Source organism: Paroedura picta, chromosome 8 (genome assembly GCF_049243985.1).
Source record: "Paroedura picta isolate Pp20150507F chromosome 8, Ppicta_v3.0, whole genome shotgun sequence".
Taxonomy (NCBI): Eukaryota; Metazoa; Chordata; class Lepidosauria; order Squamata; family Gekkonidae; genus Paroedura; species Paroedura picta.
Window position 1 is genome coordinate 60787073 of NC_135376.1, and position 420428 is coordinate 61207500.

General features: G+C 42.2%; 3 protein-coding genes and 1 pseudogene across 13 annotated transcripts; 3 read left to right on the plus strand and 1 right to left on the minus strand.

The window, feature by feature from the left end:
- Positions 1–360: 360 nt before the first annotated feature.
- ZRANB1 (zinc finger RANBP2-type containing 1) lies at positions 361–63863 on the plus strand. Of its 4 annotated transcripts, XM_077350060.1 has the most exons (11): positions 710–737; positions 9846–9972; positions 19032–19876; positions 31991–32178; positions 34933–35086; positions 37226–37297; positions 37663–37861; positions 50118–50238; positions 53410–53539; positions 59482–59711; positions 60316–63863. In XM_077350060.1, exons 2-11 carry the CDS (start codon positions 9848–9850, stop codon positions 60532–60534), a joined length of 2283 nt encoding a protein of 760 aa, XP_077206175.1. In that variant the 5' UTR covers positions 710–737; positions 9846–9847; the 3' UTR covers positions 60535–63863. The 4 variants fall into 4 exon arrangements, with proteins under 4 accessions (XP_077206176.1, XP_077206175.1, XP_077206174.1 ...); XM_077350061.1 differs by lacking the exon at positions 9846–9972 and having other exon boundaries at positions 361–737; XM_077350059.1 differs by lacking the exons at positions 710–737; positions 9846–9972 and adding an exon at positions 963–1100.
- Positions 63864–64883: 1020 nt separating this feature from the next.
- On the minus strand, positions 64884–305642 carry CTBP2 (C-terminal binding protein 2). 8 transcript variants are annotated; one of them, XM_077350054.1, is made up of 10 exons: positions 305424–305642; positions 161242–161405; positions 109338–109492; positions 96328–96472; positions 85866–86072; positions 82159–82373; positions 80590–80720; positions 79273–79400; positions 77793–77910; positions 64884–66340 (listed from the first exon to the last, which is right to left on the minus strand). In XM_077350054.1, the coding sequence occupies exons 2-10, from the start codon at positions 161297–161299 to the stop codon at positions 66160–66162; spliced, it is 1338 nt and encodes a 445-aa protein (XP_077206169.1). In that variant the 5' UTR covers positions 161300–161405; positions 305424–305642; the 3' UTR covers positions 64884–66159. The 8 variants fall into 8 exon arrangements, 7 of the variants coding, with proteins under 7 accessions (XP_077206169.1, XP_077206168.1, XP_077206170.1 ...); XM_077350053.1 differs by lacking the exon at positions 305424–305642 and adding an exon at positions 304398–304915; XM_077350055.1 differs by lacking the exon at positions 305424–305642 and adding an exon at positions 244327–244336.
- Positions 135170–157415, plus strand: LOC143842726 (uncharacterized). The gene is made up of 6 exons (XM_077347889.1): positions 135170–135448; positions 139896–140007; positions 148803–148873; positions 151735–151833; positions 153337–153469; positions 157249–157415. The coding sequence occupies exons 3-6, from the start codon at positions 148832–148834 to the stop codon at positions 157413–157415; spliced, it is 441 nt and encodes a 146-aa protein (XP_077204004.1). The 5' UTR covers positions 135170–135448; positions 139896–140007; positions 148803–148831.
- Positions 305643–409679: 104037 nt separating the features above from the next.
- Positions 409680–409778, plus strand: LOC143844107 (U6 spliceosomal RNA; annotated as a pseudogene).
- The last annotated feature ends 10650 nt before the right edge of the window (positions 409779–420428 follow it).

Below are 420428 nucleotides of genomic sequence, written 5' to 3' on the forward strand. Positions count from 1 at the left end.
GCCTCGGCTGAAGGCAGGGCCGGACTGCGGGGAAGGAGACGACGCAGAGATGTGTAGGCGGCGGACGAAGCGGGAGAGAAGGGAGTCCCTGGAGGGAGACGAGGCGCCGCTTCCCAGCCGCTGACGGAAGCCGAGGCGGCCCGCGGGGACTCGTCCAGCGAGAGGAGAGGAGCGGGGCTGGTGCGTCGGCGCCTTCTCCCCGCTCGCCTGTTCCCGGACAAGGGCAGGCGAATCTCCCCCTCAGCATCCTCACAATGAGGCGCCCCAAAGGCTGGCATGACATCACCCGTTCGTCTCCAAAGAGCGGCCGGCCGATTGGCTGGCCGGCCGCTCCCCCTTGGCCAATGAGCGAGCGGCAAGGCGCCAGGCCGGGCGGGCTGACGTGCGAGCTCCAGTCTCTTCGCCGTACGGGGGTTTATTTTGCTTTGGGCCACTCCAGCCGCCGCTGTCGCCGCCATTAGGCGAGCTCGGTTAGATCGGAGGGTGGCGGGCGCTCGGCTTTTGGCCTCTCTCTCTCCCCCCCTCATCCTGCCGAGGTGGTAGCGCCCTCTCAACTAACTGGGTCTTCCCCCTTATCCGCACCGAGCAGGAAGAAACCATGTCCTGAGCCCGGGGAGGGGGGAGAAGCAGGAGGCCGCAGCCAGCGGTGCGGTGCAGGGGTGGGTGGGATGCGGGTGAGGGGAATGGACGGCGGCCGCTGAGGGGACGAGCGCGGGATCAGGAGGCGGCGCTACAAGGTATGGCATCCCCCCTCTCCCCCCCCCATTTTTTGGCCTGGAAGAAACCGGGGCGGGGGGGGGGGGCGGCAGAGCGTCTTTACTCTTTGGACTTTGGGACCCAAGGAGCGAAATGGCCTCGCGCGGAGAGTGCCCCCCCCCTTCCCTTTTTCACGGGCGGCAACTTCTCCCCCAAGGAGAGGCAGAGTTTGTTTCCCCCCCGGGGAGGGCGAGGTGGGTGTTGGGCTGTACTTCTGGACGGGGGGGGGTGTCTGCGCCCTCCCCCAACTTCCCTGGTGGTCGTGCCGTGTTGCCCCGTGTCCTGGCCTGTCCGGCCTACTCTTATTACCCTGTTGGCAGGGACGTCCTCCCAAGGGTGCCGAGGTAGGAAGGGCGAGTTGCGCTTGGCGAGGCTGTTTTTGGGGGGAGGGGAGGTGGGACTCTTAAAGGTCCGGGAAGGCTCGGTGGGTCTGTCGAGCCCTTATTACTTTTGTTGTGATTTCATTAATTGGTCTCTCCTTGTATATGCTTTGTTTCTCAGAACTGGGTTGGAGGAAAAGGGGAGAGGGGAAAAGGAGGGTCGGGTGTTCCTAAAAGTTTCTTCGGTGTGTGCGACTTGGAGACACTGGGTCTTATTATTAGCGAGTAGGGGGTTGTGGTTGCTAGCTGGCTTCCTTTTCTGTTGTTGTGTTTAATCAGCCCCCCCCCCCACCCGTTTGGGATATCCAGACACTTGCCTGGGAGTGATGCTGCTGCTGTAAGTGGCTTGTTTACTGGGGAACGGATGCTTGTGGGGCCTTACGAGAGAGTGTTCTGTACTGTACTCGGTTTCTTAAAATATGGATTGGGTGTTGGGTTGCTGCCTCTGGCTTTTGGGGAGCTACGAAATATTGCAATGTCTTGTTTTGCTTTGCTTATTATGAGGTTTTGGATGTGTGCTTAGTAGGCATCGGATCTGCATTACAAGGGGGGAATTAGATGCTATGAACGTCAGCAGAAGTATTTGCATTGGGTTTTGTACCCTTGATATATCCACCATTATTATCTTGAACCTTCTGAAAATACAAGTGGGTATATGTTGCGGGGAAAATCTTTGGTGTGCTTGACGATCCACATCTAGTGCTGCAGTACCTACATCTTACTATAGTGAGGTCATACCTCTCTTCCTTTCCACCCCTCCTCTTCTTCCTCATTATTCACGGAATTAACCTGTGACTGACTTCCCTGTTGCAGAAACAGCTGACTTCTTTGGTATGAAAGCTAAAGTCGTCTCCAATCTTCTAGAGTAGAACTGGCAAGATTTTGTGTTTCCGAAGTTTAGCAGAGCAAAGCAGATCTTTAAAAAAATTGTTACTAGGAGACTGTATATCTGGCTCACTCAAGCATTGTGAACTGTATCAAGCATATTCAGGGACTTGCAATTTGGCAATACGTAAAGTAATTTAGAACATTTTCTCTTAAGAATTTTCTGCTGCAGTATCTATCTTTATGACTGAATAAGGCTTCTTAGAGGTCATTCATGCTACTTTATGAACACCTGTGCTACTGCAGTAATCCTACCCTTTGCATTTTCTTATGTATCCCCCTTCTCTGAGGCAATGAACATTATTTTTTGTTTTGTATTGCTATTCCATTTGAGTGACTGTTTCTGCTCTATTCAGATTCTGAACATGCCATCTACATCTGATTTATATAAGACCATATAGTACTGTATTATACATGAAGGAGGGGTATGTGAATAGCAGAAACACTCTGGGTACTGTCCTTGGTAAGTGCTGTGCAGTCTTTCTGTAATGGCAAAGATTTTTGAAATATGTCCATTAACCAGTAAAATATTTCCTAAAACTTGAGAGGTGGCACTATAATTGATGATGCTCCATGTTATATATTATGTGACCTATGCTTTCATGGGCATATGTTTTTCTAGCAGTCTTGCATTCTTCTGGCTATCATACAGGGCACAATTGAAAACAAATTAGGTGCTATTGTATGACAAGATGTATAAATAAATGTCCATCTCAGCTTTGTTGTTAATATAAATTATCTGGATTACTGCAGTCTTATGTATATGTACATGTCAATTCTAATTTTGTTTCAGTTTGGTTCTGTTGACTACTATTTTAAGAATATCTGATTATTTTTGTTGGATTTTAAAGATGTTTTTTATTTATGAAGCCTTCAGAAGTGGTTCTGAACGCCCTTGGGAGTTGCTCAGTAGCCACCCATGGAATCAATAGTTGTATTGTAGAAGTCTCCGTTAGTTCATGTGCAGTAGGATCAGGTCCCATTCACTTGGTGCCAGATACCCTTTGACCTGCTTACAGAATATAAATACACATAGACATTTTAGCTTTCAGTACTGGTTATATTAGATAGATCAATTTTGTACCATGAATTAAATTATGATGGGTTATATTCATATGAGTATCTTGTCTGAAGGAGGCAAGAATTTCTGTGAGCTTGCCTTTCAATATAGAGAGAAATACCAGTATCAGACTTGTACTAGTCTAGCTTGGCTTAACTACTAAAGAATTTTAGGTCCCTTAATCTGTTGCAGTTTGTTCTGAGCTTTTTGAATTATTTTTTATAATACAATATTATATTACAAAGGTCTTTTGAATGTTGGGGTGGGGTTGTGTTTTTACATGCAAAATAGATCTAAAGTCCTTGATTAGTTGGCTTTCTGCATTTCAGTAGTACTATATTGAGCAATAAATATTAGCTTGTAATTGTGGGAATCTGATATCTAATATGTAATAGGAATGTATATTATGTAATTTAAAAAATGATTTCAACATTTGTTTGCCATGTTGCCAAATCATACAATCCTACTTGATATTTTGTGTTCCTTTTTTATTTTGTGCAACTATTGAGACTCTGCAATATTGCACAGACTGATCATCCCAAAATTGGCTCAGGGTGGCTAACAATAACAAGAATAAATATAATATAAAATGGTTATAACTAATAACATATCAGATTTAAAAGACCGTCTATGGTAGGGATGTCCAACCAGGGGTCCATGGACCCTTGGAGGTCTGTGGGAGCTCCAGAGTGGGTTCACAACCTTTTCTTTCATACCTGAAGGGAATTGGCAACAAACTAGGAACCAGTTGCTATTGATCCCCCTCCTGAGCATGAGTTCTTTTTGCACCTGGTATGGGGTGGTGCCTGCACCTCTATGCCCACTTTAAACCACACTATGTTTATCCTTTCCCAGTCCTCATTGAGCCTGCCTATTAATGCAGGTGGTGATGTCACTTTCAGTGACATGCAATGCCTGGGGGGTGGGGAAGGGGGGCATGGCTAGTGGCATCACTTCCAGGGCTCTTCAAAGCCTGAAAAATGATTTCAGGGGCTCCTCCATGATCAAAGGGTTGAAAAAGGCTGGTCTGTGAGTAGATCAGGGGTAGTCAAACTGCAGCCCTCCAGAAGTCCATGGACTATAATTCCCAGGAGCCCCCTGCCAGCGAATGCTAGCAGGGGGCTCCTGGGAATTGTAGTCCATGGACATCTGGAGGGCCGCAGTTTGACTACCCCTGGAGTAGATCATAGGAGGAGGGGTAGGCCAGGAGAAGAATGAGAGAAAAACATGTAGGTATGTTGCAGTTTCTGTGATTGTAGTTGAAGAACTTTTGCATAATCTGTAAAGTGAAAGTTCTTTGGAAGCTCTTAGAACATGATTTAATTTGTGTACTCATAATATATAAAATTAATAATTCTGATGAGCTGGCATCAGCTACAAACTGAAATGCCAGCACTGAGTAAATATCATTGATATTCTCAAAACAGATAAAAACCAAGTTTGTGTTCAGCTAAGCAAAACAAAAATTAGTGGCTGAAATAAATTTTAATCAGGACCAACCACTATTATAGCATGTAATAGTTTAAGAGCAAAACAATTGGTTCTGAAGCTGCTTATTCACCAACACTGAAAAGAAAAAATGGAGGCGACCTTACCTTGCCTATCTTTTCCACACCTCACTTAAATGCAAGTACAGTAAGTTATTGCTGAAACAGTTTAAGGTAAGTCCTGTAGCACCACTTCCCATTGCACAAAAGCATCTAGGGATGAGGCAGTCAAGGCTTAAGGCCTCCTTTGAAAAAAGAAAAAAGAATGTAAGTCGTCTCTGTCCTTAAAGCTGCTTGGACGTCACACGTTACATAGAAGGCAAAGAACAGAAACATTTTAAAAGTGCATTCCTTGTTTTATTAAAGCAGGAGAGCAGTGTGTTAAAGAATGATGATGTGTAAAAGAATCCTAAAATATGTTAATATATGAAAGATGCAACTCGAGAAAATTGTAGATAGCAAATATTGGTCCATGGTGGAGGTGCAAAGATTACATTATAGTTTTTAGGAGTATCTGCTTTAGAAATGGTCATTTGATCGAAGCTGTGGCAGTAAAAGCAAAGGTGGTAGCAAAGGTGGTTGTATCTGGTGTCACTGGGTCCTTTTGTTTGGCACTGACATGAACAAATTGCATGTTACATAAAATCCTTCTTTGTGTTATCTACTAGGAATCCGGTGAAATTATGTGGTGTTGAAGTTGGCTTGATAGAACTCGCATGACTTTGGTCTTGTGGCTGATAATGACCACAGTATGGAAATACTTCTTTGGCTGTGAAGGCCTGAGGATGGGGAGGAAATATCCTGTGTTTTCTTTCTCCTGGTTTTCATCCCTATAGCACTAGCACTACACTGACTGTTTACAGGTTGTAGTTTCATATACTACAACGGGATATAAGCCCAGAATTTCATTCCAGGTTCTGTAACTATGGACAATAAGGTGAGCGTAGTCCAGAATCCTACTTTATGTTGTCCTTTATTGTTCAGTTGACATGGAGCTCCTCACATGGTTCTCTTGAGTCAGTGTCATTCTATATGATGATTGGAGTGAAAAGATTACAGATGCGTATGGAAAAGCTGGGTGGTTGTCTTTTTGAGGGGGGGTAAAGTAGATTTATTTAAACAGAGTATTTTCATGCTTATAAAAATCTTCCAGACAGCCAAAGACAATAAATTAAAATCTAAACAAAAATAAGCACTTGAAGTTTAAAATTTTTATCAGTGACAGGGAGGTATATAAGCCAGTAATTAAACACAATTAATATAAGAAATATGTTTAGCCATTCAAAGCCACCCTGAAAAATGCACCACTATAATTTGGTGCCGGAATGCCAATAGAGAGGAAAAAAGAGAAAATTCAGAAGGAAGTTTTTCTTGACACTGATCAGATTGGCTGCATGGGAGAGTCTGGACTATACTTCTGATTAGAAAGGGCCATATCTAATGTGGATATTGTTGTATGGATATATATCCTGTAAGGGGGTGTGGTGTGTGTATATATATATATATATAGGTATATATCCTGTTTCTGGAGCACTGAGGGCTTTATTTGTTCATGGCCTTGCAGGTCCACCTCTTGTGAAATACACTACTGAAGCAGCTTTGCTCATCTGACCAAAGCCTTCTGAAGGTACTACCCTGCAAGTGGGTAAGATTGACTGCTGTCCATACCTGTGCATTCTCTGTGGTGACTCTCACCTAGTGGAACAGCCTCCTTGATGAAGTCAGGAAGGTCCCCAGGCTTGTATCAATTTGCAGAGTATGTAAAACGGAATAATTCCAGATAATATACTTCTATAACGGGAATAGAGATATAGTTTCTGGGGATCCAGATGATACTTTTTATCAATAGAGTGGACCTTTTCGGAATGCATAAGAAGAAATAGGAGCTGTTTATTTTTTATATTGTTCTTTCACTGCCGGAAGGAGTTCCAAAGCAGCTTACAAACAACTTTCTCTTCCATTCCTCACATCAAATGCCCTGTGAGGTAGGTGAAACTGAGAGACTTCTAAAATAACTGTGAAAGAACAGCCCTAAAAGAACTGACTATCCCAAGGTCACCCACTGGCTGCATGAGGAGGAATGGGGAATCAAACTTGGTTCTCCAGATTAGAGTCCTCCGCTCTTAACACCTATACCATGTTGCAACCAACAGATTTCCCCAAAATGCTGCTCCTGGTGGATAAGGGTCCCTGAGGAATGATATGAAGTGGGTATGTGGGTAGATACCGGGAAATTAGTGGAAATTTCTTACTTAGCCTGAAATTTTTCTCTTAGGCTTGACCCAACTCATTTTCTGTAAAATTTGAGGCATTTAATCTCAGTGTGCATTGCATATATAGTACTGTTTTGATACATTGTCCCTCAAATTTTAATTCTATTTTATTACATACATTATTATTATACAATTATCTAGTGTATCGTTTGAAGTCATCAGCCAGGTTTTTAACTGTGTTTTCAGTTGTGTTGTCCACCATGAATGAACTAAGTAAATAATAAAATTAGACTTGGAAACAGATGTTATAAAACTGGGGTCCGATGCTTATGTCTCATTCCCACTTACAATCTGGGCTGGTTGTTGTCATTTATGGACACTTTCAAAAGGCAGCTCCTAGAGAGTATTATTCTGGATAGGGAAGAATTACTGGCAGATGCTTGTGTATTGTTTTGGATTTGTTGCAGACCATTATGATTTTAGCTGTAGTTATCATTTAACTAAAATAATCATCTATTTTCCTCATTTTAATACCTTTCTTCCTCCATTTTGTGGACTGTTTGTTTGGCAGAGACGGGATATATTTCCGTTTGGCTCATTTTCAACACTAGCCAAATGCTTTGACTTTGCCAAGTCATTTTAGTTTATGCCGCATCATTATCATCCATGGATAGTGTGCAAATAGAAATATATTGAACTGCTGCTATTTCTGTCAAATAGTTGAATTTGTTTTGCACTAATTCTAGTGACCGTGTTGTAATGTGTGTTTAAGCTACAGCATTTACATAAGGATTATAAATGTATGAATAGTCTAAGCTCAGTTGCTAGATGACGGCAAGAACTGGACATTCATCAACTAGAAAAGAATTAATAGATGTATTTTAAAATGTAATCACCTCTTGTTAAGTTTTTTGTTGATTTGGTCCAGGTGTGTTGGTTATGAAATAATAATAAAGGTAAAGGTATCCCCTGTGCAAGCACCGAGTCATGGCTGACCCTTGGGGTGACGCCCTCTAGCGTTTTCATGGCAGACTCAATACGGGGTGGTTTGCCAGTGCCTTCCCCAGTCATTACCGTTTACCCCCCAGCAAGCAAGCTGGGTACTCATTTTACCGACCTCGGAAGGATGGAAGGCTGAGTCAACCTTGAGCCGGCTGCTGGGATCAAACTCCCAGCCTCATGGGCAGAGCTTTCAGACAACATTTATTCTGCCTTACCACTCTGCGCCACAAGAGGCTCTTGAAATAATAATAAGATCATGCAATTCTTAGAACGGTGCATTATTATTACATTCTGTCAGTTGACTTGAAACTTCTGTAAACTTCCTTGACACTTTCAGAAACTGAAATTCTCACTGCCTTGAGAGAAGTAGTTGCTTGCTTAGGAAAGCCGATACTAAAAATGAAATATTATTGAAGTACTCCCCGTTTCAGTTCCTTTAAGAAAATGGTAATAAATGAAGCTTAGCCTAGCTGTTGTACGTTTTCCCTCAGTGGTTCCAGAGAATTTTATGTCTCTTGCCCCCACTCGGTTTATTATTTCTTTCCCAAATATAAGTATAATCCTCCAGGTTAAAACCAGAGAATCTGAGGCAACTTTTGATTTTTAGGAATACAGCCTGGTTAGCAATTGTAATGTTTTCTAATTGAAGTATAAGTAACTATTGTGGCATTTACAGCAGCAGCATCTGTAAAATTACTCTCTTCTTCCTGCTTGGATTCCATTGGTTTATTTCAAAGGGACTTTCCACAAATTGCTGAAAAATTTAAATAGATTTTGTCCTATGCAAATTTAGAGGCACTTCACATCCCATATCTTCATGTGAAAGCAGGATTCAGCATTAATAGTTTTGACATTTTTAGATTGTGGGATTTTCATATTTGCTGTCTTGGGATCCTATTTGAGTCGTATTAAATTTTTTTGAATAAACGAAAATATGTATGTTCTGAGAACTACCTGCAAAATAGATTAAAGTGAAGGTTTTTTTTTTTTTTTGTATTTTAGAAGACCAGCAAAATGGTCTAAATATTTTAATAGCTGCAGTTTAGTTTCCCATCTTGAAAATTAATTCAGATTTAACAAATTATAGAAATTGGATGGATGTGAACTCTTAGAAAGTGGTTTTTGGACAAAAGTGATATGGATATTCCTTTGAAATGGTTTTGTGAACACTTTCTGAAAAACCTTCCTATGGAAGCTTTAAGGAGAATTTTATTAAGCAAGTTATTTAGGAAACATTTCAATAAATCTCACATCTTCCAGAATTTTAAAAATATATTTGACTTACATGGTCATCAAAACAACAAACATGCTGTGTGAATGTGGGAGAATTACAGGCAATTCTACAGTATTACGCTGTTCTGAGTCCATTACTCGGATGGGGGTAAAGCTCTGCTTAGTGCTATATCTTAGTGATCCCCAACCTGTGGGCCACGGACCACATGTGGTCCTTCGACTAATTGGAGGTGGGCCTTGAAGGGCACCTTCTCTCCCCCCGGCCCTTTACTTCATCCCCCCAGCCCTTTACAATACACTTCATTGTTGTGGCGTATCTGTATCTTATTTTGAAGGGATGTTTAAACATTACCATAGCGATCAGAGAGCGCTAGGGCAGTGGTTGAGAGTAGAGGAGTAAACTACCCCCCCCCCCACCGGGCCTTAGTAGAAGGTGTTGAGTGGTCCCTGGTGAGTGGTCCCTGGCGTTGAGTGGTCCCCGGTGATAAAAAGGTTGGGGACCACTGCTATATCTGATATATCTGATTTCTAGAACTAGGCACCTTGAAAAAATTTCCAGTTATGAGACTGGTGTTCATTTGTAAAAGTGATAATTTACAAAGCAGTGCATTTAAAGGAATGTTAGATTCAAGTCAAGTAGCACCTTGGAGACCAACATCATTTTTGAGGCATAGAAGCTTTTGACTCTTGAAAGCTCATTCCCCGAAAATATTGTTGGTCTTCAAGATTATACCCTGGAAATCCTGCTGGTCTCCAATATGCTACTGAACTAAAATCTAACTGTTCTGCTGCAGACTAACACTGCTACCCTCTTAAACTGTCTTTATAGAAATGAGAATTCCTGCAGGAAAATATACTGGTGGAAGACTTCTCAGAATACTTTCTGCAGGAAATTTTGTTCACCATATCACTGATTGGAAGCAAGTCCTATTGAGCTTAATGAGTCTTCTTCCCAGGTAAATGTGTATAGGATTGCTGCTTTGTATGTTTTCCAGTGTGTATGACATTGTCTCCCTCATTTCACATAAATAATTTGTAGGCTCATTCTACTGTTTTTTTTTTAGTTTGCATGGGATAATTAATTCTTCTTGATATTTGGTTACTTTTGGTAATCTGCAGATGATAGGTGGGATCTAGTCATCCATCTATGAGCTCATCTATCTTCCCCGCTGTCCTTTCTGTCTTGCAGCCATTTCCAACATCAGGGAAAGGTGACTCTCATACTTATGGGAAGGGAGAAGGGAGCTAAATTGCCTTTTTTGTCATTGCCTCACAACTGCAAAAAAGGCAGGGAGGAAAGAGCAATTGTTCCCTTTTCCAAGACAGCCCAGTGATCCCCAACATTAGTTTAAAGTACTCTGTACAGGTCCAACTGCCCTGGGAACCGGCTTTCCTGGATTCAGAAATGGCAGCTGTGGGGAAGGAGACAGTGGGATGAATCTGCAACCCTGGTGCAAGCGGACTAAATAAAATGATACAGAAATACTGTTTATTGTTGAAATGAAATCCCAACTCAGCCATGAACATAAGATCTGGGTTTTTTGTACCCCATTTTTTACTACCTGAAAGAGTCTCAAAGTGGCTTACAATCACCTACTCTTTCTCTCTCCGCAACAGATACCCTGTGAGATAGTGAGACTGAGGGAGTCCTGGGAGAACAGTGTCTGGTCTACGGTCACTCAGCTGCCTGCATGTGGAGGAGTGGGGTATCAAATCTGGTTCTCCAGATTAGAGGCTGCCACTATACCAAGCTGGCTGTCAGTTACAACAGACCAATGCAACTACCCCTACAACCAGTAGTCATCACAACTACTCAAAAATGTTGTTGCTACTTAAAGATTCTGAGAACAGCCTCTTTTCATTCATCTAAATAAACCTAGATGTTTTATGGGTGAGAGATCAGTGTGCATTAGTTCACCATTAAAATCTAGAGATTCTACCTTGTCAAATGTGTGATCACTGTAGCAGTAATCAAGAGGCTGTTGCGAGAGGGAAAAGCTAAGATATAGGTGAAATATAGTCTTAACCAAAGATAAATACTTTATAAGACATGTTTAGCTGTGGCTTACTGTCCGTTCCTGGAAATTAACACTTTGCACTAACTAATTAACATAAGTAGAGTAGCTTCTAAGTTAAAAATACCACTACTTTGAAATATGTGTGAGAAATTACTAAAATATTTGATTCTAAAAGAGGGGTGTTCAGTAAGTGTTATGTATAGCAGTCTGAGGACTTTGCAAATGAAATCATTTCAGGTGTTTCTGGTTTTTAACCTTTGTTAGTGAGTAACATTGTTTTTATTTTTTAACAGAGGATTCTTGTTTGAATGCATACACTTCCAATGTTCAGTGAAGTGCCCTGTATGTATTACCCAAGCCACATGAGACCAGTTTATCCATGAACACTTCTTTCATGACAGGCTGATCTGTAAATGATTTAACCATGTTAATCTTTTATCTTGGTTTTGGCATCTTGTGAAGCAAAGACACATATGACCAGCCTTTGTAGTATAGTTAGCTAGTGTCTGCCTGACTCGGGCCATGTAAAGGGCAGCATTAATTTTGTGAATGATGTTTACATAGTTCTCTGTCCTTTTAAGATCAACTGTTTCTTTTGAGACAAACTCTGTAATGCTGTCTATCTCTTTAGGATCAAGCTACTATTTTTTTTTTAAAAATGCTGCCCTTCTTCCAAGGACCTTGTTGCTACGTACCTGGTTTTCCATTGTTTATCCTTGCAACGGTCCTGTTAAGGCAGAGCGAAAATGACTGGATATTCTAACCGCTAGAAAATGCTCACAGACATTTCCATTTGTTACTTTATAAACATGAAATATTTTAAATTAAGCATAACTCTTTTTGTGTATAGTATTAGTGTCTCAGCCATGTGCTGCTGTCTACTTTGCTTTTTGCAGGGCTTGGTCAGGCTAGGTGTCAATTTGCTTCAACGTGATAGGGCTGAACCAGGCACTGTCACCTGCCCTGTCTCACCTCTCATGCAGGTTCCTGCTGCCTCAGGTTGACTGGGTGCTGCCTCTCTTACCTTGCATTGGACTTGGGTGGGTTAGACTCAGACCTTTTGTCAGAAGGCTAGCTGGCCCAGGTATGGCCATTAGAGGTGTGCAACTCCCTGGTACTTGTTTGGGTTTCAGTATATTGAACTCTAAAAATACCAATATTACCTGCAATATGGTACTCAAATTTGGTAAATATTCTGAATTCCTGAAGCTTTACTCTATTAAACCATAAGGTATAATGATTTAATAGAGTATAATGGAGAATTGATCTGGAGGTCTCTGGGGGAATATTTTTTGAGGTAGAAACCTCACACTTTAGAAAAGATTGGACCAGGAGGCCCATTTCTGTCAGCCCTAAAAGAAAGTGCCTCAATCCTCCATTATTTCCAATGGAAGGGTGAAAAAGTGCTTAAAGGGATCACAGTCCCTTTAAATAGCTTCTCCAAGTTGAGCGTACACCAGAAGTTATTTAAAGGGACTGCAATTCCTTTTACCACCTTTTAACTTTGACTATATCTGGCTGAAAGAATATCTGAGGGAATTTGTTTTTTTTTTGGCTCTGATTACTCAAATGCATACTCCTAATGGCCATCAGCCCACCAGGAGGCATCCAGGTGACCTTAATAGTCCATTTCTATCTAAACATCCGGAGGAAGTTCCTGACAGCGGTTTCTCAGTGGAACAGGCTTCCTCAGGAGGTGGTGGGTTCTCCATCTTTGGTGATTTTTAAACATAGGCTGGATAGCCATCTGACGGAGAGGCTGATTATGTGAAGGTTCAAGGGGGTGGAGGTTACTGTGGATGAGCTATAGGGTTGTGAGGGTCCTGCATGGTGCAGGGGGTTGGACTAGATGACCCATGAGGTCCCAACTCTATTATTCTATGAATCTATGCTGGTATCATGGTCCTCATTTGCACTATTATGGAAAGCATGAGCGATGTTCTCAGCTGACACAAGCCTTACATACTTTGCACTTGAGTGGTAAATTCCAAATAAATTGAAAAATAGCTCTAACTTAAAAAAACAAAGTAAAACACCAAGCAGTAGTATTTCAATTTCTGAGATTAGTAAATGTAATGCTTGGTACTTTATGGCAAGAATTCCAGGTACTTTTCGGACAAATTTATCTTCAGGGCCAATTTATATATATCATACTAAACTAGATGTTAATGAAATAATTGAACTCTTATATGCATATGTAAAAAGGCTATATTTGCTCCCTCTCCCCAGACGTTTTGTTACATAAGACTCTTATTTCCCCATGTAGATATCAGAGACTTGCAGAGTGTGAAGACAAAACTCCCATATCATTTTGTACACCCTGCTGCAAATGGCTGTTCATATTGATTTGTTTATAGGCTGAAGGGATGTTTCAGGATGTCTTTTCCTCAGTTTTGACTGTCGAGCAAGAGGAGTTTAATTTATAGTAGTCACAATAGTGGCTGTTACACTCTTAACAAACCTGAATTTCCTGCTATGACTGGTAAATTTTAGTATACGTTCTAATAAAAAGTAATGGTTGTCTGTGAATCAAATGAGACTCTAGGCCAACAAAGCAGTCTACATCAGTGGTTCTTAACGTTTCATGTACCCCAGCCTCCCAAATTCAACTGTATTACGGAATGCTTCCCACTTATTTATAATGTTATATGCCTCCCTTTCTGACAAACACTTCAGCTCATGGTGTCTCACAAAAAGCCCTAAACATTGGAGAAAACAGACAAGAAAATGCAGCTATACCACTTCCTTTAAAACTAGTACCTTGGTTATGATATTATCTACAAGCTGCCTCTTAAGACTTCTTATGGGAGGTGGGCAGCATATGGACCCACTGTACTTCCTTGGGCAGGAAATTCTGTGCTGTTGGAGCTGCTACCAAACAAAAGTGAGCTTCTGATGGCGCTTAATGGATAGTTTGAAAATATGGCCCAGCCAGAGAAAGACAATGGGAGAATCTGAGGAGGTGAACAACAAACCAACTCACAAACAACAACAAAAAAAAATCCCTCAAAGAAGTAAAACAGCATTCCAAACAAGGCTAACTTTATATAGACATACTTATGATGCATGCATACAGAACGGAGATCTGGAGCATACTTTCAGTGTGATCTGTACCTGATGACTGTTGACCAACACTTTAATATTGGGCTTGGTTCCTGTTTGCCGTGTGTAACACATCTGGGGGAGAAATCTGGGGTTTTCTCCTCAGGGTGAGGTGAGCAGTATAGTATAATTCTCCTTTGCTGGCTATTAGAATCCGTTGCAGAAGACTACAAGAAGCTGCCTGAAATCCCAAATGCTCCTCATTTGACCCACAACATTCTGAATACCCCCCCAGTATTTGTAGATTATTGCTTTAGAACATCTCTTGAACAAACTGTATTAGAAGCAAATAGTCTTTGTGTGCAAGCAAATTCTAGTAGTTTATATTATTGACTCTGTAATGAGTGAAGTATCTCAATAAAATCAGAGTCCAGTAGCACCTTTAAGACCAACAAAGATTTAATCAAGGTGTGAGCTTTCGAGTGCAAGCACCCCCCTCATCAGACTATGATCTTCTTACATGACAGGGAATATATAGCAAAAATCAGTTCTGTTACATCTGTGTCACAACCAGATACAGCCAATGATAATCCTTTGTCAAAACAGCCAATGAATCCCCTAGAATTCAGTGTACTTTACAAGGAGAAACCAAAGTGTTCCTGGTAGAGACCTTTCCATATGTTGCTTACTCCATACAACTGTGAGACATTCCTCCCAGGGAATTGCTGGTCACTTCCCAAGGACAGGGAGTCAAACTCAAAAAAAGTGAAGTATCTGTTCACTTGCTATAAATGTTCTTTGGTATTGTGCTTTATCAAGCACTATTTATTTATTATTTTTATATACCGCCCTCCCCAAAGGCTCAGAGCGGTTTACATGAAACAGGAACGATGTAATGCTATCTTCCTGTAAATCTTGGTTTGTAACTTGATAGTCTTGTTCTTCTATTGTCAATCTTCATGTTACATACAATCGCATATGCAGCAATGTGATTTATGATTAAGATTAACCAGGATTTCTATAACGGGAGCCTGCAAACCTACTTCAACCCATAATTTCAGATTCTGCTTAAAATGGGAACCTTTATTAGTGCCATGTAGGGTTTTCATGCAGATGTCATATTAAATTACAGTTTAGAGAGGGGAAAATAATTTTTTAATCAGAAGATGGATTGGTGCATTTCTGAGGCTGGTTCCTGATGTCACATTTTGCAAGGGCCCATGTTTTTCTGGATCCAGAATCTTGCACATTTTGCTTGTGTAATGTGCTCTAGAAGCTGCCTTGTTGTTAATCTGAAAAAAGCTGTTCCAGCATTGTGTATAAATATTGCGTTATAAGAAGTATCATACTATAATTTCATTTTATTGAAAATTGATGATTATATAAGCTAAATTTGCTGACTTATAGGTCTGTGTGCCTTGAAATCCTGCCTGAATTACATTAAATTAATAAAATTAAGTGAATGGTCTGTATTAAGAGGCTTGTGGAAGTGGTTACAAGTATATACATGTGTATGTGTGTGTATATATCCCCTAACATCAAAGTAGTCTTGAGGAAATATGCTTCAAATATAGTTTCAAAACTGTTATGAATTGCTGGCTGCAGAGATGATGTCATTACCTTTTACAGATGTTTCAACTACTTCCAGTGTAAAAGCATGTGGTCTTGTCTGACCTTGGGAAATAATGGATTTTAAAAAAAATCTGTGTAGCCGTAAGAAGTTATGTAAGGTCATATAGAATGGACTACTGCAAAGGGTCAGAACTGTATAAGGTAAAGCACTATTGACCTACTTCAGTATAAGCAGAGATTCTCTGCACTGCAATTTCAGAGTATTAAAGTCTTAATGATAGGTCTGAGTTGAAGCAAGACTTGAAAGAGTTGGGATGATTGAAATTGTTGCTTCTCATTGCACTTTGTTAGATGCTGTTAGTTTTGAAATCTGGCCCCTCATCTTGACAGCATGTAACAGTGATAGTTACATTATTTTTAGGCAGTTTTTCTACAATTGTTCTTTCAGTTAGAAGAAACAGAAGAGTTGGTTTTCATATTCCACTTTTCACTACCCAAAAGTATCTCAAAGTGGCTTACAATCACCTTCCCGTCCTCTCTCCACAACAGACACCTTATGACAGAGGTCCCCAACCTTTTTCAGGCCGGAGACTGGGGGGGGGGATGAGAGAGAGGTGCTGGCGTGCCGGTGGGCCTGCCGGTGGGCGTGCCACCCTCCCCGCATCGCAGTGCTCCCTCCTCCCGCATCGCAGTGCGTTGCTCAAGCCTAGCAATGCTGCGGCGGAGAGGAGGAGGATGCGCAGCAGCTCCGTGCCTGTGTGTTTACGTCTACTAGCAATCGCCGCGCAGTGGGGGGAGGTGTACAGGTGTGGAGCTGCCGCACCTGCGCGTTTGCACCTACGCCTCCCCCCCTGCAGTGCAGCTAGAGTTGAGCGCCACGGCGTGCTGCGGGGGGAGGCAGCACCGTGCCACGGGGGGGGAGGTGGCCCTGCGATGGTAAAGAATATTATTAGGTAGCAGTATCCTGCTTAATGTATGAACTGTTTAGTACCTAATCGTAAACAATGGAGTAAGTCAAATAATGAATGAACAGATATTCCCTGACTTTTCCTGTTGTATTATTACATATCTCAGTGGTCTGTTTTTTTTCTAACTAATATTTAAAGTCAGGGGTTTCTGGATATTTGGAAAGTATTTAGATAACATGTAAAGTTAACACAGGATACTGGAAAGTATTTAGATAACATGTAAAGTTAACACAGGATACTTATATTATTTTGTAAACAAAATTTAACATTTATGTTGCAGTCTAAGCAAACGTACCTCTTTTAATTCCTTGACTTCAGATTGTGTATCTCTGATAAGGATTGCAGTATTGGAACACAGAAAACTTTAAAAACTTAAAATTGCTTGCCATAGTGAAGCAGAGTAAAGACTTGGGTATCAGGCAAATTTATTTCTATATTACCCATGCAAAGTTTGTTTAAATCTAATTAGCATACCCTTTTTTCACTGCTTTAGAAGTGTGTGGGTGAGGAAGAGAGCTGGATCCTACGTGTGTAAACTCAGACTCCAGTTATATGGGAATGGAGCAGAAGAGTATTTTTTTCATCATAAGCATACTATTACGTACATTGGGTAGTTCACACTGAAACAGAGTATATGTAAGCTAAAAGTCCCGTGTCCCTCAATTTGTAAAGAAAATTACAAAAGCAGTGGAATGCTTTGTGGACCAGACCCAATCTTTTGCAATACAGTTGTGCAAAGCTGTGACTTGAATTGTAGCTATCTTGATTCTTAAATGACTTAACAGGGAGAGAAGGCTTTAAGGTATTCTTATCCCCAGACGGTTTTTGTGTTTCCAAAGATACGAAACCTTGGTTGTGAGTGTGGCTTGTAGAAGGGTCAGACATTTTGTTGTGCACATAACAGGATGTGTAATTACTTCTTTCCTAACGTGAGGAAATTGGGATCTTGGTGAGAATGAGTCAGTGGTTAATGGTACTCATGCTGGATACTTTAGGCTTGAGGTTGGCCTATTTTAAAGACTGTACAACTGGTTGTATGACAAATGCTTTGTGCAGTTTTAATAGTTGCCCTTACCACTATTCTAAAACATGAAGTTCGCCTCTCTTCTGCAAGCAGATGTCTCCTGGTGTTTTCCTCTACCACTTCAGTATTCAGAATATGTATTCAGAATATGGTTGAGTGGCTAAAGGAACAGGCCTCTTGGTCTTATAATGTAAAGGGCTTTGGAGTTTAAAAACAGCTCCATCAGTTGAACTTAGAAGCAGGTAACCTTGTAATTAGTGCAGAGCTGGCTATCTTCCTCTCAGAATAGAAGGTACATAGCTGCATTCTGTACAGGTTAGAGTTTCTAAATTATCTCCAAGGGCAGCACTGTATAGATCCTATTGCAGTGATCCAGCCTGGAAGTTATGGATGACAAATACAATCTTTGGCCTATTTGTTTTGTTTTTTTTAGGATTGGTTTCTCAAACACCTACCTGATTAGATAAGGTGACAAATTCTCTATCACCGGCAAGTATGATCCATCAGGGTCATGTAGATAGTGAAAGTATTGAGTGTTCTGAAGATGTAGTGAGAAATTGGTTTTACTCAGGTTAGTGTAACTTGTGTGTAATGCAGTTTGGAGTTCGATGCTGATGTTTATAATAAATCTATGAGCAAATGAAATGGTTTTCCACCTGATAATAACTCTGTTTAAACTGTAGATACGGCAAATAAATATTTTCTTTACAGTAGATCAGAAATACTTTTTAAAATAGGCAAAATGCGCTGAAGTGTGGTTGGTATACATGTTTTCCATATTCTAAGATCATCTTGTAGCAAGTATTCATATTATTGTATTAGTTTCAGAAAAAGTGCTCGTTGTCAGTCGTGGCAAATTCCTACTGAAGCGGACAAGGCTTGAGAAAGCAAGAAGATGAAATACATTCTTCAGTAAGCCAGGGCAGTGGGGATAGGATGTAAACGGAGCAATTGGATTAAATTGTATAGATGCAGAAATTCATATTTATTTCCCCCACACACCGATGTTATAGGGTTGTAATAAGGTGAAGGTCATGAAAAACTTTCAGACCTGTATAAAACTGCAAGTTGTAGGGTTCCTTTGAACTGATCTCTTTACTCTAATTCCTATGTCCACAAGCCTGAACACTTTACCAGGTAAGTCTAACTTCCAGCTTAACCAAGTGGACCACTTTTAAATAAGAACTTGGGAACAGTTTCAAAGTATTTTTCTAACTTTGGAGTAGTATTTCCCTTTTTGTGTGTGTGATAAAAGACATATTTTCAGAGTTTATAATTCTGTGATGTTCCTGATGGGTGCTGAGCATCACATAACTTGATACCATACTTTTTCTGCAAAGTTCTTACTGGTTCATAATGTACTAATAGGATTTATTCTTGCTCTTTTAAAGCTTTCTGCGTGAAATACTTAAGAAGTGCAGGATGACAGAACGTGGAATAAAATGGGCTTGTGAGTATTGTACATACGAAAACTGGCCATCTGCAATCAAGTGTACCATGTGCCGTGCTCAAAGACCTAGTGGAACTATTATCACAGAAGACCCCTTTAAAAGTGGCTCGAGTGATGTTGGTAGAGACTGGGATCCTGCGAGTATTGAAGGAGGCAGCAGCCCTTTGATATGTCCAGATTCCAGCGCAAGACCAAGAGTTAAATCATCCTACAATACGGAAAGTGCAAATAAGTGGTCATGCCACATGTGCACATATTTGAACTGGCCTCGTGCAATAAGATGCACTCAGTGCTTGTCTCAGCGTAGGACCAGGAGTCCCACAGAATCCCCTCAGTCTTCAGGTTCCGGTTCAAGACCAGTTCCTTTTCCTGTGGATCCTTGTGAGGAGTACAATGATAGAAATAAATTAAACATGAGGACACAGCACTGGACCTGTTCCGTTTGTACATATGAAAACTGGGCTAAAGCCAGAAAATGTGTAGTGTGTGATCATCCTAGACCTAACAACATTGAAGCAATAGAATTGGCAGAAACAGAAGAGGCTTCATCAATAATCAATGAGCAAGACAGAACTCGATGGAGGGGAAGTTGCAGTAGTGCTAATAGCCAAAGAAGATCCCCTCCCACAACCAAACGGGAATCTGAAGTAAAAATGGACTTTCAGAGAATTGAACTGGCTGGAGCAGTTGGGAGCAAAGAAGAACTTGAAGTTGACTTCAAAAAACTAAAGCAAATAAAAAACAGAATGAAGAAGACTGACTGGCTGTTTCTCAATGCTTGTGTTGGTAAGTGATGTTTGTAGCTTACTTCTGTTCCCATTGGGAAGAAATATGCAGATTGGTTAAATATTGAATAATGGTATGGACAACTTTAATGTGGAAGTTAATAAGTGTTCCAGAAAATAAATGGCATATTTTATGCAGGAAACACCAGCCTGGAAAACTGTTACTAAAACTAACTAAATTATAACATTATTTCTGATTTTACACTTGACATTACAATTTTTAAAATTAGTCCTTTTGAGACCTGTATTGAGAAACTTTCTTTTATGTGAACAGTGAGAATATGTAAGGGTCTTTACTACCTGTCCAAAAACTTTAGATGACAAGAAGTGTCTTAGAAATCAACAATAGATCAAGGTCAAGGTCGAATACCTTTATTGGCATAATAGAAATCAACAGTAGTTAGAGCGCTGAGGGTCACCAGCCTTTTTGAGCCCATGGGACATTTGATGGTGGAGCCAACCACAAAATGGCTGCCAAAGTTGATGGAACCAACTATAAAATCTCAGGGAGTAAGATCCTGCATAATGCCAATAGAAACGACAACATTTAAGGTGGAAGCACTGTTTAACAAGATGCGTTTTAATGAACATATTACATGTGACTTGGCGTCACTCAAACAGTGAGGATCCTTGGGCTGTGGTGAGGGCTATTGCTGAAGTGTTTTCTTAATCTGCATAGATCTTTCTGATTGGGCTCCTCATTGGATATTTTTGAATCTTGAAAGCAGTGGTTTATGCATGAGGCTAGTCATGTTTCCCCTGGTCAGGACTACTCACAGTGGTGGATCTGAAAGAATCATTCTGTTCCTCAGCTGAGTCAGACCTGTCTTCACCAAAGCTTCCCCTGTTAAATTAGGCCCTACCTTGAGGCTGGCAACTGTAATCCAATATATGTAAAGGTAAAGGTATCCCCTGTGCAAGCACCGAGTCATGTCTGACCCTCGGGGTGACGCCCTCTAGCGTTTTCATGGCAGACTCAATACGGGGTGGTTTGCCAGTGCCTTCCCCAGTCATTACCATTTACCCCCCAGCAGCAAGCTGGGTACTCATTTTACCGACCTCGGAAGGATGAGTCAACCTTGAGCCGGCTGCTGGGATTGAACTCCCAGCCTCATGGGCAAAGCTTTCAGACTGCTGCCTTACCACTCTGCGCCACAAGAGGCTCTATATATGTAACATACATATATATACATACATATACATACATATACATACATATACATACATACACATATATATATACATATATATACATATATATACATACATACATACATACATACATACATACATACATACATACATATATATATATATATACACACACACACACACACACACATACACTACATATATGTAACATGCACCAAATCAGCTCTTGGAAAAACGATCTTTTTCTTGCAGGATTGGTAGTACTCAGTGTAAAACATCTGAAACTTTTGTCCTGAGTATTCCCTTAAAGTAAGGGAGTCAGCTTCAATATTTGGAAGAACGCAGTTTATACATGATATTAGATTTTTCTACCCAGAATTTTATAGTATAATAATGGTATAAAATTCAGTGAAAAACAAATAGGTTAATCATCATGCCTTGGCCTTGAATAGCTCATCACTTGCCTGATTACATTTTTTGTTCTTACTGGTAGATGTGCTGCTTCTGTTGCAATTCTGGATCTTGCAGCATATCTATATACTCTGCAAATACTCTAGCTTGAAGTTTGCCCTTGAAAAGTGAACCTCTGTAGCTAGTGGCTCAGTGCCACTAAGCAGGAATAGGCAAGCCCATATCTGTCTGGATTTCAAAATATCTGTGTTATGTATTAACCATATGCAGCAGAGAAGGCATATTAAATAATGAGATGCTACACTGACACTGTTCCTTTTCAAGGTTAATTCCATCTTTGCATTAGATAAGAAATCTGTGTGAAATTTTTTCATAAAGAAGATAGAAAATGTCATCATTTGCTGACTTATAACAAACTGCATTTTGGTATTTGTGCTTTATTTATTACTAGGGGCAAAGCTTGTTGCATTCAGGAATACAGTGGGCACTAGTTTTGGGGGTGGCGGTGGTGGAAGAACTCTGCGAATGGCCTCTCCATCACCCCCAGGACCTGGAAAAGCTGCAGGGAGCTCACTGGCAGGGGCAGCTCTCACACAGCAGGGATCTGTAGCCTCCAAGCATCGGAGGGAAGTGGAAGGAGGAGGGGGATGGTCAGGGGTGGGGGACGAAAGGCGATTGGCTTGCTGTTGGACAAACAGGCAAGCCAGTTGGAGGAGGCACTCGGGGGGCGGGACAGTTAAGTGCTGAGTTAAACCATGAGATGCGTTCCTCCTCCAAGGCCTTAACAGAAACATATAGTGGAACAGATAAGTCTGACCTGGATGGCTCAGGTTAGCCAGAATCTCAGAATTTAAGTAGGGTTCACCCTGGTTAGTACTTGGATGAGAGGTCGCCAGGGAAATCCAAGGCTGCTACACAGAGGCGGACAGTGGCAAACCATTTCTGAACTTACCTTGCCTTGAAAACCTGACAGAGCTGCCGTACGTTGACTGTGACTTGACTGCTTTACCCACCATTATTCTCTATTTTGTTGACTTTTTTCTCTGCCTCCCTCTCTTGAATTTATGATCACCCAGTCTTTGGCTACAGTTAGAGCTATGCAAATCTAATATTGGGTTATTTATAGAATGAAAGGAGATGGGTTGACAAAAGAATAGGTAGGAGCTGAAACACCTATCCAGATTGCATTATAGTTACAATAGCCAGCTTGCAATGCATGGAATAAGCTAAAAGAATATCCTAGCACAATGGAAGCTTACAGAGAAAATTGATCTAATCACACACTGTTTAAAGTATAGTGCTTCAATCAAGTTGCACAGTGCTCTGTTATCATGCCGTAGTCTCTTCTACCAAAAAAAAATCCTGTTGCCATCAGCTTTTAATTAAGTGCTATATTTTATTGGTATCATTTACCTTTGTTTAATCCCTACTTATGTAACTGACAATTTTTAACAGCCCTCCTTCCTGCCCCAGCATTCTCTTCCTTTCCTTATTCAGAGAGGCTGTCATGACATACCTTTAGTAAGTATGAGTTCATCTAAAGAGAGGGCAGTACATAAATGTATGATAAAATAAAATACAGATGTGCCACTCTCATGCTAGCCAGTGAACCTTCACAGAGCACACCAAAGGAAGGTGGGCAAAGGAAACACAGCCCCTGAAATGAGTATCCTAATGCAAAAAGTTGGATCCTTGTGCAAATACGCTATAGGGAATATGTAGAAGAACGCTTCCTTCTGCTGGGTGGCTGTACAGAGGAGATCCATGGTTCCTCCAGCCACTTGCTACAGTTGGTAGAAACATTGTCCATAGAATGGCTTGGACCTCTCCTGCACAAGGGTACAACTGGGGGTGGAAATAGGAGTATCAGCCTTTTTGCTAAGCAAGGGAATGCAAACATTGGGGCAGCTACAAGGGAATCCATAACCTCACATGCACAGAAAGCTTCCTCATTTTTCCTAGTGAGGAAAATCATCTAAGCAAACATGAACTTTGGATTCAAATCCCATCAAGGGAAAAGCTAGTAGGACTGAAAAATATACCTTTGGTCAGTATTCAGGTTGATCAGTAGCAAGTACGACTCCCCTCCCCCCCTCAAAAAAAAGCCCAAGACATGAACAACAATCCTCTAGCTGGATTCAGAGCTGAGAGACATACCTTTGGCCATTAGTGGTCCCTTAGTACCTCCAGTGTTAAAGCAGCCATACATACCAGGCAGGAATGACTGTGGAGAATGACATCCTCCAATAGGAATGCCTAGACGTAGCATGTTGTTAGTTGCGAAGTGGTGTCTGACCCATTGCGACCCCATGGACAATGATCCTCCAGGCCTTCCTGTCCTTTACCATTCCCCAGAGTCCATTTAAGCTTGCAATCGGCAAGACATAGCATATCCTGGTTCAAACCTTCCATGGGACTAGTTGAAGACAGCCTTTGAAGAGAGTTCCAGATAGTGACTCTGTCATGCTCAGGTTGTTCATTGTTGCTGCCCGTTCTTATCCCAGGGGAATGCTTGTGCTGCATCAGTGTTCCTTTTTCATATTTATTTCATTTTATAGCCTGTCTTTCTCATGGATACTTTCAATATATATAGAAAACAGTTCAGCACAAATAACAATGCAATTGGAGTAGGATTACAAAAATTAACGGTTTTATCAAAACCCAAAACAATGCAAACAGTGGATTTCAAAAGTAGGAGATTGTAAAGTAAAAACAAGATAGTCTGCACAGCAAATGCTGCAGTAGCCTGCAGTCATATTTCCTTATAAAAGCCACCTTCCTTAAGTCCTAATCCCTTTGTAAAAACGTCTTCTTGAACATTTCTGCTTTGCACATTCCAAGTTGCCGTGTAACACCAGCAGGGATTGGGGGAAGGGAGATTGCAGAGCCGTTGATTGGGCACAACTGTGCAGATAGTAGAGGATGCTCTGACGCTGGCCAGTGTGAATCCTGTGTTGAAGTTAGCTGTTGGAACGTGGGAGCAGGCAGTTGAGGAATTAATTACTGTCTATCAGTAGGGTTTCCATCCCCCAGGTGATGACTGGAGGTCCCCGAGGATTATAATAGATTTCCAGGGAACCGAGATCAGTTCACCTAGAGAAAATGGCTACTTTGGAAGATGTACTCTATGATATTATCCCACATTGAAGTTCCTGCCCTCCTCAGGCTCCACCCCCAGAATCCCTAGGTAATTCCCAGCTCAGAGCTGACAGTCCTATCTATCAAACAGGCATAGCTAGGAAACAATCCATGTATTTGCTGAACAGGATAAGGTATCAAGATCTGAGTATCACACAGATGAATGCGATTGCCAGATCTTCACTGTGCAGGCTGTGCTGAAAGGCCACACGATCACAGACTGAATTGTACCTATCCCTACAAGAGGGTCAGCTGTGCTAGTTACTGTCAATTAAGCAGCTTTCAGAGGTGTAGGGACTAGGCCAGGTCAAGAGAACTGGCAACCATGCAGCAGAGCAGAAAGATAGTAATGATCCTTGCAGCTGTTGGTCAACTAGTACGCCAGCAGGTGGTTGCCAGTACACTGTGGAAGAAGCCTGTCCTGGTCATTGTGTTTATTTTATTATTGAATTATTGATTGATTCATGATGATGGCTGGTTGTGACACAGTAGTAACAAATAGCAAGTGGGCTCCAAATTGTAATGATGCCTAGTGGTGCAACCTTTATAATAATAGTTTCTATGCCTCTGCCTCATGTCAGATGAGCCCATAGCTATTTTCATCCTGAGAACAGGAAGTCCTCCATGCTTCTTGGGATAGGAGAAAAGTAAAGGTAGTTAGTTGGAACCATCTAGCTTTGGCCACTTTAGCACTCTGGGAGCCTGATACAGCTTATTTTACCTTCCCCCTTTCTTGACAGTTTAAAGGAGGTTCTGTCATAGTTGAGACTTACCTATGTTTTTGAAAAAAACACATATGCCACAATCATGATTGAAAGGAACTGAAAGTCCAACTTCTAATCAATAGGTACAAACAGTCCCCTTGAAAGAGTGAATAAGTCTATTGTGTTCTCCCCACAAACATCAGGATAAAAATCCTGAATTTATGGTTGATCACTGTTACTTTAACTTTTAAGGTGAAATATTCATATGAAAAGTTTAGTGTTGGATCCTGTGCATTTTTTAAAGTTAAAAAACCTGGTGTCCTTTGGGCGCTGGAGAAGTTGGTTTTACTCAGTTCAGGTTATAAGAGATGACTGGTCTTGTGCTTACGTTTTTGAGAAGTGATTTCTGTCTGGCTAGAAGGGCCTAGATGTCATCAGTATGAACAAAGGAACAGTGTTGCATCACCACTTCTGTTTTTAAAAAGAACGTTGCTCCATTTCCCCAGTTGATCTTCCAACCAGCTTCAAGCAGTTTGAATCCTTGCGAGTGAGTTCCCTTTGGTCAGGAGGTCTGAGAGATGTAAAAAGAACTTGCTGCTCCTTCCATAGCTGGCTCATTGCATTTCAGTATATTTGCCCATCCTTGTTTAATCTTCCCCTTGCCAAGATTCTGGCATTTTGCCCATTTATTTATTTAACTTCCCCTTGCTTTCATATCCAGTGTGTTTATGAACTTCTTTTTGGTAGTTGTTACATTCCTCAGAAGGAGGAAACCCTTGTTCTCCTGTATCAGAGCTACTAGTTCCTTGAAGCTCATTCCAGGAAAAATATTATACTCAGTCATTGGTACTTAAATGAAATATTGTGCAAATATTGTGCGTCCTTTTCAGTCAGATGTTATTGGACTCAGAGCCCTGCTGGCAAATGCAAGAAAGGGCGCTAAGGTTATATTCTTTTTCAGTTGCTTCTAAATCAAACATAATCTATCACATTTATATCCTCATCCTTAATAGGCGTTCACGTTATTCAGAATTTATTCAGCATCTCCTAGCTCAATAGGCCACCACTTATTTATTTTGAAAATTTATATTCTACTTTTCCAGAGATGGGATTGAATTTTTAAGAATTGATTATTTTCTGGAAGCAAGGATAGAGAAACTTGAATGGAATCTCACCTTATGTTTAGTTATTCTTAATAATAGAAAATATACTGAGTCCAGGAAGAGACAGCTCCCAAAAGAAAAACAGTATAGCAAAACCATGAAATCAATAATGTAAGAATGATAAATATTAAAACTGTACTGTGAAACCAGAATATACAACACAACAACCTAAAATGCTATCCATAAGAATCGACAGACCAGAAATGGATCATAGAAATTCATAGATTTCCTTAGGCTTGTAGCTATTTTCAACCTCTATGAAACATTGTCACTCAAATCACTATGTACAGTATTTGCTGGCATATAGGACTACTTTTCCCCCCTGAAAAACATGCCTCCAAGTGGGGGGGTCGTCCAATACGCTGGGTGCACTTCAGTTGGGATAGACATAGCTGCCCATAGTGGCCCATAGTACTGTAATGTAATGTAACAAACTCTATATTTTGAGTGGAAATGTTGGGGGGACGTCTTATACGCCCAGTCGTCTTATACGCCGGCAAATACGGTACTTGCCGACAAAGTGAGTAAAGGCTGACCTGGCACAGAGACAGTGGGCAATTAAATTTTGAGGTCTTTAACTCTATGTATATTGAGGGTGAGAGTCAGACCAGCACTTTAAAGAATTAGAATAAGCTTTCAAAATAAATGAGGCTTGTATTTTGCTGAAAGAGAAAATAAGTTTAAAATGTTGAGCATTTTTTGCAGAGTGAATGGCAGTTCTACAGAATGGAAAAACAAAAACATTAGTAAAATAGTTTAAGTCTTTCCCTATCAAGCTACTTGCCTATGGGGGAAGAGTTTTTTTTAAAAAGCAAAAAGCATGGTTGTCATGGTGGGAGACTGATGCCCCTGTTCCTGGCCACCACAAAGAAGTGGCAGCTCTGAGAGAGGGAAGCTGACCAGTTGGGAGGAATGTCAAAATGTCAGCAAACCTGTTCTTCCTAGCCCAGTGTCAACCAAACGCCTGGCGGAAGAGCTCCATTTTACAGGCCCTGCAGAACACTGACCATTCCGTCAGGGCTCTTAGCTCTTTTGGGAACTCATTCCACCAGGTTGAGGCCAGGTGCCTCCCAGGGGCCGGGGACAACCAGCAGATTCCTACCCGGAGAGCAAAGAGCCCTGTGGGGGGCATAAGGAGACGAGCAGTCCCTCAGATAAATGGGACCCAAGCTCCGAATGGCCTTGAAGGTAAGCATCAAAACCTTGAACCCAATCTGGAAGCCAATTGGCAACCAATGTAGCTGCCTCAGCGTATGCTAGACATGAGCCCTCCGAGATGACCTCGTGAAGACTCTAGCAGCTGCATTTTGCTCCAACTGTAATTTCTGGGTCAGAGACAAAGGAAGCCATTAGTTTGATAAGACTCCATCTTTCATGGCTGGGCTAAGAAATGCACATGAACAGGAATCAAAATTGGATCCTCATACACATTAATATACTTCTAAAATGCATTTAGTTTGTTGCAGAGTTACTACTATGTGCTTGGGCTATGTGCCAAAACCAATTTCTAAGACCAAGATGTATCCGGGGGTTTCATATTAGAGTGGAAGAAGAAGAGTTGGTTTATACCCTGCTTTTCACTGCCCAAAGGAGTCTCAAAGCAGCTTACAATCACCTTCCCTTCCTCTCCCCACAACTCAGTGAGGCTGAGAGAGCTCTGGCAGGACTGCTTGGTCAGAACAGCACTATCAGGGCTATGACCAACCTCAAGGTAATTTAGCTGGCTGCATGTGGAGGGGCAGGGAATCAAACCCAACTCACTAGATTTGAAGTTGCCTCTCTTAACCATTACATCACATTTTGTGTGAACAGGGCTATAGTTGTGATAGTAATTGTCCCTTGTCCTATCTTTTGTTTGTCAAGGTAATATAGAATAATAGAATAAACTATTTCCAGTAATTTGTATTTGTGGAGTGATAGGCTTTATGCATTTTACAGTAGATTGTATTCCACTAAAATGTTTGTTTGTTTGTTTATATACCACCCTCCCCAAAGGCTCAGGGTGGTTTACATAAAACAGGAACAATATAGATAACTCAATTTATAACAATATCACAACATAGTGATATTATTTATAACCAACATTATAGAACGATAGAACACTGGGGGTAACATTAGATCAACGCGTACTGATGGCCCAATGGGTTGGGTGGATCTGCTGTGATTGCCATAGGAGGAAGGCTCGGGGGAGCCTATGGGAAGCGGTGGATCAGGTCAACCTCAATCAAATGCCTGGCGGAGGAGCTCCCTTTTGCAGGCCCTGCGGAACTGTTTGAGTTCCGTCAAGGCCCTGATCTCCTCTGGGAGCTCGTTCCACCAGGTGAGGTTCAGGATGGAGAAAGCACTGACCCTGGTTGAGGTCAGGGATCACAAGGAGGTGGAGTGTTAGGCTGTTTGAGGGGTGTACGCAGAGAGGTAATGCCACAGGTACCCGGGGCCCAGACTGTATGTGGCTTTAAAGGCGATAACCAAAACCTTGAGCCTGATCTAGAATTTGACCGGAAGCCAGCGCAGCTGATATAGGATTGGTTGAATGTGGGACCTCTGAGGTGTTGATGTGAGGACCTTGGCAGCTGCGTTTTGGACCAGTTGTAGTTTCCGGATCATGGATAAGTGCAGGCCTGTGTAGAGCGAGTTGTAGTCCAGTCTAGAAGTGATTGTTGTGTGGATCACTGTGGCTAGGTGTTCTGGGGCCAAGTAGGGTGCTAGTAGTCTGGCTTGGCGAAGGTGGTAATATGCTACAGTATGCTACTATCGTGATCTGAGCCTTCATTGAGAGGGAGGCATCAATCATCCCCAGGTTCCTGGCGCAGTGGGCCACTGATGATTGTACTCCATCCAGGTTGGGTACGTGCACTTCCTCGCTTGGTCCTTTCCTGCCCAGCCGCAGGACCTCTGTCTTTGAAGGGTTGAGCTTCAGATGACTCTGCTTGAGCCTCCTTGTGACTGCTTCCAGGCAGCTGGTTAATGTTTCTGGGGGAGAGTCAGGGTGGCCATCCATTAGGAGGAAGAGCTGAGTTTCATTTGCATATTGGTGGCAACCCAGCTCAAACCTCCGCACCACTTGAGCAAGAAGGTGCATAAAAATATTGAATAGAATTGGAAAGAGAACTGCCCTCTGAGGGACTTCGCAAGCCAATTGGTGACGGCTTGATGAGCTGTCTCCTTGTGCTACCCTCTGTCTGCAATCCAAGAGAAAGGCTATCAGCCACCGAAGGGCTGTCATTGGCAAGATTTTCAGATGCTCTCAAGACAGGATATTGGCTTGAATATTTTGACAGTTTTCCAAAGTGTTTCTTTCTGGATGTCAATAGGGGTGCTCAGCTTGGCCTCCTGTTTGCCAGTGGTGATCAGGTTTCTAGTGGTCTGCTATTCAGTTGTTTGCAACCTGGTTTTGTATATTTACTATTTGTTACTTCCATCTATCAGAAGCCAGCTTCCAGAAGATGAGGGATCTACTAGGAGTTGGCTTATGATCTTCTGATTTTGTTCTGTGCACAGCAGACTTTTTTTTTTTTGGGGGGGGGGTGGATCAGGAACCACTTTCATGTCACTTGGAAGTCCTGGCCTTCTGATTTCCCTTCCTGAAGACTTTGCTGCTTTGCACACTTGCTGGGATGTACCAGATTTTGAGCAGTGAATCAGGGGGATATCAAGAGGCCACCTAATTTGCTTTTCTTCTCCCAACCTGAAGTTGTTTCTTGAAGCTGTTTTCTTGGGCAGCAGAAAAAGGAGCTGTTTCTTCTCTTTCTTTTCTAATGCAGATATTAAAAGCATTGTGTCTTTCCCTTCTCAGCTCTTCCTCTCCAGAAGCATTGCTTCTATTCCTGCCCATTTTTTGAGGGGAGGCAAGAGCTCTCCTTTGTAACTTTGTAGCTTTTTTAGCTGAGAGGGGGGAGTGGCTCAGAACCTGCCTCTCAGCTGATCCACAGTCAGCTGTGAGTCAACTTCCCACCAACAGGCAGCTGCACAAGTGTTTGGCAGCACTTCAAATTTCTCGGTGCAGTCTGAATATATTTTTGACTCACAGTCTGATCATTCTTGTTGAGCAAGCTAAGTTAATCTACTGAACAGGTTCACTGATGAGTCTTTGGCATCCTTGTGGCATAAGCAAATTTGGCATGTGGTCTCTGTTACACAAAAGAGCCTCTTGTGGCGCAGAGTGGTAAGGCAGCTGTCTGAAAGCTTTGCCCACGAGGCTGGGAGTTCAATCCCAGCAGCCGGCTCAAGGTTGACTCAGCCTTCCATCCTTCCGAGGTCGGTAAAATGAGTACCCAGCTTGCTGGGGGGTAAACGGTCATGACTGGGGAAGGCACTGGCAAACCACCCCGTATTGAGTCTGCCATGAAAATGCTAGAGGGCGTCACCCCAAGGGTCAGACATGACTCGGTGCTTGCACAGGGGATACCTTTACCTTTACTCTGTTACACATGTTCAAATATGACACCTTTAACTTACCATCCAAGGATATGGAATTTGGATGAGTGGTTGTCGAATCATTGCTTAGGTGAGATTGTTCTTGCTTGTTTGTGCAGGTAGGAAGAATTATAAACAAACTAATTTTATTATTCACATACATGAAGCCCTTCCATAGTGGCCATGTAAGTATTGCGGTTCCTTATTTCCTTATCTAGAATGACTATGTTGTGGACAAAGTGAAAATAACACACAAGGTCCATTATTCAACAGCCTATACTACAACAAAGCTGGCTCCCAATTGAATTCTGGATCAGGCTTAAGGTTTTGGTAGTTAACTTCAAGGCCATATACGGTCTGGGCCCAGTGTACCTGAGAAACCGTCGCTCTGCCTATATCCCCAAAAGAGTCCTACGCTCGGCCACCGCCAGCTGGCTGGTGATCTCTGCCACAAAGAAGCATGTTGGCCCTCAACAAGGGCCAGAGCCTTCTCTGACCTGGCCCCCACCTGGTGGAATGAGCTCCCTGAAGAGATCAGTGCCCTGCCCGAATTCTCATAATTCCGCAGGGCCTGCAAAAGTGAGCTCCTCTACCCGGCATTTGCTTGAGGACGACTGACCTAACAACATCCACTGCTACCCCTTCAGACACCCCTTCCATGACCTGAACCAGTCTGACCTCCCTGGGAGGGTTCTGTTAAAGTTGTCATTCCTGTTACAGTATTGCTAATCAAACCTATTGAAATTCTGTTAATCTTAGAACCACTGTTGGAACTGTTGTTGATACGTTACATTATAGCTGTATTATACGCCTATGATGTTCGATGTAATACCCCACAATGTTTTATGTAAACTGCCCTGAGCCATATGGGAGGGTGGTATAAACATCTAATGAATGAATGAATGAACAAACAAACAAACGAATTAATCCGTACTGCGCTTTTATGGGCCAGTGTTGAATAAGCATTGACCTTTAGGTTTATTGAACAAAACATTGTGAACGATCTATATGTAATCTGATACTGTGGCTAATAGCCCAAACATTTTCCTGAAACAGTGTTCCATGTGTACAGTTTGTAAAATTATATGGCAAACGGAATTTGACCTATAATGTTATCTTCCATGTTTCTAGGTGTTGTAGAAGGTGACTTGGCTGCTATTGAAGCATACAAGTCATCAGGAGGAGATATTGCACGGCAGCTTACTGCAGATGAAGTACGTTTGCTGAATCGCCCTTCTGCTTTTGATGTGGGGTATACACTCGTTCATCTTGCTATACGTTTTCAGAGACAAGACATGCTAGCAATTCTGCTTACAGAGGTAAGTTTTCAAGTGGCCAATATCTTCCTTTCTAAAAGTTCAGTAGAAACACAAATCTGTGACTGCCAGACTGCCCACAAGCCCTCATTCCCTCCTATCGTTCCTGCTGTGAGACAGATACAGAGAGACACAGACAGAGCTGCTCCTGCTGCGACGGAGGGAGAGACAGACAGACAGAGAGAGCTGCCCCAAACTGCACACCAGCCCTCCTTCCCTCCTAATTACCTGCTAAGCCTTCTGCTGCGAGGCAGAGAGAGAGAGAGACATCTGCACCTCCCGCTGTTCCCTGGGTCCTAGCGCCCATTGCATCCCTGCTTGCAATGGGCTTTCTTGCTAGTGTATGTGTGTGTATACATATATATATATATATATATACATCTTTAAACCGCCTGTGGCACCACGGGCTAAATAAAAGGCTAAGGGGTTCTAGGGTGGGATGTGTCTGTGATGAGGAAGGGTCCGGATTGGACCCTTCCTCCGGACGGACAATCGGAGGGACCAATTGGCAGGCGCGCAGCGCCTGCCGATTGGCCCCTCCGATTCCCAGCCCCAGCAACTGCGAGCCGCATGCAGCACGGCTCGCAGTTGCTCCCTTTGCTGCTGGAAAGTGCCTCCGACGCGTCAGGCCAGCCGCGAGGGAGCCTGCCGGCCAAGGAAGCCTCCTGCAGTTGCACGGAGCGCGGCTGCTGGGGCTCCCCGCACGGCGGCCTGACGGCCAAGGAAGCCCCCGCCAGTCGCGCGGAGCGAGAGGCTCGAAGCCGCCCGAGCGAACCCCCGCCAGTCAGAGCTGCAAAAGACCCGCCCGCTACTCAAAATGGCCGCCGCGGACACGCCGAGGAGCCGAGGATACCCTGCCGCCGCCGCCTGCCCTCGACGACGCCTCCTCAATAAGGTGCCGTTCCTTCGCGTGCTGCCCTGTCCCTCCCTCTGCCCCCACATTCTAGCGCCCATTGTATTTCGTTTACAATGGGCTCTTTTCCTAGTATATAATAAGGGGTTCTAAACTCAAAATTCCAATTCAGTGCGTACTTGTGTTTGGTTTTGTAATTGACAGGGCTACCCAATTCATGTGATATCACTGGTAGTTAAACTTTTGATTCAGGCACTAGCATCTCCATTCCATTGTAATCATCCATAAACAGGCCCAGGCATGGGCCATGCTAGTAGCTATTTGGATAAAACATGAAACTTGACTGGAGATTAGACAATAACTTGCTATTTGGAGTCTTCTTGATTTAAGACATCATTCTTATTTATTCATATGGTACTCAGATGAGAAGAAATTAGTGCTTCCACATACACGAATAGTATTTCTCGTCATGTACTACATTGTCATGAGATGATATGTGTAACTAATTTTGTTCATATCAAACAACAGCAATTGCTCTAGAGGGTGAGTTTATATAGTAGCATCTGTTTTCCAGAATGTGTCTATTACTGTATTTCCAGTATTGAGTTTTTAAGTAATCCTTTTCTTTCTTCTGGAAAGATCTAGGGATTTGGCTTATATGTTCTTAAAATACAATTTATATGTGTGAGGGATTATATACCTGTACAGTTAGCTTCCTTTTATTGCCCTAATATAGCTTGACAGAAGATCTGGTTTCTCACAGGAAAGTACAAGTACTTCATGAATCATTAAATCTGTCTCTCTTTCTTGGTGACTTAAATCATTGTTCCAAGATGCTTTGATTCAGATAAACATGTCCTTTTACCTTGTCTAGACTTGCAATAGAATTGTGTAATAAAATTGATTGTACAGATTCAGGCTGGAGGAAGGTTCCTTGGAGGATAGTTGAATTCACCCGAATGATTTTGAAGCCTCTCCTATGTTTAAAAGGTTGTAAATATAAAATCAGGATAGGCTAGACCCTTTCTACTGTATATGCTAGCTTATTTGCGTGGAATTCATTTTATGTTCTACAAAAAATATCCCTACTTGATCTGACTGTGGTCAGTGTACTCCACTATCCTGTTTTCAAGATGTCTTTATGGCTTGATTTTCAGTCTTTCCTGTAGTAGTAGTAACCTCTTTTTTATTACTGGTACTCATAAGAAAAATGCCTCAGAATATGAGGTTCCATTTGGTTGCCATAGCTAAGTGCCACTGATGGACAAGTGTTTAGTGGATGTATCTGTACATCTGTGGGAGAAGCCATCTATGCTAACTAGGGACAAAGCCTGTTGCATTCAGGAATAGAATGGGCACTAGATTGGGGTGGTGGAAGAACTCTGCAGATGGCCTCTCTGTTTTCCCAGGACCTGGAAAGGCTGCAGGCTGGAGACCCCTGGGCAGGGAACTCACCAGCAGGGGCAGCTCTTACGCAGCAGGGACATGCAGCCTTTGAGCCTTGGAGGGAAGTGGAAGGAGGAGGGGGTGGTTAAGGGTGGGGGACAGAAGGCGATTGGCTGGCCACTGGACAGAAAGCAAGCCGGTTGGAGGAAGTGGCACTTGGGTGGGACAGCCGCCATGAGTGGGTGATAAGCACTGAGTGGCACTTAAGCCATGAGACCAGTTCTTCCTCCTAGGCCTTACGAGAAATATTAAGTGGAACAGATGGTATCAAAACATCTGTTAGATGTGTAGTGATTATGTATGTTCTACTTTTGACGTTTCTGCCACATGATGCATTGGCTTTTACTGGATATTGATATTACTCAGATGTTTACAGTACAACGGCAACAACCTTTATTGGCATAAAATGTTTACAGTTCTCTGTAAGGTAATACATCTGTTTATATGTTACACTATAGGTATCCCAGCATGCAGCTAAGTGCATTCCAGCTATGGTATGCCCAGAGCTTACTGAACAAATCCGGCGTGAAATTGCTGCCTCTCTTCATCAACGAAAGGGAGATTTTGCTTGCTATTTTCTAACTGACCTTGTAACATTTACATTACCTGCAGGTAAAATTATGTGACATGGTTTTCTCTGATAATTTGCTCTTAGTCGAGGGTTCATGAAACTGCCAACTGCATATCTTTTTGAACTATTCTTGGTATAACCAGTTCTGAAAATTGTAACAATATTGGTTTTCCAGTGATCACGTGTCTTCACAGTCATTTATCCATATTTTATTATGTGATTTATAGCCTGCCACTCCCAGCCAAGCTGGCTCGTGGCAGATCACACATTTAAAAACCACACAATAAAATCCCAATAAAATAAAATGATCCTTCCTTGGTAGTGAAAATAACCTCCCTCCCCCTCTACTCCCCAAAACGTCCTGCTTCAGGGGATAGATGGTAATCGGCAATCGGGAAGTAGCAGATGTTCTAGCCAATTCAGAGGGGGACTAGGTTTAATTTCTCTGGCCTCACTCAATGACCTTGCAGAAGAGCTCTGTCTTGCAGGCCCTGTGGAACTGAGATATTGGTTACTGTTAAATACCTCAGTCCAATATCCTCCTCTAGCTAATTTTCATGCGTTCTTTAGCCTGGGACCTAAACTTTAAACCAGGGTTAGTCAAACTGCGGCCCTCCAGATGTCCATGGACTACAATTTCCAGGAGCCCCTGCCAGCGTTTCAACTATTCAATATTCAATATTCAAACTATGAGTCTGCGATAAAGATGTGTCCTAGCAAATTGACAGTCTGCTGTAATTCTGTGTTGAGTTTTGATATATTCTAGCACTTGCATGTAGCAATCTATCTCTTTATTGCAATGTATCACCTCTGATTGCCTTTTATCTTTAGGTTTTGCAAACTTTTTTTATAACTTCAGGTGTAGTGATTCATAAACATGAATTCACAATGCTCTAGTTAAAGTAGAGTATTACCTGATGGTACCAAAGGGAGTATTTTAAAGAAGAAAGGGGTCCTAACTATTTTTTAAAGCTTGGAAAATGAAAGAACTCCTATCTTCCACTTCTGTATTTTGTACTCAATTTGTTCTGATTCATTGGATCATGTAATGCAAAACAGACAATCTGACGACTCTTACCTGATTTTAATTCACTTGCTTTGCAAGGGGAATGAGCTGGAGAAAGAGAGCAAGGGTTGTATTACTTGAAATAATAATACAGAGACTACTAGAACAGGGTTTTAATAAAGAACTAATCTAGTTTCCTTATCTTTAACCTTACTTTATCTAGAAGTGCCATGATATAGTTTCATATATTCATATCTTAAACAGTTTCTGCATTTTAATATATTTAAAAATTTTTTTAACAGTATTAGAGATGTTACAGAAAGTTTTAGAATAGAAATTTCACAGACATTTTAAATACTCGTCCCAATGTTTTTTAAATTCTTCTGGCGGCCTATGATTAACCAAGTCCGTTAGTTTGGCCAACACTGCTAGTTCTCCGAGTTTTTCACACCATGCATCTGTGTGTGGCTCCTGTTGTTGCTTCCAGCTGGAAGTGATAGTAAGTCTTGCTGCTGCTGTTGCATGAAAAAAGAATTCTGCCCCTTGCCTAGGAAGACCTGCAGGTAAAATACTCTACAACATATTTTTGCGTTTCAACAGTTTCTGTATTTTTGTACAGAGAGGAATTTATGGGTATACAGTCCATGTGGTTATCTGTCACTATAGATGGATGCACTGATTGGATGGCTGCTCAACCCATGTATCTAAGGCAGAGCATGCATTTACTAATCCCCACATTTAAGAGCATAATTCTGCTGAGGCAATAACATGTAATCTCTGTGTGGTACATGGAACTACTTGTCAGAATACCTTCGTGATGACCACTTCTCTCATTTCCTTCAAAACCATCCTCAAAATGCATCTTTTTCCTTGAGCCTTTGGTGCAACCCCTTATCACCTACACGGAAATGAATTCTAAGGACATAAGTGGAATTTATGTATATTGTTTCCTGTTTAATCCTGCTTTTACCTCCCTCCCTTCCTTTGATGCCATATTTTTAATTGTAAGCTCTGCTAGGCAGAAGCCTGATGACAAGATGTATAGTCAGTAAACCATCATGAGGTAACAGTGGAAAACTATTGTGTGAAATGAATATTGTAAAAACGGCACTTCACGTCTGTCTTTGCTGAATTAAGCCATTTGTCATGCTGGTAGAGTTCTCTGGTTTTACAGATATTGAAGACTTGCCACCAACTGTCCAAGAGAAACTGTTTGATGAAGTTCTTGATAGGGATGTTCAAAAAGGTAAGTGGTATGATTGATTACATTTATGATATTTGCTTTAAATAGCAAGTTACTGATAACCAGAGTAGACCAAAAAGCAGAATGATAATCTGCAGTGAGGGGAGCAGTTTGTTGATATTGCCCTTCCGCTCTCTTGTGTCAACAGAAAGCTGGTGCTCTCATGCTCTCGGCTACACTATACATGTGTACAGTGGCATGTTGCTAGTTCAGTGTGAATATATTTTTTCAATCACACTACAGATTATTAAGTAAAATGAAAATAACTGCATTTCCCTTACGCTGTTCTTGTAACTACTCTCTTCAAGTGCAGCAGGTTTCTTGGTTCCATTTAGGATAACTAACACTGGATTGCTTATACTTTCTAGAACTAGAAGAGGAATCTCCCATTATAAACTGGTCACTGGAATTGGGTACGCGCTTGGACAGTAGACTTTATGCACTTTGGAATCGGACTGCAGGGGACTGTCTGCTTGATTCAGTACTACAAGCTACATGGGGCATTTATGACAAGGACTCGGTGCTACGTAAAGCCCTTCATGACAGTTTACATGACTGTTCTCATTGGTAAGCAGGAGTGCTTTTGGAAATAATTTTTGTGGTTATCATTAGCAGTGTATCAATAGTGTGCATACTCATCTGTTCTTATCACATTATGGCAGTGACTGTGGTAAGGCAGCAAATAGTGTGAAAGGCTCATCATTACAGATTTTATTAAAAATACTTGAGAAATGTAAACAAGTAAACCACCCAAAAGGCACTTTTAACCTTTAGAATCCATTTACATAATCATACCTATACCTATGATTAATATTGTACATGAAATTTTAAGTAATGTGAAGTCCCCTGCATAGATGTAAATCATTGGTTCTTAAGCTTTAGCAGCCTAAGGACCCCCATCCTGTACATTGATTTAAAATATTTTGCAGGTATGCCCACTACCCAGCTTTCTCCTCCTTTCTTACTGGCAACCTCTTTCTGGACATTCCCTTACCAACTCTGTAGCATTCCATGCATGCTCCATAGAAGTCTTTGCCTTTTAATGGCCTCAAAACAATACATCAAGATCCATGCTGGGTATATAAAGTGCCATCCAGTCCCAGTTGACTTGTGGCAACCCCAGCAAGGGGATTTCAAGGCAAGTGAGAAGCAGAGGTGATTTGCCATTGCCTTTGTCTGCAAAATGTTCTTTGGTGGCATTCCTTCCAGGAACCAAGCCTCCTTAGTTTCTGAAATATGATGATACTGGGCTATGCTATGGCGTCTTCCCTCCTGAGAACTACATTAGCTACACTTTAAAGGCAAATTTAACTGCAATATTTGTATGTGGCTTTTGAGGTCAGGTCTGAAATGGTAGCAGATTCTACAGGGCCATAACTCAAAACACCTTGACCCAAGTTTGATCGTTGCTGGTGTCACAAGAAACTCTGTTAATGGTTAGGAAGTTGTAGCTAGAAGCTAGCTGTCTAGGGTCTGGGCAAAAAATACATAGCTGTTCAAAGGAACAGAAAAGATCAGTATCTCACAAAACCTGACTTTCTGGTATTCAATAGAGAACTGCCATTAGGGATTGTTGTGTATGGATGCAGAATGGCAGATCTTTATCTGTACAGCATTTCCAGATGAATAGTCTTATACTTTTGTAGCAGCAAAATAGAAAAGGAGCCCACTGTCATTTTAGAGACTAAGAAAATTTATTCCAGCATAAGCTTTCAGAGCTCACTTTATCAGATGTGTGCTCTGTTAACTGCTTACTCTTTTTACTGGATATTGTTTTAAACTGGTTTCTCTTCATAACATCTCTCCTGACAGCTTTCTTTTGCCTGCCACTTTGAGTATAAGTATGTCTGCTGTGAATCATGAAAATTTACACTGTAATATATTGTTGTTAGTTTGTAAAATGCTGCTGGACTCCTGCTAAAGCCTCTGTCATGAAGTCCTTTGAATTGGAAACTATAGTGAAAACAAGTTCAGTTTTATACTTGAAATAACTGATGACTGTATTACTAATATACTTCCTTAGTGCCATTCAGACAATTATAATGTCTGGGACTGTGCTCTTGGATCTAGGTAACCAGTCAGAGCATTTTCTGTCTATGGATTTGGAAGCTAGACGACGGGGCTAATAGTGACACTATACCCTCCCACTCTTCAAAAGAGGAGATGCCAATTTTGACTCTACCGCCATTTTAAAACTGAGAGGGCTACATTTTTGTTTTAGTCAGATGGACATGGGAGATGCTTGTCTTCTGTCGTTATAAAGGACCAAGAGACTGTTTGGAAGTATCTTTGTGTACCCTGAAAGGGTCCCTGCACCCCAGTTTCATAAATGTTGCTATAAATGTATCTTATTTTAGAGACAAGGCTTGCCAGACTCTGCATTTAGGATTATAAGATATCGAAAAAGAGGACAAATCACTTATGATAAAGATGTTGCTTGCTAAGGGTAGTGTTTACATAGCAAATCAAAGCAAAGGTAAGCTTAGAACTTCCCGCTCTGAAGACTGTGGATTCCTGGAAGTCCTTTTGTTGCTTGGCTCTGTGGGTTAATTGCTGGTCACATATTTGTGCAGTTTCCATCAACCAGTGAAGCCAAAGACCTTAGCACTTGCCTATCTTAAAAACAAAAACAAAACAAACAAACCCCCCAAGCCTTAAGCCTGGTATTGTGTGAAATAGGGCATTCACTATCTCCTTTTCTTACCATAGTCTTCCTCATGTATAGCCAATGCAGAATGATAGCAATGAAAAGCAGTAGAGCAATAACTCTTCATGGATTTTAAGGAATTTTTTTTGGGGGGGGGATCTGTAATTTTGGGGACTATTTATCTCAGTATTCTATAGTTTATAGAAAGTCTTACCAGTATTGTATAGAAAGGGGTATGTGTTGTCTCAGCCATAAATACTATTATTGTTCCTTCTGCAGCAGTTTAAAAATCTCTTGTTTATTTGTTGGCATGTGATGTACCCCAGTTAAGAGACAGTTGAAACTTTATTCTATAAAAGAGAGTGCTCGATTACCAACAAAAACTTAAATGTTTTCCATTAGTTGTACAGAAATATCAATTAGTACAAAATTTTAATGAACCACATTCTAAGCCTTTCATGGTAAGCTCAATGCTGGCAAGCAACAGAGAGCTTGAAAGTTATAGCTTAGCTATGTTCTCACCACAACCATATGTTGTTGTGGGAAATGGGGAGTGCCTTGGGTCATGGTACTTGAAGGCATTTATTTGTAATTAAAAGCAATATAGGTTTTGAAGGAGCAGTTAGTTTAAAAGGACTACAGCTCAATTCAGAGTCTGAACAGATCACTAGAAACCTGCTTAGTGCAGGACATAAAATCCTGGGCATGCTCTGTTTAAATGTTTCAGACTCTGTACCTGTAACTAGTGTAAGCAGCTAACGATATTGAGTATGTTGTGAATCAGCTGTAATGCATCTGAATCATGTTCACATGAGTAGGCTGTGAATATGTTTGGGAAGTCACAGTAGCAGTTCCCATATATTTCTTCATACCTGGTGTGACTTGCTCATCGACGCTGCTGTTAAACATTTGTAGAAGACTGTTAACTCATATAACGTTGCTTGCTTCAGTAGACTATTCCTGAAAATTAGGGCTGCTACAAAATTTATTGGTTGACACCGAATATCATTTGCAAAATTGTTGTCCCTCAAGTAGATATTCTGAAGGAGTAGATCATGCTGCCACCTGCATTTTGATCACTACCTAGGAGCGGATACATTTATCTAACAACAGAAGCATATGTCTTCTTCAAAATTCAAATGCTTGGGAAAAGTAGCAAGTTGAACAGAATCTAATTTTCATGAAATATATGGGATGTTTTACAAGGAAAAGAGAACAAGCCACATTTTCCAAAGGTTTTTGTATTGTGAAAATGAATGTTGTGTTGGACAAGCTATATTTTGAAGTTCAAAGGTCAAACTCTCCCAAAATAGTCTCCAGCCAAAAATACTGATTCTAAACAAAGGATAATAATGACATGGTTTTTATTCACACTAATACAGTTAAACAAAAATGTTCAATAAGCAAATGAAACTCTAGGATACATTCATAAAAATTACAGATACACCTTCGTTTTTTGTAAACTAACAATGTCACTGGAGGACCTTGGAAGTATTTCTGTTGCCTGGTGAATCACTAATACATGTAAGCAACATATGAGTAAAATGTTTTTTGTACAGACAACTTTGTCAAGTAAAGAAAGTTTTCCCCCAGCTAAATTTATATGTATACACACTTTCTGTGAACTTATATGTTCCATGTCAGTTTCTTCCTAGGCAATTATAAAAAATTATGTCCACATAAAATATATTCCTTGCATGAATCTGGAAGTGGAGCAAATAATGCAAACATTGGGGATAGCTGCCCCTCTTCCGCTTTCTAAACTATTGTTTCAGAAATGGTAGGACATATTGGGACCTGCTGACTTTCATCTATACTGGAGTTTGGCAATGTGATCATTGGAGATGAAATTTCAATACACCAGGCAGCATTTCTAACTATCTAAATTTATAATGTCAAAGCTTCAGCTTTGGCCTCATCACACTTGGTTGATGCTGGTATGGTATAGAATATGCAAAGTTTTTTCTACATCCTTCAGTATTTCATTACTTCTCCATCCCTGAGTTTGCAGAACAAGTGAGTGTGATGAACACTTTCCACACAGTGTTCTGATTACATGCAAGATGGGTATTGTATCATAGAAGAAGAAGAAGAGTTGGTTCTTATATGCCACTTTTCTCTACCCGAAGGAGGCTCAAAGCGGCTTACATTCGCCTTCCCTTTCCTCTCTCCACAGGCACCCTGTTAAGTGGGTGAGGCTCAGAGAGCCCTGATATCACTGCTCGGTCAGAGCAGTTTTATCAGTGCTTTGGCGAACCCAAGGCCATCCAGCTGGCTGCATGTGGGGGAGTGCAGAATCGAACCTGGCTCGCCAGATTAGAAGTCTGTACTCCTAACCACTACACCAAACTGGCCTGTTGCTGCAAGGAAATCAGTTATATGAAAGGGCCTTCATGCATAATGAGAATCAGGAATGAGATTGTGTTACAGAGAAGTGTCTATTCAATATCAGTGTGAGCTATTGCCTCCTTTTTGACAATGAAATCCTGTTCAGAGTTTCTTGAGTCTGAATTTGACTGGAATAACTCAGTGGAGGATTGCATTTAGTTACTCAGTGCTGTGATCAGGGTCTATTTAGTCAAACTTCTGCTCTGCTCAGTTACCTTTCAAGAAATTACTTTTGATTTTATGAGGTAGATGATTCATCTTAGCTAAGTACACGCAACCCCATCTGGAAAAATTAGTGCAAATGTAGTAATGAAAATATGGTAACATTTCCTGGATACCATAATCCTTGAACCCTGATGCTTAGGAATAGCAACCATGCCACATTCATATGCTGTCACGTTTACTGGAAAGGGGTTTGTCTATTATCTGTTACATATACATTCAGCAATATGATTATGAAATGACGTATATGACAGTATTAACAATCATGTGAGTCATCTGATCTTCGATACATTAATCAATTTTTGATGTCTGGACCTTACTTTTGTAGGTGTCTCAGTGGTTGAAGAAGCATTAGTCACATAAAGCTTGCATTGTCAGTTTATGTACACATATTTATTTGTTTGTTTATTTATTTATTATTGCACTTATATACCGCCATTCCCGACTGGGCTCACGGCAGTTTACAAGATAAAAAGATAAAATACAATAAAACCCCACAATTCCCCTTAATAAAACTGTTACTATTGATACCAATATCAGTATCAAAATCAAAATCGAACAGGCGAACACTAACTGTCGACTAACTGTTCCCCTCGTTCAGCCGGGGACAACACCCTGCTGTTCTCCTACTGGGAGTGAGGCCTCAGATCTTACAGATTTCTCAGATCAATGGAGGGAGTCCTGGTCGAATATCGGGACTCCACCCTGGCCTTAACCATATGCCTGGCGGAAGAGCTCCGTCTTGCAGGCCCTGCGGAAAGTTGACGATTCCGACAAGGAATTCCATGAAGGTTTATCTAATAGGGCCCAAAGAGTCATTTTATATCCAAATAACTTCTAAGCAAAAATCTTCCTTGTTTTGTCTCGGTAGTTTGAGGAAGTTCATAGTTGTGTGGAGGGAAGAGGTTGCTTACCTGTAATTGATGTTCTTTGAACGGTCATCTGTGCAGTCACACATAAAAATATTCAAGCCAATGCAAAGTATTGTTTGGAATATTCCAGTTGTAAACAAAAGTTGTTCCTGATGCTGACTCTGCCCATTCAGAGGAGATAGGTTGTAGTATGCATATCTGAAGTGAACAGGCAGAGTTGCACCATTTGTTCCTCAGATCAATGCAGCAGGAAAAAAACACACCTGTTGTGAGGAAGGAGGATGGTTTGGTGATTGCACAGTTATCAGTTATGGATAAGTAGTGTGTTTTTCATATTCTCTGTGCATCACACACATAAAAAGAATAACAAACTGACCTGGAGGGAAGAACAAGTGAGCTCAAGAGAAGTCATTCCTGACTAAATCTTTGTCCAAAGCCTTTTTGCTCCTTTTTGCTCCAAAGATTGGACAAATCTTAGTCCAAAGCCTTTTTGCTCCCAAGTATGCGGCTTAATTGTGTAGTGGGCCTAAAAACATGGTAATACATGGTAATAGATTACTCTCAGTTTGCAGGGGTCTTTTAAAACTGGATTTTGACCTTTGAACTTTTTTGTGTTTGTTGTTTGTTTGTGTAAAATGCCATCAAATTACAGCTGACATGGTAACCCAAGCAAGTGGCTTTCAAGGCAAGGAAGAAACAGACTTGGCTTGCTATTGCTGTCTGCTGTAGAGTCTTCCTTGGTGGTCTTCTTTTCAAGTACCAACCCTAATTAGCTTCCAATATCTGTTGGTATCATGCTCTGTCATGCTGCCTTTCCTCCCTGACATCTGAATATGCCTTGGTAAATGAGATTGGATTTTTCCTATACCTGAAACCTTTGGGAAAGTAGTTTGCCCCCCTTTTCTAAGAAATGTCCTATGAATTTCATAGTAACATATTTGAGAATTTATAATCCACCATTAAGTATGGGCTGGAAATTACTTTGAGTAGACCGTGGTAAGGAAGAAACCTTTCATAGTTATAAAGTATATTAACTCAGTAAAGTTGTAAATTGGGGACAGGGGGTGAACAAAACAAGCTTGTAAGCCTCAAATCTGTTCCTTCTGCATATAGAATTTTTGTGACCTAGCCCAGGTCAGAATGCTATATTTAAGATTGTGCAAAGTTAGATCTTGATCTCTGTCTGCAGGTTTTTTATAGTTAAATTTTAAATATGGATTGATTATTACCATTTTTGATAAACTGATTGGATTTCCATCTGATGAACAACTTCCAACCTTTGGTGTAGAATGGGAATAATTAAACAACATAATGATGTGTTATAACTGATATTCTCCTGAGGTTCCAGAGGGGGACAGTTTTTGACTTCTGGGGTAACACCATTTCTTGGTAGTGGACAGGGTCCTTCACAAAGACAGCATCAAGGAAAGGAAATAGTCCTCAGACACACTGTTTTGCTAGCAGTTTTTGTTTCATTTGTTGTTGACGTTTTTTAATTAGGTTAAAAATTCTTCTGTTTTTTTTTTCTATCAAGGAATTCTGGGAATTTAGATCCCTTAAAGCGAATTAGAAAACCATTGTTCCCTTGGATGTGGCCTTCCTCTGCTTGAGCTTTCCTGCTTTTACTCCCTTTCTTTCCTTATTCTCTTGATGGGTAAAAGGTAGGAAATACTTGAGAGAGCTGGCATCAGCTCCCTCAGCAAAATGGAGCTGAGCATTATGTTCCTGTCATGACTGGGATTGAGCCAAACTAGGCCCAAGACTACCAGCTCAGCTCCTGTCTTGTTCCAATGTCCTTGGTTGCACTATTTAGTAGATCAAGTCAACAGCATTCCTGCTACAGTGACTACTATCTTTGATGATACATGCTCTTTCCCCTGCTGACTTCCTGAACTGTTACTAAGCCTTGGACCCCTAGAGTGGAGGGAATGGGGTTGTGGCTCAATGGTAGAGCATGCACAAAATTCCAGTTTCAATCCATGACACTGTAAATTAAAAAGAGCCAACAGTAGCTGAAGTAAAAATATCTCAACCTGAGACCTTGGAGAGTTGTCTGTGTAAACAACTACTGACCCATGATGGATCAGTGGTCTCATTCTTGTTAAGGCAGTGTTGTATATGGATATAGTAAATTTCTTCTCTTGTGCCTTCCTTGGTCTCTCGGGAAGAGATGGGTCAGCCCTACTTATTGTCCTTGGTCTTTAAGAAGGTCCAGACTCCTTGGAAGTGGCAAAATTCCAGGAGTGGGAGTCTTTACCTTCATCAGACATTGTGGTGTAGGAGGAAGTGAACCATGAGAAAAGCACAGTCATGGCAATTCTAGCAATAGGGCATGGAAAAAGAGCAAGGAACATTTGCAGAACTCACATTCCACTCTCCACCTTGGGCAAGAACAACATCACAGTTATGTAGCTTTGGATCACTTCTGCTTTGTAAGTTCCTTTGTAGAAATTCAAGTAAGAGAACAGGCACTCTCCTTTCTCTCAGGGCACCTGGTTCAAGAGTCAGTAGCATCTGGCCACTTTGACTACTCATTTAATGGTGTCAGAATTAGACCTTTCCTCTGAAGGCCATGAAAAGGTCAAAATGGTTGATATCCCTATAGCAGCACTTAGCTCCACATCAATAATTCCATCTAATTTGGATGAGCTTCACATGGATCCTTGTGACAAAAATATGTAGCTGAGGTTGAGAAAAATTTGAAGCCTTAGTTGCAGCCCTCTGAGCATCAACAGCTGCTACTTTTCTCTAGAGCTATGTATGTACTTGTGAGCTAATAATTTTTACAAGCATAGCTGAAATGATGGATCAGTTGAAGGAATTGCAGGGTGAATTGAAGAAGAATGATTTCAATTGCCTTCCTGCCAGCTTCATTCCTAGATACTGTGCAATACTCTGCCAGAGCTATGACATCAGATGTGGCTGCCTTCTGAAACATCTGGCTGCAGTGTTGGAAGATGGACCCAGAATCACAACCACATCTGGCCAATGCCTTTCACTCATTCAGAATTGTCCAAGGCCTCTTAAATTTCCTTCAGGAGATCAGTGACTAGAAGTAAAACACTTCATTAGACTTCTTTTCATGACTCAGTTTTCCACGAGCCTCGAAGAACTACCTCCTAACAAACATCTGTGCATTTCAGAGAGGAAAGAAGCTAAAACATGTTTGACATCCAGAAAAACATAGAATATCACCACCATAAACACCAATATCGGCTAGCTATCAGTAATCATTGGGTGCTGCAGAATTCTGAAAGGAATGCCTCAACACCAGTCTTAGAGCCAATGTATCTACCAGGCAACAGGATGATTCAGGCTCCCCCAACTCTACCACCATCCTGGATCATCCTGCCTGTCCTGGGAGACCAGTCTCAATTGGGGTTTATCTTTTTTTACTTCATTTACATTCTCTTTCCCTCCCCAGTGGGAGCCCAAAGCAGCTTACAATATTCTCCACTCTTCCATTTTGTCCTGACAGCAACCCTGTGAGGTAGGTTAGGATGAGAGTCTGGCCCAAGGTCATTCAGCAAGCAGAGTGCGGATTTGAACCCTGAATGTGTCAGATCCTAGCACTCTAAAGACTTGACATTTATTTAAGGGATGTCTATGCCACTTCTTCAGGGAACTTGCTGAAAATGGCTTACAAAAGGAAACCAAATAAAAACATGAAACATTATAAAAATTATTAACATTACACATTTCAAAACACAGGAGAGCATAAAACAACATAAAATGTGTAGCAGCTTAAAATATACCTTAAATATTTTTTCAGTATGAAAATATACTATAAAATGTTGTTTTAAAGTCTGTTATAATATACCTGGATAAAGCAGACTGGTCCAGACAATTTATCATGGATGAAAACCCTCAAGTTTAATTCCAGAGAGCAAATTCTGTGCGATTCAAGCCCACTGGAAATATATAAAACGCAACCAATATCATCACATCCTTTTAATTAATTATATTGAAATTTTTACATTTTGATATTACCTAAAAGTTCTATCATGTTTGGTCTCTGCATTCTTCTCTGTGACCGTATAAATAAACTCATGCTAATAAAACCTGGATAAACAGCAATAGTTGGTGGGCCTCAAGGGGAAATGCATTCTACAGGTGAGGTACCACCACTTAAAACCCTTTCTGGCCAATTATGCACGGAGTGGAAGGTCCGCATTTAGGGTGGAATGGAGGCAGCTAAAATCACCAATTATGCACGCTGCAGGCAGCAACCGGGCGCAGAGTCAATGTATGCCGCCGAAAAAGCCGTGTTAGTGAGATGCGGAAGAAAGTGGAGTTTCCCGGGACCAGGGTGCAACCAGAAGTGGCTCCAGAGTAGTCGCGTGCATAATCAGATACTTTGGGTTTTGCCACTGTTGCGTTCCGTCCCGTCCGTAAGCAGTTTGTTTAGCTTCTTCCTCCTCCGCGTTCTCCATGCCGCCGTTTCAGCGGCCGTGCATAATAGGCCTCTCTGGTTGCCATCAGCCACACCTCTGAAGGCAGGAACATACAGAACAGGGCTTGTGAGGAAGATCTTAGAGGTGATCCTCTGAATACTAGGCCAAGTCATTTGAGACTGTAGAGATAAGAACCAGCACTTTGAACTGTTCTAGGAAATAAATGGAATGATCCCAGCTGGTATACCAGCCACAGTGGACAAAAGGCACCTTCAAGTCACAGAGTAAGCGTTGGGGCTATAGGCTGTATACCAGGATCCACTAACCCCTGCAAGCTATGAACTTGCTTCTTCAGGGGGAGTGCAGCCTCCTTCCAAACAGAGCGACCCTTCAGTTTTCAAGCAGGCTTGTACCTCTGTCTTGTTTAGATTGGGCTTCAGTTTATTGGCCCTCATCCAACCTGCTGCTTGCTACCAGAGAGAGGTAGTGGTAATTTCAGTTGTCCTGGAGGTAAGAAAGGACCGACAATATCCTCATGTAATAGGTTTTCAGAAGTGTCCATTTGTCACACACGGAACTATAGGTTGACCCCAAAAGATTGTAATCTTTTCCTTTTGGCAACTGCAAGGGTCCATTTAACATATGCCAACTTGTCTCTTCAAAGGGCCAACTATATGAGTCTCTGGGAGTTATGGGATTGGAACTCCCTTTTAAAAAAAGTTCTGTTATCAGCCACATGGAGACCAATTCTGACGTATCACAATACAATCATAATTAAACACCCTCCTTGTGCCACTTTCCTGTTATGAAAAGCCCTGAAGGGAGCAAGTGCAGATAAGGTTACCTGTGTGTTCTCCCAGAAGCCATTTCTGACTGGATAAATGTCATGGTAGGGGAAAGGGACTTAAACCCTCCCTTCATGCATAATCCTGACGGGAATCTGGCCCTATTTAAAGAATAATGCTGGGACCTCTTATCACTCCCAGTATCCTCTCTGGCTTGTAATAATAACCCTCAGTGATTGCTTTTCTGACTGAGATGACATCAGATCTAAGGGTTTGCAAATTCAATTCAGTGAGCATAGCTATTTTTTCTAAGGACAAGGTTGACCATAGAGTAGATCCAGTAGGTCTACACCTAAGGAACACAGAAAATCAGAATCTCCTGCCTGCATCTAGGGTATCAGTGTCTCTTGTAGGTTGGTCAAAGATTCTTACTAGCCTAAAGGAACTTTCCTCCCACAGATTCTGTGCCCAAGGCAGCATCTTGAAAGGCATCTCATACCATTATTCAGCACTACTGTATAACTGGCCTTTGTCTCTGATACTCAAAGCTGATGCTTTGAGTAGGTTGGTAATAACTCATGTAGTAAAATTCTCCCACCCTCAGGGGTGTACTCATACATAACAGAAGTCAAAGACTGCTCCACATGGAACTACTGGAGAAAGAAAAAAAAAGAACTTACCACGAACTTCCATTCTCAGTGGTTCTGGGACAGGACTGTTTTCCATCCCAGTTTTTTCTTGGAGCATTAGGTTTAGGTTTGAAATCTCAGCATGGCTCCTTCAGGGACAGCCTGCACTTACTCTCATTGGCTTAGACAGTCTGAGTTTGATAGTATGACCTTCTGTCTCTGTGTTTTGCTAGACCCAGGTGGGGCTAGGTTTTTAAAAAAGTTCATCTGGTAACATTCTAAGTTGATAATTCCAGAGGGGCTTTTCCAGGCTCTAGGTGCGGTCTGGGAATTGAGAGGGAAGCCTCTCTCTTTGGTGTTGTCTTTGTCAATGACCCTGTCTGCTACTAAGAGGAGGAAGTCAAAGACTGCCCCACCCCGGGACCACTGAGTGGAAATCCATGGTAAGTTCAATTTTTACTTTTTGGCACATATTTAAAACTGTTCATCTCAAGGAACCATATGCCATTTTTCTTCTTTATAACAATGATCAAATACTGTAGCGAAAGTAACTAACTGGACTGTATTCTTGAGCTGGTTGATCTTATACTAATACCACTTACATAGAGAGATGGTTGCAGAACTGCATTGCATCCGAGACATATATGTAGTTTCCATTAGAATTTATTTATTTTCTGCAATATTACATTTTCTTTCTCCCCAACTGAAGTAGGAAGGCAAGTACGTGGGGATTATGTGGATTTATTTGTTTATTCATCTATAGTTCACCTTTCTCACTGAGATGCAAGGTGGATTTGAGCATTTTTGCCTGAGTTCTGCTTCCACAGCTTTAATGTGACTTAGCGATAATGACAAAACAGTTTACTTCTGTTGTTATTTTTTACAGGTTCTATACGCGATGGAAAGAATGGGAGTCATGGTATTCCCAGAGCTTTGGTTTACACTTCTCACTGCGAGAGGAGCAATGGCAGGAAGACTGGGCATTTATACTCTCTCTTGCTAGTCAGGTAAATCTTCCTCTTTTGGGAAGATATGCATGGCAGGTGTGGTCTCTTTTTGTGTGGTTTCTTTCTGAATGCTCAGGTTCTTTGTAGTCTTTCTTTATACACATAGTAGGGATTCCAAGCCTTCTAGAATTGTGCTTAAAAATGTGGAGGCTGTCCTGCCCAACTCAAAGGTGAGAGTCCTAAGACATGGTGATGTGCCTTTCCATCCAGATTTTACTACTGCAATGGATGCATTAAAACTGTCTCTGCGCTTATGACTTTGAGCTTGACTGACCTTTCCCCTCATTTGCACTTCCCTTCCTCTAATTTTGTACCTTTTCTCCTCTGCTTGAGTTCTGTTTTGCTAACAAGATGCACTGTACATCTTCAATCTCTAGAGGATTCTTTTTGGCTCCTTGGTTAGAGAAACTATTTTATCTCTCCTTGACCGCTCAGTAACAAAGTCCTGGACAATTCAGACTGTATCTTAAGAACTCCATGGTGGCCACACTGACCCTGGTTTGATAACCTTTTGCACCCAGCTGAAGCATCCATGCTCCATCTTCTTCCAATCAGACAGAGCTCGTTAAAGTTCTCTCCCCAAGAACTCTGCTTGCAACTAGAGGAGGTCCTTCTTAACATCAGAAATCTTATTACATGTCATTCCTATTTTTCTGGATTGAAGTACTTTCATACCTTTGCTAGATCTCACCAGTGAGGTTCTTTAACTTGTTCAGTCTCCTCAGTCCTGAGAGATCGCCTCCACTTGGTCTTTTCTTTCCATCTCTGTCTGGCACCTGGTTCTGTGATTTGCCTTTCACTGCAGGACTGTCCCTTGTTTTCTCAGTATTTTCTTCCAGTCTTCAAAAGCTTTTCTCTAGTCTTATAGCTATCTGTGGATGCTTACTACTGCTTGCACTTTCCAGATAATAACTGCAAGACATTGGTCTCCTATGTTAACTGCAGCACCCCATTCAGAAAGGACCTTGTCCTTTGCTGTGAGAGAAAGTGGAATGGCCTGGAAAGTTTAGTTGGTCTTTGTGGTCCTATTGGACTCAAATTTTGTTCTTGAAAATGTCAGTTATTAGACTTCATTACAAGCTAACACAATACCCTCAAGCCATCTCGGTTTGTGCTCGCTTTGTGAAGGGAGTGCCACATTTTCAGTCTTAAGCAGTCTTCAGCTTCTCCATGCCAGACTTAATACAGAGCAGCAGTCATCTGTACCAGTGGCCTGGAATTTGATGCCTCCTTATCAATGGAGGCTCAGGTCACGAAGGTAGCCCAGGTAGCTACCAGCACCCTACCAGTCCATGGAACACTTGGCCACAGTGATCCATGCAACAGTCACTTCCAGATTAGATTTCTGTAACTTGCTCTACGTGGGCCTACCCTTGTCCCTGATGCAGAAATTGCAGCTGGTACAGAATGCGGTTGCACGGGTCCTGGTTGCTGAGACAACTACATTCGTTGCCAGTTTACTTCCGGATGAAGTTCAAGGTATTGTTTTTGGCCTTTAAGGCTATACGGGGCCTAGGGCCTACCTATCTGCGGGACCAATTATATCTTTATGCTCCCTGCAGGGCACTTTGCTCTGCGGGTATGAATCTGTTGATGTCCTGGGCCTTCAGGAGGCATGCCAGGCCTCGATCAGGGCCAGGGCCTTTTTGGTCCTGGCTCCCACCTGATGGAATGACCTCCTGGACAAGGTGAGGGCTCTGTCAGAGCTTTTTCAGTTCTTCAGGGCCTGCAAGACGGAGCTCTTCAGCCAGGCTTTTGGTTGAGGCTGGGCCGCCTACCAGGTTATAAGAGCAGATCTCCCCCCCTCCTTGTGGGACCTGGACCCCCCCTGGGGTGCCAGTCATTGGCCCTCTTGATTTACATCTGTTAGATATGCAACTGGGAATAGATGAGCTGAGGAGTAAGGGTCTAGATAAGTTAGTTATTGTTAGCACCTTTTGTATTCTGTCGGTGAGCTGACATAGCTTGCTGTCTCAATGGGGTTTTAGTGTTTTATTATTATGCTTTGTAAAACCACTGCGAGCCAGCTGGTCAAGGAGTGGCGGTATAGAAATCCAATAAATAGATAAATAATCTACTGTCATCAGGCTTTGTGCTCTAGATGTCCAGGCTAGAACTGGTAACGCTATCTGTATGGTAGTGCTACCCTCTTTGTTCTCTTGATCTCACCTTCAGTTACAAACGTTGTTCTTCCACTGATGGGCCTTCATGGGAACCTTCAATAACAAAAGCATGCTTTCCTGTAATGGGCATTCTTTGAGTTATCATTATCTGTTCAGTCATATGTATTTCTCTCCTCCCACACATTAGGTATGCTCATTGGGCCTGCTGTGTCATTCTAGTGCAAAACGGAGTGGGAAGCCATCTTTGCCCAATGCTCAATGCTACACGTTTGCATATTTCCCCAGCAGTTGGGTGGGACTAGTCTTCAGATTTCTCTTAGTTTAGATCTAGAAGCTTCTAGATATGGCTTGGCATAGGCACAGAATCCTATTACTGTGGCTGCACAGATTAATATTTGATTGCTACATATTATCCTGCATATTTCATTCTTCACGCTCATATAAACTGTGGATCCATGTTACTTTGTTGGAAATAGATCTGGTAAAATTGTACTTCAGTTTTGTTTTATTCTTCATTATTATATCCCTTCATCTGGGATCTATACATTCCAGATAATTTTTGTTTAATAATTCCTGCCTTTTGCATGCTCTGAATAGTCCTGGCTATGCCTTAGCCTGTGGTTTTCTGGATAAATCTTCCTTCTCTTTTGTTTGATGGTTGCAATAATGTCAGCCATGATTAATGCTTAATAGGTTCTCATGTAATCAAGGGTGGAAACGCCTGTACTGGCCCAGTGAGGGTTGTTTTTTTTAAGTATTCTGGAATTCTGTATATAACTTTGAAAAGGTCCTCTGATTCAGAAACATGTTTAATTTCTATCATATAAATATAATAGACTCCTTTGATCCTCCCAAATTGTAAGAAGAATGATCTCTTCCTTCAGGGGTAAGGCATAGTTTATGTTGTGGGTATACATTTGAAATTCCTTCCATTGGCAGAAATTTGGATGGGAGCCAACACGGGTGTTTATGAAATGAAAAACTTATTTAATTGTTTTGTGTTATATGATCACAACATTTATTTCAAATATTTTTCTCTTTGAAACAGCCTGGAGCAAGTTTGGAACAGACACACATTTTTGTACTTGCACATATTCTTAGAAGACCAATAATAGTTTATGGAGTAAAATATTACAAGAGTTTCCGGGGAGAAACTTTAGGATATACCCGCTTTCAAGGTAAGTATTGTTGTTGTTTTTGATATTTATTAATATTAAGAAAGCATAGAAAAGCTATTTTGAAAAGTCTAAATTTGCAGAGATACAGAGATTTATTTTCAGGGGATAGCTGTGTTCGTCAGATCTATCTGTTGTGCTGCAGGCCGAGAGAGCTTGGACTCTCAAAAGCTTATGCCCTGGAAACGTTGTTGGTATCTAAAGTGCTGCTGAACTTGAAACCGATAGGCTTTTATCACTTACCAAATGTATGAAGCTTTTTTTGATGGAGACCCAGAATTGTTGTAAGAAGACATGCAGGTGCATTCAACTAGAGTGAAGAAGTAATGTTTTAAATACCATTTGACATGTCCATCGGTGGAACGATTACATCCAGTACATCTGGGGTGTCTCTTCTATTTTCAGTATTTGGCAGCAATATGCAGCCTAACTTCAGAGTTCAAGGACCTTTCAAGGAGTTAGTGGGGTTCCTCTATGGATTTTGTATGTCTCTCATAATGTAGCTAAACCAAAATCTTATTAGCTGATAAGTATAGTTGGGCTTAGAGCCTCTTGTTGCGCAGGGTGGTAAGGCAGCCGAAATGCTGTCTGAAGCTTTGACCATGAGGCTGGGAGTTCAATCCCAGCAGCCGGCTCAAGGTTGACTCAGCCTTCCATCCTTCCGAGGTCGGTAAAATGAGTACCCAGCTTGCTGGGGGGTAAACAGTAATGACTGGGGAAGGCACTGGCAAACCACCCTGTATTGAGTCTGCCATGAAAACGCTAGAGGGCGCCACCCCAAGGGTCAGACATGACCCGGTACTTGCCCAGGGGATACCTTTACCTGCCCAGTTGGGCTTACCATAGGTTTTGGAAGAGTGCACTACTGCCAGACTGTAGCATAACATCATATTTTAGAATGGTAGGTTTGGTTTTCTGTTACTGCTGTGCTGTTTTCTGTCGAAGTAAATTAAGCTTGGTGTCAAAACTTGTATGTGCCTTAGGAAGTAGTCTTCTGTTCAGTTCTGGCACTCACATTGTGTCTGTCTGTGCATCCTCACAGTTGCTTTTTAATAAACATTGTAAAACTTCAAACATGGTATTGAGTAAAAATGCCATTTGGCGCAGTGGGTTCACGGGGGGGGGGGGTGAGAGCGGAGTGCAGAGGTGAAATAGACAGGGAGCTGTCCTTAATGGCAATAACTGTTCCTGTGAGTCAGCCAGAAGGAACCAAAATGTTCTTGCGCACCAACTGCACGCTGCCACCTGCTGGCTGTTTCCCCACATAGAGCAGCCCACTTGCACAGTCCTTCTCCTTCATGGCTTCCTCTCTGTGGAATGGGCTCCCTGAAGATGCAAGGGGAGCTGCCACAGTGGACATCTTTAGGAGGTGCTGCAAGGCTTGCTTGTGAGCTTCCGATAAGCTAATGGATAGCAGCATTGTTTTTGCAGTAGGAGGGAATAATGAGTAAGAATCTGTTATACAGAAACCAGTCTGAGAAGGATCACCAGTAATTTAGTTTACCACTTTAGCTTTCGTCTGCTTCCTCAGTGACAATAGTGTCAAGCCAGATAGACTTTCTACAGGACAGTATTTGACTATTTTTTGTTGTTTCTGCGAAGACCGTATTTCATTTTGCTACTTGCTGTGTCTCTGATGTCTGCGGGTGGCCATTAATAGCTAGCTCTTTTGGCGACTGTTTCTATGGCTTATTAGTCCAGTTCAATTAGTGTGTTTGTCAACATTGTAAGATACAAATAAGGAATTAACTTTTAAAGTGGCTAAATTTGGATTGTTCTAGATTTAGACGTTTCTGCACTAATTGAGGGAATAACTTATTTTAATTTTGGATGTATTTTATCTGCTGGGTTTTAAAAAAATATATTCTACCTATATATCTATTCATGTTACTATTAATATTTTTACTATCACGTATTTATTGTACTAATGTAGAATGTTTTATTGTGGAAACTATTTATTTGCTGGCCTTGGACTCTAATAGATCAATCATTTTCATGCTAAATGGCAAGCCTCACATATGGCACCTTTGTTTCAGTTGCAATAACAGGGGCTGGATTTTTTTTTTGCTTCGGCTCCTAAAAATATAATGTAGGTGCCCCGAAACAGAAATGTGATGCTTGAGAGAACATTGTATCACTAGTGGTAATGCAATACTATCAGTTGGCTTATTCAGATACATCCCCTATTAGTTTAGGGGTCAGAATGCCTTTGTTCAGAGTTGGTGGACCATTAACGATAGCATAGCTCCCCTTTTGATGACTGCTGTGAAAATGTATGGATCATCATTTATGAAAAAAGAAAAGTCACACTACCAGAATTAATAACTTGCTGTGCAAAGCTGGCTTGAGTGCTGTGCAGCATTGTTCCTTTCTGCAACGAGATACAGCAGAATCCTCAAAGAACCTGTGGGTCAGATAAATTAGAGCGAGTGCAGCTGCACCTGACCACCTGTTGCACATCTCATGAACACCAAAGGGCAGAGCGGCGTGTTTAGATCAAGGCACTTAATGATTATTTTACAGAGCCACCAAAAGACACATTTTCTTCATTAATAAATACAACAGTCTAGAAGCCAGAGCCAAATGCAAGTTTGCATTGCAGAATTAAATTTAGAAATAAGGGGGCCAATAACATAATTGATCTGTGTTTGATCTCACACATGCAGGGATAGAGCTTTCTGGAAATGTCAAATAGTTCATAAGATCAAAACCTAAATATTTTCTTTGTTGGTTAGTAGTCGTAGCAACCATTAGTTTTTCTGGTGAAATAAAGGGTGGTGTCTGGTTTGTAGTGATTTACCACTTTGATACTAATGGGAATTCCACAATAATCTGTGCAGTACAAGTCTGATTTCCTTGCAGTCTAGCAGAGAGCATACGGTCGTATTCAAATAGTAGTTCTGAAAAGTTGGGAACCTATATGCAAAGAGGCATCTGGAGGACCCTTGATTCCCTGCATGATGAATGCAGTGAAAGTAGCGGAATGAAAGACATGCAAGCAAATCTTATGGCTCAGAGGTCGAAAAGAAATCCAGAAGTTAGGCTGTCATTTGGGTTGTAGTAGAAAAATGGTCATGTACAACATGGAGTTGCTTTAAAGCAGGGGTAGTCAGCCTGTGGCCCTCCAGATGTTCATGGACGACAATTCCCGTGAGCCCATGCCAGCAAACACTGGCAGGGGCTCATGGGATTTGTAGTCCATGGACATCTGGAGGACCACAGGTTGACTACCCCTGCTTTAAACCATTCTTTAGATGTACAGAAGTGTGACCTGAAGCTGTTCCCAGTGACTGCCTGCCAATGCAGTTCTCCGGTTTTTAACTTTACAAGTTGCGGCTAAGAGAGAGACTTCATATTGGTTATTAAAATGTATCTTTCCATTCCTGTTTGACTTGGGCTAAAATGGAGAATTTTATTGGATATTCTTAGTTTATTGCTTTTTCAGATGGGCTTAGTGCTATTGAAATTTGAGCAATCCCATAGTTCTTATTTAAAGAATGAAAGCTAAATTAATATTATTTGAAAGGAGGGTAAAATGTTAGTCTGTGTCTAATGCTTGGCTGTAGTACAATTGTATTCAAAATGAAAAACACGAAGTTACATTTCCTAAATTTGTGTGACATTCCTATTTCCTGGGATTGGAGTAGATGTGATTTTCAGCATCAACACAGATTTTCAGTGTAATTTTTGTATACAGTGATGCTTATTCTGCAGTTAACTTATAATGTATTGTAACTATTATGCAAACTGCAAATTCAGCTGCTGCAAGCTATATAAACCAAGATTTTAAAAATTCCTCAGTTGAAATATTAGTATCTTGAGGCTTTACAACATATATACAGTGAACATGCAACACAACATAGCGATCTATAATCCTGAGAATATCTCCTGCCTTGTGTTCTGAAAGTTATGTCCACTGGTTTAGGAAAAAGAGAAAATATTGTGAGAGACTGCAGAATACATGAATCTTCCAATGGGTGTTTGTCCCCTTGCTGTCTTATTTTTGTGTTAGTTGAATTCTGACTGCTGAATTCTGTGGGCTGCATTCGTTTATGGGATTGAGCACTAAAACTAAGGCCTAAACTCATTGCTGGTAACAGAACTCATTTGCTATGCTGTCTAAGCAGCTGCTGTTAGCATAGTTATGCCATGTGAGGTTCAATAATGATGGGGAAAAGGTAGAGTTAAAATTGAGTGTTAAAACCACATTGCTGATGTGGCTGTTGGGAGGTGCCGTCCTCTATTCTTGGCCTTAAGGTAAGAAAACTTGGAAAGTCTTAGAACAGGTTCGGGTGCCTCCAGTTCTGCTGGGGAAGGTAAACAAAAGAAATATTGGTCACAGAAGCAGCAGCTGTAACTTGATACTGCTTGACACCCCCCCCCCCCCTGAGAAAACATAGTAGAGCACTATTGCATCATCATCATGCATTAGTGTCAGGATCTGCCTGGATGCCAGCCTCCAGCCTCTGTCGGTGTCATCTGTCAGTGTCCCTTGTCATTTTGTGTATTGTCATCTGTCAGTGGGGATAGGACTTCAGAAAAGTATTGCTTTGCATTGCTCACTTGTTTATGTAGTCTAATAGCCGATTTTCTATTAGTAGGATAACCTTGAATCAGCCTTGCAAGAATGATGTAATGTGCATCTGGGCCATAGGACTAGTTCTCACATTCCTTCCTGGGAACAGGGGAAGTCCTTCTCTTGTCATTTGGGGTGGGGTTTTGGGGGTATATTGTTTAGTGTATTGCCTGTCAAATTTAGTTTCAACAAGAATAATCATAAGCTTAATATTGCTGTCTCAATAAACTGCTTTTGCTGCTAATGCCAGGTATGTTCATTAAGAAAGGGCCTGACAATTTGCACCCTTTGTTTAGATGAGAGATGGCATACAGATGCAGCAGCACAGTATTTCCTGAAGACAGAGTTGCGGAAGCTGCATGTGTACTGTATTTTGGCAATGGAGATATACCTGAATCATAAAAACAGTTTATATTTGTTACAGGCAGCTAGGAGCATGTAGTAGAAATCCCAACTTTGTATGTAAAAACACTCCTTCCAATTATAGCATGTGGGAGATGGAATATATGGGAGGCAGATACATGAAGACATAAAACAGAGATGATTGGAAGAGACCCATTTGGTCTTGATTGTCTTTTGGGAGACATGCTGAAGGAAGCCTCCTGTGCAAATGCATTGGACACACTTCCTCTGTGAAAGGTTGCTATGCTACATATGTACTTGGATTACTCATGGCTATTTTTAAACTCTCTCAAGGCAGGGCACATTCCAAGCTTAGCTGTTTTGCAGGAGTCTCTGTCAGGAATTTTTGATGCCCCTAGATGGAATGGGAGATTGAGTTATGCGTAATAAGGCTGTAGGGTGTATGCTAAGGGGTACAGGGATGAAGAACCCTTCATTCCATTTCATAAGGCACCTTATATTTGAGTCATGCTCAAAGCTTTGCCATTTGAAAAAGAATGCACATAGTGGGATTTTGGACTGACATCTTGTCTCGTTGATGTCCAAATCGTTAATGAACTACTGGCCCTGATTTTCCTCAGTGCCAGCTTCAGCTAGGGAAGAGCATGTTTGTGTTCGCTGTGTCATCAGGGAATACCACTGGGGTAAAATTAGAACAGTTCTGTACCATACATTTGATAATACTGAGCCTTTTAATGTAATGCCAGCTCTTTAAAAGGTATATGAGAGATGTGCCTTGTAGGATTCTGTTGGGTTACTTTAACAATGCATTTGTGGACTAGAAGGCACTTCCGGCGAAGATGCACCTGATCAAGTTTGCTCTAGTTCTCAAAATCTTTTGCTACAGTAAATGTCTTAGTTTATAATATGCCACAATATATTTTTGTAAAATTATTCCAACATATCTCCAGATATATTCTTGACAGAAATCAATAATATACTGTTTTTCCTCTTATCTTCTTTTTAGGTGTATATTTGCCTTTGCTATGGGAACAGAGTTTTTGTTGGAAAAGCCCTATTGCTCTGGGCTACACACGGGGCCACTTCTCTGCTTTGGTTGCCATGGAGAATGATGGCTATGGCAATCGAGGCGCTGGTGCTAACTTGAACACTGATGATGATATTACTATTACTTTTTTACCATTGGTTGACAGTGAAAGGAAGCTGCTGCACATTCACTTCCTGTCTGCTCAAGAGGTAAGAAACGTTAAGCTGTTCTGACTGGCTCAAGGAAGTGCCCCCAAAATTGCACTAAGGGAACCGGAATTTTTGGCTCCCTTTGGAGAATATTATTTTGAAAGTGGCTTTCAGCACCTTCTTTGTTAGGGAAGTAGAGTTGTGAATCAAATCAATATCATTGGCCTTCTTTGCTTCTAAAAAAATAGTAGTATGAACTCTCTGAAGAGAGTCCGCAGAGACTTCCCAAGCAGCAGCGCAGCAGCCGACTACCATGAGTTCCTGGCTAGTGTGTAATTGCATTGTAGAAATTAGAGGACATGCTGAAAGTTACAAGGCCTTTTAATGCTAACTGGACACTGTATGCCCCTTAAAGAGCCTAAAACTTGGGTAGTTGAAAAAACTAGATTCAAATTAACCTGTTGAGTGCTTGCCTTGGGGGCTGAATGGACATTCTAATCAGCTTCAGTCATGTTTGTTTAAACAGACTATTGCTCATACATGTATGATCCTTATATAGTGTGAAAGAACCTGATGTTTACAGTCAGCTAGATTGTGGATGGGAGTGTCTTTTTAAGCTGGTAATATGAACTGTGTCCTAAGTCTGTGTATTCTCTCCCTGAAGATCGGTAATGAGGAACAGCAAGAGAAGCTACTCCGGGAGTGGCTGGACTGTTGTGTGACAGAAGGTGGAGTCCTAGTTGCTATGCAGAAAAGCTCTCGCCGGCGCAACCATCCCCTGGTAACGCAGATGGTAGAGAAGTGGCTTGACCGCTATAGACAAATCCGCCCTTGTACTTCCCTTTCAGATGGAGAGGAAGATGAAGATGATGATGATGAATGAGACAGATGGAGATACCTGAATGTGCACAATGTGTGGTGGCAACCCAGACTCTGGGGCGTGCTCTAGCAGTTTGTTACATAATGACCCACTTGTAGCAGGAAGCATCCTGGATAGGATTTTTAATCAGCATGGGGAGAATTCAGAAACTCATCTGATATGTGAAGACCGCTACATTGGTTGGACTACCATTTGTAAAAAACCAAAATCCTAATTTTATTACATAGACAGAAAGCATCTTTCTTTCCAGTTGTACATCTGTCTATAAATGTACCGCATGTGGTCGTGTAAGAAAGTTGTGTAATAGGAAAAAGTATTACCAGCATCTTAAAAATTATTGACAAATTTCTTTTGAACAAGGGCACTTAAAAAGCACATAGAAGATGGGTATTTGTTTCTTTTAAGACTTGCAGTAAAACCTGGTAATTTTGCATCACATTTTAAGCAGTCTGACATACTTCCTTGAAAGATCATTTTATGTGAAATCTTACAATTGCCCAGTTTAGATCATGTGGCTTTTCAGTTGATGCCATATATCCAGAGTAAGTCAGATGTATGAACAAGTTCATTATTTTATTAAACTTTTGAGTTACTGTTGTGCCCATTATAATAAAATGAAATATTAAAGGGAAAAACACCTTTGGAAGGGATGGTAAATTTGATTGAGTGACCCTTTTGTTTTCTGTAAAGGTTTCTCTTGCTGTCTATTGATAGTATAATTTCTTTTGGGATAGTTTGTTTTCCTTCCTCCCAGCCTACTAGTCAAAAGAGGCTCTGTATTCCGGAGAGCTGTGTACTAAACAATTGTGTGGAATTTGCTACATCTAAGCCGAACTGAGAATTGCATTTTGTCCCAACCTGGTCTTGCTGTGAGTTGTTCAATAGAAATTACTATTTTATCAAGCCTTTCCCCTGCAAGTTAAAATTGTCTCCATTGAAGAGCACTCCTGGTCATTAAAATCGAGTGAGAAAAGCACTTTGGCAGTGTTCCTTAAAAGCCTTCACTCTAAAATTGTTTTAAAGTACTGTATATTATCTTTTCTTGGTATGTAAACTTTGGCTTTTTTTTTTGCATGTTGATTGATTGTGGCCACATTTGAGTATGTAAGTTTCCTAAAAGTGTAAGTTCAGAATATATCCTCCAGTAGAAAAATCTTTTATTATACTTGATGATACCTTTAGCCATGCTATCTTGAATGGATATAGCCTATCCAGAACCTCACTTTAAAAACACTAAAGGCAGAATAGTTTTGTACGTAAAAAAAACAGTTATTGATAAGCACTTTTTGAAGATTAATGATGGTGGAAAAGATGACAGGGAACCTTTTGCAGTAGATTTCCTTGTTTAATAAGAATCTGGAAAGAAGCCCCAGTTAATATTTTTACATAGTTCTTAAAAAAAATTATGGCTCCATGAACCCTTCAGAATGTGCTGCTTTTAAATGTGGCTTGGATGGTGTTGAAAATCTTAAGAAGAAATCTTATAACAAACCTACATTAAAAAAAATTCATTCCATGACACTAAAGCAATTAATACTACTCACCTCTGACACAGAAATATGAAATGTATATTTTTGTTTGTAGTTTTTCTGATGCATTCATTGATTATAAGGCAAAAGAATGCATGTTTGCTTTTTTTTGTGATTAAAAACATTTCCTAAGCTTTTGAATGACAGAATTTCTCCTCTAAAGCAGGTTCTTGCTTTAATATACAATTCTGATTTAAGTTTTCCAAATATTATCATAAGGCATGTTACTACCTTGTTTACAGGCTTAAAGCCCACTTTACAATGAAATGTCCATATTTCTGGACAAGCGGTTATTTTAAATGATGTTAAGTTGCACCCTTACTCTTGAGTTGCTATATTAATGGCTGGTAGCATTCCCCAGGGAGCTGTAGCTGTCTTAGATGAACTTTTATTAGCTGCCCCCACACCAAGTAGGGGAAATATCTAAATCACTACCCACAGTCCTGATCTTTCTACATTCTTGTGGTTGAGTTCATTTGGCTGTTGGTTGCCAGTGGGCATAAAATGAAAACTGTGATTTTTTTTTTACTGGCGTGTCCCCCCCCCAATGTTAAACAGGTACCAACATGTCAAACTTATTGTAGTCTCAACACATCCACATGGTAATCAGTGAAGACTAGTACTTTTATAGGCCATAAAACCTGTAGGTTACTCAGCTCCTATTCTGCTGCAAGTAGTGGCTGTGCTTGACCATTGACGGAAATAATGCATGGTCTGCTAGCCTGATACAGTCTTTCCCCCTAAAATGGTAGGCTTTACCTAAGCATTTATTCAGATCTGCAATTTATTTTATTGCACCATCTCATCAAGATGAAAAGGCAAATTACAGAAAACTGTTTTCAGTAGTTTGTGGTGTTATGGTAGAACACATTAAAAATCCATTCATTTATACTGATTCTGCCCTTTTGAGCTGTAGCCGATATATTTCACCCCTCAGTACCTGTACGATTTTCTCCCCCCCCCCCACTTGAACTCTTTTGTTACCTATTTTGGTTTCAGAACCTGCCTACCCTTTTCTCTTAAAAAAAGAAAAAACTTCCACTGAATCAGTGCTAACAAGGAAGAGTAATGGTGCACATGTAATATTTTCCCATTTCTTCACACCTGCCTTTTCTTATCCTAAAATTATATTAATATTTTGGAAGTTTTGTTGTACTGTAGTAGATTCTTACTCTCTAAAATACTTCAGGATTCTGTAAACTCTTCAGTGATACATCTTTATTTGGTGATTTCTCCTATTTATCATACTAAGATGGCTTCCAGTGATAGTAGTTAAACTTCATTTTTACTTGAAACGTTTTCCTCAGGGGGAAAAAGTTCTAGTTTTAAATGAGAACTTTTCTTCAAGCTCGCACCCGGAAGTAGTAGGATGTTTGCTTCCCATCCAGTTCATTTTTGTGCCAGAGGTTTCTAGCTTATATCCTGGTTGTAGAAGAGCCTGTCACAAGTTGGACTGTCTTCGTGTCTATTTTTACCAATGTTACCACCACCACCTCTCTAGAATGCCACTGCTCCATTTAAAAGCAAAGTTCCAGCAAATAGCAACTTCTAAAAAATCACTAATGCCAGTGTAAATGTTCTGTTATTTCACCTTTATTTGTGTGGCTTCCTCAATGTTCTCTGTAATTCACCCATGTTCCTTCTCCTGGTTTCTCTATACTGGTGTCTATGGTAAGTTATTCATAATTGCAGTGTTAGATCATTGCCACCACTATGAAGTTGACCCCCTTGAACATGTTCAAAGCTGGTAATGTGCTTTTCCATCAACTTAAAACAAAACAAATACAAGTTTTGTAACAATTATTTGCTTTCTATTTCTGTCTTGGCGCACTTCCCCCTTTTTTACTTCATGTAGTCACTGTTGCATAATGAAGTCATTTTAAGAGAGTGGGAAAGACCAAAGTGGGTTTTTGTGAGACTGTGGTTTGAACGGGAAACAATGCAGAAATTGAATTACTATCACCCTGTGCATGGAGTTCTTTCTACTGCAGTTACAAGTGTGTCTTTATGGCAACTGATATTTACCCACTGACCCTGTGTAGCTGGAGTCAGACATGAATTAGGGACCCTCTTGACAGCATGTCTTGGTCATAATCTCATTCTATGGCATCTCTCAGTTGTAATACACATGCTGCCAGTTCAAATAGGTAACAGCTGTTGAGGCAGTGATTTCTAACCATTCTTATGTGACACCCTGGAGCAATTTGCATGTATGATCCCTATCAGTTTAGAGGATACTGGACATTGTTTTCTTTAGTGCAGGTTGCAAAACTTGGTCCAATATCATGTGGCCTTGTCATATGGCTTGAGAATCATAGTGTGCTCATATACCTCTGCTTGCTTTTCCAAGGAGGCTCTTGTAGGAAAAGGAATCCTACAAGCAAATGAGTTAGAAATTCTTCTTTACTTTCTTCTGAAGGCTAGTTGGCACAGGAGAATCTTTGAAGCCAATCCTGGCTATTAAGTCATGCTTGAACAAGCCCCTAGGTGTCAGTGTAAGGCCTACTTGTATATTGTGAGAACTATAACTGGTTTTAGGGAAACTGTCTGTTCCCAGTCAGATGACATGACACCCCTTGTCACAAATTTAAATTTTGTTTGGTTTTTATAGCTTCTAACCGAGTTGGTCCATTTGGAGCTCAAGATTGTGTAATAACTTCTAAGTGACCTCTAAAACAGTTTGGAAGTCTAAGACCAGTGGTGGACAATCACCTTGCTTCATGTAGATCCCAGGAAGATAATGCTGTATTTGTAACCCACAAAAATTGGCCACACTCCAGTGTGAAGAGTGTCAAGGACATTGAGGGCCAGGTCCAGCTCAAATTATAGAAATTGTCACTTTTTATTGAAAACTGCACTGAACGCTATATGTCCACCTTTACAATAAACAAATACAGTAACGGTAACACACTAAAACAAAACATATTTCTGGTAGCCATTGGTTCTGGTTTTTTTTCTGTTTGGGACAGCTTTTGAAACTTTTATCACAGAAACAGGAATGTACCCATACAAAGGCTCAGAATAGGCCATCTTTTTTCAACAAAAAGGCGATGATTCACAAAAGACTATGAATATAACATGTAACTAGTTGATACAAATCTAATAGGATTTGTTAAAATCAGTCACATCTAATAACACATTTTGAAGTGTTCTTGTATAAAATATCACATGAAGAAAAGAAGACTTCAATGTCTAAAAAAGTGGGTTTTGTTCATACAGTCTGACAAGTTACCATAAAAAGTGTTTTGTTTTTTTTCCTGAGACATAAGGAAATGCAACATTATTCTTGAACCCTTTCCAGCTCAAGACTTTTTCACTCAATAAAATAGCTGTGGCTTTAAAACTGAGAAAAATATATCTGAGTATAAATGTGAGACTTAACACTTTCATTTTTGCATCATCGGCACGTGTTATTGAATGTACAGCTACTTTATTAAGTGTATCTTGTAGAAGAAGCGTCCGCTCCTGTGGTGAAAAGGCAGCTCATTCAATGCAAGCCTTCCCCCCCTGCTCCTACCAGGATTCCTGACCTACACAACTAGTTACATTTGAGTAGCATCCCTCCAATACATTAGTGGCCATATGCAACTGCAATGAGCAAAAACAGTCTCCCCATCTCTGGGTCAACGTCCCTCAGGCTGTACAAGGAGGAGCCAGGTAAGTGAGGAAGGAAAGGGCTGAAGTCACATCATGGTTTCCCCTTAATATCATTTATAAGCTTTGTTAGGACTGTTGGACATGTTTTAAGCAGCAGGTTACCTGCTATTTCCCCAAAGGGGAAGAAATACATACTATTTTGTGACTGATGTAAAGATGAAGGAAACTTAAACACACAATAACAGAAGCTGATCAGTAATGTATCATCACATCCTAGTTTTCAGTGCTTCAGTAAGCAGGTGACTTCTTCTGGAATCCCCCTCCCTCCCCCAAGTCTTGACTCCTATATCTTTTTTTCTTGTAGTTAACACTGGAACATCATGATGCATAAGTCCAAAATCAACCTTTTCAATTTTTTTAAAAATCAAATTCCTATCAGTTTGTGTATAATTTTCTTTTCCAATGTCTCTTGGTCCCAAATTGGAGTGCTTAAAAGGATCTGCTATTGCTCATTGGGATGTTCCCTGTTGTCCCCATGTTTCGAGGGCTGATTAGGAGATGGAGCTTGGGAAGGATGTGCCACGGTTGGAAGATTGTGGGTAACAGGAATCCCTCCAGGAATGATACCTTCCATAGCTGCTGGAATTCCACCTGGAGTAACGCTCACCATGCCTGGTGGATATCTAGGAAAAGATCGATTTCTAAGTTACAAGAGAGCGATGTGCAAACATGCTCAAGAGAGAGCAAAACTTTGAGTGGAAGTGCAACAACCCAGGTTATTCCTCAGAAGTTCCATTCTTTCTTTACAAAACAAAACAAAATCTCAAACCATGCTTTCAGATCATGCTTTGTCTCAATATATCCTTAATGCAAAAATTTGTAAACCCTTTAAAGCATATTGGAAATTAGTAATAATTTGATTTATGTCAACACACAACAGAAATCACTATCCATTAAACGTTTCATTTTTCACTCTACCATTTCAACACCTATCAATCACCCTTCAAGCAGATGTAGAAGGCAGACTCCGCCATTTCAAAGGGGAGTGGACAGCTGTATAGTAACAAGTCAAACTAATAAATACCTGGAGAGAAAATATGACTGACCCCTGGTCCAGTGAATTCATTCATACTCCACAAAGGTAACCCAATGAAGCACTTTCTCCCACAAACTCCTTAAAGTGATATGTACCAGTAGATCTGGGCATGGATCACAGAGTTTCTGAACATAAAAGTTTAATGAATTTGTAAAGGTAAAGGTATCCCCTGTGCAAGCACTGGGTCATGTCTGACCCTTGGGGTGACGCCCTCCAGCATTTTCATGGCAGACTCAATACGGGGTGGTTTGCCAGTGCCTTCCCCAGTCGTTACCATTTACCCCCCAGCAAGCTGGGTACTCATTTTACCGACCTCGGAAGGCTGAGTCAACCTTGAGCTGACTGCTGGGATTGAACTCCCAGCCTCATGGGCAGAGCTTCAGACTGCATGGCTGCTGTCTTACCACTCTGCGCCACAAGAGGCTCTACATAATGAATTTGGCAATGCTTTAATTTCAATAGCTCAATGTAGCCTATTATTAAACCTCAAAAAGGGCATTAAAATTTTTCTCTGCTATTTGCGATGCCAAAGATGGCTGGAAGACACCACTGAAGCAGGCTGACTCCTTTTCCTCTTCCACATCAATTGGCCTTGAGCCTAAGGGCAAGCATGGAAGAACCACAAAGTTCTGTGAAATCAAGGGGGTTTTATGCTTGTTTCTTCTCCAAGGCTAGCTATTCTTCCACATGAATAAACTGTTTCTGAAATTAAGAGGACTTTGAAAAACTGATGAGTCTGACAGCACCTGTTATAGGAGAAAAAACCCCCAAAAACCCATAGTCAAATTTTAAGAGGAATTCCTGTGTGTGGATATGCAGCTTTTAAACTCCCAGATTTTGGGGATTGGGGTTAGAGATATCAAAATCTTGACCAACCACTTTCCTTTTTTGCACAGTTCAGTCATATACAAATTGGGTTCTTAGGGGGGAGGTTAGGATTACTCCCCTTTTGCAAGGTGCAGGGACAATATTATTTAAAACATGCTGTCTTTCCAACTGGATCAGAATTACAAGGTGAACATCAAAAGCATTTGAGCAGTTGAAACTATAAAATAATTCAATTAAAAACAAAATACCAGAAGGAAGGCCGGTGACCCGTATTGGGAATGTGCCAGATGAAACACACAAAAATCTTCATCTACTGTGACTCTTAGAAGGAGACCGACAAATCTCCCTGGGGAGGGGATGCCAAAGTTTGGAGTCTTTGGTGCCATGACCAAGAAAGCCTTTTCTGAAGCTGCCACCCATCGAGCTTCAGATGGCCCAGCCAAAGCAGGGCCTCCGAAGATGACAAATGTATATAGGTAGGCTATGTGGGAGGAAAATGCCTTTCTGTAACCCTACACATTCTTCAAGTGACTATTTTAACTGGCATTTGCCAGGACTAATAGCTACATTGAGAGGTGCAATATGTTCATTGCATGGGAACTCCAATCGCCTGCCTACTGTAAAGGATGGTGCAGTCTGCATTTCCTATTAGAAATGAATTCCTCACTGAAACCAAGCAATAAATGGGGGAAAGCCAAGAAAACAAAACAAAACCGAAAATAAAACAAACAAAAAATGTAGGAATTCAAAACCCAAACAAATTTATGTGCTTATAAGTCAAATGAAAATGAAATAACATTTAGCACACTCTTACCAATATGGTCTATCAGGATTATCATGTGTGGCTATGTTTTTTAAAAGCTATTTTGAACTTTCCTAACTCTGAACTATGCAAAAAGATAATTGGAGTCTGCTTCCATAGGACTAATATTTCAGTAAAAATGAGAGTTTTTCTATAAGGCCTGCACCTTGGTGCAGAAGAGGGATGAACTTTAGTATCATCTATGCAGACACAAATGGGGAGAGATCTTTACAACTAAAAACCCCCAGGGGGTACTATGCACCAGAGCCAAGATCTTTGTTCCCACAGAGACCACATGTTCCCATGCATCTGCTCCCCTACTTTCAGTACTTCTAGCGCTGCTGAAGCAGAGCATGCAGTGGGGCAGGAGTGAGGGTATGTGTGCCTGCACAGAAGATTCTTGAACAACTGTTACAGGTAAATGCAACCTGTTTTCATCATCTATCTTCTGTGCAGTTCCACACTGTACAGTGTGGGATTCGAACAAGCTACTCACCAGGGCAGTTGGATCCAGGTAGTCCTGCTTTATGGCCCTTTCATGCAACAAAGTTCCTACTCAGCTCAGCCTGTCTGCCTCTGTGTTCAATGCTCCAGGAATGTGGTAGCCTGAGCCCTAACACTGCCTCCCAGATTAGTGCTGCCTCTTGGCATAGGTGTCTGGATCCTGTGACTCTCTGCTTGTTGAGATAAAACATAGTGACAGAGTTTTCTGTCTGAAGCAGAATGGTCTGATTTCCTAGGATATCTGAAAAGCAGTTAAGGGCATACTGTACACCTCATAATTCTAGCAAATTGGTAAGAAGCTGTCTCTAAGACAATTTACCCTGTGCACACAATCCTGCACAATGGGTGCTCCAAACTTAGAGAGAGGCATCCATGGTCAGAACAACCTCATATTCAGGAATTCCAAAGGATATGCCCTGGATTGGATTGTCTTGGGAAAGCTAACCATGATTGGATTACCTGTCTGGGGAAAGAAAATCTATGCCAATGGAAATGCAAATCAAGGTAAGAACCAAATTCATAAGGGCCTCGTGTAGCCTGGCAAACATCAGTACTGCTATTGTTGATGCCATATGACCCAGAAGGCGATGTATATTCTAAACTGATTGGAATAAGTTCCAAGTAAATTGGTTAGTCAGTAGAAAAATAGTTGTATTCTATCTGAATCCAGCAGCACCCCTATAAATTACATAATTCAAGATGGAACTAAATGGGATTCTTCCCAGTGGCAACCCCTGGCAAATTATTATTATTATTATTATTATTATTTATTATTATTATTATCAAGATTTATTACTCGCCTCTCCCTGAAGGCTTGAAGCGAGTTACAATGTTTAAAATCCCAGTAAAAACCCTATACAAAATAAAACAACAATACAGTAAATTCTATTCACAGTTACAATAAGATGGGGCGGTAAAAACACAGCTCCTACCTACCACCCACCGCGAGGACCATCCCATTCTAGAGGGGAGGGAGAAAGAGGGTGCTGTTGGCATTGGCTACTGCCACTCTGATCACTCCCATAGGGGGGCCCTGATCTTCATTGTCGCCCGGCCTCAGCCAACGACCTGGCGGAAGAGCTCCGTTTTGCAGGCCCTTCGGAATTACAGAAGCCTCCGCAGGATCTCTAAAACCAGGGAACAATGTCTTATTAACTGCTTCTTGGAATCTGCCACAATGAGCCAGTCATCAAAACAGGCAAACATATGACAACCCTGCAAACATTGTTGAGTAATAACTGGGGTTTAACATTTTGAGAACAACCTAGGGGCTGTGGTCAGCCCAAATGGGAGAACTGAATATTTAAAAACCCTAGCCCCAAACAAATTGTAGGAACGTGTGATGTTGAGAGTGGATAAAGATACAAAAGTAGGCATCTTTCAGATCAACAAATGGGCAATAAACCAACAAATGGGCTTTAACTACTGTAAAATCGAAGGAACAGCTACCGTATGAAATTCTGAAACATGTAAGAAAACATTGAGATTTCTAAGATCCAAAATGGGTCTAACACGTCCATCTTTCTTATCAAGAACATTCTAGAAAAAAACCCTCTGATACTTGAGAAGCTAACAGTTCTTCACTTGTACCCTTCTCTAAGAGTTCCTTCAATGCCTGAACCAAGTCAGGTGCTGCTCAGTCCGAAACCTCTGACTGAGATAAAATGCAGATGTCTCCATACATTCCAATCTATAACTGGATCTGACTCTACCCAAGTCGCACTCATCTGAAGCGATGGTCACCCAAGCAGGAGCAAACCAAGCTAACCTGTCCCCAAATGTAACGACTTCTGAGATGAAGTTGTTTCTCTCTGAGGAGATGATTGGTTAGCCTAGAATGGCTAACAACCTGGTGTGAAAATACCCCTGCTGCTGGGGGGAGAAGGTTTTCAGAGTGGATACTGGAACCCTTTGAGGTTGGTGTATCGGTAGTCCTCTGGTAGGATTGCCAGTTCTTATAGGAGAATGATCTCAATATTGAGATGGACCAGGCTGGAAAGCCAAATATTTCACCGTCTGCTTATTTTTCTTACTTTTCTCTGAAAACAGCGTGGACCCTTCAAACGGTACACCCTCTATTTTGCACTTAGAAGTGCTGTTGACCACAACCAGGCATGACACCTGAGAATAATTGAACTTGCTATGATGGCATGAGGCACAGAATCCACATGATGCTTCCCAGTGTTGATTGGCTGTCTAGACAGGGTTATGGCCTCGGTCTGTAGAACTTTCACAAGAGATTGCTTCTCTGCTAGAAAGTGCTGCAGGAATGGAATCATTCTCTCCCAGAGAAATGACTGGTTGCTTGCCATGATGATATCATAATTAGCAATTTTAAAACTCAAGGTAGAAAACGAATAAAACTTTCAATTTAAGCCACCCAACTTCCTTCCCTCTGCATCAGTGGAAGCAGCATGGTAACCCTGCTGACCTGTAGGCACATTTATTCTGACACCAGCAAAGATGGAGGAAGATGTATAGTCAAGCAATTAAATGGTTCCTTCTTGACTCTATAGAAATGCTCAACCTCTAGAGCAGGGGTAGTCAACCTGTTGTCACTGCAGAGCACAAACTCTCAAAGATAAGATTTTGAGCTACCTCCGCTCTGACTCCCCTGGAATCTAAAGGAGACAACCTGCGTTTGCTGGCAGGGGCTCATGGGAATTGTAGTCCATGAACATCTGGAGGACCACAGGTTGACTACCCCTGCACTAGACAAGTGGTCCCCAACCTTTTTATCATCGGGCACTGGTCAATGCTTGACAATTTTACTGAAGCCCGGGGGGGGGGGGGATAGTCTTTTGCTGATGGACATCGCCACTGCCTGAGTCCCTGCTCCACTTGCTTTCCCCCCGGCGCCCCTGACTTCCCGCCACCCACTGGGGGCGCTACCAGCAGCAGCTGCGCAGTGCCACGCCGAGGGGGAGCCCCAGCCATGGCAGCCACTGGAGAGCACCAAAGTTGAGCCCGCGGCAGCAGCCAGGGAGGGGGATGAGGAGGAGCCGTGGCCCGATACCGATGCCTGGACTTGGGGGTAGGGGACCACTGCACTCTCCAGTATTGAAAAGCTAGGATTCCAGGGAAGTCAGAGCGGAGGTGGCTCAAAATCTTATCTTTGAGAGTTTGTGCTCTGCAGTGACAATTTCAATCTCCAGGGACTGAGCCATGCAAATCATCTGCTCTCTGCACATACGGAGATCTTCCGTAATGGAAGCCGATGATAGTTCTTCCACTCTCTAATTTGGGTTTGGATCAGATGCCATATTGGAACCATTGGGTTCGACTGCAGGTTACTCTCTGCTGACAGGCATAGGCAAACATGGTCTATAAGACACTGATGCTGACAGTGGGTATGAGGTACAATAGCAGAAGCTTGAATCCTTGAGCCAGGCAAAATTGTCATCCCACTTCTCAAAATAGCCTGGAGGCATTGCATTGAATATGGGTGAGACAGCCGTTGCACCAGTAGCTGCGGTTGTAAGCAGGAAGATGATGGTAGCTAAAAAGGCAAATGGGATTTTGGGCTGTATTAAAAGAAGTATAGTGTCCAGATCATGCGAGGTGATGTTACCACTTTGCTCTGGTTAGACCTCACTTGGGAGTACTGTATTCAGTTTTGGGCAGTATGGACCAGAGCCTGCTGTTGTGAAGCATGCTTGCATTTCTCCTTAATCTTCATCTTCACCTTCTTGGCTGGTGGTTAAGATGAAGCCCAGTGGGTCAGAACCCACTTGGGATAGGGAGGTAGAATGGAGTGTGCTGATTCTGAGGCGGCTACAATGGAAGATTTTCCCGGAGCTAATTTAGTTGCAGACTTTTGGCTTTAAGGACCTTCTCTCATAAAGCTGCCTTTAATTTTGAAGCATGACTCTGTCTGGCTTTCAGGGTGAAATGTTGCCAGATCTTACAAGTGGAGAGACATTAGGCTCTTCACTCAGACAGAAGAAACATAGATTGTGGTCATCCATTTGGATCATTTTAGCACCACAATGGGAACACTTCTTGAAAAGTGCCTTTGGAGCTAAAACAGAAAGATCTCACTGACAAAATTCCCCAGCAGAACAAGTTAGGAGACTCAGGGAAATCAAGCTACTCCTTCAGCAGCAAAAGAGGAACTGAGGGTAGGGATACTGTTGTACGGGAGCATGTGGTCCCTGGGTGGGAACAAAGGTCTTGGCTCCAATGTGCAGTGCCCCTTGGAGGCATTTAGATGTAAAGACCTCTCCAATGGCAGGTCTGTTCATGCAGTCCCCATGTAGGACTGCCCAGAAGATCAATGATGAACTCTGCAAATCTCAACTGTGTCCTGGCTGAGTAGGTTGTTAACACCAGCCTGCCTGGAATGATGTTATTGGTTGTTTGCTTCTTGGAGACTAAATGATCCTTTAATCATCTTGAAAACTCTTGACACGTTCCAGGAAAGGAATGTCTGACTGGAAGCTGTTGGCTTTTTGTATTGCCATTCTGAATAAAGTTGCCTAATTTCAACTCTTGATCTTGGCCTTAACTGACAGATAGTCTACCAGCATTTGTGGTCTTAAAACCTCTGATAATTAAAAAAAAAGTTTCCTTCTTGCTTCGTTTAAGGAATTAAAAACAATTATTGCAAACTTCATAATATTGTAAGTGCTGTTCCAAAATGTGATCCCCCAATATGCTAGGGGAAAAAATGCTAAAGCATAAGCTTTACATTGCTACAGGAGACCATCGTTTTTTAAAAATTAGAGCTTGTGGCTAAAGAGTACAGCCCCTGTTTATTAAATAAGCGGGATACGACTAATTTTTTTAAGGAAAAGCAATTTATGGTTCATTTTAAGATAAGCAGAACAGAGTCGTCAAAGAGATGCTTCAGACTGCATCTAATGCAAAGACAGAATAGTATCTGTGGGTATAATCTAGCCATGGTTAAGCACTTTAAGTCCCATTGAGTGTAATAGAAGAATTAAGCATGATGCTTTCCTCTTGAAATTAATGGGACTAAAAGCGATTGGCTTTGATTGGGTTGTGCTCTAAATCTTTCTGCTTTCCATTATAGTCTCTGGCATTCCATTATATTCTCTTGAATATAACAGAAGGGAAGCCGACATATGCTTGTCTAAGACTTCTGCTGATTGTGCTGTCCAGTGCCAGACCCTCTATTCGGACAGAGAGGTCCCCTGATCTTTGGAGAGTTTGGTTATCTCCAAGAAGAGGAAAGTTTCCTTCATGCCTGTCTCTGGATCCGGGGCTGCATTTAAAGGAGAAATAAAACTGAAAGGCATCTTGCAGGTCAGTTCAGCCTCCAAACATATCTTGCCAGTCAGCTTTTGAAATGAGTTACATGTTTTACATACTAGCCCCCTTAAAACAGAAGAATGCATTGTAAATTCTACTGGGTATACTCTATGGGGAAAAAGGAACACACTCTGAACGGAGTTTACCTATATTCGACAACTTGAACAAATTATGCCTGTAATGCTTACTGGCATATCCATCTATAATTTAATGTTTTTTCTGAGACCCTTGTTTTTGATATTCCATCAAGCATTGCATACCCCTCTCAGTACCATGTTGAAGCCGCAAAGGGCCAGAAACATACAGCTGTCAGCTATGATAGCATCTGGGCAGTGAAGTACTAAACAAGCTGCTGCTTCTGCACAGAACTGAATATGTGCAGCCCCATTGGCAGGCCCAGGCCCTGAGGAAGAAGAGCTGAAGGAGAGCCAAAGCGGCTTGCAAACCTCTTTCCCTTCCTCTCCCCACACCCTGGGAGATAGGTGGGGCTGAGAGTTTCTAGCAAGAACAGCCTAGGAGAAGTGTGACTGGCCAAGGGGGCTGCAGGTGTAGGAGGAGGTGATCAGAGTCCTCCACTCTAAGGTGCTGTGCCTGTGACAAACCATCCCAGCAAGTCTTAAAAGGTTATGTTACTGACCTGCAATCTCCCACTCCACTCGGGAAGCTTTGTCCTTCCTCTGACTATGCTGGCTCTTCTTTTACCTAAAGAGTCACTTGCTGAGTGGAATGGCATATCCCCCCTTTATTGCTGCTGTGAATGGTCACTGGGCTGATCCTGTCTACTCTTGAGCTTTGCATACATAAGCCACAGGCCACGCCTCTTGCATTGCATTCTCTTTAGATCCCACTATGCTGACAAGGTGAGTGCCGCGGGGTTAATGATTACCGATACGTCATATGTCAGTGTGGTCATATAAATGCACCTTTTAGGATAACAAAGTAAATGGCTACTAGGAGAGAGAGACAGAGACAGAGAGAGACAGAGAGAGGGAGAGAAAGATATTACTATTTTCCAAATGATGAAGCAGTCACTTGCAAATAAATATTTTTCAGAGACAAAGTGGCCTCTTGAAAAACTGCAGTGAACCATTCTAGCTCCAAAGCTAAACTGATGAATAGCAGAGGAAGGGTGACGACATGCTGCGGTTCTTGAAATGTCACTTAAGTGCAAATTTTATAAGAGGAGACTGAGTTCATTTTCTCCCCTAAAACTCTGTTTTAAAAGGTGCCAGAGCTTGGTGCCTGGTTTTTGCAGTCTTGGGTTACCCATCAGCAGGTGGTAGCAGAAGCCATGACAAGATCGGTTTATGTAATGACAACAAAGAGACTAAATGATTGGTCTCTAGGCGACTTCTGTAGGGCAGTGGTCCCCAACCCGCGGCACGCGGCCTGCTGCCGGGCCGTGAAGGCCTTAGTGCGGGGCCGCAGCTCCCTCTTCCCGCCCCTCCGAAGCGAGAAGCTCGCCAGGCCGCGAGCAAATCGGCCGCTGAAGCGGCCGATTAGCTCGCGGTCCGGCAAGCTTCTTGTTTCAGGAGGGGGAAAAAAAAAGAGAAGTTTGCCGAGCCGCAAGCTAATCGGCCGCTTTGGCGACTGATTTGCTGGCGGCCCGGAAGGGCCGGGAGAGGGAGCCACGGCCGCCGGGATGGCGGCGGCGCAAACGCGCATGCGCGGCAGTCCGCACATGCGCGTTTGCGCTGGGGCTGCCGCGCGTGCGCGGGGCCCCGGGCCGCTCTCTCCCGCCGCTCCGGAGCAGTGGTCCGCGGCAACCGGAAGGTTGCGGACCACTGCTGTAGGGCATGAGAGATGAGGAGGGGTGCTCAAAAATCTAACCAAGATCTGGAAAAGATCATCTAAGTGGGGCACAATTTCTGCCAATTCTCCCCTTGTGGGCCTGCAGAACTCTGACTGCCCCCATTGCTGTAGCATTCTGGTGGGCATTTCAGAGCCAGGGAAGTTGCACATAGCAGACTGAAATGCCTTCTGAAGAGAAGAAGGAGAGCTGGTTTTTTTTTCTACCCCACTTTTTACTCCCCGAAAGAGTCTCAAAGCAGCTCACAATAGCTTTCCCTTCCTCTCTCCACAACAGGTACCATGTGAAGTAGGTGAGGCTGAGAGAGCTCTGAGAGAACAGTGACTGGCTCAAGGTCCCTCAGCTGCTGGCATGTGGAAGAGTAGGGAATTAAACCCAGTTCTCCAGATTAGAGGCCATGGCAATTCATCTTGTGGTGGACTCAAGCCACAGGATGCACATAATGAACAACAGTAACTGCAGCCTTGTTTTGAGTGGCATCGTGGGCAGAAGCCACAAAGAAGAGCTAGTTTAATGTACCCCACTTTTCACTGCTCAAAGGTGTCCCAAAGTTGTTTACAAACAACTTTCCCTTCCTTTCCCCACAACAACTGTTCTGAGAGAACAGCTTAAGAAAACTGTGACTAGCCCAAGGTCCCCCAGCTGGCTGCATATGGAGGAGTGGGGAATCAAACCCAGTTCTCCAGATTAGAGTCTGTCGTTCTTAGCCACTAGATGAAGCTGGCTCTCAAGATGAGCTGAACTGGGGAGCACGGAATGGGTGAAATGCACAGACTTCACACTACCACTATGTGTACCTGGTCGTAGTGGAAGGAACCCTAAGGGGCAGGGAAGAATCATATGCCACAGGTTTAGGCTTGAGTTTGGCAGGGAATAAATTCACTTGCATATGTTTGCCTCCTCTTTTGCTTCAGGCTATGTGAATGCAGCGCATGAGAACTACTAAATCCTGAGAAGTGGGCAATAATTATTTTCAAAAATGTAAAACATTCCCAAAATGGCACAATCTCTGGTGGGGGGAGAAGGAGGTCATGGACACTGCCACTTGGATTTTCCTTACTAAAACAAAAACAAAACACCCTGCCTTGCAGGAGGGGGCATGAATTCTTCTACAACAAGTGAGAACTGCACATTAATAACACAAAATAGCTATTGTCTAGAAAGGTACTTAAGAGGTCCCAGGGGCTACAGAATACCTCACTAAAGAGATATCCGACCACCCTCTGTAGCTTTTTAAAAGCTTAAGATGCATGTAATGTATGGTCCCTTAAATACTACTTGTGTTATCTTTCCGACACTTTGAGCCTTCTCTTGTTTCTCAGTCCGTACTAAGTCAACCATTACAACAGTGTATTAGTATACTCATTCATTAAGGCACTACTTCTATCTCTGCAAAAAGCCTTCTTATGGAAAAGTTAGGCGCTTTTCACTCCAGTTAATGGAGTGGGAGGTCTTCCATCATCAGCTTATGTCATGCAGAAGGGGCAAGGTAATAGTGGGTAAATTAGTCAGATTCACTTGAAACTCCACAAAGGCCTTTCAGAGAAGCACAGAGTGAATCTATATTGCTTTTATGAGAGGGTCTACATGCAAAGGCATACTTACAAAGATGTCATCTCAAAACCATCATTAATGGAATAAAGAGCTGCCTTCTATGGAAGAGGAATGAAGGCCTAACGATATTCAGATCTTATACAAAACTCAAGTCTGCTACACAGACCTCTTCAGAAGAACTGTAGAATTAGCCACATCCATTGGTAAGCTCTATTGCTGCCTACAGAATTGCAAACACATTCAGAGAAATCCTTTTCTCCATCTTACCTGTATGTGGCACCATTGAGCTCTGGATGAATTGCCTGCTGGTCTATTACTGACCACGGAGCTGTTGTGACAAAGAATTCCTTGTTCACACAGTTTCGTAGGCTTTCAGGGATGCGACCTGAGGCAGGAATGAATCAAATTCAAAACGAGGTCAGACCCAATCTGTCTTATTGATATGCAGCAAATTATACACAACCCGCTCACGTCCACTCTGATTATTATAATGGGGTGGGGAGAGGAAATTCTTTGCTCTCTTGTCAAAACAGCAGAATGGTGTTGAAAGTCTGAGAAAGCTGCAACGTCACTCAAGCAAGCCACTGGGGGAGGGCGCTGCAGAGGAGATCCAGCAAGAGGCGCAACATTAAAACATTCTTTCTCACATTTTCAGCCTTACAAAATAATTTTTTAGTGGAGCTGAGCATTCTTTTCATGCTCTGGCCGACTGTCGTTGTTTTGCATAGGACTGCACCATAGGTCCCCTTGTGGGACTCACTGGACAGTATGGTCCACTGTTCATTTTCAAAGCCAGAATAAATGGGAGATGTTTAAGAAATAGATATATCATGCTGCCTGTGACTGCTAAACAGTATCAACTAGGGGAGGACAGACAGGCTACTGATCCAATGTGAGGGAGGAAAGTTCTCTAGAAACTAAACTTTTAAAGACTTATGGATACTATAGTAGTGCTTGTTATGTTGTTGAGGCTGAACATTAGAGCAGTAGGCCTAAGTGGAAATGCTACACACAGTAATACATTTCAGAGAGGAAGCCCTGGCAGTTCATCGCAGCAGAACCAAACAAGGTCTTCCATCACCTTAAAGATAGTTTCAGGAGAGGAGCTGTGTTAGTTCATCGTAGTGGAACAAAATTTGAATCCAGTATCACCTTAAAGACCAACAAAATTTTTCAGGGTATAACCTTTTGAGAATCAAAGCTCACTTTCTCAGATGCCAAAGGTCTGCTTTATTGTTATTATATTTCTGGTCTTTAACATATTATAGGACTCACAATCGGTTCTGCAACCTTAAATTTTGGATGATGTCGTCATGCCCAACTTATGTTCCAGACTGCAAGCATGGGAGAAATTCTTTTCTGAAGGGCAGAAAATACCAAGTTTGTGGGCTGGCACTGTGAGTGTAGCAGGGAAGGGATATCAACAGGAAAAACAGAGTATCTAAATGATACTAAATTTATGGCTGATTTAAGCATCACCTACCCGCACCAAAACAGATGAACACACTTACCAGGGTTGGTGCTCTATGGAGCAGATGTAATGTTCAAAATGTTCTTATCGCATGCGCTGGCACATACATATGCAACCGATGTCTGGGGTATACCTGGCATAGAAACACTATTCATAGGATAATCCCCTTTTAAATGCTTTACCTGCTGAATGGAGCACCAACACGGGTAAGCACTGAGGGGTTGGCTTTCCAGTGGAAGCCCCACTCCCCAACTTAACATGGCCATCATGCTGTACCTGTGATTGCTCGCCGTATCTCTGTGGCAGCGGCTTCTCTCATCTCCAGCGAGGCTTGTTCACTGTACCAAGCAGTGTGTGGTGTACAAATTAAATTAGGAGCATCTTTCAGAGGCCCCTGAGCAAAGCTTCAGGGAGAAAAGACAAAAGAAGAAAAGTTCAGCTAGAAATAAAAATTCAGGGGAAAAAATACTGATGCTTAGAAATTCCATTCATCCTGTTTCTTTTCTGTCCAATGTGTTGTTTTTTTCAAACAGCTAGATATGCTAGATTCCCCAGAACCCAGAACATCTAGCTTGGTCCTAAATTGATCACTCCGCGGTCTTTAGAACTATAGTACATGTTCTAAAGTCCGCGGAGTGATCATTTTAGGATTTCTCTCTTCCTAAATCCGAGTCCATTTTAATACTGTAAGCATCTCAAAATCCAGGGACTACTGTACAGGTTGGATCTAAATACCCACAAGTGGAGAGGGATTTTCTTTCCTCAGTCCCCCCCCCATCTCCCTCAAAATGGTGACCTAGGTTTCTGGAGACTCCCCAGGGACAGCAGCGGGCAAAGGGCGCAGGGAATCTGCTGAATGTCACACTCTCCAACACATGGAGCTGCACGCCCACAAAATTAGATGGCAGGATCCAGCCCACAGCTTGTCTTTTTCCACTGTCTGTTCAAAAATAAAAACCATTACTTTGCATCTGCCCCCTTATTCCAGATGGCCTTCTGCCGAACACTTCTTATGATATTAATATACGAGTTGAGTTTGAAGGGAAGACTGTCCAGACCGTGGTGCAAGCCGATTCAAAATATTTTGCTTGCAAACAGAGGTGCTGTTTCGGATGCCGGATTAGTCCTTTCAATCAGAGATGAGACTGATAGCCCTTTGTAGGATGGCTCCCACCCCTGCTCTTCCATAGTATTTAGCCACAGCACCAATTCTTAGGGTTGCCATATATAACCTGAAAAGAACGGCATGAGCAGAAGCAGGAAGACTGGGAATTTCAAGGAGCAGGAACAGGTTAAAAACCAGGACACAGAAGAATTACAATTAACCAGAGAAGACAGAGAAACAAGAGCCTGAACAGCACCTTTAAATGCAGGCCCTATGCAAAAACACAGTGCAATATTTAAAGAATAATACTCGGATCCAGCAGCTCACAAGAATTGTACGGAAAGGGAGGTGTTGTACTAAAAAAAAAACACAACCACCACCCTTCTGTCCAGGCTTGGTTCATTTCTGCCAACACCTCTTGTAAGAGAGATAAATTATGTGAACGAAATAACAAATATAAATACTAATCATAAAGAAGATTTATTTACCTAAATGGTTCTGATTCATGCACATCCAGTGCTGCTCCTCGTATCCTGCCTTCTTTCAGGGCTTGAGTTAAGGCCTTTTCATCCACCAGACCACCCCGCGCCGTATTCACCAAAAACGCTCCCTGCCTCATCTTGTGGGAGCCACGAAGAAAGAAGAAACAAACCATTCAGCAGGACTGTTACACCTCAAGAGAGGGGCTTGTGTTCAAAAGACTATTTCTGCACATGAAAATATTTCCGTCTATGGAGTATGCTTTTCTTCCCCTCCCCCCCTCGGAAGAGGTTCAAAATGACTTCTGAAAAGCTACTCCTGGGAGACAAGGAAGCCTTCAGTCTGTGGGAATGCTCCATGTGATCCTACTGTGCTACCACTTTTCCCTCTGGCATCTTGCCAGTTCACGCCCCTGCTCCTGAACACACACTGTGAGGCACGCAGAGAACTGGGCCATTCTCTCCTTGGATTGTGGGGCGATTTCTGCATCTGCCATCCCAACAAAGCAGAATCAATGGCTGCTGCTATACTAGGACCAGGTCTGGGCCTGGATCAGGCCTCTGGTGCAGTGGCTCAAATGCTATTTCATTACATCTCAAATGCAGCATTGACCAGTCTTAGGCACATCAGAAGCAGGATGTCTAAGACTAGGCTGCTGATATTTATTCTCCACAAACAAAACAGTTCTTTACACAGTTTTCTTAAAGCACAGTATTTCTCCCGTCTTTCAAGCAAAAGCAGGGATTTCCAGAACTTATGGTTGGGTATCCTCTTCTAGAAGCATTACCTTTTTGCATCGATGCTTTGTGTCTCAAGGCGTTTTCCTAGGTTGCAAATTGCTACGCTAGTATGTCTCCTTGCTATTTATATGCTGCTTGCATAGAATGGGTACATTTACAGCAATGACAGAATCAAAGTACGAAAGAATGCAAACAGCACAGGGGAGCAGATCTGTATAGCTCCTTCAGCTGCTCTCTTAACACAAACATTAGCGGAATCTGGAACAATTTTTCAGAGAACTCTGGAAAAGTAGATGTTTATTAGTGGCTGAGATTCTGTATAATAGATAAGAGAAGCAGACATGGTTTTCTGACATGTCGCAGCTGTCTTATGCTACGTCAGGATGACTCACTGTCCCCTCTAATGTTATTTCAAATTAGTGGAGATTCGGAAAACCTACCCAGGAGACTCTCTCCCTTATTAATTCCTATCCCAGTTTCTCAAAATGCAGAGTTCGAAGCCCCACAGATGTAAGGAAGTGCTGTTCTAGTAAAGACTGGAACTAAAACAAGACTCTTCGGTTTGTAACATTAGGTAACGTTAGGCTGCTAACTACAATTTATCAACTGCATTAAGCCGACCTGCTAAAGTAGCATCACCTGATCTATAACGTGGAAAAGACAGATGGAGAATTAGCTGCATGTCTCAACTACCCCAAAGGTAAAAACACATACAATTACTATTTGCATCTGCTTAGTGTTATCTCTGTGCCAGCAGGGCTTCTGGCACTCAACAGCCACACATTCCCAGGCTGCGGCTGGAGCCAACAAGATGATCTTCCCTGGTTTCACAATTACCTGCTTAATCGTAAAGTCATTGATAAGGTGGTGATTATGTTCATTGAGGTTACAGTGTAATGACACACAGTCACTCTGGTACAGCAGATCCTGGAGCGTGTAGACTCTCTGGACTCCCAGGGACCTTTCTATGCCATCCTGCAGGTACGGGTCATAAAAGATCACATTGAATCCGAAAGCCTTGGCTCGAACGGCAACTGCTTGCGCAGTGCGACCTAAGCCAGAAAAAGAAAAAGAGAGGGAGCGTTGTCATAATAGGCTTGGCAATGTGGCAGCGCTGCATGAATTCCGGGGAGTGCATTAAATGGTACCAATCGGCAGGCCTGGCTGCCAAACGCCTTCTCCTACCACAGCAAAGGCGTTCATGCTGCACTGATTCTCTCCTGTATTATCCCTTTGTCAGGAGCTGCCGAAATGCGGCACTTGCAAGAGGAAACAAATGGCAGCAGCATACTGGTCCGTGCCAAGGAGGCGTTTCGCAAGTTCACTGATCCCACACACTTAATGCAGCTTAGTTTTCGCCCGTCAACACTAGAGTCCAAGGCAGGATGCTGTGGCAACGGGCTGTGTGTCTCTCTGTGTGTGTAGAAAACAGCCAAACTGCAGAAACTCTTTACATAAGCCTGCAAAGTTGGATTGGTGGTGCGGGGGCACTGCATTTTCCAAGCACTGGACGCATTACACTCTGCGCCCAAGAAAATGTCACTCTTCCCCGGGAAAGGGAATGCGGCTGTAAAACCTCGTGAGTTGCACAACTGTAATGATGGACAATTGCCTTCCCCCCTCAGTCCTTTTATAGCAGTTTTTTAAAAATTAAAAAATGATTTAATATCCAATTTTAATAAGTGGTTCCTCTATGCCTTATGGTGGAATCTGCATCCAGGGTTCATTTACGCACAGATACGCACTCTACAAAAGAATGATGAAGTCAACCACTCTGCCCCTTCTTTGACCCTCACCTCACAGCTGTTCTAGGAATCTCTCTCTGTTTTGTTGGCTCCTATTTAAAAAACAAGTTATGAGTGACTGAATGTTTCTCCCATGGAAGCAAAGTCCTGGAACTATTTTGTGTGCAAAGATCCTCAGACTGGGCAGTGATTCTGATCTTTGAAAATGGGGGCAGCCACTAAAGAAAGGTTCCGCTGAAGGGGCAGGGACAGAAGGCTTCCACCGTTTAGAATGATTCTGCACAGTTTGTGACCTGCCATGTCCAATGCCGTTTACCCACAACATTCCGCCCCACAGGGCCCCCATGAACCTTTCCTGCCTGCCTGGATCCACAAATGCAAGCTGCTTGTCAAACACCAGGTCGACCATGCCGCAAGGCTGTGATTGGCATGATGGGTCACAATTTGTTCAGGCCTGCTCAAATAGCTTCATTACTGTTTTAAAAGCAGTTTTGTTGTTTAGAAAGGCTACAAAGACACGTGAACAAATATCGACACAAAGGATAAATGTGTCACCAGGCTCCTAAATTATCTATTATCTGTCATTCATTGATACCTTTAAAAAAAAAAAAAAAAAAGTACTGTCCTTGCATCTGTAACTATTTTACCTTAGAGCTTGGCAACCACCCAGGGATTTCTTTTATGCAGCATGCAGGAGATGGTGAAGAGAAAGCCACCCCAAAGCATCACCCTTTCGACATGCGGAAGAAGAAATTTCCCTCCCCTCCTCCTGGCAGACCAGAAATCTGCACGAGACAAATTCTTGGAGCAGACAGTCTCACTGCTGACTTCGCTGAAGGTCAAATGTAGACCGTGGAATGCAGCATGTACAAGGGCATTACTCGAATCTGCCTTTAGCATGTAAGCCGTTATGGCATTTTTCAAAAATGTGTCCATTAACTATCTGCCATGGCACTGCAGAGGCAATTAATGTGAGCAGACGTTGCAAGGCTGAGGCAGAAGCATGCCTAAGCTTCGATGTGGAAATGTGGCACTGCCACAGTGGAACAGCCCCAAAGTCTCAAATTGGGGAGGTAGTGGCAAATAATTTGGCTTTCCCCAACGCAGACTGAATGGCTGATCCTCAGCACCCACTGGGGTCACAAAACCTGTATGTTCCAGACAGATTTAAGCCTTTGCACAGCCTTTCAATTTGGGATACAAAACAGGAAGCCACGTTAAGGAAATCTTATTATGAAGGAATTCTGTGCAACAATACAAACGATAAAAGCTCTCTCTGAGCCCTTGTTTATTAGAAGAGCAACTTGTTTGCTGTAGAGTCCCCCCCATTCCTTCTGCACTCTTGCTGAATGGCTATTTAATTGGGCATGACTAAGACAACTGTCATGGTTTGGAAGCAAAGGTTTAATAAGGCTCTTCTGATAAAGAGGGACAGCTGCAGTGCAATCAGCAGGTCATTATCCACAATGTCATTCCTACTCAATGTCACCGCCTGGGCTCAACTAACCGACTTCTACATCAAGACCAGAGTCATCTTTTTATAAAAACACAAGAGGAAGGCAAATAACCAGACACCGTGCCTTCAGGAGAGGAAAGTGGTTATCCAAATTAGGTAAGTTCTGTGAGATGATAAACATGGGAGGGGATATCTTGACCCCTTGTCTGCTATATCTGTGAATAGATGGACATATATACATGTACACACCTTTCTTTGCAATTAAATCAATAATTGGTAGCTACAAAAAAGTACAATTTTTTGTACTTTTGGCACACAAGAAAAGTTGACACATTTGTACGTTGGCAAACTGATATAAATTATCATCAACTACACAATTATTCTGAGAACAGAAGAGTTACAAAGAAGGGTGGCTAAACATTATTTATATGTTACGTCCTAGGCATAGTGTGTTGTGCTTTCATGCTGGTGAAGAAAGGAGGGGCGTTCCCATAAAAATGGGTATGCATGTGCCCTGCACAAACCAAAGCCACGTGGAACCAGAGTTGTGGTAAGGAAGGACATTTAGTAAGATTGAGTGGGAAACCCTGGGGGAGGTTCCAACACAGTAACATTTGGAGATTTTTTGAATAGAAACCAGCAATTGCGCCAGTTGTGGTCAAATGAGCAGCCTGATTTGTTATGCCTTCAATGTGACTGACTGAGCTAACAAAAAGCAGAACTCTTGCTGTGCTTGCCCCTAGGCCTCGGAATGACTAGATCATATTGTGTTTTGTTTAGATATAGTACAACCATACTGACTGCTGGAAACACACCATGTTGTTGGCCATCAGATCACAAGACAGAAGACGTTCCGAGATGCTTTGCCACGGCCTGCCTCCACATCAGAATCCTGGTATATCTTGGAGGTCTCCAAATACTAGCCAGGACCAACCTTGCTTAGCTTCTGAACTCTGACAAGAGCAGGCTAGCCTGATTGTCTGACCCCAGCCGCTCCAAAGGCTGTCCCGCCCCCCTCCTGGGAGAGTTCTGCAGCCCATGGACCCCCGCCCACACACACACACACACCAAGAGCCCCCATTGGATCACGCATGCAGCAGCGAGCTGCAGCCGGTGAAGATACAACCAGACCCCAGTTCCAGCTCCAGCAGCATGCTGGTTCCGACCTCAGGGCAGGGCTCGCCTAACAGTCAGCCAGTGCAGCTGTCACAAGCCCCAGTGCAAGCCCAGGATGAGCCAAGCACCAGAGGTGCCAAGTGCTGACCACATTCCACTTGGGTGGGGCAGGCAGGGAACGGGGGGGTGGAAGGGCCCTCCTCCTCCTCCAGAAGTCACCCACTTACCAAATCCAATGAGGCCAAGAGTTTCGCCTCTAATACGAGCTGCCCCAGAAGCTACTTCTCGTATCTGTTCCACGCTCTGCACTCGGGTTCCTTCCCTTAGTGCCTGGTATAGCCAAGTATTCCGTCTGTAGAGATTCAAGACATGGCATACAGTGGAATCTGCCGTCTCTTCTACTGCTGCTGAGGGGATGTTGCACACAGCAATCCCTGGAATAAAGGGAAGAAGTTCACTTTTGTTGGTATATCCAGAAAACATGCCAGGAAATCTCAAGGTTTCTAAACTAAAAAAATAAACAAAATGAAGCCAAACTTTAAAAGAAGCTTTAAGTTATATTTAAAAAGTTTCAGTCAGAATATTGTCCCAATTTAACTACATCTTAATTGGTTACTTCTTCAACAGGTATAGAGAGCCCTCAATGCCATTTGATTCTTCGCAAGCCACGCCATGGGCAAGTCTGTCAGAAAAACGATTGTACTGAATTGGGGCAAAACTGGCTGGAATACAGCATCTGTTCAGGCAACTTATCATGCATTCAATCCGGTGGTTTGATTCCATCTCCACCTTGATACATGGATGTCTATACAATGGCCCAGGTTAGCATGGAAGTGGTATAGTTGGCAATCCTCATTCAAAAATGATTCTTTCAGGGGTCCTGGTGAAGCAGGGAAATTACAGTACCAGAGAGGAAGCGAAAGTATCTTCTCACTTGTACGACTGAGATGGATTAGGGTTGCCATCTCTAGGTTGGGAAATATCTAGAGATATAGAAGGTGGAGCCTGGGAGATCAGAGTTTCTTGAGGAGAGGTCTTGTATAGGGCATAACACCACAGAATCCACCCTCCAAGGAAACCATTTTCTCCAAGGTCACACCTCTGTTTTCTGGAGATGAATTGTACATCTGGGACATTTTCAGGCCTCACCTGGAAGACATTTTCTCCAGTCATTTCTACTATACCCACAAAGAGCAACAGTAAGAAAAAAGTGGAAAACTAATTTGCTCTCAGCTGTTGTTTCTCTATTTGATCTAGCCCTGCCTGTCTTCAACAGACATTCCAAATCAGTTGTGACACTTCAGGTTGATATGTGGGGATCCCCATGGAAGTGGTATAGTATTTTAGGAGGGGTGTAGTAGTGCTTAGCACATCGCAAAGCACCCTGCCAGCTTCCTCTCTGATGTGTTAACTTTCTGTGTACAGCGGTTTTATCCCCTCGATCAGGGGTGGTCAAACTGTGGCCCTCCAGATGTCCATGGACTACAAATCCCATGAGCCATTGCCAGCGAATGCTGGCAGGGGCTCATGGGAATTGTAGTCCATGGGAATCTGGAGGGCCACAGTTTGACCACCCCTGCCCTCGATACATATTTTTTGTCATCAAGTTGCAGCCAACTTATGGTGACCTAGAGTTTTTAAGGCAAGTTATATACAGAGGTAGTTTGCCATTGCTTGCTTTTGTGTAGCAACCCCTGGTATTCCTTCATGGTCTATCATTCCAAATACTGACTAGGATCACCCCTACTCAGCTCCATGATCTGATGACATCAGGCCAGCCTGGTCTACCCCACTCAGGGTGCTCCTGAGACTACAACACAGGGAATAACATGATTCCAAACTTTATGAGGCTTCTGGAAATATTTAAAAGCACTGACTATTTCATGGAAGTTCATGGGGTCCTGATCCTGCCATCCTTATTCAGCTGGTTTCTTTTTGTTCTGTCTGTAAGATCTCTAAAGATGCTTCTAGTGAATATGGCTTTCCATGCTTTGTTCCTCTCCACCTGGAGGAAGATTATTCCTCATCAACACGTGGAGCTGTTTTCACAAGAGAAGTGCAAAGGAACTGAGGTAAGAACTCTCTTAAAGTGTAGCCATGAGCACTCAACATAGGACTGATTCAAGTTCAGCCCAACTTGCCCACAACTTTGTGCCCCACTTGCTCTACAAGTCACAGCTGATCTCCTTCCCTCCCCCAGCTGGCTTCAACGCTTCACAAGAAAAACTTGTCCTGGCCCCCTATCTCAGATTCCTAGTTTTATCACAATGTCCAAGTGTTGTTATGAAAATGTATTAAAAACAGAACAAGACTCATTTGCCAAAATCTCCTTCCTGGTTTGTTTGTTTGTTTTGCCCCCTAATCCCCACAGCATCCTGGGCTGACCCCAGAGGCTGGAAGAATGTTGGCTGAAGGCCTTGGGCCCACGGAAATGTTAGCCTTTAATATTAACAACAGTTCCTTGTATCGTCCTACAAGATTTTCACCTGAAAAAAAAACACAGAGACAGTAGAAGTAGCCTTTCAGTATTTGTGCTGCAAATGAGGAGTGCTAAAGGTATCATGGAAAGTGATGTGAAGCAGTCACATTAACGCAAACCTATTAACAGCAAGGAAAGGTCTCCCGTGGGTGACATACCAAAAGGAGGAAAACAACACAATAAAACTGTAATGCACACATTAAGCCCTAAGCACCTACAAGGGCCAAAGCCCTTGGATGCCAAGAAGGCATCAAGAGGGATTCTTTTACCCTGCTCTCAGTGCAATTTTTCGCTTTTAAACATTTCAGTGTTATAGACTTAGATAAAGAGTGAATGTATAATACAGGCTGGCCCAGGGAACCTCTAGATCCATTCTGCCAACTCTGACAAACACCAGCTTACTAACGCCTCAAGTTCAAGTGTGGGCACTGAACAGTACTGGCTGCATCACCAAGCAATGGATTTCCTTAATGGATTTTTAAAATGCTTGAGTGTAAATTTTAATACATGCAGCCAGAGAGCCATCAGATGCCCTAGGAAGCAAGAAAATCTCCCAAATTTACATGATTAGGCAGCCCTTGATTACTTACGAAGAAAGAAAGAAAAAACAACAACCTTCCCTCCTAAGCTGTGCTCTATCTCCAGATCTCTAATAACAAAGTCAGGCTTTAAGTAAAAAGGAAAAGAGCTCCTTGGCAAATTAGAGCTTTTAAAAACATACATTAATGGTTTGTCAAAGCATCTCATTGAGTAAGGACTACCGCAAAGGATGCATGTTCCTTTAGTTTTATTAAGATTTACAATGGAGTACTCTGAAGCAATTAATCACTTTAATGCCACCCTATTGACAAACACATACAGCTGGCACCCTATAAAGATCAATTTTGTTTTATATGCTAATGCAGTGGTTCTCATTAGTGATAAAACAATTAACGCTGCTGCTTGCAAATATCTTACTAGCGTTATAGTGGCACACAGAAATGGCCAATATGTTATAATTCTTAAATCTAGTTAAGGATTGCATAATCAGTTTGGCTGTCTGTGTTATTTGTCAGGCAACAGGAGACCTCACTGCTAAAGAAAGCCAAAACAAATGGGATAAATTACCATGTCATCAAAAAGGCCCTTGAAAGAAACTTGCCAGTGACTGACCAGACCAGTAGACCAAGGACTTTTATTGTGACTTAGCCTAGAAGACACCCTGTATCATTACATCAAAGCCAACAAGTAATGAACAAACACTTGATTATACTTCCTATTCAATGGTTAAACTGTAAACTGAAGTGTTAGAATTTCCTGCACATGAAGTATGACCCTCAATGGGGGTCCTGACGTGTTCAATAACTTTGCCTACCCGCGGGACCACTTATCTCTTTATGCCCCCCGCAGGGCATTGCACTCTGTGGGTATGAATCTGTTGAGGATCCTGTGTCCCTGGGAAGTACGCCTGGCCTCAACCAGGGCCGAGGCTTTTTCAGGCCTGGAACCCAACCTGGTGGAATGAGCTCCTGGAAGAGCTGAGGGCCCTGACAGAACACTCTGGGTTCCGCAGGGCCTGTAAGGCAGAGCTCTTCCACCAGGCTTTTGGTTGAGGCTGGGATGAACACCGGGCTAATAAGATCGGGTCCTCCCCCACCCTTGTGGCACCTAGGGCCCAGTTTTACATCTGACTGACACTGCTGGGAATGAGTGAATGAGGAATTTGGGTCTAGTAATGGTTTGTTGTGCTTGACACCTTTGCTAATTTTAAATTGTGGTTATTGTATTTTATCAGTGAGATGGTAATCTTGCTCTCTTATGTTTTTATTCTGTTGTGAACCACTATGAGCTGGCTGGTCTGGGAGTTGGCGGTATAGAAATTTAATAATGTAAGTAAGTAAGTAAGTAAGTAAGTAAGTAAGTAAGTAAGTAAGTAAGTAAGATGAAAACCAAGGCATAGTTGGTTTCATGCAGCTGGCAGCCTACAAAAGGACAGAGACAAAATACATAGTGGGCAACAATACATGTAACAAGATGGCATACATCATGGAGCTGTCACCATACAGAAGCCGTTTCAAGCCGACAACTACCTGCTAGCTACGCCCAAAGCATGACTCTTAAGCAGACTTCTACTCCAATAAAGGGAAGATATAAACTCCACATGGGTGGGAGTGTTATAAAAATGATGGCATCTTAGCTACAATTGGCATTCTAACTCAAGACAAACTTCTATTTGTCCATGGGGCACAAAAATGCAGCTTGTGCTTGTGCGCACCACTCTTCCTTATCCTATCCCTTTCCCCTTTTATAGGTACACTTGGAAATTTCCTGGTTTGGGGAGCATTTGACCAAATTCCACTTTGCCATATGAAGGATCCTGAACACATTGGGATGCTTCCTCCAAAGGCTGAGAGTCCCAGTTTGTATAGAGGAAACAAACTCAATTTTTTTCAAATGCCTGCATTCAGATACCACAGAAAAACAGGAGTCTGACTGAAGGCTATCAAAACTGAATGTTCTTTAAATGTATAAGGGAATGAGAAAGGCAGAAGGACGCAAAACATGACAACAAGCTGTGCTCATGCCCATTATAGCTGCTTCTTAAATGCTGACCAAACTGTGAGAGTAACGGTGGCTGGTGGGAGCAGTAATGGTTGATGGGCTGCACTTTAAGGAGAATAAGATACTCAGGCTGCTGTGCAACTGACAACAGAGTAAACAAATCCCTAATTGTGCACGATGCTGATGCCATCCCGGCCCCCTCCCAACCTTGGCCCGACTCAGGCCCTCGGATGGGCTGCAGTAGTGCCGTGGTTACTATCAGAGGCTAGGCCGGGCCAGCTCTGTACATAATGGAAGATCCTCTCCCAACCTATAGTGTCCACGCTGGGACACCAAATGCCACCATCAGCTTTGCGGAGCCGATGGAGGGTTGCCTCATTCCCATGATGGTGGGATAGGGGCATGCCACTCTCCTGCCATTGTGCAGTGGGGTCCCGTGCCTCCAGCCCTCCCTGATGCCACTGCCACACAGCGCGGCGAGCTTTTCCAGTCCTGGTGTTGTGTGTGTGCTGCCGTGCATAATTAGTCCTGGAGAGACTAAAGATTTGGTCTGTTAAAATGTACAAATGGCAAGCTTCACTGCAGTACCAGAAACAGGAAATTACATATATACTCAGTTGTTTAAGGCCCACCAGATTAGAAACTGAAGTCTGGTGACACATGTTCTAAAGGAAGAAGTAAAGTTGCCAACAACAAGAAGGCTCAATGGGATATCAATTTTCAGGTGATATTGTTTATCTTCCTTCCATGAAAGCTTCAGTTTCTGGACATTAATAATCTATTAAAGGGGCAGGACACTTTTTCATCAAGCTGTTCATAACTCCTGGTTGCAGAGACAAGATTAGTGACTTTTGTTGTTGTTGTTAGGTGCGAAGTCGTGTCTGACCCATCGCGACCCCATGGACAATGATCCTCCAGGCCTTCCTGTCCTCTACCATTCCCCGGAGTCCATTTAAGTTTGCACTGACTGCTTCAGTGTCTCCATCCAGCCACATCATTCTCTGTCGTCCCCTTCTTCTTGTCCCTCAATCGCTCTCAGCATTAGGCTCTTCTCCAGGGAGTCCTTCCTTCTCATGAGGTGGCCAAAGTATTTGAGTTTCATCTTCAGGATCTGGCCTTCTAAGGAGCAGTCAGGGCTGATCTCCTCTAGGACTGACTGGTTTGTTTGCCTTGCAGTCCAAGGGACTCGCAAGAGTCTTCTCCAGCATCAGAGTTCAAAAGCCTCAATTCTTTGACGCTCGGCCTTCCTTATGGTCCAACTTTCGCAGCCAACATTGCAACTGGGAAGACCATAGCCTTGACTAGACGCACTTTTGTTGGCAGGGTGATGTCTCTGCTTTTTAGGATGCTGTCTAGATTTGCCATAGCTCTCCTCCCCAGGAGCAAGCGTCTTTTAATTTCTTTGCTGCAGTCCCCATCTGCAGTGATCTTGGAACCTAGGAAAATAAAATCTGTCACTGTCTCAATTTCTTCCCCATCTATTTGCCAGGAATTGAGAGGGCAGGATGCCATGATCTTCGTTTTCTTGATGTTGAGTTTCAAGCCAACTTTTGCACTCTCCTCCTTCACCCGCATCAACAGGCTCTTTAGTTCCTCTTCACTTTCTGCCATTAGAGTGGTATCATCTGCATATCTGAAGTTGTTTATATTTCTCCCTGCAATCTTGATCCCAATTTGTGACTCCTCTAATCCCACCTTTCTCATGATGTGCTCCGCATACAAGTTAAATAGACAAGGTGACATTATACAGCCTTGCCGAACTCCTTTCTCAATTTTGAACCAATCAGTGATTCCATGCCCGGTTCTAACTGTTGCTTCTTGACCTGCATATAGGTTTCTCAAGAGACAAATTAGATGCTCTGGTATTCCCATCTCTTTAAGAACTTGCCACAATTTGTTGTGCTCCACACAATCAAAGGCTTTAGCATAGTCAATGAAGCAGAAGTAGACATTCTTCTGGTACTCCCTAGCTTTCTCCATGATCCAGTGTATGATGACAATTTGATCTCTAGTTCCTCTGCCTCTTTGAAATCCTGCCTGTACTTCTGGAAGTTCTCGGTCCACATATTGTTGGAGCCTAGCTTGTAGGATTTTGAGCATAACTTTGCTAGCATGAGAAATGAGTGCAATGGTGCGGTAGTTTGAACATTCTTTGGCATTGCCCTTCTTTGGGATTGGAATGTAAACTGACCTTTTCCAATCCTGTGGCCATTGTTGAGTTTTCCAAATTTGCTGGCATATTGAGTGTAGCACTTTTACTGTATCATCTTTTAAGATTTTGTTAGTGACTATATTGTGGCAACTATTATATTATCATTATTATATCTATATGTTTTCTCAAAAGTTTAGTCTGACAAGTTTTATTAGTTTATTTATTAGTCAGTCCTGTAACAATGAAAGTGAATGTAGTTATCCAGAAATAGGAGCCTTCCTTGTTAAAGGGCTAGACATGCTATTATGTTCAGCAAACTGAACCAACCTTTCTCCACATTTTTTACTATTGAGAAACCCTTGAAACATTCTTCACGTTTCAAGAAACCCCAGAAGTGCTGTGACTGTGTAGAATATGGTTGGGAAGCATTGCTGTGTACATGCCCACCCGGGGCCCCTCCCTTTCCCATCACTGGCCACATGGGGGCGCAGGTCAACATGACCACATCTGTACACCGCCCGTGGCGCCGCAGGCGGCGCCACGGACTAAATAAAGCGCTAAGCAGTGGTGGGGAGGATTTAGGGCGGGCTGTGTCCGGGATAAAAACTCGGAGGAGAGAATCAGGAGCCGCGAAGCAGCTCCTGATTCGCTCCTCCGAGTGTCAATCCTGGACCAAGGAGGCAATGGGGAGGCGCGCAAAGCGCGCCTCCCCATTGCCTCCTTGGCCACCATTGCCTCCACTTCGATGCGGGGAGAGGAGCAGGGCCGCCGCATTGAAGACGCGGCGGTCCTGCTCCTTTCCACCCACAGACCGGCCCAACTCTGACTTCTCCCGGCCACTGGAGCCGCTCCAGCGGCCGGGAGAAGCCTGCTAACTCCCTACCTTCGGCCGACCCTCGCCGCGCACTTCGCCACCCCCACAGACTTCCTTCGGCCAGCGGCTTCATGCAGCGAGAGGCGCTTTGCGCCTCTCGCCGCGTCAGTCCGCCGCCAAGGGAGCCCCCGGCAGTCGCGTGGAGCGCGCCTGCCGGGGGCTCCCTCTCCGGCGGCCTGATGCAGTGAGAGGCGCGAAGCGCCTCTTGCCGCGTCAGGCCACTGCCCGAGGGAGCCCCCGACAGTCGCACATCGCGCGGCTGCCGGAGCTCCCTGCCCAGCGGTCTGACGCGGCGAGAGGCGCTTCGCGACGACAAAAATGGCCCGATGACAAAATGGCCCCACGCTGCCGGCTCAAAAAGAAAAACCGCTGCACGATCCACTCCTCTCCTTCAAGCTGCCGCCGCCGACCAACACTTCCGAGGAGCCTTCACACGGTGAGTTCGCCCCCACTACGCTGCCCCAGCAGCCCGGTCCATCCCCGTCTTCTGCCTGCCTACCTGCCCAACACAGACAACCCTGCAGGAGCCTTTGCGGGTTGGGGGGGGGGTCCCGATATGCCTGCTAGCGCCCATTTCATTTTAAGGTGAAATGGGCTTTAAATCTAGTATGGTTATATTACCCAATAAATGTTTAACATGACCATATACAGTCATATCATATTTACATTTTTAAAAAATAAATTAAAAATTAAATAACTCCCACCCATTCAGAAAACCTTTCCAGGGTCGTCAAGAAATACCAGGCTTTCATTTCATGATACCCTGGTTGAAAAAGCCTGACCTATACTTTGTTTGTTGTGACAGAACAAGCATAACTAAGGTTTGACTAAGGTTAACAACTGAATCCATTCATACTTTTTATGAAGAAGAAGAGTTAGTTTTTATATCCTGTTTTACAATTGCCTTCCCTTCCTCTCCCCACAACAGATACCTTGTAAGGTAGGTGGGGCTGAAAGAGCTCTAGATAGGATTGCTCTGTGAGAAGAGCTCCTAACAGGGCTATGACAAGCCCAAGGTCATCCAAGCTGGTTGCATGCAGAGGAGCAGGGAATCAAACCTGGCTCACCAGATCAGTAGCCACTGGTATTAACCACGACACCATGCTATCTGGGCCAGCAATGCAACTGGTATAATTTAGAATGCTGATATGAAATAAATACATGGACAGAATATTTTCCAATGAAAATGAACCCCAAAAATAATGAACAACTGATGAATCCAGACATATAAAACACAATTGATTGTACAAAATCTGAAAATTTCTGCTTCTTAGTTTTCCCACTGCAGACATATTGAAATATTATAAATGAATTACAGCTTTTGGGCTCTTAGCATTTCACAGTCTTTTTCTTGAAGCTTTGAAATCCCAAATAATTGTGTGAAGGTTCTGATGTGTAGATGGAGAGACTCTCTGAATTGCTTTCACTGCCACTGATTTTATTTATTTGCAGATAAACAGTAGTAACTCAGAGGAACTAGAAGAAACGTTATTTATTTTAAACATTTATTAGCTACCTTTCTTCGTTACAATGCTCAAAGCCGCTTACAGAACATATAAAACACTGTACACATACACACACACATATTAACTTAAAAACCATTATTTAAAATCACAATTCAGGACTGCTAATAACCTTAAACCAAATGCACTTCCAAATAAAACTGTCTTGAACTGCCTCCTGAAGATTAAAAGTGAGACAGCCGGGCTGGAGAGACTGTCCCATAGCAGTAGGGCCGTCCATGAAAGGGCCATCTCTTGTGTGCCTGCTAAACAAGCTTCTTTGATTGACAAGTCAGTCAAGAGGGCCTTGTCCTGTGATAATAATTTCCAGTAAGGAACATATGGGAAAAGAAAGTCTTTTCGATGTCCCAGACCCAAGCCACTTTACGATTTTAAATATCAAACCAACACCTTAAATTGGGCTCAGGGGTGGATCAGTAGCCAATATAATTGCTGTAGTATTGGGGTCACACGCTCCTCACAGTAGGCTCTGACCAGCAGCCTTGTCACAGTCGAGCTCTAGCTGCAGCCCTCCAAACACTCCTCACTGCCCTGCAATAGCCCAGTCTCAATGTAATTAAGGGATGGACCACTGTGGCTAGATCTGATGATACTAAAATAGTTTTGGGAAAAATCACTGCAAAACAGAAAATGGAAACTTGAGAGAAAATGTTGTTGCGGGTACTGCCACCCCCTTCCCCTTGTCCCCTGCTCTGGCCTGAATGTCACACTGTAACAAAACTCATATGGAAACAGCTGTGGATGGGTACTGAGGTTGTTCTTTTGCCTTCTATCTATGCCAGGACATGATCAACGTGAACAACAGGTGATACCACACGAGGGAGGGACAATTCCCTGGTACAGAAGAAGGAGGGGCTCTAGGTTCAAATCAGAATGCTACAATGTTTTATTCAGGCAACATAACTTATATTTTAGAATGGAGGAAACCTATCTATGCCAAAACAAAGGGGAGTAGAATGTAGAGTAAAATAAAGCTCCTTGATCCTACATAGAATTAAAAACAACCCTCCTCCCTCAGCCTGTAAAACATGATTCTGGGATGATCAAAAACAATTTATTATACTTAAAAAAGGGGGGGGGGTGATCCAATTTGTCCTTCTAGAATGCAATCTGAACATACCAAGCTCGCCCGCAGCTTTAATGTCGATGTTGTCGTAGCCACTGCCTATCCGTACAATGACTCGTAAGGCCTTGAATTTCTCTAGGTCTTCTCGGGTGAGAGTGATAGTATGGTACATCATGGCTCCAACGGCTTCATTTAAAACCTAGCGCACACACAAAGAGAAGGAAATCATAGACATTAGTGAAGCAGATGGATATGTTCCGGCAGCAGCTGCTGCAGTCCACTGATGAGTCACACGTCAGCATCTAGCAAGGCACATAGAGTCCAACCTGCTAGAGTGCTTGGAGAGTCCCAGTAACGCAGAGAGCCCCCAAAGAAGCCCAGTGGATATTGCTAATCTCTCAATATAGATGTGTAGGAGACTTCACTCTCCAGCACTAATATTCATTTTTGGTCAAGGCTTGCATACTGGTAAAGAATGGATGCAAAAGCAGCAGTGTCCAAAATGAAGCACAAGCATTTGCTTGCACTTTTGGGGAAAAAAACACAAACAAATGCTTTGCCCCTGCATTCCTCTGATGTTTTTTCAGTTCTAAATTCTGAATTATCTGAGTGTGCTGTATATTCATGAAGTTTCATGCTAATCACCGGAGTAGCATTAATAGTGCTTGGCTATACACAGACACTTTCTCTTTTCTTTCTTTTTTAAAATTGCTGGACACTGTCTAGAAGGCAGAGCAGGAAAAGATGTATGGATTTCAAGGTATTTGCTTTGTTTCTGAGCCACAACCCAGCTGAAAGTTTTTGGGTGCGTTGACAACTTAAGTAGCCACCTAACACTCATGATGCTAAAGTCTTTATCTAAATAATACTGTCCACTATTTGACCCTCTCTTTCCACCTGCTAATTTACATTCATTATGGGTCATCACTCTCAAATCCCTGATGATGCCGGCTAATAGGGCTTCTCCAGCCCCCTCCACTTTTGCAGCAGTAATCTAAGAGCAAATCTACATGTTACCTGGGAGATACACGACCAGCTGTCCCAGTTCTTTTCAGATTTCAAATGCAGCCATGGGAGTTGCAGTGTTATGTGTGACAGAAGTCCTTTCCTCCCATACCAATCTCCAACAGAAATGTGACCTCCCCTCCCCAGAAACTACTATCAGTTAAAACATGTCAAGAGGATTCCTCTTATGTACAGGGCATGGCCGAATGCCTCCTGATTTCAGAAGCCTTTACCAAGAGTTTGTTTCCTCCATACAAGCTGGAATGCTAAACTATGGCTGAATTCCTTAGCAGTTGTGGAGAAGAGACAAATCCACGTGTTACACAGGCCTGCATTTTGGCAGCACAGCAAAAACGATTTTTTAAAATTACATCTAAACACAGCCAGCGGTGCCGCGGGCGCCGCGGACTAAATAAATGGGTAAGGGGTTCTGGGGCGGCATGTGTCCGTGATGAGGAAGGGTCTGGATTGGACCCTTCCTCTGGACAGACAATCGGAGGGACCGATTGGTCCCTCTGATTCCCAGCCCCAGCAACTGTGAGCCACGCGCAGCGCGGCTCGCAGTTGCTCCCGGTCTGATGCGGCGAGAGGCGCTTTGCGCCTCTCGCCACGTCAGGCCGCCATGCGGAGCGCGGCTGCCGGGGACTCCCTGCCCGGCGGCCTGACGCGGTGAGAGGCGCTTTGGTATTTTGTATGTTAAAACTTTTTAATATGTAACAAAAATTGCCCTCTGCTTCCAAAACTTATCTCTATTTTGCAAATTATTTACTTGTATCCTCTGGTAATATGTTAATTTAGTTAATAAAGCTATATTCAAAAACAATTAAACCAATCTACTTTTTCTTTGGGGGGGAGGACTGTGCTATCTTCCAATATTTCACAATAACTATTTTAGTAGCAAAGTTACAAGCAAAGTTAAACAAACTCCATAGCTGAAGAAATTACAACTCCTTTTACATATTTTAATAAGGCTAATTTAGGACACAGAAGTATGTTACTATACAACTAATGAACCGAATCACATATTTGCCAAAATATATCAATTTTTCGGTACACTCTAAACACAATATACACAATGCAAAGCGCACCTCCAAAATAGATCTGATATTTTTATATATGGCCACTACTGTATCTTACTATTATTTTACTCCTGTAAAAGTACTTTACACAAATGTTCTCTCAATTCACTAAGATTATTTTGGAAGTAATGTATCCTTGAGATCCATTTTCATTTCATTGGTTCGTAAATCTCTCCCATTTCCTTATGTCCCTTTCATACAGGATCTTTAACCCAATTTTCTGTTTCAAGGCAGATTTTCTAAAAGGTTTCTCACATCTTGATAAAACTCCATCCTCCAGCAGTTAATGCAGGTTTCCCAAAACCAGTTTTGATCCAGCTTCGTTGCACTTTATCCAATAGATGTGTTGGTGTGTGTGTGTGTTTTAAAATCTACTGCCTTCTGAAGCCAAAGCCCTTTTAAAGACAAACAGTGTCTAAATTTAACACCAGTAAGTAAATCTTAGCTATCATTTTGCTAGAAATATGATTGCTACTAATGACAGATTTTAAAGTAGTTTCTGATCCCAAACAATTATGCCTTTTCAGTACAGCAGTTGCTACATGCCTTATTTGAGTCTTCCTGACTTAGATTTAATTTCATCGTAAGTCATCATTTCACAGGTTATCATTTGCGGATTATCCATAACTTGGGAGACTGTAGTTTAGCTCAAGAGATCTGAAACCAGGAAGCTTTCAATTATGCTGAGCACAGGATGAAGGGAGAAGAAAAGGACTATGCAAACATGGGAACAAGTAAAATTCATACTTCTGATAAGCACAAATTTTCCCACACTGGCTTAGATCCAGTGGGAAAATGTGTAAAAGGCAGAGCTGACAGCTAGAAGCTTGCTGTCTATGTGTGTGTCCCCTCCCCGCCCCTACCCCCCCCAATCTTCTCCAATGGTCAGGTCAGAGGAAACTTGCAAAAAAAAAAAAAACCCTTCACAATAGTATGGAGTTCTGAAGTCATAAAATCAGGCAAAATTGTCTTCCATCTTTTTGCTTATCCAGTCACCAGTAGAACAAGGAGAAAGTGGCAATTTTACCTGATTTTTCCTCATACCGACAGTGCCTTATATGCTGCTACAGTTTTCTTGTGAGGCATTCCAGACCTCAGAAAGGATTGGGGGGGGGGGGGGGACAAAGAATCATCCATCATCATCATCATCAAATATCCAACTAGAATTCCATGCCCCATGGCTCTTAAATCTATCAAAGACACTTGCTACAGATATAGAAGAAGACAGCTTCTTACGAAAGTACAGATTGCTTGAGCCTCTTCCATAAATTCTCAGTCACTTTTCATTGCTTATAGTCCTGTTTATTCCGTGTTTCGTTGCAAATCTCCTGCTATGAACCATCTACATTTGGACCACTGTATTAAAATAACTTATAATCCAAGATTAACGGTTCTCAGATCTGAGCAACCAAATGATTCTATTTTAATGAATGAATTAGAACTCCTCCCCTGCTCTTTCGCCAGCACTTGCCATGCACTGAACAGTCCTGCTGCAAAACCTTTAAGGAATCCTACGTATGCCACATGAAGGCTTCAGTCTCCTTATATCATGAAAAAGAATATAGTGGGGCCTTTATCAGCAAGACTTTAAAAACACGTTTAAGAAAAATTCTGCTTTGTCAGTATCTCTTGCACTGTCCTACAAAACCAGGCATTAGACAGCAATGGATTCCAGAGAGCTACTACATAAAAAGCCCCAAGCCAAGTTCTAAGCCAAGGGGCAGAAGAGTACGTCTGGAAAACAAAGAAAATTCCTTCTCTATAGACACCAAATGAACAGAAGAACAAAGCAGTTTTTGGTGTTCATAAAGAAAGAGACCAGTGTCAAACGAAGCCTGGATGCTTGTTCAAATGAGAACTACCATGGTGTATAATCACGGTTAGAATGTTGGATTCGGTTTGGGGAGACCCGGATTCAGATCCTCACTCTACCTTGGTAGCTGGCTGAGTTACTGTGATGGACAGCTTCTAGTTCTGCTCTGCATGAGTCATGGCTAATCCCTGCTTCACTGCTGTGTATGCAATCAGGAGTTTCCAACTAATGGGAGGCTATGGATTTGTTAGGGAGAAGGTGAGTGTGGGAAAACAGACAACAGAAGAAAAATTCCTCAGATGGGGCTGAGATATAGATAGAACGAGGTAATTAGGACTCTGATGCCGAAAGAGAGACAGGATTATGTTAGGTGTCCTGTGATAAGCAGTTGAGCTACAGGTAAAGGTATCCCCTTTGCAAGCACTGAGTCATGTCTGACCCTTGGGGTGACGCCCTCCAGCGTTTTCATGGCAGACTCAATACGAGGTGGTTTGCCAGTACCTTCCCCAGTCATTACCGTTTTAACCCCCAGCAAGCTGGGTATTCATTTACTGACCTCAGAAGGATGGTCAACCTTGAGCCGGCTGCTGGGATCGAACTCCCAACCTCATGGACATAGCTTCAGACAGCATTTCTGCTGCTTGCCACTCTGTGCCACAAGAGGATACCTCACAGAAAATGTGAGGGGACTGAAGGAAAAAACTGAGGCACAAAGTAATACTGTTTCAAGGGTCTAAATTCCTTATTTAGTGAGATATTTCAAGTGAAATCCATGCATCTATCTCTGACAGAAAGCCTGTCTCTTCTCTAACTTCTGTATGTGATACCATAATCCTTTGAAAGCAGAACCATAGAATCATAGAGTTGGAAGGCACCTCCAGAGTGATCTAGTTCAAATTCACAACTACCTGCCCACCACAGTGACCCCAATTCCATGTCCAGATGGTGTTCTCTCCAACCTCCTCCTGCCCCCGGAATCTCTGGTTAGTCTGGTCTGGAGGAAACTCACCTTTTGACCCCAAAGTGGCAATCAGCATTTCCCTGCAAGAAAGGGCGACAAGAGCAAAGCACAGACACAATCCCTTCTGTCCACCCACTTACAATCTGCCTAAGTTCACAGAAATAGCATTTCTGTGTGATGCCCATTTAGCCTCTGCTTAAAAACCTCCATGAGAGTTATTGTCACCCAGAAAGCATGTCATATGACAGATAAAAAGAAGGAAAGAACAATATAAGTCACTTTCGGTCTCTACAGGGGACAATGGTGGGGTGTGCTTAAAATAAATAAAGAAACATGTTGAAGATCAGGTATAACTGAAGTAAAGAAATAAATGTTCTTATGCAAAGTGGCGTGTTTTTCTTTCTATGCTACAATCCTTTGTATTGGAAATTAAAGTGAAAAACAATTCTATTTTGTGCTGGAAGTAACTGTAATGACTACATTAGGACTGCACTGGCTTGATGCTACAAACTCGAGTTACATTCACTGATGTGTTTCTTCTGTAAGATGTTTTTCTAGAGTGATCACAGAATCTAGAATCTATTGTATTGCTCAAGATGGGGTCCTTGCCCGTGGCCCTAAGTAGATGGCTACAATTTTGCCAATGGGCTAACAACGTAAGGCCTGATGTTCTTGATGTCTGCAGCACTTACAATGCTTTCATTATCTTTTGAGATCTTTACTGAGGGAAGAAGAGTTTGCACTGAACATAGTCGATGACTGCTCCCAGATACTGTATGGTTTGCAGTGGAATCAACTGGGGCTATTCTGGTAAATGATCATGTACTCATGACACATAACGAAATCTGAGCCCAGTGGCACCTTTAAGACCAACAAAGTTGTATTCAAGATCTAACATTTTATGTGCATGTACACTTCAAATACAGTGAAACCTATAATCCAAGCCTAGCGGTATCTGACAAAGTATGCATGTACACAAAAGCTTATACTTTGAAAAAAAAAACTCTGTTGGTGTTAAAGGTAACACTGGAAAACGTTCTGCTGCTTTAGATCGTCATGGCTACATACCTGAATCTATCATACATAAGCTAATGAATGGTCAGTTGTAGATCTTTCATGTATGAATGTGACTGGATTAGCAGATCATTAAGCAATGGGTGTATGGGGGTTCATTCGGTCTGCAAGTACACTACTATGGGAAACATTATTTATCTGAATATCTGAGCACAGAGTCTAGTCTTCAGGGCATGGCTTTGAACTGAAAATGTACAGTATTTGCTGGCATATAAGACTACTTTTCCCCCCTGAAAAACATGCCTCCAAGTGGGGGGGGTCGTCCTATACGCCGGATGCACTTCAGTTGGAATAGACATAGCTGCCCATAGTAGCCCATAGTACTGTAATGTTATGTAACAAACTCTATATTTTGAGTGGAAATGTTGGAGGTCGTCTTATACGCCCAGTCGTCTCATATGCCGGCAAATACGGTAGATCTCCAAAGGTGAAACTGAGGGAGCATCAATGTGGACCGAAGACTGGAACATGTCAATTGATTTAGAAAATCTCTCTGTAGAGCCTCTGCAACAGATTTTAGTGACTATCCTGAAAAATCTGATCTGTTGTTGGCCCTGTAATTTTGGCAGGACTTTTCCCAGGATGATATTTTGATTCACCATAAATCCTTGGCAAGGTTCTGTTGTGTGAAAGGATTGAGACCCATAACCTTTAGAGTGTCTGTCATCTGATTTCCCCCAAATGTGGTCATGGTTTCTTCTTGTCTTTAGTTTCAATGATTATTTCACTGAGATAGTCACTGAAAAGCTGCCCTTCAAGGAAGACGTAATTGCAAAGAAACACCATGGATTTCTTGTAAATGAGATCCAATCAGAAAATGAAATCCAATGGCAATTGTAGTGTCTTCTCCATGATTTAACATTGTAAATGAAGTTCATATGAAAATTTTCCCCATGACTTTGGAGCAGTGCCCAAGTGATATGCCTTACTACTTTCGAGTTTGTGAGCTTTGCCAATTTTATTATAATACTTTTCACATTTAACACATTGAATAAGGTTTGTAATTTGCAACCACTGATGAAGATTGGGAAAGTGGGATAAAATTACTTGAGATCCCATTTTGGTTGCTGTTATATTGGTCAATGGTTGCTGCTATATTGGCCAAATTACTGGAAATATTGTATATTGAGGACACTGGTTTACAATATTCTGTCCTGGAGAATACACTGCAATTCCCATTGGATTTCATTTTCTGATTTGCCCTCCAAGGAAGTCATATAGACACATTAGTCAATAAGACTTCTACCATCCAAGTTTTCAACCAGAAATGACATTAGAGTACCACTTTAGATGCTACGGTTCGCACAGAGAGCTTCATTGGGTCCTAACTACCAAATACAATTGACCTTTTTTCCCCTGCTCACAGACAGTTTCTTACTCAGATCTGGGAACGCTTTCATCATTTTCCAAAATCATATATCTTATGCCATTAGTAAGGTAGCTGCTACTTCTTATATTCACAGTGCCATTGCCTTATAAGATTGATTCAGTGCAGCTTTACTTATGTTGGGGACATTTGACTATTCCCTCTTATTTCAGTAACGCAATCTCGGAAGCCATGCTAGCCACTGGTGCATCTACTGCTGGAAACTTGAGCAAGCTAGATGCTTTTTGGGAGACACACGTTTTTTACTAGTCCCAAGTTAAAGGGTGAAAAAGCTGCCCTTTAACCACCATTTTAAAGAACTTTGGGCATGGAAAAGTAATACTCAGCTTCTTTGAGGCAGATAATGATAAGGGAAGGGAGAGAGAACCTCATCTTTGTCCCCAATACCTTTGGGAGAGACATCTGCAGAAGTTTTAGTACTCTGTACAGCAATGCAGGAAGCTCTTACAGTATGAACACATTTTATTGGCTGACTTGCTGGGTAGTTCCCCTTCTTGTCAGACTTATTTTCGGCGCTTTCCGAATCTATTAATGAATCTGTTAAGATCTGAATGCAGGAGAAATGGGGGACCATAGTGCATGCAATCTTGGGGGACCAGGAAAAGGTTTTACTAGGGCCTGGTATCCCACCCAACTGGATAGTCTGCCAGGATGGACTGGAAGGGCATAAGAGAGAGAAGAGCAGTGAAGAACACTGACTCACCTCACTAGGCCTCTTCCAGCAGGCTTTTTGTCTCTTTGTTTTTTCTCCACCCAGCTGCCCACAGATTCCTCCATCCAGTTCAAGAACAAGAAGACAATACTAACAGATATTGAGTCCCTCAAGGCTTATGATCACTGATCCCCCACCAGAGGCTTAGACCTCTCAGATACGAGGTCTCAGCTGGGCCCTCCCAAGGGGTCATGTTAGGCACAGGAGGTTTGGTGATGGGCCTTGCCCTCTCTGTCATCTGCAAGAGGCACATTGCAGCCCTAACTATCAATTTGGCTGCAGATATCAGTGTTGGTTGTCAGCACAAGGGATTAGGATGTGGAGAGCGACATAAAGGGTTAAGTTGGAAAGAGAGACAAGCAAGGAGATAGTTTCTTAAAATATACATAGAAAAGAGCAAAACAAATAACAAAAGAGGAAAAAGCAAATGAAAAGAAAGATCCTACGACCCAATCACTGTGTGGAAAAGGTTTGATCCATGAAGCTCACAAGGTCTGCGTAGTCTCTGTAGGAAACAAGGAAACAACCGAAGTGGACAACTAATTTTCATCCAGTTAGTGTTGATCAGCCTATTTCCTGCTGCCCAGGATGATGGGAAAGGGAGTATCCAGGCGTGACAGGATGTCTCTTTCATCTCAAATGAAAAAGGAAGCTGTGTAAGTAGAAACACCGCTTGGAATCCCCACCACAGTGACTGAGAGCGGCGGGGTGAGCGGCTTTCCTTCACAGAAGTTGCTCACTCAGCGCCGAACCGGGCATCTTTGTAAGCTGACTGACAGCCATTGCAGAGCCATACTTTGCTTCCTCACTGCCCACCAGATCAGATATTACGATGCTGGCAAGAAATGACGAGAAAGGAGAAAGTTGAAGAAGGATTCACATCTGGGGATGGTTGTAATCTAGTTTTGAAAGACGGATGATGAAAGAAAAATGGAATTCCCAGACAATGAATAAGAAAAGGCGGAGTAAGTGATAAAATCAAAGCCTCTGGCATCCAGAGGGCCTCATGTGACTGGGATCAGGAGGCCCTACATGCCCCAGTGGGAGTCACACTCTAAAGCACAAATTCATACTGTCTTCCAGAGAGTCACTAAGAGCAGCAATACATTAACTCTTATTATTCTGTACCAAGTGTCAACACAGAAAGAAAAAATATGATTGCTTTATATATTTTACAACAGTTATGCCTTTCTGCACACAGAAATGTTCAGGCAAATACTAGTCTTGCATGTCTTGGTTGCAGCTTTCCACGAAAGCTAGTCGGGTTATTTACTGGTGATTATTTTAAACGATGCTGCAGCAGCCTCCCAGACACAGGGATAAATCCCTAAGTCGTGAGCATTCTAAGGACAAAACCAAGCTATGACTGACAGTAAGCCTTCTAAGGATTTGCTTGTCACTCCCACCCAGGTAATTCTGATCTTGTCATTCCACCAATTCATCTCTAGGAGACTTAGAGTTCAGTTTCCTGGCTGAGCAAAAGAATCTCTTTCCACACAATATCCAGTACTGACCATTTTCCACCTGTCCTTGTCAATTCATGTTAATAGTGTTCAATTGCTTCCTCCAAAAAACCATAAGCAAAATGAAAAACAAACAATCAGGCTTCCAAGATCTAGATTTTTCACCAGAATTTGTCAGATAACAAGATCTATACGTGAAATACATATGGAGAAAAACTGGGGCTTGCAAGCCCAACAAAGTGAGCTGCAGTTAGGGATGATGCAAAGAAGCAGCAAACAGAAGAAGAAGAAGAGTTGTTTTTTATATGCTGCTTTTTTCTACCAGAAGTACTGTCCAAGCGGCTTAGAATTGCCTTCCCTTTCATCTCCCCATAACAGACACCCTTGTAAAGTAAGTGAGGCTGAGAGAGCCCTGATATTACTGCTTGGTCAGAATAGCTTTCAGGGCTGTGGCGAATCCAAGGTCACCCAGCTAGCTGCATGTGGAGAAGGAGCGGGGAATCACACCTGGCTCATCAGCTTAGAAGTTCACACACCTAGCCACTACACCATGCTGGCTTGGGAAAGGCACAGAACAGGCCTTCTAGAATTCTGGGTTTCTCTCAATGTTCACTAGTTGCAGGGGCTTAGAAAACAGTAAGCAGATCTATTTTCCCCTCAGCAACCATGGGAACTAGAAACAGCCAAATAGAGGTGAGATTTGGATACAAATTTTGCTGGTATGAAATTTTATGTTCTATAGAACTACAAACAAATGGAACTGTACAAATAGCAATGAATATCTCTCCAAGTAGTAATGAATGAACAAGCTGTTCATTTTGTTTGCATCACAGGTCCCCATCCTCTGAAGTTTTCAAGCTCCATCTAATAGCTGTATTCAGTAATAACTCTTGCAAAAAGTAAAAAATGGGCATGTTTTTTGTTCCACTTACATACACAGTCCTGGCCCTGTGCATCTAAGGGACCGTCTCTTCCAGTATGCCCCCAGAAGGACATTAATATCATCAAATGCCAACCTGATGGTGGTCCCCAGCCTGAAAGATGTGTATCTGGCCGCAACCAGGGCCTTCTCAGCTGTGGCCCCAACCTGGTGGAATGAGCTGCCAACTGAGCCCTGGTCCCTGATGGAACTATTTAAGTTCTTCAGGGTCTGTAAAGCAGTGCTCTTCTCCCAGAACAAGTCACCAGCTAGAACAGCCAATAAAATCTAGGGGCCTCCCCACATTCAGCTCCAGGCATTCCTGCTGCTAACATTACAGGAAGAAGTGGATCAACTAAGTGGACAAAATCAGAGCTTTTAAAGTTTTAATATGGTTTTGTGATTTTATAATGTATTAGTGGTCCCCAACCTGCGGGCCGCGGCCCGGTGCCGGGCCACGAAGGCCATGGCGCCGGGCCGCGGCTCCCTCTCCCCGCCCCTCCGCAGTAAAAAACTTCCCAGGCCGCAAGCTTGCGGCCCGGGAAGCTTCTTACTGCGGGAGGGCGGGGAGAGGAAATCAGGGCCGGGCCGCGCCCACGCAGCCCGATGCGCGGGCACGGCCCGCGGGTGCGGCCCGATGCGTGGGCGTGGCCCGCGCGGGCGTGGTTCCCGCAGGCGCGGCCCGATGCCCTGCCGTTCCCCAGCCTCATAAAAGTTGGGGACCACTGTTATATATGACATACATGATATAAGCTGCCCTGTTGATTCATTGATCTTGGGCCAAATAAGATAATACTCGATATATTTTAACCCAAAGGGTTAAAATGCCTTTACCTGCTGTCACTTTTGCCCTCCTTATGGCTCCCTCTTGAAATTGCTTTCTGTTAACAAGGCAGTTGGGGGAATGTTCCTCACATTGGTATGCATCATCTAGTTTAGCTCATAAACTAGCATCACACTCTCTATTTTGGCATTTATAACAAAGCTCCATTTCAATTATTTTTACCACTTTCCAATCTAACCAACAGGGTTCCCTAGCTGAGCAAGGCTCACAAAGTTCCTGGGAGACTGTTATGTAATGTTTAGATGAAATCCAAGTACATTTGATCTGCTTTCATACATTAATTCCTTTGCTTTCATCCATTGATTCTGTATCGTTTAAGAAAATCAATCGGGACAGACTAGCTAAATCTGTTCTCTATGAACACATGCTGTTAGTCACTGACAGCTGTTTGCAAATACATTGTAAGCAAGGAGCCCTGCACCTGTACCAGGCAGATTGTATGCGTTAAGCTTCTTCCTCTTACCTACCTATTTTTAAAGCCTATTTAACAAGATTAGTCAATTTCTGAAACGGGAAGATTGATGATTCTTGTCTTCCTATCAAATATGCCTAGTCTGTTGCCATATGAGAAACTCTGGCTGGCGTCAGGAATCCAAACTCTACACATATCCATCGACAGCTATGAGAACCAAGAGAGCTTAAACAACCCCTCTCCCCTATTTAAGCCAACCCAGGTACAAAAATGCCAGACTCACCATCTTAAAAGGTCCTTCCAAATCTGCTTCCTTGTGAAAGTTGGTAAAAAGAAACTCATTGTTTAAAAGCACCTGATGCACACTTTAAAGGAGTCTCTCCCCATCAGGAGGAATAACTGGTACAAGTTATTTTGAGGAAGCCTACATTCTGAGGAAGCCTACATTTGACAAAAGCCTATCAAACTGAGAAGTTAGAATCCTCAGAGAGTCTGAGCACTGTTTTGCAAACACCCCCACATACCACCAAATAAAGAACAAGATAGCCCGATAGCATTCTTGTACACATTGTCCAAGAAATTTTTGTTTCTGCCTGGTAAAGAAAGAGGGTCTCTAAACACTTGAAGGATGTAACCAACCATATTAAATGGTAATCTGTTTTTACAATCTCTCATAACAAAGCAGATAGAATTTTACAAGAATGTAAAATAACTTCCTAATGTATAAGAACAGGATTGTTGATTTTTGTGTTGACTTTGTCACGGTGCACACAATAGCCAGTCTGGAATTGCAGTCAGGGACAAAGTATTTGTTGAAGGAACAGCTATATCTTTGTAATCACGCATCTCCGCTGTTTGTGTATAAAGAGAACACACACATCTATATCCCCCTCTATTTTCCACCCCCTGCTTCCTTGTGCTCTGGTTACTCAGGCACTTTGCTCCAGAGCTGGTATCACTACTGGCACTGAAGCCAAGCGTAGAGGGATGAAATGTAAGGAGCAGAAGGAGTCAGGGCTCTGCTCTCTACCAACGTGAGCCTTTCTTGATGTGGAAAGCAGAACCTCTTCATTCCAGGAATGTGAGCAAATGAATAAAAAAGAACAAGGCTTTATTGGTGCTTCTAAGCAGGCTCAGACACAGCATTCCGTTCTGCTGCATTATCAAAATGTTACCTATGTGCTGATTTCAGATCCCTCTCACGTTGGCGATCAGCCCAGGAAGCACCTGCTAAGCTGCTAAATATCAACCAATTCAGATGTAACCATATTCTTTTTCTAGGGCGCAACACCTCTGGCAGAAATCTAATTTGGTAATAAGCCATTAAAAGCTGGATACTCAGATTTCTCCTCTTATACAAATTCCAAAGAAGACAAAGCCATTAATTCTCCTTACCTTTTCATGGATTTCCTGAGTTGATTGTGCATCACAGAATGCGACAGTGGCCAAGTCTTTCAAAATTGGCATCTCCACAGTACAATCCCTTCCATCTAGTAAAGCCACCAAGGGGCGAGGATGCATAGGGCCATTCATTATTTGTGGGCGAATACCTGGAACCAAATGGAACACAAGTGTTATATTGCCTTAAACCACCACTGATAAACATAGCTTTACCTCAAGCTTAGTGAAAGTTGCTGGAGGGGGATACAACTAGCTTATTTTCCAAGATCCTTTATTATACTTTTACTTCAATCTACATTTGCATAGCTTAGCAGTTTGCATGGGACTCCCACTGGTGTCCCATCTAGGCAAATATCAGATCTATCCACACTTTTCAATGCCACTAGAAGCAACCAGGTCATGCACTGGAAACTTATATCCACCTCTTTGTCAGTAGAAACACGACAGATATATATTAAATAATGTGTTTATCTACATTATTTAAATCCTGTGCTCTTAGTGGAATGGCCTTTTGAGGATGCTAAAACAGAACAGCTGATTGCAAAGAACAAAAGAAGCCATGGTACTACTCACTCAAGAGGGATTGGTGCATCAAAGTGGTAAACTGACACACAGGTTATAATTGTCTTGGCAGATTGTTAGAACTAATGATTAAGCACGCCCTCTCCTTCAAATGGGAAGAAAATGATTTTCACACCATTTAGGAAAGTTTTAAAGACAGTGACTTTCAAGAACTATTTGTATCAAGATACATCTCACACACACACTTTGTCCCCCATACTATATAGAAAACTGTTTTGGAAACAGAAGGCAGTTTTATAAGCAGTCTGGGAAATGGCAAGAGGGTTAGCTTGAAAGGAACAAAATAAAAACTCCTACTGAATGCGTACAAATCCTGGGCTTGCTTAAATCAATATTTGGATCCCAGCCTGAATTTCTTCACTTGGTCAAGGTTTGTACCTTTATAATGTGTTCCACAAACTGTTGTGAGCACCACCAACCAGCTCAGTCCCCTGAGCATGTCCATAAACAGTCAGGTCTCCATTTCACATAGGTTAGGTATTAACAACAGCAGAAGCCACTGCTAAAAGTGCTGCCCTGAGGGATGCTATTCCGACTCCCCTAAATTCTCATGGAAGAGTCACTTAGGATCATGGGTTTGATAAACAAGGGCTCAGAAAATCCAAGGGAAATGGTATTTGTACAATGCAATCCATGAATCATTTAAATTCACAGGGAGTTATAAATTCCTAACAAGGATCAACACTTGTAATTCTACAAGACATAACAGAAAACTAATACAATCAGCATTTCCTGTACAACTTGACTGAATGGCAGCATTTCTCAGTATTCTTAATCAAAGGTGGATATATCAGAAGCATATTTAGCATCATTTGTGAAAACAACTGAAGGCAAAAAGGCAGAGCTCAAAGAACTGCAGGCTAAAAATTCAAATCATTGACTCAAAGCTTTTGAGAAGGCGTCCCAACATCTTACTCTGAGAGATGAAGAGTATCAAAAGAAATGCCAAAGGGAAACAGACAGCATCTAAGATAAAACACCACAACGGATTCACAAGAGAGAATAAGAAATTGGTGTTTCTATCCAGGTGGCTATATGATGTTGCTTTCATAGTACTACTTGTGCAGCATATACAATATGATGATAAGAGGAAATATGGATTATCTACGCTAGTTCATTCCATTTGTTTCTCTTCTGAGGACCACCAGAGATGAGTTTGTGTCTAATTTTGCAGGCAGGCTCTTTCACTGGACAAACAGGAGCAGCACAAAGTGATGGGATCTATCTGCTGGTTGCCACCATTTTTGACACTCCCAGATACTCATTGATTCCAAACCCTGCTGCTTATTTTAAATGGGTCTGGCTGTAAGTCACTTGGAATGACACAGAAAGGGGAATAGTAGAGGAAAGTGAAATGAAATATTTGCAAAACGAGAACAAATATTCACATTTCTTGATTCATACTTGTACATCTACTTGAAAGTAATGATTCTTGCAGCATTTCATGCAGGGCAGAGGGCTGAGATGATTTGGATAAGCAAAAGAAGCTTGCCCTAAGCAGATAACTAGGATTAAAAGGGGGAGGGGAGGAAAGAAAGCATAAAACAAAAAGGCTTGCAATCCATACCCAAATCGTTATTCTTTGCCCAGATTAACCCTTTCCTTTGTTTAAGAAAGCAGTCCAATTGTGCACTGATTGCTTTCTCTGATATGCATTTTCTAGAATTCAGAATATCACTTTTAATGACAGCCTCGCGTTGTTACTGTCAAAGGCAGAATATGGAAACTAATGGGAGGGGAAAACAAACCTAGAGCCCCATCAGGACCTTGGTCTCAGACTGATATTGCTGGCTGCATTGTGTATTAGTTTCCACATTTTCCAGCAAGTTATATTCAGAGTGTGGTTCCCAAGAGCTGCAGGAAAATGCTGTTGGGGATTGGTGGATGCTTTTCAAAAACCGTAACATACGGTGGTGGTGGTAGTGGTGGTGGCGGCGGCTCTAAAAGCTTGTCTGGCACCTAAAACTTTTTACCCAATGCTATTTATATTTATATATATTTATATATACCGCCCTCAGGGCGGTTTATGATTCTGCAGATTAAGAGAAATGCAGCCTTTTTTCCCTACCATCCCAAGACAACTTTATCTGGGTCTCTGTCAGCTAGGGATTGTGGCAAACGTTTGCATACTGCCCATGGCTGATGAGTCAGGATTCTAGGACAAGGACAAGGCACTTCGAATAATAAAAAAGAGCTGTCATTTGCCAAGGATAAATGTTAGAGGGGAATGCAGCTAAACATTTAAGGGACTCAAAAGACTGGATAGGGCTAATTATTTCAACTTGACAGAAACCACAGTTTGGAAAGGGAACAACACAGAACAGGATGTCCTTAGTAATTACATTTCAATTAAGAAGGTTGATAGAGTTGTAGTCTGGAAGTCACTGCATAGTAAATTTCTATTTCCCCAACTGCATTATCTGAAACATTTGACTCCCTCCTTTCCAGAACTACTTAGACACTAAAAAAAGGTACATTTATAGAAAACTTTTACAGCTCTGTAAATTATAGCCCTAGGGCCATTACACTGACATACTATACTGAAACATAAACCCAGGGTTACAGCCTTCTTAACCCATTGACTACAATTGACTTAGTCAATTCTAAGTCACTGTGTTTGGGATTGCATGGTAAGATTGCTAAAGAAAATTTAAATGAATGAGTTCACCTTCATGAGTTGCATCATTGTGGCTCTGTGTGCAAATGTCACTGAAATTACCATGAGACAAAACTCAATGACTTTGGCGACAATCCTAAGCATATTTCCTAGGACTTCTGTGTGACTTGCTTTAAAGCTTTCTCCTCCTGTATCACCCTATTTTTATACTGTTTCTACACCAACCATCAAATCTGTCCGGTATATGGAGGAGCCCCTCCACCTGGTATTTTAAACACACAAATTAATTCACTAATACAACTAAGAAAGGGCCAGAATTGGAAAAACACTTCATTCTACTCACGGAGAGCTCATTGCTAATAAAGAATGGAGTTTACAATAGGAGGAAGAATTTAATTTTATGACCACATTATCATCAAGGTGTTTTCAAAATTAAGATGCTGTTTTCTTTCTTTCCCCAGAGCTTTCCAGTATCGAGCAAGTTGCAAGAAGCATTGTTCGTTAAATATTTTCTGGCACTTCCAGCTCTCTGGAATTGAGCCAATGTTTCAGCAGAGAGCTTTTAAGGGAGAGGGTGGGGGAGAGCCCACTATGTATACTGAGAACTCCAAACTGCTCCACCCCGACTCTCAAGCTGCACAGCTTGTTGCGCCCAGCTCAGTGTATAAAGTGCTTTTGTTGCATTAAAAAAAACCAACTCAACACAAAGACTGCTTGTCCTCTTTGGCGGTTCCTCCCCATTGCCACCCACTTGTATCCGATTCCAATGGCACCCCTGCCAAGAGAATTAGGGAGTACTCCCTGGTAAATGGCAGTCTTTGTGTGGCCGCAAGACGGCTGGTACGATCTCAGCAAAACAAAGCAGAAGAAGCCATTTGCCTAATTCTTATTAATCTCACTATGTCACAGTTTCTTTCCCCTCCCCCGTTTTATTCTTTTATTTTTTTTATTTTTTAAAAAAGGAGGGGGGGTTAAATATCTTCTCAGGCAACGTATTAAAAAAAAGTATAACAAGACGTAAGCCAAGCATTCCTTGAATTACTAGTTTGCAACAAAAGTCGCTACAGTTCTGGCAAGTCATCGCCACACTTTATTAAACAAACAGAAAAGAAAACAGGAAATTTCCCCTTGCCTGGAAAATGTTGACTCCACATTCTTCTTCTCATGAAAAACTGCACATGGTGGTGCTGGAGGAGGAGGAGGAGGAAGGAGAAGAGGGAGGGAGAGAGGGAGGGTATAAAATACTACACCACAGTGCTCGGTGTGCCGACTCGTTCTCCTCTACGAGGGGGTATCTTCAAACAAGCATCCCCACAGCTGCAAAGTCTCGAGACAAATGTCTCTTTGAACATGGGAGGGAAAATAGAAGACTTTTGTCCTGCCACAGAAGAATAGTCTGAAAATTGCTGGAGGAGTTAGAGTCACCTCTGGGCAGCTCCAAACTCTTTTCAAGAACTCCCCTCCAGATCTCACTGCAGCTTTTAACTAATCAAAGCTCTCTCCCAAGCCCTTGAATAAAATCATGTGAGTACTGCTGGCCAACCCACCCCCACTCACAGGCTTACATTGTGTACACCAAAAGATTTGTATGTGTCATGGACCTCCTCCACCAAAATAATTGCCTCACAAATTTGTCTCATTTCCCTGTTCGTTCCAGACATATTTAATCAGTGCCCTCCCATCGTACGTATTTCATTAGTACAAGTCAAGCATGTTATGGCAGTGCAGAGGGTGCCTTCTGAGGTTGCATCTTTAGCCTTCAGCAACAAAAACAAGACGGGGCTTTGGACAGAGCCCACCCACCCTAATACATTTCACTATTTCTGCTTGTGGGGCACATTTTGTGAGTGGCAACACAGATGCTCCAGTCAGCAGGACTTTGCATGGAGAAACCGGGGCTGAGTTGAGTGTTCGTTGTGACATCTGTGTCAGTTTGCTGATATTTTCCCTCCAAGAGAAAATAAAAATTTAACAGTATTTGAAAGGATGAGGAAGGAGTGGAAGGCTGTTGAGAACAGCAGAAGGCTGCAAGCCAGATGGCAGCTTCCTACACTGTGTGATTTAAAAGCTAAAGCAGAAGTGCAGGAAGAAATCTGTGGATGAAAAAAATTGTGTGAAATTTGGGTGCAATGGTTTCTCAGTATTGCCTCATCTGGATTGTGGTGCCTGTACTGAAACTGATATTTCCTCTGGCTCATATTTGGATTAGTGGAAATCAGCACAGGAATGCACACACACAGTCCATAGATGTCTTGCAGGTGTCAGGTACAAGAGAAAAGAGTGCAGGACACCTGGGATGAATCCTCAAGGAATTGTAACCCTCAGATCCACCTCTTGGCTCTGGGGTTATCCTATTTCTCAGCCCAAGGGGGCTAAATTATACTGGAGTATCTTTCCTGCTCCCTAGGTTCCACTTTACATGACAGTCTCACTTTTGAATCAACCACATGGCTGAAATGGGCACTGGAAAATGGCAAAATCTACTCCTCATGTTGGCTGTTCTAGCAACAATGAGATCAACTGTGACGTGTTTACAAAACAGACACAGCATGGAGTTGGTCTCATCGAAATGATCTTAGCTTTGATGTCTTGGCTGCTGCTATTCAGGAACAATTTCTCACTATGCACTCATTGCCACTGCAAGTGCAGGGGCATTTATGGTGGCAGCAAAGCCATGGAGGTATTCTACAAAAGTTTCCCTCATGCCCGCAGCTTCCAGCCCCCTCATTTTTGCCCATCTCGTTTCTGCCAGCTTTAAAAAAAATGGAATTGTTTATATTGCAACAGTATTATGATGCTCTAGTGATATACACTACAGATTTTTTTAAGAACCAGAAGAAAAGTGCATTGATGACAGAGATGAGTGGGAAATGGCAGGTGAATGGAGACTGGGACAGAAAACTTGAGCTGGATGTGGAGAAGAAGGTTTGGAAATCTGACCCTGCCTATTCACAGACCCTTTATGCATGGCGGCAGCTACTCTGTGCTGCCGCCGTGCCGTGGCAGGATGACTCACCATTCTCCGTGAACGTACAGGGACAGGGTTTGTGGGGCTGCCCAGGCATAGCATGTGCACATGTGCTTTGCGCCGGGGCCAGTAGGATAAGCGGCAGTGGCCAGTGGGAGGGAGATGGGGAGGGGCTGGGGGAGTGGGGGAGGTGGCCCCCTTCCACACACTTGGGCGGGGGCAGGGGGATGCCCCTGCTGGCTCCGTGGCTCTGCTGAGCCCACAGGGGTGTGCGGTGTCCCTGCAGGGACACTGTAGGTCGGGGCTGGGCGGGCCAAAAGGCCCGCACTGGCAATTATGCACAGCGCCAGCCTGCCGCAGTCCCTGCAGGCACCCGTAGCATCCAGGAAGCTGCAGAAGTTACCACGTTTCTATAACGTGGGCCTTCCATGGCCCTGGGCTGGGCTGGGCTGGGCCCTGAATGGCAGCGACGTCAGGCATAATTGGGAATTTTCTGATGTTGACTCAAATCAGATTCTGAAACACTGGAGCAACTTAGGTGAAAACCCAGTAGGGGATGGAAGAAAGATGGCATGACTTAGCAGTTAAGAACTTCAGATCTTGGAGACCCCGGTTTGAAACCTGTTGTAAAAATGCACTGGGTGATCTTGGGTCAGTCACTTCCAATCAGCCTACCAAATTCAAAGTGTCATTCTTGTGAGGATAAAATGAAGAAGTGAAGAATGAGGCAATAAACCATCTTGGGTTCCCCTCAGGTAGAAAAGTGGGGTATAAATAAAAGACTGGTTAGAAGATTATGTTATGTGGATGCTCCCATAAAAACCCAACTGGCAATGTAAGAGCCAGGACAGAACAAATCCTCCATGTGAAAGCAGCCTTTAAGGCTTGGGAACACAGTTCATACCTCAACCCGTGGCTCTTGATCCATCATAGAGACCTCCCCTGCCTAAGACAAGCAGCTTTCTAACAAGCAACGTGAACAACTTTAAAACAAGACTATATTACGATAAACCAACATAAAGGAAAGGGGATACAATATAAATAATGAGAAATGTAAAGGTTTGTAGAGTATACTTACAAATTCTTCTTGTACCACAAAGTAAGTGGGATAGGCCAGTATGTTCATTCACAGAAGGGAATATAGTCAGCAAGCTGACTTGAACCCCTAACCACATTGTTGGGTGAAACCACGTATGAAGCAAGGCAACTGCCTTCAATCATGACTGAGGAAACATCTAACCACTTGACTTCCCAGCAAGCTCACTGCCCTGAACATACTACATGCTCAAGACACTATAACCTGATCTAGAAATTGAACTTTTTGGGTGGAGGGTCAACTCAGAAGACTGGATTAAGTCTAATTCACAGTAGCGATCATACTCCAGTAGAGAGAAAGATGAGCCACAAATAAAATGATGTTCTGATGGATAAATTGAAAGACTGCAATCTGGATTTTCAGATAGTTAGGTGGATAGGGAATAGACCTCTCCGATGATAGGCCTGTTCCTGCACAGAAGATTGGTAATGAATGTTGATTTGCATTCAAGAATCTCAGAATGTCAAGAACTACTATCTCATGTTGGTGGTAACTCACCGAGGAACACGTTAAGTTGCTTTATACTAATTCAAATCCTTGGTACATCACCTCATTGTCTACTCAGAATGGCAGCGGCTCTCCAGAATTTCAGGTGTAGATCTTTCATATCTACTACTTCATGCTTTCAAGTCAAGATCCCAGGGATTGAACCTGTAATCTTCTGCCTGCCAAGCGCTGCTCCAGTGGGCCACAGCCCCTCCTCTATGTAAAAATGAAGCACGATCTTATATAGCAAAGGCCAAAGGGATTATTTCATTAATATCTGAATAATCCACATTCTTGTTTTGGCAAAAATGCTGCTATGATTATACTCATGAGAATATAACAGGAGTAGACCTAATTCCTAATCAAAGTCCTACTGCTCTTTTTGACAACGGGAAAGGGACTAGACAAAAACCCAAGATAATAGAAAAGGTTGACAGGAAATAAAATATTCTTAGAATTGTATGCTTCATTTTTTCTCCAGTATGACATAATTAAACACATAGTCTACACTATGAATTTTAAAACGGTTTCAACAGCAAATGTCAGTCCACTTCATATAACTCATTCTAACCACTCAGGAAGAATATTAAAATGAAAACTCAAAGATGGAGGAAAACCAAATTAATTTTAAGGACCTACTGGCTTACTGCACTTCTTGAAGAGAAATCATGACTGGTGGATTTGTTTCACTAAGGAAAATTGCTAACACGTACAGCTTCTGGAAACTGAAAGAAGATGCTGTTTGATCCTGTAGTATCTTCTGAAGCATATATGAAGAACAGTAGAACTTTTATTCAAGCAATAAACAGAAATGGGTGAAAATTTCTTTCTCTTGAATTGCTTTTCACAAAGTTCCAGTAGCATAGTGTTTCTGTGTTCAATACTTTTCTCCCTAGAGCAGGAGTGGCCAAACTGTGGCTCTCCAGATGTCAATGGATACAATTACCATGACCCCTGCCAGTATGCTGATAAGGGCTCATGGTAATTGTAGTCCATGGTCATGGACCTCAGGAGACCACTCCTGCCCCAGAGTAATCTAAGATGGGATAGTTAAACTGGGAAGCTCTGGAGTAGAATAAGGGGAATGACTAAGGGGAATGCAATGAGAAAGTTTTGGGAAAGACAGTTCTCAGGGCCCTTTTTCTTAAAAATCTAAAAAATCAAAAAGCACTACATACTAATGAGCTGTCACATCTTAACAACTTCATAAATTTAAAATGAAAACAATAACAGTTTTGAATTTTTTTTAACATTTAAAAAACATGAAGCCTGACTGATTGTATTTTTCCAGATCAGCATGGGATACATAAAAGTAAGTTCTGCTTTCCTACCTTTTGAAATTCTTGAGTCTCTTCAAGCGTGTTGATAGGAATGGGAAGAAGGCAAACTCGAGTGGTGCCTTCATTATGCTAAGTAAACACTGCTCTGTTTCTGCCATTATTAAGGCTGACATTATCTATATTGACTGTACCTATAGACTTGCTAATCCTTTTCTTCTTTCTGTTAATATAATCTATTAAATCACAAACAGCATCAATAAAGAGGTGTAGAGGTAGAGAATCTCTCAATGCAATGATACAATTTACTACATGCTATGGGAGAGGGAAAAAAGATGAGTTGGGCAAGTACTAGTATTATGTGCAGGTGCATAATATAAGTAGTATAGAACAGAAAGGATTTTTGCTGCCCAAATGATGTGTGTGTGTGTGTGTGTGTGGGGGGGCTTTTCATTAACTTCTACCCCCCCCCCCTGCAGACCATTATGAAAAAGGTAAGGATACTAAGAAGAACAGAAAATCAGCCAGCAGAAGGAAAAGTCCCAGCTATGTCAGCATCAATTTGGTCAGGGTTTTTTTTTTTTTTTTTGGTACAACCTCCACATTCAGAGGTACTAATCTCAGAGCCAGGAGCAACATCAAGGGAAGGTTTCAGCCTCTATGCTCTTGTCTGTCCTGGTGAGGGGCTTCGTGCCTTCCGATTGGCCCCTTACCTAGACTGGCCCCGCCCACTCTCCACCCACTTATCCCTTAACCAAATATGATACTGCTCACTGAGTGGTTCCAGATATTCATTTGCTGCTATAACATATAAGGTACAGTTCAGGAAAATTCCAACTTCTTTGCACTACTTATGGTATCCACTGATTGCCAAGTGAGATTGTAGGTAAGATCAGGCAAGATGGACTTGCCATGAAGTTCCATCCCAGTTAGCCTCTGAGCAGAAGAGCAAGCCTCGAAGGCTATGAGAAGCAACCAATGATAGGCACAAATGAAAATGATTAAAAAAAATCTAACTCGAACAGGATCATTAAAATAAAGACCTGGCTTCTGGCCAAAGCAGTGCCAGTTACTAGGGAGAGATGTCATTTACCAATACTTGGAAGAAGTATTTGCTGGCTCAACCTTTGACCAGCTTTGTTGTCTGGTTTCCTGTTCTTCAATGGCCAAGAATATTATTCATCAAGTGTTCAGAATAATTTAAAGTTAATACATAACGGATTATAAATATTTATAAAGAAGAAAAACACAGATGGGAAGAAGGTTGGGTGTTCTACTCTGCTCCCCAAATCTCACAAATAAATCTTATGATATTTGCCAGAATATGAAGTTGGGGAAAATAACCTATTTCCACATTATCTGTTTTTTGAATGTTCTGCTGAATGCAGCTGATTTTAGTTATTTGCTCCCTGAGTGTACTTGAAAAAGCTAGTTTCAATGGACTTAAGAACTGTAATAACACACCATTGTTTATCTGTGAGAAAATACTAGCAGGATTTATACTGTCAAGCTGAAAATTCATAATCCCTCACTTAATCACTTAATTATTAAAAGATAGCAATCTCAGCATAATAGAACAATATCAGAACTGCAATCCTGTGTGCAGTTAGGCAACTTCTAGTCTATTCATTTCAATGAAACTTAAGCTAACTAGCTATGAACAGGACTGCAACTTAAAGAAGGACCAATTTATCAGATGTATATGCTGCTCTTTGTCAAATGATTCCATTGGTTAAAGGCAGAAAAGAACTGATACAAAATGCGTACCATTATTTTTGGCAAATATAAACAACTTTCTACAAGGACAGGGGGTTGATAATAGCTTTCCCAGGAAATTCTACACTAGCATAACAATAATAAACCATGCATAATTTGAAACAGGCATGATCTCATCATCCTTACATTCACATGGTGAATATCAGCGAGAGAGCCATTCTGGAGCTAACTTTGTGTCATGAACCTGGAATGCTCATCCAGGATGTTGCAGGCATGTAGCCTAGTCAGGACCTGGGATGGGGGGGGGGGTTACATGACACTTTGCACACCATAAATGTACATCAACATCAAATGTAGCAGCCATGACTACAGTTTGCAAGTAGTTATTGACTTGGTAAGGTAGATGGGGTAGGGTAGGGGGGCAAAAAGAAGAAGGATTATTTCCAAAAATCTGGGAAGCTGTCAAAAAGAAAGAAAGAAAGAAAGAAAGAAAGAAAGAAAGAAAGAAAGAAAGAAAGAAAGAAAGAAAGAAAGAAAGAAAGAAAGAAAGAAGGACAAGTTTTGAGGAAGATAATAATTCTACAAGTACATTTTGTTCCATCATAGCTTACTGGATTCACCACAGGATATCTATATGCTGAAGTAGTCAAAATTTCTGCCAACCCCCTCTCCCTTCCACAGCAGGCATCTTCCACCAGCCCAGTGGTTCCTTGGTGGGGAGGCCCTTGAACAGCTGAATATTGCCTACCTTCAACTCACAAAGAAACAGAAGTCTATGATTATGATCCAAGTGTCCAAACAACTGGGAAGAGGTTAGAAACAGACCTGTAAGCCAGAAATTCCAGAAAACAACTTTTGTGATGAGTTTTCATAATGGCTTTAGGACCCTGTACACCTAGGCAATATTGTTCCCCAATTCACACAGTTTAAATGGAAATTCATGTTGCCCAAACAACATAGCAAACCTTTGTTCATAGAGACATTTTAAGTCATGACTGAATTCCTGATCTTCCACACACAGATGAAAATACTCTTGGGCTACCACAACATGGTTCGTTATTATAGCTCCTAAGAAGCCTGACCCCATCCCACTGTAAATTAAATAAATTCTTAGAAAACATTTGTCATGGTGGAAACAATGCCCCAGCTTTTCCAATGGCAAGGGTGCAAATAAAGACTGAACAATACTAGACAATCAAAGAAACAAGCACACAAGCTGACTGCTTTTGCTTGAAGGACATGCTCTTTTTCACTTGCTGCATAGGACTGAACCAATAAATTAAAGGAACCTTCCAAAAGGAGGATGTATGTTTGCCTAAACCAACAAAAACATCTCCTCTGTTCACATAGCTTTTCGCAACTTCCTACTTCTAGGGAATCTTCTGAGTCCCAACATGTGTTTATCACTGGCCTCACTCAGTACTGTCAACAGTAAACGTAAAACTAGCTTTAATATACCTATATGATCATTATGAAGCATTTTTTATATTCATTCACACAAGTCATGGATACCAGTCACAAAGTGTATTCTTTGATCATGAGAATGTATTGAAGAGAATGTCTTGAAGGGAAGGCGATCCTTAGTCCTCAACCAAACTGGTAGTTTGGCCAGGTCTCTCAGAAATGGTTGGTGTGGCCTATAGCCTGTAAAATCTTCAACAGACATCAGGTTTCTACAGTTCTACTAGCCGAAAAGGAGTAGCCAATAAAGAATGTACATTTCTTTATTTTAATCTGCAATTTTGCACTCAATCCCAAACTTTTAAATTCCTAAAAAAGAAGCAGGAATTAAGTATGTGTAACTTAAGTTCAGGATTGCAGCTTTATGCTTTAATATGACTTAACAATATCCTTGACAGGCATTATCTTAATGTGTCATCTAACAAAATTAGATTTAGTCTTAAATAGAACTGGGTTATCGCATTGCGTAGGATTAGATCAGTGAAGGGTGGGAGTAGAACAGTGACAGAAAACATGGATAACATAATTTACAACAAATAATTATTTGCAAAATAATCTGTCTCTGGCAGGCCTTCTGTAAGTATTGTGTGTGTGTGAGAGAGAGAGAAAGAGAGAGAGAGAGAGAATAGGACATTTTCAAAAGGTATAAATTCACATTTTTTAACAGAGAGGCCCAATTGTATTGACAAAAGCAAAAATGTACTTATTTGCATATTATATATAGAAAGATAGTGTAGTGTTTTGACTCAAGGTTGTAATGAGTACCTACAAGGATAAGTGCAATAATTTAAAATATATAAAATTTTGATGTCCTTCAAATTTTCTAATTAAATTTCAGGTCACTAACACTCTTGAAACCAGCAGAGGAAACTCATTTTTCATGGATATGCCACTTGGCTAAAAAACCTTTAATGCAACTGAGATACATTCTCCCAGGTGTCCAATTCCCATTCACAAGAACCCCCAGAAGGCTCCTTATGAGAATGTAAGCCTTAATGCCATTCTGTCTTTGAAGTGCATCAATACTCGTCCACAGAATTCTGAGTACGCTGGAGTCAACAACTATATAGTACAATAATGGAAGTAATGATTTTCAAGGACATCCCTAAGGCAGAAGCACCTTAGTTTCTGTCACCAAGTTTCTATAATAATATTCACCCTTGACTGGCCCAGAATGCAGCACTTATTTTCCAGTGTTACCATTAGGAACATTTAAGTAATGATCCAACAGAACTTTCCTCATTTCAAGATTTTGCAGTTCTTTCCCTCCATTTAAAAGAGTGGGGGGGAGCGTGGGGGGATTTACAGCATCCTTGATGTCCTCTGGGTGATGAGAACTAGCTTTTATTTAGATTTTCATGTATTTTTAGAATTTGAAATAAAAATAAATAAATATTTATTTTTCTGACCTGTCATTCTAGTATAGCTCAGTGCAGGTTAAAATATTATTAAAAACAATAAATTATGTTCAAAACATAGATATCATCTCGTCATTATCATTTCTTTATAGCACATCCATAAAACTATATTCTTTGTTGTGGATCTAGCCTTATTTTCCATAAATACTGATGGTGCATACACATGATACAAACTCTGCCTCAAATGGCAAGTTGGAAAATATTTCTGCCCCCTCCTCAAAAAAGCCACTAACAAAATTTACTGGAAATATTACATAAGGGAAGAATAAACCTCCCACAGTATTTTCATTTTGTAGATTAGTTTTAGGACTTTGCACATGAAGAAGAGTTGGTTTTTATACCCCGCTTTTCACTACCCGAAGGAATCTCAAAGCGGCTTACAATTGCCTTCCCTTACTTTCCCCACAACAGACACCCTGTGAGGTACTTGAGACTGAGAGAGCTCTGATAGAAATGCTCCGCAAGAGCAGCACTATCCGGGGGTAGTGATCCCAAAGTCACCCAGATGGCTGCATGTGGAGGAGCGGCGAATCAAGCCCAGCTTGCCAGGTTAAAAGCTGCCGCTCTCACTACACCATGCTCATACACAGACATACTAAAGATATAATCGTTATATGAGACTTGAGCATACTGTACGTAAAGCGGCATGGCACCACAAAAATTCTAAACCAAGGGCAGGGAATTCAATGTAGACTGAAAAGCCCAGACTTCAACAGCAGTTCATTAAATCTTCTGGGAATGGACTCCAGTGAAATCATAGGCCTTCTGGTTCACTCAGGATCTGCCTTCCACCCCAACTAGCCAGATGCTAACAAGCGCCCATTTTGAAGCCAGGGTCCAAATGCCATCATTTGCTGGGGAGCCAGGTAGGAACACTTATCTCCACACTTGGTCCCAAGCCCCTGGTGGCAAAGCTGCCCCAAAGTCACTTATTCACACAGTGCTAAGCCACAATTCAGTATTACAGCTGAACCATATCTATATCAGAATGTATGGGTTGTTAACTGGGACAAAAATATTCTCAGATGTAGGTCATAGTGCCACACAATCTTATTTACAAAGAGGAAAGTTTGGATAAAATACACAAGATTAAATGATGAACATAAAAGCTTGTATTTTCCATCCCTGTTATATTTTCTTCTCACAAAAAATGGAAGTCAGTTCTGATGCAAGTGAGAATTCACTATAGATTTATCTAATAACGTATACTGGAATATATGAAAATGTTTCTGATTTGCCTAGGGTTAGAGAGACATAACTCACATGTAGCTACATGGATACAGCAAGCTATTGTCTCTTAATGATTTTCTATAATTTATTGCCCTAATAAAATCCATCACCTATCATCCTAAGTGCTTTTAGGCTTATATCCTAAGGTTATTCTCAATTAACACATGCCCAACTAAATTTCAGTCATTTAAACCAGTGGTCCCCAACCTTTTTTCGGCTGGGGACCGCCAGGGCAACTGCCCCGCCCACGCATCACGCATGCGTGGCCGTGCAGCGCATGAGCCATGCGTGGCACTTTCGCTCATGCGCGCCTAGAGCCGCTGGATGGCCTCCTGTGGAGAAGGCCCCTTCCCGGCGCCCTTCCCGCACTGGCCCGTCGCAAACAGCTTGCCCAGCAGCCCCGACATGGCTGGGCCACACCGGAAGCCGAGCGCGGAGTGGCAGCGGGGCCGAGGCGAGAGGCGGAGGATGAAGGAGCCCGGAGGCAGGCACGGCAGCGCCCCCCTCGGGCTGGGCTCCCGGCAAAGGCCCCGTCCCTCCGGCGACCCCTCCCGGACACCCCGATTCCCTCTCCCCGCCCTCCTGCAGTAAGAATCTTCCCGGGCCACAAGCTTGCGGCCTCAGAAGTTTTTTACTGCGGGGGGGGGGCGGGGAGAGGGAACCGTGGCCCGGCGCCATGGCCTTCGCGGCCCGGCACCGGGCCGCAGACTGCAGGTTCAGTTTATTACAAAAGAACATATGATTAAAATATTTTAGGCATATGTGGTTACTAAAAACTTTTTAAAAAATTTACCAATATGCAAGTAGAGGGTAAGTTCTCAGAGTGAATTATCTCTACTCCAGCTGCAATGTTTAAAGTGCTTACTGTGGGTATTTCTGCAGTCACACTGAGTTTCAATGGATCTCCCAGAGGTTTCCAGGAACATTAGTATGTAAACTTTTCAGGGTTCTCCTGGATGAAATTATCTGTCACTGACCTTTTTCAATCTGGCTTCAGGCCTGGGACCAAGTCACCATTGGTCACTCTTAATGCACTGTCTCCATATTCAGACTGACAACTGGCCATATACAAAACAGATGACCATTCTGTTTTTCTAAAGTACACACAATTGTATTTATTTTATTTATTGGATTGGATGTATAGACTGCCACTCCCAGAACAACTCATGGTGGGTAACAAAACCCCAGTAAAACCCTCATTAAAATCCAGCATATCAAACCCACAAGATTAGTGGCAAATAATAACCATTCCCCCCACCCCAGTCTAGCAGCCTGCCACCTGTCATGGGGAGGGAGTCGTGATTAGCCCGATGGGCTGGTGTTGTGTGTTGAGCTAGTCCAGCCTGAGGAGGAGTCTCTGATCTCACTTGCTGTGGCCTCAACCAAAGACCCAGCATAAGAGCCCTCTCATGCAGGCACTGAGGAACTGTGCCAGCTCCGTCAGGGCCTTTAGCTTACCTGGGAGCTCATTACACCATGTCAGGGCCATGACAAAAAGGCCCTGGCCCTGGTTAAGACCAGACGAACTTCTCAAAGGCTGGGGATCTCCATAGCATCTGCAAAGAGTCCTGTGGGGAGCATAAAGAGGTAAGCAGGACCTCAGATAAGCGGGGCCCAAGCCGCGGATGGCCTTAAATGTTAATAGCAGAACCTTGAACCTTATCTGGGCTGCAATCAACAACCAATGCAGCTGCCTCAGCACTGGCTGGATATGGGCCCTCCAAGATGTACCTGTGAAGACACTAGCAGCTGCATTCTGCACCAGCTGAAATTTCCGGGTCAAGGACAAGGGTAAAGGTAAAGGTAAAGGTATCCCCTGTGCAAGCACCGGGTCATGTCTGACCCTTGGGGTGACGCCCTCCAGCGTTTTCTTGGCAGACTCAATACGGGGTGGTTTGCCAGTGCCTTCCCCAGTCATTACCGTTTACCCCCCAGCAAGCTGGGTACTCATTTTACCGACCTCGGAAGGATGGAAGGCTGAGTCAACCTTGAGCCGGCTGCTGGGATCGAACTCCCAGCCTCATGGGCAAAGCTTTCAGACAGCTGCCTTACCACTCTGCGCCACAAGAGGCTCTTTGCAGGACAAGGGTAGGCCTAGGTAAAGCGAGTTACAGAAATCCATTCTGAAGGTGACCGTAGCATGAATCACTGTAGCCAAGCAGTCCAAGGGCAGATAGGACACTAGACTCTAAGCCCTTGGCATCAACCTAGAACAGAGACAGTTTATTCCTGAGGCTTAAAGATATGCATAACTGGTGTTATACATACATACATACATACATACATACATACATACATACATACATACATACATACATATATATATATGCATATGTATACATGCATCAGTACTTTTCAGTATTAATACAAGCTACAATGAGATTATCCAAAGCTTTACAGCTTGGTTTCCTCAATATGCTGAGAACACCACAATAGCACTTCAATAGCACTCTAATTTTTATTTATCTTTGTTGGTCTTAAAGGTGCTATTGGATTCTAATTTTGTTTTGCTACTTCAGACCAACACAGCTACCCATTTGAATCTGATACCACCAGTTATACATATCTTTAAGCCTCTGGAATAAACTGTCTCTGTTCTAGGTTGATGCCAAGGGCCTGGAGTCTACTGGTTGTGAGAGAACAATCTGAAACTTCATCCCAGCAGTGTTCTTTTCTCTGTTCCCTCCTGCTCACATGTGACAACTTTTTGAACTTGAGCTTTTCCTGTAGCTGCTCCCGAACTGTGATGTTCTGAAGACTGTCAAGATAGCACCACTCTCATGGGTGCTTTTATTACTTGATTTCTTATACAAAGAAAAATATGCACCTTCCAGGAAAAAAATTGTCAATTTTTCTTCACCATTAGAAGAAACTCTAACACACCTAGTATATGAAATACAAGAGATGCCTTATTTTCTAATTACATTTTTCTTGAACATTCTGCTCTCTGATAGCAGATGGGATCAAATCAAAACCAGTACGCAGGTTTTATGATTCATAATAAAATAATAAAAGAACAAGAAATAGTTTACTTAACCATCATATCCTAGGCACTTACATGCTAGTATTCTCTCTCCTGATTTTGGATGTCAGGTTTTGATTCACCTTTCAGCATACCCATTACTGAACCTTTTAAAAGTCTTAGGAAGACTAAATCAAATTCAAAGATGTACCAGCAAGAAGTTCAGTGCTTGTATTTGATTTTCAGCTGTAGTGACAGCTGTGTTTGAAGCTGTTAGATTTTTCTCTTTTAAAAATATAGGAAATTTCTCAGAACTTTTCAGATCTTTAAGACAACATAAGCAAGTACCTACAACCTGCAGCTACCAGTGTGTTGGGACAAAACAGGAATGAGACATTATAAGATTCTTCTCTTGATCATCTCTGGGGAGGAAAGCATTTTATCAAATATACAATATGATTAAAAGAAACCTCTACTGATCTTTAAAAGCTCTGGGCTCAAAAATGTCAGTCAATAATGATATCCCATTTCTTATTCACTCACAACAGAACTTAAGAATTCCTTATTAGCATCATACAACCTCCCTGAAACAGGATATTCTCATCTATCAGATCTATGTTCACTTTATATACATAGATGTACTTATGACCCCTTATAACAAGCATTGCATTTTTAACTTTGTAAACTTTAAGCATTATCTTTCCAGGAACAGCTCAGAGTTCAGGAACTTGAGGAATTCAAACCATTGTGGTCTTCTACCAGGGAATTCCCAAGCATATTTACTTTCTGTTCAGATCTTGCTGTGCAGTGGGCCTGGGAAGGGTCCTAAAGCTGACTCATAGCTAGAGGGCAGTTCATAGGAAGTTGCATCCAAATCAGAAGATTTCACTGGTGAAGGCAGGATCTCCCTTACCTTGTATGTAGGAACTATGTGAGACATGTCTCTAATGGCATCCTCTAAACATAGGCGGGGAACTATGGAAGAAGCAAATGAGCCAGAACAAAATTCTAAATCTACACACAGGGGGAAAGTAACATCCAAACAGCCACCACTGAAATCAACAGGACAATTCCTCTGAAAAGGCTTTTCCATCCACAAGGAAAGTTTACAATATGTTACTCCTTGATGTTACTTCTGATAAAGTTTGAATTCAAAAATTCTCAAACACTCGGCCTCAGATTTTATAAAACCAACTATGCCTTGTTGCACTGAGAAAGTTTAAGTTAGCATTGATTCTATAATCTCTGCTGCAGATGCTGGTTCACCTGCCATAGCCGTATGCTGTATGTTCCCATCGTTGTAATAAAAAATATAAATTGCAAGTTCTTAAAAAATGACATTAGAACGACAAATGTAACTAGAGAAATTAATCAATGTAAGAAAAAGGAGCATTTGTAATCACCCCCATATTATGCTTTATCATAATTATAGTTCAGGGTAGAAAAAATTGCTTGACAATTGCCTTGTTTCTATTCACTCAGCTGAAAGAAAATAAGAAGGCAGAGAATATGGAGGAAAGGAGAGGATTCTTAGTTTAACAGCTCCTTCAACCTGAGGATGGGAGGGATCCTATTTGATTTGGGCACTTGACTTCCTATAATCCATGGGGGTAGGAAGTAGCTACCATTTTCAATTTCCTATGAGAGACTTCTGCAGCTATCAGCAACGTGTGCCTGTAATCACTGAGACTCATGTCAACAAGTGAAAACATTAAGCAAACAAACTGAGTAACCATGGAAGATACTGCGTAGGCAATAGAGTTTACTGAAAGTACACAGAATAAGAAAAATTGAAATTTTGACATGAGACCAAATTACAGAATTGGCAGATGATCTTGTCTGGTACATCAAGGGGGGAAAATGCTATGCTGGGAAAGGACTAAGGATAGGTCCAATATGTTCTTTTATTCTTCAAGCAGAAAGGAGCCTTCAGAAAAGGAGGACATGCTAACACTTGCAATGTTAAAAAAAGCCACACATCCAAAAGGCATGACTAGCATCTGTAAAAAAAAAAAGAAGGCAATTAGATTATTGGCCGTGTCATATTGAAGTAAAGAAGTGCATCATATTTTTGAAGCACATGGCTACTGATGGCCATAGCATCACAGAGGTATTAGCATCTGAAGTTACCATGGGAGGTAAAATTCTGAGAGAACCCTACATTAATCCTACTGGTTATCTAATCCTACTTAGACATCTATTTTTAGTACATTTCAAAATGCCGGTTCTTACTTTAAGGTCCTAAACAACTTTAGGCCTGGATACCTTAAGGACTGTCTCTTCCTGTGCTATTCAGTCCACTGGTTGAGATCTTCAGAGAAAAGGTGGGTCATGACTAAAGACAGTGTGTTTCTGCAGTGGCACTTTGCTTCTTCCCCTCCCCCAAAGTTTGCTCTACTGCTTATTTTTTCTTCTAGGCATCAGGCCAAAACACATCTTTTTACCCAGGTTTTTAATTAGGGCTTTATTTTACCATCTTTTTAACTTGTCTGCTTCAATTTTATGGCTTTTTAAAAAATACTGTTCATATCCAATGGCTTGTTTCTGCACAGTTATGTTGTTTTAATTGTAAGGCATCTTGAGGAAAACTCGGGAGAGACAGCCCAGAAACATCATAAATATGGAATATATATTCCTAGAACCACCTGCTCAAATATGTTTTGGAAAAAAACAGTGACCACTTTCCTAACAGCAGAGGTCTCCAAAACGTGGTTATGAGAATCTAGTAAATACAAATCTGTGCCAGTACAATAAATACAAACACTTTGCTGTGGAATGACAGTCTTATCCTAACGAAAAACTCATAAGGCCCCTCTTGATGGACAGTATTCCTATCTCTGAAAACTTCCAGTTGGCAGTAACAGACACTAGGACTGATTATGCACGAGGCAGGAACTCCAGGTTGGAGGCAGCAGGGCAAATCCCCGATTACACATGACACTGCCACCTGGCCTTGGCCTGGAGCACCACCCCGGATGGCCCGTGGTATGCGAACACAGAAATTCCCGTGTTTCCCGCAATACCGCAGGCACCACCTGTGGCCCTGCTGGGCCAGCCTCATGCATAACGGAAGAGCCGAGCCTTTGGGCTGGGCTCCTCCCCCAGCCTACAGCATGACACTCTCACGCCAACGTACGGTGGGGCCCCCATGCCCCCACTGCTGCTGCCATCACACAGGCTCTCCTGGGCCTGGTGTTGTGTGCACACACTACGCTGGGACAGTTCGCATATACCGGGGAATTCCCTCCCCTGTGCGTACGCTACCCTGGTGCATGGGGCATGCTACCCTGGTGCATGGACCCAGCAGTAGTACATAATGGGTCTAGGAATATCAGATTTAGCATAATAAACTTCGTTAAAACCTTAAGCAGAAGCTTCCATAGCAGTTGCATCAAAGCCTGCAATCTCCTGGATAACAGACAGCATGGTCTGAGTTATTTCTTGCAAGAACCTTTTGGCCAAGAGTATATGCCTCTAAACTCTATGAAGCAAGGCAAAACTTAGACTTGGATGATGGAACTGGGCCCTGTGTTAGACTTTCCAGTGGGATAAAAAATTCTCTGGCACATGAGCCATTGCTGCAAGCTTTCAGCTAGAGTCCTTGTCCAATGAAAGGTGGGCAGGAGGTGCCACAAACCTCAGTCTTTTCTTTCAGCTGGTTCTTCTTTTCTCCTTCTTTCAGGGGGAGGGAGAATTAAAAAAAAGACTGTTAGCTGATGAGTGGTATCACTTTGGGAGTCTCCGAGAAGCAAATTCAGTCCTCTCTGGAAATCACTGAAACTACGACTAGACAACTAGAGAGGTATGATGTCACTTCCAGGGTTCTAGAGACACCTGTGGATTAGTGGAGGGAGCAGAATGCAGTGACACGATTTCTAGTTTTTTTTCTGTTTTTGTTAGAGATAACATCAGTCCCGGCAGTCTGAGCCTCCTCCCTGACCCCCCCCCCCTCTGGATGACAGTCACAGAGAGACGAATGACCCTAACAGCAATTCCTCTACAGCCAAGTACAATGTGCTGTAATGGCATACTGATATGCCCTGTGTGATTAATAAGAAAATCTTTCCTGTTTTGCATTTGACATGTTGTTCTATGATTTTTTATGTTATTATAAAGGTTCAGTGTTTGAAATTACTTTCCACAAAGGTTGAGTATGTAACTGCCTTTAGAAATGCTCCCCTTCCATCTCTTTAAAAAACAATAAAAAACAATGTTCACTTAATTCCCTGGAAACAGAGTAGAGATACTACAGACCTTATACTGTTAACTATTTTTCTTGAATGGTGTCTTTTTTAAAAAAAGCAACCCATCCATACTGACTCAGAAGACTGACACATGGCCAAGTGAGTGCTCCATCTACTATCTGTCATGCCAGTCAAATGACAGTGCAATGTATAAGTTATTCACTGGTGTAGAAAATGCCACATTCCTGCTCAGTGACATATCTCTATTCTGACACAAGATGAAGACAAGGTGCAGGCCACAGTTCTGGATGTTGGATGAGCGGTTTAAAGTACAAATAAGGAGGCAGCAAAGACACAGTTTAACAATACCAGTCACTGGTAGGAACATTAATCTGTCAGACCATTCTTTCTTTTCCTTTCAGCTGGCATGGGGTCAAGAATGTAGTCAATGATTTTCTTCAACTAAAAATAGTCATTAACTACTGATGTATATTTCTTACTTCAAGAAAGAACAGCTAAGTTTCAATGCCGAACAAGAGAGCTGTGGGTGAAATCACCAATACTCCACTGTTGTGGTCTTGGATATATATTTTTTATCATGGTACTAGCGGAAAAGCCCGTTGTATGAAAAACACAACAGCGCTAGCCTCCCCCCCCCTGCTGACCTGGACCGCTGAGGCCACGGTCAGGCTGCTTAATGAGAGCTAGCTTCTGGCGGGGGCGGCCGTGCTCCCTCCCTCCCCCGTAACCAGGGCAGCCCTGCTGAGGCCTAGCAAGGATATGGCCTTGGCTGCTCAGGGGGGGGAGATCTGGTGGGGGCTGCCTCCCCCCCAACCAGGCCTGCAGTCCCAGACCCTCCTCCCAGCTCCCTCTCACTGCCTGGCTTACCACAGGCTGGCACTTCTTCCACATGGATGAAGTTGGATGGGGATGCAGCCAGGCGTGTTGTCCATTGGACAGACAACCAATCAGGTAGGCGATGAGTTCCAACTCCTCCCACTACCCCAGTCAGACTTTATGTTACAGATTGTTTCTGCCCAGCCTGCTTCCAGAAGTCCCCCCCATCAAGAAACAGTTAGAATCAGATAATTACTAGTAAGATATACTCAGATTTTATACTCATGGTTTGCACTGGTGTTGGTCTCCAGCAAGTCTTTGGAGAGGTAGCATATAAATGTTTGAATAAATAAACAGGAACTTTATACTGGCCATATCAAGAGAAACACATCCAAGGCAATTGTGAATATCTTATTTCCCGCAAAAGGGATTCATAAGCAATGTGTGTTCAAAGCCCAATGGAATTTAGCTTTGAGTTCTGTCATCCTGTCCCCAAGCATCATATTATAATAAATCAAGTCAAACTAGTCAACACAGACAATTCAATCTGTCAGCATTTGCATTAACTAATTCTGTGAATCAGAACTGCCAAAAATTCAACATATTGTGTTCAGCTAATCTAAGCAAAAAAATCCCCCCAAAATAGGTATTTATTCAGTTATTAAGAATTCTTCTTCTTCTTCTTCTTCTTCTTCTTCTTCTTCTTCTTCTTCTTCATCATTATCATCATCATCTTTACTTGTTTTTTTCACTATCTTGAAAAGCCCAAAAATATTTGGGATGTTTTGGGATCTCTGGATAGCCACAGCTGAAGTACCTTTACACGACTCACAGTCTTCTTAAATTCTTTCAGCACGAACTCTCAGCTTGGAGAAAGCATTTAAAGAATCTGCGGGTCCTTTAAGTGTCTTCAGGTTCACTTTTACTACCACTACAGCTTGCAAAATGCATTTTAATTTTAAAGGGACTGCATTCAAACTTGTTTTTCAAACTTGGGTGGGTGGGACTGAGGAGAGGAACCAGCAGCTATGCCCCTGGATTGATTCCCTATTATAGCCCATGATGAGGTGACCAGATTTCAACATTGGTAAAGCGGGACACCATTGACCGGGGGGTTCTTGATTAAAAATTTGGTCTATATGGAGCAACAAAAAGTTTCATAGAACGCATAGAACGCAAAAATAGTATTGTAATATATATATATTTAATTTCAACATAGGTACAATTTGCCAGGTGCCCCCAGATGTCCCTCCAAAAGTGGGACAATCTGGTCACCTTAGCCCATGAGGACCATTTACTATAATGGTCCCTATTGGACAGGGATTCCCAACCAGGAGTCTGTGGACCCCTGAGGGTACACAGGAACATCGGAGGTGTGCAAAAGGTCCGTGGCATGGTATTGGGGGAGGGGGGATCCAGGCTGTATTTTCAGCTCCTACTCTTCTTTCCGGCCAATATGAGGAAGAGCCATCACGGTAGCAGTAAAGGCAGTGGGAGGGAGCAAAAGGAGAGCTAAGGGTGTAGGTAGTGATGTCACTGCTAGTAGTGTGGAAGAGGGCATGGCCAACCGACATCACTTCTGGGGGTCTTTGAAGAAAACCTCCTAAGTTTTCTAGTTAAGCAAATAATTCAAATAAGAAATCTGGATTCCTAGAGAGGATTACAGTAACAAGAGCTCTGTGTTGCGCTGACCATTAAAGCCACCAAGAAACTACAACTGATTCAAAATATGGCAGCGCAAATTACCAGTAGAGGCATCAACAGAAACATATCATATCTATTTAAAAAGACTACATTTGCTGCTAGCTTGTTTTCAAATCCAATTTAAGGTCTCTTTCCCAATGTTTCCATTTTTTTAAAAAAATTGTATTTTTCAAGCTGTGTCTCTTGAACCTGAAAAATTGTTGGTATTTCTGAAAAATCCCAGATCTCAATACCAATATCATGTTCTGATCCAGTATAGTAAGCAGATATTAAAACAGTATTTTTTTTAAAAGCTAGGCCAATCCTGTGTTTGGCTTGGCTTTTCCTGCAGCCTTTTAAAAATTGCAGCTAGGAGCAGTCTAGCTGTTGGGAGATCTGTCTCCAATGCACAGAGATCCTGGCTGGGATGATTTCTTCAGACATCTGGTTTAAACTGGGCTATGCAAGAAGTCATCTCCTGGATCTGTGTGCCACAGGGAGACTGAGCCGTGAGGCATGCAGATTCTGTCTGGGACAAGTTCTCCTGCAGCCTGGTTTAAACAATGCTGCAAAAGGAGCCAAACCCAGGATCCTCCCTGAGGCATGAAGATCCTGCTAGGGCAGCTTCTCCTGCCACCTGGTTTACATTAGGCTGCATGAAAAATCAGCCCCAGCCCAAGTTGGCAAAAACACAGTACTCCCCCCCCCCGCTGATCCTGATCTTCAAGATGTCTTCTGCAATTTAAAAGGACCGCAATAGAAGCCCAACTAGTAACGTTTTAAGGAATTTTAATTTGATTTTCCTGAGGACACCAAGATACATTTGGGATGCTAAAATATACCCAAAAATACTAGTAATGAGTTTTTCATATATATTTTAGGTTTGGGTAGACCTGAATGCACACCTCTAGTTCCGATGTGCCACCTATTGGCTATTTTCCTGCTTTAGGTAAGCTGCCTGGCTTTTTCTATGCTTGAAAAAAAAAAAAAAACTATATTTTGCATGTTTTGGAACTCTCCCAGGTGGTGAAGGATACACCATTTTTCAGTGTTTTAGAGGAGACATTGCAGGACCATTTTCATGGGTTCAGGTTGCAGACTTTTTGTGAGGAACATATTTGGAGTTATTTTGAATATTTTAGATTTGTATTTGTAAATTGCTTTGATCCATGGGAGAAAGTAGACAATAAATATTTAAACAAACATATTATCCTATTCTACAGTGAAGTGGGTCAGATCTTTGGATGCTTAAATCCAGTGACTGAAGGTGTGAAAGGGCAAGGCAGATCTTTCTACAAACCTGAAAAGGGCTCTAGGTTCACATAAAAACCTGAAATCTAAAAAAAAACAATGGGGTGGACAGCCCCATACAGTAAAAGGATTACCTGTAGCTTTAAGAAACAGAAGCCATCCCCGGCTGTTGATAAGCTACCATAGCATTCTAGGCTCAGTTTTTGTCAGTAAAAGATGGGGGGACTCTTGGGACAGGCCCGGCAGCCACCACCTTACTGCCTACCTACAACATCTTAAATTATACATTCTTTGTCCAAAAAGTTACTTCGTTCCTGCTGAGATGTTCTAAAATGAGGTAAAAATGAATGAGATCTAGGAAGCTATCTAACACCACATTTTATAGACTATTTGGGCCTCTTCAAATTTTGGAAAATGGGGTGACCAGGATACGCTAGTTCACAGGGTTCATGGCATCCGACTGTATTTGTGTGACATGACAACAGGTAACTGTTGCGTGTTTACTTGAACATATGAAATTCTGGGTAGTATATGTGTAGATTAATTGAGAGAAGAAAGTGGAAGGTGTGTGTGCAGGCAGCAAAAGCTTTGTTGGTGTGCATGGAAGTAAGGTGAGGAACACAAACTTGTAGAACTACAGACTATATAAGCATGATTATATCTGCATGGCATGTGGAAAGGTGTAGTATAGCCTGATCTCATCAGAACTCAGAACCTGAAGAGGGTCAGTACTTGGATGGGAGATCACCAAGGAAGACGGTACAGAGGAAGTCAATGGCAAACCAACTCTGCTTCACACTTGCCTTGAATTAATCTTTAGCTGATATCCTGTTCAGAACAAAGTCTACATCATCCATGATTCCACCACAGGTCACTAATTATAGTATAAATCCACAATTGACCTCCATGTATCACTGATAAAACTTGTGGTGGTGGAAAGTCCCATCAAGCTGCGGTCAACTTATGGTAACCCCATAGGGTTTCCAAGACAAGACATATTCAGAGATTATTTGCAATAAATACTGTAAATATCCAGTGGGGAAATATAGATATAAAAATTAAGTATACACCTACATCTAATTACACATACATAAGAATTATAGGCTGTAGATAAGAATCATATGATGGTTTTAACTAATTTAAATTAATATGTACATTTAACGTTATTCATTACTGTATTTTATTATTTGACATTGCCTTTCCCTGAGCCTCATGGGAAAGACGGGTTTGAAAAATATAAATAAATAAGTGTGTGTGTGTGTGTGTGTGTGGTCTTTATTTAAATTTGTGGACCACTTTACAATCTGAAAGATGAAATAAACAAGTCAAGGAGATGACATTTCTATTTATGGCTAAAATGGAATATGATTTAGGAAGATTAAATTGCTGTCTGCTCTTTGTTCACTATATAAACAGCATTTCAGACATTTTAAGTAGAAGGAAAACCATTTGCATCGAAGTATTTTTGTTTAGAAACCTGTATTATGTTGAGAAGCCTGTATTATCATTATTCATTTTACTACTGTAAGACATAACAAGCATGAGCAGCACCCAACTTAACATTAGGTTGCTTGTGGTTATAGTCTGTCAGGGCAATGTGCAAATTAAGCAAGACTCACAGGTCCAGTGCAGACATAATGTGGTTACGACATAGTTAAGATATATGGCGCAGTCTGCCACAGGCTCCCTCCTTTTTTTGTGCAAATCCCATCCTTTTGTCTCTTAAAAATTAATTATGGTGTCATGTTAGGTCTACATCAAATCTAACAATGATTCATGCTAACTATAGTTGACTTTCAACCATAGTTACTTTTAACCAGGGATTGAAGCTGTTTTTCAATGTTATCTTTAATTAGTATCAGTACAAAACGTAAGTGCTATACCATGGTTAACAATCACAGGGCATTCAAGCAGGAAGAGAAAGGGGGAGAAAGGGAAAATAACAGCTCGATCTCTTCACCACATTATTTCAATATCTATACAAAAAGAATCCTTCAATGTACTCAGGTTAACTCTGGTTCAGCTGGTTTGAATGAATATGCTATGACGGCCAAAAGAATCTCAACATGGGAATTCATACATGAACCTCTCAGATATTTCTTTCTTACAGAACGGTACTGTGAGAGACCACAGTTTAGATCAGAACTACAGCACAGGGGAGATTTAAGCCTTCCCACATTAGACAAATAGGTCAGTTCCCACCTGACAGGATAAACAGATACCAATCTAACATCAAATCTGTTTAGACATCAGTTTAATCTTTCTGGGCACAGCATCACAAATCTTAAAATTAACCAGTATATCATATCTGTCCCTAAACAAAAAGTTGGTTTTCAGTTCATCATAACTTATCCTTGAGAGATTTACTAGGGGTTTTCTCATTGTGTTACGATTATACTAATTCAATTTATTCCCTGTCTTGTGCTTCACACAGAACTTTCCTGGAAATGACTTTTGATTTCTCTCTCTGTAACATTATCTCTCTGTAACAGAACCCCAAGATAGGCTAGGACCTATGGCATCTCTCATCATTAATTAAGTGTAGCAACACGTACATGGACTCCCTTGAAATGATTTACTACAAACTTTATGTGCTGGAACACTTCCTCTCTTCCCCCCTCATCCCCTGTGATTGCGGTTATAAATAGTGGCGTACAACTTTCGTATCATATTATGCACCTGAAGAAGTGAGGAGTGATTATTATGCTGAAATAATCATTAGTCTTAAAGGTGTTACTTGACGTTCTGTGTTCATACAAACCGAATACCCATACTCCCTGCATGCCCAAATTGAACAAGGATTTGCATACTGGCTATATTAAAGGAGGTCATTAAAGGTTTTGTATTTTGTGACTTAAAGGAGGGCAATGCAAAACCAAAAGGAGAAACCAAAACCCAACCTAACCAGAAAAGTTAGGAGCCCAAAGGTTGAGTTAAAAAATAATTTTTAATAGTATATGAATATAATAAATAAATAAATATCTGTACCACTAATATTTCTGGTAAGGGCTGGTGGGAGGAGTTGGTCTCATCACTTAATTGCCATTCAGGGTGGCTGTCCTGCCCCTGTATGCCCCCTCCTCCAACTGGACTGCCTGTTTGTCCAACAGGCAGCCTATCGTGTTTCGTCCCCCACCAGTGACCAACGCCAGTTCCCTGTCCCATGAGAGCTGTGCCTTGCTGTGAGTTTCCTGTATAGGAGGCCAACAGCTCCTGTGTGTTGGGGTTCCCCAGAGGGCGCTTGGCTCCGAGACGGCAGAGCCAGCCAGCCGTGGTCTCAGGACGTGGCCAACCTTGCTGCCCTACCAGCTGCCTTATGCCTTTCAAGGACCTGGGGGGAAAAGTTGTCTGTGGAGACCCCAGCATCAGTGCCACCAGCCACCCTTGTGTCCTTCAGGGGTGCCTGTGATGGCCACAAGACCACCCATCCCTGCAGCATGCGTGGCTGCCTACCTGCACATGGCTGTGGCCCACGCTGCCACCTGCCTTGGACAACTATCTCCACAGCTCCCACCACTCAAAGAAACTGGCCCACACATGTGCCGCCTCAACCAGCCCTGACTCTGCTGCTGCGCACCAGCCCCCTTGCCCTGGGGAGGGAGCCTTCACCCCAACGTGTGCGCCCCTCCAGTCTGGCCTGGTCTGGCCACAGTCCCAGGTCCCCTCTGATAGCCACGCTTGCCGGCTTGGCCCACCGCCCAGCTGCTGCCCTCCTACCACGACCCCCGCAGGCTACAACCCACCAGCTGTGGCATGCTCTCTGCACCACCTCCCCTGCTGCAGCCCACACGACTACTCTTAGGGGGGCTGCACCCACCCCTAGCAGTGCCGACTTGGTGAGGCCACCTCCTCCCTGGCTCTCTCTAACGCTTGCTGGACAAAGCTTTTTCTGATACACATGGCAGTACACTTATGATTGAGAGCTGGGCAAAAGCTGGCAGCCTCTGGAAGTGCCTATTTTAGAAGGTGAGCTCCAAATCAGATACTTTTAGATTAGAAAAGCTAGTTGGAGCAGCACCTAACAGATTTTTCTTTGCCATCCAGCAAGCCTTTTTATTTTGATTTTATACATGAGTGCATTCCTCACAATAATTTGAACACCCGGGGTCGAAACACATTTGGTCCATTCTATCTTGGTCTATTCCACGTGCAGTTAGAAATGCAATGTTTTAAAATTATGATGACTATGACTTGAATATTTTGAATTAGTACACTTTATGTAATAAATATATTTTTTAAAATTTATAATTATTTGTGCAGCTCAACCTTTGGGTTCCTAACTGTATTAAAGGGGGGAAACCACATTTTGGGGCTCATATATAGAACTCCATATATTGTGCTGGCTTGGGTCTTCAAGGCACGTATATGCAAAGCAACTGAATTAACAATGGTAAATTATGAAGACTCTCAAAGAGTGTCTACTGTTTGGTCTAAATTCCCCATTATTATACCACATGAGTGTATTTACATATTAGGTCGCTGAAGAAGACCCCAACAGAGGTTGAAATATGTTTGGATTTTTGTCATTCATCCATGTGTCAATATGCTTTGAATTTGTGCAATAGTGCATGACTAATGTTGATGTTTTAAAATTTTATATGTGCACATGGATTAAAATAAATATTTGTACTTTAATATTTAATATATTCTGCTGCTGTTCAACCTTTTCAGGATCCTAGTATGTATATACAGGCTGGGTTACTTTGTTCCCACTAAAGTATATGTAATATTAACAAATGGAACTCCACATTTCAGTTCTGATATAGCTCTGCTTAATTTTACAGAAATTTTACTGAACTTCAGCATTTATTCTCAGCTGTAAGAGACTTCTTACTGGGAGAAGGATTTACTGTTCAAGAGAAGATCCACCTAGGAATGATGCACCGCAATCAAAAGGTTTTTCAGCATCCAAGGCCAATCAGTTAACATAACTTAACAGTAAAGATCAATACTGTAGCTGTTTTGCTTCAGAATAGAAGAACCATGTACTTTTCAGTAAGGAGAATGGTGGGCCAAGCAATGAGAGATGAAAATAGACCTTCATCCCCCTTCAGTGAAACATGTAGTTAAAATGTATCCAGTAAAAAGATGCACTTGCTAACTTCACTAGCTTTCTTTCTTTCTTTCTTTCTTTCTTTCTTTCTTTCTTTCTTTCTTTCTTTCTTTCCCCCCAAGTTTATAGGCTCATCCCTTACACCAAATTAATATTGTGAGATCCATGGACTTTTGACACTCGGTATATAACATGTGTGAATGTTAAGTAAGATTGTATAAATGAATAATAATTTTCTGCAGATGTAAATGCCACTGAGCTTTAACGTATATTTTGCTCAAATTGAAAAACATTTAAAATATATTGCATGAAACCACAAACGTAGGAAATGGATTTTTAAAGACAAGAATCCTTAATGAAATTCTAATATCCTAATTGCATATTAAATGAAATATGATTAATCTATTAGAAAATGTTATTCAGGAATTAACAGCACATAATATCAACAATGATTAAGCTAACATTTGCACTGTGGATTTAAGTAACCTTTTTTCAAGGTGAGGTCAAAATAAATCCCTGGCATTCAAAGAGGGTATCATCTTACCTCTGTCAGAAAATAGGTCATAAAATATGAATGACCTATCTTTGGCCTGTTTTGCATCCCAACCATGACCTTTTAACTGTATTAGCACAGGTATAAGTATGTCAATTTAAATTTAAAAATACATTTTCCAATACCTCTTTAAAATGCTTTTGCACAAAAGTGTGCCTTTCTTCGACATGATTAAGATATCTCAGAATTGTCATTTCATTGACATCTGTGTTTACAATGGATCTTACCTTGACTTCTCATATTAATGTTTACATTTTAAGAAGAGCAAAAATACCTTCTTTCATTGCTTTAAAGAGGGGAGGAAAGAGAACAAAACAAGAATGGAGGCAAAATTTAGCTGAAGGTCCTACTTCTGGCTAAACCTTTTCAGTGACTTCAATAGGAAGATAATCTTTCTGTGATTATGACCAAACCCTCTGGTTGCTTGGCAACACATAATTAAGGAATATGTTTTCAGATCCGCTTTGCAAGCTGGCCATTATCAGATGAAATTACTGGAGCAACAAATGTCATCCTCATGCAAATGAGTTGGGTTGTAGAGAAAGAATGCTTGACTCAAGGAGGAGGGTGATCCACATCCCAACAATATTGTTGGCATTGTCTTAAAACAGACTTAATGGTTTAAAAGGAAGAAAAGAGCTATAGGTTTTTTGAATTGTAGATTCTGAAGTTTAAATTAGGCATGTCACAAGGAAAAATCAAGGAAAGAGGCTTGCGTGCAAATATTGTCTCCTCTGAAATCAAAAGTGTGGAATGCAGCAAACCCATCTTCAAGCCCATTTAGAGTGCCTACCCACCTTTTCACCTTACGAATACACAAACCCCTGATTAAAAAATTGTCTGTGTTAACAATGAGTATGTTTTATGGCTGCACCTGATCACTGTTGGTTTTTGTTTTTTTTTTATTTTAGCTCTATTTTATCTGTTTCTGAGATAAGGTTAAGTTACAAATTAAAGAGGCATCGCCAGATAATGGCAACAAAATGTTCATTTCTCCCCTCCTGAACTGAACCATAAATCATGATGAATGCTTAATTCTTAAACAAAATTAGACAGAAATCATTCATTCTGAAAATTCTTCAAAACTACATCCAAATTAGAGGTAGTTACCCTGACAGTATTTACAGGAATTCTTCCTTTCAACATTTAATCAAAACACCAGCAGAATTGCATTTAAGCAAAGCAATAATTTTCATATTCATAATGAAGCATTCTGTCTTTTTCATATTTTTCCCTTTTCTACTTTTTAAACAAGCTTCTAGTAAAGAAAAATCACTCCATGTGTATGTTCTGTTATTCAAGCTATTTATGTATTTATTTCTGATAAACAGAAACCATCATAACATCTAACTTAAAAGGAATCTATATTCAAAATCTGAAAGTCATGTAGATGGGACTTGTGAGCAATTTGTCAGTTCCTTTTAAAAATTAATACGGTATTTTCAGCTTTGCAGTGTCTCACCGTCATTTATAGGCAAAAGCTTGATGGATATTAATGGCTTACTTTTGTGCCACAACCAAGTTACAGTCAAGCATTCTGAAGTCTCTTTATCTCAACAGAAGATACTTAAGCACATGTCTGATACCATCCGAACTTAGATATTCTTTATTGTATCTAAAATGGTTATAGATTTTCTTGTTAGTTTGCTTTTGTTCTATGCTTTTGAATGTGCCGCTCAGCGCCAATACTTACTCAGAAGTAAATGAACCATATTTCAATGGCATATGTTTTTGAGCCGTCTTAGTTACAAATAACTTTTTGTGCCCTAGTGGAGTGAGACAACTCATATATATTTACTAACACACAACTCAATAACCTGAGGGACTGTAGCCTCTTCACTGGGGTTTATTCAGAAGTGCTCCACAGATTCGATTGGTTTTGTTTTTTGTTTTTAAACCTCAGAAAAGCAATTCCTTACTATTTGCCCAGCTTTCATCACTTTAGGCTTTCACCAGATTATGTATCCAGGAGCAAGAAGGAAAGGAATTTCAATTCAAAAAGAGAAGCAATTCCACATCTTTATCACTTTAGTGGTTAATGATTGGCTTTAGCAGTAAATGCAGACCTATATATTAACTGCTTCTATATTCACAGGTGCATCTAGTAAAAAAAAAAACCTAACCTATTCTCATTTGACTCAACCTATCTTTTTAAAAAAAAGGAGGAGGGAGCAATAATCATCTAAGTTAGGCAGTTACAGGATCACATCATTAGTTATTTGATAACATTCATCAAAGAAACACTAACCATTTCCCCTGAGAAACACATTTGTGAGATAACAATTGGGAGAAGTCAGTTTAAAAATGAAACCCTTCAGCCTAATTGCCTAGAAAGTCTATAGTGTCTAATCTTACGCTCTTTACAAATAATAGAAACAGAAAAATTCATTGTGGAATGAAGATACGGTATACCTGTCACTTTCATGAGGTATGACCAAATGAAAAACTCCTAATGAAATCGTATGCAATCCCCCCTCTGCAACTAGAGCGACTAAATACATCTGTAAAGCATGTGGACATCCTCAATTAATTTTTGGTGCAAATGGCTACGTATTAGGTAATTTACTCCTAAAACTAGATGAACACTGAATATTAAAAACAGACCTACTGAACATAAATTTTTAAATAATTACTTGGTTCAGGCGATGCCATTGTGGAAACAATGACAGGTGGCCCTGTGCGCCTTGTTTGTTTCTGATAAGGTGAATGCTGCATAGGAAAAGGAGAGTGCTGCATGGGTCCCACCGGCACTAAGTTGGGCTCCATTTGGGATGCTTGCTTTCGAAGGAGTTGAGGGCTATTATGAGGACTCTGCATTGGAGACAACGGAGGATTTCTTTCCCTCTTCATCAGCTCCATGGGGACTGTGTATGTGGTTGAATATGCTGTTTTGGGACTCGGATGAGGGTTTGTCTGTACTGCGCTCATGGATAATCCAGATGGAAAAGAATAGCCCATCGCTGGACGAGTGTGCATATTACATGGCCCAGGAGCACTGTATCCAGAACTGGGAAGAAAAGGAGTGCCTTGATGAGTTAAACCTGATGCAGGGTAAGCTGCAGTTTCCAGAAGGTGCTGTGTTGGAGCACTAGACGGACGGCGTGTAAGTTCTGCTACTCTTGGGGAGACGGGCTGCATAGACACAGGAGGTGGCTGGTGCAATGCGGTACCATCTGCCATAGGGTGCATCCCATACTCGTTCTGAAGCAGTTCACCTCGGTGACTAAAGCTGTTAGATCTGTGCCTGGGACGAAGGATGGCGTTCTTTCTTTCCTGTCTCTGCAAATTAATTTCTGCTTTGTAGGTATGGGCAATTCGAGAAAGTACCCTTGCTTGCCCTAGATTTGGAGCTACTGACTTGATGTCGTTGTCCTCCATCATAGCTAGTAGGCTTGGAGAATCAAACCCTTGCTGCAGCAAGGCATTGAGCGTGCTTTCAGATACTCCTTCAGAACGCAGAAATGTTAAGAAATCTGGATCCACATTTCTTTTAATGTCCTGACCAGGGAAAGATGCAGGCATCTGTGTATGAGAAGAGGCTGTAACTGTTTCATAGCCATCGTAAGGAACCTTTGCATTGATGGTCTCTCTGATGTGTCCATAGCCACAATTTACGGGTGCAGAAGGTAGAACTACACTTCCATCAGGAGCTGTAGATGAATTTGGATCCACTACCAAACATGTTGGGGCAGCTTGCCTACTAACTGCAGAATCCATCGATCTGTCCACGGTGTCATTATAAACCGGCCTGTTGGAAAATGTTAGAGGTTCTGCTCCGTATCTTGGGGTGGAAGCTTCAACACCATACCTTGCTGGAGAAGGATCTCTGTTTCTAATCCTCTGTGCCTCAGGAACCATTTTAGTTGCAGTGTCTCTATACATCCGGCTGGCTTCATGTAGGGCAGGTGACCGTCCTTGCATCTGGTCCCAAGCCAATCTGCTGCTGGGCATGCCATAATTCGGTAATGTTCTGTTAATCATGTGGTCTCTATAGTAGCGTGGATCTTTAGGAGATCTAGCAGCTAAGGATGGGTCACTGTAGTAATCCTGAGATGGCAATGAACTTCGGGAAGACATTCCAGAATGCCGGTCGTAGTAAACAAAGTCAGGTACAGAACTTTTCCTTAAAGGACCCTGGTTAAAAACTGGCTCCTGGTATGAATATGGCTCTTGCTTCAGTTCACTACTTCCCTGCAAGATGATATCGTGCGGTCTATGGACTGGCTGTTCATACCATACTCCCTCACCACCGTAGGTTAAAGAATTCCTCCTCCCTGAAGGTCTTTGGTAATCAAATGAACTTTCATTCTCCCAGTTGCCTTCATACCATCCTGCAGCATCCCAGCTCTGAGAACGCCCAATGTGCTTGCTTGGAATTGGCATTAGGACAGAGCAATATTCTGCTTAAATAAGGACAAGCAAGCTCTCTTGTTGAATCTTCTGTTACAGGCATAAAAAAAAACAAAAAACAAAAAAACAAATGTGCTGTATCTGAATCCCGCTGTGGCTTCAGGAAACAGCTCAACAGGTGGTTTACTGTTTCAGAGTTAGCTTAATTATTAATTCTTCGAAACTTTAGTAGAGAGAACACAGAAAGACCAAACAGTAATTCAGCCTGGCTCCAAAAACAGCCGAATGGAAAGGTCTTTTCTGTGCAATTCAGACACAAAAAACGGTTGCTGTACTTAATCCAGATGGTTTATCCCTTCCTGCACGGAATGACTTGCTCACATGGACAACTAGTCAAACAGTGTGCGAGGATTAAAGGCTAAATAAAACCCCTAAAGCTTTGTTCCATGTGACACCATTTTAGCCTGATGCAACCTACTGTGCCAGCCCATCAAATAACCCTGAAGTATAAATTCTTCTTCTGATAAATTCCACATATTACATATTATATACGTTGTCTATGCATGACATTTTCTTAGCATTATACCTCTCCCATTGCAGGAATCTCTAACCGGGGGCGAGGAGGGGCAGGGAGGGGGGGGGGAGTATGGAGCTTCAATGTCAATGCAGTCTTAATCCATCCTGATGAAATGCTAATCCACCGCACAGAACTAAGGAGAAATTAAATAGGAGCAGACATGTTGGTCCAAAAGAAAGCTGAATCAAAACAAGCAAGTATACCACATCAATGTGAAAAACAAGCTACCTGCCTTTATGAACACTAGATTTATTTTTAAATTATGGGGGAGGCTGCAAAAAGGCCAGTTTCAAATTAGGTCTATTAATTATTCTCCAAAAAGATCCTTCACATTATTACCATAATTCTCAAATCCTTTCATCATCCCAGGAAAGAAAATTGCAGAGGTGTAATCTGGAATTTATAATTTTAAACCCTAAGAAAAGGTCACAGAAGACGGAGGATCAAAGACTCTAAAACCTGAGTTTTACCAAGTACAAAGAAAGAGAGGAATAGGATTTACCTATTATCCTCTAGCATACTATTTACACACACACACAAAACTATATGCAGTTATTATATTTTGCATCATGTCAATATTAATGTGGATTATATATTTACATTAAAAAGAAAAGGGATTTTATAGGAGGTGTTATTTTGACGTCTCCTAGCCATTTCCCTACTTTGATAAAATTGCAGGAGATTACAATAATTACTTTATAAACCCCAACAAACTTCTGAAGGTATTGAGTGGCAATAGTCAGTCATAAATCACAGTTATAACAAAAGCGGGGGGAGGGGAGGGAGGTTATTTTAAACCAACATTCGTTTACTGTAAAATATTAATATTTTACACAGAAAATGGATGGATCTATAATATCTTCCTATCCATAACGTTCACTGACATGCATACAACTGTTAGGTTGGAATACCTGGGCAGGCAAACACTATGGTAATAAGAGTCACCTTGTTTTTATAGGAGGTCAGCTTGTGCATTTTTCAGGGCTAATCCACAATAAAACGTTTGAAGCCCCAGGCATCACATGAAGGCGTATTGTGTTATTATGATAGCTAAGTCTCTAATACAGTCTAATGCTTCTATCATACAAATAACTCTGGGCTATATTTCTGACCCAAATACAGACAGGATGTCTTAGTAATCCCTACATTTCTTTACTGCAGGAAACAGCACAAATACTCTTCAACCCACGCTAAGAAATCTATATCCAAAAACAATACACTTTAAAATTGACCTCTATAGATTATTCTCACTATAGTAGTATTAGAAAATATCTGATTGGCAGTTAACTAAAAGCCCCTGCCCTGTGAGACAAACAGCTACTTGCACCAGATCTAATAGCCCATGCTTCATTATGACAGTTTACGCAATGGGAACTTCAGTGCCCCAGCCCGCTGCAGGAGCACAAATCAGGGCAAAATGCTCCCCTGTGTGGGTGCAGAAAGAGGTGGGGCAACTTGCCATGCCTAAAACTCCAGCCTGCAGCCCGGCATGAAACCTCCAGTGCATAAATGGTCTATGAGAGCACAGGTACCAAGCTATTGGTTTTTGTGCATAGAGGCATTGTGGAGCAGTGGTCCCCAACCTTTTTATCACCGGGGACCGGTCAATGCTTGACAATTTTACTGAGCCCGGGGGGGGGGGGGGTTAGTCTTTTGCTGAGGGACGTCGCTGTCACCTGAGCCCCTGCTCCACTTGCTTTCCCGCCGGCGCCCCTGACTTCCTGCTGCCCGCTGGGGGGCACTGCCAGCAGCAGCTGCGCAGTACCATGCAGTGCCATGTCGAGGGGGAGCCCCAGCCATGACGGCCACTGGTGAGCACCAAAGGTGAGCTGGCAGCAGAGTGGCAGGGCAGCCCCTGAGGCAGCAGCCAGGGAGGAGGATGAGGAGGAGCCGCAGCCCAGTACTGGCTGATCCACGGACTGGTACCGGTTTCCGGACCGGGTATTGGCGACCACTGTAGTGGAGGACTTACCTCGTTTTTTAAAAAGAAAGATCACATTTTTTTTGTTTCCACTCTTCAACTATTCCTTGATCTTGTTTCCCTTCATTTAATTTTAGTACAGTTAAAACCCGGCTTCGACATACCTAGTAGAATGTCTGACATCTATAAACAGATGATTTCTACCCCATCACCAGTTCCTATTTCAAAATCCTTTTGAAGTCCTCAGTTTCAAAAGTATTTTGTCACACACAGTAAGAGAAGTAAGATTTAAAATAAATATAGGGTTTTTGGATCCATCTGGGTTGCGAAAAAAGAAAACCTACTGGTCGTTCCCGGCCCCAAGGAAGCCCGCCTGGCCTCGACTAGGGCCAGGGCCTTTTCGGTCCTGGCCCCAACCTGGTGGAATGAGCTCCCGGAAGAGCTGAGGGCCCTGTGGGAATTACCAGCATTCCGCAGGGCCTGTAAGACGGAGCTCTTCCGCCAGGCTTATAACTGAGGCCGGGCGGAAAGAAGATCAGCCCCCCCCTCACAAACTGGTGGTAGAGAGCGTCACCCCCCACCGTAGATGAGGATGCGGAGAGCAAATGAGTAGGCTACGCCATCGCTGTTACAATTATTGTAAATCATTGGTTTTCATTGTCATTTTATGGTTTTAGGGGACGGGTTTATGTAAGCCGCCTCGAGCCTTCGGGGGTAGGCGGGGTATAAATATAAATATAATAATAATAATAATAAAAAAAGAGAAAACAACTCACATGAAAGGTGTTTCTATACTGCCTGCCCCTGGCCCATCTATTGTGGGAAAATATGAAGGTCATCTTTCATAACAGGCTCATCAAATTAATTAAAATTGCTTTGCATAATTGGATGCAAACACTATATATGCCATAAATCCAAACATTGCAGAAATGCTTCTAATTTGAGGGGAATGGCTACTTTTTTTGCTCTACTCCAATTGGTATCCATGTGTGATCTCAATTGGTATCCATGTGTTTTTGTGTGGTGGTGTTGGTCTTCAATTATTTTAACATGTGACTTTATTATGTATAGTTTAAATTGTTAGCTGTCTTAGTAGTCACTGTGAAGACTTAATGGCTTGATTACAAATTTTGTAAAATAATAATAAATAAATAAATAAATATTTGCCAATATATTCCTATTGCCCAAAAAATCTTTCACAAAGCTCATAATCAATCCTGGCTTTTCTTCACTTCAGCTGCAGCAAGAGGAACTCCCACAAGACTTATGGCATCTGCCATGGAAATAGGTGCCTTCCATTATGAGAAGGTATTTGACTTCCAACACTTTGTGATTATGGCTGATGGTTGCCATTTTGTGCATAGTCTGATCTCTCACAAAGATGCTTATTTGAAAGGATGACTGAAGTGGGTAGGAGATTCACAGGGCTAAGCTGAACGTTGGGTGATTCCACCTTCTACAATTAAGTGGCTGGTATCCTGGGAGAGGGACTTCACAGCAGTGGCACCAAAAAATCTGGAACCCTCTCCCCGGGGAGACTCCTGTCCCCTTCTGTTACCATTTGCCAGAGGGTAAAGACTTTGATTTGTTTTGTTTTAATTCCTTCAGTAATCCCTCCTTTCCTGTCCAATGTTTTCATTGCCATTTTTATGCTTTTGTACTACTACTACTACTACTACTACTACTACTACTACTACTACTACTACTACTACTACTACTACTACTACTACTACTACTACTACATTTTAGTCCTGGTAGTAATTGTTTTAATTATCTATTTTGGTTGATTTTAATGTCTTTTTAATTTGCTAGCAGCCCTATTAGTCCTTATCAAGACAGAAAGACTCAGTATAAATTTGGAGACATGAATTTTTAAAAATTGAAGTATATTTTAAATTAAAATCCACAGGTCAATATGCTCAAACAAATTTATGCCACTGCACTTGAGAAGTATGCAATACTACTTAAATTTATTAAGCTAGTGGCTGTAGAGACATAAATTGCTCCCAATTCTTAAATCCTACTGGGAGTGAATGGTAGGGAGGGGATATACCTGCACAGTGTTAAATGGAGAGCACAGGTATAGCATGCTGTTGGCATCGAAATTCAGATGTTAAGAATATGGAGGACAAGCACATGTAGAACACAAACTGAACAACTGATTTTGAAATAAAGTGTGAATGAAACAGTATGGCTTTCCCAGAACAGATGTACTCAGGCTCCAAAAAGAAGCTCCAAAAAGTAATTCTTCAAGACTTTTCAAAACAGTGTATCAAAAATTGTTAGATCTTCAGTTCAAAATTGATTCCACATGGTAAAAGATGGAGCTCTTGATAAAAGCTCACCATCTAGATTAAACAGGAGAAATTTACTTTATTAATAATTCTTAGAACATTGATTCCTGTATAAAGCTGAATAATTATTCATTACAGGCTTTTACTGAGAAGCTTAATGTATTAGTATAATCTAAGGGCTTTTTTGGCGGTGATGCTCAATTACCAGAATAGCATTTGTACATGTTCGAAGTAAAACACAATTTTCTTCCAAGTAAAAAGTTACTGAGAAACCAGCAACATATTCTTTCACCTTATGCCCTCACCAGCAGTGGCCTCTACCCAGGCCCAAGCTGCCTCAAAAGCTCTGTTATTAATTGGATTTAGTAGCATATCTTTCTATATCACTATATTAGAGACAAAAGTAGCATTAATCTTCCGGTTCTATGGCTGGAATCTTGCATTATTTTAGGGTATACATAGTGCAATCTGGGCAGAATTACTGGGGTCTAAGCCCAACGAAGCCAACTGAAAACTATTGGAACAGAACTACTATGCCTTCCCACACCACAAAAGCAATATGGCTCACACAGTAGCAATTCATGCTAGTGCTTGGCCCAATGGCAGTGCTGGCATGGGGGGGGGGGGATGCCATTGTTAGCTCCTTCCATGGTCTTGATGGCATGGTAGAAAGCAGTGTTACTGGAGCAACACACAAACACCTTTAAAGATAAGACAATCAATAAAAGTGTCTTCATTATAGATTCTCCCCGCCTTTACTTTTTTGTGTTACATACTCTTATAAGTTACCCGAGGTTTCTGAAACTTGCTGGCAAAATTGTGGTATTCATGGAGTTCACTTGTATCCCAGCATGAAATATGTGATCTGACTTCCCAGGAACACACAGTTTTTGTATATATGTTTTAAGCTCATGAAAAGATAGGTTCGTTAGTGAAAGCAGACATTTCGGAAGACATATATAAAAACAATATATAAAGGCCACAAACTTTTTGGACAGTGTTATAAATAGCATAACTACTTTCTTACAGCATTTTCCAGCCTCTGTTGGTTCTTGGCTTTTAAAGGAAATATACTTTCCCAACAAGAATTATCTCCAACTTTGCAGTATTTTTGAGATATTAAATTACTGAAGCAGGACCCAGACCCGTGTCACTGAAACAGAAGTAATTGTGTGTACAGACTCAAGAGTACCAGCTTTTGATTTTGATAAGTAGATTATCTAGCAACTCCCAATGACTGCAGAGGAAGATTCTTTAACATAAAATGCTTTAAGAACAAGGGAGCCATTATTATACATAATATGAAACCTAACCTATATTTCAAATATAATTATTTCTAGGCACAATATCAGATATTTGAAGATCTAAACTTTTTTTTCTAATGAGGGTGTAGGCTATCTTCAAAATTTAATGGAATGACTGTTACTCAGAAACTGTTGACATAAATGTAATTCATAAGTTAATTACATCCAACACATTATATAAAATTTGTACCAATTGGTTCACAAGCCTTACAGGATTACCTTGAATTCTGTCATAGCTAGAGAAGAGGAATCTCAATTTAATTTCATCAGGTTTGGGACAGCACAACTGTTCATACACAGAATTCATGTAATGATTGAACAGATTCAAGATCAGCTTCTTAACATACAACATGAAAAAAAACAGGCCTCCAATTTGTGTCTCAGCAGCCCAACACTCCAAGCGAAATGATATTTTCTTTCCTCTGTTATAAACCTTGCACTGCTGGGTAATGCTCAGTGAGCTTCTGGGGTTTTATTCGCTTGTTTTACACTTCACTAAATGCGATGTACAAGATGTTTATCTGCACAGCTCGTTTCATGTCTATCTCGCACTCTAAATCTTGTCACAAAGATTCCCCTGTGCCCTGACGTGGGTGATGCAAGACAAGGGAGCAACATGTGCATAGAAAGCATCTGTGAACTGGAAGAAAGAAGAATATCACTCGCTCTGGTAAGAATGATTGCACATCTGCCTGATTTGGAACCTTTGCACCATTTGCAAGTCCAGGAAGGCCCACTTAAATCTATGGGGAGCCTTCACTCAAGAAGAGCCAAGTGTTACTAACTACAATCACAGCAGTTTTAACTTGAACTGCTATATTCAATGTGACTGTATTTCTATAAGGATCTGAGTGCTCTTGTGCTTAATTGATCAAGAAAGAGATATAAATGCAATCAGACCATTTTTTAAATTTACTAACAAAGTGTCGCAAAGCTGCTGCAGTCCTGTACTCATTTAAATCTGGCTTAGATCTAGTATTGGCCACTCTGAAGAATTATTTTTGCACCACCTGATAAGATTTAAGAACCACTAATCATCACAAACTTCTGGACAAGCTGGTCATGATGGGTATCCAAGACACTATGGTCAAATAGTATCAATCCTATCTGTGACCTACGGTCAGAAGGCAGGGGAGGAGTCTGTTTGATCCAGTGGCACATCTACTATACTGGACTAGATATAATGTACTAGCCCAGGGGTAGTCAAACTGCGGCCCTTCAGATGTCCATGGACTATAATTCCCATGAGCTCCTGCCGCAGTTTGACTACCCCTGGACTAGCCTCATGAAATGAAATTGATTCCAGACAAGACTAAAGCATCATTGGTGTACAGTAGGGGCACACAAGGAATAATTTCTCAGCCAGTTTTCAGTGTGGTTGCCCTCTACCTGAAAGACAAGTTTATTGTTTAATTAGCAGGCACTTTGGGCGTCCAAAAGAAATAGCTGGATGTCATCAGCATATTAGTCCTTTTCTATCATTACTTCCTACTATGTGAGAGGAAGAATACACACAAGATCCTTCAAAAATGCGTGGCTGCCGTGATGTCTCAAAGTGGAAATGTGCATTCTCGCTTCAGCACACACACAAAACCTAACCAAATGTGTCCAGGTATGTGTACACTGAGGTGGAAAATACATTTATCTCAAACAAAATGGCAACTACATGTATCAGGAGGTCACCTGTTGTATGATTGCCATGCACCCAATGACACATGGTGACTTAAAAGGGTAACAGGATGACACCCAGTTCCAGAGCTACAAAAAATGTCACTAAGGGGTAACCGATTAAACCTATGTGGATACAAAACAGGGCTGCTTACCTGTAACTGTTGTTTGAGTATCTTCTGTGTGGGAACACATGGGGATTGTGCATAAGCAGGCCTGCCATGAAGAGGCTTTATAGCTAAAAGGCCTCTAGAGGGAACTGTGCATGAAGGCTGAAGCTGCTGATTCCACCCATGGAGCATGTGCCCCCACACAGCAATGCCCTCACTCTCACTCAAATACTTGATAAACAACAGTTACAGATAATCAACTATGTTTTCATCATTAATCTTTTGTGCAGTTCACACATAGGGATTCTAGCAAGCTATTCACCTGGAGGCGGGTACATGCTCCTATTTAAACAAAGAGTGCAACACCTCTTTCCTCACTTGTGCTTCTCGTCTAGGCTGCAAGTCCAACACATAGTGATGAACAAATGTCTCAGCTGAGGACCATGCTACTACTCTGCAGACCTCCAACAGTGGAACTCCATCCAGAAAGGCTGCGGATTATGCCATTGCCCTTGTGGAATGAGCCTTGTAGGTTAAGGGACACTCTTTCCCTGCCATACTGTTACATCTTCTAATTGAGGATGCTACTCTATGATGGTGCTTGTTTCTTTCTAATAGAGCCAAATAAATAGAGAAATAAAGAAGGCTCTTTCCTAATTTCTACTGTTCTTTGTAATAAACAAAGTAAAAGTGATCTCACATTTAAAATGTCTTTCTCCCTCTGACGCAGCTTGGGGAAACATACTGGGAAAATTATCTCTGGTGACATGTAAAACTTCAACAAGAGATAAACTTGTTCCTAAGGCCAATCTTTCTGGAAAGAATTTCAAAAAGAGGGATCACCCTTTCTCACAAAAGTAGCTGATATCCAGCTATAACTGTCTGGTAACTTGCAATCTTGAACCCATGGGCCACAAAGGAATAAAGTTTTCTGCCAAGTTCCTTCAGCTTTTGATACACACACCCTCCCTTTTGGTTGCATTTCCTTCACTGAAGAAGGGGGTAGATGTGAAGGAAAATTAAATGGTTCTTTCTTGACCTTGTAAAAATGTTTAGCCCTCTTGGATGTAGGCTGAATCAAAGCAGGTCTTTGCCAGATATCAACACTCAATTCTTCCAAATCCTCTAGTATAGGGAAGTCAGTGATTCCCAGAGAATCAAGTCAAGTCAGATTTTATTGTATGTAGCCATAGGCCATTACAATACAAAAGGAAAATATAAAAGGATTTAAAACATTTCAAATCACTAATAAAAAGAATGTGCAATCTCAGACAACAATCACAACATCATAAAAACATTTCCAGACTACATATGTCCACCTATCCTAAAGCTCCTCTAGGTACTTGCTCTCTGCAGCACCACTCTGGCCCTTATTTTCTTTGCTGCAAGGACAAATAATGACATTTTGTTAGAAACAAATGAATTAGTATCTGCTAACAAAAACACAAATTTTTCCTGGTCAGATTTATCATTTAGCCCATCTAGTAGACCAGCTAGAAATTTGGCCCTAGAATCTGTATACAATGGGCAAGTGAGAATGTAATGTGGGAGATCCTCCATGACTAAAGCTCCACAAATACAGAAGCATTGATCTTTTGGTGTTTTATGGTATCGCCCACTCAGTACAGCTGTTGGCATTGTTTGAAATCGCGTGGAGGTAAAAGCTACTCTGAGACTATGAGTTGAAAGATAGACTAGATAGGAAGATCTCAAATGGTTTGTTTTGAATAATTTGTACCAGGGTGAACTTTTAGATTGCAGGATTAATGATCTATCAATCAAGGTATCTGAGATAAATACCCAGTCTCTGAGTTGGTTATTATCTCCTGAAGAGTTTAACAGGTCATCTGGGATGGAATAACGTGACAAAATGTTATTTAAAAGTCTGGAGCGAGAAGGATCTTTGGCCAACAAAAGCTTAAAAAATTGTTCACTAAGTGAATTTGAACTTGATGTTCCATGCTTCCATCCCAGAGAATCAGAATAGAGGCGACTCAGTCTTGTGCTCTGTAGTCCTCACCTCAATTTCCAATGACTTTGCCATCTGAACCATCTGTTCCCCATAAACTCTTAAATCCTCTGTAGACAACTGATCTCCACATCCTTCATCAGGGATCGAATCTGATGCATGGAAACGAGCCAACTCTGCCCCATACTCTGCCTGAGGTCTAGGCACAATAGGCCTAAATTACCCTGGAACAGACTGCCAACAGCTAGCCTGTGAATAATAATCAAAGTCCCGACATTCTGATCCTTGATTTTCCCATGAATCCATGGAATCCTGTCCAGGGTATACATGTGACGGCCAATATGTTCTGGTTCCAATATAGGAAGCTGATGCACAGGTATCTCTGATTCAATCTCTGCATCCGACACCAATAAACTGGAGATCTCAGAACCAGAGGGAATTATATAGATGGGCCATACATAGTAGTCTCAGTTCTGGTGGAGTGCTCATAACTGACTGCTCAAGTGAGGTGATTGTCCTTGTTAGGTTTAGCCTTTCTAATAGGCTGCTCCGACTTGGCCTTAAGCTTGGTCAGAACCAAGTCAACATCAAACCTGGGAACAGAGCCAAGCAGGTCAAATCAGATATATTTTCCACTGTGGCTTCTGAAAGAGCTGACTTAGATGAAAGCTCTGAACCTTGCAATGCCTTCTCCCACAAAGCTGCCCTTAGCTTACAAGCATGAGCACAGAATGTTCTTCTCCCAAACAGACAATACTCATGTTCATCCATCTGGGGCATCTTAGCACCACATCTGACACACTTAAATAAAGTCTTCTAAGCTATAGTAAATGAGGAATCTTCTCACCAAGGTTCCAATATCAACAAATAAGAGTGAGCTATAACACAACCAACTTCTTCAGGGGCAAAACAGGAACTGAGGGTGAGGGTGCTGTTGTACGGGAGCACATGCTCCAGGGGCAGTCAACAGCTTTGGGCTTGGCATACAGCACCCTCTAGAGACTTTTTATCTATAAAATCTCTCCATAGCAAGAAAGCTTTTTGATCCACTCTTCAGTTAGATAAGGTATTCCATTACACCAATACAATCAGCAACCTCATTTTATATGATCTGCACAAATGGTTGACCATTTTGTCTAACACAGGGCAATTCCAGGATGAGGAAATTCATTAAAAGTGGAATGTACATATTATGTCTGGGGCGATATTAAATAATTCATTTGCAATCCATTCTGCTGGATATGAAATCAAAGTATTCTTTATCTGGACTGTTATATTTTAAGACATGTTATCTCATACGAAGAGCCATATCATTCTAAATTATGACCACATAATAACTATCAATCAAAACAAAAAGTCAAAAGTTTGCAGTAAATTGAAATCCTGTCAACCTTAGCCACGAGAAAGTATTTTAGTATTATTTTTAAAGCGTCTCTTAATTGCATTTAGTTAGTCTGTCGCATCTGTAAATATCTGAATTGTAGTTGTAAAAGCCTGTTGCTGGTGTTGTATGACAGCATTCAGTCCCTTCAGTATAATTAAAATTGCAAATGTTCTTTGCAGGCAACAAATGGATTTTTTGTTTTATGTAAACTGTACCTTTACAGATTAGCAAAAATATTTTGGCAGAAAAAAATATGGAGAAAAAAAACTTGTAAAATTCATTGTTCAGAGGAAAATAATCTAAACTTCAAATGCAACTAATGCTCTGTTAGTAGGTCTGTCCTCTGATCCTTGTAAGTTTCTTGTACAGCTAACAACCACATCTGATAGCAAACTTCAAACTGGAAAGGTGGCTTTTGAAAAATCCAAAGCTGCCTGATGGAATGCTTTTAAGTCAGGTTCAAAGTCTGTTTTAGATATGAGATAGAGCTCTACACCTGCATATTTATGGCTATCTGATGGGTAGAGACACAGCTCACTCTTTCCCCTCCTACAACTCTGGCAGTTGTCAGCATTTTTTTCAGGATTACAAAGGATGTATATCTCCACTATGTTCTGGAGAAATTAACCCTATTTTGACTGGGTTAATTAAACTGACAGGTGGAATGGCTTTTACATTTTTCTGTATTACATGATGAAATGAAGACTACTTTTTCCACCCTCCAAGCACCAGTTCTCTGTGTTTGAAATTGGCTCCCGCCTTATGGAGAATACTGCTTACCAAGGGATATTGGTATCAATAACATGTTTCACTGGAGGCCTGTGTGCGCAAAACAATCACCAGTATCAGCCTACTCTCAATTGATGGCTAAATAATTCATGGCAAACTTAGAAGTGTTGAGGGATGGTGGAGGGGGGACAGAGAAAATAGAGTTTCACTAAATAATTCTTGCAGCAAAAAAAATGGTACAAAATCTTCAGACAGAGGATGAAATACCAGTGCGCAAGTCTGCTATGGCAAGAGCTACTAAGAATCCTATAGCACACAGAAGGCTAACAAATGATTTTCATAGCCTAGAACCTTGTGTATCTGATGAAGATGCCTCTTGCAAAAATAAATGAAGAACTTCTACACCAATATTTATATCTTATTATTCATGCCTTAGTTACTTTTCTCACAGAATTCATAAAATCTGCTCATTATTCAGTCTTGAGACGTAGGTACATCTGCATAAGACATGACTGAAACTACTGATGATTAAATGACACTGGGATGTTTTTTTTTTTTGGCTACTACTTGTAAAACTTTGATGAGCTGACCACCACTTCTTTCGTGAGAAAGAAGTATCAGCAAACACATTAGAAAGTCTGACATTGTCACTCCCAGCTCCACTTTCAATTCATCTCTTAAGTAAATAAAATTAAGTATACTGTCTAGACTGACAGTGGAGATACTAAGCTATAGGGAATATCCTTTCATAAATAATTATTTTGCATAGGACTCTTCAAAATTAAGTAATAAGCAGTGTTTTGTGGATTGTATCTTTCTTATATCAGAGCCTCTTGTGGCGCAGAGTGGTAAGTGGCAGAAATGCTGTCTGTCCATGAGGTTGGGAATTCAATCCCAGCAGCCAGCTCAAGGTTGACTCAGCCTTCCATCCTTCCGAGGTCGGTAAAATGAGTACCCAGCTTGCTGGGGGGTAAACGGTCATGACTGGGGAAGGCACTGGCAAACCACCCCGTATTGAGTCTGCCATGAAAACGCTGGAGGGCGTCACCCCAAGGGTCAGACATGACTCGGTGCTTGCACAGGGGATACCTTTACCTTTACCTTTATCTTTCTTATAATGAACATCTTTGCCACATTTTTTGCTTCTGACATACCAAATGTTATTAGTATTAATCCCCCTGAATACTATATTTATCTACTACATATTATAATCTGTTATTCCCCCCTCAAACCTAAATACAAAATACAAACACTGTATATAGAATAGGCTGTACAATAAAGTATATTCATTAGATTAAAAATGATACTGCATATATTTCTCTAAACCTAAGTTTATTTATTGTGCAATATGACCAAATATGATCATGTCAATCCCTGCCCCAAATGGCCAATTGTAGGTCTGAAGGGGGTGGGGAGGGGAGGGGCTCCGGATGGGTATGTACACAGCATTGTTTCCCAACTATATTCTGCATGATCATGCCACTTCTGGTGTTTATCGAAGCCTGAAGAATGTTTCAGTGGTTTCTTAATAGTAAAAAGGTGAAAAAGGCTGATATACTGTGCACCCTTCTTGTATTGTTTTTATTTCCCCCCTTTCCCAAGCACAGAAAAGCTTGCCTACCTAGTAATGTACAAGCCTTCTTATCCACTGAAAAGTTGATGGTCTTCACTTACTGTAAGAACCACTGAGCAAGGGACTACATCACAAAATCCTTGTCTTGATCTCCTACTAATATTTTAAATGCCTGCTGAGCGACATAACAATATATACAAGGCTGTACAATGCTATTTTGAATCCTTTAATAGCTTTCACACAGGTCAAGGTGCAAAAGCTTGCATTCTCCCAGACTGGACTTTGGTAGCAAATAAAAATTACAGAATATAAGTGGTGAATTTCTCAGTCAAAAACTATTCTACTCCACTTAATAAAGTGACAACACAGTGACTCTTTGAAAGGATTGGCCAATATGCAGTTTACAAGAAAGGAATATACACCCCTGGAGTCTAATCAGACCATTCCATCACACTTTTTAGAAGTTTAATAAAAGTTTCTAGTTGCATGATTGCAGAGATAAATTTGAAAATGTATTAACAATAAAAACAAGACGGCGGTTGGTGTGGGCGAAGCACTGGAAGGCGACCGAGACCCCAACTATTTCTACATGGTTAGACAAACTTGCGGACTTAGCAAAAATGGCAAGACTCACTAACATAGTGAATAAGAAACCACCAGAAGATTATGACGAACAGTGGAGCGATCACCTGGACTTTCTTAAGAAAGACAGTAGTAAATGCTAGGCTAGGACTAATATGCAATGGGAACTGACTACATGTTTCTTGAGATAATATCAGACTATACTATGTAAGGTATATCTGTATAGATGATGTATAGACTAGGATATAATAACTACCTATCAGCTGGTCGCTTTCTTTTTCTTCTTCTTTTTCTATCTTCTGTGCTTTTTATATAATAATAATAAACAAAAAAAATTAAAAAACAATAAAAACAAGACTATCAGGCATGTTCTTTCAGACATTCTTTCACTTCTTCATTTATGTGAGCAACTAAGCTCACTGATTACAGTGGCAACTACTTTTATGACATCGAACATACACCACAACGTATCCAGCATGCTAACATGTTTACAATTTACATCTCCTCAGTTCTCACCACATTGGCTGCCTTTGACAGAGGCAAGGAAATAACCATGGCAACAACAAAGTAATCTTAACTAGACATTATGGAAGCATGGGTGATGACTTGATACCAAGATACCACTTTTGATATATCTCTGTGTTCTTTGTAAACAGCTAGAGCTCAGGTGCCTCACCTTTTTGCACCCAAAGACAGACACCCTTGGAATTCTGACACAGGGAGGAAGGTGCAATCACAAAATGGCAGTCATGGGTAGTGTAGCCAATCACAAGATGGCTGCAGAGGAGCTATACCTACTACAATATTTGAGGGTGCTATGCATGGCTCTGATAGCACCTCTTTAACATTACAGGTAGAAGCTCTGTTTAATGGAATGCCTTTTAAAATTAACATATTGTTTAAAAATATTTTCTTGTACATAAACAAAATAAGTATACTTATTAAACTAGCTAACAAACCGTCATCTGGCAGTGCATGACTTTGTTTTACAGGCATCTAATGTACTTAGGCAAGGGAAAAAAACTGCTGCATTTTGTGGCTGCTCCCTTACACGAACCATTCTCTCATGAGATGAGACCCTTTAAAAATGCCCTAATATTTGTAACAATAACAGTTGGTGGCTTCTGAGAGCTCCTTGCACAAGTATAGCAAAACAGAGATTCTAGATGTAATGATACTGAATTATTAAACTATATACAAATTGACTTCCAACAGCAGCTCTAGTTAGGGACCTTAAAAGCTTTTTAGTTGTGCAGCCCAGTTGTGGTTAGCCAGAATCACATGCCACTGTGTTTTTAGAATATCACTCTGCTACATGGACAAATTAAGAATTATACAGAAAGCCACTATCAACATCACAGCACATATATGAAAAACTCAAACAGCCACACCTGGCTACATCAATCTTTCTAAAAACACTTGGTGGACATCAGGAAAGGTGTCAATGAGGTCCCTGAAGCATATGGGTACTGTGCTGGGGATCCTCAAAACCAGACTGTTACATGTGAACCGGCTTAAAGTAAGCAACAATAATTAATATTATGTTTTGATCCTGTATTTTTCAAATCAATATATATGACTTTTAAGGATTGATCAACAGCTGACTTGAAGATTTTTTTACATTAGGTAAAGGTAAAGGTATCCCCTGTGCAAGCACCAGGTCATGTCTGACCCTTGGGGTGACGCCCTCTAGCGTTTTCATGGCAGACTCAATACGGGGTGGTTTGCCAGTGCCTTCCCCAGTCATTACCGTTTATCCCCCAGCAAGCTGGGTACTCATTTTACCGACCTCGGAAGGATGGAAGGCTGAGTCAACCTTGAGCCGGCTGCTGGGATCGAACTCCCAGCCTCATGGGCAAAGCTTTCAGACTGCATGACTGCTGCCTTACCACTCTGCACCACAAGAGGCTCTTTTTTACATTAGGGATCTGTATATGGGTTAACTACAGAATAAGAATGTTACATAATACATGTAATGTTTTTCCTGACAATTACTTGTCATCTATCACAAATCAGTGATGAAAATGATATTAGATGCAGCTGGGAGATGCATCAAGACTTACCTTCACAAATTCTGTCCAATCGCTGCCGTTTGACTTTGTGTTTGTCCACAAGTGCCATTGCTCTACTGCGTTATTTGTAAGCTTTGTAAATCAAAGGATAAAGGAATCCTCGAAGAACTTATAGAAATTCACAGTAGTCCGAGTGCATAACGTCACTTTGAATCCTGAAACAAGAGTTGTATGTCATTAGGTCTTGGAAAGCAAGGATCTGTAAGTGACTACAGATGCTATTTGTATTACCAGAATGACATTTAAAGGGCTTCAGTAATTTTGATCCCCAAGACAATTAGATATAAATGACAGGACCTATAACCACTAAAGGATAAAGGTGTAAGCTAGTTTTATCTAGATATATTCATGTACTACACACCAGGCCAACTTGATAAAAGCCACATTCTACTTGGGAAAATGCTCAAAGCACTGTTGGGATACTACAACTTGGGATGTTATAAGGGTGTTGAACCCCCTCAAGACGGTCAGTTGGTACTACCATATGAGCCCAAACTTGTTATGTGATCAAATGGAGAAGAGATGGAATGGAGCGAGGCAGGGTGATAACGTATTCAAACATAAATGCCGCCCTGAAATTGTTTTGTTCCATGGACCTTTCCTACATATTCACGTGGCAGATATGCAACAGCAAATTTGTATGAATGGATTTACAACTAAAGGTGGAACCAGACATTATGGCTGACACCATTACATAACTTATTTGGGACAGGATACTGCTACGGACAGGTGCACTTCTGTGAGATGTTACAGCTAAACAGATGCCTAGAGCTCAAATGCCAGGCAATGGACAGAGTTGAAGAAAAAAGCTTGGATTACGAGTCAGTATAAATTTTTGCTCCATGCCCAGTGGTTTTAGGCAATTTATGGACTGGTATATAAATGCTGTAGAACTGGACTTGAATTTTTACTGCACTGTACTATTAAATATGCATTTGTCGTGGGAGCTTGGTGTTGAGCTCCCTGGACTTCACCATGGCTCAGGCAGAGAGATTAGCATATACCCAGTCCCAGGCTCCTTGTCAAGCATAACCACATTATTATAGCAATCACAATCTGTATCCATTAGGGTTCATGGTTGCCTCCAGCACTGTTATCTGGACTTTGCTGGAGGCTACTATGCTGTACAATATAGCCAAAGATACAGCAAATACAGCTATACACATGGATATGAAGTCAAGGAATTTTTATGGATTTGATCATACCCCAGAGCACTGAATGTGGCTTCCCAGTCAGAAACTCATAGCACATGTACTTGCAGATATTCTCAAGTTTCTTTTAAAAATAGTAAAATCAAGACACCCACAGTGTTGAGAAAAAACTGGAAATGTGTTGGCTGTTTCTAATTAAAGCTTAGAAACCAGAAACATTGCTTCTGGTGGTCAAGGGGTTTGTTAAGCTTTTGTTTGCCAAAGCTTCCATCTACTTATTATTGTAATTATTTCTTCAATATTTTCTTGTGAGTCTTCGCAAATCTATCATCCAAGATAATGCAACACAAAATCCTAAAGTCATCTTTTGAAAAAGTATGCAACATAATGAATGAAAACCACAAAACAGATTTGAGAGAGTTAAGCAGTTTACACTGATGACCTCTTTATACATTTTTGGTAGACTACAGGATTTGGGATTCCAACTGAATAATTGCATTATATACACAGAGAGACATATTGCTATGGTAATCCTACCACAGTACTATACTTGAAGATGATTTGTGGCCCACACCTTCTCCTTATTGCCAACTCCTGCCTTGCCAGATGCAATTTTGTTAATTAAACCATCATTTACAGAGCAATCCTAGGACTCTTCTAAAACCAATGAAGTCAATTCATATCTCTGCTTAGGTATATCTCTGCTTATGTATATTTTATAAGAAAATCTGTAAAAAGTATGTGAAACAACAGAAGAAAATGCTAAATAGTAACCAGGAAATGTTAGAAACAATCATAAACCAGATCTTTCATTTGTCAGATGCTTCAGAATTTTACATTAGTCTCCAGGCACCTCTTGGATATATGGCACATTTGGGACATTCACCAAAGATCTGCAAAATTCCATGAGAATGTTGAAGCCCACCACATATAATGGAGATACGTTCTGCTATGCCAGAAAGAGACTATGTACGAATATCAAATTTCAGGGACTATGTACCAAATAAATTAAAATAGCTGAAGCTTTGGTTCAGTGAGAGCTCACCTAATTCTGGATTGCAGGGAAGATGTGACCTAGAGATTAACTGTCTTTAGCATATTTAATACTACATTTGCTCATTTGACTGGGTATCCAGATAAATACTAGTATTTGAGAGTCAACTGTTAAATGCCTATGAGCACATGGGTGAGAGATTTTCCTCCAAATGATCTTCAATCTAATTTTCAAGAAGTAGGGTGCTGAACAAGGGGATAGTGTTTTAATATGTATAGACGTCAAGCCTTGGAAAGGAAGTTCTCAAGAGTATAAACATTCTCAAGTATAACCTGCGAGTTCTATGCCACGAGACTGAAAAGGAACTTATTCAGCCTCTGCAGCAAACATTAACAGCCCAGCAATCCTCCTTTAAGTGTCCTGGGATCACTCTTGATAGCACTGTGTGTAAGTATATTAATGGTCAAGATATTTTCTTAGTAGGGATGTGGGAGAAAAAATCAGTTCATTTCATGTTCACGTTGATTTGACCCAAACCCAATTAATCATATCCCAGATTATTGAATTTCAGGTTCATTAGTGTGATTTGGGTTCAGTATGATTCTAAACTATTAGGTTCCAAGGCATTTAAAGGGATCGGGGGGGCATTTAAAGGGATCAGCAGCTGACCCAACAGCCCGACCAGCAATCATTCCAGCAGTATCTTTTGCTTCCCTCCCTTTGAAAGGGGCAGAGCAAAAGGGAGGATTTAAATGGCTGCTAGGCATTTAAACTTAACATGTGACCAGCAGCCAGACAAGCTGTTAAACAGCCAGAAGTAGGGCTCCCTTTTATTAATCCTGCCTTTCAAAAGAAGGAGGTGTAAAGGATCAACAAATCATCCAAATCAAATCAAAATTGATTTGGCCTTGTCTGATTTGGGTGATTCATTTTAGTCAATGTTGTGATTAGGCTCAAGGGAAGCAACCCTCTCCCCCCCCCCCCACCTCAAATCAGAACTGATTTGTTTTTTTCCTGAAATAAATTGAACTGAATTGCATATCCCTATTCCTTAGTGAAATTCATGAATCACCACAGAAACTACTCGCTGTACTTCTAAATAAAGTCACAGTGAATAAAAAAGCAACACAGATCCCTATAATTATACACAGAGGTAACAAGATAAATATTTTAAAATTTGTTTCCTTCAGAACTCCAGCCTCCCTTGTTGTCCATCACCAGAACAGGTATGACATGCTCTCATTTTGCCTGGTGCTGGCTCATAGCTATTCTAGCCCTCCAACTAGCCAGATTTTTGGAAAGTCATACTATGAAAGCAATGTGTATTTGGTAAAATAATCCACAGTACAGAACTACAATGATGAGCATTTGATATTGTAAACTGAATCACACAGGGAATGAGGCTGTCTTATTAAGAGCAAGGTGCGCTGAGAAAGGAGGCAATGACATAACAGCTTTGGCTCAATTCAGCAAAGGGAACCCACTTGTGGGATTATGTTTCTGTGTATGCAAGTGGTGAAGATGTACATTTTATTCTGTATAACATTGCTCATCCAGCCTCACTGACTGAATGAAAATAGCGATATACATACCTAAAGTTGCACTGCCACCACTGGAGAGCACTTCCTCATTTTTGCCATGCAACCCAAGTAACTCATAAACACATCACTGAAGGCACAGTACTGTCATTGTCTTGAAATTCCGTATAGTTATCACTTGGCCTCGGCTAAGGTCATAGCCTTATCCGCAACACAGCTTCCCAGAAGAAAGGGTAGATTCAATCTTCCAGAAACTACTGGCTATTAATAGTTAACACATGCAATAAGATACTACAGGGGGTAGAGCTGTAACAAATCTACTGCCTACCAGGATCACAATTTCACAGAGATTATTGTTATTATTATAGATGGTTATCAATTATGCATCACGTTGATAGTTAATTTATAAAAAGAACAGGGGCTCATTGGTGCTCCTGAATTCTGACTGATAGGAGATAGGCGATTTCCTGGTAGTTAATGGCCAATTTCCCAGCAATACGGCTGCAGCATAATCAGAGAGATTTATAGTAATAATTAATTGATTCCTCCCTCAAAATGTGAAGATTCTAAAGAGCATGATTCCCACTCCTATTAATTATTAATCTTGCTTTTCAAAAGTACCTAAGCCCCTGTATTCTAGGCACTGAACCTTCCTTAAGCCAAGAGTTTATTGTATTTGCAGGGGGGGCATACCTAAATAAACTAGTGGTTACAGTAGATAAAGTCAAATGAAATATTTTTCCACTGTCAAGAGTTCTCAATTTAATTAAAAACACTCTTTCAATTCCAGTAAGAATAGGGCAGGAAACTAACAGCAGGTTGGATTGCTTGCCTAAATCAATGTAGGAAGTGAGCCTAAATCAGGTTTCCAGAGGCTAACTCTGTTGTTCAAAGGATACTTGTGAAGGCTGACAACAACCTACAATGGTAGCAAGCAGTGTATGCATACATGCACACAAACAAGGATCCATAGAATCGAAGAAAAGATTGGAGTGCCCTTCTCTTGGCTATTTTATGTGGTTGCTTAAGAGAAAATTTAGCCACCTTGTTTTTCCTGGGAATAATGTCTACACAACTAAAAGAATGGCCATTTTAAAAACAGCAACAAGTTATTGGCTGGCAAAGGAAGTTTATCAATTCCTATTGGATAACAGGTCTTTTAGCTGTATGGTATAACTGAGTTAGGTCAACAGACAATTCAATTAGGCAGCTGGAATCATACCATTCTCCACATGTCCATACAATCTACTGGGTACTTTTTTGCCCAGTAGAAGAACAGCTCAACACATTATGTGGCTTCTTCATACCCGCAAAAATTCAAGCTGAAGGAGGACGCCAGTTACATCGCACCTCCTGTCAGCACAACTACTGCTCTTTCCTCTCTCAACAGTTCCTCCTGAAGTTCCTCCTCTCTGCATGGTCCAACCCCACCAAACTACCAACCAAAGATCCAGCAGCAGTTTTAGATGGATTAAGCTTGAGATTTAAAGGGCTGGCCAGGATTAGCCTCAGCCATGGGAACTCTGAAGGAAACTACAAAGATACAATCCTCCACTACTTGGTGCATGATTACAAGAACTTTAGCAAGACAAGTTCACAAAGAAAAAATGTCTGTTAGATTTCTATTCTGGTCTTCAACCTGATATATTTATCAACCTAAAGAAATTTGCTACAGGTATGTCAGTGTCTTTGGCACCACATACATCTGTGAACAAATCTTTTCCATGATGAAAATTGTGAAATCAAAGTGTAGGTCAAGGTTTACAGATTAATATTTACATGACATTTTAAGAGTGTCTGTCACAAACCTTGATTTGGACATCAATGCCTTGGCTAACAGAAAACAGCCACAAAAATCACACTGACTAGGTAAGCATGTGTAAATCAATCAAAGGATTCCACAGTAAAATATTGTTCCAAAATAGATTGCATTAAAGTTAACATTTTTTCATTTACCTTTGACTGTTAGTTTTGATCTAAATAAGTAGGTTAATGATTTTGTTACCTTTTGGTTTAAGATGTGACCCTCTTTAGACACTGAACACACTAATGCGGGCCCCATGGCCCAAAAGATTGGGGACCCCTGAACTAGATTATTCAGCCAGTTGTAAGTACTAGTCATCTCAGGTGAGCAGGTAAGTGTCATATCAAATAACATAACTACCATAGCTTCTTTTTGGATGAGAGAGTCACATGTCCTAACAAACATGAATGCATTCATGTTGGATCTGGTAATGCAATCTGGTAATGTTACTAAACACAAAAGAGCCTTATGTCTCTCTCTCATTACGAAGTATCACCCTTAAATCCACAATTTAAAACAAATTCTTGAGAACAGCCATTTTAATTTGTAAAGCCTTCATTATTTCTGTGATCAAAACTTCGCTGCATGTAATAATTCGCCTTTAAACCAACTGCACATGACAACAGCTGGGATGCTTAGATCAGTGGTCCCCAACCTGCGGGCCGTGGCTCCCTCTTCCCGCCCCTCCGCAGTAAAAGCTGCTTACTGCGGGAGGGCGGGGAGAGGGAATCAGGGCCGGGCCGTGCATCACGCATGCGCGGCCGGGCCGTGCATGCTCGAACGTGCCATGTGCGGCTGAAATCACGCATACGTGGCACTTTTGCGCATGCACGCATGCGCGAAAGTGCCACACATGCGCGATTTCGGCCGTGCATGGCACATTTGCACATGCGCAATGCGCGGGTGCGGCCCACGGGCGCGGCCTGATGCGCGGGCATGGCCTGCAGGCGCAGCCCGAGGCCCTGCCGGTCCCCAGCCTCAGAAAGGTTGGGGACCACTGGCTTAGATCATCAACAGCACACAAGCAGTACAAAGAAAACTCTTACTATCTTTTCCTGGTAATCACCAAATACAAAAGTTCCTGAACACATGTAAATTAGAGCCCCACCCACAAAAAAAGAATCCTTAAAGATTGAATGGATTAAGAACAGTGTTAAGCAACGTTTTAAAAGATGCAACTTTAGTCTTGAACAAGGAAAAATCTAAATTCAGGGCCATTTCGCACGGCTTCAAAGTAGCAGAATGGTTGCTATTTGGAAACGCTACTAATTTGCCATAACCCACGACGTCGTAGACAATCTGCAACAATCCTGAAACCAATCAGCAAAAAGCGCTTCGTTGTGGCGCTTTCAGGGGAATCCAGAAAAGTGGATTCACCCTCCGGATAGCGATACACTCCTGCAACCAATCTGCAACAGTAGCGCTAAAGACCTGTGCGTTACCATTGTTGCTGGTTCTTCAAAGTCCCTCCCCCTGGCTCTCTCCTCCAAACTTCCGGCGAAGCGATCGCCATTTTTTTTTCTCCGAGCGAGCGGGGATAAACGCACCAGCGAGCCTCTTTCTGTTTAGAGGCTTCCCTGGCTTCAGTCCTTCACCTTTAGTCACTAAGCACAAACCACTGAAAAGCCCGTTTGCTGAAATAAAGTCCCTTTATTTTTTACAAATAAATTCAGCCGAAAATCGGGACCGTGAGAGGGGGGGGGATTTTTTTTTAATCACTCGAGGCAGCGTGCAAACGATCATACAATCAAACGACAGCTCACATTAGGCAGCTGGATGGGTCTCTCCGTAGCAACGAATCTACCTAGATTCGTTGCTATGGGTGGTTTTTTTTTTTTTTAAACCTTTCTTAAAGGGAAAGGGGCTGTTTGGGAGCATGCTAACGGCTGCCCATTGGCTGCTTGACGGCCAGGGGCGGGACGAGCTTGGCAATAGCGCTTCCTTTCTAGCGATTTCTGCCGAGACCGGAAGCCTGTGGGAAACGCTAAAAAACGCAACTGATTCCACTACAAAGGCAGGTATGCATAACGACGAATTCCACTATTTTAAATGGCGATTTTTCATTCCGCAAACAATTTGCAACAAAGATCCCTGTGCGAAAAGGCCCTCAATGTTTGCTCTTATGATTCACATAGTCATCTTAACATTTTGGTTAAAAAATTAATCCAAGTAAATAATCCCTTGCTGCATATCTTGAGGCTTAAGGGTCCTGCTGATGACTAGAAATAAGATTTATTTGAATGGAAATTTTGCTAGGAAAAGTGGATATGCCAATTGCATATCCAGCTCATCCTTTCCAAGGTGAACCTGAAGAAGGTAGCAGCACTGATGCCATGAGAAATGGGAATGGAAGAGGCTGGTCCACAATTCCACTTCTGGTTCATTGTAGAACAGCCAGATATATTGAACATGAATATACAACCTTAAAAGTATGCCCATAAAGATACGTTGGAAGTTTTTGAGTTATTGCTAACAGAAATCATTATTTATAGCATCATCCATACAATAAACTGGGAGCCATCATCCATACAATAAACTGGGAGCCAAAGGCAACACTAAGAACGTTAAAGTATAATTCCACCATGATATCACAGAAGTGAAGGCAAGCCTAACTATTGCTTTTGAATAATTTCACGTGTATTATGTATCAATTGAACAAATGTGGAGTGCATCAGCATGGTAACCCTTAGCCCAGGAAGATTTCATAACATTACAAGGAACACGAGATTTGGTAACAAATATACAAGAGACAAATAGAGCAGTAGTCAAACTGGCTGATTTCTGTGACATTAGTGCGAGGGAGTGGAGGAAGGAGGATGTTGGATTTTTTAATATGATAACTTAATCTCACCGTCAGATTATGCTGTAACCCAGTGGTCCCCAATCCCCGGTCCAGAGACCGGTATCGGTCCGTGGATCAGTCAGTACCGGGCTGCGGCTCCTCCTCGTCCTCCGCCCCAGCTGCTGCCTCGGGGGCTGCCCTGCCACGCTGCCGCCGGCTCACCTTTTGTGCTCTCCAGCGTCCGCTATAGCTGGGGCTCTCCCTCGGTGTGGCACTGCGCAGCTGCTGCTGGCAGCACCTTCCAGCTGGCAGCGGGAAATCAGGGTCACCGGCGGGAAAGCAAGTGGAACCAGCGGGAAAGCCAGGCGGCGGCGATGTCCCTCAACAAAAGACTACCCCCCCAGGCCTCAGTAAAATTATCAAGCATTGACCGGTCCCCGGTGATAAAAAGGTTGGAGACCACTGCTGTAACCCATCGTGAGATGACTTGTTTGATAGTGACAGATAATAAAGTGAACAAATAAATGTTTATTGAGCAGCTTCTAAAACTGGTATACACCAGGAATGAATCAGCTGGTATAAGAGATTGTTCCCCAAAATGGACTAAAAATATGGTAGTGTTCGGATGATGGCATGGTATCCTCTCAAAGGAGAAGTTTACCTAGATCAACGGTTCACAACTACCACCCCGCGACCACTACATTAGGGGCGGTGGTGCACATGTGCACACTCCGCCATCGCTCCTGCTGTAGGATTCGTGGAGCAATGGTGCAAGTGGCCAGAGCAGTGGAGGCATGGCACTGGCCTCCTCGGAGCCACCTCTGAGACTACTGAGGCGGCATAGAGGAGGCCAGCGTCATAGGAGCAGCAGTGGCAGTGGCCAAAGCCACAGCAGCATGACGCTGGCCTCTTTTGCACCGCTTCAATGAGCTCTAAGGCGGCACGGACCAGGCCAGTGCCATGCTGCGACCCCTGGGTTGAGAATCACTGACCTAGATAGAAAGCCTGGCACATATGCTGAAGGAAAAATTCTGTCTCATGTGAAAGTACATCCAATACTGGAAAAAGCTGCAAACTGCTGCATCTTATTCTGCCATAGCACATGTATCTTTCATTTTTGCCATCTGAGAGAGAAGAAAAATAAAACTTGAGGGTAGAAAACAAATTTGTAGTTAACCAGAGTGTATATTATGACAGATCTATAAAGGATCATAAGTGCTGGAACAAACTGCCCTCCTTTGAAATAAAATAATTTTTTAGAGAAAATCAAAGTTTAACTTCTGCATTAACATATGGATAAGCAAATCCCAAGAGAGATTTGCGTAAACATAACCCTGAGGTACTTGAAATTTCTTACTATCGCAATTGAATTTCCATGCAGGGATAAATAATGTGTTCTTTATTATCTGGATTTAGAGAATATTAGTATCTTTATTTTATCAATGTTTATTTGTAAAGGTTCTTTGATGCAGAAATCATAAAACGTGTTCAATATTTTCACTAAACCTGAGCGAGTGTGGGCTGATAAAACTAGATTGTTTGCATATGCTAAATAAGATACAAGCTTACCACTTAGCTGGGGAGAACAGGATCTACAGTACTTGCTAGGGCCAAGATGTAGCCCTGCCTTTCTTGTTTTGAGTGGGTGGGGCTATGAAAGTATATTAGTTCGATAGAAACTCTCGTATAGTCACAGCAATAGGTAACTGTGCCAGCTGGTTTGGATATTAACTTGATAAGAACACTGAATTTCCGAAACACATGATTATAAAACAGTTTATTAAATGTTGCCAAAATTAATACAGAAAAAAAAGACTTGAAAATATCGTATGTATCTACAGCAAGTATGTATCCTCCAGCACTACGTTCCCCAAATTTCCCAACTCTTCCACTTTAAAACACTGATGTTCTCAGGCACCATCATGCTGTATACTTGGAATGAATAAAATGCTTTGTTATGTGACACAGAGGTTCAAGATTGGACTACATGTTCCAAAGCCAATCCCATGAACAAATCTTATTTTATATCATGACAAAGTGAGTCAATTTTTGGAAAATTTTGTTGTTCACTAAAGTGCTACTGGACTTGAATTTCATTCCACTAGTACAGACTGCTCTAAAACTATCATATACTATATGAGAGGCTGAGAAACACACATGAAGTACCTCTGCACCTATCAAAGATTTTCATGGGTTCAATTTACTCCCCTGAGTGCACAGACAGCACACAAGTGGAGACCACAAAGAACATTATTAAATGATTACACTATTGCCTATTTCCCTGTTTTTTTAACACCACATAAAAGATACCTATTATTCATCATAATGCACACGACACATTCATCTAATTTCCGTCTTTTGAGACATTCATTTATGTTTGACAGGTGTCCACGATGATACCATGTGGTAATGAGAGTCTATTTTAAACACCTACTAAAAATGGATGAAGGTCCCCAAGGAGGATTTGGAAGGCATGGAAATGCTAGAGAAAGACACAGGCTGCTTGCATTTTAACAAAATGTCCATTAGTGGAACAGGATACATACATACCTAAGCACTTGCTCTCAGCAATTTCTACATTAAAACTCATTTGAAAATAAAACAACCCTAAGTAGGCTAAACATAACTGAATGCATAAAGCACAATTAGCACATACCCACACATGTAGCTTTAGAATATAATGAAACCTGAGTGAGAAGAGAGACACAGACAGGGGAAAAAACCCTCTAATTCTTAGGTCTTCAGCAAGATTAGGAAACAACCAAAGTGATTTACATATAGTAATTGCATGTCCTTCCTAGTCTCCAGCGGCGTCTTTCAAAATGTAAATTTCCTTGAAAGTGGTCAGACATTGCCCTAGACTTGTATTTATTTATTTATTTCAAAGAAATTACTTAACCATTGACAGTGTAAAAGGGAAGCCAAAGAACTGACTGCAAAAATATTTCAAGTGTACTTTAATATAATATTTGTAACACTTGCAGCCCAGGACTAGAAAACAAGCCATTGGCAGTATGTAGAAACAAACAACTCTAACATACACCAGTACTGTAACACAGTGGTCCCCAACTTTTTTATCATCGGGGACTGGTAAACGCATGACAATTTTACTGAGGCCTGGCGTCGGGGGGTAGTCTTTTGCCATAGTCTTTTGCCGAGGGACGTCGCTGCCTGAGCCCCTGCTCTGCTTGCTTTCCCGCCGGCGCCCCTAACTTCCCGACGCCCGCTTGGGGCGCTGCCAGGAGCAGCTGCGCAATGCCATGCTGAGGGGGAGCCCCAGCCATGGCAGCCACTGGAGAGCACCAAACATGAGCCGGTGGCAGAGTGACAGGGCAGCCCCTGAGGCAGCAGCCGGGAAGGAGAATGAGGAGGAGCCGCGGCCCGGTACCAACTGATCCACGGACCGGTCCCGGTCCCTGGACTGGGGGTTGGGGACCGCTGCTGTAACACTCTGATTAAGACCAGATGAACTGTCACAAAGGAATGAAGAAAATTGTCTAGTTCCTTACAACACTTTATCAGGCACAATGCTGAAGGCAAAATATTGGACATTTTTAAACTGTCTTTGTATTCCATATTAGTAACTGGCTGCTAATGGACTTTTTCCTGTCATTTCAGAAAGATCCATTTTAAAAATCAGCTGTTAGCGGAATTTCTTTACCTGTTCATACAAATCTGCTTGTGTTGGGTTAGCAAAGCCTCTTTTGGAGGAAACTACTTTCTTCCATTTTTCATTGCATATTGAATCACTGTGGTATGCGGTTTAAAATGCCCATAGGACTTCCTACAATACTGATCCCCCCCCCCTGCTGTTTTTAACTGCAATTTTCCACAGACTTAAAAAAAAATTAAGTTGGGCACTATAACGCTAAATCAATATAGCACTTCAGTGCTATAGCAGCACCATTGAGATCCCTTGACTCCACTGACCACAATTCAGAGACAGCACAATAATGGAAGGAAATTCGGCCAACAATGAATAACATCTGGTTTAAAATGGTAATGTGAAGTCTTTCAAAAGATAAGAACTCACATATAAGGTCCAGCTCTATAATGAGGCAATCTCAAGGAGTGATTGTGGATGGCAACTCCCCATTCCACACACTACTTATCTGCCTATTGATGCTGACCCCCAACTATGAGTCAAAGGACATAATTCTCTTTAGTCCTACCTCTTTGCTCTTTTAAAATAAAAATAGTACATAAGAGTTTCTGAACTCACTCTTGTGGAAGGAAGTGATTTAGCAAAAAATTGAGGAACTGTTATGTATAGTGTGCTATGCTATATTTTGAAAGGCTGGAAGAACAAGGAGGTAAAGAGGAGTATCTCCTAGTAGGAACAGAAGCAGTGAGGTGGGTGTGCATCCAAGCTAAAGAAAGGTTTGGGGGTACTCTGAAGCTTTACCACAGCTTCATGATAATTTGGTTGTCCTAAAAATAAGGTGATTCACTGCTGATGTTTTGAGAATTTTTCTATTGGACATCTTATTGACTTACTATCTTAATGTAAACATTTAGAAAACTGTTCTCCTATGAATACTATAGAAACACTGATGTGATGGAATGCTGTTGGCTGTTGGAAACATAAAGAGTTCCATCCAAAAATACACATACATATGAAAATTTAAGAAAATCCCAGCTGGAAATTCTTAGCAGATGAGCATTTCATTCTTGGTTGAGTTTAACATATACTAGGGTGTGTTTTGTTGTATTAGTTGGGATAATGATCTAATTTCATTTCCTGTTATCCTTCCCAACATGGGATTACCATGATAAGGAACTTCATGGCATGGTATATTTATTGCTATATAAATACATTTCTTGAAACAGAAAAAAATTAACAGGAATGTAGACAATGTACTGTATGAACTTGATAAAAAAAATTCCCTAACAGAAGATCACTGGGATTCTTCTACCCAGAGCATACCAATTAAGGATTGAATGGTTCTAACTCCCTTCATCTTGTTCCATCTCCCCTGCATAACTTCTGTCTTGAGTTTGGATGCAGTGCTGCTGGTAATGAGAGCTAAGCTAACATTTCAGACTTGACAAATAAGTATTTAAAATATCCCTTGACAATTAAAATGCCTCTTCATTGCTATAATCTTCTAAATATTTTAGTTAAGGTAGCCCCTACTGCAATAAAGATCTAAGAGGTCAAATTCTAGGTTCTTTCTAGTCCTGTAATGCAAACTTATTCACAAATGGTCACAAGAACTATGCAGTGTACTGTGCGTGTGCACTTAAGAAATTAAAATTAAAATTCTATATTGGAAAGCCAGGAAGAGCATAATTGTCGTTCCAGATGAATCCAGGGGAACATTGTTATTGTTCCAGTAAGTCATTCCAGAAATATCAAACCAATACTCCTGTTATTTAATAGAAACAATAAAAACAATAGTGCTCTTTGTCATTGGGTGGTGGTGGGAAGGAAGGGTCCCTTCACTTAACTGTTTATTTATTATCCTTCACATGTTAAAGGGGCACTCTTTCCTACAGTCTATACATCCACTATTTACTTGTGGATAGACTGGCTTCTGTCCTACCACCGGAAATATTGGCCCTTTAAAACACAACTCTGAATTGTGATGTTATCTGGAATGTTATTGTGATCTGAAAGCAGTGGCATCAGATATTCAATCAAAAATATCCAACTGCACACTTATAGTTTACAAATATGTGCCAACAAAATTTGCATCCAATAGCTTCTTTAAGACCAACAAAGATGTATTCAGGGTGTGAGCTTTTGAGTGCATGCACTCTTCCAAGGTATCTGGTGTGTGTACTAGAAACTTATCAGTAGCATATATGGAAGAACCATCTGTTTTTTTTCCCCAACATGTCTCCTAAACAAACAAATGGTTCCTAAAAAGCAAGGAAGCAAGTTTCCCTCATACGTGCCCCATGCAAACTGGGGCTCAGAAACCTATTGCTTACCAGCATTTATTCATAAAGTAAAGAAGGTACTACAGCTTTTGATTTGCTAGACTAAATGCAGCCCTCCCCAATCCTACTGTCCTTTTTTGACTGCTTACTAGCAGTTTAATAAATTGCCTTGTTTGCATCATCTTCCTAGAGTTACAAAAAAAGCCTATGTGTATAAAGCTCATGGGCAAGCCAAATTCCCTTTGGTTGACTGCTGCCTTTTTGGCAGACCACAAATTGTGCAGGTCTGGGTTAAAGTGTTTTAAACTGATTTGTTATACTAAGGTATCTACAATAAAGGCAAGAATGAATAGCTACCCAACAGTAATCAATATTATTGTTATAGATGTGAACATCAAATTATTTCTACCATAAGAAGGGAACAACTTATTGAATAAACCATTCACTACTATTTATCCTACAACCATAGTGCTTAACATATAGCCCAACCACACTGCTTAACAAGGCTATACTTACCTACATAACAGCCTTCACCACAGCTAATTGGACCTGCCTCTAGCAACATACCAGACCCCTCTGCTCCTTTACTAGGTGACCAAAACTGTGAAGCAGCCAGAGATCCAAAACGGCAGGAGGATCTCCTTGTTCTGGTATACGCACTGAACTAAAGGGGTGCAACTTAATTCTTGCTTGTGTTATAGGGGTCTGACCCAAAGGACAGAAGGCATTAGCTCAGGCATAAAATCTTTGGATTAGTAGGGCAGTATATGACCTGGGTGCTAGTGATAATGTTTTGAGGGGGTTTTTTTTCTGGCAACACAATATAATATAATCGTTCCCTGCTGGAACTGGACTACAGAGAACTTCCCTCTGCAGGGCCGTCAATCGCAACTGCTGTTTTTCACTTTTCACATTAGAGGGTCACAGAATAACAAAGAGACATTGACTGAAACTGCAGTTAGAATGACTGGGGAAGCTATATTGTTATAATCAAAGGTAAGAACTACAGGGGAGAAAAATGTAGCAAGTCGTTTCCCGCACTCTGGTGGAGGAAGCAAAAATACCAGAGGTTAAACATCAGTAGTGTGTCTCAGTAATAACTGTGCTTCCCATTTTGATTCCTGGCAGCTGGAAATAAAAAAAAAAAACCTGTTCTCTTCAATGCACTCCAGACAAGGAAGAGAGCAGACTCTCTGAAAGATGTTTCACACAAGATCATAGCAATTTTAGATAAACTGCCAAAATACACCAATGAAAAACACATGGTACACGCTTAAGCTGGAACATTTGTTTTTACATTAACATTTGAAACATCAAAGTTGTAAACTGAAAACACTATGTAACTGGATGGTGCGTTCCTGCATCATCTGCATAGACCAGACTCTTTTAAATACAATTCTAATATTAGCCCAACAACCTGAAAGAAGCCATGGTTATTAGGCATTCTAGAAAAGAGCAAGAGAAATTCTTGTTTGTATGATTTTTCAAGGTGTAAAAAAATAACTCATCCAAGGCATTCTGGGGAACTAATATGTTTTTCTTCTACTCTTTCCTACCAGAAAACAAACTTGAAGGCTCTAGTATGTCAGGAGCCCAAGAGAAATGCCAGGTTCCTACTGGCTACCAAGGCTTAAAAATAGCCCCTTGACTTTCAATTGTTGAAGGGACAAGAAGACATTTTTTCTTCCACTTTGTTAAGGGAAGAAAGAGGAGAGGAGATCACAGTGCACAAGCAAGCAAGAATAGGATTCTTGATGCCTCCTGGTAAACTTTGTTCAGTCTCAATTTTTTTTCCTCAGTGGGAAATGTAATTTACAAAGAATGAATGAAGGAATCTTTCACACAAATGTGGACTACCATTTTATCCATAATATATGTGAAAGCCTGTTGTAGGGATTTCTGATATAAAGTATGTTAAGTACTCTCAAAATGAGAGTGCACTATATAACTGTTCATCATTTAAAGTATTATTGTTTTGTATTTGAGAACATACATGTAAGCCTATTCTAGAATTCAGCACTGGCTGCAAAATTAAACTTCCTGAAAATTTTTGTACTCGTTAAAAGAGGTAATAAAACCAATAATGACCACATAAAAATAGATCCTGTCCAATGGGCTTACATTTTAACTCAAACAAAATAAAAAGAACTGAAGAATGAAGGTCAAACACAAATTGAAACATGCCTTAAGATGGTAATTAAAAAGGAAAAAATGGAATTAAAAACAAACAGATATTTAGCTTGAGGAGAAAGAGAAATAGTATCATCAATAAACAAAGCACAAGATATGGGAAGAGGCAGGTCCTGAATGAAAATAAATTCTTTCTTTGAAATATTTGACTTCAAAGAATGAGCAGAGAGGAACTAGTATGGACAAGATGAAAGATTAACAAAAGGAAAAGATGACAGATTGGAGACAGAGAAGAATATATATCAATAAAGAAGACTTGGAAAACAAACAGTGAACCCCTTTTGAAATCTCTAAAATCAGCAGGATTTCCAGCACTTTAAGGAGAATGTGCAACCTCATATTAGTCAGAGTATTAGCCCATCAATTTGCTAATCTGACTGGCAGCCATTCTTCAGGGACTTGCTACATCTGGCAATGCCAGGGACTAAAGGGACTAAACTTTCTATGTGCAAAAAAGTCTTCTAACACTGACTCACAACTAATACCTGAAAATAAAGATTCTTTTTCCACCCATGCAGAACATGTCTGAAACTGGAAAACAGAACTTCTTACACTTTAAGAATCATAACTCTAAACTGAGAAGCTATACAAAATAATTTCAAAAAGATCTCTTTCTGCTTCCTGTCCAAGGCTTAACTTCAACTAACATTTTTAAGTGGTTATTTTTTATTTAATACTCTGATCTGTAACCATACCAAAGAACACTATTCTCTACCCCTACTTCCATTTTATCCCAGCCATCCTGTGAGGTCGGTCACCCACAAGCCAACAATTCTGTCGTGCACTACCTACACATGTATGGAAATAATGTGTTTCTTGGGAGAATGCAGGGGAGCTAGGTGTCTGGTGTGGCGGAAGTGGCAATGTTATTCGTTTTAGTTTCACCAAACAATAATTAATGCACAGGTCAAGGACTTGCGGCAGTAATTGTGCAGATCACTGAAAGATGAAAGCCTTTGCATTAACAAACCTAATGCTAGTAATAACAAATGAATAAGAGGCTGCTTTTGGTATCTGTCACATGATAATGGCTTTAAGTTCTATACCATAAAAGCCAACAATATTTGTAAGCTTATGAACTTCATCATTTGTCTTGCAAGTGACTATTGTGAAAGAGTTAGCACAAATCTTTGGTTTGGCTACAAAGCAAGCCATTCAGTTTGAAGCCTACATTGATTTACTGCAGCCAAAGGAAATTTACTGGGAAAGAATAGCCGCTTTTGCTGTACTTTAAACTCAGTCATATGCTTTATTTGGCCATTAGAGGGCATTTCATACTACGGAGTGAATGGCCCACACAGAGATTGTGAGCTGCGTTATCAAACCGCATCCCAGATCTCAAAAACAAAAGAGTTTTTAGTCAATTTTCATTCATTTCATGATTGGCATTTTACAGCCTTTCATAGTGGGGGAGGGGGGGTTCAACCAGCCCAGGACATGAGGAAATGGCTAGTAATCACAAAAGAACCTTGGTTAAATACTTACAAATCATGCAGTTAGCATCCGAAGCGGTTCCCTTCCCTTGCAATAAAAATAATCATTGTTAATCTCAAAAGCAGCAGATTATATTTTTAAAATTTTTTCAAAAATGATTAACTGTTGAAAAACTGTAAACAGTGTCATGGCACTTTTATCTGTTTCCGGAGCTGAAGGTTACAGTTCTTATCACTTTTTCGGTGACGAACAAAGGGAAGCTGAACTTTCGAACTGTCAAAAAGATAAGGCAAGACCACTTACATTCAGACAGTTCTCTCTTGTTATTAATGTATATCAAACACACAATCAATTTGTCTTAAGATGCTACTGGAAAGGACTGCAAGAGCACATTTATTTCCCTAAGTATTGAATTGGATAGGGGGATATCTCAGTTCACATAAATATGGTAAAAAAAATCCAAACTATTAACATTTACAATCCAGGAGCAGCCAAGAAAAAGATACAATGATCCAAAAAATCTAGACAAAAATCATTCAGTACACAGTGGACTTTCTGCTCTAACATAACATGATAGCTAGGGCAATGGTCCATAAATTATTGTCCTGAGGACCTGAATCTGTTCCTCCACTCTGGCACTCTTCCATTCCTATTATAAACCTTAGTCCCTGTCTTTTATCAAATTCTTACTAAGAATCCATAACATCCATTTTGTTTAGGTCTTCCAGCTCACAGGAAGGCCAGGTCTACCACTTCTAACTACCGACTAGTAGGAGGAAAATACTTTTAATAAATGGCACACAAGTGCCATATCATTTCCAACAAATGTGATGAAGCAATGTAACATCACCACCATGACAATAAGGAAGTGCTCTACAATTCATTAGAAGTGATGTTGTGTCACTAGAGCAGTTTCATTTCCCACCATTGTTGCCCACACACACACATTGGTTGCCAGCCACCACCCAGCAACTCTATAAACATACCTTTCTCCACAGCACTCCTGGAAACTGGCATCAGATCGTAGTTCTTCATACTAGTCTTCTCCTCATTCCTTTCAAATACAGTTTCAAAACTGACTGCAGCACCACAACCAACCTTTCAAAGCCTCCGATTTAATTGGACCAATCAAACAAGCGCCACAAATTCACTCCACAGAATGTTCATTTCTCATCCCAGACTTAAGCCAAAAGGATTCCTTCCTAAGTAAGAAAGATACTGAAACAATGTGTTTGACTTTAAGATACTACAGAAGCTGAATAGCCTCACCCTACAATTCATATGGCATGACCACAGTTGCTTCACATGTTCACAAAACAGCTTAAATTAGATGAAAACATAGGGGGGATGGGAAATGTGTACTACTTTGAGCTCCGTAAAAGAATGCAGAGATAAAATGTAATAAAATACAAATAATTTAAAATAACAACTCTAAAGTAAATGCAAAGAGTTTTTAGCTTACTAGCGCTGTTAAGAGACGTAGGGGCATGCTGGTCTACCATGCTATACCAAAACAAGGTGGCAGAAAGTAATCAATACTGTGTCCACTTAATCAAGTACGTGGCAATGGCAAATATAACATTTGTCATGAGCTCTGCATTTTTAATTCACCTAAGCATATCTAATTCCAATTCTGCTTTCTTCATATGTCCAAGACGTTTTGAAACTTCAAGTATTTTCTTCAATCAGAAATTTACTGGCTATTCTACAATGGTAAATATATTCAGAAGGCATCTCTTTCAAAATATCTTGGGAATCATGGCTTGACGTTTTTTTGCTTAGTAGTGCTATTTACACAGCAAACTTACATTAAAGAGACTTCATCTGCATGTAGCAATTCAGTAACTTGAAACAAAATAGCCTAAAGCTATTCATGTTACTTAACATACTTCTTTTCTTATGTAGATAGAGCTGCACATAAAGGAAAATTAAAAGGGATGGGGGGGGGGGTGCTGCCATCTGATTATTACATTATCAATGAGGAAAATATGTTCTAGCAAGCCTCAAAAGGAAAATGTATTTGAGAATTAAACTGATTTGTGTTCTCAGTGCCAGCTGCAGGTTTCTGGGGGGCCTTGGGTAAGAACCTCCAGCGGGGCTCCTTAATATGTCATAACAGATATCATGGCTACATACCCACACTCCATAGTGCTAGTTGCTCTTCTTCTGCTTCCACATCCAACCAGCCACCCTCACTTCTTCCTTTCTTGGCCCAGGATAGGGTTCTGTTCTTTGGACTTTATTCCACTCTTCCCTTCAGAAGTCGTCCTAGTAGTAGTTGCTAGGGGTGTGTAATTTTTTTACTGGTATTTTTCTGTTCAGGTCTTTTGGACCCCCAAAAAATCAGGATTCCCAAAAAATCCTGGATCCCAATACTGGTAAAGTATTCCGATCTAAGATTTTTCAGAAATCCCATTTTTTTCCAGGTCCAAAAGATCCTGAGAAGAAGGGGAGGGGGGAGTTTTTTATGAAGCCAGTCTGAAGCTGAGCTGGCAAGGAGCAATCTGCTCCCCACAGGCACAGCTGATCCTTGGGCTGTCTTCTTATAAAGTCTATAAACTGGGCTGGATGAAAAGCCAGTCCCAATCTAAGCTGGCAGGAAGCAGTCTGCTCCCTGGCAGCACAGCTGATCTTTGGGGTGTCTTCTGCAGTTTCTTTAAGGAATTTGCAGTAGAAGCCATAAAAACAGCTGAGTGTCAGGAGCAATATGCTCCCACCTCTCAGCTGTTTTTAAGATCTATCTGGTCATTCTGAAATATATCTGGGATTCCTGAAAAAAACCAGATACCTTTGGAATTTCAAAATACACATACGTTTTTGGCTCATGTAGATCTGAACACACACTCCTAGTGTAAGGTGTGTCCCACTTTTGGAGGGACATCTGGGGGCACCTGGCAAATTGTACTTATTTTGAAATTAAATATATATATATTACAATACTATTTTTGCATTCTATGCGTTCTATGGACATTTTTGTTGCTCCATATAGACCAAATTTTTAATCAAGAACCCCCCCCCCCGGGGTCAATGGTGTCCTGATTTACCAATGTTAAAATCTGGTCACCTTATCCTAGTAGTTGCCATGGTAGATGAAGTAGGCACGTATGCATTTATGTCTTCTCAATTTAGAGTTAAAATATCCCTCTGTTTATACCTGGTAAGTGGATTTAAAAGGCTATCCCATACCCAACAACAATGAAGTTCTGCATAACATAACAACTATCCCTGTACTGCAAAATACTGTAGCTCTCTAAGCCCACAGACTAGATTTGATGTTCAAATCAAATCAAATTTATTTTAATACAGCACTGTGGCCAAATAAAACAGATAGCAAGAAAAAACATTTCAGAGTAGAAAATTGCAAAATCAGGGAGCCAGTACAAAATTTAAAACACATAACATTGTATAATTGATGGGTACATTATAAATGATGTTATTCCTTCTTGTATTTGAAACACTGACCTACAAAACTTTAATGGAGAACAGAAAAATGCAAACAAACTTTTGCACTTCAACCAGAACTCACAATACTATGCAAGTTTAGCTTTTATGTAAGGGAGGGAAAGCCAAACAGAAAGCCAATAGCATTATTTTTTTCAGCACATTAGTGCTACCTTTGGACTCAATATCATCTGTATAATGTGCAGGTTTTCTTTATAGGCACACTTTCTGTTTGCAGCATCAAGGCTATTTTGGGACTCTAGCAACCCACAGATTATTAACCTAAACCTATGACAACTCATCTGCAGCCATAATGCTCCATTGTGTGCCAAAAGCCTACTTGTGTCTCCATATTGCAAAATATACAGATTATTGAAGCAATGAAGTGCAACGGTTCCTATAGCGCTGTTATGGTTTCCTCTAGAAACACCTACTAGGGGTCCATTTAATGCACAAATCAGTGCCACTACAGAAGTTAATGGCGACTACTTGGGGATGCATTATTCCATGGATCACCAGCAAAATAGACCATTATGGCTCTAGCCTTCTATGTTTCTGTGGCAAATAAGCAGGCACTTGAGAAAAATAGGACTTTCTAATTAAAGTCCCAATGCAGCCAGATTTTTTGGGAAAATGCTGCTAGAAGGTTTCTGGCAATTTTAGAAAAGAGCAATTGACTCTACATAATGACAAAAATTCCTATGTTGTCGAATTGACAAAAATGTAATTTTAAGATTATGGGCAGGGGACAGATGATTTTGATCTACTAGGTTTCCAAGTGTGATATAAAGAATTAGAAGTGCAAAGCAACCCCCTCTCACCAAAAAGCATAAAAGAAGAACCTTGACAACATCACTAATAACATTCAAAGAGGGGAATAATAATACAAAGAATGAAAATAGGGGGGGTCAGTTTTAAAAAGCTAGCACATGTTTCTTTAACCTGTCTACAAACTCTTGAGAGTTTTAATACTGAAAGCTAAACCTGTTTGCACGTGTATTTATTAGTTTGGGACCCCTGGGGGCCTTTTAAGCATTAGCAACCTTTAAGCTATCACCAAAGAAACTATAGCTAAGTAGTGACAGCTTCTCTCTCTCTCTGTCTCTCTCTCTCTCCCCTGTTTAATCCTTTTAATTTTCCTCCTTCCAACCCAAAATACCTTTGGGGTTCTTCACTCAAGGATCTTGACATCTCCCATCTATTTAATGAAATCAGGCTTAAAGTAGCACTGCCTGGCTGCTCCCTGCTGCTATTACTAGAATCCTGACTGGCCCCCCTGCTGTGTGCTTCCCTTTCTCTATGTCTAAGAAAAACTCTCACCACTCCCTCCCCAACAAAAGCCGACTGCCACCCATCTGTCTCTCTTTAGAGGCAGGTTCATCCCACTACTTTCCACTATCTAAATGCAATGAGCATGTGTGTATATTCTGTAAGAGGGAGCGAGGGGCTGCATTTACAATGCTTGACTTATTATTATTTATTGTGATGATTCTTTATGACCTAGTTTTCTAGAAGGTTTTTTAAACAGACAAGCTGGCTCTCAAAAAAAAAAAAAAAAAAAAGGATCCTGAGCCAGGGCTATACATAGGAAACTGTTAGCCACCTCACCATGTAACATTTTACGGAAAGCACTAAATTCAAGTTCCCCTCCCCGCTAAACAGTTGGCTGGCATTATTATCAATGTTCCAACCCATTCTCCCCCACAAAAAAAACCCGACACGTGCAAAGGTGACAGCTGAGTGGGGATATGGACCATATATGCAACATCCACATCTTGCAGGTTCTTGCATTCACCTAAGGATAGCTTGCTTAACCCCCTCATTGTATCAAAGTACCTGTGATTATCTTGAAGCCCAGAAGCTTTTGTGCACAGAGAAGCCAGGCCAACTACCGAAATGTTCTCCCAATTAAATCTGGCTTCAGTCATTTTGGCACAGCTACTATGATTCTGCCAGGTGAGCTCAGCATGGGCCAAAGATCTGAATTTGCTGTTCCAAATGTAATGGAAGGGCTATCTTTTAAAGAAGCAGCATTTATTTGATGCATTTTATTTCCATATTCAAAATCTGATTGAAGTGAAATCACAATATTCAGTTTGTCAACAATCACTCATTTGGACAGTACTATTCAGTATGGATCCTGTCCCAAGCTGTCATTTTATGGACTGGCGAGTTTTTATCATCAGGATGGGAGCACAGAGCTAAAATACTCTATCTCAAGGAACTTGGCCATATTCTCTTCTCCCCCGGGGATTGTTTTAGGAAGTATATGAATTGAGAGTTCCAATAAAAAATTCTAACAGCACATGTTAAGTTAACCATTATAAAGACAATAAAATCAGAGTCCAGTAGCACCTTTAAGACCAACAAAGATTTATTCAAGGTGTGAGCTTTCCATTGTAAGCACTCTACTTGCACTTGAAAGCTCACGCCTTGAATAAATCTTTGTTGGTCTTAAAGGTGCTACTGGACTCTGCTTTTATTGTGCTACTTCAGACCAACATGGCTACCCATTATAAAGACATTAACCGTTCTCAAATACTCTAAGACAGTGGTCCCCAACCGTTTCATCACCGGGGACCACTCAACGCCGGGTACCACTCAACGCCTTTTACTGAGGCCCAGTGGGGGGGGGTAGTTTACTCCTCTACTCTCAACCACTGCCCTAACGCTCTCTGATCGCTATGGTAATGTTTAAACATCCCTTCAAAATAAGATACAGACACGCCACAACAATGAACATAAGGAACATTTTATTTTCATGGAAATTTTAACTCATGACAATGACAAATCAATGGAAACCCTGAGCTTGTTTCTCTGCAACGAGATAGTCCCATCTGGGAGTGATGGGAGACAATGACACCCGAAGTGTGTTGTAAAGGGCCGGGGGGGGGGAGAAGACGTCCTTCGGGGCCCACCTCCAATTAGTCGACGGACCACATGTGGTCCGCAGCCCACAGGTTGGGGATCGGTACTCTAAGAGTAATGATCATATGACAGCCAGTGTACACCAACAGCGAGAATCTTTAAACCACCCCCGCGGAGTAAATAATTGAGTAAGGGTTGTCGGGGAGGAGTTAGGGCGGGCCCTGTCTGGGATAAAAACTCGGAGGGCCCAATCAGGAGCCGCGAAGCTGTCCATCCAGGGCCAAGCTGCCAATGGGGAGCCGCGCTCCCTATTGTCGGCTTGGCCCAGCCTCGCCCGGCTGTCAGAGGACTCACTGCGCCGAGGGACAAGCCGCCTTACGACGCTGTGAGTCCTCATGGCGCCCTCCCCTCGCCCTAGGGAAAGAAGCAGGGACGCGGCGTCAAAGACTCCTTTCCCACCCCAGGGTCCGTCGCCAGCGAGCCCATGCCGCCACCCACCGCCATGAGATGGCTCCCCGCAAGCCCCACCACCAACCTGCCACCTTGCTGCCGGCCCGGGCACCCAGGAGCGGCCCGCGCCGTCAACCGATGCCGCCACACACCTTCGACTCACCGTCGCCACCACCCGCCACAGCCGCACCTACTAACACGGCCCACCAGTGGCTCCCGCTGCGCGCTTCGCTGCCGCAAACAGCCTCCCCACCCGGCCGCGGCCCAGACCTCGCCCTGCCGCCTCGCAGCTGCTGCCAACGGAGCCTCACGACCCACAGAGAACAGTAGGCTGCCCTGACCGCCGCTGGACCGCTGCCGCTGGGCCGCAGCAGCTGCCCCGCTGCACCTGGCCCACAGTGCCTTTCCACTTCTGCGCCGCTGCGGCTGCACCGCACCACATACTCTGCCGACTCCGACCTCGCTTCCTGATGGCCGCCGTCGCCCCGATGCCCGCCTGGCCCCCTGAACTGGCCAGGCCACTGGCGACGCGCGACGAGGACCACCGCCGCTCCCAGAGAGCCTTCGAAACGTCAGTCTCCCACCCAGACACGGAAAGCTGCAGCCCCGCTGACCACGCCCCGCTGCCAAGGTTCCCACAACCCTACGTTTCCCCCCGCTAGCGCCCATTTTATTTACATGTAAAATGGGCTTTTAATCTAGTCATAGAATAAGAGAGTTGGAAGTGACCTCATGGGTCATCTAGTCCAACCCCCTGCACTGTGCAGGACACTCACATCCCAATCGCTCATCTACTGTAACCTGCCAGCCCTTTGCCTTCACAGAATCAGCCTCTTTGTCGGATGGCTATCTAGCCTCTGTTTAAAAATTTCCAAAGATGGAGAACCCACCACCTCCCAAGGAAGCCTGTTCCACTGAGAAACCGCTCTAACTGTCAGGAACTTCTTCCAGATGTTTAGATGGAATTTCTTTTGAATTAATTTCATCCCATTCGCTCTGGTCTGTCCTTTAGGCTCCTCATTTCTTACCTCAAGAAATGAGTTAGATCCCATAGTTCTGGATTTAAGATCTGATTATTTCACGGGCTCATTCATGAACAAATAAGTTACTATTTTAAACCTTTCTAGCAATGTAAGCATAGGAATCCTTTATGTCACACGATATAATTTAAATATAATCATTATAACATTTAAAAGAAGGAAGAATTGGTTTTTATACCCCACTTTCACTAGCCAAAGGAGTCTAAGTGGTTTGTAATCACCTTCCCTTCCTCTTCCCACTGCAGACATCCTGTGAGGTAGGTGAGGCCAAGAGAGTACTGAGAGAAATTGCTCTGTGAGAACAGCTCTAACAGTACTGTAACTAGCCCAAGGTCACCCAACTGGCAGCATGTGGAGTAGGGAATCAAACCCAGCTTTCCAGATTAGAGGCTGCTGCTCTTTACCACTAAATCACCCTGTGTCTCATCCAAGGACTTAAGCACCATTTTCCTTCCTCTTTTGTATTATTGTATGAAGATAACACGGTGGCTTATATATTTATTTATTTTCTTAGATTTTTATACCACCCTCCCATATGGCCCAAGCTGGTTTACATGGGAACATTGTGGAATACATAGAACATCATACATTAATAACAGACACAACAATATACCAATAACAATTCTAACACTGAATACAAGTTTAAAAGATTACCATAATTAACTCATTGAACAATTTCAATAGAACAACTTTATCAGAAGGTCAGAATGTTCAGGTTATAGAGGGTGTGACTTGAGGAGGACCGCCGGATGTTTATAGGTCAGATTAACCTCAATCGAATGCCTGGTGGAGGAGCTCCCTTTTGCAGGCCCTGCAGAATTCTGGGAGTTCGGTCAGAGTTCGGAGATCTCTTCAAGGAGCTCATTCCACCAGGTGGGGGCCAGTACAGAGAAGGCTCTGGCCCTTGGTGAAGTCCGATGTACTACTTTGGGACCAGGAATTACCTGCCAGTTGGCGGTGGCAGAGCTTAGTGCTCTTTTGGTGGCATGGGCAGAGAGACGGTCTCTCAGGTACACTGGGCCCAGATGGCGTATGGCCTTGAATTACCTTAAACCTTATCTGGAATTCAACTGGGAGCCAGCTGAGTTGTTGGAGTATAGTATACTGTACTCTTCTTGAACAAACAGGTAAAATGGCTATTTCTGAAGGAGAGTGTCTACCCAGAACCACCTGCTAGTAGAAGCAAGACAAGGATATAAAATTGTGCCCCCTATACTTTCATAGAAGTTATTTTGGTAAAAATGTAAATACATAAATACCAAGAGTAATATAATACATTTATTTTAGTCATGGTATACGTCTTCTGCTTTGCCTTGCCCTTGTTACAGCTCTACCTGCTAGCACTTCATAGTCGAGGTCTATACAAGCATTCGTTTCATCAACAGTCTCAGCTATATCTCATCAACCTGTAAATCATACTGCCTACAGTGCTACAAGGTACCAGTCTGCCCAAAAGCCAGAGTGTCACCCCACCCCAGTCCCCGATATGCCTACATCAGTTCTGGGTCACATAGGCACATCACATTAATTTCCAGCATTCTTCTCTGTTCCTGATAAGTACACCTCCCATCTCCCGCCAGCAGCTTTGAGGGACCTGACAACCCTAGACAGCTGTCTGGAGTGCCTCAAGAGTGGAAAGATGGAATAAAAATATCCATATAATTGAAAAGGGGCAGCAGATATGCTTCACAATAGGGAGGCTCCCCCAATCTATATTCTTCATTCAACTGTATCAAATTTACTAAAGCAACTTATGTAATGTGAATCAAACAGAAAGGCACAAATACTTTTTTTTTTTTGCATTATAATGCCTGTTAGTTACACTAACATTTCATTGCCTCCTGAAAAAGGTAAATCTAAAAAGTGTGACTATATAAGAATATCTGTGAGGTAAAATGCAGCAAAACACAACCATCACAAAAACCCTATCAAATTAATTTAAAAAAATAAGCTGCTGGAATAAGTAAGAGCATTTTTGACACCATGCAAAGTTCATCAACTGAAAGGAAATGGAAATACATCTAAGATTATCACTTACACTGTAATTCAAAAATCATGCTGGCCACAGCTGGAAAATTTAAGTAAACTGAGACTAAACAATATGATGATTTATTTTGTAAATGTATTTCAAGCAGGATTTTTTGTTTGTGCATTCATTTCCTTGATTATCTCACCCTTACACTGTTGCTCTGTTGGCACTGTGCAGCTACTGGTGAAGCACAGTAACACAACACTCATGGCATCAGGAAAGCTAAAAAAATTTTGTGCAGCATGGGAAATGAAACTAAATTCTAGCTTATAATACATGAACAAGCTTAACATGCTGATTGTTTGTAAGGCAGGTTCTCCAGTGCTGATAGCCTCATATGTTGTTGTTATTATAATATAAATGAGCAACTTAGGGTAAAAGGAGTATAATTAAAAAGGGTTTTATCTCCCAAGTGGACATTTATCTTCTTTTAATAGAAAAACCAGCTGGGCGAACTTGGGCCAGTCACTTACTCTTTGCCTTCCTCTACAAGGTCTTCCTTGGCAGTCTCCCATCCAAGTACTGACAAGGAGACCGGAAAAGAATAGGCTATACTGTACCATTCCATATCCCAGGATAAAAATGAATCCAAAACAAATGCAGGGATCATTATAAAAGACAGTCATTGGTAGAAAATATGGCTAGCATAGCACCTGATATGTAATCCTAGAATCACAGAGTTGGAAGGGATCTACAGGGTCATCTAGTCCAACCCCCTGTACAACTACCTGCCCAATTTCATGCCCAAGTGATCCCTCCACAAAAAACCAGCCTGGCCTGGAAGAAATTCACCTACCCACAGCAGCAATCAGCAATTCCCCGAGTATGCAAGGAAGGGCCACAAGAGACAAATACTGGCACATCCCTTCCCGTCCACCCACCAACAATCTGCCCAAGTTCATAAAATCAACATTTCTGTGAGATGAATATCTAGCCTCTGCTTAAAAACTTCCTAAGAAGTAGAACTCAGGACCTCCTGAGGAACCCTGTCCCACTGAGGAACCACTCTAACTGTCAGGAACTTCTTCCAGATGTTTAGCCAAAAATTCTTTTCAATTAATTTCAACCCATTGGTTCTGGTCCAACCCTCTGGGACAACAGAAAACAACTCTGCTCCATCTTCTATATGACAGCCCCTCAAGTATTTGAAGATGGTTATCATATTACCTCTTAGCCACCTTTTCTCCAGACTAAGCAGATCAAGCTCTCTCAATCTTTCCTCATATGACTTGGTCTTGAAACCTCTCACTATCTTTGCAGCTCTCCTCTGGACATAATAGTCACTTTATAACCCTGAACACTTGGTCCCTTTGTTTTCAGTCAGTGCATGGAAAGGGACTGGGGGTGTGAGCATACTGGCTCCACTCCTCTGTGAGCCCCTACACAATCCTGATTGGGACGAATTCAAGCTCGGACACGCTCCACCCCCGGGCAGTTTCCAAAATATATAGAGGAATCATGGATAAGGATGTAACTTGGTATCAAATGTTTTTTCTTCTTATCTCACGACTTCTGTATCTTTTTAGAGTGACTGGCATTATGCCGTATTGTTAAAGTAATAACACTTTAAGCTTAAGCATAAGTTTAAGCATTATGAAAAAGCATTACAAATGTATTAATTTTTACCAAACTTCTATATTAAAAAAACCTCAAAATGTCCAGCCCTTTAACATGTCTAACAGTACTTACAAAGTGTATGGCGTCCATTTTTTTACACATTCCTAGTGTGTACTCAGTTTGTAATCTGTACCACAGTGTAGATGCCAACAATACCATTATATCTGTCACCTGCTTTCTGAATTTGTTGATGCAAATCATTACATTAGTGAGCTATTTTAAAACACTAAATTTTCTATTAACCCCTAAGTCTCCAAATTGTACAATTCAAAATTGCACAAACTCTCACCCCTCCCACCACCCCTCATAGAACAGGAGATGGGAAGAGAGATGGACAAAGAAAATAAAAAAAAACACACACAACTTCAATTTCTTCTGGAACTGACAGATTTTGCTGTACCTAAAGTTATAACAATGAAAAACAGGAAATGGAAACTATTATCCACTGGCTATTTACAGAAAATTGCAAACTGTGAACAAATGCAATGTAAAATTCCCTCCCTTTTATTCTATTGGAGGTAGCCCCCAAAACTTTGAAAACTGAGCTCCTACCTCCTTACTACATTGCAATTTACAAACCATTTAAACAACGTGCACTTGCGAAAAGAATCTGTCTATTACTGTCAAACTACATACTCCAAGTACCAAAAGCACAGTTCCAGGTATTAATCACAGATCTCTCCTGCCCACAGGGCAAAAGTAATCACAGATAGGCTGTTCCATTATTTTATTCTCAAGAATAGGTGATGGGAATTCCAGAAAAATGTATTGGTTTGTGTTTACTTTTTCATATAAAATTGCCACATCCTATATAGTTTATTTATTTATTACATTTTTATACCGCCCTCCCTCATGGCTCAGGGCAGTTAACAGCACAGTTGTAAAGATAACTTCTCTAATATTTTGCAATATAATATTTAAAAATGACATCTCACATGCAAGTAAAACAACTGTAAAAGTAACATGCAAATTGAATAATAATTTCTTTAATCCAATTTTCCCAAGAAAACAGAAAATAGATAGATGGCTCTTTATTAATATTCGTGTTCTCTCATTTTGGATATTAAAAAGAAAGTTTGTATTTGGAATGAAATAAGATGATTTAGCCAACAGATTTAAACTGGTAAAACTTCTTGTTTGTCACAAAAATATATAGGTTTGTGTCCTAAGGAACCATTCTATCCAAAGAACCCCAGTGTTTTTATTGGACAGTACTGAAGGCTGATTTTAGTTGGCTGTCCCCTCCCGCTGCCGACTCCCACTTTGCCCTCAAGCATTGTTGTTTGGAGTCCAACTGACCTCCAGAAATAAAAATACATTCTAATTATAAGTAACTTCAATTTGAAAGGGCATAGAAATCAGGGATATTTTTCTACTAGACAAATTCTATTCCCACAAACACTTAAAAGTTCCTTCTAGTTTCTTTTGGCATATCAGAATACACTCCTGAAGCTTCTCTTAGAATCACAGAATTGGAAGAGACATCCAGAGTCATCTAGCCCAACCCCCTGCACAATGCAGGAACTCACAACTACCTGCCGAACCACAGTGACCCCAATTTCATGCTCAAGTGATCCCTCCACAAAAAATCTCCAGAATCTAGCCTGGCCTGGAGGAAATTCACCCACCCACAGTGGCAATTAGGCTAGTGCGCTTTGGCACACTTCAGCCACTTTGATGGCCATTAAAGCCCGAGGTGGTCCGTTGTCGTGCCGCAGGGGGCAAAGAGCAGTGATACTGGCAGTGTACCAGTCGGCACACGCATGCAGATGTAGAGCCCCTCCCCCCTTGCTGCGGCATTGGCTGTCTTGGGCTTGAATGGACGCCAAAGCGCACAAGCCTAGTGGCAATTAGCAATTCCCTTAGTATGTAAGGAAGGGCTACAAGAGACAAACACTGGCAATCCCTTCAAACCCACCCACCCACAATCTGCCTAAGTTCATAAAATCAACATTTCTATGAGATGAATATCTAGCCTCTGCTTAAAAACTTACAAAGTAGTAGAACTTACCACCTACTGAGGAAGCCTGAGGAACCACTCTGTCAGTAATTTCTTCCAGATGTTTAGCTGAAAATTCTTTTGAATTCATTTCATCCCATTGGTTCTGGTCCGACCCTCTGGGGCAACAGAAAACAACTCTTCTCCATCTTCTATAGGACAGCCCCTCAAGTATTTGAAGATGGTTATCAAATCACCTCTTAATTGACTTCTATCCGGCTAAACAGACAAAGCTCCCTCAATCTTTCCTCGTATGACTTGCTCTCCAAACTTCTCACCATCTTTGTAGCCCTCCTCTGGACATGCTCCAGGTTCTCTACATCTTTCTTCAGTTGGTGATTTTTGCTTTTCTGCCTCTCCCAGGATTGTGAAAGCAAGGACAGTGGTACACTATGCATTAGGATTTTTTCTAGGATTTGGAGAAACTTAAACACTTAATATATTTGTTCATCAATGCAAAGAATTGCACCACGGAGACAGAGAGATGCCACGCTGAACAAAAACAGAAAATGGGAGTTTTCCACTGAATGCATGTTGTATGCTGCAATAGACCACAGCCTCCCAAAGTCTGATTACTGAAATATAGTTTAGAACTATCATACCTCAAGGACTACCTACTCCTTTATGAACCTAACCAACAATTACAATCATCCTTGGAGGCCTGTTTCACGTGTCCCTGGCCTTCTGAGTTTAGGCAGGTGGCAACTTGGGAGATAGCTTTCTCGGTCATGGCACCAAAATTTAGGAATTCTCTCTTCAGGGAGAATCAGCTGTCCCCTTTTGCTGCCATTTTCCAACAACAGATGAAGACTTTTTTTGTTGTTTCAATGTGATCTTGCTTTCCTGCCCAATGTTTTGTCATTTTTATATTTTTAGATACATTTTTGCTCTGGTGTTATTGTTTTTATAATAATCTACTTATGTAAGATTTAGTGGTTTTGAAATTTGATTTTATTACGTATATATTCTATTTTGCAAACTGCCTTGGTTGGTAGCTATTGTGAACTCAAAAGATAGCATAAAAATGTTGTAAAACGATTTTTTTTTAAAAAGTTGCTGCAACTAAGTGTGAATTCCTATGGGCATTACAAGTTCCTACATGGACTTTATTCTGAACTGTAATATTTATATGCATAGTAAAGTACTGGATAAAGTACTAAGTCGATATTCACATATTACATTACTCACATTATGTTAGTCATAAGTCATTTACCGGAAAACTTTTTCTTATAGTTTCACATGTTTAACATTTACACACAAAATATTGAGTTAATGCACATTTACACAAGCTCTTTGGCAATTTTAGATAAAATTATTGCTCAAGCTAGCTAAATTCCTGTGGTTGTAAAACCATCACATTAAAATGCAACACAATGCATTTACTCTACCTGTGGCATATTTAGCATTTCCTAGGGAGTAACAATATCAATTGCACAAAAATAAATTGAATGTACAATGGAATTAACACTAAATTGCCCAAGAACAAAACACAAGTTGCCATCATCATCAAAACCCCAGAAAAAGGCTCACTCAGTTACTATACAAGGGCCCCAAATGCAGACTTACTCCTATACAAGTTTGGCATTATTTCTAGGCGTACTGACTAATCTGTACTGTCAGAATTCTCTATAATTCTCTTTACTTGGTCTCTGGACTAAATAAAACAGTGCCACAAAGAGCCCCCATGAGGTGCCTTTTTAGCATATAACATTTAACATATAACAACACTATAGCAAGAGGGAAATTGGAGGGAGGGGGCCTGTGTGTGTGTTTGTGTTTTGGAAAACAAAGTAACTTCCCAAGGGGAAAAATCCTTTGCAAAAGTCTCTCTCTCAGCGCTTGTCAGAGGAAACATCTGTTGTCCCCTGTGGAGGCAGAAAAACTAGGGAGGGAGTAATAGCTTCAGCCAAAATTAAATTAATAATAAAAAACATAAGAAAACAGTGAATGCTTCTCTGTTAGTGAGTGGATCTGAATACAAAAAAAAAAAAAGGACAACCCCCCCCCCCCCACAAACCCTTGTATGTACACGGGATAACCAATCAACTCTCTCCTGTAAGGGGTTAAAGCGGTTTAGAGCCCACCATCTATGAAAATGGAAATACTGCAGAAAGCACTAATGGTACTTGTAAGAGAAAACATCTGTTCATGTTACAAGGTCAGCAGGAAATGAACAGTATTTACTTTGTCCTTATTGGTTAAGCCAATGCTCCTTGAAAGAAAAACCACACATGTCTTAACTTAGTGTTAATGAAACTTATGAAACCCTTCCAATTTACTTTGGAGAAGCCATCCATTTTCCTCTACTAAACAAGCTTTCCCATGACACTTCTGCAGGACAGCCACAGATGCCTTACCTATAGCATGTTTATTTGTCTCTGCCCCAAAACTCCCGTCATTGCAAGCCACCTTCCATTATTCACAGATCAATAGCAAACTCCTGAGCTGTCTTCCCTTCGCTCCATTTAGTCAAAACCATCTGAATATCCCTTTGTTAACTACACAAATAAAAAAAACTGATGTGGTTTTCTTTATCTTATCTCAAAGCGTATCAACAGACAAGGCACTGTCAGTTGCTACAATTTCATGTGGCATCTTAAGAGCATTTTCACTCAAGGGAGCTGTGAACAAAATGCTGCTATCTAAGTTTACAAAAAGCCCAACTCAGAAGCGGGGTGGGGTGGGGGGAGTTTCTTCAGGCAAAGAAAAGAGGCAGGTATACACAACAAAGATTAGAATGCTGTCTACTTCATTTGTTGACAAAATTCTATCCTCAGGGGGCCAAGATTTTGGTTTGCCAATTGCGTTCCAATCAGTTTCTGCAAACCTCTCCTTGTCAGCCTTTCCAAAACACACAATGCTTTGCCTTATCTTAAATATATATATTTTTTTGCCGCTCATTATTATTATTTGACAAAATTAAGAACGGTGGAATGCATGTGGCTCTGGGCCCAATCAGGCTTCCTGTGACCTAACAGAGTGTGCTCCCACAGGAAGACATGGTATAAAATACAAATCGAGGTTTGCTTTTATAAACAGCAGATGCCAGAAATTGTTAAAAGTCAACTTTTAAAACTATGGCACATAATTTTCTTTCTGAAATATTAAAAAAACAAACCCACTTTTGAACATACACATTGCCAGTTTATATAAACTGTATATCTACATTATTAATTGCAATAAAAAACTCGGTCGTGATGCATGTTTTAGCTTCTCCTTGTCTTCATAAAGGAGAAAATGGGGGGGGGGGGATTTGTGGGTGAATCCAAATGCCAAGGATGAAGAAAAAGTGAAGTCCAAATTTCTTACTCACAAATATTACACCAATATAAATTCCCGTTGACCAGAGGTTGTAACAAGAGGCTGTGTCTCCTCCCATTATTGAGAGCCAGCTGGCTCTGTTCCTGGGAAAGCTTATTATCTCTGGGAAAGATTATTACTGTCTAAGCTGAAACAGCCCAAAGGAAAGCCTCTACAAAAAGGGTCCCCCACCTTTTGGTACATGGGGCCACATTAGTGTGCCCAGTGCCTAAAGAGGGACACATCTAAAACCAAAATGGAATAAAATTATTAACCTACTTATTTAGATCAAAAGTAAACATTCAAAGATAAATGAAGAAAAGTTAACTTTAATGTGATCCATTTTGAAACAATATTTTACAGTGGAATCCTTTTATTTAGCTACATATGCTTATCTAGTCAGTGTGATTTGTGTGGCTGTTTTCTGATTTTTCTGTTAGCCAAGACATTGATGTCCAAGTCAAAGTTTGTGACAGACAACCTTAAAATGTAAGCCTTGAACTAAACTTCGATTTCACAATTTTCATCTTGGAAAAGGTTTGTTCACAGACGTATGTGGTGCCAAAGACTGTGAACATGCCTGTAGCAAATGTCTTTAGGCTGATAAATATATCAGATCAGAATAGAAATCTAGCAGACTATACAAACATAGCTTCAAAATGATAATTCATAGAGAGGGGGAGTTAAAAAGCTGAGTGGTATGGGTGTGAGCTTTGCTGGCTAGCAAAGCAACTAGAAAGGCCAAAATGCTATTATGGAGGACTAGCAGTAGAGCCCGCTGTCAAAAAAATACAGCAGGCCCTAGGGGAGGGTTTGCTTCCCCTCCCCCCCATGTAGCAAAATGCTCCTCAGGCCCCGGGGCTTGGGGAGCATTTTTGGTTTGAAAACCGCGGATCGCCTTCCCCGGGACTTGGGGAGCGTTTTAAGGCGGAGTGGAGATTTGAAAACGCTCCCCAAGTCCTGGGGAAGGCGATCCGCGGCTCCCGGGAGCTTGGGGAGCGTTTTAAGGCAGCGTGCGAGGTCGGGAATCACTCCCCAGGCCCTGGGGAGGGGACTGGGCGGCTCAGCGAGCCGGCCAGCGGGCTCCCCGGGGGCTGGGGAGCCGTTGTCAGGGCGGGGGCCAGGGAGCCTACCTTCGCTCTTGGCGGCCAGCAAAGTAATGGCCGCCGTGGAGTGAAGGAAAGCTCTGGTGGGGGGTGGGGCGGGTTGTTGGCCGGGCAAGCAGCCAATCAGCTTGGGGGTGGACTGACCAGCGGAGAGGCCAATTGGGAGGCGCTTTGCGCCTCCCGATTTGGCCCTCCACTGGTCATCCAGGGTAAGGGGCCTATAGGCACCCTTCCTCATCCTGGACAGGGCCCGCCTTTGGGGCCCTTACTCCTTTATTTAGTCCGTAGCACCGCGGCACCGCGGCGCCGCGGGGCAGTTTAAAGATAAGAACAAGAGGGGGCTGACAGAAGGAACCATGGAGACCAAAACAAACAATGCTGCTATTGAACAGCAGTAGATGGTGTCTCTTGAGGCAGGAAGAACAGTATACATCTGAGGGAAAATGCCCTGAAGGGGATAGCAGCAGACAAGCAGGTTGGAGGGCTGCATAGAAAGAGGTTGGGGACTGCATGTGGTCCGCAGGCCTCAGGTTGGGGACTCTACAACATACTGGAGAGCTCACCAAAAGGTACCAGTGAGCAAGGTGTACAAGCACAGCATCTTAAGCTATGCATATCACCACCCAAAACCAGAGATTTATACAGGCACTAAATGGCAGCCAAGAGACTTTCAAATATACAACAGGAGCAAAGCAATGTCATCATAACTGTGCTTTATGCTACTTTTGCAAGAGCAAACAAAGGAAATGTGTTAGGCTGAAAACATGCAATCAGTATGGTGCTTTCATAAAATTATGCATATACACAAACTTTTCATCTGCCAAAGAAACAACCAAAGATGCAATTTTGTCTGACTATTTATTATGCATGCAACATGCCAAATCAGATGTAAGAGTACAATACCTAAATGCATGCTTCTCAGCCTGCTCTGTGATTTGATTTAAGAAGAAAGAGAGAGGGGTAGCTTTAAAACTATGCTTTTCACAGCAGTGCTATACGTATGTTGAAATATGAGCAACTAACATGATCGACGTACAATTAGGCTGACATGTGGATCTTATTGCTCCTACAGGCTATTATTTGATTTCCTGCTCCAAAGCGAGTGGTGAAAAGATTCCAAGTCTAAATGCAGAGGAATTAGATCATTCTTTAGGGTGGTCGCATCTTGGGTTGGAAACCAGATGGAGCTTTAAGAGCCCTTTGTAAATGAACCAACTCACCAAGTTGCTTGGAAACATACAGATGTAGTCGTTGCTCTAGGGCAACATTTGGCCTAGTTTTAAACTGTATCTGACAATACTCATAGACACCATCATCAACAGGAATAAGTAATCCATTGGGTGGTGAATGGTTTCCATTGTGAAAACATGAACTTTTATGGCAAAGAATCACAGCCAAACCTTAACTTTACATGAACCAGCTTTGAACTTTTATTCTTCTCATGCAAAGGGCTAATAATGCTGCATCTTTTGTTCATTTATTTTAAAGAGTAAGTCATTATGGGGGATAATGCTTATATATGGACAGATTCATACACAGGGAGAAGGAAATTGAAAATTTCAACGTTTGCTTGGAAGAGGGGAAAGAGCCAAACAGTAGAGTAAAACAGACCTGAATCCTATCCAGCTCATCCCATGTAACAAATGCAATGTCCTTAAATCTTCCCCCAATCTTTTAACGGTCTTTAGGGCAGTGATACTCAGTGTTTCAGGCACCACATATGGCTGTTCAACATGCCACTTGTGGGTTTTATGCCACTCCTCTCTAGTATGACACCCAGATCACATGCCAAGCAAACAAGGCCATTACCAGGTCGGGCTTCTGGTACTTAGCTGATCTGCCCATGAAACAGCCATCACTCAAGAGACTGGAAGACAGGTAAGAAGTGAACCCGCCTAAGCTGTGGAGCTACAGAGAGAAGACCTATCTTCACCAGTGACTCCCCCCCCCCCCACTTCAGTCTCTGCACTCCGATTACAGTATCCAAGCAGCTTCTGGGAGGAAAGCAAGATGCCACAGAGAACAAAGAGCGATAAAACTTCCACTTCTGCAGCTGTCTCAGAAAAGAGCAAACTGGCCACAGTGGGAGGGGTGAGAATGGAGGGTTTACTCTAGAAAAAGAAAAAGAGTTGGTTCTTATATGCCGCTTTTCTCTACCCGAAGGAGGCTCAAAGTGGCTTACAGTTGCCTTCCCTTTCCTCTCCCCACAACAAACACCCTGTGAGGTGGGTGAGGCTGAGAGAGCCCTGATATCACTGCTCGGTTAGAACAGTTTTATCAGTGCTGTGGCGAGCCCAAGGTCACCCAGCTGGCTGCATGTCGAGGAGTGCAAAATCAAACTCGGCATGCCAGATTAGAAGTCCACACTCCTAACCACTACACCAAACTGGCTCTCTACTTTCCATATCCAACTTGCTCTTCATTTACGCGCCTGAGCTGCTGAGCTGTATCCTGACAAGAGACAGGAAAGGGAAGCCTTCTCTCATCACAAACACAGAAGAGGCCCCACTTCCAAACCACAAGGAATATTTCCAGACCAGGGACAGGTGGGGCCTGGAGATCTCTTGGAATTGCTTCTAATCCCCAGACTCCAGGCAAATATGGCTGCTTTGGAGGGGTGACTCTGTAGCATTGTACCCCATTGAGGTTTAGGGATGCCAGCCTCCAGGTGGGATCTGAGGATCCTCTGGAAGTACAGCTTATCTCCAGGCAGTTAGGCTGAAGGGAAAGCTCTCCCCCCTCACATGTGCCCCTTCAAAAGGAATGCACGTGGTCTCAGAAACCCCTTGGCTAGCACAGTCTATTGCTTGGCTGGTGATGGCTGCCCTTCTGACACCTAAGGCCAACTGCTGGCAACTGCAGTTCCTGTTGTTGTCTACAAGGCCAAGTTGTTACCTAATAAAAGTGTATCGCCTAGTTCCCCCCAAAGTTTCATTGTCTACTTTCCTGTAAAGCTAACTCCACTTGGAATTCTGGGCCACTTATGCCTTTGATTTTGTAGGAACTTCCTGGCAAATACTGATTTTTATTTATCAGGCCAAGCTTGAGAACAGTCATTTCAGTTCCTATGTCTCTCCAGCCATTTACTTGTTCACCCTTTACAGTTTCAGCCTGTAAATATTCTTTATTTAGAAGTTACTACACTTTCCAGACTCACAGGAATCATGCTTGTCTGTGTATATGTTTGAGCCACAAAATACAAACAGTTGCTGGTAAGGGCTGGCCAAACCTCATAGCCCAGGAGGGACACCCCCGCACCACTTCCTCCCAACTGTTTGCAAGCCTCTACCGTCATCTCTAGATCACTGCTCATCTCTAGATTATACTGATCAGCTCTGCAGGCAAAAATGCCTGGACTCTGAGGCATTGTACCATTTTGAAGTCCCCCCTCCAAACCTCCAGGAATATTTCCAACCCAGGGGTAGCCAAACTCCGGGTGGGGCCTAGAGATCTCCTGGAATTAAAGCTCATCTGCAGAGTATAAAGATCATTTCCCCAGGCAGAAAGGGCTGCTTTGGAGTTTGGGCAGGGTTGTTGTGAGGAAGAAACATTTAAGGCCTCCCACAAAATTTGTTGAGTTGAAACACTTGAGGCTTACTGCACAGGTGTGTCATGTCCAACCACTTCCCTCACTTTGCCTCAGACCACTGATGGAGCTGGCAGGTGGCTTGTGTGTGTGCTCCCTCCTCCCTTCAGGCCTGCTTTGAAGGAGCATCTAACTGCCCCTGACTGAGGTGAGGAAGGCATTTCCGAGAGCAACGCAGAAGAGTCTATGTGGGTACTTGTGCTTTCCTTTGGGGGGGGGGGAGCTTTCCCCTTCTGTCAAATCATTGGCTGACAGAAAAGCTCCTCACTTAAAATACTGCTCTGGCTGGCCTCACTGCTGGAGGGAACAAACAGCCAAGCTGTGTGTATTTCTTCTGCATGATTTATCTGCAGATTCGAGGCTTACTGCCCAGGGTTGTTGTGCAGATGAAACAGGAGGCAAAAGAACCTCTGCAACAGCATCCGTTGGGCCAAGAAGCCTTCATGCCGCCTTGCTTCCCGGCCTAAGGGGTAAAGGAGGTCACCCCCCCTCCCAGCCCACTGTGTCCCTGTCAGCAGACAGGGGCAAACTGGCTGTGAGCTTGACAGATTGCCCCTGACTGGGCTGGGGGGGATGGCAGGCTGTGTTGCCTTCCTATTGGTCCAAAGTCTGGGGGCGGGCCAGTCCGATCTTTGGATGTACCTTCCAATTGGTCCAAAGATCGGACTGGCCCCACCCACCTAGGCCTTAGCTGTTTATATTATACAGCAAAGCTGTTCAGATGTGTGTTCAGTGGGGTGGTTTGTAGCTCTTGTAATTTATGATCTGTTAAAATGACCTTCCATTAGCCAAAGTGAAGACTACTACTCCAAAAAGTCTTCTTGTAGTTTAAAAGGGTGGATGATCAGATGGGGGTGAGGAACATTCCGTTTCAAGAAATGGAGACTCAGTATCATTCATCCTTTTTCAGACCTCATTTCCACAAATTCCTACCATATCCGTCTCCTGCCAGCTGGCAGAATGTTGATGTTCTTCTCTTCAGCACTTTATACAATTAGCTCCCAGCCAAGGTAGCTTCTTACCAGCCATACTGGATTTTAAAATACTCTCTTTCTCAAACATGTCCAGTTGTTAATGCTGAGCTTTTTTCTATGCCAGGCAAAATTTCTTAATTTCAACTCAGTTTGTAAATAAGTCATGGCTATTCCAAACTGCCCCCTCTCCTTTTCCTATTCTTATCTTACAGCAGCAGAAATTGTGGAAGGTTCAAAGGAGATAGTTGCTCCATCGGCCTTTTTCTGATCTGAGACCCTCATCCACAGGAAATTCCCAAGCCAACAATCCCTGAGAAATGTAATATTCCAGGCTTCCGGTCCTTAATAAGGATTAAAAAGTTATTCCATACAAAATAAGGATAAAAAAGTTATTCCAGGCTTGCTGCTGGTGAATCATTAGGGCATAAAGAAAAACCTGAGAAGTCCATCTCCCATCAATCAGTATTTCTGGAAAGAAAATTTTGGGAAAAGAGAAGGAACAGGTGAGGTGGGAAGGCTGGAGATGCTAGAGCACTGGCACAATTATTTAGAATGAGTCAAGTCATTCTAAGATTTTAGAGAACTCTCTCACAAAAAAATTCAGTAAAATGGAACCCACTCTGAACTACAATTGGATAAAGGCTACATCCAGGAATGGGCACAAATTGAACTGCAGTATTTTCAACAGATTTTGCCGTGTTTGTGGTTCAGGGGCAGAGGTTCATGATGGGTCTACCTTCACAAACTTCTACAAACTTTTAGAGCAGTTTGTGTTATTCATGGAAAGAGTAGACAGCAAGTGTTTAAAGTGACTCCCTTTAACCCCTTACTTTCTGTTCCTGCTGTTTTGGGCTCTCTTTAGACAGCCCGAAACAGCGGTGTGGTAGGGACTGCCTCCCCCTTTCATGGGTAACAGAAATCAGAGTTTTAAAGAGACTGTTTCCTTTCAATGTGGTTTGCAGGGCATGAACTGAAACTGAACCACATTTTCCTGGTTCATTTCCAAGACAAACTAAAACAGCTATACGGTATACAGTTGTTTTCACACTGGCTTGCAGTTCCTTTACAATTTAAAGAGTCTGAAATAGCTGAGAGGCAGGGAGTAAGCTGCTTTTAGGGCTTTCTACAAACCCCATTTAAAAGGAATGCTGTTCTCTTCAATGGGATTTGCAGGGCCATGAACCAGAAACTGCAAAGCATTTTCCCAGTTTGTGCCCATCACTAATTGTAAAGGATGATGTCAAGCCTTTTTTCTGACTGTTTTAGAGTCAGAAGACTTTCACGTGCACCAAATCAGTGCACCCTGGCTAGTATGCAGCTCACTATCATCCACTGTGAAGCAACTTCATTAATAATCCATTTATGGCAGTATTTTGGAATAGTACAGATTCCTTCTCACATCAAGTAAGTGTCTAGCATGGTATGGCATAAGTGACAATATAGCAACAGCAACTATCACTGAGATTTTATCAGTTAAAAAAATAGACTAATATCTGCTCTGTTTAGCAAAGCAGTGCTTTGTGTAATCTATATTGCCAAGGTCCTTATGTGAAATCCTATAAGTTACTGTGAGCTGAACTACACAATACAAATTAATATGAATGCAGCTCCAATGTGAGGTAAATAATTTTCCCTTGAGGCAGTTTAAGCTAGAAAAATGGTGTGGTGTGGTTGAGGAACAGGAGTTCCACCAAAAAAATTCCAAGCTACATCAGCACTCCCTCCTCACTAATGCCATTCCTCACAGTTGCTGTGTGGTAGTGAGGAAACCAAGCTGGACCCAGTTCATTATAAATTGAATCATGTAGCTTGGCCCTGCTTCACAGCAGAACCTAAGAAACATGCTATCAGACTTGGCCTGCACAGCTAGTGATCCACAAAGTCAAATTGGAACTGGAACTGTCCCAGGTCACTCCCAGATTCATTCTCATTTTGATTCCCAGTACGTCTTGATGTAGAACAGCCAATTGCCTGAAAGGGAAAATGATGTTCTTCCAAACAAAATAGAACATTAACGCAAGAAAGAATCAGAAATTATTTCTAAATTCTTTTTCATTTAGATGAATCTTACAGTTATGGCTGCAATTCAATATAAAAAGTAGAGGAATCTTTGACTCCTGGAATGCCAAATTCATATAACCTTTCCATCAATTAACAACAGTAAACAGAGGCATGACCTAACAATCCTTGGATGACTTCCCCCACTGAAGTAGAAGGTGTCCACAGGTATGTAATTTGATTTATTTTCAGGAGAGTGAAAGCCTGCAATAATCAGATTACATTGTACTAACCTGCTTAAAATGTGGTTGTCATCCTGCTGCTCACTGTGGTTCACAGGTCTGAAATCTGAATAGTTAACATGAAGTTATTTGAACTTTCCTGCAGAAAACCGAGGGTAAATATTTAGCCCTTTAAACTTCCCTAGTGAAGTCTTAATTAATTGCCACGTAAAACTGCTGATTCCTTCCAAATTAAGTTCTACGATGGATCAACTCAGAGACAGAGCAAACTCAGGAGTGGCTTAAATATTTCACCTGAATTATTGCTGCATTTTACAGCACTGGCAGTTTTATGGATATTGTTGGTTTTATAAATTCCCAAGGATTGAGACTTTCTAAATAAACAAAGGGCCTTAAATAAGAAGAGCAACCCACACTTTAGTCACAAAGTGAAGAAGCAGCTACTAGATTTATTACATCTGTACACCTATCCTCTTAGGATTCTCCACAAAGTTTTAGCCTCATAAAAAAGTAGATTAGGATGGGATAAAGATTGTGAGTATACGAATATCACTCTCATCAGCATGACAAAACTTACATTCAGGGATGTGTGCAATTCCATACAAGAACCACAGAACACAACACTCAGCACATCAACTTCCTGAAAATCTTAGCATTTATATTTACATCTCTAGCCTACATGGATGCAATGAAATAGCTGAAGGTTGTTGACCAACGACTGCAATGCTCAGGGAGAGGGGCTTCAGTACACTGCACAGTTTTTCAACTTGCCCTATAAGGCCCATTATGCACGGCCGCCGAAACGGCGATTTCAGGTCACATGGAAAACGCAGAGGGGGAAGACGCAAAGCACACCGGTTATGCACAGGAGGGGGCACAACGGCGGCAAAACCCAGAGTAACCGATTATGTATGCGGCGATCCTGGCACCGCTTCTGGTTGCGCCCCGGTCACCCGGAAGCTGCGCTTTCTTCCGAAGCTGCGGCCGGTTGCAGCCGGCTCCGTGCGTTATCGGTGATTTTAGTCGCCACCATTCCACCCTGAATGTGCGTTATTCCCCCCGTGCATAATGGGTCTAAAACAGGATAAATTATGCAACAAGGCAACCATACAAATGTCCTTAGTTTGCATGCTTTATGCAGACTGCAAAATTCTACTTTTCTTAGCATAGAATGTTCTTAGCTTCAGACTGCACCGACTGTCAGGAATTCTGGGGTGACCACTGAAGCCTCCCTTACCATGAAGGCTCAGGTCTTTAAAGTAGCACACCAGGTTTTCTTTCATCTATTCCAGGCCTAGTGACCTACCTAGCCATTGAGCACCTAGCCACAGTGATCCATGCAACAGTCACCTCCAGGTTGGATTACTGTAACTCGCTCTATGCTGGTCTTTCCTTATCCCTGATATGTCCAGAACACGGCTGCTCAGGTCCTTACAAGGACCCCATGGAGAGCCCACATTTGACCTGTCCTCCAGTGGCAACACTGGTTACTGGTCACATTCCAAATCAGGATCAAGGTGTTGGTCTTAACTTTTAATCTTAAACTTTAAGGCCATACACAGTCTGGGACCTGTGTACCTTAGGGCTAGCCTCTCCAAATAGGCCCCCTGAAGAGCTATTCGTTCAGCAAATTCCAGCATGCTGGTGATCCCAGGCCCCAGAGAGGTGTGGCCTCAACCAGAGCCAGGATCTTTTCAGCTCAGAACTAGTGGAATGAGTTACTGTCAGAGATGTGGGCCATCACGGAACTTTCTAAGTCCCAAAGGCCTGCAAAATGGTGTTCTTTCACCAGGCATTGTGTTGAGGAACCACCATTACCATTAGAATGGGCCCTCCCAGCTGGATCCCTGGCTAATACTGGCATCAACAACCTCCAGGTGCGAGGAGGATGCTATTGGAGCGCTGTGTTTAAGATTTTAGATTGATACATGTTTAGATCGACTTATGTTGTACAGGTTTTTAATTTTTTGTTATTGTAAGCTGCTCTGAGACTATTTGGAGAGGGACAGGCTATAGAACCAAAAATAAATTAATGAAAAAAAGCACAGAATGCACACAGTCCCAAGGTTTATTTGCAATAAGTAGTATTGTAGCCTCAGCATTCTAGAACTACTTTTTCATACTACTGTTGTGTAAAACTGAAAGGGAAAGTCTCACCACAAAACTCTAGCACTGTACAAATTTATTTATTATTTCTTTTTTTTACACTGCCATTCCCCAAAAAGACTCAGGGCATATTTGTACTTTAGGACAGTCACAGGTGTTCAGCCAGCTCACAGAGAAAAGAGCCCAATTACACCCCATGGTCCCACTTCATGAAAGAGCCTAAACACTGTCCATAGTGAAGGGTGGTATATAAATTAAATGAATAAGTGAATGAATACAATGAAAATAGCTTTTTGATTAGTAACAAAGTGATTTTATTGTGCAAATTTTACGTGGCAAATATGTTGTTCAAATGTGCCCTCACATGGTGGGAGCTGGTATTTATCAGGATGGTGAAATGGATGGAAAGCTGACCTTGTGGTGAATTTACCCGAAACTAACAAAAGAATCAGCTCTAAAGCTTTTCAAATGATACAAGATCAGAATGGCTCTTTGTTTCCTGAGAGGTGGCTAAACATAGGACATCCTGTACTGTCTGAAAAGTGGCTTCAAAATACCATCAGTAAATATTAAAATAACTCTGTGTGAAAGTTCGAAACTATAATAAAGGGAAACCATTTTTCTCTTCCATTCTCCCTTATTTACACTATGCATTTATCACTGTTGCTCTGAGTTGAGTTAACTCTGTCAGTAAATTAGTCAGGTTTTCCCTGGTGGGCTGGTTTTCTGAAGTATCAGAGAGGAGAAAAATAAAGCTAGGCAACTGACATTTTTAAACCTGTGATAAAATAGGGAAAAGATGGCAGGACAATGCAAAAGAAGCAATATTTTATATGTAGCATTCAAAGACCCCACCAATTAAATTTTCTTCGGTAACTTAGTTTTCTGAAAGCTTTCCAGAAGCTCCATGAAGGTGACTGGGTGACAAAGGTGAATGTCATACCTCACTTCTCATTGATTCTGAAGAACCGATATCTAAAACTTTACACATCATTCATCACGCCCAACCCCAACAAAGGCAATAAATAGTTGCCTTGGAAGCACAGGTCCAAGTTCAGCTACTGCAACTTAGCAAGTTTCTTTTACTTGTAGTGACTTCTGCTTTGTACTTCTTTCATCAATCATTCTGCTAACAGCTCTACATGTTGGTTCCATCAGTTATTTAGTTAGACTAAAAGGGGGAGGGTAATTCTATGGCTTCATCTGCAACTTAAGGATAGCTTGGACACATGACCCCAAACACTTTCCGTAGCTAATCTTGCTTCCCTCTCTAATAGAAAATATAATGACCAATACTGTCAAGGGCTGAAACAGGCACATGCTTGTAAAAATTCCTTTATGCACATTCCCTAAGGGATTCTTCAGCTTGAAGACAATCCTCAGTTCCAACCCAAGCACAAAGCAAGTAGGAAGAGTGGCTGGCACTTAGAGGAGGGGATGCTCCCCCCCTCCTTTGGGAATAGCAAACCAAACAATTACCAGAGGGAACAAAAGCTTTAAACTCTATTCAAAGTCAGATAAGTTTCTGGGCTTTCTCTAAAACCTCTCCCCCCTCACCAACCAGAGGCTGAGACCCAGAGTGTTAAGAAAATCTCCCACAAACTTTCCCCCAGAGCTCCCACTGGTATAGGCTCCTATTGGTACACACAACCCCTAAAGAAGAAAGAAGCTACAATTCAGGGGTGGCTTTTCGGTTGGGGGGCCTAGAGCAAGATAAACTTGGGAGGGTATCATGTCTTCTCCCTTATATTTTGGAGAGTGAAGACGAATATGGCTCTTTCATGCTCCTGAAGCCCCACAAGCATGGGCAGGGCTAAAAAGGAACATAAACGAGACACACCCTGATCCAGGTACTTTCATGTGAGAGCTGCCCACTGTTGGTTTACCATGAGACACTGCATTAATGCCAGCCCTGCTTCTGTTGGCCACAAGGAAAGACTAGCCAAGCTTCTGTCCAGCTACTGTCTCTTAGATCAGAGAAGGGTGGGAGGTCCAAGCGCTCTTAGCCACGATACATGTATGTGTCAATCAACCCTAATGCAAATCCTAAGTTTATTGAAGCTTTCTCAAGCCTATCCTTGAGAAACGTATTTTCACTACACTTGTTCTACTGGGTTCTGTCATGAGGTAAAAAACACCATACTTCTGTCAGGAATGGTGTGTACAGGATCATCTGTGCATTAGATGACCTTTCAATCCTTTCCTGCCTGTTTCATTCTGTGAATCATTATTCCAGACTGCAGTTCATAAAAGTCAGAGGTTTCAAGTCTTTATTTGGTTCTCACCAGGTGTTACATAAACACGCTGGCACAAGCCAGTGGTAACCTAGGTTTTGTGATCCTTAATTTGATTATGCATTTGTGCTCCCCTCACAGAGGGCTTAGTTATTTTTAAAATGCAGTAAGTGAAATAAATCACCATTATTGTTTGGCTGCTTAACCTTCAACAATTTTAAATTAGGTGTGCACTTCGTAAATTGTGTGTATGCGTGTGTGTGTTAAAATGCCATGAAGATAAAGGGGTCATTCACAAGAATTGCAGAAAATATAATCCTCCGCTGAGCTAGACATTGCAGACTTTCAGAAAGTGGTTAATGATCTGCTATGCTAAATGGGCATATGAGTGAGAAATGGATGCCCAGCAATCATGTTACATGATCATTCTATCAGCCAAAACAGGTGAATCCTGTCTATCGCTGTGAGGTCTGCCCACCATCGATTGTACCTACAGCCACCACGTGGCAAATGGCTACTTCATGGCTACTCTATGTTCTCAGACAAAGAAATTTTGAAATGAAACTGCTTTTATTTTTAAAAAGGAAGAAGACAGACAAGAAGCAAAATGGGAAAAAATCATGTTGTGTAGTTTATATCCAATCTAAAATAGGAGCCCAATGAAAGAAAATTGACTGGTCACTGACAGCAGCAAAAAAGTAATGATATTTATACTACAATGCTCTCCTGAATCTCCACAAACAAGTTGACTTTATGACAGCAGAGGGGGCATGCCCCAAACCATCCCAGTTTATCAATGTTTAGCATCTGGAGGCAAAAGAAGTCAGATTTATTCTCTACTAAGCTTATCTCTGACAAACACGATCACAAGCTAGATAAAACTGGAAGGATCCAGCAGTTTAAATGTCCTGAATCCAATGAATGCTTAAACTTAATTTTAAGCTCAGCCTATATTTAAAAAATAAGAAGTTCGATTCTATTTTAAGTCCATGCATTTGTACTAATAATTGTTCATGTGTGTTTCCTGCCCATTTCTTGATACTCACAAAAGCAGAACTTGATCATGTGTAGTATGTGCCTCATGCTTCCCAATGTAGGTACAAACAAAAAGGAATGTCATTTTCTTAGCTAAGGATATAATAAGTTATTTGGATCCCTGTATCACAAATGACAAAAGAAAAACAGCTATCATCCAAGCTTCACATCAAAGCTTCACTCATAATGTTATTTTCTCGTAAGAAGGAATCACCCTCCAATTGTCAACTGAGTACCATCTGCCATGTTATTTTAGACCAGGAACCCTGACAAGTGTTAGCCAAATAAAGGAACATTTTTTCCAGATATACAATCTTCTGCTCAGCATGATTCTATCAGTCTTGGTACAACCTAGGCCAGATTACAGCACCGCGCAGTTGGAAGCACTTCAGCCATCACCCACAATTCCAAAAGGCAAAATACAAAGCTTTATCATTTGGCAGAGGTTCAAAACAGAAGAAAAAAGGAAATCACGAGGCACAATGATATAGTAGTCTTCTCTACGTTTATAGGTGAAAAGGTTATAACATAAAGTCTAAATGGTCAAACATATGATCTTGCTCTTCCACTTTATGAATTCCCCCAGTCGATTATGAGCATTTTGCCAATGTGATACTACGACTACTACTGTGACAGTATATTGGAAGAGCAACCACTGACGAAGATAAAACAGAAAGCGGGTCACTTAACCTAGGATCCCGTTTTGGTTGACTCTTTATGTTTGATCATATGTTTGACCATTTAGACTTTATGTTATAACCTTTTCACCTATAAGCATAGAGAAGACTACTATATCATTGTGCCTCGTGATTTCCTTTTTTCTTCTGAGTCCACACTGAGGAATCCACGGTTCTATACTTGAGAGGTTCAAAACAAGCAATATTAAGTTTCTAGAGGAGGGCTATGGATCAAGTCTGCCTGGGAGTCATACTTTTAGGCCTGAACATTTTTTTCCGAGTTACATATGTAGATGCTGCTGGTGACTCCTCATCAATGAGATGACGAAGTTCAGCACAGTCTCAAAAGCATTCACGTTATCTGCGGTCTTAGATGCAGTTTTCAAGGCTCCAGCTAAACGATGCTCAAATTTAGAGATGGGTTGGGTAGGAAAGCAGTAACATCTGCATAGTGACATAGGCAAGAATTCCTGGAAAACAGGCAATTTGTGAAGAGGCACCAGTTGACAGGCTTAGTTATTAAGCTGCCGGGGCAAACAAGGCCCAAAGAATACTGAAAAATGTTGCTGTTATTTATTTTTATATGGGATCCCTTGAAATTCCAGGTTTTAACTGACAACTATACTTGCAAAATAGGAGAATGTCTTGCAAAAGTTTAGTAGGATGGCAGACTTTGGGTATTACTTAACTCTGCAATCCTAAACATTATCTATTTAGGAACTACATTTCAACTCAAATCAGTAGGGGAGCTTTGCATTCAAACGCTGACAGTCGACATATCATTGTTCACACTGAAGTATATTACAGTGTATTGATTTTATTGTTGAAGCTGAGGCCATAACAGTCATACAAACAAACAAGCATTAAAACAGTAAAATAAAAAATACTAAACGTTCCAGGTTATTCTGTAGCTGCTATAGATCACTCCAACCCAGATTCTGATACTTGGTTCAGACATAAGGACAAACAACAGTTGCCACTTATGCCATATTCATATATTCACATTCTCATGTGATTCCTCCTCTCTGCCCCCCTTCTTTCCTTTCCCCATTATAGCCAAAGAGGGAATATTATTGTTTGCACAAGCTACAGCTGCCAGCAAGTCAGAGTAACCACCATGGTTTGATGGTTTCCTGAAGAAACCGTAGTTTGCCATGCTCAGATTATCATGGTATACTTTCAAACAAAGAGAAAGTATGAAAAGGCCCAGAGAGAAGAGGAAAGTATAAGGACTATAAAAGTCTAGCGTGTTTTGCAGATTCAAAACTATGTCAAAAATAACTCCCAATTAATAATGGTAAGCATACTGGCTTCTACTGGCAGAAATGTAGAATCAAAACTTATGGTAGTTTCTAACTTGTCTACTAATCAAATGTGTTTTTTCCCCCTTGTTCATTATGTAAGATTGCTTTAAACAAGGCAAGTTAGAATCAGGGAACAAACATTTTGCATCTATTATAAAAATGCAACAGTATTCTACTGGGATGTCCTCACTTCTTGAACAAAAACTTCAGCAGGGTGTATATATCAGTAGTATGAATATGAAATTTTCATCCAGATTCCTTAATCTTCTTTTCCATCAGCAGTAATTATTCCGAAATCCAGCTGTCTACAAAGCCAGCTGCTTCCTATTCTATTGTTCTCCAAGGACTTCATGCATTTTTGTTATATATACACTTCTGAACTCTGAAGGTTCCACAGACTGAGTACCTTAAACTATTCTTCCTCTTTAAGACTTAGGACACTCATTTCAGCAGTCATCCAGTAACTCACAAGTCCATCCTGTGATTATACATTTTAAAGTTTTATATGTATAATCTTCACTTGTCTGAAATAGCTCGAGGGTATAACAAATATCTGGAAAATCAGCAATTCAGATAACCAGAAGCATAATTCTGTATGGTTTCAGTTACACTGGCAGGAGGAAAATCAAGCAGAAATGGGATAATCAGGAGATACAAACAGAATGCAATTCAGATTGGGGAATATTTTTAAAGATATCGGGCCTTTGACCAGAAATGTGTCTGGTAACTCTTGGTAACAAAGAATTAACATTATGTTCTATTCAGATGTCAATTAAATTTCCAGGCAGTGCCTATTCTGTCCACGGCATCCCATCAGAGGGATGGAATCCAACAGAGCTGTTATCCTGTGCAGCACCTGCTGGTCCAACCCACCCTGTTCCTTCACCATTTTGGCTGGTGAAAGCCAGGATATTCTTTCAATTTTTACTAGGAAACATGGTCTGCTTTGGTCCGCTGCCTATATCTCCCCACACTCAAATAATTGGTGCAATGCTCATGTAACTTTCCCAAGTGCTGAACTGAATGTAATGCAGCTGGTTACTGACTTAGGTGAGGCCACATTCCAGTAATGGTGTCAAGGGAGAAGGCATCACTTTGCTGGCATTTGGTCTATATGCCTAATTCTAGGTTCCACTGGTCTCCCAGGAAAGTATTGTGCTTGGAATTTTTTTTGAAAAATATATATTTCTTTTAAAAATTAACTTATTACAGCATTTTACTTTGCAATAAATTCCCTCTTTACAGTGCACCATTGACTGAAAATTGTGGATGTTCCCATAGAAACAGCCTGCATAATTATATTGTGGTCAGGGCTTATGTACTATTGCACTTCGCAGGGCAAAGAGTAACTCGTACATGCTGAAAAGAGAGTGGCAATCTCCCACCGAATTCCATAGGAGTTTGTACTTGGTAGTGTCTGAGGGGGAAAAAAACGATACATGTTCTATCGTTTCAAACGGAAAAGTATTATGGAATATCACATTGCACAACTGCAAGTTGTGACCCAGTGACACACTGAAGGCATGTTGGTCATGAGGCTAGACCATGAACTCCCTCTGACTCAGTTCCTGAAAACTTTCAGAAATACATGTCTTATTTTGCACATACTCCCTTCACTATTTTTTTCCTATCAAAGAGCAACTAAGCTTAGCCTCTTCGTTAAATTATCTGTAAATGTTTTCTCCCGCATTGGCTAAATTTCTCTCTAGAGATGTCATATGGAGACATTCTGAACAGGCGTCCGTGGCCTTTTCAGAGTACATTAATTCTCTCAGAGAAAGTGTGAAACAGAGAACATAAGGCAGAGAGAAAGAGGCCTTGTCCTGCCCAGTTAAGACTACTATATGAACAGCTTTTCTCAGAATTCATTATTCTAAGATTATCCTTTACTCTCCCGCCCTTTAATTGCCAACACCAAAGAGTCATTTGCTAAAAAGTGTCCTCTGATGTGGCTGAACTTTCCATTGCTACTGAAAAGAAAGGAATGAGGGGAAAGTAACAGCAGCAAGGCGCTTTAGAAGGGTGCAAATAGAAACAATTTAAAGGGGGTTATTGAAATACCTTGAAAGACTGAAAATGTTTATACCTTGCTCACTCTGTCAGTGAGAAGTTGAGTACAGAAGCCTACTTCTGGCAGACACTGCACTTGATAAGTCAGCCCTCTAAATTCAGGGAACTGAAATGGAGTAAAAATAAAACAGAAAATAAACCTGTTAAATGGCATTGTCAGGAATGAGTTGAAGGGAACAGCATTTAACAAATCAGCTATTTATCTGTTCACCTGAAGCAGAAATGGAACAGGAAATTAATTCAATTTGCTGCTGACTTACATTACACTATTCGTTTCTATTTAGTTAAAAAAAAAAAAAGATTGCCGCCCTTAACCCCCACACCAAAGCAAGAGCTATCAATGGACAAGCTGGTAATTTAAGCCTATAACACTCCAATTAAACAGATCTAATCATTATTAGTAGATAGACAACAGAGTATGGAATAAGATGGAAAATGAAAGTACTAAAACAGGAGCCTTTTAAAGGATAAAAGGCCCTCTTCAGAAGTCATTTTACTGCTATCAGATCCTGATTTGCAGAAAAATATCCCACACCCATAGGTAATGCCATTATGGTCACAGAAGCCTTTTTTTTTTCTTATACAGGTTACCACTCTTTCAGATGATATGGCTGCTTGCCAGTAATTTAGCTTTAAATATGAAAATGGATATCCAATCCAGTTTTCTAGCTATAATAATAGCACGGAAGATTGATGCTATCGTTACACAGCCCGGTGACTATTTAAAATGCTTTTAAGCTGAACTTACAAAGCTCTAGTGACATCAAGAACTGCAGGAACTGTTAAATAGGAAATAAAATTAGCAATCTACAATAAGGTGCTAAAGCAATCCAGCATTTTAATTTTTTGCAACAATGCAGCAAAAACTTGAGAAACTCGAGTTTCTGCTGCAAACCAGAGGAATTCAGTAATAAAGTTGACCTTACAGTGGGAAATGAAGAAGCATGCCACTGTATAGAAGTTAAGCATATACTGTTGTGGTTGTATCAAATGCTTTCTCAAATGTGCAAATGATCACATGACGCTGTCTTATACTCAATCAGACCATTGGTTCATTAAGGTCAGTACTGACTGCTCAGACTGGCAGCGGCTCTTCAGGTTCTCAGGCTAAAGTCTTTCACATCACCTGGTAGCTGATCCTTAACTGGAAGGGTCGAGAGTTGAAACTGGGACCTTCTGCATGCCAAGCAGATGCTCTACCACTGAGCCAGGGCCCCATCCCTTTTTGGTTTTCATGCTCTAGCACAGTGGTCCCCAACCTTTTTATCACTGGGGACTGGTCAACGGTTGACGATTTAACTGAGGCCCAGGGGAGGGGTAGTCTTTTGCTGAAGGACGCTGCCGCCTGAGCCCCTGCTCCACTTACTTTCCCGCCAGCGCCCCTGGCTTCCCGCCGCCCGCTGGGGGGCACTGCTAGCAGCAGCTGCACAGTGCCACACCAAGGGGGAGCCCCAGCCATGGTAGCCGTTGGAGAGCACCAAAGGTGAACCAGCAGCAGAGTGGCAAGGCAGCCCCCGAGGCAGCAGCCAGGGAGGAGGACAAGGAGCAGCCGCAGCCCAGTACCAATTGAACCATGGACCAGTCCCAGTCCCTGGACTGGGGGTTGGGGACCACTGCTCTAGGAGGTAATAATACAGATTTCAATTCACAAAATAAACAAAACCTGCTGGAGAATTCTGAGAACCAAAACAAGCTTTTAGAGACCCTATTTCAGCCAGAAAACTTGCTACATTAAAATAAAGTGACCAGATTGTCCCACTTTTGGAGGGACATCTGGGGGCACTTGGCAAATTGTACGTATGTTGAAATTAAAATATATATATATATTACAATACTATTTTTGCATTCTATGCATTCTATGAAACTTTTTGTTGCTCCATATAGACCAAATTTTTAATCAAGAACCCCTCCTGTCAATGGTGTCCCACTTTACCAATGTTAAAATCTGATCAACTTACATCAAAAGCCATGCCAAAGTAGCTCTTAATCACCGAAGTGATCCTGCAGCTTCCCCCAGAAGTTTTTTTCATAAAGCAAAAAACAACAAACAGTGCTGTCAAACGTTTATCCTCTGATTTGTCTCACTGCCATTGTGCAGATTAGTCACAATCTTATGCACTTCACTCATATTCTTTTAGATACACTCAAGATTATCCCATATACCAACTTATGTGCCTGCACAAAGGAGGACATAAATAATAATGCAATGAAAATGCTAAAACTTGTAGATTCTAAGCAATTCACTTCTCTGCAACTACCCTATATTTAACCAAATTCATAGGCTTTTTGCAAGGAGTTTCCCCATTTCAAAAGGAACAGGTTTCAAAAGGCAAAAAACAAAAATATTTAAATGTGTATCAGACAGAGGGAGATTGGGAATATTCAGCGCTCCAGTTGAGTACAAGGAGGATGCTGAAAGTGTACTGAAAGAGTGTTAAAAGATTATTAATCCATGTCAAGAAGTAATTGAGATACCACAGAATTAGAAGAATTCACCTGGGGATCACCATGTGCTGCCCTATCAGATTGTTGGGGGTTTTTTTTCAGATTAAAAGCTATATTATCCCAAGCGCCTTCTTTGAATTGCCATTTAATACGCGCTACTTGCTTTTAAACAATGGCAAAAAGACATATCAAAATTTATTTGGCAAGGGAAAAAGTCCCAACTGAAATTTAAGGTATGACAAGATGTTAAAGAAAGAGGAGCTGAGATTTACCAGATTTGAAAAGTATGTACTATGCAGCATGTAGTTTGGTTTGGTTAAAAAAAATGAATAATGCTGAGAAATAAAGGATTGTTAGAACTCAAGGGTCATGATACAAGATTCGGGTGATTTAGATATATGTGGTATGATAAGGTAAGAATTAATGTTGCATTTTTTTGTTAGACGTGCATTGTTGAGAAATTGAAATAAATACAGAAAAAGGTTTTATACCAATATTTCATTATGGATCTCTAATTACCTCTAGACTAAAATTCTGCAACTTGCTCTACGCAGGCCTTGACCTTCATCTGGAAACTGCAACTGGTCCAGAATGCTGCAGCCAGGATCCACACAAATGCACTGTGGAGATCCCACATCTAGACTGCACTTCAACAACTCTTCTGGCTCCCAGTTGAATTCTGGATCAGGCTTAAGGTTTTGGTAATCACCTTTACAAGGTTTGGGCCCAGTGTACCTGAGATACTGTCTCTCTGCCTACCCCCAACCCCCAGAGAGCCCTATGCTCTGCCACTGCCAACTGGCTACTGATCCCCAGCCCCAAAGAAGCACTCCAGACCTCAACCAGGGCCAGGGCCTTCTCGGTCCTGGGCCCCACCTGGTGGAACAAGCTCCCTGAAGAGATCAGGGCCTCTCCTGAACCACCACAATTCCAAAGGGTCTGTAAAAGGGAGCTCCTCCACCAGGCATTTGATTGAGGCCAGCTGACTCAACAACATTTGCTTGAGTCCCCCAAACACCTCCCTTCATTATCTGAGCCATGCTCATCCCACGGGTTCATGTTAAAAGTTGAGAGTTGTTGTTGCACTGTGAATCTGTTGTAGTATGATTAATTTTGGAACCACTGTTATGTTTGCTGTCACTAGATCATATTTACTCATGATGTTTTATATAAACCGCCCTGAGCCTTATGGAAGAGCGGTATAAAAATTCAAGAAAATAAATAAATATACAAGAACCCCTTTTCAGAAGAGAAATGACTTTGAAAGACAAGTGATTAACTTACCAAGATATCTTGATATTTTCACAATGAGAATGTAAGATGCAATCATGAGAAATGTTAAGAGAAGGTTATGACTGTCAATGGTTCTTTTATATACAATTAATAAAAAGATTTAAAATGGATGAGAAAATATGTTTTGATAATGCAGAAATATTTTTAAACTGAACTATGTACAAATCATGACTATGTAATTACAAAAATGTACAAGATTTCATTGAAATATAAAAGATGAAGAAGTAAAAGAAGGTATTAAATGGCATAGAAACTTTGGTTATAATGTTCAAATGGATCAATGGGAAAGAATGTGGAATAATGGGATTACATTTACAATGTGTGCCAATTTGAAAGAAAAGTTTTTATAAACTGATTAATAGATGGTAGCTAGTGCCAAATAGATTGTCTGAAGTGTATACAAATATGTCTAATAGGTGCTGGAGGTATAAACAAATCCCAGGGATTTTTTTCATATGTGGTGATATTGCTGTAAGACTAAAAAAATTGGTCTCGGATTCATATATATATGTACAAAAGATCTTGACGATTAATCTTCAAATGAAACAAGAGATATTTTTGCTTGGACTAATGGACTGAAATTCAGAAAAAACGTAGGGACATTATTCCTATATATATGATAACAGCTGCAAGAATATAATGGGCTCAGAACTGGAAAAATCAGAAGATACCTACAAATAAAGACTGAATATTAAAATTAAGAGAAATTGCTGAAACAGCAAAACTCACAGCATTGATTACAGAAAAATCAACATCTTATCTTATTTTAAAATAAAATGGAAACTTCTTATAGACTTCTTGGGTCATCAAGACAAAAATGATTTGCTAACTGAAGGATTTATAGATTAAATGCCTCCACCAGGCATTTGCTTCAGGCCAACTATCCCAAAAACACCCACTGCCCCCCCAGACACCCCCTCCCATGACCGAAGAATCTGACCAACCCAAAGCTGTGTCTATGTTCCTGTTCCTGTTAAATACTGTTCTGGCTGACAAGTTATGATTGTTATATTTGTCATTTGTTATACATTGTTATGTAAACCGCCCAGAGCTGTATGAAAGGGCGGTATAAAAATGTTGAATGAATGAATGAATGAATGGATACTGAATACTATATATATATCAGTTTATATAGGAATGTTGAATAACTGGATTTTAAAGCTATAACAAGGTATCTTAATGTATCTTATTAGGTACGATAAATGGGAGACTGATAAACTGTATTTTAGATTATTTTTTAATGTCTGTTCCTGCTCTTGTCTTTCCTTCCCCCTCTTCTTGTTATTTTAAACTTTTAACTTTCACTTCTTATTATTTTTTTCTTCTTTTTTATGTAACCCAAAATTTGTAAATAATTTTTAAAAATACACACTACTTGCTCAGAACTATTGATGAAAGATGATGACAAAACATGATGGGAAAACACGGTCATGGAGTCAGTGCTATCTTTTCCAGAACTGTGAGAAGATGTCTGTTTTCTGTAAATTGCCAAAGACATTTACTGATGAGAACAGAATTCTACTTCTGGCCTCGTCCAACGCTATTCTCAACAGTAAATGAAAAAAATATATCTGAAATACAATTGAGTATTAATCTTACCAAACGGAGACAATGGTCAATTCAGTCCTGACATCTACTCTCCTAAACAGCTGCACAATTTTCCCTGTGTGGGATTATTTCCTGCACCTTAAGTGCTGATAATGCCCTTTAAATACGCAATTGTCAAGTCAAAACATCCCCAGTTTGTAACCCCTGGGCCCTATACAGACAACAGACTGGGAAGTTATAAAAAGTTAGGAGAATTATTTTGTCAGAGTTATCGTGCAGGCCTTCTGAAGTGGTTACTTGCAAGTATGACCAAATTGTTGCGGTAGTAGGTGGGCTGCTAATGATGATTGCATCTGCAATCATTACTTGGAGGCATTGTGCAAAGCACAACAATTGCTATGACTGGAAAAATAGCAGAGATTGTACTTTTCAGGTTCAGTTTTATCTGATTTTTCCACAAGACCTCCACCCTGTTGTTGGCCCAGGAGATTTCTCATATGTGGGGCTACACAGAACCCAGTGAAGAATATGGACAGCTGCAGCTCTTTCTGTAGGCTGTTACAAGTCACTCTATCTAAACATTATTAACAGTTCTTCCATCTTGCACCCTCAAGGGCAAGTCAGCAACAGGTAATATTTAATTGCGGTTTCCCTGTGTTTATACTGTTTAAAATAAACTTAGTCAAAGCAGTATGCCATTTTACGTTCCTAGCTAGAGGGCAATTGTAACAAATGTGACTCGTTTTTAATTTCAACTGCCCAATATATGGATGAATAGAAGACAAAGAAAACAAGATTGTACACGTATATCTTTACCTCATCCTACCACACAATCTCTGGCTACCAGATACAACCAAACAGAGGCATAACTGCAAAAATCTGCCCTGAAAATGGATCTAACAAACAATCCCCCCACAAAATAAATCGGATGGATGAAGAACAACCTTTGAAATTTACCTATGACAGCTAAGCTAAGGTGACCAGATTGTCCCACTTTTGGAGGGACATCTGGGGGTACCTGGCAAATTGTACTTATGTTGAAATTAAAAATATATATATTACAATACTATCTTTGTATTCTATGCATTCTATGAAACTTTTTGTTGCTCCATATAGACCAAATTTTTAATCAAGACCCCCCCCCCCAGTCAATAGTGTCCCGCTTTACCAACGCAAAAATCTGGTCACCTTAAGCTAAGCATATAAATGCTCAATGTTATCTTCTTTTTAAAAATAATATTTGCAAGTAGGAAACTACAGTTAAAGAGGTAAGTAGAAAAATGCAAAGGTGTAAAACAGAAATGAACGCAAATCTACATTTAATCTAGTTTGCTTACAGACAGGGAAACGAGTACTTTGTTCCAACAGAAGGATGCCCATCATCATAAAAGAAAGGAAATGTCTGGTATTCGTCAGGCGGTTTAAAGGAACTGACTGTACCACCTAAGTATAAGGTCATCTACATTTACTTTGCAAAGATTATTTTAAAAGCATATAACCAAGTACTTCCACAGCAGAAATCAACAGGATCACAACTGAGATAAAGATAATTTCTGATTCGTTGGCTTCTCCTCTGCCTGCATTGAGTTGTGAATCTGTTTCCATAATCACATCTTTCTTTTTATGGCTGCTGCTGTTGCCATAAAAAGGATTCTTTTTCCCTGTGGTTAGTTTATATTCTCCAGCTCATTAACATCTCCTAATACCAGAACCTTAGCCTCATTAAGCATGGCAGTTCTGAGGAAGTATTCTCTGTTCATCTTCTCAAAGTAGGATTCTCCTTGGTGGCCCAGCTGTAGCACCACATGCTACCAAAAGAGGGATCACCCTAGCAATAAAAATATTACAAGATCCCACATAAGACACAGTAGGGGGCAAGGATATTTATTAGCTGATGGTACAGTTTACAGGCTGCTTAAGGGCTGGAAATTCCTCTACCATCAAAGCAGCTTCCTCTGTAGAACTGTGTGGGAATCTTTATAAAGTCATTTAATGAGAGACAATGTGGCGTGCCAGAGGTAATGCTGGACTTAAACCCAAGTCTCCCCATTATAAATCCTCACTCTACCATGAAGCTTACTAAATAATCTCGGGTCAGACATTATCAACCCTACGTCAAAGAGATATTGTGGGAACAGAGCGGCAAAAGAAGAACCATGTTCAACTGTATTTCATATATATGTTTCTAATATTTTAATTCTGTTCATAATTATTTTAATGATGAGCATTGGGTGGTTGATTTTAATGTCTTTAAAATGTGATTGCATCATTCATGTTTTAAATTGTTAGTCACTTTGGTGGCCACTGTAAGGGTAGAAAGTTAGGATACAGAAAGTTAAGATCCTACTAAAGGATCTTCACCTGTTATTCTGGAGAAGCAGCATAAAATTTGTTTAAGTAGAAGTATTCCTAATAAATTAGATAGGTCATAGAGTGAAATGAGGAGAAGGATGCTTGCTTAACTCTTGAGATAATCACAAGTTTATAGGGGGAGAGATAATAGTTCCAAATTTTTTCTAACGTAGGGTTTAGACCCCCAAAGAGAAACATGGATATACAACATCCTCAAGTTTGTTTCTTATGTTGTGGAATGCTAAATATATTAAGAATGCAAACACATGTTGCATGCTGCTTACTCATAAAAAATGCACAAAAATGAAATATTCATTTTATGAATGTCTTGCACTTTTCAACTGAAATCCTAAACGTTCTTTACACAGTCACTTCACAGTAAATGAAGCTCTTCATCCATTCTTCTTTGTCACCGCTTTGTTACTTTTCTTCCTTGTCACTCATGCTCTCTTTCTGCCTCCCCCACCCCTTCTTCCTATCACTCATGACTCTCAATCTTTGTCTCCTGCCACTCCTTGTTCCCTGCTCCCCCTAGCTTTCATCTCCCCTCAACTGCCCCATTGCCATCCCTTACCGTGTTCTTCCCCCTTCAAACCCAGAGCAAACATTTAGCTCTTAACTTTTCTCTCACGCTTTCCTGCTTGCCTTTAGATAGTGGAGGAGCACTGTTTGGCAGGAATCTAGGTGGGGGGAATTCTTTGTTACATTAATAGAAAGGGTGACCAGCAGTGGCTCCTCCCTCCCCTCTACGTCTCCAAACTTGGTACTGCTCGCAGCTGTGGTAGTTTCTGTATTGTTGTTACCCATGACTGTTACCCAGGTGGGGCAAGCCAAGCCTCTTCTTCCTCTATCTACCTGAAACTTGACTGAGGGGGAGAGTCAGCAACGGTAGCTATAGACCTTCAGTCATCTTCCTCTTTGTTGTCTGCCATGGCCAGGAAGGTGTGATTGTCCCTCTTCCTCACACACCTGTCTGCATTTAACCTTCTCTTCTCTTGCACAGTCAATTGTTCCCTGTTTCCCTTCACTTTTAGCAGTTTTAGATTTTTTTTCTGTACATCTGGGGGGTTGCCCCAAGTTTAGAGAAAAGACTATGTTTTGCCAATGAGATCTGAATCCATAGATTCAGATATCTGCAGATGGGGGAACATTTGGAAAACAGTATATAGAGTACAACACTGGGCAAAACTGCTTGAGCTCATGTAGTTAAAATTAGCTTAACATTAAATTTACAATATTCCCTTAATTCTTGTAAGTAATGTTATATGATTGCAACACTATACCTGAAATGCGCCTTTGCAGTGATCTCATCAAATAAATGTTTTTCCAAATTAAGACTTATATATTTATGTGATCACTACATTCCTTTAAACAGATGCCTCAGATTATTTGAATTATCTCAATAGCATATTATGTTCATTTTAGATGCTGGTAAATATCCTGTATGTTTTGCAGTCAGGAAAAATCAAATTGATAATGATAGTTTCTTACCACTAAAGGGTTATGGACGCCCTCTTGCTAGTAGTCAAAACGTGACCTCAAAGTGCCAACAGAAATCCTAGCAACACAAACTTCCCTTCTTTTGTCCCACCACATTAAATGCCTATCAAATATCACGATGTGACACCTTATGAAAGCACGGCAATAGCCATGCTTGACAGGTGCCAATACCCTAATATGATAATTCCACTCTGTCAGTTAAACATCTCTCTTCGTATGGACTCCACACCCTTTACCAAGATGTGATCAATCACTGCCTTTTCCAGTTACATTTCATTTGTTTGGCTCCTGAGTAAACTATACCTGTCAAGGAGAGAGAGATTCCCACTAATATGAAACATTTACACACCTGCTCCTCATTGTCCTTGCATTTGCTGGCATCTTTCCAAAGCATATAAACATCTATTTAATTTCTGGTTATCATTGCAGTCAATTAAATCCAGTCCCATGCGACTGACACAGGGGAAGCAAGTTTAAAAGAGTTTTCGCAAACATTATATAAAGCACAGTGAGAAAGGAACTGCTCTTCCTGTTAAACATTGACAACACCATCCTAAGCAGTTTATATATCCTTTATAATTCAGTGGACCTAGAAGGGCTCAACCCTGCCTAGGATAGCACTGAACTTAACAAAATGCTGCATGGAAGTTTGCTCCAGTGACCTACTAATAAATGACGACCACAAATATGTGGTCAGTACTGGAGTTTCTTAATATAACCATTGGTCATATTAACTGTACCTTAAACATTGCAACTCTGGCTTCCAAAAGCCTGAAAACAAATGTGCACCTAAGTCTCATCCACAGTTTAATTTTACAGAGTAAGGTGGTGACAAAAGACCCCATAATCCTACCATAGAATGACTCTGGGGTCACCTGAAACTTAAGAGGATTCCTGGGGATCCACTAACAGTGTACTTTGCTATACCATTTAAAAATAAAAAATGGCTTTCCAAAGGTGTGATTCATACAAGCCAAGCCTAGAATTATATTTCAGAAGTCTTTTATCATTAAAAGTCTCAGGGAAAAACAGAACATAAAACTCAGGCACATAAAAAACACACACACGAAGTAGCATTGTAACTAGTTTGACAACTGCCTAAATGGCAAAAGCCAAAAGGTCAAGCTGCAATGCTTAAGAACTGCACAAAATCTTCACATTTACATACGTAATTCTAAGAAAGCAAAGTTCTGTTTTTTTCTCAGCTGTGTAGAAGCTGTCAGCTGAATGTATCCATGGAAACTGGTCACTCAGGCAGACAAAAGATTCAACGACCTTGAGTCAGATTTTTAAAAACCCTTCCATTTTTTTTTGGGGGGGGAGCCTTGAAATTGAGTGACATCACTATCTTGCAATGGGCAGGAGCATTTGGAGTTTCCATGTAACAATTGGCAGCTGCACAACTGCTGATCATTTAGGCCAAGTCAGACAAATGAGACTGAATTAACAAAGTTAACCAGTTTGATCACATAGGACACTTTGAAGTTGTCTCTGATCTAGTTCATTAGGGAAAACTGAGAATAGGTGAAACCCCACCTTAATGTGTAAAACAAAAGAAGGCACAGGCTGGAAGGTGGAACTTCTGACTACAATCAAATAATCTATTAAACTAAAACGAAGCACAAATATTGCTGCATGAAGTGGTGGCAGCCACAAGTAGAGACCGCTTGGGTGGGTGGGGGTTTAGATAAACATATGGAGCAGAAGTCCATGAGTGGCTATGGGCCACAACATATAGATGGAATACTATGTTCTTTTACAGACAGCCTTTGTAATCTGTTTTGGTAGCTGGTCAGTAATGGAATTTTGGGTAATTTCAGACACAACCATTTTAGCAGCAGGCTGCTAATGGATTTTATCTACCTTTTCATAAAGCTCCTTACGTCCGGTTAGCAAAGTGTGGTTGAACCTTTCTTGAGGTAAAATGCCTTTTTCCGTTTTCACCTCTTTTTGATGTGGAAATGGCCATTGGACACTTCCCATGAGGGGCCATTCTCCTCTGGAATAAGGAGGACATCTGCAGAATGGGTTTTGCCACTGGCTTCTCAAAGAGGCATTATGTGGAAACACATAATGGCCGAGATAACAGCTGATGAGGCCTAGTGCCAAGCCCCGCTGGCTGCACCATTGGAAATGGATATGGACATGACGCCCGTTGTCCTGCCCCAAAGAGCATGCCAGTAGGTGATGGCCAGCCAGGCCAGCCGTTTAGCCCCACTTGCTATGCTGCTGCCCATCTTCGCCTTTAGGAGAACGGGGATGGCCTTGGAAGACGGGTGCCAGTGGCAGCTGGCGAGACCTGCTGCTGAGCCTGCCTCACTGTACCACTGCCTGTCTTCCACAGCTTTTCCAGAGAGTGGGGAAGGCCTCAGAAGATGGGCCACAATGCAGCCAGCGGGCCTTGGCACCAGGCTTCACCAGCCACCACCTCAGCCACTATGTGGAATGTGTTTCCGCATAATGGCCAAGAATCTCATTGTCGTACAATTGTTTTTGCACTTATGAATCACTGTAAGATGTTTAAAATATGTGCTGTGCCTCCAATAGAGCCATGCTTTTGGCGTCACCCCTTTATTTATTTATTTATTTGATTTCTATATCGCCCTTCGATATGGCTCAGGGCGGTTTACATACAACATGGGGGATTCATTGCACAATACTCCTTTAACTTTTGTTTGAACATGAAAAGGCACAGGGCTGTTTGAAATAGAGATTGCTTTGGAGACAGTTCATTAATGGAATGAAATCCATTGTTCTTGGAACAATGCCAACAATGGATAACATCTGGTTTAGAATGATAATGAAAAAGGGATCTGTATCTGGGGCTGTGATGCTCTGTATTCTTCATGCTTTAGGGGCACTAATGGGAGGGCTTTTGGAGTTGTGGCCCCACTGTTGACCTTCTGATGGCACAGAGTGCTGGACTGAATGGTCCACTCGTCTGATCTAACATGGCTTACCTTATGTTCTTAGTTGTATTCTTATTTCTATCACAACCTGCAACTCATAAAATTAGTATAATGTAATTCATTAACTTGTTCCCAACTGTTCCTCAATTATAGTCAACATTTTTTCTTTTCTACCTTCTCTTCAGCATCCACAATGCATTCACTCCCAATATCAATAAAAGTATTTCAGAGTAACAGGAGATATATATAAGTCTTTTGAGATTTTAAATGTCAGCGCTATATTTGGAAGTCTCTTCTTTTAGATGTCTCTGATCACAGAACCTCAGTAAATTGTGCACAAGTGTGTTGTAGTTTTACTTTCTGAAATGTGGCTTAAATGTGGCAGAAGCAAGAAAAATCTATCCATAAGACCAGTGTGCCCCCAGCATTTCATTTAAACTGGCTCTCAGCCTCTGTGTGAGCAAGTTAGAGTTTGGTAGCCCGCTCAGGCATAGGAAAATTACACAGGTAAACTCTTCCTGGCGTCTACTGTCAGGTTTATTCTTATTTCTATCACATTATTTCTGGACTTTAAAAGGTAAGGGGAAGGGGAGATTAGACTGCTGTGTTGCAGGCCTGGTCACAATCAGGCCTTCATAGCATTTCCACATGGCTAAATTCTTCTCTGAAACAGTGCTGGCAGTCACAGGTTGGACCCATGGCTGCCAGAATGTTTGTTCATTCCCCTTATTGTGACATCTTGAGGCAGTGTCTAGTTTGGTCCTCAGAAAATAGAGAACAGGAGTTTTTGCTTGAAGTTTCAGAGTTCAGACTCTAATGGTTTTGTTATGTGTTTGAAATAAGCCTCTGTTAGATCTATGGAAGTTAGGTACTCCTGCGGCTGAAGACACTTAATGATAAATCATAGAGTTTCTATTCTGAAGTGTCTGCACAGGAACATACTGAGAAACTTTAGATCTAAAATTGCTCTCCAATCTCCATTCCTTTTTGGAACCATAAAGAATATACTTTCCTTCTCCAAATGAGATACAAACTTGATGGCCTTGGTGACAAGGAGTTGTTGAATCATCTTGGGCATTTGGAGATGTTTCTCTGGTGTTCTGTGAGGTGAGGACATTATGAATCATTCCAGAGAGGGTATTTTTTTTAAAAAAAACTCAATTGTGTAGCCTTTAGAAACTAGCTCCACTGCCCAGCATTCTGCTTAGGGGTTTCTCCCTACTGGAACCAATGAGAAGTCATGTCTTTGAAGGATTCCCATCACAGTTGATCTTTCTGGTCTGCTTCCTGGCGGCTTGCTGAAAGTTGAAGACTCCTCTTCTGAAAGCTGGTCTTGGCAGACCCCAGCTGTGCCTTCTATTATCTTGTTTGAATCTATGTAATGTGTATTGGAAATGAAAGGAATAATTCCCACATGGGTGCATCTAATCATTCTGGGCAATGCCTTTTTCATGTCTCTAGTTTCCATCAGGATCTTGTCCAAGATCTCTCCAAACAGCTTGTGCCCCTGGAATAGATAAGATGTCATGATTGCCTTTGAATGGTAATCATTCTCCTAGCTGCTGCTGCAGAAGGCATAGTTCTTAAGGAGAATATCTAAGAGTCCAACATTGAGTCACCTGCAGAGGACGTAACCTTGAGTATTCTGTTAATCCTCTCACTAAGCCATCGGTTGTTGTCCAGGAGGAGTTGGATATTTTTTCATGTTGGCACTGAATACTATGGCTGCTCTGGATACTATGGATGCTGTTGCTAATGCCCTAATTGTCATTGCTGAATCTTCATTCATCTTTCTTCTAGAGGCCTGCTTTTTTGTCCAGACTTTCCCTGATGATAGATCATCCTCTGATAGGCCAGTAGACTGGCATATCAACTAGAAGAACCTGTAAGACCTCACTGGTAAATGAAGGTAAGTCATATAATTATTTTTTAAATAAAACTATATTGTTTGTTTGCTAAAAGTTTGATCCATTCTGCTTTTAGTTATTTCTTGAACAATTCTGGGAATAGAAAACCCTCTTGGCTGTGCCAGATCTAGGGGGAAAAATCCTTATCTAGGTCTGATTTTTTGGGGGGATCTGGATCATCCGGGGCTTTGTCTTCTCCTACATGGGACTCTTGAAGCTCTAAGGCTGTTGACTTTTTGATAACAGATATTGATATCTATCGGCTTTGAAAATCTAATAAATTGCTCAGGAATTTCAATCTCTTCTTTTCATTGGACCAAAATTTCCCCTCAAGATGTAGTCTCTCTCCTGATTTTCCTACCACAGGACTCCTTCTGGACTGTTTTAGAGGGTCACTGAGAGCCTGCCCCCAGATATGGCTTTCTATCGAGGTGGGGAAGCAGAGGAGGAAGAGTTGGAAAGAGCCTTCTCAGCTTTTGACTATGGCAATAACTATGGATCTCCTCTTTCATGGTTTGTCTCAACAGGAAGAGAAACTCAGGGGGGAGAATCAAGGGCCCAAAGTCAGTTCATCTGAGCAGGGTCCCATCTCTTCTGCTGTTGTGAATGATTATCTCTGCTAAGTTCCATGGCCTTTTGATGGCTTGAAAACATGTGAGAACTGTCTTATGTTCAATTATAGAGCTCACAAAATGGCTGCTAAAAAGAGCCAAAAGGCCTCATGTAGCTGTGGTTTCCGCAACAGCTTCAATAAGCAGCTCTTTTTGGGTGCTCTTATGCTCCACCACTTGAGAGGGCTCATTTGGATCAACCAGGGCAAGCTCCCCAGCGATGCCAGTAAGAGATGCTTCCATCTCTTCCTCTGACAGAAAACTGTCACTGTCTCCTCTTCATGCCACTAAGAAAAGCAGCTGAAAGGACTTGCTTTGTGCTTTCAAAATGGCTGCTGCACCTGAAAAAAAGGTTCAAGGAGCCGTTCTTCTGCCATGAAAATTAAAACTTTAAGAGGAAGGTAACAGAAGAGTAAGGGAGGTAAAGCTGAATGGGAAGTGGGAAGGTTTGTGGAGAAGGAGGATTTAGAGAAGGAATGAAGGCAAAGCCTACACAAACACTGTTCTCTCTGATGAAGGAGAAAAGAAACTGAGGAGGATAACTCCCAGAGGAAGTAGAAAAATTGCTCTTGTCTTCCTGAATGGATCGTGGGAAACACCCACCAAGATTTATTTACTTTTGTATTTATATGTCGCCCTTCCCTGTAGGCTCAGGGCAGCTTGCACAAGTTAAAATACAATTATAAAATATTACAAGTAGGATTAAAATTCAATCAGTTTAAAATACAATTTTTCCTATGCCTCATAGGGAGAAGGTATATTGATGCTTGTACATTACAAACTGCATTTACTAGTATTCTACAAACACCCAATTTTATATATGTTGAAAGCTAGTCAATTTCTATGCAGGAAAAATGAGCTACATTAAATCATTGCATTGTTGATCTCTTCAGTTTTACTTAGTTACATATTTGACTGGTACTTTTGTACATTCTTGCTACCTTCAACTAGTCTGAAAAGCAATGTTTTTCATGAACTGCCAGGAGTACTTTACATAAGCAGAACTATGGTAAAGCTTAAGAGCAGAGAGGAAAAAATCCAGATCGATGACAAAATGTAAACCAAATCAAAGAGGCTATTTAATGTAAAAGTAATTGTTTAAATATAAAGACACTGGACATTACAGGACATTGGATATCATAGGAAGTTGTTAGACGTGAGATGCAGGAAACCAAGCAGCAACCCCCAAAAAGTGTGGGAAAAAGGAAAAGGAATTCATAAAATTCAAAGAAAGCAGAAATGAAATTACATTAGACTTTTTGGGCATGAGGCCTTCTTTAGGCCAAAGGATGCCTCAAAATGAAGAGTGTCTCATTTAATCCTGTTTTCTATTTCTAGAGTGCATTTTAATAACCCCATTGTATATGGTACAATAACTTTTGCAAGGGGCATTTTAAGCAGATTTTCCACACTGGAAAACAAAATGGGTTAAAATAATTGCATACTGCACCTTGTACATGAAACACTTTGTTTAATCCCAATGTCAAATACTGAAGTCACACAATATAAAGAGGGCATCCATTTAGAAAGTGCCTTTCCTGACAAACATCCCAAGGCTATACTGTACAAGAGCATAGCACACACAAACTCTCTTTAAATCGACTAAAGGCCACAGAAGACAGAAATGCCTTTTGCCTGCTTTTAAAGACTGGATGTAGAATTTGCTGATCTAATGTCACTGGGCAGAGAATTTCTTTGCCTTGGGGCAAAACTGTCAAAGGCTCTAGCACCTGCCATTTCCAATCTGTACTTGGAAAATAGTTAATCTAAGCCATTACCCGAGAGGACATAGTACAAGATAGAATGCAGGGATAGGAAAGTTTAGGCAGATAAGAGCCTGCTGCTTAGGAGAGCTTTAAAAAATAGAAATAGCTGGAATTGTAAAGACAGGAGTATCTGAATAACTACAGAAAATAGTAGATGTTGCATTGTTCATTAGCCTACACTGCTGCTGCATATACTAACCCTACCTCTTATGCCTAGCAAGAAAGCCAGCATGGTATAGTGGTCAAGAGCAGCACTCTCTACTCTAGAAAACTGGGTTTGATTCCCTGCTCCTTCATAAGCAGCTAGCTGGACCAGTCACAGTTCTCTCAGAGCTCTCTCAGCCCCACTTACCTCTCAGGGTGTCTGTTGTGAGAAGAGAAAGTGAAGGCGATTGTAAGCTGCTTTGAGATTCCTGCGAGTAGTGAGAAGCAAGATATAAAAAACAACTCTCCTCCTCCTAGTTGCACCTGGTATAATACTCACCTTCTGGTTACATTCATCTGGCCATGAAATATATACAGCAAGACGTTCTCAGTACGCTATGCTTATGGAACTCCAGATTTCCAAAATGAGTACAAGAATTGCCTTACACCAAATCAAAACCATCAGTCTATCAAGATTAGTGCTGTCTGCTCAGATTGGTGGTAGCTCTTCAGGGTCTCGGGCAAAGGTTTTTCACATCACATCACTGCCTGGTCCTCTGAGAACTGGAGATGCTCAGGATTGAACCTGGAACCTTGTGCATACTAAGCAGATGCTCTACAACCAAGCCTGGTATGCTACCTCCAATAGTATTATATAAGATCAGAAGGGTCCTGTAATCACAGCACGCATGCCATTTCTCAATGTATGTGAATGGGTTGCAACTATCTCCCCCTTACTAGTTGCTAAACACACAAGCGAATATTAAGGCGGCTTTTTAAAAATACAAGGCTTTTTAAAAACAAATTAACACAAGAACACAGCAGTCCTTTAGAGCTGGGCCTAAAATCCATCTTATCCAGCATTCTGTTTCCAACAATAACCTATCGGTACTTTCCAGAGGCTTCTGACAAAGCATGACAATGGTTCTCCCCTGTTATTTATTCCCAGCAATTTGTGCTCAGATAAAGTAAGTTCCATTAAGTTGTCATGCCCAACAATGAAATTATTGGAACTGGGTTAATCTGACTTGGATTTGCACGTCATTTTTGATCTCTTCCACCACATCCTACCCCCATTATTTGTTTCAGCTCTCAGTTTAATAATGATCTATATATTATTTTATCAACAAAACAGAGGGCATCAGCTAATAGTTTGGAGCCAGACGTCCCAAATTTTTATATCTGGTTTTGTTTTTAGAAGCAGATACTAACCAGATTTACCCTTAAGCTTTGTTTTCATGAGTAACTAATTAAGAAGAGATATTCTATTAATGAAGCTTGCTAAGTTTCAGTGATCCACTGAAGCAGAGAGAAATAATTGGTCCTACCTCCACATACACTTCTAGATGCCAGCTACCTTCCAGTGCCACGTGATAAGAACATAAGAGCAGCCCTGCTGGATTAGACTGCTGTCCCATATACTTCCTTACACAGTGGCCAACCAGTTCCACTGAAGAGCCAACAAATAGGGCATAGAAGCCAAGGCCATTCCCCCATATGGCTCCTAGCATTGTTATTCAGAGGTCTGCTGCCTCTGAATATAGAAATACCCTTCAATCACCATGGCTTGTAGCAACTGATGGATCTATCCTGCCTGCATCTATTTAACCCCCTTTTAAAGCTATCTATGCTTGAAGCCATCAACAAACACCCTGGCAGTGAATTCCACAATTTAATCATTTGTTGAGTAAAGAAGGATTTCGTTTTGTCTACCCTTTACCTATTGTCTATACTGGGTACCCCCAATTTCTATTATTATGGGACAGGGAAAAAAAGCATCTTCCTATTCATATTATTTTTCCCATACATAATTTTATAGACCTCGCTACCATATTTCCTCCTCAGTCAACTTTTTTCTTTAAAAAAAATCATGCAGTCTATATGCTCTATATCAGTGGTTCTCAACCTGGGGGTCGGGACACCTTTGAGTCGATTGATCCAGTCTTCCTGAGATTCATCCCCATATTCCACATCCTCTACCACAGGGATAGCGTTTGCTGGCAGGGGCTCCTGGGAATTGTAGTCCATGGACATCTGGAGGGCCGCAGTATAACTACCCCTGCTCTACCAGATTTGGGGAAATGAAGCGAGGCAGTAGCCAAGATGATAGGCCTCACGGCTGCCTTAGCAATCTTGTGCAGCACTGGAGAGGCTTCCCCCTCGAATGCTTCGCTTGTACCCCTCTGAGAGGGGCCTTGGAACTAGGATCCTCCATTCTGGGCGTCCAGCTTGGAATGGCATGGGTGGCTCATGTGCATGGCTACAGACCACTCCTGGTCCCTGGTAATGTAGTCCAGAGCTCTATGACCACATAAAAGTTCTGGCCATAGCTACCTCAGACCTGGACATTGGCCCAACATTGCCCAAAGGGCCCCAGCTCTACTCTTGGTAGTGGGGGAGTGCTGATGCAGCATTGCCAACCCCATTCCTCTTGGGGCCTGAGGGAAACCTGGAAAAGGCAGTGCAATCTAGCACAGAAGCCTAGCAGAGGGGGGGGGGGATCCTTTGCAGCAGCCACCGTGTCAGGATAGAACAGGTTGGTTATGAGGCAAAAATACCCCATGAGTGCTGCTACTGAAAAGGCTCCTCTACAATTGGTCTGTGAGTTGGCAACGTCGGTGCCATGTGAGGCACAAAAGCAGCGGCTATGGTGCCACCATGTTGGTGGCTAAGGGTAGCACCATTTTAGGGGAAGAACCCGCCGTAGATGCCACTATTACAGAGGCTATGGGGGTTGCCATCTTGAGGGGGAGGGCTTGGCGCCAAAGGAGAATAACTTATATTATATAACTTACATGGAATGATATATAAACTGTAACATCACCAACTTTCAAATAAGGCATCAAAAGATTACAAAACCACATTTATAATATAAAAATAACAATTAACAGTAACACTGGGGTTGGTTCTTTCAGTCTGGGGGCTCAGCAGGAGTTCTAAGCCAGTCAGCCTCAAGCAAATGCCTGGTGGAAGAGCTCCCTCTTGCAGGCCCTGCGGAACTGTGGAAGTTCGGGCAGGCCTCTGATCTCCTCAGGGAGCTCGTTTGCGGTTCATGCCACTCTGCGGTGAGCCAGTCCCCTGATCGGAAGTGTTCCTGCCCCCCCCAGACCTTGAAAGAGAACCCGAGACGCGGGCGGATCTCACCAGAGGGACTCACTGACCCTGCAGAAGATTCTTAGTGCATGGGTTCTCCGATGTCTGATAAGTTGGCAGAAGAGCCCCACCTCTGGTGCCTCAGGGGACTTGCTCGACAGGGCAGCCAGCTGCTGCCTTGCACTAGACGCAGACTGCATTCCCAGCCTGGAAGCTTTGGGCCAGGATACGGGGCAGTTGAAAGAATCTGCTCGCATCTACAGCCTGTTAGCCTCAGGCAAGTTCTCAGAGCAGTCCTTTTTGCTTTTTGGGACAGTAGAGCCCGTCTCAGAGCTGTTCTTGCTCTTTGAGGCAGTAGATTATTATAAGAGCAAAGGTATGATTTTTTGGTGTTGTTTTGGAAACGAGTGAAGCAAGCCATGAGCCTTCTACCCGAGCGAAGGGCTATCCAAAAACACGAAGACCACTCCTTGGTCGCCCACATAAGGCCACTCAATTCATTTGAATTTGCATAACCCTACCTGAGAGAGCAGAGGTGTGACCTAAACCATCGTTCCCCTACTGAGCTAGAAGGAGTAACTATGGCTTTAGCAATCACACAGTTTAATAAAACAGGATAAAACATACTTAATATACTTTATAATAAACTTCATACTATGTATGGAATAAGGTTTCAAGTGATATCCTGCAGTATCCAATGTTAAAAATAATCCAAGTTTTAATAAAAAAGGAGGGAAATGCAAAGCTTGATGTAGCATGAAATATCTCCAGAGACCTGTTTAGTGAAATTAACTAGTAGTTTAATAGGAGGGGGGGGGGGAAGCCTGATATAGGAGAGTGCTCCAATTTCTTCATAGAAATTAACATTTCAATCCTGTTTTTATCTAGAAGTCATTAAACTGTGCAACATGAATTATTGGAACGGTAGCAGAGAATTAACTCTATTCATCAAGTAAGTCCAAACAGTTTAGAGTGCATCTGTAATGAAAAAATAGCTCCACATTTCTATCTCTTCTCATTAAAGGAAACCAGTTTTCCCTCTCTCAGTATATAAAACTGTCTTCTCTTCATGTAATTTATATTACCATAAGCCAGCTCACATTCTAAACTATTACACGCCTCCAATTAATTTTTGCAGCTTTTGCCTGAAAATTTAATGAGATAGTAGTGTATGAACCTGCTGACTCCAGATTATGTGTGTGCTTCCAATATTAATGTTGGCATAATAAAATAATCTGATAACATGCTTGATGGGAGATTTGCACTATTGTGAAAGTTGTTAAGGCAATATGTAAACCCATTCCAATTATTTCACCCCTTTTTAAAAAGAGCCAAGGAATCACTGAAGTTACAACAGCAGCAACCAATCCAATATTGGAATATTATGACCCTCAGATTTCAAGCATATTTTCTTCGGAGACTTTCTTCAGGCACTTCTTAATTAGTGTTACAGTATTATTTAAAAGGCACCAACTCTGCAAATTGTTTTTTAAAAGAGAGTCTTTGCCTTTAGTATTACATAGGATTATTCGTATTAGTTTTCTTGACCTGAAGCTGTATCTAAGTTCCCCCAATGATCAGGAATATGGCACAGGAGGGACATCAAGCCCCTTTCATGCACTATGATTCCAAACTGAACCAGGTCCCTCCTGTACCCGTGAATTGAGCTTCAAGGACAAAACTTGCAAGAAATATCAGATCAAAAGTCATTGTGGCAGAAGATGTGGGGAGTAAAGCAATAATTAGTAGTAAACCAAGTTGAGGAGGCAGGCTCTAATAATAGAGCCCTGGGCCTCTAGTGACCCCAAGCTTTGAAAATCACTCCTGCCTCTATCAGCATAGTCTAGCCTTTTCTTCTACAAAGGCCCATCCTGAGTTGTTTCTTTGAGACTCAGAGAGTTCTCAATGTTCTTTCATACTCAGAGTGTATAAGTCCCAAAGTATGTAAGGCTATACACACACATGAAGTACATAGTATGAGAAGACCTATCGGAAGCCAGGACCAATTATGGCTCTATACAGTGTGTTTTAGTAATATCCACAGTGATGGAAACTTCAAACAACGAGGCTATGATGGAATCACTAAAAACATCACCTGAATAACACAGTAATATCAATCTACCTTTTTAAAAGTCCCTAGAATTCCACCAAACTAAATACAATCTACAATAGGATAGACACCAAGAGCACATAGACACATTAAGGTAACCCATACTGAATCTGACTGCTGATCCTTCAAGGTCAGTATGCGTTGTCTTACTCAGACTGGCAGCTGCTCTCAAGTGAAAGTTCTTCACCTGATCCTTTTAGCTGTAGATGCCAGGGGTTAAACCTGGGGTGTCCTATATGCCAAGCAGATGCTCTGCCACTGATCTACAGCTTTTCCCTTACTTAAAAAAACAGGACTTAAAGGCCTTCCTTTTCAGTATATAAACACAAACATATTTCCCCCACCCCCATCCCTGGGCTGTGTCCTGGATTTTATTGCTTTAAAAGTCTGATGCAACTTCTTTTCCACCACCTGCTATTTTGGGATAAAACATCAAATTAAGGATATTTCCTGTCTCAATCCTATAACTCATATTTATGCTGTATTTAAAAACCAAATATCTAATTTTGATAGAATATGTGAAAAATATCATTTTTTTAAAGATACAGCTTCCCTGCCTCTTTTGCCATCCCTCCTTCTTGTGCACAGTGCCAGTTAGCAAATCAAAATCTGCATTTAAATAGAATACTTTTGATATATGAAAAGAGGGCAGCCTCGGGGTAAAGAGGTATCATTTTCCATTCTCCATACGCACAAAATTACATTTAAAATGTGATACTGCATTTTAAAAATTTATTGGACACTTTGGAATTGTCATTATATCAGCTTTTGTTTTATTATTTTAAAAAATTCCTTTTGCCAACACATTACTTGAAGCAAAGAATATTCATTAATAAAAATAGTGTAATATTTCAGTATTCTATCAACTTAATCATGAAAAAAAAAGATTGCATTCAACCTGACCTTGTAAATCACCACCTCTCATAACTCCAGCCATTATTCAGTGTGAAATTCAAGCAGTTGGAATTCATTAACATAGGTTGTTACAAATCTGCATTTTTAGACTTTGTCATAAAATGCAGCAGACCAAATTCAATGACCTGGATCTAATAGCCTTTCATGTGAAGTGGCCTTGTTAGATGGCTTCTTCTAACCCTTGTCTCTTTTACTGGCCGAATAAAGAAGCCACTTGCATTCTCTGCTACTGACCGGGTCATAGTGAGGGAAAAACGAGCTATTCAAGCATTACTGTTGCTACGATTATATTTTGGCACTCAAAATGGTAGCCAGCAAGCCCTGGTCTGGCAGACTCCACTTAGAAATGTAGAAATGACAGGCCCAAAGAGAAGATTACCTAACCAGAAATCCCATGCATCAGATTTCCTCCTGCCCACGAAGGTTTCTTCACATTTTACACAAACTGCCAACTATGTTTGCTATGGGTACGCCTGTGTTTCCTGCAGTAAATATGCAGCATATGAACAACAGGTGTATGCCATTAAACACTGTGAAAAAGCATTTGAGAAGCATCTGCTTAACCACATGCATACACCTGTTCTAAGGACACACCTCTGCTGTTCATCAATATCTTCCGCAGGAAACATTAGTGTACTTATGGCAAACACAAAGATTACGTCAAGTGTTACTCAGCTCTATGATCAATGTGTTTAATGTAGTACCATAGATTTTAAAAGGAGGTTTATGCTTCCCATTGGTGCCTGTATCTGTAAGAGAAAGAAACATAAAACCTTCCAATTCCAGTTTAGGAAGCACTTTACCTTGATTATGGTTTTTTTTTGGTTTTTGCATTGAATTTCATGGCCACAAGAAAAGTGGTGTAGATTGATTGATTGATTGATTGATTGATTGATTGATTGATTGATTTAGATAGATAGATAGATAGATAGAGAGAGAGAGAGAGAGAGAGAGAGAAAGAGAGACAGACAGACAGACAGACAGACTAGAAACCAGCCAAATGCAGAGCACTCAAGGAACTATGCCAAACCACAGACTAACAGGGAAGCCTGAAATGAAACAACATTTACAAAGGGCCACTACCAACTTCAGGCCTAGTTCTCACTGCTTGCGTATGATGCTGTCCCACTTCAGATTTCATCTAGGTGCTCACATGACAGTGACTCTTTATTTTAAAAAATCCAGACACACAGACAACTAGAATGTCATAGGGAAAGCCATGGACTAATTCTAACCTAGCATCTGGCATTCTCTGCAGAGCCACTTTTTGTTGGCAGAGTTTAAATATGCAAGAGTGCTGAGCACTCTTCAAATTAGGCCATCCTTTGATAGTCCCCTTTTAAAAGTTAGACTACTAAGAGGAATGACCATACAGTGATGACACCCTAACTGTCGGATTCAATAATCAGACAAATCCCCCTGGAGTTGTCAATACTGGGTTGGATCCACCCAGCTTCTCCACTCAATCTCTCCAAATTCTCCTCCTTACTACACCTCCCATCCCACGTTATTTCGACATACAGAAGTCCCATGATCTCCACTGTAGCCTTTTTGGATGGTCAAATAGCTCTGCTCCTTCCTTCTGTTAGGTGGAAGAACTCTGTGGATGGCGTCTCCCTCCTCTCAGGACCTGGAAAAGCTGCAGGCTGGAGGCCCCCAGGCAGGAAACTCACCAGCAGGAGCAGTTCTCAAGCAGCAGGGATCTGCAGCCTCTGAGCCTCGGAGGGAGGTCGAAGGAAGAGGCGGTGGTCAGGGGTGGGGAACAGAAGACAACTGGCTGGCTGCTAGACAGACAGGCAAACTGGTTGGAGGAGGAAGCTTTCAGGGGTGGGACAGCCACCCTGAGAGGGTGTTAAGTGCTAAGCCATGAGATCAGCTCCTTCTCCTAGGCCTTACCAGAAATATTAAGTGGAACATACATGGTCATGATGAATTGTCTCCCCCTCATAAAATTATGAGCCTAGGGGTGGGAAGGGGAGGAGACTTGGTAGGCGTGTACACAGCTATGCTTCCCAACCAGATCCTGCACAATCCAACCATTTCTGCAGTTTCTTGAAGCCTGAAGAATGTTTTAGGGCGTTTCTCAACAGTAAAAAAGTTGAGAAGGGATGGTCTATGCTTTTCATTACTATCAAATGGCTGTATCTGGTGGTGGTGATTTCAAGGATGTTGCTTCTGTAATTGTTTTCTGTCTCGTTTTAGGTGCTTAGCAGGCATTGCAGATTTTAGTGCTTCAACTGAATACTTGTATGCCACCCTGAATGTTTTAGTGGAAAGCAGATTACATACATTCATAACATATAGATCTTATATTCTAATAGCCGCTGCCAGCCCTTGTCTCTGGACAGCTAAATCCATGGATTGGGACCATACAGAGGCCAGAGAGATTTTTCTGCACACTTGGGGAGGACTTCCCAGATGTACTGAAAAATCTGAAATATTTATCTTTCCCCCTAAGTAGAATTTTAAACATTTCAAAAATGAAAATGTATTGTCTGCGCCTACCTTGCTTCTGTGCCGGCTGTTGAGAGCAAACACCAGAGTCTCTTCCCTGCCCAGCTGGTGGACACTGGGAGTCATTCGGGTGGTGGCAGGAGGCCCTCCAGGCCCTGCTGCAATGGCAGAAAATGCCAGAAACTGCTTCAGGCCTGGCTGTAGTGGTAAACACTGGGAGCTGCTCTGGTCTCTGCCACAGCAGTAGCAGGCATCAGAACCATTCCGCAGCCAACCATGGTGGCAGCAGGAGGCAAGAGGTGTTCCAGGCCACAGCGGTGGCAAGTCAAGAGAGCTGTTTGGGGCCAAGAGTTTCACAGGCCTTCCCCTTGTCAGCAGATAACAGCAGCTATTGTCATTAACACGTTTAGGATGATTTCAGGGGTGGATTTCTACTTTTGTAATACAAACTGCTCCCCCACATCAGAACTATGTATGCTTCTATTTAAAATGCACCTTGCTTACATCTGAGTCAGCATTCATTGCTACAGTCTGATGGGAGTGAGATGGTCTAGAAATCTAATAATAATAAGATAAAGGTAAAGGTATCCCCTGTGGAAGCACTGGGTCATGTCTGACCCTTGGGGTGACACCCTCCAGTGTTTTCATGGCAGACTCAATACGGGGTGGTTTGCCAGTGCCTTCCCCAGTCATGACCGTTTACCCCCCAGCAAGCTGGGTACTCATTTTACCGACCTCAGAAGGGTGGAAGGCTGAGTCAACCTTGACCCGGCTGCTGGGATTGAATTCCCAGCCTCATGGGCAGAACTTTCAGACTGCATGTCTGCTGCCTTACCACCCTGCGCCACAAGAGGCTCTCTAATAATAATAGTTATACTCAAAATTCCTTCTCAAAGACTGTGAACCACCAAACTCAGAGCACTCTATTCCCTCTAGTATAGTACCCTACAGGACTTTTCAGAACCATAATATTTTGCCAACTGTATATGGTTAGTAATCGTACAAATCATGTTGGAACAGAGACATATTTTGAAGCAGGTGTCACATTTTGTTGAAAGTGCCACAGGAAAATGAGGAGAGAATCTGACAATTGTGTCATTAGGGGGAAATTCAATCAAATTGATTTATTAAATGATCAAACCAGCACATTAAAATGATTCATTTGCCAATATAACTTTAATCTTTATACCTTTAGACAACAGGGAAACTGCCACTAATTTTAACAGATGTCCAATGGAATCTGGCAAGTCCTAGGGCTGACAACCTGAACGTTTATATAATAACACACTGAATACATCAAAGAGCACTTATTTCCAGAAGAACTTTTACCAGCTATCAAAAAATTTCAATCAGACAGCAAATAAGTAGGATTTGGCGTAATGTTAATCAATTTGATGGTAAAATTACACCTACACACATTCTACATTCTCCGCTATGCATCTTGTCTGATGTGCTTTGTGCTATATTCCCAGTGTAGCAAACACATCATCATCTAATGAAATGTAGGTACAAATGTTTAACATGTAGGCAAAGGCATATGGGTATGCATATGTGTCAGGCTCCAGTCTGACATTTGGCTACAACCATCAAAAAATTGAGCATGAACAGCTGATGTGTGTGACACAAAATTATCCCCATCCTTGCCTCACTGTGCTTTAGAAAAGCCCCTCCCCCCCATTTACAAAATGTCAAATCAAAATTTCAACCCCTGGCATTCCAATGATGGATGTGTAGAATTTTCAAACTGTGTTCCAGATTAGTAAATCAGAGAATATGACTTCTATAAGACCACTTCAGTGAGTTCACGGCAGAAACATGATTTGAACTGGGGACTTTCCATTATGTTATCTATTTCAGCTCTTGATTAGGACTGCCTCCTCAAATACGTCCACAAATAGAGAGGTGCAGTGGTTAAGACAGGCGGCCTCTGTTCCCCCACATGCAGCCAGCTGGATGACCTTGGGCTAGTCACAGTTCTGTCAGAGCTCTCTCAGCCCCACCTACCTCACAGGGTGTTTGTTGTTGGAAGAGGAAGGGAAGACTATTAAAAGCCACTTCGAGAGTCCTTCGGGTAGCGAAAAATTGCGGTATAAAAAACAACTCTTCTTCTCCTTCATTTCAACAAGCTCACTGATGTAAGATAAAATTTAAGTTGGACGAGAAGCCCAGTTTGACAGTTGAGGCTTCATGTTACAGCTGTATTTAGACATGAACACCCACCAAAGTATGCCTAAACAGGGTCTAGAAGGGTCTATTTCAATATATATCAATACCACCAAAACTGGTTTCATATATATTTGAGCATAAAGGCTCTAGTGTGCTATGCTGAGAGAACCAGATGCACTACCAAAATAGCAAAGGTGGCCCAGTAAAGCTGTTATCTAGTTTCCATTTGGACTGGCATTTTTCATGCTTTCAATCTGCCTCAGGGTGCTCGGCATTCTCCCCACCTCCATTCATAAAAGGTCAATGGAAGAAGTTCAGATGTTTTTATGAATGACCTGTTTATGAACAACCTGCTTCCTATAAGTTTAAGGGCTCTAATGTTCTGAAAACGACTTTTGACATTCAGCAAGGGGGTTGGAAAGAAGATCTTTGCATTCTCTCAAAAAGCATTCAAGCCTCCACAACAAATTCAGCACAGTTAATCACTACCAAGCCAACCACAAAGGTGTTCTACGATACACAAGCCACTCTCAAAAATATTTTATATTTCAGTTCCCCTTCCTGTATTTGAAGGAAACAAGTTTCATAATTCCGCAGTAATTACCCTTTCAAAATAATAAAAGCTACTACTAAAAGCCAAAAACATGAGAAAACTAAAATAAATAAGAAAGCACAGCAGTTTCTACGAAAATGGAACAGAATCCAAACTATAACAGATCTGTAACTATTCTACTCCAAGCTATTGTAGGCAGCATCTCTTCCTCAAGTAATAACCTCTGGAAGAGCAGTACATGAAAATTGACTACCAAATCTGTACTCAATTAGAAAAAAGTCAAATACTGATTTCTGTTCTCATAGACTTCGCTCAACAACAAAAGCCAATGCTTTTATAAAAATTAATGGCCTGATTAAATTGAGAATTTGGTCTCATACATGACCAAATTCTAGTGATGATGGGGGGAGAGAAGTTCCCTAGCATTTTTCCCCTGCTGATTTTCCATGCTCGCTAGTAAAAAAAGTTTTTTCCTTTGATCAAATTCAATTGATGGCATACTCAACCTTCACAAAATGAGTCTTTCACTGGTCCAACACAGTGGTTTCTGGGACCAATTTAGATGGTACAAAAGGACAAGGCGGAGACAGGGTAATGAGAAGTGGTTATGTCTGTTCCTGATTCCTTTTACATATTACAAAATCAGCTCCAGGCAGACCACCCATTGTAGTTTAACACTGGATTGATCTAGCAATGTATACAATGACTTAGTAATCACCAAGTGGTGACTTTCTGTCTTGGTTATACCATTTCTGACCACAGCTGTGGACCCACACGACTCCATTTAAAAAGAAAAAAAATCCTGCACACAGATTTCTAAATATCATGGATAAAGCTAGGAAACGGGAAGCTAAAAAGCATCTTGCTCTGCCACGTAGTTTTCAAATATGCTCCACCCTCCCACCCCCATGTGAAAGTGTCTAATCATTGGCCCTTGCACTATAAGGTGGTATAGCCCAAATTTGCATTTGCCATCTCATCTCAATGAGAAATAAACCAGCATGTTAATGTCAGCTAGTTACATCAACAACAATGTATACCATTTCCCAATCTCAAGTAGCATTGGAACATTCAAGAATCATTGGAACATTCTCTTATTGGCACTTATTCAACAACAACAAAATGGCCAGTGTGGTCCTCAACCATCTAAACTTGGCTCTGAATAACAACTCAATCGTAGCCATTTCCTTAGGTTAAGACTGGCAGAATGGGCACTTGGAGAGAAATCAAGTCACACCCACAGGACAATTGTTAGTCTGGGGATTCAGACTTCCAGCTGCCACACCACTGGAAATGCTGGTCATCCAGAAGAGGTTTAACCATGTAACATGTGCTATGATCCCTGCAGTTCAATGGGCCAGACAGTACTGTAGGTTTAGGGGACCCCCTCACATTGTCATCATTAGGAGGGGGGTCATAATTGAGCCTGTCGGGAGAGGCGGGAAATAAATAAATATAATAATAATAATAATAATAATAATAATAATAATAATAATAATAATAATAATAATAATAATATGGCTTACAGACTACAAGAACAAAAGAAATGCAATATGCTTGTTCCATTAGTAACTGAGCATTTTATTTATTTATTACATTTATATACTGCAATTCACATGGAATGAAAACAAGATCAATACATCAAACTCAGTGACTATATTGAATGAAAGGCAACAGTAACACTAACTAACATTTTAACAAAGTAAACAATCTAAGAGCACCATGGTTGGTCAGGTCAATCGTATGGATTCAAGGGAAGGAAGTTCGAGGGCCCAGTAGGTGCTGTTTAGCTTTGATCCTCCTCAACCAAATACCTGGCAGAAGAGCTCCCTTTTGGTGAAATCTCAGCCTGAACCAGGTGGGCAAGAGGGTGCATGAAGATGTCGAACAGGATTGGAGAGAGGACCGCTCCCTGTGGGACTCCTCTTCAAGTGGCAGCTTGAAAATCTCTCTCCTATTGCTAACCTCTATCCATGGCCCTGGAGAAAGGAGATCAGCCATTGAAGGGCTGTCTGCCATATTCCGGTGTCGGCGAGGCAGTGAGTCAGTGTCATGACCCCCCCTGGTTCATGCCATCCTGTTCCCGAAAACTCTTGCATATTTTACTTTCTCAGGCCTCTTCTCACCCAAGGCCATAAAGCAATAAACCTGTCCTCTGAGATGTTCCCTCCCTTCCTGTTCTCAGCGGGCGAGGAGGCCCAACAACTGTATCAATCTCACTGTAAGTGTCCTTGCGGAGACAGCCAAATCTCAACAATGTGCCATCTCCCCGATAAGGCACCTGGCCATCTGGTAGCCTGAGAACAGAACCCCCTTTTTCCTCTCTACCCACTCTCCCGCCAAATCTCCAGCGCACCCCTCCCTTATTTGGTGTACCCTATATCTACCCCACCCGTTTCACTTGTACTTTGTTATTATCAAGATCTTTGCTTAGGAAGATCTTGGCCTGCTTTAGCTTTCTGTGGACTTTGCCTAATAAAGCTCTTCTTGGAAATTTGCAACCGACTGTTGGATTTCGGATGTGCTTTCACTTGGGACTCCACAGGCTGGGCTCAGCCTGATTCCTGACAAATTGATAATAACCACTTCTCCCTGTTAATCCATCCGTTGGTGCGCCTCGCTTCCCATGGCCGCGGCAGCCCCGGAGGACTCAGGGTTAGACATCGTGGAACAGTCCCCGGACGGGGGCCGGCAACGCCTGATCATCCACGTACCCATCGAGGAGCGGGCGGAGGACGGCGCCACCACGGTACCGTTGACCACCCCTCCAGACGCCGGAGCCGGAGACGTCCCCCCCGACACCGAGGACCACCGATCCCCGCCATGCCAGAGCCCCACGAAGGAGTCTGCGAGTGCGGCGGGGAAATCGCCCCCACCCTCCCTCGAGGAAGAGGACGAGGACCCTCCCAGCGACCCAGGAGATGCGGACCGTCTGGTCGAAATGGGGCGCCAGGTGGGGGTCGACTTCACCAGAGAAGGACCCCAGCAACTTGTCCCGGTCGAAGAACTCGAGAACCTGATGCTGCGCGTGGGGGACCAGCGACGCGAAAACGAAGCCCTTCGCCGGGCCCTGCGCCAAGCCGAGTCCCGTCGCGAGCATTGGAGCGCCCCCCCCGACTCCGAGAGGGAGAAGAGAGGCCGACTCTCCCTTCCCGCATCACTACCCGGCAATCCAGCTGCCCAGGCCACCCGAGCTGCTATGCGCCCCCCTGTGGGCCCTGCTGTCAAGCCCAAACACCACAGCACCCCGTCCCTGGGGTACGGGACTCTAGACACCGGGGGGACCGCGACCATGGGTCTGATCTCGACGTTCGCTCCCCCCAAACATCTGACCTACTCCCGTCCGGCCGGAGCCATGACCTGGCTGGAGGAGGAAGATGTCGACACCGGACCCGAGCTCGAGCCGGGACCCGATCGGAGCGCAGCCTTCACAGAGATCCCCCCTCACCACGAACCTCGTCGTCGGAGGAGGGATGCCTCACCATCACGTTCCCGGCCGGGGGGCCAGGACCCCGTCACGTTTCTGTCGGGTCCCTGGGGGGAGCCCCCGACGAGAACCCCCACTCCCCCGAACCCGGCCCCACCGCCCCGCGATCGTCACCTGGCCGAGGATTGGATTCATCCGACAGCCCCGAGGAGGGGGACCTATGCTCCGCTTGCCGCAGCCGCCCCACCTCCCCAGCCCCAACCTCAACCGCCGCTCGCCCCGCCACCCTCGCCGGTCCCCCTGCAGCCACCCAATCAGCCGAACAACGGGGCCGCCCGCGGCGGCCGCCACGACAATTTGGGGGGCCGGAAATTCAAGGTGAAGTTCGATGGTACTTCGGAGAGACTCACCTATTTTTTGATTATGGTGGATGGCTTCTTGGCGGAATGGGGCGATACGTTTACGGACGAGGCCGATTTAGTGCGCACGCTGGGCTGCAACCTAGAGGGCAAGGCAATGGACTGGTGGGTCACCCAGTACGAGAGGGGGACGGCGGCAGCCACCTCCTTAGAATCCTTCAGGGCCGCCCTCCGTACGGCTTTCCGCGACCCTTTCCGTGAGCGGAAGGCGACGGAGGCGCTAACTAAGCTGAAACAACGGGGGAGGCCCCTGATGGACTATGTAATTGACTTCCGGGCCATCTCGGACCGAATCACTACCTTAAACGAGACCCAGGTCATCAACGCCTTCCTGGACGGCCTGGACCGCCCAGTGGCCGACGGAATTTTCAACCGGGGGCCACCGGAAGACGGGGACCTCCAGCAGTGGATTGACGCCGCGGGGGTGATCGAAACGAACCTCGCGAATTACCGCGCCTACCAGCGTCGCCAGGAGGCGGCTCGCCTGCTCCGTTCGTCACGATCCGACAAGACCCCAAGCGCCCCGAAGCTGATGGCCTCGCAGCCTGCCCCAGCCAGTGCGCCAGACAGGGAGAGGCGTAAACAATCGGGTCTCTGCCACGAGTGTGGGGGGAAGGGACACTTCGCCTCGGTGTGCCCAACGCGCCTGGCGAAATCCAAATCCCCCTCCCAGCAGGATAGAGGCCAGCGCCCCCCGGACAAGCGCCCGGCCGACCGCCAACGTCCGTCCGACAAATCTGCGGGAAAGTCCGGAGGGACCCGGGCGCTCCTCGCTCCTGTCTCCCCCGCGACGGAGGCGGAGATTTCCTCCCAGACCAGCCCCGAGTCCTCCCAGTCGGACAGCTCGGGAAACGAGGACGGTCCGTCATGCCGGGCGCCCCTCGGCGGACCCTCCCTGTCGGCACTCCGGCGCCCCCAAGACGAATCCTACCCCCCATCCTCCTCCCGGCGGTACTAATCAACGAGGAGGCCGACACCCGGGTGGAGGTCCAGGTCTGCGTAGACTCCGGCTGCTCCACGTCTCTGGTGACCCCCGGGATCGCGCAGGCCCTCGCCGCCCGCCAGGAGGACCTGGCCAAGCCCATAATAATGCGTCAGGTGGACGGCGCCCCGGTTGGGGGGGACGCCATTCGTCACGCCACCAGCGCCCTGGCCCTTAATCTGGGGTCCCACTGGGAACGAATCTCCCTCACGATCGCCCCCGTGGCCGGCTTCTCCATCCTACTCGGCATGGACTGGATGGACCTTCACCGCCCCGAGATCGACTGGGACGAGAAGCGCCTCGTCTTTTCCCACCCGAACTGCAAGCTGCACTTCTGGTATCGGGACCAGCCGGACGCGCCGCCCGTGACCGTCGCGGGGACCGTAGTCCCGTGGTCCGAGAGCCCAGCCATGCTCAACCCCTGGCTGCGGGCGATGGGCCTCTACTCGAACCCCGATGACGCCATCCCGGCCTGCTACCGCGACCTCGCTGAAGCTTTCTCGGAGGAGGATTGCAACCAGCTGCCCCCACACCGCCCGACGGACTGCGCCATCGAACTGGTGCCAGGGGCCAAACTCCCGAAGGCCAAACTCTACAACATGAGCCCGGCAGAACTTCGGGAGCTTCGCGCCTTCGTCGACAAAAACCTGGCCCGGGGCTTCATCCGCCCGGCCACTTCTTCCATGGCAGCGCCAGTCCTATTCGCCAAAAAGAAGGACGGCACCCTCAGGCTTTGCACCGACTACCGAGCGATCAACGCGGTCTCCAGGGTCAACGCCTACCCCCTTCCCCTCATCAAGGACCTGCTCAGCCGCCTGGGGGAAGGGCGCATCTTCACCAAACTGGACTTGCGGGACGCCTATTTCCGGGTCCGCATCGCCGAGGGGGACGAGTGGAAAACGGCTTTTAACACCCCATTGGGACAGTTCGAGTACCTCGTCATGCCGTTCGGGTTAAGCGGCTCTCCGGGCGTGTTCATGAACGTTATCAACGAAGTTTTGCATGATTTGCTGTACCGGGGGGTGGTGGTTTACCTGGATGATGTGTTGATTTATTCCCGGGGGGAGGAGGAGCACACGGCTCTCGTCCGAGAAGTCTTACGCCGCCTGGCGAAACACAAGCTGTACGCCAAACTCCCGAAATGTGAGTTTCACAAACCCCAGGTCGACTTTTTGGGCTACCGGGTTTCGGGGGAGGGGATTGGGATGGACCCCGCGAAGGTCCAGGCGGTCCTCGATTGGGAAATTCCCCGGACCCGTAGGCAGCTTCAATCCTTCCTCGGGTTTGCCAACTTCTACCGTGACTTCCTCCCAGGGTTCTCCAAGGTGACCCTGCCCCTCACCGATCTCTTAAAGACCAAAGGGAAAGGGGCCAGGGATGGCCGTCCGGGGGCGCCACTACCGTGGACCCAGGACTGCACGCAGGCCTTCGAACACCTCAAACACCTGTTCACCTCCGAGCCCATCCTGGCCCACCCGGAGATCGACAAGCCCTTCGTGGTGCAAGTCGACGCCTCCAACGAGGCGGTCGGGGGGGTTCTCCTCCAAAGGGGGGAGGGGGGCAAGCTCCGGCCCTGTGCCTACCTCTCCCGCAAGTTCTCCCCCACCGAGCGGAACTGGCCCATTTGGGAAAAAGAGGCGGCGGCGGTCAAAACCGCCCTGTCCACTTGGCGGCACTTCCTTGAGGGTTCCCCCATCCCCTTCGAAGTCTGGACCGACCACAAAAACCTCGAGGCCCTGCGAAAGCCCCGCACGCTCAGCGCGAAGCAAATTCGGTGGGCGGACTTTTTCTCCCGATTCGACTTCACCCTCGTCCACATCCCGGGGCGCAAGAATTTCATGGCGGACGCCCTCTCCCGCATGTTCCCAGGAGAACACCGCCCCTCCCGGGTGGACACGGTCTTTACCCCCAAGCAGTTGGGGCTCTTGGCTCAAACCCGCAGCCAGACCAAGGCGGGGCGCCCGGCCCAGGGCCCCCCCCCAGGTTCGCCAGGGCCCCCCACGGGGCCGCTCTCCATTCCCATGTCAGAATTTCGGTCGGCCCTGGGCCCGGACCCGCAACTCGCCAACCTCCGCTCGCAGCTTCGCGCCCACGAGGGGGTCTGGTACAAAGGGGAGCGCCTGTACGTCCCCGCCTCGATGCGCAAGACCATCCTGGAATTGTGCCACGACAGCAAGGCGGCGGGCCATTTTGGCTTCCTAAAAACTTGGGGACTGCTTCGCCGCCAATTCTGGTGGCCGGGGGCCCGCCGAGACGTGGGAAAATACGTCGCGGGCTGCCCAGTGTGCCTTGCGCACAAGCGGGGGGTGGGTAAACCCCAGGGCCTCCTTAAGCCCCTGGAAATTCCCGACCGCCCCTGGGAGATCATCTCCATGGACTTCATCACCGACTTGCCCCCCAGCCAGGGGAAGACGGTGATTTGGGTGGTGGTGGACCAATTCTCAAAGCAGGCGCACTTCGTCCCCTGCCCAGGGTTGCCCACTGCGCAGCGCCTGGCCGAGTTGTTCGTCACCCACGTGGTGCGCCTACATGGTTTCCCCCGCAAGGTGATTAGCGACCGGGGGGCACAATTCGTTGCCAAATTCTGGGGGGCCCTCATGGACCTGGCAGGAGTGTCTAGGGGGCTAAGCTCCGCGTACCACCCCGCCACCAATGGTCAAACCGAGAGGGTCAACCAAGTGCTCGAGCAGTACCTCCGCTGCTTCCTGAATTACCATCAGGACGATTGGGTTTCCCTCCTGCCCCTCGCTGAATATGCCTACAACAACGCCCCGCACTCAAGCACGGGAAAGGCCCCCTTCGAAGTGGTTCACGGCTACGCCTCGCCCCCCTTTCCCACTCTCGTGAAGCCGCCGGGTGATCCCACAGCCTCCCCGCCTGGGGTGGACGAATGGGCAACCCGGGTGCGGGAGGCCTGGGGGGAGGTAACGGAGTCCCTCACAAAGGCCAAGGCCGATTTTAAGAAATGGGCTGATCGCAAGCGCCAGCGCCCCCCTGTGTATGAGGTGGGGGATGAGGTGTACATCTCCACAAAAAACCTCAAAAACAGGCGGCCGTGCAAGAAGCTGAGCTACCAGTTTGTGGGCCCCTTTAAGGTAACCCAAGTGCTGAACGAAGTCACCGTGCGGGTGGAACTCCCGAAGACCTACCGCAAGGTTCACCCGGTGTTTCATGTTAGCCTGCTCAAAAAGGCTCCCCCACCTGATAAGTGGCACCCCCAGTCCCGTCCACCTCCCCCCGTCATGGTGGGGGAAGAAACGCACTACGAATTGTCCGACATTGTCGATTCTCGCTTGTTCCGCAAACAATTGCAATATCTGGTTTCTTGGAAGGGCTTCCCCGACTCTGACAATGAATGGGTAGACGCGGAGGACGTCGCCGCCCCGATCCTCCTCCGCAAATTCCACTCCCGCTTCCCCGATAAGCCGGGCCCTACCCCCATAGCTGCGGGGGCTTGAAGACGAGGGGGACGGGAGGGGGCCTTAAGGGGAGGCGAGTGTCATGACCCCCCCTGGTTCATGCCATCCTGTTCCCGAAAACTCTTGCATATTTTACTTTCTCAGGCCTCTTCTCACCCAAGGCCATAAAGCAATAAACCTGTCCTCTGGGATGTTCCCTCCCTTCCTGTTCTCAGCGGGCGAGGAGGCCCAACAACTGTATCAATCTCACTGTAAGTGTCCTTGCGGAGACAGCCAAATCTCAACAATGTGCCATCTCCCCGATAAGGCACCTGGCCATCTGGTAGCCTGAGAACAGAACCCCCTTTTTCCTCTCTACCCACTCTCCCGCCAAATCTCCAGCGCACCCCTCCCTTATTTGGTGTACCCTATATCTACCCCACCCGTTTCACTTGTACTTTGTTATTATCAAGATCTTTGCTTAGGAAGATCTTGGCCTGCTTTAGCTTTCTGTGGACTTTGCCTAATAAAGCTCTTCTTGGAAATTTGCAACCGACTGTTGGATTTCGGATGTGCTTTCACTTGGGACTCCACAGGCTGGGCTCAGCCTGATTCCTGACAGTCAGAAGCTCATGGTCGACTGTGTTGAATGCTGCTGACAGGTCTAATAGTACAAGCAGTGCCAACCCACCTTGATCCAACTGGCGACAGAGGTCATCTGTCAAGGCGACTAGCCCTGTTTGTACCCCATGACCAGGCTAGAAACTCGACTGGGATGGATCTAGGACTGAAGCTTCTTCAAGGAATGCTGATATTTGGTCCACAACAGCCCTTTCAACCATTTTTCCCAGGAATGCATGCATGCCACAAGCCTCATAAGTATGATGCATCCTACAACATAAGTAACAGCACCAGTTGTGCTCTGCTAATGGCTCATGAATCCTTGGCTCTAGTGCTACAGGCCCTGCCAATCCTTAAATTGGGGCTGCTGTCCTCCTTGCCACTACAGTAAACAACTACCATTTCCTTCAAGAAAGCAACAAACTGTGAACTAAGAAGATCCGGTATCAATCTGCAAAACAGGAGGACTCCTAACATTTGACATAAGATATGGAGCTATTAGAATATCAAAACAAAAATGGGAGCATGTATTTGCGCTACATTGTTTCAAAACATTATGGCATTAATAAAAACATAAATTTTTAAATAATCAGACAATTCTTTTATACATTCAAGCTTTAATATTCTTTACACATTAGCACATTTTCCCCTGCCTAACATTATATCTTCTGCCATTTATAATTAATTTTAACAGCTTCTGCAACTTATCCCACAGGTTGTTGCTGTTTCTTTTAAACAGTGCGCTGCTGAGAAATTGATTTGTTTTCTCCATATGCCAACAGAAATCATATTATAAAATATGCATAAATGTCATTTCTCGGGCTGCTTCTGAGGATTAGAGCAGAATAAAAAGCTTACTTTAAGAACAAACACACAACATACACGCAAAAGAAGAGGAAGAAAGAAAATAAAATTAAAAACCAACAGTGAACAGAAAATTACACTATTCCTTCAGTTCTATCCTGCCCTCTATAGACAAGATCAGCCTTTTTCAACCTTTGGACCATGGAAGAGGCCCTGAAATAATTTTCCAAGCTTCAGGGAGCCCTATGTTGGCAGACTTGAGGAGGGCTGGGGAGGGGGGAAGACAGGAGGTGGTTTAAGGCAGCGGTCCCCGACCTTCCTGTGGTCGGGGACTGCCTCCGGGGGTGGAGGAGAGCTGACGGCCCGGGCGCCGAGCTTACGCAGCAGCTGAGCGAAAACATGCATGCGCAGTTGCTGCGCATGCACGTTTTTGCCAGCAGGGGGTGCAAACGCACATGTGCAGCAACTCTGCGTGTGCGTGTTTGTGTCAACGGTGTGCCGGCGACCGCGCCTACCTCTTCCCCTCCCTCTCGCAGCGAGAAGCTAGCCAGGCCGCGAGCGAAGCAGCCACTTCACTCGTGGCCTGGCGAGCTTCTCGCTGCGGGGGGGGGAGAGGCAGGTGCGGCTGCCGGTGGACCGGTACCGGGCCGTGGACCGGGGATTAACAACCCCCGGTTTAAGGCAGGAGTAGGCGTGTGAGCTCCACCCCTTCCCAAAACCATGAGAGCGTTTATTTATCCTCAGGAGGGGGGGAGGGGAAGCAATGGAAACCACCAGCTCCCTAGGCTGTGTCCATTACAACAGGAGGGGAAAGGCCACAGAGCCCCTCTGGAGTTCTCACGGACCCATGGGGGTCCAGAGATCCCTGGTTGGGAACCCCTGGCCTAGATTCTCCTTAACCAAAAAGGGAACTAATACCCTCCAGGCAATATAAAGTGACAATACTAAGCAGAGTTACATCCAGCTAAATTTACTAACTTCAGGGGACCGACAATGTGATTCCTAAACAGAATTACACCCTCTTAACAGTCTATGCAATCAACTGTTACAGCACAACACTAAGAGCGCTTTTCTGGATGTAAAACCCACTGAATAGGCCTGAGTAGGCCTATTCAAGGATCGCACTAATCCAGGCTTCTTATAAAAAGAGCTTATTATTTATTTGAAATCCAAAAAGACATGACCTACCCAGGCAAAATCCTTGGCAGGGCAAATATGGTATTTTGACCTTGGAAGGGAAAGAGGTTCTTCCTCCAAGTCAAACTAGCTAGTGGCTCTACCTCTTCATTTCCTTTTGCTTGTTTGCTCAAACTTTCAGTGTTTAACTTATTTGCCATATTATTTATTTATACCACAACACCCTGCTCTTGAAATATTACTCAAGGCTGAAATTAAAATAAGCCTACCGTTCCATCAGGGATTTCAGATGTGTTTTATATCATTATTTTGACTGTTTTTTGGACAAAATGTCACTGATGGGCCATGTGGCCCACCAAGACTTACCTAAAGAAAGGAGGATTTTTTTTTTTTATTTTCCTGGGAAAGGACTGAATACTCCAAAAGGTAGATCATATGGGTTTATCAGCAAGGAACCAGAGGTCCATAAAGCATGTCAGACATCAAGAAGCAGGTGGAGGACCACAATATGTAATGAAATTTGCAGACTAGAACTTTTGTGCAAGTGAAAAGGCAAGAAAAAGAATGTGGTAACCACATGTGCTAAGTCAAACTATCTCCACTTCAGAATATAAGAAGCATCTTACTGGATCAAACCAGTGGTCCATCTAATCCAGCATCCTGCTTCACGCAGGGGCTAACCAATAACCCTGATTTCCACTTATATAAAAGGTCTTGTGCAATAAATTTCTAGCCTATAAGTAGGGAGAGAAGTGATATGTATTGCACAAAATCGTCCATATTTCCAGTTGTGTGTGAGAATTGCACAATTTAAAGGTTAACAATGAAGAAACTGAAATTGTTAAAGATTTCCTATTCCTTGGCTCTATCATCAACCAAAAAGAAATCAGAAGAAAGTTAAGCCAGGGAAGGGCAGCCATGAAAGAGAAAAAAAAAGTTTCTTCAGTGTAAGGATGGGCTGCTGGCTACCAAGCCCAAGGTAATTCATACCACAGTATTCCCCATTCTTATATACAAGTGTAAATGTTGGACAATGAAGAAAGTGGACAGGAAGAAAGTTAATTCATTTGAAATGTGATGTTGGAAGAGAGTGTTACAGAGACTGTGGACTTCCTAAAAGATAAATATGCAAGGTCTAAAAAGGTAAAGGTAAAGGTATCCCCTGTGCAAGCACCGAGTCATGTCTGACCCTTGGGGTGACACCCTCTAGCGTTTTCATGGCAGACTCAATACGGGGTGGTTTGCCAGTGCCTTCCCCAGTCATTACCATTTACCCCCCAGCAAGCTGGGTACTCATTTTACCGACCTCAGAAGGATGGAAGGCTGAGTCAACCTTGAGCCGGCTGCTGGGATTGAACTCCCAGCCTCATGGGCAAAGCTTTCAGACGGCTGCCTTACCACTCTGCGCCACAAGAGGCCCGTATGCGAGGTCTAGATCAAATCAAATTTAAACTCTCCCTAGAAGTTAAAGTGACTTAACTAAGGCTATTATATTTCGACCACATGATGAAAAGATAAACGTCAGTGGAAAAGACAATAAACTAGGAAAAATTGAAGGCAGCAGAAAAAGAGGAAGAGCCAACATTATATGGAAGCCACAGCCCTCAGTTTTCAAGACCTGTGCAGGGCTGCTAACATTAGGACATCTGGGAGGTTATGAATTCATAAGGTCGCCGTTAAGTGGCTTGACAGCATTTAACACAAACACACACCGCTGGATCCAAGCCAATGTACAGAGGAGATATTGGTAAAGGTAAAACAACCTCTATGGCTTTGCTTCTCCAGCACGTGCATTTGACTTACTGCTGAAAATTTCTTCTTCTCCCTATTCTTTTCACATTTTCATTTGATTTTATACAATGCCAAGGCAACAAGAGAGCAAACCGTACTACTAAAAAGTGTGTCGATCTAGCCTCACAATCTGAACATTCCACATTGTTGTGCTCACGCCAGCAATGCACTTGTGGTGTCACTGGCATGTGTGCAGCCACGCAATATGTCTGAACAGAAGCTAGAGCCCATGGGTGGAATTATGCAGAAAGCTGGTAACAATCAAAGAGTTAGAAAGGCGATCCTGGTTACCTTCTTTGCTGCCTTGACAATCTGAGGTCCCCAAGTCACAAAACTCCATGCCAGTCAGGCTTTTCTATAAAAGCAGTAACACAGAGAGCTCTTCCTTTTCATGCAAAGATGCTGTCATCAGCTCCCCAAGTCTCATATTTAACTTTTGGTTACAGCAGATTTTCAAAAACATTCATCTGCTCCTGCTTTTGAAAAGCTGAACAGATTGTATTTTATTTACTGTTTTGCTTTTGATGATTGCTCTGTACACATTTATGCATTTTTCAACCCATCACCATCTCTCTCTCACACACACACACACACACACACAGAGTTAATTTACAAATATAATGGGATCTATTGTCCATCAAAGATTAGGTGTTTTACTCTGCTGCTCTGCCATGCATGTACCATGATCAGGGTACGAATCCTGCCAGAGGAAAAACTGACTGGTACCGTAGTATACACTCACCTTGTCATGAGAATAATCCATTTTAAAATCCACTCAGCAGGATAATGTTATTATAAAAAGGCACAAGCAGCAACCACTAAATTTAAACTTGCAAAACAGGCTTAGTAAAGAATGGAGCGGAACAGAATCCGATACAAAGTGAACTCCGATATCAACAAACTGAGCATAGTGTCCTGCTGAGCAAAAGAAACAGCTTGTCTAAAATTGCAAATCAATTCCTACTCAATGGAATTAAAGTACAATCGTTCTTTCACATTACTTCGATTTGAGTCAGCTGAAGCAGCAGTGCACCACTACACATCTATGCTTCATAGATAGATGTAAAGCTAGTGCCTTTCCTATGCAAGTCTCCATTAAAAAAAAAACACTGAATTGCAAATCCAAAAATGCAAATAAGGAGGCGCTGCGAAAGACTTTACTTTAAAAAACAAGACAGACACCTAATATATCCCTTGATTTGTTTCACTGAACAAGAGGATTACCATAATCAGGGGAGAGGAGCTATCCCCCCCCCCCCACACACACCTACTGATTTTTTCCTGGCAAAGGTCAGCCCAGTCCCCAGCTGGTTTAACTCCACTTGGAAAAGTACTCTACCGCCAAAAACAGCTTGGGAGTGAAAATTACTGCAAGAACAATAGTGTATGGCGTGGGGGGGGCATCTACATAGCCCCTCTCCACCTACACTGCTTTCCCTCTTTGAAACACAGCCCCTATACATACTTTCTATTAAAAGGAACAGTTTGATAGTGGTGGGGGGAACACCACATTTTTATCTTGCCCTTTCTACAAAGAACTGGATATAGATTTCCCTTTTTCTTATGGCTAAAAACAAGCAAAAAAAAAAAGAGATGGAAGATAAAAAAGGAAGGCAGCATGAAAAGTAGGAAAAGGAAGAATGATACATAGAGAGGAGACTCGTGAAAGTTTCAGCTGCTTACAGTTGCAACCATGGAACCATGGCTCAGTAGCAGGACCTGTGCCTAGAGTGCAGAATGTCCCCGGTTCAGTCCTTGACATGTCCTACTGAAGGATCAACAGGTATTGGGAAGATATTTCTCTGCCCAAGATTAACTGCTAGCCAGAGCAGGCAGAGTTAAGAAATATGAGCCACTGGTTCAACTAAACATAAATCAGATACTTTTCCTTATCAATGTCTGTATAAAATACTTATAAGAGAGATTTCACATATATAACAAGCATAAAAGCTTAAATTCATCATTACCTTTGTACATTAATAATACAAAATTACCTAGGAAAACTAGCTTTTTCTGAGGTATTGTTGTTTGTTGTTTTACCAATTTGCCTAAAGTTGGTTCGTCCAGTACTTTTCTAGAAGCAGTAATTTCTTCTAGAGCAGAGTGCCTCTTGCACTGGGAGAAGGCACTGTCATTAGTGTAAGTATTAGGGTAGGCTCAAACCCAGAGTTCCTTGATTTCAAAAGACTGTTCTCAGAATCTCTTTTTAAAGTTACTACTCCATGACAGATAGGATGCCATTAGCTTAATTCTGACTTGCGCTGTCCATTAGTATAATCTACCCTGAGATATTTCAGTGACAGCAGCAAATACCATCCTGAAATGAGCTCTCTCACTTCCAAGTTAATTACATGTATTTGGTCTTTAATAAATGAAAGCATCAGATGTGATTAATTGAAGGACAATCAATATGATCAAGCTATTAGACATTCTGATGAGCTTTCCAGAGTCGATGGACAATCTATAGTAATCAACTAACTGAAATGAGTATATCAGATCCTTAGTTGTTTTAGCTAACAAAAGAACCTTAAAATTCAGATTTTAAAAAGCTGAAGAAGTACTTCTGCACAATAACAGCAAAACCAGCCTTTTCTCTCCCCCATCCCTTAGACTTCTGCTTTGCGATACTCAGAGGCATAACCTGACCAAAACTGGCCAGGGCACCCTCAACTATTAACTGACAATGTAAAGGTTTAAGCTCATTCTAAAGTGTAGTAGCTGTCTCCTTGCTTACCCCTGGCATTTTGTGGTTTAGGGGATTTCTACTTCTAGCCCAGACAAGTTTCAGCTGGTGTGATTGTACCTTTAATTCAGGAAGGATAGCTTTAGCTGTTAGCAATGACAGCCAAAGTGTGACTTTCAGCTTCTAACAGTATACATGCAAATATCAAAAGTGTTGGAAGGAAAGAATTAGAAGTCTGTCCACACCAGGCCCCTGTTGACGGCTTACAAGATGTAGTTACTCAATTAGTTAGCAAACAGGATGCTGCATCACATGAACCGCTAGCTTGTTTTTAATTCTAACATATTTAAAATGGAGATTCTAGCGCAGTGGTTCTCAAATTTCCTAATGCCGCAACCCTTTAATACAGTTCCTCATACTGTGGTGACCCCCAACCATAAAATTATGCAAGTGTTCTTTCACAGAAATTAAACTGAATCTGACCAATGGTGTGAAGATCCATTGTTCATGATTGTATACAAATTGTTCCCCCCCCCGAGTTTCTCAGTTCAGTTCTGCCTCTTGTCCCAACATGCTGATCTCGCTCTTTTCCACTGCTCCAGACAGACGAACACTCTATCTCGATCTACCCTGCAAGGCTGTTGTGTAGATGGCCAAGCTGCCGCGACCCCTATGAAAGGGTTGTTCGACCCCCAGATTGAAAACCACTGTTCTAGTGGGTAGCTGTGTTGGTCTGAAGCAGCAGAAAACGTGGCTGAGACTTACCTGGGCCGCTTGTTGATGCCTCTGGAGGGCTGGCTGAAAACTGTGGGTTTGCATGGGGTGGAGCCTTTTGGCAGGGCGTCCAGTGGGCAATCGGACTCCCTAGGATTTGGGGCCTCCCTAAGAGATGGCACATACACAAGAGCGGCTGACTCTGATGGGCAGTCAGGGGCTTGTTTTCCAGGCAGTCTGGGGGCAGCCAAATGAGGTGGGCGCCTGTTGGCTTTCCCACACAGGTCGTTTCCCGTAGCACAGACTTCAGTAGGCAACGGGATCTGCTCTCCCAGCTGGGAATGGTGCGCATTCACAGGACGCTTCTGGACTTAGCAGGTTTTGGTGTAGTCTATTGACTGCTAGGTCAGGCTCCCTTTCCCATGCTGTGCCAACCCCAACCTGCCACCTTGGGAAGGTAATAAAGCTGTGGCCTTGTTTATTTATTTATTTATTTAGATTTATATACCGCCCTCCCCGAAGGCTCAGGGCGGTTTACATTAAAACTAGTCAACGATACATGAAACAGTCTTCGTTAAAACATACAGTAATTAATAACAGTGGTTGTAACCATATAACAGAATGTAACAGTATAACAATATAATAAAATAATATAACAATGGAACGGTGCAATACCACAACAGGTCCAGAGCGCTCTGGTGGAGTTCTGGGAGGAAGGGGGGGAGGGGGGAGGGGGAGGAGCAGGGGGGAGCGGGGGCCCTTCATTCGCTGTTGGTTGTGCCTGGTCTCAACCAAATGCCTGGTGGAGGAGCTCCTTTTTGCAGGCCCTGCGGAACTGTTTAAGCTCCGTCAGGGCCCTGATCTCCTCCGGGAGCTCGTTCCACCAAGTGGGGGCCAGGACAGAGAATGCTCTGGCCCTGGTCGAGACCAGGCGGACTTCTTTAGGGCCAGGGACCATTAGCCGGTTGGTGGCTATAAAAAATGTTTATACCCAACATTGGTATGTCACATTTTATTCTAGCCAAAATGCCCTTCTGCAAGACAACATAGTTATGTCCAGCGGAATCTTAGTGTAGTGGTTAAGAGGGACAGCTTCTAATCTGGCCAGCTGAGTTTGATTCCCCACTCCTCCACATGCAGCCACCTGGGTGACCTTAGGCTCATCACAGTCCTCTTATTTATTTATTTTATTTCTTTCAATGTCATTCATTCATTACCTTTATTGATATTCCATAGCATTATTCTTTCAATTTGTAACATGCCAATGCGGGCTTGTGGCGACTTACAACAATTTAAAAATCTAAACACCGCCCACGGCGCCGCAGAGCATGGCTGCCGGGGCCTCCCTGTCATCGCCACCGCTGAGAGCCGCCGCCACAGGGAGCCGCCGCGGAGAGCCGCCGCCACGGGACACGCCAAACTGTGAGTTCCTAGCGCCCGCTGTCTCCCTCATACAGCGGGCTATATTTCTAGTTACAATATAAAACAACCTTAAAACCTAAAACAGCCAATATTATAAATTACATCTCAATAGCATTAAAAACAATTCACAGCCAGATAAGTGTTCTGCTCAGGTCGTAGACGGAATTTAGATGTAAAGATTTCAAGGTTTTGAGGAGGGGCCCAAGGTGACACTGAGTCACTGTTCTGGCCTCAACCAAATGCCTAGTGGAAGAGCGCCATCTTACAGACCCTGCAGAACTGAGTCAGTTCCGTCAGGGCCCTGAGATCCTCTGGGAGCTCATTCCACCAGATGGGGGCCAGAACCAAAAAGGCCCTGGCTGTCCAAACAGCAGTTCTATCAGAGCTCTCCTAGCCCCACCTACCTCACAGGTTATCTATTATGAAAAGATGAAGGAAAGGCAATTGTAAACCACTTTGAGACAGCTTCAGGTAGTCAAAAGTGGGGTATAAAACCAACTCTTCTTCCAAAAGTCAACAAAGTTTTGTTCATGGTACAAACACATCTTTGGATACAGTGAAAGAGAATTCAAAAAATGGCTAAAAACAGTTCATGACATACAATGGTCTTATTTTACTCATATAGCAATGTTAACTCAAAGCTATCAAAATATCAGAACAAAGCATTTCCACTTATTTTGATATGTATGCATACTGGGGGAGAGGGGGGCCACCTGATGCTGTTATGCCAGAATGGAAAATGTCACTACCTATTTATTTATTTATTTATTTGACTTTTATACCAGTGCTCTCAGCAAGCTGGCTCACGGTGGTTCACAATAAAACATCTCATAAAATAACAATATCTAGTCCTAAAAACATCATATAACACAATTCCCAATAATTCCCCAAAACAACAGTCTACATGACAGTAACAATATAAAATACAAACACTTCAGAGTATGGGCTCCAGTCAAATTGTTGATGGAACAACCAGAGAACAGATAACCAACATCTGGACCCAGTCTAATACCGGGCCTGGCAAACCAGGGGGGGACCCAATCTGAAAAACCCTGGGATCCCAACCCAGCCTCAACTGAATGCCTGGTGGAAGAGCTCCGTTTTGCAGGTCCTGCAAAATTCAGAAAGCTCTATCAGGGCCTGCAGCTCTTCTGGGAGCTCATTCCACCAAGTAGAGGCCAAGACCAAAAAGGCCCTGGCTCTGGTCAACGCCAGGCATGCCTCCGGGGGCCCAGGACCACCAGCAGATTCATAACTGCAGAGTAAAGTGCCCTGCAGGAGGCATAAGGAGATAAGCAGTCCTGTAAGTAGGTAGGGCCCAAGCTGCGTATAGCCTTAAAATCAAAACCAAAACCTTGATCCAGAAGCAAACTGGCAACCAATAGAGCTGCCTCAGCAACGGCTAGACATGGGTTCTCAAGAATGACTTAGTAAGGACCCATGAAGTCGCATTCTGTACCATTTGCAGTTGCAGTCAAGGACAAGGTCAAGCCCGCATAGAGCAAGTTGCAGAAGTATAATCTGGATGTGACTGTTAGATGGATCATAGTGGCTAGGTGTTCCGGGCACAGGTAGGTTGCCAGTAGCCATGCCTGGCACAGATAGAAAAATGCCATCCGAGCTACCAACGTGAACTGAGCCTTCATGGATAGTGAGACATCAAAGATCACCCCCAAATTACTGGCCAGAGGCACAGATGTCAGTTGCACCCCATCCAGGCAGGAGAGATGTGCTTCCTGATCCTGCCCTCTTTGGCCCAGCTAGAGGACCTTCATTTTGGAGGGGTTGAGTTTCAGGCGACTCTTCCTGATCCATCCAGCCACTACTTCCAAACAACTGGCAAATGGTTCAGGGGGGATATCCAGCTAGCCGTCCATCAGGAGATAGAGATGGGTGTCATCTGCATACTGATGACACCCCAGCCCTTAACTCCAGACCAACCAAGCAAGAGGGTGCATGTGGATGTCGAAAAGTGTAGGGGAGGGTATCGCCCCCTGTGGCACTCCACACAGTACAGCAAATATCTTCCTATTTTGATGCAGACATAGGAGGTAGACCAGAGCAGTTTGTAAGTGCAAAAGAAAAGCACAACCAAATGTTTCAGAAAAATATGGAAACATAAGTGCATTTTGCAAGACTATAGCGTGTAAGTACCATTAGCATAAATGCTGACAAGTGTTAATCTACTATAACCTTGATTAATGGATACAGCTGTCCATTAATACTAGGCATTTTAACTTACTACTGAAATTGATTAGTCAGTTAAGAATTCAATCCTCTTGTTCAATAAAACTGCACTCTCTGTGAAAATGCAATATGGAATGAAGTGCTGCATCTGCCAACACTTATATATGTCACAAAATACACCTGGCTTTTTTAAAGTGTTAACTGCATCACTTGAACAATTTCAAATATGACATTAAGCACTAGAGTCATCAGTAGATAGTGCTCTAACTGCACATGGGTGGACCAGGGTCATTCCCGCCTTTCAATCACATTCTAAAGATATCCTGTCTATGCTGATCCCAATGTATATTAGCCTAATGCTCAAAAAGGGCTGGCAGGGTGACCAGTATATAAAACAGGCCTACAGATGTTGAGCTGTCCATTTACAGGCCCCCGTTGGAAAGCAATGGCCAATACAAACATTGGATAGACCTGACTTAAATAACTTAAAGTTTCTTTTAAATATTTTTAAATCACATATTTTTCAGTTTAAATTTTAACAATTCTATTGAATGATCTTTCATTCTGAAGTACTATGCATTTATTGTATGTTGGTCTAGGACCATATAAATAAATAAACTGAAATTGACAAACCTGAGGGAAAGGCAGGGTTGTCTCAAAGCAGAGTTGGCAAGATCCCGAGCCATTTAATGTAAACATAATACACAAAGGCTAGGGTTAAGATGAGACATATAAAATAGCAGTGTCCACCAGTACCAATCTAAAAGGAAAAGCCCGCAAGCTTACATGCAAATTTGGGAAGAAGTGGAGCAGAATAGCCAAGGGCAAGCTAACTGGGAAGTCCCAGTTCAACTCTTGCCTCAGCCATAGACTCATCAGGATGTTTAGGCCAAGGCCCTGTTCCTCAGCCTCACATCTACAATATGGGTGTAAGATAGTGCTGTCCTTACAGAGCTGTTTATTTCTTCCCAGTTTGCTTTTCAGCAAACAATGCTCTTAAAGCAAAGAACATAAAGGAACCAATTACAATAAAATCAACCTATTTAAAGTATGTTATAGAGAAATAAAAACCAACTCACAGAGAGCAATCTTTCCGGATGTCCTAATTACTAAAAGCGTCTGTGAATATATACATATGAATTCTTAAAATTACCAATGTTCTTCCTACAGTGAAACACAGCATTGAATATTTTCTCTCAAAGACGGAGAAATTTTCTCCCAAAGGATATTTTCTCCCAAAGGATGTCACCAGGAAAGACCATTCAGTCTCAAATTAGAATTGCTGTATGGGTTACTCAGATAATGTGTGTGAAGTTTTGAGTTTGAAACTCCAAAAGAGAAAAATAGTATTGCTTAATCAGATTGAGGGGATATTATCTTCTGCTGGAATTTAGAAAGAAATGTTTAGAGATTTTTAGAAATTTTGAGAGCCAGTTTGGTGTAGTGGTTAGGAGTGCGGACATCTAATCTGGCATGCCCGGTTCGATTCTGTGCTCCCACACATGCAGCCAGCTGGGTGACCTTGGGCTCGCCACAGCACTGATAAAACTGTTCTGATCGAGCAGTGATATCAGGGCTCTCTCAGCTTCATCCACCCACAGGGTGTCTGTTGTGGGGAGAGGAAAGGGAAGGCGACTGTAAGCCACTTTGAGCCTCCTTCGGGTAGGGAAAAGCGGCATATAAGAACCAACTCTTCTTCTTCTTCTTAAAAAATTAAAATCTCCATATAGCACTTGGATGACTTTACTGCAAAACAATTCACATATTCTGCAGAAATTATTATGTTATATTTCTAGAGCCTCTTGTGGCGCAGAGTGGTAAGGCAGCCGTCTGAAAGCTTTGCCCATGAGGTTGGGAGTTCGATCCCAGCAGCCGGCTCAAGGTTGACTCAGCCTTCCATCCTTCCGAGGTCGGTAAAATGAGTACCCAGCTTGCTGGGGGGTAAACGGTAATGACTGGGGAAGGCACTGGCAAACCACCCCGTATTGAGTCTGCCATGAAAACGCTAGAGGGCGTCACCCCAAGGGTCAGACATGACTCGGTGCTTGCACAGGGGATACCTTTACCTTTACTTTATTTCTAGTCATTTGTGACGTACTCATTCTGGAAGCCTCCAAGATGTTCGTGCATGAAAAACAGGAGACTCGCTTCTAAAATCTAAAACACCTTTAATCTGACCTTTTTTGTGCCTGCAAGCAGATTTGGAATTCTGATAGCATGATGGGCACAGCCACAAAATAGCTGCCACAGGAGGCGGAGCCAGCCACAAAGTGGCTGCTCCATCTTACCTTCATTCACACAGTGAAGATCTTTGTAGTGTGGTAGCAGCTGTGTTTTGTTTTGTTTTTTAAATCTGCATAGCCAATCAAATCTCTATTGGGTTAAAGGTAAAAAAAAATCAATCAATTGTCTTGGAAGCACAGAAATGGTATATAGTATCTCCAATTCTCCACACTTGCCAATTAAGGGGGAAATGCCATTCAAACAAATTGCTTAAATGATCTGACTCCAACGGTAACAAAAGAATTTTTACTGCAACAGCCAAAATCCTAACAGGGTGTCTGCTGTGTGGAGAGGAAGGGAAGGCGATTGTAAGTCTCTTTGAAACTCCTTTGGGAAGTCCAAGGTAGCTATTACCCAGAGGCAGCCAATGGTAACCATTGTGGAAAGTCTCTTGCTAGGAAAACCCTATGGTGACCATAAGTCAGGTGCAGCTCAATGGCATTTTCCACACATACCAAAATCAGCTGTAATGCCAGGAGAACTCCAGGCCCCCACATGGAGGTTGGCAACCCCATTTTGTGGAGAGGCCATGGTTCAGTCCTTGCCATGCATCAATCCCAAGGCAACATGCAATCTGAAACACCCAGGAGAGAAATTGCACAAGCAAGTTGACATGATCCTAGCCTCCAGGGAAGACCACTTCCTGCATGCCCCTGGGGGACCAGCTCCATCTGCTGCCTTAAGAGGCCTCCTCGGCCTTCCCCATAATCTCCCACAGGGCAACCTGGTCAAAGCTTCCTGGCAGACTGCCAACTCTTTTTCCCAGTCTTGCTCTGCTTACCACTAGCAGTCCTTCACTTCTCACCCCTCAAAGAAAGAGTGCCAGGAACACCAGATGCCCACTGGGACTTAAGCGACTAGAAGTAGAGTGAAGAGCCTCCACTGAGCCACTGGAGGAACTGGTGGCCCAGCCCATGCCTCCTAAGGCTGAGTCCTCCTGCCTCACCTCAACTCCCTTTTCTGTGGTGATATCCTTGGGGGGTGGGGGGGAGGATTGCAACTAAAGTTTGCCCCTAAAACTGCTTCACCCAAACTCTTTCTCCTGCAGGTGCTCTAAGGCACGGTAGTTCCAGAAAGAGGCCAGCCTGGGTCCTGCCTTCCTGCCTCGCTCTCATGCTAGAGGGAGCGCTCAAGGTGGCAGAGGTGTACTCATCCTGAGAACAGAGAAGAACACCGATATGAGGAAGGCAAGCTGTCAGGCACAGCCACGTTTGCAATCTCATTGTTGAGTGAGAGAAGGCAGGTAGCAGGTACTCAGCAGTTGGCCTGGTGGCACAGGAAGAAGCTAGCAGCCCAGTAGACTGGAGCAAGACCATGGAGAACAGCTATGGAGCAATGAGGAAGGCTGAAGGCCACAGATGAGTTTGTGATAAGTCCTTCTGGGGACCCAGACACACAAGCGGAGCAGGCCCTTTTCCTCCCTCAGTGAGTGCAGCCACACCAGGAAGAGTTATACTGTTGCCCTCCCTACTGCCCCAAATTCATTACAGCCCTCCCTGGATCCTTCTACCACCCCTAGGGTGGTATAAGAGGGTGGGGCCATCTAACAAGTGTACCAGAATTCTCTTAACCCTTTCTCCTCCAGATCCTTTTGGATGCTGTTATATCCAAAAATCTCCAATGGCCAATCGGAAGCCTTGCTGTACAAATGTTCAGCCTCGCCCCACTCATTTTCTAAAAATAACTGGCGGGTAACAGAAAAGGTGCTGGCGAGTGCCATGGGCACCATTATTAGGGACACCTGGAGTACAGCATAGGACCAACACAGTGAGATGAAGATAAATCACAGATTTTTATTCACACTGCTCTCCCAGAATTACTGCCTACACAAGAGGATTTTGTTGTTCTTCAGCTATATTTTTAGAGTACATTTCAAATGATGCCTTAACAATTTCAGCCAGGAACATTAAAAGAAAATAGTTGTTCATGTTTGTTGCCAGCCTCTCAAGCAAAATATATCAGACCAGCTCAAAAGAACTTGGATTTTCAAATAACCTCTGCTGCAATTTGCCTCTGGCTCAGACACTTAACATTTAGTTTGTGGTATCCTTCTTAATCTCAACCCTGAGGCCAACCCTAGGCTATATGTTTCTAAGGAAAAGATCTACCCTTAAGTGCACATGTACATGGGATTCAGGCTCCCAGGGGACACAGGAAGTAATAACAGGGATTCGACATGCCCAGAAATTATGATACTAAGAACAGTATTTGTGCCCCCATAACAAATTAGGACTGTAAGAAACTGACATTTCATTTCTTTGGGGACAGAGAAGACTTTGGAAAAGAACTGTATTTAAATGGCTAAGGAGGTAAGCAGATACTACATCTTTGTCCTTTTCCCCCTTAAAAATAATTCTCTGAATCATGTTTGAAACAACAAACTGGTACACTAATTAAAAAACACAACACTCCCTATCAAAAGCACAGGTTGTATTCTATGATCATGGAAACTCCTAGCAAAACCACTTCTATCAGTTCTCAGATGAGACTTAGGACTCATTTAAAACAAAGCACATTTTCCCCAAATACAAATTATAAACCAGATTCCATGCTGTGTATCACAAAGAAATAACAGGCTACCAAATGATGGGAAGTTCTAAATTCCAGCCAATGCTCCTTATTCTCACAAAGGTTTGCTACAGAAAACAGAATCAAACAACAGCGGTTCACTAAGCTCCATGGTTACATATTTAACTAGTGTTCCAAAAACCATGCAAGCATAGTCAGTGAGAAGGGGGAACATGCACGTCAGCAGATATGTATTATTTTTTAAAGTTTATTTCCCGGTTTCCTTCACAAAATTGCTGCATTTATGTGTTCGTATTTAGAAAGGGAATGTTTATTCTCATGAAGGAGCTGAGAAATAAAACCATTCCACCTTCCCTATTTTAATACACACATTAAACACATATTGGAACTCTGAAATATGAGTCAATTTATATTCACAGTAGAACTCCCATCCCAGCCTTTGAATGATTCAGAAGGGTGTCCAGAGGCAGTAATCATGCTAAGGGTGTCGTTTGTGAGTGCCAAAGCTTCACAGGGCATAAAAACAGGGGCACTGAATTCAGTTATTAGAGCAGACTGGGAAAAGGCTGATACTCAAGTTACCAACCCCCAGGCATGGCCTGGATTTCACTTAGGATTACAACTCACTACGAGACTACACAGATCGGCAACCTGACCCCCCAACATCTTCAGGAGTTTCCCAAGCTATCGATACTACCGTCTACTTCATAGCATCCACAGCAAGTCAAAGCTTTCCCAAAATCTGGTTTCCTTAAAAATTTGAATAAGAAAGTCAATGGTTGCTTAATATCGGCAAACTGCAATGGATTTGTGGCAAAAAAGAAAAAAACAACCCTCAGTTGTTGTTGTTATAAAAAGGACCAAGAGAACAGATCCCTTACATTTACTTCACTTTCCAACTTAATTTAGGGAAATCTGTTTTCTTCTCTGCGCCCTTTTTACTAGCAGCCTGTTTCCTCCTAGGCACTCATCTTCTATCACCCACAATTTGTGGCCTCTTTGCCATCTTTTCTGATTGGAGGCAATGAGATGCACAGTAGATTCTACACTCTATAAAAACAAAGGGGAACAGACAGATGGAGAAGCAAACAAGTTCTCGAGACTCCATTAATCACAGTATAATGATACCAGTTTACTATCCATACAAGGACATTAGTTAGGCTGAGACAAGAGTGACTGGACCATGGTCACTCAGTGAGTTTCATGGTTGTGAGAATTCTGAGTCCAGGTTTTACAAATTCTCATCTGGCACTCTGATCACTATACTATTGCTGCACTTGTACTCAAAAAGTCCCATTTAAAACTTAAAAAATTGTCTTGACAGTCTGACTCTCAGAGGGTATGTGGGACATATACATGCTCTGGAGCGACTGTCAGGTCCCTCTCCCTCCCTCACACACACACACACAGACTCCCTTCCTTCCCCACCCCAGTTCCCCCCTTACCTGTTGGTTTCCCAACGTCCTCCATGCTTCCCCTCCCACCCTCACATACAGGAAGAGAGAGAAAGAGACTCTCCACTTCCCCTCTCCTGTTTTCCACTTTACCTACTGATTTCCCAACCTCCCTCCCTCCATCCAAGCAAGCAACCAAACACACACTCACTCCCTTCCCTCTCCTGCTTACCTGCTCCTCCACTGCTGCCTTGACCCGTGGGTTGCACGCACATGGACATGCGCGAGTATGCACGTGCACACTCACACATGCACAAGTACATGCTCACTCCTTTCCCTCCCCCCCTCCAGATTACCTGCTCCTCCACCACTGGCTTGGCCCCCGTGGATTGCTCAGCATCTGCCCAGTCCACAGGCGCTGGTATAACCGCTTCAAAAGCCTTGGAGGTGGGGCAGCCACTGCCTCAGCTCCTTGCAGTCCACGCCGGGGCTGCCTCAGCCCCCAGGGCCAGTGCAGCTGCTGTCTCAGCCTCAGGGGTGGGATGGCCACTACCTCAGCCCCTATGGTTTGCCCAGCAGCTGCACAGGCCCCAGGGGACCTCCACCTTCTGGTGCGCTTCATGGGTAGGACAATGGAAGTCACATCCATCTACATTACCATTTGATTAGGAGCACCAGAAGATGTGTCCCACATCAACAATTCTAAATTTAATTCATATTTTTTCTAATATTTAGGTTATGAGAATGGAAGATTTTTCTCACTCAAAATATGCCATAGGATTGTTGAAGGTAACTAGGTAACCTCATGTAAGCAAGGCATGACAAAAAAACGTATTGATTCTTCATATTAAAAAGTTCTATTTTAAAAAGTAAATAATATTGTTACCATTCTTAAAATTTGCACAAGGTGCTTCTCCTTTCCCCACTGCCACGTAGGGAGGAGTGAAATATTTATTCAGTAGAAGGCTATAATAGTTACTGCCATGTTTATATGCAGTAAACAATATTGCACTTACTTGGTCACTGTTGTGTTTTCTATACTGGTACACACTGGGACTGTACTCGCACAAGCCAGTCACCAAAGGCTCTCTCATGTAGCTGCTCTGGTACTTTTAACCTGTAAAGTTTCACCTGCAACTTGTTAGCTATAAGGGATGAAGCCTTGTTGCACTCTGTATACTCTTCACCTTTCTGAATGTTGCAGCCATGTTAGTTGGTTTCTGCTGGAGCACTTTGGAGATGTCAGCAATACCCTTTAGGAGAGAGAAGGTGATTATACCAGGTGACTCTGCATAGAAGTTGCCTAAATCTTGTCTCAAGGTCTTGTGTTGTTGGAGGTCACCTCTGTTTCCACTGATGTAGCCATCTGTATCATTTGCCTAGACCTTCAGATCTTCATTAGGTGAAACCCTACAGTGTTATTAGGGAAGGATCCAATGGCAAATTCAGACCAGAAGGGAAGTCAACTCACAAAGCCTGCTCTTCCTTGGAATCAGAGTGCCCCATAATGGGATAAGACGAGATTGCAGTATGATACCAAACTGGCAGACCGACAGCATCATGGTTCCATGAAAAGGGGGGCCTTGGATCTGTAGGTGCTTGTCACAATTGCCATTCACCCAACTCTTGTGTCTAGAAGGAAAATAATAAGGGTAGCCTTGCTAAGCAGGCATAGGCTTAGAATTCAGCCACAGGACCGAGGAGGATAGTTCCAAAAGTCAACTAGCTGCTTGAACTACCAATGCACCCTGGCCAGACTCTATTTCCCTTCTGAGAATGAAAGAGCTGGGGAGGCATACAGAGAAGATGTTTGTGGTTATTGATATAGACATCATTGAAACATGCACTTCCCCCCTTTTCATAATTCTCCAGTCTGTATTAAACTCCTCTCAGCCAGGGCTGAATTCTGAAGCTGTCAGCTAGGGATGAAATCAGACTGAATTCTTCTCAGCATCCAGTTCAGAAATCTTCCTCTGTTCAGCTGATGCTAATAAATCAGAACCACCTATCACTGGTTGGTTCTTATATGCTACTTTTCTCTACCAGAAGGATTCTCAAAGCAGCTTACAATCGCCTTCCCTTTCCTCTCCCCACAACAGACACCCTGTGAGATAGGTGAGGCTGAGAAAGCCCTGATATTACTGCTCAGTCAGAACAGCTTTATCATTACTGTGGGGAGCCCAAGGTCACCCAGCTGGCTGCATGTGGGGGAGTGGGGAATCAAATCTGGCTTGCCAGATTAGAAGTCTGCATTCCTAACCACTACACGAAGCACCATGAAATCAACTGGAGCATTTTTTGGCCCCTCTGGGCCACCACAGGACGGGGAGTAACCAGGCCTGTTCACATGGGCCTGCCGCTGGACAGGTCCCAATGGCCCATTTTTAAAATGGGAACTCAAATTCTTCCGTGTTCCCTTTGGGCAGGGTAAACAAGGGCTCAATCCGGGGAAGGCTCAGGAGGGGGCCAGGCTGGCACCAGCATCATGTGGAAGCTGGGATTAACCCTACTTTCAAATGAGATACCTCCCGGCCTTTTCCGCCTGTGCAGAATCGGCCTATCAGCCTAGAGGAGTATAAGACAGAACTGCAAACATTAGCATTTGTGCAAAATATTAACTACTAGTTGTCACTTCCCATCAAAATATACTGAAATTTAACATCTCTTCCAAGCATCAGGAAGACTAAACTCCTACCTTGAGAAGGTTCACAATATGTGAAATACTTTGTTATTTTGCCCCTGTAGAATTATTCTCAAACAAATTCTCAAGCTTTATTCTCAGCAAGTTCACTCCTTTAAAAATAGGTTATTGTTGTTTTTAACCATAGATGCATACACATTTCAGTTCAATTTACAAAGGAATCACAGTAGAACAATTCAGAAACACATTAAGATTTTTGGATAGAGTCTGGATTCAGAGCTTGGAGGCACTACTGAGCACTGAAATGAATCAAATCTCTGCTGATGAAACATCAACTGCTTCTGCCCTTATTTAAGCCTCATTTGCCTCTAGCTATGCTGGACTCCCTCAAAACACACATGAGACGCTTATTGGCTCAGTCCTGTCTCAAGTTGTAAAATGCATGCAATATGACAATCACTGTGAAGCTCAAATTAATGGGTATATATAATCTCCCCTGGAATTAAAATCACAGATATCAGCCCTCTGGAGAAAACTGCAATTTTAGAGGGCATACTGTGGCATCACATATCCATTGAGCTCCAACCTTTCCCAAAATCTGCCTCAACCCAGCCACAGCCCCCAAATCTCCAGAATTTCCCATACTGGAGTTAGTAACTCTACCAGTCCAGCCCAGCTCTTTTAATCTTCATGAAGGGCATACCAGGACCCACACCAACAAACTTTATGGGGTGGGGATGAGATCACCCTTGTACCACTGGAAATACTGATCAGATTCAACATTATGGGGCTTGGTCATTATCTCTGATCTCTTCCTTGGCTTTCTGTACTCTAATGTTTATACAATTTATCCTCTTTTTTTAACTCCTTTGCTCACCTATTTCCCTTATCACATTTTAATCACATTACACCTTGTAGGTTTGTCGTGACTGACTTCTGTTATTTCATATTACGTTCAGACTTCGTTCTAACCTTTAATTTTCTTCATAAATTCAGCCCTTCTAATTGCCAGTGCTCACTCTCTATTCCTTTCTTCAATCACTGAAAAAAATTGGGGAAAATTTGGAGGACTGCGATATATAATGATAATGTGTAAAATGATAATGCAATACTGAGTAATCCACGGCCTTCAGTGTAACAAAGCTGTTACATATATAGCATATGTTGATAACACCATTAGGCGTGTGTGAGACTGTGTTTTTTTTCTGTCCAGACAATATAATTTTTATTGTTTTCAATAAAACATGTCTTCATTTTCAAGGGTTTTTCCCCCTCCCACTCTTCAGACACAAACACTAAAGATGTATATACTAAGACAGCATGAAGGTAAAAGGTAAAGGTATTCCCTGTGCAAGCACCGGGTCATGTCTGACCCTTGGGGTGACGCCCTCTAGCGTTTTCATGGCAGACTCAATACGGGGTGGTTTGCCAGTGCCTTCCCCAGTCATTACCGTTTACCCCCCAGCAATCTGGTTACTCATTTTGCCGACCTCAGAAGGATGGAAGGCTGAGTCAACCTTGAGCCAGCTGCTGGGATTGAACTCCCAGCCTCATGGGCAAAGCTTTCAGACTGCTGCCTTACCACTCTGTGCCACAAGAGGCTCATAAGGTAGCATAAGAAACAGCAATTTTTACCCACTCTCTTTCAAGCACTAGCTATATCTGCAATTTTATTGTATCAGAGGAAGTACGCATGCACACAAAAGCTTACACCTTGAATAAAACTTTGTGGTCTTAAAGGTGCTGCTGGACTCAAGCTTTGTTCTGCTGCTTCAGCCCAACACAGCAATACACTTGACTGTAAAAAACTGAGACATTATACCTTGGACTTCATAAGCATGCCAGTTTGGTGTAGTGGTTAGGAGTGCGGACTTCTAATCTGGCATGCCGGGTTCGATTCTGCACTCCCCCACATGCAACCAGCTGGGTGACCTTGGACTCGCCACAGCACTGATAAAACTGTTCTGACCGGGCAGTGATATCAGGGCTCTCTCAGCCTCACCCACCCCACAGGGTGTCTGTTGTGGGGAGAGGAATGGGAAGGCAACTGTAAGCCGCTTTGAGCCTCCTTCGGGTAGGGAAAAGCGGCATATAAGAACCAACTATTCTTCCTCTTCTTCGCACAATTTTAGATGCTAAGTCAGTGGTCCCCAACCCCCGGTCCGGGGACTGGTACTGGTCCGTAGATCAGTCGGTACCGCGGCTCCGCTTCATCCTCCTCCCCGCCTTCTGCCTTGGGGGCTGCCCTGCCACTCTGCTGGCAGCTCACCTTTGGTGTTCTCTAGTGGCTGCCATAGCTGGGGCTCCCCCTCGGTGTGGCACTGTGCAGCTGCTGCTGGCAGCGCCCCCAGCAGGTGGCGGGAAGTCAGGGGCACTGGTGGGAAGGCAAGCAGAGCAAGGGCTCAGGCGGCAGCAACATCCCTTGGCAAAAGACTATCTCCCCCCCCCCCGCCGGGCCTCAGTAAAATTGTCAAGCACTGACCGGTCCCCGGTGATAAAAAACGGTTGGGGACCACTGTGCTAAGTTATATATGGTCACTTTCTGAACCAGGGTTTCGTGAAACCCTGGAACCGTTTCCTGAATGAGTGGGAGTGATTCTGCACGATCATACTACTTTGTGGGTTTCTTAAAGCCTGAAGAATGTTTCAGGGGTTTCTCAATGGTAAAAACGTTGAGAAAGGCTGCTTTATGTTATAGCAGTAAAGCAAGTTAAGCATGATAGGGAAGTACATTTTGCATGTTTTTCAGCTTTTCTCAACATTTCCATGTTGTGTCTTCAAAGTTTCTGGAAATTTTGCATCTTCAAATGTCCATGTCCAAATAACAGTACAATTGTTAACCCACTGTCTAGGATTGCATCATCTTGCACTAGTCTCAGCTCCCTGTTTACCCTTGCATGACAGGGCAGTCATATATCATGAGCCTCTCTTCCTTAAACATTCATCCAATTTCCTTTTTGTCCACTTTCAGGAGTCATTAAAAACTCTTCTTTTTGCATTTCTTTCTTAGTGTTCTCTGTGCTCTTATCTCCCCCCCCCCCCCAGCTTACTTTGGAATGCAACCCTAATGCAAAGTTTTCCATTTTCCTTTAAATCTCCTCTCGGCTCTTTTTTTCTTACAAGTCTGCTTGCAGATAGGTGCACATTTTCTTTCACTGCATATTCAAATGACAGAGATGTGAACCTTGCTGTACACAACGCTAATGAAGACTCGCATAGTGCAGATTGGACAATGCAGCATTAACTTCTCAAAGAATTCAAAAATCGTTATTCACAAACATTGATCTGCAGAATGTTCACAAAGGCTATGATGGGAAAACATTTATTTCTTTTTTTTATAAACCAGAAACGTCCCTAAGTGATATAACAATATGTATTGCAGTACAATCATCCTAAACTGGAATGAACAGAGCAAAAAGCAGGCAAAAGAAAAGGTTATTAAACAAAGAGACTTCGACAAGCTGTCATGTGTATCAGTCAAACACAAACACAATAAAAGCAGTATGTTTTTCCTGAAAATGTTCTGCTCCACCTTGCAATGCATTATTTAATACAACTTTTGATACATACAGGAAGGTAGTGTAAGCTGAAACTGAAAAATAAAAAAGCAAACTTATTTCCAAGCTATGTCTGACATTGATAGTGCTAGAAGCAAAATATTGTCCAAAGCTTTACAAACTTTACTTGCTACCTGCTCCTGAAACACAACGGTAAAGGAAAGGGCAGAGATTGAAGGACCAGGTTGCTCAGCTATTCAGCAAGTTGGTCCACCCTACCAGGGTTACAAACCTCCAGGTTGTTGCTGGATATTTCCTGCAATTACAATTTATCTCCAGAAAATAGAGAGCAGTTCACCCAGAGAAAATAGCCACTTTGAAAGGTAGACTCTATAGTATTTAAATCTCTCCTTTCCATAAACCCCACCCTCCTCAGGGCCCACTCCCAAATTTCCAGGTATTTCCCAACCCTGAGCTGGCTACTCTACCCCTTTCTCCTCATGATACCTGGGTGGGCTTTACAACAAGCCTAGGGAAAATAACTTAGAGAACAAGGCAAATGTTTATTCTCCTACTAATAAATTATATGGATTATCCTCTTTGCTATGTAAAAGGATTCTTTAATGCCTCCATTTATGACGGTTCAGAAACGGTCTCGCTACTGGCGTATGATTTTTAAAAAACACCGGTGACATGCTAAAGCAAGGTTACAGAGATCTCAATGAACATACATTAGCTTGGATTCTAGCCACAAAATGATCAGACAGGAAATGCCCAGGCACACAAATTCTTTTAACTAGCAACCTCAGAATGGCTGTCAAATTAAATCTGTACCCGAAGTATGACTTGCTCTTATGAACATGACTGGTTAGGATCATATATACAACATTATGGTATCAGCATTCAAAAAGCAATCTCAAGATCATGCTGTCTTGCTTTGCCGCATGATATGCCAGCTGGAAGCCAGAGTACTTGGAGTATATGGGGAAATGAGAAAAGAGAAAATTTTATATAAATTTTGGTCTCAATTATATGTAAGCACATCTTGGAAAAGTCTTGGTCAGTGTGCAAGTCTTCTACGTGAAGACAAAGACCATGTTTGTCCAATATACACCAGCTTGATGTAGTGGTTAGGAACACCAACTGCTAATGTGGCGAGCCGGGTTTGATTCCCCGCTCCCCCACATGCAGCCAGCTGGGTGACTCTGGGCTCACTACAGCAATGATAAGGCTGTTCTGACTGGGCAGTAATATCAGGGGTCTCTCAGCCTCATCTCCCTCACAGGGTGTCCGTTGTGGGGAGAGAAAAGGGAAGGTGATTGTAAGTCACTTTGAGACTCCTTCAGGTAGAGAAAAGCAGCACATAAGAACCAACTCTTCTTCATAAAAGAATCTGAACACATGACAATGCCAATGACAATCCGAGTTACATTAACATATGAAGGTACCTTCCACGACACTAACATAAACTTATTCTAGCAAGCAATGTCTGAATTTTCTCAAAGGACGACCTCATCTGTAATGTCGTTTGACAGAACTGACCACCTGTGGTGAAGCATACCAAGGCTTCCCAATATGCTTGCAGTAGTCACATTATTTGTAGTTTGGGCCTAAACAGGGGAAGAAAGGAGTATTATTAATATAAATAAGCGAGAGAAGTAAATATTTCAGAAATTTAGAAGACCTGGGAGGGAAAACTTTTCTCAGGGTGGGTGAGTGGTAAAAAATTCAAATATTCAGGAGAGGGGGACAGAAATATTTGTAATGCATGCCTACAATAACTCAACTTACTTTATTGATTTAACAAGTTCAAATGCATCATTTATAACAATTATCGTGTAAAACTATTTAGCATATTTAAGGAACTTAAATATCCTGGTTTATAAAAGGAAATATAGCTAATAGACTTGAGAAAGAGTTGCAAACTGGTGTACTTCATCAGCAAATATATCTGAGGGCCATTGCGCATGAAGAAAAAGCAGCGAGACTGTCACCTTCCACAGGCGTCTTTTTGGTTTTAAAGAACACCGTCAGCCTCCTGCCTCCTCCCAGTGCTGATCTCGCTATATCTTCCAATTTGTAGCGAGATTAGGGGAATCCCAAAAAGTGGATTTCCCTGGGGAAATCCCACCAGCTGCCACAAGCACCCAGCCAAGGGAGAGACAGGAGGCGAGGACAGTAGTCATCACGCAAAAAGATGTCCCGTCCTTGCTTCCACCCCCTTCATTTAAAAAATGGCAAAGCCGCTAGAGCAACGAATAGGTGTTTGCGAGGCTGCAAGTTGGTTTAAAAACATTTCCCAACCAATGCATATGTGAATAAACAGATTCTCATTTCAACACATAATTCATATATTTTTTTTAAAAAGAGTTTGCGGCGAACCATGGGGGTTTAAAGTGCCATACTGCAAGGTGATTGGTTGTCGAGAGTGATTGATGGGCGCAAGCTGGGGGGGCCACTGGAAGCTCGTAGCATGTTCCTCAGTCCTCGGAAGGAGATGAGGAACGCTGTAAACACTATGATCGCAGAGAGAAAAGCGGGTGGGATCCCTAGTGTAAAATGAAGGTAGGACGCTACAAAATGTCATGGTGGCCCATGCAGCGCTGATCACGTTACTTTTTCCATTGTGCGAAATGGGGCCGTTTTTGCAGGAAAGTAAAAACATAACAGGTGAGTATAGAAATCAAATTACAAAATTAAAAGTATTATTTGGACACACCTTAGTCCAACGTTAGTTTGGGTCACCAATTGCCCACTAGCAACTGGAGACCTCCTGCCATGCCTGCTACCTGTCAGCTGGGCAGCAGGATGAAAATGGTGAACAAAATATAAATCCCCACTTTGCCCATCTCCCATCAATTGTCAAGCTGAGCCTAGCAACCCTAGACTTAGCTCAGTGACTGGCATTGTGCAACTATACAAAACCTTTCCTGCTGGAAGAGGGAAGGAGGGAATGCTGAAGATAAGGAGCCAGGAAGATGCTGATGTGCTGCTGGGTAAGAGGAAAGATAGATTTAGGAAAAGGGGAGAAGCAATGAGACTTTCAGGGAAGGAAATAAGAAATAGTGGTGGAAAAGAAATGATGCCTTACACAACTCCTTGTAGGTCCCTCCCCCTTGATATTATGTTTTTGGTTTTAACTATTTTTTTTTCTCTTTCCCCCCCCCTCCCTGGCCTTAGGATCTCTTGTGTTCCATCAGCACTTCTAAAATGCACATAACCTTCCTGAATGCTCTACGCTGGGGGTCATCAACCACTGGACCGCGGCCCACTTGGCAGCGGGCTACGCCTCCCTCTCCCCACCCCCACTGCACTGAGAAGCTCGCTGGGCCAGGAGCAAATCTGCCGCTGAAGCGGCTGATTAACTTGCGGCCTGGCAAGCTTCTCGCTACGGGAGTGGGGAAGAGGGCGGCGCGGCCTGCGGGTGCAGATGCGCATGTGTGGAATTGCCACAAACACGTGGGCGTGGCAGTTTCCTGCATGTGCACATGCGCATGCGTGGCGCTCCTGGGCTGCCCTCTCCCCCCCACCCCTCCTAGCGGTTCGCAACTGCAAAAGGGTTGCGGGCCGCTGCTCTACATAATTCAGTGACAAACATTTTTAAAAGAACAAGAAAAAAATATGGTTGCAAGTTGTCTCTCTTTGATGCCTTTAGATCACTATGATATTTTCAAACAACTATTAGTATTGGTGCATCTATGAATTACAAATCTACAACCATGATAAAATTTTCAGAACATATATTCCTGATTTGACATTGTCAACATGAATTTTTAAAATGCTTGTTATATTGCTGCATATTATCCTTTAAGATTTTACATGTACTGTTACAAAGGTTTCCTCTACAACCCAATGATTTACCTGGATAAGTATTTTCAGGTTTCCCAATATTTCAGTAAGCTGAAGTTAATTATGTAAGCATAAAATGCTTTGCAATTATATGTACAAATGCAACTTTAAAATTATGGAAGTCTGTTCTCCCACTTCTGTTTTATTCGTAATATATTTAAATGTTCAGAAGCAGATCCTGCAGGTTTAACAAAACAAGACCTACATATAAGCCTAAATCAATACAAAAGCCACCATTTTACACAGCCAGCATAGAAATCAGATTTATGACTGTAACTGAAAATTCTGCAAAATATGTCCTTTCTATTTGGCTGAGAAAGGCATCTGCTAGTTTGCATGACTGGACATATTGGCTTATGTTTCCAAGACCCAAATCTCAAATTTTATCTTAAGAGTGCATAAGCAGCTGGCTCCTGGAGGCTTCTGCTAGGATTCATCCTCTCAACTGACCTTAATGCTCAGAAACATTCTCTGCCCTAACATCAAAGCCCTCTCAGCTTGTGGGCCAACTGAGTAGTTCCCTTAAGCGTGGTTGGCTACCCTTTCACAAACTGCTCTGCAACATCCATATACATCTATCACATTAGACAAGATGCTATGATATCAGTGAACAGATCTTCCCAGCATTTCTAAAGGAGAAATTATAACTGCTTGGGGCCCAATATCAGACCAGGTTCAGCAGCATGGGAGACTTCAACTCTCCCCATCATGGTCAATTTATGAAGTTCCTTCCACTGGCCAGGTATTAGCTCTAAATGGGAAAAGGCACTCTTATCTGTGTGTGCCTTTTTCCCTTTTATTCTCCATTCAAAAATAGGTCTAGGGGTACAACGCAATGGCGAACCAACCCTGAACATCTCTTGCCTTGAAAACTCCATAAATCAAGTATGACTTGACAGTAAATACAGACCATGGTCAGCCAGCTAATGTAATCTAACTTGTGAAGGATCTGAAAGCATTGAGATAGACCAGCCTTTCTCAACTTTTTTACTGTTGAGAAACCCCTGAAACATTCTTCATGCTTCAAGAAAAACTAGAAGTGGCACTAACATACATAATATAGTTGGGAATCATAGCAGTGTATGCCAACCCAGAGCCCCTCCCTTCCCACCCCTCCAGCCCCATCATTAGCTATTGGGATGCACGTGGGTTGACATGATCATATATGGTCATCACCTGACAAATCCTAAATAAATTTTAAACATATATAAAAATGAATTAACTCCTACCCATTCGGGAATCCCTTGCAAGGCTGTCAAGAAACTCTAGGGTTTTATGAAACCTTGGGTAAGAAAGGCTGGACTACAACTACAGGTTAATATCTAGATCAGAATGGGCTCAATGCCAATTTTCAAAGAATTCCAGTACACAGAACAATAGATTTGTTTGCTCATAAGGCTCAGGAGTTTCCATTACTACCTCTGGTAAACCTTTGAAAACGGCAAAAATGGAACACATGCCTGTTTCACAAATAAGAAAAGAAAAATCATATTTTACATAAATTAAATACATAAATTTGATTAAATATGTTTGTGTCTTTCTGGTGACATTTAGAATAGGAAGTATTCATTTTCTGTTTTGAAAAGGGAAAAAAACTCTTTCAAATGTAATTTGAAGCTGTCAAACCAATCTCCTTTACAGATCTTTTAAATGTCACATACCCTCAGAATGGGATGGCGGATTCCTTACAAATGTGTGGCTGCAAACAGTCCACGCTAAATCAAGAATTTATTAAAATATGCTACTGACATTTATATTGATTACGCATAGCCCTTTTACTTTCTCCCTTTTGATAGAAACCTTTTCAAAAGAAGTGTCACAACATCTTATATTAGTGCTGTACTTACAGTAATTCTGAAACACACAACTAGGCGTTATGCGTGCCACTAACTCATGAAATCTGACTGCATGAAAAGAATTCACTGCTTACCCTGTACGGAGATTAATGTGAAATTGTACTTTCTCTACATGAAGACTTGGTGGGGTGTTCCTTTATGATTCTTCCCAGCATTCTTGGAAAATTTACAGCCAATTTTTTTTAACTGCACTTAGTATAAATCAATTTCAACACTATACCTAATAGCATCAAACAGAAGACTGTATTAATCATATGATAAGAGAAGCTACCGCTGCTTCTACAGACACAACATGTTTTAGTGAGTACTCCCGTTCAGCATATAATATTAGCATCCTGGGCCCAACACCACTTTTTTAGCTTGCGTAAGGCCAGTGTTCCTTGTAAAATCCAGAGGGAAGACAGCAGTTGAAAGTGAGTGTTACATACAAGGCTAAGGCGGATAGTTAACCCTGGTTAATCATTAACTGCAATTTTTAAACTCTTCTCACCCTTTGCTTTTAGAAAGCAGCGATTTATGGTTCATCAACCATGTAGGCAAGATGAAGCTTTCACCCCACTTCAGCAGAGTATAAGCTCTGTCAACTCATCGCTGCAACCAAGTGAATCAAAAGAGAACCTAGTTTTAAGTTGTCTCCCATAAAAACTACGGCCCAAAAGTACACCTTTTCTTTGTCTACAGATGAATCCATTACAAAACGAAAGAGATTAATAATTATTCCAATATAAAATCTGGCTATACCCTATAATTACTCACTGGGATGTGTGAAAAGGGTTAACTCCTGGCTAATTAAAAGGTGTTGCATGGTGCTCTACAGAAAGGGATCATAAAATAAACCTTTTGTTCTACATGCTGTTAAATGCTAATCATCTCTAAAAGATTATTAACGGAAGTCTTAATAGAAGACTCTGAGCAAGCATCAACAGCACGAGAAAAATAAAGATACTTGGAAATGACTTAATTCCACTATTATCTACAATAGTGATTCTGAAATTGTGGATCATCATGGACCAAAGGACCTTGGGAGTAGGCTGCCAGTAGACAAAACGCAGCAGAATGAAAGAAAGAGAAGGAATAATTAAAATTTTCATTCAGAAAGTGATATAAAAGGCAAAGTCCTATTGCTAATAACAGGTTAAGTGCATTTGTGCACATTTAACCCACATTTAACCAATCAGCAACTCCTACATGACACTAAGGGCACTGAACTAGACCAAAATTCTGCCAATTGCCATGGAACGTATATCTAAGCATGTGTGCCTAGACCAGCCATCTCAACTATTTTACTATTGAGAACCCCCTGAAATATTCTTCAGGCATCGGGAAGCATAGCTGTGCACATGCCCACCTGAGGCCCCTCCTTTTTCCTCCCCATTCAGGCCCATCATTAGCCATTTTGGGAGGGGAGCGTGGGTCAACCTGACCATATATGGTCATATCACTCGATAAATGTTTAACAAATTAAAAAATATATTAAAATTAATTAATTCCCACCTATTTGGGAGGCCCTTCCAGGGTTGTCAAGAAACCCCAGGGTTTCAGGAAACCCTGGTTGAGAAAGCCTGGCTTAGACGTAAAGCTGATTATATTGCTGCCTGTGGCATTACCGACACCCCAAGCTGAGTTATAGACTGCTCTTTCTTTCGTGTATCTTATTAGATAACCAGCACCTCCACTGCAATTCACAAAGACTTTTTTTTATCTGAAGCTCACTTTCTGCTTTGCCATCTTTAAACTTATACAAATTTGCAATTACGTTTCTCTTTCTGCAGTTTGGGGTACGGGGGGTAGATATGTGATTTCACATATCTGGGTTTTAGGTTTTGTAGTGACTCCTCTCTGGTAGAATCATGTGGTTTTTAGTTTTGCTACAGGTTATATTACAGAGTTTAGTGTTTTTCGATTCTTACAGGTGAAGATGAAAAGCCAACAGTGGCCCCTAGAGCCAGAACACAGCATTGCAGATCACAGGCAAACTACAGTGCCGAGATAACCACGGTGCACTTCACCCAGAGTCCAGCGGCACCTTAAAAACTAACATTTATTCTAGCATCAGATTTCCTGGGTCAGAGTTCACTTCATCAGATGCACACCTCACTTTGTCAGATGAATAGTTAGATTCGAGTCCAGCAGCAGAGATCAACAACATTTTGGGTGTATAAATTGTTGAGAATCAAAGTTTCCTTCTTCAGGCTCTCAAAAGCTTCCGCTCTGAAAAGCTGGCTGAATGGTGCTCCCGAACTGGAAATCTAACTGTCCTGCTGCAGAGCAACCCAGCTACCATCTGACACTTTGCTTAGAAGTGAGTTCTGACTCAGATAATCTTGCTAGTTTTTAAAGTTCCACTTCTGCAACTATGGGGACCATCTTGCATTTTTAAAAAAAGCTGTATCCTAATGAGCACTAAAAATTGATGCTAGTTAAGGGCAATCAACACTAAAAATGCATAACCATTGCATCCCGAAATTGAACATACTTTCATTTGTCCCCTGCAAACCTCAAACAGGCATTTCATTCATTTGACAATGGGCAGTGTATCTCTTCCAAATAATAGCTTTTAAAGATTCTGTGGAGCTCTGAATTTCCATTAGGCAATATAATGCTTCTTTTTCTACTCATACATCCAACTATGGCTTCGCTTTGAATGGATCCATTTGTATCCAACAATAGCCATCCTAAAACAAATTGACTGCAGCAGTTCAATACCAAAGCGTCTGCCTTAAAACCAGTGGCATCACCAGGACCTTACTCTACAAAAGAAATCTGAAAAGTGCTTTACTTTTACAAAACAACTCAAAGTACACTGGAATGAAAATAAAATAAGCTCTTAAACTAAACTCTACTTGATGGATCTTAACCGTTTTTATAAAGCTTTATTTGAGATTTTGCTTTGTTTTCCCATCACCTCAATAAAGTTTATTTTGTTTTTCTTCTAACACAATAGTATGCATATTCTCAATTTTTTGTTTTGTTTATTAAAACCAGTATAATCAATATATGTATTCTGTAATTTTGTTAGCTGGTTGATTTTTCTCAATAATAACTTTTACATACACATTCCAGGAATGATATATTGAAATTTCAGTGCCTTGGGAGAAAGACTTGCTTTTCTGGTGCCCCCCTCTTCTTATATCTTTGCTTTTTCAGCTCAATCCATATTAAATAATGAATATTATTATTTCCTGTTTTCTTTCTTGCTTTTATTTTCCTGTCTGGACAGTCAATAATTTAAATTACCTTATTCTCTATTATTCCCACGCCCTCACCCTGCTACAGGCTCCCCTAGACGTGAACAAGAAATCCTACAGCAGCACGTGCTACTCATGTATAAAGCCCCATTCTTTGCACTATTTATTCATTCATTCATTTATTCATTTATTTATTTATTTATTTATTTATTTATTTATTTATATACCACCCTCCCCAGAGGCTCATCCTCTGCTTTTAAATACATTAAATGGTCCTCAATCCTGGGGGGCCAGAATTTCAGGGGGATGTGGAAATGGAATACAGAGCTTACCTTAGCTGTTCCTCATACTCAGAAGTAGAAAAGGCCCTCTGACTGATGGGTTGGAGGGCCTGGAGGTAATCAACAGAAGAAGGACTCTCCACTCAGTCAGGTCAAGACTTCCAAAGTGGGGAGAGCATGACAGAAGCTAGAATACTAATTATCTTTACTCTCACAATCAGGTAAGATATAAAAATGAACAGCATGCACATAACTGAAAGACACAAATGGAAGCAGAATTACTTCACACATTCAGATCAGAACTGGCACATCCACTGCCAATCATTAGAGACAATTTCCCCTTCCAAAAAATTAGGTGGGGACAAATGTCCTCCCTTAAACTTTGAGCAGAAGAAATAGTATGTCCAGAGGAGCAAAGCACCTTCACTGAAAGGATGTTACAAAGCAATGTTCCTAGCAGGACTGACACGTTGGCTCACAGGACGTGTTGAAAGACTCTGTGCCTGAAGGCCACACATGAGGTGGTGGCATCTGCTTTGAAATGCTGAATGACCATTTGACATCCTCGTATTATTGTCCACTAATAATGCATTCTTGGTGCTACCGAAGTTGCAGCCCCATGGACCAACAGAGCTGGTATTTCCTTTGACACAGATCTGACTTGGACTTCATAGGCCAACACTATGTACTCAGTATCCCACCTGTTGAGTGCTTTTCTCTCTTGAACAGAAGATGAAAAGTAATGAACAGCTGCTCATATTTCTAGAGAGAGTCCATCATTCACAACCACCTTACACCGCCCTTTCCTCTTAGCTCTTTCATCAACAAGCATGCTTAAATAGTCATTTGTCGTGACACGTGAATTTCTACAGAACCTTTCCACTGCTGGACCATTTATGCACTGGAGGTTTCAGGCTGGGCTGCACGCTGGAGTTTTAGTCATGGCAGGTTGCCCTACCTCTTCCTGCAACCACATGGGGGAACATTTGGCCTGGTGCACCTCATCTGCCCCCTATTTGTGCTCCTGCACAGGAGCTGGGGCAGTGAAGTTCCCAGTGCATAAACGGTCCTGCTGATGCACAAGTAGGAAGGTCATTATGGGCCAAAATAAAGCAAAACACTGGGGAAAGGGGCAAACTAACCCAGAGAGGGTTGGGGAAAGTGTGGTGGACCAAATAGCAGTTCATGCAGCCACCTGGAGTCTGGAAGATCTCCCCTCTGTTCAAATTAGGACTCTGAGCCAAATCAACACCCCCTGAGGATGCTTTTAAAAATATCTTCTCAGGAGAGCCATTCTTACATCTCCCAGCATTTCATCTAATTTGGCCCTAAGCCACATAAATACCACAGACAGTACAATTAATATAGAAGCCCTTGGAATGCCAATAAGAAACACTCTACTTCCATGGTTTCAGGGAGTTGCCTATAAGAAGACTCTCAGTACTTTCATACATGGTGAATAATGCATTTTCAATCCAGTTTCAGTGCAGTTTAATGATTATAGGCAAATGGATTTCATATACTTGCATGCCCCAGATAGTTTCTCTACTTCCTGTTCTTTTTGTGTTATAAAAATATCTGGCAAAACAGGTGAAACAAGAACACCTCTAAGGAACAAGTTATTTACAATCTCTGCAACACACTAGATAACTTCTTTGGCTGCTTTGATTGTGTATACTGCTGACAACTGCAACACATTGTAGTTTGAAAGAGCACATCATCTGTCTGCCAAGCTTCCAAAATTGGGGTTGACAGACTGTTAGCTTGCACAAGTACAAGAAACCAGGTTTCTTCCTGTTATTCATTTGCTTTTATGCGACCCGTAAGTCGAAATTCAGCTTAGCAGAAGGAGAAAAATGAACTAACCCCCTGGGGTTATGCTGGTTCCCATAAAGCCACACTGTCTTCAATGATAAATAAATTTGTTTGCCACACAGATACATCTGAATGGCTTAAAAATGCTGCCTTGGCTATGTTCATCACCCTGCAGTCCTACAAAATAATATGTTTCATGTGTGCTTTCTTTATACACAAGTGTAGTGAAAAAGTCCTATGAACTAATTCCCTCCATTATAAGTGCATGTTGGGTCACCTTCCTGCATATGAAGAACTATTCAAGCTTATCCAAATGGTGTTTCTCAAGGCAACTTGGAAAGTGAGTGTTTTTAAATAGGCAGTCTGAGTCAAACACCATGTTAATAGAAAACTAAGAATTCCAGATCCTTTAGAACCTTTATGCACTTTCCAAACAGCATTTATATAATTTAATACTATACATATTTTATAATTAAATATACTTGCCAATGTAAATGGGGAGAAGTTCTTCCCTCCTATTCAAATTCCTTGCTTAATGGGAAAGGAGAACACTGCTCATTACAGCCTACTGAACTAACCTGAAAAAGCAATTAGCTAAGGGGCAAGGTAGAGAGCCATCCCTGTCTCAAAAGAAAACATTTAACAAAACTGTAGCAGCAGTAGAGGAAACGATAAAACATATGAGACAAGAAGCCTCAAGATCCCGCAAATGTGACCATAATGCTCTAAATCAGCAAGGATCTAGAATTTCTCATCTACCTCAAATATAAGGAATCTTCACAGTACAACAAGAGTTCCTTTCTCATCTGAGAAGAAGAAGAAGACATCCTGATGCCTGAGATACTACAAAGCTTCACCTCAAGAAGGTTGGGCAGCCCTCTGTTTTGGGGGGTTTTTTACATGTACTGTGCTAATTTAGTGGAATATGCACATAGAAATATCTGCACAGTAGCCGTTTACCCCACAGCCCAAAGGGACAAGAAACTGGTTCAGAGGCTCTATTCAGACCCCTCCCCTTCCAACTTTACAAGTGAATTGGATATACCAAGCTGGAAGGATGCAAACAGTAGGCCCTGATCTTGTTTCAACTTCTCAAACTCCCAGCCATGGCCAAGCAAACTGCCTTCTGGACTGTATTATGGCATTATACTTACTCAGCCCTCATCCTTAGCCACTGTGGGGAGATAGAGGAAAAACCAGAGACCCTTTGGAAAACCCAGAATTTCCCATCAGATCAGCAAAGACTGTCCCACAGGAACCTACTTCTGCTGGTATCCACTCCTGCCCTCTCCGAGAGCCTGCTTTTGTGTCCAGCATTTCCACATAGTTACCCACACGTAAAGTGACGATTATCAGGATGCATGGAGGCCATGTTACTGTCTCAGTACTAAGCATATATATTAAAAGGTGTTTTTCTTTTCTGGATCATGAAAGCATAAGTGCCTTTTTCCTTATTCCTTCCCTTTGTTTAGCTTGAAGCACTAGAATTGTTTATTTATTTACTTATTTGCCTTATTTGAAAGGCCATAAATTGCACCGCTACAGAAAGTCATCAAGGGAATAGTTTAAAATATGTAGTGTAAGTAAAAATCCATAAATAAAACTTTCTGCAGCCCAGAATAATCATCTAGCAGAACACATTCATTTTCATCCCTGCTTTTGGACTAATCTTCCAGATAACAAATCAAATCAAGAACCTAAATGTAATTATTCCATTGTGATAACGATCTTTTTGAACTGGTACACTACCCTTGCTTATTTGTTCCCACAGCAAAAATCACTAAGGAGATGGAAAGAAGATGTATTAAGTAGTTAATACAGGAGGACAAAACAATACAGGTAATAATGCAAATCAGAAGCCAAATTAAATTTTATGACACAAAGACTTCCTATATGGCCCAAGTAGGAGTCCCATGCTTACATACAATTAAGTCTCCCTGGACTTAAAGCTGAATATCTAAGCTCGTTTACTTGGACGCAAGATGAACTGAAAGCAATGAGATACCACTTCCCTGTGGTGCAAACATGAAATGTCGAGATGCTGGCTTGCTTCCAAATCTGGAACTGATGCAGAACAGTCTCACAACATACATGTTTTCCACGAGCTCCATCTTAGTCATGCAAGTTCTGCACATCTTTTAGAAGACACCTTATCAATGTTTAAATTGAAACCGGGCTAAAGTGCTCAGTTTCCCATTATTTTTATTTATTTTTATTTCTATTTTTATACCACCGCTCCCAGCAAGCTGGCTTGTGGCGGTTTACAGAAAAGAAATACCATAATCCAATAAAAGCATACACATTAATAAACACCTTAAAAACAAATCCCCAGCAAAATACAAGATGGCGAGTTCCTATATATAGCCTCAAAAAGCAGCACTCCTCAGTCATTCACATGCATGAACAAAAGTGTCCTGCAGAATTTTGGCTTTGTTTGCAAGTCCTTCTTTCTCTAATGCTTTAAATTTATCAGCAAACACTGTCCTCCATTACCATGAATCCAACACCCCAAGCCCAATGTTCTGACCCTCATCTCCCAGTCCTGGAAGTTCATACGCAACAGAACACAGTCTTTACGGGATGCAGACACGAAGAGAAATCATGAAGCAAGTTGCAAAGGCTTCATTAGCTCTTACAAAGCATGACTTGAATTATACTTCATTTTCATAGGTTCTGCTACCAATATAGGTTTCTTCAGCCCACCTCAAGCGGCTTAGGGCCCCACCACACCTAGCACTTCTATCTTTTTTTTCCCTACAGATGCACAGCTTGCAGTCAGTGAACACATAAAACTCAGGGCAATAAAAAACAAGACCCACTGAATCCATGACACTAAATGGCCATACTATACTGACTCCCACAAACTTGCTGCTAGCAACCAGTTGCAACATGAAACCAGTACTGAATCTGTTATTAATTGGATCTGATGGCCAGGAAACATTCTGTAAAATACACTGATGTAGGATGGCTGATGCCAGTGCAAATTTTACCCTTTTCATGAAATACGCTGCTTATGTCTTCTTCTTTTTTTTCCTGGCACTCATTATCATCAAATTGACTTCTTCTGGCTGTCTTCCTCCTTCAGATCTGAAATGCTGCAGAGGAAACTGCAAAAACATAAACTGGTAGCCTTGCTTGCTGGATCACATTAAAGCCAAACAAAGGTGAACAGCCTAACGTCATCCTGGAAAACACAAGTAATTGCCTTTTATGGAGTTCCAGGATGAGAAAGGTAAATACCACAGATAAATGAAGCCAAACAAAGATATTGATGTTCCTGGCTATATTACCTTACATCTTGTAAAGTGACAACAAGGCAATGCACAATAGATGGCCCACACCAGTGCCAAAGAGCATGAAGTGGTGGACTACAAACAAAAATTACAGGCGAATCGGCTTAACAGCCAGCTTCCCAAACGATCAAACACGGAGGGCTTGAGGAAAAACCTGCAGTAATCAATTTACATAAAGCATATTGACTGTGCCACTGAATAGCAGAGGGAAAGACTCACATCAGAAGACCACAGAATGAATAGGCACCAGAATCAAAGGTGCAAGGTGCACAGCTCTTTGAAAAAGCACCGAAATGCAGCAGCACTTACAGCTCACAGCCTGCTATTAAAACCAATGCAGTATTTATTTAGCTTGCAGGGACTGTGGAGAGTCAGAAACAAGGAAACAAAAGATGGATTTTAAAAAAGGAAGGTGAAGCTGTTAAGATGCTGTTGCAGCCAACCAATCTGACAGAGCTGGAATGGGACTTTTTATACTGCCAAATAATCCAATGACAGATCTGAAGAACATTTCCAATTCCTCAGTTTTGCATCAAATGTTTCAGCAAGCCAGAAAAGGGGGGAAGGGGAATCAAAATTTCCACTACAGTGACATCTCAACTTTAACAGCACAAAAACATGTCTTAAAAGAGATATGTTGACAAAGTTTTTTTAAAGGGCTGCACAGATGGGAAAACCAAGATCTTTACACAGTAAATACTACAAAGTGTGTAAGGAGGAAGACTGCTTCCCCAAGACGGTTCTGAAATATATACATGATAATTTCAAACAGTTTAATACCTGCACCAATCATGACTTCCTAAATCATATTACAAACAGCAATAACACCCTCAAAATTATTTGCTCAGTGCATGTGTAAGGTCCATCAAGTTATTTCTGACTCATGGCAACCCTACGGAAGAATGCCCTCCAAAATGTCCTATAGTTAACAGCCTTGCTCAGGTCTTGCAAACTGAGGGTCGTGATTTCCTTGACTGAGCCAATCCATCTCCTGTTGGGTCTTCAGATTTTCCTGCTGCCATCAACTTTTCTTAGCATTATCATCTTTGCCAGTGACTCCCGCTTTCTCATCATGTGACCAAAGCATGACAGCCTCAGTTTAGTCATTACAGCTTCTAAGGGGAGTTCAAGCTTGATTTGATCGAGATCCCACTTATTTTTCTTTTTGGCAGTCCACATTATCCATAAAACTCTCATCCAACATCATATTTCAAATGCTGTTTACCTAAAGATACCATTGTTGCAGACATTCACTACAGGTGACCACTGTGTGATGTTTTTCCCATGCCAAATAATTAAAACTAGGTTTGTGAGGCATGGGGCATTATTCATAGTGTTTATAACATAATTAGGGACTTGATCACATTACTATGTGTATCACTGTTATTTGTATGATAGTTGTTCAGACCGAGCAGTAATATTAGGGCTCTCTCAGCCTCACATACCTCACGGGGTACCTGTTGTGGGGAGAGGAAAGGGAAGCCAATTGTAAGCCGCTTGGACAGTCCTTCTGGTAGAGAAAAGTGGCATATAAGAACCAACTCTTCTTCTTCAAAGTTATTCTAAATCCGTTAGATTCAAATGTGTAGCCGTGTTGGTCTGAAGTAGCACAATAAAATCAGAGTCCAGTAGCACCTTTAAGACCAACAAAGATTTATTCAAGGTGTGAGCTTTCGAGTGCAAGTGCTCTTCCTCAGACTATGAACTGACCATCATAGTTATTTTACACATTCCCACACCACGTTAAATGCTCTGGGTTTTGACAATGTGGTAGTGACACACATGTTACAAAAATTGTATCTGCATCAGTTACATAGCCAGAGCACCAAATCCCAGGAAAACATTACAGTAGTTTATATTCATTCATTTGCTAACGTTAAACTCAGCATACATCATATATGCATGGAAGGTTGACCCAGTGTAAGAAAATGTCCCAGGATTTATTGGTAATTTCTATTGCCTTGTCAAGAACTAAAAAATTAGTCCTCCATTTTAAAAATTATATTTGATCTCCTTTACTAAAAAGTTGGAAACGTTGCTTTTAAACAAGCTGACTGTAGCAAAGCTCCAAAACTTTAAATTGCATTTTGTGTTCAAACCAATATTGCAGTGAAACACAAGAATAATCCCACCCATCACCACTAGGACATTCAAAAACACTGCTATTGAATAAATTTTTGGTCAGATGTAGTCTGTCTTTAAAATTAGAAAAAACAAGGACTGAATTTCAGCATGGAAGCTTGGGCCATTTTCACACGGAGGGGTAAAATGCGAGTAGCTTCCTGCTTACAAACACAGGATGGTAAATCTCGCGTTTACAGCCCTCCTCATGGGGGGACTCCTCTCAAATTTTCCCTCTGCCGCATTGTGGCTTTTTGCCTCCTGATGAGGCTGCAAGGGAAAGCAACACGAACTTCTCCCTCCACTCCTTGGCTAGTCAATCACAGCAAGCCACCAATCACAGGACACCAGTTCTCTCCTGGACTGAAACTCCCCCCCCCCCCCAGCCCTGAAATAATTTCTTTTAATAAAAAAAGAGAAAGGCACTTCCACATTGCTACAGTAATGCCACAACACAGATGTATTTTTACCAGAAATTAACACTGCCCTGTTGCTATGGAGAAATGCTAGAAGGATACAGCATTCCCCCCCCTTTTTTTTTTTTGAATTCATGTTCTTTTGCAGTTTATTTCTGTCTGGGTGGATTTCTGAGACTCTGAAAATGATAACTGGAGCCCAAAGAGACATTTTGTGTAAATGGTTGGCTTTTAAACAAGGTGCTCAAACCCCTGTATGATTGGGAGAAGGCTGCCAGATCACCCACCCACCCCTTTCCCGGCTCATTCCCCACCTCCAGAAAACAGAAAAGGGGTTGTGTTTTGGCTGTCTGATCCCAAAAAGACAGTGGACACTTTAAAGAAGATTGTATTTCACCATAGGTTTGCAGTCATGCTGCAACATGGACTGCACCATTAAAAATTACTCTTAGCAGGAAACGGAGAGAAAAGTGCAGGTGCGAGGGCAGGACAAAACTGGCCAGACTATCACATGTCTCCCCCTCCATATGGTCTTGCTGCTGGTTGCTCACTGGTGTTTCGCGCAATTTAGGGTGGTAAATTCCCGAAATCGCACGTTAAAAATGGCCAAATCATGACCTGGCTACTGGACAGCCTCAGGATGTTGGCAATGTCATCTGCAGGGGGCTCTATATGCCACCAACATGCAAAGGCTGCCCAGGAACACTTTCCTCATGCAGAAATGACCTTGGTATCAACAAATGCCTAACACTACTACTAGTTTGGCTAGCCATCACTATCATTCAGGACTCTTAAATGGCACATCCAAGAGATATCTTAGAGGTGGAAATGGAATGGCTATGCTAATCCTCCATTACACTGAAGAAATTCCAAGAGTTAATTTAATTTAAAAGCCAAAATCATCTTCTGAAAGACCCAAAGATTCCAACTCCTCAATAGGAATATTGGCATACATACAACAGTACAGAGCTAATTTTTAAAATTTTAGCTACACATGAAATGCTATGGCACATGTATAGTTTACTTGATTTAGTGCTCTGCAATGTTCCTCTTCAATACTGAAGAGATAATTTTTCCCTGTCTGAAGCATAACTGCTTAATTGGCAAGTATACAAAATATAATTACATTGCATACAAGTTACAATACTTCTTATGGGAATATCATGATTCATGCATCCTGTTTACTTGGTGCATTTATCTTCAAAAAGAAATCTGTACAAAAATAGGTGCACAGATATGCTTGTGTTTACTGACAAAATAGAGTTTTACCTTTTAAGTTCAATGAAGTCAATTGGCATAGAAATGTATAACTTGGCGTAAGATTGTACAGAGAATGTTTCATCATGTTTCTTTTGAGAAAGTTCACATTCACTTAGAAACAAGAGAAAACTTAATTGCAATATATTTATTTATTATATATTTCTATTGCACTGCCAGTAAACTTTTTGGCAGCGCACAGTTGGTAAAATGTACTCAAAGCAATTCAATATAAAGCAATAAAACAGGAGCATAACAATAAAGAGCCAGCGTGGTACAGTGGTAAAGAGTGTGGACTTCTAAACTGGAAAGCTGGGTTTGATTCCCCGCTCCTGCTCCACAGGTAACCAGCTAGGTGACTTGGGCTTGCCACAGCACTGATAGAGCTGTTCTGATCAAACAGTAATATTAGGGCTCTCTCAGCCTCACCTCCCTCACAGAGTGTCTGTTGTGGGAAGTGGAAAGGCAATTGTAAGCCGCTTTGAGACTCCTTCTGGTAGAGAAAAGCGGCATGTAAAAAACAACATAGCAGCAATGCATATAGAAGAATAAAAGTGACTAGGGGGGAGGATAAGAAAAGTACAAGTGCCAGTCAAGAAAATTCCACAATCAGCAAAATCTCAACTAAAATGCAGTATTTTAGTCCTTGGGCCACCCAAGGCTCGTACAAGACTTTTGGATGCCTTAGACTAGGATGCCTAAGCCAACCACCGCCATACCTCAGGAAGACGGAAGACAACAGCTGCCCTCCTCACCCTCTAATGATGCCATTGCATTGCAGTTACATGACTTCAATTCTAAATTTCTATTCCCAGTCATTTGTAATGTTTTCATGATTACTTTTGGTAACTTTACAAACTGGATGGCAACGCAAAGTGGCGCTTATTTTAAAGTTTATTTAAATTCCTCAGCAAGGAATCTATTCCCCCAACTGCCACCCAAGAACATTCAGATTTCCTATCATTTGTTCCACTCTTTCCCCATCAGCTTTACAAATAACGTACAGCAGGCTTGGCTTTGGCAGTTTATACTTGACTGGCATGCTGTCCAAAATGCCGAGCCTGATCTCTGCTATTTTCTTTAGCAGTGTGTGTCCACAATGGAATGTACTAGATGTTGATTCTTTAGACAATGGATTGCTCTCACTGCTGTAAGGGATCAAACTATGAGCAAACAGAAATGAAGGCAAGTTAGCATACAGTGCTCTTGCAGGTTATTCCACCGCTTTATTTATTTTAATAACCTATTGTTTTCCCATTCAGACTTCACAAACATAAACGGGCTTGAGAAATAAAGGGTAGCTATGAGTGCTTTTGATTTATAAACACCTTGCAGTTTATCAAACAGCCTTTCACAGTGAGGTGATTTGGGGCCAGTCACAGTTCCCTCAGAGTTCTCTCAGCCTCACCTACCCTACAGGATGCCCTTTGTGGGGAGAGGAAGGGTAGGCAATTGTAAGCTGCTTTGAGTCGCCTTCAGGTAGTAAACAGCAAAGTACAAACAACCCAGCTCTTCTTCATATTTGAAAAGAGGTGGGACAGGGGCCCACAAGCTATATCCTCCTCAATACCCAGGACAAATTCTTAGATGGAGGCAAGTACTGGCAAACTGTACCAAATAAAAACAAAAATCTATGACCATATTTTACTAAAGGTCCTTAAGTTATCCAAGTCAAATCTATACCAAGTTAAGAAAACGGACTTGCATTGGACCTTTCCCATGAAAAGATTCTCACTCATAAGCACACATTGCTTAACACTGCACACCATGCATTTTTCCATGTACAGCTTTAAGCAGTTTGTCCTACTTATGGCACAAAGGGGGAGGGTACAAAGGCCCACTACAAATGCTTGACTGCTATCACATATCTCAAAGGCTCTGTGGATGGTGTCTCAAACCACTAAAAAGAAAACTCAGAAAAAACTAGTTTTTATTTAACTTGCACTCATTTTTTAGAGATGCCATCCTCCACGTAATAGCTTATTTGGTGGGTGGACTCTATGGTATTGGACCCCACTGAGATCCCTGTCTACTGCAGGTGCCATCTTCAAATCTCCAGGAATTTCCCAACATGTACTCAATGGTACCCAATGGTATGCCCCTGCTCCCTCATATGTGTGTGTTTGGGGGGGGGGTGTTGGGGGGGGGGAGCCTGCTTTCTGTCTTGCATCCACAGCCATTTTGTTAGGTCTTCAATCTGGGCTTCAAACCATGAAATGTCCTCCACCACCTCAGCTGAGTGACCCATGGCTGGCTGCTGCAGGGCCCTTTGGGGCTCCTGCAGAACTGCAGCTGACCTGACCTACTCCACAGCAGTGGCTGTCCCGGCCTCTGTGGCTCCACAGCTTGGCCCACTTGTTCCGCTGCAGTACCTGCCCCGGGCTCCACAGACCCAGCTCCACAGCTTGGCCAGACTTCTCTTCCACCGCAGTGGTTCTGACTCAGTGCATGGCACCCCCGTGGCTGGGCCAGCCTCCTCAGCTGCCACCACCAACACTGTATAGATGATGATTTACATGAGAGGGATGTTCAGGAGGGGGGGCAGAAGGAGGAGTGGTTCTGGTCGACCTTAACCAAATGCCTGGTGGAGGAGCTCCCTTTTGCAGGCCCTGCAGAATTTCTCTATTTCTATTAGGACCCTGATCTCCTCTGGGAGCTCATTCCACCAGGTGGGGGCCATGACAGATAGAACTCTGGCTTTGGTTGAGGTCAAGTGACCTTCCTTGGGGCCAGGGATCCCTAGGCAGCTGGAAGTAGCAGAACGTAAGGTTCTTTGAGGGCTACAATCTTGAGCTTATTAAATTATACCATCACTCTATTCCGCATTGGTTAGGCCTCATTTGCAATACTGTGTCCAGTTCTGGGTGCTACAGTTCAAGAAGGATATCGACAACTTGGAAATTGTTCAGAGAAGGGCAACTAGGATCACTGAGAGATTGGAATCCATGCCTTACAAAGAAGTTGAGAAAGTTGGATATCTGTAGCTTGGAGAAGATGAAGGCAAGGGATGATATGATATCAATGCTTAATTATGTAAAAGATAAGCATGCTGAAAAGGGGGCCAACTGATTTCCTGCAGCTTTAGAGATAAGGACCAGGAGTAATGGGCTCAAATTACATAAAAGGAGGTCCCAATAAAATATTATAAAACTTTTTTTTGACTGTGAGGGCTGTTCATAGATGGAATATGCTGCCTCAGAAGGTGGTGGAGTGTCCTTCATTGGAAGTTTTTAGGAGGAGATTGGATGAACACCTGGCTGGAGTGTGTGTTTTTAAGTCCCTGAGAAGGTGGGGGGCTGGATGGGATGACCCTTTGTGGTCTCTTTCAACTCTGTATGATTTTGAGTCTGCCATTTCACTACTGCTTTTCCTATTTATGTAAGTATTGTGCTATATGGTCAAAATTGGACATATTTTCTCTTGAGCAAGAAGACCCTCCCTCCCTCTGTACCCTCTCTCTCCATGCCCTGTTGCTTTCAGTGCTTTTTCTTCCAGACCTACCTCCAATACAAAACTGAGCTGGGTTGGAAGAAAAGTCCTGACAGCAACAGGATACAGCAGGGGAGTGGCACAATTTAACTGCCTGAGCGGTTGCCTTTTTCTTAAAGCCAGACTGCCCCCCACACACATTTTACGATGAATAAGGCCATACATACATGCTACTCACATTACATTTGAAACTGAACATTATGAGGCAATAAAAATAAGGAAAGGGAGAGGTAAAGGTTAATGGAAAGAATATGCTTTCAGTTCAGTGACATGAACATAAGCTTTGCTTCAGTAAAAGGGAACTATAAACAAGGAATTCTGGCCTAAGCCTCAAGGAAATAGATGGTTTTGAGAAGAAATCTGAAGGAACAGAGAGATGGTTATTAGACAGGCATTCCCGAAGGAATAATGGACAGCTAGGGGGAAAGTGCAGAGTTGTTTCAGGGAGCAGCTCTTTGGACAGATGAAAGTAGAGGAACAAAAAGTTACAGACAGGAATATATTGGCATATAAAGGCTAATCACTGAGGAGAACAAGGCCATGGAGGGTTTTGAAAGCAAAGACAAAAAGTTTGTGCTAAATCTGGGGATGGACAAGAAGCCAGAAAGGTGCTTTAATGAGTAGTGCTAAAGCATTCGAACAGAGAGAGACATGAATGATTTAGTTGTCACAGGGCTGGCTAGGGATGGGCCAGAGAAGGAAAGGTTATCTTAGTCAAGCTTATGACAAGTGAAGCGAAAGGAACACATTTTCACACAGCTATATGACTTGGTGATGGACTTAATATAGATCAAATATGGGGGAATGATCTAAAACATAATATGGGCCAGATTAGAGTTGCCTGAAAAAGATTCAATGTTTCCACATCTAGAACTCATATAGGGACACTGATGATGGCATCCTGGTTTTGGGGTGAAAATCTCTGGCAGAATTAGCTCCTTATAACAGAGTTCTGCCCCACAACCAGAGTGTTGTCCTCCCCCATGACCAAAGTCCCTCTGCCACTTCTGGGTGATGTAGAAACATCACTTTTCCAGGCTTCTTGCCTGTTGAAGGGATTTCCTCTGAACTTTGAAAACCACAAAACCCGGGGGGGGGGGGGGTGAGACAGGCAAAATGTCAAGCCAGGGGATCCCCAGGCCAGATACACAAAGTACTATCTGCACAGGATAAATAGTCACAACAGTTACTAAGTTAGATAACAGAGGGAAGAATGCACTGATGAAATTAAACAACTTTTTGCTGTTCACAAGATGTTCAGAAGAACAATATCTGATAGTGTAAGTATGCAATCCATAAGATGAATGATGGGAGAATCCTTTTTCACCCCTTTCACAAGGCTGCCTACCAGCTGGTTAACAAGGCTGCCCTAGTGCAGCAGCACCGCCTCCTGCTTACCTGCAGCATTGCTACCACTGCCTGCTTGGATCGCAGTGTAGCAGTGGGGGGGGGGGTCCTGCTCCTCCCTCCCCCACCCACAGTACTCACTCAGCCTGCCTGGCTCACATGGCAATAAGGGACAGCGGCTCCCACTCCCACTGTACCACCAGTTACATTTGCTTGGCTGATGCAGCAATGGAAAGTGTCTTCCCACTGTTCTTCCACATATCCAGTCCACCACAAGGAAGGTGAATTGAATGGTATCAACCCCACCGTTTATGGAGGCTTATGTCCTCAGTTCAGGGATGTCTCAGGGCTACCCAATACAAATGTGACAGGTTCATTGGCACCCAGCCCCATACTGTTAAGTCTGTGGAACAAGATTATGTCGGCTGTTGGTTACACAGACTCCGCATCTCCAATTCTGGTGTTCTTTGTGAACTCCCCTATTTTATTTTAAAGGTTTGAGATTTTTCTGCAAACCTGGGCATTCCCCCTTAATTTGTACATAGATCTCCCTTCTCTGTCCATGGTCCTAATTTTTAGATTTAAGGATCCACATCTAGAGTCATGTTCCAAATTAGATACAAACATGACAACTTCATTTTAATACTGGAATCAATTGACTCACAGTGTGCATGAAACATCGCCCTGGCCTGCGGGGAGCCCGGCTGGGAAAGGAGCACCTCTGCCGGGTCGCCAACGCCCTGCGCCACCTCCTTTCGCCCACCCCAGGCCGCTAACTCCACACCGCAGCCCAGGGGCCCTTGCCGGGCCTCCTCCCAATGCCGAACGGAGCCCTACGACGAGCCAGGTAAGCCTACCCGCCCCCCCATGAACCCGATCGCTCTCACTTCCCACCCTCCAAACACACCCGCACACCCATCACCACGATGATCCCCACCCTCACCCTCCGCTCGCTTCGTCCTGCCACCCCCTCTGCCGGCCGTGCCCTCGCCACTACTTACCCCTCCAGCCGCACGTCCCAGCCGACCCGCCGCACGGTCGCGGACAGGCCGCACAACATGCCCGGCCACCGCCCAATGCTGACTATGAACCACGCATGCACGCTGTTCTGCGCATGCATGGTTCTTCTACTACACTGCCTTTTCCCTGCTCCGCCGCCCCAACAAACACGCATGCGCCGACTGCGCTGCGTGCCTGGACGCGGCCCTCTCGCCTTCTCGCCACCCACCCTCACCCACTCCAGCGCTACCTCTCCGCGGCTCAAGCCGCAGCAAGACCCGCTGATTGCTCGCGGACTCCTTGAGAACGCCAGACGCACCCCCACGAGTCGCCTGAAGACCCCACCATTGCCCCGGGACTCCCAGGGACCGCCAGCTGACCTCCACACCGCTGCTCTCTGGTACGCGCCGGAGCCGGGTCGCATCCCAGCCACTGCCCACCACCTGGCTTCCACTGCGCCCTAACCCCCATTCTTATCGCCCTAGCGCCTGCTGTATTCACACGACAGTGGGCTTAATTTCTAGTTTAAATAATAATTGGTGTACACTGCTGCAACTAAATAGGAATTGATTGTTTGACAGCATTACATGTGTCTAACATATACTAGAACTGAAGTGTTTCTGCATTTTTAAAAATGCTCCACCAGCACAGTTAGTCACATAGCATAAAAAGCAAAATGAGAGGTAGCATTTTTTAAAAAACTGAAGCATCTGTACCTGTCTTTGTTGTTGTATTTTTAATTTACATTAGAATACACAGAAGAACTACTTGATAGCTTTAAGACCAGGTCTAACAAAGTTTGTTCCTTCAAGGGACCACTTTTATAAAGATCCTTGCAGAGCTGCATGATCATCATGACACGCAGTATGTGTGATCCATAAACTATCTATTAGATCTTTATTATATTTATGTATGAATCTTTGTTTATAATACCCAGTGGTCAGGAATGTTGGGGAAAAATAAATGTTTTGACAGCAGACTTTTAAAAGAAAAGTTAAATTGTTAACATATGCTAACAATTTCTGTATGTTTTTTTCCTGTTCTAAGTACCCAAAGATTTGCTACACAATAATTATGTTATGCCAAAATTCAAAGGAGATGCTAAAAGAAGTAACTAAAACAGCAAAGAAATATAATTAGAAAACTATTTTGCTGCAGTCCAAAAATCTAGAAAAATGACCAAATTTCATGCATCGTTTTTCATGAACAGTCACTAGGGCTAAATTCTCCAATATGTGTTGTTAATATGTGAATACATGCAAGATACCTATGGAGTTTTCTCCTCAGGAATCACAAATATCTCTCACTATCTGGGATTTTAGATCAGGGGGCATGACTTCTATACTGGTTGGAAACCTAGCAGCAATCATTTCTGAAACTAACATTTGCCAAAGTTTAAGTCACTAAATCAGGAAAAAACTGTATGACAACATAGTCTAAAAAGGAAGTAGCCATTTGTCAGGTCACTTGTGACAATTATATCCAGACCACCAGCCAAGGAACTTTATAAAAGTTTTACCTTTCTTCTTTTACACCACAAATGACTAACACAGGTAAGTGTGGCAAGGCAAGCTAGTAATGTTTTATGGGCTAGTAACTTCTTGATTTATTGGCAAGGCTGAGATTTACATCATCCCTCTCCCCTTTGTTCTCAAGAATAGCAGAAGACAATCAGCACTCCAAATATTGGCCTGCAATGTCTACTGCAAATTAATACTATTTAACCATAACAAAGTGCTCTAGCAGTCTATGCTATTATTTTCACTGGCTTACATGGTCATTATATAGAAAAAAAGTAATCAAAATCAGCAAAACTTGTTTCTCTGAAATAGCGGCAATCCAGCACGCATAGTCTGTTGAACGGTGTGCTGGTCCAACAGGTTTAGCTTCAGGGTTACAAAAGTCATTCCCAATCTACACTAGTGATGTTGAAATTCCTTGAAGGACATTTGTTAATAACACCAGCTTGCTTTCTGCAATCAGTTTAAGTATGCCTCAGTCCAGAATTTGCAATTTTAAAAAAACCTAGCAAAGATAGTCTCACAAGTGCAAGGATATTATCTGAGCAGCATTCAACCTGACAGAAAATCTGTCTTTGCAGACCCGAGCCTGAATAGATGTCTATCTGTAGCCTTCATCTAAGACACAGCACATTTAGGTTGATGCTTTTTTAACAATAAGAAGATTATTAGTACTGGATCCCAAGACATGCTCACATACATTATGTTGACAAGCCCTCTCTGCTGAAAGGACAACGTAAAAAATGAAAGCAAAAGTCACCATTCTTCTATTATGACAGCGTTGTCTTAATTTTTTTCATCTCGTTTAGGAAGCACACAAGGGCAAAGGGCATAGCTTCAAAAGCTATTCATGGCAAAAGTGACTTGGTATTAACTGTCATTCTGGAATTGGGGACTCTGCAAGAAGTCTACAAGTCCTCAAATTCCAATGAATCTTGTGAGTTCCAAATGAAAGAACACCCCCCCCAAAAAAAAGAAAACCCAAAGAGATGTTAAAGGACTTGTTCTTAAGCATCTTATAAAACAAATAAATGGATTAGTAAGCAAGAGCTTTCAGCTTGCACTACTGAGATAAGCTAAGGGCTTGTTCACAGTTTATGATGATAGGTATACTTCCCATGGGAACATGCAAGGTGTGAAGGGAAGAGAAACCAGGGCAGAACTACATGTATCCAAATAAGCAGCAAACACGTGACAGAGAGAGGGGGCCAATCATGGCCCCCAGCATGTGCCTACCACATGTTCTCCAGTGTTTAGAGTCTCCACTTCACACTTTAAGTGTTTCTGTCAGGGAACACATCTGCTGCCATAAACTATAAATAAGCTTCAAGGCCGTGAGCTTCAACACCCTGGACATAATGGAAATAAGCTCAACTGAAATCAAAGATTAATATTTTTCCACATGAGATCATTTCTCTTTACAGAAACTCCAGCATTTTAACTGATATATTGTCTGCAGCTCTCTTATTTTAGGGATTAAAAAAGTGTAACTTCTACGAACTCGAGACATGCACTGACCCAATACAAATATACTAGTTTTATAGGCATCTTTATTTGATAAACCAAATTAATGTATTAGGATCCTAAACTGACTTATGATGAATGGAATCATGTACATGTCTGAATCTCTGTGATCACAACCACACAGTTGATGGATGTGTGGATCTATCAGACCAGTGGTCTGGCTGGATGATGTGGGATGAAACTAAACAGCCTTTTGCTCCTCTTTTTAGCCTGTGCTTCAATATATTGTCTGACCTGGATGGTTCAGGCTAGCCCACTCTAGTCAAGCCTAGAAAGCTAAGTAGGATTAGCCCTGGTTAGCATTTGGATGGGAGACCACCAAGAACATCTGAGATTCCTATGCATTGGCAAGTCACCTCTCAACATCTCCTGCCTGGAAACTCCTATGGGGTTCCTGTACATCAGCTTGCAATTTGATTGTATTTTCCAGCACCCACCACAAAACAAAATAGGAAAAGAGGTGGTATTGGCTACAGAAGAGCCAAGCCAGTTCATACCCAAAGAGTTAAAATGAACTTGAAGCAACCACCATCACCAAACTGAATCTTCCTTTTGCAGAACTAGGATTGCCAGAGGGAGTTTCAGAGGGAAGCTGTGCTGGTCTGCAGTAAAACAGCTAGACTCTAACCCAGTTGCACCTTAAGAGACCAACAAGGTTTTCAGGATATAAACACTTGAGAATCAAAGCTCTCTTTGTTGGATAAAATTGTTAAAATAGTTCAAGCACTTCTGAGACAGGTGGACTCTGTGTGGCATAACGCAAGCCACTCTGCAACATGTCTTATTGGGGGCACAGATCATGTGATCTTATTTACACAACTCATTGCCTAAGACAATCTCTCACCTTGGACTTTGAAGACTACATAAAATCACAGACTTCTGGCTATTTCCTAGCAAGCAGAACACTAAAATGTGTTCCAACTTGTCATCTTTTTAGTACATTGTTTGGCAAGTAAATTTTTAAAACTATTCCAAGAATCTTTGCCCACAACCTCCAGATTTTGTTCATATTCAAATGTAGTTGTGCGATGTACATATTTATTCTATTACTTGTACTCTACCTTTTGGCATATTACATGCTGCCAATGAAGCTTATGTGACAAGTTAAAGGCTGCTGATGCTTATACATCCTGTTCTAGAGTACAGACTCTGTCCTTTAGTAAATTCACAAGGACCAATTTCACTGTTAGACAACTAGTTACTTGCATTATTAAAACGGTTTCAAACCTAGCATACCCATGTACTGGCCAATGGAGTATAAATGCCTGGGTTACCAATCAGCTGTGAAATTAACAAGAAACTGGAATTGCCAACCTCCAGGACAGAGCCTGGAGATCTCCAACAATTCCGACTCAATTCCTGAGTACAAAGATCAGTTCCCCTGGAGAAAAGGGCAGCTCCAGAGTGTGCACTTTGTGACATCATATCCCTACTGAACTCCCTCCCCTCCCCAGATCTGGATGTCACCAGGCTCTGCCACCAATTTCTAAGAATATCTTAACTCAGACTTGGCAAACCTAAAGCACCTCATTATTCTGAACACGTACTCTCATAAAGAAGCCTCCTAGGTTTGGCAAGTCCAGAGGAGTAGACTAGATCTACCGGATCATTCTCCATCACTTTTCAAGAAACCTGTATTTTCCTCTATACAATGTTTTATTGTTGTAAGTGATATGAACACAACAAGAATACAATTGAGATGTAATCAAAGCCATGGAAATTTACCCCCAGTTGGTTGGAATTCTCAGCTCATTAATACCAAGTTTGACTGCCTGGTGTATGCTTACGAACAGAACAAACACAGCCCAACCCAATGTCGTTATATTAAAACCAATCATCTTTCCTGCTATTCCACCTCCCATTTTAAGGCACAAATCATCATCCACTAAACCTTGCTTCTTTCTAATGTATTTCCAAGCAGTTAAGAAAATATGATCCAACTGCATATGGCATCCTTCCATATACTTACATTAGTGTAATTGGCACTTGCTTTTGTTTGCCCATATTACACTTTTTGCAAGAGCGCATGATTATAGTGTTTTCATTAGTGTTATGCATATTCACTGGCTGCAGAGAACTTTTAAGAATGAAGGTAAGCATGTCCTTAGAGTAATAATTCATTTTTAAGAATTACCGTTGCTCTACCTGCCATCACAAAGTCTACGCTATTGACTGAAGGGTTAACCCATCCTAACAAGAGTTTTTTGGTTGTCATTTAAGAGCAAAATTGTGCAGCAAAAGAAAACAGAAATCCTAAGAAGGGCTACTTAGAATCTTACTCAACTATGTTCACATGGGCTTTCTTCAGGATAGTGCTGAAAGGTATACACTAGTATCCATATGCCAGAGTAGGTATGGGTCAAAGAACATTCTCTTTATTGCTGAATGACCCGGGGTAATAAGATTTAATCTACAAATTAATCATACTTCTTAGTTATTGAAGTTTACAAGTCTTATGAACAAAAAGGGCTCCACTATATCTCATTACACAAGAATTATGGGAGAGTTCATTGATTCTTTTTTTAATGCATGTATTTATTCAACCCAGGACCAAGGTATCGTGAAACTTCAATGTATCTATGCTATTTGTTTGAATTATTTGGTGAGCAAACACTTGCTTACAAAGGAGCTGGGCAAAAGAGCAGGAAAAAGTTTGATAATGCTGCAGGTTAAAGGAATCAGATGTAAAGGTTTTGTTTGCCACCGAAAATACAACACCTGACAAACACCAGCGTGATACACAGAAGAAGGGGAAAAAACAGTGTCCAAAGGAGTTGCTAAGGAGCCGATCTGGCTCACTGATGTTTTCCTGCTTATGTGCCCAAACGGCAACACCTTTCCAAAACGCTCAATCATTTCATTCTTGAAATGCAGGACTTTGGATCCTCCCTTTCCAAATATTTTTTTCTATGTATGAACTGCTTTCTGTGTATGAAGAGGTGGGGGGGGGGGAGAAAAGGGGAATAAGAGTAACAACTATTACGTCCTCAATCAATCAAGATCCGGCTCTCCCACACACATACACACACACACTAAAAAGCCAACCCAACAACAGTGATGGATAATGCACAAGGCAAAATATCTCTGTCAGACCAGCGCCCTGCTAGTAACGGCAAAAGGAGTTTTAAAAAATCTGCCAAGTTAAATAGAAATTTATATGTATGTATGTATGTATGTATTGTATATAAAAACAGCCTAGGTCGCAAAGCGATGAAGCAGCCGACGTTTTCCACACGCAGGGAGTAGCAACTGCAAGCCCACTTTGTAGACGTCACAATGAAAACTGAGTAGGACGCTCCCCCAGGGAAGGTGGGGGGAAAGGGCTGGCAGAGTCGGCTATGGCGAAGCAGACCCCCTCCTCCCCCCTGGTGCTACCCTCATCGACCTCGCTTCCCCAACTATCGGCGAGCCACCCAGATTTCCCAGGCAGCGGCTCCTTCCTTCCTTCCGTTATCCGATGCCCTCGCCCCTTGCAAAGTCTTTCGTTTTGCCCTCAAATAAATCAAGCGCCTGCAGGCCCGGCCCTCCCCAGCCCCGTCGCGGCAGATCCCAAAGTCCTCCGGAGCAAGGAGGAAGAAGAGTCCAGGCGGCTCGCCTTTCCCTTCATTCCCCCCCCCCCCCGCAGTCGCTGCGCCTTATCGCGACTTCCAGCGGCAGGAAAACTTTCTCCTGGTTGCATTCAAGTACAGGGGGGAGGGGGGTGACACCACGCAAAGATCTCGGCAGCCTTCGCCTGAGTAAGTCCCCGGCCGGAGCAGCGTGAAATCTTCCCTCTCCCCTCCCCTCTCCACGCCCCCCTTCTCTCCCCTTGTCTTGGCCGAGACTTTGGCAGCGCTGGAAACCGTGGGTTGCCCTGCTAATCTGCTGGCAGATGTTGTCCATCACACTCAGGACTAAGTAAACAATGCCGAGCCCAGCAAAACAAAAGATTTCCACTTCACCTCGTTTAACGTCTCGCACTTACTCTCTGTCGAAGCGGAGGGGGGGAGATTTGGAAGAGTGGAAGGAGGAGGGCAGAACTTATTGTCACCCCCCCCCCATCTTTCCCTCTCCTCTCCACCATGCAACAGCGACAACAACAAAAAGGGCTTTCTCTGACTCTTTCTTTTTGGGGGGCGGAGGGGACGACTACAGCTCCACTTCCTCACATCTGTCCCATCGCATCGCCCGTGCAGTCAGCACAGGCTACACAAACACACGTACACAAAATCGGGGGGGGGGCGGAAGAAAAGCATTAAAAATACACATGACCCAAAGGCGCGCGCATAAACACAAGCCTGGCTCGGAAAGCCTTTTCGACACACAAAAACACACACCTTCCCATCCGCTCGGGGACGGGAGAAGCGATATTTTCGCATCGCGGGGGCGAGAGTTGAACGGCGGGGTCTCTCCAGGCGGATCCCAGCCGGCCCGGGGGGGGGGGGGCGGAGAGGACCAAAGATGTCCTCACATTTCAAGCTTTCCCCTTGTCCTTTCGCCCAGCCACATGCAGAACAGTCCGGCTGACTTCCCCGCTCGGCATGGCGCAGTGAAGCCAAGGCACATGGACACCCGCACGGGCACAAACAGCACGGCTGCAGGTAGCCTCGGGAAGAGGGAAGAGGCAGCGAGCCTTTCCCTCGCCGCCCCGCCAGCCCCTTACCTCGTCGTCGCCTTCGAAGGTCCACAGGGAGCGGGTCCCCCTCCAAGCGGGCGGGCGGGCGGGCGGGCTGAAGCCGCTGCCTGGGCTCCTCTTAGCGCTGCATCGCCCCCCCCCCCCCCCTTCCTCGCTCGCCTCCTCTGGCTCGCTACGCTTGGGGCTCTTGCTGCCAGGGATCCACCTTAAAATGACACACACACACGCACACAGCCCGCACACAAAAAAACTTAATCCTCTTCTCCTTCGCCCAGCGCCTGCCGCTGCTCCGAGTGAGGACCGCGGGAGGAGGGGAGGGCGAGCGAGCAAGAGAAGGAACCGGGAGGCAGATAGGAAGGGCAACTTGGAATTCTCCCCCCCCCCCTTCTCTCTTTTCTCAAAAAGAAGTCTTTCGCTGGTGCTCCTCCAGCTTTAAAAAGAAAAAAAAAGCAACAAAAATGAGGAGGGGGCGCCCAACCGCCGCTTCTGCCTCCTCCGTCGTGCAGAGTAGCTCGGAGAGGTAGGGTCTCTGCTTCTCTCTCTCCCTCTCTGTTCTTTTTTTTTTTCTTTTTGGGCAATAGGCGGGGTCTCTCTTTGCAAACCAATGACACAAACCCACATGGACCAGCCTCGCCCCCTACAGATACTCTTCACTGCAAATAGGCTTTCTCAGGGGATTAGTGGATCAGCTAAAGTACAAACAGACGCAGCAAGAAAGAAAGGGGAAGGGGGGGCGAGAGAGGGGGGGCAAGGAGAGGAAAGAGGCGGCTCCTGCGCGGCACTCGATCCCTCTCCTCCCTTCACCCCCCCTCCCCTCCGCCCCGCCGGCCCCGTCCTCGACTTTCGCGGCTTCAAGTTGGCAGGACTTAAGAGCGAGCCGAATTTACGCCACGGGAAGGAGCCGCGCGAGGGGCAGGGGATGGGCAAAGAAAGTGCAGCGCCCGCCGCCCGCCATGGGAGCAGGAAAAGGCGATTGTCTCGGTGGCGAGCCGGCGCTGGAAGCACCACTGCGCATAGCGGCTGCTTCTGCCTCTCCGCCGCCAGCCAACGTACCCGGGGCTCGTCACTTGCTCGCCTTTCTTCCCCGGCCACGTGCCAGTCCCGGCCTCGGCCCGCGGCTCCCCGGGCGGCGAGTTTCCCTTCTTCTCCTTCTCCTTCCCCGCGCGGGGGGTCAGCCGTCTTCGCGGAGGGAGCCCTTTCCTGCCCCCGAAGAATCCCGCTCGTCTTCGCGGAGAGGAGGGAGGCTTGGGCGTCAGGCGAAGCCGTAAATATGCACTGCTGGGCATTGGGCAGGCGCAATCGACCCTCGGTAACATTTTGCACGCTGGAGGCGGCAAGCTCAAAGGCGCGCCGCTTGCTGGGGAGCAAGCCCCGTTGGCTGCCGGTGGGACCTGCTTCACACTTCGCGTCGCCTTGCGCGGCTGCGGGTCTAATACTGGGAAGTGTAGCGTCAGCGGCGTCTGAAGCACTTCCGCGAGTGTTTAAGCATGACTCGTTTGATACACGAATGTCAAACCTGAAGTTAATACGGTCATCCGGGTGCAGTTTTGGCCTTCCAGTGCTGGTTTAAACAAATAGGACTTCCCTTGGTGACAAATTCCTGAAGGGTAGCAGCAGCATTCCTTTGTTACTCAGACAAACAAATCTTGTGGCATCCAGAAGTCTAATTGATGGATTTTATGCCCTCGTCTAGATCTCTTAATTTTTAATATGCCACAACACTTTGAGGGCCTACTGGGTTTTCAGCGGGACTTAGGTACTGCCACATGGAATGCTGGACCCCTTTTCCCTGCACACCCAGGAAGAGTCATACTGGGAAAAACGCCTGAGTATCATTATGTTCAAGGACACCTAACCCCAAGAAAGCATGCAAAGGACTGTAGCAGGATTGATTGCTGCTATTGGTTCCAGAATCAAGGGGGATCTTTAGGTTACTTGGTTGTTGATAGAAGAGTTAGTTTTTATATCCCACTTTTATCCAAAAGAGTCTCAAAGTGGCTTACAATTGCCGTCCCTTCCTCTCCCCATAACAGACACCCTGTGAGGTCAGTGGGGCTGAGGGAGCCCTGATATCACTGCCCAGTCAGAACAGTTTTATAAGTGCCGTGGCGAGCCCAAGGTCACCCAGCTGGCTGCATGTGAAGGAGCAGAGAATATCATTCAACTCTCCAGATTAGAGACCACTGCTCTCTAGCAGACCATCTGGGAAAGAACTTGAAGGAATCCAGCAACAGATTTATTTTTGAGAAAGTGTGTTTCAAAGTGCATATTGGATCATATAAAAGAGCATGCCTTTTCATTTTATTTTGCTTTTGCCTTGAGAGGACTGTCTAGGGATGCCAGCCTCCAGATGAGGCCTGAGAAATCTTCCAGAATTATAGGTCATCTCCAGACTACAGAGATCAGTGCCCCTGGAGAAAATTGACACTTTGGAGAGTGGACTCTATGGCATTGTACCCCACTGAGGTTCCCCTCCTCCCAAGGCTCCCTCCCCAAATCTCCAGGAGTTTCCCAATGTGGATCTGGCAACCCTACCCCCCCCCACACACACACACACATCTGATCAGTGGTCAGTGGGGATCAGGCAATGCTGAGACTCGCACACCACTGGAAGCAAGGCTTTTATTTATCTTATAAGTCTTGGAGTTTGCAGTTCTTATGAAGCGTGTTTAGAGCATGTCCAGAGTGTAGTTTCCTGCAGTCCTTGGACACTGGAGTGCACACAGTACAGGGTCCTGGGGAAAGCATGTATTTGTTTTTTCCAGGTCCCTGTGCTCCACACAAGAAGCCAGGCTTGCAGGTTGAACCAGACACAGATCTGAGCTATGAGGACTGTAAGGACTGAATTTAGACCCCAGATTCACCAAACTGAGTGCCGCTGTGACTGTATGTGCACTCACTCATGCCATCAGCAGTAAGAAGCCTGCCGGCAGATCCGTCTCTGTGCCTGGCTTTGTCGACTCGGGGCTTCCAGCAGCAGTTCAGAAGCCTTTTGGCACCACCCTGTCGTTTTCCCCCCAACAATGTTTATTTGAATGTGCGATTATTAGATCACACATTCATCATTGCCCCGTACAGAGCGCATACCATTTGAAATGGATGTGGCGGAGCCTCGGGATAAAAGCCACCAGACATGCTGAGCCCCTTCTGATGACATCTTAAAGACAGAGGCTCTGACACGCACACCCCCACGATGCACTAAATTTGATTTCGAATATCATACAGCCACATTACGGCAATTGGACGCTGAAAGTGAGATAGTGGAAGCTCATTGGGATGCACGTTCGCTGGGATTTGGAGTCAGTATTACTTGGGGGATGACAGTGAGCCGTGTTGTTCTTCGTTTTTGCGTATCACAAAGATGGGGGCAGGTGGTGATCTTATCTTTTTTGTAGTTCCTGCTGTCTAATCTGGCTCTCCTTGTTACATTTATTTCTTGCTGCTTAGTCAGTAATGGCATGGAATCCGTAGCTGAGCAAAATAAAAACCTGATCCTCAGATAAACGGCCTGCTGGAATCATTGCCAGTGTTAGAATGGTTGTGCGTGGTGCTACTTAATTTTATGTTCAACCAAAAGCCTCATTTCTCTACTGTTTGTACATGGGAATCCCGCAGTATAATATCTGGCAATTTAATTGCTGGCTATCTTGATTTTCTGATCCTGACAATATCGAGTGATTACCAGTGATGAGGCTGTAAGGAGCTGTTACTGTATTTGCTTTTTCTATGGATCCATGTGACTGCTGGACTATTCCATTGGCATACATGTACAGCAGGCTTCAATTCACGACAATTTACACTGGGGAAAATATCTTGTTCGTCTTTAAATGTGTAAAATGCCACAAGACTCCTCTTTGTTGCTCAGGCAGATTAATACAGCTATCCCTCTGGAATTGTTATTTGGGAGTAAATCCCAATTAATTCAGAGGAATTCATTTCCTGGTAAGCATGCAAAGGATCAGGCTGCAAAGAGCTGAGAAGTCCCTGGTTCAGATATCACTTCAGTCACAAATACACGAGCAGCACATTCTTCTGAATCCATAGAAATCAGTGGTCTTACAAGGGTGTGACTCTGCTGAGGACTGCACTGCAAGTGGCCTTAGACAAGCCACTATAATTCACACGGCCTCCTCAGTCTCCCTGATACATCAGTTTGGGGAAAATGAGACCTATTGGACAAGATGATTTTAGAGTTTAGATCAACCTTTTCCAGCCTTTTGACCATGCAGGAGCCCCTGAAATAATTTTTCAGATTTCAAGGAGCCCCGGAAATGGTTTTCAGCTGGCCATGCCTCCCTGCTATGCCCACCCCCTCCAAAGAGTCAATGGTAGTGACATCACCACCTGTGTTAACAGGCAGGCTCAAAGAGGACTGGGGGGAGAGAGAGGAGAGGTTATTTAGAGCAGGAGTAGGCATGCAGGCTCCATCCCCTCCCAGGCGCAGAAATCACTGGAGAACTCACTCATGCTCGGAAGGGGGCATTGGAGGCAGCTGGTTCTCAGGCTTGTGGCCAAGTCCATTAAGTCAGGAGGGGGGAACTGCAGACCCCCTGGGGGTCTAGAGACCCCTGGTTGGGAATCCCTTGATGATTACATAATCTAAGTGGAGCACTTTGAATTCTAGCACGATAAGAACGCTATGGATGGTTATATTTCTTTGGTACTGGGGCTATGATGTCAAACGTGCCATCGAATCACAGCTGACTTCTGGTGAGCCCTTAGGCTTTTCAAGGCAAGAGACAATAAGAGGTGGTTCACCATTGCCTACCTCTGCATGGTGAGCCTGGACTTCCCTGATGGTCTCCCACCCAAGTACTAACTAGAGTCAACAACACTGGACTAGCCTGGGGCAACCAGATCAGGGGGATTAGAGCCAGAGAGAGCACAGCAGAGGATCTGCATCTGCTTGTCAGTTCCAAGAAAAGTCTTGTCAGTTTCAACATGTTTCAACTCCCCTTCCCTGGGTTCCCTTCTGTTCCCTTTTCATTCAGCTAACTAAAGCTAAAATGCATACGCAAAACCTGAACCATGGAGATTTAAATGGAAGGAACTTGCTGGATGCTACTATGCAGCTGTGCTTCAGCAACTGCATTAATAAAAAAAAACCTTTGGATACCACCCTCACATGTCACAAGTGATGTTCTACCCCAATGTAGAAGTGTGGGTGGGTGTTACCGTAGCTGCAGAACAAATACACCAGAGGAAAAATATTGATGCTTAAGGTGGGCACGGGATTTGCAGTACAATATGTATTCAAATCAATGAGCTATTCAAATCAGTGAACCTACCCTGGAATATTTCTGCATAGGGTTGCACTGTTAATTGTATGATATGGACTTTAAAGGCACTAGAACATTTTACCTGCCGTGGCAGTTTATATATCTATGCCCTCATTTATAAATAGTTGTTTGTACAACAACTGTGGTAATGGAAAAATTGATAATAATTATAGTTAACAATGGATCATGTTTATGGCATGAGCTGAGTTCCATTTGTTGTGCTGATAAAGAAAATGAGACCCAGTTGAACTCACAAGAGAGAGATTCAGTAGTAAGTTGCTTTGTAGAGGTTTCAGTTCACACATGATAGATGCAGTTTTAACATGTGCCAAGTGATCTCTCTCTTACCCAGCAAGCTCAAGAAATCTGATGTAGCAAAATAAAAAGTACACCGTCACTGGAGAATCCAGGCAGAAAGGCTGCATTAGAGCAACTTCAGCAAGCCATTACATGGAATATTACAACAGCACTAAAAACTAAGTTGAGTGGATTTGATTTCTTTGGAGGAGGAGGTGGAAGAAACATAGCATGCTAGACAGTTGTAATCCACTTTTCTTTGTACATTAATTTTCCGTGTGACGCATGTGTGAGATTAAGGAGATATCCAGTAGTTTGAAATACAGCAGTTTAAACTAGTAGAGTCCTAGGGAAGCTGTTTGATATCATTCTTCTGAATTTATAAACTGGCTTTTTACATTTCCTAGTCCTGGCTAAGAAAAGGCTTTGGGGCCTTTTCCATTACTTGTTTAAAGGAGAGGAGGATTTTCACTACATAATTTATTCTAGAATTTAGGATGTAGGCCTTGGAGTCATTAAGAAGCAAAGCAGTCTGTGTATTGAATCAAGGAGAAATGATAATTTTAAGTGTATTACCTTGAAACAAACACAAATGAATGCAGTTTGGTCCTAATGCTTCCTACGGCACACCCAGGTGGCAGATTCCTGCACCATCGGAGAAGTGCTGTAGCACAGTGGTCCCCAACCCCCAGTCCAGAGACCAGTACTGGTTCATGGATCAGTCGGTACTGGGCCACAGCTCCTCCTTGTCCTTCTCCCTGGCTGCTGCCTCGTTGGCTGCCCTGCCACTCTATTGCCGGCTCACCTTTGATGCTCTCCACGGCCGCCATGGCTGGGGCTCCCCCTTGGTGTGGCAATGCACAGCTGCTGCTGGCAGCACCCCCAGCAGGCGGTGGGAAGTTAGGGACGCCGGCGGGAAAGCAAGCGGAGCAGGGGCTCAAGCAGTGGTGGCGACGTGGCACAACACTACCCCCCCCCCCCGGGCTTCAGTAAAATTATCATGCGTTGACACGTCCCCGCTGATTAAAAGGTTGGGAACCACTGTTGTAGCATACAAAAAAGTTCCAGAAAGTATCTCATGGAGAGGCAGATATCTTTTCCTCAGGACATATTCAAATTCAGTGTGGGGCGCCAACTGCAAAAGTCTCACCACTTAGAGGACAAGACAGGCTGAAATCTCTTGATTGGCAGGGTCAGATTGGAGGCATTTAGATGGGCACGTTTCCAAAACTAGAGATGTCAGAAAATTTTCATCTGCAATTCAAAACAAGAAGATGGCTGAAGCCCCAAAAGCTACAAATACAAATACATCTGTGCAATAGAATCTCAACACCATTATATTTTAAAAGACAAAATAGCTTTGGGATAGGGTAATTTGAGCAGAGAAACATAATCGTTTCCCATTTCTCTGCTCTAAATGTCCCGTACACAACCCAAACAGAGTCCAAAATGCAGTTCCTTTTTGAGACAGAATGAATATTACTATGTTGTTCGAAGGAAGCAAAAGTATCACTCTTGACAGCGTTCTGAAGACCTCCGAAGCAATGACACTGAAGAGATTTTCATCTGAATCAAAGCTTAAGAGGATGAAGTTTGGAACTTATTTTCAGTGCCAAAAGCCAGTCCTGGACTGTATAGAATCATCCTAAAGAGAAGGGTTCAGTTTTAGGCATAACACAAAAGTGTGGTTTAACTAGTCTGCTCACAGACAGATTTGCCTTGACAAATGTTGGTTTAGTTTCCTCATTTCTGTAGCCTAAGAGGGAATCACCAGAGTAAAGTCAAGATTCAAACATCATGCAAAACCATAGGTAAGATGTCAGAAAATTTCCATCTGCAACATGGTTAATCAACCAACTTCAGATCCTCATTGGACAGAGTCTAACTCACTATAGTTAGTGGAGTTGCCTACTATAGCTGTTTTCCTCTTCTCAAATTCCCTTTTCAGTTTCTTTAACTGGACAGTCCATTTTTCTTAGTTTTTTTTTGTTTGTTTTGCTTTCTGTCCCATCTAGTTGTTTAAACATACATAGATATATGCTGACACAGCCTTGAGAACTCAGGGAGAAGGGAAATCTGTTTTTTGTCTGATAATAGCACACAAATAGCTGATGGCAATTCAAATTTAACACTGCTTTATTTCACTTTTAAAGGGAAATGGTCAAATGGGCATCAGGTTTAGGGTTTAGAAGGTGAAGAGGCAACAGGGATGAGGTAACTTTGTATAAATATAAACTATAGTTTGTCACAGTCAGCTATCTGTTTTATTATATGGACAAGTTGTTAAATCTGTTGAAAGATCTTTCGCTAGTCATTGCTTAACAAGCATGAGCTTCTAAATCTCAGAAATACCTTAGAAACATTGAAGGCAGGACTATTCACACAAGTTCTTAACTCCTTGGTAGGGATCACACACTCCTCCCCCCTACTAGGAGTTATTTCCCTCAGTGAAGGTTTGCTCATCCCACTTCCTAATTCAGGATCCTTCTTGATCCTTCACTCTGCTTAACTCCACTGTTTCTCAGCTCACTCCCAATCATCATTTGGCAGATAACATAGGTCAGCTATGTACTTATCTTTTTCCCTAAAGAGCAGCCACATGCCTGGGGGAAAGGTTCACAAAAGAAGATCAAATGTGTTAAAATAACTCCAAAGATTTGGTAGTACTAGACTAAATTACAAAACCAGATTCTGTTTTTACCAAAAATCTGACACCTTTTGATGCATGGTTTTTTAAAAAAAAAAAACACCAAATGCTATTTGATTTTCTCTTTTCTCTGTCCATCTCCAGTATGGTTTTCAGAGTATAAGCAGTAATAGTAAAAGGTACTTATGCCTCTAATTTTTAAAGGCTTTTGTTAAATAAATCAAACCTGCAAAGTCTTACAAGTATCAGCACTCAGTCTGAGTAAGTATTAGGAAGACCAGATTTATTTAGAGTTAAAGAAAATTTCACATGTTGTCAGGCAGGGTTAATTTTATTTATTAAAATTTACTTGCTAAGATCTATTCTGCACTGCATTCACATATTAATGCTATACACACACAACACACTATTCTAGTCCAGTGCTAGAATTAATTGTTTACCAAATTCTGAATAGAAAATCTGTTATGCATGTAGCTGTAATACTTTTAGGTGATAAATCATAATTATCTAACAGTAAGTGTTATACAGTTCTCTTAGAAATATCTTGGTTTTCCATTATCAGCACATTTGGTGTGCACATTTTGTTTCTGGATCCTCTAGACCAGGGGTAGTCAAACTGCGGCCCTCCAGATGTCCATGAACTACAATTCCCAGAAGTCCCTGCCAGCGAATGCTGGCAGGGGCTTCTGGGAATTGTAGTTCATGGACATCTGGAGGGCCGCAGTTTGACTACCCCTGCTCTAGACCTTTGTACCAGCTTTCAGTTTGCTTAATGCAATTCTGAAAAAAAAGGTATGCAATACTAATAATCGTTATTTTTATAACCCGCCTTTCCCATGAAGCTTAGGGCAGGTAACAACAGTAAATAAAAGTCATAAATAACATTACAATAATATCATAAAACAGTTAAACATGTATTGATTGATGAATTGATTGATTGATTGCCCGCCACTCCCGGTACCAGCTCGTGGCAGGTGACAAAAATGTTAAAACCCCACAATAAAATCCCCCCCCAACACAACCTGACAGCCGAATAAAATACCCTCCCCACCCCCCACTCAACAGAAGGGGCATAGGTGCCTTGGAGAGTTAATAAGGAGCAACGTGATAATCCATACTTGTTAACTGGGGGGGGGGGGCAGATCTTAACTGCCCTGGCAGCAACCAATGACTTGGCGGAAGAGCTCCATCTTACAGGCCCTGTGGAACTGTGTGAGCTCCGTCAAGGTCCTCAGCTCTCTGCTCCACATAAGAACTTCTTATCCATCTTCCAGTTAACTTGATCATTGAGGAGGGTTTCCATTCTTTGGAAGATAGAGACATAATCTAGCTTCTATACATCATTGATAGGTCATACCCTTCTGCAAGGTATGAATTTTAAAAATATCGCATGCAACTTAGTGAAGAACAAGCTGTCTTTCTTAAAATAGGCTAATTTGCATACACAAATATAGACAGTGAAGTTGCAAAGATTTATGTGCATTGCTGTTTAAGAATGTACCTAGCTTGATTCCTGCGGCTGTAGTACAGGTGTAAGCAAAGTAATCTTGATTGTCCAAGCTGTGCGTCTGTTGCTAGCACCTCCTGAGTAAACTGTGCTATTAGCACAATTGTACCAGGCATATCCCCTAAACACCTGATGCTTTTCAAAGTGAATTAATCTAATCTGTGAAGCTATTCATTTCATCAGCCTGAAGATTGATTTTAAAAATGCCTGTTTGCCATGGTTCTGTTTTTTTATTCTGCTTATCTACTCTGAAAATGTGAAAGAGTTAGAACTAGATTTTGGCTATAGCTCAGTGAGTCACACTAGTTTAAAGATGTCTAATATTCTTTATCAAATGTCATACTTTCTCCGCAGCTGGCAAATGTATTCTTTTCAAGGGGGGAAAGACTTGTATGTGGAAAACTGTTGAATTGACTAATTGGCAAAGGACAGGAAACATGGATTATTTCAGACTTTTGTGCATTGGTGGAAAATTGTCAAATAGTTGGGGTTTGTTTTGTTTGTCTGCTTCAAAACTGAAGTAAAAGGATTCATTAGCACCTGGAAAATGTGGCTTTCTGGACATTTGGAAAACATACTATTCTCTTTTTTCCCTTGTATTTTTAGACAAGTCAGGGCAAGATAAAATAAGTTATGAAATGTTTGCACACAAGACGTATAACTCATCTCCAGGGTATCATCAATAGACTTAATACATGAGCAGCTATTTCCTTGAAATATCTCCCATTAATGTTTCCAGGTAAATCGCACAGATAATCCTTGTGTCAATCTATTTTGTTTAAAGTTTGATGGATGTGCCATTTTGATAAGTATGCCAGGTGTTTCTAAACAGAGGTATTCCTTCCCTTCTATAAAAGCTGCTTCCTCAAAGTTCAATTTTTCCGTGGGCTAACTTAGAACTGCTTAAGCAAAGGAAGGAAGCAATTGTCCCTTCCTTTCTCAGTGATATATACAACATCATTCTATTGAAGGGCCAGAATATGTTTTAGGGGTTATGGTTCCAGACACTGACATAAGACATGCTGATTCTTATCCAGTGTTCATCACAGATCTGCTGATATTCTCCAATTTATATTGCACTATGAACAAAGAAAAAAGAGCTTCTTGTGGCGCAGAGTGTTAAGGCAGCAGAAATGCTGTTTGAAGCTGTCTGCCCATGAGGCTGGGAGTTCAATCCCAGCAGCCGGCTCAAGGTTGACTCAGCCTTCCATCCTTCCGAGGTCGGTAAAATGAGTACCCAGCTTGCTGCTGGGGGGTAAACGGTAATGACTGGGGAAGGCACTGGCAAACCACCCCGTATTGAGTCTGCCATGAAAACGCTGGAGGGTGTCACCCCAAGGGTCAGACATGACCCGGTGCTTGCACAGGAGATACCTTTTATGAACAAAGAAACCCTGAGAGCAATCGTAAGTAGCTCTAATAAGAAGTAAATGTCTTTTTATTTAGTAGGTTTACTCAAAGGAAAGTTTTCTAAGACCGTATTGCCATCATAAACAGGTTTAAATTAAGCAGAGTTAAAGTCTATCAGCATCTATCACTGCATTTAGGATTGACCAAGTAGTGACACAAATCTCATTCTCGTCCCAACTACTTGTTGGGCATCTCCCATCCCACTCCCCACCCACTGCGGGGAATCACATGGCCATATTCCTTCCTGTCTGACTGTTCCTTTTCCTGGTCCACCTACAGAAGAGAGATGGTAGGCAGGAGGGCATAGGCTCTCCTGCTAGCCTGCTTGCTCATCCATTTTCAGCACTGCTGACTCAGCTGTGAAGGGAATTGAGGGGGGCAGAGGCTCCCCACCTGCCTTTTGCTGCCACTTCAGTGGCAATGGAATGACAGAGGCTTCTTCTTACTTGCCTACCTTTAGCACTTCTTCTGTTACCTAAAATAGACTTATTTCCTTAATTTTGGATGCACACAGTTTAAACTAACACAAACGCACAAAAGGAAAGGAAAGTGTTGAGATGGTGTTATAGGGACATAATGATTTGGATCAAAGAAAGATTAATAATTACTTTCCACAACATAGAATCATAGAATCATAGAACCATAGAGTTGGAAGGATCCTGCTCAATGCAGGATCAGACTAAAGCATCTATGATAAGTATCTGTCCAGATGCTGCTTGAAGTCTGCCAGTGAGGGGGAGCTCACCACATCCTTAGGCAGTCAATTTCATTGCTGAACTATGACTGTGAATTTTTTTTCCTGATATCTAGCCAGTATCATTCTACACATAGTTAAAACCCATTACTGTGGGTACTACCCTTTGATACCAACAGGAACCTTTCCCTGCCCTCCTCTAAGTGACGACCTTTCAGATACTTAAAGACAGCAATCATGTCCCCTCTCAACCTCCTCTTCTCCAGGCTGAACATTCCCAAGTCCCTCAGCCTTTCCTCTTAGGGCTTAGTCCCCATGTTTTAGCCATATTATTTATGTAACTGTGAAATTGTTTTGATTTTGCTGCTCTATGACCGTAATAAAGAATACTACTACTACTAGTCCCCATGCCCCAGATCAACCTTGTCACAGTTATCTGAACCCTCTCAATTTTATCCACATCCTTTTTGTAGTGAGGCCTCCAGAACTGAACAGAGTACTTCAGGTGGGGTCTGATATAGCCCGAGATTGTATTTGCCTTCTTTACCACCATATCACACTGTCTGTTCATATTTAGTGTACAGTCAACAAGTACCACAAGTACCCCAAGAGCTCATTCACACACACACAGCTACCCAGAAGTGTATCTCCCATCTAGTATCTTCTGGAGTGTTTGCTACTCATCCGAATTTGGTTTCACCCACAAATTTAATGAGGAATCCTTCCACCCCCTCATCTAGATCATTGATAAAAATGTTGAAAAGTACTGGACCCAGTACTGAGCCTTGTAAGCACCTCACTGCTCACCTCCCTCCAGTCTGAAGAAATACTATTGACAATCACTCTTTAGGTGTGGCTTTCTAGCCAGTTCCCTATCCACCTAACCATCCGAAAATCCAATCTACAGTGCTCCAGTTTACCCATCATGGGGAACCTTCTTAAAAGCCTTACTGAAATCCAAGTAAACAACTTCAACTGAGTTTCCACAATCTAATAAGCCTGTCACTTGGTCAAAGAAGGAAACCAGGTTGGTCTGGCAGGACCTGTTGAAGACAAATACATGCTGGCTTTCCCAGATCAACAAATTATTTGCAAATTTTCCCCTTTTAAAAATCTGTTTCATTATATTCCCTGCAATTGAGGTCAAAGTCACTGGTCTGTTGTTTCATGAAGAAGTCCACTAGGGAGAGAGAGAGCAAGGCAGCTTGCATACTGTTGGGTGTGTGGTTCGGATCCAAGAACAACACACACAACTATGGCCTTGTGCATCTGTTTAAATACCCAATTTCATGTCTGGAGGCTAAGGCCAGACAGCTAGCTTCTAAAACAAAGCAGTTCATGTGTTTGCCACTGTGAGACAATGAAATGGAGACCAGGTGATGGCTCTGTCCTTGTTGAGACAAAAGCCTTTGATTGAGCTACTGGCTGCTCCCAAGTCAGGGAGAAAACCAATGATTACTTCAGGATGGCCCCTAATGGGTTTCCCAAGTGAAGACAAAAGAATGACTAGCAAGAATATCCAGATGTTTGATGCTCTGGTAATTAAGGAAGGGAGATGGCTGAGGTAGGGATGAATTAATTAAGGGAAAGAATGACTGCAAGAGTAGACTACAGGCATGGAGAAAGAATTTTAAGCTAACAAAGAAAAGAGCAAACTCCTGGGTGGCCATACGTCATCAATAAGACTTTTTAACATAGTGAGGGAAAGGTCAGTGGGAAAGGGCTCTCATGGTGACCATAATGTTTCTCTGCATACTCTAGTATCCTCCTGGATGGATGCAGCATCCAGCCAGAAGGATGTACATTTTGTTTGCTGGGGGGGTGTATGAACATGGACAGGTCAGTTTCCTGGGTGAAACTGGCATGTCTCAGTTCATTTCTGGTCAAGCAGTGCTTTTTTAATAAGGTGGCCCACCCTGTGCAGCTAACGGAAAGGGCTGAAAACTGAATAAAAACAAGGGTGCTACATATATTTTTCGTTTTGCTGTTCAGATTTAAAAACAAATGTTTTAATTTTGGAAAAGCTTTAATGTTTACCACCTTGGGGATGCTGAGCTGGGTGGAAAGGCATCATAGAAATGGTTTTAATTAATAAAATCTACTAGAGGACCCAAGAAGCAGGTCCAAATGGGGGATTTAAACAGTACATGAAACCACATTCATCAGTAGATGGGGTTCATATTGTACATTCTGACCATTGATAAAAAGCAGATATTACATATTTACTACCACAAGAGACAGGCAAAAACTGGCTAACAAACTAAAATTCATTAAGAATTTTGGCCAATTGGTGAAGTCAGTAGCAGAACAACTGGCACAAACTTTCCATGAACTTTTGAACTGTTCATTTCAGTTCATGAACATTTCCAGACAAACTGTCTCAACTGAATCAAAACGTTTACCCAACTTCAAAGCAACAGAGGACAGGAACTTCAAAGCAACCAGGGTAGAGTGGAATTGTCCAGCCTTAGACTGTTTAATTTTTTCTGTGTATCTGGGGTTTCTATGGTCTTCCACCCAAAGGATTGCCCATTTGTCAGTTTCAAACTAGACTTATCAGTTTCAAGAGATATCCCCCCCCCCCCGCACACACACACACCTTCTGCCTGGCATTTCCTTGGGTTCCCTTCCCTTTTTCTTGCACAGAGCTTGCAAAATCCTATTTTGGGGCAGTGCCAACCACACTGTGGCAACATTCTAAAGGTGTCCACAGGCTCAAAAAGGTTGGAGACCTGAAAGACAGGACAGGATTTGTCTCAGAAAGCATGTGGTTAGGGTGCTGTGGGACACTGTTCAACGGTCTGGGCAAAACTGCTTGAAGAACTCAGACAAAGTATGACATGAAATGGTAACATGGATGACAGGAAGGAAGCAGAACTGGGCACTGGAACTGGAAGGGGGACAGAAACAATATTTATACTTGTCAACAGAGGAGGTGGCTGACATGGCTCTGCAAGGAAACAAAGCAGCTGACAGGCAGGACCAGTAGTTATGTGGAGCTTGCGGGGAATACGTGAATACACCTTCAAGAAACTATAACTAAAATGAAAGGGATTTCTCTGTACACCATGGTTGATTATTACAGTTGTACAGTCTGTTATCAGATTTCGAAATTCCCAAAACTGTCTTGGGGTTGTCCCGCACAAGGAGACAGTAAACAGAAAGAAGCTTGTTCCTACACCCCTGAGTGATTGGTGGGAAAACCATCAAAATGTCCTCCATACCTCAGAAGCGAAGGACCCTACTTGGTAAGTCATCAATGGTCATTCTAATCCCAAGAGACATCATTCCACTCTGGGGCTCTCATTCCAGCTTAAGACATTTCTGCTACACTCAGGGGCTGCCATTGCACTCTGGTATTTGTCATTTATGTCCAGGCACAATTCTGTTACTCCCAGGGGCTATAATTTTAGTTGAGGGGAGGGCTGCCATTCCAATTCTAGAACACTTCTACTAGTCCCAGGGGCCATAATTCCACCTGGTGGGGCTGTCTTCCCGTTCTGGGACCTTTTTTCCAATCCTAGGGCAGCTTATCTGGGCCCAGAGACATTAATGGAAAATCCACTCTGTTTTTGCATTGCAACACTTTTGTACTGTAATGTATATTAATGGAGCCCATGCAGGTCAATTAGCATTCCAATCTCCTGTTATCTCTAATGGGCCTTCAGGTGTCTCCCATTGTTTTCAATGGACAATCCTGTAATTTCTTTTAGTAAATCCCTCTACTGGGCCCTCAATGAGCCTCTTGTGGCGCAGAGTGGTAAGGCAGCCGTCTGAAAGCTTTGCCCATAAGGCTGGGAGTTCAATCCCAGCAGCCGGCTCAAGGTTGACTCAGCCTTCCATCCTTCCGAGGTCGGTAAAATGAGTACCCAGCTTGCTGGGGGGTAAACGGTCATGACTGGGGAAGGCACTGGCAAACCACCCCGTATTGAGTCTGCCATGAAAACGCTAGAGGGCGTCACCCCAAGGGTCAGACATGACTCGGTGCTTGCACAGGGGATACCTTTACCTTTACCTTTACTACTGGGCCCTAATACTTTGCTGTACTGGTACTGCCAGGATTACAAAAATGCCCCCTTCAATTTCATTTTCAACTGCAGAAATTCTCTGCCTTGACCTTAGACCTTAGCTCTGTCTTTGCTGGGCACATTGCAATAGTTCTGCTGTGCTTGCAAAAATGTTTCTAATGAAAGATTATCCGGCTTGACCTTAGTCCATTGGAAACAATGGAGGATGGGGCACCTTTGGGTGGGGTGTGTGACTATGCCCCATAAATTCAATCCTTGCCAAACTTGGAGAGCAGATAATCAGGCAGAGATCTCCTGAGAGTGTGGCTCTCTAGCATCCCAGGGGGTATTCTGCTGCACCATGATCCTCGCTAACCAAACCAGTTTGTTTGGCCCCTAACAGTTCATGTTTCTGGTTTGTGCCGATACCTAACTACCATCACAGCTACTGTTACTATTTTTGCCCACTAGTATTTTATATACTGTGTGATGCTATGTTATGCTATGCTATGCTATACTATACCATGCTATACTATACTATACTATTTTGGTTTAAACTAATAAATATAATCTACCTACAACATAATGTAGCAGTATAGTGGCAGGTGCTCTGTACAGACTACAGTTCTGCTAAAAAAAAGAGAGAATATAGAGAAACCCAGATTGCATAGTACAATGGTGGCAATTCTTTGGGTTTTACAATTTTTTTGCCCTTTTCTTGACATTTGTATATTACCTGAGCCAACTGGATACGCTTGAGGCAGATGACAGTAATTTAATCAAAACTAAGAGCCAAATCACTGTCAAAGCTTCCAAGGGTACTGATCTAAGTAAAGAATATGAAAGGCTTGGGAAATAACACACCAAAATAATGTTTTTGGGTGGGGATAAAAATACAGCATAATACAAAATGATTTGTTACACACAGATATCATTTCAGTGTAGAAAACCTTGTGTAGGTGATAATAATGCAAAAAGGCTGTTTTGATGCATGTTAGAGAGAGTGGGAACCCGTTCACACTGTTCATGGTTCCCTGGCACAATTAAATGGGGGCAAAACATGAAGAATTCATTATTTATTTTGATTTATTTAATTTATATACTGCCTTCCCAGCAAGCCAGCTCATGTTAGATTTATCTCATGTTAAAGTCTGAATGGGAAATTGTCTTGTATAACGTGGCTCTTGCTTTTACCTGGATTAGGTTAGGTTCCATTTGAGTTTATCTGAGTCACATGATGATTGTACCTCTCAATGTAATAACTTGGAACGATTCTTCTGTGTTACCTTGAGATCATTGTTCCTCATCACTTCAGCCAGGCACTGAACAAAAGGAGCCCAACTGCAAAGTGTTTGTCACTTTGCTACATGCAAAAAATGGCTGTCACATACACTGAGTGTGATGTGGTAAATAGTGACAGGGCTATGTCAGAGATATAGCTAACAGCACTCTGCAGCACCTCGTACAGAGAAAAGTTCTTTCCACATAGTTTGTATAGTTTTTCTGCTGCTGATACTGTTGTCATATAGTGCAGTAGCAATGGGGTCCTACATGGCAATTCTCTCTACTTTGTCTGCTATGGCACCCATTCCATACTGTGCTGCCAGGAGTCTTTTTTCAGTTTTGTTTTTCTAATGACAATTGACATGTTGTTATAGCTTTCTGTCTGTCTGTTAGGTTCTCTAAATTCATAGCTCTCATTTTGAAAAAATGCCTCCAGTCTCTTTCATTGTAGAGATATGTGGGGAAAGGTGTATCTCCACAACAAAAGGAACTAGAAGCTTATAAAAAAGCTGGGAAATAAGACAACCTGATATTACAAGCTGGGAATCTTTGGGGACATCTCACCCCCCGCTCCCCACACTATATCCTCTTTCCCTCTTCATGGCAGCCTCTTTACGTCCTTTAGTCCTTCCCATCTATCAACCTACCTTTTATCTGTGATTCTCCCCCCCCCCTATTCAGCTATATTTATTAATTATTTTATTTATACATCAACTTTCTTCTTAATGGGGATTAAAAGCCAGTTTATATGATTCTCCCGTTCTTCATTTTATTCTCATGAAAATATAAGAAAACCCCTGCTGGATCAGACCGATGGCCCATCTAGGCCAGCATTCGGTCCCACACTGCGTCCAAAGAGTGCCCCTGGGCAGCCAACAATAAGGCATAAAAGCCGAGACTTTCTCCTGATGTTGCCTCTTGGCTCTGGGATTCAGAGGAATTTCACCATTCTGAATAATTTTGTATCTTCTACTAACTTGGCCACTACACTACTCACCTCTAATTCCTGATAGTTTATAAATAAATTAAATAGTACCAGAACAACAGTAACCCTCTGGTTACTTCCTTCCATTGTGAGAACTGCCCATTGATTCCTGTTCTTTGCTTCCTGTCATTTAACTAGTTTTTAATCCATAAGAGAATCTTCCTTCTCATCCCATGACTCTTAAGTTTACTCAGGGGACTTTAGTGAGTTACCTTGCTAAAAGGCTTTTGAAAGTCCAGGCATGTAATGTCTACAGGTTTGTTCACTTTCTCAAAGAACTTTAAAAGGTTGGTGAGGCAGGACTTCCCTATGCTAATTTTCTCTTTGTAAGCTTTGTGTCTCTGTGTGCTTAACAATTCTGTCTTTATCTTAGGACTTCCGTGCCCTGCTCGTAGCCCCCACAGTACAAAGTTTGTTATTAAAATAGAGCAAAGACAAGCTATTTCAGTTCTCGTGCTCAGCTCTTCTTTACACAAGACCCACCTTGCTGGCTGGGCTTCCTCTTCCAGAACCCCTTTCTCTCCACGTTGGATGGTAAATACTCTTTTCATTGATCCAAAATATAACCTCTGTCACACCCAGTCATCCTTTCACTTTCCTCTGGATGGTTGGTTTAAATTAAATTGTATGTATGTTGCTAGGGACCATCCTTTCCCCCGGTGCACATTTCCACCAAGGTTCTGCACTTCCACTGGCAGGCCCAATACAGCTCCTGGTCTGTTTGCTGCTTGGTGCAGCATGGCTCTTGTCCTCCTGCTCCTCCACTGCCAGGCACAACATGGCTCCCAAACTGCCATTCCACCAGATGTGATTGAATTCTCTGCACTTGAGCAAAGATCACTTATTTATTGGAGGGGGGAATTTAACCCCCCACTATTTTTTAAGTCAGATTTTTCTGCAAACCTAGGGGGGTCCCGTGAGTTTGCAGCCTCTATGGGACCACAATCCACAGATTTAGCTATCTGCAGATGGAGGCCATGGGTTGTTAATAGTATCGATATAATGTTATAACAATATAGCAATTGCCAATATGACAATTGCCAATTAAAAAAAATTAAAGCCATACTCTTGAAGCAAGAGGAGAAATGGTTGGGCAGGAGAATGGTGCAGGGGAAATGATGCCTATTTGAGTGAGACCAGAAAGAACTATTAGCAGAGTTGATAAAATAGTCTAGTCCCACACAAGAGGCAGAGAAAAACAATAGAAACATTCAGTAAACTCAAAGTTTGAGTCTAGTGGTCTCTTTAAGATCAACAAAGTTTTATTCAGGGTATAAGCTTTTGTGTGCACCTTACCCACCTGAATCTATTTAATGAGCTTTGCACTGTAAACAGAATGCGCTGCAGCTCCCCCTAGAGTTCAAATGGACTAAACACTCCCTGTGTTAGTATTGGCACAAAACTGCTCACATACTGTTGTCTCTACAACAAAATGCAGGCTTTTCCATCCACATGGGTACCATATCTGGTATTTCAGAGTCCTAAGGTAGCCCAGGTCTATCACTTAATAAACCCTGAACAAATAAAGCCTTTTGAAGTTTTCTAGAAGATATTGGAAAGGATATCCATTTTTGTGGCTGATTTGGACTAAACACTCTACAGTTCATTTTTAAAAAGATCATTGATTGCATATAATTCAATTTTATGCATCCAGCATCAACTTCATAAATGCTTAACATTTCTCACAATTGTCTAATAACTTCTCACTGTGTCCTAGCTATCAGAGTGGCGACTTTATAAACTTTTGATAGCTTGTTTTCAGGCTATCAAGCTTGTCATTTGATTCTATTGTCTATTGTCATCTGATTAGTAACAACCACATGATTTGCATGTAAGTCATGGGATTGCGGAGTTCGTAGCTTTGTTTTCTCTCTATGTTTGTTTTTATTTATGGCTCAGGTATGTATAGTTCACACATTTTATAATTAGGAGTAAATCATGGAAATCAAGGTTGTTAAGATGACTTTTTATAGCTGTTTTTTGTTTTCTTTTGTTTGTTTTATATAGCTAGGAACTCAACCAACATAGTGAGATTCTAGAGATGATTCTTGACAAGTCACCATCTTTTGGCCTGGTCTACTTCACAGGGTTGTTTGGAAGACAATAGAGCTGCTCTGAACCCCCTGAAGGAAGGACTGGATACAAATATAGTGCATAAATAAGTATCCTTGTTGGACAAGTAGTGCTGTCCTCAGCAGAATTACACCCTTCTTATGCCCATTATGCCCACTGTCTTCAGTGGATTTAGGTTTCAGATCTATTTAGGATTGTATTGAAGGCATAGGCAATAAGGTATATATGATGTCACCTAGGAATTAGGGGTGTACAATTGGCTAATTCGGTAGAAAATTGAAGAGCTGATTAGAGAAGAAATATTTGGAGTCAAATAAGAGAAGCATTTCTGCAAACAGCATAGAAAGATTTTTAAAAATTACCGGTGTCGGATTTAAATTAAGTTTACAAGTAGCTGTATTCTACTCACAAGCTTAAAACTTCATTCCTTTTAGAGCAATTTCACATGTGAGGATTACATTGGCTTTCCCATAAATTGGTCTCTAATGTGAATGAAAAATCGATATCGGGGGGGGGGATCTGCATTCCATTTCTATTTCATATTCTATCTTACATTTATACCATTCCCACATGGCACAAGTAGCAAAAGAAGTTCAAAGTCTTTTATTTATTGGACGTATTTATTAACCACTTCACCATTTATCAAGCTTGAAGTGACTTACAATAAAATGAATAAAATCCATAGAACAGTGAGCATTTCAGAACTACCAGGTATTTTTGTTGCCCCCAGCTAATGTGGCTACATCTCCGGAAGGTACTTATTAGTGTTGCAAGTAAAACTAGTCTGGCATCCATTCCACTGAGATTATTCAGACTGATCCAAGCAGGACCGCAATCTTATGGTTCAGGGATGAACTGTGAACACTCTTAAAATAGAAATATTAATTCCAAAAAGAAAATGGAGGACATTTGACAGCAAAAAGCTACAGAAACTGAGCATGTATTTGTGCACACATGCAAATCAGGTTGTTTCTCTGGTAGGATTTCCAACAGAACTGAGAGGAAATATCCTGTCCCTTTGGTGGTGTTGGAAAGATCCTTTAATAGATGCTTTAATGCATGGGAATGGGTAGGTGAAGCTCTCCAAGGTAATGAGGTAAATAAAATCAGCCAGTAAATAGCAGCCCATTAAGCCTCTATTAAAAGGACAGAACATTACTTCTACAATTAGATGTCAGCCCTCAGTAGGGTGGCAAAGAAGGAAGAACTTCAAAGCAATGTTCAAGAATCATTTCTAGTCTGTACCAAACCACTTTCTTGGGATGCTGGCTTCACACTTCTTACTTGGGGAGTAGGCAGTGGAATCACAGTTCAAGAGGATAGACCACAATTCAAAGGGACTAGGCTTTATTTGGGCATTTCATTATATTCTTTATATTAATGATGAATAAATATCTCAGAAGGGGTAAAGGGGAAACTATGGTTTTGAATGGGGGGACTCGATGCTGACATTTAATATCCTTTTCCATCCCACCCCTTTGTGCACCCACAGTCTGACACTTGACAGATCTGGCCAAATATATGGGGATGGAACGGGAGAGTCTTGAGCAAAAATTAATTGCAGTCTAAAATGTATATGTCATTGAAGCAAATTGGGAAGTAAAGCTCATTAAGCTGCATTGTATAACGAAGAACTATGATCCAATGGAGCCTCTCATGTTAATTTTTGTACTCAAGGCCTTTAACAATAAATGGATGTCCCACCAAGATCAGTAAGGTATAGTGTGCCTTTGAGTCACAATGGACTCATAGCAACCTTGTGAAGGTCCACCTTGTGGGGTTTTCAAAGTAAGAGATGAGTGGAAGTGGTTTGCCACTGCCTTCCTCTGCATAGCAGCCCCAGTTTTCCTTGGTGGCCTGCCATCCCAGTATTGACCCTGCTTAGCTTCTAAGCTCTGATGAGAGTGGACTAGTGTGGGCTACTGGAGCAGCTGGCAAGGTAGCTACAGGGAAACATTTAATGGTCTTTCTTCTATGAAGTACGATACTAAGGAGGCCAACATCGTTCTTGTGTCTCAAATCAGCATTGTCTCAAATCACTCCAGTAGCAGCCTGTTCAGCTAATCATGCATTATTATTATTATTATTATTATTACTAGTAAAAGAGCCCATTGTAAACAAAATACAATGGGCACTAGAATGTGGGGGATAGGGAGGGACAGGGCAGCGTGCGGCAAGGAAGCTGACCTTAGAGGGCGGGCGGTGGCGGCGGGGCATCCTCGGCTGCTCGGCGGGCCTTTGGCGGCCATCTTCGATTCCGGCGGGGTCTTGCAAAGGTCCGTTTTGCACCATTGATGAAGCCAGATTTTTAAACGGGAGTCCCTGGCAGCGGCGCGCAGGGCGGCTGGCGGGGGCTCCCTGCCCAGTGGTCTGACGCGGCGGGAGGCGCTTTGCGCCTCTCGCCGCATCAGACCGCTGGGCAAGGAGCCCCCGCCAGCGGCCCTGCGCACCACTGTCAGGGACTCCCTCGGGCGGCAGCCTGACGCGGTGAGAGGCGCTTTGCGCCTCTCGCCGCGTCAGGCCACCGGGCAGGGAGCCCCCGGCAGCCACGCTCCGCGCGACTGCCGGGGGCTCCCTCGGGCAGCGGTCTGATGCGGCGAGAGGCGCGTCGCACCTCTCGCCGCGTCAGGCTGGGAGCAACTGCGAGCCGCACTGTGCGCGGCTTGCAGTTGCTGTGGCTGGGAATCGGAGGGACCAATCGGCAGGCGCTTTGCGCCTGCCAATTGGTCCCTCCGATTGTCTGTCATGAGGAAGGATCCAATCCGGACCCTTCCTCATCCCGGACACAGCCCGCCCCAGGAGGGCTTACTGTTTTATTTAGTCGGTGTATAGATTATTATTATGATTATTATCATCATCCAGTTTTACATATTCTGTGTTGTGAATAAACATTAATTTACTCAGCTACAATTGTTTAAGTTAATCATGGCAACTGCCTTTTAATGACTTATATCCCACACGTGAATTTTATTTACTGTAATGTAGTACATCTTGGGGGAATGTTGTAAGCAGATATTAGCAATTAACTCATTAATCTAAAAATCACAATTCTGGCAATTAATACAGTACTGCTCCATCATTCTAATTACAAATTCTGCACAAAAGGCCAGTCTCATAGGGAATGCAGAGTCACCTAATTAGCTAAGAATCCAAAGATGACAGAAAATTGAGATGTTGGGGGTCAGACAGCAAAAGATATGAATGCACAGTGCATAAGGGTGTTGGTTGGGCTGGGAGAAACACCCTAATGCACCTTATACATAGTTTTATCTTTAGTTATATCTGCATCAAGATCCTTTCTTGCATTTTAGTCCCTCAGATCACTATAATTTTTCCCTACATGTACTTTGTTTTTATTATAGTTGTAGTTAAATATAAAATATTAGCAGCATAAAATAAGTACAAAATGTTTCTACTGATATTCATGATCAGTTCCATTCTACCCACTTCAAAACCAGGGCTGAAGATATGCACAAGCAACAGTGTACACAGTCAAGATTAAATGGCAGGTTCGTTTTTCAAGAAGCTACTTGTAGACCTAAAGTATAATTTCTCTGGTCAGTCTACAAGCTTGTAGTATGGGGTTCTTCTCTCACACATGATCCCATTCCATAAAATCATCTCATGAGTAGGATTGCAAGCACAAGGCTGGCAATGAGTGGGAGGTTCACCATCGTGGGGTGGCTTTGCTGTCAATGTCATGTTGCTAAGGTCTCGCTGACGTCACTTCAGCCATGACTGAAATAAGGTCATTGTGCTGGTCACAATCCTATGGCATTGACCAAAACTCAATGGTTTAGTTACAGAGTTTTGACTGAATGATAGAGCACCGCCAACAATGCACTAACTTCACTTCTGGTGCAACATAATGTCAGCATGTTGAAGTGCTGAAAATCACACTCCATTCCCCCCCATTTTTCTCTCACTACCCAGCTGAGAAGTGGCAGGAAGAGCCCATTGGAGGCAGGAGATTCCTTGCAACCGTATACATGAGTAATGCGGGGGAATGACATTAGCAGACTATGTCATGGCAATGTGCTTGTAGTTCAAATTCTCTGGAAATTCCAGCCCTTGCTAAAATTTACCCATTTCCTTTATATCAGCTTGTGCCCTATTTATTTGCAAATAGGCATAGGAAGTGAGTTGTAAAACTAAACATTGTCACAGTGGGCAGAGCTATGTATTATTCTATGTAGACATTCTTTAAAACAAAAACTAGATAGTATAAAAGAACTAAGACGTAATACATAGATCAAGGAGAGACAACTGCTGAAAGCCTTCTACTAACTACTAACAGAGATTACCTCCACAAAAAGAGAGGGAAGATTTTAAAAAGTAGGCCTTCTGCTTATGCTGCCATGCCTACTGGTTTGGCTACCATATAAAGGTACAGTTACATACGATTAAATAAAGGACTGAATTTATTCAGATTTGTTCACCAAGATATCAGCAATCAAAGTAGCTATTGAAGACTCTTCAAACCCAGCGAAGATTCCGGAATACATACCAGTTCTTCGTAGGTGTTTTCATAACAGGCTGGTGATTTTATTATGAAGAAAAGGATAACCAAGAGAATTAGTGTGGGGTATTCTTGAGAAGGCAAATACAAAACATTCTTTCTTGAAAATGGAAAATATACTGTTAAAGAGGTGTTTCAAAATATTTACTCTTTTACTACAGTTAGATTATTGTTTCTCCAGAGTCTGTGGTATAAGTCTGATGTATTTTTTTAATAACCGAGTTTGTGGGACAAGGTAATAAACAAATTATTAATGTGTCTCTAACAGTAGCTGGTTCCCAGTTGATAAAAAGGTGACTCTTATAACCCAGTACTTTGATTTTCAAACTATTTTACTTGTGCAAGGAAAGGAAAATATGGTGAGACTTGACATCAGACTGTCCATGGAAGATCAACATATCTAGAGATTAATACGTACTGGGAAACAAAACTACAAATTCCTTTCACAGTTCTGACATCATTTCTGGGATTCGCCAGAAGTATGGTGAGCCATTGGTGCCATGCCAGCTTCCTCGTAATTCCCCCCCCATCACTACATCGAGTGGTGGAAGGAACAATGAGGTGGTCCAAAAGTAGGAGACCTGGTCTTCCTAAGCTTTTGCTGAGCCTCAGATGGGTGGCTACCAGAGAGATATTATATCCGTTTATTTGGCACCAGCTCTAGTATTTCAGGTGCCAGGTGAAGATGGTTTAATTTTCAAAGGTTATTGAGAATAATTATTTTCACTGTTGGTCCTAATGACCTATTCTACTACTGTTGCTGCCTTTATTGCTACTGCTATCTCATTTGGGATCATGAGTCCCTTGCCCTGCCCCTCATTATCCAACAATACTTGGAGCTGCAGAAGAAAAAATATAAAATCTACCAATGTGCTGATGGCATGTCATCAACTCATGATGAAATCCAGGAAGAGATATCAGTCCTCTCTAAGAATTGCTGGAAACTGTAAGAATAATTGTTTTTAGATGCTACTGTTCTCTACCAGAAGGAGTCTTATAGCGACTCACAATCTCCTTCCCTTTCCAATCCCCACGACAGATACCCTGTGAGGTTCAGATAACCCTGATATTACTACTTGGTCAGAACAGCAGTGATGAGCCCAAGGCCAATCAGCTGGCTGCGTGTGGAGGAGGGGAAATCAAACTTGGCTTGCCAGATTATAAACTGGTGCTCTTCACCGTTACACAAAGCCAGTTTGTTTTGGTGACTCCTGGAGAGGACTGCCATATTCTTGACATCATTCATATCTAGGAAGCACCAAAAACTCTAGTTTTGCCATAGAGTTTCCACCTGTTACTAGAGGGGACTCAGCTTTCCCCAGTAGGTGATATCATGTTGACCCTCCCCTTTCAGTCTCCTGCTTTACTGTTGAAAATGTAATGCTGTTGGCTTTCCATTTAATCACTACGTTATTTTTAATTTATATTAAATCAATGTGATTAGAACAGTGTAACTGATTTTGCACTATTATTTTGCTTTATAACTGATTGTAAGCCATTTAAAATCTTTTTAAAAGTGGGAAACAAATATATTTTAAATAAATACATATTCCCTGCTTCAGGCACCTCATTCTTGTTCCACACTGTCCTGACATTGCAAAACTTTGCTTCTGCAGTAATTTTCTGACTGGTCCTCTATATACTTTTCCACAATGCCACAAAATCTTTCAAGGATTTTGAAAAGCACACTTTAGCCATGCCCTTTGTGGAGGGGACTGGGCTAACAAGCTTCAACCTGCTTCTTACTGAGAGGACTAGAAGCAGACAAGCAGGAAATGTGGAGAGAGAAACAGAAAGTCAGAGTCAATCCCCACTTTAGTCTACCTCTCTGCTAAGGACTCCCCAAGTTTCAAGGGATTTGGACAAAGAGATCCAATTTTACAGTCTCTTGAATAAGATGCCTCCAGCCACCCTCTCTGCATATTGGAAAATACTGAGAAAATGGCTCCTGGTTTTCTGGAGTAGCTTTTAAAAACCACACTTAGTTACTGAGTAAAAATAGTCCTTCCAGAGTATCTCTCTGGTGAGGCACCCACCTGCCCCACTAATTACATTGTGGAAAACAGAAACATTTTCAATCTTATGCTCACATTGCGATTGGTAGCCATACAAACCTAGACAATGAAAAAAGTGGTATTACCAAACCTACTAATCTACAAAAAAAGGTGGAAAACAGCTAACTCTGAGGGAAACCAGAGAAGTCAACAAACCAAGAAAGATGAACTAAAGTGGGAAGGAAGGAACAAACTCCTTAGAAGCACAGAAAGGGAAGGGCAAAAGAGCCAGCTTGGTATAGTGGTTAGGAGTGTGGACTTCTAATCTGGTGAGCTGGGTTTGATTCACCGCTCCCCTACATGGAGACAGCTAGGTGACCTTGGGCTCACTGTAGCATTGATAAAGCTGTTCTGACCGAGCAATGATATCAGGGCTCTCTCAGCCTCACCTACCTCACAGGGTGTCTGTTTTGGGGAGAGGAAAGGGAAGGCGACTGTAAGCCGCTTTGAGACTCCTTCGGGTAGAGAAAAGCGGCATATAAGGACCAACTCATCTTCTGCTTCTTCCAAAACCACCCAAATATTAAACTGCACAGAACTCAAATGACCAATGAAAATAATACTTCACCTGAACTGCCCCTCCCAATCCAAAGTCACCCCCTCAACCTACTCTGAAACCTCCATGCACTAGGACAAGTGGATTCAATCCTTCTAGAAGATCAGCCTTCCCAATGAGCATTGCCTTTTGTAGTGATGGGGTTCAGCTTCACCTTTTTCTGCCTTAGCCAGATGGCCACAGTTTAAGAACACCAGTTCAGAACCAATACGGATGTATCTGGAGGTTTGGCTAAAGAAATATGGAGCTGGGTTTTATCTGCATATTGATGACACCCAACCCCATCGAACAGCCTGGAGGGTACCTTTATATAGTGGAGACCCTGGAAAGCTACTGCCAGTCATAATAAACAACCTCCAAAAAGGCCATGCTCAGGAGCCTGTGGCTTCCATGTGGAATGGACATTATAATAAAGACTGAAACTGAGCAAAAAAGCTGGTTGGATCCAACCCTAGACTAGCCACTTGTTTATGAAGTTATAGCTGCTTGCAGCAACTTATACATAGTTATGTGACAGGAGAGTTAATGTACACCTTAAACTATATCCATTACCGTCATGTTATTAACTTTGTACATAAGCCAGATTTTCTCTCAATGAATTATTGGAATAATAAGGTTTCGATATCTTTCATTTAATGATTAATCTTCTTAGGGAGAAAACTTCATTTAAAGCACTAGTAAAATATACGTAAAATATTAATCAGGGATGTGGTGCGCTAAGTGCAGACCACTGGATGGAATCCAATGTAAATGAAATACAAGCACCCAACAACATTCAGTTCCCAGGAGGGGGGCTCTCATCCAGTCATTTTAAACCCCACCTCTGGGAAGGACAGTATGTTTTACATCTACTAAGGGAAATCCAATTAAGGCTGTAGTTTAAACAAATAGAGCACTTGGAGATAAATGAAGAGGAACATAACATTTGAGACACTGTACAAGTTTATAGGAAGTGTGCTGTCTTGGGAGAGGAATATGGGAGGGAAACTAATTGATAATGGTAAGTCCAAAATGGGAGTTATTAGAATAGCAAAAACATAGTGTCTATTCACATAATGGTTTTAAGTTAGATTAAAAACCATAACTTATGTGGAAACATCTCATTTTATACAGTGGAGGTTAAATATAGTTCATAGTAGCTATCTTGGCTAAAATGTTCTTCCCTTGTCTCCGTAAAGTAAATTAAATATCATTTCCTGGAAAGTAACAAGAGATCATTATATTGTTTGCAAACTGAGGGCATGTTTGGATTTTTAAAAGCAGGTAATATGAGCACTGGCTCTGGCTTGGATCTTTTTTTTTCAAAAAAACATTTTACTCTGCTGAGATGCATAGGAAAAACATTTGTGTCCTAATCTGAATAACACTTCAGATGCCAAACCCTTCTTTGGAATTACTCCCCTACATACCAATAAAATACAATGCTCTGGAGGAATCCTGTATTATCCTGCAAAATCAGGAGGGGAATCTAGATTAGAATTTTCTAGCCATGGTACTATGGATTGTAAGGTACTGTGAAGGCCCTTCAATGGTACTGTAGTATCCAATTTTTCAAAATGGCGGCTGAGTGGAGCCCTCCCACATTGCCTGCCATTTTCAGCTTCAAGCAAAGAGGAAAGAAAAAGGTTTTTTTTTAAAGGTTCTGACCTGCCCCCTCCCAAAGTGACCAATGCTGGGTCTGGAGCGGAGGGGGAGGGGAGGGGCTCTGTCCATTTAAATAATTGCTACCTGAGACTCCTATCATTTATGGGGGTGTGGCAGGGAGGTGTGGTCGGCTGACATCACTTTCTGATATCTTGAAGCCTGAAAAATATCTTAGCGGTACCTCCATGGAAGGTTGAAAAAGGCTGATCTCGATCTTCATAAGCCTGTCTTTTCTGGTAAGACAGCTGAGCAGAGATAGCTGAGGGCATCAGATGAAATTGTAGAACAGGCTAGCAAGTCAAATTCCATACTGTCCACCTAGTTAGACTAGGCAGTATAGAGAGTCACGTAAAGAACCAGGGAAAAGCTGGTAGAGCAGTGAAGCAAATCAGAAACAAAATGAGAAGTGACATCTGAGACAGAAAACAGGAAATCAAAAACAGTGGAGTGGAGAGGAGCAAGATAAAGAATCAGCAAGTCTCCTTGGCCCCCAGGATGCAGGGTCTCAGGGAGCAGTTCTCCAGCCATCCTTAAAGGCCAGCATGGAGTCTTTCTAAATTTGGAACAAGCCTCAAGAGCTACATAAATGATCATAATGCCAAATATATCCAATGGAAGAGAGGCAGAACATTGTCACTGGTTTGGACCTCATCCAGGGGCAAACTAAATGTGATAGGCCATGGTCAGATGCCACTGCCATTTTAAAGTCATTAAAAGAATCAGAAGTTAAGCACTATTCTTCATACAGTATAGTACAGTAACACATTTTCTAAAAAATCAGGAAAAACATTTCAAATTAAAAACCATAGAGTTAAAAGAACATATATCTCAGCTGACCTTTTGCCCCTGTTGTGAACTGGGTTTCTTAAAGCCTTCCCAATCATTACTTGCACAACTTTTTCTTAAAACAATTAATTATTTCTGGAGTGTTTGCTAGAACCAGGCTGAGCATGCCTATGAGTGTGCAGAAGTCATTGTACCACTCCAACTTAATGGATAGTTAGATTATCTGACATGTACTGAATGTGTATTCTAGTGCAGGCTATCATATTACTTTTCTGCAATACTGAACCTTAAGAGGTGCAGAAACCAAGTGTGTTAGAGCAGTGGTCCCCAACCCCCAGTCCGGGGACCGGTACCAGTCCATAGATCAGTTGGTACCGGGCTGCGGCTCCTCCTCATCCTCCTCCCCGGCTGCTTCCTCGGGGGCTGCCCTACCACTCTGCTGCTGGCTCACCTTTGGTGCTCTCTGGTGGCCACCATGGCTGGGACTCCCCCTCGGTGTGGCACTGCGCAGCTGCTGCTGGCAGCGCCCTCCAGTGGGAAGTCAGGGGTGCCGGAGAGAAAGCAAGTGGAGCAGGGCAACACCCCTCGGCAAAAACTACCCCCCCCCCGGGCCTCAGTAAAATTGTCAAGCGTTGACTGGTCCCCGGTGATAAAAAGGTTGGGGACCACTGTGTTAGAGCTTGGCTAAGCTATAACATAGTATCTTTAGAGGATGTACATGTGAGTAAAGTGCTGTCAAGTTGCACCCAACTGATGGTGAACCCAGCAAGGGTCTTTCAAAACAAATAAGAAACCATTGCCTTCCTCTGCAGTCTACCCTGGTAGTCTCTCTTCTGAACACTGACCCTGCTTAACTTCCAATATTTTATAAAATTGGACTATACCATGCTGCCATTCCTCCCCCACAGAGCATAGGGTTGCATTTATTATGATATAGGTTATTTCCTCCCCCATGAGTAATCATAATATAGAACATGAGGATCTGCCATAATCAAAATTAACCTAGTACAATCATAACAAAACTTACATCCTTCTAAGTTGTTGACTTTAAAAAGTATGACTCTATTTAGGATTTCAATGTCCATACACAAAGCCATAATTGTTATGCAAATGAACAGAGTCTGAGCCAATTTTTTCTCTCCCCACCCCCAACAATACCAGCATAGTAATGCCCTTCTACAAGTCCCTGATGCAACCACATTTGGACCACTGTGTTCATTTCCAGCTACTGCATCTCAAAATGGATACTGAAGAGCTATAAAAAGTGCAGAATGGGACAACTTAAAACTATCATGAGGCTGGAATGCTTGCTTTATAAGGCAATGTGAGGCATTTGTGCCTTTTTAGTTTAGAAAACTAGACGACCAAGGGGAGATGAAGTGAAGAAACTTTTCACCACTTTTCACCATTACACTTGGGGCCACTGTGGAACTTATTTATACCAATAAAGGTACTCTGATTCTGAGGAACTTATTGGTAGTAGATTCAACACAGACAAGGAAATATTTCACACAAATGGTAGTCGACCTGTTAATCTTGTGTATAGTAGCCACTAGCTTATAAGGCAGTTGGATGGGGGTTGGGCAGATTTAAAGAGAATAGGTCTACCACTGGTTACTAGTTGTGATATCTGAATGGGAACTCTGATTGTCTGGATGTCTTCAGTTGTCAAATGCTATGGGCTAATGCATTTAAGGGCCTTGTTTGGGGACTTTCTGGTAGTTTCTGATTGGCCATTATTTGAAACAGGATATGGATTAGATGGACCATTGATCTGATCCAGCCTGGCTACTATAATGTTCTTAAATAATATCAACACCATAAGGGGGGGTCTACAATGGAATACAAAAGTTCAAAGGTTCTTTGCCTTTGCAGAAGAGACCAAAATTTCCTGGGTATGTAATACCATCCAGTATATATAAATCCAGGAATGTTTAACAATTACCTTCATTAGAAAGTTCAGTTCCTTGGGAAAGATTTAAAGACTAGTTGTAAGAGCCAACTGTAAAAATCATCTTCCCCTTTTTGCAGCAAAATTCCACAGAGATTAATGTTTCCTACAAGATTTGGGCTCCAGCTAGTGCGGTTAGATTTTATTCCAAGAAACTGTCCAGGAAGATATGGACAAAAGAACATTTTAGAAACCACTTGGCAGTACATGATCGTTGTTATCATCCACTTTGGGGACTGCCTTATTTTCCTTCAGCTTCCATAAAACATGTTGTGATGCATTGTAATTGGAGCAGCTTCCCAATATCATTGTATCTAATATTTAAATCTGTGGATTGGGCACATGGTGACAAAAAACAAAAACTTATTCAAACAGTAGGGGATCTACCAGGCATGCAAAAACATCTGAAAAGCTACATACCATGGAGTCATGAGGGTTAATCTCCCCCCAAAGACAGGAACACTGCTGTGAAAGGTTAATTCTTAACAGAGCCTTCAGAGACATGCTGTTCTAGGAGATCTGATGGACTAGCATCAGCTGAGCAGAAAAATATTTTAGAACTAAATGCTGAGAAGGAGATTTCATTTGGAATTCAGCCCTGACTGAAAGCAATTTACCACAGACAGGAGAACTGGGGAAAGTTGGTGAGAATGAGTGAGTAGTTAGATGGAGACCCCCATTTGGGCCAAAGAAATGGGATAGATCTTCTAGTGAGAGAATTGTCCTACCTAGTCAAACAGGGAATTAGGTCTGCAGAGGGGAGGGGGGCTGCCACCTTCGCTTGGCAGGGAATGGAGGGAGGAGGGCAGGAGCGGGCACGGGACATAGGCTAAAGCCCGTTTCCCCCTCCAAATTTTCTTCCCACTGTTTGAGGGTGTTTTGTTTGCTGGGGAAACACACTTTCCTGGGTGGTGAATCGACTTTTTGGGATTCTCCCTGTCATGGCTTAAAATGGTGGATATAGCAAGCCAGCTGCCAGATGTAGGTGACATCATCTGGAGGGGCTGGAATATGCCGCCTACCTTTGGCGGCTAGTACACTACATTCCCCATGAGCAGAAATGCCCAGAATATCATGGGATTGGAGATACTTGGGAAAGCAAGGTAGCTCCCTGAAAGTCCTTGTGGGTTCCTCACTGTGCAATTGGGCGTAGCTAGCACCACACAACTGGCCTGACTCTGCAGCAAGTGCTCTGCAGCTTGGCAAGAGTTTTCCCATTGAGAGTTGTTGTGGGGGTGAGGGAAGAAGGGAAAACTGAAGATAAGGGTCAGATTGGCTGGTAGGTGGGAAAGAGAGGAGGAACTGGGAAAAGAGAGAGTCTGTGGGGGATTTCAAGAAAGAGAAAGAGGAAGGAATGGGGAAAAGAAAAACGAGATGCCATCCCCAAGTCACTGCAAGCCTCCTTGCAGTACTTTATAATAAAGATGCTTGCCAGCTATGACAGACTGTCTTGTTTTTCTAGTGACAATGCTTGGTTGTGTCCAGATGTTTGAGCCTTTGGATTTTAATATCACAACATTTGCCTTTGGATTAGGTAAGCACTGAAGCCAGGACTGGCTCAGGACAGTTTGTGGCTTTGTTTGCTTACTGGTTTATTTATATTGGTTTTAAAAAACGTATTGTAACTCAATTTGGTTCCTCAAGGAGAAAAGTAGAGTACAAATATTTAAATAAATAAAAATAGTTGTAAGAAGTTTTGAGTTTGCCCACTGTATCTTCCTAGAGTTTTGTTTACCAGCATGAGTGTGACATTGGAAGATAATTTTTTAAAGATTACTATTTCCTTGCCCGCCCCACTTGAAAAGTCCATTTGTTACTATAGCATCTCTCCTGGATGCAAGAGAGAAAAGAGTAGCAGATAAAACACACAGGAGGAGACACAGGAGGAGCAGGGTCATTAACATACCACCCTGAAAACAACCCCCACAAATGGAAACATGTCAAGGACAATGTAGGTCCTACAGCGCGCTTTTAACCGCCTTCAATATCCTTTCCCCTCTTAGAAGCAGCCAGTGATAGACGCATAAGAAGCTGCAGTCTCTTCCTTTTACTTTTCTTGTTCTTTTTGCATCTATTCTCATCTATTGATTCCCACAGAGTGTTCAGGCTACTGTTGCTCACCACTGGTGCGTCTCTGCCCACTTCAGCTTGGAATGATCAAAGTAATAAATGGCTTCCATTCTCAGCATTAGCTGTTAGTAAGAAGTACAGGGAAGAGGATATGATAACTTGTCTCCTCAACACCAGTGGGTGCTGTGAAGTGTGAAGGAAGAGGGAAGAAGGGGAAAGGAATAAGTGTCTTAGTAGTGGTTTGAATGCTATAGCAAATCTGGGTTCAAACCACTCATTCTCTTTCAGTCTAACTTATATAGCAATTCCATGGATAAACTAGAAGAAAGGAGACTGCATAGACAGCACCCTAAGTTCCTAGGGGGAAGGAGGGGGGAAGTATAATTAGTAGATAGGAGGTGGTTGTAGCAATGGGGGTAGAGGAAGCAACAGTTAATAGTTGGGTCCGGCATGAATCTCATCTGATGTCCATCAGTGCCAATGATGGATTCCAGATCTACATCTTGCACTCCTGATTAACAAACAAGGGACTTATCCTTGGCCCTTTCCCATCACACACATGTCCTGGTATGAATGCAGGCTGTCATGTCCTTCCTCCCTCCCCACAGCCTGGAGAGGCCAGGCATCATAAAGCTATAAATCTCCTTGCGGCTCCAAGCCTCCTCTGCATTCCAAGCAGGGTACTGCTATCTCGCCTCCTTATTTGGTGACCTTGCCTAGACAGCGGAGACTCAACAGAAATGTAACTGTTAGGATCAAAAGCTGGGCCATCTGGCCTGGCTGGGAAATCTCTCAACTTTCATGTCCTGTGCTCTCCTGCCTAAATTCCTTGTTTCTTTATCATGCACTCTACCGGCTGGCCTCTGAGTCCTCATGCCCATCAACCAATCTTGGTTTTTAGTTTTACTTCCAGTCTCCATTTTCTCCTACACTTGCAAGAGAGAGAACAGAGATCTTAAGCATTTCTGGATCTCCATGTTTTTTTTCAGGATAATATTATGAAGTCGGTAGATATTTTAATATTATCTCTCTGTGGTCTTTTGAGGGTTTTTTTGAAACCATGCATATAGAGAGTCCAAGCAGGAACATAGTGAGAGCCAGTGTGGTAGCAGTGGGCACTAATCTGGAGGTCCAAGTTTGATTCCCCACTCCTCCACATGCAGCCCACTGGGTCACCTTAGAGCTGTTCTAGCAGAGCATTTCTATTAGAGCTCTCTCAGCCCCACCTCCACAGTGTCTGTTGGGAGGGAGAGGAAGGGGAAAGTGTTTGTCATCCACTTTGGGACTCCTTCTTGTAGTGAAAAGCAGGATATAAAACACCAGCTCTTCTTCCTCTGGAATCTGCTGCTGGAAGTGATTCCTTCCCATTGCGACTGGTCCCTGTAGTAGAGAAGAATATAATGATGTTGGAAGGGGCCTTGTCTAGTTCATTTCTCTTACACATATGATTGCATTGGGTTAAAATGTGAGGAGGAAAGAAGCCCCTCTGAGCTTCATTAAGAATGTAGAGGACCCTCAAGGAATTAAAATATTAAGATGAGAACTATCATCTATTTTTGGAAATGTTTTCCTTTCAGGGAACATCTCCAAAACTGTTAATCAGCGTAACAAGAGAAGGAAGAGACTCTTGATGATCAATTGCTCCTTCCAAGTGAAGTAGTTCAAAATAATTGTATATGTTTTGGGGGCTCCTTGGTGTAATTGCACAATACAAAAGAGTCAAGTGTATTTAAGAGATTGTCTCTCCTGTTCAGTAGTATACAAAGCAATAAATGCCTTTAGAGAGGCTGATTAATCACTGATATGGCACCAAGGAGTTTAATCCATCTCAAAAGTCTTTTATTACAGCCATCCTACCATGCAGCAGAGATTATTGTTATAATACAAAAGCCATGTCACACAAGAGGAAGTACATTTCCATATTTTTGAAAAAAAAAGTTAAAATATCAAGACTGTGCTATCACCTCAGGTTAATCTCCAACATATGTTTAGCAGTATATTTGGGGGGGGGGAAGGAGAGGAAAGCAGGGCTGCGCATGCGCGTTTGCACCATTTTTGCGTATGTGCACATGCATGTTTTCGGCTGCGCATGCGCATTTTTGGCTGCGCGGCCAGGCAATTGCCCTCCCCACCGCTGGCGGTCCGCAGCCTGTAAAAGGTTGCAGACCACTGCGTTACAGTAACCAACCACCCAGACCATTTGATTTTAAGGACTAATTACATGAAGACAGAAACATTGTGTGTGGGCTGCAGCTCAGAAACAGAACATCTGCTTAGCCTCCACAGGATCCGAGGTTTGATCCTCACCTTCTCCAGTTTAAAGGATCTAATAATAGGTGTTGTGCAAGACTGATCCTGAGACCTGCCAGTCAATAGTGATAGTTGATAGCCCAGTGGTCTGACTCTGTAAGGCAGTTGTGTGTTTATGTGTGTGAGTGTGGCCTGAGAAGCAAAAATTGCATTAATCAATTGGTTTTGTTAAAAAGGTTAAAATGTTACCTCCTATTTATTAAATATCAAAGTAGTTTAATAAAATGGGAAGGTTAGAGGAGGCGTTCTTCCTCTCAGACATGGGAGGGGGGGTCTTGTAAGGTAGTGCCTGTCGCAACAGAGACATTCATCACATAAAATAAATTGAGTGAACACCATAGCCCTACTTTTATCGGAGAAATAGCATTTAGACTTCTACGGCAAACACAGTTAACGGATATGGGGATTAGCTCCTGTTTTGCATTAGACAAGACTACTTTTTCACATGGAGAAAACGACAAAAATATTGGTGTATTGTGAAGACAGTTACTGGACTTCATGTGAAAATCACATCAGCTTGATGGGGGAAAGGCCGTCTGACTGGACAAGAAGCTCCCCCCAAGTGCCTGTTAGCTTTCAATGCAGGAAACTGGGGTGGAACATTTTGGATGAGGGACCTTTTGTATTTATTTATATATTTATTTCCCTCCTCTTATTTTGTGTAGGATCCTCCAGGCTCCTAGCCTAAGATTCTATGATTATGCCATTCTATAGTATCATCAAATCTGCATCAATAAAAATGGGCTGCAATTCACCGAGCAAGGCTCCCAGAGTAGAAACACAGCCTTTCATTTCTCTTAATTTGATTTCTTGCCTCCAAATAGACAACTACAATGTAAAAGCTGTTAAAGAATAACAATTGCTACTTATAAAGTCTTCAATACATAAATAAAGGATAATGTAGAAGTAGGGCAGGGGAACATAAATGCACTTATTGTTGGCATAACCATTAAAAACCCTCCCTCCCTGAAAATAACTGTAACGTTTTATTAACACATTTAGTGAAACAGAAATGATGATGTTTTCCTCCCATATCCTTTCCAGGATTCCAGCTTCTCTTTCTCCCAATTTACAAGAGATAAAAATAATCTTCCACACTTATGCATTCCTGAAAGCTAAGCGCTTTCATGGGCAGACCCAGAGACTGCCTGGTGGAATATTTTACTGAAGGTTGGATTTTGTACCTTGGCACATTAAAACAAAGGGGACAGGATCGTGCCCATTTAATAAAGGGAGCAATAGGATCAGAATGACCGTTTATGCACTGGGAACTTCACTGCCCCACCCCCCTGTCAGGAGCACAGATTGGGGGCTGATGAGGTGCACCAGGCCAAATGCTCCCCCATGTGGGTGCAGGAAGAGGTGGGGCAACCTGCCTTGACTAAAACTCCAGCCTGCAGCCTGGAATAAAACCTCCAGTGCATAAACGGTCAATAAGAGTGCTGAAAACCTGATAGAATTGAAAGCCCCAGTTCACAAACTTATATCCACAGACAGTTAAATGAATGCTCATCCCTTACCTACAAAAATGGATGAACTTAGGGACAACAACTCAGACATTGTTAGAGCAGGGACATGGCAGTAATCACCTAAATGCTGACCTGAGAAATAACCTTAGATCTGATCTACCTTTGCAGTGGAATTAAGTGATAGTATCCTGACTGATAAAAGGGGAAAGTCATATTTTTAATGCTATCACCACGTAAAAATGCCCTGTAAATAAAAACTGAGCACACAAGGGAGAAATCTTTTAACCTTGTCCTTTGCTTACTATGCTAGTTTCCCACTCATAGGGAATTACTTATGTAGGAGAACTTTGGAAAATGTAATAACTCACAGGGAAGCTTAAGTAGCACAATCCATTCTACCTCCTAAGTATTCTGCTATTCTCAGTACCTTATTTTTTTTCTGCTTGTGCAGACCCAGGCTAGTTCAATCCTACATAGAAAGCCCACAGCACAGTTCTCCTGTCCATATCCACACAGCATGCACATAGCGAAAATTCTTGCTGAATGGTGCCTAAGAGCACTACATCTAGACCAGTGGTCTCCAACCTTTTTATCACCAGGGACCACTCAATGCTTGACAGTTTTACTGAGGCCCGGTTGGGGGGGGTAGTTTACTCCTCTACTCTCAACCACTACCCTAACGCTCTCTGACTCTGGTTGCTATGGTAATGTTTAAACATCCCTTAAGATACAAACACGTCACAACAATGAACATAAGAAACATTTTATTTTCATGGAAATTTTAACTCATGACAATGACAAATCAATGGGAACCCTGAGCTTGTTTCTCTACAACGAGATAGTCCCATCTGGGAGTGATGGGAGACAATGACACCCGAAGTGTGTTGTAAAGGGCCAGGGGGGATGAAGTAAAGGGCCGGGGGGGGGGGGGAGAAGGCGTCCTTCGCAGCCCACCTCCAATTAGTCGACGGACCACATGCGGTCCGCAGGCCACAGGTTGGGGATCGCTAATCTAGACAATCCCCTCTGACAACTTTATCCCACTTGAGGGCCAGCAAGTCCTTACTGAGCCACCAGGAGTTTTATTTGCTCTCTACACAGAGCACGGTTTTTCAAACCAGGATACCATTTCTCCTGCCTCACTTGGCATGGCAGGCAGGATAGTGAAGTAGTCACTCAGAGGTAATAAGATTTTCTCTATGACTATTTATGCACTGGGAACTTCACTGCCCCAGCTCCTGTGCAGGAGCACTAATTGGGAGTGGATGAGGTGCACCAGGCCAAATGCTCCCCCATATGGGTGCAGGAAGAGGTGGGGCAATCTGCCACAATTAAAACTCCAGCCTGCAGCCCGGCATGAAACTTCCAGTGCATAAGCGGTCTATGAATCTATGTGTCATCTATTCCTGGCTGTCTTAATCTGCTATTTATGGTTCTATTACAGGACTGTGATGTTTATGGTTCTGTTATATGACTGTGATGTCACGTCACGTCCTGTCATGTGCTCACATCTCCGTTGGCCCCATGATGCTGCCTGGGGATTTTCAAGGGGGTCATGGGTCTTGGAAAGGTTGCAGACTTCAGCTTTAGGCCATACTGTTTCTCAGTTGTTTTAGCAGGAAAAATTCAATATACGTTTACATCCTTTGTTGTGTTCAGAAAAGTCCAAGTTACAGACTACAGATGGATAGACTCTGGGTTAAATTCACGTCCTACAATGAAGGTGATCACAGCCTGCCCTAACTCAGAGGATTGTTATGAAGGTTATGGCAAATGGGAACTATATATGCTGCTCTAAGCTCCTGGAGTAACGGCAGGATAAAAATCTAATAAATAGATAATTTTCCCCACCATATTACTATAAAGAAAGCAAAAGACTGCACAACTGAATTTGAAAAAAAAATAGTTTTCATGTATTCCAGTCATGTACAGTTTAACAAGAAGGTGAGAAAGGAGTAAATCTGCATTTTCTCCATCTTCATATCCTGTCAACTTCTTCTGAGGGTCAGAGAAAAGCACTTACAATCTTGTGTGTCTTTGCAGTTGTTTCTTAAGCAGAGTTACACCTTTCTAAACCCATTGACTTCAACAAACTTATAACTCTGTTCAGGACTGCACTATTTTGTCCCGGAAAAGTCATAAAACATAGACTGACTGAATGGCAATGCCATGCTGCTATGTTGTTTTGTTGTTTTTATGCCATCAAATCACTGCTGACTCATGGTGGCCCCATGGGGTTTCAAGGCAAAGTGTTCAGAGGTGGTTTGCTATTGCCTGTCTCCATGTCACAACCCTGGTAGCTCTTGGTGGTCTTCCATCCAAATGCTAGCTAGGACCAACCCTGCTCAACTGCTGAAAGCTGATGAGATCAGGCTAGCCTGGGCTATCAAGGTTGGGGTGCCACAGTGCTAAACGTTTCCCTAAAAGCAATAGACTCTTGACTCTAGTTCTGAGACTACCTGGCAACTTTCCTTGCTCATACTTGACCTCTAGTACTATCCGAAATGTAGCAAAGCTATGGTCCAAACATTTGGTACAAGTTGGTAAACAGAGACAAGAAAAGAGAATCAGACTAATCAGGAGTAACTCAGATATACTTTTTTCACCTCTGGGGAGATTTTCAACTATAACAATGTGTAGCTTTGAGCTTCTGACAGATGCTAATGAATTGTTGTTTACATGTTTGATTTACTGCCTAAACAAAGATAAGACATGCTCTTGAAAACACATTGAATGCACAATCCAAACACATCCATTAAATCTGTCACAATAAACATGACAGCTTTCTTCTAACCTAACAACTGGCATGCCTCATTTACATATTAATGAGAAAACTGGGATCAGGCTGCACAAATTGCTTCTATCTTGTGAAGGGGAAGTTACTGATCGACAGGCAGCATTGCACTCCGGAGCGTAAATACCACAAGTAAATACCTCTGCCATTTTAATGGATCTTATTTTTATTTGCTGAATCACTTTTACTGTTATTGATTAGTTGTCTTTGGAAAATTACAGTGATAGACACTAGGATTAGATTATCTACCTTACTCCCCCCTCCCCAACATCTATTCACCATAAGCATATATTTACCATATGGGGATTCTCCAGGATCCATTAGTGATTTTGCATTTATGCATGATGACATCATCCAGGGTTTCCAAGAACAAGTCTCACATTCTGTTATTTTAATCAGTTTCTCAAATATCTTTGTCAGTCTTAGGATAGAAAATGCAAAACTGAGAAACCATGCCATTTTAGCATGAAATAAAATCGACAACAATCTTCCAGGGAGCAAAGGATCTACTAAATGTTGTTCCCTTCCCAAAGAAAATATCTGGGACATTTTGAAGAGAAAAAGTATATATTCACAATGGTACAAGAACCACACATTCATTATGGACAAATAATGAACTATTTTAATCCTGGGGAAAATATCTGCAATGTAACTGGCTTATCATGAAAATATTGTAAATGTCACATTATAATATGTTAAGCAGAATTGTTAAAAATATTACTTGGCATCCAAATAACTTACTGATCCCAGTTTACCTACTGATAAAGGATATACTGTCAGTCGTCCACAACCTCCGGTTCACCGACCGGTACCGGTCCATGGATCAGTCGGTACCAGGCAGTGACTCCTCCTCGTCCTCCTCCCCGGCTGCTGCCTCGGAGGCTGCCCTGCCACTCTGCTGCCGGCTCACCTTTGGTGTTCTCCAGTGGCCGCCATGGCTTCCCCTTAGTGTGGCACTGCGCAGCTGCTGCTAGCAGCACCCTCCAGCAGGTGGCAGGAAGTCAGGGGCACCGGCTGGAAAGCAAGTGGAGCAGGGGCTCAGGCGGCAGCGATGTCCCTCGGCAAAAGACTACCCCCCCCGGGCCTCAGTAAAATTGTCAAGCGTTGACCGGTTCGCAGTGATAAAAAGGTTGGGGACCACTGCTGTAGATCATTAAGACCAGGTGATCAAAGACTATCTAAGGCTTAATTCTACTTTTTATAGGCGAAAACCTGTAAAATACCTGTAAAATACTTGTACTTGGAAGTAATTTCTTTTTATTGAGACTTCCTATCTTAGGTTGCCATCCTATAGACCAGCCATTCTCAACCTTTTTTTGACTACAGACCTTTTACGTGTTCTTTTCAGGTTCCAGGACCCCCTGCAGTAGACTGGCTGTTTTGAAATGAGCTAGGCTAAAAAAGGCCTAAGGTAAGAGTGAAATAACTATACTTGACATCCCTAGTCATAGATATGTGAGACAGATTTCTAGAACATTTTTGATTCCTTTTCATTTTCATTGGCAAAGTGATTGATGTCATGGCTGACACAAAGCCCCCACCCATAAATCTTTTGGGCTCCCTTTCTCACATTTTTCAGTCTTCGGCCCCTTCAAATATTCCAGACCCCCCAGGGGCCATATGGCCCTCACTGAGAATGGCTGCTGTAGACACTTATTTAAGAGTAAGTCCCTTTGAAGTATGTAGCATTTAAAGGGCTAGACACAACTACAGTCCTAAGCATCTTTGCTTTGCAGTAGGGATTTTAAATTTCCCCCCCATATTTGCTTTCACGTTGTTTTACTTTCATAAATAATTTTACATTATTATAGTTTATTTAATCATTATACATTTAATGTAAATTTTAAAAGAATAGTGTAAAACACTTTTATCCTCAATCCCAAATGCACCTCTCTGCCACCCTTCAATTCTTATGACAATGAAAGTGAGAAAATGAGGGAAAGGAGAAAGTGTTAGAGGAGCAAAGGTGGTGAAGGTGAATCATATTAGGTTTCACACATTTCCAGCAATGCTGATCATATCCATGCATTCCTCCCCCTCCAACTTTGCCTCTGAAATTTCTGCTAAATCCAGCATTTTTTCCATTCATGCATCTATATTTGGAGACATTGTAGCTTTCCATCTTTGGATAATAAAATGTTTAGGTACAATAACCGCCCTCAGGATGCAAGTTTTTGGCTGGTCATAAGGATCCAGGGACCAGGTACAGGGACCAGGGACCATAAGGATCCAGGGACCTTGTACTATAGTCAGGGTTAAGAACTGAAATAGGGAGTTCAGTATGAAATTAATTTATGTCTCACCCTCACACCAATACAGTATTATCACCAAGCATGTATAAAATTCTAAGAAATATGTTTTGAGGTTGGGGAGGCCAAGATAAACTTGATCCAGTAGAGACTAAGGTTTGAATATGTATTTACTTATATTATTTCAAACATTTTAACGCTGCCTTTTCATCCAATTTATGGTCCCCAATGCAGCTAGCAATAAAAAAACCATCAAATCAACTTTAAATATGCATATCTCTACAACAATTAAACCAAAGCTGCAATCACATAAATAGTAAGGAGCATCAGGTAGGGAACACCAAATGAAATAGAAACGTCCTCATCTGCTGGCAGAAGACAATGATTGCCATGGACCAGAATATGGACTCCTTACCAGGCAAAGAGCCCAAAAATTCAAAGGAGAAGGCAGCTGGGAAGCTACCACCATTACAGAGGGAGGCAGTTGAGGCAGCTCTAGGGGCAGCTCCAGCACTCTGTCATGAGAAAACCTGGTCTAGGATGATCAATGGAATATGGAATGCATTAATGAAAGAAACCGCCTCCAAACATGTGTGCAAAGTACATTCTCTCCACAACCAAGCAAGAAAAAATACACCCCATGTCTTCTCTTCACAACCCTGGACTTGTTTAACAACTGACTCACTGCAGAGGAAGAAGAAGGGGTGCTGTTTGTGTTATTGCTTCCAAACAGGCTGGTTGTCTTTCATCAAACCCCTTGTCTCCTTAGAGGGACTATAGCACAATTTTGCCCATTGAATTAAGGAGCCTACACTGTGTCTCGCATTTTGTGTAGAAGGGCAGGGAGCAGAGCTACATTTGAAGAGCAAAGATCCAAGGAGAGATAGCTTGAGTCACAGCTGTATATGTCTGGTGGTTCTAAGGAGCCTTGGCAAAACAGCCTGTCCTTTCTCTTTGATCTTATTGGACAGATTGTGCTGGAAAGGGCTCAGTAACTTTCATGCCTCCCCCTACTCCATTCTCCTCCGCATATGATGTAACTGCTATGACTGCTGCATTGACACTAAGTAGCTCAGCTTTCCTGTTTTGGGGATATTCTGTTTTAAATATATATATATAGTATATATATATACTAGCAAGAAAGCCCATTGCAAGCAGGAATGCAATGGGCGCTAGGACCCAGGGGACACCGGGAAGTGCAGATCTGTGTGTGTGTGTCTCTCTCTCTCTCCCTCTCGCTGCATGTCTCGGTGTGCCTTGCAGCAGAAGGCATAGCAGGTAATTAGGGCTGGTTTGTAGGAGGGAAGGAGGGCTGGTGTGCAGCTTGTGGCAGCTCTCTCTGTGCCTCTCTCTGCCTCCCTCACAACAGGAGCGATAGGAGGGGATGAGGGCATGTTCGATCTGGCAGGGCTCTGTGTGTCTCTCTCTGTCTCTGGTGTGTCTGAGACAAACGTGGCTAGAGGGAGGGCGGGAGCTGTAGGGGCAGGGCTAATCAGGGTGCAGCCAGCAATGCTGACTGGCCCTATTCCTACTTGGAGAGCCTGACACGTTCCACCCCCCAGGCTGTTTCACAAATATATAGAGGAACCATGGATGGATATAACATAGCAAAATATAGAACAGCATAGTATCCTGTTCTCTATACAGTATTCTGTAGAATGTGTGTATGTGTGTATATACATAAAAGAATAAGATGCTCTCTTGAGTTTGCGATTGGATTGTAATTTCCTGGAATCCAAATAGCAAGCATTGGGTGATATGGATTCCAGCAAAAGTCCAAGAAGGAAGCCCAGCACATTTCTGGCAAAAAGCAGCAGTAACATCTTACTTATCTGATCTGCTGTAGTTCACTGGTGTCCCATTCATAACAGGACTCATCTTGATAGTTTCAGCAAGGCAAAACCCCTCCGGTTACTATTGCAACTTAGCCTCCCAAGAGAGGAAGCCAGTGCAGCCCTCCCAAGCTGCTAGGACACCATCAGCTTTTCATTTTCTGTGACTTCCCTTTTCCCAAGGAACTTGCAATTTAATCAGGATTTCTTAATAGTACATGAATTCTAAATTGCAATCATTTGTTGCCAAGTAGCCGCAGGCTTTCCTGTCTCTTAGAAATATCTCTGTTATTTTCTCTTTTTAGAGTTTACGTAAATAAAATAAAATTTTACAAATCATGCTTGCCGCTTAATGTTCTCAGCCAAAATATCTTCCTGCAAGAATGGAAGTATTCTCCTACTATTCATCTTATGGATGATGTTTCTGCTGCCTTTATACGTAATAATGAATGTACCATGTAGAGCAAATGAGCAAGAGCACATAATCAAAATGGGAATGGTAAATATTGTATAGCACACACATACACACGCACGCACACACACAAGCACAGGCTGTCCCCTATCCTAGTATGGAAATCATATCTCAAGGCAATTCTCTGATTTCTGTAATAATTTTATGTATAAGAAAAAGGTCGCAAGAAGTACTGGAAACAAAGCTGTTTTATTGGTTCATTAAGCAAATATTGTCTTGATAGCCCGGCCAGATACCATCATGTGATATATGAGAAAGAGTGAAGCCTTTAAGGAGGGGGAAATCAAGGGCAGTATCAGCCTTGACTGTGGCCTTTGGTAAGCTACCGTTTGTAATTTGGCATGATTAGCTGCATGAGTTTGGCTGAATAATGCTCTTGTGGCTTTGAGGCCTCCACAGTTTAGCCTATTAGGTCAGAGTTAAATGAAGAATTGCAAGTATGTGGCATTAGCTATTAAGGGTTTAAAAAAAAACTGAGGGAATGGGGGAGAGGAAAAACATCAGTCTTTCTCAGGTCAGAATTTACTGGATGAAAGTTTTCTCATCGATGCCTCTGAATGTTGAGATTATAGAACTCATTTCACGACAACCAAAGAACAATGAGCATTCCTTTCCCTCATGTTTCCAGATTTATTATTTTTTTTACCAACCCAGTCACTGTTGGAAATACAGTCTCTCTAGTGCAGTTTGTTCCCTAATGTTGTATCTGTGTTCTGTTCCTGTAGGCACTCAGAGCAACATGTATGAAATGCAATCAATGTTATGTTAATTCCTCCGAGTACAAGTTGGTAGCATGAACCAATCCCCGTTCTTTGCTAAACCTGGGTCCTACGGAGCGATGGACATTTAGTTGACTGTTCCCTTGTGGACTAAGCCCACAATATGCATGTGGAAGATGGAGGCAGGGAAATATTGTGACAGGGTAAAATAAAGGGTTTATGGGTTGGGGTCAGCCCCAATGAGAAAAGGACCTCTTTCATTTGGCAGCTTACATTTAAAGCCATATGTTCTTATTCCTCTGGTGTCAAGTGATTATCATTGTCTTACGCTTCTACTTTGTTTATTAAATGACACAGCACTGTACCAAATCTAAAATGCCATCTACAATTCATTTTAATGGTTAGCACTTTTGCAGCAGTACTTGATAACAGTATCCTCCACTCTTAACCATTTGGGGGCCATTATAAACAGTAATGGACAGACATAATTAGTGCATTTTTAAGACATCAGTTGCTGCCTTTGGGGCCACTAGATGCAGCAGCAACAATCTGTCATGACACATCTCATTCCCTTCTCTGCAGTTGATTGTTTAAGAAAATTAACAAATAAAAACTATGCTTATAATAATTGCAACATTAAAATTGTTTTGTTAACCAATAAAAACGGGGGGAAATCAACACCAGATGGCCAGCTTCTTATTAATGATCTTGGATCAATGTTTATCTTCATACTCAAATGAATACATGAAATGCAGAATTGACTCGTAAGTTTGGGAAAGTGGAAATTTAGACTTGTTTTATCCCACTGAAGTCATTTGGATTTTTAAACATTGTTCTCAGTGTGTCAAAATGTGTCCTGTTACACAAAACCCAACTACAATATACAGTTCAATTATCATTTGCAAAATGGCTTCACATACTCTTACACTACCATGCTGTTGCTTTCACATGGAGGTGTCCAGATGTCATGACATAGACTATGGTTTAAACAGATCATGGTGTGGTTTTGCTGTAAGTATATTCGCTGCTTCTGCACACCCAAGTTAATAATAAATGCAATAATAAATGCATTCCCTTATTTCACTAAAATAGGTCTCATTTATTCAGGAATTAAATAAATAATAATCCATAAATTGACTGATATGCCAAAGAATAGGGTCAAGGGTTCCAAACAAACCTCAGGTACCTGATAGCATACTATCATTCAAAAGATCACTGATGGGAAAAACTCCAAATGTAATTCCCTACAAATTCCTGACCAATCAACCAAGATGGTTGTTTCTGATTATATGATAGAGGTACAATGCTTATGCACAGTTGTGAGAAAATGCTAGTTGCTAAAGCCTGCCAAGTGAACAAATTGGCAGACTTTTCTGTATTACAATGCAGAAATTACTAACAGCTTTTTTTTGTTTGTTTTTTATTTAGTGAGCATTCATTTTTATTAGAAGGTGATTGTACATACACTCATTCTGCTCACATTGGATCATACACTTTCAATGTACTTTTTCAGCAGAATTTTCCTGTGTGAGTCAGGAAAATCTATTTTTAAAGTGCATTGAAAGTGCATGATCCAATGTGTACAGAATGAGCCATGATGGCTCCAGCTGGGATTGAAGATCAGAAGGAACATTTAGTGGCTGTCTCTCGCTAGTGAAACAGACATCCAAAGCAAGTATGGAAAATGATTCATTAGATAAAATGAAAGTCATCTTATGTTGACTTTATCATACTAAACAGAAACACAAGAATTGGGTCTCCAAGACAAAAATTAAAAGAGAAGTCATGAGGAGTCTCAGAATATGATATACTATTATCTTCCTATTATCTAATCCTGTAATTTGGAATATAGGCTTTTTTTTGTTTGTCTAAATTTGCATGCTTTCTGGAGAGAAGAGTTAGTGGTTATGATATCTATTCTGTCTTTAAGGAACTCAACACATTCTACAAGAAAATGGAGGAAGATTGCCATGTAGTTTATGGCTAATTTGCCCATCCTGTCTTACTGCTGTGATTTGTGAGTACTGATAATTATATAGATATTAATTACCTCTTGCACGCGTACAGGAAGTAACTCCACATTCCAGAGTGTTCACACATTTTCAGAAAACAGAGAAAAGAACGATAGATGTGTGAATAAGCTTTAATTTCACTGTTTTAATATACAAGAATGTGAGAAAATGTGAGTTAAAGTGATATGATCATTTGGTAATATTGTTGTATCTTCAAATGAGGAGGACAGTCTTCCTTTGACCTTCTCCAGTTAAGCCCAATACTTTGTCCAAATGTTTAATTTTAAATTAATTTGAAAACAAAGAGAGAATGAAATATCAGGGAGACAAGTATGTACAAATACATGGAGAGAAAGATACAAAAAAATCCAACTAAAAAAGGATTATCAGGTTGAATCATTTTGGGGAGGAAAGGGGAGCGGGAGACTTCTGAATGTAATGATACCAGTTCATAAATTAATCTTTTGTATAGGAAGAAATAAAAATCATCAAATGTCATTGTCTTATTTTAAAAAGCAGCAATATTCTGTCTGATTGCAAGTACTTAAAGTGAGATGATTAAACAGAAACCTTCAGTGTTCCAAAAAGAAAATTGGAAAGAAGTTATCCAATTATGGATAATATATATAAAGAGGAGGGAAAATCTAAGAATAGAAAAACTCAGGTGAGTTACAGAAGAGCACTTTACAATCAGTCTGTCCTGACATGATATACTTAATGCAAACCAATGGAAATGTATCATGCTACTATACACATCTTGAAGCAATCTAATAGAGCTATACTGTCCTCAAATTATGCATATAATTACTATTACTTAATCAGGCTGGGCTACCCTCCCCCAATGATAACAGGTATAATTAGCTCTGTTACCAGTTTATTTGGGAGTTAGAATTGAATTCAGACTCTTTTCTCTTGTGTTCCAGCTGGTGAACTACCCTGACCATCCTCTTGCAAGTAGAGCATGATAATCCATCTACTTTGTATGAGATTGATGTTTGTGGGTGCAATCTACAGCAAGTTGGGCCATGTAGAATTAATATGTGGTGTATGCAGCAGGGCACAGTAAAAAACCCATATTCTAAACTAAAGGATGCTTGTTCCCATAGTATTCTTCAGGGTTCTACGGTAAGCCTGACCTATAGAGGCTATAGGACATTTTCATAGATGTTAATTTCAATCGGTTCCCAAAAAGCACTTTTTTGGTCACAAAAAAGCCAAGCCTTGATCAGATAAGCCTTTAGAAATAAAAAATTACTATGAAAACCTAGCTTTGGTTATGGTTGGCAGTAGATCCTGTAATGATGGGTGGATGAACCATGATAATTGCCTAGTCCTTGCAAACACCTACTTAGGAAACTCTGGGATGGCGTACAAAGACAAAAAGCATGCTGGGAGCCAGTCTCCACCATGTATCATTATTCAGTAGGAAGGCTTGGTTCTCCCCACTGATGCTGTCACAACATATTTGATGAGTTTTAATATCTCAACAGCATTTCCATAAGAAAAATCCTGGGAGGATACCTGACAATGAGCTGACTTTTATAGTTATTGGTTTTTCAACCCATCTTTGCCAGAAATAACAATAAATACTAACCTCAGGATCTAGCAAGATTGCTCTACGTTGATATGTTCTCAAGGCTACATCCTGTTCCCAATACCGGATGTGTTTGGCTATTTGCATACACCGTTGGAATGTGATAGTCACATAAATTGAGATCTATAATCAATTTAGAATTGTGGATGTGTGTAATATGCCATGAGCTTTTGGTTGCAGACTTTAACAGTTACGTGCATTTACAGGCATGATTATATCATGGCTGCATGATATAATCTGAGGGTATATAGGAATCATTACATCTATCATCATCATCATTGTCATCATCATCATCATCATCATCATTTATTATTTATAAAAGTGCATAAAATGTACTGTACATGAATAAACTGCACACAAGTCTCACAATATCAATGAAAACATGAGTTGAAAGAAGAATGTATTTGGAGAGTAGGAAAGAACCTTGATATTGCTGTGTGTGTTTGTGTGTGTGTGGTGGGGTAAACATAAGTGAAAAGTTATGGTAAAGATACAGTGCAGTAATAATCTAACAATAAGCAAAGAATCAAAACAGAATAGGATTAAGAAGCAACAGAAAAGAATATATATGGGTTTTAAAATAATTCCCTAAAAGGAGGGTCAGGGGGAAGGAAGCCTACTGAATTTTGAGATAAAATAGAGTTCCATGGAAGAAGAACTGGAGAACATAATGCCGGAGCCTGAAGAATAGTGCAACAGAGAAGTGGTTGTGAAAAAAGGAATAGTATTTGATGTCTGGTAGGACCAAAGGAGTGGGAGAGCACTGGGAAAAGATACAGGGAGAAACAATGAAGAGAGTGAAATATGAGATGTTTAAACTTCGTATGGGACAATAGCCAGTAAAGGGAAGCATATAGAGGCATTGACTGATTACATGCAAAGGAATTGAAGTGTAGTAAATGGAAGAGTGGAGAACAGAGACAAAGGAATAAGGAGAAACAGTATGGTGTAGAGGATAGACAATGACCTGGGAGAACATAGTGCAAATCTCCACTTGGCCCTGAAGCTCACAGGGTGACTTACAGTACAATCCTAAGAATATTTTCTTGGGCATAAGTAGAACTGAGCAGAATCTGGGTTACCCCACTGAGGACTGCAGTCTTTGGGCTAGTCAGCCTCTCTCAGCCTACCCTAGTGTTGCTGTGAGGACAAGAAAAGGAGAAAGGAAAACCCTGCGCATTAGCCTGCACAGGATCACATATAAATAGATCTAGAAAGACCAGAAAGGAAAACACTCAAATAATTGAGGGGACAGAATAAGAGCCTGAATATAGATTTTTATAGAATCAGTATGTATATAAGAGAGGGGGTGTGTGAGAGAGAAATACTTGAAAAATGTTGCCAGAAGGGTAATATGAGCTGGGACAGAGAGAAATAAAAGGATCAAAGATCAGTTTCAAGCTCTTAATTTGGTAAGGAGATTGGATAAGAAGATACCGGTAAGAAGATATTGCCATTTCAGAAAAGGGTGCATGCATAAGAACAGAATGTGAGAAGGGAGTAGAAAAATAGCACTAGAGTGGATATTGTCAGCAAAGTGGTGATACTACAGATGAAAAGAATAAAATCAATTGCTTAAAGAAAGGTATACAGAGTACAAGAAAAGAGGCCAAATCAGTTCCCTGAGGGACACTAACAGAAAAAGGAAACTATGAAAAATGTTACTTATAGAAACTTTACAGGAATTACTTGTGACAAAGAAATGAAACAAAAGTGACTCCAAGAGAGGACCGAACTGCTAAAGCTTCAAAGTATTAAAATAATTTTTAAAAACTCAAACAGAAAATAGTCTAAAGAAGGATCAATGAGGTCAGGGATACCGAAAACTATTCAGAATTTTACATAGAGAAGTCTTTGTAGAATGTAGTGCCAAATTGTCAAAACTGAAACAGAAGAAAGGAAAATGTAGCACTGAGGATGAGTAAATGAAAACAGGTATTTGTTTGGAAAAGAAGGAAAGAAAACAACAGATAAAGGGGAAATTGAAATTCAAACATGGTTTAAGTCGGGAGTTGAGTGTTTTTAAAGCAAGAATGGATAACACACACAGCAAAAAAAATCACAAGGCTGAAAATGTGAGTAAGTGGTGAAAGAACATAAAATGTACTAATTAGTAGCTACCAAAAAGCAAGAGAAAATGAACTGGCAGAGTACAAGAATGGGCTTGTTGAAGAAATAAAAGCAAAGATGGAAACAGATAATGGAGAAAAAGAGGAAAATAAAGTAGGAAGAAAATTCAGTAAGATAAAAGAAATATCAAATATTACAACATATAAGATGGAAGTAATGAAGAAGGAATAAGAGAAATCTTATTAAGACACTTTGGGACAAAATTAATAGGATAAACTGATAAAGGAACAGGCAGTGGATTAAATTTAGAATTGAACTAGAATATGTAACATAAATATATAACATTAAACCAGACAGAGAGAAGAAATGAATGAAATTCTGTTGGTGGAATGAAAGAGCATGGTCCACCAAGTTTATGAAGGAATGGGATGGACAAACTATGAGAAAACAACATCACTGACTCCAGAGATATAGATGGAAGAATAAAGCAACTATGAAGAAGAGATGACAAGACTGAGGATAGGAAGAGCTGGAAAAGAGATTCTGCAAAAATTTCATAATTTCCCTCTATTGATGCTCTTGGTAGTAGCATGTGCGAAAAGGATCTAGGAGTCCCTCCTCCAAATGACAACCTTTCAAATACTTAAAGAGGGCTATCATGTCCCCTCTCAACCTCCTTTTCTCCAGGCTGAACATTCCCAAGTCCCTCAACCTATCTTCATAGGGCTTGGTCCCTTGGCCCCAGATCATCATTGAACTCTGTCTCTATCTTCTGGAGTATTTGCCAGTCCTCCCAATTTGGTGTCATCTGAAAACTTGATGAGTAGTCCCTCCACTCCCTCATCTAGATCATTAATAAATATGTTAAAAAGTACCAGACCGAGCACCGAGCCCTAAGGTTCCCCGCTACTCACCTCCCTCCAGTCTGATGAAACACCATTGACAACAACTGTTTGAGTGCGGTTCTCTAACCAATTCCCTATGCACCTAACTATCTGAAAATCAAGATTGTAGTCCTTCAATTTATCCATCAGAACATCATGGGGAACCTTATCAAAAGCTTTACTAAAATCCAAGTAAACGACATCAACCGAATTTACACGATCCAGCAAACCTGTTACTTGGTCAAAAAAGGAAACCAGGTTGGTCTGACAGGACCTGTTGGAGACAAATCCATGCTGACTTCCTTGGATCACCAAATTGTCCTCCAGATGTTTGCAGATCGCTCCCTTTAATATCTGCTCCATTATCTTCCCCACAACAGAGGTCAGACTCACTGGTCTATAGTTTCCCAGGTCATCCTTCCTCCATTTTTTGAAGACTGGGATAACGTTTGCTCTCTTCCAGTCCTTAAAGAGTTCCCGAAGATGATGGACAAGGGTTCTGCAAGTTCTCCAGAAATTCTTTGAGCACTCTCAGGTGCATTTCAACCAGCCCAGGGGATTTGAACTCATCCAGTGCAGCTAAATGCCTCTCAACAACCTCTCTGTCCATGTCAACCTGCCACCCAGACACTATCTCTTGGCTACTGCCATCTCTAGATGTGCCTAAACCCTTTGACCTGTGGGGAAAAAACAGATGCAAAATAGGTGCTAAGCCTTTCTGCTTTCTCTGCATCTTCCGTTAGAGTTTGCCCATCCGCACCCAACAGTGGGCCTATTGCCTCCTTTACTTTACGTTTGCTTCTCACATAACTGAAAAATCTTTTCTTGTTACAGTGGGCTTCCCTGGCCAATCTTAGCTCACTCTCAGCTTTGGCCTTTCTGGTGATTGATCTACAGTGCCTAGTAACCTGTAAGTACTCTTCTTTAGAGCTCTGTTCTTCCCTCCATTTCTCTCCATTTCCCTTTTCTTTCTTAGTTCCTCTTGAAGTTCTCTGTTAATCCAAATAGCCTTCTTAGAGCTCCTGCAGTGTTTTTGTCTTTCTGGGACAGTCATTGATTGAGCATGCAATAGCTCTTGTTTGAGTAGTGCCTACCCTTCACATGCTCCCTTCCCTTCCAGCATTCTCATCCATGGTATGACACTCATCATGTCTCTGAGTTTATTAAAGTTTGCCCAAGAAAATCCAACATTCCAGTGTCTAGTTTATGAAGCATTTGTTTTTTCAACCTATGAAGATGTTGTAGAGTTTTCAAGGCAAGAGATGCTCAGAGGTGGTTTGACTGCCTCTGTGTAGTAGTACCCATTTCTTGCTGGTCGTCACCCTCCCAAATACTAACCAGAGCTGACTCTACTTAGCTATCGAAATCTGATGAAATCAGCCTAGCATAGGCTATCCAGGTCCAGGGCCATTGTTTGTTAGATGTAGTTAATCTTTTTTTTGATGTTTAGGCTATCTGTTCCAGGAGTAAAATTGGTCCCGCTCTCCGGTGACCCCAGCCAGTCAAAACAGAAGACATCACAATAAAACCCGCATCTTTTTATATAGCTCCTTCTTAGGTTCTGTTTCTTGACCTCTCTAACATGACAGAGTATTTAGAGCTTGATTCTGAAAACACATAAAGCTAGAAAATAATATTCCATATTCAGAACTAAAATGGCACGGTCCTGTCCACAAACTGGTATCAGAATAATTTTACATATCCGAAAGGTTTATGTGTGAGTTTCTCAAACAGCCTCTCTCCCATGACATATATTACATAACATTTTGAAACTGAGAGGATGCATAGCTGTTTGTGATGGTCCTGTGATGAGAGTAATCACCCCCTCCCCCAAACCCTCCTTTAATTTTTTTGCTAGGCATACCCAAGCCTTGGGGGAACTCTAAAGTAGTTCTCTGAATCTCAGCCATAATTGAAATTAATCCTTGTGTCAGGAAAACAAAATAATTTATGAAGCAGCCCTTAAATTCCTAGCTTTACAAACTACAAACTTTCCCTTAGTAGATTTGTCAGTCTGGTTTCTTCTTCTTGTGCTTTCACCTTGATGTTCATATAATATTATTCTCTTTGTTATTACAAAGGGAAAAGGTGGATGAAAGATTCGGGGTGACAAAGGGAGCCGTTTATCTGTCTGACCGGTGGTTGGCTTGATATTTTGTTCAAATGACAGTATGTGGCTGGCAAACATTGAAAGCTGAAAGTTTAACAATGCATATCTCAGAAAGGCCATTCTGTACTGGAAGAAAGCCTTAATTTAATTTTAAAAGGTGACAGAAAATTATTTTAATAAAGTTAGAGATGCGTTCGCTACGTCTCCTGAAAGACAAATCAGACTTCAAAGAACTCTTACAGATGTAGATCACTGGGATTTATTGCAAGCATCATTTCTGAAATGATTGTGTTATGCAAAAAGCTAGATCTATAATCCTTTTGTATTTCTATCTTTTGACTATGAGATCACACAAAATGTTTTTTAAAGGTTGTGAAAGCTTTACATTAGCTTTTCAGAAGAACAAGAAATTTAGCATGGGATATCTGGTAGACTCAAGGTATCATTTGCAGTAAACAGGGCAGCCTGGGCGCACCTGTGATATGTAAACCTTGATTTTGGGTGTAAATTTCAATGACAGGTTGATGGCCACAGCTAAATAAAAATATTCCCAATAAATATTTTTATGGACTTCTGGCACAAGTAGTTCTCAAGTAATGAAGCAGGCTAAAACTTGAAAATTAAATGCAACAGCAGGAAAAGTTTCACTAGGTTAGTTCTAATTGGTTATGCAGTGTTAAAGGCACAAGGGAAAGGGGACAGCTCTGTGAAGAAGGCACTCTCTATTGATCTTTTGGGTCTCATGTGCAAAGGGCATGTAGACAGGGTGGAGGAATGCATACGACTTGTTTGTTTATTAAATTTATATACCGCCCTCCCTTGTGGCTCAGGGAGAGAATGTGAAACCATTGACAAATATAGCATAAATTCAATAATTGTATCAATGAACAACAGCAGCAGCAGCAACAACAATAGCGCTATTAGACCCTTAACAAATCAGCCATTATCTATGATGTGATTGGTGGGTGCATCTGAGTGGGATGGGGGTTCTGGAGGCCCAATAGATGTTGTCAGTTACTGACCTCAATTGAATGCTTGGCACAAGAACTCCATTTTTCAGGCCCTGCGAAACTGTGCTAGCTCTGTCGGGGCCTGGATCTCCTCTGGGAGTTCATTCCACCAGGTGGGGGCCAGGATAGAGAATGACCTGGCCCTGGCTGAGGCCAGACATGCTTCCTTGGGAGTAGGCATAGCCTGCTGGTGTTGGCTGAGCATAGTGATCTTTGGGGGGGGGGTGAGACACTGTCCCTCAGGTATATTGGGTCCAGACTGTGTATGGTCTTAAAGGTAAGAACCAGACCTTAAGCCTGATCTGGGATTCAACTGGTAGCCAGTGTAGCTGTCGGAGTATGGGCTGAATGTGGGCCCTCCAGGGTGTTCCTGTGAGAACCCTTACTTAAGTAGATTTAAAGCACTGCTATTTTTCAGTATTATTTGGAACTTGAAACCTCTTGCCCATGCAGAGTTGGGTGGGGGGCAGCATAAAGAACTTATGTGAAGTGAGTTCTAAACCAATTGTGGATATTGGTTTCAGACATGAGGCAAAACTGTGGGTTGTTTTATCTGTAGATAGCTATTGAAACCAGGGTTAAGCCCACATTGAAACCTGCTTTGTCTGAGACAATTATCAATGCTATTGCTTTCCCCCCTGCCTTACAACTAGAAGGGTGGCTGCGGTTGTGGCCTACCTTGCAGTGTCTACCCAATGGTAATACCTTGGTGTATCACCAACTTTCCTACTGACCGCTGGCAACATTGGAAGCTTTGGCTTCTTTTGGAATAGTAATTAGTCATTCAGCCATGTCCCCATTCCCAACACTAGTGGAAGAAACCTCCAGGGTGTCGCACAGATCCCTTCTTCACAAAAGCCAAGAGAAAGAACTTCCTGATGCAGATTTCAGCACATCACCCACAATGCAACAAAACAACCCTCCCAGACATCCTTATCCATGCCATACTTGATGCTTGCAGCAGATAATGTATCCTTACAGTGTTTTTTACTCCTATGCCTGAAAGGTTTTTTACCCCCCATTAACACTATCTGCCAATGGCATATCGGAAGGAGTTCATAGATAGAATACCGAGCCCCAAGAAGAACCTGTACACCACACGCCACTTTTCACTAATTCAATAAACATACAATTGAATTGTATTACATCACTTGTATAATTTACTTTATTTATAATCTGCCTTTCTCACTGAGACTCAAGGTGGTTTGCACAGTGTAAATTAATACAGTCAACAGGTCGAGAGACATCCAATAAACAGTGCAAGGGAATTTGGGTGGTAGAAATCTGAAACAGAACTGACACAAAGCAAATGCACTTTATTGAACAGAGTAAGTTCTCAGGTAAAAGCTGAGAATTTAGGTTTGATATAATTTAGGTGTGGGGGAGGGGAGAGCATTGCTTAGGGAGACACTGGGATAGGGAGTCTGTTTCCCCTGCATCCACCTTCCTGCCAAGTCCATTGTCTCCATACAATAAATATGAATGGAGGGTTTGTGCAATGCACTTTACAGATGGAACACGGACAATGAAGATAAACAGGGCTCTGTTGGCATTCCTTTTCCCTTAGGTATGTTTGTTGTGCTTTACAGAGCGTGGGGGCAGGGACAGAGAGAGACGTCTGTTGCCAGGCAGGCTTGGAGCAGAGGGTGAGGCGAGTCTTGGCACCACTGAGAGGCTGTTGAAGGCAGGAACAGTTTCTTTTTTGAGCTGTTCTTGCCAGGTGACTGTGTAGTCAGGGTGGGAGCCAGGCTTCAGCAAAAAAACAAGTTGAACTTAAACCGTAACACTGAATGAATTGCTGTGTTATACGAAAACCAGCTTCAGATCCAGGCTTTGGATCCTGATTTGAGGCACCTGAACTATCAGTTAATTATGGTTAGTTTATTTAAACTCTTGCTTCATGCCTGGTATTATGACATTTGCTTTTTGATTTTTTTTCTTCCAATCAGATGTTAGTTGAACTGGCAACTCAATGGACCATGGATGAGTAGGAGAACATCTGCTTCACAGACAGAAGGTCCCCAGTTCAATCTGTGGCATTTTCAGTGAAAAGGCTCAGATAACAGGCTATATGAAAGACCTCCATCTTTCTGGACAGTCACTGCCCATCAAAATAGGTCATACAGGCCTTGATAAGTCAAACTCAGTATAAGGCGGCTTTATATGTTCGTGGTGTAGTGGAACTGAGAATTGTAATACATGGTGAAACAGAGAGGTTGAGGTACCAAAATAGCTGCGTTATTGCTGGTGCCTATCCTTTAAATAACCCCCAAGTTTCAAATCAATTAGATCAAGAGGTCTAATTTTACAGGACCCTCAACAGAGTGCCTCCAGATATTCTCCATCATTTTCTATGGAGGGTGTTAAAAAGCAACAATTCTGCAAGCCATGGGACAGGACAGGACAAAAAGCCATGCCTGCAAGCAGCAGTCACTGAGAACCAACAGCAAGCACAGCAGAACCCAGCAATCCCAACAGAACAAGCCAATGTGGCAAGCAAAACACAACCAAATTCAAACCAGAAAATCTCCACAGAGGAAATTGAAGAGGTGGAATTTTTGTAAGCACAGCAGAATGCCTAGTAGAACCAGTAAATCTGGAATATTTCCAAGATATTTGTGGACCAGTTTTTCAGTTTCCTAGAAAATTCCTGGATATATTTGTCGTGCCAAATATACCTGAAAAGTACCAATGGCGGAAAATGGGATCATGATTTGGGGCCCTCTCTAAAGCAAACCACCCTAAAGTAAACCACCCCCTGAATGAGAGATGGGGAGGCAGAAACAAAGATCCCAGCCAAGGTGGATAGGATGCATTTTAATTGTTGTAATTGTTTTATTATGATTGTAATTTATAATTAGCTGTGAACTGTTCCAAGATGATAACCCTGAAATGGGTGATATACAAATCTAAAAGCAAATAAAGTATTTTTCAGGCATATTTTCATTGTGGGTGTATTCAAAAGCACACCTCTAAAAATGAATAGACAGAAGTCAGGAATAGGGACTGTTCATGGATTATGTTCATCCTTTCTTTATTGAAGTCTTGAAAGAGATTATTTGTTGCCATGAAAGGGCCGTGATTATGGTGTGTTCTATCTGGTGATGATGGTGTTACAGTAAAAACAATATATGATTCAATCAACATTTTGAAGGAAATTTCTAAACTATAAATGATTGGAGTTATTTTGACAAATTGCTATAATCATTAAATAACTTCAGAATATCTCCTGTGTTGCAACACCATAGCATTTATTTGAACTGCTTGTTTGTAAGTCAGTATAGTTTTCTTTCTTTTTTTAAAAATATACTTTATTTGCAAGGAAAAAATAGACATACAGAAAAGGAAAAAATATACATAACTTGGGAACCATTATTCATTATATAATACAATAAAATATAATTAATAAACATTTAAATAATGTCCTCTTCAAATGCATGAATCTTGATATTAATAAGTCTATTACTATATTACCTCTATGCCAATATTGTCATTATTATAACTTATTGCAATATCTATCTTTTAGTCTCTACAAATCCACATTGACATTTAAACAAAAACATTATCATACTATAATTCATAATAACAATTCAGCATAAATCAGGCATCAAGAGGTAACAAATAATGAAAATTTGCCTTAGTGAATTCCTTGTTGTACTATACCTTCTAGTTCTATATATAGTTATACAGTTTAAAATGCTTTCTGCAATCAATTTAACTTCTCATAGCAGACTCTCCATTTTCCCTCAAACTTTGAAACTGATCTGTTTTTCAAATATGATGATAATCTAGCCACAACTGCATATGCAGTCATTTTAGAATTCCAGTCTTCTAAACTTGGACAAACAAAGCTTTTGCATTTTGCTGTATAAATAGTTCTAGTGCCTGTCATCACACATTGAAACATCTCTTCCAAAGGTTTGGTAGTTTGTTGGGTCATATTCCCAACAGCATATTCTTAGGGTCCATAGGAAAATTGAATGTTAAATTGAATGTTAATACATTTTCTATTATTTTCATGTATTTCCATTTCTCTTCAAGCTCCTAACCTTAACTTGTTTAAACATGGACTGAGCAGGCCCACTGTCAAAAATTACAGTTGATCTCCACACCACAGATACCTATTTGCCTGGAGAAAATGGCTGCCCTGGAGTTTGTCTTCTGAGACATTATACGTTGTGGAGGTCCCTGCCATCCCCAGGCCCCACCCCTGATCCCTGGGAATTTCCCAACTTGGAGCTGGCAGCCCAAACTTGAACAAATGCCACCAACGCTACAGCTTCACTGTTCATCGACGAGCTTTAGATGTCTCTCAGAGATTCAGGAAAGAGACACAAACAGTTTCTGTTTGGAATCCTGCACAAAGATGCAGAAGGATTCTGAACCCCCTATCTTGGATTGAGTAAGTCTTTCAGTTCTTAGGTCAGCCTAACTCTGCCTGAAAAAAATCACCACCACTGTAAACCTGGTAGCCTGTTTTTTAGTGTGGTCTGAAAAGCAGCTTTCTGTGGTTATCTTCCTGTATCTTTATTGAAAGTGGCAGGATATCTTCTGCACACTTCAGTACTATGTCTGAGTCAGTAACAGTATATCCTCAAAACTTACAACTGTACTAGACAGGTCACTGTTTCTTCTATATCAGACTCCTGCTTCTAATGCTGAAGGACAAGTAACTGCCCAGGGTTGACCTCAGGCACAACTAATCAGTAACCACGTGGGCTTCACCACAGGGGCCCTGTACCAATGTTAGGACCAACTGGGACTCAGTCCTGGAGGGCAAATTGTTGCAAAAATAGCTTTAAACTATTGTTGACTGAAGACCAATACTTGGTCATAATGGTTTTGTCCAATTTCTTATAACTATGACTGAATAAGCACAGTAGTTTCTTACGCTCTAAGTAGAAATTGCTAACCTTGGATATAAGGCAATCATATTTAACCTCTTCTAAATCTTGATTTCTATAGGAAAAGTTGTTATATGCTATTGCTTGATTTTTTTCTTCTCCTTTCTGGAAATCAATGGGGATGAGGCTTAATTTTGGTTGTATTATATCCCTTGAGGTTTTCAGGCATTCGTTGGAATATATTAGTAGGCAATCCATGCATATGTACTTGGAAATATATCCTGTAGTATAAATAGTATAAATGAATATTTCTAATGATATTTAGGACTGAAGATTACTTCCTAATCCTAAACATCTCTCTCTCTCTCTCTCTCTCTCTCTCTCTCTCTCTCTCTCTCTCTCTCTCTCTCTCTCTCTCTCTCTCTCTCTATCTATCTATCTATCTATCTATCTATCTATCTATCTATCTATCACATTTATATACTGCCCTCACATGAAACATAAGGAACAGGAACAGTACAGAAAAAAGCCATTAATCATAAATAACATTAGAACAATAATGAACAGTGAGAACAAGAAATTCATAGCCGCAAAATACTGATGGACCCATGATTGGTCTGTTCAAGGCATTAAGTTTCATGGAAGGAAGGGTCAGGAGCCCAGTGGAAGATGCTGGAACTGGTCAGCCTCAACCAATTGCCCGGTGGAAGAGCTCCTTATGGCAGGCTGTGCGGAATTGTTCAAGTTCTGTTAGGGCAGTGGTCCCCAACCTGCGGGCCGCGGCCCGGTGCCGGGCCGTGAAGGCCATGGCGCCGGGCCGCGGCTCCCTCTCCCCGCCCCCCCCCCCGCAGTAAAAAACTTCCCAGGCCGCAAGCTTGCGGCCCAGGAAGCTTCTTACTGCGGGAGGGTGGGGAGAGGGAATCAGGGCCGGGCTGCGCGGCCGTGCGAGCGCGGCCAGCGGGCACAGCCCGATGAGCGGGCACGGCCCGATGAGCGGGCGTGGCCCGTGTGGGCGCGGCCAGCGGGTGTGGCCGCGGCCCATGGGTGCGGCCCGATGTCGTGGCCCGCGGGTGTGGCCCGATGCGCGGGCGTGGCCCATGGGGGCGCGGCCTACGGGCGCGGCTCGAGGAGCGGGCACGGTCCGCGCAGGCACGGTACGATGCCCTGCCGGTCCCCAGCCTCTGAAAGGTTGGGGACCACTGTGTTAGGGGACATAGAAAGCTGCGGAGCATGCAGCTATGGACCACTGGTGGCCCAGTGCAGCTGCCACTGTGCGGAATCAGCCATAGTGAACATGCAGTGTGATTAGAACTTGTGTCTCCCTGATCGTATTCTGAAACTCAGATCACTACATCACACTGACTTGGGAGAATAATACAGATTTTTAGAAAGGTCAGTTTTGTATATTCATAGCGACTGTCTCTGGATTTAAGTATCTACAAATTTTGCCAGGTTAAGAATTAGATACATTGATTAGTGGTCTAGCACAGGTGTAGTCAGGGGCTCATGGGAATTGTAGTCCATGGACATCTGGAGGACCACATGTTGACTACTCCTGATCTAGCAGACTCAAAAGTTAACTCATTCTTTGAAGTGGGTGGGGAGAACTGTCAAATAAAAGGTATCACCACATTGCATTTGCAGATTTCAGAGACTTTAAAAATGTATCTTCTTTGCTGTGTCTTTTCATGGAAGACTGAGATTCCTAAAGTATCTGCCTGTTCAGTTCCTAAAATTGAGGAATATAATATCTGCAATCAAGCATTTAATCTACTGTTCAGTTGTTGATTTTCAGCCAAGTAACTAGCCACAAAATAATACAGTGATATATTTCCTATTAATTTCCATGCTCTAGCAATTGAAAGCCAAAGGATGTAGTGACTTCACCTTCTTCTTGAACAGTTGTTAAGGTTTCTCTTTTCATTAAGCATATCCCATTGTTCTCTGAATCCAGTTACGCTGTTGGTATCAGGCCTTCCCCCAACTGAAGTAAAAAATTTCCCTTCAAAATTAAATGTTTATTCCCTCACAGACTGAGCTGACCTTATAACATGGTTTCTTGTGAGAATTCATAAAAGTGGTTGTGTCTCACCCTGTGACTTAGATATTTGGCTTTCAATCAGCCCTGGAACCTTAAGGGTAGGTGTCAGAGCCCTCTTTACTAAACCTCTTTTCCGAATGTCTCTGAGATTATATTAAAATCAAACACAATGAAAGATTTTACTTAACGTACAGGGGAGGGTTAGACGGAATGAGGAGTTAAAGCTCCAGCATAAGAATCACTTATTTTACAGTTTGTAGTTCTTAGTTCCCAGCATAATTGTGAGTGGCTGTGTCTCCTTGAGTCCACCCTCCCACTATGGTCAAGGTGACTGACTGTGCAAGTGGGAGGATTCCCACTGTCAACTTGGATCTTGAAGTCCATGATGACCCACAGACATATTGACAGAGGGATGACCTTGCTTGGACAAATGATGTACCTCAACACCACCTAAGCATAACAAAGATAGAGATGGTGCTGCAATGCAGCCCAACTCCCTCAAAACCCCAGAAGGATTTCGTTATGTCTCCTTATCACCCTGCCAGCACACAGACTGAAAGGCTATGGTGGTTCCAGTCAGGGGTCCCCCTGCTATGTTGACAGGGATCACTGCCCAGCAATGTGCATTGCTGACATGTTGACATGAAGGTGCCAGGCCATAGCAAGCGAGTACAGAACAGTGTCTCACACCTGAAGCTGCTGTGGCTCATGCAATCATTATAGGTCACTCACATTCTTGACAGCAGTCCAATAGTTTGAGCCTGGTAAGTGCCTGTCCATGAAATATGCTGATGGTCAGAAGTTGCTTGTTCCACAAGGGGACGTTTCTAAGAGTCAGGGCACAAAGGAAGCAAAAAGACAAAGGAAAGGAAATGGACCCCAAAACTTTAAGTCCCTGGTGAAGATCTTGGCCATGAGATCATGGCAATCATTGAGCAGGGGGGAGGGGGAGGAACTGATGACACGCAGACTGTGCCCTAGTGTAGCGATCCCCAACCTGTGGGCCGCAGACCACATGTGGTCCGTCGACTAATTGGAGGTGGGCCATGAAGGACGCCTTCCCCCCGTCCCCTCAGCCCTTTACTTCATCCCTCCCGGCCCTTTACAACACACTTCAGGTGTCATTGTCTCCCATTACTCCCAGATGGGACTATCTCGTTGCAGAGAAACAAGCTCAGGGTTCCCATTGATTTGTCATTGTCATGAGTTAAAATTTCCATGAAAATAAAATGTTCCTTATGTTCATTGTTGTGGCGTGTCTGTATCTTATTTTGAAGGGATGTTTAAACATTACCATAGCGATCAGAGAGCGTTAGGGCAGTGGTTGAGAGTAGAGGAGTAAACTACCCCCCCCACCGGGCCTCGTAAAATTGTCAAGCGTTGAGTGGTCCCCAGTGATAAAAAGGTTGGGGACCACTGCCCTAGTGCACTGAAAACTAATGACCAATGCCCAGGGACAAGGAGAGAGGGGGATGTAAGGCAGACCCTACAACCTGAAGTGTGTTGTGAGCAAATGGGGGATGAATATGAGAGAATTGTATGGCTTGAGTGAGGAAAGCAGTCATGGGAAGGAAGACAAGTTGGCCTTGGCCTTGCCAATGGAACAATAGGAAGGGGATGGCTGGTGTTGGAGGAACAGTCCTAGTTCCATCCCAAGCACAAGTTTTTGCAGGTAACAGTCCATCTCTTTCTGAATTTTGAGGTTGACTGGATTTGGGACCTCCTGCATCTGCCACACTGGGGTGATTGGCATCATGCCCAATATTTATCTTTCTAGTGGTGTGTGTTGGAAGGGATGAATGTGTGGATTGCGTAGTCCAGATAGAAAACAGCACCAAGAGAAAGAAGTCAATTCCCTCTGGAAGTCAGACGTGGACCCTGTGCTCACCTAGCTTGGGAGCTTGGAATAAAAGGAAGTCACTTCTGTAACTCTGGAACAAGTACTCCAAGGCAGGCTGTGTGCAGGGAGGCAGGCTAACAGACCCAAATCATCCCTCCTCCCAAAGTGAGAAGATCAGTGTGTATGTGTGTGTGTGGGTTTCAAATGGATAGTTGGAAGTAAGAAAAGTCACCTCAGTACATCTAGATAGAACAAGGTCCCAAATGCAGGGTTGGTGCAAGGAGGCAGACTGACAAACACAGATGAGAACAATGAGAAGCAGGTCAGTAGGGGGGCTTCAAATGGGCAGCAGTGATCAGTAAGGTCAAGTCATGTCAGTGGGCAGTAAAGATAAATACGGATGACCTCAATATAAAAAGCAGGCCAATGTGTGTATGTAAAGTTGCAGAGGATTAAGTTGAAGCCCTCTCTGAAAAGCAACCCCCCGCCCAATACTCAACTGCAACTCAAAGTTGGGGTGGGGGTATTGAATTAAAATGGGGGGGGGGAGGAAGAGAAATCACCAAGGAAGGAAACAGCAGGAAAACCCTGCTAAACAAAACAACTTGCTGTGTGAAGGAGCAATTTTATCCTGATTTTTCCACCCTTTGCAGTAAATAAACAAAGAAAGAAACCCAGGGCAAAGCCAAGCCTCGTAACCCTTGACTGAATAAACCAGCAGCAAAGCTCACCATATTAAACCATAACAACAACAAAGGGAACCTGTGCTCATTCTATATTTATATAGATCTCAGTCCCATTGTGATGAATGGGAACTTTGTTATTGGCAGACAGCAGTACTTGTCAAGCTTTGAAGAGTCCCTACTTGCATATCTAAGGCTGGAAAACACCCTCCCCCCAAAACACACACTGTTGGCTAGCATTTTATGCCAGTTTCTGGGTGCATTTTGTTTTCCGAACTATCCTGTGCCCAAAAGCTAAGAGATTTCTTCAGAGACCATGTGCATACTGAACGTTGCCTCCCAAACCCTGATCTGACCAGAATTTAGCCCAAGACTTGGCTCATCACATGGTTTGTGCCTTTCCCTAGCCAGTGTTCTTCCACAGTCCATTGTGGAGCTTCACCATTAAAGTTGTTTGAAACATTCCATAACTGTTGATTCTAAGACATTTCAGTTTTCTGCCAGCCTGCTGAATGAATGACCCTGACCAAGAACACAACCTTAGTCTGTTACACAGCAGCTCAAACTCTGATTTGGAGAATTTTTTTGCTGGTTCCATAGAAATGGATTTCTAACGCAAGATACAGAGCTTGTAAAAGAATGCCCTTCTTTTTTCTTTTACTTTCCTAGCCAAGGTTATCTGCTCAAGTACGTATAGTCTAAATGAGGTTGTTTGGCTTATGGAAACAAATAGGCTTTTTTTTTTTGTGCTTGCAAAATGAATTCCACTGTAACTCTTATAAAACTCAAGTATGCTAATGTTCAGTCAACCAGTTGTCTCTTTATTTCTGTTTATGCCAGCCATTCCATTAACAACCCCCCTTCCCTATTTTCTTTGAGAATGCTAAATGGCTCAAACATTTCCTTAAAATTAGTTGATTAGCTTGTTAGGGGCACATTTCCACGACTAGTTCCTTTCACAGCAAAAGAGAAGATGAAGGTAATTTTGTTTGCAAGGAACATATGATGGGGAGCTGACTGTTGAAAGATACGCCGTGTCAATGTAATGAGGGAGTGTAATATCTTAGTTTGCATCAATATGGAAATAACAGTGCAGTTTGACAGACCTGATGCTAAAGGCAGCGCCAGAACGCTCATTACACATTCAGCCTCTGATTATGAAAAATAGCGTGTTTTCTTTTAAAGAGGAATACACATTATCAATCAAACGGCACCAATTATTTCCAAAAGGGATCACAGCTAAACAGGCATGGGGGCTCTTCAAGTATAACTGCACCTGAAAAAAGAAAGGGCACATTTCAGTGTACATGATAGTTTAATTTCATGACAGTTGAATTAATTAGCTTTCCCTGGTTTCTGATTGGCCACTCTGCATAGCGCTCCTTGGTGTGGTGAGATGGCTTCTCTTTCTCTGCAGACATGACACGAAATGGGTCATGATCTTGGGGGGTAGGGGACACGTTCAGCATTTTTTAAAATAGCGTTATTCAATCAGAAAATTCCTATTTTGTGATCATTGCTCAGGTAAATCAGCATGTGTTTATGTATTTCCTTAAGATACACTGAAATGGCAATGTTCTGGCTTTCACAGAACTGGAAAACTTTGATAGGAAGGAATGCAGCATTAAGAGCATAGTATTATATAGTTTATAAGAGCACACATGCATACATATAGTTTTAATCTCAAACACAGCACATCAATCACCACCTAAGGAAATTTGGGCCAGGTCAGAATTCCAGTCGATGGTCATCTCCTGTATTACACATGTCTATGGGCAAGTTTCCAGTGCACTTCCACCTGATTTCTTTCTTAGAGCTTTAGGTCATTTGAACATTTCCTTTTATTATTATGTCTCATGAAATGCATAGTTTGCAGCCTTTGTAACACTTTCAAAGCACAGGTTGAATTCTTCTTTAACTTTTATGCTTTATTCGAATTGGGATTTTCTTTCCTATGAAGTGCTAAGCTCCCATTTTGTAACTAAAATTATCAGAAGCAGTAGCTGACAAGTACACCTAATATTGCCCATCGGTTATCACATGTGGGCTACAATCTTTAACCTTTATGTCAGTTTTCAGTGCACATTTTGAAATGTTTCAATATAACACATCTGTGGTGCCCTTTTCATATCAAAGGACCCATGTTACTATTTTTGGTAGGACCAAACTCATTGACAAAGGGTATGTTGTTCTTGGATATGGATATAAATTCTGTGAAAGTCAGCTACAAAGAGGACAGCTAAAGGATGAAAACAGGCAGAAGTTCTAACTTCTGTTGTAAATCTGGTTTGAAGACTTATTTGTTTTTAGGGCAAACAATGCCAATTTCTGTTCATTTTCAACCTTAATTTAATGGGAGGAGATCAAATTAAAACAGATTATATGCAATAAGGGATGTTTTTTTACTTTACATAGTTTGTGTGGCCTCCATGTGTTAATATGTGCCTAACCCAAGCACCTATTGTGTTCAGATTCTAAATACTTCAATTACATTCCATTGCTCTCTTCTCTATGCAGTGCTATTTAAGTATTTCCATTAGCAGAAGTAGGATATATGTCATGTTGGGATTTATCATTACTTCTCAGTTAGCCATGTCCCTTGACTTCCATTTCAACAACCTGCCCAAGGCATGACAATATCCTAGCACAACACATACCTTGACATGCTATCTTGCTTATTTTCTCAGCTGAGCCCCAAAGGTGTTGTATTCACCATTAGCTTATAGTCCTGTTTAAAGAGAGAGAGCTTGAGAGAGTGAAAATAAAGAAGCTGTTTATCATTGCCTGCCTTATTTTCAGTAAACATATTCAAAATGCAGAATCAAGCTGGCAGACCTCTTGATAAAATAGACACCCAAATTGCCTATTACATATGAAAGGAATACAAGAGAAAGAGCGCAAAACCACTACATAATGTGCACAATGGATGTAGGAATTTATCTGCCGTATGCAACCTGAATAGGGGCCAGAAGCACCACTAAGATCTTTTCTTCTTTGAATGGTTTGAGTTTCTATAATGCTTTGTGCCACAAGGGTTTAAAGATTGAGGCTGCACACTGGAAACTGAAGAATGCACCAATAGCATTTATGTTTAAAATCTTGCAGGGAAAATCATTGCTCATTTTAGGAAATAGTGCAAATTAGAAACTTTGCTGTTTCTCCCCCCTCTCTTTCTTGCCCTTTCTCCATCTCTCCCCATTCTATCCATCTGTCCCTTAAGAGAGAGATAAATGAAATCTTCAGTTTTGTAAATATGAAAAAGTCAGTTGATCATGTAGGGTTTCGGACTGCCTTCGCATGCCGAGGTCTCTAATGTCAAGTTGTCTGTAATTTGTACTGAACCAGAAGCAAAATGCTGCCTGCTGTCACTCGAGTGTCAACGGCTTCTCTACAAAACCGAATCTCGGTGACATTTACACATCCAAAGGACCCTGTCTGGGCTTTAGCATTCCACTGAGATGATGCAGGAATAACTGTTTTCTCCAGGCTTCAAATCAAAGCTCTTCTGGCATTTTGCAGCTTGAGTGAAGAACAAAAATGATAACTTGTATTTGTAACTGACCTTCTGATTCTGGGGAGCCACGTAGTCTTGTAGATAAGCACCGTGCTGCAGAAAATTGCTAAGGAAAAAATGAATATATTTGATGACAAACTCATTTGCCCCTATACCTTTCTGTGTGCACGGTGCTTTAAATAATCATTTTGTAAATATACACACGTATGTACATCTTTCTGCTTCTTTCCTAGGAATCATTGTAAAATTAATACAGAACTTGAGTGCAGTGCTTCATTCATTCCACCACAATGAGCCTCCTTGTTTTCAGGCACATTTGCATATCTTGTGGAAAACAATGCCACAAAACAAACAAAAGGTTCAGTAAATACCCTTTTAGGATATTGTTAGCATGATAATGGATGTTGTTTGGGCTGCATTGTTGTGATATTGAATGATTCCTCTTATCAGTTCCCCCCTCCATTATTATAGACACACCTGTTTAAACTAAAGTGTTCCCCTTCGGGGCCCATCTCCATCCCTGTCCATTCAATGAAGTTGCAGTCATTTGCAGTACTTATGTGTTGCAATAGTTTCTATGACAACAGGTGATGATGGTGAAAGTAAGGAATTGTGTCTTGATTTTTATGGGCAGAGAGATAAAAGGAACGGATTGCTGTGGGAAAGCTTTCTCTTTCCAGCAGACACATGAAAAACAAATAATGTCAATTACTATTTACCTTGGATTTTTTTTTAATCGTCAGGTTCTGATTTGGCTGAACATGAACATTCAGTTGGGAGGTACAGTGACCCAAGTGCTTGCTGACCAGAAATGCTTAGAAATTACCAATATATAGCATGAATTGTTATGGCAGATATGCATCATAAGCTGTGGCCAATAATACTCAAGTGGAGAACAGGCTCTTGAATAAATGCACATAATACATGGGGGGGGGGAAGCCATGGATCAATGGTAGCGCACATGTTCTATGTATAAGATTTTTGGTTCAATCCCAGGCATATGCAGGTTCTCAGTTCACAGGTATTGCATTTGAGAACAATCTTTTTCTGCCTGGGACTAAGATGAGTTGCACCTGTCCCAAAGGCAATGATACCGAACTAGATGGCCTAGCAGTCTAACACCCTATAGCAACTTCATTTCAGGTACCTTCTAGGGCAGGCTTTCTCAGCCAGGGTTTTGGGAAACTATGGGGTTTCTTGACAGCACTAGAAAGATTTCCCAAATAGGAATTAATTAAATGATGGGACTAGAGGAGGTGGGAAGGGGAGGTGCTCCAGGTGAATATGTACACAGGTATGCTTCGCATGTTCTTGTGGCGCAGAGTGGTAAATGGCAGAAATGCTGTCTGAAGCTGTCTGTCCATAAGGCTGGGAGTTCAATCCCAGCAGCTGGCTCAAGGTTGACTCAGCCTTCCATCCTTCCGAGGTCGGTGAAATGAGTACCCAGCTTGCTGGGGGGTAAATGGTAATGACTGGGGAAGGCACTAGCAAACCACCCCGTATTGAGTCTGCTATGAAAACGCTGGAGGGCGTCACCCCAAAGGTCAGACATGACTCAGTGCTTGCACAGGGGATACCTTTACCTTTACCTTTTATGCTTCACAACCATATGATACATCATTACATCACTTCTGGGGTTTATCAAATCCTGAAGAATGTTTCAGGGGTTTCTCAGTGGTAAAATGTTGAGAAAGACCATCTTAGGGTATTAAAATAGAAGACAGGCAGCAATTATAAACATGTTATTTAAGGCCTTGGTTTCCTTCCTTTCTGCTATATATGCAGCATCCAAGGTGTCTAACAGCTGGAGTACAAACTCCAAATAGAACAAAAAAAAAGTATGAAAAGGAAATCTGAAAAGATGCAGCAAAAGGCAATAACAGAAGCAGAAGGTAAAATAAAGCAACCAGTAAAAACAACGTATCTTCATACGAGAGGAAAAAAAACCTGTTAGCAGGAGCAAGTGGAAGCCATCGAGATTTATTTACACCCAGACTCCCGCCATTTGCCAGTGTAGTTCTCTGGCCTTTCTCTTTTTAAATGTGTTGGTTACTAGTGCTCATGACTGCATGGCAAATGTTTAAAACAACACCATAGATAGTGACACGACCCATGAGCCAGATGACTATGGCATTGAAGCACTGTCTTCTAGATCCACCTGGCTGGCAGGGCTGTTCCTAACTCAGTCTCGATAGGCTGCTATACTATAGAAGGCAGTCTTTAAGAGGCTCAGAAGACCAGGAAAGATTCCAGGATAGCCACAGTCCTTGTGACTGGAGAAATAAAGAAGGTCAGCAACATGCTTCTATATAGAAATCCTTGTGGGTACAGTTTTTAGTGGCCTTCATGAAGAAGAGGGGCTGTGGTCTGAAATCAAAGGCATTCTTGTGTTATATAGACTTTACCCTTCCCTGCGTTGCGGTTACGGTCATTTCTGGCAACTGGCTACTTTCCCAAATGGGAACTATAAAGAGGTGATTCTAGACTGGCTGTTTTGGACTATTGTTGTTTACACTATTGTAATGTGTAGTGATACAGTCTACAGGTGGATGTGTAGTGATACAATCTACAGTTTAAGAAGAATTCCTTTATAATTTGCTGTGCAAAGAAACTGGCAATATGTGTATTTGCCCTAAGGTCACATTTGCCCTAAGGTTACATGATCTTAGTCAGGTCAGAACAAGCGTAGAGACTTGCTGCATAAGATGGTCTAGTTTTCCTTTGTGTTATAGTTAAGTTATTCCTTGCTCTGTGAGTCTTTATCAGTAGATCAAGAAATATTACAGTCTGCTATAAATGCTGTATATTTACTATTACTGGGAATATCTTCCCAGATTCAGTTTTGTTTTTTTCCCCCTTTGGTAATCGAGTTTATTTGCTACTTTCTTCCTCATTTTTTCTTGCTTCACTGTTAATAAAATGTTTATCCTTGATATGGTTCTGTTCTTCCTAAATTTTCTTGCTTTGGTTTCACACCATCCTCTGCAGCCTCATCCTGTGGGTGTTTTACTACGATGCATTCTTTCTATAGTATGATTGTGAATGGTGTGGATTTTTTTGTTTTTCTTCTGTGAGCTGCTAGCTGTCTACTGTCTGTGTTTCATTCTTTCCAGTTGTGTCAGTTTCATTCAGTTTGTCTTTGCTACCAAACTTTTCATTGGTTTTGTGTTTGTCATCTAGGGTTGACAAATCTGTGTTGGGAAACCTGGAGACTTTGGGGATGGAGCTGGGAGTGGGCGGGATTGGTGGCAGGAAGGGATCTCTGTAGACAATACTATGGAGTCCACCCTACAAAGCAGCCATTTCCTCCAGGTGATCTCTGTCACCTGGAGAGGAGCTGAAAACTGCAGGATCCCCAGGTCCCACCTGGTGACTGGCATCCCTATTATCATCCTTGTAGGCTGCCTCTTTCTAAAAAAGAGATTTGTTTATTTTTACATTTATACCCTATCCTTCCCCAGGGGCACATTAGTTGATTTTTAAAAAAAATTCCTGGCTGTTGTTTTGAGAATTTTTAGTATTCATTTTAATTTCAGCTTCTTTTTAGTTGTTTCAGTCTGTCTCTTTGTGCCACTCCTACCACTCACACTATGGGACATCTTCCTAGCTTTACTAGCTTCCTAGCTTCCTCCTGAGACAACTTCTTTTCTATCACTACTGTTCAGTACAAATGGATTTTTCCCCTCACAGAGGTCTCCTCCTTTAGCTTCTATTCCAACTTGTCCTTTAAGTCATTGGTCCCCAACCTTTTTATCACTGGGGACCGCTCAACGCCGGGGACCACTCACTGGGGACCACTCAACGCCTTTTACTGAGGCCCGGTGGGGGGGGGTAGTTTACTCCTCTACTCTCAACCACTGCCCTAGCGCTCTCTGATTGCTATGGTAATGTTTAAACATCCCTTCAAAATAAGATACAGACACGCCACAACAATGAACATAAGGAACATTTTATTTTCATGGAAATTTTAACTCATGAGAAGGCATCCTTCGGGGCCCACCTCCAATTAGTCGAAGGACCACATGTGGTCCGCAGCCCACAGGTTGGGGATCACTACTTTAAGTGATCGTGCTGTCACTCTCCTCTCTTTCACATTATCATTCACATGCAGTCTTTTTTCTTCACCTGTTCTTATTGTCCCCTCCCTTTATCAAGTGTTTTTTCTAACCTCTCATGGCCTCAAAATATTTATCTATCATAAAGAGATCTTCTAAACTTGCTCATTTTCTTTTCCTCTGGTTTTGCTTTTCACCTCAAATGAACATATCCTAGTACCCATGCCAGGGCCAGGATGGTTTTTGTTTGATAAATCTCATGGTAAATTTTTGTTCATTTTTCACAACATCATCCAAAACTGAGTTACACCTTCCTTAATCCACTGAAGTCAATAGGGCTTAGAACAAACTCATTCTCCTAAAGAGGGCACCGTTACTTGTTTTGGGAGACTACTGATCATGCACCCCCTCCCTCTTTCATTATATGTTCTGGGATTTGGTGGACAAGTGCTTCGGAGCATTTGTTTCCGATATCTATTCAGAGTAATTTTTTCATTCATTGGGGATTCCTCAAGAATCTTTCTTAGGTCCTTCTCTCACTTTTAGTTCTATTAATTGTTCTTTTAATATCTTTATGCCTTGTCATTTTTGTGACAATGACCTGCAATCCTTTTCTGCATCTTTCTCTGATATTATCTTCTCTTTCTAAATTTCTGTTGCTCTCATGACTGGAGTCCACTTTATTGTTTTTAAGTCTAACATCTAAAATTTGAACCTTCTCTGTTAACTATATTCATGCTACTGAATACAGAATCTCACCGTATCTCTGATTCATTTTTTTCCTCAGCTTCACCCATTTGGCTCCGTTCTTAACTGTGTTGTCTGTCTTCCCCTCCCCATTTCATTTTACTCCTGTTTCTTCTTTGTTAAACTCTGTTATCTCCCATCTGCTGCCTGGACCCAGTTTATGTTATCATATTTTATTTTTCAGTTTCTTCCCTCTCTGATTTCTTCCCTTTTTCTTTATTTCCTTTCTCTGTCTTCATGTAGTTGATCTTTTCATCTTGTTTAAAGCACATGTTGCATTTTCTATTTCACAGCCCTCTTTTGTAGCCCTTTAAAATCTGGAACTCACTGGCCCCAATATCTCTCTCTCCTGGCAAATGTTTAAACAGCATCTGAAAACACATCTTTTCTCTTGAGTCTTTGACCTCTAATTTCTGTGTCTCCTTTTATATCCCCTCCTTTTTTTGTCCCTTCCATTTTTTTTATTATGGTCTGGTTGGCCTGCAATCTTAAAAGACAAGCAGGGTTTAAAAAAACTCAGTCACTGAACAGTGCTTAAATTTTGTGATGCTTTATAACTAATATCACAATTGTTTTATATTCAATGCTGTCTAAAAAAAGAGGCTTTCAAATGCATTGGTCATTTGGTCATGTGGCTTCTGTGTTCATTGTTCTTCCAGATTTGTGCTCAAAATAAGCGTGAGGAATAAACATAATTCTATCCTAAGCTATTGATTCCTTTCCCTCGAGTCTTAGCTTTTGAAGGTCTGCAAGCCTGGACCTGCTAAGATACATTTTGAAGTGTTGTAAATTAACGCAATTACAGGACTGTGAAGTTGGACAAAGCCAATTTGTATCGTATGTGGATCAGGCCTTTAATATATAGACAATATTGTGTTAATATATTTTTTCCTGAAGGCTCCTCCATATTTAATCCAATGCCACTAGCACATTATCACTAGTAGCAGACTTAATTGATGCATATTCCAGTGCCTTGAAAATGTTTCATAACCTTGACAATCTCTTGAAAACAAATAATCTCCAGTAGCCTTCACACTATCTATAAAACTTTACATTGTAGTCATGCCAATTAAGAGTGAATATTTCATGTGTTGTAAGGGTTTCTTGTTTTATTATTAAAGGACTGGCTGTCTTTTTAACAAGGTTTGTTTCCATTGAAGTAAAAAACCTGCCCTTTACAATAAGCAAGCTAGTCTATCAGAGTTGACATTTAATAGAAAACAAAGTACAAGCTTGAGAAGGTTACCCAAACTGGCACATGTTTTAGCACAGATTATCCCATAACAAAATTGGACGTGTCTAGTTTAACTTCCATGACAATTTTTCTGTCACAGTATTTTGTGCAGATTGGCATTGGACTAAGAGACCACAGTAGAACGGTTAGCATCAAGAGTGAAGAAACACAGCTTTCATCTCACTTGATAGGTTAAGTATTCTAAACATTTGATTCTAAAGGATAAATTAATAAACAATGGATCTAGTTTGTTGTAATTTGTATTCTATATGTCTCCAACCACATTCAGTTTATTCAATACAGGCTGCAAGCACAGCATCCACATGAAAAATGTAGACTATGCATGAATTGTGTCTGGGTTGGATGTAATATCATGTGGATACTCCCTGAAACATCAAGGGCTTCCCAATGTCCATATGAGAAAAATATCCCCATATGGAAGCAGCTTATAATGATATATCTTCTCATGGTACCTAAAGGAGACTATTGAAGGAGCCAGCTACACTTTTTAGTGCAGTTCAGCTGGTACGTTTGTAAATAAACACTTAAAGGCATTATTATAGTGCAATCTCCAGCAGGTAGACTTAAAATTAAATTTTATTCAGGAAGGCTTAGTCTCAGGAAAGCATTCTTAATATTACAGTGGTATCTCATAAAAAGGAGACCAATCTGTAACTTCCACAGTGTGGGGAAGTAGGAACAGAAAACAATGTGGAATGGGGGTAGGGGGTACCGTGCAGTCTGCTGATTCTCTCCTCTTGGAGTCCTTCTGTATTAATATGGTTAGAAATGCCGTTAGAAAAATCTTATCAGCATTACTATTGTGAATCTAATATAAATATCATCCATATTCAAAAGCTTTTGATGTTGATACTGATATGGCTCTGGAGAATGAGAAACTCTTCCTGTAGTACCACTGATTTAAAAAGCTCTGTACAGGTGACCTGGAGCATCATAGGCTAGTGTTTGAAAAGCTTCCAGATTGGAGGAGGGAGTACATAAGTGTTTTGTTCTGCCAGTTATAAGAGATCTCTTGTTGAATCACACACCCAAAGGCCTATCAATGTAGTGAGAGAGGATACATTTTGTTAGAGTCATCTGTAAGCCATCCAGAGGTAACGGATGAATGAATGGACAAGTATTTTGTTATTTTAAGCACTTTGGTTTTAAATAAAAAAGGACAAGTGGACTCTCAAGCAGTCATAACAAACCACTTGTAAAATCATCATTCACTAGCCAATTGGATGGATGATTGCTAAATAGCAAAGAAGTTTCACGGTCACCTCTCAGCAACCCAACAGCATCACAAGGATTTAATTAAAAACTACAATCCATGTAAATGCAAAAATACTGATCTTATAAAACAAGATCAGTACAGTAGGTACAGTACCTATTACTGTACATAGTTCTAATGGAATGTACTGATGCCATGGGACTCCTCCACCCACGCTGCCCGAAAGGGATCACCATTTTGTATCCCTGTATATATTAGCATGGGCCCAGCAATGAAAAATGGAGACTGGATCAAACGGATGACAATGAATTCCACTGAGGGCATGCATGGAATGTGATGCAACTCCTCCATTAATCATATCTGGCGGGAGTCAACTGAAGAGCCTTTCCCCCAAGGACCTAAAGGGTTCCCTCCCTGATACTCTGGCCTTAACCAACAGCCCAAATAATGCCTGTCTGTGAAGGGAAGTGTTGGTCAATCATGTAATAATACAATAGATATATTTTTTAAAAGGAGGGTAGTTTGTGGACAATGGAAAAAAGGGCAGGTGGGCAGGTAGGGATATTACGTATCAATAACAAAACACACGGGGTGAGGGGAGGACGGACCAGAATTGAATCCAGTAATTCTTCATTAAGAAAACCCAAGTTGTGATCCAAAGACAAATTAAATTCGTGGCAAAGGCAGTTTCTCAAAATGCACAGGAAGGGAGTGTGAAATTTGGATCTCCTGAAAACATGAAATTTTATGTGGCTCTTTGAACCAACTCTAAAACATTAAGACAGCTGATCTGGGAGTTTTCGCTTTTGTGGAAATGGTCTGTGTTTGTATTTCATATGTGCCTTTACTTCCTTTCTGTAGTGCCTCTATTTCTTATTTACCTGACAACAATTCTTTTTCTGTTAATTTAATAAAATTATTTTCTCATTTAAGAGCATATTTCCCTTCATTTCTTTGGATTGTTGGTCTGTATCTTTACCTCTATATACACAGGTTACGGTCTCAACAATTACTACCCCAGAATAGATGTTTTCTCTTTGCTAGCATATGGATGCTTTTGCTGGCTTTAGAGGCTGCATGTGTATGTGTGATTTGGGTAACAGCAGTATAAAATATCTAAGGAGGGTGGTTGACAGGTGAAGAACAGAGTATTATATCAGCACCGGATTCATTAACTACAGGAGGATAGTACTTTAATCTTAAAGTATATGGAACCTTTTAAAAAACCTCTCCCTTCAGAAGCAAAAGAATGTCTGGACTCACCCTTAATAAAAGGAGGTTTCTTTGCCACATTTATGGTGCTAATCTTTATATGTTTCCTTTGCACGTACTTCCTCCTCCAGTGATTATAGGCTTAGTTTTATTTTCTTTAAGAGACAGCAAAAGTGGTGATAATTCAAAGCACTGTTGCAGTAAAAATTCTAGATTTATTGACCCTAGTAAGTATTCAATATCTAAAATCACTTTGGGTTATAACACCATTATTTCAGGAAGAAGTTATTTACCAGATACAGCTACATAAAAACATTTACTAGACATAATTGCTTTAGATTACAATGATCATAAACTATATTATTGGCCCTGACAACTCATGTGGCAAAATATACTTCTGACCCTGGCCTGTGATCTGGATAATCAAATGATACTTGAAACAGAAGTTGCCCATTAAACCATACTTCTTCAACTACAAATGTAGTGAAGTAGACTGACAAAAAATGTATTTCCTTCTGACACTTCCTTTCCATCATATATCCAGCCAGCCGTCTTGACAGATGTGATTCTATTCTATACAAATCCAATCCAGTGCTTAAGAATATGATCACTTTCCTGGGGCCATCTGTTTACTCTTCTATCAAATGAACTCCAACATCTTTGGCAACTTTCATCTACTATATTCAGTAAATCCTGACATACATTTGGATTTACCCCCTTCCTTCTTCCTTCCTCTTTTCTTTCTGTCTTTTTTTGGCAGTGCAAGCAGCTGAACATCGTCCAAATAGTTCATTACTGATATTAAAATCTATTTGTGTATTGCTTGCTATTACAGGAATATGCTAAAAGTGTTGCATGAAGAACTCAGTCATGCGTCAGAGTGCATTTACCAGCACAGTGAAAAGAAAAAGAAATCTGGGTATTTATATTAACCGAAAATCTGTGCCCTGACTTGGATTGTCCAGGCTAGCCTAATCTTGTTGGAAGCTAAGCAACCCTGGCTAGTACTTTTATGGGAGACCTCCTAGGAATAAAAGGATCATGACACAGGATCAGGCAATGGCAAACCACCTCTGGACATCTTATACCTTGAACACTCCATTCGGTTGCCAAGAGTCATCTGTGACTTGATGGCCCTTTCCACCATCCAAATCAAAATGAAAAATTAATGAGTTAATTCATACATTAAGAACTGTACCTAGTATGATCTGGGAGCGTGTGATAATATATGAACCTAGCATATCCCCAATTACAGCTGCCATTTTTATTGAGTAGCCTTTTGCAATGAGTGCAGTGGCACCTTTCCTAGCCACTACCGTCATGTGAATCCCCAGTGACAATAACCAGTGACATACCCAGTCAGATGTAGCTACCCTCCCTATGACTGCTCTACATGGGGATATATTAGGACTTATGCTTCCTCAACTTTTTTGGTATGGGAGCCACTACAGATTTGAGCCATCACACAAGTATAGTAATGTCTGAAAACCTGGACCATGTAGGAGAAGCTCATGTTACTATTTCTTTTACCAGTGCTGCTTCTGAAAAGTCTTCTCCTGCATGGTCTACATCCCCCGCTACAATCCCACCTTTCCCACTTCCCATGCTTGTTTGGTGGCTACAGCAATAATTATTTTGTAGCTCACTATCACAGTATTCATACAGCTATGTAGTAGTCAGTACATAGTGCCACTTCCTGGAAAATGTTGCCATTACAAACTGAAATCAGATTTCTATAAAATTGTCCAGATTTTTCAACCTTTTAGTCATTTTGGAAGTGTTGTGGCCCTTGCTTATGGAAATTAGATACTTTTGCAGCTACAAGCATCAGCTACCATTCACCAGGCCTGGGCAGCAGAGACACAGATACAGGAGAGAGCACATGGCTCCTCTTGTACTGCTCTACCAGTTTGGCCCCCAAGTAGCTGCTTGTTTCACTTGGGTTCCAGGGCTACCAAATACACATATTTAATCAACAAGAACTAGAAGTAATCAGGTCAAAGATGACAGTTCCCACGATACATATACACCAGGCTTTCTCAAACAGGGTTTCGTGAAACCCTGAGATTTCTTGACAGCCCTGGAAGAGTTTCCTGAATGGAGTTAATTACTTTTTAATATATATATTTTTTAATTTGTCAAACATTTATTGGATGACATGACTGTATATGGGCATACTGACCTACCTCCCCTCCCAAAATGGCCAATGATGGGCCTCGAGGGGGTGGAAAGAGGAAGGGTCCCAGGTGGGCATGAGCATAGCTATGCTTCCCAACCATATTCTGCATCATCACATCACTTCTGAGCTTTCTCAAAGCCTGAAAAATGTTTCAGGGGTTTCTCAACTGTAAAAAGGTTGACATATACACACACAATTCATATCCAAATTGCTTCAAGTACCTGAAAACAATGCAATGTTTGAGTCCTCTGGTATACCAAAACAAATTTGTTGTATAAAACTAAATTTCAGAAGACAGTCATAGGACATTAGATCCTATTTTGACCCTCAACTGAAAAGCCTGATGGATTCTCATTCCCAGTAGGCCAGTCTCAATCCTGGGAGAAAACTGCAGCCATAAACTTGGTGGCACTTATAATCACTGTCAAAAATTTGATCTGGAAAACGGAATGTGCTGACACTGACTGTTTTGTGAGATTCCTATGTGGAAAGCTGGTCTTTATAAACATCTAGCCTCATGATTGGCCAAAATATTATCAAACCTCTGTGCCCCCAGCTCTGCTTAGATGTGCTAAAATCACATGGGCAGAATGCCACAGACTATACCAGATGCTGTGCAAAACATGATCACCCATGGCTGCTTACTGCCAACCCCTGCTCTCTCTCCTTTACGTCTTGTCCCTTCATTTTACAATACACAACATTAACGACATTTTTAAAACGCTCTTATTTAGCTTTTTCATAATCCCCAGTCCAACTTGATATTGCTTCTCATTCTTTCCCCTCCGGCTGAGTGATGAATAAAACTATATCAAGATGAGAACTCTTCTGTGGACAATGGCTGCAAATGGCACATCAAATCAATCTCACTTTTAATAATAAGTCCCTAGACATGGTTAGAAGGCATGTGATGTAGCAATTTTACTGAAGTTAAGCAGGCATGGGACTATCCAACAACTGGAGGGGGACACAGCCCAGTTGCCCCTGCTGACTGCCTCGGGTTCCATGATGGAAAGAGAGCAGTATACAAAGGTAAAAATAATTAAAACTGGCTGAAGTTATAAAGAAACAACTTGGGGCTTCCCCTTTCTATTTTTTTTGTTTCGCTGGTTTGTATTAAGAGAAAGTGTCAGCAGTGCATTAATGGGAGACAAGGGATTTAAGCAAGCCTCTCTTCCTTTCCCCGATCAATTTTTCTCTCACTTCCTGTAATAGATCCATTCACCTTCCTGCTTGCTCAGATGCAGCACACAGCCAACTTCCCACATACCTTTGAGGAACCTGCCTTTCCTTATCAGCAGTAGAGTCATCCATCAACGGGAGTATTGTGGGCAGAGATCATTTCCCCCAACCAGCACATCCTGTAATGTGAACAAGTGGCTGAGTAAATAGCTATAGCTGGGATATAATTAAACTTGATTTCCTGCAGCTTTCTGATAGTGTCCTCACCTCCTGACCCAGACATGAAACTTATGTAGTTCAATTCAGAGCTTGCTTGTCTAATAATTTCTCATGCCCTCATCCAGACACCTGCACAACTGGCCCCATACACCCTATGGCAGATCTAGATTTCACAGTAATCCAGGCACAGGAACAACAATTTAAAAGGGAAATTAATACAATTAACGATTTTAAATCCCTTTCCAGGTCACAGATTTATTGGGTGGCCATGAGCAAACTCAATCTGCCATTTGCCAAATGGGCAATAACAGGCATCTTCTCTGTCAAGAGGACTCTGAGTGCAAAACGATCTGTAGGCATTAAAATAAAGTTAAGAAGTTATAATGATCCAATCAATAATTAAAAGAGAGACGAATGAGTAAGGCAATGTAGTAGCAGTTATTTCAATAGGAAATTTTCCTCAATTCATTGTTGATTTAATCGCCAAGGATGTTCTCTTAATGGGAATTAAGACTTTTTTTAACCTTCATGAGCAATTTATCTTCAGGGAGAGGTCTGAGGTAAGCACGCTGAAGGAGTTTCAGGAAGTTAGTCATGTTGGCCTATGGTTGGAGCTAGATTTAAGTCCAGTAGCCATTTAGATGCCAACAAAAATTTCAGAGTGTATGTCACTGAGAAAGCAAGGTAGCTGATTTAAAGAAAATAAAAGGATGGAAGGAGTTGATTATTTATAAAGGTGGGCTTATAACATTCATATGCTGACTTTCTAGAGATCTGCATGAGTAATTCACAAAGTAAAAACAATATATATATAATACTAGTAGTAAGGCCCGTTGCATTCTGTAATACAACATGCACTAGCTCATGGTTTGGTGTGGGTTTAGTGCCTCACTTGGAAGCTGGCAACCCTAAGAGGAGGTCTCTCTGTGCACAGGAGTCTTGACACTAGTCAGGTTTGTGCACACCTAGGTAGTGTGGAATTCCATAACATGAATGTACACTAATCTGGCAACCTTGCCTCCTCTCTGCATTGTTTTATTGACCTGAAATAGGTCAGGTGATGCTATGTGGCTGGTTAGGTAGCTGCAGAGGCATTATACACTTTTGAGGCCCCACTTCCAAACTTCAAGGAATATTTCCAGACCAGGGACAGCTAACATCCAGGTGAGGCCTGGAGATCTCCTGGAATTGCTGCTCATCTCCAAACTATAAAGATCAGCTCCCCAGGCAAAAAAGGCTGCTTTGGAGGGGTCACTCTGTAGCATTGTATCCCATTGAGGTTTATGGATGCCAGCCTCCAGGTAGGGTCTTAGAATCCCCTGGAAGTACAACTAATCTCTGGGCAGTTAGGCTGAAGGGAAAGCTCTCTCTCATCACACATCACTTCAAAAGGAATGTGCATGGCCACAGACACCCCTTGGCTAGCACGGTCTGTTGCTTGGCTGGTGATGTCTGCCCTTCTGAAGCCTGTTGTCTGCAAGGCCAAGTTGTTGTCTAATAAAAGGGGATTACATAGTTTACCCCCAAAGTCTCACTGTCTACTTTCCTGTAAAGCTAACGCCACTTGAAATTCTGGGCCACTTATGCCTTTGATTTTGTAGGACCTTCCTGGTCCTTAGAATTACAGCACATTTCCAGGTTACAAATATTAGCTTCCCTGGCAAAAATGACTGCTTTGGAGGGTGGACTCTGATGCATTGTACCATTTTGAAGTCCCACTACAAACCTCAAGGAATATTTCCAACCCATGTGTAGCCAACGTCCAGGTGGAGCCTGGAGAGCTCCTGGAAATACAGCTCATCTCCAGACTATAAAGATCAACTCCCTGGGCAGAAAGGGCTGGTTTGGAGGTTGGACAGCATTGTTGTGCAGAAGAAACATTTAAGGTCTCCCACACAGGTTTTTGTGGAGTTGAAACACTTGAGGCCCAAGTGTTGTTGTGCAGATGAAACAGGAAGCAAACAACCTCCGCAACAGCATCCAGTGTGTGGTAGGCCTCAAATCTACAGAGAGTTGAAGAAAAGAAATACACATGACTTGGCTGTGTCTTCACTCCAGCAGCGAGGCCAGCCACAGCAGTATTTTAAGTGAGAAGGGGCTTTTCTTTAGCCTCCCTGTCAGCCAACTGTTAGGCAGAAGGGGAAAGCACAAGTATGCCCACAGACTCCTATGTGTTGCTCTCAGAAATGCCTCCCTCCCCTCAGTCAGAGGTTGTTAGATGCCTCCTTCACAGCAGGCCTAAAGGGAAGGAGAGGAATTAGTTGCCAGGGGCAGCTAACTCACTGGGTGATGGGCTCCAATGAACTGAAAAAACTGTCAGGTGAAATAACTGTGAGGGAGATGGTCAAGAGCGGGACACACATGCTGATTGGGCATCTGAAGGAGGACACAGCCAGGAGTCATACAGGCAACATGATTGGCCAGTAAACGGTGAGGCCCAACTCCTCCCAGGACCCCTTACCATCTTTATTATAATGCTAATGGTTACAGATAATACATTCATAAAAAGCAACTATAAGTCTAGCAATATCATATCCGGCCCCAGGGAAGCGCGCTTGGCCTCGACCAGGGTCAGGGCCTTTTCGGTCCTGGCCCCTACCTGGTGGAATGAGCTCCTGGAAGAGCTATGGGCCCTGCGGGAGCTTCTGGTGATTTTCAGGGCCTGTAAGATGGAGCTCTTCCGCCAGGTCTATGGTTGAGGCTGGAGCTCTAAGGTAGACCTGACCCCCCTCCTTTTGGACCCTTCTGTTGGCGGCTTACAATTGTTTCCCCATGTCCACCCCCTAGAGGGGGGATAATAGGGATTTTTATTATTTTTTCATCGCAATATGTCTTGAATTGTGGTTAATGGGGTTTTAGTTCTTAGTTCTTAGTTTTAAGGGTGATTTAATTGGGGGATTTTATGTATTGTACTGTGTATTGTATTTGTGACTGCCACGAGCCTCTGGGGAATGGTGGGATATAAACTGAATAAATAAATAATAAATAAATAAATAAAACAAGCCATAAAAAACAGCAGTAAGCAGCCCAAAATGATATCTGTGAAACAGCCACCAGACTAAAAGCTGATTCTAAAAACATAGATGGAACCATTTGGACCTGGAGTCTAAGGGAGAGTAAACTAGCTGTGTTATCTGTAGCAGCATGTTTTCATCCACTATTAGAGATAAGTCTCCGGGATTTCTTATATTTAAAGGACACTCAACTGTTGTTGCAGACCTAAGTGCATTTTCCTTGAAACAAACCTATTTGAATAAAATGGGACTTACTTCTGAGTAGGCCTGCCAAGTTGCTCCCTTAAACTTCTCAACTGTCAGAGATATAAGTAGCAGATAACATTTTATGCTATGTGCTACAGGATAAAAATGTTACCAATGAAAAAAATACGATAATACTATCATAGCTGGTAATTTAACTAGACAGTCATTATTAGGGAGTGTTTGTCACTGGCAGTTCTAGTCTGGAAATAATTCTATTTAACTCATTTTCATCTCAAAGTACTTGATTATTTTCCTCAGGCATCAGCTGGCTATCTGGTTCATGAATTCAGTATTTCTGAATTGCTTTTCAGCACCTGTGGTGATAATGCTCATTTCCCTCCCTAAAATCTCTTGCTCTCTATCTAAACTGGAACTGTTTGTCTGTGTCACCAGATCTCATGATACTCTGATGGCAAGAAGGCTTAGTCCATAGGTCAATGGGTCAGCAGATGAATTGCATAGCACTCAGAGGTTTGGCAAGTCCATTGAACACAATCCATGAATACTCTGTGACTCCTCTAGGCTGGTCTCTGGATACCTGAGCTTAGGTGAGGAAATGAGCCAGTGGATTTTAAAGCAATTTTAGCATATGCTTGAAGTGTGGTTAACTAGTCTGAAGTGTTTTACGTTTTTATTTCTCTTTGTTGTTTGAGACAATTCACGCCTCACTTAGGAATGAATTTACTTGAATTGTCCTTCATATTTTCTTCTTTTGCCTAAAAAGAAACACTCTCCTTTCCACTTTGTTCAGGAATAAGTAGGTCTCCCAAAATTGCCTAGGCAAATGATGGGACTCTTGTGGTGCAGAGCCTGGAGAGGGTGGAGTTTGGGCAGGATGGGAGACCAGTGCTGGGTGAAGTCCTAGGAATCCCCCCCCCCCCCCAGGAATCTTCTGGAGTATTACTATAATGGAAGCAATTTTTCCTCAGCTCTTCATTTTCTCAAAGATAAATGATTGAAGCCGGAGATGGCAAATTTCCTGCCTGGCATAGGCAGCTGGGAAACCAGGAATTAATAGTTAAATTCCTCTGAGCATTTAGCCTATCCCTGCAACTTGTTCTGTACCACTAGCTAAGGGGTATAAGAAAATATTCCTTCAGAGGACTTTTTCTTTTTTGCAACCCCACAGATCATAGGAAGAAACCTGTTGATAAAACCACAGCTGAGCAGCTCTTGTCCTAAATCCTTGCAGCAAAAGTCTTTGCCCACTTTTGATGGGTTTCCCCACCTCTTTTCCTACAGTTTGAACAAGCCCTCCCCCCCCCCAAGTCAGCACCCATCCCTGCACTTTGTTATTTTTAAATCATATGTGGATACCAGTCTGCTTTGGGAGGATTGGCCATTTAAGCCACTCTCATTGCTGGTTAAGGAAGACAGAAAAGTGGACTCTTCCTCCCTCAAGTTGTAGTATATCAATTCATAACCTTCAAGAACTGTTTTTGAACATATTGAATTAAAATTGATGGTGGCTGATGTATGTGGAAGGAGTCCTCTTGTCTGCATCACTACTCACTCCTTGCTAAGGAACTGGTAGGTTATGAATTGGCCCTTGCTACTATCCCATCTAGCTGCACTCTTATGTTGGATGCCTAGATATTAAAACAGATTGTACATTGCATATCCATTTTCTACATTGTATTTATGTTTTCAATAAAGTTATGGAGACGTTACACCCATGAGAATACTTCCCCGACAGCATGCAACATTCCTTTATGTATACTATTTTTTGTTGTTGCCTACAGAACTAAGATATAGTTAAAATCCATTGACTATAAAAAACAGTTTGAGGAATCTTTTATGTCATACCATCAATATCAAGCTGCATTATTATATGTAGAAGTGTATGGTGACTGCTAAAGTAAACAGTGAACCAGAAGATTTTCTTTGAACTTCAGGGCAGAGTGTGGTTGTTGAGGGAGGGGAAGGAACATAGAACTGGAAATACAACACACATCCCTTGATTTAGGAAACCCATTGATCTCTGCTTGATTCTTTGCACTCAGCAGCAACAAAAAAGTGGTACGAAATAAATGGGTGATGGTGGCTGATACACGGGGTCAATTTGGTTGTGCCAAACCACTGCCATATACTAGTGGTTCATATGGTTATATGAAGTGATTACTTAGAAAATTACAGAATCAGTTCTTTATACACCCAGGCCCAGCTTTTGGTCTCATGGTATTATTATTATTATTATTATTATTATTATTATTATTATTATTATTATTATTATTATTATTATTATTATTATTATTATTATTATTATTTGCTTATTTAAAATTGTAGGACATAGACCAGTGAAACAGACTCACTGCACATGGATGTTATAAAAACAGGAGGGAAATTTGTAGCCTTATTTTAAAAGGAAAATAAAACTTGGTTTCATAATGTTCTGTTCAACAGTCACATGGCCAGGTCTTACATTTCCTTCCTCCCTTCCTGCTTAAAATTACTAAGTAAGAGTGCAGAGCAGCAAAATACTTTGTTTCCTATCTTGGATGGGTTTTAAATGAAAGCTAAAAACAAAACAGCAAACTGCAAAAGTTTTAAAATAGCACTGAATAAGCTTTAAAATGTAAAAACTGAAGCATTATAGAACAGCTTTTCTGGAAAATGAAAATAGATCTATATCTATAGATGTCTGTGAGAATTACCGTCCAGTGGCTACCTTCATGTTACATGAAAAGAAAAACAGTGCAGGGCTATAGTAGGAGTAGAGAAGTAGTGTGGGATATCTGCTCCAGTCTTCTTCCGCTGGTCATTTCTCTGCTCTAAACTACTTGTTCCACTTCAAGGTTCTAAACACACGTTTCTGGGACTGCATCAAGATGGTAATTTTGAATTCTGGGGGCCATTCCACACCCGGAAAATAAATTGAGATACTTACCCTCCACAGATGTCATATTTTGGGTGTTTTAAATGACATCATCTACATCCAGCATCCCAGCAGCAATCTGGCAGCTATATCCTCCATTTTAACATGCTAGCTGGGGAATCCACAAAACTGGATTCCCTCAACAATGTTACGTGTGCGGAAGGAGAGCAACCAGCAGCCAGTAGTGAAATAGCCGTGCATAACAAAGTGGCCAGAAGTAGTGTGATCTCCATCTGCAGCACCAGTCTTCGTGCCCGCCTCCCTTTCCCTTCTCCATGAAACAGGTTTTTTTTTTTTTGGTAGGGGGAGAAACCAGCCTGGAGCAATGAAGGCATGTTGCTCCACAGAGGTAGAACAAAAAGAATTCCCACCCACCAGTTGGCACACAAAGCATGCCTCTCAACCCCCCCTTCCCAAAATTGGGAAAAAAATTACTTCTGTTGATCTTCAAGTATCATAATTCCAAAACGGGGAGGCATTATACTATGAACTATGCATCTGTGATAGGCCTAGCAATGGAGAAGTTTTACTTTTAAAAAAAGATCACTTGCCCTTTAAAGCTGGGAGAAAGGTGATTGACTGGCTGCCATCATTGACAGGTGGGGGGAGACTCACGGGTATAGCATGTCCCTCTTCTCTGCCATTTTAATCAGCCATGTGGAGTGCCAGGAAGCATCAGAAAGCGGGGGGGGGGGAAATCCGAGAGAGTGAGGAGGTGAGAAATGGCAGAGGGCATAATTTTTTATAGTGTTAAGCAATTGCAGCTGCTTAACGCTATATTTTTAGAGGTGCGGATCGGCCTTGGAAGTAGCATGGTACTGTGGTTATAAAATGCCATAACTCAAGCACACTCCTACATACTGTACTTCTCTTCAGTGTACAGTAGGAGACCAATGACTTATCCCCCCCCCCCTCGCCAATTCTTAGTACTCTAAATAAAGTCCTGGAGATAAGCTGTCAGAAATGTCCTTTGGGGGGCTCCCCTTATTTTGGATTCTTTTTGCATTGTAGTGCACTTTTAAATTAAATGTGTTGCTAGGCATGAAATGGGCTGGTCAGGATCGCAACAGCGGCCTCAAATGCAGTGTCTGACTTTCATTTCATTCAGGCTCCTGATTCCTACAAAGTACATATCAGACAAGATACAAAATAGAGGTACAATATTAGGGGAAAGCTCAGTAGTTGTAATGCAGCTCCCCTCTGTGCACATAATGCTTGCATGTAGTATGAGTAATATGTAGTACTAGAAATTAAGCCCGCTGTAGGCAAAATACAGCGGGCACTAGCGGGGTGGGAAAGAAAGAAAGAGAGGAAGGAAGAGGCTGAGAGATAGAGGCAGACAGAGGAGAGAAAGGAAGGAAGGAAGGAAGGAAGGAAGGAAGGAAGGAAGGAAGAGAATGCTGGGAGGAAGGACGAAAGGAAGGGAGGCAGGTAGGAGGTAGCTTGAAGGGAACAGGGCAGGGGTTGGAGGAAGGGTGTGGGGAAGGTCGTTTTGGGGGAGGGTGAAGTAGCAAAGAGTGGGTGGGTGAGTGGGTGGGCTTTGAAGGGGTGGCGGAGGGTAGCGCAGGGGGGCGGGCTTGGCAGATGGAGGAAAGCCTTTCCCCCAGGCCCCCCCAGCGCTGAAACCATCTCCCACTCCTCCTCCCACGGTTGCTGGCTTCAGCATGGCGAAAGGAGCAGGCTTGGCGTGTCTCCGATGCGCCGGGCCTGCTTCTTTTGTGGCGCTGGAGCACCCCCCACGGTCGCTGGCTTGAGGCTTGGCCCCCCCATGGTCACTGGCTTCAGTAGCATGAAAGGAGCAGGGCTGAAGCCCTCCCCCCACGGTCGCTGGCTTCAGTACCGCGAAAGGAGCAAGCCCGGTGCGTCGGAGATGCACCAGCACTGCTTCTTTCATGCCGCTGAAGCCCTCCCCCCCCCATGGTCACTGGCTTCAGGTTCCCCCCCGCGGCCATTGGCTTCAGGGCCGCGAAAGGAGCAGGCCCGGTGCGTCGGAGATGCGCCAGCCCTGCTCCTTTCATGCCGCTGAAGCCCTCCCCCCATGGTCGCTGGCTTCAGGTTCCCCCCCCGTGGGCACTGGCTTCAGCGCTGCGAAAGGAGCAGGCCTGGTGCATCTCTGACGCGGCGCATCTTGTTTCGCGGCACTGAAGCCCTCCCCCCCACGGTCGCTGTCTTCGGGCCCTCACCTGCTGTCGCTGGCTTCAGCGCTGGGCCTGCTCATTTAACAGCGCTGAAGTCTTCCCCCCTGCGGTCGCCGGCTTCAGCGCCACAGAAGGAGCAGGCCCAGCTCCTTTCGCCGCGTGGAAGCCATTCCCTACTCCCCCTGGTCGCCCCTCAGGTACTCACCAGTGGCGAAGGCTCTTTGCTTGCTGCGGCGACTCCCCAGGTGGCTCAGGCAAGGCTGGGCCAACCAGCCAATAGGGAGCCGTGCGAGAGGCCGCTTGGCCCTGGATTGACACTTGGAGGGCCCAATCATGAGCCACATCGTAGCTCCAGATTGGACCCTCCGAGTTTTTATTCCAGACAGGGCCTGCCCTTTCTCCTCCCACATTGCCCTTACCCTTTTATTACTACTGCTCCGCAGGAGCGGTTACAGATGAGTAATATATAAGGTTGGTTACTGTAAGCACTGCCAATAGTCACAGTAATGTAAAGACAGTAACACTTGCCTATTAACAGACACTGTGGTAGGGCTAGTTAATCCATGCACGCCCCCCCCACTTGCACGCCCAGTCTCTCTGCTCTTGCCGCAATTGTACTGTGCTAGGGCACCAGAATTCTTAAATTGGCTCTGGTGGTATGGGCCCTGCGGATCCTTCAACCACTCCTGGGAGACCTGCACAGGAATTGCTACCAAAGAAGTGGGGAAGGAGTCATACACTAGCTAAATGGCAAGACGTTTTCATTCATGAGCACAAAAATATTTATATAGCATCAAAAAAGCCTTTCCCAAACCATTGGAGAGTGGAAACATGGAGAGAAACACCTATTGGCGCAGTCACATTTCATTGCAAACGCATGTTTTGCTTTGTTGGATGGAAGTCTCACAGTCTCCCAACTCTCTTCCTTCTCAGGCTCTCAACCACACAGCCAGTTGCACAGCATGAAATGAGTGTGACTAGTTTGGCTGTTGTTTTCATTATAACAAAGACAATAGTGAATTTTCATTTTATATTTTCATAAATAAATATGTCTTGAATCTCAGCAGATTATAAATAAAGTAAGCCAGCAAATAAATGCATCTCTGTTCTATAGACCTACTCCAGGTTTTGCGTCTTGGTCATGCTACTATGTGCCAGCAGAGTGGAACAAACAGGCAGAACCCGGGAACTGATCTGATGATGACAAGACATGATGATGTTAAAAGCATATGTTCCGGAATTTCATTCTGACACTGAAAGTTCTTGCTAAGATCCGGGAGTCTTGACTCAGTCTTATATGCAATAGATAAATAATATTGCATCTATGTACAGGTGAATGAGCCAATTTTACTACGTCTTGTTGAAATCATGAACAATTGTGTGTGTGTGTGGGGGGGGGGTGACAAAAGGACTGACACAATTATTTTACATACAGAACATTCTATTTGGCTGCAGAACATTCCACCCACCTTTCCATCTTGTCTGCATACACACAGCGAAGTGTCAAGGAAATATGGCAATTCCTTTTTCGTAAGCATATTCCTTCTAAACACAGACATATTGTACACTCATCTGTTAATGACAGCTGATTATCAAGCCATAGAGACACATGTCACACCTAATGATCCGAGAACATTCAGCACCAGATTTGCACTGTTATTTGGAAGCAGTGCTCTAGTGGGATGACTCCACACGTTCCCAAGCTTTCTAGGAATAAGAGAACTGATATTCTGAGCTGTTCTTATTTATTTGCGATTTCACTCTATCTTAGCCTTGACACAAGTGGAACAATGACTGGCTTTTGAAAGCATCCTTTAGATGAGGGATTCCCAACTAGGGGTCCAAAGCCTCTCAAGGTTCTGCAGGAGCTGTGGAAGGAGTCCACGGCCCTTCCCCTTCAGCCTTAATGAGCTTGAACACAAGCCAGGGAATTGGCCACCTCTGTCAGGAGAGCTCGGTGGGTAGGCTGTGGGTGTAAAAATCAAGGTGGGGGGAGTTGGTTGTGGCATGGTATGGAGGGTCCGGGCTGTCTTCTCAGCTCCTGCCCTTCTTTCCAGCCTTCACAAAGTGGAGCTGTTGTAGTAGTATTAAGATGAGGGATGGGAGCAAAAGGAGGAAAAGAGTGCGGGTGGTGATGTCACATCTAGTGCCATGTCACATCCAGGGGGCGTGGCAGGGAGGCATGGCCAGCTGAACATCAATTCCAGGGGTCCTTGAAGCCTGAAAATTTATTTCAGGGTCTCCTACACTGTCAAAAGGTTGAAAAATGCTGCTTTAGATTTTACAGTGTGGATTAACATTATTACTGGTTTAGGATGAAATATGCTAAAAACAAGATCCTTTTCACAGTTGTACTACATGGAAGGAAACTCTTCCGATTTAAACCAGAAATTTAGTCCAATTTACATGAATGAGATATGGACCTGTCAGGTATTTTTTTTAATGTTCTCAAACATATAGCAATGGCTTCTAAAAACATAGAAGGCAATAGCAAAATGTGCATCTGAACTGAAAATTGGAGATTGGGCAGTGGAAAGAGTAACAGGATAACCACATCATCCTGGCTTTATTTGTTAGGTACAGACTTCTTCACCTAAATTGCTACCTTTTTTTGACATAGCTCTAACATAGGGGAATAGTGTTTGGAGCCAGTGGAGTTGTGAGAGGAGACAGAGAAGACTATGCTCTCAAATCATACCTGACCCCCCCCCCCTCCCCTGATATTTGTGCCCCTTTCCCTCATGGGATGAAAACCTGGCCTAGGGTTGTCAACTGGGATGGACAGCACTATGAAAGATAAGCTCAAAGTGCTACAGTAACAGCAACAGTAGGTAAAGGGTTAAAAATAATCCCTAAATTGGAGCAATAGGCTGCTCCAGGTACTATGATTGGCCAGCAACAGCTGGGAGGGAACTGATATTCTAGCTGTATGCTGAGGAGACATTTGGTTCTGATGCTGGTTCAGAGGGCAGTCTGACAGATCTTTAGCTGACTATCCACTCTAGTTAGAGAACTGAGTTTTCTACTGACAGCTAATCCATGCAATCAATCCTGTTATGGACTGTTTACATTTTATATCTATTTATGGTTTTATAATATTCTTAATTACCATCATATGCTGTATTTTGATTGTGTTGTTAGCTGCTCCAAGACTCTGAGTGAGGGTCAGGATACAAACCAAATGATCATTATTTATTATTATTATTATTATTATTATTATTATTATTATTATTATTATTATTATTATTATTATTACTGTTATCAATGTTGAAACTCACTGTGTTTTGCACAAGAAGCGGCTTAATGGGATTTTCTGTCATTTACGTACACATGCATAGGCATGTACACACCTGTGGGTATGCAAGACCTGTTTCCTGTGATTGAATATTTTTCTAGTCGCTCCAACCTCCAGTTCTTCTCTTGAATGTGCAAATAAATGAGGATGAACGTAGTTTGGGGATTGCTGTTAGAAAAGATGCCCAAATTGGCTGTAGGTCAGTTATGAGCTGACTGAAGTTGCTGGAATTCCTGCACGTTCCTTTGCAAATGCCGAGGGCTGCGACTGCTGCTCTTTGTGCTCCTCTCCTCCACTAGTCCCCTTCAACAATCTCCTCTCTTGCTTTAGAGAGCAGGACTTTCATTTTGCAGCAGATGGGGCTGTAATATCTGAGACACGAGAACTTGCTGTAGTTACTTGGTGATGAAGGAAGTGCGTTCGGCACCTGCTCGGCTATTTTTACTTCCATGGATGAACCATGGCATTGAAAAGAGATGCTCTGCCAAGCCCCAGCTTAAATGAACATATGAAAGTATGAGGCACCTTTGGCAAAGGGGGCCTGGCTCCTTGGAGAATGACTCCCTTCTAGGTGAGCCGATGCCTTTCTCATGGAAGGGACTGTCCTTTGTGGTAGGAAAGGATTGAATCTTTGGCTCTTCTTGGTGCTCGCCACTCCATTGTGATGAATGGCATGCCACATTCACCTGTATAACTGGGTCACTTTAAACGTCTATACTAAAGGAAAAAAAAGACTTCAAATTGTTTAGTTTTCTCGGATTGTACCATAAGGGTTTTTTTTTAAAAAACACACTAAATTATAGGTTATGGCTTGCACGTGTTACTCTGATCCTACGTACTTCACAAATGATCTGATCCTGGCTAATCCTTTGCATTCATCTCAAGAATAAAGGAAGAGCATTGTAATTAATAGTTCAGGTCAGCCTAATCAGGGACGGCTTATTTCCATTTTCACGCACATACTTCACAAATACCTGTCTGTCAACAGCCTACTGGTTTCCTTCCAAGCTCGATGACTAGTTTATAATCCACAGCGCTGACATGGCAAAACAAAAGAACAGAAAAGAAACAGCCAACCTTTTGTGCTCACCTGCAGCTTTATTCCATTCATTAATAATTGCTGCAGAGACAAGGAAAATATTTCATACTATAGCTCTGGAATGATATTGCCCGTGAGTACTGTAGTGCTTTTGTGTGATCAATACTGTCAGGTGTTTTCTGTAATGTGAGTTGTGAAGAATGATGGCCTTGATCCTGCAATGGTGACATTACCTGAGGAAATAAACTCAGTGGAGTCAATGCAGATGCAACTGCAGTAGCTCTATTAACTGAGCTTGCACAGCTACAACCATCACAGGAACAGCTGACCTGCTACCACTTATGCTGCAATCAGTAAAGATGATTGGATGCAAAGGGAAACAGGACAAGTATTTATATACAGTCAGAAGGTATAAAGAAGCAATGACTTGCTGCAGCTTCTTGCTTGCCTGTTGTGATAGAATTTGGCACACTGTGCCTGCTATAGTCTTCTGTACCGGAGGATTAAATAAACAGTAGCAATGTAATATATGAACTAGCAAAAATTCAACAGGTACTGCCTTTTCTGGCAAACCTACATGGGATAACTTTCATTGGATGCAATTCTACCTGAAAGGCAGCTATCAAATATGTTGAAAGCCCTGTCCAGTAAACAAAAAGGCTTGTCCTCCATTATATCTAATTGATTTGTCATTGAGTGGAGGATCTGTTGTGGAGTGCTTATTCCACTGAGTCACAACCAAGTCATCAAAATAAAACTCTTAATATATCCACTATATACAGATCTGACTCCATCTCCTTGAAATCTGTGAGGGTGTTTCATCTGTCTTCATTCATCCAGACTTCCCCTGACTGGATTCTTAAATTGTACAATATGTAGTTTATATCCTCCTATATACCTATATAGTTTATGTCCCCTGCCATTCTGAATGATCCTGCATTGAGGGCAAATTTTATGTCCCCTGAAATGGGTAGTTTCTGGCTGAAGGGGAAGAATGAGGAAAGCTCAAACAAGCTGATCAGGGCATGGGTTAATGCCAAATGATATTGGATACTTTGCAAATGGATCAGTCCCTATGTTTTTGACTGACTTTTATAATAGTTACAGTACATTCTTTACCAAGAAACTTGTAAAGTGCTCATCATCTTCCAGGACTATAGTATAAAGGTAAAGGTATCCCCTGTGCAAGCACTGGGTCATGTCTGACGGGGTGACGCGGTGACGCCCTCTAGCGTTTTCATGGCAGACTCAATATGGGGTGGTTTGCCAGTGCCTTCCCCTTTCATTACCCCCCAGCAAGCTGGGTACTCATTTTACTGACCTTGGAAGGATGGAAGGCTGAGTCAACCTTGAGCCGGCTGCTGAGATCGAACTCCCAGCCTCATGGGCAGAGCTTTCAGACTGTATGTCTGCTGCCTTACCACTATGTGCCACAAGAGGCTCTAAAGACTATTGTATAGGAAATCACAATTAACTTTGTAAATATATTCAGAACTGTGTTGCATCATGGCTGGCATCTTAGATTTTTGTATCCTCCTGTTGTGTGTTTCCACATTTTCCAATTGTAACAGTAAAAGCACAAATGCTTTTCGGTTGTCTGGTCAGCTAAAATCTCTATTTTAGAAGTTCTACTAGGTTTTGAATTATACACACTATGGTATATAACACACATTTTAAATACCTGTAGATGAATGACTACCAAATGTATACGTGTCATACCGACCATTAATAACACTTACGCAGGGTGCCGGCAAGGAAGCATAAATGTCAATAGATTGTTTCAATAGAAGAATTTCATTTGGCTTCAGATAAAGGCCAATCAATTAATTAGATGGCAGATTTGCAGAAACAAAGAAAAATGGGAAAGCGCTAGAGGGAGGAAAAAATGGAAGACACAATAGTAACAAAATGAAAGGAACAGATCAAAGCCAATATCCACCACATCCCTGCCTTGCTAGAGGTCTTGCACCTAAGGACAGTCATCTATTACATGGATAGTAGCAGACCTTTGTTAGTGCTGCAAAAAGGAAAATAAGTTGGAGGAGAATTCCGACAATCCTGTCTCTACCATTTTTTTGGCAGCTCAGATTTGCTGTTAGGATTATCCCTGAGCTATTTCTTGGATGGGGATAGAAAGCCCAATTCCCAGTTCTTTTCTTGGCCAGTTGTTAGCTGTGCTAGTGTATCATGATGGATGCCACAAATGTAGTTTTTGGAACCAGTTGCACTAGAATGCAGATGTTTTCCAAATGTAATGAACACATGAATGCTGATCCTTCGATGACTGCAGAATCATCAAAGAGTCACTTGCACATATAAAGGAGTATTCAGAGATCAGTCAGATCACCTCAAACACAAGAATTTTTTAAATGGTAACAAATTCACACCTTCATTTCATAGGTATCTTTTAGTTGCCCAGTAGTGAGTTATCAGCTGATGGGAAATGCCCAAAACTTCTTCAGATGACATATCCAAGGGGGAAGGGGAGTCATAGAGAGGGAGTATTCATAATTGTGGGGATGAAGCTGTGCCTATACCGCTTCTGCTTGTGTAGGCAACATACCCACATTCTCGCGATCTTACATAGGTGGGGCCAGTGTACTTGTTCCCACTCCTTGTCTCTTTTCACTATGGATATGAAGTCTGAAGAAGGCTATGATGTAGGGCTTAATTTTTTTTAAAATCTGGACACAAAATACCAAGGAGGGGAAATATGGTTCCAGTATTCAAGTCTCCTTCATTAGCCAGTCAAGTTCTGAGGATTTTCTTCTATTCTATGTTGGTTTCTAACAGTGCAATCCTATGAACACTTTCCTAGCAGTAAGCTCTATTGAACAGATCTGAGTAGTATTCTAACCTGTTTAGGATTGCTCTTAAAATGTCATGCTACACTATCTCTAGTTGTTGTTGTTAGGTGCGAAGTCGTGTCCGACCCATCGCGACCCCATGGATAATGATCCTCCAGGCCTTCCTGTCCTCTACCAATTCCCAGAGTCCATTTAAGTTTGCACCTACTGCTTCAGGGACTCCATCCAGCCACCTCATTCTCTGTCGTCCCCTTCTTCTCTTGCCCTCAATCGCTCCCAGCATTAGGCTCTTCTCCAGGCAGTCCTTCCTTCTCATGAGGTGGCCAAAGTATTTCAGTTTCATCTTCAGGATCTGGCCTTCTAAGGAGCAGTCTGGGCTGATCTCCTCTAGGACTGACTGGTTTGTTTGCCTTGCAGTCCAAGGTACTCGCAAGAGTCTTCTCCAGCACCAGAGTTTAAAAGCCTCAATTCTTTGACGCTTGGCCTTCCTTACGGTCCAACTTTCGCAGCCATACATTTCAACTGGGAATAACATAGCCTTGACTAAACCCACTTTTGTTGGCAGGGTGATGCCTCTGCTTTTTAGGATGCTGTCTAGATTTGCCATAGCTTTCCTCCCCAGGAGCAAGCGTCTTTTAATTTCTTGGAGCCCAGGAAAATAAAATCTGTCACTATCTCCATTTCTTCCCCATCTATATGCCAGGAATTGAGAGGGCCAGATGCCATGATCTTCGTTTTCTTGATGTTGAGTTTCAAGCCAACTTTTGCACCTTCCTCCTTCACCCGCATCAACAGGCTTTTTAGTTCCTCTTCACTTTCTGCCATTAGAGTGGTATCATCTGCATATTTGAGGTTGTTGATATTTCTCCCTGCAATCTTGATCCCAATTTATGACTCATCTAACCCTGCCTTTCTCATGATGTGCTCCGCATACAAGTTAAATAGGCAAGGAGACAGTATACAGCCTTGCCAAACTCCTTTCTTAATTTTGAACCAATCAGTGATTCCATGCCCGGATCTCACTGTTGCTTCTTGACCTGCATATAGGTTTCTCAAGAGACAAATAAGATGCTCTGGTATTCCCATCTCTTTAAGAACTTGCCACAATTTGTTGTGCTCCACACAATCAAAGGCTTTAGCATAGTCAATGAAGCAGAAGTAGATGTTCTTCTGGAACTCCCTAGGTTTTTCCATGATCCAGCATATGTTGGCAATTTGATCTCTAGTTCCTCTGCCTCTTCGAAATCCTGCCTGTACTTCTGGAAGTTCTCGGTCCACATATTGCTGGAGCCTCGCTTGTAGGATTTTGAGCATAACTTTGCTAGCATGAGAAATCTCTAGAGCAGTACACAAATATATTGGAGAGGTGAATGCTATGTGCATGAATTATCCTGTACAGTACCCTCATACACACATGTGGACTAGCTCCAAAGTAGGACATGAATCATTGTATAAAGTACCCGCATACACACATATGGACCAACCTCACTATTTTCTGAGTTGGGGCAGCACTAGGAATGCCAAACTAAAATGGTCAATTCCCTTCAAGAAAATGGCTGCTTTACAGGGTGGAGTCCATAGTATTATATTACTCAGAGGTCCCTCTCCATCCCAAATCTCACCCATTCTCAACTCCACCCCCAAGACTTCAAGTATTTCCCAGCCCACAGCTGGCAGCCCTAGTTAGCACTAATACACACCAAAAGCAGTAAACTCTAGAAGCAAATATTCTTTTCCGAGATTTCAAGCAATTCTTTAGTAAATGTCCTAGGGAAGAATCTAGAAATCCCCACATGGAGTCATACCGCAGGTTTATTGTAATCTGGCACTCTGCACTGTTGGCTGCACTAAGAAGATGGCATTTCAAAAGAAAAAAGAAACAGTGATCCAACCAGTAACTATATCTCATTAATTACTTAGTTCTCTACATAGGGAGCGGAATTTTTTTTCCCTGACATCCACAGGTGATGAGCATATACTCTGAAGCATGAGATTTGATTACCTTTATCATTATCCTAGTTTGCCTAGCAACGAATGTAATTAGCAACCATAAAATTAGCCAACTTGGTTATATTTGGTTTTGGTATTTTTTTTTAAACAATGTGTTGAGCAAAGGCAACCATGATGATGTAAATGTACTGGATTTAGTGGCATTTATTTGCCCCAGGGATAGAGTTTGTTCATAAACACTATGAAATAGTTTTAGTTATAACCAATGTCACCCCCTCCCCAAATAAACAATGAGAAATCGACAAAAGCTTCCGAAGGCTTTTGGTTCTTGTTTGCTCCATAGAGTTGTATTCGAGTATCATCTCTGTTCTTTTTTGCTGAAATAAGCCAATGAGATAGGAGGCAAAATGGGCTGTTCTGGGAGCAGCAAAGGTAAACAAGGAGGAGCAGCAACAATAGAATGAGACTTACAACAAAATTGAAAACAAAATACCATTAAGAAACATGTGGCCTTAATTGAAAGACTGATACTTCCCTAAGCATTCCTCCAAATTTCAGGAGCACCCTGGTGGTTGCACACAGAAGGATCAAACCAGCATTAGCCAGACAGACATACAGTGAGAAATCCATTTCCACTGCTGTGTGAAGCCAAAATGGAGCCAATTAAACAAAGATGAAGCTAACAGTATCGGTAACACACTGTGTCTAGTGAATAAACAAGAGATTCAAAAGAATGATACCCAGTGAGGGCACTTGAGAAGGAAGACAGAGAAAGAGAGAGCAAGAAAATTGCTCCCAACTGGAAGAAATCATATGCAAGCCAAATTTCATGTCTTCAGAAATGCTACTCACAGAATTAATATTTGGATAGATGATGCACACTCTGATTATGGGGATTTGTGTTGCCCAGACTTCTTGTGCAGGTTATTAATACCTCAATTATCTTGTTTATTTGTAACTCATGAAGTCATATATTACTGCTAGCCTGATGTTGATTTTTTCCCCATTGTTGTGATACAGTCTCTAGGCCTTAAGAATATGTAATGTGGCTGTATTTCCAAATCAATCTTCAGAATAGATTTAGATAACATGACACAGGGACATGTACCATTTGCCCAGAAAAGTATAGCCAACTGCAGACTTGGATTGCCATCAGGCAATCTCACACCCCCACCCTCAGCCCCTCCCTAATTTAATGATGGAAGGGAAAAAGGGGTAGATGGCATCATCAGGGGTGATACTGTAGGAGTTTCTCCCAATCTCTGTGGTAAAGACCATAGAAAAAGAGGGAGCTCTTAATAGTGTCTGAAAGTGATGACATAGCCAGTAGTCTCTCCATCCCAAAGTTATGTCATTTCTATATGTCACTCTAGGAATCCCCCCAACCACTAGGGTAACGACCATAGAGACTGGGAGAATTGCTAGAGGGGCACAAAGGAAGTGGCATCTTTCCCAGTCTTCAAGCTCCCTAGGCACATTTTCCCAAATCCCCAGGTACTTGCCAGAGCAGGGCTGGCTTACCCTATTGCAGATACATATCATCAAGAACGAGGGCAGGAATTTGTCTTCCAAATCCTTAGCTATGGTGTGATCTCTGAATATTATATATTTATATGTCATTATAAATTTTTGTACCCCCCTGAGGGTTATGCAAGCTGGCTGCAAACTGGAACATCTGCTTTTCAGAATGAGTCATATGAGTAGCCAAAGCCTTTTCAGTGGACACATTTCCAAGATGATTCTCAGATCATAATTCTCTGAAAATGGTAATCTGAATGTCAATACAAAATACTCTCATAATTGAGAAATTACCAAGGTAAACTGGTCTGAATATGATCCAGACACCATTTCCCTCCTATCCTGCACTAATCATGACTCATTAAATATTTGATAATTTCATCCTTTGCTTCAGAGAGATACTGCTTCTATTATTTCCATCCGCAATGGATCATCATTGCAAACTTTTATAACCAGTTGGCATCAATCCCAAAAATATTATATAAATTGATGGCATGTGCAACAGTATCTAGAAGACAGAATGGTAGACATAAAAAAGTGAGCACTTTTATGGCCCTCCTACTGTTTCACACTTGTTCGTCAAGGTTAACTATATATTCAAGTCATTTGGTGCTGTCATTAAATATGTTCCACTGCGGCAGTGCCTATTGCATGACAAAGATAGCTTCAATAGATCTACTTGTCTTTTATACTGAACAAACTCTAATTTTATGATGCCATAAATGTAATCACAAATGCTTCCATTCCATGTTAATAGATTTTTCTACGCAATATTGAGCTCTTGAATTTTTAGATGAAATAGATTTGCTGAAATACATACTTTTATGGAGCTCTGTTTAACATACACATCACCCTCCAACATATATTTGTTAAGAACAAATCATATCAGGCCAACCCTGGAACCTTCTTCAAAATGATGACAGATTAATAGAGTGTATTTGGATCAACATTGCTTACTCTGTGCAAGAAAAGGGTAGCAAGTACACACCAAAGATTGAGAACATTTGCAATGAGGCTTAAAGACAAAAATTCTCAATATTTTCCTGCATCTTCATAAATCACTCTATGCTATATTTATGAATGATTAACCTGGAAATAACACCAACACCTTATAGAAGGATAACATTTCACAGTGATCACAATAAAGATGTGCCAAATAGGCTGAAGAATGAAAATCAACATGACAAATTGTAATATACCACACACAGGTAGAAAGAACCAAGCGCACCAAAAGTATAGTTGGGCTAAATGGGAGCTATAACAACCCCATCCACCTTCCTCCCTAAGAGGCAGACCCTGCCCCCCTCCAAAAAAAATTATGTTCCCTCCCTGACCAAGCCACCCAAGTAACATTTTTTTGAAACTGAGATTAATAAAACTGGCTGTCCCATCCTGTGTCTGAAAGGTAATTTGGCTTTTAACGCAGCCCTGTTTACCAAAATGCCTTCAGAATGGCTCTTGAGACATTGTAAAAGTCAAAGACTCAAAGTAGATATTCAGCAGCTAAGGTACAGAATGGTCTCTCAATGCAGATCTCTGTCGGAATCCCAATTACCCTAGCATATTGCTCTCATAGGACTTCTCCCAGCTGTTGCAGACCTATCAGAGTACTTTCAGCAGTCTGTCACTCAAGCTGTCTACCTGTGTGAAGGTTTATTATTTATTATTATTATTCATTTGATTTGTTTACCACCACTCCCAGACTAGCCAGCTCATGACGGTTTACTATGTTAAAACTATAAAATGCAAAAAAACAAACAAAAACAAAAACCACAATCTTTAATTATAAAATTACAACAACCCCAACATGGCAGCAGTAATAATTCCTCCAGAACTATACCCACCCCAACAAACCCCCTCCTGCCAGACCTTGGGGAAGACAGAGGAGACATATAGCTGTCTAGTTACCTCTTTAAGGGAGGGCCCCCACAATCCTCCTTGCCTTGCAGGCCCTGTGGTACTGTGCCGGCTCCAACAAGGCCCTCAGCTCTTCCAGGAGCTCAATCCACTATGTAATGGCCAGTATTGAAAAGGCCCTGACCGTGGTCGAGGCCAGGTGCACTTCCCATGGATCAGGGATCACCAGCTTATTAGTACCTACAGAGCAAAGTGCGAGCCTCTTGTGGCGCAGAGTGGTAAGGCAGCCATCTGAAAGCTTTGCCCATGAGACTGGGAGTTTAATCCCAGCAGCTGGCTCAAGGTTGACTCAGCCTTCCATCCTTCCGAGGTCGGTAAAATGAGTACCCAGCTTGAGTCTGCCATGAAAACACTGGAGGGCGTCACCCTAAGGGTCAGACATGACTCGGTGCTTGCACAGGGGATACCTTTACTTTACAGAGCAAAGTGCAGATTTAACTCTTCACCTCTCAGTTCTCTGATACTTCAGCACTTGGAGGCTTGCTGTTAAAGCACTGTCCATCACAAGAGTATCACCCCAAAGAGACTCTGGACAAATAGTGGTAAGAAATGTACTGTATTCTGTAACAGAATACTGTCCCTGCCATTTTAGGCTGCATTGACAGCACTATATACAAGTACACTTCAGTTGTATTTTCCCTGTGTTTCTCTCTCAGAAGTGACAACAGCACTAAGTTAAGATCCCATTGGGTATAGAGGTGGGTTGCCTTACTGGGGCAAAATCACTGTTGCTTTGAGGCCTTTTGTGCACTTCTTTTTACATTGTTAGATTTGAGGAAGATCCCTCCTTACCTGCCATAAAGGAGCTGCTTACAAAGTTATGAATAAGTGTAATCAAATTTCAGTTCCATGGGGGGGGGGGAGGGAGAAACAAAACCAATCAAATCTTCATAAAACATGAAGCTTAGTTTGGGAGAAGATGAAGAAGAATCCTTGTTACTCTTCATTTCTTCTTACATTATTTAAATCAGGCTATATGAGCACCTCAAACTGAAGAGTAAGGGCCTTTACGCACCGGGATCTTTGTTGCAAATTGGTCACTGAACGAAAAATCGCCATTTAAAATAGTGGAATTCGTCGTTATGCATACCTGCCTTTGTAGTGGAATCCAGTTGCGTTTTGTAGCGTTTCCCACAGCTTCCGGTCTCGGCAGAAAAGGAAGCGCTATTTCCAAGCTCGTCCCGCCCCTGGCCGTCAAGCAGCCAATGGGCAGCCGTTAGCATGCTCCCAAACAGCCCCTTTCCCTTTAAGAAAGGTTTTTTTAAAAAAAAAACAGACCCATTGTAACGAATCTGTGTAGATTCGTTGCAACGGAGAGACCCATCCAGCTGCCTAATGTGAGCTGTCGTTTGATCGTATGATCGTTGCCACGCTGCCTCGAGTGATAAAAAAAAAATCCCCCCCCCTCTCACGGGCCCGATTTTCGGCTGAATTAATGTGTAAAAAATAAAGGGACTTTATTTCAGCAAACGGGCTTTTATGTGGTTTGTGCTTAGTGACTAAAGGTGAAGGACTGAAGCCAGGGAAGCCTCTAAACAGAAAGAGGCTCGCTGGTGCGTTTATCCCCGCTCGCTCGGAGAAAAAAAAATGGCGATCGCTTCGCCGGAAGTTTGGAGGACAGGCTCAGGAGGAGGGACTTTGAAGAAACTGCAACAATGTTAACGCACAGGTCTTTATCACTAGTGTTGCAGATTGTTTGCAAGAGTGTAGCGCTTTCCGGAGGGTGAATCCACTTTTTGGGATTCCCCTGAAAGCGCTACAACGAAGCACTTTTTGCTGATCGGTTTCAGGAGTGTTGCAGATTGTCTACGACGTCGTGCGTTATGGCAAATCAATAGCGTTTCCAATTGGCAACCATTGTGCGATTTTGAAGCTGTGCAAAAAGCCCCTAAGTGTTGCCAATAAATGTTGCCACTGGAAAAAAAAATGTTTGCTACTAGTTGTGTCTTCATGGACAAAGCAGAAGAGTTGCAATTGGGAAGATAATTCCCAATTTACAGTTTACAGAGTAGCCTAGAGGCCTGTGGCCAAACCTAATATTGACAGACTACTTTCATTTAGGGAAATGGATGGAGGAACAGAAATATATCCTTATCTTTCATGCATCATGCCAGCAGCTCAGTTAGCATTCTGTGTGTCATCAGGGATGTAAGATAAGGATCAGCAACAGCATTGTTATACCATCTTCCATCTTTGCTTGAACATTCATGAAGCTGCCATATACTGAATCTGATCACTGGTTTATGAAGATCAGTATTGGCTACTCAGACTGGCAGCAGCTCTCTAGGCTTTCAGGCAAGGGTCTTTTCCATAGCCTACTATTGATTTGTTTTAGTGAAATGATGTGCGCTGAACCTGGGTCAGCAAGTAGGAAAGAGTGACAGGAAATGAAGAAGAAGAGTTGGTTCTTACATGCTGCTCTTCTCTACCAGGAGGAATCTCAAAGCAGCTTACAATCATCTTCCCTTTCCTCTCCCCACAACAGACACCCTGTGAGGTGGGTGAGGCTGAGAGAGCCCTGATATTATTGCTTGGTCAGAACAGCTTTATCAGTGCTGTGGTGAGCCCAAGTTCACCCAGCTGGCTGCATGTGGAGGAGAAGTGGGGAATGAGACTCGGCTCGCCAGATCAGAAGTAGGTGCTCCTAACCGCTACACCAAGCTGACTTTCCCAAACAGCAATATTTGTTCGCCCCCCCCCCCCCCCAATAGCCTTCAAAACCTATTGTTCACTTTATGTAGACTCAAAGGGATAATCAAAGCCCAAACTTTGAACAACAACAAAAAAATTCATTTCAGCCCTCATTGCAAATAACAGAAAATGAAATATTTAGCAAAGAGCGGTTAAAACATAGCAGGCAATTAAAAGTTGGAGCTTATTCTTTAGCAGATCTTTAAAGGAGAAATATTCTGCATATGGGGATATTATTCTTTTAAATGGCATACAGCTTATAATTTCAGCAAGGGTGCAATTTCCATAAAGATTCTGTATTTGTATTCCCCTCCTCTTATTTTTCCCAAACGGATTGCTGTTAAAATGAATAAACTGCTTACAGAGAAATTCATTTTTATTTTATTTTGCCTTTTTCATGTCAATTACAGAACACTTTGTTAAAATGATTACATAATTTTCACAGAAGCTTGGTGAAGCAGGCTGGAGGAGATAAACCCACTTAAATGTGACTAATGTACTCACAAATGCCTGCCCAGAGCAGAGTTTCTCAGTTAGGCATCACTCACACTATTTTACAGTCCAGCTCCACGGAATTGGTCCAACAGCAAAGAACCCCAAAAAGACAAGACTCTCTGCTGAAGGAGGTACTTATGAAGGGGGTTTTTAGGCCAAAGGTTGAAGGTCACGTGGCATTAAAAATTTGATTTCCTGAGACCTCCTCTCAACACTTTGTTCCTGTCTTGTGATAAGGTTACACTGAATGGCACTGGCATCCTGCAAGGTTACCGTTCCAGAAAATATTTGCAAATAATTTGACATGCTGTCAGCTAGCAGCAGTGAACTCATATAATTCAACATACTAATGTGGCTTTTCACGCCTTAAGCTATAAATAAGCTTGATAGTTGGAAGTTTCTGTAATGTTTATTTAATAGCAATATTTTCTAAATAAATCTTGATTATTCCCTTGCACTTGAGTGGAGATCTCCTTTTGATATCGCAGTTGTTTCTGACCTCAGGCCTACTTTTCTGTTACTCATTTTCATTTTTCCTAAAACAGTTTGTTAAAAAAAAAAATGACATTTCTTCTCACCATTACTATGAGGTAGATCTAAGCATTTTAACCAGGGAAGTCATCACACACAAATGCCCTCAGCCTATCACCTGTGCAGTCCTACAAAATGTACTGTTGGAGCTCATTTACCTCTCTTGACTGTCTGGCCACATAAGATTTTTACATTCCAGAATATTGGCTCAGTTCTGACTTTCATGTCTTTAATGCTAGGTGAATTTGATGATTTGATGGTAGGCCAAATGTAGGTCATTGGTCAAATGATTGCTATCAAAGGCCACAACACACATGTGGACACATGTATGCTAGCTACTATTATGATGCATGTTCATGTCACATTTTTCAACCACTAGAAGTAAAAATGTCCCATTTTAAAACTTTTTGGGCAATCATAGTATGGTATCTTTATACTTTATTCAGGATTAATAGCCATGGGCCACAACATTTAGGAACATAATAAAAACAAAGTTGAATTTACGTACATCAGTTGTGTAAGCGCTCACTTTGGCAGTACGTAGACTAAAATTGGAACGATACAGAGAATACGTGGCACCTGTGCTAGGATGACATGCATCAGTGATTCTCAGCCTTTTCAAATATGACCTCTTTTTAATGTCAAAAAAATTGTGGATCTCTACACAGTTGTTCTGTTAATATGTGATTGAGAAAACACATAATCACAAAAAGATGCTAAGATGTCTGTATCTACATACATTTGAGAAACAGTTTAGCCTAATTTTGTCAGATCTTGGAAGCTAAACAAGATCTATTCTTGGATCGGAGATAGCCAAGGAAGGCTCTGCAGAGGAAGGCAATGGCAAACCACCTCTGCATTTTACTTGCCTTGAAATCCCCTTACTGGGATTGCCACGTCAGTTGTAACTTGACCGTGCAGCAAATAATACATATATATGGGGGCCATTTTATTTATTCAGTCTACAGAAGGCATATCTACTTAGTATACCAAATCATTTCATAAGATGGCTGGTACCTTTATAAAGTTTCTTTCTTTCTTTTTTTTTTTTTGCAGTTTCCAGAGATTAGAAGTTTGTCTAAAGAGCAGACATGGTAGAGCAATGGCCTGTATACAGTATAAGAAATATATGCTTATATAGTTTGGAGTTACTGGTGTAGCTGCCTAGAATGACCCCTTTGTTAACAGAGTTAGCAGTTGGTCTGTACTCATGAGAATTCACTTGGATGCCAATGAGCTTTGTACTTGTCAAAACAACTGGTGAATTTTTGGTTCATGTTGCTTTTACTTCAGCTTTTCAGTGGTAAATTGGAGCACACCAAGATCAGGACTTAATACAAATAATGATTAAAGTACAATACAAAATGTCCCTTGTACAGAGAATTCTCAATTGTTTTGGATCCAGGAATGATCCCGGGATGCCTGGTTGCTCCTCTCACCATAGTCATAGTGATGGCGCTAGAATTTTCACTGACAAAATTTATACCCCGCCTTTCTGCCCTGACCAGGATAGCCAAGGTAACTAACAGATTAGAAACATATACACTAAAAAATGTGTCGGAAAAACAATTAAAAAAACAAAGCTAATATATATATAAATACCAATCCATTAAAAAAATTAAACATAGAACAGGAAAGTAGGGATCACTGAGGCAACTTCAGATGAAACAAAGCCTTTTAAAGCTGAAGAAAGGGACAGCTCATCTCCAGAATATGATGCCAGATCTCTGAGCACATGTGAACTACAGAGGGTAAAGGGGTTTTCGGGACAGGGAGTCACACTCTTCCATTCATTGGTTGCTCTGTTTGATTGGTGTCAAGGGGCGGGCAGAAGCGCAAAAAAGAGTGCCGTGATTTGTTGTGATTATGGCGAAACCGGAAACATGTTGGGAACTAAAAAAACGCTATTGGGGAAATAAAATTCCGTGAAAAATACAGAAGTGTAGATTAACGAAGAATCGCTATTGACTATAGTGATTTTGCAATCCGTGAACTTATGGCCACATTTTCTGATGTGTGGAATGGCCCCAGGTCTTCCTCACAGCTGATAATGGCAATTATGCACAGCGCTGGCCTGCCCGAGCCCCTGCAGGCGCCTGCAGCATCCAGGAAGCTGCGGAAGTTACTGCGTTTCTATAATGTGGGCCTTCTGTGGCTCTGCACAGGGCCATGCCCACGCTGGCGGCTGGGGCTTGCATAATCAGGGATTTTCCCCGATGCCCTACCGCCGCCAGCGCCAATACATAATGGGTCTCTGAGACCCCCGTGGAGGCATAAAGCAAAGGAGGGCTGAATGTATTTATATGTATCTCATTTTCTGCAGCATCCAGCTACCCACAAAAGGGACGCTAAATGCCTCTTGAATATTGCTGATGTAACACTGCACTGAAAATAGTGAATATCAGCAGCTTTTAAAATATGGATCTATATTAAAACTGTGTTCAAGCTTAGAAAACAATTTGTGAGAAAGGTATTTCTAGGGGTGAGTCAGGAAAGAAAAGCCTTCAGAAGACTCATCCAGCACTCATTGTGAATGTACATTACATCCTGCAAAGTTTTGCAGGATGAAGTAACCGCCAGTTGGGGGACATGCTGCACCTTCCAGGACTGGGAATGGACCTGTAATTTGCAAATCATATCTCTTGCTAATGAACAGAAGGAAGCTAGGCACCTCATCAGTGAAACAAGTTCTTGGTGCTGTACTCTGAACAAATATTTGTATTACTAAAGTGAATTTATGAAGCAATTACTTTTAATGCTATAAGAGGAAATTAAGCACTCATTGATTCTTGATTTATAATCTGGAGCTAAAAGATCATGAAAAAGCAAATATAACTTAATTAAATGTCCTTTGACTTAGCTACTATTGCAGCCTTCAGTCATAAAGTAAGTAAAACAACCCATTCTTGGAACATAAATGTATATTGGTTCTTCTGGTTCAGAAGGCAAATAATTTACTGGCTAAATATATTCAGTAAAGTTAACCCAAGTGAAAGATTTTTTTTCCTGTTGGCCTCTGGCACTTAAAAGAAAATTGACTGGTATAATTTTAAGGAATTTACAGTACTAAGAATGACAGGGGCACTTGCTCAGTAAAGATGAAAACAAAAGAGTATTTCCTATTCTTTTCCCTACTGGAAAAAAAAATCTAATATGCTCCTAAACTAGAATATACTATAAAAGGAATGAATCTTTATGGTTGTATTCATTGCTTACGCACTTGTGGTTATTCATTCTTGACACAGAACCCATTAACCTGAGAAAATTTAATTGAATTCTATAGTAACGTTGCTATTTTTCCACCTTGAGAAGTAAATAAATTGGGGGGGGGGGAACCATGATTCTAAAATGTAACACTTCAGCTGATGTATTTGGCCAATTAAGTAGTCAGTGTGACTTCTCTCTTTGTATTGTGGAAAAGAGTGGGGAAAACAGAATTGATGAACAAAATAGTACCAGATGAATCATGGAAGTAAAATCTATTGTGAAGTGAGGCTTTAATAAGGTAGACTATTTGTAGATATACTCAGTCAATCTTACATTAACCTTTGTGTCAATAATTGGGTTTTATTTCTGCATGAGTAAAGAGTTACGTTCAAAACAGTTTTGAACTCACTTGAACTTGGTGAGGATCAGCGTTACCCCTGGAGATGAGGGTTCTGAAGGGCTTGGTTCTCCATTTTGATAGGAATAATACGATGGAAACCTCAACATAGTCTATTAAACAATTTATGAGAGCTCTGATGGAGGTTAAGAGAATGAACCTTGCATTGCAAAGTATGTTTCCTGAATAATAGCATGTAGGGCTGTGTGCATGTGCTAGCTCGGAAGTGTTCTCTCACTATTGCTGCTTCAGTTTTTCCAAGCACCAAATGGGGCAGGAGGAGATTTCTAGATCGTTACTGAATTGCAAAAGCTTCTTGACTAAGCTTGTCACAAGCACAATAAATAGTGCTCTTGCCAATATCAGCATCACCCATTAGGATCTAAACTAATGGCAAAAGCTAAGTGTGCTTGCAGAGATGCAAAGAAAAATGACCAGAGAGAATGGAGACCAGCCATCACATTGAGTCGTTCCAACAGGGCTATGACTGAGGCCTTTATGGTAATTCTGAATTTCAGCCTTAACTCATCAAGTTAACCCTTATTTAAAGAACTGACAACCCCGTGCATTGCCCTTTCCTCTTTCATAAATATGATATTAGACAAGAATTATGAAATTAGAATAATAGAATGATAGAGTTGGAAGGGACCTCCTGGGTCATCTAGTCCAACCCCCTGCACTATGCAGGACACTCACAACTCTATTGCTCACCCACTGTAATCTGCCACTTCTTGAACCTTCACAGAATCAGCCTCTCTGTCAGATGGCTATCCAGCCTCTGTTTAAAAGTCTCCAAAGATGGAGAACCCACCACCTCCCAAGGAAGCCTGTTCCACTGAGAAACCGCTCTGTCAGGAACTTCTTCTGGACGTTTAGATGGAATTTCTTTTGCATTAATTTCATCCCACTGGTTCTGGTCCATCCCTCTGGGGCAACCTAGGAAATTATGCTTTTAAGCTGTTCTGGTCCTGCCTGGAGGACAGGTTTCAGAAGGTGGTGCTGGGGGACTGCTGCTCAGCCCTTTGGCCTTTGACTTGTGGGTCCCACTATGTTCCATCTTGTCCCCTATGTTAATTATCATCTACATTAGCGATCCCCAACCTGTGGGCCGCGGACCACATGTGGTCCTTCGACTAATTGGAGATGGGCCCCGAAGGATGCCTTCTCCCCCTCCCCCAGCCCTTTACTTCATCCCCCCCAGCCCTTTACAACACACTTCATTGTTGTGGCGTGTCTGTATCTTATTTTGAAGGGATGTTTAAACATTACCATAGCGATCAGAGAGCGCTAGGGCAGTGGTTGAGAGTAGAAGAGTAAACTACCCCCCCCCACCGGGCCTCAATAAAAGGCGTTGAGTGGTCCCCGGTGAGTGGTCCCTGGTGTTGAGTGGTCCCCGGTGATAAAAAGGTTGGGGACCACTGCTTTACAACACACTTTGGGTGTCATTGTCTCCCATCACTCCCAGATGGGACTATCTCGTTGCAGAGAAACAAGCTCAGGGTTCCCATTGATTTGTCATTGTCATGAGTTAAAATTTCCACAAAAATAAAATGTTCCTTATGTTCATTGTTGTGGCATGTCTGTATCTTATTTTGAAGGGATGTTTAAACATTACCATAGCGATCAGAGAGTGCTAGGGCAGTGGCTGAGAGTAGAGGAGTAAACTACCCCCCCACCGGGCCTCAGTAAAAGGTGTTGAGTTGTCCTCGGTGAGTGGTCCCCGGCGTTGAGTGGACCCCAGTGATAAAAAGGTTGGGGACCACTGATCTACATGAAACCCTGGGTATAGTTGTCTGGAGATTTGGCCTGGGTTGTCACCCCTATGCAGGTAACACTCATGTCTATCTCACATTTCCATTTGATTCCAGAGAAGCTGTGGACACCCTAGACCAATAACTGGAAGCAATTTTGGAGTAGATGTTGTTATACAGAATGGATCCCTTAAGAGGAATTATGGGGAATTTGAATATTTATTGAATATATTAGCAAGAGGTTGGGTAACTGCATGATTTTTTAAACAATGTTTACGAGTTTTTTCCCCCCAAGTAGAAACCCTTTAAAATAAAGATGACAACTTAACTTGCACTCAAGGAGATTTATTTGGGGAAAATATCAGAGTCACTCAAAATACACATAAGAGCAAAACATAAATGTTCCGAAGAAATAAAATACAGAAAAATGGGATATTCAGAATAGGATTGAGTGATATTTATCTATTCCAGAAGAACTGAGAAGCAGAGGGGACTGTCATATGACCAGCAGCAGGTAGTGAAGGACAATGAATAACCACCCTGAGCCTCTGGGGAGGGCAGTAGATATAAATATAATAATAATAGATCAGCAAGCAGCGCAAGGGGTACTGATTGCTGAACACATCAAAATAGGGCTAAAAGGCTATTTCTATAGCAAAAATGTAGCCTAAGGCCATGTTGGTTTATTTATTTATTCATTCATTTAATTTATATACAGCCCCTCACTGTGACGTCTCGGGGCAGTGCTAAATGCAGGAAGCCCAGACAATGGCTTGATGGGTTAACTTCTCCTAGGAGAAGACAATCCCTGTTTTGTCCAATAGCTACAGGCTTAGCTCAAATGAGATTGTGGCTATCAAACATGGTATGTTCCATGTTCACTGAAAAACTTGCAAGATCCCTAATTTATAGCCTATGATCAGCTATAGCAGTGCATAATGCTAACAACTGGTGGTGGTGGTGGTGGTGGGTCGGAAGACTCTGTGAGAATTACTTCTGGTGGCATTAGAGGCACCTCCACCATATCAGACATGCAACAGCAGCACATTGGTATTGTTGGGATCAGATGCACTAGTTTTAGGGAGGAAAGGAAGACCTCATACAATCCCTCCAAGTTGTTGTTGTTATTATTGTTGTTGTTGTTGTTGTTATTATTATTATTATATTTCGATTTATTTCCCGCCTCTTCCGGAAGGCTCGAGGCGGGTGACAATGATCTTAACCCCATTAAAACCCATTAAAACCCCCATTAATATTGTTAATACCAACATGGTGGCAAAGAGAAAATACCCCATCCCTCCATACTAATATCAGAGATAATGGAGGAGTACAATGTACACTTCCTAACTCCCGGGGGGGGGGGGTGATGTCCCGAGTTCGCTGATCCCAGCCTCAATCATAGACCTGGTGGAAAGAGCTCCTGCAGGGCCCGCAGAGAACCCAGGAGCTCATTCCACCAGGTAGGGACCAGGACCGAAAAGGCCCTGGCCCTGGTCGAGGCTAGGCATGCATCCTTAGGGCTGGGAATGATCAATAGGTTCTCACCCGCAGAACGTAAAGCCCTGCGGGGAGCATAGGGTGGCAGGCGGTCTCTCAGGTATGTGGGTCCCAACTCGCGTATGGCCTTAAAGGTTAGAACCAGAACCTTGAACCGGATCCGGGCAGCTATTGGTAGCCAATGCAGCTGCCTCAGCACAGGCTGGATATGGGCCCTCCAAGGTGTGCCAGTGAGGACCCGAGCAGCTGCGTTTTGCACCAGCTGAAGTTTCCGGGTAAGGGACAAGGGTAGGCCAGCGTAGAGCAAGTTACAGAAATCTAATCTGGAGGTGACTGTCGCATGGATCACTGTGGCCAGATGGTCAGGGGACAAGTAGGGCGCTAGTAGCCGGGCCTGGCGGAGATGGAAGAATGCCTGACCCGCTACTCTCTTGATCTGTGCCTCCATAGTCAGGGAGGCATCAATGGTCACAGCCAAATTCCTAGCTTGGGGCACAATGGTAAGTTGTGCCCCTGCCAAGGTGGGTAAGTGCACTGCCTGTTCCTGCCCCCTGCCTCCCAGCCACAGGACCTCCATCTTGGAGGGGTTGAGTTTCAGGCGACTCTGCTCGAACCATTCAGCCACAGCTTCCAAACATCTGGCGAATGGTTCTTGGGGGGAGTCCGGGTGGCCGTCCATTAGGAGATAGAGCTGGGTGTCATCAGCATACTGGTGACCACCCAGCCCAAAGCTCTGTACCAGCTGGGCCAGAGGGTGCATAAAGATGTTGAACAAGGTGGGGGAGAGGACCGCGCTCTGAGGGACCCCACAAGGGAGTCTATAGGGCTGCGAGAACTCCTCCCCCACAGCAACCCTCTGGGACTGGTTCTGGAGGAAGGAGCGTATCCAGCGTAAAGCTGTGCTCCGTATCCCCATGCCGGCTAGGCCATCGCCAAGTAACTCGTGGTCCATGATGTCAAAGGCCACCGATAGGTCTAGAAGGACCAACACGGCTGACCCACCTCTATCCAGCTGGCAACGGAGATCATCCAGCAGGGCGACCAACACCGTCTCCACCCCGAGGACAGGACGGAAGCCAGACTGATATGGATTGAGTGCCGAAGTTTCTTCCAAGAATGCCAGGAGCTGGTCTGCCACAGCTCTTTCCACCACCTTGCCCAGGAACGCTAAGTGCGACACTGGGCGGTAGTTGGCAGGGTTCTGTGGATCCAGTGATGGTTTTTTCAGGAGAGGGCGAACCACCGCCTCCTTGAGATGCTCAGGAAACTCTCCCAAATTCAGGGAGGAGTTGATAATATCTCTGAGCTGGCCTCCTATCTTCTGGCCGCCTCCCTTGAGGACTAAGAAGGACAGGGGTCAAGGGGGCAGGTGGTCGCCCTAACCGACCCTAGCAGCTTGTCCACTTCGGAGGAAGAGATTGATTTTATCAATGAAGTTATTGATTTTATTTACTTAATTTACATCCAGTCTTTCTTCCCATTAAGGGCACAAATCAACTAACATCATTCTCCTCTCCCCCATTTTATCCTCACTATCACTCTTGAATGAGGTTTAGAATGAAAGTGTGTCATGAACTTAGCACCACCCAGCAAACTACCTTGGCAAGGTGTTGGTTTGAACTGGGACTCTCAGATTGTGTTGAAGTAGGATTAGGGCAATTATCCTCAATCTTAGATACTCCAGGAACAGAATTCAAAACTGTAGGATCACCTGATTACAGTGAGTGGGTTCCCTCCCCCCAATTTTCATACAAGGTTTAGACAGATTTTCAACCAGATGTGTACCCTGCACCCCGCACACACATATACACCATACACGTCTTGCATTCACCTGTTAAGTCTCTTATACAACTTGCAACACTTCAGTCACAGGAACTGTTGGGCAGTGACTTGTATGTTACAATATTCACTTGCATTGTGTTATAGGAAAACTGGTTGCTATGAAAATTACTGGGTTGCAAATGGACAAAGAATGAGTCTAGGTGAACAACAGGCAGCAAAAGTGGATACCATTGTGAGATCTCAGTTTTTATTACTATCCAGGGGAACATCTGCAGAAATGTATAATGTGCAGAACACAAAGGGGAAAATGATACCTCTTAAAATGACACTCTGAACAGAGAACATAAGGCTGAATAAATAATTAAACAATAACACTCCCTATAAAAGACTCAACAGAAAGTATGTTCCCATTTTCTTTTATCTGACACACACAGAAAAAGACCAGCCAATACATATTGACATCTATTGTCAAGTGTCTTAAGAAAAAGTACAAGTTGAAGCAATGCTACTAAGGCAATAAAAACAAACAAAGGAAGTACTGTGAAGAGAAAAACAAAAGAACTAGGAGCAAGCAAGGCACCATACCAAGGATAGGTTCTGGTGATCATATATTTTCACACATGAAATGATGCCAATGACTAGTTAGAAAAGATTTTCTGCCTTTTGAAGGCTGAAATGTATACCTTCCCCAATCCTCCTCCTGCTTTTGACATCACAGGTCACATTTCTTTTCTTTTCTACGCTGAATTCTCTAGGCCTGAATTTACCATCACAAAATGCTGGCCTCACTCTCTCTCCGTTTTCCTTTCCACCTGATTGAGTTGCCCTGGTAGTGTGTTTTCTTCTTTCCTGGCTGTTCCACCCTGTTAAAGTATTTTGGCTGTTAGAGCATGAGGGAAGAATTGGAAGCCTCCTTTAATCTTATAGAAATTACAGATTAACAAATTATTTTATTCAACACAGAGGAAAAAACTCAGGTGAAATCAAGGGTTGACATTTCTGAGGTAGAACGAGTTTGGAAAATCAAGCTGCTTTCCCACTGAAGTGAATGGAATGCTTGTAAATAGAGAAATTGTATATACACAGAGCCCTTGGAAACCTCTAGAGGTATTTCTGTGAATGTAATGCAATTTACTGCAGTGGACAAGGGAACTAGGTTAGTTAATGAATTGGTTAATTAAGATATATTACAATTTCCCTCAATGGAGACCCAGGGTGGCAGCCCTTGAGGCTGAGAAAAAGAAAGGCAGAGTGGCCTAAGGTTAGTCAAGCAAACCGCCATTGCAAAATGAAGACAGATCTTCCAACTCTTAGCCTACCACTGTAACCAGGGCTTCCTTACCTTTTAAAATCTTCAAGCACATTTTGGAATTCTGACACAGGATGGTGGGCATAGCCACAAAATGGCTGTCACTGGAGGTGGAGCCAACCACAAAATGTCAGGGAGGAGGTTATACATAAATCTATCAGTAATTCTTTGACATTTCAGTCTGAAGGTCTGTTTAACTTGATGCCTTTTAAAATGAACATATTGGTTTTCAACATTTTCTTGAAGATACACAGCTTACCTTTATAACATGGAGAATTTTGATGAGCAAGGTTGAATGTGTTAACCTTTGGTGCACTCATCTAAATTGTCTAAATCCATAGAAGTCAAATAGTTTATAATGGTGTGACTTAGTTTAGGATTTCACTATTAAAGTGTCAACATAGGCCTACCTGCCCCAAACCTGTCAGTTTCCAACTTTCATTTATACTCTGACATGCATAACAAATAGAAATCAAATTGGGATTATGAAGTTGAAATGATAGAGCTGTAGAAATAGAACCAGGCTTTCATGTCAGCAGCTGGGGTCGCTAAGGGCAGGGAACCTATTTTGATCCACAATGTCTACAAATGCAAACCCTTTGAACACTGTTGTACCAAGGACAAAACCTACTATCTACCTCAGTTATCTAGCTTTCAATGGCAAGGATATTGGCCCAAGATACAGTGTGTCTTTAAGGCACATTACACTTCATTTCCCCCCCCCCCAAATATCCAAAATAAATGCTCTGCCTATCATAAACTTTCAAAAACACAACAGTACGGCTACTTCTTTTCTTAGCATTAATGCCATGTCAGTGGCTTGTAAAATTTTATCACTCTGAGAAATATTAAATAGTCCATCACACAGTTTGCACAGTTAACAGTACAATAAGTTATCTGCTGGCTCCACTACATGAAACCCATTGATTTCCTTTATGAATGACAACTGCACAGATTGTAGAATTCATGGCTTATCAAATAGCAGAGAACTCAGGCAAAGATAAAGTTTGTGATCAGCCATGTATGGAAGTCTTTCAGAAAAGGAAAAAATGGTGCCATGGGCAGAACAAATGGAAGAACTGATTTTTAAAACTGCGAACCATCAGAAGTTTCTATGGCAAAACAGAAATGTTAATGTGTCTGCTGAACAAGGTAGTACAAACATCAGACTCTGAACCCAGTGAATAAGATTTCACTACATTCCCAATAATCTATAATAGCTGCAGTCCTCTTTAGATCATTACTTTTATTTCTATCAAAGTACTTTTATCTATCAACATTTGTTTTTGTTACCTCTCACCACAGGGTATTTTACACAAACAGACCT

What these genes read in the sequence shown, in the direction of transcription:
- ZRANB1 (XM_077350060.1), top strand. Translation starts at nt 9,848, where the DNA reads ATGAGAATTCCTGCAGGAAAATATACTGGTGGAAGACTTCTCAGAATA. An exon ending in TTAATGAGTCTTCTTCCCAG is followed by an intron (nt 9,973 to 19,031) that starts GTAAATGTGTAT and finishes GCTCTTTTAAAG; the next exon opens with CTTTCTGCGTGAAATACTTA. An exon ending in TTACATGACTGTTCTCATTG is followed by an intron (nt 37,862 to 50,117) that starts GTAAGCAGGAGT and finishes TATTTTTTACAG; the next exon opens with GTTCTATACGCGATGGAAAG.
- CTBP2 (XM_077350051.1), bottom strand. Translation starts at nt 145,100, where the DNA reads ATGCCAATTCCAAGCAAGCACATTGGGCGTTCTCAGAGCTGGGATGCT. An exon ending in TCTTGGCCTCATTGGATTTG is followed by an intron (nt 82,374 to 85,865) that starts GTAAGTGGGTGA and finishes TTTCTGGCTTAG; the next exon opens with GTCGCACTGCGCAAGCAGTT. An exon ending in ATGACTTTACGATTAAGCAG is followed by an intron (nt 80,721 to 82,158) that starts GTAATTGTGAAA and finishes GGCTCCCACAAG; the next exon opens with ATGAGGCAGGGAGCGTTTTT.
- LOC143842726 (XM_077347889.1), top strand. Translation starts at nt 148,832, where the DNA reads ATGGCATCTGCCATGGAAATAGGTGCCTTCCATTATGAGAAG. An exon ending in GAAGAATATCACTCGCTCTG is followed by an intron (nt 151,834 to 153,336) that starts GTAAGAATGATT and finishes CTTCTCGTCTAG; the next exon opens with GCTGCAAGTCCAACACATAG. An exon ending in GCCCTTGTGGAATGAGCCTT is followed by an intron (nt 153,470 to 157,248) that starts GTAGGTTAAGGG and finishes TAATTCTTGCAG; the next exon opens with CAAAAAAAATGGTACAAAAT.